At 42.2% G+C, this 463,808-nt stretch overlaps 10 protein-coding genes across 37 annotated transcripts; 2 read left to right on the top strand and 8 right to left on the bottom strand.

Moving 5' to 3' along the window:
• Nucleotides 1-19,421: 19,421 nt before the first annotated feature.
• MLXIP (MLX interacting protein) lies at nucleotides 19,422-86,598 on the bottom strand. The gene is made up of 17 exons (XM_074972775.1): nucleotides 86,234-86,598; nucleotides 48,310-48,416; nucleotides 47,826-47,911; nucleotides 46,217-46,306; nucleotides 45,826-45,867; nucleotides 44,306-44,477; nucleotides 41,347-41,436; nucleotides 40,340-40,431; nucleotides 38,827-39,490; nucleotides 35,881-36,002; nucleotides 34,930-35,110; nucleotides 34,005-34,129; nucleotides 30,596-30,697; nucleotides 29,229-29,356; nucleotides 28,030-28,153; nucleotides 25,173-25,302; nucleotides 19,422-24,243 (listed from the first exon to the last, which is right to left on the bottom strand). The coding sequence occupies exons 1-17, from the start codon at nucleotides 86,596-86,598 to the stop codon at nucleotides 24,122-24,124; spliced, it is 2,742 nt and encodes a 913-aa protein (XP_074828876.1). The 3' UTR covers nucleotides 19,422-24,121.
• A 5,423-nt stretch (nucleotides 86,599-92,021) lies between these two features.
• Nucleotides 92,022-122,269, bottom strand: BCL7A (BAF chromatin remodeling complex subunit BCL7A). 7 transcript variants are annotated; one of them, XM_074972505.1, is made up of 9 exons: nucleotides 122,051-122,152; nucleotides 111,701-111,865; nucleotides 109,886-109,934; nucleotides 107,997-108,078; nucleotides 107,073-107,093; nucleotides 102,238-102,334; nucleotides 99,315-99,482; nucleotides 96,228-96,349; nucleotides 92,022-95,255 (listed from the first exon to the last, which is right to left on the bottom strand). In XM_074972505.1, exons 3-9 carry the CDS (start codon nucleotides 109,894-109,896, stop codon nucleotides 95,184-95,186), a joined length of 573 nt encoding a protein of 190 aa, XP_074828606.1. In that variant the 5' UTR covers nucleotides 109,897-109,934; nucleotides 111,701-111,865; nucleotides 122,051-122,152; the 3' UTR covers nucleotides 92,022-95,183. The 7 variants fall into 7 exon arrangements, with proteins under 7 accessions (XP_074828606.1, XP_074828608.1, XP_074828607.1 ...); XM_074972507.1 differs by having other exon boundaries at nucleotides 111,757-111,865; XM_074972506.1 differs by lacking the exon at nucleotides 111,701-111,865 and having other exon boundaries at nucleotides 122,051-122,191.
• Nucleotides 122,270-125,369: 3,100 nt separating this feature from the next.
• Nucleotides 125,370-156,335, bottom strand: CFAP251 (cilia and flagella associated protein 251). 6 transcript variants are annotated; one of them, XM_074972768.1, is made up of 23 exons: nucleotides 156,239-156,331; nucleotides 155,833-155,889; nucleotides 154,324-154,624; nucleotides 152,344-152,763; nucleotides 151,688-151,828; nucleotides 150,672-150,781; nucleotides 149,495-149,603; nucleotides 148,364-148,444; nucleotides 147,517-147,594; nucleotides 146,977-147,021; nucleotides 146,148-146,365; nucleotides 143,405-143,599; nucleotides 141,817-142,064; nucleotides 141,575-141,723; nucleotides 140,537-140,710; nucleotides 138,867-139,051; nucleotides 137,497-137,611; nucleotides 135,142-135,305; nucleotides 131,658-131,748; nucleotides 131,308-131,451; nucleotides 128,162-128,390; nucleotides 126,817-126,918; nucleotides 125,370-125,593 (listed from the first exon to the last, which is right to left on the bottom strand). In XM_074972768.1, the coding sequence occupies exons 3-23, from the start codon at nucleotides 154,609-154,611 to the stop codon at nucleotides 125,439-125,441; spliced, it is 3,441 nt and encodes a 1,146-aa protein (XP_074828869.1). In that variant the 5' UTR covers nucleotides 154,612-154,624; nucleotides 155,833-155,889; nucleotides 156,239-156,331; the 3' UTR covers nucleotides 125,370-125,438. The 6 variants fall into 6 exon arrangements, with proteins under 6 accessions (XP_074828869.1, XP_074828870.1, XP_074828872.1 ...); XM_074972769.1 differs by having other exon boundaries at nucleotides 154,324-154,571; XM_074972771.1 differs by lacking the exon at nucleotides 155,833-155,889 and having other exon boundaries at nucleotides 154,324-154,571; nucleotides 156,239-156,335.
• Nucleotides 156,336-159,874: 3,539 nt separating this feature from the next.
• On the bottom strand, nucleotides 159,875-167,306 carry PSMD9 (proteasome 26S subunit, non-ATPase 9). Of its 2 annotated transcripts, none has more exons than XM_074973265.1 (6): nucleotides 167,137-167,306; nucleotides 166,639-166,741; nucleotides 163,663-163,856; nucleotides 162,534-162,635; nucleotides 161,391-161,479; nucleotides 159,875-160,307 (listed from the first exon to the last, which is right to left on the bottom strand). In XM_074973265.1, exons 1-6 carry the CDS (start codon nucleotides 167,251-167,253, stop codon nucleotides 160,280-160,282), a joined length of 633 nt encoding a protein of 210 aa, XP_074829366.1. In that variant the 5' UTR covers nucleotides 167,254-167,306; the 3' UTR covers nucleotides 159,875-160,279. The 2 variants fall into 2 exon arrangements, with proteins under 2 accessions (XP_074829366.1, XP_074829367.1); XM_074973266.1 differs by having other exon boundaries at nucleotides 166,639-166,738.
• Nucleotides 167,307-169,884: 2,578 nt separating this feature from the next.
• On the top strand, nucleotides 169,885-188,954 carry HPD (4-hydroxyphenylpyruvate dioxygenase). The gene is made up of 14 exons (XM_074972286.1): nucleotides 169,885-169,951; nucleotides 170,230-170,256; nucleotides 172,241-172,303; nucleotides 175,141-175,245; nucleotides 176,106-176,148; nucleotides 177,059-177,141; nucleotides 177,785-177,874; nucleotides 179,062-179,165; nucleotides 180,458-180,535; nucleotides 184,050-184,212; nucleotides 184,763-184,834; nucleotides 186,483-186,605; nucleotides 187,436-187,552; nucleotides 188,792-188,954. The coding sequence occupies exons 1-14, from the start codon at nucleotides 169,949-169,951 to the stop codon at nucleotides 188,900-188,902; spliced, it is 1,182 nt and encodes a 393-aa protein (XP_074828387.1). The 5' UTR covers nucleotides 169,885-169,948; the 3' UTR covers nucleotides 188,903-188,954.
• A 5,714-nt stretch (nucleotides 188,955-194,668) lies between these two features.
• Nucleotides 194,669-264,890, bottom strand: SETD1B (SET domain containing 1B, histone lysine methyltransferase). 2 transcript variants are annotated; one of them, XM_074972344.1, is made up of 18 exons: nucleotides 264,488-264,890; nucleotides 264,129-264,283; nucleotides 263,600-263,698; nucleotides 262,875-263,145; nucleotides 258,818-258,930; nucleotides 254,333-255,508; nucleotides 227,509-228,276; nucleotides 222,040-222,213; nucleotides 220,028-220,115; nucleotides 216,497-216,714; nucleotides 215,901-216,039; nucleotides 214,833-215,273; nucleotides 211,168-212,724; nucleotides 205,529-205,695; nucleotides 203,893-204,024; nucleotides 202,652-202,771; nucleotides 200,499-200,636; nucleotides 194,669-199,709 (listed from the first exon to the last, which is right to left on the bottom strand). In XM_074972344.1, exons 1-18 carry the CDS (start codon nucleotides 264,558-264,560, stop codon nucleotides 199,536-199,538), a joined length of 6,003 nt encoding a protein of 2,000 aa, XP_074828445.1. In that variant the 5' UTR covers nucleotides 264,561-264,890; the 3' UTR covers nucleotides 194,669-199,535. The 2 variants fall into 2 exon arrangements, with proteins under 2 accessions (XP_074828445.1, XP_074828446.1); XM_074972345.1 differs by having other exon boundaries at nucleotides 215,901-216,012.
• Nucleotides 264,891-266,002: 1,112 nt separating this feature from the next.
• LOC141999552 (rho-related GTP-binding protein RhoF-like) lies at nucleotides 266,003-410,017 on the top strand. Of its 7 annotated transcripts, XM_074973108.1 has the most exons (9): nucleotides 266,437-266,571; nucleotides 266,893-267,346; nucleotides 286,459-286,512; nucleotides 289,277-289,364; nucleotides 394,910-395,065; nucleotides 398,319-398,476; nucleotides 401,283-401,442; nucleotides 404,433-404,617; nucleotides 408,778-410,017. In XM_074973108.1, exons 2-9 carry the CDS (start codon nucleotides 267,263-267,265, stop codon nucleotides 408,844-408,846), a joined length of 954 nt encoding a protein of 317 aa, XP_074829209.1. In that variant the 5' UTR covers nucleotides 266,437-266,571; nucleotides 266,893-267,262; the 3' UTR covers nucleotides 408,847-410,017. The 7 variants fall into 7 exon arrangements, with proteins under 7 accessions (XP_074829206.1, XP_074829207.1, XP_074829209.1 ...); XM_074973105.1 differs by lacking the exon at nucleotides 266,893-267,346 and having other exon boundaries at nucleotides 266,003-266,571; XM_074973109.1 differs by lacking the exon at nucleotides 286,459-286,512.
• On the bottom strand, nucleotides 318,406-360,477 carry TMEM120B (transmembrane protein 120B). Of its 4 annotated transcripts, none has more exons than XM_074973101.1 (13): nucleotides 360,267-360,477; nucleotides 350,699-350,817; nucleotides 347,113-347,229; nucleotides 346,198-346,257; nucleotides 343,682-343,777; nucleotides 339,472-339,561; nucleotides 330,111-330,506; nucleotides 327,023-327,088; nucleotides 325,922-325,983; nucleotides 325,363-325,455; nucleotides 324,802-324,866; nucleotides 321,311-321,379; nucleotides 318,406-319,229 (listed from the first exon to the last, which is right to left on the bottom strand). In XM_074973101.1, the coding sequence occupies exons 1-13, from the start codon at nucleotides 360,333-360,335 to the stop codon at nucleotides 319,116-319,118; spliced, it is 1,416 nt and encodes a 471-aa protein (XP_074829202.1). In that variant the 5' UTR covers nucleotides 360,336-360,477; the 3' UTR covers nucleotides 318,406-319,115. The 4 variants fall into 4 exon arrangements, with proteins under 4 accessions (XP_074829202.1, XP_074829204.1, XP_074829205.1 ...); XM_074973103.1 differs by lacking the exon at nucleotides 360,267-360,477 and adding an exon at nucleotides 359,466-359,571; XM_074973104.1 differs by lacking the exon at nucleotides 330,111-330,506.
• Nucleotides 410,018-414,536: 4,519 nt separating the features above from the next.
• Nucleotides 414,537-426,186, bottom strand: LOC141999263 (calcium release-activated calcium channel protein 1-like). Of its 2 annotated transcripts, none has more exons than XM_074972491.1 (2): nucleotides 426,097-426,186; nucleotides 414,537-416,052 (listed from the first exon to the last, which is right to left on the bottom strand). In XM_074972491.1, the coding sequence occupies exon 2, from the start codon at nucleotides 416,044-416,046 to the stop codon at nucleotides 415,486-415,488; it is 561 nt and encodes a 186-aa protein (XP_074828592.1). In that variant the 5' UTR covers nucleotides 416,047-416,052; nucleotides 426,097-426,186; the 3' UTR covers nucleotides 414,537-415,485. The 2 variants fall into 2 exon arrangements, with proteins under 2 accessions (XP_074828592.1, XP_074828591.1); XM_074972490.1 differs by having other exon boundaries at nucleotides 426,031-426,123.
• LOC141999262 (calcium release-activated calcium channel protein 1) lies at nucleotides 423,590-455,208 on the bottom strand. Of its 5 annotated transcripts, XM_074972484.1 has the most exons (3): nucleotides 454,727-455,208; nucleotides 437,823-437,882; nucleotides 434,385-437,642 (listed from the first exon to the last, which is right to left on the bottom strand). In XM_074972484.1, exons 1-3 carry the CDS (start codon nucleotides 454,838-454,840, stop codon nucleotides 437,076-437,078), a joined length of 741 nt encoding a protein of 246 aa, XP_074828585.1. In that variant the 5' UTR covers nucleotides 454,841-455,208; the 3' UTR covers nucleotides 434,385-437,075. The 5 variants fall into 5 exon arrangements, with proteins under 5 accessions (XP_074828588.1, XP_074828589.1, XP_074828590.1 ...); XM_074972487.1 differs by lacking the exons at nucleotides 434,385-437,642; nucleotides 437,823-437,882 and adding an exon at nucleotides 423,590-426,847 and having other exon boundaries at nucleotides 454,727-455,188; XM_074972488.1 differs by lacking the exons at nucleotides 437,823-437,882; nucleotides 454,727-455,208 and adding an exon at nucleotides 423,590-426,847 and having other exon boundaries at nucleotides 436,826-437,065.
• Between the last annotated feature and the right edge of the window lie 8,600 nt (nucleotides 455,209-463,808).

The following is a 463,808-nucleotide window of genomic DNA, read 5'->3' as shown; positions in this document are numbered from 1 at the left end:
TGATGGTCGCAATGCTAGGAGAGCCTTGATGTCCATAGTCTCTCTTAGAAGAAATAACTGCCTTCCTCAAAACACACAATGGCTATGAAGTCTTTCAAAATGATCACTGCAAGACTTCCATGCCATCCTGAGGCTCAGATACTCCGGTCTTTGTCTTCTTCTTTGTGTTAATCCCAACAAATGGGATCCCCTTTATGAGTCCTCTCCCTCCAAAGTCCTCTGTCCAATGCCATAGCCTTTATTATACCACATGCTAACATCTTCCTTTATGACATCCCACCCCTTCTTCTTGGGTCAGCCTCTCTTTTTCCTTCATCCTTAATCTGTTGAACTCTCTCTCTCACCTACATAGTTGTCAGCACTGCATTGTACGTAACCAAACCATCTGAGCCTGCATTCCCACATTTTTTCTTGTATTGATATTACTTCTGAGCAGGTCTCTAACTCACACATTCCTCACATGGTCTTTCTTGCATATAGACCTTATCCATCTCAACATTCACTTTTCTGTGGAACAGTTCATTTGCTTATGTTCCTTCTTTGTTGCCCAACAATCAGTGCCACACATTAAAACTGGATGGGGCCACTGTTGTATAGACTTTCTCTTTTAATCTTTATGATATCTCCCTGTCACATACTACGCCACTTAACGCTGTCAATTTGAGCCAGGTATCTATTATCCTAGTTCTTATTTTCATCCTCCATTTCCCCATTTTCCAGGGTTCTGGAACCCAGATACTTTAAACATCATGTTTTTGGTATTTTCTGCCCATCTAGTTTCAAGAATAATTCTTCAATGTTCATATTATTTAAAATACAGACCATATACCTGACCCCAAGTCTGGCAATCAGCTGGACCCTGACCATGTGAGCAAGAGTCACCATCTAGGCATCTAAGGAAGAAGATTTTGTGTCCGTGGCCACTGTCCTGACTCAAATTGAGACCCGTCTCTGATGGGGTAAAAAACAAACAAACCAAAACAACAAAACCCCCAGAATTCAGCTGGCCAGTTGTACATTGGGGGAGAAATTCCTTCCTGACTCTGGAGTAATTTCATCACCTTATACCAGGGTAACAGAGAGACTATTTTCCTCTTCTACTTTGCGTCCCTTTTCTTTAGAAATTTCCTGTCTCGAGGCCATTTCTTCAGTTCTCCTTTTCTGGATCTGTGTGGCCACATACTCAGAAACCATCCTTTTGGAGATTTAATCTCATTGAGCGGGGTATTTCCCAAGGAGCTCTGGTGTTTCTCTTTCCCCCTCATAAGTAGGTCAGGCCTTCAGTTTTGGGTCACATTTTCTGATTTGGGGAAAATGGAAGGACTTGATCAAGCTGACACTAAAGAAAAAGTTCTTGCCTTTCACCATCTTTCACCTCAGTTCTTCTTAGACTGGTTATCTCACATCTGTGCTCTAATCTGTCATTTCCTTTTAAGGTTCTGTCCCTCACTGATTCATTTTCTTTTAGTTCCTGCATATCACTTCATATTTTCTTGCTTAACTCCAGGAGTCCAAAGAAATTCGCTGCCTTTTATTGTTTTCTCACTAGCAGTTTTCTAATGCCTTTTTCTTGTTGCATTGTCCGTACATTTTAAAACCATCCAATGACTAGGCAGATCATTCCCTACTTCATCTACAGATCACAAGGCAAAAAGCAGCAATGTCACAGCAGAGTTCTTACACACGCACACACATCCCCCCCGAGCACTTTTGGACAGTAGGAAACGACACGTCTAGTGCAGTAGAATGAAAATTCCATATAATTTCCACGCAGCACCAATGCGTTTGGTTAGAGTGACGCAGTTCTGATAAAAGCTGTCCTAACTATGACTCAAATTCTGGTTCCTACATCCAGCCTGAATACATGGGTTTGTTGGGAGACAATTCTGCAGCAGTCAGTCTGGAATCCCCCACCCCAGGCCACTCCAAAGAGGCCCTTGCATCCTTTCCAGTAAACTTTTTTCTTTAAGGTCATCTTGATCAAGACTTTCCAGCAGGTAGTGGGAAGATGCAGCTGGGGCACTCTATGTGGCTGTGAAACCACTGGCCCTGCCCACATCATGGCCCTGTCCCTGGTGGGCCCCCCCATCCATGCTAGTGAAAAGAGAGGACTGCCTTCCCCCATTGCCTGCTCCCAAACATCAAAATTACCCCAATCCTGCTCTGTTCAGGCCCTCCCCTCTCCATGCACTGGGAGAGATTTGCCCCTGTTGCTGTATATGAGAACTTCCTAGCTCCAGCCTTGTCTCCCAGGCCATCTGGATCAGTCCTTTGAAAACAGACATCAGTGGTATGATCAAGGAGACTATGGGCCTGACCTTGAGGTCCCTTGTGCGAGTGTGACTTTATTTTAGTGGTGGTGCTCAGGGTTTACAGTGAGGTGCAATCTGGATCAGGCCCTGTGTGTGCCACCTTGACACTAAGCAGTGAGACTCCACCTTCTCTAGCTATGGCAAAGCTTTCCCCTCTGTGTAGAGATTAATGTTGCATCAAAATAGGTCATAGAAATGAGCTGTGAATGTACAAAATGAACAAACAGAGAAGCCAAGATCACAATCAGTGGCTGGCAGTTCAACCCCTTTAATACAGTGCATTCACAGGCCTGTGAATTTTTGGCGACATTAATGTTCGGTGAGACATAAAGAGGGTAACCAGTTAGCTGGAAATCCTGTTGCATCCCTCACATACCTGGTCTGCAAACTGGCATACAGGGTTTTGCAATGAAACTAGTTCAGCTTGTAACCCACATGCTTTATACTGCAGTAATTTGGTTTTTAAATTGCAGGGAGAGAAGCAGCCCTGGGCCGTCTTTAAGATTTATGGTGCCCTAGGCGAGATTATTAAACTGGTGCCCCATGCCTGACTTGCTCTTAGGAACCCAAACATAAGCTTACAGTATTGGAAAACTTGCCACAGGCACTTTATTAAAAACAGTTTAACTTAATTAAGCACACTGTAATGCTGATGGACTAGCACTAAAGAAGCAGCGCTATAGAAAAATTCTGATTTATTGACAGAATGATGCAAATAATATAATTTTTAAAATTTGTCAACATTTTATTAGAAATTTCTATGAAGAGGTATTGAAACAAGGATTTGTTTTTAATTAAAAGCGATCTTTCTGGCTTTTTTGGCTGCAAAATCAGTAATAATGTCATTGTATGACAAAGACAAAGTGATGTCTTGTCCGATTGCAAGAATAGCAAGACCAGTCAATCGTTCCTGACTCATTGGAGAACGGAGATAGTTTTTAATGAGCTTTAGTTTTGAGAAACTCCGTTCTCCTGATGCTACCGTTACAGGAATTGTCAGTAGACTATGAGTGGCAATGTACACATTAGGATATATGTCATCAAGTTTGCTGGTATGAATAAACTGTGCAATGTCCGTCACCGATTTTGCATGTGGTAACATTGATGACAATGTACTCAATTCTTTGTACAGTTCAAGTCCATTTAAATCAAAACTATGACCGTGCTTCAGGAGGCTCTCTAGGTTCTTGCACTTTGTCATTTGCTGCTCTTGTTTTCCTATTTCGTTGAATTTAGTTATGTCAACACTTACCTTGCTACACAACACACAAGACTTTTTAGTGAAATACAAAGAAAAAGGATTCAAAGAAGCACAGGTTACAGCAAGAGAGCTTGCACCGGCACTCGGTGTAGAACCAAAATTTCCATGTCCAAACGTGACACGAGTTTCAAGGAAAAAACGGCAAGCAGAATATGACGGCGCAGATGAGCACACAGACGATCCAGGAAAGAAATCTGAGGTTGAATTTTTTAATGAATTTAGTTATGTCATACAAAATTCCAAACTGTTCATGGTGTGCTCGTAAGGTATTAAACCTTTCATCAATGGCAGATATTGCTTTATCGATCACAACATTAAAATAATTGTCAACAACTGAATTTTCTGTTTTAAATATTGAAATTGGATTCAGGATTGTTAGCAAGCATTTTTGGCAAACAAAGTTGTTAAATGACAATCTAAATGGCAACACAGTCCTGCTTTCATGCTTGGCTCACCCTCCAGCCTGCTGGTCCAACAACTGCAGTAGAGGAGGAGATAGGTGGAAAACTGCAGGACCCCAAAATCCACCTCTTGGGGTGCAGAGTGGCGGCAACAGCAGCAGCGAACCCTCAGGTCCGATCACAGGTCAATGGGCACCACCGCCAGCCCAGCGGACCCCCTCCCCTTCCCAGAGACCCCAGCAGCCAATCCCCTCCCTCAGACTGTGCTGCATTCGGCTCTCTCTAGGACCCAGCCCTGCTCTTACATGCGCCACTGCTTCCCGTCCATCCAGGCTCCCGGCAGAGTGGTGCCCCAGACATACTGGTGCCCTACGCAGCTGCCTAATCTGCCTATGGCTAAGGATGGCCCTGAGCAGCAGAGAGGGGACATAGATTTGTGTTAGCATATACTGTGTCTCTGCTTAAATGCAGAGTACAGGGCAGGCTGGCTCAGCAGGAAGAGCCCAAAAAACACTGGGAACGTTGGATATAGCAGCAAACGGCCATTCTAGGTAGCTGTCTCTGAAGCTGGATAGGAGCTCAAGCCCTGGCCGGTCAGATGCTGTAATCACCACCTGTAAAAACAGCCCCATGGACTCAGTGGCTGACCTATGCAGGATCAAGAGATATGTCTGCAGTGGGGGCTGGGTCCCAATCTCTGTCCAACGCTGGACACAGGTCCGGGGTATTCCAGGTTTACTAACTGGGGCAGGGGTGTTGGAACAATTTTTATAGTGGGGGTTCCAAGAGCCATTGAACCAAACTGTAAAACCCTGTATATAATGGAAACCACTTCAAGCCAGGGGTGCTGCAGCACCCCCACACCCCTAGTTCCAGCACCTATGAACTGGGGAAGCTCTCCACTGGGATAATCCTAGGCCGACTGCTGTGTATTTTATGGAGTCAGAGGGAAGGCTGGCAGGGGTGTATTTGTCACCCCGAGGGGCTATGAAAACTTTGGAACTTACATTTTGCTATTAGGTAACTGCTTCAACCTGGGAGTCTGGCTCAGCTAGAGAGATGAGGGTTCGTACATTCTTACCTGACTGAGCTAGGCTTACAGGGAAAATATAGTGCCCTGTAGGAGGCTCATGGAAGTCCAGGGAGTGGCTATTTTAGTCGCTTATCCCAACAGCTGTGGCACTTTGGACACAGGATACAGATTTCTGTTTCACCAGCCACTGAATGAACTATTAACCCAAGGGCTGGAATATTGCTAGCTATGGAGACTCCCACCTGCTTGTTTTCTGACAGGGTTCTGAAGGCTTTTGAAAGGATTGAGGTGTGCCATTCTCCCCGAACGCTGAGGAATCCCAATGACACATACTGCACATCAGAGACACTCTGTAAACACTGGGAAATCCTCGCTGAAAGAAGATCAGAGGGGAATGTGTGCTGCGCTGAAGTATAGACATGTAAACGTATCTTGAAACCTTGCATTTAAATTGGATTCTTGGTCAGCTGAAAGGCAAGCCAGTTGGTGGAAGTCACTGGCTCAGCACCTGAAACCAGTGTTTGCTGAAGTGCTAATCCAGCTTTTGATGGCAGTAGCTTTTTCTGCATATGTAGAAAGAATATTTTCTTCATTTAGGTTCGTTCAACTAACTCAGTATCATTCAAAGTTGAGAAACCAACTGGGAGTTGAAAAAGCAGGAAAGCTTGTTTTCCTCTTCCAAACTATGAACAAAACAAGGCATGAGAGGATGCGATCTACCAGCGCTAAACTCTCGAAGGACATGGTAACAAGAAGCAAATCAATTACTATGGATAATACTTCCTTTAGTTAATTAGTTACTTACTTAGTTTTAATGCAAAACACGTTTTGATAAACATACTCCCATCCCTTACATACATAGTATAATTAAAGATAGTTTTATGTAACTAATAAAACAATTTTAAAATGCTGCTTTTGTGCATTTGAATTAAATTCCCATTTCCATCCACTTGCAGTTTGACACAATCATGAATAAAAAACATACTAATCATCTAGTAAATAAGAAATGCCTCATTCACCATTTTCTAATATAAAACTACAGATCTGAATAAGAGCTATATAATTGCTTAAACAAATGTGTAACGATACAATGTATGCTGCCCTCCTGCTTAGCAAAAAGTACGAAATTATACCAGCCTGAGAGAGGCAATGTGACCTAGTGGCTACAGCAGTAGACACTTGTGGCCTAGTTCCAGTCCAGCCACTGGCCTGTTAGCAGTCATTTCCTGTCTCTGTGCCTCAGATTTCCCATCTGGAAAATGGGGATAATGGTAGTTACTTCCATTGTAAAGCTATTTGAGATCTACTGATGAAAAGAGATAGATAGATATTCTTTTAGGCAAATAACTGAAAGTACAAACCAGATTAAAATCAAAGTTTCCTGTTTGCTTGCACTAAATGTCACAGATTAGTAGCATATAAATACAACTCTGCAGGTCATGGCAGAGACACACAAGCCAAAAATTTACTAGAAAACTGAAGGCAATCAGCTTCTGGTCTGTTCAGCTGCTCCTCTCTGTGTGCCATGAACCTCCAGACAGGTGCGTTTTCACTTTACCTTACAATGGTTTGCCATTCATGTTATGTGCTGACCAAGTTTTAAATTGATAGCAGATTGGAGTAATTGTGTCTTAGCAGGCTTAGCAAAGAATGGAAAACCAAAGATTGTGTGAAAGAAATAGTAAGAGGTTTTAGCCTGTATTCATTGTATTTTTTCTCCTTTGTACACAGAAATCAATGGATTTATAATTTTCCACTTCTGTTTACTGGCCCCTTCATTCTCAAAGCCACTGACAGTGTTCTCAGAATTAGAAGACAAGGCTACCGCACTGTTTAAATCCTATGTAAGTTCACTACGGTTCTTATTTATTGTCTATTTTTCCTTTCAATCTGTGCAGAAAACACTTAAATATAAAAAATTGTAAAGACAATTAGAAACAATCATCTCAAAAGAAAAGAGAATGGGCTTTTTGTGTTCCAGTCAACAATGGAGACACTGTAATTATTATATTTTTTAATGTTAACTAGAGTTTTATGGTATTGTCACTTTCCAAGGCAGTAAAGCCTGCAAAGTCTAGAAAGGAAATGATAGGCTTTTCAAATCTCGCTTCCGGTAGGTTCACTGCATGGAAAGTTTTGTGCTTAAGGAAAGCCTCTGAATTTAGGACTTTCAGTAAAATACTTTCAACCTTCAAAATTTGGTACTATAATGTGTATATTATAGGTAGAGCTGGTAGAATAGGAGCAAAGGGACAGGAGATGAAGACGGTGGGGTAGATAGGAGAGCGGGACAGGGACCTGGGAGGTGCAGGCAGGAGCAGAAGGGCATAGAAATGGGATGGGTAGAAGTGTCTCTAATGATGAGAGACACTGCCCTCCAGAACCTGGAATTGAACCCAGGAGTGCAGCGTCTCTACATTCCTCTGCTCTCAGTAAGTAACCGTGAAACCCGTGGAACCCACTCTAATTGCTGATCAGAGCACAACAGCTTCCTACGGCTACCTGTTACTGTTAGGTCAAGCATAGAGGGCCATACTGCAGCTGAAAAGGTTGGATCCTTGCTGATGACATAAGTTGAAGGTCGATATCATTCCATAGGACAGAAATTCTGTTATTTTAGTTTGTTGTTCTTTTAAAGAGGAAGTTAGAGCTTAAAAAAAATTAGAAGAACATAAGGCTGTAAAGTCCAGTGCTCAAAAGTGCCAGAATTAAGGCTGCCTATGCAATCTTCATTTGGCCACTTTGTGCGGATGTCTGATACAGGCTTTAATCACAATTGCATATTATATTATTCCCACAGGAACCCCTGCCTCATCCAGAGACTAGATAGTTATTCTGTATTTATTTTTAGCCTCCTCACTCAGTGTGTGGCCCCCTCACTTATTTGTCTCACACTAACTTGCACTGAACACAGAATTTTTAATTTCCTCCAGAGTGTTTCTACAGGCCTCTTACTGGAATACCTGAGCTATTCACAAACATTTGTTTATTTTCACAACACATGTGAGAGGAGGGGTTATCATCATCACCCCATTTTACTGCTGGGGAACAGAGGCACAGAATTTAAGGCCAAAATTATTGAGTGTCCACTAACTATGGGTGCCCAACTTGAGACATGTAGGGCCTAATTTTTCAGACTACATAACATTACATAGCACTTGATTTTCAATGCACAGCTCTCATCGACTTTAGTAACAGCTGTGAGCGCTCAGCACGGCTGCAGCTCTGGCCCAAGGTGTCTCATGTTAGGCACCTAGAAAATGAGAACCACCCAATTAGTGACCATCTGTGAAATTTAAGTTACTTTCTTCGCATCACATAGCAAGGCAGAGGCAGGGATAGAATCCAATTCTCCATGGAGGGGCACTCAACTGCCTTAATCACACGACCATTCTTCCTGCCTTGTTCACCACACACCTTCCAACTTCGGCAACAAATGAGGCAGGGGTCCTGCAGACAACAGCTTTATTCATTGCATAACCGTGATTCAGCCCCACAGCTGGTCCAGCCTGAGTCTTGTGGAAAAAACAGCATGTGATCATGTAATTAAAGACTATGTCAGAATGCATATGCACAAAGGGGTTAGACCTACTGCTGCCTTTTTTGGCTTCTTAAAAACTGTGCCAAGTCTCTGGTGAGTCAGAGAACACTTCTTCTTGGGGGCTAGTTTATTAAAACACATAGCAGTTCAAATGTCAGCTTAAACCCAAACAAATCCCTCCACCGTCGCTCCAGCCCCTGGCCAAACTCGATAGTTCTTTCCCAACCCCCAGCTTCTGCTGGCTGCCCTTTCCCCAGACTCTTCCTTTTAATGCTTCTGCTCTTGTCTCTCACTGCAGGAAGCTCCAGCCAGGCCTCACCTGGCTGAAGCGGAGAGCTCTTCCCCCAGTCCCTGCTGATGCTGGGCACCCAAGTCTAGATCCCTTGGGGTGGTGGTGGTGGTGGTGGTGGTATGTCCTCAGTTACTCTTGTATCAGCTCATCAGGCCTCTGCTGGCCAGATCCCTGCAAACAGAGGAGCTCTGCTGGGCCTTTGTCAGGCTTCTCTGGACAGACCTCCCCAGGTCTTTCACCTGTCTTCTTATAAGGAGCCGGGGCCCCCAGGCTACCATCACATGCTGCATGATCACCTGTGTGGTGGTCAGTGATCCCTCAGAGCTGATAGTGCTTGCAAGAGCTCTGCTTTATTCTGGGACCGGTTCCACCTGGCTGTACTTCCCAGCACCCTGCCCAGCCCCTGTTTGGGAAGCGTAGGCCTTAAAGGCACAGTCCCCCGTACCACAGCTTCCCTTCCAAAGCAGTGCACGTACAGGTAACCAACCTACGACCTAAAATTGCGCACACCGTTCAGTTAGTCTGAGGCAGCCGGCGTGGTCCCGTTGCTCGGACCTGTGGGGCTCCCCTGGAACAGCAGCATCGCTGCTGTCAGGACGCACCAGGCCACCTGCCCGGTCGTTCCAGGGGCTGGGGCTTCATTGTCTCAACCTGCTAGAACTACCTCACTTCTGAGTGCTTGACTCTGCAAGCTTTTAACTGACCCCCCCTCTCCCACCCCCAGCTCCTTGTGTGGCCAGTCCCACTTTCTGCCCCACACCCTAGGGTCCTGGTCTGATCTCAGCCTTCCCTCCCCTCTCCCCACCCCCCACCGGTTCCTTGTCCCAGTTCCCCTCCCCCACAGCTCCTTCTTCAATCTGTCTTCCCCACCACCACTGGCTCCCAGTCCCAGTCTCTCCCCTGCACGTTGCCTGATCTCAATCTCCCTGCCCCCTCCACTCTGTTTCCCTGTCCCGGTTGGCCCCACAGCTCCCAGTCTCCTTCCCCAATCTTCCCCCCGCTACCCTGGCTCCCTGCCTGTGCCTCTTTCCCCCATGCCTTAGTCCCGCGGTTCTCAATCTGTGGGTCGCAACCCCCTTTGAATGGGGTCACCAGGGCTGGCTTAGACTTGCTGGGGCCCAGAGCTGAAGCCTGAGCCCCACTGCCCGGGGCCGAAGCCAAGCCTGAGGGCTTCAGCCGTGGGCAGTGGGCTCAGGTTGCTGGCCCCTTCCTAGGGCTGAAGACTTTGAGCTTCATCTTGGGCCCCCCTCCCCAGAGAGGTGAGGCTCGGGCTTTGCCCCCCCCCCCAGGGTAGTGGGGCTTAGATGGGCTCAGGCTTCCTGGGGTCGTGAAGTAATGTTTGTTGTCAGAAGGGGGTCACAGTGCAATGAAGTTTGACGACCCCTGGCCTCGTCACAATCGCTTTGTCCAGATGGGCCAAACTGCCCCTTCCACGTCAGTCAGTCCAGCTCGTTCCCCCCCGCATTTGCGTCAAACAGCTTCCTCCTTCACGTTACCTGGGCCCAAGCAGCGAGAGCACTGAGCGGACCCAAGAGCCGGTCATCTTGCTCTTTAGTGCCGGTGCCTGGCACCACTGCAGTCAGGAGGAGCCCCTGCACGGAAAGGCCTGCTCAGCACACTCAGTCGCCCAAGCAGTAAGGATACAGGCACACTGCAGTCACCACGCAGGAGCTGTGCGGGGCAGGAGGGTATTCGTTACAGATGAAATCTTTGGAGAATGTAGCTGGCAAGCTCTACCAAGGCTATGGAGTATGTGCAAATTGAGATTTTATTTCCCCAAAGGCTCCTACCTTGGCCAAATTTGGGTGCTTTATTCCCTCCCCATGGGAACAGCAAAAGGCCCATCTCTGATCCAAAATTCAATTCCTCGCTCCAAAGCATGAAGGCCCTAGAGCTTTCCAGTGAAAGACTTGGTTGGTTTTTTTTTTAAGGGCAAAAGAAACTATTTTTCCTGACTTTCATTTTTGGAAATGGCTGAATACTTTTTGCTAAAAACCCTGCACTACTCAGCCTGAGGGTGACTGCCACATTCATTGTTTGGGCTGAAATTTCCCATGCAGGCTAAGTTATAAGCTACTAAAACCAGGATCATATGATAGAAAGTGTTGGGCAATCTTAACTATCTATCAGAGGCAGTGCAGAGAGAAATGACCATAATAGGTATTTAGTAAAAGGACTATAACTCTTAATATAATTAAGCATGCGTGAAAGTTTATGCAAAGTAGAAAACTACCAGGGAATAACTTAAAATGATAAATTATCATTTTTCTCTCTTTCTCCCCATTTAGAACACATGTCGGCCTTTTACACAGATAATTATCACTCTGACTAACTCATCGACCAACATGATGATGGAAAAAATACCAAACTGCTTGAAATTTGATCAAAAAGTGCTTGCCCCATATTGCAACGCCTCCTACGTTTTCCACTCTGTTTTAGACTCTGTTTCATCAAAAAACCAAACTCTCTATTCATTGTGTAATGATTTTAGCTTCAAGAACTCAATTGTTGCTAATGTAGCCCAACTGAAGATCCTGCTAAATAACGTCTTATGCTACCTTCCACAACGACCTAAAGCATTTGAACAAAATGAGCCCACCTCTAACATTGAGAAGCAAATTTATTTCTGGCGGGTTTTCCAACACTATGAACAATGTATGAAGCAAATGAATGTGGTCAAGGCCAAACCAAATGTGGCAGTGTGAAAATATTTAAGTTTCAGACATTGTGGGTTTCTGTTAAATACAATTGATCATTATTTATGTGATGGTTGGTACTAGGGACACAATGGTTAGTTTACCTATTGGATTAGGTTTCTGAATTACTTGATCTTTTAAAAACTAAAATATTTAAAGCATGAATGTTTTAAATTGTAATTATATTTATTGGAAGGCTATTTAGTCCATATTTATTTGTGCTAGTGTATCAATATTGTGTCTAGGGCCCATGAGGAGCTCAATCATGCACTCCTTAGCCAGGCAAGACATTGGATCTTGCTGTGGGGGAGTCAATAGGAGTTTGAGAAAAGCACACAGAATTGGGTCCTGGTGAATTGAACTTGTATTAGGTTGCATCCCAGCTGCATTTGAGCTCTCCCTCTGTCTCTCAGAGGGGCTGTGAATGGCCCCATAATAACTCACACTAGCTCAAATTCTGCTCACATGTTTTGGGAGCAAACACCCTGTATGATGTCGAGAAAACAAATAAAAGGACCACCGAGTGAGTGGGGAACCTGTGCTCATCTTTCTGATTTCCTGGTAGTACAGCTGTGCACCAGCTGCTGTGAAGTTTCGTTTTTCACAGGAATTGTGGGAGTCCCACAAGTAGTTGGAATTCAGTATTTTATGAAAGGAGCTGGGCTGTCTGGGCCTGACTGGGGACAAGATATCAGATGTTCAAAGGCTTAGGGGTAAGAAGCGCTGGCAGGGTCTGAGTGGAAAGGAGTGGAGGGATGAAATGGGTGCTCATAGGAGTTGTGTGTGTGGCAGAGTTGTCTGCCTGTGTATGTAACCATCCATGTAGGAAGACCTTGGGGAAAAATTACAACATGCCCATTTGTACCATCTGGTGCATCCCAAAGGCCGCACAATTGCTCCACAGAAGTGAGCGAGGCCATGGGCTCCTGTGGCAAACACTCATCAATGATGACAAATATTGTACATCTGGGTGCTATGGGCAACCTGCCAGGCATGGGTGGGATGTGCTTCTGCCTGTTCTCCCTCAGACCAATCATATCCCACTCATGGCCCCTGGTCCATACACAGAGGCTCTCTCGGGGCATAGCTCTGTGAGGAAAATGGTGGTGGCCGTGCGTGTGCATCAGCTTCCCTCTTTTCTGTCAGACCTCTTGGCTGACGCTCCGTTGCTGGGATTCAGGAGGAGGGGAGGCATAAAATGGAGGGTGACCCTGATTGTGGGGGGCAGGGAAGAGGCAGCCAGGGGAGCAGAACACCATTTCCCCAGCCACACCTGCTGTCCTGTGGAGATTTAGCCTGGGACACTGTCTTTAGTGGGGAATCCCTCTTTCATGGCTACTGGGGGCTCAAGAACTGTTGCAGAAGCAGAGAACCTCTAGACAGATGGCTTGGGCTCAAGACGCTTTGTGGGGCAACCCAGCAGCTCCTTCTATGGGGGGCAGGCCCCTAACCGACCAACATGGGAGAAATCTCAGAGTTTTGCTTCCCCTTAGCCTCCTCCCACGGGTTTTACCAAGGGAAGGGGTAATCTGTGCTCCTGCAACAGGGCTCCAGTGATGGCTAATTAGCTGAAGCTCAGCCCTGACAGGACAGAAGTACTGCCTGTAAGTTAGGGGAAGCAACTAGAAGTATGGGCGCTGATTATGGCTGTGGCCAACTGTAACTGGGAGGTGGCCACTCAGAGAGGGACCCTCCCTCCTGGAATTCGCCTCCCCTTTTGGCTTGACTGACCACAAGGCTGCTGACCTTCAGGATACACTGCAAAGGTTGTTGGTAGTCCAACGGAGGAGATGCAGATGGGTTCACAGGGGGTTAACCTTTCAGAAGGTAGAACTGGGCTGTGTGACTCAGGCAGCATCTCATCTTTTATGGGTTTCTCTTTGTGATATCTGGGCTGGCTTTGTCACACAAGCTCCCAGTGCAGAGAGAGACATTTTAAACATCTTTCCGGATGGCTGCAGGGCCCTTTTCCAGTGTCAGTGCCTGGGTGTCTATGTGCGCGCATGATTATTCACCACACACATCTTCCATTAACATCTCTGTGCCTAGGAGAGTGCTTGTGGAGGTGAGGGAATAAGGGAAAGGGCATCAAAGAGGTTACACACCTGGGTGAAGGAGTCTCTGCACTCAGACCACTGCTCACACTCCTCCAAAAAAACAGTGAAAGAGAAAAATAACCAGTACATAATTCTAGAGCCTTAGGTCTGCACCAGTCCCACAGGAGTGTCTGTTACACAGGCCTCAAGCTGCTAGTGCTGTATATGGTACAGCCAGCTTAGGCTCAAGCATTTCTCCTGGCTTAGAGAAACACTAGGGCTCTTGAGTTACCAGCCTGAGAACTGAAAAGCAGGTTAAGAGGCAAACAGAGAATTATTGGAATGGGTTTCTGGCTGGTGGAATTGGCTCTCGCACAATGTTGTGAATGGGGAGAAAACAACAGTCAGAGCCTGATCCTGTTGACGTCAATGGGAGCAGGTTCAGACCCTTAATATATCAGGAAAATTCCGCCATGAAAAATGTAAAGCATTAGCTTAGAACCTCTAGGTCAGTCAGAGACTTATTAAGTCAGCTTGTTGGTCCCCAGTCACATTAGCTGGGCCAATTCTTGACTGCTTATGCTGCAGGTCCAATTGATTTCTAGGCTGTGTGATTTTAGAAACGGAGTACATTAATTATAGTTGTACTATGAGAAATAACTGTAAATGTGGTTCTGCGTGGCTCCATGGTTACTCTCTCTAAATGGATTTAATATCTAATGTATCCAGTTCACACGTAACAAGGTTTTTGTTTTGTTTTTAAAACATCCATGCAAATTTAGCTTGGAATCCAATAGTTTAGCAGGGGTTTCTCCTCCTCATGCATCATTATCACCAGGAAAAGAAGTTCTGCAGACTGTATGAGGCCCCAGTGACACTGTGCAATGCCATAGTTTCCAGTGGATTGTTACAGGTGTCACTAAGCGGAATTTAGTTAGCAACTCTGTTGATGAATGAGCAAGAATAGAATCCAGCTTCCTCTCCCATGGCTATATGGACTCCAGCAGCACTAAGAGGAGCAAAAGCATTAATATTTATTTTTGTCACTGAATACACACAGGGAGTGAATCTGGTGACATTTTTATCACTTTTTGGAGTAGAACTGCACGTTAAGACATAGGAGCTAATTCTGTTCTCATTTACACTGGCATCAATTTGCAGTAAATCAGTGGAAATTCTCTGGATTTACCTTTGCGTAACTGTGGTGGGGCAGTCACCCCACTCCGAGAAAAGGTCTGGAACAGGCCTTTTGAGGCTGCACAGACCGGCAGCCAATCAATAAAGGCCTGTGGAGGGCCAATCAGGGGAAGGAAGAGGCAGCCAGTCAGGGCTGGGTGAGGCCCTATATAAAGGCAGCCTAGCAGAGAAGAAGGCAGTCTCTCCCTGAGTAGTGAGGGAGAAGGACAGGCTCCTGAAGCAAGGAGCTAGCACCTTGGACAGGGCTGGCTTGGGGGAGCAGGAGAGGGCTCCAGCCCTGTTACCTGCCAGGCTGCAGGCCCTGCTACAAAGGGCTGAGAAGGTGCACAGGGCCATAGGGGAAGTGGCCAAGAGGGGAATGAAGGAGGGCAGAAAGAGGCTGCCACTAGAGGGTCCCTGGGTTGGGACCCAGAGTAGCAGGTAGGCCTGGGTCCCCCCCTTATACTGGCCATGGAAGATGGCGGCCAATACAGACTGCAACTTGCCCCTGAGCTAAGGGGCTAGACTTTGGGTTGTGGTTCGCCACTGAGGCAGGTGTGAGTCCCAAAGACTGCTGTTAACAAACCTCCCCTGCCCCAGAAAGGGGTGAGTCTGGAGTAGTGGGCACTGCCGGAGGGCAGTGTCCTGAAGCGGACGCCGCTGAATGGGGAGCAACGCGGGTCCCAAGGCAGCAGAGCAGACGATGGGTAAGACACCATATGCTGAGGATGCCCTACAACAGACAGAGCTAATTCCTGGAACAACCACTGGGAGGTGCCAGTGGTGGGGAATCTTGACCCCCGTCACAGTAACTAAAATCTGAATTAAAAAGAAATGTGCGGTAGACCAATACTTGTGGGTATGTACAGAGCTCTGATGGGTATGGTGCCCTGGCGCCTTCCATCCTGCCTTAAGTGCAGAATCTAAACTTTCATTTAAAAAAATAAGGTCTTGTCCTCACTTGCAGGTTAGAGTGCATCAAATCAGCCCCGGGCGCCATAACTCCTGAGGTGTCCACACTGGCAAGGCACTTAGATCGTCTGGACTCCGTGGCTGGAGCGCCTCTGGTAATCCACCTCCATAAGAAGCATAAAGCTTGCTGCATCCGGGCTGTAGTGCCGGTGTGTCCGTGTGGATGAGGTGTTGCATTACTGGGCTGTGATTGGCCTCTGGAAACATCCCATAATCCCTTGGTCATTGTTTTGAACTCTGCTGCAGGCATGCGGCTATCCCCTTTCAAAGCTCCGTTTCTGACAGCCCGCATGCTTATCTGCTCCTGGACACAAAGCAAACCATTTCTATGGAATGCTCTGGCTGCAGATGCAGGTGTGTGTGTGAGAGGCATGGGGTGGGGGCTGATGTTGGGTTTCCCTCTTTCCCCTGCCGCTGGCTGAACTTACAAGATAGCATGCTGACACACTGTCCCCCAAAACACACTGTCTCTCCCCCCACATTTGAAAAGCAGCTGGCAATCTAGTAGGATGCCCATGGAACAATGGGATTGGGAAACCTACATCATGTGATGCTGTACCTGCCCCATTAGGCATTGCAAACCCTTCCCAAAACACGCTGCAGCCGCTTGCACACTGGGATAGTGACCACAATGCCTGCTCTCTGTGGCATTGCAAGAGCTGCTCATGTGGACATGCTCCACAGTCACAAGGAGCACAGTGTGAACACACAGCAGCGCTTTCCCTGGTGCTGTCTCCGAGGCCTGGTTTAACTCCCGGCGCTCTACATCTGCAAGTGTAGACGTAGCCTATGTTTCTAGTGGTTGGTTGCTGAGATCGCCTCAAACGTGACCTGACTCAGTGTAACTGATGCGGTGACATTTGTCTTTGTTTGCAGATCTGAAATGGTACCTGAGGTGTCGACGACTCCATTCATCTCAATGGCTGCTGACTCAAGACACCCAGTGATAACTCTTTAAATGTCAGCATTGTTAAGAATTTCACTGCTCATCCCCGCAGGTAAGAAAGGAGAGAGATTATGACTTTCTGTACAATCTATTGCGAGTTACAGCTCATTCTGGCACTACCAGTGAGTAAGGTTGGAAGATCCCACCATTTTTCACCTCCTCCAATCAAGAAGCCAAGCCTCAGGAACATAGCAGAGCCCCAAGGGGCATTTAGGCCCCCACAAGAGCAGCCAAGTTCCAGTAGCTTAGAGCAGATGAGCCTCACAAAGGGGAAGTCAAGCCTCAAAAAAAAAAAAAAAGGGGGAGGGGGGGTTGGGAGAGCTGAGCACAAGGCACTCAGAACATGGTCACATCTGCACAGCTATGGTGAGGGGCATTTCATGTGGACAGAACTTCTTTTGTAGGTGGAGCCGCTCTCCTTCTCTCCTCCGCCCCCCCGCAATGAGCCCTGGCTATATAAAGGCAGTACAAAATTTAAAGTGAACACACTAAGAGCAGAGTTTTCTTCCAAAAAATAACATTTATTGTTTTGGTTGTAAATATAAAATTGCATTGCACATTTAACAGAGCTGCATGACAAATGCTGCATACCAGTAGCACAGCAGAAGTTGTGTCCTACAATAGAACAGAAAACCTTATACAACAAGGCCAAAGCAAGAGCACATCTGAAGCCCGTGTTCTTCCGAGTGTTTATGTAACAAAAAAATCAAATCTATTAATTTAAAAAAATACCTGTAGCAAATTTTTATGGCAGCACAGGAAGCACTTTGTCCAATGTATCATTAAAGAGGAGGATTGCTTTGGGCGCTCACTTACTTTGTCTTAACATTTTATTCATGCGTATGAGCTGTGCTTTAAGTTCAGAATAAAAACAATTCCAACAGCCATGAGACCATTATATTAAAATGCCTTGGTATGTTGCTTTGTAACCATACTGGGTTTTACATATCTGTCCAAAACCTACCTGTGTGCCTGCAGTCTTGCAGTGCAAAACAGCATGACACCTGTTTAATAAAGAATAAAAATGGAGAGCCGGTGCCCCAATCAAAGTCAATGGGAACAGGGCCGAGGGAGGAAGGGGCCTTGCTGCAGAAAACTGTTATGAAACACACGCACCCACATAGTAGACAAAAATTACTGGAGGCAAGCAATGGGCAGGCCAAATCCTGCAGTCGTTACCCCACCAAATATCTTACTCAAGTCAGAAGAAGTTAAGGGCACTCGGCAACTTGCCGATTGGGCCCCTAAGACTACGTGATTTAGTGGCAACAGTTCTTTGATCATTTTACTTTATCTTGGTGTATAATCAAAAGTAGAAGCAGGCACTGGAAATAAAGTGTAGATAACACCAGACAAATTATTCAGAACTGTCCTGATACTGAATAGTCAATTCCCTGCCCCCCAAAGTAGCTTTCAACTGGCACCAGCAGGTCAATAATTAACCATCCCAAGAATAGGCAGAAAAGATGGAACTACAAAAGCTTCATGCTGCTGACCGTTTCTGCTATTACCCAGAAATGCCACTGGCACTAAATATTATAACTGCTCTCAAACCGCTGCCTGATCTCACAGAGGTTTTTGGTTTTAAAACCAAACACACGTACTGGAATGTCAAACTCTGGGGCTGCAAACTAACTGGATTCACTCAAGCTGGCAAGACGCTGCTTAGCAGTGTGACCTCGCTGGTCTTTGCCTTTTCAAGCACTTACAGATGCACAGAGATCTAGCAGAAAGCTGGTGCCTGGAGACTCTGGGGTATTACTGGACTTTTTTGTGCACATTTCCCACAATCAAGTAATTTTCAGAGTCCCAGATTCTAAGGGTCATATCATCCCCTGGTCAGAAGGGCACACAGAGGGCCCAGGAAGCTCCACTATATTCAGGATTTTCAACAGATCATCCTGTTGGGAGGAGGGGATGGCTGAACTGAGACGCACCAAACCTGTAGTACCCTAATAAGGCCTGGTCTGTACTTACAAATTAGATCAACCTTGGTACGTTGCTCAGGGCTGTGAAGAATTTTGCGCCCTGTGTGACGTAGTTAGGTTGACCTAACTCCCAGTACAGACATAGGTAGGTTGATGGGAGAATTCTTCCATCGACTTAGTTACGGGCTCTCAGAAAGGTGGATTAGCTACAGTGATTGGAAAACCCCCTTCCCTCAATGTAGGAAACGTCTACACGAGTGCTCGCAGTGCAGACATTGCCTCAGCTCTGTGAGAAAATCTCCAGGAGCTTGGGGCACTCACAGAGCGCAGGAATAGTCACACGCAGACACAGCACATCTACGCTTGTCCACACAGCTCCCTTCCAGCAGCTGATACAGAGAGTCTCCCTGCAGGGGGTATTTCTCTAGGGGACGGGAAAGCCATGGCAGAGCCTGCCAATAGACCCAGTATTATCTCCCACAAAGAAATCCCAACAGTTCTGTGAGGGGATTGTGCTGCCAAGAGTATCCCTTGTCCCCATCCCTGCGGTGCTCTTGCTCCCTCAACCTCAGCTAGTTTCTGTTTTTTTCTGCCCATGACTGTGCTGTTGGCAGGAAGCATAAGGCCCTAAGAGAACTACAGTAGCTGATGTGTTGGGTTGCAGAGATGTACAAGAGTTTAAGGGCGGAAGGGACCATTAGATCATCTAGTACAGTGGTTCTCAAACTTTGAAAATCCAAGGACCCCCAAATCACCTGCTCAGTCCCAAGCCCTGCATGCACTCACCCCTGACCCTCCTCTTCCCTGCCTCTTTCTGCCCCCTCCCTGTGCAGCCTGTTCCACTCTTCCCCCTCCCTCCCAGTGCCTCCTGCACACTGGGGAACAGTTCCCTGATGTGCAGGAGGTGCTGGGAGGAGTTGATCAGCAGGGCCCGTGGACCCCACTTTGAGAAATGCTGATCTAGTACATCACAGGCCATTATTTCACCCAGATACCCCTGTATTGAACCCAATGATTTGGGTCTGAGTAAAGCATAACTTGTGTTTGGCTTTTAGGGAAGCTAACAATGAATCTGAGCACTACAGATTCTTTGGGAACCAATCTACAATATGAAGCCACTGAAGGCGAGGTAGACCGTAGGTGTCACCTAAAATTCTCTGTAAACTGCAGACAGATAGTGGGGACTGGTTGAGAGCCTGCATCTGTTTGGTGCCACACAGAACTGAATTGGAACTCGATAAACTGAGGCAGAGTGTGATTGCTCTGGGCAGAAATCCTCTTTTTGAAAGATGTGTTATTTAAAGCCCTTAGCTGGTGAGCAGAAATAGAATACAAAGTTCAAGCTTATAGCAGAGATTTACACCGCAATTCATATAAATTGGGTCAATCTTTTTTCATAACAGTATTTTGCGATCTAAAGAAAAGCTCTGTAGAAATACTAACTGCTTTACAAAAGATGAAGTATCATCCCCATTTTACAGAGGAAGAAACTGAGGCAGATGTAAGTGACTAGGCCCACAGCAAAACAGCGGCAGAGCCAGGAATTGAACCAAGGTCTGTAAACTCCCAGTCCAGTTTCCAGAGCCCCCAATAAGCACTGTCACGATAAAACCTGTAGTCTGAAATAAACAAACGAGAGTTCAGATTTACAGAAATTAGGTGGCAAAGGGTTCTCAGAATTATAAACCTCCACTAAGGGGCAAGATCTTATTGTTCAAGTCTCCATGCGTCATGGGTATTTGTTCAACTCAAAAGATTTAGGAAAGCAGATGATTTCTGGTAAATGCCAGACAGAATGAAAAGTCTGTATTCTTTTTTCTTCTCCCTCGTACACTTTTCCCCTTCCTCACTGCTGAAGTCAGCAATTTTTAATAAAAAAACCCAACGATAAAGTGCTGCCGATCTTTGCACAGCAAGCAGAACTGTTCTGTGTCCGTTTCCCCTGCAACTAACCTATCTGTCCCATTTTAATCTGTTCAGCTATGCAGTGAGACTCGATGGTTTTTAGCAGACTTCTAGATAAAAAAAGTGGTAACCTGATAACTTTAAGCAGCTCAGTCACAATATCCTTTCATGTTCCTTTAGGCTACCAATGCAGTCAATGCGAGTCCTTCTATTGATTTCAATGGGAGTTGGGACTGAACTCTTTCGGGTCTGATCCAAAGCTCCTGGAAGTCAGCAGAAAGACTTCCACTGACTTCAATGAGCTTTCTAACAGGCTCTTAGTACATCTTGCGTGTTGAGGGAAAGATTGATTATGATCGCACTTCACATTGTCTTCAATGCAATTACTCCCAATTTACACTGGGATGAGGTAAGAACCAGGCACAATATCTACCATGCAGACTGGAGACAACTTCACCTGATATATATATATTTGCATGTTAAAATATGTATCAATAAGGTAGGTGTGTAAATGAGGAAGTTGGGGGGGAACCCAGCTAATCACTGTGTCAGATTTTGTTAGAAGTTCAAGATCATTGATAAAATGAAGGCTGAATATAGGCATCGATAGAAAAGATCTTACATTTATATAGCACCATTTATTCAGATGGATACCAAACAATATTGCTTATTTTACTAATAGATTGTACTGCATATCTAGGCCTGAGTATATATGTAGAAAAGCCACTTCACCGCTTACCAACCACCTCTATGTACTATTTCAATAAAGTCTAGGCCTACATTTTCAAAGGACCTTCAACTGCTATCCCTACAGCTGTGACTGAAGTTTTTCTACAGCTGCAAAAATCTCAGAGGTGTGTGTGAAGTTTAGGTATATAAATGCGTAGCAAAATGTCTCTCGATTTGCATGTACAAATGCCATTTCCACCATAACTGATGTTCGGCATGTGCAAAAACTCAGCTGTGAAAAGTTGAGAATGCAAAAACTCAGGACAGGGAAATCCTGCAGTTTGTTTCACAGGTAACTTTTGAAAGCCTGACCCTCCAAATGGAAAGTTATATGGCAGAGAAAGTGAAGAGTTGCTTCCTCATGTAAAATCCCTGAAAATATTTTAGAATGTGTAATATCAAATTATTTTCAGTCTGCTCTCTAACTAAACACTAAAAGAAAAGGAGTACTTGTGACACCTTAGAGACTAACCAATTTATTTGAGCATAAGCTTTCGTGAGCTACAGCTCACTTCATCGGATGCATACTGTGGAAACTGCTCAAATGCTCAAATAAATTGGTTAGTCTCTAAGGTGCCACAAGTACGCCTTTTCTTTTTGCGAATACAGACTAACACGGCTGTTACTCTGAAACCTAACTAAACACTGTCAGCGTACTAGACCTGCGCATCTCAATGCAGCTTGCTTGTGAAACTGGAAGGAAAGGTACCAAGGGAAGATATCAGGTGGCTTTACCTGGATTGTTAACATGGTTCCTAATAACTTCTCTCTAGAAAGTAGTGGAATTGTCAGGGTTATTAACAAGTTGTGCTGAGTTTAATGATTTATTTTTCTGCCACGAAAACTGACCTGAGAGTTTGGTAAACTTCTGGGATCTCAAATTTTGAGCCAGATACAAAATACAGTCAATGGCCTGAAGGCTCAATTCTTTTGCAGATGAAGTTAATTCATGCAGTGGAACAAAAAACCAAACAAACGCTCAGACGTGTAACCACATTATTGGAGTTACCCGTCACTGTGAAAGCAGACACTGCTAGGCATTTCTCTAGCTGTGCACAGTACAGCTCTCCGCTTAGGTGGTTATATGCTAGTAGCTAAGCAACAAATCACTTAGTTTTTCACAGTGCATTGGAAAGCAGGAGCTCAGATACCAGAGTGATGAGTGCCGCATCAGAACCTCAACAGAAGACTTAAGCTTTACATCGTGCCTCTACTTTCAGGTCAAGGGGGCTGGCTATCAAGGATCATGTTTTTAGTAGACTTCATTACAGCGATGCAGCAGAGTAACTTGTTACCCACAAGCCAAACCCTGTCCCCAGCACACAGGCTGAGAGCAACACTGGTGGGCAAGGTGCTGTGCAAAGGCACTGGCAAGGAACAAACCCCAAAGCTGGGAAGCCTTGAAGCATAAATTTTCTGCTCCAGCTTTGCTCCAACCAAAGAGAGTCAGTTTTGCAGACCCTCCATGACATGAGCTATGGAGAAGGCACTGCAAGAGAAGGCCTACAAATCATGGGTCAAGAGTCTCCAGGTTTATGCCCATACTCCCCCTAATTCGCCAATGGCACATTCATACACCCTGCCCCACTTAGATTAATCCTAATGTGGACAGGAACAATCTGCATGAGGTACTGTTGGCCAGAAGTTGCTAGCACTATGGTGACGAACACATTGCTAGTGAACAGTGAAGCTCAGACACATCTATAGTTATGTCAGACACTTACTGTGCCAGTCACAGTGAATGAAATCACATTTCAGATATCAAACAAGCTGTGTTCTAAGTTTTATGTTGGATGCAAGCCTCCTCTTAAAGATTGACAACCGTGACCTAAATCTTTCAAGAGTTTAGGACTTAGGGCAGGGATACTGAAGCAGGGGAAATAGGCAAAGAAGATACAGGAGTGAGGGATAGCTTATGAGTACATATGGATTGATCTAATTTCTGTGACAACATAAATGCCAACTTCCTAGCATTACAAACTCAGTTTCTGTCTCTAAAGCATTACAGCATCATCTGTGCACATGTGTTATGATGGAGAGTTCAACTCTGCAGCATGTAAGAAAAAATAGTTTACAGTTTAAGCCTGTATGGAAATTCACGTCTATATTTACAAGTAAAAAATTCACACAAATTAAAGAAATTGTTCTCTTGTACTTGCCAAACTGTCCTGCTATGCACTTGTACTGCCTAAATCAGGAAAAAAAAGTTCTACAAAAATATCTGCTACTTTATTTGCTAGGAAATAAAGCATACCCACCAAATGATCACATACAAATAATATACTGAACTAAAATAAAGATACATACACAACCTGAGATTTTAATTCTAGTATTTTACCATGATTTTGTATCTTTGATTAACTTTTTTCTCCTTTGGTTATTAATATGTTGATCATTCTTTTTATCAACTTTTTTACTGTTCAAGTAACACAACAAAGAAATTGAACAGCAGGTAATAAAATGAAAAAGCACAGTACCTTTCATGAAATCAGATGTGCATTTCCCTTTAACAAATTGTTCCTAGGTGTAGTGAATTTACACCTTGTTTAGTACTTAAAGTCATTTTATGCAAAGATGTTCACTGTGTATTTATTCATGCTTCATTGATGGAGATTTTTTTTATTACTGAATGCAGGACCCTAGCCTACTTATGTATCTGAGGTTGGCATTCTCACTTAACTGAGCCTAACAGGTATTGAAGAGGGAGCCAAGCCTTAGACAATGTTGCATTGTATCTCTACATGTTCAGAAGCCAGAGGCAAAATGCCCTGAACAATGTCCTACATGATAGAGAGAATCCTTTCTAAAGTGCACGAACTGTAAGGAGACTTGTAAGTCTGTGAGGCTGGGACGTTCTTCACGTCTTGTATAGGTAACTCATCATTTGTGGTTGTTAGGTTTCCCCAGCTGTTTTGTTGATCTTACAAACTGCCTCAGTGGCTTGCTCTGGCAGGCGTGATGGATCTGACAGGATCGAGGTGGTTATACTGAGATGCCGAAGGGTGTTCAGCACCACTGGAATAAAGGGCCAGAAAAGAATCAAGGAGAACAATTAGTCTGATTGCAAACAGATTCACATAGTACACAGTGAAGTTACAGCAGGGATAAATGATCTATTATAGATTCATAGATACTAAGGTCAGAAGGGACTATTATGATCATCAAGTCCGACCTCCTGCACAACGCAGGTGACAGAATCTCACCCACCCACTCCTGCGAAAAACCTCTCACCTATGTCTGAGCTATTGAAGTCCTCAAATTGTGGTTTAAAGACTTCAAGGAGCAGAGAATCCTCCAGCAAGTACAGATACACAGATATTCGTGCAGTACACACGGAGCCTCAACAATGCAACGTCAAAGACATTGAAGCGCAATGACTTTGCTGGAAGGACAATGTTTACAAAGTGGAGATCTAGTATTTTGACTGCACTTTTCAACAAAATCCCAACTTGTTCCAATATAGACTGTATTATTTTGCAGTATTAACCACAGATATGAACTTGCTGCTTCATAATGGAGGAGGATTGAGAAACTGGCATCAGCTTCAATCACCCCCAAACTTCACAGGCATTTGAAAGCTAAGCACAAATTCAAACATCTTCTATCTTCATAACAAGACAAACCACTCTCCTGACCCCTACGCCATCTCAAGAGTGTTTGAAATCTGGATTAAAATGTTATGGCTTGAATCTATATTTAATTTCTGGTCTCTACAAACAAAAGTTAAATTATTTTCTCTCCTTGGTGCTAACAAGAAATGCTCAAAGTGAATTTCACTGGCAACAACAGTTCTTAATTTTCCATTGCAACAATGCAAGAGGGTTGAAAAAAATCACATCCTATATCATGCCTTCCTTCCCTTTCCCATGCTGAATTTCCAAGAGGAAACTGTATGGTAACAATTATTATAGTATTAAATTACCACTGGTTAGAACTCTACTTACTTGGCCTCAGAACAGGGAGCGAACAATGCTGATCCAGCCAAGCCATTGCGGTCTGGTTCAGATCCTCTAAACTAGTCGTAGACACCATTCCATTGAAGGACTCAAACAGTGGCTTAATGATAATACTAAACTGCAAATCATTGAGGGTTAAGGGGAAAAAAAAGAGGAGCACAGAGCATCTTAATAAAAAAACAACAACCATTAATAGTTCAATGTAAGTGGGAAACAGAAGGCATTTAAATGGACTTCAACCAGCAAAGGGACACTAACATTTAAAGAAACATTTCTCCCTGGGATATTAAAATAAAACAACATCTAATGTCAGTGCTCTTCACCTATGTTGTTTGTCTACTTTAGTAATTCATTCTGTATGAACAGTGAAATTAGACTCATCAATTTATGGTCACTTTCAATGCTTGGTCCCCATGCACTAGCATCATGCTGTAGAATTTGGATTGCAAATAACAAAGGAACATTTAAAAGAAATCACGAAAAATGTTTCTAGTCCTAGTAGTTTGTGTCCCTCCTTTTTATTATACTGTTATAAAAAGATGCAGCTAGCCTTAGACACAGCCTATGAAACCGTGGGACATTCCACTCTGGGGGACACCTCTTCTGATCAGAATCCTTTGGCAACCAGTGCTAACAGCAGCAAGCTATAGACATGCTTTAGGGATTCCTCCCATTAACTCCTCTAACCTGAAGGATGGGCACTGTGATGGCTACAACCCTACTAGAAAAGGAGGACTGGACAGGATTCTCACATTGTAATGAGCTAAAAGATATTGAGTAACATAGGATCATTCTCTCCTGCTCGCAGAAGGCTGCATCCTTTAAAGCACAATTTAGCCTCCGCTGGCCCCATGTAGCAGTGACTGGGAGCAGATATCAAATCAGGGTCTCCTATATCACAGCTGAAATTGTCACTACGCTTGACCTACAAAACAATCTGTTATGATGATGTTTGAATAATTCTAGAACAAAAACAACCTGCCCCCAACTAAATCAAAACTTAAAATCAAACCAGCTCGTGAAATATGTACCCACGGAACTTATCCAGGGCTTTAAAGATAGTTCAGTTCTATGATCAATGGGCCTGACAATCTACCACTATCTTTAGATCTTCTGATAACAGTAAAAAAAAAAAAATTCCAATTCCATCAAAGCGTGGAAGTATGGCATAAACAAGTCTCAACATTGTAATATGCTCCTGGGTACCCTCCAACACTAATGGCCAAGATCAATCTAATTATTTCCTGTTATGTTTAAAGGGACTGCCTGCGCTTACACCCCCTTGTAAAATGACTGGAAAAGTAATGTAACAGGTTATTCTTCAGCTATCTCTCCCAGCCCAAGATCAGCTTACTCATCTCCCTCCTTTACGTAGCAGAAACTATTAAGGGATTTTCAGATTTATGTTATGAACCTCCTTCACTGCTTTACAGTCATTTTACCATGGTGAAAACAGTTTTCATTCGTCATCATGATGGCTGACTATGGGCACAGATAGCCTCCTAAGCTTTCACTGGACAGTATTCTGGAAAATGTCAGTGTGTCCTGAGAATTAAACCCAATTGCTAAAAAGGAACTTGGAGGCATAACCGGCTGTGAGAGGTGGTTTGCTGAGAGTATTATTCACTCCCTTCAAGGTCCCTGCTGCAAACTGCCTAAAACAATAGCTCTGATAAACGTAAACTGTCCAGTTCATCTCAGTGAGGCATTAACTCTGAAACCTCATGATGCCAATTTAGATCCCCACAACCATTTTACTGCTGAACATTTAGGAGAAATATCCAACTATCCCAAATTGCCTCCCATATCTTCCTGAGTGCAAAAAGTTCCAATTGCCTCCTACCGAGCTGCCAAAACTTCCAGCTTCCTCCCTGACAACTTTTATAATGCTCTTAAGCCTTTTTAAAACCAAATTCTGCAGGAGTTGAACATTTTGGAGGAGTATAAAATATAATATCCAATTAAGCAACACATGGGATATTGTCCTTAGTTGATCAATAATTTTCACAGTTAAATCAACTGCAGGGAACTATTTTTCTACTTTCTCTGAAGCTGCTCCAGTGTGAGGTACATACTAGAATGCTGCAAAATCCTTGGGCCTTTCCCACAGATGCTAGGTCAAACTTGCTGTGTAGAGCACATGGGAGTCTTCCCCAAAAGCGTTGCACAATCTGACTAAGGGACAGAATCCTTTAAATACTGGTGAATATAAACCAAAATAATATCTTAGCTTTCTCTTAAAGTGTCTGCAACTCAACGTAGCAGCCAGTGCAGGAGAACCAGAAAGAGAAACTGACCAGTCTGGTTCACTGTACAGTACGAGTGCAGGGCAAAAAGAAAACCACATAAATGGTGAAAAGCATATGTGATTTTATTAAAATTAAATTTTAATAATCTCAGTAGTTATCAGTAAGGAATTGATTATTTAAATATCACTTATCTTAACAGTGGCCTTTTCTAAAAAATGAACAGACGAGCTATAACCTCAGGGACAGTATTCACTAAACTTTAACAGGTTTTAAACCATAATAACAAATAGTAATAATACTTTGCACTCCTACAGCACCTTCCTTCCAAACCTCTTGAAAAGCTTTACATACATTAATGGATTTATACCTCAATACCCTGTGAAGCAGGGAAATATTATTCGCATTTTACAGATGAGAAAATGGAGCAACAGAGTTACTTAAGTGACTGGCTAAAAGGCACAGCATCAGTTATTGGCAGAGCTGGGATTAGAACCTAGTGTTCCTAACTCTCAGTCCTATTCTCCAGTCACAAGCCTATAGGGATTTAGTGCTTTTTTGATACAAATTCAATGTACAGTAGCACAGTGAAAGGATACAATCCAGAACTTCCAGTTCTGGAGGGTCCTGTTTCTCATGTACTCATCAAACATACTCCGCATGTGATCAAATCTCTGTCGTGTTATGGGAACCCCGGTAGCAGGGAGCTGCTGTTGACAAGAACTGAAGAAAAAGGCCAGAGCTCAAAATCTCTTTGCAGAAAGGAGATATTTCTCTTCCAAACCAAACACTAATACAGGACAAGCACTAAACATCAGTACCATAGGACTGATGCTGCTTATTAGGAGGTAATCCACTAAAATGAAGAGGACAAACCTCATTCATTAATGTGTATTGTATAACACTGTTTTCCTATCAGTTTTGTCCATATCCATTTAGCAAAGCGAATTTTCAAGCTGCTAAGCTTTTATTATTACAAATAATAGTGCTAAAAGCAAAGTAAAACATCTAACAATGTAATTTTGAGGGCCCACTTAGAAAGGAATAAAAACTCTAAAACTAGCAGTCAGATAAGAAAAACACTAATATTTTCTTCAAATTCCCATAATTTTAGGACACAGCCCAAATTAAAGGATTAATTTAAAATCAACTAAATAGAGTTTATCAACTCTTACAAATATAATTTATTGCTTTCCTCAAAACCCTAATTACATAACAGAACACTTAACAAGTCTGTAGATGAAAAGCACTACAAACCACAAAATGCTTTAAAATTGGGTAATGATAGCTACTTTCCACTGTATAGCTGGGGAAACTGAGGCAGAGAACTATTAAAGTGACTTTCCCAAGGTCACACGGGAAGTCAGTCGCAGAGCCAGGAAGATATCCCTGCACACTGACTCTCAATCCTGTGCTCTATTCACTGGACATTATTTCTTCCAATAATGAAAGATTACATATAAAAGGACATAAGGGACATGATTTCTGATCAACTGTACAATACAGCTTTGAACACAATGCTCCCTGACCACTTCTCAGAAGTGAGCCATTTTTGGTGCTACCACCATATGCACCAATACTCAGAGCCCGCTGAAGGTCAACATAGAAGCCTACTGACGCTCATCCTATTGTGACTTTGCTTTTTCATTGGGATCCACGGATTTTTTTCTCCTCTTCAATGCCCCGCTGCCATTTACGCTAATATTTGATGCAGACACCCAATGTTATTACCCAAAGAAATGCTCCCCATGCTCTGGTCATTATGGAAAAAAGGTAACAATACCCCCCAAAACCTCACATGATGGCAGTGTTTAGCTCCTCAATCTCCTCCCGAAGGCGCCTGGTTTCCTCTTGTGACTGCATTCTCTCCTGCTGTAGTTTAGCGATATATTCCACAGTCTTCTGGAGCGTGATTGCGTGGCTGATCTGTACCGAAGACAAACACAAAGTTGACTTTCTGGAGTTGATCTAAACAGCCTAAGAGTTTGACCCAAACCAAATATAGCACCTACAGAAGCATTTCTGCCCCTTTATCACATTCCTTATCCACCCTGGTAAGGCACTTTGGGATTGGCAGATGAAAAGTGCTACAGAAGAGCAATTAACCAGTTAGGTATTTATCCTGACTCTTATTAGCACTGGAAAAGTGAAAGATGCATGTGTGGCAACTTGCCTTCTCTTCCCCAGATTGGATTTTGACTACTTTCTCAATGGAAATGTTTAAACTGTTTGTTAACCACTTTCCCCCTTAACAAGTATTCATAATTCTTTATGGGGTGTGTGATGTCTTCTTTGATATGTTTCACATGTTACTAAAAGTTGTATGTTAAAGAGATAATTTAGAACATTTGATTCTAAAGGGTTTGGCGTTTTCTCATTATCATTAAACAGATGGGAGTGTGGTCTAGCGGTTATTAAAGGGGCCAAACAGCATTACTGACTTCTATTCTAGGATCTGCCTCTGTGTGCACCTTTGACAGGATAGCAATAAATAAGATCTACAATTATTATAATCCATTAAAATCGTTTCAATAAATAAAATAAGATGTTGCATTGGTGAGCCCCCCCTCACTTTGACTCAAATCAATCCATCCTGGGCTTTAAGCAGGTCACAATCTTTCTGTGCTACAGTTTACCTATCTGTCAAATTTGTATATGACCTGCCTTGTAGTGGTATTGTGAAGATTAAGGAATGTTTGTAAAATACTCTTGAGATGGCAGAGGAAAGGAACCATATACACTAAGCTCAAAGCATTATCATGCAGTACCTATGATCAAGTATCTGTTACTGGAGCTCCAGGAGCAGAGGACTGCACTGCCCAGTTTCCTTTCTTTCCCCCTTGGGTCCTAAAGCTGAAGTTCATGGTCAAACAAGACTCCCTGTAATTTTGAGAATGGTACCAGTGGTAAAGTTAAGAGAACAAGAGCTGGCACGTACTCTGCTACCTGACCAGTAGCAATAGATTTTCTTCTACCCATCCGGGGAATCCTCACCTAAACTCTTATGTCACAGATGCGTCAAGTAACTTCACTTTGATGTGTACTTCACATTCTCCAGTGAAACAAGTGATGTTCAGGTTTATTAACAACCCTTTTCAGAATGAGTGATGGTTTCTGTAACTTCTTTTGCACGTTAAAAATGCACAGCACTCATGGACAACTTACTGACTTAGAGTTAGCTGATACCAGGCTATTCAGGGTGCTAAAACCAATCTTGATATTAAATCTTCTCTTTTGTTCTGCTGAAATATGCTTCATCCTTCGATTCTACATAAACAAATAAAATTAACTCATCAATCTATGCTGGTTTCTCCACCACTGCCCTATGGTCATTTTTGCTATTAAAATCTATACAATTTTATCTTTTGCTGAATTAAAAGTTACCATGGTATCCACAGCGTTCCTAATAATGCGGCAAAATATCATAGTGATATTAATTACTTGCACATGGCAATTTAAACACTTTCAGAAGTGCCCACAGTACTAAATGCAAACCAAAACTGGTTTAATAGGGTTTTCTTCTTAGTTTTATGCACACTTCTATTAGTTTTAAGTTTCATGAGGTTTAAAAATACCCCCTAAAATTCTGACAGTGTCTCTTTACATCCTTAGACCTTTAAAATTACCTGCAAATTATGGACCTGACCCACCATTCCTAGCGCAGCAAAAACTCCCACTGAAGTCAGTGGACTTTATGAGTGTGAAAGGAACCTAAACTGGGCCCTAACATTTGGTATACAACCTTTGGCACGTACGGATGCTTTAAATCATTGTTTGGCTTATGTGCTACCATACATTTCTAAAGCTATCAAACATCTTTTTCCACCAGAACCCTGAAAAAGGGCTAATCAGATTTAGCCCTTTTATAGTGCTTTACAGAAGATGGGTAACTGTCATTAGCCTCCTTTTACAGAGGGGAAAAATGAGGAAGAACAAGTTTGTGTGATGTAGGCGTCCACTCAACGAGTTGGTGGCAGATTCTGGAACAGAACCTAGATTTCCTGACTCGCAATCCAATGCCCTACCCACTGGACATGCTGCTGTACTGTAATCTAAGCAGTTTTGCTCAGCAAGACCATCACCTTAAGTTTCGAGAACGACGACATTCCAAAAAGAGTAAAGAATGGAACTCTAAAGGTGGGCAAACATCAAAGCGCCTGTAACAATCACTGATCCTTTGCCTGCTTACCAACATATTGGGACTTAAAACATTTAAAATACAAAGCATTCAGAGTCACCAATATTTATGTCAAAATGGCTAAAAAATTTGATTCACTGTAGGTTTGTTTTCCCAAGGACACCACATTATCTCGTGACTGCCTACTTCTAAACAAAGAAACAGAGTTGATAGCCTTCTTGGGTCTGTTGTGGTTTTCATTGTGTTTCTTGTATAATCAAGGAAAAATTCTACGAAGGCCAACTAGTGTGAGTGATACAGCCAAGGCCTCTAGCAGTCTGATTTAACAACTGGCATTTCTATAGTGGCTCTCACTCCAAAGTAAATCCACACTACAACTTGGAATGGAGCTTGTAAGGTTATTTATATGGATGGCTCAAAACATGTGTTCTTACACCACATGCCTAGGACTCTCTTAGTAACCATAGCAGCTCAGTGTTTTGCCATTCCAGGGCTAGACTGGCAAGTGGCTCTCTTCTGTAAGTGGGTCAGTGCATTCTTTTTGCTCTGCAGACAGGAACCCCTATCCATGTGCAACTGGTATGGCCACTTCTCCATCCTTCAGCTGTGTGTGTGGAAGGACATCCTTGAGGGTATATGCAGCTCCTGCCATTCCAGGTGCATGCCCTCCAGAAATTCTATCCCTTATTGATGTGTTAAATAGCATGGCAGATACAGATGCACAAAATGGGAGTGACGGCAGAAAAGCAGCCGGAGCAGAAACTGAACTTTGTAACTGTAATTAGTTAAGGTGACCGTGACACTGTTTACAAACTCAAGGTTAGAAACCGTAGTGTGGACACAGCCTTATAGCGAACTTGGTTATAATGATACTCCTTGTGCAGGTGAGGGATTTCAGTGCATTTCAATGGGTTTTCACTGCAACAGATTTCACTGTGCTAAGCTTCTTGGAATGCAGTAGTTATCCTACCGGCTGGGTGTTGGCTGCTGCATTTTAAGGAGAGCAGAGGAGGATGAGGAGAAGAGAAGATGCCACTGTCCCCTGGATGGATTGATGAAGGGTGAGAAAAGTTCCTAACTCCAACTCATGCTACAGCTGTTGCAAGGAGAGAAGGGGAGACAGGCCAGCCAGGAAATATCTGCCCTTTAGTACGGGCAAGGAGAGGTCTTTGTAGAGGATTTTTTTTTTAAACCAGGCTGGCCCCATCCTGTTAGAGTGAAACTCCATCCACAGTGACTTTTCTGTGTGGAAGAACACCCTCCACTATATATAGATAATTTATACAGTAGGGAACACTTCCCCAAGTGACGTGCAGCCACCCCTTGGGAGGAAAATGTCAGCTCTTTAATAGCACATAGCAACAGTACCACTTTCTGCTTAGGTTTCAGAGTAACAGCCGTGTTAGTCTGTATTCGCAAAAAGAAAAGGAGTACTTGTGGCACCTTAGAGACTAACCAATTTATTTGAGCATGAGCTTTCGTGAGCTACAGCTCACTTCATCACTTCATCCGATGAAGTGAGCTGTAGCTCACGAAAGCTCATGCTCAAATAAATTGGTTAGTCTCTAAGGTGCCACAAGTACTCCTTTACTTTCTGCTTAGGAAGAGTGGTGAAGACACCATGTCAAAATGAACCTTTGAGGGGAATGTCAGAGAGTCTTAATCTAAAATTATCCCAATATGAATTCACCCAGGCCATTAAGGCTAACACCCCAACAGTGGCATATGTATCACTGTGTTTGTAAAAGGAGAGGAGATTTGACAGACAGGAAGTCAGCTGGAGTTCTGTTTCCACTAAATTGACCTGCTGTTTAATTATCATTAAACTTCATTGAGCTCCAGAGTATTCAGTCTTGCATTTTCTTCAGGCTTTGGAAAAGGACCAAACAGGGCAATTGCCAGGGGCTATCAGAAAGTACCAAACACCGCCAGGCGAAATCACCCCAACAAACAGCACTGAAGATCAAGAGGCCCCAAAACTGAGCAGCTGGAAGAGCTCCCAACAGAACAGCAATAATCCGGATGAAAAACCACATGCACAGACAAACTAAAATGGCTTAGAAGTCTAAGGCTAAAACCAGCTGAATACAGATCTACCAGTTAAAACCTAGATCTGTCATAAGGGTTATATGAACTACAGTATCAAATACTGTCATGGCTGATAATGAGAAACAGAAATACAGCCTCCTTGGGCATGTTGGATGACAAATCACTGCTGAGCAGGGCAAGATCAGTACCATTGCCAAAGCCTGAAGCCATAATGAAATGTTTAAAGTGAAATACAGCAACACAAATGTAATGCAAGCTCAGCCACAACCACACATGCAACCTCATTTATCAAGTGACTTACAGTCTAGTCTATACAGTCTAAATCAGGAAATCAATAAGCTACAAAAACAAATAAGGAAGAAAAAATTCAAAGGAGGGAACATGTACCTTAAATACAGCCATCTGAGGGTTAGCTGTGGATTTTCCTGAGCAATTATTCTGTGGAGACTGAGGACTGGGGCTTTGTTCAGACGGGCAGGGAGAGGCCTGTCCTGAATTCTGACAATCTCGGCCTTCAAAAAGAAAATGTCAAATCATTAAAACAAATGGCTCTCTCTAACAAACTCAACTGTCGAGCAGCAGTTTCTACCCAGATCATTTAATCTTGCCACTGACTGCACTTCTAGAGCATCCAGTGCTGTAATATCTAGGTTCTGGTAGGATGATCAGATGGCTAGGAAATCCAAATATTTCACAAGCAATGGCTAAATGCCTTGTGGCGACATGTTCTCTCCACTTCAGGCAAATGTGTGTTAGGGTGTCTGGGACCTAAACTGACTATCCTACCTTGACCTACTTGCACGGTGACCCTCCAGGTTCCTAAAGCAGGAAGCAAAATATTTAAATAATTTCTTACTATCCCATGAAAATGGACACATACCTCAGAAGTAGAGCACAAGGGAAGAGGCCAGGGACACGTACTGTTGCAGGGAACCCTTGGCAAGGTGTGAGGCTAAAATGTGCTTAGACATCCTCTAATGAAAGCTGCTGTAGAAGTGGTGCAAAGTACTAGAATTATATTTATTATATTAAATGACAAACTTGTATAGCATTTTATGGAGTACTGAAATGCAACCACTTCTGGAGTGGACTACTGCAGCTTACCAGTGCACAGACACTAATCAAAAGCTTAGGGCAAGAACTGAAGACTATTATAGACAACTGAAAGTGTAAGAAATGGGGCTCACAAGCTATTACTACAAAGAATTCCCCAGGATATGTAATAACCACAACTGGCCAAGATCTGTTTTACATCCCCCTTAAAGGTGGATGCATATGGGGGAGAGTCAGAGAGTTTAGATCTCTAACTTACTAGGTGTAGGTGAGGGAACTTGTGAACAGGTACTGTGGGAAGGGATTTGCTCTCCTTTCACATCTTGGACTGCACTAGGAGAGAAGCGATGCGAGACTGTGGACTGGACTTGCTGGTTATTCGGAGCTTGCTGTGCTTGACCAACCAGAATGTTATTATGGAATTCCATCACCCCGGGAGCCTAGAAACAGCACAGGAACATTACAGAAAGAAATACACAAAGGAGTCTATTATCTTGTCTTTCAATGGAAATGTATAATGTTAAATTAGTACATAACTATCTGGTGACAGGAACCCCCCGAACTAGTGCTATATTATGGACAATCAAGCACAAAAGTCAGACTTCTGGCAAGAGTCACACATTTTTTCATAATTCAATGCACTATTAGAGTATGTTAGCAGCAGTGAAAAAGCAATTTCCTCTTATTATACCAGGGTACACTTAAAATTTCTCTCTCCCATGCACTCAAACATATCGGACAAACACACTGGCATACTCAAGACAAATTTCTCAACTGACAATTGGAAAATCAAGCTGGATTCTTTCTGGCTCTTTCATCATCATCACTTATGGGCCTATCATAGAGGTGGACTGGTGAGGTTCTGTGGCATGCAATGTGCAGGAAGTCAGACTATATGATGATGATGGTCCATTCTCGACTGAAAGTCTAGGAGTCAAAAAACCCTCTGCAACTGGTGCCTGTTATGAATTCTGTTGACGTGTAAGCCACAGAAGAAACCAGTTCACTCTCCTGAAGCTGTGCAGATTATATAGTGCTAAGAGCCACACAATGTGGATAAATCAAACATTAACAGATAACTCTGAGTACGCCAACAGATCTGTTGAGTAATGAGGGGGCATCTATACCTAGTCACTTTTTGAAGCATGAACACTTTAACGCTCTAACAACACGCAAGCTCCAATCCAAAGATCTTTTTTCTTTTCCTTACTCTGGCAATTCCAGCTGGTGCAATTACAACACTAGGTGGAGACATGGCTGGAGTCAAAATCCCCTCTCTTTTTAAAGGTGCTGGGGTTACGATCACAGCTCTGGACTGTCCCTGAAAGGCAGCTGAAGAATACAACTGAAGTTAGAATAGTTATTGACACAAAAGATCTGGAGAATGTTATATAGGGAACAAACTAGTGTTGATTGGGAGGATGGACTAAATGGGACCGAACAGGTATCTTCTGTACAACTTTGCCAAATCATATTTATTCTAAGTTCTCTCAAAGATCAAGCTGCAACACAAACTGCCACTGCTAGGTGGCTCCAGGATACAAAAAGGGCTTATAACAGCTTCAGATACCACACAGTATACAGATCTCGGAGTTGTCTATGGATCAAGTGTTTTAATTTATGTGGGTTTTATAACTGATGTAAGTGCACCTTGAGGCTGTGACAGGTGTACTTTGCAACCTAATTTAGAGACACAGTTGATGTTGAGCCCATGAACAATGAAGCCATTCATTGTCCAACCAGAGGTGCAAATCCCATGGGTAACAAAGGGGCACATCTTAGCCCCAGCATACGAAGGCAAATATATGCTCTTGCTGAGAAAGGACCTAGAACACATTTCACTAGGTCAGTAGTGCATTTCTTGGCTGTTGAAGGCACATGGACTCTTGCTTTTTAATTCATTAGGTGCACATAGGAATGGCTTAGAAACACACCTAGTAGTGTCTTAATGCTATTAATCATGGATCAAGCTATTTCAAGTGACATGTCTTTGGGCTAGGATTTGGGATGCAGCAGACTTGAGGATGTTAACTGGGGTTTCTGGTGGGCTGCCACAGCATCATGCCCATGGCAGGCAGACACACAAACTCTCTTGCTTTTCAGTAATTTCCATTTCACAATAATCCTTCAGGCTGTGTGTTTCTGGGGGATTGGCTATAGCAGTGGTTCTCAACAAGGGATCTGGGGCCCGCTAGGGGGCCACAAGCAGGTTTCAGGGGGTCTGTCAAGCAGGACCAGCATTAGACTCGCTGAGGTCCAGGGCAGAAAGCCGAAGCCCCCTGCATGGGGCTGAAGCCGAAGGGTGAGCAACGTAGCTTTGCGGGAGCCCCTGTGGCATGGGCCCCTGGTCAACTGCCCTGCTTGCTACCCACTAACATGTGCCCTGGCTTTGATATGTAGAAAATCAGTTGTCATGGCACAGGTGGGGTTTTATTAGCATGTTGGGTGGCGGGGGTGGCTCAGAAAGGAAAAGGTTGAGAACCTCTGCGCTAAGCATATTTTGGATGAGTGAAGTCACTTGGGTCCTCAGCCAGGTGATTTTAGCACATCCCTGAAGGCAGCGTATAATAATCCCAAGAAGTGAACATGCTGCCTCTTCTGTGTTATCATGGAGACTGTGTAGCCCCTTGGCAGCTGTTCCTTATGAGAAGTTCAGAGTGCTCTCGTTTTCCTCATGCTTGCTGCTCTCAGACATCTGCAACAGATGGTGGGTTGGACAGCACTGAAAGCTCAAATATCGTAGACACCCACAGTCAGATTCTAATCGGATTTTAATCTCTCTGTTACATCTTCATGACCATGAACCAACAATATTTCTCCATATCATTTGCATTCAGAGCAAATGGGCCAACGTAGGGACATTTCAGAAACTGCCTCTGAAAAAAGCTCAAATCCTGAGGGGTCTCTGGCTTCTGCTGTCTTTAGAGTGTTAACATGGTCCTGAAAACAGACACCGCTTGACTGAATCTCTAAGAGCCCCAAGCTAGGCAGCTTGAGGCGAAGGCACACAAATCCTAAAACTTTATTTCTTAGGGTCCCGTGTCACTGAAATGTCTTCCTCCTCGCTATGCCAGGCCTGCTCATAAGCATTAACATTCATGGGGTAGGTCTACACTTACAGTGGTTTGTAGACTACAGACACGTTACGCCCAAGTTAGCCCAGGTATAACTGGGCGTAATGTGTCTGTAGTCTGATACGGGACCCTAAGAAATAAAGTTTTAGGATTTGTGTCCCTGAAAAAGGTAGATGGTGAGACACAGCTTAGGCAAGTATCGTAGAGTGCCTGAACCCGTGGGTATATACTCTACACGGCTCTCTGCACACCCAAGCAGTGCCTCTCACATCTACACTTCTATTTTTAGTGAAAGACTCTGGCAGCAGTGAAAGGTTCTGGCAAGGGGGAGACAGAGAGGAAAGGCTCCAGCAGCTCCCCACTGCCAGAGACTTTCACTGTTTCATGTAGCTACACACACTGCAGTGAGCATGGAGGCAGCCTGCTTTTCAATGTGGAGTGTAGCTACAGGTACCCTTTGTGCAGCGGCCAGTGTAGACAAGGTCACGAAAACAGAGGAACAGCACCATTTGATCAGAAAGTTTGGTCAGTTTAGTCAGGTATATCCCTTTGAAAACAGCCAATACCTGAATTAACACTCTGCACCTGTCTAGCGCCATTTAGCTGAGGATCTCCAAGAGCTCTGAGTACCTCAGCATCAACTGAGGTAGGTAAATAGCCTCATGTTACAGAAGGAGTCACTGAAGCAAAGAGGGGTGAAATGACTTTCTAAAGGCCACCACCAAGGACTCAGTGGCAGAGCCAGGAACAGAAGCCAAGAGCTCCTGATTCCCAGTCCTATGCAAACTCCAATGGTCCATGCTGCGTCCCTTATAACCAGATTAAAATTCAGGGCTGTGGGAAATGCCTGTTTTTTTTGTCGCCGTCCTGAATGTTTATTTAGAAAGCGGATTCTGAGAAGGCAGTGCTAGTAACAATAAATATCCTTCCCATCAAGATTTCTAGGTACTTCCAGTGACAACCAGTGTGCTGCAGATGAGCATATTTTTGTTAATGTTATTTTGCACCTACAACAGCAACTGTGCCCTGCCCTCAGGTTACTCCCTCCCAGCAGAAGAAGGAGGAACCCCCGTGACTCTCACCTGGGGTGATGAAGGCATTTTTTAATACTAAGGACACCGTTTCAGGCTTTGGAACAGGCACTATTTTTTGTGGCTGTTTGGGTCTTGTCCCAGCATTTGCCAGGGGAATGGCTTTCGGGAGTGCAAACGTCAGGTGGGGTTGCAGCTGAGGCCGGGGCTGCCCCTGCACGACAGCAGTCTGTAGAGTCAGGTTACAAGGCATGCCTCCCCCTGGCTGCTGTGTTGCCAGGATGAGGTTCTGGCTCTGGCTGAAGGTGGTAGCAGAGGCGTTGTGGGTCTGGGTGGCAGAAGCCGTGTGGGTAACAATGGAAGATTTGCAGAGGCCAGACTTCTGGGTTTCTGGAGCAGTAAAAGCAGGCGGCTGAGAATTCAAGCTGGCATTCAGAGTCACCGTGGGCAAAGCGGCTTGTTGTGGTGGGACAGTGGGCTGCAGCAGCGACACTGGAGCTGGGAACACCGGAAGAAATGGCTGCTGGGCACTTAGAGATGAACTGGAATTGAAGTCTGATGGATGGATGAAAGAGCCCCCACTCCGAATGTTGGAACATTGGTTAGCACCAACATCAGGAATGACAGGAGCAGGTACTGATGAGGCAATCAATCCTTCACTGAGGCTCACCGTTGGGAGTGGGCTGGGTAAAGAACCTGAGGGCAGGACAGAAGACTGGCAGGAGGGAAAAAAAAAAAAAGTACAGATTAATGCTTGACATTGGAGATGGGCCAGCACCAGAAGCTTTTATCTGACCTTTCTTTACACTCAATTGTGAAAGGGGAGAACGAGGCTTATATCTGAATCACTCCTGGTTATGCTAAGCCAAAGCCTTCCACATCAAGAACTAAACAGGTACAACTACCTCTAGTTTTGCCCATTTCTCCTTGGCTCAGGTAAAGAAGGTAAAGATCTTCCAGGGGGTTGAGATCCACAGCTCTTCAGAGGGAGGAAATCACCAATATGCTTGTTTTACAGATAAGAAAACTGAGGTACACAGAGGTTAAGTGACTGGACCCAGGCCCCACAGCTAGTCAATGACACAGCTGGAAACAGAACCCAGCAGTTAAGTCTCCCAGTTGGCAAGTCTACCTGCTAGTCCACACTCCCTCCCAGTACATAGGATTCTTTATAGCAAGGCCAACTACATTCAGAGACAGCATTACTTCACTCGAAGGACAAAACACTTTCTCTACGTAATGTAAAGGCTGTTCCTCAAAAACTAGTATTTTAAAGTACAAAGAAAATTCTGTTCTGAACTGGACACTGTGGAGGACAAAGGTATTTAAGTCACAACAGTGCAAGTATAGTACATGTACCAGTTATTTTTACTTCTAGGTTATCGTAATCATTTCTTTTATTGGTAAATCAGAGGAAAATATAGTGTATTAACCAAGTATCGTAAGTGTTTATTCAATTCTATTTACATGAGCTTGTCTGATACTGCATATTAGTACGTGAAGATCTGTATAGTACTTACAAATTTGAGCTCTGGCAAATTTTCACTACATAAAACCTGTTTACCTGGGAAGAATGGCTGCTGGTATCTGTCATAGCAGAACTGGCAGCAGGGAGAGAAGTGAAAAAGTTGCCAGAGCGACTGGATGAGAACAGATCTGAAAGAATGTGAAAACAAATATTAAATGTTTTACTCCCTATATTATGGTAGAACATTGCTACGTAGCACTAAGTAATGGGAGACTCACTGAGAATTAGCAAGTAAATAAATAAATAATTAAAAAATACGGAAATTGCGTCACCACAAAACGTACTCTGCTTATTTACAAACACAAAGATGTTTGCCCGTCTTATTGAGATTTATGAACTCTTTGGGAAATGGATTATTTTTCAGCTATGCTTGTAAAATGCCATGCAAATTTAGTGGATTTGAGTGAATTTCAGCCCTGCGCAGAGGACCAGCACAAAGCCCAGGCACCATTTGAGTCCCACTTAAGCTCTATTTTCTATTTTAAACTCTATTCTAGAGTAAATAGTGAAAAAGTAATGGAGGTCTCAGTAACATGAGACTTTACATTGGTTATTAAATCGTTACGAAGAAATGGGGAAACCACAGAGACTGTATGCGTGAACAATGGGGTGTGAGGATTAGGGAGACACCAATTAGCATCGTTCTCCTGTAAGGTCCTCCGCTGACACCTGATGTTCTCCCATACTATCAATAGGTAAAGTTTCAAAAGCCACTTGTATGTAAACCAGGTTCTCTGAAAGCTGTGTTCTTGTAAGTCTAATCTTAAGACACATAGACTCTTACAAGTGAATTTCAAAACCCAGCCAGGCAAAGAACTCGTCTCGCAACAGTAAGAGGATCTCGCTACAGTATTTTTTAAAATTTTTTTTAATTGGATTTCAAATACTTTTGAGTTTGGGCTCCATTTTCATGCTGTATAAAGAGGATAAATATGTTGGTTTGCATAGTTTATTTTTCTGTTCAAAACCCATTACTGCTATAGCAGAAATTGGTGCTATACTACTAATAAAGACAGTAAACTCATTTTTTCCCTTATTCTTACCCTGAAAAGATTCAAAAGTATCCATGAAATCTAGGTTTGGCTGGAGGGGGATAAGTCCTGGCTGAATCATGTCAGCATTTCCTAAGTGTGCTGGAAAAACCAAAAGAGAGACCGGTTAATTTTGCAGCATACACGCCACTTCAGTTTATTACAATGTAGATATGGGTTGCTCAAAGAAAGCCTGGCACTTTGCTGGAACATAAGAACACAAGAATGGCCCTATTGGGTCCAGACCAAAGGTCCATCTAGCCCAGTATCCTGTCTTCCAACAGTGGCCAGGTGCCCCAGAGGGAATGAACGAAACAGGTAATCAAGTGATCCATCCCCTGTCGCTCATTCCCAGCTTCTGACAAACAGAGGCTAAGTACATCACTCCTGCCCATCCTAACAGCCACTGATGGACCTATCCTCCATGAATTTATCTAGTTCTTTTTTGTACCCTGTTATGGTCTTGGCCTTCACAACATCCTCTGTCAAGGAGTTCCACAGGTTGACTCTGCACTGTGTGAAAAAAAATCTTCCTTTTATTTGTTTTAAACCTGATGCTTATTAATTTCATTTGTTGACCCCTAGTTCTTGTGTTATGAGAAGTAGTAAACAACACTTCTTTAGCTACTTTCTCTACACCAGTCATGATTTTATAGATCTCAATCATATCTCCCCTTAGCCATCTCTTTTCCGAGCTGAAAAGTCCCAGTCTTATTAATCTCTCCTCATATGGAAGCCGTTCCATACCCCTAATAATTTTTGTTGCTATTTTCTGAACCTTTTCCAATTCCAATATATCTTTTTTGAGATGGGGCAACCACATCTGCACACAGTATTCAAGATGTGGGCCTACCATGGATTTATAGAGAGGCAACATGATATTTTCTGTCCTATTATCTATCCCTTTCTTAATTATTCCCAGCATTCTGTTCGCTTTTTTGACTGCCGCTGCACACTGAGGGGATGTTTTCAGAGAACTATCCACAATGTCTGCGAGATCTCTTTCTTGAGTGGTAACAACTAATTTAGACCCCATCATTTTATATGTATAGTTGGGATTACGCCATTTTGTTGCCCATTCACCCAGTTTTGGGAGATCCTTTTATAGCTCTTCGCAGTCTGCCTGGGTCTTAACTATCTTTAGTAATTTTGTATCATCTGCAAATTTTGCCACCTCACTGTTCACCCCTTTTTCCAGATCATTTATGAATATGTTGAATAGGACTGGTCCCCTGTGGGACACCATTTACCTCTCTCCATTCTGAAAATGGACCATTTATACCTACCCTTTGTTTCCTATCTTTTAATCAGTTACCGATCCATGAGAGCACCTTCCCTCTTATCCCGTGGCAGCTTACTTTGCATAAGAGCCTTTGGTGAGGGACCTTGTCCAAGGCTTTCTGAAAATCTAAGTACACTATATCCATTGGATCCCCTTGGTCCACATGCTTATTGACTCCCTCAAAGAATTCTAGTCAATTGGTGAGGCTTGATTTCCCTGTACTAAAACCATGTTGACTCTTCCTCAACAAATTATGTTCATCTATGTGTCTGATAATATTGTTCTTTATTATAGTTTCAACCAGTTTGCTCGGTACTGAAGTCAGGCTTACAGGCCTGTAATTGCCGGGATCACCTTTGGAGCCCTTTTTAAAAATCGGCGTCACATTAGCTATCCTCCAGTCATCTGGTACAGAAGCTGATTTAAATGAAAGGGTTACAGACTACAGTTAGTTGTTCTGCAATTTCACATTTGAGTTCCTTCAGAACTCTTGGTCCTGGTGACTTATTGCTCTTTAATTTATCAATTTGTTCCAAAACCTCCTCTAGTGATACCTCAATCTGGGACAGTTCCTCAGATCTGTCACTTAAAAAGAATGGCTCAGGTTTGGAAATCTCCCTCAAATCCTCAGCCGTGAAGACCGATGCAAAGAATTCATTTAGTTTCTCTGCAATGGCCTTATTGTCCTGCTTGATCGTCCAGTGGCCCCACTGGCTGTTTAGCAGGCTTCCTGCTTCTGATGTATTTAAAAAAAATTTTGCTATTACTTTTTGAGTCTTTAGCTAACTGTTCCTCATATTCTTTTTTGGCCTTCCTAATTGTATTTTTACACTTCATTTGCCAGTGTTTATGCTCCTTTCTATTTTCCTCACTAGGATTTAACTTCCACTTTTTAAAGGATGCCTTTTTGCCTCTCACTGCGTCTTTTACTTTGTTGTTTAGCCATGGTGGCTCTTTTTTGGTTCTCTTACTATGTTTTTTAATTTGGGGTATACATTTAAGTTAAGCCTCTATTATGGTGTCTTTAAAAAGTTTCCACGCAGCTTGAAGAGATAGCACTTTTGGCACTGTACCCTTTAATTTCTGTTTAACTAACCTCCTCATTTTTGTGTAGTGAGTATAAACCTCAGGGCTGGATTCTGTAAGCACTCTGCACACACAACTCCTGCTGAGGCAGTTCAGTGATTAGGTCCCACAGAGTGCAACCCTGAGTTTTGGCTACAAGACTTTGAGCTGAGTTCTGTTGGGAAGAGGAACCTTCATCTAATGAAAAGAAAGAGGGTCATTTTTACATTATTACATTAAAAAAAGGAAAATAAGATTTAATGTAAATGATAATGGCCTCATAAACGATAATGCTTTCTAGTGCATGTCATGGGTAGATTTATTAGTACCAGAAGGTGTACCAGTAATTAGGTGTAATGAGATAAAAAGTAAGAAAGAAAATTTAGGCCGAATATCTGAATAGGATTTCTGATCCCTTAAACAATTATTTTTTAAACTTTTAAGTTTGGCACTACTGTTAAACTGATCCAATGTATTTCCCTGGTCTGTGTGTACTTGTAAGTGAAAGATGGAGCCACCTTCTCAACCAGAAAAATGAAAAAGTAAGTCTGGAAGAGAAGTGAAGCAACAAGCCTCAAGTCTCCTCTCACTGCAAAATCAACACAGCCAAAAGCAAACACACACCTATCTCTCTGGGATTTGGCCAGGCAATCAGCTGATGTGAAGAAAGCGTAGAGAACAGGGTGTCAGTGAACTCAGACATAAGCATGTCTGCATCCAGAAAGGAATCTTCCTCCATAGGGACCGGGGTTTCTCTGCCATATCTACTCTGATGCCAGAGAACCACGTCATCATCCTGACAAAGAGGAAAGAAAAATAAGCCTGGTTATATGAAGCTGCCAGTCACATGCAGTTATTATGGCACCAAACAGACAAAGCTAATTATTTTTCACATTTTAATAAAGAGGAACATTCTATAGAAGTCATCAAAATGCATCAGATCAACTTGTTAGCATCCTGCCTCCAGTCACATGGAACAGAGCAACAGTCAATCTAGTCTGGTATTCTACCCTCTGCCACATCAGCTCAGACCAACAGTTCACCTACTCTGGCTACTTTTATATACCAAACAGACCGATGGTTCATCTAGAGTGGCATCCCATTTCTGCGTGTACCGGAATAGGCCACTTGTATATCTAGTTCAATATCTTGCCTCCAGCAATGTCACAAACCAGATGTTTTGGAAGTTAGCATAAAACCTCTGTGAAATATATCATTGCACAACACTAGACTCTGTGGGGAAATATCTTCCCAATTCCAGCTGATGATTAGAACTGCATAAAACCAAAGTGGCTTTGAAAATACTTTTTAGTTTTTTTGGGTATAAGTGGGATTTTGCATCCAGAATTTCACTGATTTTTGGGTTTTAATGAACCCTAACAAACACAAAGCAAAACTCAATTGAAACTGGTGAAGTTTCCAGCCAGAACCATGACATCCTGAGGTTTATCTAAATCTTAGCCAGGTTTGCTGAATGGTTTGTGAACCTGGGGATTGTTCTGGGCATATAATGAAGAATGAATCCAGGCTGGGTTTACATTTAGTGACAGAAGGTCTGAAATGCTCTCTTTGGGCATAAACTGATCACCAAGAAGGCTCCATCACACGACTGTTTTTTGTCCCAGGTATTTGAAACACAGACGCTTTTAAACATCTCAAAATCTAGGCGCCCCCCCCCCCCTTTTTTTTTGAAGCTTACCAAACTACTTGGCTACAATAGCACAGAAAAGGGACTCATTTGGTTCTGCTATGTATTTTTCTACTTGTAGCACACACATCCTTTCCCGATTCCGCAAGGCAGGCTATGTTGCCAGTTATAACTCAATAACAAGCTGTCATGTGACCAACTGCAAAGAGGTGGCCCTGATTGGCCAGCTGGCCTGCACACTCTCATTTCTTATGCCATAGCACTCTAGACCAAGACTTCCACCCAATCTGATTTAAGCTGGGGAAAGCTGTACTGCTCTCTATTATACAATTTATTCTAAGCAAAATAAGGTGCCCCCTCTTCATAATAAACATTAAAGCTAAGTGCGTGGCTTTAGGTTTTAATCACTGCAAGCTGTCATGCTAGTACACCTTTGCTACTTATCACAACTTCAATACACAGAGATGCTGCTACTGCCTCCACAAAAATTACTTACCCGCACCAAGCTTGAAAGGTCTTCCTCTTTGTGTTTCTGTAACTGCAGAGATAGAATATTTTAAAAAGTAAAATTAGCGCCTGTACTTCCCAAAGGACCTGTTTCTGCAACCCCCTACTCGTGTGATTAGTCCTTACTCATGTAAGTCATTTTCTAGCCCCCATTGGACCAATCTTGAGTAGAGACTAGTCACAGGACATGGGGTTGCCGGACTGGACCCAGTGTATCAATTTATTCTTATGATGTATCAGCGGACCCAATGTTTATACTGGTATAACTGAATTTCCAACATTTTTGCATGGGTTAGTAAAAGTTACATCAGAAGTCCAACTATTAAATCAAAAAGCAATTATTCCAGTCAAAATACTTTCACAGCTGCAAACAAACAAACCCTTTTCTTGAAGTATGTTCTCCACTTGTGATATTCCCTGATGACTATTTCGATTCTTCGTTTCCAATATTTCCCTTCTGTTGCAATGGCCTGACAACAAACAAAATACATGAGGAAATATACACAAACATTAAATAGTCACACACAGTTTTCAGGCAGACTGAAGCCATAAGTTAAGTACATTAATTCTGTTTGACCTCATAACGCAGCCGACACAATGTGCTTAAATCCAGCTACTGCAGAGCAACCCAGGATCCATTTAATCTTCCCCACATATAATAAAAAGTGATGATGTTCGATAATAGTACCAATATGTCATTACTTGGATCACTTGTAACCAATTGCAAAGACAATATAGTACAAAAGGAAAAATAAAAGTTATGTTTCAGAAACTTTTTTTAAGATACTATTCATGTTAACACAGCCATGCAAAAGCATAATGAAAATTCATCAGCCAAGATACAAAAACTATAGGCTTACCCGTCACCATGACAACTATGAAATAAAATGTACTCACTGGAAAACAAAAACAAAAAACAAACTCCTCGCCTGGAGTGAGTGGGAAAATAGAAAGTTCCAAGGCAGTATCAACATACACATACATCCAACGACTGTGAAGGAATGACACAAAACAATAAAAGCCAAGTAACAAAGCTCTGGGAGAAACGTTACTCTTCAAGCCATATGTAGTGCAGTGGTACCCCAATGACAACAATGGGATCAGAATGTGGGGCTTTAACATGCCACAAGTACTGTAAAACCAAGGACAACAGGGCAAGTTCACAAGAACTGAGGTAGACTTAACTCCACCTAATCTGACTGGATTGTGCCTCAACCTAAAGGGTTAGCCTAACTTTGCTTTTCAAAAATTTCAGATACTAGGACAGTTTCATGTATGCTTTTGAAGCCCATTTCTGCTGCTGCTTCTGCTCTGTAGGTTCAACAGAGGGTTTATGCATTTTGAGTCCAATCTAAGGTTATGCAGTACATGAGAGAACCAAAAACTTTGAAATGTCCTGGGCCTCACAGGACAGCAGCCAGAGGGCTGCAAATAGTTTGCATATAATAAAATACAATAAAAGAAAAGGAAAATGCACAGACCTACCGCACTCAGTTGCGGTTACAGTTTACAAGACAGGGTTAGAAATTGCTTGTTAGTTTGTATTCAGGTGAGCAAAGAAAATTAAAAAACAATGTTGAAAAAGCTTTTATAAAGCCACTCAGCTTGATCCTACAGGGTAGTCTGCCCTCACCTCCCACTGACTTCCGCAACCTCCAGAAATGGGCTCTCTGAGAGGAAAAGTAAAACAGGCTCTGAGGTGTAGGAATCATGGGCTCTTCAGGCTGCACCTTGGTGCCTTAGATTTGTCAAACTGGAGGGCAGTCATGGGCTGCATAGTAGGACTCCAGGGACTGTTAAGTCACCCTTGGGCTGCACCTTGATCATTCCTATACAGGTAGATTTATAACATCTGGCTCAACAGCAGCCATATAGTATACATGTTGATATTTTTCACTATGGAGAGGACACCAAAGCAGAGCCTTCACATCTAAACGGAGGTAGGAGAGATAGAGAGATAATCAAATCCACAGCTCAAGTTTTACATACTTCAGGCCGCCGATGTTCCTCTACATCAATAGAGCCATCTAGTGGAGTCACAAAATGGCACACTGGGTTCTTGCGTTTCTCTAGGTCTGAAACAGAAATGAAAATATGACAGTTGGGTACACACATGCTATTCAGGGATCCCTTCTCCACCTCGGAGGCAGGATTTTAACAAGGTTCTTCCCAGAGTCCCCTCCAACACACTAGTGGGGAATAGGCCATTTCAGACTGCACCTGGCTTCAAGTGGTGCAATGCCCCGAAGCAGTGTTGAACACCATGGGGATGGTTTGGTCATGGGGTGGAAGTTCAGGACTGTCCTCTACAGGGATTTAGGCCACCAGCAGATTGCTTGGGTTTCTCCATCATAACGGGGCTTGTGATTTCATCTCCTGTCCATTCAGGTCCTTATATGCATGGCCAGATACAAGGCCAGATTCAAACATTTTGTGGTTGCATGCAACCACGTTTACCATAAAAGCAACTTACACTGCATATACCATGCCCTCCAGATGGCATTGTTGAGACGAATTTTATCCCTCCACTGAAGTTTTAAACCTTTAAAATTCTTCCATTTTGGTGAAACCAACTTCCCACTGAAATAAAAAAAAAACCCAAACAAACAAAAAAATCAGTGATTTTTTTAAAAAAGCAAATATAGTAGCTAATAAAAGTGCCAGGCTGACAGTTCTGGAGACTACAGTGAAATGAAGCTCAGGCAATGGTAGAGCAAGCTTCTGCCATGCACCACCCTAACAACGTACCTCCCTCCTGGCCTAAAGGTCTAGAGGTGATAGGGAAGTTCCGTCTTCAAGGCTCTTCTAGTCCTTTATCTCTCTGCTACTAGCTCTGGGGATGTGTTTTGTGATGTGGATACCCGTCATTCTGGAATTTCACTGGGACCACAACTCATTTCACCCAAACACACTTTTCTTACCTACTACAGTTCCCCTGAACCCAAATACATCACCTCCCACCAACCCCAGGAATGAGACCACCCAAAGTCATGTCTAAAACCTGGCACTTAGCAGGCTTTTGGTTTTGTCTATCTTGGATGTTGAAGGGCTCTACTGAGACAGTACACATTCATATTTGCAGCTCCAGATCACCTTCCAGGACAACAACATTCAAAAGACAACATGACAATATTAACTCTACTCTACCCCAGCAGAGTTGTCGCCCTTAAACTTTGCAATGCTGCATTTAATAAACTAGATCTAGTTACAAAAGCAAAAAGTTTAGTGACAACCACAGTACTATCAAAGGTGGGGTGCCCATAAAAAAAAGCAGCTCATATGTGAAGGGTTTTCTTGGAAATGAGAAAGGATAGAGAAACAGAGACACTGATAATGCTTAGCACTGTTATAAACACTTAATAAATGTTAGCTACCTAACACTCAGAACACCTCTATGAAGTATTAGCCTCATATTACAGGTGGAGCAGACAAGGTTAGACACACTTTTATCTAGTCAGTTTCAAGCCAACATTTTTTCACAGTTTTATAGTCACACATTTTCCTGTTTTTAAGTGTTTCCTGTCCCGTATTGTTGTGTGTTGTCAGAGCTGGGACTACAACTCAGGAATGCCCAATTCCCAGTCCTGTACCTGTCCATCTCCATCCCCTCAGTTATTTTTAATGAAGCCAAGTAGTACCATATATGAGCAAACCTATATGGGGCTTAGAGTAAGAATTTCCCAGTGGCCACTGCTAATACAGAAGCTCCGAAAGCTCCACACCTGCCAAAGGAAGATATTAAATCACTGCTGTTTTGGGTTATTAAGCTCGCCTTTGTTTCTCTTTTTAGGGCTTCATCTGACATTATCACCCAGTAATCTCATGACTGCTACAGTGGCAATCAAACAGATACCAGATCTCAGCTAAGCAACAGCCAACCAGCCACCTTTCAATTCTGGCTTCTATTGTATGCTGCCAGTTGTATCTATATTTTAACCCATGTTAGGTTCTACGCTAGCACATAAAGGTTTTTCTCTCCTTTCCTTTTTCTGCTTTTCTCTTCATTTTTTAAAAAAACCTGTCTAGTGTTTTGTACTGTACATGCAATGAACCAGGTGCAGAGACCAGATAACAAGTGCACTAAAAGGATTAAGTTGATTCCATAGTTAGAGAACTGCATGGTCATTGCACTTAACAGTTCCCAAGTGACCCCATATGTTGTATTCTGAACCCTCCATATTTGAAAATGAGCAAGTTTACTATAGTTTTGTTTATGCTAAAACATCCCTGAACCTGATGCAGGCTTTGAGATTTGGGGAGGTTACTTTTAAATAACAGAAACCACAAATACATTTATTTCAGCAAATAAAACAAAGCTGATTTCCACGAGGTACTCAAGGCTCTCTGAGTTGAGTTCAGATTTTAGAAACATTCCAAGGGTAGTTATATGAGTTTCAGGGATTAGCAAATAATGAAGATGAATGCGATTGTATATGGAGACCTTTCCTGTTCTATGATAATACAATATATATTTTACTCAGACTCTTAACCTATTTTATTTATCTAAGGTTCTTATATGGCATCTATTGCTATATTACCCGAGCGCCTCCATAGTATCTTTACTTTATTCTCCACTGAATTCTACAGTAAATCCTTGCTGCCATGCTCAGCTTTTGCTGAGACACATGAATCTCTGCAGATCTACTATGCTTAATGTTTTTTAAAGACGACATTTCTTCAGCACCATCACTGGAAGCAACAAGCATGGCACCCATCAACTGCTGTTTCCTTGCCATTCTCAGAAATGGGGTGTACTAAGAGATACATTTCAATGCTACAGGAACTTTATGACTGACAGAGGAGCCTGCAAATTAAGAATTATCCCATATCACATTGGGGAAGTGCTGCAAAATCCATTCCTGGTGCCACCAAGTTCTGGGTTTAGAGCAGACAGAGGCAACCCATCCATTTTAGGATCCTGTTTGAAGTTACCTATTATGTTTTCAAAATCTTTTGTGGATTTGCTCTTCCTCTGTTTGTTTAGTGTCCTCCTTTCTATCTTTTCACAGTCTCATCAATTTTAATATGAGCCTTTGCTCTGCGGCACCTGCTGTGTGCAACAGCTTCCCCCAGTCTTCATTTCCTTTCAAATCTCAGATGAAAACATACCTTTTTTCCTCTTACTTGTGTCTCAATTTTCTCTCTCTTCACTATTCTAACACATCACTCTCCTGTGATCCTTGACTTTGCCAGAGTCCCTACAAAATAAGTCGGACTAGAAAATATGCCAATCCAATATCAATCTCTAGAGTAACATGGATTTTCAAGAGACAATGGTTGCATAGTTTAATAAACTAAATCCTAACTGGCAGAACTCTCTTATTTAACTTATCTGTACCCAAAATAGGTCTAATCTCTAATAAAAAGTCACAAGGACACATGCATTTTTGAAGACAATCCAATATAACTATAATGTATTTCTTGTATCCAGTTTAAATCTTCTTCAAAGAGTGATTTAAGACTAGAATTAAGATAGAAAATGTTAACCAATTTATGTAATTTACATTTTATTTACTGTATTTTTATAAGTGCATTAAAGTCCAGTCAAAGACAAAAGAGATTAATAATTCATCCTCCTTTTAGGACAATGATTATTATTTCTAGTTCTTTCAGTGCATTCCATGGGAGCAAAGTTCAAGTCCATTGTTAGGTCATAAGTGAAATGAGTTTGATAACCTCAGTTTCATACAGCAGACAGGAATCACCATGAAGATGTCAACTATATTTACAACCTGATCCAAACCCCCGTAAAAATGGGGAGATTGGATGAGGCCTCTAATGATCATTTCAGCCTAACTGGTCATCTCTATTCTGGAACACTAAAGGAGAGAGAGTGGTTTCACCAACTCAGAACATAGTGTTTGAGAGCAGTTCCCTAACTGTAACTGACCTTTGGATTTTGAAAACCCAAAAAAACCCAAAAAAGGAGTTTCTGCTCCTGCTGGCCTATTAACCTTCAAGAACACTAATATTCTCGAAGCAAATAAATGTAATAAACAAATGCAGATAAACTTGCCTACCGATTACACAGTCAAATCATGAACTTCAGTGGAAGATGCCGAAAGCCTTCAGGAATTCAACAGTCACTGGTTCAATTCCATGTGAGAACTTTTCCCAAACAGGGAATAAGCAAAGTTTCCAAAAATGGGAGAAGAGACCTGGATGAAATCTACTGCAACACAAACTGCAACAGTCACCAGAACAGTGACTGACACACTGGCCAGCAAATGGCTCGAGTCTATGAAGGTGTTGCCACTTCTAGAAGAAAAACTGATCAGGTACCAACTGAGATGACAAGAGTAAAAAAAGATTTTCAGGAAAGATACACATAATCTCTCCTTAATGTTTTGTAGTTCTTAGTCCCTGATAAAAGAGCAAACTGTGCTATGGGGTCTCGGTGGTTCAGAGGCATGATGATGGTGGAATATGGAACTTTTAACCTCTTGATCCCGATATTAAATCCACCCCAGGTCAGGAGTTACTGATCTGAAATAAATTCAATGGTTTTAATTCAGTATGTAGTGGTCAAGTGTTCACATAACAAAATCAAATCACAGAACCATAGAAATGCAGGGAAGGAAGGGACCTCGAGAAGTCATCTAGTCCAGCCCACAGCTCTGTGGCAGGACCAAGTAAACCGAGATCATCCCTGACACATTTGTCCAACTTGTTTTTAAAAGCTTTCAATGACAAGGATTCCACGAGCTCCCTTGGAAGACTATTCCAGTGCTTAACGACCCTTATAGTTAGAAAGTTTTTCCTAATATCTAACCTAACTCACCCCTGCTGCAGATTAAGCCCAACACTTCTTGTCTTACCTCCAGTGGACCTGGAGAACAACTGATCCCCATCCTCTTTATAGCAGCCCTTAACATCCTGGAATACTTATCAGGTACTCCCGTCAGCCTTCTTTTCTCATGACTACACATGCCCAGTTCTTTTTTAACCTTTCCTCAAAGATAGGGTTTTCTAAAACTTTAATCATTTTTGTTGCTGTTCTCTGCACTCTCTCCAATTTGTCCACATCTTTCCTAAATTGTGCCCAGAATTGGACACAGTACTCCAACTGGGGCCTCACTAGTACCGAGTATAGCGGGACAATTACCTCTTGTGTCTTACATGCAACACTCCTGTTAATACAACCCAGAATCATACTAGTCTTTTTTGCAGATGCATCACGTTGTTGACTCATACTCAGTTTGTGGTCCACTATAACCCACTACCAGCAAGACAGTTATTCCCCATTTTGTAGTTGTGCATTTTCTTTTTTCTTCCTAGGTGAAGTACTTTGCACTTGTCTTTATTGAATTCCATCCTGTTGAATTCAGACCAAATGTCCAATTTGTCATGGTCATTTTGAATTTTAAACCTGTCCTCCCAAGTGCTTGCTAGCCCTTCCAGCTTGGTGTCATCTGCAAATTTTATAAGCATACTCTCCACTCCATTATCCAAGTCATTAATGAAAATATTGACTACTCCTGGACTCAGGACTGCCCCTTGTGGGACTCCACTAGAGACGCCCTCCCAATTTGACAGCAACCCATGCCACAACAGATCCCTTTTTGGCCATCAAGATTGAATTGCCATCTGACCCTGTGACGCTGTCTAATTAAAATATAATCATGCAAATCATGATTGCTACCACTGTTATATAATTGCAACAGTGAACTCACGCAATTCTGAAAGCCAAAAACTGTCTCCAGTTTTTTTTTTAAATTCAATATAAAATAGGGTATTTTTTTCCCCAGACAACTAAGCATTCCCCAAACACTGCAGTTTTGTGCTGGTACATGAGAAACAGATGTTCACTGTCCAAGCTGGAAACACAAAATGTAAATAGTGTCTTTTAAATGCAGACAGATATATTAGATTCTTAAAATGTTTTAGCTTTCTAAGAGGCGATTAGTAACAGATAAAAAAAAAAAAATAGGTTTTCTTCCTAAACAGATTTTTTTTACTGTGACAGTGTTCCCTTAATTAGTTCTTTCCTCTGAGGATCTCACCACTTCGTAAGAGATTTTGTTTTATATTCACAAAATCCATAATAAAATGTTTTTAAAACAGAAGGAGATATTTGCACTGCATTCTACATTTTTGGCTGCACTCCCAAGACTAAGTACTAATGATGTAGAGGGAGCAGGGATTTAATCATTCTACTCATAATCCAAGTTTCTGTCTGGCCTGAAAATCACTAATCACCAGCCTATGAGTCAGATAATGCTTTACCTTCATCTCTAGAGGTGATTTTTTTATGCTCTAATACCTTGTCTCTAACACAATATTATTAGGGAGAGTATACAGGACTTGCCCCCCCCACACTGCTTACATACTCATCAAAAAACTAAGAAGAGTGCTGAAGGGATGCTGTTCATATCTAAAATTGAAGTTAATAAATGACCCAACAGAATATTTCAGTGAAACTTGGCTTAGGAGGAGACAATGCAAATGGTTTGACTTGCTTCAGTACAATTTTGGGGAATGTGATACAGCAGCTGATGCAAGCAATGGTGTATGCAACTTTTAAATTAATCAAATAATCGTAAGTAGAATTTTCCTTATACACAACTTTGACACTTCAAATGGTGTCTAATGTGTTTTCTCAGCCCTTATCTGCCTCATGATACTGTGAAAATGGCAATTTCCCATTTTAGTTAATTATTTTTCATTACATCTTTGAGTCCTCTCTGTTGTCTCATGTTGTGGGAAGAATATATATTACTCTAGCTTGCTCTAAATGCCTGCTGAAAAGCTTCCCTCTTGTCTTAAAGAAAATAAATACATCCTCTACTTCATGACTTGCAATTGGTGCTGAAGAAGGAACTCTAATGCCTCCAGTGCAATTTCACTTTCACAATCATCAACAACTGAAGTTATAAAGGGAAAAAAAATCCCCTCTGGTGGGAACCATGTTGTTCTCAGCTGCGATGCCCAGTACAGCTTGGACAGCTGCAGTGAAGATAACAGGGATCTCTCTCTCTGCACAGCAGCTGGTAACGGGTGAGATGCTTGAGCTAACCGCACCCTGTTTTACCCATGAGGAGATTAGAAGCAGGGCGTTTTTAATGAGAGATCTTCAAATCCAGAACTTGCTTCCTCATTCGTCTAAACAAGGTTCAATCATCTGAGATTGAACAGAGAATAGAGAATGATTCAATCATTCTCTATTAATCATCTGAGAATTCTGAAAGCCATCTACTCTGCTGAGTTTTATGTTAAAGAAAGTGCTGGTGGTTTATAGTGGGACCAGGGGAAATGGGTTGGGTGGACAAAGACAGGTTACATTTATCAGTTTCTAAAATTCTGAACTGTTTTTTATACTGTGCATTTGTCTAGAGCCTGTAATAATTCATATATTATAAACTGAATTTAAAATAAATTAGGCATTGCTGAAGTTAGGTGGATGAATGGAGTAAACAAATTGGAGCACTTAGTGCAGAATAACTCAGTCCAGTTACATGTACAAGATAAGAAAAAGCCTGCATCCCAATGACACACCTTGAAAGTGCTTTGCAAACCATCAATCCTCACACCAGCCTCTCTAAAGTAAGGAATTTTAGTTATCTACATTTTACAAATGAGGTAGCACAGAGAGGTGAAATTACACATTCAAAGGGTCTGTCAGTGGCATAGTCAGGAATGGAACCCAGATCCCCTGACTTTCAGTTCTGTCTTTTAAACTGGAAGCCCTTGCTCCTTTACATAGTTGGGATCGATCCTGCTTTGAGCAGGGGATAGATGACCTCCTAAGGTCTCTTCTAACCCTATTCTTCTATGATTCTATGAAAATAACCGAAATTAATCTGAAGGTAGAAAGCAAATGCTCCTATTGGAGTTCTCCAGTTCAGGAAAAAAGTTGTTTTCTCCATTTGCATTCATGTTGCATCAGTCCTTACATCTATCCTAGGTGGAATTTAAGCATAAATCTCTGGGCACTGAAGCTCAGATTCCACAGCACTGACCCAACTGCTCAAATAAGATGCAATGAAAAGTAGCTACGGCTTGTAAAACCCACTTTTCAAGCCACATGTATCTTGCCTATTACAGCTGTGAGAGAAAAGGATTTAATTGAGAATTGCCTATACAATTTTCACTTTTGAAAACCAAATCATTTTCAAGTTATAGGAGCAAATATACCAGAAGTATATTTTACTTTTTTATTCTCTCTTTTACAGGGTCCCACTTTCCTTGTGCTAAAAGCCCTCTGCCCTGCCAAATCTTTTGTTAAAATCCACTTGCAAGGATCTACAACCTATCCTGAAGGATGACCCAACACTCTCACAAATCTTGGGAGACAGGCCAGTCCTTGCCTACAGACAGCCCCCCAACCTGAAGCAAATACTCACCAGCAACCACATACCACACAACAGAACCACTAACCCAGGAACCTATCCTTGCAACAAAGCCCGTTGCCAACTGTGCCCACATATCTATTCAGGGGACACCATCGCAGGGCCTAATCACATCAGCCACACTATCAGAGTTTCGTTCACCTGCACATCCACCAATGTGATATGTGCCATCATGTGCCAGCAATGCCCCTCTGCCATGTACATTGGTCAAACTGGACAGTCTCTACGTAAAAGAATAAATGGACACAAATCAGATGTCAAGAATTATAACATGCATAAACCAGTCAGAGAACACTTCAATCTCTCTGGTCACGCGATTACACACATGAAAGTTGTGATACTACAACAAAAAAACTTCAAAACCAGACTCCAGCGAGAGACTGTTGAATTGGAATTCATTTGCAAATTGGATACAATTAACTTAGGCTTGAATAGAGACTGAGAGTGGCTAGGTCATTATGCAAGTTAACCTATTTCCCCTTGTTTTTTCCTACCCCCTCCCCCCTCCTCAGACGTTCTTGTTAAACCCTGGATTTGTGCTGGAAATGGCCCACCTTGATCATCATACACATTGTAAGGAGAGTGGTCACTTTAGATAAGCTATTACCAACAGGAGAGTGGGTTTGTGGGGGGGGGGGGAAAGGGGGGAGAAAACCTGGATTTGTGCTGGAAATGGCCCAACTTGATTATCATACACATTGTAAGGAGAAAGAAACCTGTCATTCTAAGGAGAGTGATCACTTTAGATAAGCTATTACCAGCAGGAGAGTGGGGTGGGGGGAGAGAAAACCTTTTGTAGTGGTAAACACCCATTTTTTCATGCTTTGTGTGTATAAAAAGATCTTCTATACTTTCCACAGTATGCATCCGATGAAGTGAGCTGTAGCTCACGAAAGCTTATGCTCAAATAAATTGGTTAGTCTCTAAGGTGCCACAAGTACTCCTTTTCTTTTTGCTTTGTGAAACTTTCTTGAGTGATCCCCTCCTCTGCTTGTTCATTTATAGCATTGTCTCTGAGTTAGACTGCAAAGACCTTTAGAGAAGGATATTTTCTTTGCAGGTTTTTGTAATAAGATGTCCAATATTAAATAAAAAAAATTCTATTGCTTTAATTTAAAATAAGCTAAACAGATGATTTTTTTTCCTCTGACAAAAGGAAAGATCTTCTTGGCTTCCACACAGGATTCACGAGAATGGTTTTGGTTTGTTTTTAATCTCTTTGTTTTGATGGGGGCTGGGCGTTATCACCTCAGCTCTCTAGGAGCCAAAAACTAACAATACTTCCTCAAACAAAGGCTCATTCAAAGGATCAGATTACAAGAACATTCACATATTGTGTGCCAGAATGAAGAGTCAGGCAAGTGGAACAAAAACATTCCTGCATCATGTGGATAGGAATTATGATTTCTCTACTCGGTACAGGATTCACATGAAGGCAACACTCTCACACAGATTCATGTTTACTATCCACAATAACTAGACAAAAAGAAAAGGAGTGCTTGTGGCACCTTAGAGACTAACAAATTTATCTGAGCATAAGCTTTCGTGAGCTACAGCTCACTTCATCGGATGCAAGTACTCCTTTTCTTTTTGCGAATACAGACTAACACGGCTGCTACTCTGAAACCTGAATAACTAGACAGCTAATCCTAGCCACAATTTTCAAAGAAAGCACTGGGGTCGCCCTTTTCTTGATGCTACTCTGTCCATCATCTCATCTGAAAACTTCCTCTGGGAGAGCAGGTTCCAAAACAAGGGAGGATGTTAACATTACCTATATTCCATAAAACAACACATGAATCCTTGTGCTGATGCTAAATTCAGCATACTGTTCAACAACCATCTATCCTGCTGTGCAGCACATCCCCTTTGAAAGCAATGCTTTGATTTTCGAGAGAGAGATTCCTGAAAAGATAGACATCTTTTTCCCAACCTGTCTCTCATAAAAAACTGAGGTGCAAAATCAGCATTCAAAATATTCTATTGCTAGGTTGCAGTCTAGTACCCTGTCAAACATGTATGGTTTTCTGAACCAACAGCTCATAATTCTATTCAGTCACTTCTTATCCCACTACCTGAGGAAATGCATCTCCCCAGTGTACTCGACAAATAAGCTGGAGAGCGAAGATAAAGTAGTGACTTTACAAAACTAGCAAAAAGCCCAGTCCTGTACTTGCCTGAGTAAAAGTCTGCAGGGTCTGGGATTTTGCTCTCATAAGAACTACATCTACAGTAAGTGCTTTGCAGGTATAGCTATATTACCAAAGCGTTCCTAGCGGGGTTACAATTTATACTGCTGGTATAGTTTATTCCAGCCCCCCTGCCCACCCATAATTCACTTATTTTTTTTCAGGCTTACAACAGTCAGAAAGCTGGAAAAGCCTCCTAAGCACCTGAGAGAAGTGCTGTCTAATGATTAGATCAGGAGGTTGGTTGTTGGGCTCCTAGCTCTGCCACTGGTTCCCTGTGACTGGAATAAACGGAGGTGGAGAGAGGGTAGGACAGAGGTTTGCCCATTAATAAAATGGAGATGATCAAGTTTACCAATCTCATGGGAATCTTCTGAGACTTAAATAATTAAAGTTTGTAAAGGGCTGTCAGATGCTCACAAGAAAGTAGCTACAGGACAATAATATCTTGCCGTTATATACAACTTTTTAGATCTCAAAGCATTTTACAGTTTATAAGTACCAACCACGCCCATTTTATAGATACCTAAACCGAGGTACAGAGGGGAAAAAACAGCCTGCACAAGGCCACACATTCTGTGGCAGAGCTTGGAACAGCACCCAAGCCTGCTGACTCCCAGTCCCATGCCACGTCCGCTGGATAGGACCCTGTTCTACAAACATAATTACATGTTTGAAAGGAAGCAATGTTTATTCAAGTTTTAAATCAAGTTTTAAGAGTGAAATATTACTAAGGGAAAACCAGAGTTTGCTTTAGCAAAAACAGGCCTTTTAAGACTACACATTCTGTGGCTCTTTCTAAACTTCCCTACCACACAGGAGTGCTGGGAAGCTTACTTAATGTTTGTGAAATGCTTTAATAGACTCAGTCTGAATATGCTAGAGGAAGGGTAAAGTATTAAACACCAAGACAATCTTTCCTGGTACAAACATTTACCCCAATACATGCATCTTTATACCTTCATTTGGCTAATCAAACACTAGAATAGACCTAGTTTAACTTTTCTCCCAGCTGGCCACAGAAGTGTATCCAAAATAGAGTCATCAACTATATATTTTGCAACCAGACATATATTTTTGAATATTTCCTCCCTATCTCAATAAAGATACCACACCTAATTTTTATATAATGTTTCCAGGATCTAAGAGAAACTTGCCAACTCGCCAAACATTGTGCTGCAGAAAATATTAAACCCACATGGAGTTTTCCTCAGAGCACCCCATTCCTGTAATTGTGGTCAATAACCAGAGACACGTCAAAAGATAAAACCTAATTTTTGGACCAGAGTGTAAGAAATTAAACTCTTACAAGAAATACAAGTCTTTCTATTAATATTTGAAAATAAACTCCAGTGGAAATTTTTTTTTTAGAACAAACCCAAACATTGCAGCCTTGTGCTTGAACAGAAGACCCAGAAAGTGAGATTAACTAGAAAGCTCACTAGAAACAAATGTGAAACTGGCCAGTCTATTTTCATGATCCAAGGTGAAATGTAAAAAAGTAAACAAACAGCATAAATGGTGAAAAGTATGTTAGATTTTTTTAAATGTTCAATTTTAATAATCTAATGTGTCTCTTTAGGGTAGGTGCTGTGTTTTTACAGGTTTTGAATACACGTAACACAGTGGGCCTTGATCCTGATTGGGATCTCTGAGCACTACTGCAAAATATTAAATTATACACAAAAAACTAAACTAAAAATATTAAGATTGCAAGTCAAGCACTCAGAATTTAGGAAATGCCAGAATTAAGATTGCTGTGCAGCCTTAATTTGCCCCCCTTGCATGTATGCATTGTGGTAGTCTTTAATTACACAATCACTGGTTTTTCCCAGAGGACCCTTCTCATTCATTGCATAAAATGGATGGTACTTACTTAAATTACCAGCTATTCAATATTTAGCTCTCTCCTCATTGTTGTGTGTGGCCTTAGGCCTTAATTACTGCACATTGTTCAAACCCTGCTCTGAAGACAGAATTATTAATTTCCTCCTGTGCTTTTCTATGGCATTCATCACAAGAGTATCTGAGTGCTTCACAAATATTAAATTTAATTTTCCCAACACCTCTGTGAGATGAGGGCTCATTACTCTTCCCATTTTACTGATGGGGAACAGAGGCACAGTGAGATTAAAGTCAAAAATTCCACCTGTTTGGGTGCCAAACTTCAGATGCTTAGAACCTGATTTTCAGACTACTTAGCATGGTATAGCATTTTTATGTGCAAAGTACAACTCCAACCGACTTCAGTTGCAGCTGAGAGTACTCAGCACTTTGGCAAATGAAACCCCAGGGTCTCAAGTTGGGCACCCAGAAAATGAAGCACCCATAATTAGTGATCATCTGTGAAAAATCTGGTTCAAGTGACTTGACTAGAAACACACAACTCCTCCTTGGGACAGGCTGGGATAGAATCCAGTTCTCCAGGACAGCATTCAACTGCCTTAACAATGAAACCATCTTTTCTTTTCATGCATTCCCCTGCCTCATTCACTACACACCTTCCAACTTCTGCAACAAATGAGACTGGGGTCCTACAGACAACAGCCTCCTTTACAACACAACCTGATTCATCCCCAGAGCAGGTCCATCCTGTGTACTGAATGAGGGATTTTTGGAAAAACTAGCATGCAATCATGTTATTAGATTACCATAACGCATATCCACAAGGGGGCTAAATTAAGGTTGCAGAGGCAAACTTAATTCAGGCATTTCCTAACTTTGGAGTTCTTGACTTAGAACCTTAATAATGTTCTTTTAATATAATTTGTGTGTAGTTTTTTGAGTTTCTAGAAAATAACTAAAAAAACAAATTCCATCAGGTGGCATCATACTAATAAACACATGCGTCATCAGCAGGGTAAAAACCTTCAGATCTACCACACAGACCTCTTCCACTTGAGCTAATGGAGTAACTGATAGCAGTAAGCAGACTGTCATCTTTTATATGCATCAGCACGAGAGACGGATGGGACACTTTGCTGGTGAGTTTCTCAGATGTCTGCTGACACCAGAGGAATGGAGCGACTCATGAACCTAGGGTTCCATTCCAGGCTCTCGAGGGGACTATCCTCTAGTGGGCACAGACTCTTCTGCCCATTCCTCCCAAACATGACCTGTTCTGCGCTGCCCCTTCCAACCTGTCCTTGTCCCAGTCCTGCCTCTTCCCCACCCTTGGTTCCTTGTACCCATCCCATTCTCCTCACCTAGCCAGTCCCAGTCTCCATTCCTTAGACTTCTCATCCCAGTCTCTTTACCTAGCAAATCTTAGCTTCACTCCTCTCAACTCCCCTTCCCCGTACTGCCTGCAGTCCCAGTTTCCCCCCCTCACTGCTTCCTCACCCAACCTGTTTTCCACCCTCAGCCTCTAGTCTCCCTTACCTCCTAGCCAGGCTTCCTATCCCCAATCACTCTGTGTCCTAATCTCGCTCCCCAGGCTCCTTGTCCAATAGCAGTGTACCCTGGCTCCTTATCCCAGTTCTCTCCTTGCAGTCTGGCTCCTCATCAGGTCTCCCCTACCTACTTACTTCCTTCCCTACACCTCATTGCTTCTCAGTCCCAGTCTCTTCTCCCACTCACTGACCCCCCAAGTTCCCAGTCCAAGACGCCTTGCCCATCCCAAGCTCCTGTTTCTCCACCCCTGCCCCTCCACCACAAGTCCCCAGTTCCAGTCTCCCCCTCCCCTAAGGCTTCTTGTCCTAATCTCCTTCTCCTCCCTCACCCCCAGCTCAGGCTTTTGTCCCTCTGCACTACAATCAGGCAGCTTCCTCCTCCACACTGCCTGGGCCTGAGAAGGGACACAGCACAGGACAGTCTCATTGTTCTCAGTTCAGGTGCCAATTCCTGCTCAGCTACAGGGTAGAGCATGCCCAGTGTGGCTGGAGTCTTTGGGAAATTTAGCTGTTAAAAATCTAAGACTCTAGTGAGCATTTACGAACTGCAATTTTTCCAAGGCTTATAACGTAGCCAAATTTGAGCTGATTTTCTTGGGGTTGGCAAAAGGCACACCCCTGATACAAAGGCACCCTTCTGACAAATTTTGGGTGCCTGCTCCACAGCCTGGGGGTGCTAGACCTTTTGAAAGAAAAGGTCACAAGAATTTTTTAACATGGGCAAAACAATGTGTTTTTCCCTAGCCTCATTCCTGGAAACAGCTGAACCATTCTGGTTGAAACTGTCAAAAATGTTATATAAAAAATATTTCAGCCTTATACAGAGACAGAAAATTTCAGCCTGAAGGGCTAAAGTTTGGCAGAGTTATAAGTAAGTGAAAACAGTGCCTTATAATGAGAAGTGTTGGACAACCTTAATAATAGGTAGTACTATCAACCCTGCCTAGATTAATAAATAATAATATGTAACATTAGGTGTGGAAATTAGGTTTCTTTTCATATGATTTTTTTAACCTGACACTGTGGCTTACGTGTCCCATGTTTTATATGACTCACCCTTTTAACAAAGAGGCACGTTATTTTTGTATGTAAAGCAGTATGAGACCAGCTAACAGCATGCCAGACAGCTGCTCTCAGCACTGCATTTTGCAAATGACTGCAGTTTGAGGCCACATAATTGGAAGTCAATCTGCCTGAGATGTGAAGCCCTACCCCACCCCCTACCGAGATCCCCTTCTTTCTAGTGCTAGAACTGCACTCCAGGTTAGCCTGGGTCAGTCCAGAGTCACTGCTCTGATGTGCCCTAGGACCAGAATGGGAAGGAAGAGAGAATCCAGTCTCTCACACTGGTGACCTGCATCATTTTTGTAAATGTCTCCTACTCAACCCATTCCTGACACGAGTTGGCAAGCCTCTCTGACAGTGAGAAGTGCTACATTCTGTCTTCCTACATTATACCTGCAATTCCAATTAACTAGAGTATTCCCTTTATTTCCTGTCCTACATTACAGTGTAATGTTGATATTAAGCAATTACTCTCACTCTCTCTCTCACACCCCTCCGTGGTTGCAGTTCAGCTGGGTGAAGCAATCCCTAAATGTGGTTTTTGTATCACTATGCAATACACTTTGGAAAGGGAGGTGGGGATCCAGACATACACTTGTCATCCTTTAAGACTTTAAAATAACCCAAATCTAAACAACCTGGTAACATTATAATCAAGCATTCTGCATTTAGTTTGTTGTCCAATAAAGGGTGCATTTTTGTATTTGGTTTTGGTTCCCCAGTCCTCACTTGGGTAAAGCACCTGCTATATACAAAATTCCCAAACAAAAAGATCACATCAAAGTAGGATTAGAGTTGAAAGTATGTATCAGTAGCTTACGGGGATGTTGTCATTATCCCCAAAGTATTATAAACTCAGGACTTTCAGATTTAGAGTTACACTTAAAAGGAAGGTATAATTTAGACATCCAAAAGAATCTTAATTCTATTCAGTAATGACAACATGTAATACATATTTTAATCATAATAATATGGTTTAGTGTTGAGGTCTCAGATTAGCTGTAGCTGATTTTTAAAAGATTTTTTTTTCATATTTTCCCCCTCAAAGCATAAGTACAAGGCAGAGTTAAAGTTATTTGGATGCCTTAACTGTACATTTTTACTTTAACACATTTGATTCCGTTTAAGTGTAACCTTAACTCTGAATTTTCTGTGTTCATAATTACATCTTTGCAATTATTTTTTAGTCTTAGGGCATGGCTACACTTGCTGATGTAGAGCGCTTTGAGTTAAAGCAGCCTTTGGAGAGCGCAGTAGGGAAAGCGCTGCAGTCTGTCCACACTGACAGCTTCAAGCGCGCTGGCGTGGCCACATTTGCGGCACTTGCAGCGGCATTGGGATTGGTGCTTTATGGGCAGCTATCCCAGCATGCAACGTGCTTTTCCAATGGGGGTGGGGTGGAGTGTGACACGGAGTGTGTTGTGTGTATGTGGGGGTAAGAGAGAGTGGGTTTTTGGGGAGCTGAGAGCATGTCAGCATGCTGTCTTGCAAGTTCAGACAGCAGCAGACCCCCTCTCCCCCCGCCTCTCTCACACACAGCATTCCACACTAATGGTTGCTTTGTCTCGGAGTGGATAAGCAAACAGCTGTCAGAAACGGAGCTTTCAAAGGGCATATCGGCATTCCTGCAGTGATTCAAAAACAATGACAAGAGTGACCACTTGAGTTAAGGGGATTATGGGACGTTTCTGGAGGCCGATCAGAGCGCAGTAATGCAACACCTCGTTCACACTGGCGCCGCAGCGCTCCAGCGGGGCGCAGCAAACGTTATTCCACTCGCCGAGGTGGAGTACCAGCAGTGCCATAACCGTGGAGTCGGAGCGCACTACATGCCTTGCCAATGTGGATGGGGTAGTGAGCTAGTGCGTCCGGGATTCCTTTATTGCGCTGTAACTCGCAAGTGTAGCCAAGCCCTAAGTTATTGATATATGCTATCCACTATAACTATCTTAACAGATTTTTGTCTCAATTTCCATTTAGGGAGAATATGCCATATTTTTCACAACAGTGGTTAAATCCTGCTTTAATGAAACTCAACCCTAACACTAATTGTGACTTCATAATACTTTACTGGTCACACCAGCAACTTCAATTTGAAGCTCTGCTAGGGTGAGGGTGGGGAAGAAAGGAGGGGATACACATTGGGATTTTCCCTGCTGCATCACCATCACAAGCTTTATTTTTTCCCTCTGGCCACCCCCGCTTTAAATACAGCCACCATAATCCCAGCACCCTTTCTTCCCTTCTCCATCCTTTCTTTTCACCTCATATGCACTCCCTGCAGCTCACACAAGATTAGAAGTGTTTTTAAGTGAAGCAAAAGAAAATTCTATATGGCTAATAAAACTGCAGCTGGTTTAGTGTCAGCCCTAGGATCAGTATTATCAAGGTATCTTTCACAAAAGCAGCTTTGGGAATGGCAGGAGGCTTTCTGTTGATATATTTCATGCTTTGAAGAGTAACAGAAGGATCAGAATTCTGCCTTCGTATACATATTAATGGCCTTTAAAAACACTAAATGTTTCTAAATTCTCTAAAAAAACCAAAATAACCCATACAAAGCATTTTTAACCACCATCTCTACTAACTATGAAGAACTAAGTGCTATTTACCATGCTCAACAGGCTGAGAAATCTGAAACCAGTTTTTAAGTCACAGAGGATAATATAACATTTGCAACATGGCAAGCCTAAAAATATACTGTGAGCCTACAGGGATCTCGTTCTAAAAGTGGCTTCAGTGTTTTAAAAAGAACATTAAGAGATTCTCCTCACCTCTCCCCTGCTAAACAAAGGTTTTGTAGCATGTCTGCAATCCAAACTATGAAAGACTCTGAGGCTTCATCGGAACATCTAACTTTGTAATGCTTTAATAAAAACGACAAAACTGAACATATGGGAGGCAAAAAGGTATAAGTTAACCACAGATGTAGTAATGTTAATACAAATTACCAGCAAAAAATTTAGAAGCCTCAATGTAATCCAGAGGTAACAAATAAAACTGGAATGAACAAAAAGGAAATCTGTTTTAAAACGGACTCCACTACGCCATACACATCCCATAGTAAAAGTCTCCCTTTAGAATAGCTTTATAGGAGATTTGGATGGGTAACAGGAAAACAAACTTTCACCCCTAGTTCACCATCTTAAATAAAGCTCAGGTTGATGGCTGCCGAAAGTCACCCTCATCTGAAGGCTCCCTAGTTGTCCCTTTCTGAAATTAATCGGGAATGTATCTATCCAACTCTTAGCATACAAATGATAATGACACAGAAATCACCATCATATTTGCCACGTCTCTTGCGTTGTCAGCCAAGGATTGAACAGGCCATGGGTTCCTTCAGTTCCTGGCTGAGATTGGCTAGGGATCAGCGCATACAGGAAGCTTGCAGGCTGGCTATCTGTGGTGGCCTTGTTCTTTAGGATAAAGGCATCAGCTTGCAGAGCTGGATGGCTCATCAGCACTAAATTTACTTTCATTTTTAAAAAGTGGAGATTTGTCATTTATCAACATCTTTAAAATAAGGGAATTATTTAAAAATCATCGTTAAACTCAAGATATTAATGGGAAAGGAAACAAAAGTGTTATAAAGTGAGTAGCATAAAAGGGAGGGAAACCTCATACACAATCCATTTATACAAGCACTAAGGAGCTTTTCCTTGTCAATCAGTTCCAGGACAGATTTAATCTATTCAGTGGTGTGCTGCCCAAATCTTTGGAAATTTAACAATTGTTACATTGGTATACTCTCATCATCTTCGAAGTGCTATATAAACACTAATCACTCCTCCTACCACCCTCTTTTACAGACCCTAACTTGGCAAAGCCCCCCACAATGAGTCAGTGGCAGAATGGGGTTTAGAACCCGTACCTTCCTTAAGAGTTACCCATCTTCATGCTACCAAAATGCTGTGTGCGCCCATGTTCTGGATGACAAGATCCCCATCTCACCCTCTTGGCCTCCACATGCTGATTAGGAATACCAGGAGCAGGAGTACTCTGCCTATGACAGGGGATAAACATACTGGGAACTGGTAGGACAGTGGCCCCAGGTAAAAAAATATGCAGACCTAAGACCCTTCCTTGAACTTTACTCTCTTACATTTTGGCAAGGCAGACTCTTCTGAGCCAGGAATTTTTTGATGGATGATGAGTGCAGAGTCCCCTGGCAGCATTTTTTTCTGACTTTTATGAAATATCCTAACCAAGATGGCACTACCCAGCATAACAGTGAAATGAGAACTTAAAAGCTGTAGTCGCATGTCTGTCTGCAGTTTCCAATGGGTTAAAAACAACAACACCACCACCACCACCCTACTCCCACCTTCAATTTCTACTTTCAACAGCTGCATAAAGCCAAGGTTAGAAGCGACTAATATTAACACTCTCACACATTCTGGAGACTGGCACCAGAGGAGATAAAATAAAGAAAACATTGAAAAGCTACGACAAACACCTGTACAAGGAGTTTATTTTGTAGTTACCATGTTCTCTATTTTTGCAAATGTATAAGACAGACTTTTACCAAGAAGGTGCGTCTTTTCTTAACAACTCAGAAAACGGGGAGAGTATCATGAAGATAAGAGACAGATAGTAGAGAAGTCTTGCCCGAGTTCTAATTTCATTTGACAGACTCCCCCGCAACCTTGGACAAGTCACTTCTCCCTGCCTTAGTTTAACCATACATAAAATGGGATCATACTGTAGATGAGATCTTGAACCTGAGAGCCCTGTCTGGTCAGCAGGGTCACTAAAGATCCCATGTGGCTTTTCATAATGGAAGTGGTTTGGCCCTCTGCTTGAACCTTTTCCACTGATGCAGTATGTTGATCACCTCACTATCATTCTATTCCAGAGAGGTCTGAGTGACTCCTGTACATAAACTGTTCATAAAATCGTTTGGGTTTCTTCAGGATGAACGGCCCTATATAAATGCAATCTTGTTTTTCCTATTTTTACTTACACTCAGATGAGTTTTAAAAAAAGTCACTAAAGAACCCCCACATAGACTGATAAACTTCAGAATCAATCACAGCCTTGGGGCAGTGGCACATATCACGATTGCTGGGTATCTGCTCTGTAGTAATTGCTCCAAAAATCTCAGGTATTGCATTAGTCTAATGGCTGCAAGACACAGCGCTCTCGACTCCAGCTGATTTGATTTAAATGTGAGTCAAGGGTGCCCAGCAAAATATTCATTTTTTTATCCTTATTATGAAACTGTGCTTTGGTTAGTAAATTGTCACATCACTTGTGTAAAACTGGCTAAATTAGGTGTGACAGCAGAGTGAGCGAGCAGAGGGAACCCCACAACACCCTTTTATTGCCTGTATGTTTCTAGCCTATAGAATTCTGCATGTCTAATTAACCCATTCCTGCAATACGTAGGCACCAGGCTCTCCTGGACAGGATTTTGAGGATTGTTCCACAGAAAGGTGAAGTTGTGAAGTCTCAGGAGTTGCAGTCATTCTTCTGCCTGGCAAAATGACTGAAAAGAAGCTGAAGTGGTTCTGTCATTCAGTAGTCACAGCAGGCTAGGCTCTCAGGAACACTTCACAGCAATTAACCTTATCAAGAGGTACTTAATCACACTATAATGTGGAGAGGGTCAGAAGTATTTGGTTGTATTGTACTAGCAGTTAAAGAAGCCAGCAATTGCCCACAGGCAGCTAGTTGATCAGTAAAGATATGATACTGGAAATATCTGGTTGTGAGACAGCTTCACAAATTGAGTTAAGCCATTCAACCATCCGCTGCTCCAAGGGCATAACTGGGCAGGGGGTCTGAACAGTTCAGAGTAATCCTCCTCTTCAAGCATACACACTTCCAAATGGAGCAGCGTCTTATGTCTCCCAGAGTCGTGGTCACCTCCTGATTAAAGTAGGTAACAGAGTCAGCACTCCTGGGTCATAATTCACTGGGTGACCGTAGGCAAGCCACTTCTCATTGTACAAATTGGGAAGACAGGTTCAGAGAGGATAAAATCTAAGCCCCAAAACCCCTCTAAAGTGATATCTGTAAAGAACTCTGAAATCCTCAGATGAAAGGTGATTATCTATGTATTACTTATTTATCATCAGGGTAAGGACAATGTGGGTGTGTGAAAGACAGCAGGGACACTACTTTCTCTATGATCATCAAAATCCCGCTCCATATTTTGGGAAGCTGGTTATACCCATGTGGCCTACAGTCACCCTGGAGGCCAAATTCCTTCTGAAAAAGCATGAGCCAAGCTTATGTAGAACACACCAGGTGCACATCCACGACAAAACCAGAATTTCAGATTGCCTACATGCCAACTGCAAGGATTTGTTGGAGCTCTCCATACTCCATTTGTACAACTGAGTGCTGAAGACAGATTTAATAGCACAAAATGAAACATGTGTAGCACTCCTGTCACGTATCAATGTGTCACTGAGGAAAATGACTTTACCAGAAACAACAACACTTAAGTTGGGTTCATATTTCACCTGTGTGTGTCCTCCCACAGGGTTCAGACTCCATTTCTATGCTCTTTATAAATAAGACAGGTTTCAGAGTAGCAGCCATGTTAGTCTGTATTCGCAAAAAGAAAAGGAGGACTTGTGGCACCTTAGAGACTAACCAATTTATTTGAGCATAAGCTTTCGTGAGCTACAGCTACATCGGATGCATCCAATGAAGTGAGCTGTAGCTCACGAAAGCTTATGCTCAAATAAACTGGTTAGTCTCTAAAGTGCCACAAGTACTCCTTTTCTTTTTTTAAATAAGACTAACTGATTTTTATGTGGTAAATAAGTAAAACCTCTAATATTACTGTAGGTTAGGAACTAACTATTTTTGTCCAGGGGAAGAGGAAAAGCAAGTATTCATATGCAAGGATCTCTTTCTTCATGCAATTTGATTGCATACCTCTTCTCCACATGGGCAATAACTCAGAACAGGTGGATGTCCAAGTTTCATACATTCTTCTCCCTCTTCCACAATACAGTAGCATACCCTCCAAACAAATGCTGCACCCTCAGTCAGCAAGTAAGGGGGAAAAGCTTCCTCCTAGCCTGAAGCAGCAGCATAGGACTAGAGTGATAAAACAGAGGCAGATGGACAGCAACCCAAACTATACTTATCTACAGCCTTCTAGAACTCAAGTGTCAACTCTGACACACCCTGCCTGTACTGTCCTGAAAAGAATAAATATCCAATGTGCGTTTTTATCCGAAGTCTCTCACTGGGGAGATGCACCTTTCATTTGTCAAGAGGCTAGTCTTTAGTTATTGGAGGGAAAGAGCGGACTGGTTGTTAGAGCACAGGACTGGGAGTAAGGACAACTTTTTTCCCCCCGCCATCTCTGCCACTGACTCCCTGTGTGATCTTGGATAAGCCAATTTTCTGTTTTTAAGTTTCCTATTTGTAAAGCAGGAATGCTCTTACCAACTTCACTGGCATGTTGGGAGGTGTTTTGGGATCCTACAATGAAAGACACCGGAAAAATATTTCTCCTTCGGCATATGTAGTGACTCCATTGTTTCCATACTTGGTCTGCTGGGGAGTGTGTGTTGATTTACTGGCTTTCTACTTTGAAGAGGGAGAATGAAGTTCTTCTTAAAGAGCAGCTGCTTGTTAACCACCACACTGTTTCAAATCTACTAGGATGTAGAGAGATTGCAGTAGGATTCTCAGCTATTTCATGACTGCTTTTAAAAAATTACTTGGTGTGATGATCACTCAGATAAATTTTGGTGTGTTTGTGCAGCTCTGAACATTCAAAATAAGTTCAATTTCCTGCCTCAGGATAGAGAGATGTTTTGATCAAGTTCCTCCTCCTATCCCAACACTGGGTACATTTTAATATGCTGACAACATGCTGGTTCTGCAGCAGGCCTACAAGTTTGAAACCATGTCTGAATTCCCTGAAGTGTTGGATTTGGTACCTTTGCAAAAATACAAAACCTTCCAACAACAGACAAGTCTCCTTTCCTATCTGTTGCTGGGTCACTATATTTCCCTCCACAGTACAAGTACCCTCCCCATTTAGCCTCTCTCTCACACAAGCTTCTGTTTTGTAAAGAGCAAAAGTAGACAGCAGTGAATCCCATTGCTTTGTTCTGGGCTTTACTCACACTTGGCAGGCTGCCTCCATATTTTCTACTCCAGTTCTCTTATCCTCTATCCAGATTAACACATTATTTACTAAAAAGAAAAGGAGTACTTGTGGCACCTTAGAGACTAACATCTCATGCATCCGATGAAGTGAGCTGTAGCTCACGAAAGCTTATGCTCAAATAAATTTGTTAGCCTCTAAGGTGCCACAAGTCCTCCTTTTCTTTTTGCGAATACAGACTAACACGGCTGCTACTCTGAAGCCTGACATTATTTACTGACCAAACCAAAAGCTGAACAAACCGGGTAACTGATGCATGGTCACCAAAAAGCAGCAGTGTGAAACTCCATGTCCCTTATGGAGCATTTGTGGATAGCGCTGTTAAGGGCCAGGTAAACGCATCACATGCTGCATTTACACGCTGCATTTACACTAGCCAGTTTCACAGCCCTTACATGAACACCAGTGCAACTCCACCCCAGTGGTAGCAATAGCAGAAGCTTAGTATAAGTAGGACTCTGGTGTTTTTACCACTCTGTTGCCCTGCCTACACTACAGCTTCCCAGTGGAGCTGAAACTGTGGTGATTTATGACTATGAAGCGTGTGCCAATTTGGACAAGGCACCACTCCCTTCCCTACCTCCCAACTCATCAATGATCCCCGCCTTTTGAAAACAACTGCTGCATATTTGGATCCTGTTTGCACTGTAGAAACCACCAATTTGGGAATGAGATTATAGTAGGGTTGTCCCGACAGTTAAACTAGTTTGGTCGTGCAGCACAGATGGGACCAAAGTGCATGTTCTAAAATTAAGCTGTAGCTCTCCAATGCCCAAGAACGCAGCACAGCACAGCGGTCCTATTTAAACTGCAAGACTGAATTTTTTTAACCATTTCAGTGGATTACTTGTTACAACCAAGTCTCCCAGCACAGAAGCTGCAACAGTGGTGTAGCTATATCTAAGAGCCTGTTCCTCTTGTGCTACAAGTGACCCTGTGACAGAGTACAGGGAACTAACAGGCGAGCCTGTGCTGTGATGCCTGTTAGTTCCTCAGAAGAAGGCTGATTGCCCTCTTGCTCACCCAGCCCCAGTCCCGATTAGATAATTAATATCAGTTACCCCATTAGCCTATCAGCTCAAGGCTGACAAGAAAGGCACGGAAAGGAAGTGAGGGAGGATGGAAGAACAGGGCTAGCTGAGCCCAGGCTCACAAAGGTTTTGGAGAAGGGAGACCGTTGCTCCTCTCAGTCCTTGAGGAAAGGTCTGAAAGTACAGGAGACACTGTAAATAGCATTGCTGCACAGGACTGTAAAGGTGTTGGTGGAGGGAACATAAATAAATGGCAAGATGTGGATACACAACCAGCGGAGTCTATGCAGGTTTCTGGGGTGCAAGAAGGCAGGAGTAGAGTATGCCCCGCTACAGCCCCCCCATCTTAAAGGATTCTAGCCTCAGTTTATATGACAGTCGAATTTGGACCTGATCGTGTAGTCCTGACACAGGTAAAGCTCTCAGATGTCAGAATCCGCAGGACTGGGTCTTTAGTTTGACTACCAGACTATGCTGAGACCAGAATGTCTCCTTTTCCCTTTTAGATAAAGGATGCTATGTTTCTGGAAAATTTAATCTTGAAATTGCACAAGTGCAGTAAATAAAACTGGCACATATTATTTGTTACATTGTGTGTATTTGTTTAATATCAATAACAAATTTAAGTGGTCCCACTGAAAGTCTTTTGATTGCACGCAAGTCTAGGAACCAAGGCAATATGGTGATCTCAGTCTAATTCCCAGTAAGCAGTGTGTCCACATCGCAAAAACCTGCCACTACAACTGGCTTTCTTGTTGACACTTTGAGAGGTCAGACTAATTAGGCCATGGGGACTGAACTCTGTCCTTTCCCTCAAAGGTGATTCCTCTAGATTAGGATTAAATGAATTTTGATTGGGACTGTAGGGAGTTTGCATTGCTATTGACCATGCTTAGGGCTTCTGTTTTTCAGGGTTTATTAGTTTCATTTTTCAGGGTTAATTTTTGTAATTTCAGAGTTTTATGTACATGTCCAAAAATCAGGGTTTTGTATACACTATAATGAGTAATCTCTTTGTAATGTTCCCTAGTGTGCTTTAATGTAGAATTGTTTCAAACAGCACTACGTTAAAGTGGCATTAGGGAATCTTTTAGTGCACAGCAACTTGGTCTACACAGACCAATTACTGTGCAACACGTCCATGCGCTTTAGAAATCACTCCCCCATAGTCTGCATTACTGCTCTCTGTAGACAAGCCCTTAGATACAAGAAACCATTTCTGGTGTTTTCCCATTGTTTATTGTATAAACACATTTCATTTAAAAACGTTATTGGGGATGTTTTATCAGTTAAAACCAAAGTCAGAAGCCCTAACTAGGCTGTATTTGTTCCATGGATGCACAGGGGATTTATTCATTGATTCTAAAGTCAGAAGGGCCCATGCGATCATCTAATCTGGCCTCCTGCATAACACAAACCATAGGGAGACTTGTGGCACCTTAGAGATTAACAAATTTATTTGAGCATAAGCTTTCGTGAGCTATAGCTCACTTCTCACGAAAGCTTATGCTCAAATAAATTTGTTAATCTCTAAGGTGCCACAAGTCCTCCTTTTCTTTTTGCAGATACACACTAACACGGCTGCTACTCCGAAACAAACCATAGGATTTACCCAAAATAATCCCTGTTTGAACAAGACCATCTCTTTCAGAAAAAGATCTAATCTTGATTTAAAAATTGCAAGAGATGGAGACTCCATCACAACCCTTTGTAAACTGTTTCAACAGACTTCAGGGCTGTCAATCAATGCTAAATTAGTTTATACAGACCACTCAATACAGTAAAAAATGAGTAAAGACAAACTGTCCAAGAAGATAATGAATTAGCTGGAAGAGATGGCAGGATAGCACGCAGATCCAATAATGGGCACATTAGAAATGCAGAAAGACTTTTCCCATTGGCCTCTTCCAGTTTGGAAATTCCTATTCAACACCAACCAGGCACAGAGTGTGTAGGTTTTTCCTTTTCTTCCAAGCCTTTCCTTTCTTTTTTGCTCATCATTTGGTCTCTCTCACCAACTCAACATTATCTGTATTTGGAAAAGGAGGCCAATTTTCAAGAACTAATTCAGATCTTTCAAAACAAATGACACACCCCAGCATTGAAAACAAAAGTATCTCTGTAGAGAAATTCCAACGTAGCACAGCAAAGGGCCTCAAAAAGTTAGTGGTCACTGGGCACTGGATGATTCTGTCCTAATTCATCCTCCAATCACTCTAAGCTCTTCTGAAAGTGATACTTTAAAAACTTCTAATTAATCAAAAAGTCAGATGAAAACTTCTGTGCAAACTGTGCCAGAGGATTGAGTCTAGCTAGGCAAACAGTGAGGGCTCTTCCTCATATCTCACATGAAACCACTTTACTAAACTCTAATGAAATACAGAGGGATCTCAGCTATTTTTAGAATTTACTGTACAATCTTTATGTTGTTTCATTTCCCTATGGCACTCCAGCTGCTTCAGACAGGCAGTACCATAATGGCTATAAGAGGCCTGACCAGATGATCCTGTGGCTAGGGTTCTGCATAACCATGCACGGGTTGATTCCTACGTCTAGTCTCTTGGTATTCAAGGCTTGGAGTACTGCAAAGGCAGTGTGACAGTTACTGTGATATGAACCCTTGAGGGAAGGAGATGATAAAAAAAAAAGTGAAGGAGGGAAGAGGGGGCAGGAATGCTGTGTAAACATCCCAAGCAAGGCAGTTGTACAAACAAATTACTCAGGAGACTCCACCACTAAAAATGGCTTTTTTACAGTTACGGCACTTTAGGGCAGTGGTGGGCAACCTGCGGCCCGCACACGGCCCATCAGAGTAATCCGCTGGTGGGCTGCGAGACAGTGTTTAAATTGACCGTCCGCAGGTACAGCCGCTCTCAGCTCCCAGTGGTCACAGTTCGCTGTTTCCGGCCAATAGAAGTGGCAGCCAGCACGTCTCTGTGGCCTGCACCACTTCCTGCCACTACCATTGGCTGGGAATGGCGAACCACAGCCACTGGGAGCTGCGGATGGCCGTGCCTGCGGACGGTCAATGTAAACCAGCGGATTACCTTGGCGGGCCGCAGGCTGCCCACAACTGCTTTAGGGACTTGTTACACTGGCATGTTAGGACCAATTAGCTCCACTGCTGGAAGCCATAGCATAGAACAGTCTCCAGCAGGGTTAAATGATATGGCATAAACCCTTCAGGTCAGTGACTGTCTGTGTTTGTATAATGCCCAGCATAATGGGGCCCCAAGCCCAAATGGGGCCTTTGGGTACTATCACAATATTTACTGCTACAATAATGGTGTATAGCCACTTAGACACCAGCACTCTCCCAATGTGACTAACACTGGAGAAGCTGGAACATTTGCAGAAAATTGTCTGTGTAGATGCAAAGAGGTGATCTGACAGAGATAATAGGTGCTGGTAATCAATGCCCGATTGCAAAGCAAACAAAGTAACTGCTGTGTCACTTCCAAAACCAATAACAGCATTATGTTTCTCAAGGGTGAATCTCTTAGGCAAGAACAAGGCTAGTTGGACTCCCCACAAGTCAACCCTGATGCTCAGCACTGTATAAACTCACAAGCCAAATCTAGTACTAGCAGACCCCATTCATTTCCCACCTAAACAAACAAAAATAAGATGACCCTTCCCATTTCCTGACTCAAGATGAAAGAGAAAGCCTTCTAAGTACATGCTGCAGATCTAGCCTTGCAGAAGCAGAAGTTATAATGAGCAGCTGATAAGAAACAAATGAGATTCTCATAGGTAGTACAGTACAAGAGCATTTTTCATTGGGCAAACATCTTGAATCTGAGCCTGGAAATCTGGCTCCTTGAACTGAAATGGAACTGGGGCGCCTTTCTTCCTCCTCTTGACTCCCCTATACAAGATTTCCCCAAAACCATTCTAGCAATTTTGGCCTCAATTTTTCTGCTTATTTGCCAGTATGCATGGGAAACCTTTCACTCTTTGCCTTATCTGCAACTAGAGACGGCAGCACACAGAGCATGTATTTGCTTCACTGTAAGGTTATGCTTTGTTTGCTCTGGTGGTGTATAAACTACAGATAAATACCAAGAGCAATTCAGACCCCTCATGCTACAGCATAAGCGGAAGCATTTCTCCCAGCATGCAGCAAGATACTTCCAAATAGAACAATTTCAGGGAAGAAAAGACACCAATAAAGTTAAAAAAAAGCAGGCATTCTAACCATTATTTTAGTCAAGCAAAAGTGTTTCATCCAACCTTTGGGGACAGATCAGGAAGCAGTGGGACTGTCTCTTATTGTGTTAGTGCAGTGCCTAATGCTGTGGAGAGCACACAACTGGGAAGTAGAAGATCCAGGTTCCATTTCTGTATCTGCCCCCAACCCTCCAAGTAACTTCACTGCTCTGTGTCTCAGTTTCCCAACATTTGCACTTTATTCAACTCCCAGGTAGAGATGCAAACTTTAATTAAAACTTGTAAGACACTTAGATTCTCAGAAAGATGCTTCACAAGTGCAAAGTATTATTATCCTACCCTGAACAATTTAAATGGTTATCAGAAACAACGGAAAGCCACACTATGGAGGGCCTCACTCAGTATTTTTGGTTCACTCACTATACTAATCGCTATACAGCAGTTTAAAACTTTAAAGCCCTTGACAAACATTAACTAAGCAATTCTTATATCTTCGCTGGAAGGTGTTTTATTACTAGGGAAGCTGAGGCGAAGATGTTAAATTATTTGCCCCAGGATCAGCGTCAGAGCCAAAATTAGAATTCAGGAGTTCCTGGCAAAAGTCTTAAGTTCAGACGACACCTCTAATAGTTATTACATATTATACAGCACCCATTTAAAAAAAAAATTCCAAACCACACCACTGAATAGAGATGAGAAAGGCTACCTGTGCATCAATAGTGACCATGTTTAAAAACAGCACACTTCTATTCCTAATTACTGTTAAAAAAAAAAATCAGATTTTCTTAAATTAACATTCAACTCTATCAACTATCTTATTTCTCATTATAATTTGCAATTAAAATAATTTATCAACCAAGAGAGGTGTTTCATGTCAAATGGGCACAGCTCAACATCCCAACTAATTATGTTTATGTATATATATTCACAAATAAGAGTGTCTGTATTATATGGATGGGCTTGATCTGCTATAGCATCTTCTATCTGAGGATCTCAAAGCACTTTATAAACATTAATTCTAACCTACTTAGGAGACATTGTGAAGGTTACTGTACAGGTATTAAAGATGAGTCTTACTGAATGAGTGCCAAAGATGGCCATAGAACCTAGAAGGCTCATGCCTTAGACCCTACTCCAACCACTCCCTCATAGACCTGACAGGGGCTCAGAGAGTGGGGAGGAAACACCAGTAATGATAATCAGAAACTAAAGAAAATGACAATGAGATACATCCTCCCTACAGGAGTCATGCAGCAGAGAACAGACTAAACCCCATCTGCCCAGTATGCAATTAGGAGATGAAAACTTAAAACAGCAGGGGACTGAGAGCACACTTAGCATAACACATCTTGTTATTAACCCAAATCTGTATCTCCAGCCTCTTCAAATGGCAATCCTTGCTCTTAATTTTTTAGATATCTCCATTCTGTGTGGGAGGATGTTAATTTTGATTGTAGAGGGAAAATGTGTTGAAGTGTCAGGATTATTATAAATTGCACCAACTAAAACACGCATACACTAAAATTAAGACTTCTATTCTGTGTCACTGGTTCTCTGCCCCTTCAGTGGCCTGAATTTATACAAACTCGCTGCCCTCCATGTACGAACATGGACAAGGATTAAGGGCACTGATTATTCAGCACTCTTCACTAAAGCAAAATTTCCATTAATTTCAGTAGGAACAAAAATCAGGTTTGTGTAGTCGAGAGTCTGCGGTATAGTGCTTAGAATAGTCTGAAATCCCAGGCCTCAATTCTGATTGCTGTTTCTGATTCTGCCACTGACTCACCAGGTGTCATTTAGCCTATTTTCCACACACAGATTTCCATAAATGGGGGTAACAAAATCTCTCTACTTTACAGGGGAGTTATGGGGCTTATTTATAAAATTCTCTGAATTTCTCTGTCTATCCAAAGTGTCTCATCTCAAAATGCTTAATGAACAAGCTTCCAAAAACTCCTATGAAGTAAGGTTTTATTGTCCCATTTTACACACAGGAAATGGAGGCTTAAAGTGGTTAAAAGACTTGAATAAAATAATATATTAGGGTCCATGGCAGAGGCAAAAAGAGAAAGTAGTAGTTCTGGCTCCCAGGCTCCTGTTCCAATCAATAGACCCCTCTGCCAGTATTTTCTCTTCTGCATTTCTATTTGTGTCTTAGAAAATTCTAAGAATGTGCGGTGTTTAAAATGTACAATACAATCTCATTGAGGCTCCACTTCCTTTTGATATTAGAGGGACGTGCTTACTGAATCAAATCATTGGAGATATGAATCCTCCTTTGACAGACCATTACATTACAGAATTGTAATCTCAAAATGAAATATTTACTACAAAGAGAATAAATTCACCAGCAGCACATAAAGCAAGGAGAGAAGAGCATGCAAACAGCCTGATCATTTGTACTTTCACAGTAAAACAGGTTTCTTGACTGGCACAGACACTTGCTGAACTGGAGTCACATCCTAACATTTGTAACAAATTTCTCTTTCAGAAAGGAGTCATGCATCACATGGAAATTCAGTTTCTGACATCTTAAGTAGGAGATGGTCATTGTGGAAACAATACTCTGTCAAATGTAGACATCCCAGGGCCTAGCAGACAGAAAATATAAGCTTCTCTATGAGTAACAGGGTCCCCCTTTGTTCTAAGGTCAACAAAGTTTTCTAGAATCTCCAGAACGTCTCCTCCCTCCGCCACTTGCAGATCTCTGACTCAGGAATTAGCACTGTAGTAGCCAGACATTACATTTTTCCCACAGCAGTCCCAAAGCACAGCAATCCCTTACTTCAAAGAGGATTACTCTTTAACACATAACAATCAGTTTAAACACAGGAGTGGGTGCCTCCTCTGTTATGTCAACTGGTGTGAAAAGCTGTGTACAGAGCAGCACCCCTGAAAAGTGTTCAGTATTAAGTTTATTATCATTATTAAAACACTGGTGAGGTGTTATTAGGCAGTAATTTGTGCTTGTGGGTTTGTCTTTTTTGATCAGCTACAAAGGTTAACATTTATTGGAATTGACAGATCAGCTCTTTTCTTTGAGCACTTATCTTACCTCTTCCAAGTCCCTCCTCTTCTGCATTCTCTATCACTGACCACCACCAACACTATCCTCCTTGTCACTCAGGCCCATGAACTAACTGTCATCTTTGATCAATCCCCTCATCAGACCCACATAATCAGTCTGTTCCTAAATCTTACCTCTTTCTTATATAACATCTCTAAACTCCAGCCATTCTTCTCTGTCCATGCAGCCAAAATTCTCGGCCAAGCTCTATTTGTACTGCTGCTATTAATAAAATAGACTCGGAATGAGAAAAGAGCATTTATTGATTACCCTGAAGATATACAATATAGCACAAACAAAGGGAAGACAACTACGAATACCTAGCCATATTTACATTGATAAATGCTAAAAATGAGCGCTTTGGCTGCTCTGAAAATGTGAATGAAGAAGTGGTTTTTCCTATGATTAGCTGGCAGGCCCAAGTAGAGCAAAACAGCTTCACAACACCCCTATGAATCAGCCAATATTATAATAATTTTACAGATAGGGAAACTGAGGCAGAGAGCGGTTAAATGACTGTCTAAGATCATATAGCAAGTCATTAGCAGAGCCAGAAATACAACACAAGAGACCTGGCTCCCAGTCTTCTGTTTGAATGACCTGAGCACTTTACCTTCATGTTTAAACAAGCTGTGAAGACTACATATCAAATTACCAGCCCCATTTCTGCTTACTGATTAGATGACCCTCAGAAACTAAACATTTACTTCTATTATACACTGAATCCTTGAAGAGTGTTTTAGATAAGATGTTTTTCTAAAAGACGTGCTCCCGTAGTTATTGTGGGGAGTTCCATGGTACGCGCTATACAGGAAGTCAGACTGGATGATCACAATGACCCTTTCTGGTCTTAGCACCTATGAACCACTCTGAAAAATATTTAATAAAAGAAATAATCACACAACTTCCATTTTGAGCACCAAAGCAGTTACTGAAAGTCCTACGTTCAGAGTCCCTGCTTCAACACAAAGCCTTTCCAGTAGCAAACCTACCAGAAGCGATATTTGAAAGCCTATATTTTCCTTAAAAGTTTCCAAATTTTACTTCCCTAGAAACTCTGACAATACCATAAAACTCTAGTTTGCATTACAAAAATTAAGACGCTTCCACTGTTGACGGGAATACAAAGAGCCAATTCTATTTCCCTGGAGACAACTGTTTGTTTTTATAATTAATTTTTATAATAATTTTAAGGGTTTTCTGCCCAGACTGAAAGAAAACAAATAAAAACCTGCAGTACACTTATGCAGCTTTCAAACAATTTAGTACCTTTGTCTTTTAGTTCTGAGAAGACTGTCAGTGGCACTGAGATCGAAGCAACCAGTGAAAAGAAAAGGAAAATTATAAAACCACAAATTTTGTGTACAAAGAAAAAAAAAATGCAATGAATTCAGTCTAACACCTCTCAATATTTCTTTCACACAATCTCAGCTTTTCCACTATTTGCTAAGTCTGCTATGGCGCACTTCCTCTGCCCAAGAGAAGGTTGAGGCCGGATGCTAATAAATCCTGCCAAATGCACAATTACCTACAAGAGAGTATTTGCTCTGGGAAAAATAGATTATGTCTTAAGGCACCTATAACCGAGCTTTGCCTTGTATTATTTGTAAGGGAGATGCTGCACTTAGTCTGGCAAGTATGGAGTCTATTTGTAGTGTACAGAATATAGGTACATGTCTTCATTTCTAAGTGTGAATTCCTGGGTTTGAACCTTCAACAAGTTATACTCCACTGTTTACAAGGTAAAACTTTCCACATGGAGCTCTCTAACATAACTTTTCTTTGATTTATTAATGCAATAAATCCTTCCCACTGCCCTCTGCAAATTCCTTATATCAGAACTTTCTACTACATGCACTTCCCTTTCCACTTTCTCAGGCAGTGGGGCCTGCTCCTGCAAAGGGAGGCACACCCTCAACTCTCACTGAAGTCAATGGACATGGAAGGTCCATTCCTACCCAATAAAGCCCACAGTCAAAGAAGGGAGAAGAGTCCTTTGTCCCAGTCCCAGAATCTAATCCCGGTGACTCATGCTGGGGCTAGGAACATCCTAAATACAATCCAAAATCTTGCGCTATTTTTGCTAAAGGATATTGCTTAAATAGTTCTAATAAGCCTGTTAAAATGGGGGGGAGGAGGGAAATGTACAAAACTGTACAAGTTAAAATTTATAACATCAATTACACTTTTAATTTTAGAGGGCTGAGGCAAAGGGCTACAGAAGAAAGCATCTACAGTCCATTTAGCAGTATTAAGAGAGGTACCGTTCCCAATCAATCTCATGATGGTAGAAGGTGACATTCAGATAAAGTATACAGTACAGGACACGTGATAGCTGTAGTCTGCTCCACTGTTTACAGGTAACATATTGATTTATAAAAGTTTGTTTATGACCCACTAAACTGCATATCAGAATGTGTGTTCTTGTCACACTTTTCCCTGTAAAGCAGCTGATTTGACATGATTTTTTTAAAAAGCAATTATTTAAATTACTGCAATACAACTGAAAAATAAGTTTAACTAAGCTAGAAGCCTGTTCTGTTCACAGAAGAAAGAAAAGCAATCACTTCTCTCCCCTTCAGGTTTCCTCAAGTGAAACGAGGCAGCTGTTTAAACAGCACAAAGGAATGATGCAGCACACTTTAAGGTAGAAGACAAAATTAGAAGTCTGATTTTGAATCCATTCCCGGCAAAAAATATGACTCAGCACAAACCTGGACACTTCTAGAATTATGGGGAAGATGCACTTCTTTGAACAAGCTTTCCCACATGATTAAATCCTGGTTTCCTAGCAGACTGGTAAAGCTGTAAAATAGTATATAATTTAGTACCTCTCGAGGCCTTGAATAGCTCATCTTAAGCCTGCAAGTCACCTAGACTCAAGTGAGGAGTCTCAAATAAATAAAAATACAATTTTGTCATGGTGACTTCCTTGTTTTTGCATCTGCATAGGCCATGTTTGCCCAACTCTGGGAACATGGTTAGTGTTGCTGGCTCTGCAGAACACAAATATCAGACATTTTCCATAAACAACATCAATTTTTTTCTGTTTAATTTTCTGAGTTAAAAATAATACTCAGCAGTAGTGGATTTCCTGACAGTGAAGGTGCTGGACTGGAGAATCAAGTCTACTGTATAATCTGTATGTCTTGAGCATCCCTAGAGCAGATAAGGATGGAGAGACAACTTCTAAGGACGAGTGGGGGTAGTTCAGTCTCCAGGCTTAATCAATCATTCTTCATCTGGTGATCAAGCACTCAGTTTTACTAACTTTACCATGTTCACCAAACAGTCACCTAAAGACAAGCTTAAAAAAAAAAAGTCCTGTTTAAAGGACACAAACTTTGTGATCAATTTGTTGTACTAATTACAAGGTGATGATGAAAATGCTCAGTATATTATCTGAAATCTGTTCAGGGAACTTCATCAGGTGGAATTAACCAGCCTTCAGAGTCACCAGGATAGATTTCAGAGTAACAGCTGTGTTAGTCTGTATTTGGAATCTACTGAAAAGGTATTTTCTGTCTCTTGACATATTCTCCTCTCAACACATAGGGCCAGAATATCAGAATGACGGCATTTGCAAAAAAATAAAAAATAAAAAAATACAGGGCTTAGTGTTTGTATGACAATTGGCTATTTTCAATAAGCACAAATTACCACCACAGAATTGCTGATGATTTACTTTTTGCATTTCTCTTAGTTTGGACAGTGAAAGCAGACTGGTTAGTTTTACATTCTGGTTCTCATGTATTAGCACAAAACTCTCCTGTTTGAGTTCACAACATTTATACGTAGCCAATTTACAATTCACTCTTCTTCATGGAAATTATTTACCTACTAATGATCATTCAGGTAATCAAAAGAAAGGAATCAGTTTCATTGCACTGCATACTTCACAAAATTGTATGTCTAGCCAGTTACACTATTTCGCATGCATAGTTAGTTTCCCCTTTACTTTAGGAGTCTTTTGCATAGCAACACCTGAAAAGAACATTTTTTAAATAAATATAAAAATGTGGCTGTAAAACCACAAAAAATGGCAGGACACGTCAGGAATTGCTGAAATTCATTTTCTTTATTTGACTAAATTTCAAGTTAATATGTTCCCTTTAAATTAAAAACATTTTAATTTATATGTTTTGAAGAATTTCCCACCCCTCCTTTTAATCAAAATCTAAAAATCTGAATCCAAATGGACTTTCTCCCTTATACATTCCCAGTAGCATCTCAAGAGCCAAAAGCTTCAAGCAGACATGCATCTTCTCAAAAACCCATTTCTATTCCACAGCATGATTACCTTATGTCCCTGTCTCCAATGTGGAAGACTACAGACATGGGCGATAAGTGTTAGTATCTTACTAAAAAGGTGGAAGGCAAGACTGAAGTTCTAGTATCATGTCTAAATAAATTCAAGAAGTACTATTAACAAACTGCAATCACCGGAACAAAGTTAAATAAAGTGTTACTGTAAAATAATGAAAGACGCTGACTAATAATTTCTTGTACTTGCAAGAGAAAAATGCAAACAAATAGCTGGCTACTCTTCCTATGGAACAGGAAAAGAAAAAGAGGTAGAAACTTGTATTCTGTCCTTGACAAATTATTCGGCTTTGCAATTAAGTGTTGCTGCTAACTTTGGGCCCAATCCCAAGAGGTGCTGAGCATTTGCAACTTCCACTGAAGTCTACAGAGGCAGGAAGAGCTCAGACTCTCTCAGAATCAAGTCCTTTTATTTTTAATTCTCATCATATACTGAAGCTAACCCTATTTGTTCCCTTTGCAACCCATATTAGTCCAGAACTTTAATTATATACAGGGATACAAGCTTTGCCTCTATAATGCCAAGTCCACAAAATTTTCTACAGATACTTTAAAGTTTTGCTGTTTCATTAAACAAAAGTAATTTAGATACAAAGAACAAAACAGAAAGTAAATAAATACTGAAAGTAAAAGCAAAAGCTTTACTATTCATATGCTCCCCCCACGGGTTCTGCGCCAACATGACTATATTTTCCACCACACCACAAAAGAGATTGTCACCAGAGTTTATGAGATTGTGCACTAACGGTCCTTTTTCTGATGTCTGTCACAATGCAGACTGACAACGATAGCTTTGGAAGGGATTTTAAGGCTAGTCACTCCCTAGGTTAAGTCATTTCAGAACTGTTTTAGGCCCCACTGGCACCTTCTGTCTTAAATATACTAAAATTACGATGCAAGTCACCAGTTTTTAAATCTGCATTTACCACTCTCCCCCACAACCGTTTTCTCTGCTTCTGTAATTTATTTATATCAAATGTGGAGTGTAGCGAGGGGACATGGCCTTCCTCTGGACCTGAGCAGGAGAAACCACCATCTGCCCCCTGGTGCATGCAGCTAGGCCAGCCACGCCCAAAGCAGAGGGGCAGACAGGAAGTATAAAAGGCAGGCCCTGCAGCTCAGTTGGCCTGGAGCTGGTGAGCAAGATAGATGCTCCCCACTGGGGTTTGTGCCCAAGTAGGACCTCTACAGCACAGAGGACTTGAAGGGGCTGCCAGGGATGAGGAAACTGTTGTTATCTGTGTACCCTGAGGAGATAGAGGACACCCACAGAATGAAGGTATCTAGTCAGTGGGTTATAGGAAGTAGCCCAGGGACACCAAACAATAGTCTGGTTGTAGTGCCAAAGTACTTGTTTGTGTGTCTTGGTGGGATCCCTGCTGACGCAGTGGCAGAGCTCTCGCACTGTCAGGGCTCTGGGCTGGGACCTGGTGGAGTAGGGTGGGCCCAGGTTCCCCATCCTTTCTGCTGGCACCCCACCTTAGGCCAAGAGGCCAATGTTTTCTGCTGCCTACCTGAGTTAGGATGTCAGGTGAGAGACCGTTTGGGCCAGAACCCTAGATTCCAGCCCTGCTGGAAGGCCAGAGCCCTAGATTCTCTGCTGTCTAGCCCTGCCTAGAAGGCCAGGACCTCAGAGGCTGCTAAATCCCCTTTAAACTGGCTTTTCCAGAGATGTGGAAGTAAGGGGCGTGGCCTCCCTCCGGGCCTGGTGGGGAGGGACAGACACTGGCCTCTACATGGAAAACTGAGGTTCCAGAATACTCAACTAAAATATTTCTCAGGTTTACTCCACTCTTCTCCCACCCTCTTTCTTTTAAACCATCCCTCATTTGGACTCTGACATTGATGCCTTCTGGAAGGGTAGATGGCCACATCTGGGACCAGGGTCCATGCAGTAGGTAGGTATTGACACTACTGGGCATAGCTACCCATCCACTTTAAACATACTGTGGGGGAGTTCTCCTATCCAGAGCACTTGTGCAAGTGTATAGTCTTGTACAGTACATATGCATCTAGTATTGTTACCAGTTCCTGCCTCACGTGTTGTTGTGCCCTCTTCTAGAGATATCTGTATCTCCTGTTAGCCCACCCAGCATCATCCCTCACCCCTCTGCATCCCCTCTCAACTCCAGAGGAGGTTCCAAGTCCCCTAACAGGGTCTCATGGTTTCCCCTGTTCCCTCCCCAAGTCTCTGCAAGATCATAACTGAAAGAGCTAATGACAGACACACGAATGCTCAGTGACGCCAGCCCCTTTATACCCCAGTCTCCCCCTAGGCTGATACCGAGCCCCCTACCCAACTTCCCCTACTACTCCCATATGTCCAGGCTTTAAGGGGTTCCCCCACTTAAACTAACGCTACTGTGTAGCGCTGCTGTCTCCTGAGTACCCCCAGCCCCCACCAAATCCCATCAGCCTTCCTGGGGCCCCCTGTCCCCCCAGACACCCTAAGCCCAACATCCTGGACTATCAACCTCTTCGACCCCCGCCCCCCCCCCCGGGGAACCCCCTGTTGTCCTAGACATCCATAACCCGACCCCCTGGAGCCTCCAGCCTCTTGGCGCTTCCTGATGCCCCCCCCGACACTCTCCCTCAGGGAGCCCCCAGTTGCCCAAGACACCCCCCAGCACCCCCGTGGAATCCTCTGCCCCTTTCAAGCACCCCGCACCTGTAGGCCAGGCTCATGCACTCGAAGAGCTTGGTGAGGGAGGCGTCGATGCTGAGGCGCCCCCCGGCCCCGCCGCCGCCCCGCGCCGCCCCGAAGCGGTAGGTCTGGCACGTCTGCTCGTTGACCGTGTCGAAGTCGTAGCCCTTCTTGGGCGGGTGCTCGCTGTGCGGCGACGAGACCATGAAGTGGCCCGAGTGGATGATCTGGGGCCCCGCGGGCTGCCCCCGCCGCAGCCCGGGCCGCCGCCCCGCCGGGGAGCCCCCATCGTCCGTGTCCGAGGAGTCCTCGTCCGGCTCCGCCCGCCGCGACACGGGCCCCGCCGCCCCCGGGAGCCGGCCCGGCCGCATGAACACGTCGGCGGCCATGGCCCGAGCCTCCCGCTCCTGCTGCGGCCGCGGACCCCTCCCGACTCTCGGCCCGCCCCCGGTCTGGCACCGCCCCCGGCCTGCCTCCGCCATTTAAAGGAGCCGGGGCCCGCGCCCCGCCGGCCTGCCCAGGGGCGGCGATAGCCGGTGGCGGGGCGGGAACCCCTGGACCAGGACTGGCACCTGTCTGAGGGAAGCCAGGCAGCCCCCGCCCCCCTGCTCCTGGGCAGCCCACGCCCTGCCCCCCAGCCTGGAGGCCCCTGCCCCTCTCTTCCACAATTCCCAACCACCCTTACGCCCCACCAACCGCCCTTACGCCCCAACTTCCTCGGCATTGCATCCCCCTGAACTTCAACCCCACCCCTGCAGTGCATCCACAAACTCTTCCTGAAGCAACCCACATGCTCCCCAGAACTCCGCCCTGCACCCGTAAAGCCTTTCCTTAATTCCTGCACTATAATCCACCCCAACCAACCCTTTCCACTGCAGTCCTTGGTATTCCTCCCTGCTACCATACAGCGGCTACCATCCCCTAAACACGCATCCACATATCTACACTATAATCCCCGTGGCACCTTCTCACATCCCCTCCAATACCTATACCAGAATCACCCTGCGCCTCCAAAGAACAGCCGCCACACCTACATGCAAGCAATGCTCCTGCTCATTATATTATGGTCACATTTGGGAACTGCAATCAAGGATCAGGGTTCCATTGTGCTAGGTGCTGTGCAGACAACAAAAGAGAACTCTTTGGGGCAGGGACTTGCAATCTACAGGTCAGACAGGATGATACAGGGTGGTCCCCCTGCTCCCACTGAACACCCCAAAGAACAAGACAGCCTCTGGAGGCTGAGAAAGCTCCTTCACTGGAGGTTTCCAAAAGGAGGCTGGATAGCCATCTGTCTTGGATGATTAGACGTAACAAATCCTGCATCGTGGCAAGGGGTTAGACTAGATGACCTTTGCAGTCCCTTCTAACCCAATGGTTCTATGATGCTAAGGCCTGCACTGCCATCCCTCAAACAACTCACTGCAATTCCTCTGGCACATCCTCCAAATAAACTACAAGGGCCCCTGCCACACCAACTCCCCACGTACCAGCACTGCAATCACCACCCTACATGGCTTTGCAGCACCCAGTTTCAAACCAAAAGGCAGCATTTTCGCTTCCCCTCCATATGTACAGGGTCAGGCCAGGAGAACTTTCTCCACTGACCTCCATCCTCTCCCCACCTACACAGGGCTGCAAAGCAGTTATGTTATTGCTTAATTGCAAAGTGACAACTGGGTTATTTACAATGAAGATGGGAGACGTGTCTCTTCCATACACACAGAGGGAATCGAGAAGGTTCTGTCTCAGCTGTGACTAACCCCTCCCCCTGCACTCCTATCCCATTAGTGATCATGCAATGCCACCTCAGAGTTGCCTGCAGCTTTGAAGTGCTCCAGCCCAGTGGTTCTCAAGCAGGGGTACACAGAGGTCTTCCAGGGGGCACATCAATGCATCTAGATATTTGCCTAGTTTTACAACAGGTTACATAGAATCGTAAAAAATCAGAGTTGGAAGAGACCTCAGGAGGTCATTTAGTCCAGTGGTTTTCAAACTTTTTTTCTGGAGACCCAGTTGAAGAAAATTGTTGATACCCGTGACCCAACGGAGCTGGGGATGAGGGCTTGGGTGTGGGAGAGGCTCTGGGATGGGGCAGAGCGTTGGGGTGTGGAGGTGAAGGCTGCGGGGTGGGGCCAGGAATCAGGGGCTCAGGATGTGGGAGGGGGCTCTGGGCTGGGGCAGGGGGTTGGGGTGTGGGAGAGGGGTTCGGGGCTCTGGGCTGGGGCCCAGGATGAGGGGTTTGGGGTATAGGAAGGGGCTCCAGGTTTGGGGGACTCAGGGCTGGGGCAGGGGATGGGGCATGGGCTTACCTCCGGTGGCTCCTGGTCAGCGTCACAGCTGGGATGCAGTGGCAGGCTTCCTGCCTCTCCTGGCACTGCGGACCGTGCTGCACCCTGGAAGCAGCCAGCAGCAGGTCCACCTCCTAGGCGGAGGCATGCAAGCAGCTCTACGCGGCTCTCGCCCACAAGCATCCCCCCATCCCCCCCCAGCACCCATTGACCAGGAACCGGCCAATGGGACTGCAGAGCCGGTGCTCGGGGCAGGGGCAGTGCACGGAGCCCCCCTGCCTAGAAGCCAGACTTGCTGCTGGCTGCTTCCGGGGCGCAGCGCAGTCTCAGAACAGATAGGCACTAGCCTGCCTTAGCTGGGAAGCACTGCCGACGGCACTTTTAACTTCCCAGTCGACAGTCCTGACCAGAGCCGTTAGAGTCCCTGGGTGCTGAGCAAGGCAACCCAGTGCCTTACATGCCGCGACCCAGTACCGGGTTGCGACCCAAACTTTGAAAAACACTGATCTAGTCCAACCCCCTGCTCAAAGCAGGACCGACCCTAGAAAGCACAAGCAAAGTCAGTACAAACTAAAATTTCATAGACAATGACTCTATACTGCTCTACATACTATATACTGAAATGTAAGTACAATATTTATATTCCAATCATTTTCTTTTATTATAAGCTAAAAATGAGAAAGTAAGCAATTTTTCAGTAGTAGTGACACTTTTGTATTTTTAAGTCTGATTTTTGTAAGCAAGTGGTTAAGTGAGGTGAAACGGGGGGTATGCAAGATAAATCAGACTCCTGAAAGGGTACATCTGGAAAGATTGAGAACCACTGCTCTAGCCAGTCCTGTTTATAATGAAGAGGGCATCATCCTTGATGTAGGGCTCTGGCTGCGTGTGATTGCCTTCCTGCTATAGCCCATTGCAAACGGAACAGAACTGCTCTCTACTCCTCCTAGTGGACACCAATTAAAAAACCAAAGTAAGTTTAAACTGTGCCTTTTCTTTGGAGTCTGGACAGGAGTCTGGGAAATTCCTATTATTTTTATATTTTATAGAACAGTTTATAGTGAGGGGAAAAAGCTTGACAAAAAAATCACAGATCAAAGTCCCTGGCTCAAAGTGTATAGGGAACTGGGGATGATGAGTACCTCACATAATGTGAATAGACTCTGGCTCTTAAGGTGAAAACTGTCACAGAATGTCTAAAACTGGCACCCACTAAATTTCTTGCTAGACTTTCCTGGGAGAAGTGGCAGAAACCTCAGTGACTAGGACAGTTAAAAGTGGACTGCACAAAACACAAGAAAAATCTGCAAGAGGACAAGAAACAATCCAGCACTGGTCATGCATTGGTAGTCTACCCGAGACAATAGGTCTTTTCTAGGATTCTGCTGCCAATTATTTCTGCGCCTATGTTAAAAACACAAAATATAAGCAACCAAAGGGGGGGGGGAGGGGAGGACCACTAGCCCCACACCACCAGTTAGCTGTCCAAATGTAATCTTGTCTGGACATTGTCAGGCTAAAAATTACTTGGGTTATTTCTTTTTACATATTCAATACCTTTCTCTATTAAAAGGTAACATTTTAACAGTCCAGGTTGAATAAAATAAACAAGTATAAATGGTGAAGAGCAAATGGGACTTTAATCTAGACTGGTCAGTTTTACTTTGATTCTCATGTTCACACCTGTATTTACATATATCCAGTCAACCATACTATACAGAATTAGGGCATAGTCCTACTAACACTCACTCATGTAGGTCACCCACTACAATTCCCCTCCTCCTCCCCCCCCCCCCCTTTATGCACTTTGTCTTAACTTCCCCCTCCCAGTTTTAGTCTCTGCAGGCTGCGCTATATCTGGCAGCACAGCTGTGTCAGTGAGGGGGTGTGGAGGTGGTACAATTTGCAACCAACACAACTGTGTCAACAAAAGTCCATACTGTAAACAATTATACTGGCAAAACTGCATCTCACATTTCACTTCATGCATCCTTTCACTCCATCCTTTATGCTTGGAATAGTTTCCTTTCTTGTACAACAAGCAAATTCTCTTCGTTCAAATCCCCCTTTTACACACACCTTCTGTGAAGCCTGATAATGCACTAAAAATGTGAGCATTGTATTAAAAATAAACCCCCCAATCAGCACAACTCAGAATGAATTGCTATCAGGCAGTTCAATGTGTAAATATGCTTGATCTATATGTCTAATTTAGAATGTAAGATCTTTGGGGCAGGGATAAAGTGACCATGTTTTCAAAATAAAAAAATGGCATTTTTACAGCAACTTTTTAGGGTAATGAAATATACTTTTTAAAGTGTTCTTTTGTATGTGCTGACTTTACTATTGCCAGTTCCTGGCTCAGTAACACAGGTATATTTCTGAGAACAGGACTTTTTCCAATAAGTTTCTGAATAAATTTATCATAAAACAATGAACAATTGTCATTAGCATTCACTTCAAGAAAAAGCACTCAACTTTTCCATTCACTCCAAAACACTGTTTATCACATTGAACACTTGTTCTACTAGACTGAGTGTTCCCAGTAAACACAGACCAAATTATACTTCATACAGCAGTACATCTTGAACATTTTGTGGTTCTAACAAAAAAAAATTAACGAAATGAAAATTGGAACATTTCAAGTGTCCTGAAAAACTGGGAAATATGGACACTTAGGGTAGAGGCCACATCTCTTATTGTGTCTGTACACTGGAGAGCACACTGATGGTGAGCAAGAAATCATACAGTGGAATTTTACTAATCTACAGTCACTTTACAGAAGTTGCACTAATAGTTTCCCCACTTCTCAGCAAAAATTCAACAAGACCTCACTACAGTGATCTGTCTGCAAGTTTTTTTTAAATGTTTTTACAAAATATACTACAGCATATGACCCTGTGAAGTATCAAAGCAATACTCAAGCACTTTAAATAATCAGAGTACATTGCTGGATCCAGTAATCTTGCTCTTTTATTGGATTTGTTTACTCACTACTTTAATTCCATGAGACCACTCATTCATCCATGCAACTTAGCAAGGTCATACTCAAGTAGTATTACAATGCTGTAGTTCAGTGAGAAACAGGAAGATTGCAATATTTGTTTTATGTATTATGGAATTAGACACCACAGAATGCACAATTTTTTAAAAATCTATTTAAAAACTGAAACATTTATTTTAAATTAGAAACAAACTGAACTTCTTAAATTTAAATTTCTTAATCAAAATTATTCACGCAATGTTCATGTTGTGATTTTTTAATTTTATTTTTTAAATGAAACCATTGTACATTGTACAAACCATAGCTACTGATGGAATAAATAAGTGAAAAATTATACTGCTGTACAACACACACAAATCATAAGATGGAAAACGATTAGGTATTGGGGGGGGGAACAAAATTCTTTACATCTTCTAACAGACCCTTAGATATAAAGAACATTCCAAAACATGACAATGTTTATGTATGAAGATAGCCACCCAAAACCAATATTTTATACTGCCTTGTTGATTTGTTGTTTTGTAAGTGCCAGCACTTTTTGGAATGTTTAACAACTACTTTCCCAAGCATAAAAATTCCAAGGAATAGTTCTGCTATAAAATGTTTGGCTGAGTAAATCGCTTATTTGGAAGGCCTTCTCATGTGTTCCACAACCTAAGCTAATTTACTTTTTTGCTTCTAGTTTCTTTTGTTTTTGTAACTGAAGCTCCAACATTCAGCATGTAGCAAGGAAGCACTTCTTGATATTTGCACTAACTCTAAAACATTAGCTGTATGAGAACTTTCAGTTACCTTGAAGTAAATTACAACTCCCCTTCTGCTTCATGTCTCAATGCTTTCAATACACTCTTTTACAGTGAGTTCATAAAACAAATTTCTGGTAGAGATGGGTCCAAGCCAAAACACTGAATCTAGATGTGGTTCCAAACCTCAAGTAGATATGGATCCTATGTTCTGGTCTGATCACATCTGTACTTTCTGGCATTAAAATGTGTTTAATCACACCCACTGGCCCATTAAATATTATCAGGCACTTCAAAGAAAGACTAATAACAGTCTTATACATTATTTTGGATTTCTTCATACCAGGTAATGTCAAGGTCTCTCTTTTTAGAGAATGACACTAACAGGTTTAAGGAACCCAAACCTATCTGCTTTTTCAATAGTCTGTTGTCACTAGAATCTGTGGTGAAAAGAAGATCTGAATGTATTTTGTATAAACTGTAAATAAAAAGTTACTATTTTAGAAATAAAGCCATTAGCAATAGCTAGTTTGTTTTCCAAGCCACAGTACAATGGACATAGTTCTGAGCAGAAGCCACAGGAGAAAAAGAAGGAATTTTATAGTTAAACCTGTTGGTGTCAGTAATGCCAATAAACATTTCTATCTAATGAAAAATTTGAGGTATTTTAGTACTATTTATATTTTTCTTCCTAAAGTACAGGAATCAGCTTTGAAATCAAAAAGCTTACCTACCCCTTCAAAAACTTGTAGAAAAATCAAAATTAAAAACATTTTGGGATGCATCTGAAGATGGTGATCAGTAAACATGACTACTTGTAAAAGGTGGCATCTGATTCATGTAGTTTTAGCATTCAAAATTAAAATGCTAGTGAATGTGTTTTGAAAAGTCTGATTTTTTTTAAATTTGCCCATTTTATATATCAAATAGAATTTTTCTCACAAAATATCAATTAAATCTGAGTGTATTATACATACAAACTGATAGCCATTGACCAGTTATCAACATTTTTAAGCATACACACAATTCAAGAGAGAAATTACCATTCCAATATGTTTATTGTGCAAATATAACTTTTGGCTCCTCAGTTCCTTATGTTCAGAAAGTTAATGGACTTCATGATCTGACCAGAGAACCCAAAAACTTATTAGGGAGCACACTGGTTTCATGAATGATTTGCAACCAAATTTTATTTAGTTTAGATCCAAAAAAGTTTATTTCAACATAAAAGGAAAAATTCCCAAACTGAGCATAGCAAGCCACTTTGGAGTTTAATCCAACAGACATTTTATGGAAGGTCAGCATTGGCTCCTCGCTCCTCTCCTACTCCCAATTGTTCTTCATAATTAAGGTGGTAATTGGAAATGCAATGTAGTAGTCAAAGCTCAAGCCATTTTCACCATTGGAGAATTCAGAAATAAGCAAGTTTACAAAGAGCTAATTATGAAAATGTGTGGACAGAAAGATTTATCATTTTAAAAAATATTTACAGTTCTTAGCTTACACATTCTGCACAATTTTTGGAGATGTGGGATCTGGTTTTAAATTACAAGCCCCATCTCCCTCTGAGAGTGAATGAAGATTAAGGTCCAATCCAGCAACATTTACACCTCATGTGAATATTCCTTAGTCACACAAGTAGTTACCACGGACATGACTCTGTTTTGAAGGCGCTTGGCACCTCCCTAGAAGTAATAAGCCCATTGCAACATCAGGCCCTTAAAGGCCTGATCTAGGTAGATACTTCGCACCTCTAAATGCCATTGACTTGAAGGGAGTTACACATGCTCAGAGCCACTCAAACAAGCTTAGCATAAGCACGCTTCAACATAATTGAAAAGAAAGGATAATTTCTACCAGTAATGTAGAGATTATGGAAATAAGACTTATTTACAAAGACTAGCTGAAAGTTTAAAAAAATCCTAAATACAGTATAGCCTGGAATATATCAGTAAACATCTTATTAAAGAACAGTACAATGAAATCCAGTTCAGTGAAAACGTGATATCAGAATAAATCATTTGCTGCACATCAATCCCTTTGATCCTATCTTTATAGTGGAACTTTTTTATAAAACAATTACTGTACCCAGTACAGAGATCTGGACCTATTACGTAATCTACTTTACTTCTATTAAATTTATTCAGATCTGGAATATAAATGGTAAATAAATCATACTAACTTCCGATGAAGTTAAGAAAAGTTTAAAAGACCAGATTTACAGCTTGCGAATGCCGGGCATTCAATAAAAGGTCTCCACTGTAGTTGCAGAAAAAGAAAATGACGCTTCTTTGTCTCCTTGGACTCCAAGTGTGAAAATGGCTTCCAGATCAATTTTATCTCTATTTGTTAAGTTTTAAGCATCAGGGATTTAAAATAAAAAATAAAACAAAAAACCAGAAAAACTTACTACATGGCATTATACAAACATAGGCCACTTTGCAAAGGAGACAGCTGCAAAACAACTTTAAAAGTTAGCACTGTTTTCAGAACACAAGGCACAAAACAAAAGCAGACATCACGCCAGAACAATGAACTTCACATGAAAGCTAATACCTGACCTGTACCATCCTTAAATATCTTACATTGTTAAATAGAGAAATGGAAAAAAAATAAAAATAAAAAAAAAAAAATAAAACCAGCAGCAACATAATTGTAATTTTGACTTTAGAAACAGTGCGTAGACCCCTCCTGAGTTGTTTACTCCAACCATTTCAGAGACAGTAACTTAAAAGTTCTCAATGTTTGTTTCACAGGAAAAAGTTTTCAGTGTCTGAGAAGTTAAACCTTTGCTAGGTTTTCTTGGATTTTTGCTTGGTAACTTGAAAAGTTAGGAGTTCTGTCCTCATCCAAGAGAAGATGCTTAAGTAAAGTTGTTCTATGATTAAGCCCACTGATGTACCTTACATAAAAACTGATCAGAAAAAATCTATAGTCTAAATCTCTTCAACATTTTGTTGGGAAGCCTCTACTTTCATCTTTTTAGAAGGTGGCACTCCTTCAGAGTCCTTAACAGGAAAGAGAGAAAGAATTCATGTTATCATTGGACTGAATCTTAGGTGCTGTAGATATCAGATTAAAATAAAGAGTGAGTACTCTCATGTTACTTGGGGGACGCAAAATATCCTAGGATGTGAATGACATAACCAAATAAACACACCTCCTGAAATCATCTTTCTAAAACATCATGTTGCTTGGTCTTGTTGTTACCTAGTCACATAGGGCAAAATCCTGATTCCCAGCATGAAGCCACTGCATACACTCCAAAGCAACAGCAGTAACGTGATCAGACTGACTTACCTCAGCTCCATACTCAGCCACAACAAAAAACAAAGACTCAGAAGTTACTCCTTCTAGTAGCAGCAGCAGCAATTTCTCCAGGGCAGGGTGTGAGAGTTTGAGAGTGGGCACATGTGCACTCAGACGTGAAACCACCACCAAGTCTCAGAGAGGACCTGTAGTGCAGATTTAGGTGGGATAATTCCCAAGCCACAGCCCCTCTCCTAGCCATGGCTCTGCAGACATACACATACCTCAAGCCAGAACCTGACCCATCGAGTTTATTAGCATTACATTTTTGCCAGCTCTATTAGCTGTTCTGCTTTATAAAGACAATATATTTATTTCCAAATGGAAATTAAAGGGATACATTTTGGGCACAGCCTACTGGATTGTAAGTAAATAAAATCCTCCTTATTTGGACAGTAACATTTCCTTACATATCAAACTTGGGCTGGTGCAGATGAGCCTGAAAGTGAAACTGATCAGTCTTCTTACTGTTAAAGGCGAATGAAATTGAAATAGAAGGCCAAATGAATGGTGAAAGCAAATCAGATATTAAAAATTATTTAATAGTCCAAGGTGATCTTAGTAACACAGCTAAAGAAATAAATGTAAATGTGGTTGGTCTCCTGACAGTTTTTCTTTAACTTTTTTTTAAAGTTGATATTGAATTCGGAAAAGACATTTGTAAAAATTACCTGAGAGTTTTTAGATGCCTCTGTAGTTATATCATTTTCTCCAGAGGATTGAATTTCTGCTTTCTCTGAACTGTTCATGGAATTTTCCATTGAAGACTGTGAATTCTGTTCATCAGAAGTATCTGAAAGAGTAAAAACTTATTTTAAACATGAAGAATCAACTTTCAATACAAGCTTTTACTCTCTAATGCTAATGTACATACAATACCTTTCATTCAAATATAACCAGTTGTGATTGCATACACATGATCATATCTGAATTAGCAGTGGGGACTGAACCCATAATATTCAGCACCCAATATTACATTACCCAATTTAGCCACTTGAGCTAAACTAAAGAATTCTTTTTACCTATGAGTTACCAAAAGGCAAGCCTTCTCCAGAAAATCTTTTACTGAATGTGGTCTGAAGAGTGATAATTCTCAAAGTGACTCAGTCAGATGCAAGATGTTTGTTTTTGTGGTTTTATGGGGGGTTTTCTCTAAATTGCCATAGAATTGTTTGTGTGGCTATAAAAAAAAACACTAAGTCTTCAGTACTTCCAGATTAAAAGCACTTCGGAGCAGTGGCTTTATTTCCTTTTGTATCTTCTACAGCACAATTTGTGACACTGTTAAACTACAGTTTGGTATTGCCACCCTTACTTCAGCACTGCTGGCGGTGGGGCACTGCCTTCAGAGCTGGGCAGCTGGCCAGCAGCCGCAGCTCTCTGGCCACCCAGCTCTGAAGGCAGCACAGAAGGGTGGCAATACCATGACTCCCCTGCAACCCCTTTTTGGGTCAGGACCCCCATTTTGAGAAACGTTAGTCTCCCCCGTGAAATCTGTATAGTATAGGATAAAATTACATAAAAGACCAGATTTCACAGTCTGTGATGTGTTTTTCACGCCTATGAATTTGGTAGGATTACCTGTCCTCAGAGTCATTCAGACCTGCCAATAATTAGTGTACATTGGAAAATGTTCTAAAATATTTGTTCATTATAAAAATGTTGATTTTAAAGAATTAGGGCCAATTCTTCCCCTAACCTTCCACAATGACTTCAGAATAGTCACATAAGATGTACAGTGGAACAGATTTGGGTCCTTAATTTGTTACCTGCTATTTAAATTCAGCTTGACAATGTCACAATCAGCTATTTGATCAAACAGCATCATTCTCCAATGGATGATGGGTTATTTGGATTTAGAATCCCTAAGTAAACACAGCATCCAACCAGCAAAAAGGCCAGATTAGTATGCATTTTGCCCTAGCTTTTCCCTCTCATTTCACAGTAACAGCCCTGGAACCAACCCAAGGAAAGATTTTCCTTGAACCTAAATTTAGTCATGGGAGATGTACATTATGTAATCGGCTGAATTCACCCATGAACAAGTTAAAGGCAAGTTTTCCATCTGGCAGGAAATCAGCAGTCAGTTGAGAACACTATTTTATAAAATTTGGCTTTCCTGTGTCTACTTTGGTAGTGATTTAACTGCCAAATTGCCCCGCATCTAACAGTTACATTCTAGTCATTGAAGGTATTTAGCATGATGTACATGGTTCTAATATTACTGAGATAACTGATCTAAATTTAAATTGGATATTGGATCTACTGAGTTAAGAACTGAATCAGTAGGAAGAGGTTTGCGAAGGACAATTTAAATGCTTTGTTATGGCAGGAATTTTGCAACCGGATTATTAGAATGCTGTTAAGAGTATATTTTACATATTATAATAGGAGGAGACAATGGTACTTTCAAAACATCACAACATAAGATTTTGCATAAATACACGGCAAATGTTTCAGTTACTAAAATTTTACAAGGCACCAAAGAAATATAGCATTAACAATGTCAGATTTAAAACATTTTCACCAACATCATGTTTGGCTGTTTTTCGGCGCAGCAAATAAAATACATCATGTACTTTTTAGAAAACTGGGCAAACAAATTCAGAGTTAGCTTTAAAAGAAATGTAGCAAAGTGAATTAAAAAAAATAAAGTTAAAATAAAAATTTACACATACAAGTTACAAAATACCAATATTTGTTATTTCCATTTTCGTTTAGAGCCCAATGATGCTAGGTGAAGCGCATCCTCAACTCCCACTGGCTGAGCACCTGGCAGGATCAAGGCTTTGATAAATGTCTAAATGGTGACATACAAAGGATTTTTTAAGATTGGGGTTTAAGCCTATTTTTTGCTTCTTGGTATGGATTAAGGTGGCCTAAAAGGTTTATTTATTTTAAGGTTTCCCTCCTCCCCTGCTTGTTTTTTACCTTAAGAATATCAGGAATGTCAAATCTGATCTTCCCTGCTTTCACTGGAGCATCAATGAGCAATATAAGGGAGTTTATTGTGAGTTCTCAAGAAAGCCCAAGGATGATGAATACAGAAGCAACTTCCTCCTTTAAAATGTCAATTTTCAGTTACTGACATTAGATAAGTTTTACATAATAAAAAGTTTTAAAGAGTCAATAAAAATCTCTTCCCCTCTCAGCAGACCAACTTTCACCAGTTTAGCTCTTGTGATGGAACCATTTCACTAGTTCGCAATCAGTCCTCCAACCTAGGCAGGACCTGAATTTTTAAGGTATAAAACCAAGCAGAAAAATATTTTCCATTCTGTTCTGGAGATGAGGCATCTAGGTGCAGTAAAGATTTCGGACCTGGGCCAGCTACCACTGAAGTCAGTGGAACTCTCATGGAAGAAATTAATTTTGTAATTTAGTTTAAACCTGTTCTTGCTCCCTGTGAAGTCAACAGGAGTTTTAAGTACATAAATAAAATACTTACATACCAAGGACTTTGCTCTGACTGACACAGCAATGAAGTTTAGAAGACTTAAGCCAACTAGACATGATTATGGAGAAGTTAAATAACTAACAACATGTGGACTGTGGCAAATCATCACTTTTGATTTGTGAGCTGTATTTGTTGTTTTGGAAAAATGGACGGTTGTGTTTTGTATCACATGCCAGTCACATTGTTCCACTTTTATTATTGCAGCTTCTTTCTTATCAAGAATGTTGAACTTAAGTGTTAGTTTAAACTAGTGCTTCCTATTAGAAAAGCTGCAGGCACAAGATATATCTATATGCATTACCTTCTGAACCAGGTTGCTCCTTTGCATCTGCTTGAGTTTCATCAGACTTTACTTCAGTGCCATCTGCTTGTGTTGCTGAGTTCTGCTCAGGTGCTGGACTTGAGTTGCTACTGTTCTCCTGTTTTATTGGAGAAGCGTCAGCTATTGAACTCTGGTTGCTATTGTCATCTGGAAAAAAATTCTACCTTGATGAAAAGTGAATGAAATAGGATATTTTGGCTCTTCTTGAAGTTATATACTTTTATGCATCATAGCATAGCTAATATTGGATGTGATTCTACATGCCTTGCACACTCAAGAATCCCAGTGACTTCACTGGGAATATTGGGTGAGCTGAGGACTGTTCAGGTTCACAAATTAGTAGGACTCTTTACACTTAAGTCCCCTTCACTCAACTGACATTCTCTGATGCCCTGTGTTGTACACAGTGCTGCTTAACTATAGTGTATATTTCTTCAAATATGGTGACCGAGGGCTCTAAACAATAACAGCACAAAATTCTTGGATTTATATAATATACATCTCTTATCAGAAGCCAGAATTCTGTATTTTATCAGTTCATCCATCGAGAGCATCAGTACCCAACTCTTAATACTTACCCTGCAGACTTGTATGCTCCTTCATGCCCCTCCCTCTACTCAAAAGAACAGGTGGGCCTTCCAGAGTATCCTGAAGGTCTACAAACCTAGGCCACATAGAGTCAAAGGGAGAAGCAAATTCTAATATCAAGAGCCCCTCAGTGGAAATGCCTTGTCTGCAACCAATTCCTGGGGAAACCAGGGGCTACCTGCTTGAGTGCCTCATCTAATATCATCTGTGGGGGTATCGTCCAAGTTAAAAAACACTCCCAACCACTTTATAGGTACAAACCAACAGCTGAATTGCAACCAGAAACTAACTGACAGCCAACCAGTACAGATCTTGGAGCACAGTTGTAACATAATCCCCTTAAATCAACCTGCTAATCAAGCACATAGTATCCCTCTGCAATAGGTAAAGTTTTCATGTGTATTTCCATAGAGAACACTTATTTTTATTATTTGTATTGATGTGGGGCCTAAAGGTCCAAACTGAGATCAGGTCCCAACTCAGATAGTTACCACACAAAATCGGGGACAGTCCCTGTCTCAAAGAGCTTACAATCTAAATAGACAAAATGGACAAAAGGCAAGGAAAAAGTATTATCTCCATTTTACAAATGGGGAAAGGAGAGAGAAAGATTAAATGACTTGTCCAAGACAAAGTCACACTAGAAGTCTGTGTAGATGGGTGACAAAGCTGCAAACTGCTGAAGCTAAAATTCTGCATCTTCAAAAGATCAAACCTTTCTACTCCAACTCAGATGGGGAAGCAGCTTTGGCCACTGCTGCTACCTAGACATCCATAAGTTAAGGAATTTCAACATGGCTGAGCTGTACAGATGCCATTTTGATAGAAACCATGGTAACACTCAATTCACCTTGCTTTTCTTAATCTGTCAGCATTTGTTCTGGGAACTGAAAATTTTGTTTTCTGGTTTGGTTAATTTTATCAAGGAGAAGTCTTCCCAGTGGCAAATACTACCGGAGAGTAGTGTTTTTTTCTTGGAACTGAAAGAATAATTTTGCCCCAATTCTTAACTTGCACTGGTGTAAATCAGGAGTAACTCCATTAAAGTCAATAGGGTTAAACAAGTGTAAACCTGACACAAGTGAGAGGAGAAGCAGGTGATCTGAAAATAAAGCTTCTCCATTCTTCATAACATTAACCCAATCTGCTTATTTCATCATATCAATTATGTATGGCACAAAGGAACTTTCATTTTCCAGGAGGATTCTTAGCAAAAGTTCTCATGAATTTAAAATCTTGCTGAAGATTCAATTACTTGTCAAGAAAGTCTCCTGTGTTATTTTTGTTTGTCACAGCTCAAAATTAGGAATTCTGTTTTAGATGTTATTGTACACAACATTCAAGCTAGCCAACAGCCCAGTCTCATAGCCACTTCCTTAATGCTTTGCATTTCTATAGCCTTCCATCCAAAACTCTCCAAAATGCCTTAAAATCCTAAATTAGGCATCACAACACTCCTCCCGACAATTTATTACAATACCCATACAGTACAGATAATCATAGCTGAAGTTGCAGAAGAGATTCCATTGTAGCTCTCTGCTTTCATATTCTGATGACTTCCTGAAATATTTACTTTGGGGATGAAGTTGTGTGTTTAGTCTCTCCCCACAATTTTTTTTAAGCAAAATTCTTTCAGCTCCTTGGGAGTTTGGGGGAGGGCGAATAGGTGTGTATATAAATGACCATGTTTCTTCCCTTCATAGGTTATTAAAAATTACTAATATTGCACACTATTAAAACATACTTCAATGGACAGTCTCTGCTTTGCTGAATTTGAAAAAGTGGTTTCAAGATAAATTCTCATATTTAAATGCGAAACGGTATTTTATTAGGCAGTTACCTGTGCACTTCAAGGACAGACACACTGTGAAGACATATGCAGCTTGTCTGAGTTAGCAAATACATACACAAGAACTCACTAGCTTTCCACTGCCAAAGCAAGCAGTGTCTGTAAGCTGCACAAGGTTACTACGTCACTTAGATAAGTGAAACAGCACCTTGGATACTGGGCTTATTTTTGTTTTGTCCTTTTCACGTTTTATTTCAGTGTCTTAGCTCCCCTCACAGAAGACAAAGGGATTTTCTTTTACATGCAGCCTGAGTGAAAACTGCATTTACCACCATCAACGTTAATGACTTATACCACACACTGATCTAGTGCCAGGCATTTCTAATTTTTTTTATTCTCACTTGGCCAATTCTGCCCTCATGTACGCATCAGCGACTCCTGTTGATTCCAAGAGGAATCTTGTCCATTGGTTACTTCCTTTATAACAGTGCATGGAGTAGCTTGGGCTGGTCACGTCCCACTCACCATGCATGTCCATCATCCCTGGAGAAGAGCTATTCTCTGGAGTGGTCACTTCAGAGCCACATTTTTCATCTTTGCCTTTTTTCTTATTTTTGTTTTTCTGAAAAACAAAAACACCCCCCAAAAATTAAAGTCTCCGAATTGTTAGCCAGGAAAACAACATCCATGTGTTAGTGTAAAACTCTCTCTTTCAGCTCAGTGCATTAGTCCTGTAAGCATATCATGCTTATAACTTGCATGTGGGAAATAAGGCCAAGTCAAGAATTACCAAGAACACTGATGAGGCAGTCATCATAAGAATCTCTGAGAAACATTTATACAGTTTATTCTTTATGACCACTGAAGCACACACAAAAAAGCAACTATTACCAGAAGTTCTGCTAATGTTTAGTGTTTATAAACAGTATTATTATTATTTGTATACTGTAGTGCCTAGGAGCCCTAGCCACAGATCAGGACACCTTTGCTTTTCATCTTCAAAACCACTGCACAACATAACATCACCCTTGTGAGGTAGCTCATTATTATCCCCCCATTTTGCAGCTGGAGAAATTGAGGCAGAATGCGCCAGTGACTTATCCAAGGTAAAATGAAGGAGCTGCATAAGAATGAAGATTAGAACTGGGGAGTTGCTGGTTGCCAGCTCTGTGGGCAGACCAAAATACCACACCTCTCTCTTTGTAACAGAAATTTTACCATAGCTTACTGCAGTCCTATAACCAATAGCACAGGCCCTAGCAGTTTTGCACCTTTCCCTAGTGCAGTCATACTACTTTGTAGTCGAAAGCCCACCTGTACATTATGCTTGGGGGCAGCTCTCTTTAGAGAGCGGAGTAGAAATTTACTAAAGAGAAGTATTTGAACATGTACTTTGTTCGCCAGAGCTCTGCTGGCCTTCAGAACACCATGAAAAACTCATTTTATTTTCAGCCAAGCATCTGTTTTGCCTAGGGCTAAGACCGTGGAGGAGACTTCCCCCACAGCTAGTATATCCGGAGCCTTGAAGGTATATAATACACCAACAGGCCACTCCAATAGGTTATAATTTAATTTATTATGCACATTAAGGTGTTTTTTGGGTGCATTAAAATAAAGTATTTTTATTCCTGTTTTTCACAATTCCCAAGAGCTACAAAGGCAACTGGAAAAGGAAAGACAAGATCAAGAGAATTCCTGCCAAACCGAGAAGGCAAAAGCAGAGGCAACGTCATTAGAGTAAGGGTTGGGATTTGGGAATTCTTTACATGATTTCTGACTCTGCCACTCTGGAGCCTTGAGTAAATCAATTCCCTGCTTTGTACCTCAGTATCCTATTCTGGAGAATAGGGATAACAGTGATCTACCTCACAGTGAAGTGATGAACATTTCTGGTAAAGCACCTTGAGATCTCTAGATGAAAGACTCGCAGGCTGCAAGTGCCAAGTATTTTAAAGAGTATGAAGCGGTTCTGGAGAGAGAATGGAGTAGGGGTAATTATTTCCTGGAAGGGCTGTATTATGAAGCAACAGCCTGCTCCAGGTTATCATCTAGTCACCTAGGACACAGCATCTTCACTTTTTGCATGGATTTTTGAATGTGTGCATGACGGTAATGGTGGGGGACTGAGAATTTTCACATGGAAAGGATGGCTGTTTGCAGCCTGCCTGCCTCCCTCCCAGGCTGCTGAGACTTCTCCCTTCTCCATATACAATGTAGTTTCTGCATTAAATCTAAAAAGTGGAGCAGAAGGGATTATGAGAGAAAGAGAAATCCCAACAGCAGCAAGACAGTCCTGCATGCACACACCCCTGCTCCATGTCCTGTGTAATAGCATGAGCTGCAAAGTTAAAGTAACAAAAGAGATGTTTGCATCCATCATGTGGAAAATCCGTGTCTAGAAAGGGATGCAGCATTTTCAATTAGGAGATGATGTAATTGGTCTCCTAGGAGAAAGTGCCAGCTGCGCTGCTCTTGGAAAACCCAGTTCCTGCTGAGAGGAGAATGAAAAGCCAGACTCCAGGAAGGGAGAAGCTCAGTAATCAACCCATTATGGTCAGGCAACACTCTCCAATGAGGGACAGAAACAAGAAGACAATCAAGTATGGTCTTAGGCTGCAAAAGAATCTCAACAAGACAGACACTGGGGCACTGTTCCCTATCCTTGGAACAAGGTGTTTTTTTCCCTATTAAAATATACACCATAAATACAAACAAACACTTACATATACATATTTCAGAAAGTTACTGACAAATCTAACAGCTCTGGATCAAGGAAGCCACACTTTCCAGAAGCACTGTGTTGTTTCTTTTCAGAGGGAGCAAAAGGGTAGCAGGTGAGTGAACAGCTCCTATACCATCCCACCAAAACAGCTCAGGTGGCCCTAGGAGCACCTTGTGCATTGATGGGGGAGAGACACTAACCATACCCCCTAAAATGGCATACAAGTTCCTTTGGGGCCATGGAGCATTGCAGGGCACATTAGTAAGACCCCCATCCTACCATTCTAATGAGCACTAGGAGGGTATCTTAATCTGCTTCGGTGCATGCAGGCCAAGGGCAGGTGGAGAATAATCCTTGTGCCCAATTAAAAAGACCAGATTTTGCCCTCCCTCCTTTAGGTTCTCTAATAATGTATAGCTCTTTTCTGTTCAGGGATTTCATGTGCCACAAGGCAGAGACCCTTTAATCTTAAACAAGGCTGCAACAGCATGTGAATGTTAGAATGACCTAGTTTCAAAGGGCCTCTGTCAATTAGTTTTAGACTCAAAATCAAGGGTTATTTGCCCAATATGCCAAATTATGGTCCAAATACTATGACTGGTTACATGTGAAAGGACTCAGACAAACATTGAGCCTCACTGACTGTAATGAGGATCCGCCTATGCGGAGCTAATATGCTCATGCAGAATATGTCTATGAACTCAGTTCTAATGTACTATGAAGGACATTTTAAAAAAAAAATGTCAGAAGTATTCTGCTGGATACAGGCTTAGATGAAGGAAAGTTTGCCTGGAAAAACCCTAGAAATTGTAACCCCCCGTCTCAAATATATTTAACAAAGCACACATTGTAACAGCAATCATTTTCTCTGTATAACAAGTAATCCAATTAGTGCCAACACTTATCAATGAGATAAAAAGTTTCTATACAGAACACTTCTGTGAAAAAATAGGCATCCTAACTGACGAGAGTTTATTTCACACACAAGCTGTTCAGCTCTGAAGAAACTTTTAAATACAAGAGACTCTCTGGAAATCTTTGCAGCATGTCAGCTAGTGAAGTCTTTAGGGCAACTTTCTGTATTGTGATTACATTTACATAGATGTTCAAGTCAGGCATGTTAATTTAAATATCTCAACCATTCAACAGCTGATGGAAGGTGTTGTGCAAGTCCATGAGGGAACCACGTAGCCCCAGCAATGGATGCAGCCTCCAGGTATATCATCTACATCTTCTAACTGGCCACAGTAGCAAAGGGGAAAGTCACAAAGGCCCCCACTTATAGACATTTGCAGCACACTTGATCCGTCTACATCTGAGGCAATTAAGCTTTGCCACAGATGGCTTGGAAGGTCAAAATCAGGGGCTGGACTGTTGAATAGGCATTGGCTATGCTTGCAGCTTCTTCTTGCCATCTAGTGGTGATACAGGTTCTTTAAAGCAGCGGCTCTCAACCCGCAGCCCAATTAGCACACAGCTGAGGCCCAGCTGTGTGCTAAAGGCCACGGAGCCACAGGGTCCAGGATCACGGCTGCCTGGCCGCCCAGCACGGCAGGGGCTGGCCTCACGTTGCGAGGGTCTGGGGCTGCTGGTCAGCCCCGCAGAGGGTCCGGAATCCAGGGGCTGCCACGCGGGGTCCGGGGGCTGCCGTCCAGGGTCGGGGCTGCCAGCTGCCACATGGGGTCAGGGTCTGGGCTGCCGCCAGGCTGCCCTACAATCCAGCCCTGTGCAACTGGGTCCAAGGTCGGGGCTGCCCGGCTCTGTACAGCAAGGTCCGGGGTCCCTACTGCCCAGCTGCTACCCAGCCCCCATCCAGGGCTCCACTCCTGGCCCCACTCTGTGGAGGGGTCTCTGGGTGGGAGCGATGGGCATAGTGGTCTGGGGGTGGCAGGCTGTGGTTCTCAACCTGCGGCCCACAACGATAAATAGGTTGAGAACCACTGCTTTAAAGGAGCTGTCTAAACAGGGTGCCTTGAACTGAAAACAGCAGATTGGCGGATTAGAGATTTCCTTAAATGGGGTAGATGTGGCATGTCTTGCACCTTAAGGAGCAGATTCTGCAAGGCGACTGAAGTCACGTAAAGAAACAGGTTCAGTTTAACATAACCTCAATCAGAAGACAGAAATTGGGTTTTGAGTAGTGTAAATCCAGGCTTCAGACTTTTTTGAGAGCCACTATTTTGGACATTTTACTAGACCAGTGGTTTTCAACCTTTTTTCATTTGCAGACCCCTACAAAACTTCAAATGGAGGTGCGGACCCTTCTGAAAATCTTATACAGTGTGCAGACTCTTGGGGATCCACAGAACACAGGTTGAAAACTACTATGCTAGATAACAACCACCTTTCGCTGACCCCTTAGACGTAGTCTGTGGTCCCCCAGGGGTCTCTGCAGACCACAGGTTGAAAACCAAGATACTATTAGTTCCATCAAACTGCAACTTATTTCACACCTCTGTTATAGATTTAAAACAGTGGCAACATGGTCCAGTGGATAGGTTACCAGACTGGGATTCAGAAGATCCAAGTTATATTTCCCTGCTCTGTCACTGACTTACTGCAAGACCTTGGGTAAATTACGATTTCTCTCGGCACAAATTTATCCACCTGTAAAATGGGAGTAATAATGCATACTTACCTTTGTAAAGAACTTTGAGATCTACGGATGAAAAGATAAGTGCTATTAATTTTTATTTTCATTATATATGCTGTTTTATGCCATGTGTCTATCACAGCAAAAAAACAGTGAATTCACAATGCACTGCACAGTAAGAACATCAATATGCTGCATGTGCAATGCTTATTTATCAGGAGAAAATAGCCATTACAATAGCAGAGAACATGCTATACTGCTTGGCTTGAGCATCTTAATCAATACAATAATACCTCACATTTCCATAGCACTTATATACCAAAGAATTCTAAAACACTTTATAAACGACACACGCACACAGAGGAATCTCTTTATAAGACACTGAAATAAAGGTGTCTCTATTGTGAGATGTGGCAACCGTAACGATGCACAGCAACAATACATACTGTGCACAGTTAGCTGCACAAGTTACTTTCCTCTGATGATTGTATGGGTCTTTCAAAAAGAAAAAGGTGAGATATTTTCCTAGTTGCCAAAAAAAAAAAAAATTATGATTAAATTGGAAAGTGGGAATGCAGAATCTATAACTAACTATTTTAAAAAACTGACTTGCTTTCAAATCTCTTTAAAAGTCATGTATTAGAGTGAGACTTGGGGGGGAAAGTGCTACCTTACTGAATCACCAACATTATCTTCTGCAGCAACCTCAGTTTCCCTTGGAAATCTTCTATTTAAGTACTAAGGCCCAACCCAATATTAACTTTGAGATCTGAGGACAGACAGTATGTCCCCTTACGACCTTGACTAAATACTGGTCTGCAGTTCCAAAACTTCTGATGAAGTGAGCTGTAGCTCACGAAAGCTTATGCTCAAATAAATTGGTTAGTCTCTAAGGTGCTACTAGTACTCCTTTTCTTTTTGCGAAAACTTCTAAAGATATCTATCTGTAGGATGTCCAGAAATACTTACATCATCAACTTTGGGCTCTGTTACTGGTACCCATTTGTAAATTCTGAGGGATGTGTCGCCAACTGTCACCCATTTCTTCTCCCTATAAAATTGCAATGCAGGAGACGTTAATGTTAAAAACTTCATATTCACAAAATGACCTACTAAGTTGTCAAGGATTTAAATGGGCTATCATACAGTTAAGATGATCTCTATTATACCATCTTTAGTACTGTAGGTATGTATATACACAATTACCTGCATTTAAAAAACAACCAATTACAGCCTGCAAAAAACTTCACAATTCTAAGAGCAGTTACTGGCTTGGCTGAGTGACTGCAGTAGCAGTAACGAGACCTGGGTTAGAGATATACTGTAGTTAAGCAGAATTCTAGCCAACCAAAAACACAATGACAATAGTTTCAATTTTATGTAACTTTGTATACAGCAGAAGTTTTCAGACACATGGTACTTTGGTTGCTGTATAGTTAAATTTAGTGTTATTGGAAATCTAAATGCTGTCTGACCATTTACATTTTATTTTTGGAGAGAAACTTTCTGGTAGCAATTTTACTGTTCACTCAACACCCATGTCAAATAGCTTTGAAATTAAGCCTGGCCTACTGGTAGCAATATGTGCTGCCATGCAGAAGGCTAGAATCTGATTCTTGGACCCTGGCTCCCTGGACCAGCTGGGGTTTGGAATGCTGTGGAAGAGGGAGAGCATAGCCTAAAGCACTCTATGAAGACCCCTGCCAGCCAGCCAGCCAACCATGAAGTGACACTGATGAGCTGCACAGGGAATCTGTCCGGAGGGTGCCACTGCAACGTGGGGCTATGAAGACACACAGAGTGGGGAGATGACAAGGATGCTGAGAACAACTGAGAGATTATCATTACACAAGAAGATTAAAAGAAGGTCCACAATCCCAGAAAAATTTCATCTAGTCTCTGGTAATCAGTTTTCAGGTCACAGATCATCACTGCTGGTTCGCGGATTCAAAATAAAATTCTGCAAACAGATCGATTAAAAACCTAGCAAAAACACACTAATGTCATTGATTATTGAGAAACAACTAAAATTAATTTGGCATGATTTCAAAACATTTATGGCTTTTGGGTATGGGGTTTTTTTTTTTTTGGTTTTTGCTTTTAAAAAAACCCACAACACTACAGCTGGATTCCAAATCTATTATTTAATACATTGTAAAACACACGTTCTTGGCAGGATGGGAAAAAGCTTTGTCACTCCTGTGCATTTGCGATAACATCTCCTCTAAGGTTTTTAAGAAAGGCTTGCAGAATCAGCAGCAGTCACACTCTAGAAGTGCCACCGCCACCCTCCCATCTTTTCCCTTTTTGGCAACTGACAATGTCAACCTCGTTCTTCATCTGCCTGAAGGGATACTCTTTCCTGCTTAGAAAAGGAACTATTTATGGCACGTTGGTAACAAATGTTGGCTTTGTCTACCCTGACATTTGTTTGAAATTTGTATTTAAAAACAGGATTTAAACTCTGATTCAGATTGAATGGTTTCCCGCTTCAGTTCTTAGATCACAGTTTTTTAAATGTGGCTTAGCACCACCCATTCATTCACACCAACTGGCCAAAGCATGTCAGAAACCAATTTAACTGGAACCCAGTTTGAATTCTGTTCCTAAACATGATCAAAATGGCAATGAAGATACAAGCGTGCAAATGCTAAGGAGAACAAACCTGTAAAGAGATTCTCATGATACAGGGTTTGTTTGTTTTAAGGATACAAGACAATCTAAACTCATCTCTAGTTAAGAAAGCCTCTGAAGTTATGGAAACAAGAATGGATTTTAGTCTCAAGGTTTTTTAGTCTTCTCCTATATCAAAATATTACTTAGAGATGCTGCACTGGAAAACCAAAAGTTCAAGGTACCTGGTTAGCATCTCAATGCAGCCTCAAAGCAGCATCTTCACTGGACAGACTGTAGAACACAGGAGGAAACCTATATTAGTAACTTTTTCCTTCTAGTATAAAAATTAGCCCCGACATTTCAATTCTATTAAGCTTCCTAAGCAGTATTTTTAACCTTTGATAACCTCCAACCAAAAAAAGTATTTTTTCTGATTTAAATTAACAGTAATGAACAGAAACACAACACAAATAATAATTTTTGATGGAAGAACACCAAAGCCCCAATTCTGCAAACACTTATGCATATGAGCAATAACACTGAACTTAATGGGACTACTCACTCACGTACTTCACTTTACAAATGTGATTGCAATACTGGAGCTTTATAGAGCACGAGTACTAATAAGAATGCAGAAGACAAGCTTCTTTAACAAACTCTTAGTTAACCTGTCAATGTAAACTTTGTAAAGTCTGTAACAAGTCAAGAAATTTAACTGGTTTCGAACACTAACAGATACCTTTTAAAATCTAGAGAATGGGCAGGAGAGTTCAGCTTCATAATTTATAAGTACAAATGAATGCTTAGACTACAAGTACTTCCTACAATGTTTTTATCCACAATATCAATCATATTCCCATTTCAAAAACTTCAAATTGTATTCTGATGTCCTCAATGTTATTTAGTGTGAAAAGAAAATCACTCTGATCTGCTAATTAAAGCATTTCTTTTAATTAGATTGAATTAACATAAGATACTCATTTGTGTTTCCAACAGCACCCACAGTGTGCTAGATGCTGTATGAATTATGAACTGTAGCATGGTCTAGTAGTTGACTGAGCATGGGACTAGAAGCAAGGAACTCCTGAGTTGTATCTGCTCTGCTTTGACACCTTGGGCAAGTCAATTCTCTCTGTCTCAGTTTCCCCATATTCATCTTGAAAGTTATTTTGTTTAAAACAAACAAACAAACAAAAAAACACTAACTTCCAATTGCCCCCAACCGTCCTTGCCAATTTTTGTGGCTTTACAATCAGATAGTGGAAGGGCATCACATTTTGGTCTAAATTATTTTGTTTAGGTTGATAGTGATCCTTAAAGGTTTGCACTATATTTTGAAGACAGCAACAGATATGTACATATTTAGAATTTAAAATGAATACTAGTATTTAATGTTTATGTCTCAGGCTATGTCTACACTACCACTTATGTCAGCAAAACTTATGTTGCTCAGGGGTGTGAATATTCTATGCCCCGGAGTGATGTAAGTTGCTCCGGCATAAGCGGTAGTGTGCACAGCGCTACACTGGCAGGAGAGCTTCTCCCACCGACATAGCTACCACCACTCATTGGGGGGGGGGTGGTTTAATTATGCCGACGGGAGCTCTCTCCGGTCGGCACAGAGTGGCTACACGAGAGATCTTACAGCAGTGCAGCTGCATCGGAACAGCTGTGCCGCTGTAAGCTCTCTAGCGTAGACACAGTCACATCAGTACCCTAGAACTTAAGTTACATAATCACTCAAGGTCTAGTTTTAAACAGCCAAGACTTTCTATGCAAAAATTATATACATAAACCCCAAAGCCCTCAAAGAAAACCCAGCGTCAAATTGCATATATAAATGCAACGCTCTAATGGATGAAACAGAATACCATGTATTACATTGATACATGAAATGTCAAGAGGGCTTTTGTATTAGCATTGAACATCAGAAACAAAAATGTTTAACAGAACAAGAACTGAAAGCCTTTGCTGCAGATACAGCATTGCCATTTATGCAAAGAGGCTTTCAGATAGACCAGAGTAGAAGAAATCCACCACTTGTTACAGTTTCTTACCATGTCTGCTATTTATTAAAACAATGTGTGTTTAAACAAGGATAGCTCCCGCATACCCCATCTTCTCTTGATGGTCACGAAATGATGTCATAATGCTGAATTTATCACATCACACTCACTTGCATTGCAACAGAGTTTGGTGAAAATCACAGAATTATGACTTCCCTGTGGGATCAAGCAGAAGGAGAAAGGGGGGAATGGGAAAGAAAATGCCATTATTAGACACACAAAGTGCTCTCAAATGCACAAAATAAAACTGAAATAAATGAAAATATTTTTTCAACTTTAGGCTCTCTCTTTAGAGTTCAGGGTGTGACTTTGCAGATGTCTGTATAGTGACTAGCAGAAAGGTCTCTCGACCCAATTGTAATACAAAGAAATAACAATCACAAGACTAGCATCAGTGATTGGAAAAAAATACTGACCAAAGACATGTCCTTTGGTTCAAAATGTTCTTCATCCAACTGTGTTTCAGTACAAAAGCCCCCATTAACTTACATACCTAAGGATCCATTTTTATGCAGAGTCTATTAGTTCCCCAAGTTGCAAAGATGGCTCTTGTTGACTGCACTAATCTGAAGGGTATGTTTATTATGGGCCAAACTCTTCCCTCATATAAACATGTGCAACTCCCATTGAAGTCAGTGGGACATGCATATAAGAGGGTAGAATCTGACTCAAAATGGAACATGTAATGAGCCACAAAACACAACCTACTTCAGCCACATGAAAGGGGCACTATGAACCATTACAAAATCTCAAAGAGATGACTTGATTATACTAGAGAAAGTGCTAACACCCTTTCAACTACACCAGTACTAGAAATGTTGGAAGCACTAGCTTGGATCTAACACTTGCCAGCATTTTAACCAGCAAGCTCTGTGAAGGGTTAGATGATATAGTGTCAAATTCTGGCAACAGCCACATAGCTATGGTAGGGCTCCCAACATTCCCAATGTTGGTGGAGCTGAAATAATGTTAGCAATGGTGGGAAAATGTTGGCAAGATGTTAACCCATTGGTCCACTGATTCTCCAGAGGACTTGAATTAGTCTCAGATGCCTCTGACTTGGTCAAAACTAGAGTCAGCTTTGTGCTAACATTTTAATTTTGATCTGTGTGGATAAGCACCTATTTTCTCTGCCTCAACCCTGAATTTTCAGTTTCAGGTTGAAACAAACCCCAACATGCAACACAAAACTCAGTCAAAATAGCTGAGATTCACCAGGCTTTGCAGTCAATATACAGATTATATACAATTTTGATACAAAAAGAAAAAAGAAAAGGAGTACTTGTGGCACCTTAGAGACTAACCAGTTTATTTGAGCATCTGAATTTTGATACAAAAGCACAAATTGGCCCAAGTTCTACAAACTGAACCAGGTTTCCTCTAAAGTGCTGTGTCCCTTGGAGAGCCAGAATATAGCTTAAAGTTTGTAACAATACCTGAAATAAGTGAATTTCACATGGTTAGGGTTTCATTTCACACTGCTTTAGCAAAAGGTTTCCTATTGGTGCCACATGAAGAAACCCCAGATCTCACTCATTTTCAGGGAGGGAATGGAAAGGGCAAAAGCCAATGTTTTGAAATTCTTATAAAGTATAGGGAAATCTACTTTAAGGAAGAAGTACCAGCAATAAAACCTGTAACTGATCTTTTCAACCTCAGAAAGTTGAACAGCACATGTATTTTGTACAGTACAAGGAGAGACAATGAACAGAGATGCTCCTGTGGCAATGCCTACAAGTGCCAATCTATAGCTAGAGCATATTATGGTTCTTCACCAGACCTGGGAGAGCACCATGATCTCTCAAACTCCTCATCAACAAATGAGTTACTTTGCTTCTTAGCTCTCACACACATTGGTAACATTTCCTAGTCTGTGTCCCATTTAAAGACTTTGTTGTGGGGCCAGACTTTTCCATAATAAATACTGAGCACTTCTATAATAATACAACCACCTGATCATCTGTAGCTCTCAAAGCACTTTACAAAGGAGGTCAATATTAACATCTTCATTTTACACATAGGGAAATGGAGGCACAGATAGCGGCCTGTTACTATTATTATGATTTTCATCCATTATCTCCAAATGCTTTACAAAAGGAGGTAAAGTATCGTTATCCCTGTATTACTGCTTGGTAAAATGAGGTAAGAGTGGCTAAATGACTTACCCAAAGTCACATAGCAACTCAATGGCAGTTAGAAATGGAACCCAAGTTTCCTCACTCCTGATCTAGTGCGCTATCCTAAACCAGGAGATTGGCTCAGTCTCCTCTTGCCTATATATTCTTGGTGTGTATGTGGGAAATGATGAGTTATGGAATATTAACTCCCTATACTTGTGAATTATTTTTCTGCCTCACTCTAAACCACATATCTTGCCCCCCAAAATCCTGTGATATGCATTATACAAATATATTTAATAAATAAGCAGATGATATTTAAACTCTCTCTTTCTCTCATCAAGTAAAATATTCCAATATTTTCTGGCATATGGCAGAAACTGCCAAGTTTTTGACCAAACTCTTGGAATGGTATAAAATGTCCTAAATGATCCTACCTAGAATCTACAAATGCTTCTCAGCCTTTGAAAGCTATAAATGCACATTAGGGGAGACAAAAAGAGATGTGCCTCTTAAATCCATTAAGATACATTGGACTGTAGGCACTTTTTGGATAGGCTCATTGTAAAATTATAAATATTTTGGCTAAAATAGAGACTGTCTCTTGTAACATCATGGATGGTCAGCATTTCTGCCATGTATTCAAAAGTCACATGCACAGAATGTATATTTACAGCAGCAATGCCTATTCAGATATATACTTGAGGATGTTCTACAATATAGGCCCATTGATACAGTGCTTTGAAACAACCTAATTGAGTAAGCTGCACTAATCTCAAAGATCAAAACCATTCACAGTGAACAACTTTATTATTACTATAACAGTTGTATTAAAGCATTGGTTCTCAAACTTATTTGATCGGGGCCTCCTTGTGTCTGTAGTTATTTACGCCCCCCCACACACACACACACCCCCAAGTACATATACCATCACCCAGCTCTGAAGGCAGTGCCAAGCCAACAGCAGCACACTTCTCACAGCAAACACAGCTGCCCTACTGCCCGCCCTCCATGTCCCCAGGGGCTCACTACCAGAGCCCTGCCACCTCCAGGTGAGCCTGAGCCCAGGCTGCTTCCTGGTGAGGGATTGGGTTGGGGTGGAGAGTCCATGTCTGGGCTGCCTCCCAGTGAGGAACTGGGGGCGGGGGAGGCTGTCCCCTTTTTCCCCCCCTCCTTGGTGTGCACAGTCCTTCTGTACAAGTCCCAGCCATTCAGGACTGACAGCCACAGCTCTTCAAACAAAAACAAAACAAAAAACCAACCAAATAAACAAAAAGGCACACGCTTGGGCCTCCCTTGACATATTCCCATGTTTCCCTTGGGAGACCCACCCCATAATTTGAGAACTGCCGTATTAGAGTAATTCCCAGAACCCACTGGTCAGGATCCAGTCCTCACCATGCTAGGCACTTTGCAAACATATATGAAGATACAGTCCCTGCTCCAAAGAGCTTACAGTCTAAGACCACGCATATTTTCTAACAGACATATTCTGCCTGAGTGAAAAAATAACCCCAAAATGAGCATATGTGCATATAACACAATATTAGTTACTGTGCACCAATATTATGCCCAGTAACGAGCCCAGTGCACCATCTCACCTCTTAGTTACATACGGTGGGGACAATGTGCATAGAAGCCATTGTCTGGGCAGAGGGACCTGCTCCTGGACTCATCTTTCATACATGAGTGCAATACTCAGACTACAATAAAAGTATAACTGGGTTCAAAAAAGAATTAGATAAACTCAGGGATGATTGGTCCATCAATGGCCATTAGCCAAGATGGTCAGGGATGCAACCCTATGCTCTGGGTGTCCCTAAACCTCTGATTGCTGGAAGATGAGACTGGTTGACAGGGGATGTATCACTCAATACAGGGGGGCAATGGATCAGTGTTCATGTTGCACTCCTCATCAGTATCTGGCCTGGGCTAGGCTGGGCAAACTAATGATCCAACCAGTGGACCAAATTCGCTGATGGATCCTGGTCATGTGCCATCTGACCGCAACCCCAATATAATCGCCATCCTTCAACTTTCAAGCCCTTGAACTGGTGCTTCAAATTCTTCAGCCGCCAAACGCAGCATCATTAATGCCTTAGCTATTCATCACAGTATTGACAAAATCTGTTAGCAAGGAACTCATGTTGCAATTCGTGAAGCAGGAAATTATGGTAAATGGCTTTAACCTAATTTCTCACACTCCAGATGCCAAAGATGGCCATGCAACATATGTACGCTCCGACATATCTGATGCTGTTCCACTCTCCTCCTCCAGTTTTTACAATGTGAACCAGGCTGATGGCTTTAGGACTGTCAACGTATTTAAGCCACTGAGTGTGTGCAGGTCCTTCCAACACTTGATAATCCAGCAATATTCATTGGTGATTTTAACAGCCACCACTCTGAGTGGGGGTATGCTGATCCAGATGACGACAGTGAATGGCTGATGGATTGGGCGACTAACAATGACTTCATGTTAATTCACAATGCAAAACAATGTGGCGCATTTCTTTCAACTAGATGGTTGAAAGAGTACTCGCCCGACCTTTCAAGGGTCGGTTCACTAGACGGCTGTTCACAACCAGTGAGCGGTATAGTACTTGATAACTTCCCTCGCAGTCAACATAGACCATCACTTATCCACATCGGACTTCAGCTACCCATCATTCGAAGCTCAACCAAGCGTTGGTAGAATTTCTGCAAGGCAGAGTGGGAAAAGTTCTGTGACGCACTGGAACTTAGCGTGGTTACAATTCTGTTGCACAGTATGCCAGTTGATGAAGCCTGACGCTGATTCCAAGGAGCCATTTATAAAGCGGCATGCTCAGCTATACTACAGGGCTGTCATCCAATTTACACTCCCTGCCTGAGTGCCAAACGCCAAAACTTGCTGAGGAAATTCAAGTTATCTGGCGACTCGGACATTGCTGACCACCTGGATGCAGCCAGGCTCACTTGGTGGAAGGAATCTAGAGAGACACTTGACTTCATTTATTCCAGTCAGAAGTGCTGGAACTTGATCCGCCAGCTGGGTGCTGCTCAACAACCTCCAGGTCAAAATCATCCACAGGTTAAGCCCAGTGAGGTTGCAAGCCATTTTCTGTGGGAAGCAAAGGTCCCACTGGCGAAGCGATTCAAATGCAAAGTATATAACAAATGGTGCCTACTTTGACATCACAATGTGAGTAAGAGTCAACCAGAGCCATTTATGGTCAACGAGCTAGATAGGGCCCTAACTCCATCAAGCCAGGCACAGCAGTGGGCTATGATAACATCTTGGTGGAACTCCTCAAACACCTTGGACCAAAGGCATCACAGTGGCTTACTGAGTTCTACATATGGGTCATTAATGAGAAGAAGTTACCACGCACTTGGCATGAAGCAAAGATTATTGCTATTCTTAAGCCAGGCAAGGACCCCTACAATGTGTCATGTTACCACACCATATCCTTGCTGTCAGTGTGTTTCAAGGTGTTTGAGAGTCTGATCCAGCAATGAATCACTCCAGATTTGGACAATGTCTTGCAGGTCAAGCAGGAAGGGTTCAGGAAAGGACACAGCACCTATGATCAAGTCCTGGCCTTGACCACCTTTATCGAAAATGGTTTTCAACAAAATCTAAAGATGGCAGCAATCTTCTTGGATTTGACCGCCACCTATGACACAGTTTGGCACAGAGGGTTTTTGTTTAAACTTTCTCAAGTTGCCCTGTATTGGGTGGACAAAATAGTAGAGCTCTTCTCCAAAACAGGAGGTTTAGAATACACATCGGCAACTGCTGTAGCTCTTGGAAGTGTCAGATCAACGGCCTTCCTCAAGGTTCAGTTCTTTCACTGAGACTGTTCAATGTGTACATCAACAACCTGCCAGCTACATTCTTGCGCAAGTTTATCTATGCCAATAACATCTACTGCAGCTACCAAGCTCAATCTTCCTCAGAAATTCACAATATCTTGAATGATGATACAAAACTCATGGCAGACTATCACAGTCGATGCTGACCACAGCCAAGCTTTTCCAAAACAATTTCTAGTGTATTTTATCTGCATAATGCAAGAGCAACACACAAGTTAAACATTTTTCTCAATGGCCAATGCTTGCAGCATGACCCAAACCCGGTTTACCTCACTGTGATATTGGATAGGTCATTAATGTACCACAACCACTTGAGGAAGACTGCAGCCAAAGTCAACACTTGGAACAACGTCCTCAGAAAAGTGGCTGGTACAACCTGGAGCACGAGCACTCGGATGCTTAGAACATCAGCCCTTGCCCTCTGCTATTCAACAGCAGAGTATTGTGCTCCTGTCTGGTGTTGCTCATCTCACACAAGGCTGGTTGACATAGATCTTAACCCCGTATTGTTACCGGGACTTTATGGGCAACTCCATTGTCATGGCTACCGATACTTAATAACATAGCACCACCACAAATTCGCTGTGAGAAGGCATCTGTCAGGCTGCTGGCCAAGATCCACGAGAATAGCAGCCTGCCTTTGTACACAGACCTCTTCAACCACCCTCCAGCTCACCTGTCTTCTAGACGCCTTTTATGGTCATTTGTGCCACCACAGGACATGACGGTGGAATCTGCTTGGCACAAGAAGTCAGTGACAACAGTTGTTAATCAGTCTCTCACCACTGACCCAACCATCTGTCCACCAGGTTTTGATCTGCCAAGACATCTGAGGTCATCTCCGACCCAATTTCAAATAGGAAAGGGCACCTGTTCGGCCCATCTCTTTAAATGGGGTTTTTCTAATAACCCGCAATACAGCTGCAGTCAACTTCAGACTATGTCACGTATCCTTGACGGGTACCCACTAACTTATTTCAACAACAGGTTACCAGCTCTCCACCTGGCTGATGATGACGCAATCAAACGGCTGGGCACATTGTGCACACACTGTTACATCACTTGATAAATTGCCCTGTTCAGTTCATTCCCTCTGAAGCATCTGGTACCGGTCACTGGTCTGACTCAGCATGGCCATTTTTATGTTTATATTCTTATGTTATGTTATTACAGTCCCACTACGTAGTGCTCCATTTTTGATCCAAGAAATGGAAGCACTCACGCTGGGACTTTTCATCTCCAATGGTTGCATTTCCACAGTAAAGATGTGAATGGCAACAAATTGTTCCCAGTTATAACAAATTAGGTGTGGTACTCACGCTCCTTGCAAGTTGCATATGTAGCTCTTGACAAGGTGTGGGTGAGGCTGGTGTATAAATCTCATAATTCACAACAAGCTTCTCAAAAATGTTTAAGTCACATAAACTCAAAACATTTAATGTCTCGGTGCCTTTCCATTCTACATGGTCTATGGGGATGAGAAATAAGAACAAAGAGACATGAGGTTTGTTAACAAAACAATGAGTTCCAACAATTTCATGCGAAAAATGTGGTTTAGGTAAGTACTCATCAGACTTTCATGCAAGAAGTGACATGAATAAATCTGGCAATGGTCAGAATAAGTGCTTTCAGTAATTCTGTAAGGCCACCCTTAAACAATCTACCCTGTCAGGATTTAAATTTACAAATTCCATTTGAATCCTAAAATCTTTACTCTTGGTACAACAAGCCAGGCTAATATCTGTGCACAGTTGCTGTGATGGTAGAAAATACTTCCAAAAAAAGATTAGCCTCTCTTATTTTAATTTGTTGGCCATGAAGAAAAGATCAAACTCCTGCCTCTCCTTCTCTCCAAGCACAGTCAAACTCCTGTCTCTCCTATACACTGCATAGTATTATTTAAAGGAAACAAGTACCAGTTCTCTTTAAAGAAATATCAGGAAATTAAAAAAAAAAAACAAAAAACAAGCATCTAGCTACATTACCACTAAGAGAAAGTGCTGTCACATCTCTACCTATTGTGTTTGACCCCTCAATACTAACCAGCCAGTCAACAAAGAGCATTAAAAAAATACATAGTAGAAGTATTATTTCAGGAACTCTGTACTATCATCAAACTATAACACTCCGAGTGCTTCAGCTCCCAACACAATAGATGGATTCCTACTTTGAAATCCCCTTCTCAAGCCCTGCATTATGGACACATATTTTGATTCTTTGTCCGATTCAAGCCAACCAGCCTATTCACAGAGTTCAAGGGCTCTAAAATGGCAACAATCCAGTTCAGGGAGAGAACAAGAGAAAAATGCAGATTTATTTCTATATTTTATTATTTTGTTAAATCAATTTAAAGTTATAAATTACGAAACAAAACAGGAACCTTCATTTTATCCTATTCAAAATATATGAGTTATGTTGATTAAAACTGGTCCCTGGGATTTACTGTGTCTTTTATACATTTTAAAAAAGACATTTTAGGATAGATATACAAAAGCTATTGAACAGACAAGGTCAAGCTGTTTGAACAAAGTAACTCTTTCCTGAGTCATATTGACACTGCTCTTTATCCCATCCAAAAAACCGAGACTGTGTATTGTGCTACAATAACTGTTCTACTATATTGTTTAACTACTTCATGTTGATTTTCATAATAAAACTAAGAAAGAGAAAAGCATAAAATGCCAAAACACTTCTAAGGTTTAATAAAAGGGGGTTATTTTACTATGGGTACAACCTTTAATTATGTAATTTAAAATAAATTCAAGTACCAATTACATCTCTCTCTCCAATTCCACTCAGGATTTAAAACCACCAGAATGTTAAAATAAGACACTTTCGTTCACATCTGATTTGCTTATGTGTGATTTTTGAAGCTTTTTTAAAAACAAAAAAACAAAAACTGAAAGCCTATTGGGATTTTTAATACAAGATCCTGTTTGTATTTGTTTTCACCCAACTCTCAAGCATAAAAAAAATAAACTCAACACCTTTTTCATTTACACACTAAGATAATTATTATTTCTGCAACATTACAAAGCATTTCAAATGTGTTTCCTTAAAGATCCACACTAATAATACTTTTTAAAACCTGATCCCTTGAGAGAAGGGAGAACGGGTTTCTTTTGCAATGGACTAAGGCCAGTGGGGGTCTGACTCATGCCTGCTACATCTGCTCCCATCCATGCACCACTCCCTGCCCGGCCCCTTCAGCTTTTCTTTGATTCTGGGGGATGACACCCCCCCTTCACAAATCACTACATTCACTCCCGCACCCCCATTACTTTGCAAGAGCCCCTAGGATGGGATCCCGGGGGGAGGAGATATACACTCTGAGGCAGCATGAAGGGGAGTGAGGGAGAGATCGATCGCACGGGACGGTCTCGGCAACTGGGACAACAACGGTACCTAACTAGGACCAAGGGCAGCAGGGGGCGATGGGAGGGCGAGCTGAAAGAGGCGAGGGAGACAACACAAGTGGGGTTTGGGGCAGGAGGGGGAAAGAGAATGAAGGAGGGGCCAGGGAGCAAGAGCAGGGAGGACATGGGCCCCGGGGCGGGGGGCTCAGCCGCAGAGCGGCGGGGTAGAGGCGGGCCCGGTGGGTACCGGGGCTCGGCCTCAGAGCGGGGAGGGCCTAGAGACGGACCGGAAGAGAGCGGGGAGGGCTGGGGGTACAGATTGGGGGAAGGGAGGGGCTCGGCCGCAGAGCGGGGAGGGGTGCGGGGGGTCCTCGGCCGCAGAGCGGGGGTGGCGGGGTACGGATCGAAAGACGGGGGGGGCTAGGAAGAGAGCGGGGAGGGCCGGAGATACGGATCGGGGTACGGGGGGGTCTCGGCAGCAGAGCGGGGAGGGCCGGGGGTACGGGGGTGGGGTCTCGGCCGCAGAGCGGGAAGGGTACGGATCGGGGGACGGGGGGGGGGGCTCGGAAGAGAGCGGGGAGGGCCGGGGGTACGGATCCGGGGATGTGGGGGGGCTCAGCAGCAGAGCGGGGAGTACGAGGGTGGGGTCTCGGCCGCAGAGCGGGGGGGGACGGGAGGGGCTCGGCCGCAGAGCGGGGGGGGGACGGGAGGGGGACGGGGGGCTCGGAAGAGAGCGGGGAGGTACGGGGGGACGGCAGGGGCTCGGCCGCAGAGCGGGGAGGACGCGGGCCGGGGCTCGGCCGCACAATGGAGCCCTGTGTGTCTATCTGCCGCTCTCCCCCTCACACGCCGCCTTCGCGTGACTCGCAGGAGCGAAATGGCTTGTGGGTGAAGCCGGCTCCCTGCCCCCGCCCCGGGCCGCCCGGCGGGCTCCGGCCCCGTGCGGGGGTGAGCAGCGGCACGGCTGGCACGGCCGGGGGAGGGGCCGGAGCCCGGCGCGGCCCGCTCACCATTTGCGCACTTTCTCGATGGCCGCCATCACCCGCTTGATGTCATCCTTGGCCCGGCTGCGGGTCTCGGCCCGCACCGACCGGCCCGACATGCTGCTGGGGACGGGGCGGCGGCAGCTGCGGAGAATGCGGAGCTCGGCCCGGCCCGGCTGGCTGCGCCGCACGCACAATGCTCCGTCCCGCCGCTCGGCTCCGCCCAGACTCAGCCGCCCCCCGCCAGGGCTCGCGCACTGCGCAAGCGCCCAGAGCCGCCGCCAGCTGCCGCACGCGGCAGGCCGGGCTCGTGGGGCGCGGGAGGGGCTGGCGCGCGGGCGGGGGCCCCCAAGATGTCAGCGCCGCGGCCGTGCGCGCGGGAAAGGGGCTGCCAAGCGCTTCAGGGCGCGAGGGGACCAGGCCTTAGTCCTATTGCTGGCCCGAGGAGGGGGATGTGACATCCAGTGGCTAGAGCAGGGCGCGGGGAGCCAGGACTCCTGGGTCCTATTCCCAGCTCTGGGTGGAAGTGTGGGGGTCTAATCATTAGAAGAGATGGGATCGGGTTGTGTTGCTAATTGTGCCTGGACTCACTGTGGGACCTTCCCTTGGGCAAGTCACTTAACACCTCAGCGCTTCAGTACCCCTCCTTCCCGCCAAGGGGGATAGCAGTTCTGATCTACCATAGAGGGGCGTTGGGAAGCTTAATGAATTAATGTTTATAAAGAGTTTTGACAATCTCAGATGGAGAGCTGCAAAATACTGTGGCTTGACTTCTCTTCCCTCTGTGGGCAACAAAGTTGCGGAAATAAATTGCAGGACTGTGAAGGCTACTTTTAGGAATTATTATTTGTTTATATAGTGCTGTAAATACTTCTGTAATATAAATATGCAAATATGTGCCCAAAAGACACAACCCCAGCCTTTAGAAAGCTTGATGATAATAATAAGCTCTAGAAACAATTGATTCTCAAAACGATTCTGAGAAGTTTAAAATATTTTACAGGTAGGGAAAGTGAGGCAGGGGGGTAATTTTCTAAATGAGGGTGTTAATGTCAGAGCTGGGATTAGAAATAAGACTGCCAGCCTCTGCGCACTGAATCACTCCTCTCTGAAAAGCTAAAGAACCATCCTGTGATGTATTATTGTATGTATGTCTGAGCCTTATTGTCCGTGTCCAAATTAGATTGTAAGCCCCAAGGGCAGGGATCACATCTTTGTATAAGCAGGTATTTGTGTAGCGCAGAGTACACAGAGGGTGCTCAATCAGTAATAATATTAGATCCGTTTGTTCCTAAACTGTGTGATTATTACACTAAATACTTATCTTTGAGAATCCTATAGTGCATCCTCTTATGGATGATAGACTATTTGATTGACTAGTTTCTGATTTAGCCCTTGTGCAAACAGTTATGACACTATGTTGCAGACTTGCGGTTTGTTGTTTAGCTATATTTCTTTTTCAACAACTTACGTGATTTATAAAACAATAGGAAAAGGATATTTAACAATCCAGTTCATTGGGCATTACATACAAATGTTTGTGTAATACAAAAAGATAGAGTGAGCCAGATCTTAAGCTGTCAGATTTCAGAGTAACAGCTGTGTTAGTCTGTATTCGCAAAAAGAAAAGGAGTACTTGTGGCACCTTAGAGACTAACCAATTTATTTGAGCATAAGCTTTCGTGAGCTACAGCTCACTTCATCGGATGCATACTGTGGAAAGTACAGAAGATCTTTTATACACACAAAGCATGAAAAAATACCTCCTCCCACCCCACTCTCCTGCTGGCAATAGCTTATCTAAAGTGATCACTCTCCTTACAATGTGTATGATAATCAAGTTGGGCCATTTCCAGCACAAATCCAGGTTTTCTCACACACACACCCCCCACACACACAAACCCACTATCCTGCTGGTAATAGCTTATCTAAAGTGACCACTCTCCTTACAATGTGTATGATAATCAAGGTGGGCCATTTCCAGCACAAATCCAGGGTTTAACAAGAACGTCTGGGGGCGGGGGGGTTAGGAAAAAACAAGGGGAAATAGGTTACCTTGCATAATGACTTAGCCACATCTTCGGCTGTGTAAGTCAATGTATCGCTAATAACTGCAGTGGAGTTCTGATGATTTATGGTATCTGAGGATCTGACCCAACACATGTACATGTGTGTGTACATATATGCAAAAAAAACTGGTTGGAGAGCAGGTCATATGAAGCAACACCTCCTCAGGAAATCTTTGTCACACACCCTGTAATACTTTGATTTGTGTTGTTTGACCTTTATCTCTTCACTGCCATGACAACTAGCTATACACCTTGCTATATGTACTAACACAACTATAATTATTTCTGTGATGTATAATAGTAATCTCCATGCAATAAACATCACCACTGAGTGGAACACTTTTTAAGGGGCTACATGATTATGCAAAGACCCATCAATGCTGAGGGGCACTGTAAAGAAGGAAATGAGTTCAACAACTCACTGATCTTTCTGCAGCAATTTGCATTGGTACCATTATGCTGTTAGACAAACACAGAGTAAGACACTCTCCCATTGGTATTACACTACTAATTGGAACTAACACTCCCAAAAAGAAATACAAAGTTGTTAGGAGTAAAATGGAAGCCCAGTTTTTAATCCATCACAAAATAGAATGCTCCCTTCACTAAGATTCATCACTGTGGTATATTCAGATATAGCACTTAATTTTAATTGCTATTTTACTGTAAAGTTTTTGTGAATAAACTTTTCCTGTAATATGCTGAAACTGGACTGTATTAGTGCAGCTTTGCATTACACCATTAGTGTAAACCTGCCCTAAAGCTAATGTTACCAGTCACAGGAGGATTCCTCCCAGGACAGGGGAGTATGAGCTACTGTACCATCTCATATTTCACTCTTCTTCCTGCATCCTTATGCCATGGTGATCCCTGATTGTCCTAATGGCCCACTGGACCATTAGATGGATGGATTAAGAGCAAAACCGTAATGTTGCACTCTGAAGAGACCTCTTCAGGAAAGCATTTGTGATTGATACCATGATGTCAATTTTAGCAGCAAGTTTACTTAACCCAATCCTGTGTTTGGTGTGTTCATTTTGGAGGTCATTGATTGACAATACATGGTGTTCCTAGGGACAGAGTAAGCTGCTTCCTCTTGATCTCCAAACTCAGAACTCCCCCATGGTAGCACTGCTGCGTGATTACTGGCCCAGACTTTGTGAAGTGTTTTAATCCCATAGCTTTATGACACGCCCTAAATTGATGAAACATCGTAGAGTTTGAGGAATGTTTAGTTCACTTTATTTTATAATAAATACAAAAATATAGTTTCCCAGGTGTTTGAGGAGAAAAAATGATTACAGAAAATGCATTTCTGGGTAAAAAAACTACAAACTCTGTGGCAACTATGACTCTGCTGACTCTATGCTACTCGTGAGTTCATAATTTTTTTCTGTCTCAGTTTCATCTGATTCAGGAGTAGGTAAGCCAAGAATATCAGCAGTAAATATCTCTGCTGTGATTTCCTCTGGAATTTCTTCTTCCATCAAAGCTGCTGCACCTGGAGGGGAACAAAAAACAACAACCCCAAAAGCAATCAGGTTTCCAGATCAATAGGACTTGTCAGCAGCAGTGTGTTGTATGGAATGTCTACAAAAATACATGAAAGGGGCCTTATATAGTATCAGTTTAATACTTAATAGGTCCCCTGTCACGAAACAAAGGCATTGATCCTGCGAGGTGCAGTACACCTTCAACTCCCACTGAGAACTAGATTTAAACTAAATGATCTACAGCACTATATTTGTCCATTCCATCTCTGACTCCTCTAATCCTGCATGGCTTTTTTTTCCTGTTACTTATCCATGATTTTCTTGAAGATGGTTACAAAGCCATCTTGAACATGCTGTATTTTGAATACTGTTTTTCAGATATCTGCAGACTCCACTCAGTTGCTTTAATAACAATATCCATTTTCCGTTTCAAGTAATTTAGGCATAAAAGAACATATTTAGGCCCAGATCCTTATAAAAAATGACTTGAGATCTTTAACATCTATGCAGAATGGACTGGTGCTTGGTTAGTAAGAGCTCATCTGTAAGACCCACATGCAATAAACTGCACAGCACTCACAGAACTTCGGAAGGACAAAGGGCTGTCTCTATCCTGCTGTGATTTGATTTGAATCTAGGGTTCCAAGCAATCCAGGTATTTCAAATCTGGGGTTTACACCACTAAGTTGTTCCCTCCAGGAGATGCACCTTAAGTAGGCATATATCAGTTGTGGAAAATCCCAACTGGATGTTATTGTAGACCTTTAGGGATTGGGACACTCATTTCAGAAACTGCATGAACATGGCAGAAGTCAGGGGTTCCAATTACAATGGACAACTCTGCAAGGAACTGAAAATAATTTGTATATGATAGGATTCCGCTTTGCCCGTGGATCACAACAGTGGTGAGGCCTCCAGCAAATATCTCCAGTTTCCATTTCTAGACAGCAGATAAACAGTAAGGTAATGTAGTCAAGGACACTTATATTTCACTGGCCATTTAAATATATATGAGTTTCAGTCTGCAGTAGAACTTTTCCCCAGCATCAGTGGAAGCTAAGTGCATGGACCAAGGATAGTATTTGGCCCTGTGACTATATTTTGCAATCCCAGCTGAACATTTTTAACAGCTATTGGAGTAACAAGGTTAATAGGATTTCCAGTTTAATTCTTATATTAAAGGAATTGAAGCAATCTTATTTCTGTGTTTCATAGAATATTAATCCTGTACCTGAGTGATCATAGATGCCCAGCTCAGATCTCCCACCCTCTGGATTCATGCCCAACAGGGTGGTGAGACACTCTGCCAGCTCCTCCTCTGTCATATGCTCCCCTATACACATAAAGCAAAAACACAATCTCTAAGCTTTCTCACAGCATCATTAACACAAACTCAGCATAAACATATCTAGCAAGAATGGCATAAGGACAAAATAGGATGGTTTGGGTTCCTCCAAGGTGTAGCCAGTACCACCATTCAAAATGCATGATCACAGTGCAAGAAATTTGATCCAAGAGAAATTTGTTTTTGTGAACAATATGAGTTTTTGGCATACAAATTAGGTTTCTGGGCGGGGGAAAGGCTACTGGAGCTGGCTTGTTGAGCCGAGCTGCACCTACAGCAGTTTTCACTCTATTCCTTTTCACAGGAATTTCCAAATCAGATCAGGGGTCTATTGGCAGTGGCCAGCACCACAGCGATTCAGAGGAAGGTGCAAGAAAACATTTAGTCAACTATTACAGAATAGCCTGCACATAGGAGTTTATTCCTAACCTGCATCAGTCAGTGGCTTATGCCCTGAAGCATGAGGATTTGTATCCCTTTTAAAAATGTTTTATCCTATGTCACGTATCTGTGGATGTTCTCATCGTCCATATAAGTGTCTAATCCTTTTTAACCTCCTGGTAAGCCTTTACCTCAATGACACCATGTGGCAATGAGTTCTACAGGTTGATAATGTGTGGGTTAAAACAGTATTTCCTCTTATCCATTTTAAATTTGCTGTTTTTCAGCTGAATTGGGTACGGTCTTGTTCTTATAATAACAGAGGGAATATAGAAGTACCTAATTTACCTTCTCTGTGCCAATGCCATTAATTTTGAATATCTTTATCCCGTTCCCTCTCATTCACCTCATCTCTAAACTAAACCATCCCAATCTTTTCAATCTCTCCTCATATGAAGTCATTCCAGACTTCTAATAATTTTCATCACTCCTTTCTGGACTCTCTTCAATTTCTACTAGTACTTTTTTGGAGATCGTGTGAGTTAAACAGAATATAGTATTCCTGGTGAGGGCACACCATCAATGAATGTAATGGCATTATAATATTTTCCAAGATCCACACTCTTCAGATAGCAGATAGAATACTTGGAGCGTGCAGCAATTTCCAAACAGGAGGATACAACTGAGTTGAGACAACATATGTGGTTATTTCATTTAAAATTCTAAGACAGATGAGGTAACATGCCACCTATCAAAACTTGTCTCCGGATAACTTTTTACTGCAATGGATACTTTTTGAAATGAAGGACAGAACAAGCAAACATAAAACTGATGTTAGGAAAATGCTCACCTCTGCACTGAAGTTGTTGCAGTAAGTCTCCTTTGTTGATAACGATTTCTCCATTCTCAGTACCATAACCAAGAACTTGGAAGGCATTTTGTATTTCTTTCATTGACAGGCCAAATGCTGGTCGATGATTTATATAAAGTTTGATAAAATCCCCTAAATTGATATTTGTAACTTGTTTTCCAGTGTGCACATACTCACTAAATTTGACTTCATTTATCATGTCCTCAATCTAAAAGTCAAGACAAAAGACACTTATACAAGGCGGGTTTCTTTTAAAGCATTGGACCAGTTTCTGATCTCAGGGATGCCAATATAAATCCAGAATAATTCCATTGGGGTCACTGGATTTACTTTGGATTTACACCACTATAACTGTGATTAGAATCTAGCCTCAGATTAGTTGACGGTGTCTCTTTAAAGAAGTTGTTTACCACATAAAAATTACATCAATCCCAGCAGTACAATTCCTACAATACACTGGGGTCTTTCTGTTATTCTCAGAGAAGCATTTGCTTCTGGGATGTAATATACTGGGGAAATCTTTCATTATGAGATGATGTATCCAACAATTGACAGGAGAGGGGGAAGGAATGATTCCCCCACAAGCCATGCAGTGAAGGCAGAGCAATTCTCTGGCTGCCTCACTGCAGCCCCAGTGCAGCTGTGTCTCCACTCTGGGGACAATGGACAGTGAGTCCACAAAATGGTGACTCCACATTGCTACAAACCAGTGTGCAGGAAGTCTCCACGCACGCAGCTGGCTATGTGGGTATGCACATCATGAACAAGCTTCCAAAATTCTCCTCCTTCCACCCCTACTCCCAATACCCACTCATCCTGTGCAGCAGAACTGCCTCTGAGGCCCTCTGCAACTGCAGAGGACTGAACTTTGCTCAAAGGGTCCCACATCCTGTCCTTTATTTCCCTGTATCACTCATACAGCAGTCCATCTACTGGGCAGTCAGGCAGTGCCTGCCTCTTTGTCACTAGCAGTTTAACAGTTTTCCTGAAGCCTGCTGCTGTGAGTCAGAGTGGCATGCAGCCTTGCAGATGTTTGTTTGAAAGGCAAGTTCTGTTCCATGCCTTCATTGTGCTCATGTTTAAAGAGGCAGCAGCCTCCTTACAGTTACAAATGCAGCTAAATGTTGGGAGAATTCCCAGTGCCAACACGTACCAAGCATTCTACTCCCCAGGAAGGCAGGCCAATGCAAAGCCTCCCCCTGGGGAGGATTTTGCATTCAGCCCTGGGCCTTTGTCCTCATGTCAGAAGTTTTTCCACTGAATGGTGCTCAGAGAAGATGGAAATCATGGACTTATATTTTCGCCCTGGCAAATATCATGCAGGGCAAGAACAGAACATTTCACTCAGCTCTAGCTGATCTGGGATTAAGTTTTATCCCTGTCCTAGTGAATTACAAAAGAAAAACTCTCCAACTCCCAAGAGCTCCTGCTAGTGGATTCCATGCTGATTTTTCCCCTCTCACTTTTTATTTAATAAAATGCTCTGGAGAGAGAAGAATTTTCATTCTGTGAATTAATACTGTCCTACCTACTTTGTGAAGCAGATCATAGGTTGTCTAGTTTCAGGGTAGTTTCCTTGACTGAAATGCTGTCCTCTAATTTCTTACAGACTATTTCTCAGGAGATATTCCCCATGCCTCCTCTAGCAACTGTTCATGAGAGGAATACATTCTCTTCTTCCCTACCAGCAGGAGGTGCCAAGGTAATGAGCCCAGGAAAACATCTAACTATGTACAAAATTATAGTACCAAAGCAGGACACTGCACCAGCTCATCCCAAGATTAGACCAACTTCTACCAGCTCCAGGAGCTCCAAGGAAAGTCTGCTAGGGGAAGGCTGCATTGATGAAAAGTGACCAGAACTTTCCTTCTGCTGGATCCTTCTGCTGCAGGGCTGGTGGGGTGGCACTCCCTCAGTGCAGCCTCCTTCATTGGAATTCTTATGGAGCCCCAGCAGGGGAGAATTTCTCCTGGATGAAGGGACTAGGCTGGCCCTGCGAGGTGTAATTTACACCTCCTTGCAACAGAGTCAATACATCTGCTCCAGGTACCTTAATTTCCTTTCTGCCAGGTTGCAGTGCTATAAATTAGGTATGTGTAAATACAAACTGCCTCAGAACTACTATTACAATAGGATAAGAATCATCAGCCTTATTAAGGGATTTATCTTTAGCTACAGTACAAAGAGGATTTGAGGCTTAAAACTCCTGAGAAATTTTTGATAAAAAAAGCTCCCCATTGCTGTGACCTGACAAATAAAACTTTGAGAGATTTTCCATAGGAATTTAAGTCAAACATTTATCAGTTAGTGAAGGATGTTGAAGTCCCTTCCAGGTGAAAGGTGCTCTCTCTATGTAAAATCATTCTCATCATCACTATAAGGCACAAAGGGAAGGAAAATAAGAGGCTGTATACTATATGGATGAGTCAGTATATAGAGCTGAAAGTTCCAAAGCCCCCTTTGTGTATAACAACACTTAACACAAGCTGAAGAAACTCAGGGTGGGCCCCAATTTGACCTGGAGGGACCCCCTATAGCACAGGTGCTGGAACTAGTGGTGCGGGCGATGCTGCAGCACCCCCTGACTTGAAGTGGTTTCCATCATATACAGGGTTTACAATTTGGTTCAATGGCTTTCAGTACCCCAACTATACACATTGATTCAGCACCCCTGCGCTATAGGATGAAAGGAGAATCCACTCTTCATACTTTCAGTTTCTTTTCTGAGGCAACCAACCTCTCTTCTGAAGTGCCAATTGTGGGTGTGATTTTTGTGCTGTGAGCACTTACTCTCTGAGGCCACCAAACACCTGACAGATGAAAACTTTTGAACTCCATTGACTTGGGCTAGATTTGTCCATCCAACCCAAAGGTGAAAGGTTCCTTTTACCAAGCCCCAGAGCAATCCAATCCCCTAGTGGTATTGAATCTTTACTTTGTCCCATACATTTTTTAAAAAAAGATACAGAGCCAGATTTTGATCAAAGTTACACTAATATAGATCTAGACTAAATACATTTAAAATCCATGGATTTATTCCAGATCTAGCCTGTGTGACTGAGATCAGAAATTGGCCGACCGCATACTCTGTAAACACAATAATTCTCTTTGGTAAAAAAACAAACCTTTTCCTCTGATGGATAAAACCCCATTGCTCTCATTACAAATGGAACTTCCTCCAAGGGAATATGTGTTGACACCTGTCTGGTCTCCATTGCATCAATACCCTGACTGCGCAGCTGTGCATAGTAAAAATAGTCCTCCAGTTCCTGAGAGAAAATCAAATGAAGTATAACAAAGTTCAGTTTCTCAACATGCATGGCACATAAGCCTCTTTGAAGATATACTAAAAGGCATATCAGTGAAATTATTGTTAAAGCAGATTTGGACCCCCCAAATTTGTCAGTCCTGTATAAATTAATTCTAACATTTTAACCAGCTGTTACCACACAATGTTTACTGTGACTATAATTACCCTGAAGAATTCACCATCTCTTCCGCCATCCAAAAGGTTGTAGAATGGGATCAAATCCTCACCACCCAGAGAAACAGCAGCCTCCAAAGCACTATGGCAATAACAAAAAGATAGCTCAGAAAGAGTTCATGTAAGGAAAAATGTCCTGTTTGCTGCCAGTCACATAGAAACTTATAACAAACAAATAAATAAATAAAATCCACCCAAGGCTCAGAACAAACGGGGAAAAGTATAGTTCTAAGTTGAACCTTATGCTACTCTATTAACAGTCAGCACTTCTACAGCACTTTCTATCCCACGATTTCCCAGTGTTTTACATACAATAGCCCATTATAGGAGGTAATTATTATCGTGTGTGTCTCTGATCTAATGGAATAAGCCTAGGGCTGGGAGCCAGGAGATGCTGGGTTTTAATCCTGGCTTTAACACTGACTTGGTGTGTCATCTTTGTGTCTGACATTTAACTTTTCTGTGTCGTGGTTTCCGCATTTATAAAGTGTGTTACTTCACAGGGATGTTGTGGGGATTAATTAGCTTATGTCAGGCCAGCACTTTAAAGAGGAAAAGGGCTAATGAGCAGAGCTTGCCGTAGAACAATCAAACCTTAGCTCCTAAGTTCCTGGACTCTAACAATTACACACACTCCTTCCTGGTAAGACATTAGGCTCTGTTATTCAGGCGCTCTATTCTCCACAGTGGAAGACAATGTCCTAGATGCAGTGTCAGGTAAAAATTCCGCTCTAGGTTCCTCATCTGTGGTCCAAATTTCAGTTTCATAGGCAGGTGGAGACCAAAGAGCCACATGTGTTAGTCAGGATGCAGAAAAGTAACAGCTCCCACAATGAAAACAGCCCAAGACACTACAATAGCCTGGTACAGCAATTACATCAGCAACATCCCTGTGCATTCATGACAGCATGGCATCGCTTTGATCTGCACCTTTGGTGTGCTGTTCTCCATTGTGCTATCTTTACGTTTTATGATTTTTTATAATTAAGTTATTTGGACATTAAACATAGTGGAGACACAGAAGATACCCGAAGCAGCAGTAAAGTGATAATTAGCTCATAAAGAGCCTTGCTCCAAAAGCAAATTACATAAAAATTCAGTGATGCCTGGACCATGACCAACCATTATAAAGAAGGAGCATTTACATCCTATTGCCTTCTCTTGCCCATTCCGACACCCAAGTGATTAAGCCGGATGAAATGGAAAAAGAAAATACATAAAACCACTGCTCTCGCACCAGGGCTTCATTTGCTCTGGCAGCTCGGAAGTTGCTCTGTGCCCGCACTGCCGTGCAATTGGCTGTTATTACTCGGGAATCATCAGGAGGAGCTCTATTCATAGTGGACAGTGTCTGACCTGAAGTCTTTGCAGAGTGAGCGTATATGAGAAATAAAGCCCTAGGTGGGGGGAGAGGAAGGATTCTCCTGTTTAGTTCGTACCATTCACTGCACTCCAAAGGGCAACAATGTGTTCTTCAGCAGTATCTTAAAGCCAACCCCAGCAAAGATGATTTAGCAGAAATCAAAGAGAGGATGAATTCTCACCTTACATATGATGGCAACAGGTACTATGGAAAACGCTAAGGCAGACAGATAGATAGCTAACCCCCTAGCCTAAACCATCCTTCGGTTCTAGCTCTGTGAGTGAGTAAGTGCCATCTCCTCTTTTTTGATATATGAAGTTACGCTGCACTGAAAAGGCTGGTTTCAGAGCATTTGCAGCTGCTTGCTTCCTGTTGATGTTTGCATCTATCTACGCATCCGATGAAGTGAGCTGTAGCTCACAAAAGCTTATGCTCAAATAAATTTGTTAGTCTCTAAGGTGCCACAAGTCCTCCTTTTCTTTTTGTGGATACAGACTAACATGGCTGCTACTCTGAAATCTATCTGTCTAGGCATTCATAGGAACACTTGGCACTGTGGTAGCCTCACCCCACCTTGTGCTCACATCAGAATGAATAGCCCTGACGTTAAAGGCAACAAACATGGCCTCGCTTTTTGGCATCTTTACCAAGGGCCGCTTGGAGGAGGTGTCCCCTCTCAGACATCAATGGCACAACTTTTTGGCACAGCTCTTCAGTCAGAAGCTGACAACGAAAGTGCCAAGCTTGCTGCCAGGGCAGCACAAAATTGGCATATACAAGCAGTCCCTACTCACAGGAGCAGTCCCGGTTACTTCAAACGGTCTACTCATATGAGCAAGGCATTAAAGTTGTTGGTCCTAAATCCATTCTGCAAATGCATGGGGAATTTCCTGGACAATATCAGACCATCCCATTTGGAAACTGGATAGTCTGTATCAGCACTTCTCTATTGTTTTTCATCCTGCAGGGCATTTTATAAGAAACAGATGCTCCTGTAGACCCACCTCCCCGCCCAAACCTCGTAATCCCCACTGCCTGGCTCTAAAAAGATCCTAGCCTGTGGCCCCTCAGGCATGGATCTTAAAAGCCACTGTTTTATACATTACTTAGCACTTACATAGTACCTTTCATATTCAAAGCACTTTAAAAATACTCATGTATTAATCATTATGGCAGCCTATGAAGTAGGTAAGTCAGAATGATCAGGCCCTTTTAACAGATGATGAAGCCAAGAGGATAAGAGATATTCTGAAGTTCCCAGAGGGAGGCAGTGTCCCCAACCCAGATTTAGCACTTATGAGTTTTTGATTCTCACTCCTGTGCTCAGGTCACTAGAGCACATTGCTGTTTGCATTCACCGCAGGCGAGATCCTGCGAAGTACTGAGTACCCTAAACTCCCATTGACTTCCGTGTGACATAAGGCTGTTCAGTGTCTCACAGGATCTGGCCCTTGGCTGGCGGTGCAGAAGCCTAGGAAATACCAGGATTCTAAGAGCTTAGTCTGAAAACAGGACCCTCAATTATAAATTGGGGGGAGGGGGAATTGTGGGTTCCTTTGTCAACCCTCTTGGATGATATGATGGGAAACTGGACACTTGGGACCAGATTTTCAAAAGAGTTCAGCATCCCTAGTGATTCCTACCTGAGAACACCTTTGAAAATCTGCCCACCTCCGTTAGGTGCCTAAATCGGAGCTGAGCCATTTTTGAAAATCTGGCTCCAATTGTGGGTCCGGAGCACATGTGAAGATCTAGTCCTCTCTGTTTTAACTGCAGCCCTTGTAGCAAACCTGCACTGGATCATGGAACATTTTAAACTAAGTCGAATCCACTGAAATGCAGATGTCAGCACTGCACAGGATGGTATTAGAGTCCCACTTGCACCAGGGCACCTGTATTAATGCTCCTTGTCTGAATGAGTTTTAGGGGCTTCAACTTTAAGCATTTCTGAACCAGAATGGGATCCTTTGGGATGAAAGTCCCTATATAAGCATAAGTTCATTGCCAGCAGGACATATGCTTTAGCTGTGTTGGTCGCAGTTGTGTAAAGGGACAGAGCACATCACCATCAGTGAGAACAGCATGCTCTGCTTTGACCTGGTGTTTACTCACTTTACATTAATTTCCCATTTCATCACGATGCAGTCGTTCCCCCCCGCTGTAAAGACATGGCATCCGTCGTAGGAACTAGCAAGGTTGGAGACACCTCCTGGATGGCAAATGAAAGCTGAGGACTTGTGGGGGTTACCATCAATGGGCAAAATCTGCAGGCCAACCTACCAAGAAAAGGGTAACTCCATGATGATTGGCACTTTTATACAAATTCAGCTCTTTTATCATTAGATGGTGTTGGTAGCCTGTGGTATACAGGAGGTAAGACTATATGATCTGGTGGTTCCTTCTAGCCTTATGCTCTATGACCTATGTGACACAGGGGTAAATTCTACCTCCACGTGGGCCAGCTAGGAGCCTGGGCTGTCCACTGTGGAGGGTTCTGTAGTGACAAGAATCCACTCTCCGTCTGTTTTGAAAATACTCCTGCACCATTGAGACAGCAAGAGCTCATGGGGCTGTGTCTTGAATCTGCATCTTTTGCATGGGGTCCTCATATCCTGTCCATTCTAGTGCAGTGGAATTGCACAGGTTCTGCAGTGCACAGAGACCTCCATGCTAATGAAAATGGGGCAAGATTTACCACAGAAATATTCCAGTGTTGACAAAAGGGCTGACTAAGGAAGGGCCCGTCAATATGTAAATCTAAAGTTTTACCACATTGTTCCACAAGTCTTGTGAATCTCAGGGGCACAAACAGTTCTGGCCCTAATGGCAGCCTTCCTACAGATCATCCAACCTGTACGCAGTGGGCATAGGGGCCAGGTTCTGCTTTCAGATGTAATCACACTGTGTCCATTTGTGTTTACGGGTTTCAGGTGCCCATATGAGGGTAGAATTTTCCACCTGGAAACCCAAATCAGCAACCCAGGAAGGAATAACTCACATGGCTCTTTTGAGACAATCAAATCCCCAGAGCTGAATTCAGACTTGGGTGGAACCAGGAACTACCTAGTGACTTCGCTGGAGTTATATCTGCTCAAAGTAGGTCTGAACACGGGCCCCAAGCATTTGCAGCACCTAAGATGCAGTGTTTTTTGTTTTTTTTTAAAGTCACTAGTATTTTATTCTACACTGGCCACCACTTCCACGCAGTAACCACACAGGGAGCTCAGCATAAGCTTGGGGGAAACACATCCACAGATGACAGGGCCTTTCCTCTAAGGAGAGCATGTCTAACAAAAAAAAACAGAATACAAGCAGAAAAGGAAATAGCAAACTCCTGGCTTCGAGTTCAGTCCAGCTCCATAACCCCTGGGCTTGAAGCCAGCCCATCCCAAAGGCATTCTCACGCAGCTGTCTGCCAAGATCAACTTTTATAGCCCCTCCCCTGAGGATCTGTGTGCAGGAGGGGGACGCTGAGCTGAGGTTAACTCCTTCTTCACCAGGGGCAGGTAATGTTCATACGTGGGGAAGGGGGTGGGTGTCAAAATTCAATACCATAGTTACTGACTATTCAAAGTATAGAGAAATACTGTGGTACCTGTGGGGAAATACTGATTTTTTAAAATGGTGACCACTGCGCATAGAAAGCAGTACAACTGACTCCCAAGTGAAATACAACAGAAAGCTTAAACAACTCCTCTCCACAATTCCTACCTCCCAATCCCCTCATCCCCTACTCCCAATTCCTCAGCTTCCAATACCTCTGGTCTCACCCAAACCCACATCTTTCATTTAATCCCCCCAATACCCCAGCTTCAGACCTCCACTCTCTTTTCACTTGTTTCATTATGTGCCTTGCTGAACACATGCAGGACTAGATTACCTGAAACTCAGAACCTCTGATGACTTTGTCTATGGTGAAACCTGCACTAAGGACCTGCATGTACAACAAGCAAACCTTTGTCCTAAGCAAGCACTTTAAAGTATTCCAGAGATTGAATTTTTCTCTCATGCTGGGTAGCTGCTGCGGGCATGTTTCACTATTTGCATGCACATGTAGAGGATATAGCGAGGAGCACTATAGAAATATCTGGTAGTATAAATAACAATAAAAACTGTAACAGAATAATACCTAGCTCTTAATAGCACTTTTCATTGGTAGATCTCAAAGTGCTTTCCAATAAAGGTCAGTATCATTAGCCACATTTTACTGATGGGGAAATTGAGGCACAGAGATGGGAAGTGACTTTCCCAAGTTTACCCAGCAAGGCTATGGCAGAGCCAGGGATAGAATCTAAGTCTCCCTCATTATAGTCCAGTGCTCTATCCACCTGGTAACACTGCCTCCCCTTAAATATCTGGTGTTTTTCTCCCTTAGGTACAAATGGCAGCTGTACCTAAGGTTGTTTGCAATGTTATACAAAACAATCCAAAAGGCATATCTGACATAAACATGTAGGGACTCTGTACCTTATCTTTTGTAATATAGGCCAGATATCGTTTCTGTGGATCCTGACTGTTTGCTGCTGGAAGGATTTGTATCTTCTCAAGAGGGGACCCATAGGTTGGCCCCAGAAGTGTCTTTCTAAAGGAAAACAACATTTTCATTTATTCTATTGATCTTATCCATTTTTTCACACAAATGTTGCGGGCACAAGTATGGAATTGGGCATGCTTGTGTGTATAGGGGTGTGAGAGTGTGAATTTAGTACTGGTGAAAGGTGTCAAGATGACAGCTCTAGAGACCAAAATCTTCTACCCCAATTGCCCTGTCTCTCTCCTTAGAAGGGCCACCATTGGAAGTGAGAGAAAAGTTTAGTCTCCCTGGCTCATTCAGTTATTGGCTTTCACTGAAGCTGCCTGGCTCCCACTAGATCAAATATCGGCTTCCCCTTGGGACTCTGCACTTTTGGGTGAAGAATGAACTGCTCAGCTTCCAACACATCCAGCTCTTTAGGCTCTGACAACAATTACACATCATTAAATAATCTCAGAGGGTTAGCATTCAGGGCAAGCTGGCAAAAGGAGCTTTTACAGAACCACTCTCTTGGATCATCTTTGCAAACACTGTGATTAATTTAGTCACTAACATCCTCGATGGATGGTTAGTGTGTCCTCTGTGAGAGCGCTGGCTTCCATTCCATTAACTTATGTAATACAGTGATCAGTCATTTCCACAGGAAACGTTTAAGGAGGAGCTAAGAGCTGAATTCTGCCCTCAGTTACACCCATCCAGCAAAATCTAGCTCCAGGTATTTGATGTGCTCCATTAAGAACCTGGAATATTTTGGCTTCTGCTAAAAGGATATTTTGGCAGCTGTAGCAGTGAGACAGGAAAGGCCGATCCCATCAGTCTGGCTCAGAGAGCACAGAGAGGACTTGAGCTGGACTGGATGCTGGCTTCACCTTCAGGTTTTCTTTATCTGAAGACCAATACAGGGTCCATCTCTTTAAAATCTGCTAGTTAGCTTTGTTGGCCAGGGCAAGACTCCTGTTGTAACTAGGGAAAACCTTCTGAACTGATATCTTGGTAGCTAGTACAGTGGAAGCGGGGGTACAGTAGTCTGATAACACAGGCAGCTTTATAAATGAAATCTGTGGCGCTATGCAGGACTCTATCATAGTCATCACAGTTTCCCTCCTCTTTTAGTAAAGAACGTTAGGACCCATGGTTTGAACAGAGCCCAGGCACTCGGGACTCTGAGATTCTATTCCCAGTTCTGACTCTCTGCGTGAAAGTCCATTAGGCCAAACTCTTCAGTAGTGTCCACTGATCTTGGGTGCACACCGAGAGGAGAAGATGGGGGGGAAGGGGAGCAGGGTTTGAGTTTCCCAGTTACCTGCACATTTTAGTCATAGCATTATAAAGCTTCATTTTGTACTGATTATTGGCTGTGAGAATGAAAGCTTCTGGAGTGAAGGGAGGGTACCAGGCCAAACACATTGGGACTGCCCTCTGTTCAATGCGGTCTCTTCGCAGAACTGCCAGGTATTCTTTACTGCTGCTGCCTAGATCATACTCCACCTGAACAGAACACAATGAACAAGATCCATGTGAAACAGCTGCACAGACTTGCCAGCATTCATGGTAGTCTCTCCTCCCTAGTACCTTTTGCTTTACACTAGTGATTTGAGTGTGTAATGCTTACAAATGCTTAATGAATTCACATCCCCAACAGCCCTGCACGGTAGGAGAGGAGATTTTTTGCAGTTTATAAAATGTTACTGTTGCAACCTCTGCTCATGTATCCATAATTATTAAAAATCACATGGATTAAAACCTCACTAAGCTGATGCTATGTCAGTTACGGAGAACACAATAAGAACTCCACAGCAAAAGAAACTCAGCTCCCTGCTGACATGCCAAACCCTCAGCCAAAGCTGGAGGTGTAAATCCCCTGGCTGTGGAAGGCCCTGACTGCAGTGGAATTGGTGTTAGTTCATTGGGGGGAGGGGTGTGGGAAGAATGGGGGGAGCCTTTGCAGGGGTATATGGCCTCCTATACATCACAGGGACATTGTTCCTGCACAAATAACGAGGAGTCCTTGTGGCACCTTAGAGACTAACAAATCTATTTGGGCATAAGCTTTCGTAGGTTAGAACCCACTTCATCAGATGCATGGAGTGAAAATACAGGAGCAGATATAAATACATGAAAGGATAGGGGTTGCTTTACCAAGTGTGAGGTCAGTCTAATGAGATAAATCAATTAACAGCAGTATACCAAGGGAGGGAAAATAACTTTTGAAGTGGTAAGAGAGTGGCCCATTACAGACAGTTGACAAGAAGGTGTGAGTAACAGTAGGGAGAAATTAGTATTGGGGAAATTAAGTTTAGGTTTTGTAATGACCTGCACAGTAGGCTTTGGAAGTCTGGGCTGGTATATCCGCTGCTACATGCATCAACTGGTCATTGCCTCCCACAGAGAAGGGTGCAGCAAGAGATTGGGTCCATTCCACCCTTTGCTGCTCTGCAGCTTGGGGGTAAGGGGGGATAAGTCCTTGCCCTATTGAAACTTCACTGCTCTAAAGGCAACTGGTATGGAGCCTGGGGGAAGGTTTTTCACTCCCAGTAACTAGACAGGTCTTGCAATCTGTGGTGAAGCTCAAAGTGAGAGTCTACCTGGCTGAGAGAGGGAGCAGGTGACAGAGTCAAGGGCCTTTCACTGAGAATGCCCAGCTACCAGCTCAAGACGTTCAATGGGACAAACCCACTGACTATCAATGAGAGGGCATAGTTGTTCTCAAATGGTGGGATGGAAAGTTGTCTCTCACACAGCCAGGACCTAAGCCACACAGGGTTTCATACATGAAACCCAGCACCTTCAGTAGCACCTGGAAACATTCAGGCTACAAATGAGTAAACTGACACCCAGAGGAGCTAAAGTAACTTACCCAAGGTCAAACAGCATGTTGAATCAGAACTGGGAATAGGACCCAGGAGTCCTGCCACCCAGCCCCTGCTCTAACCAGTAAATTCTACTTCCTTGCACGCTTTTAAGCAGACTTACCAACAGCCTGTCCTCCCCAAGGCTTAAGAGCCTTGGTTGATCGCTGTCTAAAAGGACTCCAAATATTATATTTCGAATTGGTTTATAATGTGAATGAAGCCCTGCTAGATGCTCCCAGGATCTTTCACCATTTTTCAGTATTCTTTTGTAAACAGTCACTGAATATTTTTCATCCTAAAATGACAATAAAAATATTTCAGTTTATCTTCAGCCTGCATTTCTATTTTGTTCCTCAAGCTGTCAGGGGAATTCTTAGCATTTCTTAGCTCTTTAGTCTGGCCTACATGCCTTTCTAGCCTTGTGCTGTGTAGGCCACAAGGAAAATTAGGTAAATAGAATGACAACAACAAACCTGATTGGGAGAAAGGATCTGAACAGAACCAACAAACACTAAAATAATAAAGAACAACTCTTCAGCCCTGCCTGAAAGGAAGCCACTGACCAACCCCAGGGGTATACTAGAGTATGCTTCTGGCTTTGGAAAGGGAATGTAAAAATGGTATCATGAAACTCCATATTGATTGTCTCCGTGAGCCTGGAGCAAATGTGATCAGGTTACAAACAAAAAGATATTTTTCATAACTTCCAGCCCCCATGGGATGTATCATCATCAGTAATTAAGATTCTGCACTCCAAATGCAACCTCATTGCCTTCAAATACTGGCAGTTACACCTGTGCACTGAAATATGAAAATGAGTTCACAATTCTTTTGATGATACATGAACCAAACCAGACTCCATCTCACTCTCCCATCGCTAGTACTGCAGGGGTCAGAGGAGTAAAGAGATGTCAACACTTATTTTTGTCAATAGAATCAGCAGGTAGGGCTCTCTATAGAGACAGGGAGCAGGTACACCAAGGAAGAAGGTGCTGTTTTTACAAAGTCACAGCTTTAAGAGAGAAAGAGTGTTCCAGAGTCAATGGAGAAGACCCTGCCTGTTCTCCTTTCAGGATCATATCATGGCACAGCCTGTAAGTTCCAATCCCACCAAAAGGTGCTGCAAGGAGTATATACATATATCTTGAGAAAAACTTACAGCAGTTGCAAGATACTGGGAGTCATGAGAGAAGCTTATTTGAGTTACTGGGCCTCTTGAATATTTGAATTCTTTGCAATCATTTTCCAATGAAATAGAATCAAGGATGTAAACGCTTCCATCAGTAAAACCAGCTGCCAGAAAAGAACCTAAAATACACACCAGAGAACAATTATTGTACAGATCACTCATCTCAGGAAACCAGATGCTCAATGTTCAGTGAGATCTCAAGGTAAAAATACCTTCAGGGTCATAGGAGAGGCACTGGATACTGGCCCCCATAAAGATTCGGCTAATGAGGTACTTTGTCTGCACAAAGTCCCACACCTTTAGCAGCCCACAGTGACTTCCTATGGCAATGAGATGCTGACTAGGGTGGCAAGCAATGGCATTAACAGCTTCCTTGGCCTCCTCCATTAATTTGTCAAGTTTTGTCCCCTCTGCTGTAACGTGAAGCACTGTCGCATCCAACGTGGAGAGAATAAAATTCCTGTTTAGCACGAAGAAACAGACACAATTTGATGAGTCAGCAAGGTGGACTCTTTTCCCTCCCAGTTACATACCAGGCTAATTTCTTGTCAGTAATTTAGGGAATGATTGCTCCCTAAAACAATGCAAAGAATGGCTGCTTATCCATTCATTCAGCTGTGTCTTTAGTGCAGATGGACTTCAGTTTCTGCACATACATAAGCAAAGATATATAAACAAAACAACTGACCATGCATATATATGTTACTAAACTCGTATCAGGAAGTGGTTATCAGCCATCCTGCAATGTGAGAGACTGGCCCCAATAAAAGTGCCAAACCCTGAAGTCCTTTCTCAGAGCTCAGTTCTGCCACCCTTTACTGTACTCCCCAGAAATCACTCACTGACAACACAGGGACTCTCTGTGGAGCCAGGAACTATTTAGCAAGCCTAAGGCCATGAACAGTGTTTGAAAAAGAGTCAGCATTAGAAACCAGTGGTTCCTGGGCCTTGGTCCTGTGTTCGGACCACACCTCCTTTCTCTAGCATTTGTAAGCCTGCTCTGATTTCCCCTGCGGGGCAGGAGGGCCTTTCAGTCATTTGTCCTGGTGTTAAACTTGGTGTGCCAGAGCTGGTGGGGGGTTGTGTATCTGTCTGGCCAAAGGAAGCTGCTGTAATTCCTGGTTAGGCAGAAGGTCTACAGAGGTTGCTAGCTGCAATCTCCATCTATACATTTGATGATGGGACTCTAAGAGCAGGAGCATCTTTTAACCTTTCCCTTTGCGGTTCAACCACTTCTTGCTTCCCAGAGGGGCTGACAGTGCCAGGAAACTACAGCAATTACTCAGGATGAGGAAACAGACAGAGGAGATCAATAGGGAAAATACCTATTCCCTGAGGCAGAATTCAGGTTTACAGAGGAGTCTATCTATGCCCCACAGCTCCCTGGAGAACATGTGAAATTTAAAACTGTTTCCATAAGAGTCTAAAAACTCTGCATAAGGAAGCTCTGTTTCAGGCTGCATAGCAACTGGGGAGGCAAAAATGAACTAGCAGGGGGACAGCCCTTTGCCCCTTGTCTGTGATGGACAGGTTTGATTCTGCATCAGGATGACCAATGTGAATATCTGCAGCCCTTCCTGCAGAAAAGACAGTACAATGGGCAACCTCGCCTACCCATCATATTGTATATTAACACCTGAACCATGTGTACTGACAATTTTAAACTCAACTAGATTTAGGATTTAAAATCCATTTTGGTAAAGCCAAAGCACAACAAAGAAAATCTGTCGACCACTAGTTGAACATTTCAACAGTTTCTTATTAATCAGTTGATTAGATTCACCACTGAAGGACTCTCACCTGATAATAAATGGTTGACCATTGATAGTACAAGAACTGGAGTAGTCTGAGTTGTTGCTGGCAGGACTGGGAGGGTTTTTTGAAAAGGAAATGGATTGGATGGGTCCTAGTTTAAAGTGGCTGTACCAGTTCACAAGCTGCAGCTGGCCATCGTAAAATTTAATATGACCTTTGACATCACAAGTTACAAAATAGCTAAAAGGAAGGACAAGAATTGGTTAATCAAAAAACATTTTTAAAGCGCTCCAGAAGAACTAAGGGCTTGTCTAAGCGTTTAGTGCACGAGGGTGTAAATCTACACTGTTAATCCTGCTGCTGCTCACAAACAGTTCCCTAATGCACTTTGATCTACTCCTGTTTCAAAGCAGATATGTATCAAAGCACACTACTGAACTTCTAGCATGTGGTAGTAGGGTCCACGCAGACACTTGGAGCACAGCAGGCTTGTATGGGGTAGATTTATACCCCAGCTTGCCTCAAACTCTTCGTTTAGACAAGCCTAATGCTCTGCACTACTCTAGGGATTTTTATGAAGGAATACGCTTCACAAGGCCTGATCCTGCTCTCATTTACACTGGTGTAAGTCAAGAGTAACTACTCATTGTAATCAGTGGAGTTACACTGGTGTAGAACTAGTGTGAGATCAGAATCAGGTTTTTATATCTCACAATACTGCTGCAGGGCATTTTCATCCCCCATTTTATAGATGAGAAAATGGAGCTCAGAGAGATTACATGAATTCCCAAAAACCACACGTGTCAATGACACAGCCAAGAATAGAGCCCAAGAGTCTTGACTCCTCGTCCTTTGCATTAACCTCTAGACACAAGGCCTTGGGAAAAAGAATTAGTATCTAAAGACTCCATAGTAGTATAGCAAGCTGCTAAACACATGCTTAACCTACAGAGTAATTTCATTACATAAGGTGGTGGCATTATCTAGAGATCTAAGCATTGGACTAGGAACCAAGAACTCCTGAGTACTAATTCTGACTCTGCCATGGACTTGATGTGCAATCTTGGGCAAATCATGTAACCTCTCTGTGCTTCAGTCCTTCCATCTATAAAACAAGGATAATGATCCTTAACTTACCTCACTCACAGGGAATGACGTGAGGGTCAGTTAATGTCTGGACAGCACTTTCGAAGTGTAAACAATTAAGTACTAGCTATTTATTTAGGATAGGTATTAACTTCCAGTTAGCAATCCTTAAAAAGTACATAGATGGTTGATACATAATAGCACTTATAGCTAAGCATCTAGTAGTATCACTGCATGGCTTGCCAACAAATATTTTAAAGTTGGCAAAACATCCTCTGTGACTTCAGTGTGTATCAGTTCCCTCTACTGGTTAAGATAGGGAAGCTGCTCTTCTAATTCACCCGATAGCCGAAATTAATCCATTCTCTGAACCTATGCAATCAGTGGACAACCGTGGAGCCTGTTGATTAGGTATGGGGTGGGAGATTTCACAGATTTTGATAGTGTATATTAAGTAAGACCTTTATTTTTACTATTCAGCACAGTGAATTATGAGTTTCTCTATCATTTCATTTTAGACCATTGATGGTTTTAAGGTCTGGTACCTCATGACTGTTAGAGCAACAAATGTCTCCCTTATCCCACTAGGAGGCAGCGATTCTCAGCTTTCACATAATAAGGAGCATTTCAGCCAAATTTACTGCCAGTGAAAACTGACACAACTCGACTGAAGTCAATGGAGTTTTCCTTCTTACACCAGCAGTGAATTTGACCCTTTTCATCCAGTCTCAGAAGGATGCAAAGTATTGAACCTTAAAACTGCAACACTGGAATGTATGTAAAATATATTTTATATGTTTTTATTATTATTAATAACTTGTCTGTGGCCTCAAGTTCTGTACCCAGTATATTAACTAAAGCCACCTGGATTTGCATGTGGAAGAATACAGAAAATATTACTTATAATATTATTTAGAATGTGATTTTCAGAAGTGCTTAGTGTTGGCCCAAATCTGCACCCTATGAACAAAGCTCCCCCTGGGAGCAGAGTTAGATCACTGCTAAGAGCATTGGAAAACATACCCTTGAACTCTAAAAGCAATCCTCGCTTAAACGTCTCTTTAAAATTTCGCATAAGCAAAATATATGATAGTGTGTAGAGATGCAAAAAGATTCTACTGTCACTGGTTTGAGGTGAGCCACATAGCTCGCCACATATGAATAATGTGAGAATCTCAAACTCATGCCACTAGAACCTTATATTAGAGACCCCACACCATCATTTGGCCTCACTAGCTAACATGGATATCCCTGATCCTGTGACGTGTCGATCAACCTGATTTGCCACTGCCTTGCACCTTGTGTCGTCACTGATGCTTCTGCAAAGTGGGTGTAGAATACTATCACAACAGGTGATAGTACTTGCTTTGCACAGGTGTAATGGCTGCAGAATGCACAAAGCAGTGGAGAATCGAGTTTTATACATTGCAGGAGAATCCTGTTTTCATTCCAGTTCAATATCCTGAAGATAACAAGGCCCTTACTCAATTTTTACCTGTTCTTTACTCAGGCAAACTACCATTGACAGCAATTGGAGGTTTGCTTTGGTGAAGACTTCTGGATTTGGTTCAGCATAAATATATGTATGCAGAACAAACAATGCAAAAACCAGTTTGAACATTGATTTTTCATTTCAGCCGCACACATTGGCTTTTTAAATGCCCACATTAGCTCAAGAACAGGAAATTATGTTATCCATTACCTGTCAGATGCAGTAAGCACAGTGAGGGCATCTTTCTGCACATACATCAGCTTAATAGCCTTTCTATTTTGTGGTTTTACACACAAGCTGGCAGGCATGGACGGTGGGCAGACTGCATCCCACACCACCAGCTTCCCTCCTGATGTGGCCGTGAGAGCTTGCAAATTGCCAAAATGAAAAACTGACTGACTAAAAAACCCCACCGTCTTGTTGAAAGTCTGCAAAGGAAGCAAAGAGACCCCGCATGGCATTCTCTGTAAAGTACAAACTAACCTACCCTTGCAAAGTTTTCAAAAATTAATTGAAATTAACGGAGAGAAAAAAATAACCTCACAAATCACAAATCTGACTGTAGGAAACAAGCAGGCTATTGGCAGCACATGTCTCTTCAGTGCGAAACTGCTTCCCAGCTCCATCCACATTAAGAAGTGACTGTCCCCACCCCATGGCAGGACCCAGCAGAGGCAAATCTGTCATGCAGGCAGGAGGAGGAAGTTCCTGCAGCAGGAGATGCAACAGGACCAGTTCTTTCTGGGAGTCCCATCCTGACCTCTCCTCCCAGCAACCACAGACTGTCCCCTCCAGTGACCACAAAGTTCCCTAGAGAGCCATGCAGCCTCTCACAATCAACCAATGTCCGAAATGTTACTTTACAATAACAATCACAAAGTAGCATAAACTAGAGACTGGGGGATACACTGTGATGTGGAGGGACTTAGCAAGTTCACTCCATTCAGGACATTGTGCTTATTTAGTAAGACAGACTGGTCGTCACTGCCAGAAAAAAAGCAAACCAGCTAAAGTGGTACAGTCCATCTACAATACTCACTCTGTCAGTTAAATGAGGAGCGCTGTACTGCAAACCACTACTATCCTGAGGAGAAAAACAGAGAACTTGTTCCACATAAAGATGATAATTTTTAAAATGGACTTTGATCAATAAAGAAGCTCTAACATGCCCATCACTGTGTTATCTGGGCACTAACATTACATTGTTATTTATTATTACAGTAGCATTTGGTCACCACACCCAAGATTGGGGCTTCATTGTGCTAGGCACTGTGCAAATAGTAAAAAAGAAATCTTCTGCCCTGAAGATCTTACAGTAAGTAGACAAACAATGGGTTGCAGGGGAAACAGAAAGGTTAAGTGATTTGCCCAAGCCCCCATCCAGTGCCCTTTCCATTAGGCCATGCTGCCTCTCTAGAACACAGAGCCACAGTACGTCTCCATCCCTCCATATGCTCAGCTTTTCCCTTTATGTATTAAAGTAGTGTAAATTAGAATGTTGGGAGAATTTTTTCCCCTCCCAGAATTATTCTTGTGGCACAAGCACTACAAAATCACATTAACTCCTATGTCTACTTACCCATAGATAAAATAGAACTTGAGTTTTACTGTTGCTGACTAGTTCCTTGTGATTTTTTGGATTAAAAACAATGTAGTTCTGAAATTAAAACGTTAAAGTTAGGTTAAAATTCACGTTGGCCAGTCTATGACATTTACACCTCTCAATTTTAATGCTCTGGCCTGGCAGCGTGCTGTGCTTCACAATATCCATTCTTATTAGACATGTACTCTGTTAATCTGCAGAGAATTTGACCCATAGGGCCTGATGCTCAGTTTCACTAAGGCCTTCTTATGTCACTCTGGCAGTGTAAAGGAGCCTTAAAGTGGATACAAAAGGCCTTGTGAGTGTGACCCTATGAGTAGGGTGACCAGATGTCTTGATTTTATAGGGACAGTCCCGATATTTGGGGCTTATAGGCTACTATGACCCCCCACCTCCTGTCCCGATTTTTCACACCTGCTGTCTGGTCACCCTACCTATGAGGAATGCCTCCCTGGCTGTTGAAAAGCTGGCATCAGGGCTCTACTTTGCACCTGCTGCCGAGAGGTCACTGCAGCTGGTGCAGAAAGTCATAGGCATGACTGAAGTGCACTGGTCTATTGCTATTCTCAGGGCCCACAGAAGGCCAGGGCAGGAAGCAGAGTGTAAGTTATACTGTCCCTGGGGCTGCTCTAACATATACTGGGGGCTGCACAGGGCTCTGCACAACCTCAGAATACAGGAATGCAACAACATCTTTGTCCCCCACCCAGGCCTGTTCCTGCCCCAAGTGCAGGAATGCCTTAACGTGCAAATCAGGCACACTGTGTTTAACAATGGTTTGTTTCCACTCTCCTAAGCCCCTTTAACAATTAGAATCACTCACCTGATAACCAAATGCAGGTTGCAATTCTACACTCCACATAGGTTTCTCTTCAGGTGAAGTCCACTTCCAAATGCAAACTCTCTGGCAGACAGGGGAAAGCAAAGTGACATCAATGTGATTTTCTATGCACTATTGAATTCAATGAGCCTAATCCTGCTCATTCAAACTGCAGTGACCTCCAGTAAAGTCAGCGGGATTGTATGTGGGAACATGGGAGCAGAATTGAGCCAGTAGGGTCTTGCTGGTTAGTATGGAATTTTTAAAAATCGATTATATGAGATATTGATTGTATGCAAAGTCACAAATTAATATCCAGCATGGTCCGGCCTGCAGTCAGACATACTTTTTGAACTTGAGACCAACAGAGTTTGGGCTCTGCTTCCCACAGATTGTTCAAAACCATGTTTTAAATCAGTTTTGCTGCAGCTAAATTTGAACCATGTTTAAACCTGTCTCTTTGCCAGTGAAGATTGGCCTGCGGGTACAGAATAATGCAAGAGGTTATGGCATTAGCTTTTCACTTCTGTAGGCCTGGGTTCTAATCCTGACTCAGGTGAACTCAAGCGAACATGAGTTTGATGGTTTCCAGTTGTGTACATGGAGGATGGAGAGACAGCATTAGCATTTAGTATGACTTCCCTCTAGCTTCAGCCCTGGCATAATTGTGGCATTGATATTGGGTGTGAATTGCATAGCAAAACTGACTTTGCTGGGAACTCCCATTATCCTCCTGCTAGCTAGGCCTCACATTATATCACTAGTCACATCTTGGAGCAGATTGACAATATGTTCAGAAACTAACAAAAAAATTCATGTTATTTTTCTGCCTGAAATGTAAGGTGACTGGGTGTTGCTAGTTACTGTAATCAGGTTAACTAAAGATCTGTCAAAGTCAGAATCATTTATCCTGACTTATACAGGTTTCTGAACTTTGTAGCTTTAAGATAAATGAAATCCAGATCTGAACTACCTCTGAGTTAGTAAAACCAAAACCCAGCTGACATGATTTTGTAAAAGCAAAGTCCAACCCTCCCAATTTCACTCCAGTGCATATCCTCCTCTTAGTTACACTGGTGCAAATTTGCAGGGTTCAGTCTCTACAGGCTGCAACAGAGAAAACATGTTCTTTACCTGTACTTTGCCAGCACCAAGTGTTACCAAATACTTAGCATCCTGGGAAATAGCAATAGCACCAACCCCATCTTCTGGGTGACTATCAAATATCGTATGCACCGGAATCCTGCAGAACAATGCATACACAGTCACTAATTACAGTGACAACTATTTGCAACATTATTTTAGCCCCCTCCACCCCACCCCCCCCCAACCCTTTTCACAAAATTCTATCACCTGTCATTTTGGAAGCTCCCTTTCACCATAATTGAGGGGTGGGGGAGGAGAAACAACAACCCTGAGCTGTTACAAACTAATTCAAATAAGATTCCAGACACTGCCAGACTGGGAATCCTGCTTCTATAGTACTGATAAAGCAGGGGAAATTACAGTACCAGATTTAATGCTGCTTTTTTGAAAGTATCATCGCATAGGACTCCCACCCACTCCCCTCAGAATCTGGGGTCCTGTTCTAAACTGCAGTATTGTTTTCAGAGCCCTGGTTTAGCTTCATATTTGAGAGGCTCTTCTGATTGTAATTTCTGAACAATTCTTATTGATGGTTGCATATTTCTAGGGTTTCATTGACATTTCTAGGGTAGCTCCTGCTTCTTGCATATTTGGGGTCTGATTGAGACTGTTCTGGAGGGAGCTGCAGCAGTGGTTACTGGGAATGTGGGGAAGGGGCTTACAGCCAGCAGCCAATGTTTCCGAGCACTCAGAATTCTAAGAACTAGAGCCAAGATTTAAAAAAATAGGTGAGTAAAATTAGATGCCCAATTATGGATGTAGGACCCTAACCTTAAGGCAGTCAAGTTTGAAAATCTTGGCCTAGGGGAGTTCTGACTGATCTTACGTGGACCCATCTGCACTGGAATGATTTGAAACTGAAGCCATTACTTCTTGGCTGCTTGGTCTATTTTTCCATCCTGCGCTCTTGGACTATGTAATTATTTTAGTCTAAACTAAAAGCTAAAATCGCTTAATAATTATTATATTGGCTCAAGAAGTTTTCCTATGTCTTGCTTTGTGAGTCTAAGTTTTGGTTTTTGCTAACACTGCCATGAGAAGGTTACTTGGTGATTACCCAGAATGCTGAGAAAGTAGCATCTCCTGAGCAATCTGGAGCATTTGCTACAGGAAAGAAAGAAAGAAGGTTCCCAAACAGGGGCTTTCTAAATACCTAGGAACTTACCCTGAGAAGGCATCCCACACAATGATTAGATTATCAGGTCCCTGGTCAGCTGTTGCAATCCATCGCCTGTCTTCACTTACACACAGACAAGAAATAGAATTAGAGTGACCCTGGAGAGTCAAAATAAGAAATGTGCCTTGAAAGATCTAGGAACAACATTTATTTAAAGCCATCATTTAGCAAAGGCCTAATTAAACTGCACATACTGTACATTGCACCTGTGACAGCCTCCATGTCCATATCTGTCAAGGTCCTCCTCTCTCTCCCCTTTCAAACCCACTTTATCCAGGAGTACTTCCTTCTTTACCCCATCTATAAATCCCCTCAATCCCTCTCTCTGAACTTGTTGCCCTGTGTCTTGTCTTGCCATATTTACACTGTAAGCTGTCTAGGGAAGGAAACAGAACATGATTTCTCTGTAAGTATAAAGTGGAGAGTAAATGTACCGTGCTATATACATGTTTTATAATTCATAACAGAATAATACAAATCTTTGTCCAGGCTATAGCTCAGTGCAGATACAATTCATAGTTCAAATATAAGGTACCTGCTTATAAATATAAGGTGTATTATAGGATTATTTATTACTTATACCAAGCCCAAGAATGTGCAGAGCACTCTGCAGCCATATACACCATTTATAAATATTTCCCTGTTAAGTACAGTATCATTATATCAGAAATGTCTGAAGAGCTCTATAACACCAAGTTACAGTAAGGAGCCAAGTCAGCTGAAGATAAACAGAGACTCATTAAAGGTCTCTTGACTGGCAGAACAGTGAAAATGCAGCTGATGCTGGGTAGATGTGACAGACAAAAAGGTCATCAGAATGTTTTTTAGATCCCAGTATGGGAGTCTTCCACTTCCCTTGCTGTGGGAGGGGTTCTACACCTGGAAGAACAGGGTTCTGTACCTGCGGATAAGGCAGTGGGGTTCTGGGCCAGTAGGGTAGGGTTCTCTAGCAATGGGGTTCAGTACCTGTGGGAAGAGTGTTCTCTGGGAATGGGTTTCTGTACCTGTAGATGATATTGCCTGTTTCTGAGTATGTCGTGGATCACAACAGTGTGAGAGGAAACATATAGAATCACCCTGTGCTCTTCATCAAGCAGGCTGTAAACAGGGAGGTGGCTATTGTAACCAAATGCCCAAGACAAACTCTGTAAGGAACATAGTTACTTCTTTATGCCAAGCAGTGACAGAATTATCATAAAACATAATCTCTCTTACTTTTAGATAGCATCTGTGATCCTAAAGGAGCCCAATATGTTTCAGTTACAATCCCCTCAGGCACCACTGATATCCTGCCACCCTTAGGGAGAAGGACAGAAACACACAACACCACACCTGGCCAAGAACACTGGAGCAAAACCCTTCTCATAATAAGTTCCTATGTTGCCCAATGACCCATTAAAGCTGTTTTGATTGGCAGAAGACTGAAAATGCAGCTGATGCCGGTTAGATGTGACAGAGCAAAAGGCCATCAGAATAACCTTTGACACTAATTTCAACCTACAAATGCATCATTATTTTTAGTAGAAAAATAAACTTTAAGATCTAAACTATGTCTCTCCTGAAGCTAAAAGATTACTTCATCCGTGATGAGCTGGTCTTTTTCACTAACATGAAATTTCACATTCCCTAGGCCCTGCTTTGTTCTCTGTAAAATACTCACAATTGGATGTGTTTTGATGTGCTCATCCTCTTCAAACAACAAGCCTGGGGTGGCAGAGGACACTAGTGACTCCTCCTTGGCTGATGCTGAGCTGGCAGTAATTGGTGCTTCTAGGGATCCTGTCTCTTCTTGGCTCATTTCAGCACCTGCTTGTATGTTCTGGCTTTCCTGATCTGCTAAACTCTCTCTGTCTTTGTCCCTCAGATTTTTCCGGTCACTCTCTTGTGCCTTTTGGCCTATTTGCTGCATGTCCTGCTCCACCTTGGTGGAGCTTGGTAGTCTAGTAGGAGCCTTGCTCTCCCATTGCGGCTCTGTGGGTACCTGCTGTTCATCTTCTCCAATATCTTCTAATGTTCCTGTTATTACTGCATTTTCTTCTCTTTCCTCTGATGGACCTTCAGTGACATCAGCCCCCGATTCCTTAAAAACAAATAAAGGCTTCGATGTACACTTTGCAGAATGAAAAATGTATTTAATCTCTTCCGTGCTGCATTGTCTCCCTTGCCACCTCTGTAACTCATCCAACTGTCATGAAGTGGATTGACATTCAGCTACATGCTTCAATCCTATTGGTTATTAAAACATGATCGATTCTATCTTGGATTCCAGTCACACCATAAAATAAGAACCCATTTTAGGGCTGTGGCATCAATAAATTCCTCTGTGTGTTTTTAAACTCTCCTTGGATTTGCTCCAGATAACCTGATAGAAAATGTCTCTCCTCTCCACTCTATGGTCCTTCTGTTCATGCAGTCCTGGCCTCCTCTGGGTCCCTTCATTTAATCTCACTGCTGTTAATGCAAGAGACTTCTCCTCTGCAGCGCCAGTAACCTAGACTAGCTTTCTGAATTCCTGAACAACTCTCCATATCATTGTAAAGCTCAGATGAACACACATTTTGCTCGCTGCCCCAGACATTTTATGTTACATGCAAAAACATTACTGATCATGTTCACAGTGTCATAGGTGGCCCCGGTGCTTTGCAGGGAACAGATATCAAATCCATGCTAAGGTTGGCAAATAAAATGAAATAAAATAAAAAATCAGGAAATGCAAAGGTTAAGGATTTGCCAGGAATTTTAACTTGGCTACTTTGCACATCCTCTGCACGGCATGCTACACATTTAACAACAGGAAATCGAATATAGTCACATATGCATTATTTAACAGGGAAAACAAGAATAGAAATTTTGCTACCTCACTACTCACCCTCCTTCTAGATCGTTAAGAAACATATTAAATAGACCTGGATCTAGTACCGACCCTTGAGGGACCCCACCATTAACTTGTTGCCATGATGAATATTGACCATTTAATTCTAACCTTTGTTTTCTGTCTCCTACAGTTTTTGGTCTGTGACAATACTTTGCCTCTAACCCAACAACAACTTCTTTAGGAGCTTCTTGTGCAGGACCTTGTCACAGAAACAAGCCTAGTTTGGAGTTTCTAGCCTCTGTTGTTTTTGAGCTCCATGAGTGTCAAAAGTTCATGGAAGCATATGGATAATCTAGGTTTCCCTTACTCATAATTAAAATATGGCTCAAATTTTCAAAGCATATTCATGACTGGACTGATATGAAGCAGAGGAAGCTTTGGCCTGAAAAGGGATTTGTTTAAGAACATTATGAGTGATTGTAAATGGGGACTGAATGGAAACTCCTTCTTAGCTATAGAATTTCATCTGAGCTATAGAATTTGCTACCTGAAACAATAATGTCTCCCTTTTCTGTTATTTTTCATTGAACTCTGTGAGCCAGACTCTGTGGAATTGTATGGATGGAAGAGAGTAGAATCTGACCCTCCTGATGCTTTAATTAACTCCATACAAGGGCAGTGTGATTCAGTGAGCATGAAAGACACCATAGAAAATATCTCAAATAAAAAGGTGCACTGAATGGAATACACCCTTCTTGTGACATCATAGGGATCCAAGCTGGGGAGCCGGCAATAGGAAGTCTGTTATATGATATCCATACTCACATGTGGATTTGTTGTGATGCTCAGTTCATTCTCTTCTGTCTCAGGGGTGGCAGCATCCACAGAGAAATTGTCCGCTGTGGTTGGTGGGGGCTGGGTCTTCATTTCCATAATGTCCATGGATTCTACATCACCCACTAGCATATCTGCTGGCATTTCGGTGACCTGTTTGGGTAATTCAGTCTCCTGAGCCCCTTGTTCATCCTGTGGAGTTTCTTCTGAAGTTTCATTTCCTTCTATACTTCCTCCTGCTGGTTGATCCAGTGGGGTTTCATTAGAATCATCAACCATCTTCTCCTACAAGCTTCCTTCCAAAATACACATGATTAGATTTTCTTCCCTGCTATCCCTGGCATTTACCACAAAAGCCCTTTAGATCAGAGTCCATTCCCCTGAAAGGGTGATGGTATAGTCTCCTAACTAGAGGTATATCAGATGGGAAACCAATAGTACCTTTGATCTTGTGCAACATGCCCAAGCGAAAGGAGCTGGTGATGTAGAATTGGTCCAAAGTATTAAAATTCCCTTAAAGTTTGCCATAAGTGCCCAGGAAGGGTGGCAGAACTGTGTGTAGGAAGATAGGGGCCTACCCTACATTACTCCTGGCATCCTAGCCAGAACCATTCAACCCCTCTCATTTCTACGAGCGCTAAAATTCCTTTAAAGTGGAAGACAAAAATGGATACAGAAACACCAGGTTAGATTTCCAGGTCAGTCACATAAACATTTAGAATCCCAGAGATGGTTCTATAGCATGTAAACAATCATTTATTCCATCTCGAAGTACCATTAATATGTCCTCTGTCCGGTCATGCATGTACCTAAAGCACCTGTAGTTCCTTGTGGCAGAGATGTTCCCTCTTAGACTTATACCTCTGTCACAGTGTCTATGCATAATAATAATTCAGAGAAAGGGGGATAAAGCTAGAGACTGGCACTTTGTTCAGACCCAGATTAGTTTTAGGCTGACTTTGGGGTCTGGATTCACGGTCAAACAAGGGCTGAGGTTCAATTCAAAAGCACAGAAATCTTGCTAGCAAAGAGCTTTTGAAGATGGCTATTCTCATGAGCTTTTGGCTGCATCCACACTAGAACCAGAAAACAGATCCCTTATGCTTGTACATACCACCTGGACCCCAACCCTTAGGGACAAGTTTATATGCAAGCCTTCAAATCGGAGCCCTATGGTTCACCTCAAAATGAAAAAATGAGGTCTGGTTTTGGACCATTCCCTAGATAAAACTCTCCCATTAGAGACTGGCATGCAAAGGGTTGGGGATCTCCTCCCTTGGGAAATGTTTTTGAAAAATACACATCATTTAGTATAGTCTGATGGACAAAATATTTGCTCTACAGACAATGCTGTTGCTGTGTGAAGGATTGACAGCCATCAGTTAATCCTGTCCACAGCAGGACATTAATCCCACCAGAGGGAGGGAATCCCCCCATTCCCCTGCCACCCTCCTTCAGTTCAAACACCATATTGTACATACACCGAGTTTGGGCACCTACCCATGCCCCGAGGATGCACGCTGCGTACTTTAGCTCGGCTCCATCTCTGGTTCGTATCTGAGGGCACAGACAGTTTTCTTTCTTTCTCCAGCTCACCACACATTTTTGCACCCGTCAAAACACATTTATCTCCAGTGAGGGTCATTACTCAGCAGGATATTAATGATTTAGCTCCCACCTGTTCCTGCTGCCTTATCCAGACCCCCCCCCATCTCCCCCTGGGACTGCTGCTCATCCTTCACACCCCTCTAACCTCCTCTGACTCTCCAAAACCTTTCCATTCCCTTGGCCAGGCTCCCCCAAACCTTGCTCCCTCAGACACTTACCCGCAACCCCCCTTTCCTCAGGCCTTGCCCCAAATCACTCTCAATGGGACCCCCCCCATCAGACCCCCTCTCAGCCTCACCTCTGCAGCAGCCTCAGCCCCAGCTCAGCAGCCTGGAGCTCCCCTGTTCTGTTTGTATCTGAAGCCTGTTCCCATAGTAACTGCTGCTGGTGCTGCAGGCAGTGAGAGACAGGCTGGAAAGATCAGTTGCAGAGGAGCTTGCTGTGTAGGGGTGAGAGAAGGGGAGAAGTGGTGAGCACTAAGGCACCACCAGGCTGGCGGGTATTCCTCAGGGGGTGGAGGATAGGAGGTACTTCCTTTCTCCCACTGGCTGCTCCTGAGTTCATGGTACACAGGCCGTCTCCACTCCCCCCTGCAGGACACTGGCTAACAGGACCCAAGCAGCTGCTCATCCCTTCACCCTCCTCTGCCCACACCCAGATCCCATTCACACCTGCAAGAGGTACCACTGTTGTGAGTCCCTGTACAACATGAACCCAGCCTCTAAAGAAGAGCCCGACTCCCCTGGGACAGGTGGCCTCACCTTGTAGCAGAAGCATCATGAGGGATGGTAGCCTGAGCTGAGTGCATGGCACATGAGTACCACAAGGCCCCATATAATTAAGTCATTATGTCAAGTTTTCTGTGCCAGATCACTGCCTTTCAGAATCTCCTGTAATCACACGACTCCAAGAGCTGTGGCTTCAAGAAAAACTCCAAACACCCTGAGACCTATGATAAAATAGCAGGAACTGGCACTACTACATCATCTTCCCTCATTCCCCCTTCTCTCTTCTCCCACATCTTCCAACCACTAACACTGCTCTTTGTACCTCCTGAGTGGGGCAAATGGAGCAGAGCAAGCTAGAGAATCTGCCCCAAAGTATTGACTTTGACTGCTTTACCTATCTGAAATAAGGCATCTGGTCCTCAGGTTAGACAGCACTTGTATAAACAATCCACTAAAGGGGTTGTCCAGGGTAATGCTTCCTTTAAAACACATTTGCAAATATAAAGTTTAGAATATTATCTTCCCTTAAAAGATAATGAAGTTTAAACTCTCTTGACTACGTAGAAATAACAATTTCTAAATCTAAGTTCTTTTCCTCATGCACGATACGCAGCATGATAGTCCTGAAAGTCAATTTTGTTATCCTTTGAAACATTAGGGTTTTTTTTAAGCTCAAGAGGCAGCTTGACTGTGTGAGGTGCGAAGCTACTACTGTATTAGACCCATGAAGCAAAAAGTATAAACAACTCTTGGGTGTGTGTGTATATATCAAATGGAACGGGGCACACTTTAAGGAGTTGAGATAAGAGATAAAATGACTGATGAAAGCAAATACAAACAGGAACTGCTGCCTTTAATTTTACACACCTGGACATTTGCAGGGCTGGGACCTTGGCTAAAATTCAAAGTGAAGCCAGTTTTAGGCTCTATAGAAAAGTTAAGGCTGAGATTCTGTGCTGTGCTGCGCTCCCCCGAGACGCATTCAATGGGAAAGGAATTAAAGGTGGCTTTAAGCCACCTTTTCCCACTCCTGCTTCTGGTCTGTTCCAGGAGCAAAAATAGCCTCCGGCATAATTAGGTTAGCTAATGGCCTTCTCTAGATTCCCTCGGACAGCCTCTGGCTTGCAGAACAAGTATGACTGTAGTAGTGTGGTCAGTCCTGCCTCTTCCCACCCCTGCCACCCCCACTCTAGTCCCTAGCTTCTCTCTCATACCTACTGGCCTGGGGCTTCCACAAGGGCTAGCATAAGTCCACTTATGGAAAGCCAATGCAGTGACTCCACCCCTGCACCTTATAAGCAGTTTATAGCACCTATACACCATGGGAGTAAGGAGATGAAACCCGTTTTATATTTCTAGTGGTCATTTAGTTTTGGTATTTATTAAAATTCACTTAGTTTAGTATTTATTAAAGCCCATTTTCTCTTGTTTCAGAAAGCATTATTTTGCACTATAGTGGCAGCTTGAAGTTATAATCAACAATAAGTTAGTTCAAAACCTGGTGATTATAGATTGTTATATACTCCCAGCAACATTCATTCCATCATTTCCTACCTTGATATCATTAGGCAGAAGGGCCAAATTCCACTCTCACTTACACTAGTACAAAAACACTAATTCCCATTTACACTGGTATATGGTCCTTCTGTTCAGTTCCCCCTCGCTGGACCCTCGTTTGTGGTCTAAGCAGGGAGTTTAGGCCTCTCCACCTGCACACTATATCTGATTTTGCAAGGAGGATAACACAGGCTTTGTTGATTACACTAGCTGGCATGTATCAATACCTCTGACTGAACATATCCGTAAACACCAGCAAGCAGGAAGAATATACAGTAACTCCTCACTTAAAGTTGTTTCGATCTTACGTCTCTGCTCAATTACAGAACATGCTCCATTTAAGGTTGTGCAATGCTTCGCTATAACATCATTTGGCTGCCTGCTTTGTCCACAGCGGGCAGCCCCACTACACCTCCCTACGCCTCCTCCCTACCTCCTCAGCTCCCCTACGCCTCCCCCACAGCGCCTCCCCCCCACCGGCAGACCCCACGGATCAGCGCCTTCCCCCACCTCCTGCCCACAGCAATCAGCTGGCTTGCGGTGTTTGGGAGGCAGGGGGAGCCTGCGTGCTGTGTCCTCCCTCCAGAACACCACAAGCCAGCTGATTGCCGTGGGGAGGAGGGAGAAGCGAGGACACCTCATGTGGAGTAAAGGGGTAGGAGGGGAGGCTTGGGGGAAGGGGTGGAGTGGGCAGGCCGAGGGTTGAGCCCCCCACCCCTGGTGCTTGCAGAGTAGGGGAAGCTGCCGCTGCTGCTGTGCAACGTGCTTCTCCCAGCCTACAGCACCTTCAGCCTCCTTGCCTGCCTCATTGTCTCCAGTGCCAGTGGACTGTGCCTGTGTGGGGTAAGGTGGGGGCATCTCCCAACTATAGTACTGTACTGTACGGCAAAAAAAAAATCCCTGGAACCTAACCCCCCCCATTTACATTCATTCTTATAGGGAAACTGGATTCACTTAGCATCATTTCACTTAAAGTCGCATTTTTCAGGAACATAACTACAACTTAAGTGAAGAGTTACTGTAGCTGAAAAGCAAATGAGCCTACCACATATGAAGGATTAATTAATTAATAGGTGTTTTAATAATTAATTGGTATGGAGTCTAACAGATCAATAGGCTGCTTATAGCCATGGCTTAAAACCATTTATAATACCTTCTACACCAGTGCTTATAACCATACATAATATACTATCCATGTCTGTAATATACTTATAAGATGTATAATTTATTAATCCATTATAGCCTTTGAAACCTCAATATTAAGAAGTGTGACCATCTGATCTCTAGATATCAGTGTTGATCTGCTTCTGTCAGGTCCAAGTTTGTTTAAAATTGAGATTTTGTAAAAATAACCTTTTCCAAAAATTATGACAGCTACACTAAAATCAGGTATACGTCTTTTTTTTTTTTTTTAAGAATTCCAATAGAAACTGGTTTAAAAACAAACCAAGCCAATAAGAGTCCTCTTGCAGTGTATGCAACCCAAAAACTACAGCACAGAAAATAAAATGAACAAGGAACTCAATACACACCAAATTAGAACTATATTATAGTCCAAGCTATGAGAAATATAAAAAGCTCACCTGTTCAGGAAGGACTTTAGATTAAAAATGAATGTAAATTATCACCAACAAACAAAAACAAAAAAACCCAGCGTAACTCTTTATTGGTAAATGTTACTTCCCATGAACAAACAGAAAAAAACATTCACTAAATGTTACAGAATAATTTGGCAAGGATTCTAACTAAAGAAAAAGCATGAACCTCACTTTGATCTCACTCCTGATTTACATCAGTGCAAGTGAAGTCAGAATCAGGTCCTATGACTCTACAATCTATTCTCTATGAATCAGTAAAATTACTGATCATGACCAGGTGCAAGTCTGTTGAAAGCAATTCAGGTGTAGTATATCCAGCAGGCTGGAGGTCAGAGCCTCGGAACCCATCATAAACACTCCAGCTTCAGCAAGTAGATGTAGGTTGCAAAGGGAACTTTTCAAACCAGGCTGGAGTTCAAAAAGCACAAACTTTGATCTTATTGTCTTCCAAGCCAGTCATCTTTGCAAGGGGAGAATATTGCAGCTGAAAAAATGTAAAGGAATAAAATTAGGTCTTCTGCATTCAATCCGGAGTAAGGAAATAGGGGAAAAAGATTTATTTTTTTCTGGCTCCTTTGTAATCTTTGAGCTTACTACGTAAAGAGCTCCATAGCCAGACCCTTCCCCTCCAGTTAACCAGAGCCCCACTCACCTCTTTAGCCTCCCCATGGGCTGCGAGGCTAAGCCTTCCCCATTCCCAACTTGATCTCTTGATATGATGCACCTCCCCACACTGCTGCAGCTAAATCTTTAACAACTGACTTTAGATAACGTCTTTCACTGAAGGTTCTAAAAGTGATCATCAAATTTGAGAGGGGTGATCAAAGCAGAGTGAACCATGCCCAACACCACATGACAAATTAGTCCTGTCCTTAATGCAGAATCCATGGTTCTGATTCTGTGTGAAAGTCCTATCCACTCCATTACGTGGAGGAGAATATTGCACCCAGCTGAATCTGCAGAGGAAAGATCCTGTCTACACTATAATTCCAACAGTTTTGTGAGCCTCACCTACAACACAGCTGTGCCCCAGTCAAAGACTGTTTACCCCGGGGTAGACTGAAAAACCAGGTATAACAGTGTTAGAGGATCCAAACTACATCCTGAAAACATATGGGGCCCTATTTCCCACAGACACACACATGGTACAAGTAATACTGATCGACATCAGTTCCTGCAGTGAAGAAATTATACTCCAGGGCTGTAACAAGGTTATAACAACATGGTTTGGGCCAGTCTACGCAGGAAAACCAAACCATATTATAAAGCAGGTGGGGCACAACAGGGTCCAACTGCAATTTGTATAGCACCAGCAGTTCCCCCCCACCTTCCTAGGCAGGTCAGGAGTACCCACTTGATAATGAGCAAGGTGGCACTCAAAGACTTTGGTGCTGAAGAAAGCTAGGTTGGATTCTGCCTCAGGTAAATTCCCAGGGGAGGGCAGAAGGCTCAGGCTCCGTTCTGCTTAGCAAAGGCATTTTCCAGTTTAAGACTGGTTAATGACATGCCTATTCATGCACTTTGCCAACCTGAACTCAGAAGCTATGGAAGAAAACGGCATGCCTACCCCAGCAGTCCTTTCCCAGCCCACTGCTTTGGTGTGAGCCCGAGGTGTAATTTCTTGCCGCCACGGATCACGGTCACACTCAGAGGTTTCTGAAATGCAAGAAAATAAACAGCACCTTCTCCTGTCAAGTTGGCCCTGCTCTCATTTCCCTGTCCCCCTAAGAACATAAGAACGGCCATACTGGATCAGACCAATGGTCCATCTTAGCCCAGTATCCTGTCTTCTAACAATGGACAGTGCCAAATGCTTCAGAGAGAGTGAAAAGAACAGGACTATTTATAGAGTGATCCACCCCGTCACAATCCCAGCATTTAGTACTCAGAGGTTTAGGAACACCCAGAGCGCTGAGTTGCATCCCTGACCATCTTTTTAAACTCCCTCTTTTGGAAGCTGTTCCATAACCTTAATTTTTGTTGCCCTTCTCTGTACTTTTTCCAATTCTGATATTTTACTAGATGGGCTGCCCAGAACGTCACGCAGTATTCAAGGCATGGATGTACCATGGGTTTACATAGTGGCCTTATGACATTTTCTGTCTTATTATGTATCCCTTTCCTAATGGTTCCTACCCCTCTGATAGCTTTTTTGACTGCTGCTGCACACTGAGTGGATGTTTTCAAAGAACTATCCACGACTCCAAGATCTCTTCCTTGAATGGTAACAGCTAACTTAGACCCCATCATTTTGTATGTATAGTTGGCATTATGCTTTCCAATGTGCATTACTTCGCTTTTATCAACATTGAATTTCAAGGCCAGGTCGCAGAGTAACTCTTCTTCCTTCCAAGGAGAGTCAAAAGCCGCTCTCTCTAAAGCTTATCACCATTACTCCTTGATCAGCCAGCAGCAGGCACTCTCAGTAGAGACAAAGCATGATGCTTACACACCCTCCCAAATCTCTCAGCCCAGGAAAGATCTCAACTGTTCTCCATTGGACCCAGCTGGTCTCAGGAATAGTGTTGAGCAGTATGGCTATGGGGTCAACATTCACATCAAAAGCAGCAGCAGGATGAGCCTGATGTTTGGTTTCCAGAGTGGCAACCTGAGACTACTGGTGTCTTCCAACTATCACAAAAGAAAAAATATCTAACCTTCTGTTCAAAGACTGCAAATAGAACTCAGCCGAAGCTGGTAACCTGCTCACCCCTTCGCTGTGCTGCACCACGGTGGCAATATTCTGCAGTGTCTGGAAGTTGTGTGTGTCGACAGAGCCAAACTCAATGATCTCATCATCAACCTGTAATCCCTTTACAAAGAAGCGACAGGAAACTAAGCATCATTTGCCCTCAAAGATACACAACACTTTGTGTTTATATAACATCCTTCATCCAAGGACCTTAACACACCTGATGAACATTCATCTAGAACGGGGTGGGGAACCTACAGCCTCTGGGCCGCATTTGGCCCATTGCTTAATTTCATCTGGCCCACGCATGGGCGGGGCGTCCCATAGGCTGGGGAGGGCTGTGCCTCCCCAAACAGCCAGACATTGACCTGCCCACACTCCACCCTGCCCAGCTCCACCTGCTCCTGTTTACTGCTGTGCAGTGTGCGGCTCCTCCAGACCCCCTGTGCTCCAGCTAGCGCTCCAGGGGCCGCCTGCCTTCCCGGCGCTCCTCTGGGACTGGGGGCCCAGCCTGGGGCAGGGCTAGGGGCCGCAGTGGCAGGGGGGGAGGGGGGCGCAGGGCCTTGGGGCTCTGGCATGGGGGCAGAAGGGGCAGGGCTGGGGGCTTTTGATCAGAGCCTGCCTTTTAACTTCTGTGGGTCAATGGCCCGTGATAGCAAAAAGGTTCCCCACCCCTCATCTAGGTTATGCCTCCATTTAAGAATCTCAAAGTGCTTCTCAAAATTTAGTAGATTAAGCCTCACAACCCCCCAGGGAAATATGGAAGTAGTATTTATTATTCCTTCTACAGAGATGGGGAAACCAAGCACATAGTGGTGACATGGCCTTACCCAAGTCATACAGTGTGTCAATTGGAGAGCTGGGGAAAAAACGAGTTCTGATTCCCACCCCCATGCGCGACCCACTAGCTAGGTGTTCTAACATGGCCATGGCTCTACAGGTTACAGCAATGCATATTTTACACTGTCCAGGCTAATGACTATAATTACGTCCACCAGGAAAGTTACAAGCACCTGGCAAGAATCTGGTTTAACAACAGGAGCTCAAACCCTGCTCCTGATTGCAGGTGAGTGGGGAGGGCCACCTGCCATATCTGGGGCCCAACTGGCAGAGATTGTGCCATTGGAAGCAAAATGACTGAACTTGCCGAGATGCTAGCAGGAGAGCCTGGTGTGACGGCATTCACTCTTGCGAAGGGCTGTGGCAGACTCGGGTTCTGATTCATTGCCTCAGCTTGAGCTTCTGCCTCATCCTTTGCCTGCTTTTCCTTCTCTCGGGCATGCAGCTGGTGGAGAGCTTTTTCCACTTGCAGCATTAGGGCCTTGTGATCATTCTGCAAACCTAAAGGTGAGAGACATTAGTGCAGAGAAGACAGGAACAATCACATTTTCATTTAAAGTCCTTACCTAACAGATGCATCTCTCTCTGGCTGAGATTCTTAGCTTTCAATTAAAAGTATTTTGTTCCTCTTAGGCCTACACTGTGAATGAAACTGTGCTAACAACCTTGTGCAGCTAGCATAGCTGTTCCTAGCTCAGTTTCCCTGACCAGTGTGGCCACCTGAGAACCATATTAAATCTATGTTAGTAACCCATGCTCCTGACTACCAATCTATGGGAGTGAGTCAATGTCCCCAAATACACTACAGGATCCACTGTGTAAGGATAACCAGTTACAACAGTCATCACCCGACAGTGCCATGGTTACAGACTGAAAGCTGTTTCACAGCCCTGCTCATGAGCAGCAGTGATACACAGTACACATACACAGTTGTGAAGAAACAGCCATGTTACAAATTCAGTAAAAATCCATACCGTAGATAGAGAATATGGACTAGGGAGATCAATGTCCACATAAAGAACACTAAGCAACCAAATCCCCTTTCCATTAAATCACACGCTAAATACAACACTTATTTCTAAACAATGACTATTATAATACATTTGTCCACAAATACAAGGCAAGCACTAAATTTAAAAGGAACAATGTCAACTAGTTTTATTTATTTTATAAAGAACACAGAAAGGTTTTACATCATTAGTAGGTGCATTAATAATGCTGCACACTGCATTTTAACAGATTCAATTTTATGACTGAGCCAGTCCCCTGGCACTTTCGTAGTACCTGACCAGAGGGCAAAGCTGCTTAGAAACAAAACTCAAACTGACTCCACTATTTTTATTTTCCAAACTGAATGAAATGAAAATATTAGGGCTGTCGATTAAGCGCAGTTAACTCACACAATTAACTCAAAAAAATTAATCGTGATTAATCGCACTGTTAAACAATAGAATACCAACTGAAATTTATTAAATATTTGAAAATGTAGAAAAACATCCAAAAATATATTGATTTCAGAATAGTGTACACCTTACATTATTTTATTACAAATATTTGCATGTAAAAATGATAAAAGAAATAGTATTTTTCAATTCACCTCATAGACGTACTGTAATGCAATCTCTTTATCGTGAAACTGCAACTTACAAATGTAGAATTTTTTTGGTTACATAACTGCACACAAAAACAAAACAATGTAAAACTTTAGCTCCTACAAGCCCACTCAGTCCTACTTCTTGTTCAGGCAATCACTAAGACAAACAAGTTTGTTTACATTTATGGGAGATAATGCTGCTGGCTTCTTATTTACGTCACCTGAAAGAGAACAGGCATTCGGCATGGCAGTTTTGTAGTCAGCATTGCAAGTTATTTACATACCAGATATGGTGAACATTTGTATGGCCCTTCATGCTTCGGCCACCATTCCAGAGGACATGCTTCCATACTGATGATGCTCGTTGAAAAAATAATGCATTTTTGATTGAACTCCTTGGGGAGAATAGTATGTCTCCTGCTCCCTTTTTCCTGAATTCTTCCATACATCTCATGTTATAGCAGTCTCCGATGATGACCTAGCACATGTTCGTTTTAAGAACACTTTCACTGCAGATTTGACAAAACGCAAAGAAGGTACCAATGTAAGATTTCTAAAGATAGCTACAGCATTCGACCCAAAGTTTAAGAATCTGAAGTGCTTTTCAAAATCTGAGAGGGATGAGATGTGGAGCATGCTTTCAGAAGTCTTAAAAGATGTGAAAACTCTGATGTGGCAACTACAGAACCCAAACAACCAAAAACGAAAATCAACCTCCTGCCAGTGGCATCTGACTCAGATAATGAACATGTTCGTCCACACTGCTTTGGATCATGATCGAGCAGAACCCATCATCAGCATGGACGCAGGTCCTCTGGAATAGTGGGCAAAGCATGAAGGGGCATATGAATCTTTAGCGCATCAGGCATGTAAATATATTGACACACTGGCTACAACAGTGCCATACGAACACCTGATCTCACTTTTAGATGACATTGTAAATAAGAATCAGGCAGCATTATCTCCTGCAAATGTAAACAAATTTGTTTGTCTGAGCGACTGGCTGAACAAGAAGTAGGACTGAATGGACTTGTAGGCTCTAAAATTTTACACTTTTATTTTTGAATGCAGGTTTGTTTGTTTTTTACATAATTCTACATTTGTAAGTTCTACTTTCATGATAAAGAGATTGCACTACAGTATGAGGTGCAATGAGGTGAACTGTATGAGGTGAATTGAAAAATACTATTTCTTTTGTTTCTTACAGCACAAATATTTGTAATAAAAAATGTGAGCGCTGTCACTTTGTGTTCTGTGTTGTAATTAAAATAAATTTGAAAATGTAGAAAACATCCAAAATATTTAAATAAATTATTATTAACAATGAAATTAATCAAAGTAATTTTTTTTATTTGCACAAATAATCACGATTATTTTTTTTAATCTCTTGACAGCCCTGGAAAATATTAAACAGCAGTAGGACGTTATTACTATAAAGACGGTTGCAATTCTGAATTTTATTAAGTTGTTATTAAGAAACTAAAGAAACTCATCCTTTTAAATAGCTGAGTTTCCAATCAATAGTGTCCCTTTGCCTAACAGAGTTCTCAGTTTTATTTCTTTACGTTTGCCAAGGGGAAAAACCAAGCCCGATGTTTGTAAAACAAAGAGCCAAACTTCTGACAAGCGTTGTCCCTTTCATTTCGCTCAGCCCCGGGAAAGACGACTTTTCAGGGCAGAACTGCTTACAGATAACGTTGTGCCTGGCCGCACGGACTTGGTACACGTCCACATCGGCACGCGGGTACCCTTCGGCATCGACCAGCGGCTCGTTCATCCCGACTCCCTGCTGCTGCGGGGCAGAAATGCGGTCACCGAACGCCCAGCTGCTCGCCTCAAGAGCCCGCTCGGGCTCCCGTTTTTAAAGGACAAACAAGGAAAAAAAAGGCACCTGTGGCGTCTCCGCAGCTCGTCGACGAGGCTGAACTAGAGCGGCGGGGAACTGCAGAGCCCGAGGCTGGCCCAGGCCCGCCCCGCGGCTGCGTATGTGGCGGGGCACCGCAGACCCCCCCTCCCTCCTCCGCCGCCGCCGCCGCCGCCTGACACGCCTCACACACAGCGGCGCTTTGCACAGAGACCCCCCCCCGCCGGCCCCGCGCGCCCTGGCAGTTTGAGCCCCGTGTCCGTGGGGGGGGGGGAAGGGGGGCAGATGCAGGGCCCGGGTGCCGCGCGCGCGCGCGCACTCACCCCCTCCAGCACGGCGTAGCAGGCTTTGATCTGGGCCTCGAGCTCATCCTTCCTGCGGACCAGCTCCTGCACCTCGCGCACGCTCAGCGCCTCCGGCCCGGCGGCCTCCTCCGCCATCGCCCGAGCCCAGCAACGCCGCCCGCGCACGCGCGCGAGAGGCTCACGCGCCGCGCCGCAGGGCGGGGGAGGGGGGCGGAGCCACGCAGGGACCCGCCCCGCCTCCCTGGGCGGTGGGCGGGGCGAGCGGGGGTGGGTGGGTGGAGCCGGGTGGAGCAGGCCCCGCCCTCCCTGAGCCAGACACACACCTGGGGGGTGGGGGCGGGGGCTCAGGGGAGGGACGATGCATCTCCCGCTGTGCAGGGGGGTCCGTGCCCACCTTTGATGCCTCTCCCGTAGGGCACAGAGGGTGCTGCGCCCGGAGAAGATGCATCTGTGCGGAGTGGGTGGCAGGCCCAGACAGAAAGTATCTGCTGAAATGCAAAAAGAAAAGGAGGACTTGTGGCACCTTAGAGACTAACCAATTTATTTGAGCATGAGCTTTCGTGAGCTACAGTTCACTTCATCGGATGCATACTGTGGAAACAGTATGAAATGCACCAACCCTGGGGGGGGGGAAGGGACAAGCCACCCCAACAAGCCTGTTCCTCGTGAGGGTTTCTAAACGGAAGAACTTTGGAGTCACTTGCAAGCGCTTTAAAAGAGCTGGCGTCGCCCGGTCACTGCCTCTTTTTATATCCTTCTAGCACCTTCCATGCCAGTTGTGCGAACATCTGGAGAGAAAAATCAGCGGGAAAAATGCTGCCGAGTTTCAGCTTCTTTGAATTGTGCCGCTGAATGCTCTTTCCCCCCCATGCAAGAGAGATTTCGTAATGGAGACAGACTTCAGGGCAGCAGGCCCTGTATGCGCTACTGTAGCTCATCATCATGTGGTACAAACGGGAGAGGCAAATTCCTTCTCAGGATCGCACACATACCCAGTTTCATTGAAGCAGTTTACATGCTTTAAAGCCTTTCCTGATCAGCTTTTCCTAGTTTTGTTGCCTGTGAATGTTTGCAGATTGCTTTTGAACTGAAGAGTTCTGCAGTGCTGGCTTAAATCAGTGCCATACGGAGGGCCGGCAGGGGGGATGTGCTTGTGGGTTTGTTTTTTATCTTCTGACTGCTGTGGAGGGATTCTTATCTTTTCAGTCTTTTAGGCAAACATGTTTTTAATCAGTTTCATGAGAGAAACACTGTTCACTTCTGTAGGTTCCCAACATCAGCTCCTGCAAGAGCTGAAAAAGTGACCATTATGCCGCATGTTGTCAAACTTTTAGACCCTGGCTGTTCTGTACGTCTACTTTCTAGTTTCTGGCATGATGGAGGCTCTTGGGGGCATGTGTTTTTGTTTTGTCAAGGTTTTTTATTTGCGAGAAATCTCATAACAAGGACGACTGGAGCTTTGATTATTTCCTTGTTGGGCGGAGGAGAGAATGCTTGAATTGATTTGACTTTGAACTGAAAAGGAAAATGGGATTTCAGCCAAATATAATAAATACAGTCAGAGATGACAATTTTTTCTTGCTTGTCTGGACAGAAAACACCATGCTAAAGAAGTGTGCTTGAACTCTGGCAGACAGCTAGGCTAAGCCATAGTCCGATAGGTCTCTCCTCCCACTCCAGTTGGGTTGCTGGTGAGTGTGGTTTGAGGGAGGGTGGGGAATGAAGAAAAAAAGAAAATGTTTTCTTGGGGCATGCCTGACACCAGCTCCAGTGCTCACACAGGCACAGCTATGAGACAGCTCTTCTTGTTGGGCTTGGACAATCTGGTCCCTGAGCAGACAACAGTGTGAACTGGTGGAAGGACTCAGCAGAAAAAACAAACTCAGCCACAGTCAGCTGTGTCTTTCCCTTACAAACAAATCAAACAAAATTAAGAAGCAAAAGCGAGAAAACATAAAACTCCTTAGCTGGGGTTCAGCTGAGTCCTATGACCTCAGCCCTGTCCTTGCCAAAAGCTTTCTCTCCTTGTCTCCCAAGCAGCCCCTCAGCTCCTGTGTCAGAGGAGAGGACCCATGTTTGCTGGGGCCCAAGTTGACTGCCTGCAACCTGTCACACCTTGGTTTGTTTCTGTCCACACAGGGAAGAAGAAACCGTATTATAACAGGGTTTCCCAGTTCCACGAGGGGCCTGATTTTCCTCTAATTGGTGTCAATCAGATATAATGGTGGAAACCATTGGTGTACATTGCACAGCCATCAAATAATAAATTTTGATCACTGCTATTCTATTCTAGATTTGAAACAGCAATCTAGAGCCGAAAAGCACCCTTTCCCACCAATTCCTTGAGCAATCCACGGCCACCCTCAAGTAAGGTTTCTGTTTTTATAATCTCTCTGCAGCAAACATCTGTAGAGGCTGGTACTGCCAGAGCCTTCCTTCAAGGAGATGGTACCTGATGTGTGGTCCACAGACTAAGCTCAGTGAAATCTGGTGTTAATCAGAGTATGGAGTCACTCTAGGTTTACACCACAGTCTATGAGAATCTGGCTCCTTGTTTTAGGCTTTCCTTAGATAATCTGACTCACAGATACACTGCAGGGTATATGAACTCCAGATACTATCCCCTGCACAGCTCATTTTATCATGTCTTACCCTATGGGCAGAATGATTCAAATCAAGTAAACCAATTCAAACCAAGTAAATCATTTTAGTTTACAATCTAGAGAAGGTGGAGTCAGGGAGGGGCTTTCTCTCCTCCTCTTGCTATATTAAATGCATTGAAAGAGTGTGACTGTCTCTTGGTGCTATCCCATTCAATCAGGTTACAAAAATGGTGAGGTTGAGAAATTTTTTTTTTTGTTTAAATTTGCTGCCAACACACTATGGAGGTAAAAGAGTAAATCTCCCACTGTGCTTGGATAGATTTATTTCTGCACGATTACTCTCAGTACTGTTTATGCTTTGAAAAGCTGGGCTTTTTAATTTATATGTTTCAAGTAGTTCAGAAAATGTGTTTTCTAAAAACTGACCTGATGGATTACAGTTTTCTGGTGATTAGTGTACATTTTTGAAATGTGAATATGTCTCTCTTTTTTAATTCTCTCTCTTTAGACAACTTACACAGACAAAGGAGAAAAGGTAAGAATACAATTGCATGGAATGGGTTTATATTCCCTCCAGCAAAAAACTGGTACTGTTACTGCAACACTGATCATATTAATTTCTTATTCATTGATTGCCAGGTAGGATTAAAAGCAAAAAGGCGCTCCAGTTTTATAGTGTTGAAACACTGCTTATATGTATAGTTTTCCTTCTCTGTAAATTGCAATTAATGATGCAAATCCTTTTTCTTCACTTTTTTGGGGAGGGAGGAAGGAGAAATGTAAGAGTAGTGACATTTACCAAGGAAAATCTAACTCTTCCAAGTCTAAACATAAGCATGCTTTATTGTATTATTTCTCACTAATGACTCTAAATATATTTTCAAAACTTTTTTTCAAATTTAAAGCATTTTAAAAAAATACTGATACATACAGCAAAATTATGTTTTGTTGCTAAATACTATACCATATAACACAGATTTATTTTATATATTTTATGCAAAGTACATGCACAACTAATTAACAGTGATTAAAAATGACAATACAGAAGACAGCAGATGTCAAATCATAGGCAAGGAAGAAAAGCTGTTTATTAAAGTAGTGTTTGAACAAATAATGCTATGAAATACTCCAAATAAATTTGTTAAACTCCCAAACTGTAATTTGGACTCACATTTGAAGTTGGGTAAGAGCTTTCCTCAATGAGAATTAATCTTTAACGTAACAAGGTTAACAAACTCATACTGGATCCAAACAATTGTGCAGGTTGTTTGAACTGTGGCACAAATTCTGTTTTCCATTATTCTCTGCAACCCGTCCCCATTACAATCTGCGTAACTCAGAGCAGAATTTGACCCGTTGGCTTGATTCTGTTCTCATTTGAACTGATTTTACATGTGACTTAATTGACTTAAGTGAAAGCACTCCTGATTTGCAAGGCTGGGAGAACAGAATCAGGTCCAGCAGTGACAGACAAAGCAATGACTGAATGGATTGGCTGCTGTGTGTTCTTCACTCCACAGAGGACCCCAAAGTATTATTTTCCAGAATCATGAGGGGAGAGTACCCCACTGTAAATTATTCATGGAATTTTTTTCCAGCTTTGCTCCTTCCTGGCTTGTGAATATTTTAGTAGCACCTTCCTCACCCACTCTGGAATTTTTCCTCTAGAGCATGCTTTTAGGGTGCTGTGATTTGACCAGCCAGGCCATATTGACCCTGACGACTGGCACCCAGATATTATAAATAAGCTATGGTGACTTTGTTTTTAGACAAATTACTGTTGAATATTTAGAAGAAAAATTAATTGTTTTGCTTGAAATGTATAACACCCCCCCCACCCCGGCTTTTCAAAGTCCCATGTTCTGGGGGTCAGCACCCAGTGACCATCAGAGCTCTGTAAGGGCTCCTCAGAAACCCTGTAAGGTGGGAGTGCCTCAAATTATTTGCAACCCAGCAAAACTGGTTAATTTCAGATATCCTGGGTGTATATTTTATCAAGTCCTAGTCTTAGATTTGTGCTTTCCCTGGTTTTATTATTTCAAATGCTAAATGTGCAGTCACAACATGTTTCTCTAACTCAGCAGTTCTCAAACTGTGGGTCGGGACCTCAAAGTGGGTCATGACCATGTTTAAATGGGGGTCACCAGGGCTGGCGTTAGACTTGCTGGGGCCTGGGGATGGGTGGCGGGGCTCAGGTTATAGGCCCCCAACCTGGGGCTGAAGCCCTTGGGCTTTGCCCCCCCCCCCCCCCCCCCCCGCCTGGGATGGTGGGGCTTGGGCGGGCTCAGGCTTCGGTCCCCCCTCCTGGAGTCATGTAGTAATTTTTTCTGTCTGAAGGGGGTCGTGGTGCAATGAAGTTTGAGAACCTGATCTAAACCAATCTAAGGATGGCTTAGGTGTACTCATTGCTCCTTGCTAAAATAGAGACTGTATCAGCTTGAAAGTGTTGCATGAAGATGGCATTAAAGTGGGACCCAAAACCCAGTAAATTCATATTAACTCTTCTTCATTCCATTTAGCCCGAAGGAGGCAAATTTCTCCACTTCCACTCTCTCACATTCTGGGTTGGAAATGCTAAGCAGGTATGTAGATAAAAGTCACGTGTGTGCCTGTGAGGTCTCGGGGTTGGATCATTCTTGTGCACTATCCCTGCACAGAACAGGGGCATACTGTAATCTGCCTTTGTGATTGGCTGTGAGGAGGGGAGGGTCTGCCATGTGATACCTGGATGGTCCTAGGGATCTGCATTCAATTAAAATTCAATCAGTGGCTGACTCTGGTGATCTTGCGCAGATGGAGGTGTTTCAGCACTTTTGCTCAGTGGAATGTTCTTCAAGGATGGTCTTTGGACCATTATTATGCAACAGTGCTGTTTACACTGCAGACAGGGCGTATTTGTGTGGGCAGGCATGGAAACATTTGTCTTCCTAAGTTAGTGGACATTCAGAAAATCCAAAATAAATGAAAATATGAAATCCCAGAAGAGATTTGCAGTGGCACATGTTTAATATAAAACAAAAACATAGTTCCTGCTGCTTCCCTGACCATGTCCCCATCTCCAGGCCTTTGTGAGTCATTTAGATGGAGGCAGTATGTAGCAGTCTTGTTTGCAAAGAGATAAGGTATCAGTCTTAGCTGATTGGACCGGCAGATATATCATTCCATGTTAAAAGGACACTGACAAGTTAAAATCCCTCTATTTTAAAAACCTGATTCTTTTTTTTTAGTGACATCTTAGATTAATGGAAAGAATATTAAAAAGTTCACTTACATTTCATCATTCATTGTATTCACTTTTTCACTTCCATCCAGTTTGGAAAAGGGTAGTCCATTTCACTCACATTTATACTCCGCTACTAATCGGTTTCTCTTTCTACTTCTCCATGAGCATGATGTTGCAATGTTTGGGTTGCAACTAAAACGGAAAACATTCCTTTAAAAATGTCAGGGACCCTTTTCTTTTGCTGTTAGACGTTGTAAGAATGCAGTATGGCCTGCCCCTTTTGCTGCCAGAGCCCTTTTCATGTCATTTACAGCAAGGTTTGCAGTGTGGGGTTGATTCTTTTCTCTTCCAGCAAAGTGAGTAAGCTCATGTAGCAGGTGCAGGAAAGTATTAAAATATGCAGTGACTCACTGCAGACTGTTGGAAAGACTCAGCAGAAAACCACAGTCGCCGTCAGCGGGGTCCTTCCCTCAGGGGAGATTGTTTATAGCAGGGGTTCGCAACCTTTTTCTTTCTGAGCCTCCCCCCCTCGCTATAAAAACTCCACGGCCCGCCTGTGCCTCAGTAACTGCTTTTCTGCCTATAAAAGCCAGGGCAGGTGTGAGAGGGAAACAAGCAGGGCAGTTGCCTGGGGTCCCACGCCACAGGGGTTTGTGTGAAGGTACATTGCTCAGGCTTCGGCTTCATCCCCAGGTGGCAGGGCTCAGGGCCCTGGGCTTCAGACCTATGAAGTGGGGCTTTGGCTTTCTATGCTGGTTGGGCCGCAGTGAATCTAATGCCGGCCCTGCTTGGCGGACCCCCCTGAAACCTGCTCACAGCCCCCCAGGGGCCCCGGACCCACTGGTTTATACAAGAAAACAGAACAAGTTAACTTAATCAGACAAAGAATCCCAAACCCAACTGAGACCTGTGACCGCTGCCTATGGAGCCCAAGATTCTGCCTCTCAGACAGTCACTCTTGTGCAAGGGGAGTGGGACACCGAGCTGGACTGAATCCCTTGTTTACCAGGGACCAGGCAGTGCCCTTGTCTTCTGCTACATGCTAAGGGCTACATTTGCAAAGGGATCTCTAATTCATAATGTACGCGTACAAAGGGCCACTTGGCAGACTGGGACATCAGACCCTTACCAGTCTCTGCGTGCAAGTGCTTGCTTGTGAGTGAATGAGGGTTGTGTAGGTGATTAGAGGGTGCAGAAGGAGCATCCCCAAGGCTATCCAGAGTGTTACTCACCACCGCCTGGACAGTTGCTCAACCTCTTTTGAGTTAGCTGGTGGCTTCTGCCTCCCTGGGACTCAGCACTAGCCTTACACCCACCCTGCAGGAGAAGCAACAGTTCTGAACCGAAACAGCTGCTCCGCACTCAGGCTGTGCTCTGCTGCCCCAGTCACACCCACAACTCCACCCCATCCTCCCCTTTTCCCATCCTCCTCGTCCTTGCTCGTGGCTGCTGGCCTAGACGAGCTGTGCTGAGCATGACACCGCACACAGCTGCTGCCTTCTCGTTGTGTGGTGTGTGCCCAGCTGAGCCGGTTCTCTGATCCACTACCCCATAAGGGTTTGTAGGCTCAAGCTTCTAGTCATGTTAATGTTCATGGTGCCAAGTCACCTATCAGCCACTGTATCCTGTGACGTGCCATCACATTATCTAGCTGGAGACCCAGCCGCTAAGGGGGCAGCCTGGTGCTTGGACAGCCTAAGTCAGGCCCTGAAAAGCAAGAGGGTGAATGGAGCTGTGTCTAGCATGGTGGAGCTTTGCACAGTACAGAAACACTTGATTTGAACCCGTGAAAGAGCTGGGTTCATTGCGGGACCCCTACAACATTTTGAATGGAAGTGTGGACCCTGTTGGAAATCTTAGATATAGTCGGCAGCCCTCCGGGGGTCCACAGACCACAGGCTGAAAACCGCTGTGGTATGCTCGCAGTGCATAGTTATCCCCTTCAGATGCACAAACAAGGACTTGCTTGTGCAATGTTAGAGGCCCACATGGAGAGGGAAGTTTGATTTTTTTAGGACCATATTTCAGATCATTCAACAGCTGGATCATATGGTACATGAGCTGTTCACTAGAGAATGGGGCCAGTAGGTGACGCTGAAAAGCTGTCTGTGCTTTGGGCAGTGCTAGTCTGGAAATGAGCGTTACCAGAAAATAGTCCTTTCCTTTAACTCTAACATGTTTTCATGTATTTCAAAGGCTGCCTCGTTTTATTGTAACAAAATGGGATTTGAAGAACTGGCCTATAAGGGCCTGGAAACTGGCAGCAGAGAAGTGGTGTCTCATGTAATAAAGCAGGATAAGGTAAGCTTGTGAAGAACGCTTTAAGGCACTATATAAAGAATAATGTCACTACTCTGGTAGTGGATCAGGGGATAAAAAAGTGTTGTTTTCGGTCAGGTAAATCAGGGGAGAGAAGAGATGATTTCTAGTGGTCTCAGCACCAGACTAGGAACTGGGAACTTCAATTCTGGCTTTCACATAGACTCCCTATTAGTTTGGGCAAGTGATGTAACCCATGTGCCCCAGTGGTGTCACATGGCCAGCTGAGGGGGTGAATGATATGCTTGGTCTTTTTGTCTGGGCAAAGGTAGGTGGGTCACATCTGAATTCCAGCTTCTCACATTTTGTGGCATTAAAATAAACTGCATCAAAGTCCTTGAAGCCATTTGGAATCACCCATTAGCGTGGTGATGTCCTGTGAGGCAATGCACCACTTACATCTGCTTCCTCAACTGGAACTGAGGCAAAAGGCTCAGTTTCAGGTCTAAGAACTGACATGTTTACAATTTTCTGATCATTGGCCCAAAATAAACGGAGAACAAAAAGGGACTTTCTAATCTCCAGTTTCTCTGAGGCCAGTCCTGCATCCTTTCCTTGCCTGTCCCCAGACAAAACTACTGATTTCAATGGGAGTTTTGCTTGAGTCAGGACTGCAGGACTGAGTCTAAGTCAGTAATAGAACAATGCGAAACATCTTGGGATTTTTTAAACTAGAGCTGGATGAATATTGCATAAGAGCATTCATTAGCATTTATGCAAATAAAAACACATACATATCTTCAATTTACCTATTAGGGTCCAATCCTGCAAACCCTCTGCTCAGATCTCCCACTGACCTTATCTGACAGTAAATAATGTATAATATTCTGCTTAATTCTCAGATCATATTTGTCCTCTCATCTGCTCTCAACCCTGAAAACGAAGGTAAATGAAAATGATCATCAGGGATGACAAAGGACTGCAGGCAGCTGAACCTCCTGGAGTGTAATCTGCACAGGGAACACTACTGAAGGCTACAGCGACTAGACCTCCCCCATCTTTCCTATCATGGAGCCATTTATTATCCTGTCCTGCTGGGGCTGTGTGCGGAAAGTAATAAGGGGGCAGGAGCTATTTTCTCCTGTTTACTGTCTACAAATCCCTGTTCACTAGAACCTAAAGAACCCAGCCACGAGCAGCAGCTCCCTTTGGAGCAGATCCGGGCTCTTAGGGAAAAAGAGGGGTTCTAATTTGTGTGGCTGGAAATCCTGCCCTTATGAAGCAGTCTCTTCTCGGGCCCTGGGTTACCGGGGGAGGCTCCTGAGAGTGGGCATTCTTTGCCTACCCTGGTTTAGGGAGGATACAGTGTGATCTTTACCTGACAGTGTGAGCTAGCTCTGAACAGGCCTTTAAGTGACAGTTCAAGCTCATACTGTATCTTACAAATGGCACCATGGCTGTGAATTGGGACAGAATTTTGTCATTTCACAAATCCAGCTGATACTTTTACTGGGTTACCACTTCTTTAGTCTTCGGATCTGCTCTGATCCTCCCTGAAGTCCAAGATGTGGCTGAATCTGTTCTCAAGACTAACCCAGGCCAATCCATTACCTATTCACTCCCTTTGCGTACACGTGCAATTCTCCCACCGACCAATAAAATGGGAAACTTTGAAAACTCTTTCACATGCTGCTACATCTAATCAGGAGGAAGGAGCTGTTGATGCAAGGCAGAGCAGCGAGCCAGCGGCAAGCAGTCCAGCGCACTGAGCTCCATGCGTGGTCTGTCAGGCACTGCAAATGAAAAGTCCCTCGGGTCACTCACACACACACACATTGTCTTTCTCTTTGCACAGAAATGGGAAAGCACTTGGTGAAGCATGGAGATGGCGTAAAAGACATTGCATTTGAAGTCGAGGATTGCAACTTCATTGTGCAGGTAAATGATGTAATCAAAGAACCATAAAAAGGCAAGGCTGGAAGGGACCTCAGGAAGTCATCTACTCCCCCTGTGCTGAGGCAGGACCAAATACTGAAGTGTCCAAGCCAGTTCAATTTAACATCTCCAGGTCTTGCAGGGTTAAGTACTCCATGTAGATAGTGTCAGTTTAACCATTTACAAAGTGCAAGAGGCTCTCCTGCCCATATGCAAAATTGCAGCAACTGCACTGAAGCAAATGTTGACACTGGGGAAACACTGAACATGATGCACCGTAGTTTCCCTCTACTGGGACGTGAACTTGCCTTGAAGTGCGGTTCTGCTCTGAAAAGTGACTCCACGGAGACAGCGTTGGGAGGTTCCATGTGTGCTGTGTCTCAATTGCTCCATATGAAATTCACATAATTTACTATAAAGGATGGGTTTTTTGCCTAACTCCCAGCCTTGCAACTGCCCCCTAGGATCGGACAGTCAATTCAGGGTCTTTCCGGTTTGTGCGTTGTTCCCACCAATATTGTAGAATTAGATGCTATATGTCTTCTCCTGAAGCATCCAGCAGTGGCCAGTACTGGAGACAGATGAGCAGGCTTGATAGGTCTGCTCTAGCATGGCAGTTCTTACCGTCTTCTGTTCTCTTTCACAGAAAGCTAAAGAGCGTGGGGCAGTGATAGTGAAAGAGCCCTGGATAGAGGAAGACAAATCTGGAAGAGTGAAATTTGCAATCATCCAGACGGTAAGCCTGAGGAAAGAGTTGTCTCTGTTCCATGGACTGTAACATCGTGGGCTGCAGGGGTGGGGGCTGCAAGATCACTAATCACACTCACAAGTGGAAAGGGAAATCGAGCGGCTACATGGGCACTTTCCATCAAATGCTGCAGAGCTGAGCTTCCGGGCCCCAATTCCAGGCTCCAGCACTGCCCCTCTATTGTGGCTCAGATTGAGTGGCTGGTGTGCTTCAACTATTGTGGGCTTTTCAGCAACCCACTGGTGCCTATAGGTAGCCACTGTAAGTTAGAACAACCCTGGGGCTGCTCTAGTTTATGGTGAGGCTGTGCCAGCTCCTGGAGCAGTCCAGAATCCTGGAGGTGGCATAAATTCACCTTTGCCTGCTCCCTTTCAGCAGAGCATCCAGCTCTCTCACTCTTCTGAATATATGACTAACTTGAGGAAAAATGCAGGCTAAACTGAGTTCCCCAGTGACAGGTCAATGGAGGCCCATGTAGTTGCCTACATCTCCGCTCAGGAACACCTCCGCTACAGGAACCTAGTGACGCGTGGGAAATTTCAAAATATGCAATGACTTCTTTGAAACCTGCACAGTGAATATTTAGCAAGCATCTGCAGTCTCTGCAGCCAGCACCTGGAGTTAGCGTAGACTTTTCTAGTATTCTAAATTCTCTGGGCTACTTCCTGCTCAGACCCAGTACCACATTCCCTACCACATGTCGGGGGTCAAAATTAGACCCCTGCTCCTGAAAGCAACAGGCGCTGGTAAGCACTTGGGCATCAGAGGGTTCCGCCCCTTGCATTGTCCTACAGTGAGCCAGCAGTCATGCCTGGTGAACCTGAAAGGGTTCCAAATTCAGGTTGGATTTGATAAGACTCCAATAGCTTGGCAGTTCCTCTGAACTTCTTTGGTCTGCAAATCTGAGGATTGGCTGCCTTGTCAGATTTCCAGCCCTTGCATTTCCCATCCTGATCAGAAACAGCATCTGAATGGCTTCTCTCACTAGGAGCTCCTAGCAGTGAGGAGTTGGGAGGGAAAGAAGCTCATTGGACCATTTCAGAACCACACCGAGGTGCAAGTTACGTTTTTGAACTAGGCGCAGATCCAGGTGCTTATTGAACAGTTATTAGATTATCTCAGAATCCTTGGAGAGGAACAATATTTGTAATGTTACCCATTTTCTCCCCTCCCAGTATGGAGACACGACGCACACATTAATAGAAAATCTTAACTACAAAGGTCTCTTCTTACCTGGCTTTGAGCCTCCTCTCTTCAAAGATCCACTGTTACCAAAGCTGTAAGTACAGGGCCTGATCTAGCAGTTCTTACTTATACAAAACTCCCACTGGCTCTGCTGAGTAAGGAATGCAGGGTCAGGTCCTCAGATCATAGTGGTAAAATGTTCAGAGGCTGGGCTGTCTGTATGCAATAGATGTGAGCTCTAGCTAGACCTGTGCTTAACTCAGGCATTGTGCTTTGCATGGTCTCTTGCAAACGTCTTCTGTTTTTCCTCTATTTGAAATCTGTCACCTCCCAGTTATGCTTGCAGTTTCAGTCTCAGATGCACCTGAAAACTCAAAAGCGAAACTTGGTCAAAACTTAAGATGGGCCTTGTAATGGAATGCTAAAAGGTCTTATATCGTTCAGCCACTAGATGACGTCACAGCAATACCCTAACATAGGCCCACCTGTGTCACAACAACTATATAAAAGCCAGGGCTGGCATTAGGGGGTAGCAAGCAGGGCAATTGCCCGGGGCCCCATGCCACAGGGGGCCACACAAAGCTAAGTTACTCAGGCTTCTGCTTCAGCCTCGGGCAACGGGGCTCAGGGCCCCGGGCTTCAGCCCTGCAGAGCAGGGCTTAGGCTGTCTGCCCTGGGCCCAGTGAGTCTAACCCTGGTCCTGCTTGCGGCCCCCCAGGGGACCCCTGGTTGAGAACTACTGCATTAAAGGATCTTCTGGATGACACATCTCTGGTGTACCTCCCTGAGAAGGAGGCTCTGTAGCCAGGCTAAGTCTGGTGCAGGAACCTGACCTGCTAGGAGTAGCCCTGCAACCTACTGTGTACAAGGTGTGCATGACAGGCCTGACCCACACAATTCACAGCTGGCTCTGGATCACAACCCCAACCCAAACGTGTAGGGTGTCTAGATGCAGGGTTTGGTTTGACTCATTTAAGAGACAGGGAACAGTTGCAAAATTGAGAACCCTGTTTGGCTGCTAAACCCTTCCCCCAGTGCTCAGCCACTAGGGGATGACATGATCACACATGTGAGCAACCAACCAACAGTGATGCATACGCAGGACAGTACATTATACTGCAAGCAGTTATGCTCATACCCAAGTATGGGGCCAGGAGGGAATTTCCCCTGGGGATTATTGGCGGAGAGTTTTAGTTGTGTTTTATCTCTTTGGCACAGAGCGGGAGTTGTGTGTTAGGAGCAGATGAGCATACCTCCATGGGACCCTGGTTCCTTCTCACTGGCACCTGTTTTGATGGCACTGGTTGTATTTTAAGAGCTGTGTCACTACATACATAAATGCCAGCTGCTTTTTGAATGAAAACTGACCTGGTCTTTCTTTCCCAGACCAAGTGGCAAGCTGAGTTTCATTGACCATGTGGTGGGGAACCAGCCAGATCTTCACATGGTCCCTGTGGCAGAATGGTGAGAACTGTAGCAGTTAGAAAAAGCCGCTCAAGCAATTCTCTCTGTTAACAACACTGTTCAGTAATTTATGTCGATGTTTAATGTTCTATTTATTTTATTAACTCTGCTGTCTTGCTGACAGGACACTTTGCACAAGGTTCAGTTCTCTTAGGAAAGTATACTCTGGCTTCCATGGGAGCAGGGCTGTATTCCAACATGGTGCTCAAGAGGGCAAGGGCCAGCCAATGTGCTGTGGGATTAAGGGGAGTGCTATCCACTGGCTAGAGTCACAACCAGCCCACCCACGTCTACTACATGCACTGGTCTGGAGCCTACATGGATCTCTTTCAGAGGAACACCAGTGAACATCCACTGCTGCGCCTCCATTCCCGTCTCATGGGATCCTACTTGGGCAGGCAGGATTTGGGCAGCAGAAGAGGCATTTGGCAGCTTCCTTGACCTTTTCCGGTGATGGCCAGGGCAGAATTTGATCCTTGGTCAGAACTAGTATAGTGGCTCCCTTCTTTGGGTCTGGTTGATTTTAGGATGATTGGATCATATATCTAAGGCTTGATACTGCAGCCACTGTATGTATGCAACCCCTGTCGAAGATAGCGACTACAGGATCCCTAATGCAGATACAAGGAGAAAAATACGCTTTACATGCGTGTAGCTCAAGTCCCTACGTTTTGAAACATGAGCTTGTTTAACTCTGACTAAGCAGTATTTAATTTTTACAGGGGTGGTGGTAGCACAAATATCTGGGATGGGAGGAGTTAAGAACATGGCTCTGGATATACTGCACTACATTACATGCCTACTGGCTGACAGTGCTGCACATTATGGAAAACCTGTCATCACCATGTCAGTTTAAATGCTACAAAAGCTGAATTCTACATAATACCTCTCTCTTATATAGTGTGCGTAGATCTCAGAGTGCTTCACAATCTTTAACGTGTTTATCCTCACAACACCTGTGTGAGGCAGGGCAGTGCTAGTGTCTCCATTGTACAGATGGGAAACGGAGGCACAGAAAGACCTTAAAGGCCTGATCTACACAGTGCTGGCAAAGCGCACTAGAGAGGTGTGATTTGTAAAGCACTCGAACTGCCCTATGTAGACCCAGCTGTTGTGGTCTAAAAGGAACCTAGTTCATGTTAACGTAGTCCTATGTTAACATGTGAACTAGGTACATTTTACAGCACGCCTGCAGAATCTATAGGGGATCATTAGAGAGCAACACTTTAGCGTGCTTTACAAATCACACCCCTCTGGCATGCTGTGCCGCACCGTGTAGACAAAGCCTACGGGAGTTGCCTGAGGTCATGCAGGAAGCCTGTGGTGGAGTGGGGAATTGAACATAGGTCTCCCATCTCCTAGGCTAGTGCCCTGATGTATTTGGCTCATTTATTTCTGAGCTGGCTGCATATGTCAGAAGATATTCTAAAGAAAAAAGGTAAATTATAGTGTAAATGAAGTAAAACTCCTTTATACACCTGAATCACGTAGAGGAACAAACAGCCATTGACAGAGTGATTCAAAGAAAGACAGTCACCTGAGGAAACCATGGAAAGTGATTCCCAGCATAACACAGCAAGTTGCCAAAAGACCCCTCGCCACCCCAAATTCCTGAGAGAGTTAAAACAAAGTAAACTGTGTGAGTTTGTTTATTCAGCAAAGACCATTATCAGATGATGTAGCCAGAGGACTTGAGTCAGTCACATGTAAAGCCACTGAAGTCAGTAGAAAGAAAGGGAGTACTTGTGGCACCTTAGAGACTAACAAATTTATTTGAGCATAAGCTTTCGTGAGCTACAGCTCACTTCATTGGATGCATTCAGTGGAAAATACAGTGGGGAGATTTATATACATAGAGAACATGAAACAATGGGTGTTACCATACACACTGTAACAAGAGTGATCACTTAAGGCGAGCTATTACCAGCAGGAGAGCGGGGGAAAAACCTTTTGTAGTGATAGTCAAGGTGGACCATTTCCAGGAGTTGACAAGAACGTCTGAGGAACAGTGGGGGGTGAGGGGGAATAGTTTTACTGTGTGTAATGACCCATCCGCTCCCAGTCTCTATTCAAGCCTAAGTTAATTGTATCCAGTTTGCAAATTAATTCCAATTCAGCAGTCTCTCATTGGAGTCTGTTTTTGAAGTTTTTTTGTTGAAGAATTGCAACTTTTAGGTCTGTAATCGAGTGACCAAAGAGATTGAAGTGTTCTCCGACTGGTTTTTGAATGTTATAATTCTTGATGTCTGATTTGAGTCCATTTATTCTTTTACGTAGAGACTGTCCAGTTTGACCAATGTACATGGCAGAGGGGCATTGCTGGCACATGATGGCACATATCACATTGGTAGATGCGCAGGTGAACGAGTCTCTGATAGTGTGGCTGATGTGATTAGGCCCAATGATGGTGTCCCCTGAATAGATATGTGGACACAATTGGCAATAGGCTTTGTTGCAAGGATAGGTTCCTGGGTTAGTGGTTCTGTTGTGTGGTGTGTGGTTGCTGGTGAGTATTTGCTTCAGGTTGGGGGGCTGTCTGTAAGCAAGGACTGGCCTGTCTCGCTAGATCTGTGAGAGTGATGGGTCGTCCTTCAGGATAGGTTGTAGATCCCTGATGATGCGTTGGAGAGATTTTAGTTGGGGGCTGAAGGTGATGGCTAGTGGTGTTCTGTTATTTTCTTTGTTGGGCCTGTCCTGTAGTAGGTGACTTCTGGGAACTCTTCTGGCTCTGTCAATCTGTTTCTTCACTTCAGCAGGTGGGTATTGTAGTTGTAAGAATGCTTGATAGAGATCTTGTAGGTGTTTGTCTCTGTCTGAGGGGTTGGGGCAAATGCGGTTGTATCGCAGAGCTTGGCTGTAGACGATGGATCGTGTGGTGTGGTCAGGGTGAAAGCTGGAGGCATGTAGGCAGGAATAGTGGTCAGTAGGTTTCCGGTATAGGGTGGTGTTTATGTGACCATCGCTTATTAGCACCATAGTGTCCAGGAAGTGGATCTCCTGTGTGGACTGGTCCAGGCTGAGGTTGATGGTGGGAGGGAAATTGTTGAAATCATGGTGGAATTCCTCAAGGGCTTCTTTTCCATGGGTCCGGATGATGAAGATGTCATCAATGTAGCACAAGTAGAGTAGGTGCATTAGGGGACGAGAGCTGAGGAAGCGTTGTTCTAAGTCAGTAGAGTTACAGCAAAAGGCAGAGTGAGTGTAAATGAAAATTATTTTGAGTGGGTCCAATTCAGCTCTGCCAGAAGATGATGCATTGCCCATTAATTTCAAGAGGTGAGATGACACGGTGGCAAGGATGTGTTGTCCTGTGCATCTGCAGGCATTCAACTGCTCATGCCCTGTTAAAGCGGAAGGGAGCTTCATGGGTTAACCCTGGCAAATGAGGGTGAAATTATCTTCTTTACTTTATTAATCTAGTGATAGAAACTCATCAGCGCTGAAGTCCACAGTTCTTAGAAGCTATGAGTTGGCTTAAGGGGGAATGAAATCTGCCTTTTCTGTTCCCGGTCAGGTACCACAAGAACCTTCTGTTTCATCGGTTCTGGTCTGTGGATGATAAACAACTGCACACAGAGTTCAGTGCCCTCCGTTCCATTGTGGTTGCCAACTACGAAGAGACCATAAAAATGCCCATAAACGAGCCAGCGATGGGCAAGAAAAAATCCCAGATTCAGGTAAATACTCATGAAACTTGGGTCTCAACATCAAGATTGTTATTTCCCCATAGGCCTGTGGTCATGTACAGCGCTTCACACAGAAATAACAGATACAAGCTGCTCAGAGCCAGGACCTAATTTCAGGAGGGCTCATGAGTCAGTGCCCGCTTATTACACTAGATGGCAATGTCTCACTGAAGTTATATCTGGGTTAAAATCTGCAGTTATGATCCAAAAAGTGACTCTGAGAAAAGAGCCTTTTCTTATTCAACAGATCTGTTGTAACAGAGGGAGGGACTGTTAGACAAACAGGGAAGCTGCTTGCACTCAGTCTGAGTTTGCTGTCCTAATACCCATATCTAGCCCTCTTATTTCACTAGTAAAACACCCGTGAGTTTAATTTTCCATTTTGTGGAAGGACTGGAGGCAAGGCCTTGGTTTGAGCTGCGACTGCTTTTGCTTCTGCTTCTTTTGTTTTTAAGCATAAAAGCAACTTAGAAAATACACAACAGTTGAACCAGAGCCAAAAAAATTCCTGCACTAATGGTGTGTGTTTGTTTCTTGATAGGAATATGTTGAATATTATGGAGGAGCTGGGGTCCAGCACATTGCTCTGAATACCCCTGACATTGTTACTGCTGTAAGTCTGACAATTTAATGCTGCTAATGAGTAAAAATAAAAATTAAAAGAAATCCAGTATGCTGCGCAAACTTTTTAAGTCACTGTATGTGGCAGTGCCCTTAATTTTCTCTGAGCTACCGTGCAGTGAGCAAAACAGGCCAGTTCACTTACACAGAGCTAACCTGTGACAGCTAAAGTTTTTAAAGCTGTATACATGGGGTTTGCTTAACTTCTTCAGCAATGGTGGCTCACAGAACAACCCACTAACTCTCCTTTGTCGTATGGCTGCAGAGATATTAACCATCCACTGCACACTGAATTGTCTCTTGCAACATGTGTTAACTCCTTATGGTTAACAATCCGTTCCATGGTCCGTTTAGCTGTGACACTCTGAGGACCTTTCCCAGACCTGATGAAGAGCTCTGGGTAAGCTCGGAAGCTTGTCTCTTTCACCAATGGAAGTTGGTCCAATAAAAGATATTACCTCACCCACCTTCCCTCTCTAGTTATTTTGCATGACTTTTGTGCATTCTCCTACCCCAACCAGCACAAGAGACACACCCATCTCTTTGGTGGCTCTATATGAAAGGAGTTTGATGGGTCTCAGCTCAGTGTCCACATCACAAAAACCCCACCACAATTGACACTACCTGTCCCCCTTGTCAGCAACCACAGCAGAGGGGCCAAAGACTGACTGGGCCACGAGGATTTGCCCTTTGAGGTGGTACATCCAGGTCAAGATTGAGGCAGATTGGCAGCGGGATTTGTGGAGGATGCTCATGTTACCACTGTGCATGCTGTACTTGTCTGTTTATACAGATAGGATTAGAAACGCCAGGCCTGTCAATCTGACCTCTTTCACCAGCACTAAGTTGTCTCTCGCTTTTTCTCACACACACAGAGTTGTTGGGATATTAAGCACTCAAACACACAGACTCTTGTTGGAAGACCACAGGCTAACTCCTGATGCCATCTGTCCTGTCCATCTAGGACTCAAATCAGATGGACTAGAGGAGAGGAGTCTTAGTGTAACCCACACACCTCCTGGATGTGGCGTTCGGTCGCATCTAGTGGCACTGAGGCCATGTAGAGAGAGATTAATGAGTCTGCTACAGCCTCAGCTAACATTCGTGTGGCTTTTAGCTCATGCAGTAGAGTCTCATACACTGAGGTCCCAGGTTCGATCTGGCCCGCCGATGATCGGGGTCTGTCAGGGTTACGTTAGCATCAATTAATTTCTTGCAGTGTATCTCTCTCTGTTTCCAGGAATTCAGCAGACTTCTATTGTGACCTTTTAACTCCTTTCCCTTTAAAACGGGTCTGGCTTTTCCCGTTCATTTTTTAATGACATGGAAGTGCTGCTGTAAGGGTGGGTTCTGTTACAGCAGCCATGGAGGCAGCCAGATAGATAGTGGTTGTTTATTGCGTGAATGAGTGCTAACCTAGGAGGGTTGCACATGGACTGGTTTGCATTGGGAACTGCCATCTGGATCTCTATGCTGCATGGGCTCCACGTGACCCGCTTCTGAGCTCCTCACACCAGCTACTGGCATTTTCTGACCCAGCAGCAACTTTGCTGCTCTGAGTGGGGCCATGCTTTAGCCAGTAGGTGGGAAAGGGGGTGAGGGAAAGAACCACTTGAATGGATCTCACTCTTGTGTTACAGGTCACAAACCTGAAACAACGGGGCATGGAGTTTATGATGGTTCCATCCACTTACTACCAGCAACTGCGAGAGAAGCTGAAATCTGCCAAAATCAAGGTTAAGGAAAACATCGACAAACTGGAGGTCAGCCTGGTTCTCAAGGCGTATGCAGACAAAACAATGCAATCTCCGGCATTTCAATAACACTTTCCAATCTGGAGGGTCCCAAACAGCTCTGCAGACTGCGATCTCTTCCCTCACCACTCGAGCTGGGTGGGATTTGATCAATAACCTTTTTGTTTCTGGAACATGCCAATGTGCCAAAACTGAAACTGTTCATGAAAATTAATCGGTTTCAATGATAATTTTGTCAAGAAGGTTTCTCAGGTCCAGGATGGGTGGAGGGAGAGACAGCCCCACCCCATTTGGAACAGGGACTTGAGCCTTGGTCTCCCAGGTCCCATGTGAATGCCCTAATCACTAGGATAATTGGCTATTCTGGGGTATGGAGTGTCTCAAACTCTCCCCCAAAAAAACAAGCTTAAAACCTCTAAATTTTTCATGAAAACAAATTCTTGTTTTCTGTACTCACCACTAGAATGCAGTCACTCCCAGGGACAGATTGTGACCGTTGCTTTAACAACCCAGTGACATGACAATCATTTAGGAAGGAAGGAAGTGGAGAGTAATGCATCCACCTGAAACTTCAGACGGAATTTTGGATAACCACAACATAATGCCACAGATTGGCATTTGACCAGAACGTTATTGTCTTTAAATCATAACCTCTAAAGATCCTAATGCCAGAGAATTCCAGATATTCCAACTCGAGCAGCTCTGATGCAGACCAGACATCAAAAAACTTTTCACAATATTGCTGAAAGATTCTAGTGGATTTAGGGGGTTATTTAGCACCAGCTTCCAGCTTCTCAACAATTCTCCAAACAATCGATTTTATTGTTTTTCTTTCCAAGGAACTGAAAATCTTAGTTGACTTCGATGAGAAAGGATACCTGCTCCAGATCTTCACTAAACCCGTTCAGGATAGACCCACTGTCTTTCTGGAGGTCATACAGCGCCACAACCACCAGGTTTGTTGAGTGTTTGGGCTTGAGAGGTTCTTTCCTGGCTGATTTTAACTGAAAATGTGAAGATTTTTCATTATAATTTAAAAAAATGGAGCTATGCCAAAAAGCAGGGGTAGGCAGGAGCATTGCGCTCCCCGTCCCGTTTTGGCTGTTTCATGTCCCTGCGACCGCACAGGGATTTTGCTCTGAAATTCTTAAAGTTAAAGTTTTGAAAAATTAAAAAGCTGCTGCAGAGACTTGGTTTCTTAGACCAGCCAACCCAAAATGGCAGCTGCAAGCAGCCTGGTGGGATTTCCCGTGGGGCCTGTGAGCTGCCAAGCTTTTTAAGAGATGCCGCTGCTAAGCCGTTTTTACAAAAGAAACGTTAAAAATCCAAGTTGCTCTTGGTTGACTGAACTCACAGCCTGAGCAGGCCAAGGTCCCTTAAGGATGTCTCGGTTGTTAACCAGGCTGCTGATGAAAAGCCTGATGTTTGGCAGTCCCGGACCATGATTGTAATGGTATGAAATTCCGAAGGGTACTTACCCACTAAGCTCTTTCCTTCCGTCAAGGGTCAGTGCCTCACTCCTTCAGAGCACCGTGTAAGACAGCAGACTGGGGAGACTTCCTCCCAATGGAGAAAATGGCCTGTTTCTGGACCCCAGTGGAGAATTCTCTTTATTACTCTATTTGGTGCCTATACACACTGGGTGGATACACCAGAAATAGAAAGATAGAACCAGCTCCAGACCTAGCTAAGAGACTCTCTGGAGTTTACTTGCTCTAGTCCCTTGTCTCTCCAGAATTATGTGCTTAATTTTATTATCATTCTGAGGTGGGAAGGAAAGGGGAGGCATTTTCATACATATGTCACAGAGTCGTATTCTTGATGGAGTCTTTGGTATGGCTTTGACACTATAAATAATGATTAGCAGCTTGCGTAGCACATTCCACCATCAAACTTCAATTCATTAATCCTCACAAGATTCCTGTGAGCTGCAATAGGTAAGCAGTAGCATCCTCAATCTATAGATGAGAGAAACTGAGGCACGGGAAGGTTAGATGACTTGCCTGTGACCACTGCAGTTGTCAATGGCAGAAGTTCCTGGCTTCAAGTCCCATTCTCTTTCCTTAGGGAAGGAAGTCCCACTGTATGTAAGTAAACCTCTTGTGGCTGCTTGGTTTACTCCTGAGACTCTGGAAATAACAAATTCACTTGCCATGTCCATTTGCCAGTTAATGTTCTTTTCTTCCCATATGTAGGGATTCGGTGCTGGAAATTTCAAGTCTTTGTTTCAAGCTATAGAAGATGACCAGGATGCAAGAGGAAACCTTACCATACTGACAGCAGATGGAGAAACTAATTTAATCTAGAGCCTCTCAGCAAGAGATAGGCAGCAGACACAATAACTTCCATATATGAAAGTGCCTATACATTTTGGTTAAAAATCTCCAATAATTTGGGTCATTAGCCGAACACTAAGCATATAAACCAAGGAAATTCACAGTTAAGCATGAGAGGCAGGTATAATAGGCCAGAGGTGGCTAAGCCTCGCCTAACCCAGGCTGTAGCCCTGCCCACGCTCCACCCTGATGGCCCACCTCTCTCTCCCCTTCACCCTCAAAGCTTGTGGGGGCTCAGCTCAGAGTGCCCCGCGGGCAGGCCGGGCTGGCACGGTGGGTCGGTTTGGGCTGGGCTGGCATGGCAGATTGGGCCGGTTTGGACCGGGCCGACACGTCGGGTCAGGTTGGGCCGGGTCGGTTCAGAATGGGCCAGCGCGTCGGGTCGGGCCGGTTCGGGCCGGGCGTCGGGTCGGTTCGGGCCGGGCCAGGCTGGGCCAGTGCGTAGGGTTGGGCTGGGCCTGCATGTCGGGTCGGTTCAGGTCGGGCCAGCGTGTCGGGTCGGGCTGGGCGTCGGGTCGGGTGGGGCCGGCATGTCGGGTCGGTTCGGGCTGGGCGTCGGGTCGGGTCGGGCCGGGCATCTGGTCGGGTCAGGCTGGGCCAGTGCGTAGCGTTGGGCTGGGCCTGCATGTCGGGTCGGTTCAGGTCGGGCCAGTGTGTCGGGTCGGGCTGGGCCAGTGCATCGGGTCGGTTCAGGTTGGGCTGGCTCGTCAGGTCGGTTCGGGCTGGCATGTCGAGTCAGTTCGGGACGGGCCAGCGCGTCGGGTCGGGTCAGGTTGGGCTGGCGCGTCGGTTTGGGCTGGCGCGTCGGGTCACTTTGGTCTGGGCTAGCGCGCCAGGCTGGGCTGGCATGTCGGGTTGCATTGGGTTGGTTCAGGCCAGGCTGGCACGTTGGGTTGCGTTGGGTCAGTTCGGGCTGGGCCGGAGCGTTGGGTCGGCCAGTGGCTTGGAGCAGCTGGGGCAGGAAAGCCAGTGCTTGGGGCAGTTCAGCCAGGGCTCGTACGACAACAGCGTGAGTCCTCGGGACTTCGGTGGGTAAAAGGGGCAGGGCCGTGGGCATAAGGGGCAGGGGGCTATGCTCCCCGAAGGGGGGGATTCACGCGCCACCAATGCAGTTAAGTTTAAACTTAAAGGATTCCAAATGTGATATGGTATGGCAATGTAATTAGGACAGTCCAACAACCTTAACTCTGCCCTCTACTGACGGGGGGGGGAGGGGAGTTAAAAAAAAATCAAATGTCTTTAAAATCAGTTTAATCCGATCTGGGGCGCTAAATACTAAAATGCCTTAATCATCACTACAGGGTAGTGTTCAGGTTTCTGCTGAGGAGGAATTTCAGTTATGAAGAATAACACGGAGAAACAACTATTAATCCTAATGAACTATTTGCATGTTGCATAAAGATTTCAGTGAATTTTAACTATAGAAAAGAGGGCAGAGTTAAGGTTTGGTGCCCTAACTGTATGTCATACCTTAGATGTTTGGATTTCTTTTAAATTTAATCTTACCTGTGAATTTCCTGGGTTTCTAACACTTGGTTTTGGGATTATTACAACGTCCCTGTAATGTGGTTTAACCTAAACTGCCAATATATGCTCTCAACCTTAACTCCACTTTAATGTAGTTATTGTCTAATTAATTTTAATTCCTAAGCTAATTAACATGTACATTCTCAGAAAATGTGTTCTGTACTCAAAGGGTACGTGTGGTAACTTTGGGGAGGATGCAACGTATTGTCCATACATTATAAAGGGGTTGAATCCCTGCTTTAAGTGCAAAACTTAACTCAGCCTTTGTGGCAGAAATATTCTTTGAAGTGTCAATCTTCTGATCGGGATAAGAGCTAGGGAATGGGACTGATTGCCTTTTCTCCTGGGTCTCTCAATCAGCCCCTGGCTGCAATTAAACGTCATGCTCATAAAAGTGGATCCCTGTAACCAGCTTTGCAGTTAGTGTCCCCAGCTTCTAAGCCTCCGCAACACACATGCAAAGAAATACTGATGAGAGACAGAGGCCTGCCACTGATGCAGACTTCTACCAGAGTAGTGGCACCCAGATGGCGATATACACACATGGCCAAAAGAGCAGAACAAAGCCCATCTGTTTGCTAAAGAAACATCAAAAAATAAAACATCCCAGAATAAACTTGGCTCTGCTGACTCTTGGTCTGAAAGACTTAAAAGCAGCCTTAGGGGAGAGAGCCCAACCCTGGGTAAAATTTTCAAAAGTGCCAAGTACCTGAGAAACTGACATCCCATTGACTTTCAATAGGCTCCCAAGTACCTATCGCTTTTGAAAATGTTACCATGTGGGTTGTGATGCCAGGCCCCGGCAAACCAGGCAGAACCAAGAACAGAGTCAGAGTCATGACTATGGGTGTTTTTTCTCTGCAGGAAAAAAAATCTGGTCAGGAGACACCCTCCCTCCCATGCTTGGCGATCCCATCCTTAAACCATGGGTTACAGGAAGAGGCAGATAGCCTAAGAGGGGCACCAGGTTCTCACGAAGAGGAAGAAAACATCACTGACTATTTATACTATACACCAGTTCCTAAGATTGCTTTTAGCAGAGATGCTTAAACCATTGTCAGTGTCACATAACTGGGACAGTCTCCGTTTACATTGCCCAACATCTCATGACAGAGGGGGCCAAATTCAGCCCTGCCGTCAACTGACAGAACTCTATTGAGTTCAGTGGTGTTGTGTCCATCTATGCCAGCAGAGAATTGGTGCCATAGCATTGGTGGAAGAAACTCAAGGGACAGGAGACCATATTGTTACAACAACACAAATGCCAACCAATTCCATCTGCGAGCACCTGACCTGGAAATAAAATGGATCATTATACGATGTGGCCACAGTTCTGTCACTGCTTTCCCCCAGTCAGTCCCCACTGCCCACATAATGTGTTACGTTTGGCTCTACCTTCCCCCACAACAACCCGCAAAAGGAGCATTGACACGGGGGAGACGTGTTCTTCCTGCCCTGTGGGCTGGCACCAGAGAATTGGCCAGGAAGAGTCACTGGAGAGGATTCCAGGCTCAGGCCCCTGGTGGGCAAGAGAGAGGTTAGTTGGAACTGGAACCAAGTACGCACGCACTTCTGTCACCATTGTCAACAAGAACCTGCAGCTCCCAAATTCCCAGCATTTAGCCCCAAACTGCAGGATTTGCCAAAAAAAAAAAAAAAAAAAAAAAGGTTTGCATAAATAGCTGAGAACAGGAGGACGGAGACACCTGGAAGGAGGCAGGGAGGGAAAGCGACCCACCAAAGGGGGTGAATGGGCAGATGAAAAACAAGTGGCCTGAGGGGCAAAGAGGGAGGTTATTAGAGACTTGGGGGCGGCGGGGGGGGCAGATCTCAATTGACTGGCGGTTAGATAATTGACTGCCTGGGGGAACTGCTTCTCTTCCCAACCATGGGGGGGGGGAGTCCTCCCCTTTTTTTGCATCTCCTGTCCAATTTCTTGTGGCTCTCTCTCTCCTGTATCAGTCACTGTCCCCTCCCCCCACTTTACCTTTAAGGGAAGTGTCTTGCACTTCTTTTCCCCCTCACCCCAGTCAGAGGGCAGCTCTAGCAGAGCCTCCTGCCCTTCCCCTCTCAGGAGGGCGTGTGTGCTGTGGGGAGCGGCTGGAGAGGAGGGCCAACAGGCTAGGACAACGCATTTTTCTACAAGAAGGGGTAGGGGAGGAATGGAAAAAGCCCACTCCTTTCCCTGCAAATATACCTTGGGGCGGGCTGGGACAGGCTAGGCCAGCCCTTCCTCACTGAGGCAGAATTCTGAGGGGACCCAAAGCAGTTGGAGCAGGGCAAGCATTGGATCCAGGGTGGGAAAGTGAGAGGTGGTTGTGTGGAGATAGGGTCCTGCCTCCCTCTGCCACTGGTCTGGGGAGATTCGTACCTTCCTCCCTGCCCCAATTGCTTAGAATGAGGAGCAACTAGTGATTGAGAAAGGTCACCCAGGGAGCGGCACACAACTTGGTAGTTATGGAGAGTGGAGCATGTGCAGGAGAACACGGACCCCAAGGGGAACACAGACGATGGGCAGACAGATGTCACGTTGTGCCTCCCTACGACTATCTCAGAAGCACATCACCGGGGGAGGGACGACTTCGCACAACTTTGCAAATCCACAAGCCCATCAAGTTAACCCCCCCCCCCCCAGAACCACTCCCTTAGGTCCAATTCGGCCCTTGGGCCCAAGCATCAGGCTGCTTCTGAAATGGTCTTGTGCAGCCCTAGGAACCTTAGAAAAACCTTTTTGGCCACTTAAGCTCCCAGTTTCTCCCATAGGAGCTTTTGAAAATCCAGGCCATTCTCATCACCTGCAGAACGTGGGGCGGGAGGTGTAAATACAAACGGCATCTCACCCAAGTGATGAAATTTGCTACTGCAAACCCTAGTTCATGGCCTCCTTTTCTGCCACACTGGGCTTGTTTTTTCATCTGTTTCAATTGTAAGTTCTCTGAGGCAGGGACCGTCTCTTCCTACAGACAGAAGCCTAGCACATTTGGGGCACTGCCACAATACTGCAAATAATGAATAGAGGGGATGGTGCTTTAATGGCCAAACAAGGGGCTGAGAGTAAAGGAGTCCAGGGTTTTATCTTCAGGTCTGCCACTTTCTTGATGTAGGGCTGAGGCGGTGGCCCCTGTGGCCAAACGGGGGCAGGGGGTGCATGGCTCTGGTTCCCTCAGCTCAGTGGAGCTGTCAGTCTACCCCTGGGGTCCAGGAATCTGGAAACCCCCAGGGGGCTGGTAGGGGATCCCAGGCCTGCCCACTCCATTGGGTTCCAGCTCCGGGCCCTCAAGCTACATAAGGAGAGTCAGGGGTGCTGACCTGGACAATGCCCGGAGCTCCTTCCTACCTTCCCTCGGGCCTCTGCAGGCTCTTCCCTCTGTGGGTTTGTTTGCCCCTTGCTGGGTGTTGTCCCTAGTGGCTCTCTAGCAGTCCACTGACTGGAGTTCCCTTCTCACTTACTCTGTAGCAGCCCCTCCCTTTTGCTTCCCAGCCCTTTTATCCTCCCAGCTGCTGCTAGACTGCCAATCAGCAGTAGCTGGCAGGGCTTGTATTAACCCTTCGCTTGCTGGGCTAACATGGGGTACATACATCCCATGGCAGTGACCTTGGGCAAGACTCTTAATTTTGTATCTGTTTCCCTCTACTGTAAAAAGTAGACCAAGTTCATTACAGATTTAGCACAATTTAAAAAAAAAACACCCAAACTAAAAGCTCTTAGCTCCCTGCCAACCTTACGGCATAAAGAGTCACAGACCGATAATACAAACTAAGCCTCCAACAGTATCTCTATGGGATGTTGAAACGTATGCAGGCTAGATGATCATAATGGTCCCTTAAAATCTCTGAATCGATGTTCCAATTAGTGCGTTTTGGGATCCTGAGATAAGAAGAGCTATAGCTGTGCAAAGTATGAGCCCAATCCCACAACTCTTATTCAAGTAAGTGATCCTTACCCATGCAAACAGTCACACTGAAGTCAACGGGGTTACTCACGTGACAAAGTGTGAAAGAATCGGGCTCTATGTTTGTAGGCCCTGATCCTGCAATGAGGTTCACATGGGTATGTTAATAAAATGTACCTCTTCAGGATAGGGACAGTCTCTTATTGTGCGTCCATACAAGGCCTAGCACAATGGGGTCCCCAATCTCAGAGGCCTCTAGATGCTACTGTAATAGAATAATAAGCACAACATAGTGTTTTTTTCTGTAAGAAAAGTCAGTATATTTACGGTTTGCTTTATAAAAGTTACTATAATACAATGGTACATAGTATTCAATTCACAAAAATATGAACAAATATATACAGCATGACACATCCACAACAAAACACTTTCTTCAAAACAAGATACATACTGATGACAGAATCTATATGCACAAAACATCCCTAAATTTATAAATTTGCTTAACAAAAGCGAAAGCAGAAATCCTAAATCTTCAAAGCAGAGATTTTTTTAAAGAGAACTTAAAAAAAAAAAAAAAAAAAGCAGAATTTTCATTTATTGCAAACCATTTTACCTGCCTCCTTTTAAAGGAGGCCCTTAACCTTCACACTGTGAATTAAAACAACCTGTTTACAGAACCCATGAAACAGCAAGGAATGAGGGCAGCTTTTTAGGTTTTGTTTTTAAAACTGCCGATTGGATTAGAGTGTCCTTTACAATGTGTTTCTTTTCACTTGTACAAATATTACAATTGCAATTAAAGAGGAAATTTATAAAAAAAACACATTAAATTGAAAAAATCCAGATGCAGATTTGCTTAAATATATTTTAGGTTGTCTATTAATAGACTGTACATATTTCCTCGCTTGAAATAAATAGATTTTGCACATTAGGTTTCAGACTGGCAAAGAAAAACAAAAACAAAGCCTCCACTTGGCATTCTTTTGTCTTCAGTTTCTTAATGCTTCTAATTTCGTCTATTTATTTGACCAAAAAAAATATTTATACAGAATTTACATTATACAAAGCTTGACACAAGCTGTAAATGCCACCAGCTCCTTTTCTATAAGCATTCCTTCTCCCTCCCCCGTCATCCTGACACGAGTTAGAGCTGGAATCTTCTTTTTAAAAAGAACTCCAAATTACAATAGCCACTTTTAATAAATTATTTACATGCTCTTGAAGTACAAAGAAATCAGCAAAAAAATTCAACATGTTTCTACAAGAAACAGTGTCTGAAGAGAAGATTCTTAAGTTTGCCTATGTACAGAAGATGCATTTTTTTAAACTTCAAAATCCTTTTTTCCTTAAATTTTTATTTTATATAGAAATGCACTGAAATGATCCCTGAAAAAGGTCACAAAAACCAGAACTGAATCTACTGTCTACATTGTCAGAGTTTAAAAATGTTTATCTGGTAGAAATAAGATGTTCTGTACAATATAAATATCTGCAAGATGAGCCCCTTCCCACCCCTTGATAGTTACAGATTACTTATGGGACCCAACATAGTTCTGGAATTGGAAAATATTGGTGTGAAACTGACAGATAAATGAACAGGGCAGGCAGGACATGCAGGTTTTTCAAGCAGAGAGGGCACTTACTATGTATGCCAATTTCTAAGGCATTTACAAACATAATTAAAGCCAGCTCATTCGTGCTTGGGGACAATAGAACTTGCAACTACATTTCCACAACTTTTGTGTTATTTTCTGGGATTGTTTCACGTAGCAGACACATTAAAGTGATTCAGTTTCAGGGGATAAAATTTAACAGTGAACACATTCAATCTCTTTGTTTGTTGTTAATGTAAGCCTAAGCAGAATTAAGGATATGGTCTTCAATGAAGAAAAATACGTCTGTAAATACCCCTCCAAAAAAGAATGCCTGGCAAGATTTGATTTTAGTAGTTCTCCCCCCCTTGAAAACTTCCCACATTACAATCAGCTTTTAATGGCTATGGCAACACCCAATTTAGCACAGCATAAGGCTCTGCCAGCCTTGGGCTGATGTCTATATATCATACACTATGGTCCCTCCATTTTGCTCATCAATCTCAGGTTTGTAGGGTACCAGCCTTCATAACTAGGAAGAGTCATGAATGTGTAACTGGTACAGCGGCCCACATACGTATTTGTATCTGCAGAGTGCCCAGACATTGCCCAACCAAGACCACGTGGGTGACTTGCCAGGAATGAGGCGGCCAAAACGAGTATGCATAAAATGGAGGCCATTGCTGCCACTCATTTAATGTCAGCTGAGACATCCTTTGGAGACTACAAGTCCCACCATCAAATACTCCATCCTGGCCCACTCAGAGGCTGCTCAATTCAAGATGGAAACTCTGCATACTGGGCCCTGCAAGCCCAGATTCTGAAGGGAAACAAACACACACACACACACACAAAAAGAAGCATGAAGTCAGGCTTCTAAGCTCATATTTAGACTCTGAAATACGTAACCTGTTTTTTCAAAAGTGCTGAGCACTCAGCTGCTCCCATGGAAGCAGCTGGCTGCTGAACACTTTGGAAAAGTCAGGGTAGTTATATAAGAGCCTAAATAGGGATAACATTTCCAAAAGTGCCAGAGTGACTTAGAAGCTAATGGTACTTCGGCACTTCTGAAAATTTCACCCTAGGAAACTAATATTAGTCTCATTTTTTTAATCTTGGCCAGAGTCTCTATAGGCTGCTTCTCCATAATAAAGACAAAGGCAATTGCATGTGGCCACCCTATCATCCCTCACAATCCACTGGGGTCATCAGTATCATAGGAAACATATTGTACATGTAGACTGGACCATGTATTTGTAAGAAACCAGCGTTGATACAGAAGTTTGAAGGGATGGAAAGGAAGAAGGCAGAGAAATTAATATGGTTTAGAACTTTAGTTCTGAAACACAAGGCTTTAGTACAGTCCCCAAAGCCTTAGACATGCCAACTGGAGAGACAGTATGAAAGGAAGAATCATATTAAAACAAATAAAGGAGCAGTTGGCTTAATTTCAAAACGCTCCCAATGCAGCTGTAGTTATAACCAGCTCTCAAAGACAGAAACCACTTGTGCTTCTAATAAATGTATGTCTTTGGGTCACAAATACCCACTGTTGAGGAGATTTTCAGAAAGCATTTACTGGGGTGGGGGGGACCAACAAAACAAAAACAAAATAAATAAAAGGAGAGACTATTGCATGTCCAATCTCAGGGACACTGTAACTATCCTCAGCTAGAAATGCAAATAATATTAAGGCAGCTTGTATCAGTCCAGGTCCTCTAGGCCTTTTGCTTGAAACAGAAATGAAATATAGAAGTCTACCCCATATTACATACTGTAATACAGTCCTGGCAAATACATATGCAGTATAAATAACTTCTAAAAAACTCATTTCTAAGATTCCAACTTCTGATCACTGAAGCATGATCAGGCAGTAATCGTCACTAGACAGAAGAGAGTATGGAACTCAGTTGTCCAATTTACTCTAAAGGGAAAAGATTTTTAGTTACTGTGATAACAGTAAGATTTTCCCTCTACAAAGTGTTTTTTTTTTTTTTAAATGGCTTAATACAACTAAGTTCCACTTGTAAGCAGGAGGAATAGAATACGGTTTGAAAGACTGATCTGCTTACCTTCAAGTGGCCAAATAATATTTCAGATCAAAAGAAATACTTGCATGGGATTCTGGCTCATTTGAAATGGAACCCTAGTACAAAACTGAGGATTTCATTACAACGTACACTTACAGTGATCAAATATTTTCTAAAAGGAAAATAAATGTTTTTATTTGGAAGTTAAACTTTTTTAAAACCCAATTTTCATACTGTACAGTTTGGGACAGACTCTGATACCCTCATGCACTTAGAGCAGTGCCTTACTCCATAATTAGTCCTATTGAAATGAATGGGACTAATTTCAGGTACTGCTCAGTGTGAGTGAGAGTGGCAGAATATAGCCCTTCAGCAGTAGAACAAGAATCTCGCCCATACAAGTGCAGAGCAAACAGTCTGAATGAAAAGTCGTGGAAGGGGGGGAAAAAAGGGTGCGTGTCAAGAGGCAAAGTTGGAAATAAACAACAAAAGAAACCCAGCAGTTGGTTTCTTATAGGGAAAGAAATCTCAGTGCCATCTTCCATGGATTGTTCTGGTAGTGTATGCCTAAAAGACAGTAAGATTTCTACAGCATAAACAATGACTGTACTGATCATTTAATTTCAGCCTCAGTATTTTGAATGAAAGAGGAACAGATCCACCAGAAATGTAGATACAGAAAAGGCCATATCTCAAGCCACCTTTCGCGAGTAAGGACTAAGTAACTGATTAAACTTATTAATTATACAGATTGTGGTATTAAATATTTTTCCTGTATGGTAACAGAGCTATTGATCCCCCCAAAATACCAGCATGGCATGTGAAAATTAGAGGTGAGCCTAAGGCGTTACATTCAGGCCCATTACAGAGCTGAATGTTCCCCAGCATTCCAGGATGTTTGGGTCAGAGGAATTGATCAGGCCCATCTCTAAGGAAAAGGCAGGACAGTTCATTTATAGTCTCACTTGAGACACACCCAAGCATACACATACACACTCACACTCTTGCATCCAAGCCTCTGGCTTGCTCTGTAACATCAACCATACATTTATTTACAGCTTACTCTGAAAAGTCTGTGCAATTTCAGCCAATCAAGCTCCCAACAAACCTTTATGACATTTTCAGTCTCTGCTTCACATTTAAACGTTGAATGTCTTTTTCAAACAACAAACTGATGAGAAAAAAAGGTAGCAGCATTTATAGAAAGACAAAGGTTTACAACAAAAACAACAACAACAACAACAACGGTACCATTATCGTACGATGAGCAATAAAATAGAGACTGAACAGAGAGAAGCTAGTGTTTGGATATACTACGCCACAAAGTGGTAATCACCTTTTGTGTGTGTTGGATCTGACGAGGAAGAGCACCTGAAACATGAACAGTCCTAGTTATGCATGTGCGCTTTTTGCTTTCACTTGTGATCCTGACAGAAGTGCGAAACTTGCTTGGTTTTCTTCTCTCTCTCTCTCTCTCTTTTTTTTTGGCAAAGTGCAACCACACCTGGTTACTGCGGTTCTGACATGGCCGAAGGTGCAAGTGTGACGAGAAGCCTCGGGATTAGTTCAGGGTCCCCCTGCAGTTCTCAGAGCCGCACAGACACGGGATCTTTACATCCTCGATCGGAAACTTGTAGTCATAGGTAATTTCCTCATTCACGCTGATGTGCTGCTTCGAGTAGATGACTATCTTCTTCTGAGACTCCACGGTGACGACTTTAGCGTAACAATTTGGCTGCAAGGGTGACAAATTGGGAAAGGGGTTAATTTTCTGAAAGTTTTAGATGTGCTGGCTTCTTTAGCAGTTATTTAAATCAGCTGAAATGTTGCAATTATTTTTACAGAGGGGCACAGGTCCTTTTCCTGGGGCTGGAGTGTGGGGCTTTTTTTCACTTTTTTTCCCTGCCATACTCAATTCCTTATGGGAATGGGAAGATTTATTGGCGGAATTAAGACAAAAAACAAAGTTCAGCCTTCATATCCTTTTTCTAAGGTACAGATCGTGACAGTTTGTTCAATCAGCATGAACGACGCCTACAGGCTTTGGTAATGGGAGGTGGGAGGCGGTAATGATTCAGACACCCACATTATTACTACTTATTGAGTGCACACAGTCTGCCCAGTACTGTACAGAACACAGGCGAAGGCAGAGCCCCCGCCTGGAGGAGACAGACAACCCTGGTCCTACATGAACACCATTTGGAGACTGTTCCCATACCAGTGTTAGGGCTATGTTTTGTTTTAAATACACTTTCCCTAAACACCGTACAATAGTGTCTCTCCAGGATCCTTAGATACAGTCGGATTTCTGGGGCCAAATTCAGAGTGGATTCTAAATTGTTGTAACTTACATCTTCCAGTCCCCTCATACCAGTTCTTTATACGAGTCTTGACCCACATCAGCTTATCAATATGTTGATTTCAGTTCCTATTAAACATCACCACCTCAGGGTATAACTGAGTGTCTGGCTGGTTTATCTGTAAGTAAAGGCCAACTTGGAAGCATAAGCGAAGCGATACTTACATTGCAGCTATGATTAATGAACCTGGCAAAGTTTCCACATTTTGTTGCATCAATGATGGTGTCATGGTCGACCCTGAACATGTAACTGCTCCCAATGCCTTCATCCTCGTATCGCTTCTCTCGCATGTCTGCAATGACCTACCGGGCAAACCAATTGTCGAGTCAACGTGTGCCATAGAGACGGGCAGTAAAGTACATGGGATTTACATGCAGTTAATTTAAAAGGCACAAACCAAAACTGCCATTCAGGATTTTAAAAGATATTCACGCCCCCAAATTATTCAAGAGAAGATAGACTTAGAATTCAAAGGACAAGCATTTAGGATGGGATTTTCAAAGATTAGGCACTGCATTTGAAATGGGATTCAGCACCTAATTCCCTTGGACTTTAGAAAAGCCTGCTTTACAGTTTAAATCAGTGATTCTCAAACTTTTGTACTGGTGACCCCTTTCACACAGCAAGCCTCTGAGTGCGGCCCCCCTTATAAATTAAAAACACTTTTTATATATTTAACACCATTATAAATGCTGGAGGCAAAGTGGGGTTTGGGGTGAAGGCTGACCGCTCATGACCCCCCATGTAATCATCTTGTGACGCCCTCAGGGGTTCCAACCCCAGTTTAAGAACCCCTGTTTTAAATCCATACACAACTGAAACCTACACTGAGGACAACATTTGGCAGAGCCCCTAGCTCTGCACTGAAAAAGATTGTAAGACTCTGAAAATGCTCTGCCTAGCTCATGTAAGGAGGAATGTGTATAAAGAACGCATGTCCCAGTCACTTGGATTCCTTTCATCACATCCCGCTCAATTTCTCCCTTGACAATACTTCTAAAGTACAATCGGACTCTGCATGTGGATTTTAGAGAACTTTAAAATTATGCTCTTAAACCAGAAATTTGGTCACGGCAAAATTTCCAGAAAGAGCCCCTGCACGATACAGGCAGAGAACAGCTACTGTGAACAACACCCATCTCTGAAATCTGCCAGGGGTAGGGCTTGAACTCACAGTGCATCGATGCAGTTGAGGCTCAATGAGTACAGTGTGTCACCTTGAGCTGCCTGCACGCTCTATGGCTTCAACAGAGCCCTAGTCTTGCTACACGTGCAGTTTAACTGTTTTAGACACATCAGGTTACCTTGTGCTGACCTGGAGTTCCAAACTTTACCCTCAATAATTTATTCAGTATTGCTTCCCCAGTGTACAAGCGGAGATCAACCCCATGGGATCATATCATTTTGGGGAAGATCAGAGCATTAGTTTGAGCCCCAGATGTGGGCAACAAAATTTTAGAAGAATCATGTGATTTTTTTGTAAACAGCTGATGTTTTATGGGGTGGGGAGAGTTGTATCTCAGGAACCCAACTGCTCAAATGACCCCAAATTTGGATTTTAGAGCCCTTACAATAATCATCTTTCAAAAAGTAGGTGACTCTCAACCTTATCTATAGCACAGCTTCTTCATGTCTGTGTTTTGTTTGCCTTACAGATTGTATGTTCATCCAGAGCAGTGAATGGGTAGCTAAAGGGCTGTGTAAATTTATGGCACTCTATAAAAAAAAAAAAAAGACAAAAATTCTGAGAATATGCCTGGATTTAATCCTGTTTCGAGAAATCCTGCTCCAGCCTACATTGATCGGGGATTCTAAACAACCGTTTGTTTTTTTTTTAAATGCACGCCGAGGCTTCACCACTTAGCATTAAAGGGACCAGCCAGTCCATCATGTGAACAGAAGTATTTTAAACTTGTCCTGTCAAAAATCATAAATTGGAGTCTTTTATCTTATCCTCATTTCCACACAGATGTGACATATCATCATCAATAGGATTCTGCACAATGACTTTGCCTTGCATATGTTACTCTCTGGGTTTCCAGAGAGCAGGGGGCAGGCAGGAGGAAACAGAGCAAGAGAACTGAGCCATGCACAAAAAAACCCAGAAGAAACACTCAAGATGTATGCAATCGTGCAGTACTGAAAGCTTCAAGGAAGCTTTAGTGTTTGTGAATTCACAAGCGGGATGGAGAAGATAAATAAACCCAGGGAGGTATGAAGAGCGATGCTACGGAGGACAGACACATGTGGCCTTCCACCCTTCATGACTGAACCATGGCAAAGGCCCTGTGGTCACCTGTGAGGAAATCCATCTTACCTGTCTGATGTTCTGACCCACATATTCAATCACCATCTCGTCAGCTGCAATGGGCTCCATAGCAAAAAGGCCCCAGTCATGAATGTGACTCTTGCAGAATTTTAGCTTTTTCTTCCGGAACTGTGTACAAAACAACCCCAAACCATCATGAGCAAAAAACGAAACAGCAATCCGCACAGTACACAGCTCACAAGAAAGAGCATTTGCAGTGTGTTCCATGCCACAAGTGTGACACTGCAGCATGTGGCTCCTGACTCTATAGTTAAATCAGACTATTAATTACCTCCACGTTAGCTGTGAAAGGGAGTGTAGTCTCATGGTTAAAGAAGGGAAGACATTGTCTTGAGTAGACGTCGTCTGCTCCCAGCCCTACCCCGATTCGCTGCATGTTTTTGTGAAAGTTGGTAGAACAGGCCCGTTTAGGGCAAAGGAGATACAGCCCAGTGTCTAAAGCACAGTTTTGGTCTGGGGCTCAACTCCATTTGTTCATTGATTGTCTGCTTCCTGTTTTATTGTCACTGCCTATCATGTGTTAAACCCCACAGGGTATCTATGCTGACCTCTGCCCCATGGATTTCCCGCTGATTTGCTTCTTTCCATTCCCTTTAAGTATTTGAACATTAGATCAAAGAGATCTAGCGGTTGTACTGTTTGGAATTTTATGTGTATTTAGTTCTCCCGAAAGTCAATACCCCAGGCCAAAGTACCTCAAACTACCTGCTGTTCTGAAGAGACAGTACAACTAAGGGGTGGGAAGACAGTTCAGTCCGGAAACCCCACTCCAACCTTCAGTGAGATGATGAACAAAGGTGCCCAAATGTGGAGGTTTTTGTGATGCGAATACATGTCCACTAGGAACCGGACCGAGATCACCATCTAATTTCACACAGGCTACACAGCCATCAGATGGTAAAACTACTTCTGGTTACTACTAACCTGAACTAGATTGGAACCCACAATTTACAGATGAGTCTCTTTGTCCCATTATCAACCCCCTTGATCATGCAGTTGAAGCTACTGGACATATTGTACTAAGTAGCTCTTGCTCCCAGACATACTGCTACAGAGTAATACACAACTTAATGTGACAAGGAAATATATGGCATCATAGCGAGATTTATAACTCACAGGATTTGTCATGGCTCTGTGGCTTTTAGCTGGCCTTGCCGTAGCTTATTCCTAACCAGCACCTGACCTGTGCTCTCCGATTCACAGAATAAAAATCTGGTTGCATGACCTACCTTGAGTTGGTTAAACTTGAGTAGGTCGCTGTCACAGCTACCAGTGAAGGATGAGAGAAGCCTGCGTTGCTCTGACCTCCTCTCAGAGCCAGCCCGGGTGGAAGCATGAGGTTGGGCAGGGATGCTCATTCCCTGCAAACAAGGAAGAACAGTTTAGGAGTTGCAATTTAAAAAAATTTGGGGCAATCCATTTGTACATTTTCGAGAGACAAGTGAGAGATGAAAGCGGAGCCAGTGAGGAGTTTGATGCACATCCTCACACAGCCAGTACATATCTTATCACAGCATCAGCATGGAAACTATTGGATTAGTTAACACAGTCTGCCCTGGCTAGTGAAAAACTCCTCCCTACAGTATATCTGCAGTGTGGTCTACTAGGTAAGGCAGGTTTCAGAGAGTCTGGACTCCTGGGTTCTACTTCCAACACTGCCACAAAACACAGAAATTGTAAGACTTGATCAACTGGTCAGTTGTCAGTGGTCCATGTAGCCAAGTATTTGGTCTCTGTCAGTGGCCACTACCAGATGCTTTAGAGGAAGGTGCAAAATCTTCATAGTGGACACATACTGACTAACTTGATCTTAGAGGTAAGTTTCTTCCTAATCCTAGTCAGTCAGTGGCTGGCTGATCCCTTGTAGCATGAGGTCTTATAGCCCTTCTAACAATTTTTTTTCCCCTATCTAATATAATTGTGGAGTTTCTCATTATCAATAAAGTCTAATCCTGTCTTGAATACTACACTAAACTTTTGGCCTTACTGACACCTCCTGGAAATTACTTCAATAGGTTAGTTATGCTTTGTTTAAAAGAATATTTCATTTGATCAGTTTTAGATTCAATAACTTTCAATTTCATGAAACGTCCCCTTGAAAGGTAAATAGGAGCACTTGATTTGCCTTCTCTATGTCACTGGTTAATTTGATTACCTCTATCACCTCCCCCCTCTAACTAAACAGTCGCAGTTTCTGAGGTTATGGGTCTATACAGCAGAGGGTGGGAAAGGTAATCATGATGGTCCCTTTCTGACCTTAGAGTCTATGAGTTTTCAGTCTCTCTTCATATACAAATCTTTCCATTCCTCTGATCATTCTATCACACCTCCTTGCTTTGCAACATGATACCTTGGTATATGCAGCCCCAATAAAGTATTTTAGATCTATATTGAAAAACAGGTTCCTCAATCTCCAAAGTACTTCCAGAATGACAAACTATACATATACATAAGGATCGCTTCTCTTCAGCCACTGTGGAAATGCCCCTGCAATGGGGTGCAAACAGCAGACATTGAGAAAACACCAGTGACAACGCAGAACAGTTTAGGAGAGGAGGTCACCATATATAGCTCTACCAACAGGGACATTTAAGTAGGCAGAATGCATTTCCCCATATTGGAATGCTGTACAGGACACAGGGGGAAGACACCCCCACTCTTACAGAAAATAGCCGGGGACCTTTAATGACCTTGACTCAATAGGATCTCGGTTTTATTTCTCATCTGAAAGGCAATACTTCCAACAGGGAAAGCCACACTGGGGCACTGGCTTAATGCCATCTCAGAGACGAGAGTTACTAACACCACATTGCAAGACAAATCCAATTAACTCAAGGAAGCAGTCAGCAATATGAGTCTCCTTACTTGTGTATCAGCTGGCGGCTCCTCTGCAAATGCACGACTGTTGTTGAGGTATTTAAGTTTGTCCTTCTTATCAATTTTGTAATAGCCTTCACTTCGTGCACAACCTGTAACATGTTCCCGCATGCCATCATCCCGCTTCTTCTTCTTCGGGGTAGAAAAGCTAGTAGGTGGAACTAAGTTAAGGAGAAACCCAGCTATACATGGAAATCAGACAAAAAAACCACTCTCCTTGGTATTTGATTCTTACAGCCATGTGGACAATTTCAATGCTATTAAAAAAAAGAAGGAAATTAAGACTGTTTGCCAAAACAAGCTATTAGAGAAGTGAAAATCTAACTGTTAGGCAACTGGACACTGGAAAGGTTTGTTTTGGTTTTTTTGCAGGTTTTAGGATTCAGCAAATGAAAGTGGTTTCCATCTAATGGTTCCGTGGTGACCATGTCAAGTGAGTTGGGGTGTCTCAGTCTACTTCCCTGTAGACAAAGGACACCATCACTATTGGCACTAATTGACAGTCTCCACAAAGAGGCCAGGGACTGTATGGGCAACAAAGACCAAACTAATTGCTCACCCCTAGAGTTGGGTCCCTCAAGGTAAAGGATGGGGCAGAGTGGTAGTGGGACAAGTTAGCACTGCTGTTCCCCATGCTGTACATGATCAATAGCTATTGAAAGAACTTCAGCCTCCAGGGCCAACAATCTGGTACCTTCCATGAGCTCAGAAAATTGAACAGTTTTTAGGGCAACCCCACATCCCTACTTGAGAAATGGACATTTCTTTATTTGTCACTATAATGCTCTGGGGCTGCAAAATACATTAAAACAAAGAATAATGAAGAAATATAATGAAATGGAAGAGAGGAAAGGGCTCATTTGTCAAGAAAAAGCTCTTCGGGAGATGACTTCTGCAAAGTATGTGACCATGGACAGAGACCGCAGCCACCCGAGTAAACTGGTGAAGCAGTTTGCTCTGTATGTTTTTAATGACATTTTCCACCCACTTGTAGTGTTTCTAGAACTTCCTCGCAACATCTCAGACTGTGGTCAAGATACCACGAACGTATCACGGCAGCAAAGACTCATCACTTGATATAGTGATGGAGAGGGCAAGGAGACATTCCCTCTCTCAATTCCAGCTCCTGATTAACCTTAGCACAGCTCCCCAGACTTTCACAGGAGCAGAATCAGGTCCAGGCAGATATTCCAAACCCCATTCTGAACTCCTCATTGGCCAAGCAAAACTTAGGACTGGTTTGATTGTAATATTAAATGTTCACCCACACCCCTTCCTCTCCCTAATACGGACCTATATAGAAAACAGCACGATGCAGTGGTTGGAGCTGGGGATGGGAACAAAAGATTATATTCTCTGCTCTGCCACGAAACCCAGCTGACTTTGGGTGACAAAATTCACTTCTCCGTGCCTCAGTTTCCACAGTTACTACAATTGCAAAGATAATGATTCTTCCCCCCATACAAGGGTATGGCAAGGATTCATGAGTGTTTGTTAAGTGCTTTGAGGTCCTAGGTCAAGGTAATACAGGAAGACAAGTATTATCATATCCCATCATACTGAAAGACTATTAAAACAGTTATGACACCAATCTTCATTTTCACCAGATGGCCCTAAAACAAGCTCTTCAGTTCAGTAAACCTTGCCTACAAGGATTTATTGTCACTATAATAAAATAGGGAAAGAACAAGTTAAAAATTACTTCAACAAGTTAGATGTCTTCAAGTCACCAAGGCCTGATGAAATGCATCCTAGAATACTCAAGGAGCTGACTGAGGAGATATCTGAACCATTAGTGATTATCTTAGAAAAGTCATGGAAGATGGGAGAGATTCCAGAAGACTGGAAAAGGGCAAATATAGTGCCAATCTATAAAAAGGGAAATAAGGACAACTAGGGGAATTATAGACCAGTCAGCTTAACTTCTGTATCTGGAAAAATAATGGAGCAAATAATTAAGTAATCAATTTGCAAACATCTAGAAGATAATAAGATGATAAGTAACAGTTTGCATGGATTTGTCAAGAATAAATCACGTCAAACCAACCTGATAGCTTTCTTTGAGAGGGTAACAAGCCTTGTGGATGGGGGGAAAGTGGTAGACGTAGTATATCTTGACTTTAGTAAAGCTTTTGATACTGTCTCGCATGACCATCTCATGAACAACCTAGGGAAATGCAACCTAGATGGAGCTACTAAAAGGTGAGTGCATAACTGGTTGGAAAACCATTCCCCGAGAGTAGTTATCAGTGGTTCACAGTCATCCTGGAAGGGCATAACGAGTGGGGTCCAGCAGGGATCAGTTCTGGGACTGGTTATGTTCAATATCTTCATCAATGATTTTAGATAATGATATAGAGGATACATATATAAAGTTTGCAGATGATACCAAGCTGGGAGAGGTTACAAGTGCTTTGCAGGATAGGATTATAATTCAAAATGATCTACACATACTGGAGAAATGGGCTGAAGTAAATAGGATGAAATTCAATAAGGACAAATGCAAAGTACTCCAGTTAGGAAGGAACAATCAGTTGCACACATACAAAACGGGAAATGACTGCCTAGGAAGGAGTACTGCGGAAAGGAATCTGGGGGTCATAGTGGACCACAAGCTAAATGAGAGTCAACAGTGTAACGCTGTTGCAAAAAAAAGTGAACATCATTCTGGGCTGTAGAAGCAGGAGTGTTGTGAGCAAGACAACGAGAAATAATTCTTCCGCTTCACTCTGCGCTGATTAGGCCTCAGCTGGAGTATTGTGTCCAGTTCTGGGTGCCACATTTCAGGAAATATGTGGACAAATTGGAGAAAGTCCAGAGAAGAGCAACAAAAATGATTAAAGGTCTAAAAAACATGACCTAGTTTGAAGAAGATTGAAAAAATTGGACTTGTTTAGTCTGGAAAAGAGAAGACCGAGAGGGGACATGATAACAGTATTCAATTACATAAAAGGTTGTTACAAGAAGGAGGGAGAAAAAATGTTCTTCTTAACCTCTGAGGATAGGACAAGAAGCAATGGGTTTAAATTGCAACAAGGGAGGTTTAGGTTGATATTAGAAAAAACTTCTTAACTGTCAGGGTGGTTCAGCACTGGAATAAATTGCCTAGGGAGGTTGTGGAATCTCCATCATTGGAGATTTTTAAGAGCAGGTTAGACAAATACCTGTCAGGAATGGTCTAGATAATACTTAGTCCTGTCATGAGTGCAGGGGACTGGACTAGATGACCTCTCGAGGTCCCTCCCAGTTCTGATTAGCAAGTATTTGAAATAGCCATTGCAAACAGGTTACTGTACACATGACTATTTTATGTCTAAGCAGCTTCATATATGAATGATTTCCCCCCCTGTAAATTGTAATGGAAACAGTTTTTTTATTTTTAACAAAAATTCTCTTCTGCATTTGCAGACTGGGTTAGTGCAAAAAAAAAAAAAGTGAAAAAATGAAACTGACTGGTCCTAAAAGTGTAGCTAACAAGCATAGTTTAATTGTCTAAGCTGAGAATGCAAAAACAAACAAAAAAATTAAATTAAAAAAATTTCATTTACTATCTACAGCTTGGGTTACTACACTAGGTAAGGTTTTTTTTCAAAACAATTTAACTTGTCAGTATCCTATCAAGACATAACGGTCTTCATAAACCTTGAAAATGACTTTTCTTGTTATAAAATCTCCATCAGCCAAATGAAGCATCCTCCCGATGGGTACACATTTATAATGTACTTCAAAAGCAGCAGTAACATACAACTGTATTTAGATTGTAGCAGTTATACACATGACTATGTGTGCTTCTAGAAGAAGGAATCTCTGTAGAAGTAGAATTCTGTTGTCTGATTGGAAGCATATGTCCATAAACATGTGCATGAAACCCACGACCCTTTAGCTCTATCCAGGAATTTACCCTACACTTATATGACCTCTTTCTAACATTACAGGATTGAAGCAGAAGGTCTGGAATTAGCAAAAACAAATGGACTTGAAAGTGCCCTTCAACCCTGTATTTGATGCCTTGTTATAAGAAATCCAAGCCCTGTAGAGTTAATTTTATAAAGTCACCTTATAATGAAGTAGGATTGGATGCAGTGATGGGAAGTTACAAATCAAGTTTTTAACTGGATTAGGCAGCGGCCTTAAGAGTTGGTGTTAGAACAGGGGTGGGCAAACTACGGCCTGGGGGACACATCCAGTCCTCCAGATGTTTTATTCCAACCCTTGAGCTCCCACCAGGGAGCGGGGTCTAGGGTTTTCCCCGCTCCAGCCAGTGAATTGATGGGCTTGCCCCGCTCCGCGCAGCTCCCAGAAGCAGCGGCATGTCCCTCCTCCGGCTCCTACGCATAGGGGCAGCCAAGGGGCTCTGCACGCCACCCCCACCACAAGCGCCGCCCCCACAGCTCCCATTGGCCAGGAACTGCGACCAATGGGAGGTGCAGGGGCGGCGCCTGCGGACAGGGCAGCACACAGAGCCGCCTTGCTGTGCCTCCGAGTAGAAGCCAGAGGGGGGGACATGCCACTGCTTCTGGGAGCTGCTTGAGGTAAGTGCTGCCTGGAGCCTGCACCCCTGACCCCCTCCTGCACCTCAACCCCCTGCCCCAACCCTGATCCCCCTCCCACTCTCCAAACCCCTCAATCCCAGCCCGGAGCCCCCTCCTGCACCCCAACCCCTCATCCCCAGCTCCACCCCAGAGGCCTCACCCCAACCCTCTGGCCCAGCCCAGAGCCCCCTCCCGCACCCTAAACTCCACATTTCTGGCCCCACCCCAGAGCCCTCACCCCCTCCCGGACCCCAACCTCCAATTTTGTGAGCATTTATGGCCTACCATACAATTTCCATACAAAGATGTGGCCCTCAGGCCAAAAAGTTTGCCCACCCTTGTGTTAGAATAACGTTTGTTAATGGAAGGAATTTATCTCAAATGTTGCCATTATGCAAATTACCAAATACGTCATACACACACACACACACACACACACACACACTCACTCACTCACTCACAAAACCTTCCTTTCCAGGACCATTATTCCTACCCTCAGCTGTCCAGTTCTCCTCTCCTTAGCCTCTTCCCTAGCAAGTAAAGTACTATTAATGTAGATGCCAATTACTTAAAACTTATAACATTTATTTTTTGCAAATGAGTTTTCAAATGAGGAAGACAAATGATATTCAATAAAGTGGATTTTGTAAAGACTTCATACCAAAAACTAAAAGGGGTGGTGGGTGCAGTTAATTTTGTCTCCTTTTTGGATATTTTCTAACAATTAAAAAAATGCATTTAAGGCTATTACACAAGCCATAAAAAGGCAGAAAATTAAAAGTTTAAGCCAACAAGCTGCCCTTAAGTCATGTCCTTTGGAATGGAGAAAAATAACGAAGAATGAAAAATGCAGTGTCAGCCTAAACCTTGAATTTCCTACCTTTTGTTACTCTGAGTCACATTAACATTTTTAAATGAAGAGGAAACAATGTATTACATGGAATCAGAAGAGATGGGATATTTTATCCCACTGACTGCATCCATACGTATTCCTATGAGGGGAAAATTATGATTAAAACCATAACCAATATACTGCCTCTTCCAAAACAACACTATGCTTTAGGTTCAATCCAGAACCTCAATGTGAAAGGATATAAGGATGGTATACCCAAAGGGTATCGTTGAGCCAGTCCATACCATTATCTTGCTGTAACAAGCGATCATACGTGATACACATGAACTTGATATCTTCCTCATCTATTCCTCCATTCCAGATATCATACAAAATGGTCATCTCCTCAAACTCGGAGCGGGGCCTAAAGTGGGGCCGATGTGGAGAATATTCAGGGGAAGGAATCACTGGGATGTCTTCAGGTGTCTTTTTCTGCCTCCGCCACTGTCTTTTAGGTTTCACGTGAATCTCCTCTTCTTTGAAGTCCTCATTCCACTGATTCTCTAGTTCCTTAAACGGAAGTTTCTCTGCTATGGCCTCCGGGGTTACCTTCTCGTGGAAGCTGTCATTCCTGAAGTCTAGGGTGACCGCTTCAGGGTCTTTCAGTCCATAAAAAGCATCAGGATGCCCACCCAACAACTCTTTGCTCACAGCACTTTCTGTCAAGGCAACTGGGACAGGAGGAGGTTCTGAAGTTTTGCTGGGATAGGCTTCCAACGAGAGGACCGAAGGAGGTGATCGTTTCGGCCGGCCTGGTTTCCTTTTGGTGGGCAGAGAGGAAGGAGTAGGAGGAAGAGGGAAAGGAAGAGACACAGTAGGTGCTTCTGGGGAGAGCAAAACGGATTTCATGGCTACCTTGTTCTCCTCTATGGATGTCTTTCTATCCACTGGCACACATGGCAGGGCTGCTACAGATACTGGCTCGTCAGGTGGCAAATCTATGTCTGTGTGGAAATCAGTTTCTGGAGGGCTAGCAAAGGGAATTGGGGAGGGAACACTGTTCATGCTGACTGTTCGGGAAGCACTAAGAGGTTCTTTAAAACATTTCTCCTCTGGCTCATCTTCTGATGGTTTCTTGCCAGACAAAAGGCAAGGAAGGATTGCACCAGGCTCTGGGAAAGTAGGCGTGAAATTAAAATCCCTCCCTGGAGTCCGAGGAATGCCACTATTAATCCCAGGAGATTGGGATGGATATGAAAAAGGGCTGCCTGGGACTTGAGGGGAACTTAAAGTCAAGCTGCTTCCCGTAAGGGGAGCATCACTTCCAGGGGTGGCTGGAATAGTGTCTGTACTCTGTGACTTTGCAAAGCCATGTGAAGACTTGGCCATAATATCCCGCCCTGGAGTCCTAGGAAGCTCCTCTTCCAGAGCTGTTTTGGTCACAGTTAACTGTTCAGGGAAATTTTCTGGAGGGAGTAAAGGTTCCTCTTTACTAGGCGTTGTTGGAAGGGGAAGTGTAGAGGGTGGCACCTTATGAGCTGGAAGTATGGGAGTATCAGAATCCGAATGGACCACCATGTCCCGTCCAGGAGTCCAAGGCAGTCTCTCCTCCTCCTCTGCTGCGGATAGTAGTTTTCCTGTAACTCGGGTTTCTAAGTCACTATCATCAGACTTACTGAAGAAGTGGCTCTTACTGGGTAGAGGTTCTTCAAATACCCCCACTGGTGCTGGGAGACAGAGATTCTCTTCATCTTGAGATTCAGGCTTTGGACCCTCTAATACCTTAGGTTCCAGCTCGATATCCAGTTCGGACTCTTCCACTGGAGAGAAAAACAGAATGAGCTCCATTCAGTTGCTAATCATTTCCGAGTGTGCGCACGTTAAAGATGCTGCAATTACAAAACCAGCTCATATCCACTGGGAGGCTTTAAAAAACTGCCACTTCCCATTTTGGAAGCATAGAGAGGAGCTTAATTAGGACCCTGAAGCGACCACAGATATCCCTACTGGACCACCAGAAAACATATGATTTATCTGGGGACTAGCTACTCTAGAGGCTATAACCAAGGTTTCCAGCTTACAAAGCGCTTTGCTTACCAAAACCTTGGCTGGCTTCTTACAGCCATAAAAAACACGAGTGAATTATTGGGGAAAGGCTGTTAGTAAGTAGGCTGTAAGAGCCTTGAGCTGTCCTTAGTTTTGTTTTTTTGCAGGAGGTAGTAAATTAACTGGAGGGCCAGCAAGAATGGCAACGGAGCATGGGGGAAGCGTAATGCTCTTGAACATAACATGGAAGAAATGGGAGACCCCTGTAATGAAATGTGGATACACTCGGTTGGTATCACTGAGGCAATTTATATGCTGCTCTAGCTGTAACACTCTCATTTGTTCATATTTTATTTACCTCCGTAGGGCTTAGGGCCAAAAGGAACCAACACTCAATCTATGAGGCAGCTTGAAATAACATTTTCAAGAGGAAACAGGAAGGAGTGTGAAAATGTCTGGCCAGTTGGAGGGTTCTCTCAGGTCTATCTATGCTAAGCAGCAAACCTGAAACCAGGATTACTGACCTTTGCAGGGAGGTCTGACTCATTTCACTCTTGAGCAATTGCATTGGGATGTCTTGATAGGAAGCACCAATGCTAATGCTATAGATTTCTCCTGCATTCTAATATGCCACCTCTAATGAAGATTCCCTACATCAGAGCAACCTTCCCTGGAGTGGAATGTGGCTGTCTCCAGAATGTATCAGAGTCTCTCCACGTGTCCTCCAAGGACAACAGCTTGTTCTAGAAAGTAGTTCCTTCTCTGTCCCTCAATGGTGAGCCTATGACCAGCCCAGAGCTTCCGGGTCCCAGGGCAGCCCAGGAGCGAATGGCTGAGCAGGGACCCGAACTCCAGTCCGCCCCGTGGTGGTATTCTCCACAGCCTGTAGATTTGCAAGCTTTACCCATCTCACTCATATTTAATAACAAGTTTAAAAATCTCCTAGAGGTTGTCTTCACACGTAACATACGACTCTGTAAATTTAAGGAAGACACCAGAACACCAATTTCCTTCTCCTGGGAGGAGGATGCTGGGACAAATGTTCATTTACAATGGCGCTAAGTGAAAAACCCCTAATGTAGGTCTGTGATTCCACCCCTCTCAAGCCCTGTTAACCATCTCTTTCCATTCCCCAGTCACACAGCTCCTTCAGAACTCAAAGCACTAAAGGAGCCATCTTCAGGCTGTCATTAAATTTAGAGTCACGGTGCTCATCTACAAGGCACTTCATAGATTAACTCTCTGGTCCTTCATAGGCCACTTATTCATTCACACACCTCTAAGGGTATGTCTACACTGTGATAAAACACCCACAGCACTGAATCTTAGAGCCTGGGTCAGCTGCCTCAGGCTCCTGCTGTGGGGCTAACAATAGCAGTTTAGATGTTCAGGCTCACGCTGGAGCCTGGGCTCTGAGACACAACCCCTCTCCCACCCCACTTCACGGGGTCTCAGAGACCAGGCTCCGGCCTGAATCTGAATGTCCACACTGCAAGTTTAGAGCCCTGCTGCCCAAGCCCACTGATCTGGGCTCTGAGATTCAGTACCACGGGTTTTATATTATAGTGTAGACATGCCCTAAGACTATTATGCTCCAGAAGGACACCGACACTAAACTGGGATAAGATAAGACTCTTGGGTGCAATGCTCAGAGCATTTTCAGCAGCAGAACTCCAGCTGTAGAACACCTTACCAGATGATCAAGAGCTCAATCCAAATCTCCTTCCCCAGTGAGGACATCTCCAGGACCAACCCATTATTGCAGAGATAAGAAGGAGGAAAGGACAAGAGGGGCACCGAAAGTATGCAGAGTTGGATGCTGTGAGAATATTATACTTTGATACTACAGCGACAGATGCCAAAATACATTAACCCACTGTACCTGCTACGCATATAGGGGACGGCACTAGCTTTACTTCCTGGTCTCTCTCCGTGACCATCAAAGCTTCAGCAGCAGCAGTAGATTCCTCTGGCACTTCACCACTTTCATCTTCCTGTTGCTTGGTTTCTTCCATCTCTTCCTCTTTTATGGCCATAGCTGGGGCCTCTAGTGCCAGGCTTGTTGCTTCCATATAGTCTTCCACTGGAAACAGCTCCAGGATGGTCTCTTTTTCTTCATCTGCTAGTTCATGACTAGCAGACTCAAGCTCTATTTCAGCAGCCATGGCCTCTCTATCTTGGTCTTCAGCCACCACCTCTTCCTCCTCCTCCTCTTCTTCCTCCTCCTCCTCCGAGTCAGAACTCGACTCAAATTCTGAGGAGTCCTCACTTTCATCAGATGATTCAGCTTCAGCTTTGGAAGATGTGGGACTCACTACATCTTCTGCAAGGATAAGACGTTATTATTATTACTGTCCTTTTATGAGCTCATTAAATAATCATGTGAAACTACAGAAATTAATCCCCTGGATAGAGTTTTTGGGGATTTCCTCCTGATTTTCAAGGGTTTCTTTAGACAAAAATGTAGCTCACGTTTAGAAGAAAAATCAGTGTGGGAAAATATTTTTTCTTGAATGATATAAAACAAAACTGTCCTCTGAAGCTCTGTGCTCCCAGAGAAGAGCTTCTAGATATCATGGGAAACGTTGGTGTCTGCTTGTGCCCTGGTAGTGAGCATGGATGAGTGCACGTGGAGAAACTATTCTCTGCACTGTTAAAAGTGGCAATTGGGGTGAGGGGGAGAGGCAAAGGGGGGATTTACAGTATATTTTAAAATAAAATTTTATTCTCAATTTTTGATTTGGTGGAGTGTTATTGTTATAACCCAGTGCTGTAAACTCCAATATGCACAAAGTTAGAACCAGTTCAAATGATAGCAACCCCTATTATATATACTTAAGCAGGAATACAAGCTTAAGAATTGGCCTAGAGGTGAGCAATTCTACTGTTAACAAAAATGTGGACCTGACCAGAAGCTAAAGTTTACTTTGTTTCTAGTAAGACTGCATACCTTCTTCAGAGTCCTGCTCATCTTCCTTTTCACTTGTTTCTACTCCCGTTTCTTCATCTTCATCCTCTTCCTCCTCTTCGTCAGCATCTTCCTCCTCTTCTTCGTCTTCCTCCTCCTCCTCCTCCTCCTCATCTTCCTCCTTTGGCAGTAAATATTTTAGTATTTAGAAAAATATGTTGATTTTGTGTATTGGCTTTAATAAATACACCAAAATCTCAAATACCACAGCAATGAATGCAGTAAACAAACCTAAAGAGACAATAATTCTGGACATACAATTCAATGTGCATCAGTGCAGACTCTCAAAAGTTGTGTCCCAATAAAATCAAACAAAAGGCAAATTAAAAGACAGTTTGCCCACCTCTGTAAGACATTAAGTTTGTGATATTATACAATGGGGATGGGAGGAGAAATTTGTTTTGAGCTGGTGAGTAAACTATGGCATCAAATATCAGGAAAAGTAGCCCATATAATTTTATCTAAGATACTCTAACTACATTTATTCATAAGTGTAGTCTAGTGATTAGAGCTGGAGACTCAGGATTTGAGAATTCCACAGTTTAATTGTGTGACGCACTGGGGCGGGGGCAAAATACCTTGCCAGATGCTGCTTTCACCAATCCTCCCTCTTCCTCCTGCTCATCTTCCTTTTCAGAACAGGATTCTTCTTCTTTACCTGAAGTCTCATCTCCTTCCTCCCCCTCACTGTCTAGCTCCAATGGTCTTGCTGGTCTCCTTCGGAGGCCTACTGCATCTGCATCCTTCTTAGACAGGTCTGAAGTAACATCAGACATGTCTCTGTCCCTTTCTGACTCTGGTGAGGGGAAAGAAGAGAAGAGAATTGTAATCAAAACACCTTCATGTCAAGGATTCAACTATCATGGGTAAGCTCATAACATTATTATTAATAGTATTATAGCAGTGGTCAAAGTTTTCAATCAGGATCAAAACCCTACTGTACTACGCAAGAGAGAGTCCCTACTCCAAAGAATTTGCAGTCTGATTTAAGGCAAAGCATAACAAGGGGGTGTAACAATAGAAGGAGGAAATGGGGAGGGCGAACAAGAAATATTAAGGATCTCAGTCATACCTAGGGGCCATCTACGTAGCCATTATTAGTTGGCAATTTATCACAGGCTTTCCATCAGAAGTGTGTCTTGAGGAGCGATTTACTGGAGGACGGGGAAGTGGCTTTATGGACTAGTTTGGGGCAGATGTTCCATGCGTAAGTGGCAGTGCGGAATAAAGAGAAGACACATGTGGAGAAATGGGTGGTCGCAGCTGACAAACCTGGCACAGCAGATTGGGTGAGGTGGCACAAATAAGAGACAGGAGCAGTAAGCGGAAAGGAGACTGTATTGTAAAGAGCCCTAAAGGTAAGGGCAGAAAAGGGCAGTGGAGAAGAAGGAGCCAGCAGAGGGATTCAAAGAGATGAGTGACATGGTCAGAGTGATGAACAGGTGGATATCTGAACGGACTTAGGGAGGACAAGGTGGAGCACAAAGGCCAGAGAGGAGGCAGCTGCAGTAGTAAAGACAGGAGCTTGCAAGAGCCTGAACAAGTGTTTTAGCAGTGCACATACAGAACAAAGGTGGGATCCTGGCATGTGATGGAAGCAGCAGCAAGACCTGGATAAAACCCGGGAGTGTGGGATTTCAGAGAGGCCAGAGTCAGTGACGGCATTCACGTCAGCGACTTGTTGAGTAACTGGGAGGATGCTGGTGCCATCACCCGTGTCAGAGGAAGGGGAGAGAAAAAGGGAAGAGGGCGGAAAAGCATAGTTTGGCCCTTTTATTTTAAGTGTAGTGGCAAGACACCCACGAGGAGACGTCAGCCGGACAAAGTGGGATGCAGGGTTGGAGAGAGCGAAGCGGGTCGGGGAAGAAAAGCAGATGGGAGAGTCATCAGCATGAGGGTGATAACTGAAGCCAAGATCACTTTCTGTGGTGAAGGTGTATTGGGGGAAAGAGGGTGCTGGCAGGGACAGCAACGAGAGAGGAGCGGAAGAGGAGTACCATCACCCATCGAACGAAATCCTGAAGGAAACCCAGAATTTTGACATGCCCCCCCGGCACGCACCCTGACCAGCTGTATGTTAAATACCAGAGCTGGGATTTGTTCATGCACAAGGGTACCATGATCAAAGGGGCCCAAAGCCACCAAAGCTCAAAAGTCATCCTCAATAAACATCAGCCTGCTTAATGGCCCTCTCCCAACCAGACTTTTCTGCCATATTACTTTGTCAGCCTTACCCCACCTATCGACTTGATTCCTCATTGAACTGCTGCATTGAATCGCCAAGGATCAATGGGCCTGGGTCCCAGGAGTCTGCCTTAATCTGCCCTTTGTGCATTGATATAATGTTAACGCTTTGTAGGCTGCGGACTGACAACCAGCCTTCTAACCTTTCTTTGGTCTGAAATTTGGAAAATGGCAGCAATGATAGGGTTAAATGTGGGTGCAGATGAAGAACAGTACATTGCCACACATAGGGGTTGAGGTTCTGTACAGGGGAAGCCAGAAGGGTCCGTAAAAGGAGGCTGGAAAGCTGCCATCATTGGGAGCAGCAACCTCCTCTGAGTTCCTTATATTTTTATTGCAAGCATTTGCAGGAGTGCAACTGGAAGAGCACCCTAAAACCAAGCACAAAGTCCCCGTTATTCAGCGAAGACAGAAAACGATGCCTAGAAAAAGCAGGGACTGGGTTTGGAGTGTGGTGCTCATAGGATTGCTGGGTGGCTCCACTCTGTGGAGCAGGGTCTTGCAGAAACTCCCGTTCAATAGGAAGGTCCACACGCTAGAGTTAGGGGGTTCATTCTGCCTAGTTGTGCCCTGGTTTGCTCCTGAAGAGGAGAGAGATGCTGCCAGCCTCAGAAAGGGATTAAATTTTGGTGTGTGCGCTTCAGAATAAGACCCAGGAGAGGTAAAAGGGTAAAAATAGGGTTTAATATCAAGGGAAGAGTAAAGGTGATAAAGCCCTTTCCATTATATTAGGGTTAAATGCAAGCTTGCTGGGCTTTGGAAAGCCTTAAAACGTTTAGCCCTTTAGCTGCCAATGACTGCAATCTCAATGGTGCTTGAAGGACTAGTGTTAGTTACACTGGAGCATTGGCCATTTATGTACCTGGCATATGGAGCAGCACACATACTGTGTGCTGCTTCACTAATCAAATAGGGAAGGAAGAACCCAAGGATTAATATTTTGAGGGAGTCCTTCCTGTGCCCCTCCACCCGAAATCACATGCTAACTGGTGTGAACACATCAAGAACTGGGAGTTTGCTTTAAACTTTAGATTGTGTGATGGAATTCTTTGTTTATTGAAACTAAGCATCTTTCCTCACAGCCACATCTAAAGGTTTCAGAGTAACAGCCGTGTTAGTCTGTATTCGTAAAAAGAAAAAAGAAAAGGAGTATTTGTGGCACCTTAGAGACTAACCAGTTTATTTGAGCATGAGCTTTCGTGAGCTACAGCTCACTTCATCTAAAGTACATTCTGGTTCTTATATGGTTAGAACTACTTAAATAAGTTTGGTTTATAAACCCTCTTCTTTACTTCGGCTGCATGAGCAGCTGTTAGGATCCAGGATCAAGTTTATATGGGATAGTAACTGCACATTAGTCTTAAAGAGATCCTCAACTGACCTTTATTTATCATCTTATTTTTACTCTGCACTGTTTGGAGTAAACTTTTAAGAGTTAAAATGTTTTAAAATGGACTTTCCCCTCTAAATTTAACAAATAAATTACCTTTTTCTTTTTTTTTGTAAATGAAATCCAAGCCAAATTGGCTTTCCCTTACTGGTAAGATAAACACAGCTCTGGAATGTGATTGCTAAACTAACCTGAGCTCCCTCTGCTCGCTGACTAGCTCTGCAGCAGTGGAACAAAAATATGGCAAAGTTATGCATAAACCCTGGGTCTTACATTTCCTGGTCATAGTAAATTTAAAGGAGCACAATCCAGAGCAGGTATCACCCAGCTGATCAGAGTTTTAAAGTAGATTGAATTTTGGCTCAAATTCTTGACTGTGTGTCTAAGTGAATGTGCTGCTGAGAAGTTGAAAGGAATTCAGTTTTTGTATGGTTTGCATTCACACTTGTGTATCAATTAAATGTGGATTGCAAACCTTCATCTTCATCGTCCACAGACGTGGAGGGCCTGATTCTCTTCTGATCTCCTGCTGAGGCAGCTTCAGGCGGCTCCTTTCTCTTCACCTGAACAAAGAACAGAATTAGCATTTCTAAAAAGGTACGCAGAATTGAAGAAACCAACTTTCCAAGCAGATCCCAGCTGCTTTACTTTGCTAGCGTCATGACGGGCTGGTTTACACTAGAAGTGCTGCAGCTGCATCACTGTAGCACATCTGGTAAAGATGCTCTATGCCAATGGGAGAGAGCTCTCCAGTCGGCATAATAAATCCACCTCCATGAGTGGCAGTAGCTATGTCGGTGGGAGAAGCTCTCCTGCCGACACAGCACTGTCCACACCAGCTCCTAGGTTGGTATAACTTACATCGCTCCGGGGGTGGCTTATTTACACCGCAGAGCAACATAAGTGGTAGCGTGTACACGCCCTAATGCTCAGAAAGTGTCTGACTTCAAGAGCTGTTGATCTGTTTGTTTTGCTCACAAATAGAATTGAGTTGTAAATGAAATTCTCCCTCCCAATTTGTATTAAATTTCAATGCCAGCAGGTTGCATTGTTACCTCTAGGTACTAAAATATACGAAGATGTGGGAAAAACGAAAGGGAACCTGAGACTGAGGGCTTGTCTACTCACCGTGGTGGAGTGCAGTGAAGACACTACCTACACTCCGTCAGCATAGGTACTCCCCACCTCCCTAAGAGGCAGTAGCTATGTCGACTGGAGAGGCTCTCCTATCAACATAGCGCTGTCTATGCTGGAGGTTGGACATACTCCCAAGGAACGTAGTTAAACTGACATAAATTGGTTGCTAAAGCAGGGAAGTTGAGACAGCTAAAGAAACTTCAAAGCAAGGTTAGCTTTAAATTAGGACTTGAAGACACCCTTGAATCTTTACTTTATTACAGAGCCAAACTGCTGAGTTCAGAAAAGTGAATTACTCCCCACTTCTCTCACCAAACCACTGTCCATTTTCCCATGCTTCTGCCTCTTGACTGGTGGCAGAAGTGTCATGATTCTTTTGGAAAAGACTTTCAGTCCAGTTCGGTAAACTCAAAGAGGGGCACTGAAACCTTCCAGGCATTAAGGTTCAGCCACCACAACTACAAAGCATCAAAGCAAATTTACAGTTTCAGACTTCAGGAATTTAGGTATGCTCCACTCCATTGCTCTCATCTCTCTTTCTTCTAGCAGAAGATAGAAATAATAACCTAATAAGATAACCAACTTGGTCTCTCTCACTCTGGCTGCACAGGGTATTGTGCATTTTTCATACTTTGCATATTGCTTGCAGCATTTAATACCCAGACGTGCTTAATCAGAGATGCAGTGGGGCAAGCATATTTTGCAAGCAGTCTTCTAACTCAACTCCTCCACCCCCAGCCACATTTTAAAATCGGCATGTGTAAAATCCAGAATTGTTCCTGCTAACATGAATTAAGCCATTTGCCTGGCAAAACATGCTTGAACTGTGTTACAAAGGGACCTAGGCCCAAATTCCACTCTGGTGTAAATGGGTGACAACCCATTGAAGTAAGCAAAGTTGCACTTTCCACACCTGTGTCAAGTCCACCTCCTGATCTAACATGGTTTAAAGCTGCCTTGTCTCTTCCATGCTGACTGGTAACTGCGTATAACCCAGCCTAGCAGAAACTCTGTTTTTTCCAGCAGTGCTGAAACTTTATTTCCTAATAACGGTCCCCCCAGTTTTCACTGGGATGAGGTTGGGGTCCGAGCATTGCTACAGAGCGGCTCTCATTAATCAGAGTCACACAGATGGTGTCAAAATGTTAAGAGAAACTGACACTAAGGAGTAGGGATCCCCCTCCCCAAAGATTTCAGGTGCCATTAAAAGCGAGGGAGGTTGTTAGACAAGAAACACAGTAGAAAAAAGTGAGAGTGTCGGGATGTGGGGATCTGGACAGAAAAAGGAAGGCAGCATCTATACTCTGAATGCTCAGCCATGGAAGACTGCTATTGTTTTCTAACTCATACCTTGAAAGATGGCAGCCGGATGGCCCCTCGTAACCCAATGCCCAAGCCAATTCCCTCGTAGCCTAGCCCTTCTCCTTTGTTCCAGTTCTCCAGGAGGCAGGATGTAATTCGATCCTTTGGCTTCGGTTTTTCCTCATCTTTATTTTCACCAGACTTCACTGGAGTGAGCGATGCCTGCATAAAAGAAACAACATTTAAAGAGGCAACAACACCCTGGTGGGTATGCAAACATTGGAAATGCCTCAAATACCCCGGGGAAGGACCATCACCTATTCAGGCTTTAGCTTCTCTAAAGACAGCATCTTCTGAAAGGTGCACCATTATGTCACATGTGCTTAAAGGGGGTGTGGGTATGTGTGCACGTGTGTGTGCACGTGTGTGTGCGCGCGCGCAGACGAGTCTTTTAGAAAATTTGAGCTTTTGTTCACGCCTCCCTAGCATACCAATGTTGAGGCTGTCAATGACAAATACAGAACATACTTGTTCAAGTTTCCATTGGTCAGGCTTGACCCAGATGAATCAGGGATAAGAATTGTATTAGGTCATCTAAGCCACTTCTCTACCAATGCCCCAATCATCAAAGAGTTAAACAAAACAGGATCAATCTAAGGGAAACTTTAGGACAACCAACACTGTATATGCAAATAAGTCCTTAAAAGACATCACAGTCCAAAACCAGTAAGATAAGAGAAAATGAAGAGGAGAGGGGGAATTAGGGGGAATCAGTCTTGCAGAAATAGGGATTGCACGCAAGGGCTCTCAGAACTGCCACCACAACCAGACACTTTAGCATAGATGAACCTCTGATGCTTGTGCAAGGAGTTGCATTCTGAACTGGAAGAATGTCTACCTCAGTTCAACATCCCTCCTTGGTGGGATGGATACAGTCATAGACCGGTTAAATGATTTGAGTAGAGGTTTTCCCCATTTGCCGTTTGTTAGAATTGCTTGACACTGGTTGTCCTGATCCTTTTGTAATGGGATTCCACGCCCCCTCCAATTTATGTATGTGCATGGACATGGATATGCTAGGTTCATATTGTATGTTTCCCTCATGCATATTAGGATACGTAGACTGATTTATTATTGTAGGGCTACTTATGAGAATTAGCATCAAAAGAAATTTTTCAGTGATTTAAAAAAATTATATGGATTTACAAACAAAAGGGAAAGAAAAAAAAAATCAAGCAAATCAGCCCAAAATTTGATTATCGATGTTGATAGTATCTTTTCAAATTGTGTCTTGCAGATGAATTATATGTTATACACCCAAGAGCCTACAGCTTGATGTCTGGAAACCATCAAGTCCTTAAAGACTTACAGGAGGGAATTTTTTTTTAAAAAGTGATCCACTTGTCAAGGGAGTAAAGGCAAGCAATGGTCCAATGGCATTTGGCTGTCTACATCAGCTTCAGGATCCTGTCCAACAGACCGTAACGCTGCTAATATATCCAGATAACCCATGTTGGGTTTCTGGCATGTCTGGGGAGCACTCAAGTTTAAAAGGGATGGAAAAATGACCTGGCTACTCTTCACATGAAGAGAAGTCCTCTTCCATCTTGGATATTAAGAAGCTATTTCTCTGCACAAGAGACACTAACTGCTCTGAGCAATGATGACAGTGGATCCTGCTGGAAAGCACTCGAGCCACATACGCCTTTTTGGGACTGACCAGGTACCCGGTGTCACACTATCCTCTCTCTGGTGAATCTTGCTTCTGGAAGCCACCACAGCAGTTCTGATCAAGGAAAGCAGTGAACATTCTCAAGCCTTGTTCCACATACTGTGCCAGATTGAGCCATGCTTTCTAAACCCTCTGAGGTGCAGCTTAAAACAGCAGGTGTCTCCAAGTCTTGACAAGGTGAATGGGCAGTACGGCCAAGTTCAGAGCCCGTTTTAGGTCTCCCTGATGCCAGGTGCTGGAACCACAGCTACCACCTTTAGAGAAACTAAGAATTCAGTACCCACATTAAAATAAAACTGGAAAAGCACGTGCTGGAGGAACTTGTGAGGAAAATAGGCAGCTTAACAAGAGAATACATTTCTACCAATGAGCCAGAATCTATAATACTCCAAATCATACTCTCTCAATCAGAAGTCAATGAGCAAGCTAACTTTCAAGCTGCCTGAATGGCTCCTGGACCTTGAACAGAACCACATGTGGACCACCAAAGAGGATACTACTCACTTTTTTGAGACAGTTCCATTATTGAAACAGATTCACGTTCACAGCCCAGAAACCTACAAATGTTGATCTTTCTGAGCTGTGTGAAACTACATGAAGTAACTGAGTTACATTTGTACCTGTGAAGGACCAATGTTCTGCTGGACAAGACTAATTAATTTTAGATGGGTTAGAGAAGCCAATGGCCTTTATAACCTAAACCCACTTTATTAGACTTCATGTATTAGCAGATAGAACTAATAAGTGACTTTGGACCTTTTAATTAAAGATTCTTTCTTTTTTAATTTAAGGCAAAATATTGCAGAGCAAGGATGATGAGAGTCAAAGAAAAGCTAAGTGTTCCTTTTTAGTTAGGAGGGTCAAGGCCCATACTGATAAAAAGCCTCAGAGGCCTCCAAGCCCAGATAATATAGAAACAGCAAAATCTTTAAAATGAAACATATTAGGCACTCAGAGACTTGACAGACAAATCTACAGTCTCACTTTGACAAGCTGCAGCAAAGCACGGCTCATCCAAGGTAGCTGTGGATGGGAAAACTCGATCCAACAGGTGGAGAAGAGAATTCAAACCTTTTCAAGATTGGAGCTCTAGACCTTGTGGGTCGGGAGGGGTCAGGATCAATGTGCAGCTGTCTCAAGAAGTGGGGACTCTTGACAGCTTTTAAGTGAAGGATAACAGGATTTACTTCTGATTGGATCTTCAGGAATGGATTTCTAAAATTCACTCTGACCCATCCCATAATGAGGCTTCACAAGCATTATCTGAAGATCAATTCCTTCTACTGCTGTTCATCGACTAAACTGGTCAAAGTTTATTGTCATCAATGAACACAAAATACAAGTTCAGCTCATATCTGCTAATACAGAACAAGCCTGAGGAGGATATCAAGCAAGGAATACAGGTAATACTAGATTAACTTTAATAGGCCCAAGTTACAAGATCAAAATGGCTTGTTTAGACCACTAGACCTTGCTGGACAGCAGTCGGCAGGTTGGCTTTGGAGCTCTAGTTCTGGCATAGCATCAGGTTATTAATTAATTGTTATTCTTTACGTTACTGTAGTACTTAGGAACCCCAATGTATTATATGGGGGTCAGTACAAACACAGAACAAAAGACTGCCCAGGTGAACTAGTCAAATGGACTTTTCTGATAGAATTCAATGTCACTACACAGTAACTGTTACACTGCAACAGAATCCTACTGGTTCATCCAGGGTGGAACCCTGCACAGGCCAGTACTTGAGAGGAAGGTTTGAACCCCCCATAATTCACCTAGCTGTATAATATTTATACATAGCCAACAAAGATTTCTCAGATCCCAGCCGATGTTCAGCTCACACCCTGCAGCATCAACAGCCCTGCTCCTTCTGATCCTAGTTAGCGTAACTGCAATTCTATTTTCATAAGAGTGTAATTTTATTAATCTTACTAGACTATCAAACTTTTCCATACCCTGTGGCAGTGAGTCTATGCAGATCGTGTTTAGAAATATTGCCTATGCTGAATCAGGCTGTAAGTTCCAGGTGAGCGAAGAGAACACGACAGTTAGCGGTGGGAGAAGTGTATAAAATAGACCGAGCTGCCACTGAAGAGCTCTGCCGCCAGCTGCTTATGTTTGGTCACTTCAGGGTCTTGTTTAAGCCAGCTTCTCAAATTATCCCATTTCCCTTTATGCACCCACTAGCTAGCTTTGTGCTGCACTCATTCCCTTGTTAACATGAGGGACCTCATCCCTGATACATGCTTCTTGGCAAGAAGTGAATGTCTTGAGTATTAATCAAGGAGAGAGGCTTGGTTCTGGATGCAAGACATTTAACCCAGCACTAAAATGCAGCAAAATGTCTGGAGGTGGAACACAGCAGCTGGAAAGGAAGTGAAGAACACCGCGTCCAGCTCAAAGTAGAGGACTCCTCCTCAATGGCAGAGTTAACACCTCGCGTCTTACAAAAAATGCCATAGGATCTCAAGTAACAAGTTATGAGAACCGTGGCTCTATGTTACATCTGAAAGTCTAATTTGCAGAATGTATCTGCTGCTATTTTACTGCAAATCACTGCAACAAATAATAGATTGTAAAAATTTAAGTTTTGAGGCTCTTAAATGTCCTATAATGCTAGCTTTTCTCTTAAAGGGAGCAATTAGCCAACTAACAGCTGATACAATGTTCATTGCATGGGGTACAGTTTAAATCCTCTGAGAAAGATTCAGACAGTCTTCACAAAATCCCTATAATTTCTAATTGACTAAGGCATATACTTAGCCTTCATGTTAATGGCAGTCACACACCTGTGTTGGGAAGCAAACACCTCCCATAAGCAGGTTCAAGTCTGGCACAAAATAATGCATGCCTACAGATCTTTATCAAAATAGAAATAAAAACGTCTGCTCTCGGAGTAACCTTCCCAGAAGGGAAGCTGATATCAGAAAGTGTTGGTATTGGTGGAGCAAAACTTTCAAATATTTGCCTTATATTTGGCTCTGGTTTTGGAGCGAAGATCCAATTCTATTTTAAAGGTTAACAAAATTCTCGAACTTTGTCCAGCTGATCTAAAAGTCTGACACTCTAATCACGTCCCTATTGGAGCAAGCTGGGAGTGCCCAGATGAGCCTGGGTTTCTAAGGCCGGAGGAGATGTCTCTACTTCTTGAAAGTTTTCCTAAAGTTTTCCAAAATGAAGGCATTTCATAGGTGTATGTGCTTAAAATGTTCTTCACCTGGCTTTCTCTTCAGGAGCAGCTATCCCAACCACAACACTGCTCTAATAAAAGAATACTGGTAACCACTTTGGCACTCGAGGTTATGGTTATATAATTAAAACACCCTTAAACAGATTATTAACAACAAGACGACACTCAAAGGTTGAGTTGTCCTGGAGAAAGTTCACTCTTTTGCCTGTGCTGCATACATCTAGGGAAGTGCCCTTTTGCTAGTGCACAATCTAGAAGTTAAGGAACAGGCTTATTAGGTCAACTAGAGCCAAATCCTGGTCCTACTCAAGTCAAATGAGAGTTTTCCCCACTGATTTCACTGGGTCAGGATTTAGTCTAGGATTCATCCCCTCCAATTTAAATTTTAATGGAACATCTGCCTCTTTCCTTGAAAAGCTATTCCATTGTCTCATTGCTCACCCTTTAGGACCTTTTCCTGATATTCATCTTTAAGTTTCCTCTAATTTGATCCCCACATTTTCGCTTGCCCACACCCTACCTTGGAACACCTTAAGCCCTTCTTCTCCAGAACCATCTGCACAGCTGTAACATATGAAACATTAAGAGTTCCTACCTTTGCTAGACGTTCTTTCTTGTCCCACCAGTCATCAAAGGCTCTGAATGCTACCACCTCGACCATTTTCCGGTTCAAGTCCCTTTTCATAATTGCTTTTAATTCCTTCACAATCACCAAGAGGACACCATCCACAGTAGCCTTGTGCGGATCCTCCTTCTTCGGCACATAACCCGGTGGTGGGACCGAGGGGTCAAACTTGGGCAGCGGTGGCCATTGCTGCCCCCGGCCAATAGCTGCCCCCATCGAGAAGGGACGGTAGGGAGGGAGATTCACAAACTGCATCCGGCTTCCCATAAAAGGTGGGTACTGGTATGTGTTCTGCCCCTGCATCATGCGGCTCAGCATCTGAGTTTGCATCTGAAAGGACATTGGCATGCCGCCCCACTGGTTGCCCAGGACATTTATCATATCCACTTGCATGACGGGAAACATGCCAGGATGGAATGGAGGAAGTGGAGGCAAGATATGAGGCGGTGGGACCCCAGGTGGTGCAGGAAGCGGAGGTGGTGGGACGGTGACAGCTGGATGAGTTGGTGGAGGTGGTGGTGGTAGAGGTGGCGGCATTGGAAAGCCTGGTTGGGGCGGGGGTGGGGGTGGAAGTGGAGGGAACCCTGGTGGGGGCATGGGTATCGACTGAGTCATCACAGCAGAGTTGCTAACAGAGGAGTTCACCACAATGGTTTTGGCACATTCTGCACTGGTGATTGGTGCAGAATTCATTTCATCGTCAGATATTTCCATGTCCTCCCCTGAAGAATGCTGACCCTGGAAGAAAGGGGAAGAGAAACACATTCCTTTAACGTAAGTCACCTTTATACTTGTTGCTTGGAACAAGAGCCACGTTACTGACATTTTAATTATAATTGGATAAAGGAAAGTGATGTACTGGAAGGTGTGTCCCACTGAGCACGTGGAGCTTCACTTAAGCCATTCTGTTTCATGTCAGACTACACACAGAACCTCCAGGAAGTGATGAGGTAGAAGCTTTCTAACAGTGAAACAGCACTAGCCAGCTCAATAGCAAAAATTGGCTTCTATGCAACATAGTAAACGCTGCCCCCATATTTTGTTAAGCACCTACAATCCCACTTCGGTGTGCAACACAATCTCTTGCTGACACATAGTACTGATAGAGAACACAATTTAAAAGAGTAACTAATCTACCTTACACTATCCAGCAAGTCAGTGTTTCCATTTTTTAATATCATAATCCCCAGACCTTAGCAGCTAAATATTTACTGTAAGTAACAGTCAGAGATGTGAGTTTCATATTAATGTTTGCAACTGTTACAATTATGCCTTAGGACAAAGTGTTTCAGACTGAGAGAGGAGCTCCGTATCTACTTTTCCAATTATCTTTGATCCTCACAGATTGAATCCAAAATTCTCAGAGGTAGGGGACTGGGGAGAGGCACTGACCCAGGGCATGTCTACACTTGGAGCTAGGGATGTGGATTCCCAGCTTGAGTAGACATACTGAACTCGTTCTCAGGCTAGTGCACTAAAAACAGTAGCGTAGCCACAGTAGAAAAGGCAGCAGCGAGCGTGGGCATTGGGTAGCTCCAAGGGCAAACCCGCTCAGGCCTCATGGGTACCTGCCACTGCCTGTCCTACTTTGGCTACACTGCTATTTTTAGCATATTAGCTCAATGAGAGCTAGCGTGAGTATGTCTACTTGAGAAGAGAATCACACCCCTATCTCCAAGTGTAGACAGAGCCCAAGTTTCTGAACAGACAGACACTCTACAAAACCATATGGAATATGGATATAGATATTTTGTATAAAATGCAAAACCTTCGTTCCACCTCCACCCCCACCAAAAAAAAACCCCATTCGAAGTCAATGGTGCTATTATGTAAATAGATTAACATACCCCAGGGCACCTGGCTGCTCAGAGATTCAGAGTACCAAGAATTGCCTTTGTAAACTGAATAGAGCACAACAGCAATCGATGAGCTAGACCCATTCTAGATACATTTCAGAATAGCAGCCGTGTTAGTTGTAGTCGCAAAAAGAAAAGGAGTACTTGTGGCACCTTAGAGACTAACCAGTTTAGATATAGTTGCACTTAGCAAACACAATCTCAGCTGCCTATTATACTGGAAAGGCATTTTAGGCTTGGAGTCACACAGGAAGCAGATGTATGCTGTCCCATCCCTCAGAGGATAAAAAAAAAAAACATTAAAAATTCCAGCAGAAAAATATAGGGGGTGGAAGAGGTACTCAACACTCAGAGGCAATTTTTCTGGAATACTTGATCAGGGCAAAGCTGCTTGTTAACTGGATCTCAGTTAGGGCCAGAGTGACAGCACCTGGTCCTTGGCCCCATGCGGGGAAAAAAAAGAAAAGAAAAAAAAGACTTCAGTCTCCAACTGATCGCCTATTTCCCCCTGCATCCACTGCCTGAACACAACTGGACCCACTGCCTTATTATTTCTTGCAAGCAGTTCCTTCTTCCCAACTGCAGTGCATAAAAAGGCAAAACAAACAGCTTGCACATTGCCACAAGCTGCCCTAAATACAGAAACCGCCCCGCAAATCCAAAGACACGGACTCTGCTGAAGCACAGTAGTTGCGACTGTATTTTTGCCGCAACAGTCAAGGGATTCGTGGGTTCTGTGATTTTTGTGGGGTTGTGTTTTTAAAAAAAAAAAAAAACTGGGATATTTGCACATGGGTGGATGAGCATGTTGGCAAAACAGCTGAATCGACTGCACTCTGACTACACGGAACTCACCAACACACACTATAAAAACATGAATCATTAGACTGGTTTTAATCAAAGGATACTTCTGGTACAGCAACTACCACCAGAGAGCAGGCTAAGCACAAGACTCACTACAGCATGCTCGTAAGCCTTCAGATCACGGCGCACCTCTTTTGTCAGGGCCTTCCCTTAGCGCATTAACTGCAAAATGATCACACCAGCAAGTGCCAACTCCCAGACCTGAAGCTCTGCGTAGCTCGAAAGCTTGTCTCTCTCACCAACAATTTTGTCCAATAAAAGGGATTGCCTCACCCACCTTGTCTCTCTAGGCTAGACCCAACCACTCGTAAGTAAATGGTTTACAAAAATGGCAAGAAAACTGGCCCCTTTTCCTGAAAAATCACCACCATACAGGTACTAATGCCTAAGTGCTATGGTGGGTGCCTTAGAAATAGAGCAAATAATTGATATTTCAGTGGCTCACCTGTAACAGCTGAACAAAAAGTAAATTTGGGTTCAAACAGAACATTTAATTCAACCAGAAACTTGGGGGAGAGAGGGGGGTTAGGGGGTGGGAAGAGGGTATTTTTTTCTTTTTAAAACAGGTTTTTGGGTGTTTTTCACCATTTTATTTAACAGATCCAGCTAAATTTTGAAATGAAACATTGATTTTCATTTAAACTTTTCAAAGCCCCTCCCCCATTTTTCATTTGGCTGAAATTGTTTGTCACAGTCAACAGAAATTTACAAATAGATTTGTTCGATGGAAAAATGCATTTTTTGGCAAACGAGCTATTAGCGAAAAGAAATTCACCCAGTTCTACTTTGAAATGCAGGTAAGAATGGTTTGTCTCTGCCCACGATTAGTATGGTTGCCAATTTTGGTTGGATGTATTTCTGGAGATTTCAGCACATGACATAATCTTTAATTAAAGATTAATCTTTAATTCTGGGAGACTCCAGGCCAATCCTGGAAGGTTGGCAATCCTAATGGTTAGCAGAGCTCTACAGCGTGACGGTGACATGGGAATAATTCTGAAAGTGCTCAGCGTCCTGCATTAGTAACTCTGTATGTTCATACAGGCATCTGCGATAGATGCATTTTATAAATCCTAAAATGACTGGCTAAAATTGAAAAATAAAGTGTGTCTGGGGTCTGAAACAATTACCCAACACACTGGACTTTCAATATAATTATGATTTCCGCCCTCTTCATCCTGAACACCTCGTGACTTGCCATCTAAAATTTCCAATTGTATTTAATACACTTTGCAGTCTTTCCCATTGGTCCACTCTGGCAGCTCAGGGAGCAGCAAATTATGTCTGAGGGACCAGGAATGTTATGAATGAGGAGAAACTCTGCAGTTTCAGCTAACAATGCTTCAGCGAAACGGGGCAGAGGAGGGGAATGAATAGACAGGTTGTGTCAGGTGTAAGGAAGGTTACTTGAAACTAGACCCATTTTTCAACAAGCGAAGCATGAAAGGTGTTAAAAAGCACCCAGATCCAGCACAGGAGGTGCTCAATGTAAAATATCCATTACTGGTTATGAAACCCAAGGGAATCTGGTGTGTTCAGGTTACTGAGCAAAGCAAGAAGTGACTTTATATTCTGCTGGTTGAGCAGTGCTGAGACCTGTAGGGAAAGTCACTTTATCTCCTTATGGTGGAGGAACAGTACAAGGCAGAGAGACAGAATATGAAGATCCATGGCAAGTGTTGGGGCCCTGATCTACCTAAATTTTCTGTGCGCCCGAGACAGACTGTCTCCCTGTCCTCCCCTTCTTCCACAAGGGAGGCAGCCTAAACCCGCCACAGCAGCTGGACAGCTTGTACTTCACCAGCTTGTACTTCCTGCTTCTCCACCTCCGATATACTGCTCCAACATTACGTGACATGAATCCCAATGATCCTGCCTGAGTCAGCACGTTCTTTCTGGAGCACCCCGCGTTGGAATACCCCCACCAGAAGGTATCCTATTTACATAATAACTCACTGGAACAGACCTGCTCACTGGAACAACCCCCACCCAGAATTTTCCAACATTCCAAACACTCCTTAGAGGGTCATTCTAGGCAGCTCTCTCAGTGCTGGGCAATCCTGCATAGAGGTTGAGGAGGGAAGATTTCCTCTTCAAGGAATGGTCTGGCAGAATGGTGTTCAAAATTATAGGTAATAAAAGCCAGCAGGCCTAACCTGTCTTATTTTAAAACTTTAATAAAGTGCTTTGGCTACAAATGAGCTTTTCTTTATTCTTTTATTTCGCTTACTTGCACTGAAATGGGAACTGCAAATACACATGGACTAAAGTCCAGTGTAAGATTGGAAGGCTGCTGTAAATTATTCTGAGAGATAAGGTGGATGGGTGGGTCTGGCTAGATCTGAAGAAGCGCTCTGCATAAGTTCAAAAGCTTGTCTCTCACATCAACAGAAGTTGGTCCAATAAAAGATATTACCTCGCCCACCTTGTCTCTCTAATATTTTGGGACCAACATGGCTACAAAAATACTGCATACAACAATGTACATTCTTCTGACATATATGGAGTTGTGTATGGAAAGTCACAATATTTGCCCATCCTTCCTAAAACATCAGGGTTTGCACTTCACTAGCATCTGGAGAGCAAACAAGATTTGAGGTCCAATTTTCATCCCATGGGAGATGGAAAAGAGAGAAGAAAGGGGAAAGGTAACAGTAGAGGGAGACAGAGCAGAAAGGAAAGAGAAAAAAGAATACACAAGATTAGGTGAGAGAGGTGAAAGCTAAAGCTTGGACTTCAGCTTGGCATCCCCCACCCAGGTCAGTGGGGCTCGGGCGGGTTCAGGCTTCCGTCCCCCTCTCCTAGAGTCGTGTAGTAATTTTTATAGTCAGAAGGGGGCCGTGGTGCAATGAAGTTTGAGAACCCCTGCCCTAGACCATCTGCCCATCCCTCATTTCCTTCATGAAAAAAAAGTGAGCAGGCTTTGTTCACTTGGGGACTCCATTTCCACAAAACTGGGTTAAATCACAGTCCTTGATATTACACCAAAACCAATGAGTTCTGGATTTCAAAAGAACAGTTTATCAAATGAGTTCAAAGAAAGCCAATCCTGCCAAAAGAAAGGGCATTTTTAGCTGTATTAATCTGTGTTGCACTTCTGAGTCATCGGAGCTGCCACCTTCACTTTGCACTAATGTGTTTAAGAATTGGCAAAACAGGTATTTAATTGTATGCATGCAAAATTTTTCAAAGGTGTTCTAGAATGCACATCTGTTTGGATAGACTGGCATAACTGGTTTTAAATGGCCTCATTTATTGTCAATCCAAAACGTCAAGTGCCCCATTTGATACTGGTACAGCGAGTTGTCAGCACAGAGATTTCTAGAGCAAAGAAAACAGAACACCAAATCCTGAGATCCCATGGTCGATCTGGCTGGATAGCAATGGAATGTGGAGCCCCCCCACATCTAGAGTACCAGTCCTAATCCAGGTCAGTAATGATCGAAATTAGTCACCATTTGGTGACCTAAATCTTAATCCAATCCAGTCTCAGTTGAAAAAGGTTCCACATTACAAAATTCATCAGCACAATTGGTATCCTTTTTGGTAGTTTCAAGCACAGAGGTGAAGCCAGAGAGATTGATCTCTCCTCTGAGTTGTAGGAGTGATCTCATGAACAGAGACAAGGTCTGCATTTGGAAGACTGCACTATAACTGTCCATGTTGTATCTGTCCTGTCCCAGGAGAATTTTATAAGCATTAATTTCACTTTAAAATAAATGTCTCATCACATCCGTGTGTCTAGATTTCAGCTAGATGTTATCAGAACTTGACAACTGCCTGCCACTTTTACTCAAACCTTCTGTTTATCATCAAGTCACACATTTGTGTTAGGCAGCCTGCATCACCAAATGCAAAAGACTACTCCAATATAGCCCTACAGCAAATAGCACTGGGTCAGCAATCCCAGTTGAACCATCAAGCACGAATATAATGAAATGCAGGTTAAACAGCAGTCAGTGTGATGCAGGAGGAGATTGTTAATATTAATGAACAAAGCATTACTTGCAAAATGTGGAAACTCCGTAGCCCGTTCCAGCTAATGCTCAAAACAAAAAGAGGAGGGAACAAATTTACTTTCCCTTTCTCCCTCCAGCAAAACATGTACTCAGAAAGGAAAATGTAGCATTAAGTTTTACTTTTCTGGCGATACCTCAGGAAAAGGGAGAAAAAACAGACTCTTTACAATTTTAAAAAGAGTGCTCACAGTCAGCACCTAGGTGCATATACAATATAAACAAACAACAATTTAAATTATACTATATTTACCAACTTGAATGCTCTTTGTGAGATATTTAAGCCCCAAATCTGCCCTCCTATACACTGGCTAATGAACAGGAACTGTGGAGGCAGAATTTGGCCCTTAAAGCTCTGACTAAAAATCTGAGTAGTTCACCTTTAAATACCAAAATCTTAGCAATTTTAAATGTTGAGAGGAAGCCTGGCAAGAGAGCTAGAAAGGAAGCCAGTCCCATTTCTCAAAAGAAAACATTACTTTATAATAACCTCACTGAATGACAAAATACTGAGCACTTAAATGACTTCACTGAGTTTTGGATCAGGCCCATCCAAAACATTCAAAGAGGTTCACAAAAAAGGAGCAGGTATCATTAATCGCTTTTAAAAAAAACCAACACTCCACTGCCTGTGAAACTGAGGCACAGGGAAGTTAACTGACTTAACAAAGGCACACTGCAAGGCAGTGTCAGAGTCAAGAATAGAACCCAGGTCCCTCCAACTTCCTAGCCACAAGACTATTGCTGCTGTTTATTGCAGGGTACATGTAGGGCTCCCTCCTACCATAAGCATGACAGTGTGGTGACATTCTATAAAGAAAACAGCCCAAGGTCAATCTCCTTGAGCAATTTCCTGAGTTGCTTCTTCTGGAAATCTGAAAGAGAACTGAACATTTTAAACTTGTCACTAGATTTCTTACTACGGCGTCCAGAACAAAAAAAAACTCTCGGCTGCATTCTCAGTTTTGGTCACATGCAACAGTTCCTCAAAGACATGATATTGCACTGAGGAACATTTTTCTTTTCTTTAAACACAAACAGATTCAAACCCAGCATAGAGATCAAGCTGCAGACTCAGGTGGCACAGTGCAACACGTCATCATTTTGCTGTCCAGAGTTAGATGCCAGGGCATAAGTGCTGGTTTTTAGGGGTTTTTTGTTTTGGTTTTAATTACACATACACTTTCAGGGAACAACTGCAAAGCATATAGAAAACAACACTGCACCCAATGATACATTTTGCCTTTCAGAAGTGGAATGATCAAGCAGTAAGACATGAGAGGGTGGATGCTATTAGTAATTATCTTTAGCCCAGTGGTGTCAGGCATGAGGCCGAAACACTCAAGAGCATATTTATGACAAACTTGTCCTGCATTTTTAATTGAGATTATAAAACAGATCTTTCCTTCAATGATGCATATATTGTAAAACAGTGGTTTTCAACCAGTAGTCCTGGGGTCCGCAGACTATGTCTAAGGGGTCTGCGAAAGGTTGTTACTAATTTAGAACAGTGGCTTTCAACCTGAGGTCCATGGACCCCTGGCGGCCCTCTGACTATGTCTAAGATTTCCAAAGCGGTTCGCACCTCCATTAGAAATTTTTTAAGAGTCTGAAAATGAAAAAAGGTCGAAAACCACTGTATTAGAGGCTATCTGGGACCAAACATGTAAATAGAAGCTACAATTGTTGGTTTACTGTCTCTTCCCAGATCTTTCACATCAATTAGTTTTGTCCTTCATTTTACTGTAGACAGCAAACAGCAGCATGCATGTGTCTGCAGCTATACAAAAAATTATGTTGTTATTATTTCTATCAGACTCCTTATCCTCTACTAAACTTCTCCTTCCAGGAGATCCTTTTGCCTCATTTGCCCACATTATCCATTCTTCCATGACACAACTTACTCACAGAATAGCCTCCTGAATCAACATTTGCCAGTCCCCAAAAAAGAGTTTGTTTTGCAAAGCCAGTGTGCAATATCAGAATAAAACTCCACCACACACCATTTATAGTGATTGTCTGTATGGGCTCACTGTGGGTTCAGATTGTCAGCTCTCTGGAGCAAGGACTACTGGAAAGTGACATGTATATCTACATGCAAGTTATAAGATTACAACATCATGTAACGTAAGTAAATGACTGTGAATACTCTTCAAAACAAAAGTGTTTAATTAGAGAATGGAAGACTGTAAATAGCCAAATTTACTTCCACACTTTTGACACAGCACCTTTCAAATCAAATAATTCAGCAAACGTTACAAAAGGAAATTCTGAAAGAAGAGAAAGCGACACAGACAGACAGAGAAAATAGATTAAGTCAGCAACCAGCCCCAATGCATATGCTGGTGCTGTGCTACAAAAGGTAGGATTTCAATGCACTAGAGTTTTTGTTTGTTCACTGTTTAACTGCTCAGTATAAAAAACTTTGTTTTTTTTTCTTATTTTACTAACAAATAATAATAGTTATAAGCAATGGCAATACCTCACTCAGTGTATGCCATGTCTTGGCTTGTTTTTGATTGTGTTGTTAAACTGGCAGCAATTTGGAGCAAGGATACATTATTTGTTTGGCACAGATCACCCGCCATTCAGAACAGTGTACACCTACACTGCTCTACAAAAAGAGAGACAAAAGCAATTGTAAAATGAAAGTACTCATCAAAAACAGAGCATCTTATTGGAAAATATCAAACATCACCACCCTAATTTAGGCTGCTTTGTTAAATGCTCAGAGGAAGCCTTACGATGATATCACAAAACTCAAAGGAACAGAGGGAGCAATTCCCCAGAGAACCACGGCTCACTCCTAGGACTACCTGGTGTGTAAAGAAATGCCACTACGGTGCATGTTTGTGTCTCACAATGTGCCAGGCTCAGGTGTTGGTTCCTAATTAGATTGTGCTTCATGCAGGGAGAAACCACAGAAGGGCAATTGAGAATATCTGAGGAAGTCAACTACCTCAGCTCACCTGGGCATTTTAATAAGCAGCAGAATAGCTCTCTCATAGCAGGGAAATGCCTAAGGCTAGTACTGGCAAAGAGGAAGGAAGATCCCCTTAATAGTCACATTCAGCTTCTTTTTACACTTGGAACACCAGTAAATTAGCTCCTGTTTTAACGTCTGTGTAGGATCTGGAATCCGAGCCACTGGTCTTCTCCACAGAGTGAGACCCAGGAAATTACGATGAAGGAACCCAAGATGGTCACAGTACTGTAGACAGAAGCACCTTAGGCAGAATCACGATCCTGGTATTGAGCTGCTGGTGGTATGCGTAGATAAGCTTCCTGTGGGTCCACAGATGAACACTGGGATGACCATATGTGCTCTGTGAACCTTTTGGGCACAAAGTGACCTTGGTCTAACTATTGCAAGCCCCAAATGGGATAAACCCTTGCTTGTTCTCTTGGGGACAATAAATACCAGAGAATCTCTTGTCAGGAAGAAATGGAACAACAGCGTAAATTGCTTGTATTTGCTTATGGCTAATACCTTGACCTTTTGTTCAGGAATTGAGGCAGCTAGTGGGGGACAACGCTGTTCTGAGCAAAGGGGATAGACGTAGGCCAGGGGCGGGAAAACCCGATGTGGCCCTCATGCCAAAAGGTTTCCGAAATTGTATGGAGGGCTGGTTAGGGGAGGCTGTGCCTCCCCAAACAGCTAGGCGTGGCCCAGCCCTCGCCCCCTATCCGACACCCTCTGCTTCTCGCCCCCTGATGCCCCCCCGGGACTCCTGCCCCATCCAACCCCCCCGACCTCCCCCGGACCCCCCGCCCTGACTGCCCTCCGCCGCCCCATCCAACCCCTCCTCTCATTCCTGACTGCTCTCCCCCGCCGACTGCCCCCATTCAACCCCCCTGTTCCCTGCCCTCTGACCGCCCCGACCCCTATCAACACCCCCGCCCCCGATGACCAACCCAAACTCCCCTGCCCTCTATCCAACTCCCCCTGCTCCCTTTCCGCGCTGCCTGGAGCACTGGTGGCTGGTGGTGCTACAGCCGCACCGCACCGCCCGGCTGGAGCCGGCCACGCACCGAGCAGCACAGAGCACCGGGTCAGGCCACGGCTCTGCAGCTGCACTGCGGCCCAGAGCATTGCGCTGCGGCGCAGTGAGCTGAGGCTGCGGGGGAGGGGGAAGAGCAAGGGAGGGGCGGGGGGCTAGCCTTCCGGGGCCAGGAGCTCAGGGGCCGGGCAAGAGGATCCCGTGGGCTGGATGTGGCCCACAGGCTGTAGTTTGCCCACCTTTGATGTAGGCAGTAACCTTGGGATGCTGCAGAGAGCTCAGTGGTCTGAGGTGGTTAGGTCTCCATTGGTCTAGAAAGGTGAGAAGTCTGCCCTTTAGCTCCAGAGGTCTCTTGAAAGGGAGAGAGGAGGACTCCAGGAACGGACACAACAGGGAGCCTTTAGCTCCCTCTCAGGAAGTATTAGAGCCAAAAAAATAGTTCCTCTGGAAATTTCTTTCCTTTACTGCCATCACCATAAAAGAGAAAACAAAAAGTTAAAACTTGGGTCTGTTATAAAAGTTAAATATTTGGGGTCGGCTTTTCTCAAGCTCTCAGCATTGATCTAACTGCTCCCATTGGTTCCCACTGAGCACTTCTGAAAACCCCATCCTTGGGCTTTTCGTGACTAGCCGCACCATCTGATTCCAGTTTTCTAAAAAGGTCTTAAGAGTGCAATGGAAGAGGTTCCTAAAGAGACAGCTCCCAGGCTGAGGCAGTGCTATACATTAGACATGGAAGAAAACTCCTGCCAGTTTGCTCCAATGGGAAGCTTGGAAAGCTTAACTGAGTTGGTGGAAAGGGCAATACTTTGTAGTGTGTGGGGCGAGGGGGTTTCACCCCATGTGTTGTTACTGACTGCATTAACTGCCAGGTGAGGGTATGATTTAGTCAAATCTTTCCCTCCTTCACAACCGGGGGATTTCCACCTAAGTAACAGCTACACTGTAGGCTTAATTTTAAGTGATTTAGTGATATCACTGTCAAGAAAGGTAAGTTCTCTAAAAGGGAGAATTTAGAGGAGCCAGACTCTTCCTCTGGGATGTCCTCACACATAGCTGTCTGCAGGGACAACCCCACAGGAGAAGAAAAGAGAGCTTCCCCGAAGCTCTTTCCTAGCGATTACCTGTTTATTGTGAGATTTGTCAAGAAAGTTTAAGCCAGCCTTATCAGGAAGAGTACGAGATGCAGGGGGCGTGTCCTGCCCTTGGAGAGCTATTTAACAATGCAGCCAGTCTCTGCAGACATACTGTTCTGGTTTCCCTATTTAGGGTGGGGGAAGGAAAGGGATATTTTAAGGAGCCATTTGCACTCTTCACTTCAAAGGCTTTAGTCAACAGGGAAGCTAAATCATGCATAAGTGATGGTGGAGTGGCAAGAGAATAACCCCTACTGACAAAAGAGTCAGGGAATATTCTCTACTTCTCCCAAAGACTTCTATGCAGATCAGCCAGACCTGCTGGGGTGGAAGATCCAGGTAAATCTCTTGTCCATCATCACCTGATTCAACAGTTCAGAGTCTCTGGAAACAAATAAGGCAAATCCAGCTGATAGAGGGCCTAAAGAGCCTTTCTGCAAAAAGAACATTTAATTGGCTTGCTCTTTGTAGTTTTCTGCCATCTCAGCCACTACCAGAGGATTTTATTCTGATGTTTCGCAGTCTGGAAAGAGCAGGGATTTGAGGGTGCATCTTCCTCTCTAAAGAGGAAGAGAAAGACAAGGAATTTGGGGCTGATGGGAGGAGACCGAAAGTTCTCAGTACCAAAACTATTATAGATACGATTGGTGCTACTGCCACTCAGCATTCCACAGTGGCACCTTAGGGTCAAAGTTACAGAAAAGAACTAATTATATTAGATCAGAATCCATCTGCAAGCAAAAAGGACACAATACCCTAGTAGAGGTCACAGACAGCATACAGTACCAGGTAGCAGCTCAGAAAGCCACTTCCCAAACTCTGGAATTTCCTTTCATATATAAAACTATTAAGTCAAACTAACTCATGAATTCAGTTCTTCCTACTCAACGCAAGTAATAAGAAAGCAGATAAGCCTGCAAAACCGCGTGGCCTGCTAGCAGGTAACTATCAAGCCAGTTTATTTTTGTACAGACATTGTATTCAAACAACTTTTCACCAGTAAATCTAGATTGATTTGATTTTCTTCCTTAACACCTCTCAACTACTACCAGAAATGGATGAAATAATGTGCCTGTTACTGCTACTACAACGTAATTAGGGAAGCACGGTCTTTGTTCCAGTTGGGAATTTCTGCAGATTTCCCACAGTCCGTAATAAGAGGAGTTCAATATGTAATACTATATCACCAACTAAGAGAAATGCAGCCCTTGCAGTATGGGGTTTCCTTAGCAAGAATATCAAAATACAGGGAGACGGTGTTTGAGAGGCAGTGGGCAAAAAGAAGTATTTATCAAGCCACCTTTCAATTCTACCCTCCTCTTTAACAGTAATGATCCTTCTTTCACATCAGTTTTCTCTTGGAACGGATGCTGTCACAGTTACAGGTGAGCTGCCTTTTAGACACCTTTGCAGTGCCTCTTGAGTGCGCCCCTCAGGTGACTGCCTAGCTTTCTTCACCTCCCTCAAGGTTGGAATGTCATAGTTCAAGCACCCTTTGACTGGAGCTCTGGGTTGCAGCCCCCATTTTCTAACCGTGTAAACAGGACAGGATCAACTGTATTTGGCACCTGCATGAAAATTTCTCTCCAAAAGCTTGTGACCTGCACCTGATTAAAGTGACTGAAAACAAAAGTATTGTTTAATCTACCCAAAAGGTACATAAGCAGAGAAAAGTATTAAAACAACAAAAGCCCCATATGGCTGGCTCTTACTGAAGACTTATCTTTACCTTGCAAGTTTGTGGTAAATTCCACTCAGACCAGGATGCCTACTTCTGACCTGGGAGGGACAGAAAGATCTGCTGCTGTTTCGCTCTCGCCCTGTCAGCATCTCTCCCCCCAAGCCGCTGCTGCCTGGTCCCCTATTCCTTTCTCTCCAGGCAGGTTTATGATCCTTTTCATCTTAGGGTCCCAGATGGAAAAACAAACTTGTTAACCTGGCTTTGAACCGGTCAAGTAGGCATTTCCTAATTAACAGTTCCCCATTGTTCTCATTAGGACCCTTGGTATTCTCTCTGGAGGTATCTTATTTCTGCCATTGCTTCATTTTTCCAACTTCATAAGGGCAGGCAGAATAATATCAAGCAGGTAAACTGACGTACATATAATATTCATAAAAATAATACAGCTATCTCCCTCAATCCCCATCAATGTCTACAGCAATATCCAGTCAGGAGCATCAGAAAGTTTTTCCTTTTCAAAACTTGCCCAACAAACAAGAGCTCTGTAACAGAAAGCAACTTCCTCCTTGGTATTACTCCTCTCCAGATGGTGAGGGGCAGTGCAGGAGGAAGGCTAGAAGTAGAAAAACTTTCTACAATTGTAGCTGGAGAGTCTTGCCTAAACTTGTAGCTAAAGGTACCCAAATGAAGGACAACAGGCTTCCCCTTAGCTCCCTGCCAATATTATAGTTGCTCAGTTACACTATCCTTAATACAGATGAGAAGCAGCACATAAATTAAGTAGCAGCAAATGTCACAAACTAACTCTGTTTTCAATACATCCCTCAATTGGGGTGGTGTTTCCATTGGCATTTTGATTTGATGAAAAACATTTATAAGGACAACACTGCAGTTTGTTTGTAAAATAGGTACAGAAGGAAATTTGAATAACTGAATTTAGAAATGGAAAAGGCAGACTAGGCCATCTTATTCTAGCCTGCTGAGAACTTCTATAGCCAGTCTTTGCCCTCTCTTTGCTGATTTGTGCTTGGACAGGCCCAGATTCTCCACTTATTCTCTCCTGCAGAAAGTCACAATCCTGGGATAGTTATTTCAGAGGTGATCACCGTGAAAGTAAGCAAGTCACTGCAAACAGGCAGGTTGTTTATTAGTTAGAACAAGAGACTAAAAGTCAGGAAACCTGGGTTCTGATTCCTGACCAAACTTTGGTTCCCTTTCCTAACTTGTTGTGAGACTTTGGGCCTCTCTCTGTGCCTAAATTACGCCATCTGTAAAAATGGGCATGATAACACTTAAAGCACTTTGCTTAAATTATTGAGATTCTTGACTGAAAATCACTGCAAGAGTGCACAGTAATGTTATTAGTATTACAATTCCAGTCCAGGATCCAAAGAGGATAGGCTGGGAAGAACCTAAAGCTCTTGATTCCCTCCTATTAAAGTCTCTCTCTGAACAATGCTTGTGTGTGTTCAATATATCAATTTTAAACATGTTTGAGTGTACATGTTTGTTTTAAACCTGCTGTCTATTAATTTCATTCAGTGGCCCCTAGTTCTTGTGTTATGAGGAGGAATAAATAACACTTCCTTATTTACTTTCTCCACACCAGTCATGATTTTATAGACCTCTATCATATCCCCCCTTAGTTGTCTCTTTTCCAAGCTGAAAAGTCTCAGTCTTATTAATCTCTCCTTATATGGAAGCTGTTCCATACCCCTAATCATTTTTGTTGCCCTTTTCTGAACCTCTTCCAAGTCCAATATATCCTTTTGAGATGGGGTGACCATATCTGCGCGCAGTATTCAAGATGTGGGCGTACCATGGATTTATATAGAGGCTATAGATAGATAGATAGATAGATAGATGATATTTTCTGTTTTAGGCCACTTCTAGATTACTCCAGATGGATAAAGTTTTTATCAAAATATGCTTTCCCATGAGATTAGTTTGAAATTACAGATGAGTACCTACATAGACAGATTATTCATCCAAAGTACTATATGCAAACAAGGTGCAAACAATTGTGAGAAAAGCCATAACTCCACACTGAAGACAGCTCTTTGCTTAAGTATTCAGAATTAAGTCCACCACAACTCACCTACTTGATTTAGTCCGTTAACTACCTGGATTCCAAAGCCTGGGTCTCTTTATTGACCAATCATGCATCTTCCCTTTAAAAATACCTTACCTTATGGTTTTCAGTTAATACCTTTTTATTTTGGATTATTTATCCTCACACCTCCTTTAAAAATGGCAAAAATGAACAGTAGCTACTTAAATTTTATTCCATATCCTGTAATCAATATGCTTAACACACTGCAGACAAGATTAATGCTGTAACTTGCTAAAAAGTAGTGGCAATTGTGGAGTAATGTTGTTGCCACAGCAAACTAATGAAAATGGCCAAAAATGTGAGTCAAAAGCGTAGAGAGACTAAATTCTTTGGACCATTTAAAATTATGCTACCAGATCAATAATAAAGATCCCAGTGCATCCATGGTGTTGTCCAACTGAAGCCAATCGAGTTCCATCAGGGATGAGCCTACCCCAATATCTTCTCCCTCGCCCAACAAAATCTTCATCCACATTAATAAAACTATAGATTTTTAACAGCTAAAATATTTTAAAACTTTTACATTTCTCTCTTTATGCCACCCCAAGGTTGTATTTTTCTACTGACAATGAAAACTGATTACTGTAAGCCTTTCAGAACAGGTACTATCATCTTTGTGTATGTCCCAGTACCGAGAATGTCATGGGCAGAACTGGAAAAGAAATATCCAGTAGTGAGAAAGATCATTTTGGTTTACAGCAAGTTTCACTTTCTGGCTCTCCTGCACTAGGCTGCGCTGCTTGGGTTGCAGACAATGCAGTGGGGTGTTTGTTGAAACAAAAAGCAGTTTCCATTGGAATTTAAAAGCAAAAATATCTGTTAGACCTCAGTCCTGCGATGGGGCTCTGCATGGGCACAGGCTTCCACCTATATGATGCTTTTGGAGGATCAGGCATAAGGGTGAGACATTCACACAGCACTTATTTATGGAAACATTTCTAACCGTCTTAGGTTTTGTAAAAGATTTTTGTATTACAACTTATTTTTTAATCTAAATTTGTGGCCATCTCTGACTGGACACATCCCTTTTAAAAAAACAAAAATAATGTTTGAACAAATTCAAAGATGGCTCCCTAGTCAAAATGTAATATTTTAAGCACATTTTCCTATTACTACAATGTATGACTCTGTCCAACTTTTCCTTACATTTCAATTGAATTTAAAGGTTTTGGTTTAGTACTAAAGAACTTTGTATTTTCAGAGTTATTTATGTTTTAGGCAACAGTACAAAGCTCATATCACGATAACAGGTTTTCTGTGTTTTTTGCCCATATTAACTGCCTCCCTCCACCGAAACATTTCATATATCTGCAGCTGGACCCCCCCTAGCCACAACATCCTCCAGCTGAAATGGATATATTTAGTGACTGCACAGCCACAGGAGATGAATGGTGCAGAAACCTACAAACTATTCTCCAAACATTAACTTAAACCTGACCTGATCGAGTCTAAAGCCTCCACCAATATCACTGGTGTGCTCTGGATTAAAGTTTAGTGGCTGGAAAAAACACCAAGCACCTGAAATAATAGTCTCTGCAAAACACTTTGGGAGAAGGGGAAGCTGTGAGGAATCTGGTTACCAAAAAAAAAAAAAAAAAATCAGTCTCCTTGTTCTAAAGGAGTCTTTCTTCATTACTGTATTCACTGCATTTCAATCCCATATAGTCATGTGAAAAGAACACATTTCTTGAACAAAAACACAGTTATGCGATCCTTGCCCTGAATTATATTAAGCTTTCTCCAGAAAGAAGTGTAGAAAATGTCTGACTGTCTCTCACTCCCAGGCTCCTGATTAAAGCTGCAGACTCAGGACTCCTGGGTTCTTTCTCTAGCTCTGCCATCAACCTACTTCATGGATAGTAGGTAAATGAGGAGAGCTGCTGGTCAAAGAATCATGATAAATTGTATTTATCATATGTTCATCACCTCCACAGGAGGTATAAACCTACATTACATCAAAATGAATACACATTAAACCTAAATCCCACCAACAAAATGCATAAGTCAAAATATCAGAATCATAAAATGTGAAATTGGCAATTTTATTACAGCAGTGTGACCCTTTTGCAACCAAACCTCCAAACCAGGAGAAACTCTGCCAGCTCCAGATTCAAACAGAGAAATGAAACCTAATGGTTTCATTTCCTTCCCTCATTCCTCTCTCTGTGCATTGTTCATGCTGTCCTTTATGCATAGAATGATCTCAGGATGCCAACCCATCAACTTCCCTTAACTGAAATCACTCCTAAAAATTCACTTTTGCAAAAACTATAAGAAGTGATTTTATGATAAGTTAGGGGAGCACATTAAAAAATCCAACTCACCACCTCTAGATTTCCTAGTGCATCTTGACTTTTATGTGCCAGTGTTCTACGCTGTAATCTTTTCAGAACAGGCACTTCTTTATTTTTGTACATTCTAAAGCACAATCACATTGCCAAGGCTAAACAAATAAATTTTTAAAAAGAAACTTTTTTTTTAAGCCTCCCAATCTTTTATAGTCACCTAAACCAAAAACTTATCCCTGGATGGGCACAACATTTACAAAAGATCAACTGGCAGTTTTATAACAAACCCTGAGACAGCAGTCTGGATCAAACGAACGCTTGTGCCCAGGTATGACATGCACAAGGTTTAACGAACTCACTGGTTTCCTTTTGAGTTCTGCCTTTGCTGCGCTAGGTACAAACTAAGCCCCAAACCGAAAACCAAAGTTCATGGGGCGCAGGCATGACCTGCAACTGACGTGTGCATAAGTCCTACTCATTAACTGTTTTTTTAGGAAAAAGGAAAGTAGTACAAGCGGCACCTTAGAGACTAACCAATTTATTTGAGCATGAGCTTTTTTCAGGGTACATCAGGGAAGGCAACAGCAACTGAACATGTGAATATGTACGAGTCAATCTATTGCTCTATGTGTGACAGACAGACAGTGCACTCCGAACATAGAGGACAGTGGCTTCTCGGTTCTCTTAAAAATCACCGAGAGATTAATGCTGGCAGCAGGCAGCATAGCACAATATGTCAACAGCAATTATTTTCTCAATATTTCTACAGATTACCTAATACACTGGCATGATTTTTCAATGCCATTCATTTTGCCACACACTTTTACCAACTAATTTGTTTGCTTTCACTTGGTCACTTTCCACTATCACCAAGTACTGAGGACAATTGGGCATATAATGAATTGGAGAAACTGAAGGAATTCTTGGGGAAGGTATGCATTATTATAATACGAAACCTCACCACAAGCATTTAAGAGAATCAAATATCAATAACATCACAACTAATGGTTGAACTTTGATGGGAACAAAGGTCTAGAGAAAGTACTATTTACAAAAAGCAGAAATTAAAACGCCAAAAATAACAGTCAAGCATTTTTAATAAGCCCCTAAGATATTCTGGGGCTAAGGCATACCCAAACCCTGCACAGGAGCAGAAGAAGAAAGGGAGGAGAAGGCAGCACAAGAGTCTCCCCCACACAACGTCCTTGTACAGGAGTTGGTCAAAGGATCAGCAAAGTGTGCTGGGCAGCGTCCTCCTCTGGCCCCCTTTACTGGCAGGATGATTCTAGTTCCAGAAACACAGCTCACACTGCTTTGCCTCTATGCATGGTCACATTTGTGAAAAGCAGGATTTAGACATATATAAAACAGGGACCATTCACCAGCTATTGCGTTGGTCATAAATCCCTTGAGAAGCAAAGTCTCTACTCCCTGATATTATCCCCTATGGACCATAGCTATTTGACAAGTGGTAGGGCCAAAGCCTCAAACCTCTATACCAACAAGCAACTCCAGTTGGGCGGTAAAGGACTGCATGTTGCATCCCTGGAAAGGGTGACAGAGTTGCCAACTGGGGCATGCTTCTCTAGGAGCAATGCTGGTGGATTGGGACTTGCACTGTAAAATGGTGCACCCCCACTCTCTCTCTCTCTCTCACACACACACAGCTTTAAAAGCTGCAGTATGACCTTAAGTATCAGAACTTCTACAGATTTCACCATGCAAATTCTGAGCAGTATTCTTACTTATTATTTAAATAGGAATAATATATAGCCATTTCTTTAAATGGCTGAAAATGTTAAGAAAACCACATACGGTAAAACAGAGAAAACTGAATTAGAAGAGGATATATAACCAGCAACAGTGATTTATAAAAGGGTATGAAAATGTCACTTATATTAGATATGCAAACTTTAAAAGCCTCAGAGTCCTAGCATGACACCAGATAATGAAAGAAGCACTGGACCTCTCAACCACAATATGCTTTCTATTTTTCAGTCAGACTGAAGCATTTCACCATTTCTAGTTTTGTTACTAACAAGACACATGTTTCTTTGTTCTTCTGTTTCAGTATCAAGGCTATGTATAAAAATCTAGTGAAATATTTCTTCATTTAAAAACATGTTTATCCATGCATATATGTATGAACACAATACAGTATGTACTTACATAACCAAACTGAAGTTCTGACCAGTCCTATGTAGTTCTACTCTGAAAAGTGACTGTAAAAAAATGCAATTCCAGGTTTGTCATCTCTCTCCAACTCCATATCAGATGTGCTCTGTTCATAAGCAAGTTACTATTTTCATAACTACCCCCCCGCCCCCGCAAATGCAACCAGGTATGTGGGAATCAAGTTGGTCTCTCTCTCGCACCATCACCAATAATATGGATTCTACAGACCAAATTATGACTGAAGGTAACAATTGTGCAACTCCTTTGCCTTCAATGAGGTTTCATAGAAGGGACCAACTGGAAGTTAGTAAACAAATCCAAGACTGTACGAGGAAGAGAGCCCATCCATTTCACTCTCTTAGCCATACTGTCTCTGCAGGCGTATAAACTGGTAACAGCTCATTTTCGTCACTCAGAGCAGCAGACGGGACACCAAATCCACACAAAGGTTGAAATCCTGTGCTGGGCCTCCAGGAGGCTCTGGGGGAGGGAAAAGGTGGCTTTCATTTAAGCAATTTTTGCACCCTCAGAATTCCGCACTGCTTCAGGAGCCAGCACAACCATCAATTTACAACAGCCTCGTCAGAGCGGCCTCTGGTTTTCTCCGCAGCCTGGGGCAGTTCAGAATCCCCCCCTAGCACCTGGGGGCATGATCCTGCCCCTAGCATGCCCTCTACCCTGAGTTTTAAGTGTGGCTAGAGTACTGAGTGTCTGTGCCAGGATGAGGGTGGGAATTCTCCCCTAGCCCTTTTGAGGGCTATTTATGGTCCCTATATGCTGCTGCGGTGGCTCCCATCCTAGGGTGACCAGATGTCCTGATAGTAGGGGCTTTGTCTTATATAGGCAACTATGCGTGCACCCCCCCGCTGAGAAAATAGTGCCCCGATTTGTCACACTTGCTATCTGGTCACCCTCTACACAGGAGCAGAACCTTTCCCAAGGAGCACATTCAAATAAAATGATTTTACATCGTCTGTTTTCACAGTAGACCCACACTTGGAAATGAAGAGGCCCCTGAGGATTTGAAAGAGACAAATGTAACGTCCTGTTTAAATAATCTTTTAATGGATTTGGGTATTTGCCTTCCCTTGAGTAGCCTTACACTCTTAGGGTTCAATCCTCCAGTAACAATGTCTTCTATGAGGCGCTTTGTTTGAGTAAAAAATGACAGAACGGAATCCATAGTTTAAGTAGCTCTCTCTCACCGCTTACATTGCACAAGCTTGGCATAAGTGACATAATACACATATACAACAGAGCTACTGTCCCAGACTCTGCTACACTGACATTGGCTGGCTGCAGAGATGGAAATTAATGGTCACAACATGTACCTATTTCTTGAATTTCGATTATGAGCAGGTTCTGTGAAGCATGATCACATTCTAGACACCTCAGCGCTCAGGAACATTTCTGTTTCATTTGACTCACACACGGTGTGTTCGAGAGACTGGGCAGTAAGTCACAGCTCTCAGGGTTATTTCATCTTTAATTAGCACAAGGAAATTCAGCGCAACTTTCCCCCACAATTACCTCGTCCAGAGATGATGGGTCCTATTCTAACTGTAAATGGGGTCCCAGGTGCGCATACATATAATGCACATACATAACAGTTCACACAGCTATTTATGGGCATGAGGACTAAGACACTGCTACTGTGGAAACCATAGCTCTGAATTTCCTGGCTCTTAGGTTTTAAATTCTCAGCCTCAATGTGCATTTACATTGCTTTTTACCTTGAATTAAAACTTCTGTGCCTTACAGAAAAGGATATGTCAGAAACATCCAGCCTCAACAAATATGAACTGAATCATTGTTTATATTCTTTTATACAGCATTGTGTATTTAAAGGATCTCCAAGCAGTTAACATATGATGAGCCAGATCATGCCGTGGGTTGAGTGGGAATGAGAATGGGGAAAAGACGATATGGGGGGGGTGTCTCTTGCACCCCGCTCAGCAGCACTTAAAGATCTTCACCTTTTGAACCATAGGCAGGGGGACTGGTTCTTGCCTGCACAGTGCAGCATAGCTCCAAGAAGGTATGGGCCACACTCCCTGATCAAGAGAGAGTTTCCCAGGCAGCTCACGCACCCTTTTACAAAGGAGCAGCAAGGCGTAGCTGGCTACGAGTGCTCCTGTGGCCCCCTTCACTGGCACGATGGTTCTAGTACTAGAAGCACAGATGGCACTGCTTTGCTCCCCTGCACGGTCACTACTGCTAAAGGCAAATTTAGATCTACGTTTAATAGGAATCCATTCAACAGCTACTGAAATGCAACCAACTCTAGGGTGCGAATATAGCTGCTGTTTGACAGCACACAACTCTCTGCAATATTTTAGAACAGGAGGGGAGGAAAATGCCATATCCAGTTAAAACTAAGGAGGGGAATTAGGGAGGTACAATGGAACTGGCCTGTCTGATATTTTTACAGAGACAAAGTGGGTGAGGTGAAAGAGACAAGTTTTCAAGCACACACAGCTCTTCTTCAGGTCAGCTTCATGGTAAATTTTCCAAAGTCTAGGCATAACTGTGGAGGAACAAAAGCTCAAATACATTTAAATACGTAGGGCAAATTCATGCTGGATGGAACTCCAGTGACTCCGGTGGAGCTTAACTAGAGATGCATTTGGCTCATTTCAATTTATGCTGATCTATAATTTTAGATCTAGAAAGTCTCTACAAAAAAATTATAAAATAAAGTAACTGTGGTCCTGTGACAACACATCTCAGCATCAACTGAAAGAAAACCTGTGCCACTGCATAAAAACAAAGTTTGCTCTTGGAGCTGGTTTCATCAGCAGTTTTTAGGTGTCCTCAGGACAACTGCATATTGTGTAATCTCCATTTGTGTCAAAAACCCCTTGACTAAAACTCACAGCAAGTAAAGTACAGAGCAGAGCAATAGCCTCTTCATTATTCCAGAGTCGTCCTATTTTCATGATCATCTTAGGCATTTATAAGGCATCCATCACCCTGGTTTCTAGGTGCTTAGGCAATTTACAAGGACAGTTGGTAGGCTGTTGATCACCAACACAAAAGTATTTCCTAATAAGTGAAGTGCTAATCAGATGACATTCTTATCATAAAAAAAAGCTGCTCTTAAAAAAAAAAAAAGCTTAAAGTCTTCATACGCTGGAACACAAAAGGCACCATCAATATAAAACAAAGTGACTTGTTCTGATCCTACCGTCCTCCCCAATATGCACATGCAGGGCCTCTTCCTGTAGCAGGCCCCAAGCAAAAACGAGACCCGGCTCAAATGGGATGTCAAAACGTCAAACGTTACATATTTAACTCTTGCGCTTCTGAAATCCCACACACAGAAAGATTGTTTTGCGGGTTTTTTTGGAAAGAGCTTGATAGGATTACACCTTCCTCACTGTCGCTCAGTTAGGCAGGGCAAAAGACTTTGCTTGGTGTTACCTATGGAATCTTGCTAAAATAAAATTTTAACTAAACTCTATTTCACTTCCCCAGTTTTCATTCCCGTACTCAAGACTAGTTTGAATGAGCTCTACAGGTTCTCTCAAATTCTTGCATGTGCTCTTTGTAAGAGGATCCCTTCCTTCCTCCTCTGCCCCTCCCTTTCCCCCAGCCCACATTTCATCTCCACTTTAGGCTCTGCTTCTTAGCTGCTTTCTTTCAGCCAAGGGAAGCTTAACAGGACTTTCTTTGGAGCCCATAATCACTATCCTGAGATTAGCCACGGGTAGGTGTTGCTGACAGAAGCATGGCATTCCCTTTCTCAGAGCCAAACACACTGCCATGCTCAAAGAGTCAGGCCAGATCCTGGAATCAAACTCGGGTGTCTTGCAGAGTGGTTAATGCGGGACCAGCCTCACTCTCTTCATTTTAACCTCTGCAATTGCAACTCTGGGTTTCCTGCCTTTATGCAGGGTACATGGTGCTTTCCCTAGAGAACAAGAGTGACTGCATAACAGCATTTCTGAAGTAGAGCCAAACTCTGTTCCCACTGACAAAACTCCCATTCATTTTGGCGGAAGCAGGATTAGGCCCATGAAAAACTGCTACCACCTTAAACGAAAACTTCTCTGCTACCTTTTTTGGGGGGTATTATTATTACAAATATTGAGACATCACAGTCCACGTGTGTACAGATAGAGCGTGCACTCAGAGTGGATATCAATACACATTCGGACACTTTAAAAGTGAATTATGAAGGAAACAGAGGTTCCAAGTATCTGCCCTTTATTGCTTCTTTAAGACAGAAAGATGGCTTCTACAGGCCCCTCCCCACCCAAATATTAATTTTGGCTCTGCTCTTCCCCCTCACACATTAGAAATATTAGGTCCTGGCTTTCCTGTTTGCTGAAGGATTCTTTGAAGGACTGGAGCTGAACAGAAACATCACAATAGGCTGATGCCTGAGCGGCAGCTTTCCCAGCCCAAGACTCAATACTCCTTTCTGACTCACTTGAAGTTTGGAAAGCTACAACTCAAATTTCAGCCTCTGGTGGAGTCGCTATTCAACTCCGGTCCTTCAAAGAATCCTTCAGCAAAAGGGAGGGTAGCCAGAACCTAGTTTGTGGAAAACTGGAAGGGGGGTGGTCACTGGGGGGGGAGAGAAGCAAAAAAGAACCCAGCTCACACATCATAAAGGAGCAGTGAAAGGCACACACCTTTTTTTAAACGCACTGGAATAGTTGTAGGGTGATTTTGTAAATAATAGCAGGTTCTGAACAAACAGCTCTAAGAAGAAAAAAAAAAAAAACCTCTGTGTAAGAAGTCTACAACAGCAGGGAGTATAGGTTTTGAGATACTGTTAACAACTTTTTGACTTTTAAATAGGCTTTTAGAACATATTCCATTTTGTGCAACAGAATTGTGAAGACAAACTTCTGACACTGGTAACTCGTTAAGGGAAGACTAAGATTAATCACAGGCTTCAACTTCTGCACACTGTTGTCCCATATTACAATCTGTTAATACAATATACCGGGAACTCCTCTGAGGCTGGTAAGGGACATTAACATTGCAGCTGTAGAAAGTCCCTGATCCCAAACTATTACACTGGCATTCATCCCATTTTTAAAATGTGCTGAAATGCTCGTTGTTAAAAGAAAGCAGATTCAAGCCCATAATGCCCAACAGATCATGCAGAGTTTCCATCTGTGAACAAGCAAGTCACAAAACGTGGGTTTTTCAAAAATATCCTCTCTCAATCCTGCAGGGAATGTCTTCTGGTTTAAAACCCACTTCCCAGCCAAGACTGGGGCCCCAAAGTAAACATGTATCAGAGAGTTTTCTCCTCTGCAGTCCTGTTACCAGAGGGGTGGAGACTGTGTCAGCCTATAAAGAGAATGGGGGCACACCAAGTGGTTAAGCTGCTTCTAAAGCTGGACCGGCACGTCCAAGTTCAAAAAGATTTGAACATGTACTTACTTACAAAACACACACAAAGTATCGGTCATCATTTAGGCATAAAAAATAGATCTCAGGAGAATATTCCTATTAGCCTTATTTAACATTTTAAAATGTGTGATCTGATGATTGTAGTGCCTTTCACCCAAACAATCCCAAAGCACTTTGCAAACCACAGATGCCCAGGAATGCTGCACCTGCTGCTGAAATGCAGCCACTTCTAGGGTGGAAATGAAGCAACTGTTTACTGGAGCAGGGAAGTATTTTCTGCCAGTTTAATTACAGAAATGTTTTATAAATAAACAATTATGTTTTACACAGTGTTCATTTATTAGACAGCACCAATCTAGAACATTAGATGTCTCCCTGAATGTGATTTTTCCTTGTACTCAAATTATAATAATTTCATCTGCTTGAGATCCGGTTATAAACAGTACTGAATAGAAGGGTCAGGCACTTGTGAAGATATATATTTTGACTGTCAGTGACGTGTTATACTGGGACCCAAATGTACATTAGAGTATGCTACTCACATTTGTTTCAATTGAAATACCAAATAAAACACCCACTGCAATGCACTCTCTGTCTGCTGGCAGCATTCCATATAGTTAAGCTCTTGATGTCCTTCATCCCCAAATGCTCCATTAGAGGCAGCAGGCTGTGCTCTATTGTTGGAAGACTCAGTGGAACACATCCCCAGTAGGTCAGTTACCTCTCGTCTAAATCGCTTAAGGAAAGAGTATGTTAGAACCCAACAACTGTTTCCTGTTCACACCTGATGGAATAAACAATGTGACAACTACCAAAGTAGATGTATTTTTTAAAAGGGACATCAGAGCTGGCAAGCGGTATTGGACTGACAGCTCTGGTGACCCAAGAATCTGTTGATCCACAGGACAGTACATGCACGAGCAGTGGTAATGCAAATTTCCACACAGTCTCACCAATAAGCTTCAACCCTAAGCTGGAAGGAGCACCCCCAAGGGGGAACTCAGTTTCTATCGACTATTCAATCCTAGAGCTCCCTACATGAAACTACCAATTACAGGGGTTGTTCTTGAAATAGGGATGCCTGTGTACCAGGAACTGGACTAAGACCATCAGCTCATGTCACATCTAACCCATTACCAACTCCCTCAGTCAAACCTGGCTAAAACCACCCTGGCTCAAAAAAACCACAGCAGTTTTTAAAGACCACTTTTTGAATAGAGTACATGCTCTACCTTGTTCTAGTCACATAGACATTCATGTAGCTTATCTGAATTCTCTCTCTCTCTCTTACCTCATCCATTTTTTCTGATGTTGGCGTCTGGTCACCAGGCAGCATTTCTTTAGTCTCAGAAGTCTCAGCTTTGGATGTCCTACTCAGCTGATCAATAGGAGTCATACTTGCCTCTGACGTTCCTCTTGAATTCTGACTAAGAGTAGCTGTCCCAGGGATTGGCTCGTCGTCATCAGAATCTGGTAACGGTGTTGGACTAATGTCCTCCAAGCCAGTGCTGGAGGGACGTGAGGATGGGGTTTGACCTCTATAACTGGGCTGAGAGTTAGAGCCATACAATGGGATAGGAGAAAGCTGGGAGGAGGAGGAAGAGATAGGGCTACCTTCCATTCGGATCTCATTGTCCGAATCATGTTCGTTGAGAAAAGGTAACTTTGTTCTCTGCTCTTTCAAGAGCATCTCAATCCTCGAGTCTAAACTGTTATGCTGCATTTCAGACTCCATGGTTGGGGTGCCAGGCGTCTCACTCCTTTCTGGAGTCTGAGAGAAGGTTGCTGTACTTTGTTCGGTAAGACAGTTTGACTGTGGCAGGGATGGGAGTTCCTCCTGTTTTTCTTTCACAGGAACAAAATCAATATTAGTAGCAGCACTACCTTCTATTAAGATCTCAGCTGGAGGTGGTGCAGGTCTCCGGTACTCAGTGTCTCTGGAAGTTTGGGGATACTGCTGTTCATCAGATGGGGGAAATACAGCTGGTGCTTGGTATGGAGAGAAGGCAGATTTATAACTTGAAGAACCCGAGTGGCTCAAGGGAGGAGTGTGAGAATATTGTACTGGCTCTTGCTGATGAGACTTGAACGTGCTAAACTGATGTTCTGACCCTCTGTAAACACCTGCTGAGTTATGGACATAGTGATGTCCTGGTCGTCTATTGTAGGCATCTGTAAATTTTGTTTCATGTCTCCTGGGTTTATACCCAGAGTCCTGTCCGTAATGGTAAGCTGGTGTCGTTTGACGACTGGAATAGGTTGAATCTTGGGAAAACGGAGTCCCCAGTCGTGGGGTGAGCGGGGTTCCTTGGGACTGTGGGGTATACTGGCTATACGAATTTGGGGTGTCTTGCCGACAGCTGGAATAGGCTGTATCATGGGAAAACGGGGTGCTACTGTTTGGGGTAATGGATGATCCCGCAGAAGAAAGGTTACTGTCTTTCAGACGTTTTACAGAATCAGTCAACTATAAAAAATAAAATAAAAGTAAATAATATATATAGATATACACACACACACATTCAAAAACTATTTGTCTGATTTTCTGAGAAGCTGAGCACCAAGACTTCCCATTGAGTTCCACGGCAGTAAGGGGTGCTTGTAGCTCTGAAAACCAAGTCATGCACAAATAATTATCCATTGAAATATGTAGGCAGTTATTTTAGTTTAAAAAGTCTGTAGGAGAGGAAGTAAAGGAAATGGGCAAATACTATTTATTCTTTAGCAGCAATGTTAAAGGTCAAGAGAATCAGGTGAAGATGAGACATCAAGAATACTGAAAATAAAATAAAAAATTCTGTCAGTTTTTGAATGTAACTAGAGAAGAGAATGAAAGAGTACCACTGAAACCAAAAGATTAAGACTGTTTTACACAGTATGAAGGGACCCAAGTAGCTAGTTTACATATCAGACCATACACATATTAAACCAGACCACATACATACACACACTGGCTCCACACCTGCTATCAGTTCCACATAGTAGATCTGTATGCAAGTACAGAACCTGTGGAAGTCAATGGGGCTTTCTGTTGGTCTGACTGTCGGCTCAGACCCCTGATCTCCCCACCTGTCACACGTTAAGCTCTAGCAGAAGAGTCAATCTACTATATGTAAAGAGATTGTGTCTGAACTGCAAACAAACAAAAATTAAACAGAAACTTCACAAAGACAATGATCAGGTAGAATGTTTTCAGTTATGGAATCTAAAAACTAAAAAACATGAACCTTGCAGAACAGCCAAATAATAGATCTCAATGAAATTTACTTCAAAGGCACACTGAGGGGTTTATCCAAACAATCCGATTAAAGCTTGAAGCCAGTAACAAAAAGAAAAAGAAAGAAAGAAAGACCCCGCAAACAATGATGAGTAATATCAGCATCATGCCAAAATCAATGTTCAGTAATGTAGATAGGCAACAGAGAGTTACCTAGTCTAAATCCCTTGCACATCAGCAAGAGATGGTCTGAGCTCTAACACAGCAACAATAAAAACAACCAACCAAAAAACAGAGAAGATTTTATTGAGGTCGCAGTGAAGTAATAGTTTTTAAAGATCCTATTTAAAAGTTATCTGCTACTTTTTTAATTAAAATTTGCATGCCAGTGGCTCCACAGAATCAGCAGCACTGCCGGGTTTTGTGCAGCACCCAACTGTCTGATACACTGACACAAACACACTTGCAGATGTAGTTATTTTTTGCATGGTATGACTGTTGCAGACCATAAAGATATGGCAGTTAAACTTTCTCTTCCTCACCCCACCCCCTCCTCCAAAGGTTACAAAGGCAGCTTAGGTCAGACTTACTCCTCCTATAATTAATTTGTGTATCAACTCTCTGGGTATTTTATTGCCTGCAGGTGAGAGCCAAGAGCGCACTCCCAGCCAAGGGAAACGAAAGAGCCAGATCCAAAGCCCACTGAAGTCAATGGGAGTTTTTCCATTGACTTCAATAGGCTTTGGATCAGGCCCTGAGTGAGGGAGGGCTGTAAGGAGGGAGCAGGCAGATCAGCTGACCTTTACTGCTGAAACAGGAGGAAAGGAGGCAAATCAAGACATTTCAAGCTACTCTACTGGAATTACTACAGCACATTAGCAGTGTCTTGGCAGAATCTGGTAGACATTAACTGAAGGACTCACCAGAATTACTGTTCTGTGGGTCACCCCCAAAAAACTGAGTTCAGGATAATATTGTATAATAAATTGCAAGCCCTTTAATCAACAATAATGGTGGTGAGTGATGTAAACAAAAAATGATGAAGCAATTAGATGTCTCATTAATAACTGTGAAAACCAACCCATAATAGTAGAAGTGTACACATTCATTTTGGATCATCTGTAATGAGGCAATAAGTACCTCCCTGTGAAATGCTGAGCACCATCCACTCCTTCTGAAATCACTGTGAGTGAAAGGTGCCTAACAGCGGAGGCTCAGCACCTGGCAGGACTGGGCTATCTAGTCAAATCACAACCTCTTTCAGTTCCACTCTTCCACATTTAAGGATGACCTGCTGAGGAGGAAATGAGGCCTCTTTATGATGGAGAAAGATGACCTGAAAGGTTTTGTTTTGAGGGAGTTTGGGGATAGGTGTTTTTTTTTTTTTCCCAGTTTGATTTTCACATTCAGTATTCAAGGCTTGTCTATCTGGAGAACTAGTGAAATGAGAACAGTATAAGAATCAAAGAAAGAGAAAGGTGAGCAATTGAGAGGGGGAAAAGATTTATAGCTACAATGTTTAAAACTATTAAAGCCAAAACTTCCAAACCTGGATGCCTCGAGTCAGGCCCCTAAATCCATAATCAGACTCCTACATAAAAGTGGACAGAAATCCATGGGCGCTCAGGATGCTCAAGACCACTGAAAAGTCAGGCCACTTTTATTTGGGAGTCTATGGCTCCAAACCAGCAGGTGATTCCACGCACAACGGTGGGCCCATAAAGAATCTCTCTAATTTAAATGGAGGTCCATGAAGAAGCAGGTGACTGCCTGTTCAGTCAGTTGCAAGAGAGATGTTTACATAGACTACTTAAGAGCCAAACTTTAGACACCTGAGTTTGGAACTTCTTGGCTCTGTTTTTGTTAACTAACTGATTCCAACGACCATTTTGGAGAACTGATGTCATTGTTAAAGACACAACACCTCTACTCTTCATTTTGAAAGGTGTGGGGGGAAAATCTCAAACGCATGAGACAGCCTCCTGAAAAACTACAGAGGAACCAGGATGGGCATTCCTGATATTTTTAAGAGAAAAAAAAGCAGAAAAGATACCCTAACCTTTAAAATTCAAAACACACATCTTATCCATCTTCTAGCAAAAGCTTAGAATAACCTTTACAGTGAAGGAAAAGAGGCCAAGTTTATCCTTGCAAGTCACTCCACTGAATTCAACAGGAGGACCCGATGGATGGATTTGGCCCTGCATCCTTAATTACAGAAATTACTAAAGTTACTAAGATGCATTTAGTTGGTTCTGTATATTTATAACAGGACACAAATCACTCACAATATTCACTTAGGAACAGCGTGAATTTGTGCATGATACTTAAAGAATTAAATTTGCTGTAGCAAGTTCCAGTTATTAAATTCAATGTATTTATTTAAATACAGATAATGAATTTTAAAGTAATTTTTAAAATGTACTGACAAAACTACCCCAGGATGGAACAAAACAATACCACACGTCACTTGTTATAGGAAAATCTATTTGAATCAACCACTGTCTGCTTGTAAGTTTTTAGAAATGTACGATTAAAATACACCCAAGCAAACTGTACCTGCTGAGTTTCATTCACAGTTGGCGAGACATCCTGCTCATTGCCTACAGGAAGGGTCTGCGGAGTGTAAAGACCATTAACCAGCAGTTCATAGAACCGCATACGGGTTTCACCTGCACAAACCACAATGAAAGTTTATTTAAAAAAAAAAAAAAAAAGCCACACAGTGTACATCGAAAGTCTCTTTATTAAGCCTTCCCCAGACCCAGCTAGCACTCTTAATAGTCCCCATTTTAGCCAACATCTTTCCAGTAAAGGAGGCCAGGGCAGCACTTAAGGTAAGAGCCACTGTTTCTTAAAAATCTGCGGGACAAGTGATGCAAGGCGTTCCCTTCTCGGACAATGGGAATGACCACATCTTCAATTACAGCATCTGAAAAAATGCATTACCAATAGGCCACCTCTCTGAGATGAATGGGAAAAGGTACTGGAAAGCAGTAAAAAAATTAGCCAGGGCAGAATCCAGCATTAGTAGTTACACTTAACTTGATGTATATAATTAAAGATACTGTAGCCTCTGTTAATGTGCTCCCTTGAGAGAGAGGTTTCTAAGTAGTTTTTTTCCCTCTTCTCATTCTATTTGGCTGCTCTGTTTCTGCGCCATGCTTTCCGGCGAGCAGTAATCTCTCTCTTCTCAGAAGTGTCAAATGGTTTACATGTGTCAAAACTGTAACTTTTATAAAAGCTTCATCTCACTAAATGCAACAACTAATTCTGACAATACCTGTAGCCAGTTTAGAAGCCTTTTCCTCATAAACCTTTCCAATAGAATATGAGGTGTTATTAATACAAATGAGATGCAATCGAACACAATGGACAAAATAATTATCACTTTTCCAAGAAGGTACTAGCTAACCTGTGTTTTGGTGTAATGTGTATGTAGCACTTTCCTAGCATGAACATTCTACAGAATGCAAACCTGCATGCAATACTGATATCTGTGTTTAACATTCTCATTTTCAGGCTGCTAAATTCTAGTGAAGACACAGTTTCTTAATATTAGACAAGTTTGTTTACTTTTAGCCTGAGCCTGCTCATTTTGCAGTCAGTAAGTTTGTCATGGATTTCAAAAGAAGCTGGGTCAGACCCTTTGAGATATTTTCAATTTTGCTTACATGAGGGGTGTGTTCTTTGTTTTTTAGAATGTGAGAATAATTTTTTTTAATTGAAAATTCAGTTTAAGTCAACACAGCAGAAGATGTTTCTTACCCAGGGTTTTTAATCTTTTTCTTTTCAGTTACAAATAAAAAAAGTAAGTAATGTATAACTGAAAAAGAAATAAAATACAGTAAAAATGCACAAACCCAATGCCTGAACCTGCAGCTCACTCACTCACACACACACACACAGTATGTATTCAAGTGAGTGAGTACTCCCACTTAACAGGACTACATGAGTAAGTGCTGCAGGATCAAACACCCAATTCTCGTACATAATTGTGCATAACTAGTATCTACAAATGCACTTGTCTAAAGAATCCGCTCCAGATTAAGAGCTTGATACTGCATTATTCAGGTAAAACGCCCACTAAATTCAATTTTGGATGAATAAATACTGCCTATCAGGCTTCAATAATGTTCAGTTTTACAACACTGCTTCACATACATAAATATTGGGCCAGATCCTCAACTTGGGTAAACTGTCATCGCCCAGTTAAAGTCAATGGAGCTATGACAATTTGCAGCTGGAGATCTGGCCCAGAGCATTTGAAATATTGAATTTACATGAAATTATAGCACTCGCCATCAATGTTGTGATGTAGAAGCAAGTTTAAAATTAGTTTTTTTAAAATAGCACAAATACCGTAGCTTCCTCATTTTCCCCTTTTTATTCAGTAAAACATTAATAAATACTTAGTTTTTTCATTTTCACAGAGCTTTGAATTACCCCCATAGAGGTAGTGAGGTAGGTAATTAACTATTATATTCATTCTCCAGATGGAGAAATGGAGGAAGATAAGTTAACTGAATTGCTTTAAGCTACATAGGAAGTCCATCTCAGAAGTGGGAATTTTGAACTCATGAATTCCAAGCTCCTAGTCCTGTGCTCTGACCACTTGATCATTAAATACACAGATAAAACACTTCTTGCACTCCTTTTTATACTCATTTATTTTGCTAAAATTTGGAATCTAATATTGAATTTTTATAAAAGTGCATTTTACTAGCTTCTGGAAAAGCTGAATATTGGGAATAAATGGATAAGTAAAATAAATATTACAGACTGTGTAGCCAAAGATGTCATAAGCTGCAACCGCTATTTTTAGCGTTATATTTTAACTGATCTTGCCATACCACAAAGCATTGCTGGTATTATTGCATCTTTTAAAAGAACCAGAATAGCCACAAGTTTTTAAAAGGTTAAAATGAGTCGCATAGAGAGAGTTTATGAGTTATATGTAAAAATGAAAGTGCAATTTAAAATTAAGAGGTCTTAGTGTTTTCACCAAAGTAATTAAAACATGCAAAACCACAACTTAACATGCAGTTAACTTTCCTAGCTCTTGAACGATGACCACCTGTTCTAGGATTACAAAAGTGAAATATAAAATCAACAAAAAACTGAGGAAAACTCTCCAATCAGCTTGCTCAAGAACTCTCTTAATACCTAAAAAAACCAGGAGTACTTGTGGCACCTTAGTCTCTAAGGTGCCATAAGTACTCCTGTTCTTTTTGCGGATACAGACTAACACGGCTGCTACTCTGAAACCTCTTAATACCTACTTTCACCCCCTGTGAATCCACTTTAATTCCCATTATTAAATCTGAAAGTGGCTTTTGCTCCAATTTCAATGTATATGTTAATCTTCTTCAAATTTCAAATTAATAGGGTGATATACAATTTAAGATGAAATAGGGCTAAAAATATTAAATCCCAAAAATCAAAGCATATGCATTTCACAGTCACGGTTTATTTATAATGGCAAATGATTTAAAAAACTTTTCTGGGCATTCTTTTAATATTTAGGCAGTAATGTCAAAAATTATTCCATTATACTCACATAACATGTGTTACATACTAAATGTTATGTAAACACTGACTGCACTTGAAGGTTGTTGAAACACTTTTTATACTTTGTATGGTTAATGGAGACAAACAAAGCACTTTTTGCTTTGAGAGAAAGGTGTTCATGGGCTCTTCCTCTTTCTTGAAGATAAACAGTGCAACACATGCTTAAAACTGGAATTATCATGTTTACAGTGCAAATAATAATAAATAATTATAATAAAAATTACAAATAAATGCCTGTAACGTTTTGTGTACTTCACTGCTTTAGCTTTTAGCCAGATGTTTAGAAAGGTCCTTCACTAGCATGTTTGGGGGAAAAAAACAACACACATAAAACAATAATAAGCAGAATTTTAATATTTTCAGTACTTGAATAGTTACTGTACTGTTAATTCCTGTAGTAGTACCATTGTGCCTCAGTTATGCTGAGGATTAAAAGTGTTACTGTCCCTTTAAGAGAGAGAACACACATACACACACACACTCTCGTGCTCTCACACAGTGTCAAGTGCTGTACACTTTTTACTGCCAGACTTGGGTTTGTTGCTAAGTACCAGTGAAATGCCAGGAGCTCAGAAAATAGGATCCTGCTGCAGTTCAGTCGGGTGTTTTTTAAAGATATAGTAGTTTCGAAGACAGGAAAAAACTTTACAACCATATTTCGAAGTGCATTTCTAAACCTCTGAAAACAGTCACCAGTTTAGATCAAGGCATTTGTAAAGAGATTCTGAAATGGGTTGAGGGCGATTGCAAGGGCAGAGTTTGCCAAACCCGGTGTCAGTGTGAGTGAATGAAATGGACAGGATGGCAGCATTTTGTAAATTACAGGACTGTCTCCTAGCAACAGACAACACATTCAGCTCCACGTGACTTCCAATGGCCCAGAGAAAAGGAGAGACAGGCAGATGGGGAAAGAGTAACATTCACTTATTAGTATTTTTTAATCATCCAGCCCCTCCAGTCTGGAAAAGCATATCACTTTAAGAGGAGAGAGGGGATGCAGGGGGTTGCAACTATACAGAGAATTAAGCTAAATTCTGCTTCCCACCTTTTGTATCCAGTTCCACATGGATGATGTTGCCCATGACTGATGTGTTGTGCAGGTGCTGGACGGCTTCCCTGGCACCCTTCACTGTGGCAAAGATCACTTTGGCAATGCCCAGGTGCTTCTTGTTCTTGGGGTTGTAGAGAATCTCTACTTCTTCCACTTCACCATATTTCTTGCACATGTCGGTCAGAAAGTTTTCACGGATGTTGTCATTCAACTTGGCAAAGGTTACCTGCTTGGGAGGCACTGGCCCCACGTAAAACTCATCAATCTGGAGATTTATACAAACACAAAATTAAATACAAATAATTAAGAACCAGGAGGGAGACTGGCAGCAGAAAATTAAATCATTTGGAACGGACAGACAGAGTTAGTCTCCTTAGAACTCTGGGGAAAGAAACTGTCTACAAACAATGTCACACCAGTCTGAAGAGAAATCCAGCCTCTGCACTCCCAGAAATTCATATGGAAATGATTACTTTTTCATCTTAAAAACATATTTTAAGCAGCTATATCAAGCATCAGAGTTGTAACTCAAAACAGGTAAACGGATCCTATCAGACAGATGTATTGATTTCTTTATGGAATAGGATTATTATTAAACGGTTTGCCAGATAATATTAATACGAATCTGTCATTTAAAGGGCCCATTAAGTTATTTCAAACTCAAGCTCAATTGACAAATAACAAGAATCCAAACTAAACCTAAAGGTTAGTGCAGGTACCTTGAATTTGGGAACAGAAAGCTCCAACTCCTTGGTTTTGGTCCATATTCTTCCTATCCTGGGATCTCTGACACAATCCACCGGAGCAATTCCCGAGTTCTGCAAGGTGGGGTGGAGGGGGAAAATAGAACACACAAAAAACATCAATAATATTGCTAGAAATTTCAGGGGGGCGGGAAGCATACCACAGGGAAGCAGGGGAAGCCTCAGGGGAAGAGAAAAGCACACAAACACGTGTCAAATTGCGATACTACTGGGAAATAGACACAGATTGGAAACACAGAGAAATAAAGCTCCAGGTTTTAGCTCCTTCTTGGGATCCTGACAGTTGAATACATTGTGTCAGGTGGCAGTAACTTTCGTGCCTTTTCCTCCCCCCACCCTCCAACATTTGTTACAACATGAATTATTACAGCATTAAAAAATCCTTTCCCCACAACACCTCCCCTAAACAAGGACTGCTAGAGAGGGGGGCTAGGTAGAGGTTTGTGCGGGGTATATAATTTATTTTAAAAAGCAAAACACTTACAGGCATGCTAAAATTTTGCCCATCATAACGATAGAGTTTATGCTGTCCTTTTTTCAGAGCTGGGTCAATAATCAATTTATAACTTCTCCAGTGGTGATTTCTTTTCTCGACAGAAGTGCTGGCTTGTGTGCTGTTCTCCATTCCGTTGATCCAACCTGGCGCGGGTGGGGAGGGGGGGAAAAACACAAAGTTTTAAAAAAATGTAATAAAGATCCCATTTTAAGAATCACCCATTAAACCCATCAAAGCTGGGGGGGGGGGAATACACAAACAGGAAGACTCTAAAATGGGGGAAATCTTAGACAACCCCCGTGAGACAAGAGACAGAAAGGGGAGGGGGGGAAAAGACCCAATCTCACTTGAACTCTGTTTTTTGCCATGGTCTTCTGGGTGCTTGGCTTTTTCCCCTGCCTTGATCTCCTTGAAAGACATTGAGTGAGGCGGCCGATCGTCTCCTTGCAGCGAAAGGCGAGCTCCTCTTCACATTCGGCTGGTTACATTACACTGCTTTTGAAAGGCTCCTGCCTCCTTTTTTTGCGAGCCAACACATATTGTGTGTGTGCTTTCTGCTTGCTTCTCAGGCATCCCACAATACACCACTATGGAGCTCGGCTAATGGCTAACCGCCCTCAACCGAAGGCACATTCACAGCAGCTGCAGCGCGCCGCGAAGCCCCCAGCCTCGCCGAGCCGTGGCACCTCCCCACCCGAAATAAAGGGCCATGCATTTTCCCGAGCCGACCGAGCCTGGGGAGGGGGGCCCCCCCCCGCTTTAAGGGCATGCAGGGAATTCCTTGGAATCTGCGGGCTGCGTTTACCTTAGCGCAAACTGTTTCTAAACAAGATGGACAGAGGGGGGACAAGTTTGGGGGCACTCACTGAGCCTGGCAGGGGCAGCCCGGGAGCAGCCCGGGGCACGGGCTGAATGGCTGTGTGTCTGGCCCCCCGCTACAGTGTGTTCCCGCAGCCCCACCGAGCCCCGCTGGCTGGCGAGCCGCGGTGTTACAATGTGTCCATTGCACAGGACGGGAACCAGGGGGAGAAAGTAGCAGTTTTGCTTATTAAAGGTCCTGGGGTTGCAGCAGCCAATCAGCGTGGAGCTTCCATTTTGTTTGAGCGGTGAAAGGCAGCTGGGGATCTCTCTTTTTGCCTCTTTTCCTGGGCGAGGAGCGTCTCGCCTGGCTTTGGGCTTCATGTTGTTTTAGCTCATCTTGTGCTTTTGGTTTGTAATTTGGCCGTGGTTAGGTAATTGGCTGGTTAAAGGCACCAGGAGCCCGCAGCCAATCAGCGCGCAGCTTCCATTTGGCTTGAGTTATTAGACGCTGATCTAAAAACATCCTTCACCAGACAGCTAAGGAGAGGCCAACAGATCAGGCAGCCATTTTTCTGCAATGGAATTAAATGGCCAACTGGGTTTTCCTTTGTTCCAAAAGGGGATACTTTATTTGAATCCACACCATCCATTTCAGGACTTCTCAGTGTTGTATTAATGTCTGACAACATTTTAAAGGACTCAATGAAGAAGGAAGATAAAAAAGATTTGGATTTTTCCTTATGATTTGGAATCCATCTTTGTCTTGTGTAACTAGGTCATGGCACACCCTTATGTCAGCAGTAACAATTTTGAATTCAAAAATAAGTAAATACATATTTTTGTTTGGGTTTTTTAATCTTTATAACTATATTATGACTGAACAATAAATTTTAAAAAAATAGTTCCTGTATTAAACACTTAATTCCTGGCCATTTTTATTAACTCCTTTGGTGCTTATAAGGTAACGTTTTAAATATAGATTTAGGAATAGTGAATTCTGGCATAAAAATTTACTATGATAAACTTTTTTTCTTTTACATTGTAAGTACCCAATCCATTCTGTCCTTACTAAGTGTAGTTTTCATGTTAATGTTACTGGAGTTGTCCTTATTTCTGAGCCTTCATTTGCATGTCTTATGTTTTTTTGTCTGTTTAGCTAAAACAATTTTATGCTTTTAAAATATTTTATTTATAAAGCAAAATATCTAGCGAGAGATGTTTTTTAAAATGTTTACATACAGTAAATGTTAACCAGGTGTTTTCACACTAACATGTACAGACTAAAATATTTGGGGGAAACATTTTTGAGTTTCTGTGTCGTCTGGAAAGCCACTGGCTGTCCTTTTAATGTACAGAGTAAATCTGTCACAGGAACCTAGATTTAAGCCTCGAGTAAAAGTCCTAACTGGATACTCAGTCAACATAACTGGACAACATTTTCTATAGCTTTTTGATGCTACACCATTGCCATATAAAGATCTTTAAATGTCTTAACAAGATACGTTTTGACTTGCAAATTCCCCAGAGAAGTGGGGATACAGATTATATAGCTATATATTTAGAAATATGTTTTAAAAAAGCTAAACAACACAACTTCACCTTGAGAACTGCATTCATCAGTGGTGAGCGGGTAAGTAAACCCTTTTGCCCTTGCAGAGAAACAGATAGCCCAGGCCTGTTCAACAAATGTTGTTGTCCTGGACAGAGAGAGCCTAATTATCGTCTGTAAAAACGGTAGCTAACTTGTTCTTGTGTCATCGATACATATACAGACTATATTAATATATATTTTTCAGAGCGTGATTTCTTTTTCTCCACAAAGCGCTTGTTAGCAGCTCTGCTTTTTGTGGAGGGAGAATGCGGATCCATGCTGGCATTACATGGCTGTTAAATTGTTCCTCTCTTCTTCTTTCTCTCTCTCTCTCCCCCCCCCATATCTATTTCCGAACAGTAAGATTATGAAGGAGGATTTTAGAAGACGAAAGGGAACCCCCTTTACGTGTTTATCCATCTAATTACTGAAGAATCTGGCTCGAAAAAACAAAAAGGGACTGTTTTCAGAACGGTGACAACGAGCCTGTAAAGGTCTCGCTAAAATGCGCTGCAAAATCCTTCCCCACGAGAGACAGCTACTTTAGAAACGGTCTGAAAATAGATCCAAAATGAGGGAGGCTGCCTCCAAAGGAGGGACACTTTGCAGCCTGGATTGTTACAGTCGGGAAGAAGTGACGCAGTTGATGTTCACAGCAGTTCTGTGCTTTCATGCAGCTACTGAGCCCATGCAACTAACTCCCAGCTGAGTTTTATTTTAAAATCTGCTAATGCACCAAGCGTATCATGCCTTTGCAGCCTCGTGCCACGGGAAAAACCGGGTGGCTGTCTGGCATTTCAGCACGCAGCTCCAGGTTGTACTCCATATTGTTTGTGAGAGGGGGTGGGGTAGTGGTTCGTAATGGCTTCTTCTTTGCAATGCTGTATTCTTGTCAGGTTTGGGGGCGGCAGCACGTCTGTGTCTCCCAGTGTCTAGCGTTGTTTCTATTTCCGATCATTGCAGGGAGGTGACTGCCCGCCCCCCCCCCCCCTTTGTGAGGCTTGTGGAAAGTGAAGAAGAGAAGTAAGGGGGGGTTGTTTTTTAAGGCTCGGGGAAAAAATGGTTGCCATTTCGTGAAAGCACTTTGCAGCAGCAGAAGGAAGCGAGCAGGGGCTTGTAATCGGAGATCCTGGCAAGGCTCCAGCTAACGCCTGCTGTTCTGCTAGGCACTCCCAGGGGGGACCGGGAGGGGGCGGGGGAGAGAGCGCGAGGAGGGGAGGCCAGGGCTAGGCTGGCAGCTCTCTTAAAGAAACAGGACACTAGCTTGGGGAAGACAAAGCAGCATCGAGTAATGCAGACAAAGCCCTCGTGGCTATAAATAAAACGATTGTTGCTATGAAGATCCTCCTGGTCACTTTTTAAACTGACCGTAGCATAGCACAGGCATTTGACAAGCCAGTGCAATACAAAAATAGCCAAATGGCCTGGAAATGGCATGGGGCACCCTTATCGCTCTAGAAGCTGGTGTTTTCTTTACACAGATCAGACGACGGGCTCGCTGTCTGGAGTGCAGATGCATGTAATGGGGTTTATGTTGCTAGAAACGTGTAAAGCTATGTAGAGACCGGGACAAGAACTGTGATCTTTAGTTCAGCCCTTTAAACAGTCCCCATAGCTCTTAGCCCATTGTTTTTCAAAGTCGGTTTCACTGCATCTTGCTAATCTTCCTCTGTCCTCTTCGGCCCACAAACAGGGTGGGCCCAACGTTGAGATGGGAGGGAGGAGCAGCTGACAGCAGAGTGCATGGCCTGTGCCAAATCAGGTTGCTGGCTGGCCCCAGCTTCTCCGCTGACTTCAGGGATGCCGTGCAGGGATCTGTCTGTTCATTGTAGGTCCTGCGGCCATTGTATTACCTATGGTCTCTGCACCACTCTGTGTCCGTGCAGGGGGGGTCCTTGCCTTTCCAAAAGGAGTTTTGAGAGGCCTCTCTCCCTCACTTCTCGGCTATTGTCAGCCTCAACTTTTAGTAAATGGAGGGTCATATTAGTCCATTGATCCATTTATATCCACTTACAGAAAGGATCAAGGCGAGAGGCCAGCTCATATTCTGTATTTCTAGGGAAAAAAATGTAGGGCACTATTGAAACTAGTGTAGGAGGTTTATTCACAAGGAGAATTAACAGATGTCCGTTTTCAGTGCAGATAAATCCAATATGGGTGGTTTTGATATGCGAAATGTCAGATTAAATAGATTTTCCTACATCTAGCTAAGTATGAGGGTATTGTGGTTGTTTCCAAGTTTATATACTCATTTTGCTGTGTGGGGAGGAGTTCATTTCATTCCACTCCACTCCATACTAAAATTAGATCAGATAATGCAACCAGCCTTAATCAACCATCCAAAGGGCGAGAAAAACCCAGTTGTAGAGGAGGCCTTCTTTTAAGGGTAGAAGAAAATCATACTATGAACTTTTATGGGAGGGGAAAAAGGTAAGTGGCTACTTAAGACAGATGCTTGCCTCTTGGAGGTGGGATGCATGGTGCAGGGTTCACTGTACCAGTTTGTGTCTAAAGTTAGTCATTTTTTTTGTTTTTTGTAAAAGCTTTGGTTTGGTATGTGTTGAGAGGGTTAAGGTAGGGTAGGATTGTGCAAATAAGGCATTGCATTTTCATCTTTTTCAAAATAAATGTAAGGGTTTATTTTACTCTTAACAGTTGACTATATTTTTATCCATGATCCTTCCACAACCTGAATCAATCTATTATACTAGAACAAGCAATAAACCTGTATGTATGTGTGTGTGTGTCTATATGGGATACACAAACATAAACTCCCACATGAAAATGCCTCTAAAACACAAGGCTTACTTTTAAAATTAGAAAACTGGCTCCTCTGCCTTCCCTCTCCAATGCTGATACCTTTAACCAGCCACCTCTCCTGTCTAATTGGGATGCAGTGGTTCAAAAACATTACTTTTTTTTTCCCCTTCCCCTGCTTTTCTGGAATCTCTTTGAAGTCATTATGCACTCTCGCATTCTTGTCCCTTATACAGTGAAACAGGAAACTCTCTGGGCTAATTTCAGAAAGTGGAGTGCATATTTGTATTCAGTAAAATATCTCTTTGTTAGCAACATGTAAAACTCACGGAGTGCCCTAACCCATGAAGCCATATTCATGTGCATGGCTCTTGCTCGTACCTGTAGTTCTGATCACTTTAAATAATAATTAGTAAAGATATTTGCAGAAACTACTATATAGTCTTTCTTTACCATAAATCCTTGTTAAAATGTTCCTTGACTATTTTTATTAGACTAGAAGTCAAAACCATTTTAATTTACCGAAAGACAACAAAAGCCAAACAGCATCCCAATCAAAACAGTGCTGCTGATTACTTTGTACTATCGTAAAACAGTTCTAGATCTTGCACTATATTGTGCAAGCTGAAGACGTAAGTGATGAATGAGGAAGTGGTCAGTTAATTTTAAGCAACATCTCTCAACTTTCTCGTGCTTGTTTTTTATTTTTAAATAAATATTAAACTGTTCAGATATTTTAACAGATGTTAAAACCCAAATTACCACCTCCTTCTCCCCTCCTCCCCAAAAAATGGTTTAACTGAACTTCTGTTCTTCACTTAACTAGTTATACCCAACTATGATTATGGTTTCCAAATAGTGGGTGAATTTTATGTATTAAGGCCCTACTTTTGTGTGTGTTTGCACAACTCTGTCCAAGCACACATCTACATAGTTACTTTTCCAGTGCTAATTCCTTTGTGTGCAATTAACCACTTTGCAGCGTGCAAAACCATCACCTGTGTCCTCAGGCGGTAGAATCTTATCTATTAATTGCCCTAGCAAGTGTTAGTGCTAGAAAAGTGTGTGTGGAGAGTTGCACATATATGCAAGTGAAAGCCAGTGTGATGGTGCACTGAAAACGTGGGCCCAAATGTGCTGCAGTAAGTACCATAAAGTGGGTTGAAGCAGAGATTAGTGGCCTATTTTTCAGAAGTACTGAGCACCTGCAGCTCTTGGTGAAGAAGAGGCTATCTAGCGCCCCTGAAAATCGCATCATATATGTCTGAACTTGGAATTTCCTTGCTTTTGTAAGGTTGTTAAATAGTAAGTGTCTTAAATGTAGTCTAAAAGTTGTTGAGGCATCTGAGAGCAGTTATACTGTGTAGAGTGGATGGCTTAGCAACCAAGCATCAAGTCTGAAACAGTGGGCTATCACTGCATTTTAAATCCCAGAAAGGTCAACGCAGACTTTCTCTGAGTTAGTGACTCAGTTTTAGTACATGGGGATCTTTAGAGAGACACCTTAAAAGCAGATTTCTGCTCTGTGTGCTTCCTAATGATTCAATAATGCTCCTTCTCATAGGCACAGGATTTGTTCTTGCCCAACATATCCCACTGCTTCATTATTGAGCAGCATGCTCTGTGTCAGTTGTCCAAGTGGCTATCATCGCTATCCCAGACACCGTTGCATTTCTGTGACAAAGTGTTATATCTGACATACCCTAGGATGAAGGACACTATAGAAGCAGTTATTTATATGATAAGTTTTATAGCTACCCTGGTAAACATTCATTTTGACTGTATTCAGTCTTACAAGTCTTTTATACCGTACCAGTTTTTTTACAATAGTAAATTAGAAACTAGTACAGTAGTGCAGTGTCTGTGCAGGCATTTGCAGCTACTCTCATGCGGCTTTGGACAGTAGATTAATAGAAGGACAGCAAGTATCATTGTGATCATCTAGTCTGACTTCCTGCATAACACAGTCCATAGGACTTCCGGCAGCTAATGACTGCTTCAAGTGCAATAGTTGTGGTTGAACTAGAGTATATCTTTTAGAAAAATATTGAGTCTTGTTTTTAACATTTCTGGGGTGGAGAATCCATCATACTCTTTGATAAATTGTTTCAGTGATTGATTACACTCATTTTTAAAAAATAATTATGCCTTATTTCTAGTCTGAATTTGGGGGGGGGGGGGTCCTGGCTTCAACTTCCATCCATTGGATCTTGTTATACCTTTTGTCTGCTAGATTTAATAGCCCGGTGTTATCAAACTTCTGTTTGTAGGTACTTCTAGACTGTGATCACATTACCCCTTAATCTTCTTTTGATAACCTAAATGGATTGAGCTCCTTAAGTCTCACTATAAGGCATGTTTACCAATCCTTTAATCGGTCTCATGGCTTTTCTCTGAATCTTCTCCAATTTTTCAACCTCCTTCTTGAAATATAAGCACATGAATTGCTCACAGTATTCCAAGTAAGTCACAGCAGTGCTAAATGCAGAGGTACTATGACTTCTCTACTCTTACTTAATATTCCCATGCTTATAAATCCAAGGATCATATTTGCTCCTTTTCGCCACAGTATCATACTGCAAGCTCATGTTTAGATGATTATCCACAATGCCAGAGTTACTGCTTCTCAGAGTCTCCCATTCTGGAGGCATGGCCTGTATTTTTTGTTCCCAGATGTATGTCTTTACATTTGCCCATAATAAAACACTTGGCTATATTAAAAATATTGTTTGCTTGAGCCCAGTTTACCAAGCAATCCAGATCACTGTATCACTGACCGGTCCTCTGCATTATTTACCCACTACCCCAGTCTTTGTCATCTGCATACTTCATCAGTAACCATTTTATATTTTCTTCCAGGTCATTGATAAGTATTTAATAACATAGGGTGAGGAACCAATCCTTGCAGGATCCCATAATGAACATTCCCACCCATTGATGGTTTCATGTTAACAATTTACATTTTGAGACCTATCAGTTAGTCAGTTTTGAATCCATGTTGATATTATATCATTCTAGTTTCTTAATCAGAGTGTTAGACTTCTGTAAGGCATTTGACTTGACTCTGTACATTACATCAACACTGTTACCTTTATCAACCAAACTTGTAATCTCATCAAAACATGATATAATTTATACTAGAACCTAAAATAGTTAGAATAGGAAGGTTGACCAAGGAAGATGGTTTTCCTTTTTTTTTTTTTTTGGTGCCATACAATTTTTAACCTCTGCCAGAGTGGGGCTGTAATTTCTCAGCCAAAGTATGCCATCTCTAGATAGGGCAGCCTTTTACCTCTACCCTGCCCTGTAATATAGTCACTGGGGATATACATATGATCTAGCACAGGGTTTCTCAACCCATGGGTTGGGACCCAAAAAGGGGTCACCAGAATGTTTCAAAGGATTGCCTGGCAACATCTGTGGTTCCTGTCCCACAGGGCTGGCTGGGATCGCCTCCCTGCTCCAGGCACTGCAACCTCTGGGGTCCCAGCACCACTCAGGTCTGGCCCAGCCATCATGATGACGAGAGTCTGGGTAGGCCAAATTTGAGTGAGTGGCACTGCAACTCCATGAGCCAGGTCACAACTCCACTCTCACAAATTTGGTCCAGTCAGGGGGCTGGGGCCAAACCTGAGTGGCGGTGAAACACCTGGAGTGGAGAGCCAAGGCCAGCCAGCCCCACAACACAGGAACTGCCACTGTGGGGTGAGTGCTAGGCAGGACTCAACCCCCCTCATGGGTAGGATCTGACTGAAACCACCCCAGGGCCTCCACCCCCAGTCTATTTGCTGGGTCGCAACAAGCCATAAACATTTGCAAAGGGGTCCCTGAGCCCAACAAGGTTGAGAACCACTGATCTAGCATGAGACTTGAAACCTTTAACCTACTGTATTGTTTTCACCATCTTGATACAAGAAGATGTGTCCATAACTAATCACATATGGTGGAAAGAACACATCTGTCATCAGAAAAAATCCGTTTGTCATTTGATGCACATATGATTTTTGTAACCTCAGTATGTTGGCTATTCATTATACTTTTTGTAATACTAAGCATGAGCAGCACATCAAGACAGTTTTTGAATGCTTTCAAAATATAATAATTTTTGAGCTATAAAAGAATAACAAAGCAAATTCAATTCCAGTAGTATACCAGCTTGTTGCATCTCATTTCATTCACAATTGAAGTAGAGCTATGGCTGAAGTCAAATGATTCATTTTGTGTTTACAGCTGGTAATTGTATAAAGTACTTTGAAACTTTAAAAAGTTGTTATAAATTAACCAAGCTCGAAATTGATCAGTACTTTGAAGTTATTACATCATTTCAAAATGTTGGCTTAATGCTTCTTGTCCTAAAACTGTCAAGAAATTACTTCAGTAGTTATGAATTTTGGCATTCAATGAGGTTGTGTTATTGATAGGAAATGAAAGAATACACTATGAGTGGTAAACTACAAACATATATGGATCAAAATACTTGTGTATTGAGACTTCAATCACTCAAATGGTCTAGAGACACTATTGTACTTGAGCTGGTTTAGGAAGTGTGAATGCAGTGTCTGTGATCACTATAACTGGCTGATAGAAAATGCTGTTAGTTATTTAAAAAAAAAAAGTTGTGAACTATTCTCTTGTGATGACTTTCAAATTTGTTCAGATTATAAGTGAAACAGTTTTTTTTTCTAACTACTACATTGCAAGCTCCACTTGTGATATGAAATCAAGCTGAGTTCTTTCTCCCCCTTATGTTGTTGCTATTACTGATGGTATCCTAGTTTTGATTTTTTTTTTTTTTTTTTTTTTTTGGACAGGGCCGTTCAAGTGCTCCAGCTGGTTTATTAAACCAGGGTGTTTCAGTAGAACTGGCTTGGATATGTGGTCTGCCTAATATTGGCTGGTCCGCTATAGCCCTACTCTACTGCATAGCACAGCAGCTTACAGTTGCTAAGCAGCTGCAGATTCTTCTTTACCTTAGCTACCAATCAGCTGTTCAGTGGAAGAAACATCAGTTCCCTTTGATCCATTAAGAAGCGTAAGCAACATGAAAACATGAGCAGTGGGCATGGCAAAATTGTTCCTTTTCTGGCTGGCTAGTAGGGCCCCTGGCAAAAATGCTTAAGGATGAGAGATGAAGGTAAACTTTATGGAGCAGAGGAAGGAGGTGCTGAGGAAAGAGAGACATTGATGGCGGGGTGAGGGAGAACTAGCATATGTGCACAATGTAGATTACAAAGAGAGCAGATCTTACACAGAGCAAGGGAACACAGTCGGGAAAAGAAATATGAGAGAGGTCAAGAGCGCAACTCAGAAGGGAAAGAAACAGGAGAGAGAACAGGTATCAGAGTTGCAGCCATGTTAGTCTGTATCCGCAAAAAGAATAGGAGTAAAATTTATTAGTCTCTAAGGTGCCACAAGTACTCCTGTTCTTTTTGAGGAGAGAGAACAGTATACATAGGAGCAAGAAATAAGGCAGGAACTTAAAAGGCCTGCAAATGATGGGATAGAAAATACAGGAAGAGGAAAACAGAGCTTATTTCACCTGCACCATCCGATGAAGTGAGCTGTAGCTCACGAAAGCTTATGCTCAAATAAATTGGTTAGTCTCTAAGGTGCCACAAGTACTCCTTTTCTTTTTGCGAATACAGACTAACACGGCTGTTACTCTGAAACTTGTGTAGACACTTATCCCAGTGAAAAGTGGGTGAAAAATGCTATCACATTAGAATAGTACCTTGCATTTATGCATATTTCTTAATCCTACGTGCATTTTTAACCCATGCCTTTTACATTTTTTAAAATGTATTATAGCCTTTGCCTCTTATTTAGAATTGACCTTCCCATGTTCTGTTTTTTAAATTAAATAACCCTAATCCCATTTCTATCATTATTCTAATATATTTTCTTAAAATTAGTGTTAACCCTTTAATTTATTGCATTTTTGACCCAAGCCTATTTCCAAATATTTTTATTTATTTTAACCCTTGAAGACTACTTTCAGATTGCAAGACAGCTCTAATCCCCAAACTCAAGTAAGCTCTCTCCACGCCTCCAGAGAGCTGTGACCTGCTCATTTTCTCCACTCCCTCCTGAGAGGAGTCGGTGATGATGAGCCACTTTACTTCCCAACACCTTCCCTGCTGGTGAAGTCTTTCCTTTTCTCTGAGTGCAACTCCTCTCTCAACTGATTAATAATATGCTGAGGTAAGACTAGGGGCTACTGGGGTTGGAGCAGGTTCCTGGGACAGGGAAAGTATTGCATAAGAACGGCCATACTGGGTCAGACCAAAGATCCATCTAGCCCAGTGTCCTGTCTTCTGACAGTGGCCAATGCCAGGTGCCCCAGAAGGAATGAACAGAACAGGTAATCATCAGGTGATCCATCCCCTGTCATCCATTCCCAGCTTCTGGCAAACAGAGGATAGGGATACCATCCGTGCCCATCCTGGCTAATAGCCATTGATGAACCTATCCTCCATGAACTTACCTAGTTCTTTTTTTGAACACAATTATAGTCTTGGCCTTCACAACATCCTCTGGCAAGGAGTTCCACATGTTGACTGTACGTTGTGGAGGGACGGGACTTTTTTTTGTTTGTTTTTTAAAACTGCTGCCTATTAATTTCATTTGGTGACACCTAGTTATTGTGTTATGAGAAGGAGTAAATAACACTTCCTTATTTATTTTTCTCCACACAAGTCATGATTTTATAGACCTCTATCATATCCCCCCTTAGTGATCTCTTTTCTAAGGTGAAAAGTCCCAGTCTCCTTAATCTCTCCTCATATGGAAGCCATTCCATACCCCTAATTTTTTTTGCCCTTTTCTGAACCTTTTCCAATTCCAGTATATATTCTTTGAGATGGGGCAAACACATCTGCACACAGTATTGCCTGTGCTTCTCCCATTCCAGGTCTCTTTCTCCTGAGAGGACTCTGTAAACCAGCCTCCTGAGGGAGATGCTCTCAAGGACCAGGTACTGGACTGAAGGAGGGGGCTGGTGCCACAAAGGATTGGGGGAATCTGTCTGTAGTGCCCAAAAATTAATCCTATCTGACAGGTGTTCAGTTATCCATATTAAATAAGCTGATGATTTGAGCCCTATAAATAGCTGCTTTCTAGGTGGGAGACAATCTGTGGTTTACGAACCAGATCTGTCCCATCTACATAAGAGTTGCTGAATGTTCCCTGCCTGGTTTTGCTGAGTTGTGCTTCTAGTTGGCTGTCAGTTCCATTTTCCTGCCACAGACAGTTGTCCAGTTTTCCTTTTTTTAGCCCTTTGAACATTATGGTAGCATTTGGATGGTTTATATGCATAGTTTGCCTTCATGTTTTGCACTGGGTTAGTGCATGAGCCACTTTGGGCCAAATTAAACAGGAACTCTGTTTCCAAGACATGGAAAAGCAGATAGGGTATTTTCTCATTGAAATTTCCTTTTTCCACATTACTTAATAGTCTAGAAAATTGTTTTAGCAGCTCTTTCTGCTGAAAAGAATTGAACAGTGTATTATTTCCTAATTGGCCAAGTAACAATTTAATAATGTTATGATTTGGGCAAAACCTTATTTAAGCTAGTGGGTGTAACAGCCACCTTTCATTCTGGATAAAGTGTAAAAAAGCAATTGAGCTCCTTTATGGAACCAGACAGCTGAAATAATAGGAGTACTGCCCAAACATAGGCACAAGGTAGGGCTTGAGTAGAAGCTAAACAATGTGGCCCAAGAGGTTTCCCTGGGGACAGATATAGCAAAGGCAGGGGGTAGGGCAGAGACTGATGAAGCTGGTTGTGAGAGAAGCAGAGAGACACACCACAGAAACAGACACAGAGAAGGAGCTGAAAGCCAAGGAGACAGCAGAATGAGCTATAGGAGCATGGTCCCGAGAGAAAGCCTAGAGAACTTTTTGGCTGAGGGATGGCTGAACGAAGCTTACTTGTGACACCTTAGAGACTAACAAATTTATTTGAGCATAAGTTTTCGTGAGCTACAGCTCACTTCATCGGATGCATGCAGTGGAAAATACACCGGGGAGATTTTATATACACAGAGAACATGAAACAACGGGTGTTACCATACACATTGTAACAAGAGTGATCAGGTAAGGTGAGCTATTAACAGCAGGAGAGCGGGGTTGGGGGGAAACCTTATGTAGTGATGATCAAGGTGGGCCATTTCCAGCAGTTGACAAGAATGTGTGAGGAACAGTGGGGGGGGAGGGGGAATAAACATGGGGAAATGTGTATGGCAACACCCGTTGTTTCATGTTCTCTGTGTATATAAAATCTGTATTTTCCATTGAATGCATCCGATGAAGTGAGCTGTAGCTCACGAAAGCATATGCTTAAATAAATTTGTTAGTCTCTATGTTGCCACAACTACTCCTTTTCTTTTTGCGGATACAGACTAACATGGCTGCTACTCTGAAACCTGAACGAGGCTTGGAACTGTGAGCAAGGAAACTCTCTTCTGTTTGATTCCTACTGTGCTGAAGGAAACAAGACTTTGACCATTCTTTGTAAATAAATAGGATTGCATTAAAAAAAAAAAAAGCCTGTCTCCATCATCAGTTTCTTTTCCTACCTGAAACAACCTGCAGGACCCTGGAAATTAGCTAACCACTTGGGACAAACAGAGGTAACAGTAACTTGTACTGATAGTGTCTTGCACTTACATAGTGCCTTTTGTGGGTGGAGCTCGAACTGCTCTACAAACATTACGATTCACAGTATCCCATTGACTTATTTTTATATGCATTTTACAGGTAGCACAAAAGTTAAATGACTTAACCAAATTCACGCATGCCTCGTTTATACAAATCTGCGCTTTTACTGGTATAGCTTTACTATACCAGTACAAAGCACAGGTTTGCTGTTATAGCTGCATCCACACTAGGAATGCTTTGCTGGAATAGTATCCTGATATTCCAGTATCAGTAAGTGTTTGGTGTAGACACAGCCTAGGAGGTTTTTGCTAATTTAGTTATGCTGGTTGGTATAACTATCTTGGCAAAATTTTCCTAGTGTAGACAAGGCCATAGAGTGGTGGTGATGCCGACAAAAAAATTAACAATGCTCCTGTGCAGAGACCACAGCCTACCATGCTGACGAATACTAACTATCTCATTGTTTACTCCTATTCCCCCTTCTGTCTATATATGCATCTATTGTCTCTTATGTTATATTTAGATTGTAAGCTGTTTGGGACAGGGACTGTCTCTTTGTTCTGTGTTTTTACAGCACCTTGCACAATGGGATCCTGGTCCATGACGAGGTCGCCTGGGTGCTGTGGTCATACAAATAATAACAGTAGAGCGGGGAAATGAATTCAGTATCCAAACTTCTGCTCCCTCACTCTAAACACTAGCTCACATTTCCTGTATGGCATCTGGTAAAGATGTTAAATATAATACACTATTATCTTTCCTAAACAGGCTTCCTCCCTAAAATTAAGGTGAAAATATAGTCTACCTTGATGAGAGAACATTCCATGTGGTAATACAGAAACTAGTTTGCTTTGCCACTCATTGGCAGAAAGCATATCAACTTGTCATTTCTCTTGAAGTACAGGATTTGAGGGAAACATTAAGGAACTGTTAAGTTCTTAAGTGTTGCTTAATTACTGAGTCATCAGTGTAGCACGATATTAATATATTCCATGATTAGATTTTTTTTTTAAGACAATGCAAAAATCTGTAAAGCGAAAATTGTAGTCCTGAGGCAGGGGCTTCAGGATTAAATTAGCAATTCAAATTAAAACAAGTTGAGCTATTTACTGGATCAGATTTTTTTTTTTTTAATTGTAAGATTATATGAGTCAAACTATATGTTTTTAGAATCTTGTTACACAGAAGAAGAAAATTCTGCCTCAGGACTGGTTGAAAAGAGTCTTGTGACAGCTTACTAAATTTCTGTTTACTTTTTTAGCACCAGATTTCATTACTGTTGAACTATCAGATTTCAATGGGGTTCTGCACTGAGACAGGACTATGCCTGAGTGCATCACATCACAGGGTATTGACATGTATGGGAATTATATGTTTCTGTGTGTGATAGTATCACACACCATGCTCTAAAATATATTTTAATCACATTATTAAAAAGTTGTGCCTCAATATTAAAAAAAAATCACTATTTGGCATCTAATTTCTGGGATAGAATGCTTCCAGTTTCCTCTGCCTTGGCTTGATACCTGCAACATTTATAAGATGAATTTCAAGTGCTGCAGGGTGTGGGATCTGCAGGTTGCTCATGTTAATTTCAACCTAAATTCTCCGTCCTAGGCCTTCAGAGTAAAGTGGATACAAATACATATTTTTTTATTTAAATTTGTTTTCATTTAAATGTATTTTTATTTTTAAATATAAACCTGCTTAAACTTAAATTTGAAATTGACAACGTATGTTAAGGTCTAAATTTACTGTAATCTATTAAAATAAAATTTTAAAAATAATCTGCATCAATGACCCCTCTTTGAATTTTAGGATGTTACTTTTTAAATTATATATAGAATTAGGGGGAAACATCTTGAACTTTTGAGATCAACTCAAGCTTTATAAATGTCACAATATCATGTATCGCATTAAGTATTACTTTCAGTCTTTACGATGGAGAGAATGCTGCTATTTACATTTTTCCAAATGTAAGTTATTTCAGTTTCTTTTGCCCAGAAAATATTTTGCCGTAATTACTTTTCTTTTCAGTTTAACTAGCAGGTGGAGAGAGAGAGTTAAGCACTAAACTTCTGAAAATCTCACTAGGCACTTACCTGGATCTTTAGATACATATCCATGGTGACAGTAAACAATCCATCAGTTCACTATTTACTGTTCATTCTTCCATTGTTTTGCATTTAAAATTGATTTATTAAACATGTTTTGATAAACTTACTTTTTTTCTTGATATAATCCAACACATTTAAGGTAGTTTTGTTTAATAAAAACATTTTTAAAATGCCGTTTTTGTATGTTTTAATCAAATTTCTATTTCTGTCCAAATGCAGCTTGATACAAATAGAAAGTAAAAAATTATCTAATAAGAAATGAATCATTTACCATTCTCTAATATAAAGTAAAAATTAAGAATCTGAAGAAGTGTATATTATGCTACATAATTACTTACGTACATATGTATAGATATAGTGCTGTCCTTGTTAGAAAAAAAAAACAAAACAAACAACCCACCAAATTTGGTGCATAGGCTATCAAATGTGTTTTAATTATTATACTAACCAATGAAAGGGGTTTTTTATTTAGAAAAATAAAAAGTACAGATGCAAAATAAGATTAAATTCAGTTATTTTAAATCAAAGTTTCCTGTTTACTGATCTGATTTTTAAATCACTTATTAACATCAATCCTCCCCTTTAAAAGTGTATTTACCCTCTGAATTTAGGCAAGCCCTGCTAGCTCAGTGTTTGAAAGCACAAGGTCTTTCATACAACAGCAAAATGCAGTGTCTGACAAATCAGACCTGCAAACTTTGAATTAAAAAAAAAAAAAAGAGGAAGAAAACTGCAATCACTTCTGTAGCTTTTTATTTTTTGAAACTTAATACTAATAACTAGTAGGTTTTTTTTGTTGATGTATTTTAATTTTTTTAGTGACTTCCGTACTGGTGAAAAGTATGGGATTGACAGCTCTTGACCACTGAGTTCTCTTATTGACCCGTGGTAAAAAAATATCCTTGGCACTGGCATTACAAATTTCCTCACAGGGTCTTCCTAATCATTTGCTTCAACCTTACCATGATGTGCTTTCACTACCTCTAGGGGGCAGAGGAGTTCAATCTTTATGCCCCTTCAATTCCTGTCCTATGCTGAAACTGTCAATTAGTGCTAATTGTAATGAGGACAAGCAATCACTGAATACTGCTCTAAGACCACCAAACTCATCTCTCATTAGGTACCCAAGATTATATAACTACTCTCAGTAGCTACCAGTCTGGGATAGATTTGAACTGGCAACCCATAGGTGAAAGGTTCTGTATCCCAATGCACAGAACCAAATATCTTCTTAAAGCAAAAATCTACTCCTTATTGCCTTTTTATATTAATTATAACAGAATTTTTAAGTGCAATCCCAGCATCCCCTCCCCAATTAGAATGTCAATATACAAAATTTCTCTATCTTCTGCCATTGTTTTCATTTCACATTATCTACCTACAAAAAAAAAAAATGCTGATTTTTCTTTCCAAGAAAAACAAAATAATTCAGGTGGATTGCTGTGTAGTAATGTCTGCTTAACTGATTGACTTTTAAAATGAGAGGCAACATAGTCCAGTGACCAGGACACCTAGGTTCTGTTTCTTCCATTTACATGCTGTGAGAGGCCCACTGTCTCTCTGCCTCTATTTCTTCTTACACCCTTTGTCTGTCTTGTCAGGTTAGCCTGTAAGCTCTTTGGGGGAGGGACTATCTCTTAGGATGTGTGTGTACCTAAGAGAATGGGGGCCTGATCTCTGTTGGAATTTCTAGAAACTACTGAAATACAAATAAATAATTATGAGTAGCATAAGTGCAGACACAAAAACAGTTGCAGCAGGTACAGCAGCTGCCTGGTGGGGAGGATGGGGAGATGAGACCCATCTGGAGCTACTTCTCCAGTTCCAGCTCAACCTGGACCTAAAGCAAAAGGAGTTGCAACTGGGAGCTTTGGAACATGCAGATGCTGATGATGTCATCACACTCTCTCTTCTCAGTTTTTACTCTGGACAGTCTCTCCCCTGTGCTGATTGGCTGTGTGCTCCAACTTCCCCTGCCTCCTTCCTCAGTGTTCTTTCTATTTGCTTTGCTCTATCTCCCCTCCACTACCTCTAATGTCTCCTCTTCCTTCCTTTGGGTTTTTGTTTAGCTAATTCCTCCTAGTAAAACCCCACCCAGAAACCACCAACCAGCCAACACTTCGGAACTAACATGTTATTTGAAAACCATCACATTTCTTGTTCTGCCTGTATGTTATATTCCTTTTGTCTTGTCTATTTAAGATTGTAAGCTCTTCAAGGCAGAGATTGTCTCATACTCTGTATGTACATTCCCTACTTCAACGGGATCTCTAGCCACTATAGTAATACAAATAATAATATGTAAGCAGAGTCAGGATGAGCTCTACCCTGACATTTGGTGGCGAGTCATGGTGGGTTGTGGAAAAGAACTTCAGGGGCTTATCTCATTTGCATAGGCACACCCACCCTGCCTAGATGGTCACTTTGGCTGCTGTAGGAGCCCCAGTTTCTCTGTTATTGGGGCAGGAATAAATTGTTGTTATCCTGATTATGTGAATCAAGGACAGTGGAACTGTACTTGGCCTTTTGTTATGATGGAGGGACTCGCCATCAACTAAGCAGCACTCGCTAGGCATGGGTCATGGGTTCCAAAACCCAGTGAAGGGAGAGAGGCTGGGAACAGGTATTAATACTTGGTGGAATGGGCCCCCTGGTGAGGGCCTTACGTGCTAATTACACTTCCTCCTCTCTCCACTATGGAATATCAGAGCTAATTTTGATTCCATGAGGAGTCTAGTTACAGGCTACTGAGCTGAATTCACTTTGGGCTAATGGTGCAGCAGCACTGAGGCTCCCCTACTACAAGCTGAAATCACAAAAGAGCTAAACTTACTAAGAGCTGAAATCACTGAGTTGTGTTAAGTGGTGGGGGAGCCTGAAGATATATTGTGGAGCAGAGCAGTTTGTGGTACGGCTGGCAGAGCAGAGCCCCATGGAGAGGTGGGACAATCAGCTTTGGACCACGTAAGGTGCCCCTTAGCCCCTCTCCCCCATCTCCACCCAGGTTGGGAGGTAAAACTCTGCAGATAAACTTTTGAACTCTGGGGCCGCCCTGACCAGGGACAGAGATTTTTGGGTTGTGGGACTTTGGGTAATTTTGGGTTGATGGACTCAAGAACCAAAGGGAAAGGACACGCCCCAATTTGCTTGGGGTGGGTTTTTTGCTCATGGGTTGTGTTATGAATCCTGTTGGTGGTGTTTCCCCAACATAATGCCATATTGTTTCTCTCTGTTATTAAAAGGCTTTTTGCTACACTCAGACTCTGTGCTTGCCAGAGGGGAAGTATTGCCTCTTGGAGGTGCCCAGGGGGGGTGGTACATATTTGTCCCAGGTCACTGGGTGGGGGCTCGAGCTGGTTTTGCATTGTGTTATTGGAATGGAACCCCTAGATACTGAACCCAGCCCTTGTTGCTGCCAACTCTGATGGGCAGAAGGGTTACAAATATAATTGGAATATTTTGAAAAAAGAAATAATGTCCTGAGTTTTCAAAGACTTATGTACATGTTTCACTTTAAGCATCTGAGTCATTCTATTGACTTCAATTGGACTACTTGTTCTTATCTTTAAGAATATGCATAAGTATTTTGGGGCCTAAAATTATATGTGCTCACCAAAGAAAAACTATTCAATATTTTCAATAATAAGTTTTAAAGGTTTATTCTAGAAATAAAACTTAAGTGTTTGTTGTCTTCTCGCTTTGATTAAAGTATAAACTGATGACTGTACAGCAGATGGCATTTGTTGACTGTTACATCTTACCATAAATTATGTAAAAGACAAGCACGCTACCTTGCTTGTTAGTTAAAGAGACAGACTTTCCCTTAGAAATCATATTGTAAGTCCTACTTATTAATTAATGTACATCTACAGAGGTACAGCTTTAAATGGCTGGGAACTTTAAGCATTAACATAGCTTTCAAAGTTCCTACAAATAGAAAAGCAGTATTTATTAAAGGGAATGCTTTGTGTGTTAACATATTTACTGTTCCAAAAACACCCATCTAAGTTCTTTTATAGAGTACCCACCAACATGCTATCTGAAATCTTAATATAAGTTTTTAAAATGTTTACATACTAGCAGCTAACCAATGAATTAGAAGGGAAGTGTGGTAAATGGAGATGGGGGAGAAGTAAGGAATTCTTCAGAGGGAGAACGCTGGCCAAATAAGGATCAAAACTAAGTCATATGTCAAGATTCTTGTTGATAGGTTCCAGCATGGTTTCCTTGGAAGTGTGGACAATGTTTTTTTCTTTTTCTCGTGATAACCAAATCTCAATAGACAGTTCCCCTCCACTAAGTAGACTATGGCATAATTTTATGACACCGTTACCAGGCCAAAAATCTTTGTCCACCTTGGTTAAAGAACCCCTCTTCTAATATTAATTTTTAAACATGGCTATATCTAGCATTTTGCCTCCAGTGTAAACAGGACCCCAATTTAATGTACAGTCTATTTCATTTGTATTTTGTGGCAAACATAAACCTCAAGTATCAATTAATAAAGTGGTGAGCAGTGCACATTTAATTTGGTAACCGATATTGGTGGTAACAAAAATGCAATATAGACAAAACATTCACATACCACTATCAGCAGATTCTTGATTTTGCCAGAGTCACTGCAAGTCTTTATATTCTTAGTGCTTCACAGTCTGTAGTGGATATGAGTTAAGCTGTAATGTACTGGTGCTAGACTTGTTATATCTGCAATAAATAAATAAATAAATGGGATGAACACTTTGAGGTTTAAAAAATCATATTTGCAATTTGTTAATAAAGGGCCAGGCCCTGCTTCCACTGAAGCTAATGGCAAAACTTCCACTCAGAATCAGACTCATAATACAGGTGTGTGCATTTATCACAACTAGGAAAAATACTTAGTATTTGTATACTACTTTATATGTGCAAAACATTGTACAAACGTTAACTTAAAAAAATGAAGGTAACCAAAATATTGAACTATTCCATTTTTCAAATGTCAGGTTGACTATCTATTACTTTAAAATACTATATCTATCTATATGATGTTTAGAATAGACTAAATTGCTCTCTTGTATTTATTTGAGTCCTGAATCTAAAATGCTTCCCCTAACACAAAGTATAAAGAGGAAGTTTAGACATGTTTTTTGTAAACAATCAAATCCTACCTTGAATTAGTTATTGAATTAAAACTCTACAAATTACAGTAATTCATTCAAGGGACATGAAGAAACATACTTATGGGTTATAACTATTATAACTATATCTATTGATTTTGAGATGGGTATAAGGGCCTGATCCAGCAAAGTGCTGAGCCATTCCTGGGCAGTGCTGAATGCCCTCAACTGAAGTCCTTACAAGTTGAGTCTCTTACCATCTTGCAGGATCAGACCTTAAAAGTATGTTTAAGTCTGAAATGTTCATAAGGTTTTGTATTATCTTTTGACAGATGTATATACTCTAAATGCTCTTGTTACATTTTCTCCAAAATGAAACGTTAACATCAAATAGGAGTGAACTCGGATGCCTATTGTCTTTAAAATTTGATTTTACAGCTCCTACCTGGGTACTTATATGCCCCCCCTCCCGTAATATCACCTCCTTTTTCTATTCAGTTCTCTGTATATAAACCAGTGTCTTCCTTGAAACATCACTGACTCCACGGGCATGAGACAATTCACTGATAGTGAAAGTGGTTTTTGCATGCAGTCTCGAAGGCCATCTAGTGACACAACTATGCAGGAAGAAATGTCAGACCCCATGTGAACTGTAATTTTAAAAAACCCAAGTAAAATTGGGGAACGATAAATTCAACAGTTCCTTTGGTGGATGGTTACCCCTTACACAAGTAATATTTCAGAAAGTTTTAGGGGTGAGCCAAATTTCCCAAGGAATTTAAATTTGCATACTAAATGGGAGAAGGAGTTGAGACACTCTTCACTGAAGAGGGAGCAAGTGGTTCATTTGTGCTAGCTATATGACTTAGTCCCTACAGAGAATGGGGTGCAATTTTGATCTCAATTACCACATTGTAAATGCAGTGTAACTCCAGTGAAATGCAAGATCAGAGCCACATTTGTCATCTTACCCCTTTGATTCTTACCTTTAAACAAATGTATGTAAAATTAAGTCTGTGCATAAACATTTAGAGGGTTTGGAATATGTAACTGAAATAAACACAATATTAGAGCTGAATTTGATGATACTAAGGTTAATATTGTACCAATAACACAATATTGTCTGAACACAGTTGACGTTTCGTAATTTAAGACTAGGACACCTAAGTACCATGGTGATAGATGCATTAGAAATTAATTAAGTGAGCCACATGAATCTCTGGTGAAATACTGAAGTAATCTGGAGTTTCATTGAGGATTAACTTGACTCAGTACATTACCTTCATTGTCCTAACAGCTATTCTTTTCACCTGTGATACTGCGTCACTCGCACCCTGAAGAGGAGTACCTGGTGAGTCAGATATAAACATTTTTGGCTGCTTTTATTTCTGGAGAGAGTAAAAACCATGTTGCTCCTCCAACAAGTGTTTCCTGCAGCTGCCAGAGACTTTAAATAAATAAAATACATGTTTAAAGCCCAAGGAAAGGCTCTTGAGAAAAGGTGAGGATGCCAGAACAGTTACGGGGAGGGCAGGGCTTAGGAACAGTGCAGTAAAGCTCCTGTAAAGGGATGGATATCTGACAGGGGTCTTTTCAATTCACCAGGGGCTTCTGGGTGTAAGAAGTACCTATGTACAAGGCTGTCTTGCGCTGGAAGTTCCTGTATAAATGGGCAAAAAGAAAAGGAGTACGTGTGGCACCTTAGAGACTAACAAATTTATTTGAGCACAAGCATCCGATGAAGTGAGCCGTAGCTCACGAAAGCTTATGCTCAAATAAATTTGTTAGTCTCTAAGGTGCCACAAGTACTCCTTTTCTTTTTGTGGATACAGACTAACACTGCTGCTACTCTGAAACCTGTATAAATGGAGTTGATCTCATGGCAATGTGAGGGGTCTGCATGAAGGTTTCCAGATAGAAGTCCTAACGGGGGGGGAAAGGGGGGGCGGGCGGTGACTTAATGCACCTTCCTGTGTGTGTAAGGGGTCTCAGTGCCCATGGGACCACCCCTGTGTGTATAGGGGCCTGGTGTCTCAGTTCCCTAGGGCCCCTGGATGTGTGTGTGTGGGGGGTGTCTTAGTTTCCTAGGGCCCCTGGGTGTGTGTGTGGGTGTGTGTGTGTGGGGGGGTGTCTCGGTTTCCTAGGGCCCCTGGGTATGTAGAGGGGTCTCAGTGCCCAGGAGCCCCTGTGTGTATAGGGGCGTGGTGTCTCAGTTCCCTAGGGCCCCTGGGTGTAGGGGGATGTCTCAGTTCCCTAGGGCCCCTGTGGGGGGGGGTTGAGTTTCCTAGGGCCCCTGGATGTGTGTGTGTGTGTGTGTGGGGGTGTCTCAGTTTCCTAGGGCCCCTGGATGTGTGTGTGGGGGGGGGGTGTCGGTGCCCACGGGGCCCCTGGGTGGGTGTGAGGGGGGCTGTCGGTGTCTGCCCTGAAGGCTTCCGTAGCGAAGTCCGCCGATGGGGCGTGTGAGGCGGAGGGGGAGCCGGGCCGAGGGGCAATGGCGCCACCTCGGGGCGGGGTCCGCGTCTGCGTGTGCGGGGCACCACCAGGGAGCGGAGCCGGGGCGGCTGGTGCCGGCGGCTCGAGCCGAGCGCGTTCCCCTCAGCCAATCCCCGGCGCAGCCGGAGCTGGGCTGCTCGGCCCCTTCCCCGCCCACCTCCGCCCGGCGCCGCGACCCCCGGCCGCAGAGGGAGCCGCGCTGACAGGGATGTCGCGGGCTCCCGCGGGGCTGCCGCTGCTCTAGAGGCGGGTCCACCCCCACCCCGCCGCACATGGCGGTGCCGAACGGGTCCGTCCCCGGCGGGGGGCCCGGGGCCCCCAAGGCGAGCGAGAGCCCGCCCGCCCCCTCCGGGAAGAAGGAGCTGAAGATCGTGATCGTGGGGGATGGAGGCTGCGGGAAAACGTCTCTGCTCATGGTGTACGCGAAGGGCGCCTTCCCGGAGGTGCGTGCCGGGGCCTGACCCCCCCCCATCCTGCCCCTCCCTGAGGAGCCCCAGCCTGTCAGCCCCGTGGGGGAACAGCCCTCCCGCCCCAGCAGGGGGCAGCCCGCCGGCATCTCCAGGAGCCCCCCCCCCCGCTGCACCCCGCGACAAGGGGAGCTCTGCCCGCCTCCCCCCCCCCGGGATTGCCCCAAAGGGGACGCGACTAGCCCTCCCCTGAGCAGCCGGGCCCCCCCGGGCTCATTTGCTGAGCTCTTGCCCGGAGCCCAGAGAGATGGGGGGAAATTCACGTCCTCAAAGAAGTTTCTCGCTGGCCAGAGCGACAGCAGGCGCCGGGCCACGCTGGGCTCCGCGCTGGGCAAGGCAGAGAGGTGCTTGCTGCTGTCACTCACGCCAGGCTGGGAAGGTTTGGGTTGGGGTGAAGGGGGTTTCCAGGAAGGGGGGTGGGGGCTTTCTGGAGGCTGTTAAACTCATCGCTAAACCAAGTCGCGGCAGGATGTGCAGGCGACTGGTTTGTACCTGCCCTGAGAGAAGTAACTGCCAGGCGGTGGCTGAGCTCCTCTTAGTAAATTTGAGAGTTGGGGTTGAGACACTTCTCTTGCAGTCACTTTTGTGCCTTCGGTTTTTTTAAAGTTCAAGAATGATTTTTCCTCCAAGCATTTGTAACCAGCCTTATTTTCAGAGAAGTCTCTGTATTGAAACCTGTAATGTGAAGATTTGGTTGGGGCTTTCTGATAACACAAAAGGGTGAGGAGGGAGAATACCAGATATCTGGCTCAGAAAACAGAGCTGTACCTAGAATATTGGTGGTAAGGTTCAAATAAAGCTTGAAACCTGTAACAGCCGAATCATTCCTTTCTCTTTGTATAATGGTATTTCAGAGAATTAAAACTTGTTAGAGTACATACACCAAATATATGGGAACATAACCTCCAGGAGATCTCAGTGCTGTTTCTGAACCCTTTGCTCTTTGCCATGTGAAAGTGGACAAGTCATTTTAACCTGTCTGCTTCACTTTCCCCATCAGTAAAATGGGGATAATATCTGTCTACCAGAGTTCCTGTAAGGCTTAATTCATTCATGCTTATAAAGTGCTTTGAGATCCCTGGAGGGAAGGGATTACTGAACTGCAAAATAGTATTATTATCATTTAACTAGAATTGTATTTCCTTTTTTTGACAGAAATATGCACCTTCTGTATTTGAGAAGTATACCACCAGTATTACCGTTGGCAATAAAGAAGTAATTCTGAATTTGTATGACACTGCAGGTAAATCACTTTAAACAAAATCTTGCGTATTTGAAAAATAAATAAGTAAACCAGCACAGCCAATTTTCCTGCAGCATCTGGTAATGGATTACACAGGAAGACTAGCCTTAGGCAAGTAGAAAGCCAGCTGAAAGTTTTTTGTGGTATTAATAGCAATACAGCAGATCAAGTTTTGTACGACAGAAATGATTTAGTTGATTATGCTTTTTTATTTGATATATCAACTATTCTTTAATATTTCAGACATTTGAGGGGATGTTATTTATGTGACTCCTTTTACCAGCAAAATACTAAAGATTCACCAAACTAGATTGTTCTTGCGCTCTTTTGGATATACAGCAGGCTGATCTTGGAAAGATTGTAAAACCAAGCATATTTTCTTTTTGTTTTCTGTTAACGTATTTTTATAGGTTATGTTAGAGTTAAAACTAAAAGAGGTCAAAACACACAGAACCCTTAAAGAATAAAACAACTTCTATTATCAATTTAGTCATGCCTATGTGACTGCCAGTGAGAAGAACGTCACTAGTCCTAATGAATTTACAGTTTTAGTCATGGGTTTGTTCTTAATAGTGAAGACTATTAAGAAAGTCACCAAATAGCATGCATATCTTGAAGGTATTAAAAATCAAGTGCCCAGAAGCAAAATGTAATGTAATCAACCAAGAAAATACTTTAATCTCCCACCATGTGTGATCGAAACAGTAAAAAGGATTTTTAAAAAGCCTGTTAGCGTTCCAAATAGAAAGCCCACAATGCTAAATGTATGTTAGAACATTGACAGTTTTTATGGTTTCTTCCCAGGAATGAATGGAATGATTTGTGTTCAACTTTGTTCATTATAGTTTTTATAGCAGTGACTCTCAATTGTCCAACTGTGTTCCAAAAGAGAACCCTAAAATTAAGATACACTGTGTCAAATTCTGCTGTGTTACACCAGTTTGAACCAGGAGCAATTCTATTTGGTAAATAATGAAGAGGACAGGTCACTGATTTAGAGTGATCTGGATTGCTTGGTAAACTGGGCGCAAGCAAACAATATCTGTTTTAATATAGCTAAATGTAAACGTTTACATCTAGGAACAAAGAATGCAGGCCACGCTTACATGATGGGAGACTCTATCCTGGGAAGCAGTGACTCTGAAAAAGATTTGGGTGTCATGGGAAATAATCTACTGACCACAAGCTTCCAATGTGTCCAAAATATGTCCAATGTGTCCAAAATATGACCCTGTGGCCAAAAGAGCTAATGCAGTTCTGGTGTGCATAAACAGGTGAATCTCAAGTAGTACTAGAGAGGTTATTTTACCTCTGTATTTGGTGCTGGTGCATCCGCTGCTGGAATACTGTGTCCTGGTGTCCACAATTCAAGAAGGATGTTGATAAATTGGAGACGGTTCAGAGAAGAGCCACAAAAATGATTAAAAGATTAGAAAACATGCCTTATATTGATAGTCTCAAGGAGCTCAATCTATTTAGTTTAACAAAGAGAAGGTTAAGGGGTGACCTGGTTACGGTCTATAAGTATCTATATGGGCAACAAATACTTAATAATGGGCTCTTTAATCTAGCAAAGAACTGTATAACATGATACTGGCTGGAAGTTGAATCTAGACAAATTCAGAGTGGAAATAAGGCATACGTTTTTAAAGGTGAGAGTAATTAACCACTGGAACAATTTACCAAAGGTTGTAGTAGGTTCACCACCGCTGACAATTTTTAAATCAGGATTGGATGTTTTTCTAAAAGGTATGCTTTAGGAATTATTTTGGGGAAGTTCTATGGCCTGTATTATACTTGAAGTTAGCCTATGTGAACCAGTGTCCCTTCTAGTTGTGGAATCTATAAATCTATGACGGCAGTGCAGTTACTCCAAATTTACATCAGTTTAACTTAGAGCTGAATTTGGCCGATTAATCCATTTTTAAATTTTTATATAAAAAAAAAGTTGGCTTTTTAAATCCATTGTAGGACATCAGAGTATCATCTTTCAGCACTATTTTTTATATTAAGTGATCTTTGTGGTGAACCTTTTGTCCAGTACAGTAGACTCTTGATTACCCAAAATTTCCTAATAAATTGCCAATATGTCTCCCTATTTTTTTTTTTAAACACTTACTCTTGAATCCAGTGATGCAGATAATCTAGATCCTACCATAAATTATTTTGGCGGGGGGGTTAAGTTCAGGAAAGAATGGTGTGAAATCTACGATGCATAACCAATAGCTGGAACTTGTTAATGTAGAATTTTGGGGTGCAAATACTGTGTCACTTATTTTTTGTAAACTTGCTGGGTCATATTGACTGGCCTCTGTCAGTGCAGGGTTTTATCTATTAGACAGTTTTCTAGTGCTTTGTCAAGTCTAATTTTAAATGACTCAGTGATGTGCTTCCCACCACTTGTCTTGTCCAGTTTCTTATGGACTATGTGGCGATGCCCACAATACACTGTGGTTAAAACTATGATTGTTGCTAGCACAGTTTCAATCATAGGTCCCAATCCTCTACTGGGATCTGCTTGTGTGGATCCGTATCCCAATATGGAGTCCCATTAAAGTCAATGGGACCTTTTTAGGTGGTTTGAGTCCACGCTAGCAGATCTCAGTGTTGGACTGGGTTCACGCTGTAAAGAATAGGTCCTCTTAAACTCATCTTTTTCTGAAGTTGGTAGTTTACTCAGAGTAAAAGTTTATAATATGAGTACGTCTTCTAAGGTCCAAACCTGCTCCAATGGGCTAAACTCCCATTGACGACTTTGGTTGCAGGATTAGGGCCAAGAATTATGTGTTCTTTCTTGTAAATCTTAATGGTGCAGTGGGCTTAAGAGAGCATTTAACTGGAACAGAACACTATCAAAGGATGGGGTTTGTCCTTCTGCTACATAAATGCTGAGGTATTCATTTTCAGGACACGAGATGTTGTTACAGGATCAATGTTCCATTACAATGACTTTATTTTTATCATGAGACTTAGGTATATTAAATCACTTTGTCAGATGCATGTTGATGCACTAATGTGGCAGTTACGTATGGTAGCATTATTGAATTACGGCATTCCCATTGGTTTAGAGAAAAGCCCTAGTGTGTGCTACAGCCTAATAGAGACCAGTTTTGTCATAAAAGTAACTGTCTTGAAAGCACATTATATTGGCTGCAGTTTATTAATAAATTTCTGATTAACTGAAATATTGGGGTTTTGTTTTTAATTTTTTTTAAAGAGTAAGTCATGCCGCCATCTGACTAGGTGACTCTGTTTCCATTAACATAATGGCCTACATTTCCAAAAGTGTCTAATGATTTTTGATGCCTCAATTTTTGAGTACCCATCATGAGACACATTATTGCACCTATCACTATAGGGTCCTGGTCTATGACTGGGGCCCCTAGGCACTACCATATTACAAATAGTACTACTACTAATAATAATTAATAATTAATAATAAAGTCCCACATGACATTATCATGAGCAAACTAGGGAAATGTGGTCTAGATGAAATTACTGTAAGGTGGGTGCAAATCTGGTTGAAAGACCCTATTCAAAGACTAGTTATCAATGATTCATCATCATATTGGGGGGGCATATCTAGTGGGATCCTGCAGGAGTCTGTCTTGGGTCCAGTACTATTCAATATTTTCATTATTGATTTGGATAATGGAGTGGAGACCATGCTTATAAAATTTGCAGATAACATAAGCTGGGAGGTGTTGATAGCAGTCTGGAGGACAGGATTGGAATTCAAAATGACCTTGACAAAATGGAGAATAGGTCTGAAATCATCAAGCTGAAATTCAGTAAAGACAAATGCAAAGTATGACACTTTGGAAGAAAAAAATCACATGCACAACTATAAAATGGGGAATAACCGGCAAGGCAGTAATACTGCTGAAAAGGATTTGGGGGTCATAGTGGATCACAAACTGAATGAGTCAAAAATGTGATGCAGTTGCAAAAAGGGCTAATATTGTTGTGGGGCGTAATAACAGGAGTATTATAAGGTAATAGTCCCGACTACTCAGCATTGGTGAGACCTCAGCTGGAGTACTGTGTCCAGTTCTGGGTGCCATACTTTAGAAAAGATGTGGACAAATTGGAGAGAGTCCAGAGGGGAGCAACAAAAACAATAAAAGTTTTAGAAAAGCTGACCTATGAGGAAAGGTTAAAAAAAACTGGGGATATTTAGTCTTGAGAAAAGAAGGCTGAGGGGGGACCTGATAGCAGTCTTCAAATATGCTAAGGACTGTTAAAAGAGGATAGTGATCAATTGTTCTCCATATCCAGAATGATATTAGCCCAAGAAGTAATCAGCTGAACCTGTAACAAGGGAGATTTAAGTTGGATACAGTTAGAAAGTTTTTTCTAATAAGGATAGTTAGGCACTGGAACAGGCTTACAAGGGAGGTTATGGAATCCTCCTCACTGGAGGTTTTTAAGAACAGGTTGGACAAACACCTGTTAGGGATGGTCTAGGTATTCTAGGTCCAGCCTCAGCACCAGGGAATGGACAAGATGACCTCTCAAGGTCTTTCTCAGCCCTACATTTTTATGATTCAGGGGCCTAATTTTCAAAGGGAAGATGCTCTGTATATCTTCAGCATGTTAAGGTATCTCGAGGGGGGCATCCAAAATCACTGGTCTTTTTTGCAAATTTTGTCCAATATATTTTATAATGTCCAGAGCCAATGAAGTTATTCAGTTGTTTCAGATGCTGTGACCCAGGAACCTCTTAGTGCCAACTTTCAAGGGACACACAGGGGCGTGAATAGGAACTACAGGAATCTCCTGGGTCTGGTATATACATTCTGGTTCACCAAAGAGTGTCATGTGAAGTCTCAGAAAAAAGCCGGTATTACAGTGGTCATCAGTATCATTGCAAAACACACATATGAATGTTGTGTAAGAAGTTACGTATGTATGCTGAAAAATATGTTCTTAAGAGCTGTGCGTAGGGACTGGTCACCAGCAGTGGTGAAAAACAGGTTTTCTGTCAGACAAGATATGTTTATCAAGGTGTCTGTTTTCATGTAAATTATGTGTTGTATCATTCCTAAGGGGCTCCTCTCACTGGTCTGAACCAAATGCTAACGAAGGATTGTGAAAACTTCAAAGGGAGAAAAATAACCAGAGGAAGTAAGGACTGGGGATGGGGGATGACCCTATTTTGACGTGCACATGAATGGTTCGCTCTAGTATATTTCAGGGACAAACAAGACATCCTGGCATCCTTCGCCTAGGAAGGACAATGAGTTTGCTTGGTGAAAGAGGGGTCACCAGGCTTGGTTGAAAAAACTGGAGAGAACTTTGGGCTAGATAAGCTTCTTTAGACAAGTGATAAACTTGTTAGTTAAGTTTAGTCTCTAGAAAGTGTGTGTGTGTGTATATATATATATATATATATATATATATATAATTTGTTTCCATTATTCTTACTCACTATCACTTGAACTCTGTTCTTTGGTAATAAACTTATTCTTGTTTTCTCTATAAATGTATCCAAGTGCTGTGGTGTTAAGCAAAATGATCCTGAGCTGAATCTTACAAGCTGGTGTGTACTGTTTCTTTGGGAACAGCAGGCTTGGTAATTCTGTGAGTGTTCAGTGGGAAAAGGGCTGAACTCTACAGGGAACATTTGGAGATTTCAAGGGGTGGTGTGTGCCTATCGCGATCCTATAGAGAGCAAGGCCTGCGGAAGCCTGGAAGGCAGTGCTCTCATGTTGCCAGAGCCTGGTGGTTTCAAGGAGCTGATCCACAGCACTTCCTCACACCTAGGGAAGGTGGTAGTGAGGTGCCTGGGTGTCCTGGGGAGCATCAGAGATGCTTTAGTCAATAGCCGCAGTTAAATTATTTTAGCTACTTATATGGCCATTGTTACAATAGTGTCTGAGTTTCTCACAATTTTTAATGCATTTTTCCTCACAACACCCCTGTGAGGCAGGGAAGTACGGAATAAGGTCGAATTTATAGAAGTCGGTTTTTTAGAAATCGGTTTTATATATTCGAGTGTGTGTGTCCCCACAGAAAATGCTCTAAGTGCATTAAGTGCATTAACTCGGCGCAGTGCTTCCACAGTACCGAGGCTAGCGTCGACTTCTGGAGCGTTGCACTGTGGGTAGCTATCCCACAGTTCCCGCAGTCTCCGCTGCCCATTGGAATTCTGGGTTGAGATCCCAATGCCTGATGGGGCTAAAACATTGTCGCGGGTGGTTCTGGGTACATATCGTCAGGCCCCCCTTCCCTCCCTCCCTCCGTGAAAGCAAGGGCAGACAATCGTTTCGCGCCTTTTTTCCTGAGTTACCTATGCAGACGCCATACCACGGCAAGCATGGAGCCCGCTCAGGTAACCGTCACCCTATGTCTCCTGGGTGCTGGCAGATGCGGTACAGCATTGCTACACAGTAGCAGCAACCCATTGCCTTCTGGCAGCAGACGGTACAGTACGACTGGTAGCCGTCCTCGTCATGTCCGAGGTACTCCTGGCCGCGTCGGCTGGGAGCGCCTGGGCAGACATGGGCGCAGGGACTAAATTTGGAGTGACTTGACCAGGTCATTCTCTTTAGTCCTGCAGTCAGTCCTATTGAACCGTCTTATGGTGAGCAGGCAGGCAATACGGATTGCTAGCAGTCATACTGTACCATCTTCTGCCGGGCAGGCAAGAGATGATGATGGCTAGCAGTCGTACTGTACCATCTTCTGCCGAGCAGCCATGAGATGTGGATGGCATGCAGTCCTTCTGCACCGTCTGCTGCCAGCCAAAGATGTAAAAGATAGATGGAGTGGATCAAAACAAGAAATAGACCAGATCTGTTTTGTACTCATTTGCCTCCTCCCCCATCTAGGGGACTCATTTCTCTAGGTCACACTGCAGTCACTCACAGAGAAGGTGCAGCGAGGTAAATCTAGCCATGTATCAATCAGAGGCCAGGCTAACCTCCTTGTTCCAATAAGAACAATAACTTAGGTGCACCATTTCTTATTGGAACCCTCCGTGAAGTCCTGCCTGAAATACTCCTTGATGTAAAGCCACCCCCTTTGTTGATTTTAGCTCCCTGAAGCCAACCCTGTAAGCCATGTCGTCAGTCGCCCCTCCCTCCGTCAGAGCAATGGCAGACAATCATTCCGCGCCTTTTTTCTGTGCGGACGCCATACCAAGGCAAGCATGGAGGCCGCTCAGCTCACTTTGGCAATTAGGAGCACATTAAACACCACACGCATTATCCAGCAGTATATGCAGCACCAGAACCTGGCAAAGCGATACCGGGCGAGGAGGCGACATCAGCGCGGTCACGTGAGTGATCAGGACATGGACACAGATTTCTCTGAAAGCATGGGCCCTGCCAATGCATGCATCATGGTGCTAATGGGGAAGGTTCATGCTGTGGAACGCCGATTCTGGGCTCGGGAAACAAGCACAGACTGGTGGGACCACATAGTGTTGCAGGTCTGGGATGATTCCCAGTGGCTGCGAAACTTTCGCATGCGTAAGGGCACTTTCATGGAACTTTGTGACTTGCTTTCCCCTGCCCTGAAGCGCATGAATACCAAGATGAGAGCAGCCCTCACAGTTGAGAAGCAAGTGGCGATAGCCCTGTGGAAGCTTGCAACGCCAGACAGCTACCGGTCAGTTGGGAATCAATTTGGAGTGGGCAAATCTACTGTTGGGGCTGCTGTGATGCAAGTAGCCCACGCAATCAAAGATCTGCTGATATCAAGGGTAGTGACCCTGGGAAATGTGCAGGTCATAGTGGATGGCTTTGCTGCAATGGGATTCCCTAACTGTGGTGGGGCCATAGACGGAACCCATCTCCCTATCTTGGCACCGGAGCACCAAGCCGGCGAGTACATAAACCGCAAGGGGTACTTTTCAATAGTGCTGCAAGCTCTGGTGGATCACAAGGGACGTTTCACCAACATCAACGTGGGATGGCCGGGAAAGGTACATGACGCTCGCATCTTCAGGAACTCTGGTCTGTTTCAAAAGCTGCAAGAAGGGACTTTATTCCCAGACCAGAAAATAACTGTTGGGGATGTTGAAATGCCTATATGTATCCTTGGGGACCCAGCCTACCCCTTAATGCCATGGCTCATGAAGCCGTACACAGGCAGCCTGGACAGCAGTCAGGAGCTGTTCAACTACAGGCTGAGCAAGTGCAGAATGGTGGTAGAATGTGCATTTGGACATTTAAAGGCGCGCTGGCGCAGTTTACTGACTCGGTTAGACCTCAGCGAAACCAATATTCCCACTGTTATTACTGCTTGCTGTGTGCTCCACAATATCTGTGAGAGTAAGGGGGAGACGTTTATGGCGGGGTGGGAGGTTGAGGCAAATCGCCTGGCTGCTGGTTACGCGCAGCCAGACACCAGGGCGGTTAGAAGAGCACAGGAGGGCGCGGTACGCATCAGAGAAGCTTTGAAAACCAGTTTCATGACTGGCCAGGCTACGGTGTGAAAGTTCTGTTTGTTTCTCCTTGATGAAACCCCCCGCCCCTTGGTTCACTCTACTTCCCTGTAAGCTAACCACCCTCTCCTCCTCCCTTCGATCACCGCTTGCAGAGGCAATAAAGTCATTGTTGCTTCACGTTCATGCATTCTTTATTCATTCATCACACAAATAGGGGGATGACTACCAACGTAGCCCAGGAGGGGTGGTGGAGGAGGGAAGGAAAATGCCACACAGCACTTTAAAAGTTTACAACTTTAAAATTTATTGAATGACAGCCTTCTTTTTTGGGGGGGCAATCCTCTGTGGCGGAGTGGCTGGTTGGCCGGTGGCCCCCCCACCGCGTTCTTGGGCGTCTGGGTGTGGAGGCTATGGAACTTGGGGAGGAGGGTGGTTGGTTACACAGGGGCTGTAGTGGCAGTCTGTGCTCCAGCTGCCTTTGCTGCAGCTCAACCATACACTGGAGCATACTGGTTTGGTCCTCCAGCAGCCTCAGCATTGAATCCTGCCTCCTCTCATCACGCTGCCGCCACATTCGAGCTTCAGCCCTCTCTTCAGCCCGCCACTTACTCTCTTCAGCCCGCCACCTCTCCTCCCAGTCATTTTGTGCTTTCCTGCAGTCTGACATTATTTGCCTCCACGCATTCGTCTGTGCTCTGTCAGTGTGGGAGGACAGCATGAGCTCGGAGAACATTTCATCTCGAGTGCGTTTTTTTTCTTTCTAATCTTCACTAGCCTCTGGGAAGGAGAAGATCCTGTGATCATTGAAACACATGCAGCTGGTGGAGAAAAAAAAGGGACAGCAGTATTTAAAAAGACACATTTTATAAAACAGTGGCTACACTCTTTCAGGGTAAACCTTGCTGTTAACATTACATACATAGCACATGTGCTTTCGTTACAAGGTCGCATTTTGCCTCCCCCCACCGCGTGGCTACCCCCTCAACCCTCCCCCCTCCCTGTGGCTAACAGCGGGGAACATTTCTGTTCAGCCGCAGGCAAACAGCCCAGCAGGAATGGGCTCTTCTGAGTGTCCCCTGAAGAAAAGCACCCTATTTCAACCAGGTGACCATGGATTAGATCTCACTCTCCTGAGGATAACACAGAGAGATAAAGAACGGATGTTGTCTGAACGCCAGCAAACATACACTGCAATGCTTTGTTGTACAATGATTTAAGTATATAGTATTTTAAAAGATACACTCACCGGAGGTCCCTTCTCCGCCTGCTGGGTCCAGGAGGCAGCCTTGGGTGGGTTCGGGGGGTACTGGCTCCAGGTCCAGGGTGAGAAACAGTTCCTGGCTGTCGGGAAAACCGGTTTCTCCGCTTGCTTGCTGTGAGCTATCTACAACCTCCTCATCATCATCTTCTTCGTCCCCAAAACCTGCTTCCGTATTGCCTCCATCTCCATTGAAGGAGTCAAACAACACGGCTGGGGTAGTGGTGGCTGAACCCCCTAAAATGGAATGCAGCTCATCATAGAAGCGGCATGTTTGGGGCTCTGACCCGGAGCGGCCGTTCGCCTCTCTGGTTTTCTGGTAGGCTTGCCTCAGCTCCTTCAGTTTCACGCGGCACTGCTTCGGGTCCCTGTTATGGCCTCTGTCCTTCATGCCCTGGGAGATTTTGACAAAGGTTTTGGCATTTCGAAAACTGGAACGGAGTTCTGATAGCACGGATTCCTCTCCCCATACAGCGATCAGATCCCGTACCTCCCGTTCGGTCCATGCTGGAGCTCTTTTGCGATTCTGAGATTCCATCATGGTCACCTCTGCTGATGAGCTCTGCATGGTCACCTGCAGCTTGCCACGCTGGCCAAACAGGAAATGACATTCAAAAGTTCGCAGTTCTTTTCCTGTCTACCTGGCCAGTGCATCTGAGTTGAGAGTGCTGTCCAGAGCGGTCAAAATGGAGCACTCTGGGATAGTTCCCGGAGGCCAATACCGTCGAATTGTGTCCTCAGTACCCCAAATTCGACCCGGCAAGGCCGATTTAAGCGCTAATCCACTTGTCAGGGGTGGAGTAAGGAAATCGATTTTAAGAGCCCTTTAAGTCGAAATAAAGGGCTTCATTGTGTGGACGGGTGCAGGTTTACATCGATTTAATGCTGCTAAATTCGACCTAAAGTCCTAGTGTAGACCAGGGCTAAGTTCCTCATCTGTAAAGTGGAGATAAGACACAGAGAGACTAAGGCGTGGATCCTGAAAGATATTTAGGCTCCTAACTTTCATAAATCAATAGAATTGAGGAGCCTAAGTACCTTTGTGGATCTAGGCCAAGTGACTTGCCCAGGGTCACATAGGAATTTGACCTAGCCATTGGATCATGCTTTCTCTCTGATTGCCTCAAAGCCAGCTGGAAAGCCCTTCCAATTACTGACTGAAACTGTTCAATCACCAGATTTAACTAGCAGTAGATTGAATTAATGCCACTTGAGGTTTACATACTCAAATTTATTCATTCTTGGGTTTTTTCCGTACTTAGCTCATATAGCTGTGACATAAAGAATATCTGTGATTATTAAATTATTCTTCCGATGTCAAACCTGGGGTTGTTCAGAAAATGAGTCCATGAGAAAATGGAAGTGCTGATATACAAAAGGCATGAAGAGTGAATTTTATTAATATTTAAAACATTTGAGGCAAATTTTCGATTTCGTAACTATTTTATGTTCTGTACTAATGGAAAAATCTCTGAAAATATACTATTACTATATTTCACATTTTTATTGCAATAGAATATAGAGGTCCAAATGAGTTAAAGGCCTCATTGTGTATATAGTTAACATTTTTGTCACCAGGGAAGCAGTTGAAACTTAAAGCTGTGGTTGTCAACTAGTGGGTGTTGTCTCATTGCAAAAGCATAGTAAGTGTTATAAAATTAGTATGACTTATCTGAAAGAAAAAGAACATTCTGTTTAAAATGTGATTCCTGTAAAATAAACTTACTAAGGTCATGGAAAATCTTGACCGAAAAGAATCAGATAGTTACAAGTATATGGCATTTATAAGTCCAAGATCCCCCAGATTCTTCTGTTGACAAGAAAATAGCAAAGTCTGAAACCTTAATATTGCAAACTGTAATAGGCTTGTAGTATGAGTTTCTGACCAACTCAGTGAAAAGGAAGATAAACTGAGCAGTTGAAGTAATTATTTTAAACATGTTGGAGCTGTTTCATCCCCCAGTAATCTATTTAAACACAAAACAATTGAAATTGCTTCCAGTGAAACAAAACTTTGAGTCTCTAAGAAAGTTATTACATAAATATTGAGGTAGTTTTGGACATTTCTCTTTCACTCCTCGTGTATAAACAACAGGAGATCTCTGGGGTGAAGGGCTTCAACCAACTAGCACACCTGACAACAGTGTCAGAGGGGAAACTTCAGCATGGGATACAGAATCAAATCTTTGTTCTTCCAGAAAGTGCTATTGGGTCTTCAGTATCCACACAGAGCAAACAGGACTTCAGAGTTGTTTAAGGTCTTGTCCAAGACACCCTCACATATTAAAATTTATGTAACTCAATGTATTACCTCAGTAGAACGAAGGAATGAGTTGGCTCTGCCATGTGTTAAGCCTGTAGTTTCAAGGACTCTATTTCAAACCTGATGTCTAGGTCTCTAAGCCATTCCCTCCCACTTTGTGAGGACATGAACAAGGAGACTGGAGAAATATTAAAAATAAAAATGGAGGAGAATTTTAATATTTTTCACAGGTTTAATTCAAGTTAGGGGAAAAAGTTTCATTATATATGATCAGTTTAGCAACAATTGGAAATCATGAACTGGAATAAAAGTGGATAGAATAAGAATTTTTCACAGTAGATCTCTTGTGTTATTGTGTGCTACTTTCTCTATAATCTTCCTTATCAGAAGCATCTCTTGCTGTAGCAGGAAGTTGGTGGTCTGTGTGCTGCAACGCACAAAGAGTTTGCAATATATTGTTTTACCTGCAAACACATGTTGCATCTGCTTATTTGATTAAAATACCTCACTTTACAGGAATTGAGAGTTAACTCCATTCACTTAGCATGTAAAGAATTACATTTCACTGGTGGTGATGCTTTATGTTGTAATTCAGGAGATGTGGGTTTAATTTCTGATGCTGGTCTCTCCCTCCACTGCCATCTCAGGAGGATAGGTAATAGAGTGTATTCCACTCCAGAGGGACTCATGGGAGGGGAGGTAATGCCTTTTGTCACACAGACTACTCACTGTGGCTGATTAAAAAGTGACATTGACAATCTCTAGCTGGAGTCCTTCTTGTCCTACATCACCACAAAGATGGTTGCCACTAAGATCCAAAACCTTCTGTTGAGGAGTTTAGAAAAGTGTGTGTGAGAGAATCACTTTCAGGATTCCAAAGGGGACAGAGAGGAAGGGGGCCTGTGACCCAAGAACCCCTTAATGGCAACTGGCAATGGGGTTACAAGAATATCTTGATTCTGGCATGTACATTCTAGTTCATCAGAGAATGTAATGTGAGATCTTAAATGAAAAGCAGGGTCACACTGGTCATCAATATCATTGTGAAATAGATGTACAGATGCTATGTAAGGAGTTATGTATATATACTGAAAATATGTTTTAAAAGCCTTTATCAAGGCAGAATTGAAAACAGAGTTTCCTCCAGACAGGAGGTAAGAAATGTGTCTGTCTCTGTCAGGATGTAAATTAAGCATGGTAAGCTAACACAATGGATGTCCATTTACATACGAAGTCAGAAGTTAGCAAGGCGATCTGAAGTCAACAGGGAAGCAGCACACAGGAAAAATAAGTCTTAGGTGGTTATCGTGGCTGTGTACAAAGCCAATGAACTTTGGGGGCATATTTATGAGGCAAAAAAGACACCCCATTATCCTACACCTAGGAAGTAAATGGGCAGTCCATTTACATTCATGAACATGGGATCTCAGTCAACCTTGGTTGAAGATGCCATAAAATATTTTGGGAGTGAGAAACTTAACTGTCAGATGAATGTCCTTTCTAATGAAGTTTAGTGTCTAGAAAGCATGTTATGATTTTGTTTTATATGTAACCATTTGTTTCCGATATCCTTACTCACTATCTCCTGAATCTTTAGTCTTTAATGATAAAAACTTTTTTGTTTTGTTTTGTTTTTCACTATCTAAATGGTGTTATCCTGAGCTGGATCATACAAGCTGGTGTGTATATTGTTCCTTTGGAACAGTGGACTTGGTAGTTCTGTGAGTAACCAGTGCCAGGGGCTGGATATCTCCGGGGAATGCTTCAAAGGGACATAGGGTCTGGGGTGCACATATTGTTAACCTGCAAAACAAAGTAAGGGGTGGGACTGCACAGAGGAGATTGTTTGAGTGGCTCACAGGCTGGTGGAGGTAGGAAGCTAACACCCAGCCAAGCACAAGTAAGACTCCCTCATGCTGGAGCCAGGGATAACAAGGTGACTCATAGTCCTGGGTACCCTGAAAACCACCACAGGGCCCTCCTGGGAAAAGATGTAAGGCTGTAAATATTGTGTCATATTTAATTTTTGATTCATCTCTGCCAGGAGGAAAGTAAGTTTACTCAAGTTTTCTAAACTGAGTTCTGAAAGTATAGCCTTAGCTAACATACCACAGACTAAACAAAAGATCATTCAGATTTTTTCTTTAACTATAGGGGTTCTCAGTTATGTGATTGAAATGTTCATTTTAATAGGAAATATACCTAATTTGAGGCAGCATGTTGGCATGACCTGTGAAGTGGTATGCAGGGTCCTAACTACGTGAAGATTGCCTGGCAGGTGGTGGCAATTGATAGTGCTACTAAGGGTATGTCTACATTGCATTCAGAGGTGAGATTGCAGCTCAGATAGGCATATCTGTACCAGCTTTAGTCTAGCGACCACAGCTAAATATAGCAGTGAAGATATGTGCTTGCAATGCAAGTGTGTACCCAGAGCCCCAAGTGAACTTGTACAGCCCATGCAGTCCCATCTTCACTATTTTTCATCCTGCTAGCTAAACTAAAGCTAACACACTTGTGCCTGCTCATACTGCAATCCCATCTTCAATTACCATGTAGACATACCCAGAAAGAGGCACACTCTTGCTGGTCAGTTCATAGGATGCCATTGACATTTAGCTTTAAATAAATATTTTTCCCTTGTCTGTCAATTGTAGTCCCATGGGACCTTTTCTATCCAGAGAATATATTCTAGTAAATATGCAAAGTGCTGCTAATTAAAATATTTGGAAAAATCTAAAAATAAGTGTAAAGTCCATTACACTGATGGCTTACATTTTTTCAACATTATTATGGAGTACACAGGCAAATTTAAAACTGATAAAATATTTCTGTTTATCAGACAATGTATAATTAATTCATGGAACTCACTGGCACAAGAAATTAATGAAGAAATGAGCTTAGATTAAAAAAGAATCCTATTTATTTAAATAAGTTACAGTAACACCAGCTAGGATTACAATTTATAAGAGATATAAGCTTTCATACTTCAGGACAGAATCTAGACATGAATTGACAGGGGTTAGGAAGAAACATCTGTTGTGGGTAGGCTATTGTATAATTGTCTGTCTGTTACAGGAGTTTAATGCCTTCCTTTAAAGTCACATTCTCCGAGACCTGGTCTAAGAATTCTTAGGTGTTGGTCATCGTTGCATGGACAGCATGTTATAGAATAGAGAAATAGTTCCTTTGTAGGAACCTATTGAATAACTACAACAAAGCACAATGGTCATTAAGCTGATTGAAAGTATCATGATATATTCCCAAGGATCTTGGACGCAAAAGAGAATTTTAATTATGTCCCCATGCAGAGTGCAGGGCGGGTGTTATATGCAAGCAATCCAAGCTGCTTAGGGCCTCATGCAGGCTGAGAAACTCAAACTAGCCCAATTTTTCCTTCTGTCAGGGAGACTGGAGAGAGGTGCAACTCATGGCCTAATTTCCTCCTTTCTTCCTGTCCCCCATCAGACTGAAGCCCCACCTTTTCTTAAGACCAAGTTGTGACAGCATGGGCTAGTTGCCATTTCAGACGAAGGGGCAAGCATGTGGTCTTTGGCAAGGAATTAAGCATCTTGTGAAATTAGCTGTACCAAGTGAAGCGCTGTGCAGGCAGCTTGTTAAAGGCACAAAGATGCAGGAAATTAATGCTAAATAGCAATTATTTTACAATACTGTGGGAAGAGAAAGTTTGAAAATTTTGAAAGAAAAAAAATATATTATAAAAAACAAACCTTAATGACATTTTCATACACCACTTTTGACAACACAACAGAGAGAAGAGAATTAAAACTGAGACTGAACAAGGGTAATCAAAGGTTTTGTGTGAGCTCAGTGGCCCCTTCTGTTCAGTCCTGCAACTTTTGTTTTATCTGATCTTGCAGAATTTTTGTTTTAAATCCACAGTGAAGAAAAATTCTGACCACAGCCTGAGTAACCTTACTGAGAAAAGGGTGTTCTCACACAGCTATTTTTGCATGTCATCATCCGGATGCAATGGTGAAAGCTGTGAAAGGGCAAGTCTTTGATAAGGTTTTGGATTTTTTTGTGTGTGACAGGATGATAAGAATTTATTGCTTCTGCCATTTTGACAATTCCCATCACTGTGTTTGAGGGCAAGAAGAAAGGCATGTGTAGCTTATTTTTTGGATCTTACTGGACCCAGATTAATTAAGACACCACGATCCGGTCTCTCAAAATGTTATTTAATGTAGTAGCTTCCTGTCAAACCTGGGGCATTGCAACAGGTTGAAATTCACAATCATCTGATTATTCATTGGCATAAGTTAAGAGATTTTACTCCACTTCCTAGAAGACAGTTGTCCATATTACACAGACCACCACCACAACTGACATTTAATTAGCCCTTTTGTTGACCATCTCAGTAGGAGGACCAAGGAATGAAAGGGGATTGACTATGAAAGTGGAATCTGCCATCCAGAGCTGGATGAAGCACATTGGTTTCGTTGGATGTCCTTTTCCTGTTCCTAAAGTGTCATAGTTTTGTGGGTTTTTTTGGTTAATTAACATTTCCATAATATTTAAAAAGTTATTCAGGCTGCAAAGTCATATTGTTGTCTGACAAAAGATTTCAAATGTGGAATTACTGGGCCTTGCAGCACCAAGGGGTCTGATGATGTAATCACCAAACCAAGATGTCTCAATTGGTGATGCCAGTGAGGTGTTGGACACGGGATCTTTCCTGAGCCTGATCCCCTCTGCCTCCTGGATGTAGTTTCTTTTGGTTGGTCACTCTGGGTAATATGGTGTCCTCTATGAGCTAGATACTGATTTGGGTTGCTGCCCCTCCCAGAGGGCTCTGCGGCCCAACCCTTTCCCTCATACTTGTTCTGGAAGCTGGGGATGGAAGTCATCCAGCAGCTTAGTTACAATATGCACATCTCTGACCTCCTTCCCCAATTTCTTTATGGCAATAAAAAACACTAAAACATTTGGGGTATATCTATACTCTACTCATAGGGTGTGATTACAGCTTGAGTAGACATACCCAAGCTAAACCTGTACAAGCCCACTGAGAACCCTGGGCAATTGTTTACGGGGCTACTTGGTGCTGAAGCACGGACTGCTACAGCTTCAACCTAGCTCTGGTATGTCTACTCAAACTGCATTCGCATCCTGTGAATACAGTATAAACAAACCCTTAGCTCCATCATTCCTTCTTTCACAGAGGTTTTGTTATTTTGCTTTTTACAAAAAAGAGAAAGCACAGTAGCTCAGACAATAGGATTTCACATACAGGCAAACATTTCCTAGTGCACTATTCATCTACCACAACATAAGTGCTAAAGTATCTATATTTGCAATAGAGAGAAATTGAAAGTGTCCTTGTTCCAGTGTTGTTTAAGATCAGTTTCAGCCTTCTAAAGTTATAACCCATAACTATTTTTAGAACAACTCTGTAGCTGTTAATTTTGGCAGAGGTGAAGAGAAACAAGCACTCTCTGGAATCAGATCATGTTGTATTTCCATAAAGCATGTCCTTTCTAGCCTTCCCATCATGGTATGTCTATTTTAGCTTTTGCTATGCTCTGTATTTGCCATTCCTGAGATGTATGAAATACATAAGAAAACATGTTATGCCTCTGTAAATCTAGATTTCCTCATGTCTTTATCTGGTTATCTTAGTCTACCTTTAAAAATAAATACCTGGTTCTTCTCAGCTCTCCCTCAACTTTGACTGTGAAGATGAAGCCATGTGATGTCACATCTATCTGTTCTGTTTTTCATTATGGCACATTGGTTTTACACCATCAAAAGCGGCTCTTTTGAGATCCCTGGCATAGTTCATCAGACTAAGTGTTTTTGCTCTGTTCCAACTTGGGCCAGGTCATCATGACTTTGTAAAATGGAACATGCATCAGTCTGCTTCACCAATCACAAGTTTTATGGCAAAGTAGCAGCAAATGAGTTGAGAGGCTGGAGTAGTTACTGTTGGTAATTTTATAACTGGCTGCTAGAGGATAGCTTGATTTCATAAAGTTGCCTTTGTGGAGGCTAAGAGTAATAAACGTGAGTGAAAGAAGCACATGTACAAACACACACATCCCAGCGATATTGCTTTACAACTAATTTCCTTCTCTTTTTTTTTTTTCTCCTGAAATTTAATACAACTTTAGATCACCTAAGCAAAGCATTACATTCTCTCCCCCCCCCCCCCCGCCAAAAAAAAAAGTGGTAAATCTGGTGCAAACAATTAGGTGAATTTCAGAAAATGAGAAGGATTAGAAATACAGTTGTTGCATGTTATATAAACACCTCAGAGCACAATAGATTCCTTAATTGTCTTATTTTGGGATTAAAAGTTTTAAGGTTCCAATTCTGCACTGTTTTGGTGTCTCTTCTCTGAAATACTAAATGCTTTTAACTCCACTGAAATTAAGGGCTCTTGGCACTATGTGGAATTGGGTCCTAACCCACCACCATTCCTTTATGCAAATAGTTGTGGCAAGCTGAATAATGAGTTATTTAGTAGGGAATCCTGTTACCAGCAGGGGTTAAATATTCAGGTGAAAGATCTGAATGCACTGTAGTGATATTGTTCTTTTTGTATCCATGCCCTTCTTGATCGCACCATACTTTGGAGTCAAGCATTTTGAGGACAATGAGAAGTACAGGGCTTTGTGTTGAATACCATGATGCAACCGCTGTGTATTAGAAAGGATGTTGAGATAATGGTTAGCAGAGGAGTACGCTTTACGTAATGCTGATGCAAAGATTTTATTTGTGATCCCCTTTGGGCAGGAATTGCCTCTGTGTTTTTGTATAGTATCAGGCACACATGGTGCTCAGTAAATATATGGAAATAATAATGCAGAAAGGATTGGCATCCCTGACTCACTTCTTGGAAAGTCAAAACTTCCTGCTGACATACCTGACACATGGGGCAACACTCAAGTGGTCTCAACGTCTTTGCTGTCTTCTTAAACATCCACTGGTGCCTTCTGGAACACTTTGAAAAAACATCCCATTGAAATATTGGCCTTTGATGAAACAGGATCTTTGATTTCTTAGTGCAACTGCCTCTGGTGCTGATTGGCCACCTACAGATGCTTGCTCAGTGTGACATCACAATGCTCTGGTTTGAAGGTGACTGGTATGTCATAAATACAGGGAAATAAGCAGACCAGTTTTCTCATGTGAATGTGTGGGAATAGTAAAATGAATTCCCCACATGTCAAATTATTCCTAAAAGGAAAAGTTTAAAAACATTTCCAGGAGGCATTAGCAGCTCTGTAAGGCCCATTTCAGAGATCAGTAAAGACTGGCTTATGTTGCCCTGCGTCTTGTAAAATCAGCTGGTAGTAGTACTCTGCCGTATAGCTTTCTGAGGCCTGTGCTCACTAATGGATCACAATCCATCTGAGTGGTGGCAATTGTCATGCTCATTACCTCTCTCCGTTCACTGAGGCCAGTAAGAGAGGGGAATTTGTTATTTAAGACTTTTTTTATTATGCTGCATTCACATCTGGCAAAAAGTAGGCATGTTTCCTACCCTCCATTGAACCCTGTATGTCAACAAGACCCTTGCCAATTTCACAGTTTTTAATCAGTAATAAGCTACCAGTCTAGACTCATGCATTTGTCTCTCTGCTAGTGAATGACAATCCAGTCTTCATGTTTCAGATCCTGCAGCATATGGATTTGTATCCTGCTTAGTATCAAGCTGCAAAATATTGAACATTTAGACAAAAAATCCTTTTGCTTCATACTGAGATTTCACAAGGACTCAATTTTTATAGACCTTTTTACTATCAAGATGATGCTCTTAAACATATCTTCTTATACATTTTCAAACAAGGAACTCATCCTATAAAGGCCAATGATTTATTAAAAATGTTTACAATCTATGCAATTACTGTTTTTTAGACAAGACTGATACCACAGGCAATGGGAATGCATTTTAAAATATCTGTATTGTAATAGTGTAAAGAATGAGGTTTATTTTATCCAAAGCATAATCACTTTTTTCCTGTGTTTCAGGGCAGGAGGATTATGATCGGCTACGACCACTTTCATACCAGAATACAAACATGGTCTTAATTTGTTATGATGTTATGAACCCTACTAGCTATGATAATGTTTTAATTAAGGTAAGAGACCTCATAATTACTTGGCTCATTCATGTTAAATTTACTATGCTAGATGGGTGACAATGACTGATTTGTAACAATGCTTTTAGCAGCCTCACTCCCTAAGATTATAACTAATAAATGCACTGTTCATTTATCACCACACATCTAGCAATGGGTCTGAGACACAGTGCTGAGATCTGGATACGAGTTTCTCCAACATTTATGCGTGTTCAGATATCGGGATTGGGTTTATGGCCCTCTTAGTTTCAATACAATATAAAAAATACAGAGAAACCAGAAGAGCAAAATCTAATTCTCCAGGAGTACCTCATATAAAGCTTGTCTTCTCTCCCTCACTTTTTATTCATAATTTTTGTTCTATTGTTATTTGCCCCAAAGAACTCTTACACCTGGCTTTTAACAACAAGTAATCCTATTTGTGAACCCCTGCTGCAAGGTTGACTGGGACCCCAGATCCAGAAGGCAGAAAGTTCAAGGTCAATATCCTTGCTTGAGTTACTAAGAGAAATTTTTTACTGTATAATTTAGTTTCAGTTCTGTGATTGATTAGATGTTTCAGCCTAAAGTTCTGTAAAGGGAGACTGTTGCATACTTAAGGCTCAAAATGTGACCTCCAGTGGATTGGACTGAAGAACTGATGGATCTAAAGGCAGAGGAGGCCTGGGATTACTTTAAATCAAAGCTGCAGAACCTATCGGAAGCCTGCATCCCAAGAAAGGGGAAAAAATTCATAGGCAGGAGTTGTAGACCAAGCTGGATGAGCAAGCACCTCAGAGAGGTGATTAAGAAAAAGCAGAAAGCATACAGGGAGTGGAAGATCAGAGGGATCAGCCAGGAAAGCTATCTTATTGAGGTCAGAACATGTAGGGATAAAGTAAGACAGGCTAAAAGTCAAGTCGAGTTGGACCGTGCAAAGGGAATTAAAATCAATAGTAAAAGGTTCTATAGCCATATAAATAAGAAGAAAACAAAGAAAGAAGAAGTGGGACCGCTAAACACTGAGAATGGAGTGGAGGTCAAGGATAATCTAGGCATGGCCCAATATCTAAACAAATACTTTGCCTCAGTCTTTAATAAGGCTAAAGAGGATCTTAAGGATAATGGTAGCATGACAAATATTACCATATCTGAGGTAGAAGCGAAACTTGAACAGCTTAATGGGACTAAATCGGGGGGCACAGATAATCTTCATCCAAGAACATTAAAGGAATTGGCACATGAAATTGCAAGACCATTAGCAAGAATTTTTAATGAATCTGTAAACTCAGGGGTTGTTCTGTATGATTGGAGAATTGCTAACATAGTTCCTATTTTTAAGAAAGGAAAAAAAAGTGATCCAGGTAACTACAGGCCTGTTAGTTTGACATCTGTAGTATGCAAGGTCTTGGAAAAAATTTTGAAGGAGAAAGTAGTTAAGGACATTGAGGTTAATGGTAAATGGGACAAAATACAACATGGTTTTACAAAAGGTAGATCGTGCCAAACCAACCTGATCTCCTTCTTTGAGAAAGTAATAGATTTTTTAGACAAAGGAAACGCAGTGGATCTAATTTACCTAGATTTCATTAAGGTGTTTGATAGTGTGCCACATGGGGAATTATTACTTAAATTGGAAAAGATGGAGATCAATATGAAAATTGAAAGGTGGATAAGGAATTGGTTAACAGGGAGACTACAGCGGGTCCTACTGAAAGGTGAACTGTCAGGCTGGAGGGAGGTTACCAGTGGAGTTCCTCAGGGATCAGTTTTGGGACCAATCTTTTTATTACTGACTTCAGCACAAAAAGTGGGAGTGTGCTAATAAAGTCTGCGGATGATGCAAAGCTGGGAGGTATTGCCAATTTAGAGAGAGACTGGATATCATACAGGAAGATTTGGATGACCTTGTAAACTGGAGTAATAGTAATAGGATGAAATTTAATAGTGAGAAGTGTAAGGTTATGCATTTAGGTTTTAATAAGAATTTTAGTTATAAGCTGGGGACGCATCAATTAGAAGCAACGGAGGAGGAGAAGGACCTTGGATTATTGATTGATCATAGGATGACTATGAGCCATCAATGTGATATGGCCGTGAAAAAAGCTAATGCGGTCTTGGGATGCATCAGGCGAGTAGAGATAAGGAGGTTTAAGTACCATTATACAAGGCACTGGTGAGACCTCACCTGGAATACTGTGTGCAGTTCTGGTCTCCCATGTTTAAGAAGGATAAATTCAAACTGGAACAGGTACAGAGAAGGGCTACTAGGATGATCCGAGGAATGGAAAACCTGTCTTATGAAAGGAGACTCAAGGAGCTTGGCTTGTTTAGCCTAACCAAAAGAAGGTTGAGGGGAAGATATGATTGCTCTCTATAAATATATCAGAGGGATAAATACCAGAGAGGGAGAGGAATTATTTAAGCTCAGTACCAATGTGGACACAAGAACAAATGGATATAAACCGGTCATTGGGAAGTTTAGACTTGAAATTAGACGAAGGTTTCTAACCATCAGAGGAGTGAAGTTTTGGAATAGCCTTCCAAGGGAAGCAGTGGTGGCAAAAGACCTATCTGGCTTTAAGATTAGACTCGATAAGTTTATGGAGGAGATGGTATGATGGGATAACATGATTTTGGTAATTAATTGATCTTTAAATATTCATGGTAAATAGGCCCAATGGCCTGTGATGGGATGGGATCTGAGTTACCCAGGAAAGAATTTTCTGTAGTATCTGGCTGGTGAATCTTGCCCACATGCTCAGGGTTTAGCTGGTTGCCATATTTGGGGTCGGGAAGGAATTTTCCTCCAGGGCAGATTGGAAGAGGCTCTGGAGGTTTTTCGCCTTCCACTGTAGCATGGGGCATGTGTCACTTGCTGGAGGATTCTCTGCTCCTTGAAGCCTTTAAACCACGATTTGTGGACTTCAATAGCTCAGACATAGGTGAGAGGTTTTTCGCAGGAGTGGGTGGGTGAGATTCTGTGGCCTGCGTTGTGCAGGAGGTCAGACTAGATGATCATAATGGTCCCTTCTGACCTTAATATCTATGAATACAGCAACTGAAAGTGGTTGTACTCTGATGGAGAACGTCCTCTGGATCATAAATCTTTTTGTTAGTTCAAATCCACAGTTCCATCACTGACTTTTTACAGAATTAATTTAAAAAAAAAAAAGTGTCCACACTCTTGGTTTTCACTCTTTTGACTCTTCAGCAACACTGTCAGTGTATGCAGCTGTCAGTGTATGCAGCTGTTCTTGCTGCCACAGTCCGTATATCTGTATAAATTGGAACAAAATTCTTGTTTTCAAAATTTTAAGATGGTATTAAACATTGAAGAGTAAAACAAACAAAAAACCCCTCTCAGTATAATAGCGGTCAGTGTCCCTCTAATCTCTCTAAGCAGCATACACTCCATCTGTTTCAGAATATATGATGGGCTAGCTCTTCACTCCTTTAAAGGGTTTGGAATTTTATAATCTGTTTTCTAAGCAATTCTGAAATCAATAACAGTGAGATAACACTAGGTCTGAGTGTAATGGAGGTGAATTTGATTCTAAAATTAGTGATGTATGGTATTGGGTACAGGTGAGAGAGAGGTAGGCACCTCTTTATATCTTTGAATTTAGTATTTCTGCTCAGTATATGTGATGCTGCAAAGTGAAAGTTTTAAGACTAAAAACAGATAAATGAAACAAAGTAAGACTGGTCTGGATTCTGATCTTGTACCTGCTTTTAGAGGATTTATTCTGGATTTACACTAGTGTAAGTGAGCTCTTTGGGGGCAGGGATCATATCTTACCTATATGATTGTACAGTACCTGATGTTGATTGGGGATTTTAGGTGCTTTCATTATATAAATAATATAATATGTCTAGATGCGGCAGCTGCTCAGCTCTCAGAAAAAATTACTTCAATTGGCTATTTTATCGAAAGCGTGCTCGTTATGGGGCTAATCCTGCTTTCTTGAAGTCAATAGCAACATTTCGTTGTCCAGGATAGAAATGTTGGGTGCGCAAGGAATGCAAGTCGATGTCCTAAAGAAACTGCCAGCTTTTCCAATTGCTCTCTGTCTCAATCTTCACTCATGTCCTAAAACACAATGTAGGAGATATAGCAATGATTTTCGACCTATTTGCCATGGTGTTCTGTGGGCCACATCCAATACTACCTATCTGGCCTTGAAGATGTCACATGGGCTGCAGTGGTGTGCTGATTGGGCTGCAAGCAGCCCGTGGATTGAGAACCGCTGAGATATAGGAAGGCCCATGTGAGTTAGCCCTCCATGAGCAGAGCACAGTTTACCTCTGAGTACTTTAAGGAAAGGAGGGGCCTCACATATTTACAGGTCAGGTTGCGGTATATCTATAAATACTCACTTAAACAAATAATATCCTACCCTGTTCCTAGCACTGGATACTTTCTACAATTTTGTTGTAAATTGAATGCTGATTTTGTTCCTAGGCATTGTCATTTTGATTTTTTTAAAAGCTTACCTAAACGTTTCATTTTCCACTATCAGTGGTATCCTGAAGTAAGTCACTTCTGCCGTGGAGTCCCTCTAATACTTATCGGCTGCAAAACAGACCTTCGAAAGGATAAAGAACATTTACGTAAGCTCATGTCTTCTGAGCAGGAACCAATCACATATACCCAGGTAAAGATGATTGCAGTTAAGAGTTCTGTCCTTTGCATGAGCAATAGGCACGTTTCCTGTAATATGGTATTATTACTCATGAATAGTAAGCACTGCCATGAAAATTTTGACACAGAAAGGAGCATCTCACCTCAAAAGTTAGTTGCTTATTGATGCAAAATTTACCATTCAAGCACCACTTTGCAAACATTAACCAAGCCTCACAACACCCATGTTACGTAGGCAAGTCTCGCTATCCCCACTTTACGGATGGGGATAATTAGTCAGTGGTGGAGTGGCTTGTTCCTTGTTGCACAGGAAGCGTCTAGAGAAATGAAGCTAGAACCTAGGTCCCCCCTCCCTGTTCTCTCCTATAACATACGGTCACCCCTCCCGTTAAATTTTGCTGCTGTCTCAGTGACCTGTGAGTATTCTGTGTACAAGTTTGGGCAACAGCTTGATGTGTACCAAAATTTTGCAATATTGAAAAAGGAACTATTGCTGCATCAGTGTCAGAAATTACAGTGTTATTTCCAGTCAGTCAGAAACAAAAATGTCTATCACCTTGCGAAATTCTGCAGATGGTCTCTGTTGCATTTAGTGACTCTTCACCAATGTCAGGCACATGATCTTGTATTATTTAGTTCAGCTCAGGTGCTGCTCAGAGCCTTGATACTGTTATTTCCACAAGAAATTGTAGACATTTATGAAAGCTCCTTTCTAAGAAAATCTATCAGTATGGCTTAAAAAGACTGAGGGCTGGTCTCCGCTCCAAGGAGATCGACACTCCTGCAATCGATGCAGCAGGGGTAGATTTAGCGGGACGCAGAGCGCTCTCCGGTCAACCCCAGTACTCCAGCTCCCCAAGAAGGTTAAGATAAGTCGACAGGAGAGTGTCTCCTGTCGATGCAGCACAGTGAAGACACCAGGATAAGTCGACCTAAGCTATGTCGACTCCAGCTATGTTATTCACGTAGCTAGAGTAGCGTAACTTAGGTTGACTTATCCTGGTAGTTAAGACAAGCCCCTAATTCAAACTGTTCAGACTCTTTACAACAATGTGGCAAACTAAAACTTTATACAGTAGCATTCAGATGTTCCTATGGGAGAGATCTTCCTTCAGCTCAAGATATGGAACTGCTGCTTTGGTCCCTAAATACCCTGGCTTCAGTCCCATCTTTGAGTGGATTCTTCACAGGCTTCTCTGACATATATAGATACAGTACACATTTCCAGATAGAGGTCAGTCACCAAATGGATAACAGGTATATACCAGCAGTTTGCATTGTAGAAATGTAAATAATATACAGAATTCTTATGGCTATTGGTTAGTAAGAAGCTTGTTTTGGGGGCAGTGTGCTTCAGGATTTCTTGTCTCTTATGCTCCATTTCCTCCTCCTTATTGAATGCCTTACATAAAACTGACCCATCCTTCTGGTTGAGTCATCTTCTGAAACTCATCCACACTGTTCCTGGCTCAAGCAGAAGGGGCCACTCATGCAACACAAGATGTTTCTAATGCTAAGAACTGAGTTTGGGATTCAAACACTGATCCTCCACCTCGGGAGCCTGCTGACATCTGAAAGTGTAGAAATTTTATGTAAAATTGTGGTCAGGTCAATTTGATTGTCCTGTAAGAAGATATACTGTGGACCCAATTTTCAAATATGGGTCCTGACAGACTGGCTACACACCTTATTGCTAATTTGAGCATTCGGATATGGGTTCTGGAGGCTCTCTTTAGAGCCTAAACTTGAAAAAAGTTGGGCTTTAAATACACAACAAGGTAGGCAAAGCTTACACCAAGGAGTCTCCACTGCATTGCACTTCCAAGCTGGTTTTTAGATTAAACTTTTTAAAATCAATAAAGTTGTTCTATAAGTGGAGCCCCTTAATATATCATTATTAAATGTGTGTTTTCTGGTAGTGCTTAGGACCTAATACCACTTATTCCTTACCTCTACAAACAAAAGCATCTGCCTTCTTTTGCCTGACCCCATTGTATAAAGATCTCTTCAGAATTACTCACTTCTTCCCACTGTAACTCCAAGAACACTTCTATTTGTTACCTTCCTTTCTCCAAGGGTGAAGCAACTTGTCAGCAGATGAAAGCACAAGCTTATCTGGAGTGCTCAGCCAAGTGTCGAGAAAACATAGAGGATGTTTTTAAAGAAGCAACAAACATTGCACTGAATGCCATGAAAAAAGCTAAGCACCGAAAAAAGAGGAAACGGTGTTCAATATTATGATGATCCAGACTACTGGGACTATAGAAGAGTCTGTTAAAATCTTGATACATGTATTACCAATAGTTTATTTTTATAATTTGTCTTTTTTTCAGCACATTTATTCCTACTTTGATTTTATTTTTAAAATTTGATTTTGTAATAGTGTGCTTTTGTTGCACCTCATATGAAGATTTCAAAGCTCTTTATCGATATTAGGTTGAGATAGATGGCTATGTATATCTGGATTTTGTTCCTGACTGTAAATGACTGTCAGCCAGGTTCCAAATCCACTCTCTTTTATTTATACACTGACAGTTTGACTGGCAGTCTTTATTGCTCATAGTTTTATTCTAGCACATAGGTGCTGGTACTTCTGGCTCTGATTTATTGGTCTTGTTCACTACTGAATTGACATGGAAAGGATAGAAATAGCTGCTTCTCTCAAAGAAAGAGTGAAGTTAAATCAGAGCAGATGGTCAGATTCAGAAAGGATAAAAATCAAAGTTCTATATTGATGAGTTCTAATTATAATTACAAAGCAACAGCTCTATTAACCATTCTCCTCAGAGTAGCCTCAAGCAACTGCCGCAAACTATGTACATGTACTATTCTGCTGCACCTTTATTAGAATGTCCACTTCGTAAAGCAGCTGTTTGGAAATCTGTTGTATGGTCTCTCCAGATTGGGCTGATAACAGAAAGTGTTTTACATCCTTCGTTATAGTCTACTCAGAAAGCCGCTAAATGCTTTACCTCTGGCAGGTAACAGCAGCCACAATTTTGATACCCGGAGAGAGGATCTAATGTGCAATACAAGCAAAACTTATTTTAAAATAAACAAAAGTGCAGTTTATTCAACACTGTGCGCTTGTATGATGTGTGGCAAATTGAGCTGTGCTACTTACATCTGTGTTAAGAATTACATGGTGAAATCATCTCTGCTGCCCCACAATGACTGTTTTACCTTCAAGGACATCTGGTTAACAATGCATGCAAGTGTCCTAGTTGCTTCCCATTTAAGTGAGAGGAACCATCCCATTAAAATTAGCACCTGCACTCCAAAACTTCAGAGTCTTGCGAGAAATGTCTCTGTATGTGAGGTTGCTACAGCTGAAGATCTTTTTCACAATAATGTTACACCACAGAAATAGCATGTTTTAAAAAGATATTTTACAGCAGAGGTTTTTTTTGAAATATGCCATGGTTTGGGTTGTAATATACAGTCCATCCTAGGGGAGAGTGGGTTGTGTTCATAGGGTGTCAGCAAGTTATTTCTCTGTCTGAGAGGCTTACATTTGCAGTTTTTGCCAGGATTCCTGCTAACAACCTGAAAAGTTCCAAAGCTCAGGTTATTAGGTTAGAAACATTAAGTTTCCGGTCTTATCTTCATTTGGTTGTGGATACAGCTAATAGAAAAATCCACCTTGGAGTGATCTATTTCCTTTGTGTTGTATGCAAGTGGGATGCAGAGGTTTTGTTAACTTGGAATTGACCCCAGAACAAGCCTGCAAAAAATCTAAGGACCATTAAGATTCATGGAGGCCTTTACATACCTCCAAGCTCAAAATGGAATAATCTGGAAATCCAAAACAAGCTTTGGACATTCTACTCATGTCTAGAGACAGACTGAACATGAAGGGAAGGAGGGAAAACCTCCATTGCTCTATTTTAAAAAAAAAAAAAAAAAGCAAAAGCTGATTCAGGAGCTACACAGCCCTCAGTAGGTGGAAAAACATAGTAAGATGTGGATGTGTTTTCTCTTAGCAAAGAGGGATAAAAAATTTTTTACTGCAAAGCAAGCTATAGTATATAGGCAAAAATTCAGTATACAGTACTCTAAAAAGCCTGAGTGACAAATATGGTAGTGCTCATTCTATTTACCTCATCCAGTGCACTAAGTGCCCCATAAACAACTATGTGGGTGAAACCAGACACACAGTTGCTATGCTCTCAAATGAATTACACAGAGGAAAATAATAAGACAAAAACACCGTATCACCTGTGGGTTAACGCTCTCCACAAATGAAATTAGGAGAAGGAGAAAATTGACGTAATTAGAGGCCCAAGTGCTGCAATTACAGCCTTTGGTCAGAGCCATTTTCAGAAGAACATGGTTTTGGAAAACAATGGTAAAGGCAACATTTAAAAGAAGGTCTTGAAACAGCTCTGTGTTGTACTATTTATTTCGTGCGTTTTTCAGGGCTGACCAGATTACCTGATCTCTAGCTGAATATCATCAGGCTTCCTGCAAACAAAGCCAATAACAAAACACATTTAAACCATTAACTTAAAGTTTGTTCTTTAAATAGTTTTTTAAAAGTGTGCATAGCAGCAAGGTACAAATATGGGCAAATTTCACAGTACACACAGGTTAGCATAGGCCACTGAAAATGTAATGTTTTAATTAACAGTTTGAGAGATAAACATTAGGTCTGCATTACTGGTTGACCTAAAGCATTTTTAATGTTTTACTAATGTAGTACCTGGAATTTCAGAAATAAAATAGTGCTGGATCAAAAAAACCCAACCCAAAAACAAAACAAGAGATGAAGGTACAGAAATACAGTGAATATCACTTTCTCCCAAGACTGGTGTTTGTTCTGGCAAATGCATGCCACATTACTGCCGTATATACAAAGGAAAAAACACAAAATGTGTTTTGTATTAAATATACTTAAATAATAGGGCTGGAGAGTGGTGCTTGCATAATACTGTACAACAGTCTGTGCTGGGAGAGTTCACATTTTTAGCTTAACACGAACAGGATTTCTTCCAAGGTTTGTTTGCAACATAGCTGCGGTTTACCAGGTTCAGTCTGATAAATTATTTAAGAGTGAAAAGAAGAGAGATCCCACATTTTAGTGTCCACCATTGCAACCCAGTTTCACAGTTTCTTCATTTCGTCTTCGTTTTTCTGAAGCTTAGTGTGCACCACTTTTAAAGTAGTAAGAAAGTTTCCAAGGAAGAGCAGCAGAAATGTGAGAGCCAGTACAAAAACCTGGGTGTGGGGCAGAAAAAAAAAAACACACAAAAGTGATTATCCATTTGTTAAGTCTTCTAATTATGACAGCAGTTAGATTTGAAGGGTTTTTTTTTTTTTTTTTTTTTAATAAGGAGGTCCTGGCCATCAGTGTAACACACATGCACAACCCCCACCCACAATCAGGCAAACTCTATACTTGCCTTAAAAAGTGAGTCACCATATATGAAAGTTGTATACAAAATGACAGGTTTTCCCTTCAAAATGGGTTCAATTGAAGGGGGTTTATAGTCTTTCCATGCAATAGGACAAAGTCTGATATATTGGGTGTTTTCAAGCTCCGACTTCTATTGTCCTATTTTATAACCAACAACATTTGTCCTTATGTAAGTAAAGATAAGGAGGTAACCAAATCTCATGCCTCAGATTGTACACTGATCCCCATAGAATTTGGGAAGGACTGTCCTGGTCTCTGCCCCACCACCATAGCAAATCCTACGATTCTGTTAGCAGTAGTAGGGGCAATGGGCACGTATAGAGGGAGACGATCCTAGTCCAATATACAGAACTCACATGTGGCTCAGTGGGTTATTCAGTTAGCAGGTGTATACTTTTATCATGATCATTTAAATGGGATTTTACAGCCTTTAACATTAAACAGTTTACTACTTTTGTACACAGATTATTTTTAAACTACTTCACTGTATGGGAGATGTCATGGTCCAGTTTAACTACTCTGAAGTAAGTGGGGTTGTTCATGCTTATGCCAGGGCTATATTTAGTCCCAAGCCTCAGCATATGTAGGAACATTCATTAATATGAGAGGAACTACATGCATAATGAGAAGATATCAAGCTAACACTGGAGGGTGCGTCCCTCCTTTTTTACTAGGAAACAAAAGCTGAACGCTAGATTGTGTGATGGAGCTAGGGCATGGGGTCTGCGGAATTTAAAAAAAAAAAAAAAAAAGCCCACAACATGAGATTCCCTGCCCTATTGGGTGTGCAATAACTCTTCTAGATTTCATTTGTATTCATAGATTCAAAGGCCAGAAGGTCTGACATCCCTGTATAACACAGGCTAAAGAACTCCCCAAATATTCCTTTTGAAGAAGAGTAAATCAAGATTGGACATTTTTTCTGAAAGAAATAAAGATGGTTAGTGATGGAAAATCCACCATGACTCTTGGCAAATTGTTCCAATGGTTAATTACTGAATTTACATCTTATTTCCAATTTGTCTAGTTTCAACTTCCAGCCAGTGGATCGTGTTAGACTTTTCTCTGCTAGACTGAAGAGCTCATTATCAAATATTTGTTCCCCTTGTAAGTACTTCTAATCAAGTCATGCCCCCTTAACCGCCTCTGTGTTAAACTAAATATATTGAGCTCTTTGAGTCTATTACTACAAGGCATGTTTTCTAATCCTTTAATTGTTCTCATGGCTCTTCTCTGAACCCGCTCCAATTTATCAACATCCTTCTTGAATTGTGGGCGCCAGACCTGGACACAGCCTTCCAGCAGTGGTCACACCGGGGCCAAATACAGAGGTAAAATAACCTCTCTACATCTATTTGAGATTGCCCTGTTTATACGCCCAGGATTGCATTAGCTTTTTTGGCCACAGAGTCACACTGGGAGTTCATGTTCAGCCGATTATCCACCATGATCCCCACATCTTTCAGAGTCACTGCTTCCCAGGATAGAGTCCCCCTCATGTAAGTATGGCCTACATTCTTTGTTCCTAGATGTATACATTTCTATTTAAGAAATATCAGAATGCATATTGTGTGCTTGAGCCCATCTTACCAAGTGATTCACATCATTCTATATCAAGATCAATACAAGCAACTGAATTCTAGAAAATGTGTACATGTTGTTTCCAATGAGGAACACTAAGTAGAAAAGTGTCAGAATCCTTAAAGATATAGTAATAAAGTGGATACTGCCATATTCTTTATACCTACCTTCTGTTTGGTATTGTATTCAACTTATACAAAGGAAGTTATTCTGACAAATTCTAGGTCAATTTTCAGACTAAGGCATTTGGATCAATAGGATAACTCTATTTACAACAAACAAGAACTCTGATGTTACCTACCTGCCATTCTTTGCATTCCGTATGCCTAGACAGTTCAAAAAGTGTGATTGCATTATACAGCTGCCAAAACTAAGAGAAGAGAGAGAGCACTTCATTAAAAATATAATAAAAATAAAAATGATTGTTAAACAGTTTAGGTTGCTGTAAATTAGTAATTAGCACAGCAAGGGAAGCTACTTGACATGCCGGTGTGTCCTCTGGCAAGAGAAAAAAAATTTAATTTTGGAAGCCATAGCTATGCATGAGGTACAGGTAAGATACTTGTTGCTAACCATGAAGGATTATGTAAAACATTGCATAGATATTTATATTTAAGTCTGGTTCTTCAACAAATCAGCACATTAATGTGACTCAGGCTTTTCATGCACAAATGCATTCTATTGTATGATGTTCATTTACAGGTGCATTCCCTGTGGGTGAGAGGGCTGATAAAAAAAATCAGTAAGATTTAAGGTATCAAAAGAATTTAAATGTTTTAAAGAGTTTGAGTTTGCTATAGGAATTAGTCTTGAATGAATCACAGCAGCAGAGCAACACTGAGCCTCCCTTTTAAAACAAATCAAGAATAATCAGTTTCTCCCAGCTAGATTTTCCAATTGCAGTTTTGTCTGCAAGAAGGGAGGAATACGTCTACATTTTTAATCCCTTTTCTTATTTAAAATTTTATACTGCACCCAGTATCACCATGTGTCATTATGTATGTATCCATGGCACATCTTTTGTATCATGCGGTACACACTAAGACATGATCCTGTCCCAGACAGCTTAGAGTCTAAGGGCCTCAGTCTGCATTCTTTATGAGATTTCAGAGGTTACCTCGAGTAAAGGATGGAGGATCGGTGCTTCAATTGGACACAGACAGTACAGGACAAATCTGTAATATACTGGAAAGCTACATGCAGGCCCAGTCACAAAGTGGAGTGTAGTTTGTATTTATTGTTTTCAATTACACACTTATGTTGGTGCATGATTGCTGAAATACTCCATGGAAAATCTCTTTAGAAGGTGGAATTTCAGCAAAGCAGTGCGGTCAGATGGTATCCAAAGAAAGGGAGGGAACTTTAAGCATGAGGGGCAGCATAAAAGGTGCTGTAGCTATGAGTGGAGGGGTACAAAAAGTGCATTTAGGAGCATAAGCGGTTGGGGGATGGAGGGGAGAAGGAGGTGGTGGTGGTGGAGTCAGGCAGGGCTTTGAAAATGAGGTGCTTGAACTATTCTATTGTGATGTACATCACACAGGTTTTTGGGTTGTTGTTTTTTTAAACTTGCTAGCAGCTGGCACAGAGGCAAGGGGATATTTGATCTATGACCCACAACCATTGTGGAAGTAAATAAATACCCCCAATGCCCCCAACCACCTAATAAAAATGAAGTCAAAGTGGGGGAGGGGAGAAATTTGTCCTCAGAGAAAGTAATAGAAGTGGATTCAGGGAGACTGGAAGAATGAGTAAATTTTAGTGCTAGGAGCTCTTGATTAAAAAAATGCCTTAACCCCAGGAGTTTAACCCTAAGAAACAGACAACAAGGGTATCCCACTTTATTACAATGGCAAGAACAAGTCAGAGACTGCTAGGGAAGAAAAACAGTTACTCACCTTCTTGTAACTTGTTTTTCAAGATGTATTGCATATGTCCTTACACTGTAGGTGCATACAGGTCTTGTCACAGGTGCCAGAGAGTTTTCCTAAGTGGTACCCATAGGGGCAGCCCCACATGTGCCCTGGCTTCCTCCCGCTACAAGCTATATAGGATGGAACTGCCTCACCTGTCCTTCAGTTCCTTCTCACTAAGATTCCAGTGATAGTCATGCATTAGGGGAAGGAGGGTGGGTCATATAATGGATGTATGCAACACATCTGGAAGAACAACAGTTACAAGAAGGTGAGGTATCATTTTTCTTCAAGTGATTGCATATGTCCATTACGCTGTAAGTACTCCCCAACTGTTATCCGTGCAGGTGGTGCTAGAAATCTCATCAGAAGAGGAACTGTAGGATCGCTTTCCCCACATTCACATCTTCCCTGGATGCTACCATAATTAAGTAGAATCTAGTGCATGCGTTGACCAAGGACCACAGATCACACTGTGCTCTGTAGATGTTCATAATAGGAACATTTCCCACAAACACCATGGAAACCAAGTGCGCTCTGATTGAATGCACTGCTAGCTTCTCAGGAGACATGATATCTTTGGCAGGATAGCCCATGACAATGCAGCTTGTGATCCATTTAGAGTCTTGTGCTGTAAACAGGATGGCCTCTCATTCGTTCTGCATGGGAGATGAAAAACTAAAAGGGCTTTGTTCTGAACACGTTAAAAGCTAAGGCTTAGTGCACATCTAGGTGTGCAGCTTTGGTCCATCCGTAAGAGCACATGGCTGTAGGGAAAAAAAAAGACTGGCACGTAGAGAGACTTATTTAGGTGGAAATCAGACACCACCTTAGATTGGAACTTAGGGTCTGGCCTAAGCTGCCTCTTGTCCTTGAAGAATATGATGTACAGAAGGATCCGTGTCTGAAGCGTCCGTTACCGAAATTAGAGTGGGGAGACAGAGAACGGGATTCCCCGCACACGTTGTCCAGGCTCATCCACCAACTTTGAGATGACAACACACTGTTTGGGGTGCATACTAACTTGTCCAGAGGGTGAATCCATGGGCAGTAGATTACTCAAGCCATGTCTGCATTCACTGGAAGTGAAGCCTTGTGAAAGGGTCACATAAGTACAAGCAGCCATGTGGCCTGAGGCAATTCCTTACTGAGATTCATGGTGGAGCTGTGAATGATACACAGAGATCCTCTATGGCTAGGAACCTAGGACGGGACAGGTAAGACCTGGCAGAGGTCGAGTTCAGGACCTCTGCAATGAACTCTGTTCTTTGGAGAGGTGACTAGATTGACTTCTCTGTTTATTTTCAGGCCAAAATTGCTGAACAGCCTGAAAGTTGGATGGATACTGGTCTCTACCTGATGACTAGAGTGACTCCATACCAACCAATTATTTAAGTGGAGATACATGTTACCACTAGGGAAAACTCTGTGGCACTGCTGCATGAGACATGCACACACCTATGTAGCGTAACGGACATAGGCAATCACTGAAAGAAAAAGAGGGTGGTGCCAGGTAACCAAACAGAAGAACTCCAATGGCAAACTCCTGTAATTACAAAGGTTAAAGGTCTTCTTCATGATCTCATAAAAAAAAAAAAAAACCACAACCAACCAACCAGATGTATCTTCATTAAAAAAAGAGAGTTTCTGGAATAATCTGTGTTAAACTAGCCTTCCTACTTTCAACCATTTCATAACTTCTTCCTAAAAGGGATACTCAATTTCCAGCTGTGGAACACAGTTACCATATGTACTATGTGATCCAAGAGGCAACTTTGTGTTTTGCTACAATTACAGCACTAACAACTCTGACAATCCTGGGTCTTTATGTTCAGATAAAACAAATCAGTGAAATATGTAGAAGTCAGGTTCTCCAACTTACATGCCCAAAGAACAGGAAGGGAAGGAGGAAGGTCAGCCCTCGCCACATCCAAGACTGAAATCCTTCTGTAAGGCCAGAACATTAGGAGAGACAAATAAATTAGTACCTGCAGGCCAACACAACCCCACCACTCTCCTGCACCATCATCTGTTATTACTTTCTATGTCTTCTTCAGATAAGAAGTTCAGGACAAGGAGCTCTGCATTGTATGTAAAGCACCCTGGATGCCTATGGCTGTATATAAGACAACAAATGACAAAGATACAATTTTTACATTTAAGATTACAAAGACTTCAATATATCAGTTTAATACTATCCTTTTTGTCCAACATAACAAAAGGTTCATAAATCATTTAGTTTCAGTCTCCTGTTGCTAACACCTACATACTCAAAATAAGCAGGGAAGGATAGTGGAATGATGCTGTGAAAGCTTTGAGATACTCTGAAGAAGTGAAAACAGGCTTTTTGAGAAATCACATTTAAAACTTTAAGTCAATTAGCTGCTGAATGTAACTTACATAGTTTTTGTAAAACTAAATTAGGGGTTACAAAACCACTCACCTACTGTAAGATCCAAGTGGTTTCTTTTCCCTAATGCACAGAGTCTGTAAAGGCAGCCACTTTGATAATAATATTGTAGGAACTGTACACAGCCTGGAAAACAAAGGAATTATTCATTTTAGCTGGAACTGGGAGGGAGAAAACAAAATCATGTTGCACTGGCTACTCTAACACAAACAGTAAGAAGAGTTAATTCATTGCTATCAGCTAATGTAGGCCTGGTCCACACTAAAAAGTTAGGTCAACCCACCTACATGGCTCAGAGGTGTGAAAAATCCATACCCCTGAGCCATGTAGTTAAGCTGGTCTAACACCCCACCCCCCCGGTTTAGACTGAAGAATTATTTAATTGACCTAGTGCTATCAACCTAGCTGCTGCCTCTCGGTGGGGCAGGTAGTGTCTATAGTGAAGTGCTATAACAGTGCCCCTGAAGTGTTTCAACTGTAGACAAGCCCTTAGTTTAATACAAGAGATCCTTTAGGAACCTTAGTATTTAAGGAGCAGAAATGTAGAGGATCCATATTTCATTCAAGAATTAGCAAGGTAAGATATACTTACTCTGAAAAATTGAAAATGCTAAAAATTGATTGCGAAACATTTGATACATGAGTCCATCTGGCCTGATAGAGAGGGGTGTAAAAAAGAAAAAAAGATTCACACTTTTGGTTTAATAAGAAACAAAAAGTAATATAAATTTCCTTCTCCCTATTTCAGTCAAGTCTGATCCCATCAGTGAATGACATAAGCAGTTATTCTTGTTATCCAGTGCGGCCCACTAGGCTGCAGATCTCAGCTTTTACCAAAGCATATGGCAAAGCTTATTGTGTCAGTAAATGTCAAAACATCACAAGTTGCCTTCAACCCAGAGTTATCTCATTGGGTTTCCCTGGGTTCTTTTCTCTAACTTGGAATGTTGCTTTTTCTTGTTAATTAAATGGCAGTATTCTATAGCCAATGATCAAATCATTCAGTAATATTTGCAAAAAACCCAATCAACATAGGTGTGTGCACTTGAGGGGAGAAGTAATTTAATTGTTTTCATACAAACTATTTCTGTTCCTGTGGTTTTAATAAAGAAGTTAAATGGTGACTGAAATAAAAGGATTTTTATATTAAACATATATATAAAAAGATGATAAGTGAGACTACTTTAATCAAGGTTTTGTTAAATTACACAAAACAACATTCAAACTGTTTGCACAATCATCCTAATCAGGAGATAAAAATTAAAAACCAAAACAAAACCAAGTTTGAATGTTACTTTCATTTTGCTGAACCCAGATTATAAACAGATAAAAAACCCCAAAGATTTATTGAATATAATTCATGTCATTTATTGTCTATATAGAGAGATTTATCTGCTTGTTCTTTAACATAAGTTTCTTAGATCTTTATATAGAGCAGCAAATCAGGGAGATTCAGACATTTTGCTGCCCCCATTACAGCTACTGAGGTGTTGTTTTCATGGAGCTGTAACTGTGAACTCTCCAGTAGTTCTATATTTATCATTCCAAATGTCACACCAGAGAAAACATATAAGGCACAAAGCTGCAGCAAGTGCCTGGGAAAACACATTTATATCAGGTCACTTTAGATGTCTCCGAGGAGGGTTTAAAACCATTAATGAAAATCTGTCAGCAGAGTAAAGAGAAAACTTACCATGTTAACATTACTCCAGATAGAAATGTGGAGACATAATGATGAGACACCCACCAGCCCTTAATCCTTAAAAGAAAAGAAAACAGGTAATTAAGAAGAAGAGTAGGGAGGAAAGTCACAAACATGCACCCTAAATTTAAAGCCAGCCTTTCGATATTGAAATGGAACATGATGGCATAAGCTGGAGAAAGTTATCAATCTGAGCAGAATGTGCTAAAATAGTTTGGCCAGATCAGTACTAATCATTTCCTGAGCTAGGATAAATAAATAAATAAATCAGTATAAAATAAGTGAGGTTTGAAAAACAGGAACATCACAGTCTTAAGTCAAAACAATCTACCGCTGTGAGATTAAATACAGAGTCTATTCAATGTTACTGGGAGGCAAAAGCAGCCATTGTTTTATTTCTACAGTTCACAATTGTAACAGTCAACGAAATTGCAAGAAATCCCAAGAAAGCCCACAGTTCCCATTCATTCTCAGTCATAAAAAAGCACCAGTGAGCAGCAGACTTAATCTTCCCCAGCCAGATCCCATCAGGAAGAACATTCCAATGGCTCTCCATTCTGGGTTCACACCGTTGGCCTCTCCATTTTCCTCAGCATACATAAAGGATACATTTTGTCGGTGATGCTCTCAGAGGTCACTGAACCCCACCCCACCACATTTCAATTATGTATTAATAGCAGAAAATCATTAGAAGTGTGAGTAAGTGCCATTACCACACACACACCCCCCAAACATCAGCCTAGAGAGGGAATGCCCTCTTCTGGGCACCACCCGCCTAACCAGCAACATCCAGGCAGCCTTAGGCCTGCAAGCTACTTTATTTTAGAGGATGCGATAGAAGTGACTGTGTGTAGCAAGAAATGGAGTGATGTTCTGCTGTGCGCGCACACACACACACACACACAGAAAAGGGATGTGATGCTCTGCTGAACCCACACACAGAAGAAAGGGGATGATGTTCAGAGGCAGAACCTACACACAAACACCCCCCCTCTTACACACTCTTTGTTTTACTAAGTGATACTGCACAAGTTGCACCAGCAACGCATTAAGGGAACTCACGAGGTGAGTGAGTGAAAAGGCACGGCTACACTACAAACTTTTGCTGACCAAAGTTACGGTGGTATAAAGCCGCCAGTTAGGTATATCGCTTGTGCGTGTGCATACTTGGTGCCTTGCATTAGCGCTGCAAGTACTCACCAGGAGTGCTTGTGTCAATGCACAGCACACTGTACTGTAAGCATCTCAGCATGCAACTCACCACCATCCACCGCACTGTCTTTTGGTAAGTTTTGGCAATGCATGGTGGGGCAGAAACTAGTTACACAGGGACTGGAAGCAAGAGGTCAACTTCCCAGCATCCAACTTTCTCCACCCTATAATGTCACAGGACTTGAAAGTCCCACGAACGCACACAGGACTTGTTGCTGTCCACTACGTGTGACTGAAGCATGGAGCCTACACAGCTCTGCACTCTTGTCATGCGCACTGCAAGCACAAAACACACAATCCTCAAGTATTTGCAGAACGACAAGAACCATAGGGAACAGGACAATGTCCTGGATGTCAGATTGCTGTGTCCCACAGCAAGAATCAATTCAAGATTGTTGGTGGCATTCATGGAACAGCTGCAAGTGGCGGAGCACCACTTCTGGGCCTGACAAATGAGCACTGACTGGTGGAATCGCATCATAATGAAGATTTGGGATGATGAGCAGCGGTTTCAGAACTTTCAGTCGCACAAGACCACATTCCTGGATCTGTGTGCTGAGCTCAACCCAGCTCTCCAGGGCAGGGACACTACAAAGGGAATTGCACGGACAATGGAGAACCAAGTGGCGATCGCACTGTGGAAACTTGCAACACTGGATTGCTGCTGTGAGAAATCATTTTGGAGTTGAAAAATCCACTGTGGGGGACCACTGTCATGCAAGTGTGAAGGGCCATTAATAGTCTCCTGCTCAGGACTGAGACTCTTGGCAACGTGCAGGCCAAAATGGATGGATTTTCAGCAATGAGGTTCCCAAACTGGGGGTGGAGCAATGGATAGCATGCATATCCCTATTCTGGCACCTTTGTTAACCCTTTGCCACAGAGTAATCAACAGAAAGGGCTATTTTTCTGTGGTTATGCAAGCTCTTGTAGCTCACTCAAGACACTTCACCGACATCAATGTCTGCTGGTCAGGAAAGGCACATGATGCTTGCACCTTTAAGAACACAGGACTGTTCAGAAAGCTCCAGGCAGGGACTTCCCCTCTGGCAGATCACCTTTGGGGACATTGAAATGCCAGTAGCGATCCTGGGGGTCCCAGCCTACTGCTTGCTCCCATAGCTCATGAAGCCGTAAACCATACACCTTGACAACACCAAGGAAAGAATCAACTGCCGGCTCAAGTGGGTGCATAACGGCAGCCAAATGTGCTTTTGGTAGCCTGAAGAGATGCTGGTGTTGTTTACTCAAGATTGGATCTCAGTGAGAAAAATATCTCGATGGGGATATGCCCACTGTGTCCTGCATAACGTCTGTGACGCCAAGGAAGGAAAGTTGCTGCCAGGGCGGAGGGGGGATGGCTGCCTGCTGCATTGGAACAGCCAGATGCAAGGGCGATCAGAAAAGCGCAACATGGAGCTACACAACTCAGGGAGGCTTTGAAAGAGCACTTCACAGAGTCACAATGATGTGTCGTGGTGTACTGTGCTCTGCCTGGCCCTGAGGTTTGGGAACCTGTTAGGAATTGTGTGGCACTTGGTGCATGGTCAGTGTTGCATTCATAGATGCGTACCTATTACTTTTGTGGTGCATGCTGCGCATTTATGTCAAACACAGCGTAATAATCATAGCTCATAAGATCAATGACAAAGTGTACAATCACAAGTAAGTGAGTGCTTTCAGTACTGCCAGCCATTCTGCAGGAATTATTTTCCAAATAATAATTTTATTGAGTAACCACAGTTCAGGAAAAAAAAACAAAAACCTGTGAAAGTTAAAAGCAAATATATTACAACCTTAATAAAATTTATGGAACAGAGCATAAAGAAGGGGATGGAACATTCATGTCCATGTTAGCTATACATACAGCAACTGTAGCTGAAGTTGTGTTTGTCCATGATGTCCCCCAGTGGAGGGGTAGGGATGTATCCCTGATGCCATGTGGAATGTTGAGTGGGTGTAGAGATGTAGGGAGTTGCCATTCTGAAGTTCTCCAGGGACTGCAAAGGGAGATGAGCCTGGGATTGTGGACCCTGTAGATCCAGAAGTGTCTACAGCATCTGTGTTTGCTGTCGGAAAAGCTCCATTATGTCCTGGTGCATCTCCCTCTCCAGCTCCTGGACCTTTTTCCCTAGAGTCTGCAGTATTCATCCTCCAGGGCCTCTGTTCATGGTCTGACACAGCTCTGGCTTCCAGGATCTCACTGAACACATCATCCTGAGTTCTCTTCTTTCTCCTCCTGATCTGGGAGCCCCTCGAGCAGCTGCAGATAAAACAGACAGAGGTGACTATACTGACAATGGTACAACAGAAAGCAAAAGTTAAGGTTCAGAACTCCCTTCCCTTGCTCTCCTAAGGTTTTAAACAAGACACGATTATTGACACTTCTGCTTCTGAGTGCTTGTTCACGGCCCCACTCACATGGTGAGTATGGCTGGCCAGGGCTAAGGGAAATGACGTGGGAATGGCCCAGTTGCATGAAACTGAGTATATGGCAATGGCACTGAACACGGTCACCACTTTCCACAGATGGTGGCGATTTCAGCTGATCTCACACTCCTGAGAGTAACAAAGGCACATATAACACAGTTGCTCCTGGCATTCCAAAGCCACCTGGGCCAGTATGCTGCTAACCTGTTTACAAAATAGTGCCTGCCAAAATTATTGCTGACTGGCATGGAAAAGGGTCCTACCTCAATGGAAAAAATAAGGCTGCCGTCCCTAGAAACCTTTTGGAGAACATTGCAAAGTACCTCCGTGGAAGTTTCATCGAGATCTCTCAGGAGAATTCAAGGGACAACCCCAGGTACATAAACTGTTCCATAAGGAGTCCCCTGCCTAACTCCATCGGGGAATGAAAAACAGATTTTACCTGTTGTACCACTAGCTCTTCTAGTACAAATAAATTAAAGGCAAGTCAATAGCTATGTTCTGCTAAGTTGGGGGCACCATCACTGTAATGGGAAATACATTTACACACTTACCCAAGGTTCTTTCCCCTGTATCAGGTTCACCTGTGCTCAACTGCCAGGACTGACTAGATTGTGGAGTCTCAAACAGGTCCTGGCTCACAGCACGGCTCAACAATCTCCCCACCCACGGTCACACGTCCCCCATCCTCCTCCTCGCTGTTCAAACCAGGGGCCTCAGGCTCCTTGGAGGCGTGCAAGATGCTGGTGGGGTTTCCTCCAAGTACGGCATGCAGTTCTTTGTAAAAGTGCCAGGTCTGTGGCTCAGCATCAAGTTGACTGTTGGCCTCCCTGGCTTTCTGGTATGCCTGCCACAGTTTCTTCACTTTCGCACAGCACTGCTGCTGCTCCCTGTCATACCCTTTCTCCTGCATCCCCCATTCAATCTGCTCATAGATGTCCACGTTTCTATGGCTGATTTGTGGCTGTGTTTGCACAGCCTCTTCTCCTCACAGGCCCATGAGATTAAATATCACCAGTCTACTCCAAGTGGAAGCATATAGCCGACATGGTCAGCTGCACACCTTGAAGCCCTCTGTTATTGTGTCCTTGCCAAGATGATCAGGAAAAGGCATTAATAAATTTAAAACTTCAAAACTTCGCAGGGATTTAAAGCGCAAGAGAAGTCTTCTGGTCTCCATGACCCCTGGGGCAGCAGAATTCACAACTGTGACCAGAATGATCAGTGTCAGGCATTGAGAGACAGCTGCTGGAGGACTGTTAGGGTTGACGTAGGGAATGCAATGTCTACACTTGCACTGCATTGACCTCAATATATTGACCACGACTCAACGCCACTCAGGGAGGCGGTGTTACTATGCTGGCATAATGGAGAGCTTACAATCAATGGGAGACCAATTTAAGTGTAGAGACACGCATAACTAGGTCAACGCAAGGGGACTTACATTGACCTAACTTTGCAGAGTAAACCAGGCCAAAAGGAAGCAACATAGCGCACTAGTCTGACTACTTGAAGTCTGCAAGCAGATACAACTCATTACTAGAGCATCTTTAGGCATGAAGGGAGGTGGATTTGTACAATGCAGTATCTCTCAGCAAGGAGGAGAATTAGGCAGGAGACTAAGCTCCCATTACTCTATTCTAGACAGCATTATCTATGCAACACCTGCACTAGCTTGAGAAGGGAGTTGAGGCAGGAAGCATCTTAAATGCTGGCAGACTATCTAGCATGGGAGGAAAGTAGCAATCAAAGCACTGTCTAATAGAATCATGGCTGCTGCCAAGATATTGTAAGTGCTACCTACTATGTACATTCCTATAATGTTATACAAATAAATTAAACTTCAGTCTTGATTTTACTGAGTGAGTTTCTTATAATATTAATAAAGAGAAAGCTTCAAAATTTAAAACAAAAGAATATCGCCAGACTTTACTGAGGTGTAATCAAGAAATGTACAAATATCACAATGGGATAGGTTAGTTTCAGATATTGAAATGGTGTTAGGTTTTGGAAGCATTAGGCCAATGTTGAGTTGTTTAAATGAGGAAACTGTTGGTGCTGTGACTAACATGCAAGACTGGGACAATTCCTGGTTGCGCATGACTTCAGACTAGTTGCTTAATGTCTGTGTGTTTCAGTTTCCCTAGTTGTAGAATATGAGACCACCACTTCCTTTACTTCACAGAGGGTTTGTGAAGCTTAATTCACGATTGTAAGGGCTTGTTTACACCTGAAACATTACAGTGATACAGCTGCAGCCCTGTGCTGCCCTCCCCCATACACCCCCACTTAGGAGCCAGACCTGCTGCTGGCTGCTTCCGGGCGCAGCGCAGTGTCAGAACAGGTAGGGACTAGCCTGCCTTAGCTGGGCAGCACTGTCAACGGGACTTTTAACAGCCCAGTCGGTGGTGCTGACCAGAGCCCCCATGACCCAGTGCCTTACATGCCGTGACCCAGTACTTGGTCGCGACCCGCAGTTTGAAAACCACTGGTCTAGAGACAACTGCTTTCCTGAAATGAAACTAGAAGCAAAATCTCTATCTTACATGAGAGGGGTTTTTTAACAACAGTTCTGTGGCTACAATTGTTAGTTTTATGCCAGTATGCTGGTACTTATAAAAGTAATTTACTTATAAAAGTAAAAAGTAAAGTGATTATATTCACAGCATTGTAGCTTCACTGGTAATACAGATCAACCTGGATGAATCATCTCTGAAGACTGCAAGCAATAGTACTCGCTAATTAGGCACGAGTTTCCCCAGAAATGTACACACACCCCTCAACCACCACTACAAATGGAGGTTCTCTGCCTCTCCCTTTTTAGCATGGAATAGGAGAAATTACTTTAGTACAAGGCTTTGGAAAAAGTGACTGATTGAAATAAATGGCCATAAACTCCTCCCAGTTGGTCATTAAACCCTAATAAACATTCTGCACCTCATTCATTACTGCTTAATTATATGTATAGCGTGCTGTCAACACAAGTCTTCTACCACCACCATTTTAGTTGGTTTACTCATGTATTAAGTTCAATTAAGAGGGAATTTATAAGCCATTTGGTTCCCCAGGGTAGTGTTTATTGGACAAGGATGCATAAGTGAAGTTGAAGTAAAGTAGTTTTGCTTATTCAAAGTGTGGCAAACAAGCCAAATTAGAGAGAGAACCAATTAATACAGCAGTAGCGCGTGTTTGTGTATTCATTGTCTAGATTGCGTGTGTGTTTTCCCTTGTGAGGGCCAATCTACAATGGATGAGTAGCAACTCAGCAGGGGGCCATCAGATCTGACTTCACAAGCAATAATGAGCCCCAATTTGTGTCTCCGTTACACCAGTGTACAGAAGAAATAATGAAGTCAACTGAGTGAATAAGTCCCAATTATTGTCTTTTCTAGCCAGGCACTTGAGGAATGCGAGTTGGCTGGCTACTAGGACATTGGGAGAGGTCCTGAAATGGCACTCACTATAATCACTGCTAAAAGTGTATGCAGCACAGCACATCTCAGCATTTGCACTGATAGCTTGTGGAATATACACAGGGCTTAAACAACAAAAATCAAGCAAAAAATGATCTTGCAGAGTGTAGTTTCGTTTCTCATGGAGGTTGCGTTTGTTTTTTTAACGGCTATATTTCCAGCCATAAGGAAGGGAATGCAGGACATCCCTAGTTCAAAGCCAGCATTAGTAATGCTTCTTTGGAATGCTGTAGGACTCTGGGGATGCAACTACAATTTCTACCACTCAGACCAGGGAATCTGAAGATCTCGGGGTGGTGGGGGGAGGAAAGAATATTCAGGTCATGTTGTCAGGTCCCCTAGAAGTGCAAGGTTATTCCCTAACATGGTTTGACTGAAAAGGACACTGTCAACTTGATTTATCTTCGATTGACTGACTGTCACCTGTTTTTCTTTTCTTTTTTTTTTTTGTTTGGGGGCAGGGGGAAGAGATTCTGTTTTGTTTTTTAAATTCACTGCTCTAAATACTATGAAATTATTATTTTTTTAATTCCTTTGAAGTAAGATTCAAGAGATTTTTCTGCTCCTCCATTGATGTTAATAAAAGTCTCTTCAGCAAGAGAGGCTGACTGACTATAAGGGGAACAGTGAAACTGGCTACGCACAAAATGCTGTCAAACGCATAAAATAACCAAAATTGAAAAACAGAGAAACATTTTCATGCGTTTTTTTCAGTTATAGTAATGTTCCAGTTATTCGTAGCATCTAGCATTATAGTTAGGTGTGACTAATATTGAGGAACAATAGCAGTTTTCATGGTGATGATGTAACTTGAATTGGCAATACTGGAAACTTCCGAAGAGCAACTCCAGCTATAAATGAATCTGCAAATAATTTAGGATATTTATATTGAAAGCATACATTTTTAAAGAGGAAACATTAAATAAAAAACAATTTAGACTATGAGGTTATTGAGAGAGATAGTGTTTGGGGGCTTTCGTTTATTTTTAATTTTTAACAAGTGTGTACTATTTTTACCACTATTAAATTATATCTACTTTAACATCGGATTCCCCCCCCCATTGTAGTTTAGATATATGTTTTGCTACATGGTATAATCAATCTCTATCAAGAGCTGGAAATGCATTCATTATCTATTTCTACAACCAGATAAATCACATTATAAATCTAGACCACAGTTAGGCTTCTCTGCATTCCTTTTTAGTATGGAATCAGAGTTTCTACTGTGATTTTGAAAGAAGGGTGAAAGATATTAATGCAGTTCCAAAATACAAGGATTCTGGAAAGCTACAAAAATACAGTCTTCTCTGTAGGCTTTTGGCTAAGATATTCCAGGGTACAAAATATATCATTCCAGGGTACAAAAATATCGGAAGGACAGAACAGGTCGTGGGGGGTGGGGGAGTGGCACTATATGTAGAATCAAATGAAATAAAAATCTTAAATGAATCCACATGTTCCATAGAATCTCTATGGATAGTAATTCAATGCTCTAATAAGAACATAACAGTAGGGATCTATTATCGACCACCTGACCAGGGCAGTGATAGGGATGATGAAATGCTAAGGGAGATTAGAGAGACCATCAAAATAAAAAAACCTCAGTAATAGTGGGGGATTTCAATTATCCCCATACTGACTGGGTACATGTCACCTCAGGACGAAATGCAGAGACAAAATGTCTCGATACTTTAAATGACTGCTTCTTGGAGCAGCTGGTACAGGAACCCACAAGGGGAGATGTAACTCTTGATCTAGTCCTGAGTGGAGCGCAGGATCTGGTCCAAGAGGTAACTATAACAGGACCGCTTGGAAATAGTAACCATAATAGAACAACATTTAACATTCCTGTGGTGGGAAGAACACCTCAACAGCCCAACACTGTGGCATTTAATTTCAGAAAGGGGAACTATACAAAAATGAGGAAGTTAGTTAAACAGAAATTAAAAGGTCCAGTGACTAGAGTGAAACCCCTGCAAGCTGCATGGACACTTTTCAAAGACACCATAATAGAGGCTCAACTTAAATGTATACCCCAAATTAAAAACACAGTAAAAGAACTAAAAAAAGAGAGCCACCATGGCTTAACAACCATGTAAAAGAAGCAGTGAGAGATAAAAAGGCATCTTTTAAAAAGTGGAAGTCAAATCCTAGTGAGGTAAACAGAAAGGAGCATAAACACAGCCAAATTAAATGTAAAAATGTAATAAGAAAAGCCAAAAAGGAGTTTGAAGAACAGCTAGCCAAAAACTCAAAAGGTAATAAAATGTTTTTTAAGTATATCAGAAGCAGGAAGCCGGCTAAACAACCAGTGGGGCCCATGGACGATCGAGATACAAAAGAAGCACTTAAAGACAAAAAAGTCATCGCAGAGAAACTAAATGAATTCTTTGCTTCAGTCTTCACGGCGGAGGATGTTAGGGAAATTCCCAAACCTGAGCCGTCTTTTGTAGGTGACAAATCTGAGGAATTGTCACAGATTGAAAAAAGAAAAGGAGTACTTGTGGCACTTTAGAGGCTAACCAATTTATTTGAGCATGAGCTTTCGTGAGCTACAGCTCACTTCATCGGATGCATACTGGGGAAATTGCAGAAAACATTATTATATACACAGACACCATGAAACAATACCCCCTCCCACCCCACTCTCCTGCTGGTAATAGCTTATCTAAAGTGATCATCAAGATGGGCCATTTCCAGCACAAATCCAGGTTTTCTCACCCTCCGCCCCCCCACAGACAAACTCACTCTCCTGCTGGTAATAGCCCATCCAAAATGACCACTCTCTCCTTACAACGTGCATGAAAATCAAGGTGGGCCATTTCCAGCACAAATCCAGGTTCTCTCGCCCCCCTCCCCCCCCCCCCCAAACACACACACACAAACTCACTCTCCTGCTGGTAATAGCCTATCCAAAGTGACCACTCTCCTTACAACTTGCATGAAAATCAAGGTGGGCCATTTCCAGCACAAATCCAAGTTTAACCAGAAGGCCGGGGGGGGGGGGGGGAACAAGGGGAAATAGGCTACCTTGCATAATGACTTAGCCACTCCCAGTCTCTATTTAAGCCTAAATTAATAGTATCCAATTTGCAAATGAATTCCAATTCAGCAGTTTCTCGCTGGACTCTGGATTTGAAGTTTTTTTGTTGTAAGATAGCGACCTTCATGTCTCTGATTGCGTGACCAGAGAGATTGAAGTGTTCTCCGACTGGCTTATGAATGTTATAATTCTTGACATCTGATTTGTGTCCATTTATTGTCAAGAATTATAACATTCATAAGCCATCATAAGCAGCTACTGTACCCAATGACTGGAAGATAGCTAATGTAACGCCAATATTTAAGAAGGGCTCTAGAGGTGATCCTGGCAATTACAGACCGGTAAGTCTAACATCAGCACTGGGCAAATTAGTTGAAACAATAGTAAAGAATAAAATTGTCAGACACATAGAAGAACATAAATTGTTACGCAAAAGTCAACATGGTTTTTGTAAAGGGAGATCATGTCTTACTAATCTATTAGAATTCTTTGAGGGGGTCAAACAAACATGTGGACAAGGGGGCTCCAGTGGACATAGTGTACTTAGATTTCCAGAACGCCTTTGACAAGGTCCCTCACCAAAGGCTCTTACATAAATTAAGGGTAGGAATAAATGGTAAATTTTCAGAATGGAGAGGGGTAACTAGTGGTGTTCCCCAAGAGTCAGTCCTAGGACCAATCCTATTCAATTTATTCATAAATGATCTGGAGAAAGGGGTAAACAGGGAGGTGGCAAAGTTTGCAGACAATACTAAACTGCTCAAGATAGTTAAGACCAAAGCAGACTGTGAAGAACTTCAAAAAGATCTCACAAAACTAAGTGATTGGGCAACAAAATGGCAAATGAAATTGAATGTGGATAAATGTAAAGTAATGCACATTGGAAAAAATAACCCCAACTATACATATAATATGATGGGGGCTAATTTAGCTACAATTAATCAGGAGAAAGATCTTGGAGTCATTGTGGATAGTTCTCTGAAGATGTCCATGCAGCGTGCAGTGGCCATCAAAAAAGCAAACTGGATGTTAGGAATCATTAAAAAAGGGATAGAGAATAAGATGGAGAATATCTTATTGCCCTTATATAAATCCATGGTACGCCCACATCTTGAATAGTGCATACAGATGTGGTCTCCTCATCTCAAAAAAGATACACTGGCATTAGAAAAGGTTCAGAAAAGGGCAACTAAAATTATTAGGGGTGTGGAACAGGTCCCATATAAAGGAGAGATTAAAGAGGCTAGGACTTTTCAGCTTGGAAAAGAGGAGACTAAGGGGGGATGTGATCGAGGTATATAAAATCATGAGTGGTGTGGAGAAAGTGAATAAGGAAAAGTTATTTACTTGTTCCCACAATATAAGAACTAGGGGCCACTAAATGAAATTAATGGGTAGCAGGTTTAAAACAAATAAAAGGAAGTTCTTCACTCAGTGCACAGTCAACCTTGCCGGAGGAACTCCTTGCCTGAGGAGGTTGTGAAGGCTAGGACTATAACAGTGTTTAAACGAGAACTGGATAAATTCATGGAGGTTAAGTCCATTAATGGCTATTAGCCAGGATGGGTAAGGAATGGTGTCCCTAGCCTCTGTTTGTCAGAGGGTGGAGATGGATGGTGGGAGAGAGATCACTTGATCATTACCTGTTAGGTTCACTCCCTCTGGGGCACCTGGCACTGGCCACTGTCGGTACACAGGATACTGGGCTGGACGGACCTTTGGTCTGACCCAGTATGGCCATTCTTATGTTCTTAAGATCAACTGTAGTCTCAGAGAATGTATATATTATTGAATTATAAGGGTGGCATCTAACATCTGCAGGGAGATGAAATCAGTGATGCAGATGATCTTCAATTATGTCTTATGCTTATGATAGTGTCACCTTAGACTGAGTTAAAGGTGTGGGGAGGTAGTCAAAGGAAAGTGGAAAATTAAAGCATATTTAGACTGTCAATCTTTCACATTCGCAGGAAACCCTGCCAGTTCAGTTTCTATAAAGACAAACTAGCTTATTACTAACTCACTAAAAACTAGTTTATTAATATAAGCACATTCAGCACTCTGGTATAAGGGATCAAGGCACAGTTTCTTCATAACTTGCCTTTGTTTTTCTCACCCCCAAGTGGGTGTGTGTGTTTGGAAATGGATGTTCAAAAGGGTCAAATAAAAACGACTTAGCAGGATTTTTATCCCAACCTCACTGGGAATCCAACAAACCATCTTTGCCTTTTTGTTTTAAATGAATCCTGTGCTTTGAATTACTTTGGAATATCATATGGTACCTTGATCCATTGCTGATGAGAATGCTTTCCCTTATTGTCAATGTGCAATAATACCACACCAACAGGAAGTTAAACACTTCATCTGTCACCCTATTAAAAAAAGAGTAACAAAAAACAAGCAAATCTTGTTATGATAAATATCCATTTCAAGATTATTCTCCTCCCTACCCCAAGAACAGTGTAAGTGAAAAATAGTTTGTGTGAAACCACAGACATTAAGGCCCTGATCCTCCAAACCCTTAGGTACATGCTTAATGTTACACATGACTAGTCCTGCTGAAAACCCCCCTACACAACCCCTACACTGTGCCTTTTCTTCAACAACTATGCAAATTTGGGGGGGGGGGGGGAGAAGAAGTGGAGAAATAGACTCTGTTACTTTGGGAGACTGGGAAAGTGCTATGTGATAAAAAAAGACTTGGGATCCCAGGCTGATGAGCAGGTGTGTAGAGATGACATTAATTCCATTTGAAGGAGGGAGTGCTCCATAAAAGAAGCAGATGATCCAATTTACATAGGCATTTTCAGGCTAATTTAATGAGCAGATACGATTAGATCTATATAAATCCAATCAACTAACAACACAGTAGAGCACTGTACTCTGTTTTCAAGACCTGAAAAACTCCTCTATTTTGACATCCTAAAGTTTAAAGTCTAGACAACCCTGAGCATTTGTGCATTCCAGGGAATTATATCCTTAACAAATGATGTTGCATTCATGGCAGACTTAAAAGGGAGCTTAACAGGAGGGCCAGGCTCAAGTTTTGCTCACAATTAAATACAAGAAGTCGTACAATGCCAGAGACATTTTCATTGCTTTTAATTTACTTTTAGAAAGGACAGCATTTGCTTTGATTTGCACATTCCCCTGCAATGTTTGCAGTCCCAAAATTACAATGCTGTCATAGTGCATTACCACCAGCAAGCAAAAACAAAAACAAAAAAACCCCAATGAGTCTAGCATTGTCCAAGCTGAGCTAAATACATAAATAAACAAATGATTAAATAGGGCTGTTGGTTAATTGCAGTTAACTTGGGGGTTCTCAAACTGGGGGTTGGGACCCGCTAGGGGGCTCGCGAGCTGTCAACCTCCACCTCAAACCCCGCTTGCCTCCAGCATTTATAATGGTGTTAAATATATTAAACAGTGTGTTTAACTTATTGGGGAGGGGAGGGGGGAGGTCGCACTCAGAGGCTTGCAATGTGAAAGGGGTCACCAGTAAAAAAAAAGTTTGAGACCCACTGAGTTAACTCATGCGATTAACTCAAATTAATCAATCACGATTAATCGCAGTTTTAATCACACTGTTAAACAAGAGACTACCAGTTGAAATTAAATGTTTTGGATGTTTTTCTACATTTTCATAGATATATCTATATATCTCTCTCTCTTGTATTGTGTGTTGTAATTGAAATCAAAGTGTATATTTTGATTACAAATATTTGCACTGTAAAAATGATAAACAGAAGAAATAGTATTTTTCAATTCACGTCATACAAGTACTGTAGTGCAATCTCTCTGTCCTGAAAGTGCAACTTACAAATGTAGATTATTTTTTTTTTGTTACATAACTGCACTCAAAAACAAAAACAATGTAAAACTTCAGAGGCTACAAGTGCACTCCGTCCTACTGCTTGTTCAACCAATCGCTCACACAAACAAAAACAATGAGGAGTCCGGTGGCACTTTAAAGACTGACAGATTTATTTGGGCATAAGCTTTCGTGGGTAAAAAACCCACTTCTTCATACATCTGAAGAAGTAGGGTTTTTTACCCATGAAGGTGCCACTGGACTCCTCGTTGTTTTTGTGGATACAGACTAACACAGCTACCCCTCTGATACTCAGACAAACAAAAAGAAAAAGGAGTACTTGTGGCACCTTAGAGACTAACCAATTTATTTGAGCATAAGCTTTCGTGAGCTACAGCTCACTTCATCGGATGCATGCAGTGGAAAATAAAGTGGGGAGATTTTATATACACAGAGAACATGAAACAATGGGTATTACTATACAGACTGTAACAAAAGTGATCAGGTAAGGTGAGCTATTACCAGCAGGTGAGCCGGGGGTGGGGGGCGATGTTTTGTAGTGATAATCAAGATGGGCCATTTCCAGCAGTTGACAAGAACGTGTGAGGAACAGTAGGGGGGGAAATAAACAAGGGGAAATAGTTTTACTTTGTGTAATGACACATCCACTCCCAGTCTTTATTCAAGCCTAAGTTAATTGTATTCAGTTTGCAAATTAATTCCAATTCAGTAGTCTCTCGTTGGAGTCAGTTTTTGAAGGTTTTTTGTTGAAGAATTGCAACTTTTAGGTCTGTAATCGAGTGACCAAAGAGATTGAAGTGTTCTCTGACTGGTTTTTGAATGTTATAATTCTTGACGTCTGATTTGTGTCCATTTATTCTTTTACGTAGAGACTGTCCAGTTTGGCCAATATACATGGCAGAGGGGCATTGCTGGCACATAATGGCATATATCACATTGGTAGATGCACAGGTGAACGAATCTCTGATAGCGTGGCTGATGTGATTAGGCCCCATGATGGTGTCCCCTGAATAGATATGTAAACAAGTTTGTTTACATTTACAGGAGATAATGCTGCCCTCTTCTTATTTACAATGTCACCAGAAAGTGAGAACAGGCATTTGCATGGCACTTTTGTAGCCATCATTGCAAGGTATTTATGTGCCAGATATGCTAAACATTCATATGCCCCTTCATGCTTCAGCCACCATTCCAGAGGACATGCTTCCATGCTGATGACGCTCGTTTAAAAAAAAAAAAAAAAAAAAAAGTGTTAATTAAATTTTGACTGAATTCCTTGGGGGAGAATTGTATGTCCCCTGCACTGTTTTACCCGCATTCTGCCCTATACTTCATATTATAGCACTCTCGGATGATGACCCAGCACATGTTGTTCATTTTAAGAACATTTTCACTGCAGATCTGACAAAACGCAAAGAAGGTACCGATGTGAGATTTGTAAAGATAGCTACAGCACTCGACCCAAGATTTAAGGATCTAAAGTACCTTCCAAAATCTCAGAGGGATCAGGTAGGGAGCATGCTTTCATTAGTCTTAAAAGAGCAACACTCCAATATGGAAACTACAGAACCTTACCCACCAAAAAAGAAAATCAACCTTCTACTGGTAGCGTCTGACTCAGATAATGAAAATGAACGTGCATTGGTCTGCACTGCTTTGGACGGTTTTCAAGCAGAACCCATCATCAGCATGGACGCATGTCCCCTGGAATGGCGGCTGAAGTAGGCACATGTGGCATGTAAATATCTAGCGACACTGGCTACAAAAGTGCCATGCGAACGCCTGTTCTCACCTTTCAGGTGTCATTGTAAATAAGAAGTGGGCAGCATTATCTCCTGAAAATGTAAACAAACTTGTTTGTCAGAGCGACTGGCTGAACAAGAAGTAGGACTCAGTGGACTTGCAAGCTCTAAAACTTTAGACTGTTTTATTTTTGAATGCAGTATTTTTGTACATAATTCTAGATTTGTAAGTTCAACGTCCATGATAAAGAGATTGCATTACAGTACTTGTATTAGGTGAATTGAAAAATACTATTTCTTTTGTCTTGTTACAGTGCAAAGACTTGTAATAAAAAATAAATATAAAGTAAGCACTATACACTTGGTATTCTGTGTTGTAATTGAAATCAAAGTGTATATTTTGATTACAAAATATTTGCACTGTAAAAATCAATATATCTGAAAACGTAGAAAACATCCAAAAATATTTAAATAAATGGTATTCTATTATTGTTTAACAATGTGATTAAATCACAATTAATTTTTTTAACTGCTTGACAGCCCTATTAAATAGTAAATTTAAAAATGCTTTCAGCTGTAATAATTTATGGTGCTACTAGTAGCAAAGGAAAGGAAATTGGTTTTAAAAGATATGGTCCTGATCCTCCAAATATTTCCACATGAATAACTTTTATGCACATAAATAGCTCCATTGACGAAAATGGGACTACTCACAAGTGTGTTTTCAGGACAGCACTAGGATTTATCTTGACGGCACCTCTTAACTCTGAATTCTGCACTAATCACAGTAGAGTTAGCAGTTTTGTTTGTTAAATTCTGATTCTGAGATGCAGAGAAGATAGTGGTTTCTAACTCAACATTCAACACTATATTTTTATTTAAAGTGTTTAATCAGAAATAAAAGTACTGCCTTACCTATAATGAAGAATAAACCTGCATGCTACAGCACCAAGTAACAAGATTATTGTCAAATAAAGTTTGAACTTTTCATATTCATCTTTGTAGGCAAACCTGGGATGACAAAATAAGGTAAAAGTATTAATATTTCTGCCATTAAAAACAAGTAAAACATCTAAATATTTGTGGTTTTAAAACTGATTTACATTCTACAAGTAGAGTTCCCATTCTATATCATGTAATACACTTAACACCCTATCTGTCCAAAGACAAAACTTCTTTAAGTAATATTCATAGTTTTTTTTCTTGGGTGCTTTTCTTATCAACTGTCATGGGGGGGGGGGGGAGAGAAAGACGACACACCACAAAAACAAGCTTTAAAGTAATCCTGAAGAACATTTCTTCCTCATCTCTCCCCCCACCCCCAAAAAAACACCACACATGTAGCTCACTGTTCCATTTTCCTCCCACTGAGAAAATGCAAGCATGGTATAATAGCAGTAAGACCTTTGTACTTATATGGCACCACTGAGAAAGGCTTCACTTTAATAAAGCTCTTCATTAACATGAATTAATTCAATCTCAACACCCTGCGAGATAAGTAAATATTATGAGACAACTATTTCTGTATGGCGATAGTGGAACAGTGAAAGCAACAATGTGACTACAGCTGGATTTTAAGGTCTTTTATCCAGTTCAGAGCAGACAGGGGTGTCTCCTGAATGGCTGTGACTCCTCCAGGATGAGCAATCATCCGTGATGTTGCCGACAGTTTGCACCATGTCACAGTTCGGTGATTCCCTCACTTTCCTTCTATGGAGTAAGTATGCATATCTTCCATGTCGGGTGCTGTCCCTATGTGCCGTGGGGAGGAGAAGCCCAGCACTTGCACAGTTGGGGTCATGGATTAGATTCTGTTTGGTATGTTGGCAACCACTCAGGCTTCAGACCATCTTCTGCGAACATCCTTATCTTCTGCCCGGAGGGCTGTGGCACGAGACCAGAAGGTTTTCTCAATGTTAGTCAGTGGCGGGTGTGTGCGTGTGTTTTATGTCATGGTGGAGCAGTAGTGTGGTATTTGCCATGATCTTTATGTTCTCTCTAACTGTTGCAGCATCTTGTCAGATATTTGCTGGCACAATGTTAGCCAATGCTGATAGGCATGGAAATGGCATGGACACGAGGGTGCTACTGATTATGCACAGAGCAGCATTAATTTCTGGGTCCACTAAAATTGTGGGGGGGCTTTGGCTCCAAATTGGGGCAGAATATTTCTCTGTAGAATGGAGCAGGGCTAGTGTCAACATTTGGTGTATGCAGGTGTTGCTTCCCCAAGATATTCCTGCAAGTTTCTGTATGATGTTGACCCTGGCCTTCATTTCCCTTTTGGTTTGTTCAAGGTGGCAACGGAAGCTGAGCGTGCAGTTCAGGGTTATCCAGGATTACGATCATGCATCAACAGCGACCCACAGAAATTGATGTTTAATGTCTTCTTGGCCTGCATACTATTCAAATCGAAAGCTGAGACCACTGTTTGAGGCATTTGGCTTTAACCACCTAGAAACAGATTTCTAAAGGCTTTTAAAGTCCTGTTCTAGAACCTTTTCTGAGGTTTCAAAGGAGGAAGCCTGAGTAGCCAGCACAAGGTCATCCACGTAACATGAACGTGTGGCAGTATGTTGGTGCAATATCGCTGGTATATAGGTTGAAAAGTGCTGGAGCTAGAATGGACCCTTGAGGGAATCTATTCAGTCTTTGCGGGTTGCTGACAGCATCCCCGAGACGCAGTCTAATAATGATTCATGGTGTATAATTTCACACTTTGTTTCACCTCGGTTAAACAGGTTGTGGTGAAGACAGAACCAGAGCTTAGGCAGCCCAACTGCCAACACATCACATTTCTACTCCAAACGATAATTATACTTCCAATTCCAGGGTCATACTCTGTCCTCAGTAATACCCGTCCTTAACATGGTCTCACAATAGGGATTCACAGTGAATACCTTGAAGACAATGGTGTTACAGATGTTTAACTGGGAGGTCACAGTCTCATCTGCAGATTCTTTATTACTGATGATATAGGTACAAGCCAGAGAGAACCAGCTTAATTAAAATTCAAAGGGCTAGTTTCAGGACTGGCAGTTAAATATATATATTTTTCTCCTTTTCTATTTATAAATGGATCAAATTTTCTCTGGAAGCCACTGAGACCCAATATAGCTGGAATCACACTGCTATTTTTACAGTTACAAAAGAAAAAGTCACAATTTATGCTCTTCTCCAATATACGTCCATGTGTGTGGCCCCCAAATACTAAACTATTTGTTTAAAAACAAGTGGTCAGTTTGAATTCAGTGGAATTACACCATGGATAAATCTGGCACAGTATTTTGAATAGTACATAACTCTATTGATTGATCTTGCAGGGCCAATACCCTGCTCATGCTATGGGGAAAAAAAATCACCTATGCTGTACTTCAATATCTGTCTTCTACTAACTGGGAACAACTGTAAACAAAAAAAACCCCACTTACTTTGCCTGGTTACTTAGAAGAGTTACATTCACATTTCCCAATACCAGATTTAAGTACAAACTGAAAGACAAAACATCCAAAGACAGATCAGTCCATTTTAATTTAATACAAAAGAACTGCTGCCCCGCAGGCTAGATTTAGAAAGATGTTCCAACTCCAGTAAGCAATACTGCATATTGTGGTCTAGATTTTTTAATTATAGCAAGAGATGAAACTAAAGAAATTCGTATAAAATGCAAATGGTGCCTTAGGAATAACATCAGTGCTCTCTTCAAATTGATCCCCAATATTAGTTGGTGATTGGTGTGTTGTTGTTTTTTTGGTTTTTTTTTTAAATCAACATTTTAAGGAGTAAGACAGATAAAAAGTTTCTGGTGGCAGGCCTCTTTACTGTCTGTAGTGTTAGGGATCAGGAGAAATTATGAATCAACAGTGAAAATCAGGGATGGGGAAACTGGATTAATATTTTCACAGCAAGATAGCTACATCTGCAAGAAGCAGCCCATGAATGGCATCCCAGTACTGTTAAGACAGAGTACCACAGATGAGAGCTCTCTTGGTACCAAAGAGCAAAAGCCAATACAATTATAATTGTAATACGGGAGCATTTACATGAATATTCTGAATAACAAATTTCCAGGTTTGCCAAGCCTTAGAGCCCATATAGTTTCTTTCAAAAGTGAAATTTATTTCTGATTCATCTTTCCCTCTCCATTTCAATCCTCCCACAAGCAGGGATGTGATTAAACATCAAATAGTCCACTGTGCTATCTACTATATTACCGTTTCATTTACCTTATGCTTTCCTCTTATTCTTTGCAGATATATCTGTTAAATTCTTTTAGAAGAGACACACTGATCTAAATACTTGTAGCAGCTTTATATTAGGAAGATTAATTTTTAATAAATACATACCCATTTCTCTTTGGCAAATAGGCTTCCATGTCAAAGAAAATATTTTGCCTGTCTTTGATCTGGGTGTTAATTTGCTGTATGAGATCAGATTCTTCAGGACTAGACTTGTGTTTGCACCTGTGAGGATGGTGAAAACACAGATCCCTTTTTACAAAATGGATTTTAAAGGGGATAAAATCAGCTTAAACATGGCAACTTTAAGAAGAAAAAAAAAAAGGTATTTCCTTACCAGCACTTCTAACAGCAAGAGCTTACCTTTAAACTTTGGCTGTTAAAACTGAAAAAATAAAATCTTACTTTCCTCTGTTCATCTCTCAGGTGCCACAAGTCCTCCTTTTATTTTTGCGGATACAGACTAACGGCTGCTACTCTGAAATCTGTTTACACTGTTTCTTTACTTTCACACTATGTTCAGCTTGAGCAACAGAAAGACTAGTCAATGATTATAACCTAATGTGAAAATTTCTAATCAATTTTGCTTTTTGTTTCTCAGATCATTAGCAAGCCGCTATATGTTTCGATTCCAAAAAACTGCTAAGTAATGTTATGAATCCCTTTTCAAAAGGAACTTTTCATTATCTTTAACTTTTTAAAATAGTCTTACAGGTATTTTATAAAAGCTTGCTTTTAAAAATTCTAAACTGATCTGAGTGTGCTTTTAAATTGAAAAATCTCTATCCAGACCATAAACTTCATAAAAGGCAATCTGAAGGGGAAAAACACCTCAACAAGCCCACACTGTATAGCCTTTCAAAGTGACATCATGCAGCCTACAGAGCCTCAAGTGAAAGGATGTTAACTAATTTAAATCCAAGAGATCGATTTGGTCCCTATACAATTAATGTATGTTAGATGGAGGAAGGCAGGGGAAAAGGACCTTCAGATCAGCTCTTCCTGCTGTGTCTCCTCTATTGAAATCAGCAGCTCTGGGGACAGCAGGTGGTGCCAGTTTAAGCACTGCTGAATACAGACAATATTAGAGCAATAGGAGGGCTTTTCATTAACTGCTTTGTGACTCTAATCTCAATCATACTGCTGCTCAGCACACAAAGTTCTTCTGAATAGAAGGAAGAGATAAGTGCTGAAATAGTGCAATGATGGACATTTTAAAAAACCTCTAAAATAGACTGTCATATGGAGTTCACTGCTTTGTACCAAAGGAGAGAAAATTTGAGGGGGATGAGGAGGAGGAACAAATTTAATCTCCAAACTATAAAGCAAGATGACACTTCTGTGGATTTTTTAAGTTACTGCCCAGCTGTGCTAAGAGATTATTCCAGTTGCAACTACCAATGTGTGAAGAGATAGGGAACAGCCTGCCAGTGCTCAAAACAAAGGAGAAAAATGCAGATTCCTTTTACTCCTGGAGGAATTATGCACCACTGTGTATGCACAGAATTTATGTCCCCCGCAGATTTTTTTGCTTCCCCGCAGAAAAATTACTTTCTGAAAGGGAAGCAAAGGGAAGCCACAAGAGCAGTCAGGAGATCCTCCCCAGCAGTGTGTTTCGGGTGCCTGGGGCAGCCGGCAGAGAGGTAAATCACTGTGGGGGCATGGGGCAGGACAGGGGAAGACCCGACTGGTGGCTCTTATCCTGTGCCGGGTTTAGCTGCTAGACCCATCCCCAGATTTCTCCTCCAGTGGCAGGAAGTTCTGCAAACTCCCCACCCCCACCTCCTGCACCCATCGCTCCTCAGCTGCAGGGGGAGGGATCCCTGTACAGGGAGCTGCTTCTCCATCTGCCTAATCCCCATGCATCCAGACCCCCGCACCGCCGATCCTCTCCCCCCCACACACACTCAGAACCCCCCGATGAGCCCCTCTCCACCTGCACCACCCCAATGAGCCACCCACACCTGGATCCCCACCCCATCAAGCCTCAATCAGCTGCATCTGGATACCCACCCCACTGAGCCCCACTCCCTCAGCATCTAGACCCCCCACTCAGCCCCCCACACCAAGATCCCCCCCCCCCAATTGAGCCCCAAACACCTTCTCACCTGGACCTCCTGACAGAGTCCCATCATCATTGCACCCCAAACCCCCCAACAAGCCCCTGAGCATCCAGATCCCCTACTGAGCCACCTGCACCCAGATTGCCCCAGACAAAACCTTCTCAACTCACACCTGGATCCCCCCACATTAAGCCCCTCCACACTTGGATCCTGCCTTACTGAGCCTGCCTGCCAACACCTGATGCAGCTGGCACAGGGAGGGCGGGGCCCCTGGAGTGTTTCTGGGGCAGGCCAGGTCCTTGCGCTGCATCAGGGTTGGGTGCAGCCTCACCACTGAGTCCATGTCCTTGGCGGGGTGGAGAAGAGGTTGCACAGTGATCTCCCACCTCTGTGCTCAGTGATCTCCCACCTCTGTGCTCCCCAATGCCACGCTGGAGCCTCCACATTTATTTGACAAATAAAATTTGCAGAATTTTAAAATATTGTGTGCAGAAATTTTTTTTTTTTGGTGCAGAATGTCCTCAGGAGTGTTCCTTTGTAGTGGCAGAACAGAAGGAAAAGGGAGTTCATTTTTCAACGTTTACCACTTGAGCACTTGGAAATGGGACAATAAATTGGGTCACATCAGGAAATTCTGAAAAGGAAATATTAGTAGATGATAACTAAAAGTCCGTGTAGTAGAACACTATCAAGTCCTCATCTCCTTCTCTTTAAAAATGTATCTTAGTCTGGTGGTTAATCAATGCTTACATATGATCTAACACAGAGTAACTCTAAAAGATAAATATTTGATGAACTGGGAAGCAAATGTTAACTAGTACAAACATTACAATATCAGCTTTAAATCTAAAAAAAAAAAAAAAAAAAAAAGATTAAAAAACTATTCCTCTTTTAGAAGTATATTAAAGTCCCCAATAAGCCAGAAGAGATGCCCCATATATTTATCTCTAAACGTTAAATCATCATAGTGTTTTTGTAAATTTAGCTAGCACATAGCTTTGCTGTTGCAGGTTTTTGGGCTTAAAATATTCCTAGGCTACATGTGATTTGTCACAGCCTATGATTTATGGGAAAATTGGTAAAACAACAATTAACATGAAAATTGGAAGTAGCCTGCAACCTTGAGAGACACTAAGGCAATATTTTTAGCCTAGTGCCCATGGAATTAAGCATACAGCTCTTGTTGTTGGTGGGAGTTGAGTATCCAAACACCATATTGGAAGAATACCACTGAGGATTAAAATTTACCTTCAGATGCAACTACATGGCTACCAGCGAATTCACATGACTTTTCCATAGTTAGATGGAACTGAGTTTTATCTTACTAATAAAACTACAGGTAACAGGCTGATGGCAATGCAGTCCTACAGTATAAAAATATTCCTACAACAAAATATATTGTAGGGAGCAATTCTGTATTGGCTCCTGAGGGATACACGAGATGATCTAGTTGGTCTTTTCTACTTCTATGAATCTATTATGGTAGTAGTTTCATCAAAATTTACACCGCTGTGATAACCTAAGGCTGCTCGCTTTTTAGGAGACTGGGCATGCAGCAAAACAATAGTTATAGCCTGTATTTCAGTCACTCAGGAGAACCCCCCCCCCCCCCCCCAAGACTATCCCATTACCGTTGGAGGCTGTATTTCAAGTCTTTTAATTTCCTCTTCTGTTTACGAATGGAGCTGCTGCATGCAGCCTGCAAGTTATTGAGTTCTTCAAGTTTCTGTCTATAGACCTTGTGAGTTTCCTGCAAAAGAGCAGAGAAAAAAGGAGAAAGAAGATGCAATTTCTTTAAGCCAGAAAAACCTTTGGAGAAAAATAAAAAACAAAAACAAGGCACACGCTATTTTTCTGGGAGAGCAGGGGCCCAGGTTGCTCCTCCATCTTGCTCCTACCTGCCTAAGGAACAGGTCTGCCTGTAACTGTGGGTGCTTTTTGAGATTAACATCTGTATCTCCCAGTAACTTCAACTGGAGCCGTGGGTGCTCTCAACACCACCACCAAAAACAAAAGTCATTTTCATGATTTTGATGTCATTCCTAGTGGGGAAGGTACCTGCTGCTGAAATATGGCCAAGTGCACCATTTATCTTAAATTGGTTTCATTCTATGCAAGGTTCTCAGGATACCTATGGCACATGAATGCCCAGTCCAAGTGATTATAAATTTCACTTAAAAAATAAAAAGCCTATATAAAGAGGAGGAGGAATGTCTCCTATTTACTTCATTTCCCTTGCTGTTACTGAAGAGGTCATTTATACTTCATAATGAGCTTTTCCACTCATTAAAAAAAAAAAAAAAAAGTCTCCTCCTCCGGTCTGATCCTGCAGTAAAGTCATAATCCTATGTTCCATCCCAATCTGTTTCTGTGAAATGGCTGGTTAAATGACAGATTAAGGACTCCAATTTCACAGTACAATAAAATGGGAGGTGAAGAGCTAGGAAGAAGAGAGGAAAACAGACCTGGTTTACACATAAAACCCTCTTTACCACTTTTGCTAATTAAACAAATTTGAATGACTAGTAACCAGTACCATATTCTGATTAACAGATATAGTTTGAAGTCTGCCACTCCCTATAGCTTGACAGGCCCTCTTTAAAAAGAAGAGCCTCCTCATCACAACCTGTTACGTTTTCACTTCTGAACCCATAAATTACTGCTTGGCTGGCTTTTCCACTGGCTGTGAGCACATCTGCATGTTCCTCGCACCTATGCACACCCCTCATTTTAGCTTGCAGGCTAACGTGGTAATTTCTTCACTCTTTATGTTGGTTTTATTGCCCTTGCTGAATTAGTCTGGGACAAAAGTACACACTAAAGCTCCTTCAGCACTAACTATCATTCACCACATTATGGTCACACCAGCTGGCTGAAGCTAAACCCAAGCAAGACAGAGGTTATGCTGGTGGGCACAAGAAAGTACTCTGAAGAGTTTGCAGCTGTGGTGCAGTCTCATTTCGTTGAAGGTAGACAGCCACCATCGGTCAATTCAGTTTCTAGCTAAGGAATGCTCCTGGATTCCTACTGGTACTAAGCTCTCACATTGCAGCATCCATGAATAACGCTTTCTACCATCTCCAGTTGGCTAGGAAACACCATCCAACCCTGACAAATGATGACCTGGCCTCAGTTATTCATGCCTTCATCACCTCTCAGCTGGACTAAAGCAATGTGATATACCTGGGCATGAAGCCTTCAGCTCTTAGGAAGCTCCATCTAATACAGAATGCTGCAGTACATCTCCTTACCAACAAATACACCAAACCTGTCCTCTGCTTGCTACACTGGCTTCCCATAGAATATCGAATCAAGTTCAAGATCTCTGCCCTCATCTTCAAATTTACACTGGGCCCAGGTCATTGTGTAGCTAAAAGATCAACTAAACCTCTGAGATGAGGACCACAAGCGATAGCTTCCCTCCTCTAGCACATTATAGAAAACTGCATTAAGGGTGAAGCTCCATGGTGCAGAAGACAGAACTTTCTCAAGGGCCAGTTCCAGATGGTGAAGTGAACATCTACAGGAACTAAGGATCATTGCAAAACTTCACCAACTTCCACTCCAAGTGCAAGATGTATTTCTTTAACTTTGCCTTCTCTATCGAACGTATGGCAACATGTATTTTTGTAAATTATAAAAAGAATTCCAAAGACAAGACACTACTGCAACACACTTAGCCCCCTGGGGAAAGAATGGGAGGGATCACACACACACACACACACACACACTTAGTCACATCATTTAGTGCTCAGCTGCTATGGTGATGAGTGCAGTATAAGAACTTATACAGAACAGTTACATTTGACAAAAAGCGTCTGACAGCTTTCTCCCAGGTCCTCCTAACCTGGAGTGAAAGTGGTTGATCCCATCCGCAACAGTCAGAAAACCAAGCTCAACATCAGCCTGCTTTGTTAAAATAGATGTTCTACTCTGTTGGCTGCGTCCACACCAGTAAGACAACTGTTTTCAAACACAGCTTGAAGACATGACACGACACACCCCGGACAAGCAAAACTAATTTCATGGTATAGACACCAAATTCTTATCCAAACTAGGTCAGAAGCCCTTTTAAAAAAAAAAAAAAGACACAGTTCCAGCCAGACAACATTTTCATCTATACACAGTATGATCACAAGCCAAATAGCAACTGTGCTATGAACTAGCTGAGGGAAGTTTGTCTATAAAGATTTCTGTAAGCGGGATTCTAAGAGTGTAAGTGACACAAATGCCTGTTCACACTGGACACAGCGGTCTAACACTACGAAAGGGTAACCACTCATTTCTGAACAGAGTCATTATTACATACACATTTCTGTAGTGCCAGTCAGTATAGCTGTTGTAGCTGGCAGAGTTCAGATTCCAACATCAAGGGTGTTCCCCTTACATTCATAATTAACCCCACCCTCTTTTTTTTTTTTACTCCCACAAAAGTCAATTTAACACATTAGGCAGTGCCTTAATATACCCACTGTTATGGCAAATACGTTGCTCAAGATTTTCAAAAAACCTTCTCTGCCTACAATTAGGCTTCAAGTTCATACTTAGGCACCAAAATAAGTTGCCTGATTTTCAGAAATGCTGAGCACCCAGCAGTGCCGATTGACTTCAAAGGGCACTTCTGGAAGCTCAAGATTTCTGAAAATCAGGGCACTTATTTTGGTGCCTAAATCCAACTTTATGCTGCCAATTTAAAATCTTGGTCATTGCTTTATAAGATTTTGGACTAGAGGAAAAACAACAACAACAAGATGGTGAGGAAGAGGAAGGGGTTAAATGTATAAATAAGATGGTGATCAATTGTTCCCCATGTCCACACAGGGTAGGATAAAAATAATTGGTTTGGTTTGCAACAAGAGAGAATTAGGTTAGACATTGGGGAGGGACTTTCTAACTATAAAGCATAGTTAAGCATGGCACAGGTTATGGTTTTAAGAACAAATTAGACAAACATCATCTGCCAGGGATATCCTAGGTATACTTAATCCTGCGTCACACGAGGAGATGGACTAGATGACCTCTTAAAGTCCATTCCAGAACTACATTTCTCTGATTCTATATTTGCATCGCAGGTCTATCCACTAAGCACATCTCAAGTAAAGATCAGAGGGAGTTCAATTACACATTTGTCAGTTTTGTTAACATCATTCAGCAGTACTTAATGTGTTAAAAACATACGGAAAAAAACATATTTGCTTCTCTTCTCATAAGGGTTTAAACACATGTTCACTATATATACGCACAATCAGAATGCAACATAAATTGTACTGTATGCACTGGATTTCAGTTTCAAAAATGCCTGTAAGCAGTGGCAGCAAAGCCATAATCAAAATAACTATCTCCAGGACTGGACATGACCCCTCAAATTAATTTTTAAGAATCAATTATTTAATGGAAGGCAGTTTAAATATTAACTAATTCTGCTTCTTTTGAGCTTGTGCAATCAGTTCTTTTGACTGTTTACACTATCTGGTTAAAAAATAAAAAGTTAATTTCCAAAGGGAGTTAAAATATTCTTAAATACATTACACTCTGGCTCTGCTTTAACTTTCCTGAAAAGAAAGACTAAGTAAAAACACAGATTTAACAGATTGTGAGTTCCACAGCTGCAGGAAAGCAGACAATTGTTGTAAAATCCACATCAACGTCCATAAGAAAAAAAAAAAATGTACAGCGAAGTTATTTACTCATTAAGAAATATCTGGGGAAAGTTTACAAAGGGTGCCTTTTTTCAGTTCAATGTGTGCATGACTCCTATTACGTTAGCTAGTATAATCCAAAGGTCAAATACATCCCTGGAGGTTTAACTTCAATGCACAACTTTCTATGTGGAAAACTCTGTGCTGATCATTTAAGAACTTGAGCTTATCAACTTCACACAGGTGCCTTTCTCCTAAGAAGCTATGCAGAGTTGTAAATACTACAACTTTCCCTGAGTTCATAAACTCTGCAGTGTCAGGGCCTCAATGATTACTCATTTATACAAATGAAAGTCATGTTTCCCTACGTATTTGGGAAATCAAAGTTGCAGTCTGAGTGTAACTTGTGACCATACTATGATAGCACATTTAAATGTGTGGGTTTGTTTGTTTTTTAAATAGGTGCACTGAGGTCTGTTCTACTGCGCACACCACACTTTTGGTTAAGTAGGCTTGTGCATGGCACAGATACACATACACCTACTTTCCTCACAGGGCTGTTGCAAGGCTTATTTAGATGATGTATATAAAGACCTGCAATATGGGGATATATCTAGTAGACAGAGATAAACTGTGTGCACAAATGCACATGTGTACACACACACACACACACACTTGATTATTTAGTCACTATGGGGAAAATCCTTACCCACATCCACATCTTCCATAGATACATGAGGCCCAACTAGGCAGCAGAACTGGTGTGGCTCTGTCACGCAGGGCTGGAAGGAAGGAGGGAGGTTGCCAGGAGGGTCAGCAGTTCCTGTGCACCAGAACTGTGCTCCTCAAGGTTCCAGTGTGGGGGTGTAGCTTGGGATCCAAAACTATATAGATCCATTGGCTGCTCCCTTTCAGTCAATTAAGTCAAAAACACTTGACAAACAAACATCCCTCCTACATGTACAGATTGGGAAACCAAGGCATGGTAACTAGTAATTTAGGGTGCCCAGCCTCAGATAGCTTAAAGATGCCTCATTTCTAGAGCACTTGGGGGGGACGGGGGGAGAGGGGGAGAAGAGCCCCTTTAAGATGTCTGCAGTTAAGTACCCAAAAATCACTACTCACTTTTGAAAATTAACCTGCAAGTTACTTGCTCAAGGTCACCTATCAAGTCAATGACAAAGGAATAAACAGAATCCAAGAGTCTTATTAATTATTTCTATTTCCATTACACCAAGGGGTCCTAATCATGGCCCAGGATCATGGACCAGCCATTGTACAAACAGAACAAAAAGTCAGTCCCTTCCCCAGAGAGCTTACAATCCGAGTATAAGACAAGAGACAACAGATGATACATTACAGACAGGGAAATACTATGAGACAGTCTTGATCATAATAGGCAGAGTTTACAGGGAACTCCTCCCAAGAAGGAGGGACAGACAGCACAAAGGTGCTTGTTTGAAAATGTAACTAGGTGAATGATGGAAGCTGGCATTGCGGACAAGTCAGAGGCAGGAGTCGGCCTCTAAATAGCAAATGAGAGATGACAGGTAGGGTTGGGGATGTCCATGAAGGGCCTTGAAGGTAAAGACAAAGTAGCTTGTTTGATGCGACAGAGAACGGGGAGCCAGTGGAGGGACGCAAAGAGAGGGACAAAAGGGTCAAAGAACAGGCTACAAAAGTTATCCTTCCAGCAGCATTCTGAAAGAGTGAAGCAAGACAGCATTTGTGAAGGCCACAGAAAAGAGTGTTTCAGCAATATAGACACAAGATGATAAGAGCCTATACAAGAGTGTGGATGGATTGGAAAGCCCATGTCTAGAAATGTTATGCATAGGGCCCTACCAAATTCACGGTCCATTTTGGTCAATTTCACGGTCATAGGATAAATTTCATGATGTCAGATATTTAAATCTGAAATTTCACGGTGTAGTAACTGTAGGGGTCCTGATCCAAAAGATGGTTATGGGGGAGTTGCAAGGTTATTGTAGGAGGTCACAGTATTGCCACCGATACTTCTGTCCTGTTGCCTTCAGAGCTGGGTGGCCAGAGAGTGGTGGTTGCTGGCCAAGGGCCCAGCTCTGAAGGCAACAGGACAGAAGTAAGGATGGCAATATCATACCATGCCATACTTACTTCTCCGCAGTTGCTGGCGGCAGCTGTGCCAGCAGAGCTGGGTGCCCGGCCAGCAGCCACTGCTCTCCTGCCACACAGCTCTGAAGGCAATGCAGAAGTAAGGGTGGCAATACTGTGACTCCCAACCCCCTTACAATAACCTTGCAACTCCCCCACCTGATCTTGGTCATCACCCTTAGAATTAGGAGTGTTGGGGGGAAAAGAACAGATTCTTCTTCTTCTGCAGTAAAAGGAAGGCATCCCCCAGGGAGCGGTGACCAGGACCCCCCTGTTTAACAGAAAAGAAGACACTTCTTTTTGACACCTCTGAGAACAAGATCGACCTCTGGCCATCCCCATATCTGGAATACATCTGGTAGGACCTAACTGTCCAGCTCCCATTCCTAGTCATAGGAGAAGTGTCTACTGAGGGCATCAGCTGCGGTGTTCTGGATGCAAGAAAGGTAGGCAGCTGAAATCTGGATATGGTTAATTATGCACCACTTCCAGAGCTTTATCACACAAGGAGGGGGATCTTGCTTCTCCATGCTTGTTGATGTAAAACATGTAGGACATGTTGTCCATCCTGACCCCGATTGCTTTGCTCCAATGAAGAGCAGGAAATTGAGGCACGCATTCCTGACTCTCCTAAGCTCCACCAGATTTATGTGGAGACTAGTTTCATGGACTGCCTATCTGCCCTGAAAAGTGCGGGTGCCAAGATGGGCTCCTCACTCTAACAGGCATGCGTCCACCATTAGAGTCACTGATGGGGTTGGGCAGAAGAAAGGGACGCCCACACAGACATGGAGTTGCTGATTCCACCAGTTTAGGGAGTTCTTTACTTGCAAGGGGACCAGCACCTGCCTATCCAATGCATCCCTGGTCAGAGAATAGGCAGTCCTCAACCAACTTTTGAACAAGCAGAGGTCACAAAGGTGCACACTGCCATATGGCTAAGGAGTTGAAGTCAGTTCCTTACTGATGTCTGAGGGCTTCCCCGATTTGTCCCTACCAGACCTGACAGAGACACAAATTTGTCTAAAGGGAGTGTGCTCTAGCTGTCACTGAGTCCAAGTATGCCTCTATAAACCGTATTCCTAACAACTCTAAACTAACTAGAATAGAATAATTATTTATTCAGCGCTGTGAATTGTCAGAAATGTGATTTGCAATAAATGTGATTTGCCAAATTGGAATTTGGTGGAGCACTGGGGCTCACACACTTACTCTTGCAAGTGGTACTGCAGGGACTTTAATCATCTCAGAAGCTTAGGGTGACAGCTAAATAACTTTTCATTTAAAAAAAAAAAAAAAACACTCAACGCCCCTCCTCACCACATAGAAATACAGTGCCTTTACATACATCCACCCCATGCTTCCTCATGCCAGACACTGAGGCTATGTAGGGGCATGTGGACGAACTGCCCACAGTTCCTTCTCTACATTATTGTATAGTGTTGCTGGATCTGGTAAATAATGAGCCTAGTTTTCACCATGTATGTAGCTGCATTTTTTAAGATATTGACATACAGATATCCACAGCATACGTGGGCACCATTCGTAATCCATCTTGCATACAAAAAGTACTACAGAAACTACATAGTCCACACAACTTTCCTAATGTTACGCATTGCCCACCTAGGATACTTTACAGCAGTATCATATGAACACATGTAAATTACATATCACATCTGCCTGCCCAGGCTTGCTATTTAATTGTCATTTAATGCAGGCAACAATGCACTAAGACTCCTTCCTCACCTCCTTCCCTTCACATATATTCACACACAACCCTGTATTAAAGTTTCATCATTGTAATAAATGTTCAGAGCCATGTTTAGTAATGGAGTTACTCCAGCATTACCGCCAAGACTAGCCACTTCTGTGCTGAAGTACTACAGGATCCCCACACTTACATCTGCATGAAATGCTTTCTCAGCTTTTCTCCACACAGAATACAGCTACAGTAAGCAGCAGAAACGGCCTTTCTGCAATTTAAGAAATAACATTAGGACCACAGAATAACTGGTAGGACTGGGCTAAGGTGAACGCCTCCTGTGTAGCTTGAAAGCTTTTCTCTCTCACCAGCAGAAGTTGGTCCAATAAGAGATATTATCTCATCCACCCTACCTCCTAATAAATCTTCAATGCCAAGACTCAAACTACAATAGATTCCCTAAACAGCAACAGAAACCACAAGCTGCTAGAATCTGATCTTCTGGGAACCAAAATGCACTAATAGGAGTGAATCAGATTAAATTCAAGCTTAATATAACAAAATGTAAACCAGCATCTGGAAGAGTAATCATCATCAAGTGAACATCTTTTCATATGGCTTATAATGTAAATTCCCCTTCCCCAGCAAATATAGGTATAAAGTATTGCGGTTGAGATTTACAGGTGAACTAATACAAGGGATGCCAAAAGAGCTTTAATTTGGCTGCTGTATTAAAAAAAAAAAACATAGTTCTATGCATAGTATTTTCTTTATTCATAATAAAATAAATTATTCTCTCTCCTAACACTGCAATAATCACCCCATAAATAAAGTTAAATAATACACTCTCCAATGGGAGCAGATATCATGAGAAACTGAAAGGCTGACTAATGGACCCTAAAAAAGTTTAAGGATATTACCTACCACTGAAGTGTTTGTAGGCTTTTTTTAAATATTGCTGTTCAGCTAATTATTTCATCCCAAGCAGAATGAAAATATGCCAAAAAGAATAAATCCAAGAGCTTGTCAGAAACTGTTCAATAAAAAAAAATCAGAATTATCTTTTTGTACAGAAAGTAGTTTTCTCTAGAAATAATAAATATCCTTATGCAAGTAGTTTCTCTCCTCACAGACAAGCATTGCATCCATGATCCAATGTGACATTCTACAGCCTTACTTTCTCCAGAAAGTTATTAGCCACAGTGAGCGAAAGGAGGGTTATAGCTAGCGGATACACAACATTAATCCTTCCATGCATGGCAAATCCCAAGGCTTTCCCTCCTCAGTTACCAATCACAGGCTTCCTCTAATGCATGCCTAGGTTCATCGGATACTAGAGATAATCAGAACTGCCAGGTCTCATTCCAGCTGCAGAGCGTGTCCCTCATAGGGGAAGGCCAAGGGAAGATCATTCATTTTTATACATTTTTTTAAAAAGGACACCTCCACCCCAATACACACCACTTCTGTCAGTGGTGAAGAGTTTGGGTTTTTTAACAGAGGTTTTTCAAATCTCCTCCTCTCTATCAGCATGACCCAGCTTGAGAGAGTCCTGCATCAGAAGCCCATTGGCTATGATGGGGCCCGGTCCCAACCCTCTCTTAAAGCGTAGCTCAGGGACACAAAGGGGTGTGGACGCATACACACAACAAAGCAAAAGCTTCCCCTCATCCCAAAGCAAAGCACTGGCTGGCCTCTCTGCGAAACCCTGCCACTTCCCATCACCTGGAGCTGCTGAAATTCCTCTTCCAGCTCTCGCCACTCTCGCTGATACCTCTCCGACTGCAGTAACATGGTGCAAGGGCAGTCAGCCCCAGCCGCGCTCAGCCTCCCCAGGAGACTCCAGAGAGCGAGAGCGACTTTCTAGCGGCTACAGCAGCGCCAGCTTCCAGCTGGTCTGAGGGCCACGTGCACACCCTCTCCTGACGTCATCATGCGAACCCAGGGGTTGGGAGTGCTACTGAGCACGCGCGCTCCCATGCTCTGCTTCCCACCGCCCCCCTGGCCTACGGTAGGGGAGCGGGTGCGTGGTGCTGGTGCCGCCTTGCGTGGGTCTCTCTGCTGTAGCCGTGAGCGCACTGCTTTGGTTGCCCTGCCCATGCACTCAGCACACAACCCACAGGCCCGCATCTCCGCTCATGCAGGACCCCTGCCGCTTTTCTGCTTAGAGCAGCCACTGCTTCCAACCTCGGCTAAACCTGCAGCCTGTTATTGCCACCCCAGCCAAGGTCAGCTGAGATCTTCCCAAGGACACTTTGCACTTGGAGATTTATTGTTTCTTTTCCAGCAATAGATTAAAAAGTGCAGTTATTGCATATGATAATTAATTCAGTTTTATCTTCTGGAGCATAGGTGTGCATTGGCACTTCAGGGATACAAGTAAGAGATAGGGCCTGATCAAAGGGAGTCTCATTTTCATAGAGTTGTGGAAGCACCAGACTGAAAAATCATACTAGGTCATTCAGCCTGTTCCCCTGCGAGTGTGCGATTATTCCTTTCACCACACAATATAGTATTTTAATCATTCTATAATTAAATGTACCAAACGGTAGGAACTGCATCCCTTGAGAGACTGTACATATTAACAGAGGTGACCATATTTTGCTTAGATTATTCTGTTAATGCACAGATACAGTGGTGATAGGAACAATTTAAATTCCTAATGTTGCACAGGGCCCAAATAGCTAGCCAATATTTGGACCCTTGCTGCGTTGTTTCTGTTAAGAAAAATTGATTATACGAGTCAGGTGTTTCTTTCAGAAATCCAAGCCTGCTTTCTCACAAAGTACTCTGCCCAAAAAAAGCTCCCATGGCTCCCTCCCAGGGCCACAGTCACACTGCTTCTCTCCTGTTTCCTTTCTTTCTCCCTGCTTTCTCATTCCTTTCACATATATAGACAGCCATGTCAGTCCTGAAAAGTATGTACAATATTCCTTGTTATCTTCAAGGAATAATGAGAATCAATGATCCAGTCACTAACTATTAAATTATAATTAATTATTGCAAACATTTATAAGATACCCATCACTGTAATATCTAGGCTCACTTTACCTGTCTTAGATTAAAAGCAAAATGATCTCCTAGCATAGGAAGCAAATTCCCCATGGCTCCCACAGCTCCTCGTCTTAAAGGACAGAGATGAGGAGAACATTGACAATAGGCAGAATGCTAGGGGCACTAGAGCTGGGAGTTAGCAGGAAGTCTGTACAAAGTGATGAGTCTTACAACACTTTTTGAATGTGACCAGGCTTGGGTAAATAAGGCAGGAGAGCTTCTAGCAGAAATTAATTCCCACGGAGATGGCCTACTACCAAGAATATCCTCCCCCAGCTCCCTGAAGCCTCATCTGTGTGACAGCATAGGCATTCTGGACAAACATATGTGGCATGATTGGTCCTAGCCCATTAAGTCATTGTAGATGGTGACCAGAACCTAGAATCTCACTTCAAAGTTGACTAGCAGCCAGTGCAAGGTGAGAACCTCTGGTCTTTAATGCTCCCTAGTCCACCTTGTTCAGAAGGCAGGCACCTACATCTTGCACAAGTTGAAGCTTCTGAGTTGCCTACTTGATTAGTCTCAGGTAGAAGGCATTGCTGCATTCTAGTACTAGAAGGGACACAGGCCTGGATGACTGTGATGAGCTCTGCATCAAAAGGAACAGTCACAATCTTTTGGTCAGCTAAAAGAAGGTGTTGCTATCTGAGAATCCAGGAGCAGAGATGAGTCTATAAGACCCTGATATTCCAAAGCCCTTTGAGAATGGGTGGTCAGACTTTAAAATGCTTTCTCCTATCAATCACCATCACTTCCATCTTATCCAGATTGAGTCAAAAGGTTTTCCAGGTCCCTATCTCAGCCAGATATTAAGAGAATATGGAACAGTTCTTTCTGGGCTGTAGGAAACTAGGCAGACTTGAACCATCAATGTATTGATGGGCATTGTAACCCATACTACCTCACAGTCTTTCCCCAGTAGTTTCACTTTAATGTTGAACAATAAGAGTGACATGACTGAGAGCTCTAAAAAAGGCAGAGAAGTCTCCCATCACCACCATCTGGGATATCTCTGACAGGAACAAGCAGAACCACTTTGAAGTGATTCCCTCTGCCCTTGCTAGGTACTTGCAGTTCTGTCCATTGTCCCAAGCAGATCACCAACCAGTGAGACGCAGCCAGGACCAGGTCTGAAATGGCTGGTGTCCCTTTCATAAAAGGGCATTATTAATCTCCAACAATAATGGACCCAGACATTCTCCACTTGTTTGCACATCTCTCCAAGAGAATCTAAGCATCCAAATAGGGCAATGGCTGAAACTCAGGAAGGATGGTGCATTTCCTTCCCTCCTGCCGTGACACTTCTCCTATGGCTCCTGAGAGGTCATCTGAACTATCATTCTCTGCAAAGTAGATTGTTTCTCACTATGAGGAACAGTCAGTCAATTCTAAAACTGACTGGGGGCTATCAAGGCTGGTCAGTCATCTTACCACTTGTAAGCTGATGGGACTCTGTTGGATGAGAAGATAAAATTCTTAGTCTCGAAACATAGCCATTGCATATAAATATGCTGTAGATATATGTTTAAATTAGATTATCAGATTTATCAAGGGTCATCTGCTAGTGATACTTCAGTCTGTTCCCCTCTCATTTAATCTGTCATTAGTCAAACCCATAATGATGCTGTGGAAAGGAAAGGGCATCTGGGCATTATGTCTGTGGAAAGAATATTGTTGCAGTTCCCTCCAGGCCATCTATTTGCTTTCAGATAAGTAGGATAGTTTTAACTCCCTGAGAGTTTTTAATCAAACAACACCCTACATTCTCTGAGAGCAGAACATCCAAACACTGGATACAGACACATCAGCGGGCAAACAGATAACAGTGAAGGGAAGAGGAATTTGGCCAAGGATACCAAGGCAAACCCAAGGCCTTATGAATAGTGCCATGGGATTTTTATGTGGTTCAAAAAACCTACAGTTTATACAGAGTGCTACTCTAGTATACTATTTTTGACAAATCGTATGATTTTAGAAAAAAATTATAAGGTTTGACAATCACATTTTAGATCACAACCACACATTAATATTTACTTGTGTACATGTTAAAAATATTCTGATTCACCATAAGGATGGAATACTCCCTACTGGCAAAAGTAGAGCACAGGATCAGGTCCAGGAGGTGAATATAGCTGGACCACTTGGTAATAGTGACCATAATATAATTAAATTTAACATCCCTGTGGTGGGGAAAACACCACAGCGGCCTAACACTGTAACATTTAATTTCAGAAACGGGAACTACGCAAATGAGGAGGTTAGTTAAACAGAAATTAAAAGGCACAGCACAAAAAGTAAAATCCCTGCAAACTGCATGGAAACATTTTAAAGACATTATAATAGAGGCTCAACTTAAATGTATACCCCTAATTAAAAAACATTTAAAAGAGCCACCATGGCTAAACAACAAAGTAAAAGAAGCAGTGAGAGGCAAAAAGGTATCCTTTAAAAAGTGGAAGTTAAATCCTAGTAAGGAAAATAGAAAGGAGCATAAACTCTGGCAAATGAAGTGTAAAAATATAATTAGGATGGCCAAAAAAGAATTTGAAGAACAGCTAGCCAAAGACTCAAAAAGTAATAGCAAAAAAAATTTTAAGTACATCAGAAGCAGGAAGCCTGCCAAACAACCAGTGGGGCCACTGAACAATCGAGATGCTAAAGGCGCACTCAAGGATGATAAGGCCATTGCGGAGAAACTAAATGAATTCTTTGCATCAGTCTTCACAGTTGAGGATGTGAGGGAGAATCCCAAACCTGAGCCATTCTTTTTAGGTGACACATCTTAGGAACTGTCCCAGATTGAGGTGTCATTAGAGGAGGTTTTGGAACAAATTGATAAACTAAACAGTAATGAGTCACCAGGACCAGATGGTATTCACCCAAGAGTTCAGAAGGAACTCAGATGTGAAATTGCAGGACTACTAACTGTAATCTGTAACCTGTCATTTAAATCAGCTTCTGTATCAAATGACTGGAGGATAGCTAATGTGACGCCAATTTTTAAAAAGGGCTCCAGAGGTGACCCCGGCAATTACAGGCCGGTAAACCTGACTTCAGTACCGGGCAAACTGGTTGAAACTTTAATAAAGATCAAAATTGTCAGACACATAGATGAACATAATTTGTTGGGGAACAGTCAACATGATTTTTGTAAAGGGAAATCATGCCTCACCAATCTAGTAGAATTCTTTGAGGGGGTCAACAAGCATGTGGACAAGGGAGATCCAGTGATATAGGGTATTTAGATTTTCAGAAAGCCTTTGACAAGGTCCCTCACCAAAGGCTCTTAAACAAAGTAAGCAGTCATGGGATAAGAGGGAAGGTTCTCTCATGGATTGGTAACTGGTTAAAAGGTAGGAAACAACGGGTAGGAATAAATGGTCAGTTTTCAGAATGGAGAGCAGTAAATAGTGGTGTCCCCCAGGGGTCTGTACTGGGCCCTGTCCTATTTAACACATTCATAAATGATCTGGAAAAAGGGGTAAACAGTGAGGTGGCAAAATTTGCAGATGATACAAAACTACTAAACATAGTTAAGTCCCAGGCAGACTACAAAGAGCTACAAAAGGATCTCTCAAAACTGGGTGACTGGGCAACAAAATGGCAGATGAAATTCAATGATGATAAATGCAAAGTAATGCACACTGGAAAATATAATCCCAGTTACACATATAAAATGATGGGGTCTGAATTAGCTGTTACCACTCAAGAAAGAGATCTTGGAGTCATTGTGGATAGTTCTCTGAACACATCCACTCAATGTGCAGCAGCAGTCAAAAACACGAACAGAATGTTGGGAATCATTAAAAAAGGGATAGATAATATGATAGAAAATATCATATTGCCTCTCTATAAATCCATGATATGCCCACATCTTGAATACTGCATGCAGATGTGATCTCCCCATCTCAAAAAAGAAATATTGGAATTGGAAAAGGTTCAGAAAAGGGCAACAAAAATGATTAGGGGTATGGAACAGCTGCTGTATGAGAGATTAATAAGACTGGTTTCAGAGTGGGACTTTTCATCTTGGAAAAGAGACGACTAAGGCGTGATATGATAGAGGTCTATAAAATCATGACTGGTGTGGAGAAAGTAAATAAGGAAGTGTTATTTACTCCTTCTCATAACACAAGAACTGGGGTCACCAAATGAAATTAATAGACAGCAGGTTAAAACAAAAGGAAATATTTTTTCAGACAATGCACAGTCAACCTGTGGAACTCCTTGCCAGAGGACTATAGGTCAAGGTCAAGACTATACCAGGGTTCAAAAAAGAACTAGATAAATTCATAGATGATAGGTCCATCAATGGCTATTAGCCAGGATGGGCAGGGATGGTGTCCCTAGCCTCTGTTTGCCAGAAGCTGGGAATGGGCGATGGGATAGATCACTTGATGATTGCCTGTTCTGCTCATTCCCTTTGGGGCACCTAGCATTGGCCACTGTTGGAAGACAGGATACTGGGCTAGATGTACCTTTGATTCGACCCAGTATGGCTGTTCTTATGTTCAAAATATTTTTCTTCCTTGTGTGAGAATAATCCCTCCACCTCAGCTTATTTATCCTTCAAAGAAGCCCTGTTCTCACAAGCTTAAAACCATACTGTTCCAGATAATAAAAAAACAATCTAACAGACTAGTGAGGTCCCTTGATGTGGCATGTTAGAGGTCAGATCCTGGCTGTCTTGAACGGATCCATTGGGGGGGAGCATGTATTACCAATGTGTTCCTTCCCTGCAGCATATCTGCAGTGACAAAGCCATAATGCAACTACTTGTGCCCCCAGAGCCAGTGATGATGCATTCTCCAAAGTGTGTGTCCATGCTGTCTCGATGAGTTGGGTACATGGGGTTGGTTGGGTGTCCACAACCTCCTCTGCACTAGCTAGTGTCTGTAGTACAGTGTCTGGAGGCTAGTGTCTGGTGCTGAGTCCATCATCTACTTCCAGAACGCTTATATTCCACTCCCATTACTCCAGCCACCAAACCTAGAGTACCAAAACTGCTCACATATCCCCTTTATTTCTCCACCCCACTGCTCTATTCATGGTAGGAGATATAATTTAGCCTCCTGTGTGTTTTGCACACTACACTCCTTAGCAAATGTTTCAGTCAATCATGGTTTGAGATACAACATTCTGTAAAATGTAAAAATTTAGTCAGTGTATTTTGGGATTAGCTGGTTTCATACATATTTCCTTATTTTCTCGCATGTGGAATTGTTTGTATATTGTTCAGTATCAGCAACTGTTTCTTATCTCTGTGGCTTTTGATAAGTTTGATACTGCGTGTTCTCATCTATATATGTTTATTATGCCTTTTGCTATGGAAAGCACAATGGTATTTTTGTCTTTTAACCTGTAAAAAGAGCATTCAAATAAGTTGTTGGGGGATAAGTAGTTAGGCCATAGTACTTCTCACTGCTGCTGGTTGAAAAAAAAGTGGGGAGGGGGAGTTTTGGAACTTTTCAAAGGACATACCATTGTTTTGGAGGACACACAATTGCTTTTGCAGAGTAAAAGTTTAGGAAAATAAACTCTTTTTCTGCCATTATTTTCAGTTAATTAAAGCTCCAATCAGTGTATATCATGGTGGACACAATGTGATCAGTGAGAACCCTTGTTTTGTTTGCCTGCTCTCCCCTGCATCCTTGTGAGTTCAGTCATAAGGCTGTTCTCTGCTCTGAAAAACCAGTAACCCAACCTTTCCTCAATACAGACATTCCTGTCCCAACAACATTGTCTTCCCAACCAGCTGGTCAAGCACAGCCACTTGGTCATAGGGCCGTTCAAATTCCCTGACAATTTTCATTCCATCTAAAATCTTCTCAAAGCTATCCACACAGGGCCTTTCCAAAGCAAAGTCAGTGGATCTATACACCTCAGAAAGACTCTGGCAGTTAGGAACTGAAACAAGTCTCCCAAACAAACTGTTGCTTTCTCCGTACAGTGATTCACCCTGAGTTAATTCAATCAAATCACTTCCACACCCATTAGTTGCAGTGAACTGCTTGTAAAAACTACCCTGAAGATTTTTCTCTTCAGGAATCTTTCTAAGCAACAACCCATTTTTCACAGAAATTCTGCCCTTACCCTTTTCACCTAGGTCTTGCTCTAAAGGAATATTTTCCTGAGCAACAACACTCTTCCTGGGTTTCCCTTAAATCCAGAATCACCTCTGTGCCATCAGGAGGATTTTCACAAAACCCCCTTTCAGGTAAACTGCTAGTCTTCATAGTCACAAGATTAGAAGCATTCTCTTCCTTGTTGCAAGTTTCCACACTGTCAGTGGGTAACATAGTCAAATCACCTTCATGCTCTCCTTGTGTCCTTGCGATATCACCCTGATCAGACAAGGTTGTCATATCTTTCCCCAGCAACATACTCGCAACAGGCAAAATAGAAGCACCAGAATCGCTTGGTCTCTGGGAGCTATTTCTGACATTAACTGGATGCAACCTAGTTACAATGTCATCATCCCTAGCAGACACAAATTTAGGACCACTTCCTTCCTGGGCTTTAGTTGTATCCAGAATCAACTCTGGGTCAACTGATAAATTTTCAACCATCATAGGCAGACAGGCTTCTTCTGTCTGCTTTACAGACAGAAAAGAGCTGGAGAAACATTCCCCTTTAACAGACAAACAGCTTAAGATATCCTTTCCTTTGTCCCAGCACACATGGCTGTTCACGGACAATTGCTTGGAGATTGGAGTAGCTCCCTTCATAGGCAAGTCATTACCCCTAACAGACACAGAAACATTTCCTTCACTGTCACAATTCTCCACACTGGTAACAGTTAAGGTGTAGGGATACTCATGTTCCAAACCTTGCCTTCCCAAACTGCTGATTAGACAAAGCCATCAGCTCAGAAGGCTGCTTATGCTCATCTAAACTCTCTTTGCCTTTCCCTCCCTTAACAGATAAACTGCTGTTTTCCACAAATAGTGTCATATTACACAGAGCTATTTTAAGCACATCACTTTTACCTGGGTCACACTTAACTTTTCCAAGCTTTACTAGCCAACAATGTATCACTCACCAAGAATGTACCCCTTCCTTCCTCTGTTAGGGCTTTAACCTGATCACCAATTTTAATTTGCTCTAGAGAAACATCTTCCTGAGCCTCATCTAATGCCAGATTCACTTCTGAGATACCAGACAGACACTCAGAAATTTCTTCCACATATGCACTGCCTCTTTGCACAGATAAACAGCCATCTTCCTTAGACAAACATTTGGAGAAACCCTCCATAGGCAAATCCTTGCCCCTAGTAGACACAGGTTCAGGATTATTTCTTTCCCGTGACTGGTTTATGTCATCAACTTGACTGAACAAAGCTTTAATATCATCCCCAATCAAAAGATCCTTAGGCAATAACTTTCTAACACCAGCTATAACTTCATGTTTAAGACCATTCCATTCAAAATGGATTCTGGTTAAAGGCACACTTACAATAAACTCATAGAGGATTACAACAGTCACACTCTTATTTGCTAAATAATCTTCCTCTTTGACAAGATCTGCTTTAACAAGTGCGATGTTAGAAGCTGTAATTTGCCCTAAACAGCTTTTACCATTGACTTTTACATTCTCTGCACAAGTTATGGGGTTACTTCACCCGAGCTCACTGTAAAAGCATTTACATAAAAGATGGCAGTGTTGAGGTAAATTTGGTTACACACAGACAACTGCTTAGAGTCAAACAACATACCAACATTGTTACAAACTGGATAGATTCTATCCCCATCTTTGCTGTTGAGAGGAGTTGGTTTTTCAGGATGATACAATTCCTGTTGTTCCTTTATTCTCTTGAGTAGGAGTTTGTCTGTCCACTTTTGCCTTAGCTTCTAGTTCCTGCAATCGAATATATGCCATTTTTCATTTGTGTTCAAAACACAGGCGTTCTCTTTCAGCAACTTCTCCTTCCATATCAACTATTTTTTGCTTTTGTTCAAGTTCTAGGTGCTGGTTTCTCACTGCAAGCATTTTTGCTGGGTCTGCTTCCTTATCACTGGCAATTAACAGATTTTTCAGTTTCTGCTCTGGGGCCTTTTGCGTAAAATACAACCCTCTCTGTAAGCACATTTCTACAAGGTTTTTCTGTCAGGATCTCGATCACGGGTCACTCACTGTAATTGATTTTTAACCCTTAAACTCCCCAATATCAACATTAAATTTTGACAAGCACGTGGTTCTGATCCAAAAACCCAATTAACCTGTGGTAATGTGCATCCAAGCACAACTACGCCACTGTGACCGGGGTCCTAGTGGGGAGCCAGCTATGGTCACTCAATTAGGGTGACCTGCAAAGAATGGGGCAGCCAAACCCCAAAAAGCTGGTGGATATTCCCATAGTTAGGTTTACCAAGCCAGCATAAAACAGCTTCTTTATTACCTTACTGGTTACTCAGAAGTCCAAACAACACAGTTCCCTTAAAGTGATCCAGCCTCAGGCCTCCATCCAGGTACCCACGTCAAATATGATGAAAATTTCTGTAAATCTTATTTCATCACATAAAAAAGGGTTCTACCAATCCCAAAGGATCGGACACATTACCTCCCAGGTTAATGAATGTTTCAGACCTTACCCAAATACACGCTACAGCCAATTCTTATTAACTAAATTAAAATTTATTAAAAAATAAAAGAGAGAGTATTGTTAAAAGATCAATATACATACAGACATGAGTTCAATTTGTTGAGGTTCAGATTCACAGCAGAGATGGTGAGCTTTGCAGTTGCAAAGAGTTCCTTTAGAATTCAGTTCATAGGTCATAGTCCACTGTCCAAATCTCATATTCAGGGCATACCGGCATAACTGGGACCTCAGCCTTGCGATTCAAACTTCCCCTGATGAAGTCTAAGCAGATCTGAGATGACAGAATCAGGACCCAAGTATCTTTTATACAATTTCATGTCCTCTTTGACAAGTTGGGATTTCCTCACAGAACAAAAGGTAATTAGGATGACTTTGAAGGAGGTCCAGCACCAGTACTTAGCTATACGAATTAACATAAGGCCATTTGCTTTTTCCTCCACCATTCACAGTACATTTCAAAGAGAGATGAACACTGAGCTATCCCATGTTTACAATTCATTTAAATGCTAGGATCTTCTTTTGACTTCTGAATTATCAGAATACAGCAAGGACAGGGACTGTTGATTACATTGTTGACCCTACTCATACATATGAAAATACACAAAAATCAAACATTATCTCCCCACATGTCTTCTGTGGGTTATTTATTTTTCAGGATGTTTAACCCTTTCTAGCCATGTGTCACAGGTGGTTATTATACAACTGTAAACAAGAACTTTTAAAAACTAGCTTGTTGTTCACTTAACTGTGTGTTACTCACTTAACTGTGTGTGCCATTCACTTAACTGCGTGCGCAAACAGAGCAGAAGCAGGCTCTTAGTATCATTCTTGGGTTTCTGCCCTGTGTCATATTTTTGGAGCCCTGTTAAATATTTGTCAGGCTGCTAGCCAGTCTTTTACTAGATCAGGTCCTTAAGGAAAAAACACACACAAAAGCAGGATATTATGCTCTTTCCTCAACTAAGGAAGATGCAGAGAATATAATATTATTTGGGGAGTCACCAGATGGCGCTATTATGTATGATTTTTACATCTTCTGTTACTTCTTTAACATGTGAGCAGAAAAGTGAGCTCTTGAAGAAAGACTGAATTGTTGTTATTGTGAGACAGTATTTAGTGGGGAGCTCTTAAAAAGAACAAGAAAGTTTACTCTTGGTTGGAAGCTCTTGTCTGGAAGTAATTCTTATGTGTAGAAATGTTACCTACAATGATACCCACAAAAAGATTTTAAAACATATTTACACTAAAAATTGCCAATCATTAATGTATTGGTTCAAAAGATTTGTATGCTCTTAAAGAGATTCATATAAAAGAATTTCACTAAACATGTATGGTTATGTGTGTGATCTGGTTACCTGTGCAACTATTTTAAATGTATTTAATCTTGTTCACACTACAGAAGACTTCAAAAGTATGTGTAATCTCATTGTATCTACTGGAAGATTATGGGAGTTTGGATAATCTCATTATTTTAACCACATCTGTGCATATAAAACAAAACAGTATGGCAGATTAAACTACCAGTAATTTTTATGGTAACAGAGAACTACAGAGTTACTAATTATGTACTTTCTTACTTTATTTTAGCAGAGGGGTTGCAGTTTTATTCCCAAACTAAGAAGATTGTATATCTTTATGATTATTTGTTCGTGCAAATTTTAACAGAACCATAACTTTGGGGCCAACATAATCTGATAAAAGCAAAATGGCCTTGCATGACCTTAACTGTTCATTTCTGAGCACTCTACATTTTAAAATTATTATTTTATGTTTTTGAGAAAACAACAACATATTCCTTGGGGAATATTCTCATAAGTAATGTTAAATATTTATAATCTCTAGTTCACGCTAATTAAATTTTTAAACTGGGAGTCTCCTTAGTATTTTAAATAGATTTTTCAAAAGTACCTGGATACTTTGATGTGCAATGTAGGCTTCTAAAAGGGGTGTGTATTGGTCTGAACATCTGTGCACTTATAAATGTGTCATTGAAAATAACAGTATGAATCAGAACTTTTCAGTGCATGATGTTCAGGAAGGGGGAGGAGATGGAAGAGAGTTAGAAGGGTAGTTGGGGCGTGACGCATCTCTCCCTTAAAACTTCTTGCTCCAAACAAAAAGGAGTGGGGTGGTTTCTCAAAGAATAGCTAGTTTCTAAATCTCAGACAGTTACTGTACATTATCTTTTCTGTCCTGATTAATATTTACCTTAAGATAACAGTGCTTCTAGATTAAAAGTTCCTGGTGATGAAAATGTACCTCAGAATAAAATTGTTTGTGGCTTAAACTGCTTTCTCCCTCACTAAAATACACTTCAGAAAACTGTTTTTCTTTTTTGTTTTTCTTGTTTTCCTTAGCTGACCTGCAGACCTACATATACCTGATCAAAAATATCAAAGCATTGTGGCTCCACTGCTAACTACCTGACTAAAATTTACCTCAGAATCAAAGTGTTTGTGGGTTAAATTTCCATCACCCAGCAAACATTTATCTGAGGGAAAATGTCCTCCTTCTCAACCTACTGACTAAGCTTTACTTCAGAATCAATTAGTTATGGGTTTCAGCTCTCCTCTCTAACTGAACTTTACCTCAGAATAAAAATATTTTTTGGCTAAACTACTCCCTCATTAACATTTACCACCTGAGAAAAAACATGTTTGTAGGTTAAACTGCCACCTGAATTAACCTTTACCTGAGATAAAGTGTTTTGTCATTTAAATTCTTCCCCTGCCTTGACACAATTTACCTCATAATAAAAGTAGTTTGGGCTTTCTAGGGGTTTACTTGACAATTACTGATGTCAAAACAGGACTTGGCTTAAGTGCCCCTTCTCCTCCATTTTTATTTTTAATTTTTGGTAAACTCAGCAAAATGTACCAGTACAGTACAGTTCTGCTCCATGTGCCAGGATAAGACTTGGGAGTTTAGAGATTCCTGTGTGAATGTATCTCATCCAATACAGGCATGATTAATAAAGTTCATCGGAACTTCTTTGCTCTCAGGACTCAAGTTACCAGTCAAGTGGCTGAAGCACAGAAGCCATGCTTGTCATGCAGCAAAGAGCTTACACAGAGCCTTTCTACAGCTTCTTTGAAAGCTTCTCTCTCTCTCCAACGGAAGTTGGTCCAATAAAAGATATTACCTCAGCCACATTGTCTCTCTCATAGTCAATGTGTCTCTCTTAGGCCTGTATCAGGTACTCTTCAAAGATAAGAAAAGCTGAAATTTCAAGAGCAATTCAGTGGCAATGAAGAGATGGGAGAGGGGATAGCTCAGTGGTTTGAACATTGGCCTGTTAAACCCAGGGTTGTGAGCTCAATCCTTGAGGGGGCCATTTAGGGATATGGGGCAAAAATCTATTGGGGATTGGGCAGGGGGTTGGACTAGATGATCTTCTGAGGTGTCCCTTCCAACCCTGCTGTTTGGGGGAAGGGATAGCTCAGTGGTTTGAGCATTGGCCTGCTAAACCCAGGGTTGTGAGTTCAATCCTGGGGGAGGCCATTTAGGGATGGGGGGGGCAAAAATTGGGGCTTGGTCCAGCTTTGAGCAGGTGTTGGACTAGATGACCTCCTGACCAATACAGGTCCCTTCCAACCCTGATATTCTATGAAGAAATTTTCAGGAGAAAAGTAACCCTCTCATTGTACTGAACATTAGTTGTATTAGGATTTGGCAGTGATTGAAATGAGATTATGATTCCAATAGACCACCACAGATATCTATTAATAGGAGGATACATTATGGTAGTAGTGGAGAGAGAAGGAAGGGCCCAAAACCCTCTGCAAGGAAGGAATCAAGGAGTAGTCCACTCCACTTTATAGCAGAGAACTGCTGCAGAGACTGAAATAAGAGAATGTCCATTGTGAGTTTCTAAAAGGCGCATGTATGGGTCTGAACATTTATGTAGTACTGATGAGGTGTTGATAGAATAAATGTGAGTTAGAACATCTTAATCCACTGTATTTGTTTGGGGGAGGAGGGAAGAGAGGCAGGAGAGAGGACAATAGTTTGGATTGGCAGTTGGGGTTTGACCGTGGTTTTGGATCAATTATTGCTCTGCATATCTCCATTAAAGATTCTTGCTCTCCACAGACAGGAGAGGGATGGGTTCTCAAAGAGCAGCCAGTTTCTAAAAACCAAACAGGTGTTTGTGCATTACATTTTCTGATCTGATTAACATTTACGTCAAGATAACAGTGTTTCTACTTCAAAACACCCTGGTGATAGAAGTGTACCTCAGAATAAAATTGTTTGTGGTTTAAATAATTGTCTCCCTCACTAAAATATACTTCAAAACACTATTTGTGTTGTTTTGTGGAGTTCTTTGCTTAACTGATCTGCTGACTGACACTGATGTGTGAAATCAAAACATTGTGGTTCTCTTGCTAACTACCTGACTAAAATTTACCTCAGAACCAAAGTGTTCATGGCTTAGACTCCCAACTCCCACCAAAAATTTACCTGAGGGAAAAAAGTCCCCCACTTCAAACTACTGACTGAATTTTACCTCAGAATAAATTATTATGGGTTTGTACTCCCCTCTCTGATGGAAGTATACCTTGCAATAAAAGTATTGCTTGGATAAACTTCCCATTTGTTAAGTATCAGAGGGATAGCCATGTTAGTCTGGATCTGTAAAAGCGGCAAAGAGTCTTGTGGCACCTTATAGACTAACAGACGTATTGGAGCATAAGCTTTCGTGGGTGAATACCCATTTCGTCAGATGCATGTAGTGGAAATTTCCAGAGGCAGGTATAAATATGCGACTCTTTTCCGCTTTCCCATTTGTTAACATTTACAAGGGAATAGGTATTTTGTATCTAAATGCTTCACTGTCCTGACTGTAATCTCCATTACAATAACCATTGTTTAAATTAATTTTTTTTTTTAATCTTGGGATCAAAGTTTTGTGGGTTTTCACAACCTTTAAAAAATACAGAAATAACTCATCTATTTAAAGTAAAAGTATAATTCTGGCTGCCAGAGTCAGACAACATAACTGTTCAGCATTTTTGTGCAAGGTTGTAGCACTTGTCACCCTGTCACATAATCCTTACATTGCCTACAGAATTATTGCATCATTCTAGGGCATACTGTCCTGATTGGAAGGAAAGATAGGAAGAATAGGAAGAGGCCAATATGGCTTCATCAGGAGCTCTTTAATGACCTGAAAATCAAAAAGGAATCGTACAAAAAGTGGAAACATGGACAAATTGTAAGGAGAAGTACAAAAGAACAGATTTAAAATTTTGATTAAAGTTAATGTTTAAAATCAAATTTACACAAGTTAAGAAGGAAGGTACTGTACATCTGGGGTCAGGCGTGGGTTATGAGGGATTACAAGTGTCAGTTACACGATTCATAAGATATATACATAGTACATAACCATCATAGACCCAGACTGGGGTGCAGGAGTTTTTAAAAACTCAGTGGATAAGTGATCTCGGGTACGCCAACCATAGAATGTATTTAGAGTCCAAGTCAGTATTGGTGTAGTAAATAAGTACGTGGGTGGGGTGCATCTCTTGGTTCATCAGGGAAGGAAGTGGGTTATTTCCCTGACCGACGTTTCTCATTTACTCAACCTGGTACTGATGGCGTCCCATGATGTGCTCGGTGCATATGTCTCTGGACCACCTGATGGTGTTGGACACCATGAGCTGTCTCATGAGCCAGGTCTAGTGTCAACCGACTCTGCACGCTTTCAGCACCGTCTCATTGTGGGGGTCCCACGCACCCAGAGCTCCCGTGACCAGGGCGTGGAACTGGTAGTACATGCATGTATGGACAAAATCAGAAAGGCTAAGGCACAAAATGAGTTACGCATAGCAGAGGCCATAAAAGGCAATATGAAGAGGCTCTATAAATACATTAGGAGAAAGAGAAAGATGAAGGAACATACAGATCCTCCACTTAGTGGTGAAGGAGAGCTAATGACTGATGACATCAAGAAGGCTGAGGTGTTTAATGACTATTTTGCTTCAGTCTTTACCAAAAGGATTAATGGTGACCAGATACTCAACACAATTAATATTAACAACAAGGGGGCAGGAATTCAAGCCAAAATAGTGAAAGAACAGATTAAAGGATATTTAAATACGTTAGATGTATGCAAGTTAGCAGGTCCTGATGAAATTCATCCTTGGGTACTTAAGGAACTAACTGAACCAATTTCAGAACCATTACCAATTATCTTTGAGAACTCCTGGAGGATGGATAAGGTCCCAGAAGACTGGAGAAGGGAAAGCATAGTACCTATCTCTAAAAAGGGGAACAAAGAGGACCCAAAGAATTATAGATCAGTCATCCTAACTTCAATAGCTGGAAAGATACTGGAACAAATTATTAAACAATCAGTTTGTAAGCACCTGGAGGATAATAGGGTTATAACAAATAGCCAGCATGGATTTGACAAGAAATCTTGCCAAATCAACCTAATTTCCTTTTTTGACAGGGTTATTGGCCGAGTGAATAGGCAAGAAGCAGTAGACATATCTTGAGTTTAGTAAGGTTTTTGACGCAGTCCCACCTAGCAGTCTCATAAGCAAACTAGGGAAATGTGATCTAGATTAAATTATTATAAGGTGGAGGCACAACTGATTGAAAAACTGTGCTCAAAGAGTTATCAGTGGTTTACTGTCAAACTGGGAGGGGTTCCTACAGAAGTCAGTCCTGGGTTTAGTACTATTCAATATTTTAACTAATGACTTGGATAATGGAGTAGAGAGTATGCTTATAAAATTTGTAGATGACATTAAGCTGTTAGAAAAGGAGTACTTGTGACACCTTAGAGACTAACAAATTTATTTGAGCATAAGCTTTTGTGAGCTACAGCTCACTTCATCCCACTGAATGCATCCAATGAAGTGAGCTGTAGCTCACGAAAGCTTATGCTCAAATAAATTTGTTAGTCTCTAAGGTGCCACAAGTACTCCTTTTCTTTTTGTGAATACAGACTAACACGGCTGCTGCTCTGAAGCCTGTCATTAAGCTGTCAGGGGATGCAAGCATTTTGAAGGACAGGATTAAAATTCAAAATGACCTTGACAAACTGGAGAATTGGTCTGAATACAAGAAGATTAAATTAAATAAAGACAAGTGCAAAGTATTTCACTTAGGAAGGAAAAAACCAAATGTATACCTACAAAATGATAAATAACTGGCTAGGGGGTAGTACTGCTGAAAAGGATGTGGGGTGATAGTGGATCACTAATTGAATATGAGTCAACAATATGAAGAAGTTACTAAAAAGGCTAATGGAATGGAAGGAGATATGATTTGCGGTGGTTCTTAGTTCTTCTCTGAGTTTGTTCCACAGTCTGGGATCACCCCCTAAGAAAGACTGTTTCTTGCACAGAGTAATCTTTATCCTTAGAGTAGAAAGTTCCATGCAGCCATGGGGAACAGAATTTGTCAACCATAATCTTCAGCCTTTCACTGTGTAGCTCCTGGTGGATCTGTGTTGCTCCCCACACAAGTAGCATTTGTGCTTTTAATGGAAAATGGAGCAAAATTATTTAACCACCATTGTAAGCTCACCAGGGCAGCTTTTGTATGTCTGCCTCAATCAGTGACTGGTGTGGAATCAGCAGCCCATACAGCATTACAGGCCTAGATGGTATCATCCATTTAAGTCATAAATCATTGTCAAGTGTGTCAAAGGGCATGGAGCAATCTTCCGCAGCCCTCATTTGGAATTCTTCACCATATTGTACCACAATACTCCCCCATGTGTGTCATGGGAAATGTTGACTAGATAACTGAATAGGATAAGAATGTGGTATGGATATTTCTTACATATGACAGATGCAACAGTAGCAAAAAGTGCTGTTCCATTTATGTTTCATTTGTGCTGTTTTTCATTCTTAGATTCCGCCTCATCCTCGCCTATCTGAGATGACTTCCCTATACAAATCCCTAGCTCACTGCTGTTCCTCCTTTTCAGACTCCAGGCCAAACAAACTATTTTACAACATTCAGAGAGCCACAAATAACACTCTACTCAGCTCACACGAAGGAAGTGCAGATTCTCTGCCGGATGGACACCAGTTACACAGAGTACTCCCTGGTCATAACAGTATTTCTTCTGCAGCTGCAGGGGAGGAGGTGTGAAGAACTGAGGAGGAAGCATGCCCCAACCTCCACCCTGAGTGATGAGACTGATTCAGACACTGCAGTTTAAAAACCACACAGTACAGCTCAGGGAACACATTAGGAATTTAAAATCAAACACATTTTGTGAACACAATGATCTTTGAGTCAAAAGCCACAGCTTAGAACACTGAGGACCACAAGTTAGGTAGCACTTATTTGTATGAATACCTGTTTGTTTGTGCAAACCTAATTCTCCCAACTCATTGTGTTAATAAAGCAGACAGAGTCTTGCAGTGTAGCATCATTTAAACAATTGTAGTATCAGGTTTTATATGGATAGAATCCTTTCTACTCAACTCTTCATCTCTTTACTTTCAACTACACTTTAATAAATTATTGAGGGGATTTTTAAGCATAGGAATAAAAACAAAAGCATTGGAATATTTGTGACCTGAAAGTTAAGTATCTATTGAATTGAAATGTTCCAAACTGTATAAAGAGCTTCTGACACTGGATCTCTACCAAAACACACACACACACACACACATTGGTTCCCCTCTGAATTCATTAGCGTTCCCGCACAATTGAACATGGATGCCTAAATTTCTTTATCTTTAAGATTTTTCAGTCTGAGATCTAGGTCAGTGAGTCAATCCTGCATGTTACTTTTTAATCTATTCAATTGTTGTTTTAGCTATGCTATTCTCACATCTCTTTCTTACGGACATTCTGCAGGAAATAATGTTTTTAAATCAATGTCCTTTTACACAGAAGAGCAGTAGCTCTGAATAATCACCCCTTTCCTTATTAATAATCCAAAGAAAATCTCGTTTTATAGAGGCATGAGTTGAGTTTCAGTAGTTAAGGTCAAGATTTATTATTGTCACAGTTCAGGGCAACTGCACATATATTCCCCCTCTATGGTCCAACAAGAGCACTCACTCTTAAGCTTCTGGACACAGGTCTCTTTCTCTCCTGACCAAGGTATTTCCAGGCTGCACAGTTTCCTGCCGATACTGTTGTATTCCCCCAGCAAAGCAGACCACCTAAACAGACCTACATCTGCACTTTGCTTACTCTTTGAAAGCTATAAACAGTGTAACTGCTGCAGTTTTAAGTGATCACACAGCTTTTTTAGGCATGTACATTTATGGTTAAGGTGAAGGCATTACAGAGAAAATACTACAAACAATAAAAGAACCTATACGGATGCTAATATGTTTAGCAGAGCTCACCCCAACATCAACAAAGGCTCTGGTCGGTGAACAGTCCTTCAAATCCCACCAACAGGTTTTTCTGTACTCACAAGTTCATATCAGCTGTTAGCTCAGAAACAAGCACACCCATGAATCTGTGAGTCACTCTTTATCCAGTTTGGGCCTTTTTGATCTGTCCTCATTTAACAGGAGATCAGCAGACAAAAAGTCCCCTCCTCTGTGCAAAGCTTCAAAGGCTGAGTTCTTGCTTACCTGGAAGAGTTTATATTTGCATACACCTCCCTGTAGAGAGATCCACTTAACTTTAAAAAGCTCATGTTGTTTCAGATAGTCCTTTGAAGCTTATAACACTTCCCAGGGTTTTACATTAGTCAGGTCTCCTCCTTAGAGACCTTACATAAAATTCACAATGATACATAAATATTTGCATTTTAACACAATGAACTAAAATACTTAAATTTAATTCAGTAACATTTAACTTGATTTACATAAGTTTGTCCAGAATATTGCAGAAAATTACCATCTCTGTCACAATTATATTATTATTTTTATTACAATTGCACCTAGGCACCCTGACTGAAACTGATGTCCCATTGTGCTGGGCACTATTCAAACACAGCCCTGGTCTACATTAGGACTTTAGGTCGAATTTAGCAGCATTAAATCGATGTAAACTTGCACCCGTCCACACGATGAAGCCCTTTATTTCGACTTAAAGGGCTCTTAAAATCGATTTCCTTACTCCACCCCTGACAAGCGGATTAGCGCTTAAATCGGCCTTGCCGGGTCGAATTTGGGGTACTGTGGACACAATTCGACGGTATTGGCCTCCGGGAGCTATCCCAGAGTGCTCCATTTTGACCGCTCTGGACAGCACTCTCAACTCAGATGCACTGGCCAGGTAGACAGGAAAAGAACCGCGAACCTTTGAATCTCATTTCCTGTTTGGCCAGCATGGCAAGCTGCAGGTGACCATGCAGAGCTCATCAGCAGAGGTGACCATGATGGAGTCTCAGAATCGCAAAAGAGCTCCAGCATGGACCGAACGGGAGGTACGGGATCTGATCGCTGTATGGGGAGAGGAATCCGTGCTATCAGAACTCCGTTCCAGTTTTCGAAATGCCAAAACCTTTGTCAAGATCTCCCAGGGCATGAAGGACAGAGGCCATAACAGGGACCCGAAGCAGTGCCGCGTGAAACTGAAGGAGCTGAGGCAAGCCTACCAGAAAACTAGAGAGGCGAACGGCCGCTCCGGGTCAGAGCCCCAAACATGCCGCTTCTATGATGAGCTGCATGCCATTTTAGGGGGTTCAGCCACCACTACCCCAGCCGTGTTGTTTGACTCCTTCAATGGAGATGGAGGCAATACGGAAGCAGGTTTTGGGGACGAAGAAGATGATGATGAGGAGGAGGTTGTAGATAGCTCACAGCAAGCAAGCGGAGAAACCGGTTTTCCCGACAGCCAGGAACTGTTTCTCACCCTGGACCTGGAGCCAGTACCCCCTGAACCCACCCAAGGCTGCCTCCTGGACCCAGCAGGCGGAGAAGGGACCTCCGGTGAGTGTACCTTTTAAAATACTATATATGGTTTAAAAGCAAGCATGTGAAAGGATTACTCTGCCCTGGCATTCGCGGCTCTCCTGGATATACTCCCAAAGCCTTTGCAAAAGGTTTCTGGGGAGGGCAGACTTATTGCGTCCTTCATGGTAGGACACTATACCACTCCAGGCCAGTAACACGTACTCGGGAATCATTGTACAACAAAGCATTGCAGTGTATATTTGCTGGCGTTCAAGCAACATCCGTTCATGTGTTATCCTCAGGAGAGTGAGATATAATCCATGGTCACCTGGTTGAAATAGGGTGCTTTTCTTCAGGGGACACTCAGAGGAGCCCATTCCTGCTGGGCTGTTTGCCTGCGGCTGAACAGAAATGTTCCCCGCTGTTAGCCACAGGGAGGGGGGAGGGTTGAGGGGGTAGCCACGCGGTGGGGGGAGGCAAAATGCGACCTTGTAACGAAAGCACATGTGCTATGTATGTAATGTTAACAGCAAGGTTTACCCTGAAAGAGTGTAGCCAGTGTTTTATAAAATGTGTCTTTTTAAATACCGCTGTCCCTTTTCTTTTCTCCACAAGCTGCATGTGTTTCAATGATCACAGGATCTTCTCCTTCCCAGAGGCTAGTGAAGATTAGAAAGAAAAAAAAACGCACTCGAGATGAAATGTTCTCCGAGCTCATGCTGTCCTCCCACACTGACAGAGCACAGACGAATGCGTGGAGGCAAATAATGTCAGACTGCAGGAAAGCACAAAATGACCAGGAGGAGAGGTGGCGGGCTGAAGAGAGTAAGTGGCGGGCTGAAGAGAGTAAGTGGCGGGCTGAAGAGAGGGCTGAAGCTCGAATGTGGCGACAGCGTGATGAGAGGAGGCAGGATTCAATGCTGAGGCTGCTGGAGGACCAAACCAGTATGCTCCAGTGTATGGTTGAGCTGCAGCAAAGGCAGCTGGAGCACAGACTGCCACTACAGCCCCTGTGTAACCAACCGCCCTCCTCCCCAAGTTCCATAGCCTCCACACCCAGACGCCCAAGAACGCGGTGGGGGGGCCACCGGCCAACCAGCCACTCCGCCACAGAGGATTGCCCCCAAAAAAGAAGGCTGTCATTCAATAAATTTTAAAGTTGTAAACTTTTAAAGTGCTGTGTGGCATTTTCCTTCCCTCCTCCACCACCCCTCCTGGGCTACCTTGGTAGTCATCCCCCTATTTGTGTGATGAATGAATAAAGAATGCATGAATGTGAAGCAACAATGACTTTATTGCCTCTGCAAGAGGTGATCAAAGGGAGGAGGGGAGGGTGGTTAGCTTACAAGGAAGTAGAGTGAACCAAGGGGCGGGGGGTTTCATCAAGGAGAAACAAACAGAACTTTCACACCGTAGCCTGGCCAGTCATGAAACTGGTTTTCAAAGCCTCTCTGATGCGTACCGCACCCTCCTGTGCTCTTCTAACCGCCCTGGTGTCTGGCTGCGCATAACCAGCAGCCAGGCGATTTGCCTCAACCTCCCACCCCACCATAAACGTCTCCCCCTTACTCTCACAGATATTGTGGAGCACACAGCAAGCAGTAATAACAGTGGGAATATTGGTTTCGCTGAGGTCTAACCGAGTCAGTAAACCGCGCCAGCGCGCCTTTAAACGTCCAAATGCACATTCTACCACCATTCTGCACTTGCTCAGCCTGTAGTTGAACAGCTCCTGACTGCTGTCCAGGCTGCCTGTGTACGGCTTCATGAGCCATGGCATTAAGGGGTAGGCTGGGTCCCCAAGGATACATATAGGCATTTCAACATCACCAACAGTTATTTTCTGGTCTGGGAATAAAGTCCCTTCTTGAAGCTTTTGAAACAGACCAGAGTTCCTGAAGATGCGAGCGTCATGTACCTTTCCCGGCCATCCCACGTTGATGTTGGTGAAACGTCCCTTGTGATCCACCAGAGCTTGCAGCACTATTGAAAAGTACCCCTTGCGGTTTATGTACTCGCCGGCTTGGTGCTCCGGTGCCAAGATAGGGATATGGGTTCCGTCTATGGCCCCACCACAGTTAGGGAATCCCATTGCAGCAAAGCCATCCACTATGACCTGCACATTTCCCAAGGTCACTACCCTTGATATCAGCAGATCTTTGATTGCGTGGGCTACTTGCATCACAGCAGCCCCCACAGTAGATTTGCCCACTCCAAATTGATTCCCAACTGACCGGTAGCTGTCTGGCGTTGCAAGCTTCCACAGGGCTATCGCCACTCGTTTCTCAACTGTGAGGGCTGCTCTCATCTTGGTATTCATGCGCTTCAGGGCAGGGGAAAGCAAGTCACAAAGTTCCATGAAAGTGCCCTTACGCATGCGAAAGTTTCGCAGCCACTGGGAATCGTCCCAGACCTGCAACACTATGCGGTCCCACCAGTCTGTGCTTGTTTCCCGAGCCCAGAATCGGCGTTCCACAGCATGAACCTGCCCCATTAGCACCATTATGCATGCATTGGCAGGGCCCATGCTTTCAGAGAAATCTGTGTCCATGTCCTGATCACTCACGTGACCGCGCTGACGTCGCCTCCTCGCCCGGTAGCGCTTTGCCAGGTTCTGGTGCTGCATATACTGCTGGATAATGCGTGTGGTGTTTAATGTGCTCCTACTTGCCAAAGTGAGCTGAGCGGACTCCATGCTTGCCTTGGTATGGCGTCCGCACAGAAAAAAGGCGCGGAATGATTGTCTGCCGTTGCTCAGACGGAGGGAGGGGCGACTGACGACACGGCTTACAGGGTTGGCTTCAGGAGGCTAAAATCCACAAAGGGGGTGGCTTTACATCAAGGAGTAGTTCAGGCAGGACTTCACGGAGGGTTCCAATAAGAAATGGTGCACCTAAGTTATTGTTCTTATTGGAACAAGGAGGTTAGCCTGGCCTCTGATTGATACATGGCTAGATCTACCTCGCAGCACCTTCTCTGTGAGTGACTGCAGTGTGACCTAGAGGAATGAGTCCCCTAGACAGGGCAGGAGGCAAATGAGTACAAAACAAATCTGGTCTATTTCTTGTTTTGATCCACTCCATCTATCTTTTACATCTTTGGCTGGCAGCAGACGGTGCAGAAGGACTGCAAACCATCCACATCTCATGGCTGCTCGGCAGAAGATGGCACAGTACGACTGCTAGCCATCCTCATCTCTTGCCTGCCTGGCAGAAGATGGCACAGTACGATTGCTAGCCATCGTCATCTCTTGCCTGCCCGGCAGAAGATGGTACAATACGACTGCTAGCAATCCGTATTGCCTGCCTGCTCACCATTAGACGGTTCAATACGACTGACTGCAGGACTAAAGAGAATGACCTGGTCAAGTCACCAAAAATTTAGTCCCTGCGCCCATGTCTGCCCAGGCGCTCCCAGCCGACGTGGCCAGGAGCACCTCGGACATGACGAGGACGGGTACCAGTCATACTGCACCGTCTGCTGCCAGAAGGCAATGGGTTGCTGCTACTGTGTAGCAATGCCGTACCGCATCTGCCAGCACCCAGGAGACATACGGTGACGGTTACCTGAGCGGGCTCCATGCTTGCGGTGGTATGGCGTCCGCACAGGTAACTCAGGAAAAAAGGCGCGAAACAATTGTCTGCCCTTGCCTTCACGGAGGGAGGGAGGGAACGGAGGCCGGACAATATGTACCCAGAACCACCCGCGACAATGTTTTAGCCCAATCAGAGTGCTCCATTGGGCTGCTCTGGACAGCACTCTCAACTCAGATGCACGATTGTTTGCCGTTGCTCTGACGCAGGGAGGGGCGACTGAGGACACGGCTTACAAGGGTAGAGTTCACGGAGGGTTCCAATAAGAAATGGTGCACCTAAGTTATTGTTCTTATTGGAACAAGGAGGTTAGCCTGGCCTCTGATTGACACATGGCTAGATCTACCTCGCTGCACCTTCTCTGTGCGTGACTGCAGTGTGACCTAGAGGAATGAGTCCCCTAGACAGGGGAGAAGGCAAATGAGTACAAAACAAATCTGGTCTATTTCTTGTTTTGATCCACTCCATCTATCTTTTACATCTTTGGCTAGAAGCAGACGGTGCAGAAGGACTGCATGCCATCCACATCTCATGGCTGCTCGGCAGAAGACGGTGCAATAGGACTTCTAGCAATCCATATTGCCTGCCTGCTCACCATAAGACGGTTCAATAGGACTGACTGCCGGACTAAAAAAAATGACCTGGTCAAGTCACTAAAAATTTAGTCCCTGCGCCCATGTCTGCCCAGGCGCTCCTGATCACACAGGCGACCAGGAGTACCTCGGACATGACGAGGACGGCTACCAGTCGTATTGTACCGTCTGCTGCCACAAGGCAATGGGTTGCTGCTACTGTGTAGCAATGCCGTGCCGCGTCTGCCAGCACCCAGGAGACATACGGTGACGGTTACCTGAGCGGGCTCCATGCTTGCGGTGGTATGGCGTCCGCACAGGTAACTCAGGAAAAAAGGCGCGAAACAATTGTCTGCCCTTGCTTTCACAGAGGGAGGGAGGGAGGGAAGGGGGGGACTGACGATATGTACCCAGAACCACCCGCGACAATGTTTCAGCCCCATCAGGCATTGGGATCTCAACCCAGAATTCCAATGGGCAGCGGAGACTGCGGGAACTGTGGGATAGCTACCCACAGTGCAACGCTCCAGAAGTCGACTCTAGCCTCGGTACTGTGGAAGCACTCCGCCGAGTTAATGCACTTAATGCACTTCTGTGGGGACACACACACTCGAATATATAAAACCGATTTCTAAAAAACCGACTTCTATAAATTCGACCTTATTCCGTAGTGTAGACATACCCACAGTGAGCCAGTACGTTCTCCTTCCTGAGTTTCTCCCTTCCAAGCACTGGACACCTTTCCCGTTCCCAATCTGCAGGGTCTCTGCTGTCCTCCCATCTGGGAACTCCTCCTGAGGGAGCTTATGCTGTGGGGCTGCCTGCCTGCCTGCCTGCCTTTGAACTCGCCAGGGAAAGCAGTGTAGAGCAGCCAGGGGGGAGGCACTCTCTGGGGGTTGTGAAAGGCTTTGGTTTGGGGACCCTTTGGAATGAAAGACATTACGAGTGTGAAATAGTCTGATAGTGTCTACCCATTCAAGCCACTTCTTTTCCTTTATTCCTAAGGACAAGGAAAATATATAGTGTTGTCTTCACTAGTAACATTTCTGATTTATACAGTACAGGGATCAAGTATAAATGGAAATATACAGATACCCCAACACAGGTTGTATGCTAAGTTTTTACTTTTAAAAGGGTTTTACCTTAGACAGTTACAATAATGGCTGTAATCAGATGCATTTGACTCCCAACCTGCCGTGAACTGCATCCTAGGTACCCTATAAACCTGGAAGATGGGTTTGTCTGTTGTGAAGAGTCTGCCAGAGTTGCTATGGCTACCCTAGCAGGGGTGGGAAATGTTGTGTGCACAGGCTGTACACAGCTCACGCTGCTAGCGCGACATTTCACCAGAGCTCCCCAGATTGCCTCTGCAGCAAAAACAAAGAGGTTAGTCTACCCCTTATTTGCTGTTAAAAGAGGGGAGATAGAAATGATTTTATGTTAGGAACAGAGATCCGTTGGTACCGGCTATTCTCCTCTAATTGCTCTAGCACTGCAGGAAAAGAAAGGGTTAACAATAAAAAGGTTTCTAGTAATTAGCATAGGGGGCTTTCCCATGTCCTTCTGTGCTCATCCTCCTCCTGCTTTGCTGCTCTCAGAACTAGAACTGGACAAAAGGTAGCAGAACTTGCCAGGAGAAAGGTTAAGGAATCTTTTGGCATCCGGTTGGGGAATGGCTGATTCCTCCTACCCCCTGTGGAAAGCTGCTCGTGCTAGCCCAGGACCCACTACAGACATCTCTGCTACAGCAGCTGAATACAAACTGAGCTGAGCTGTAGAGAGATCATTGGCCGCCAGGGAGAAGTCAGCGCAAAAAGCAGCAGGATTTCCCCCAGCTGAGCGGCAGGGCACCTCTGAGTGCTGCCTTCTATTAATTACTAGCTGGCAGCCCAGAACCACTGCTCATTACAGCAGAGCTGCAGGGATCAGAATGAAGGCACAGCTATTATCTCTCAGCCCCCTAAACACTAAGGCCAGAATTCTCAGAAGAACTTAGCACCCATTAAGGCATCTAAATAAGTGGCCAGATTTTCAGAAGAGTTCAGCACGTGGGGGACATGCTGGGTGCCCAGCTTTGAAAATCTGGCCCTAAAATATCACCTCCTTGGATATCCTAAACTTCCACTGTCTTCAGATGGAGATTTCAGGCTGCAAAAGAAAGTAAGACTGGGCCCCAAGAGGATGGTGGAGACCTCCAAAGTGTGTAACAAAGAGACAAAATTCATAACAATGTTTTTTGCTAGAGTACATGAAATTGTTGAGTTAAACCACTGTCATTTATGTACATTCTGTGATTTCTTGAGTGCAATAAATATACAATACCTTTACACTTGATTTTAAAGAAATGAAATATTGAAATTAACTCAAAACTGGCATAATAAATATGCATTATTTTTAAATGGCTCCTGGCAAGGAATGATGCTCCAGTTGAGGATGTTCACAGAGACTACAGCATGTGCTTGAAGCACCCTCTTGCATCAACAATAAAATAAGCTCTATCGTTCATTTTCTTCAGTCTTCAAATTGCTGAAAGGGTTACAGCTTGCTGGGAAAAAGGGGGTAGTGCAGTTGGACAACTTTTCATCACAGACAGCAGATAGCTATCACTCTCTCTATGGTTATGAGTTGGCTCACTCTGAGGGGAGTGCAGCAGGTTGATTTTTGGGACAAAGCTGGAGTGTTCAAGAAAGAGCTGGCTTGCTCTTAGCATCCGAGACATTCTGGCTCCAGTCAGCTTCTGCAGCTCTGCAGGTCACACTGGCAGTTTTAGGGGGTGGGGAGATGGCATCTGGCAGACAAATGGTTGGAGCTGGGTGAATTCTTCGGTAAAAAAGGCTTTTAAATTAAATGTACTTGTGTTCAAATTTGTAAAATAACCATAAAACAAAATAAATTTGACAAAAATGTGAACGCCTCTCACATTGGAAGACTTATTTAAAGAAGAAATCACTTTCAGAAGATAACATTTAATCCTGGAGAGCAAATCATGACCAGCATTTCACCCTGTGACACTCTGCATAAACTCTACTATGAGAGATCAGGACAGACATGCTTTAATGATGATAACATAATCAGTGATCAGACACGATAGATTCAGAAATGCAATGAGAAAATTCAAAACTTTGAGACAACACAAGAGACCTTACTTCTTAGTCCTGAAAAATATGACTCCCAATGGGAGATATTTTTAAAGGGCTCCTCATTGAATGAATAAATAAATCTGAGTATACTGTAAACAGAAAACAAGTTGTCATTCCAACACAAAAAACACTACATTGTGTAACAGTTCAAGTTGGTCAAGTACAACAACTATCACCCCAAGTACTAAGCAAGTAGGAAATCCAAAGTTATCCCAGGCATCATACACGGCATCCCAACAATAAGCATTGTAACTTAACTATCCTGACTAATAATAAAACTTCATTAATTAAAACTTCATTTTAAAAAACAAATGAGAAACACACGGAAACCAGATATTTCTGAACATTAGACCTAACTTGAGTCGTCTTAATTAAAACTCAATTAAAATAAATCTTTGAGATATGGTATGCTATTTTACATTTAAATCTCAACACAAATTTTGTTGAAGGGTCTTCTCAGACTTGAAAGTAGTTCACAGAGTTAACCACATCCACCAATAAAATTTATTCTTATCTGCATTCTATTTTGCACATGACAGTGAACAGAAAGATATACCTTATCTCTGTGTTAAAGGGTAGCTAAACAAAGATGTCAAGTACAGTGCACTTTAATTGATACCCCTTATATAGTCTGGCATAGCTTCCAAACTGTTCTCTAGAATGCTCAGTTGTCAGGCTACAAAAGTTGTTTACAATTAAGTAGCTCAAGTCCTCCTCCTGATTTAAACCTTTGAAAGCAGATTCAAAGAAAATCTAGGACCCGTATGGAGCCATATGAATTAAATAGCATGTCATTAGAGACTCAAAAAAACGTGATATAAGAACATAAGGTAACATCTGGAGTGAGTATACAAACCTGTGTAAGGTTTCAGAGGAGCAGCCGTGGTAGTCTGTATTCGCAAAAAGAAAAGGAGTACTTGTGGCACCTGAGAGACTAACCAATTTATTTGAGCATAAGCTTTTTGCAAACCTGTGTAAGACATTCATTCTGATAACAAACCCATAAAGCAAATAATTTTAGTGGGAGCAGCAGCGTCTAATTGTCACAGGTGAGAACTGCAGCAAGACAACATTTTTGTTCGGTTCCAGATATTTGTGAGAGGGTGAAACCGATGTATGTTATGGCTATTAGTTTTATATTTCCTAACTTTTTTATTTAAACTTGCATCCTAAACACTGCATTTTTATAACACAAAAGCCTATGGAAATGCAACATTAAGATGGCAGATTTGGAGTTAAAAACAGGAAATGCAAAAGATAATTTTCTCATGTACAGCTGTTAGGTCACCTGCATTGCACATGCTGTATTTTAAGAGGTGCATTTAACAGACTAATTAGTAATATGTAAATTGTCAGCGAATTCAAGTTCACATGAGAATCTTAGCTTTAACATTTCTGGTTTTTATTTAAAATTGTAACCTCAGAATTGTATAAAAATAAACAGTTGTATTTAATATACTTGTGCTGTTTGTTTTGAGGAAAAGGAAAATGGTAGCTGAAATCCTAGAGTTTGGTGTTCTTGGAGTTTAGTGAGGGAGAGATTCTTACCGTGTTTCCCGTGTGTGCATGATTTTCCTTCTTTCCAATGAGTGGATATGTTTTGCCTCACAGAGCACTGTGGATGTGTTTAGCAGTTCTTTTTTCTCTCTCTCTCTCTGTCTCTTTAACAGACCTTTAATATCAGTACAGTTGAAAGTGACATCTCAGTGCACAAGAGTACAGAGAGACTACAGTTCTGGAGGTTCTCTCCTCACATTTGGGACAGTGGAAGGAAACATGAGGAAGAACATGCAATCACAAACAATGACCAACTCCAGTTAAGAGTCTAATCTAGCTGTGCCTGAAGGAACAGTAACATGCACTTGGTTAATCTCTCTGTGCCTTGGTTCCCCATTTGCAAAGTAGGGACAATAATACTTCCTTATCTCACAGCGGCATGGTGGGGATAAATTCTTTGGTGTTTGTGAGGTGCTTAGGTATTACAGTGAGCAGTCAAATAGACAGCTGTAATTTAACCTGCTGTACTGTTCTTTCAGTGAAGTGAGCCCAGACGCAGGTAATACAGAAGGAGTCAGTGTTAGGGCTGGTCTACATTAAAAAGTTAGATCGACCCAGCTACATTGCTCACGGGTGGAATCCACTAACATCCCTGAGCAACATAGTTAAGCTGACCTAACCCCCAGTGTAGACAGGACTAGGGCCGGATGAATTCTTCCATTGACCTAGCTACTGCCTCTTGGGAAGGTAGATTACCTACACTGATGGTAGTACCCCTCCCATTGGCGTAGGGAGCATCTACACTGAAGCGCTGCAGGGGTGCCACTGTAGCACTGCAGGGGTGCTACCTTAGACACTTTCCCCCCTTTCTCTCCATACGTTTTGGCATATAAATCAACAGACCTTTGGTCAACCATTACCCCAGCTTCTTCTCCCCTGCACTAAACCTCAGCACAGCTCACAGGCAAAGGCTCCTTTGCATGCCTCACACACGTAGAGTCTGCTGCAGCACAGCACTGTTACACTAGGCTTCCACACGTTACTGTGATGATGCCTTTGCTATGATTCCTTTTAGCTCCTATATTCCATGCAGAAACAGGGGAACGTTCTGGGCTAGATTCATCTTGTGATAACTTTAAATATTCACAATACAGTAAAGGAAAACTGAGTAAGGCTATAAACACACATCTCAGGGTTTTGATGAAATCACAACCCAATATAGCTTCTTTTACATGGTTACCATGATGTCATCAGAACCCAATTATGTCTATGCATAACAACATAGCTCATAGTTACCTGTGTAGTAAGTGTGGTTAAAGAGACACTGTTAAGGCTGATTGTGGACTGGGTACTGAAATATACAGGAATCCTGCTCTCTGAAGTGTCTAAGAGGGCCATATCTTTGTATATTTCACTACTCTGCCTATTCACACTGACAGAATAGAAGGGCTGAGGTAGGGATGATTTGTTATTATTATTTATTTGTATTATGGTAGCACCTACAGGCCTTGACCAGGTTGGGGCTCCATTGTGCTAGGCACTGTACAAATGTATAGTAAATTATAGTTACTGTCCCAAAGAGCCTACAGTTTGAAAACAAGATGTTAACAGGTGGGTAGGACAAGCAAGCAGGGTGGAGAAGGCAAGGTAACAATAATACCATGTATGAGTATAGACTTGGGTGTACAGTTCACAGAGGTATTAAGCCAATTAGCAGCATCAATCACAATAATCACAATTTTCCCACTTGCTTAGTCACTGTCAAATATCAGGTTTTGTGCAGGCTTCACAGAAGTGGTGGCTTTTAAGTAGGGATTTGAAGGATGATAATATAATAACTGAACATTTTAATAAGGAGATTTTCTCATAGGTAAGGGGCAGCATGGGAGGAAATACATAGATACTTGTTCGTGAAGTGAACAAATGGACATTTGAGACTGGCATTGTTGGAGCAAAGGTGGGGTCAATGTCATGTTAGGATAATATGATGGATCATGAAGGAGCAGCTAAATTGTGAAGAGTTTTGGCAGTTAAGACAAGAAGATTTTGCTTGATGAGGTGTAGTGGGGGGACTTACATTATGCAGTGTGTAGATAATAGATTTGATTATGCAATGTAGAAAATCTGCTTTTATCCTTCTATTTCCTTGCTCCAAAGTGTTTTTTATAATCTTTTTGTGTTTAGTCCAATCCAGCATCTCTGTCTCCTTTTCATATACTTTCTAACAACATTCATTGTTACTGGTTATCATAACATTTTATGAACTTTCACCTACTTTCCAGCAATTGAGCTCACAATCAGGGTAGGCTTGTCCTAGACTCCAATTATTACAACACTGGCAACAGAAGCATTTGTTTTACCTTAAAATAAATCCAACTGTGCAGAGACCTCCAAAGGCAAGGAAAAATAATTAAATACATCACCACAAATAGCAAAGTCCGCTGTCTTTTTGTGAGGAACAATCGACATCAAACACAAAGATGCTTTTAAAAATTAAATCCAAAAAATGGCTTTTGAATCAGACAAGTCCACTGTTTAGTGAAAGAGAAATATAAACAGCTAACTCAACTTTAATTTTTAAAAGGTATAACTTCTGGCTTTCCCCTCTTCACTCAGAAATAACCTAAACACCTATCTCTTTCCTTCCACCATGGGATCCTCACTTTTACTCTTAATTGGCTATCTTTGGCAGTGGTGCTGGAACTAAGGATACTGCTACACCCCCTGTCTTGAAGTAGTAATAACAAACACCAAATACATGGTTTCCAATATCAGCACCCCCACTATAAAAATAGTTCCAGCAGCCTTGATCTTTGGTATCTTCAACTGTCAATCCCACATCTCTCCCTTCACCTGTTGCCTCATGGCTTATGGATGCCTGCAGGGACAGATGGCCAGACCTCCTGCTTTACTGAGAGCAGTGATTGGAAAGTGCCAGAGGGAAGAATTTAAAAAAAAAAACCCCACACAAATTATTTAATCCAAGCTGATTGGGGCAGAAGAGGGAACTCAGGGTGCAAAAACCGTGAACATTTCATCCAAAGGAGGATTGTCTTAGTTTTGCAGCCTCTCATGTTATATACTTTTATTTGATCACCTTTAGGTATTGCTCAGCATTTCTGGTTTTGAATAAGCAGGACTGTATTAAACAATGAACAGTGGGGCAGGATAGCAGTCGGCTGAGCTGGGGCTCAAACTGACTGACTGGTTGACCTGTCCATCATTCCATACTGACAATTTGTGAACTGACTGTCTATGAAACAATGCAGTATCCCTTTTTCCAATCTGATTCTTTAATTCTAAGAATCCTGTAAACAAACAGTTTCTGTCCAGCTTTCCTGATCATCAAACTGAACTGTTAATAGATCATCAGAGTTAGTGTTTTCCACATAAACTTGTGTGCACTTTCATTTTTGGGTAAATTCTCCTTAACTTACTCTTAATACAAGCTGAGAGTCTCACATAGTCATGTGACTCCAGCAGGTGTGTCTTGAAAAAAAAAATATTGAGAAGCTCATGATATACTCATGACAGCTGGCAAAACTGCCTTTGATTCCTATAACAAATGTCTTCTCACTCATTTTTGTCTTTTAGATTATTGAAAATTATTGACTTGTTTTCTATATCCCAAAATAGGACTTTTTCTATATCTTCTGTATTTATACATAAAAAATAATTACACCAACTATTGACTTATTACATATTTTGATTTATAAGTATCTATCTCAGTGCTGTCCACCCTTCTTAGCATGAAGCACAAACAAACAATTTTTTAAAAAGTCAAGGGACCACAATCGATACCCTACTCAGCTCAAGCAAAGGGATTGGAAAACGCCTGCAAATCCCTTGCTGTACTGATGACAGCTACTCAAAGTATTCCACACCTCATTAGAACTTTTGCTGGGGCTGCAGGGGAGGAGATGGAGGCAAGGAGGGAGGGAGTATCCTTTCTTCCTCCCAGAAGTGATGGGGCCGATTCAAACACGTCAATTTAATAATCACAGATTTCTGTGTCCTGCACAAGAGGCACATCACAGAAGGAGACCTCCTTTGTGCCCTCTTACCCCAATTCTGGGTTACTAGGATCAGGGGACAGTATGACCCTTCTGTAAGTAGGAGCAGTCTTAGGGGTTGCTCTAACTTATGTCAACCCTGCTTTCATAGTGCTAAGTGTTGCATCATTCCCCCGCCCATCCCTACACTGTGAGCTGCAAGAGAGAGCTGTGCAGGGACACAGGTTGCTCCTGCCAAAAGAACTCTCACCAAGGCTTCTGTAGCTCATTTATGTCCCCTGCATGGTATTAGAGCATCTTAAAGTGACTGGAATGGGAGCCATGACCTGGTCCAAAAACTTCTAGCAAAAATTTTACTTGAGTTTGTACCACTTTCAACAAGTAGTGTTCCTATGCCATTGTATTTATTTTTAACAGCACAGACACAGTAAATTAATTGTATCAGATCCTCAAGTAGAGTAAAATGTCACAACTCCATTGACTTCAACTGAGCTGTGATGATTTACACAATTTGAGGATCTAGCCCATTGTGTATTCAGATATATTTTAATATTTTACATGCTGTATTTAAAGAATTGCTTCCTCCCGCCCCCCCGCATAAAGCAATGATTGCAGTGGTTCCTTAGAAAATTTGGTTGATAGGATTTCTACCTCATTTCTTCAGGTTTTTTGTCATTTAGAAGAAGCCCTTGTTTGGATTAAGTGTGCTGAATGAGATTGACATTTGCAATACGTGCCGAAGACTTCCTGCATGCAGAAAGAGAATATTGCACACCGAAAATGTGTCCCATTTCAACCTATATTATTAATGGTCCCTAATACTTTACACTATAATCCTTTATTTTCAGTTGCTACTATTTTATGCTAAGGTGTTTTTTAAGTTTCTTATATCTGTTTGTTTTGCCTTTAGTTTAGTTTACCTTTTTAAAAGCCAGATGTTAGAGTCTTGCTACTGAAATATTTGCATCATAAAATGCAGCTTATAGATGGAATGTTCTTCCTGTACCCACCTTGGTAATGTCTCTCTAGTTGCATTTCTGACAACTTTGTGTTTTCATTTCCAGCTAAGAACAATATGCCCATTGTAAAATATCCTCGGACTGTAGAACCTCTCTGGATTGAATGGGACAGGAAGGCACAGAAATGTGGATTAAGACATACAATTTATGCTGTCAATAGGGATCACTATACTGGGGAATGGTTGGACAATTTGAAGCATGGTAAGAATATTGCTTACTAGAAAGTGCATTATGCCTTTATATGTTCTTTATAAGTTCTAAGGGGCAGAGATCTGTGATTAGTTTTCTCTGTTTCTAGAGCACAATCTCCATATATATGGTGCTACATATTTATCTATATATTATTATCTATATAATAAACTTAATGCAGAGTTCTAAAATGTTGCTCAAGCACATTTTCATTTGTTAAATAAAAATACTAACGTTCTGGTTTTAATAACTGCAAGTCAGATGAATGATGCTGTGCACATTCATAGCAAAACGTTACTGTGAAAATACAGACTATTGCTTTAGTCAGTTATATGCCCCTGAAACTACCTTGTCTGTATAATAAGGGTACATGATGAGGTGTGAGATAACGTTTTTATTGGCATAAATTTCAGTACATTGTGTATTCTGTATATACCACCTAGATCACAGAGGAAGTCGTTAAAAATATCTGAGAACATTTTCAGAGACGTTATTGATACTGGGTGTAATTTTTAAAAAGTTCCTAAGTCACTTAGGAACCAGAGGCCCATTCACAGTCAATTAGGTGCACCCAAGTCATTTAGGTGCTTCTGAAATTTCCACCCTTTGTGTGTGTGTGTGTGTGTGTCCACTACTTCATGTTCTCTTTCCCTGTTTATTGCAGAAAACAAAGTGAAAATATCCACTAGAAACTATGGAATTTTTATTGATATTATTTTTAAAAGTATGTATATGTAGCTAGAAGCTGCTGTTGAGAAAAAAATATTCAAAATCATCTCTAATGCGGATGATCTAGTTTTCTTAGATGCCTTTTAGGTGTGGTGAATGGTTGGGGAGTAGTCATTAGTTTAAGGTGAAGTTAAGATCAAAAGGATAAATCACTAATTTAAGAATAGAAATTTTTATAAGAAGAATACAGTTATCAAAAAATAGATTAAAAACCCCAAACATTCAAAGTTAAGATTAAATTTACAGGAAACCCAAGCATTAAAAGTATTTGATTTCACTGGTAAGGTGCCCTAACTTACCAATGGATTTTGAGGCCAATGCTACTTTGTTTGGTGATTTTGGTGGTGCAGTGACAAAATAGAGTTTATAATGAAAGGTCATGTGCAGTCTTAAATTTACAGTGACCCTTTGCTCAAAAAATACAAAAAAATCCAGAGATTTGGACATAGGAATAAATGAGGTCCTAACAACCTAATTCATTGATTTAATACCAGGTCAAGCTCATGCCCCTGAGAAGGGACAGAGCAAACTCCTTTGTCTTTGTTGGACCCATGCTGGCAGGGAGATCAGGAAAGAGCCACAGGCAGTGAAGAAACACAGGCTGTCAACCCTGACCTCCAGTGGTTCCCCCAGGTGAGGGAGAATTGTTCACGAGTCACAAGCTCATCCTCAGCATTCTCACCCCTGCCAGACTGCGGCGCTCAGGACCTGAACTTGTATCCCTTAAGGCATGTGATACTTCCATACCGCTGCACTGGCCAGGGCTGAGGTTTGAGGCTTATGCAGATGGAGGAATAAATTATAAATGTGTATTAGTAGTGGGTCGCACGCTTCATAGCTTGTGTATGGCAAGCCCATTGCACACGCCAGAGGCTCTTTGCATTTCTCCATTCCCCTCTACAAGCTCCCTGTGTGCCACCTTCCCATTCCCCTCGTTGTCAAGGGACTCCCTGCAACTCCCTTCAGCCCCCTCCTGCCAGGAGTTCTGTGTGCCTCATCCACCATTCATCTCATGCCTAAGTCTCCCATTCTCCACCCCCATACCAGCAGTTCTGTGTGCATTCCCATTCCTGCTTCCCCTTACGTCCTCCATGGCTCTGTGGGCTCCCAATTATTTCCTCCTTTGAGGGGGTCCCGTGTTCTCCTCTCTATGGCAGGTGCTTTGATTGTTATTCACCTATTTAAAATGTCTCAGTCATGCAGAAACAACAACATGTAATTTAGAGAAACAATCACACTCAAAGCAAATCTTTGGGAAGAAAAGATGGATTGAAAAGTGTGCATCCAAACTATTGGGTGACTGGTTAAGGGTAGAGTTGCAGAAATTAGGATTAGTTTGTGAACAGTTTGCAAATAGAAAACAATGGTTAAATGTATCCTATAATTTATATTCACCCAGCTCTCCTGTTCTCCCATCCTTCTTATGGAGACAGCACCTTCGTGGGGCAGGTTCTACATTTTGCAGTCATGGGACAAGGAAAGTTTTTAATGTTTACAGATGTTGCTTGTACATCACAGCAAACCAAGTCAGTATAAATATACAAGATTAACCCAAGGGTGGGAAGAACCCCAAAGTTTCAGAGCATAGAGAAGCATTCGAAAATGGCACTTATCCAAACCTATGGAGACTCCCACCAGGCCCCACAATCCTCCCACTCCCCTGCCCTAAGCAGGCTTTTACCTCTCACCATCTACTTGGGCAAGCCTAGAGTGTTGCAAATCCTCTCTGGTGTTATTGACATTTGGACTCTATGGGGGATGCCCCCTTTCTAGCCCCCCTTTTCCAGGCACTCCCTGTCTCTTCTCTCCCAGTGTGGCATCCCCACACTCTTCATTGACCAATCTTTGGTTTCCTCCATGGTTCCCCATCACCTACGCTCTCCCATGCTGCTAGCTGCTTCCTGGTTTATTAATTCCAGCAGGGAGAGCAGTGAAGAATAAAACAAGAAGAAGAGAAGGGCAGACCCTGGCCTCCCAGCCTCACTGTAATGGTCAGAGGTAAGAACTACAGGAAAATTAAAAATTATTGTTCAGTCTGGGGACAGATGGAGCAAAATCTGGGAGTATCGACCCAAAACAGGACTAGTATGAAAATGTAGATGTTAATGACATACAAAGGATTGGCGCAAAGAAGTAGTATTATTCCCAGCTTACAGATGGTAAACTGAGACCCAGGGAGATTAAGTGACTCACCCAAAGTCACACAGGAAGTCTCTGATAGAGATCAATGGTGCATCTGACCATCTGAATCACCAGCATGAATCTAGCCTCCTTTAGAAAAAGCTGCAAGCACACATATTTACCTGTGCCTTCTCATATTCTAGATTGATGAAACTATAAAAGCTGGTGTTCCTAATTGACCACTTAAATTAAAAGCTGTGCGTAGAGAGAAACATGGTGTTCTGTCTCTCCTGTTTATATAGTTAATGACTCCTATTAAGCCTTGTAAAGATGCCCACATACTTTATAAATGCTTATAATGACGACCATATAGTAGTTTATGTCTTACTGTAGCCCCTGTACTTTGTTACAACAGGTAAAGGTACACAGACCTGGAAAAGTACAGGTGCAATATATAATGGTGACTGGAAGTTTGGAAAACGGGATGGATATGGAACATACAGCATTCCTGACCCTGTAACTAAAGAATACAAGAAAGTATATTCAGGCTGGTGGAAAAATGACAAAAAATGTGTAAGCAATCTTTGTTTCAAGTCTTTTACTTGAAATTACCTCTCAAGATTTTAGCAAGTGGCAGGAGACAATCTCATGTTTTGAAATTAGTCCAAAATCATGGATAGATTTGGAAACAAAATAAAACAAACAACAAAGCTTAAACTGTTGATTTTAAAATTACATCTGTAATCTGAGGCTAAACTGAAGGTATGTAGAGACTTTCAGGAAAGGAATGCATGTGAGACCTATGAAAGCATAGTGAGGCTGTTATTATTTAGGGCTTTCTTGGCCTGCCAAGGTGGATGGCTGAAAGTATGACCTTCCCTCTTCCCTTAGCTCCCAATGTTCTTGTAATTCTGTGTATGCTTTTGGTTTCCAAAACAAAATGCTTCAGTGCTTTGTTTATTTTTTATATTCGATACCATAGAAGATTTAGTCTCAAAGCTAGTGTGGACATATAATATTCTGTGATTGTTGGGAGAAGGAATGAGATTAAGCTCTCCTCTGGGTTTGAATTTTGTTTACATTTTAAATTTAATTTTGTGCTGTTGAAAAATTGACAGCCCTGGAGACTAAAATCCTTTATCCATAGAAAAGGCTCACCGTGGGCAATAGCTGTTACCCGCTTGCCTACAGTGGCCTTTCAATGTGTCTCTGCCCTATAGACAAGTCGGTTTTCAAGGTCATTGAATCCTTGGTCTCTATTAAAATTGCCAGCAAAGAGGAGTAGTTGTAGTGTTGAGTCTTTTAAATGTGGGCACCTGTCCATTGACAGCTGGAGTGAAACAATATATAACCAAATAGCTGTCATATCATGACTACAAACCTGGGTCACATTCAAAACTAGAAGCAGAGAGACAAAAAGGTCTGTATCCCTCAACACATCCATCTAGTGTCTGCTATATTTGAATTGGGCAGAGGAAACTTGTTAAAAAAGTAGGTATTGAAAGTGTTGCAAGAAGCTTAAACCAAGAGACTACTCAAAAAGGTTAGTGTTTCAAAGCGGGTCACTCTTCGTAACAGGAAAACCACCTTTGTAATAATGATTGCAGCCTTCTTACATGCAGAATCTTTTTGAGAAATATTTCCTCGTCTGCTAGTGAAAACCTACTGTTATTCTTTGCATCTGATCTTAAAATAAATTAACTGTCTTATATACCTAAATGGCAGGCACTTCCATGGCTCTAGACTCTTGAGGGAGGCCTCATTTCTCATTCTTTGAAAATATATTTTGAGTGGTTAACCTTCAGTGAGTGATGTGTAATGACATCCTGATGCTGCTATTCCTTTATTTATATAAAAGCTTCCCATCCTTGAGGGGGTCATTTAGGGATCTGGGGCAAAAATTGGGGATTGGTCCTGCTTTGAGCAGGGGGTTGGACTAGATAATGTCCTGAGGTCCCTTCTAACCCTGATATTCTATGATTCTATGATTTGCATTCTTGAAGCTCAATAAAATTAATATTCAGAAAAATCAGTTCTTTCCAGAACTGTTTTATTTTTCTACTGTGATAAGATACTTTATTCCTCTGGGAAAACTCATCAATATCATGTAAACATTTCTGACTGATAGGAATCCTCAGAGTAGGGCATGCCTTTTGAGGTTGCTTTTTGGCTCTTCATAACAGGTGAATACATTGTGTTTCCTGCGTAAAATAAAATGTGTGACCTTAATCAAGGAGTCCATTAACCAAAACCCACCATAGTACCAATTGATTGTCAATTGCAGAAGCAGCACTAAGGACTGAATAGGTTATGGAGACTGCATCACCACAAAAAGTAGACCCTTCATGACAAAATTGAAACAGATGGCAGGGGGCAGCATGGATGAAGCTTGGACTGATGTACCTGTTGTATGGATAAACAGAATACTTCCCTCTCCATGGCTGTCAATCCAACAACTTTTGACAGTGCTAAATTAATTATTAAATCCTTAAAAAAGAAAGGAAGGAAGCACAAAAGCTTTTGAGGGGAATTTCATGTGTTTATGATTTTTGCGGGGGGGGGGGAAGAATCAGGGAACAGTGCAGATTCTCTTCTCTGAGCTAAAGTGGAACTGAGTTTTCTGTTTCTGTGCTGCAGTCTTTGTTGGGTGTGTTTTCTCCTCAAAGTGCTGTGCAGTAGTCACTGTAGGTGTTTTCTGATGTGGCAGCTTACTTTTCCCAAGGATCTTGAGTATCTAGTAGAGATCCTTAGTCTCCCAAGAGTCAGTGGTCCATTGCTTGGGACTAGGAAAGGTACTGTATCTTGAGGGATCATAGAATCCCCATTTTAAAGGACATCCCTTATTTGGTGCCCAAGTCTGTATGCCAGTAAAATCCAATTTGATCATACACTATGATATAAATTTATGGTTTTGTCCTGTGTAAGATTTTGTAGCAGGAATTGTCAGCTGGAGTCCCTTAAAAATCCTTTGTCCCGGAGAAGTTGTCCTTTATTTCCTTAAAACATAGGTTATAGGGATTGATCCTGCATTGGCCAAAGGCCCTCACAGTCAGAACTAGGTTATTTCCTCCTCTGATTTCTGCATTTCTAAAATGACAATGCATTAGACTTGGCCAAACCTACATTTGTTTTGGAGACTGTCTCTCCTTCCACATATGGGTTGGTGCTTTTACACTTTTATTATAAAAATATAACATATTTACACTGTTCTGAATAGCTTCTGAGTCTGGATGCCATTAGTAATGTATACAAATAATAATGAGCAAGTTAGTGGCAGATCAGAGAACAGAACCAGGAGTCCAGACATTAAGCACTAAATATACGACTGGTTTTTAATGCAGAGAATGTTAAAGTGAGAACTGTAACCTTTTAATTTTAGGGCTATGGAATTAAGTTTTACTCAGACATGGAATATTATGAAGGGGAATGGAGTGGCGGGAAAAGAAGCGGCTGGGGCAGAATGTACTACAAGGATGGTTCCATCTATGAAGGACAATGGTTGGAAGACCAACACAGTGGCCAAGGAATGCTTCGCTTAAGTAGGTTCCAACAGCTTCTACACTTGAGACTTTTTCTGGAACTTTGTCTTGACCTCCTGCACCCCATTTTGTCTTGATATCTAGGTAATACTTCCACCATCCCTAATATGACCTATTAGGGTGTGGATTCCTCCCCAAACCTTCCCCCTCGCCCCCAGTTTTGGTCTTGGATTCCAGAGAGAGAGGGAGCATCTGCTGGATGGCATTGTTTTATCTCTTTGCTCTATGAAGATGGTGAGCTAATGCTACCCCTATACAGCTCTGAGTGTCTCAAGCCAACACAGATATAACTTATGCTTACTATAGTAGTAAATTGCCAGGATGGGCAGGGAGGCAGGTTAGAGGATGTACTACTTGTATGAGTAAACAACAAATGTCTCTGTGATCAAACCAAATGCTTTTGCCAAACACAGTTTTTAACTGGTGCATCTGACAAGAAGTTTGGTTTCTCCAGTATTTATTTTTTCTGACTTTGTGTTTATTTTGCTTTTCTTTAAAAGGATATAACTTGTTTTTTGTTTGTTTGTTGTTGATTGTTAATCAATGGTTTTAAACACCATCCCTCTCCAAAGCCCTGTGCTCATTGGGATGAGTTCCCAACAAACACAGGGGATCTTTGGGGCTCAGCACTAACCCAGAAATAACATTGAACACAATATGTATAACTTGGAAATTTCAGGGAGAATCTCATCATAAAAATAGAATTTTGGATTTTTGGTTTGGTTGGAGTTTGATCAAATGTAATCTAAAGATAAAAATCCCAATCTTTCTCAAATAGAAGATTTTGTGTTTCAGGAAGATTTTAGAAGGAAATATTATCTCCAGTGTTATGTGGGTCTTCATCTAATTGTTTCCCCAAGTGAATGCTGACATCTTAAACAATGCCTCATTACAAGTCTTTTGGCATAATAAACAAAGCTGATAATCAACACCACTGACCCACTACCTTTTGCTGATGATGGGAACTCAACTTGAAGCACTCCTTCCACTTATACTAATCCATAACATTAAAAAATTTAACCGGGCATCATGTTCTGGGCATTAATTGATAACACAGTACTGTCAGTTGAGGGCCACAATTTTTTAACTATGTGAAGGCTTCAGGTTTGACATGCCTATATATGTTATAGTTTAAAAAGTTGATTTTTAAACATTTTCTCTAATATTCATAGCTACATTATTATTCTCAGTTTGTCATGTTTGGTACCTTTGCGTTTGTGGGAGAAAGGGCTTTAGAATTATACCCAATTTGACCCATTTCTGACACAGTATTGTCAAAATTTCCACCAACTGGAGGACATGGAGCTGGGAGCCAGGGAGCAGCACATTCCCCTGTGACACTGCGGAGGGTAACACCACTGAAATTATGATTTTATAGATTTTTGCGAATCAAATGACACCTCCCTTACCTTGTATCAACTTGCCCACGCAATTACACGTGCTCCCAGCCTATCAAGGCTGAGCCATTGGCTGCTGTCTTCTCTCTGTTTCAGAGGCCAGCTACTTCTGTCACAGCCTGGAACTGATTATAAGCTGGATTCCTTTTGGTTAAAATTAGCCAGCACAATTATTTGATGCCCACAAGCTTAATATATTCAGCTCAGTCTCTGGAAACATGCCCATGTGCTGAAAGCTTTGCAATGGGGAAAGAAAAGCGGTTCTTCAATGGAGGTCATGATGAGCTGCAACCCAAGATTAAATTGCTTATGCTGGCAGAATGCCTGGAGAGGATGATCTTAGACAAGGGAATCACATTGATTTACTGGCTCAGTTATAGTCAATTATAGGAAGGTTTTAAACCAGACCATAGCAAATGTACAACAGAGACCAAGGCCATGAACAATAGTGTTTCAACTGCCATGGAAAGAGTACAGATCGGACCTCCAGTATTTCAATGTATCCTGAGTGTTTGATAGAATGGGGCTATCAGGGCCAGCCTCATGACTTGCTGGGTCTCCAAGCTGCTGGGACAAGAGAACAGAAAGGATCAGAGCGTGAGTGACCTTCTGGCCCACTATATACTGGATGAAACTTCATTAAATGTGGCACCCTCATTGTCCCTGGCTCCCTTCTACAAACCCAACCTAACCTATCTGTGTAATAGCCACCTTCAAAAGGGCGTTCCACTTTCTATTCTGTTGCCTTTACCAAGTGCTGACAATTCCCAAATACCCTAATGTTCTCTGCAGTGTTAGCTCAAAAGTGTCACCATCACCACCAATGCAAAGGATGCTGGAGTTCGCCTGGACCCATGGGTGCAACCAACCAATGTTATAAGTAACGTAGACAGAAATGAACACTATTTTGGAAGGGGGGTGTTGTGGCCAGAAACACTGCAGCTCGGAAAGAGAGGCCCCAGAGTGGCCTGTTTTGAAATGATCATGATGATGACCCTGGTAATATTCTAGCATCCCTCAGAGCTGAAGTCCTAGGTGACTGTCATAATCACAGATCTAATGCCACCACTGTGAAGGCTCTCTCATTTCCTTGCAGCTCTATATTGAGTGTAGGTGGCACTCTTTCCTGTCCATCATGGTCTGAGTCTTAAACAATATCGAGTATAAAACTCTGTATAAAAAAGAGTCTTACTTCTGTATGCAGAAAAATTGTAGGAGGTACAGTAGAGCTGAGCAAATAATTTGTACATGTAATTTATCTAACAAATGTATTTTTCTGGGCATGATGTATTTTTCTGCAACATTTGTTTAACATTTGCTATTCCTCAGCACTAAATGTGTTTACTTAGAATATTTGTGGAAAGTGAATACAACATGCATGTGAACACAGTAAAGTGAATCAATGCAACACTTAAAATAAGTATTTGTCTACATTTTTGCTCCATTAGATTTTGCCTTATGGATGTAGCCAGGCAAACGTTTTATGTATATGTTGGCTTATCCGTGTTTTGTTGATTTGTTAAATTTCTAGTCACCTAATGAAAATGTGCACCCTTTCATTGTCTGTCCACATCTTTATTTGACTCATTACAGCAAATGAAAATCGGTATGAAGGAACATGGAAAGATGGAAAGAAACATGGCCTAGGAAAGTTTTTCTACCTGAATAAAGGCCAGTTGTTTGAAGGTTTCTGGGTAGCAGATTTTCCGAAGTGTGGAACTATGATTGACTTTGGACGAGAAGAAGCTCCTACTCCTACACAGTATCCAATACCCAAGGTAACTCTGCTTCGAAATTTAACGGTTGGTGTTTCCATAGTCAGCACAAGTTACAGCTGTCACCATTAGATTTTAAGCCATACATCTAAGTAGCATTTCTTTCTTCTTTGAGTGATTGTGTCCACATAGGTTCCTCACTCTTGGTGTGTATGAGCCCCATCGCATGTAAGACTGGATTCCTTTGGCCAGCGATGTCTTTTGGGGCCCCACCTGTGCCCTAGATGTCCTTGTGTCCCCCTACCCAAGGTATAAATGATGAATTGTTACCACCTGTGGCAGCGAGACAAAACCCTACTTAACTTTGAGTTTGCCTGTTGCCTTTAAAAAAATAAAAACTTTGGTTTTTTTTTTACTATTTTTGTTACTTTTTTTCCATAGGTAATTAGTAGGCTCCCTGGTATTGGGACTCAAGCTGTTATGGAAGAAAGCTAAATCTTCAGGGTTTAAGATAAGCCTCTCCTATGATGCTTCTATGCAACTCAGTGGTGGACACTTTACGCTTGAGACGAGTTGAAGACATGTCAACTCTTATCTCAGTTTTGAGGGTCCTGGAGAGGGAAGCCCATGTCTCAACTTGTCTCTGGAGCAGTGCTTCTTCCTACCCCTTCTTGAAGAATTTGACAAGTGGATCAGAATTGACAACTGGGTCTCTTAGCGATCTCAGCCCTGGAGCTCAGAGTGGATCATGGCTCAACTGGGGCACTAGCTAAGAGGGGTATGGAGGGAGGACTGAACCTTAGCTACAGCCTTCTTCTCCATGTCTGAGCACTTTCATTAAGTGCTCCTAAAGAAATAACATTAGGCAGGCATCCCTAGCCTTCTGAGTCAGCTAGGGAAAAAAGCAGCAAGTGGAGCAACGCTCAGGGATATTCCTTTTGCATCAAGGGACTTCCAGAATCATAGGACTGGAAAGGACCTCAGGAGGTCATCTAGTCCAGACCCCTGCAACTCATGACAGGACTAAGTATTTCTAGATCATCCCTGACAGGTGTTTGTCTAACTTGCTCTTAAAGAGCTCCAATGATGGAGATTCTACAATCTCCCTGGTCAATTTATTTCAGTGCTTAACCACCCTGAGAGGAAGTTTTTTCCTAATGTGCAACCTAGACCACCCTTGCTGCAATTTAAGCCCATTTCTTCTTGTTGCATCCTCAGAGGTTAAGGGGAAAAATTTTTCTCTCCTCCTCCTTGTAACAATTTTTATGTACTTGAAAACTGTTATGTCCCTGCTCATTCTTTTCTTCTCCAGACTAAACAAGCCCAATTTTTTCAATCTTCCCTCATAGGGCATGTTTTCTAGACCTTTAATAATTTTTGTTGCTCTTCTCTGGACTTTCTCCAAGTTGTCCATATCTTTCCTGAAATGTGGCACCCAGCACTGGACACAATACTTAAGGCCTAATCAGTGTGGAGTAGAGCGGAAGAATTACTTTTCATGTCTTGCTTATAATACTCCTGCTAATAAATCCCAGAATTATGTTTGCTTCTTTTGCAACAGGTTTACATTTCTCCCCACTTCAGGAACCCCCACCCTCTTGGGACCTCCGTATAATATTAACAGACTTTTGGGTCCCTTCTTTGAACCCTTAGCACCCTTTATCCTATACCACCTATCAATGAAGGTTGCCCTTTTAGTATGTATTGCATCATCTCAAAGGGGAGGGGAGATTTCGTCTCTTATGGTGGGTCCCCTTTATACAGTGTTTCATTAGGACAGTATTATTCCCAGGCCTCATCCCCAATTCCTGGCCAAAATTGTTTCAGAACTCCATATGAACTAAAATTAATTAATTTACCAATTTTCTTCCCCAAGCCTCACTCAGCTCCAGGGAGGGGTGGGGGAACTTTGTATGCTTGATATAGTAAGGGCATTATCATACTACTTTAATGGGACAAAATCATTCAGGAACACACCTAGACTATTTGTGGCCTTTGCAGATAAGGTTAAGGGTCAGGCAATACATATCCTCACACAGATTATGAAAATGGGATTCCAGCTGAAAAAGAACATGTTACAAACTAGCCAACTTAGAGCCACTTACCCACATTACTGCTCATTCTGCTAAGGTTCAGGCAGCCTCTGCTGCCTGGTTGAAGAATGTCCCTATTTCTGAAATGTGCAGGGCAATGATGTGGTGCTCAGTTGACACATTTACAAGACACTATTCTTTGATAGAAGCTTCCAAGCTGGATGCCTGTTTGGATACAGTTGTCCTGCAGTAATTGTTTAAGTAGGACTCCTTGTACCCACTTCCATTCAAACAGATTATTTCACCAGGGGGGGAACCCATGTGGCAATCACTCAGAGAAGAAAGAATGACTATGTACCTTACCCTAACTATGACAGGTTTCAGAGTAACAGCCGTGTTAGTCTGTATTCGCAAAAAGAAAAGGAGTACTTGTGGCACCTTAGAGACTAACCAATTTATTTGAGCATAAGCTTTCGTGAGCTACAGCTCACTTCATTGGATGCATACTGTGGAAAATACAGAAGATGTTTTTAACCTTTTTAACAGGAACCTTTTGTAGTGGTAAACACCCATTTTTTCATGGTTGGTGTATATAAAAACATCTTCTGTATTTTCCACAGTATGCATCCGATGAAGTGAGCTGTAGCTCACGAAAGCTTATGCTCAAATAAATTGGTTAGTCTCTAAGGTGCCACAAGTACTCCTTTTCTTTTTACCCTAACTATGGTTCTTTCAGAGGTGTTGTCCACATTAATTCCACAACCTGCTCTCCTTCCTCACTACTATGGACACCTACTCCTCAGGGATTCTGTATTGGCAAAGGAACTGAGGGACAGTTAGGCCTGCCGCCTTTTATGCTCTCAGTTTGGGGGTGGGGGGGAAGCAGGTACAAGAACATCTAGGCGCAGCCCCAGTGGACTCTGTTGGCCAAAGGATCTTGAACTTGTGCACCAAGAGTGCAATCTATGTGGTCAACACCAAAGAACCAAAGTTACTATAAAGTAATGTTCTTTCCTCCCTTTGGTGCAGTTAAAAGAGGTCACCACAAACAATGCTTGACCAACTCAAGCCTCACCAAAACCCAACATTACATCTGTTCTCTGCTCATTTCTTTGTCTAGTTTAGATATCAAGAGCTTTGGGGCATGTGTCTTTTTTGATAGGCCTGTTAGTAGTAGGCAAACCCATCGTGCTGCAGAAATAATAAACATTGAATGGTCACTATGGAAAAATAGTCTAGATCTTATTTTCAAAGGAACATTTAGTTGTGACCGGAAAGAGTGCAATGTACACAACTAAAAATATTTATCTTTCAAGGCTTGTCAGAGATCATACAATAGAACTGCCTCTTCAATGATCCATCCCAAGAGTAATTGGATGAATTAGCCTTTCCATTGAAGGAGGATGTTCAGTTCTAGTTATTTGTTTAAATTCCCTACAGATTAAATTATAACACATCCACTCAAGGCTCTGTTCCTGCTCTGTGAACACAAGAAAGGTCCATCTAGCCCACTATTCTGTCTTCCAACACTGGCCAATGCCAGGTGCTTCAGAGGGAATGAGCAGAAGAGATAATCAAATGACCCATCCCCTGTTGCCCATTCCCAGCTTCTGGCAAACAGAGTCTAGGGACACCATCCCTGCCCATCCTGGCTAGCAGTCATTGATGGACCTATCCTCCATAACAAAGAGAAAGTATCCACCTCCACTATAGCTATAGTACTTTTCACCAGAATTAAATTAACGTAAACAAGAAGCCAACCAACTATTTAATTGAGCAGAATATTTTGAGCATTCAGAAAACTAGTGGAGAAAGGGAAACCAGCTGACAGTTTATTTGGGGCGCTGGGTCGGCAGGGTCATATATTGAGCGCCATGGAGGCACCACTGCAGGGAGCTCCACAGTCGACTCGACGGATACTGCTAGGGGAAAACTTTCTGACAGCCATGCACGCAGCACCTGCATACCTAATTGGAATCGATATGAGCAATCATTCAAAGACTAGATAGGCACTTCCTGTCATCATAAAATGAGGAAAGTGTAGAAAGTGTTTTAAAGTATTTAGTGACTGCAGGATAAATTTAAGTCCAGTTAAGAGGGAGATTCTACAGCAGCTCTTGAATAATCAGTGTTTACAAATCGTGAGCTTCTTTAATTACATTGCTTAAAATATTTGTGTTCTTAATTTAGATTGAACTGGACAATCCAGATGATGTTTTAGAAGAGGCCCAGGCAATGCTTGACGACAGCCAAGAATGAGAACAGACTGATGATAAAGATATGAGAAAAGAACACAAGACTCATTGTTACTTCTTCATTTGAGATCTATGGTTCATCTTTCTAGATCTATAGTACATGAGACGGTGTGTTTTGTAAAGCAGAGAAGCAGCACCAAAACCTACTTGGTTCTCAAGAAATTAATTAGTTCCTCAAAACTGCCACAATGTACACTTCATTCTGTATTTCCATTTGGACAGGATCCATTTTACTCAGGAGTTTGGAAGCTGAAGAGGCCTTATAGGAAGAAATAATTCTGCCCATGAATAAATTAGAAGTAGGTGTTGACCTCCTTTGACACTATATTATAGAAAACCTATGTCTGATCGTAAACCAATTTCCAGGCTGTTTTAATACCAGATGGCCATGGTCAAGTGGGCTGAAAGCCAAGCACACACTTGTTAGGATATAGATATTCAGGCCTGTCTGCAAAGGCCTGTACTTTAAGAATTTAGGTGTATTCTTATCACTTGGCTAGTTAGAGGTATAAAAGAAAGAATCAAAATCACTGTCTGCCAGTGTAAGGTCCTTCTCTTACTGTGACAGTCTGAGGCCCTGTTCTTAGGCTAAGGCCTTTGGCTAAGCAACAGAGGCAGCCATAAGCTGGGAAGCGACCGGCCACATCCTCACATTCCAAACTAGTCACACTGAAAGACGGTGCTATTGGGCTGTTAGGAATACACTCCTGTCCTGATAATGCCTGTCACCTCCAGAGAAAGGGAAGTACCTAGAAGATGTAAAAGGAAATTTAGGTTGATAGTTTTCTGTCTGGTAAGAACTCACTTATCAATAGACACAGCTGGGAAACCCTTATGTCTTTATAGAGTAGTTGTGAAATCCTCATTTCTGTATTGTTTTGTCATTATAGTTCCCACTTTGCTATTGTTTATTGGCATGGTCTCTGTCTGGTTCTGTGATTGTTTCTGTCTGCTGTATAATTAATTTTGCTGGGTGTAAACTAATTAAGGTGGTGGGATATCATTGGTTAGCTAATCATGTTACAATATGTTAGGATTGGTTAGTTAAATTTCAGTAAAATGATTGGTTAAGGTATAGCTAAGAATATTACTATATAAATTAGGGGCAAACAGGAAGTAAATTGGGATTTGAAAATAAGGAAAAAGGAACTTGGATTTAAGCGTGCTGGAAGTTCACCCCAATAAACATCGAATTGTTTGCACCTTCGGACTTTGGGTATTATTGCTCTCTGTTCATGCGAGAAGGACCAGGGAAGTGGGAGAGTGAAGGAATAAGCTCTCTAACACTATCCATACTTTCATGTTCCAGTTGCAAGAATTAAAGTCATGGCACTCTGAATGAAAGTCCTCCTCCTGGAAGGTCTGTATTTTTATTTTCTTCAGACCATAGCACTAACTCAGTGTAATGCTAGTGCTACTGTTAAATTAAAAACAGACTAGTACAGATGGGTGAATGAAAATACGTGCTGGCATAGATGTCAGCCTGGTATTGCAGAAAGAGGTGCATTCTGCTGGTGGGTGCAGTTAGGGTTTTTAATATGGGCTTGCTTGACTTTGCCTTCTATACATCCCAAGAGTATTAATTTAGTTTACAAATTTCTGTACATAGGGGTAGCTTTATTGGAACTAAGAATCATTTTCATGCTGCACTGAACACCATTTAAAAAAATTAAATGAAAAGGTGAGATGGAACCTGGTTTGCAGCCAGATACATGACTGCCATACTGTAGCGTGTTACAAAGAGGTCATTTTCCAGCAAGACAGCCATTCCCAAAACGCTACCCATAAGTGCCAGGTTTACAGTAATGTCCATTTAGTTATGGAGAGATGATTTCTTCCCAAAGTGACTACTAGTCTTGATCCAAAAAGGCTGCAGGTTTCATACAAGAAATTCCTTATAATCCTACAGAAGTATTTTCTAGCTCAACTTGAAAGGGAGGAAGGAAATAGCGATCTATTACGATGCCCTGTCACAGCTGAGGAGGATTTCTCCCATCAAAGCCCAAATGAATTGGCTTTTGGTAGGTGAACTAGATATGTAGGGGCTGCCCAGGAGAATAGAATTCTTCCTACATTTCCTATCACCCACAGGCTATAGTAGCAGCCACAGCCCTCCATATTCCCCCAAGTTTTTTGGCCAAAAGATGCTGAAGTTTAGTTGGACTGGTCACACCTTCACCCTCACTCCCACACAGTAAGCTTCTGCCGAGAACAGCTCTGTGAGATGCTGAGGGGAGGAGTATAGTGCCCTTGCCCAGTATCCCCATGGCATGCCCTCCCTGTACAGAGGAATCCCAGTGTTTCCATTAGTCTCACAGCTTTTTGTGCCTGCACAGGGGAGATGGGAAGCTGCATTTCCCTTACATACTCCATAGTAAGCTATAATGAATTTTCAAAAACATGTTTTGAAATACCCAGTCTTCTCAGTAACTATGTATGGTCTTAGTAGAAGCCACCACTCTACTTAACAGCTGGTGCTCTAGATAAATGTCATCAAGTAGGCCTGAGAACCACTGTGTGTGATCAAAATCCACATCTGGTTAATAGAAGGCAAATTCTAAGCCTAGCTCTGCCTCTCTCTTGCCTTCAGTAAGTCACTTAACCGTAGAGCAGTGGTTCTCAACCAGGGGTCTGGTGCCTCTTGGGGGGGCACAAGCAGGTTTCAGGGAGGCTGCCAAGCAGGGCTGGCATTAGACTTGCTGGGGCCCAGGACAGCAAGCCAAAGCCCCACTACACAGGGCTGAAGCAGAGGCCCGATGCCCTGCCACCCGGTGCTGAAGCTGAAGCCTAAGCAACTTAGCTTCACGGGGCCCCCTGTGGCATGGGGCTCGGGCAATTGCCCTGCTTGCTACCCCCTAATGCTAGCCCTGGCTTTTACATGAACAAAAATAGTTGTAGCCCAGGTGGGCTGTGGAATTGTTATAGCATGTTGGGGGGTCCTCAAAGAAAAAGGTTGAGAACACCTGCCCGAGAACACACATCGTTAGGCTGAAGTCAATGAAGGCATGCTAGGTTACGTTAGATATATTTCCAAATTGGTGCAAGAGATATGTGTACCTTCTGCAGAGAACTGCTATGAGGATTCATATGTGTAAAGCACACAAGTGCCATGTTACATCAGAATGTCTGAAGCTGATTAATGAAAAAAAAACAACAAAAAAAGTCACTGTTATATCAGTTAGTGTGTGATTAGTTCATCCGATTTACACTGCACTTATAAATATCAATGAAAATGAGAATATATTTTTGAGGGGAGTTCATTCAAGTGACTCCCCAAACTCTAATTTAAGTAAGAGCCTCCTTTAAAAAAAAAAACATTGAGTCGAGAACAGTATCAAGGTCAAGTTTAGTCCCAAGAATAAAGCAGTGTTAAAGTGAGGAAAAAGACTGTGACCATATTATTCTCTTTATGCCTATTTGTGGAGTCAGGAAGGGCTTTGTCTGCACCTGGTAGCCCTTGTACCACATTACATTCAAGACTCTGAATGGTGAATCACTGAACACTTAAGAGGATATCTTCACGAAACTGAGATTATTACTGGCACCGTGTAACTAAATGGAGTAAAATGAGTGACAGTTACAGAACAAGACGTTTGTCAGATGTCTTGGTGACAAGACAAATTATAAGCATATTTTATTTCAATTTTAAATCTAAATATAATATATACAGCAACTGGTGTTTAAACTGTTTAAAGTAAATGCTTAATACCATTAGTATAAACGGGAACAGAATAAAATTGAGTGCACTGTACTGTTTAGAGAACAGACTTGACATCATGAGTTCTGGTCTTTATTTGTGCCTCTGCCATGCAGTTAATATGTATGTGATCTTGCACAAGGCACATCTTTTGTGACCATTTCCCCAGCTGAAGAATGGGGAAAATACATACATGAGCTGTGCTTAAAGGCTTAAAGTGCAGTTATGGTCAGAAAAAATGACTAGTAATAGCTCTAATTTAAAAGGAATGCAAACAGTTAAAATAAATTAATAAGGTGCCCTATTTACCTTGTCCTTTTACAAACCCACATTTTCTATTTTTAAAAGTTTTCCTCTGCTGTTGCTTTGTGAAAGATTCACACAAGAGGGGAAAAGTGATGTATCCAGGAGAAAATGAAAGCGACCCCCTTCTACACACACCCTTGGGAGGAGGGGAGGAGAATGTATTTATTTATTTTATTTTCTATCCTCTTTCATCGATAGCAATTTTTAAGAGTTATAAATAAATTGTAAGGTACAAAGCTTTCAGAAAAGTGTAATTTTATTTAAACTTGATAGTGTCCCTTTAAGATATTTGCTCCAGTATGCTTACTTTACCACAGCTTTCTAAAAGTCTACTTTCCCAGGTTAAGTAAGGTATCATTAGATTTACCACTGTCAACAACTCAGTAAAGGATGGGCAACTGGGTTTTTTGCTCCGGCTGGTAAATTTTCAAGACCATTTCAGAATGCCGTTTATTAAAGTTTTTACTAATATAATCCCACTAGCACTACAGGAACGAACAGTTGTGGAACAGTGAGTGGAATTCTGCTCATCAAGTGTTATATTTCAGCTGCAAAAACACTGGTAATGTCAAAACCAGAGAGAATTTCTGTTTGACTTTCATATCCAGGAGTTTTTGGGGACTGCAACGCAAAGAATGTTTTTGCTTGTGAACAGAGCAAAATAGGAGCAAAAATGTCACTGAGATATAGCCACAGCACTCTGATACAAATTTCAAAGTAATTTTTCAGAATATAAACTGCACTTTGGGTCCAGTCTTCTCAACACATCTTATTGGGAGTAGTGCTTGTGCTAATAAGTCAGTTGCATTGATGCAAGTGGGATTACCCATGATAATAAGTACTACCCTCAGGAGTCAGTGTTTGCAAAATTAGGAATTTGTAAAGCATGTTGAATTCATCTGGTAAAGAGGCCAGGCATAATTGACTTCATTCAACGGAGGCAAAAGCATGCACAGCTCCACTTAAAATCAAAGACGCATAGCTCCGATTAGCCCATGACTGAATTTGTTACCTCCAATCACAAAATTACAGGATTACATTCTATATTAGCAGCTACGAGCTGAGATCCGAGTTCTGTCCCATGGGATCTGAACATGTCACAAACTGGTAGTTTCTGGCTTCAAAGAGATTTTTCACCAACTAACCCACCCACTTCCATCCTTCAGTGAAGAAAGGAGAAACGCTGTCCAAAAGCCACAATTCACTTTTAAATGTATCCAGAGTCACACAAATTCTGAAAGAATTGAGGCCAAATCCTATAATCCTTGTCAAGTGTGAGTTTTTGCTTGAGGAAGAAGTTAGAATTTGACACAATAGCTTGAGGCTAAAACAGCAGCTTTGTTCAATAAAAGATGCAGGTCTTACAATTAAGAAGCAATCCTACTTCTTAAAATAAAAATCATTTGTTTTCATAAATAAGTCTATGTAGCAATAAGTGGTCTTCCACAGCATTTTGGAAGCAAAAATCATGTGTAATTAAGATTTAATATCTTAGATACAATATTTGAGCAAGAAGAAGATTTTTCCACTGAACAAGATCAAGGCGGAGCTAATTACTTCGAATTCCCACACAGACAAAGCGCCTTTTATCTTTTGTATCTGAGATTTTATTCAAAAATATATTTAATATATAAAAGTATAAAATATTTGCTACTTTGGTTTGGAACAAAAGCAGTAGCTCTACTGTGGTTTAGTCTCTACCGGTGTATGTTATTGCTAGAGAAAAGCCATTAATAGCAAGTTTTCAACCAAGAAAAAAAAAAATCTGGTGGTAGTTTCTCCATCTATTTTTTTTTTAAATGGTTCTTCAATGAAAACAGGCAATTTTATCACTTCGGAGAACATATCTGCTCCCATGAATTTTAAAGCAGGTATTGCTTTTCCCTATATTTTCTTCCCAAAAGAAGAGTAGGCTTAGGGCCTCAGTCCTACAGATAAAAAGAACACTAGCACTTGTGGCACTCCTGTTCTTTTTGCAGATACAGACTAACACAGCTGCTGCTCTGAAAGTCCTACAGATACACATCACAATAGGACTGATCATGGGTATCTGGTAGCTGCCATGGCAAAAGGCCCTATAGAAATTAATGCAGTAATAGTTACTTGGCAGAAAAACCATGACTGGGGGAGCTAGTGGAAAAAGGGAAGGTGGAAAAGCTCTCAATTTTACCTTTCATCAGACTTTTAGAGTTCACAGTTTAGAACTGAAACCAAATGCTAATTACTCCAAGTCCCAAGTAATTTGTATTGTGCCATGCAACATGTATTGGACAAGCAATACTTTCTAGCAAACACCAACATCAGATAGAAAGAAATAAGGCTTCCCTTCCACCACTAACAAATACGAAGGCCTAAAAAGTAATTCCTCTTACGCATTGATATATTCACCATTAAAAAGAAACAATTCAGATGATAAGAAGAGGGATGAGAGATGCATGCTCAGTGCAGCCATACCCCAACATCAGTCTCTTCAGATGTCAGTTGTCTAAGATATCATGGTATTTTTTTTACTGTTAGAAATTAGCACAGAACTTATAAATCTCTCTTTAAAATAAATCAACAGTCCAGCTAGTTCACGCAAAAAGGAGTCAACATAGGAAGGCAGAAGCAAAAAAATGGATTTTTAAACCAAATATAGCTTTATATAAAATGGCTGCCAGGAGGTGGCAAGGTGTCGCCTCTGTGGTCCAGCTGATCCTGGAGTCGTGCAAACTCAGCAAGTTCATTCAATTCTTGAAACTGCCTGTCTGTTTTGTGGCTAACCAGTGACCTATAGAAGTGGACTGCAAATACAATGAAAATCAATCCAAAAGGAACCATAATAGATGTTGAGGCAATAGCTGCTGCTGCTCCTGGGGTGATGGTGGAATTGTTGACATGGACTGAATCATTAGAAGGTGTTCCTTGTGGAAGAAATTTCACCCAACACAGCAGCACCACTTCTGCAAGGAAGAGCAAAGTCCCAATGACAGTGGAAAACGCCCAGGCGAGCTCAATGTGCCGGTGCATACGCTCATGCGGAGACTCATTAACAGAGTTGAGATTGTGCACATTACTAACAGCCTCTATATTTGGAAGAATGCAGGTACTTATCATGAGAGCAAAGAGGTGAACGGCAACAAGCACAGTAGTACAGGCACTGAAAGCTATCAAGAGACCTGGAGGGTAGACATGTGTTGAATCTAGCTGAACCTCCACCATAGCCACCTGGAAAGGAAGAAGAAAGATTTAATACTGAACTGTATATTTTAAGACATCACTTTACAAACAACAGGTTTAACATTAGCAGGTTTGAACATTTCCATTTTAGATCAAAACAATATTTTAATGATATAATTTAATTCTCACTACATCTGGACAATGAAAACAGACTTGGCAATGTCACTTTGATTGTCGTGCAGTAGCACTATGCTGCAAAGTTTGGGCTCCAAACACTGCAGGGAAGTCCTAATCAGAGAGTGGATAAACATCCGATGTAAAACATTCAAAGCTGGATTTTAAAAAAACTAAAATGAATTTGAAATTATGGCAATTCATATTAAAGCCTAAATTTATTTTAAATCTATTAAAATAATTTGAATGGAATGAGAAAATATTCAGACAGTACATGTTTGCCAAATATTTTAAAATAAAAGTTAAACCACTGAACTGCTGGAAGTCAGTGGCTAAGCACCTGAAACTAGAGTTTGTTGAAGTTCTAAAGAAACTTAGCAGCAGTAGCCTCTTCTCCTGGTGCAAAGAATAGTTCATTCAAAGTTGAGAAACCAGTTGGGAGTTGAAAAAGGAAAAAGGCTTCTTTTCCTCTTCAAATTCACAAACAAAAACAGGAGGTTCAGATCTACTACTTCTAAAAATACGGAAGGACATGGTGACCAGAAACAATCAGATCAGTTCGTTAGCTACAGATAATACTTCCTCTAATCAGTTGTTTTAAATGCAATACTGTTTTGATACAAAAAAATAAATTTATATATCCAGCACATTAAGATTGTTTTTATTTAAGTAACATTTTAAAAATGCACAGACAACATTTTTCATTGAATTCCAATTTCCATCCATGCAGCTTGACACAAGTCAAAAGTAAAAATTTAATGAAGGAAATAAACGTCATTAATTATTTTACAACAAAACAATGTAAAAAAAATAAGGCTCTGAATAAGTGTTAAGCTATATAATAGCTTAAATTGTGAGAACAGATATAGCATATCTTCCTGGTTAAGAAGAAATACCAAGACCAATCTAGATACTATATTTAATTGCAAATAAACGTTAATAACAACCAATGAGAATCAACCTTTCTTTAGGAAAACAAAAAAAAAAGAGTACAAATGCAAAACAAGATTAAAACAGATATTTAAATTGAGATTTCCTGCTTGCCATGATTTAAAAAAACACTACTGATTTTTAATCAACCACCCTGCTTTAAATCCAAACCAAAACCAGTGTAAATTTCTTATCATGTTAGGTTATAATTGAAACATTTTAACAAATCCTACACTCTGGGCCTGAGGTAACCAATGCGGCCACATTTCACTTAATCCATTTCTAAGATACGTCTATTGTAAGATGCATCGTCAGTAAAGACAACACATAAGTTAATGCCAACAAAATAACTGCCCTGCCAATTCCAAGTTAATTTCCATAAGTCAGCCAGGCCTTGAGGATCAACATTTTAAGGCTCTGTTAGGCCACAAGGGAAGTGAAACAAATTCTAAAAAAAAGTAGGAATACTTCACTGTATTTTTCCCCAGCCATACAAAATTAGAGATTGTCAGTTTATCCATCTCCTGCTGATCTCAACTACAGGAGTGATGCAGACTCTAAGGGTAATAGCTATGTTCATACTGCAGTAAAAAAAAACCCGTGGCTCTCTGCTGACTTGGGCTTACAGAGCTTGGGCCTGGGGGCTAAAAATTGCAGTGCAGGTGTGCAGAAGCTCAGATTTTTGAGACCAACCACCTTCTGGGGTTTCAGAGGCTGGGCTCTAGCTTAAGCCCAAACATCTACACCGCAATTTTTAGCCTTGCTACCTGAGCCCTGCAAGTCTGAGTCTGCTGACCTGGGCCAGCCACAGCCATGCCACAGATCTTTTATTGAAGTGCAGATGTGCCCTAAGATACATGGGGCCCAAAGCATAAAGCGCTTCTTCACTATGCTAAGGATAGCCAAATGAAATAGGAGAGGGTTGGGAAGGCTGGAAGGAAAAGCAGTATCTCTACTACTTACTCTCTGCCTTTCGCCCCCAGACATCTAGAAAGCCACTCCTCAGCTACATGGGACAGAGTCGAGGACTAGTTCCCCAGCACAGGCGTCTCCTCTCAAGTCCAAGCATATTAGTAAGGCTGTATGAACCAGCATGTGGTCACCATGCATAGCTGCAATCCTCCCATTCCCAAAGGTTATAGTGGAACAACTCCCAGCAGGAACCATGGGAACTGCAAAGCCAAGGGAGCCATGCCTAGAGGCCTCCATGTGGATGACCCAGGGTTGCAATGATGTCCCAAGGTCCAAAATAGATCTCAGAACATCCACAGGTTTAAGGGGTGGAACTCCCTTCCAAATCTGTCGGTGGGCAGGAAGAACCACACTCTGGCTGTATGACTTGTAGGAAACTCCTTGAGTGAAGATTTGGAGCTAGTCTCTCAGGTGCACTAGAGCAGCACTTGGCAAACAAGGGGAAGGTGGACCTGTGTAGTTTTAGGCCACCTTTATTTCCCCTGATTTTGGAGTACGTCTGGGGCACAACCAAACTACTGGGGGTGGAACCACTCAGGGATGCTCTAACTTGAGGAGGGTTATCACCGATACAAGGATCTGCCCTACTAGCCAGGACTGCCAGGGTACACCCCAATTTTTCCCTTCTCGCTCCCACTCCAGAATATCCCCTACACCAGCTGGGCCAGGCAGGGCTGGCATTGGACCAATCTAGCACTCCTCTGTTTGGGCAGAATGCCTTAAAGCTGCATCATCATTGGAGTGGCACTTAAGAGCACAGTTGCCAACTTTCACACAGTAAACAAGCACCTCGACTTTCACAGTAAGTAAAAAATCAAGCTAATCCCATTTGAAAACAAGGCCAAAACAAGCCCATCCCTAAGAACCCCAACATTCTATGTGACTAGATCCCCATGGCCCACAGTCTGGGACTGTGGTGGGCCCGCTGTGCACCCCAACTCTCTCCCCTCTTCTCCCCGCCCTTGCCCCTGCTTCCTGGGAGCCGATCTAAAAAAAAAGAAGCAACAAGCTACAAGCAAAAACTAGCCAACAAGCAACTCACAAGCCAATTAAGCCAAAGACAAGCCCAATTTCTGCGTTTTTTCCATGGGTTTGGCATATCTGCTTAGGAGTGGCCAAGGATGTGGGGTGAAAAGCTGACCCCACTAAATTCAATGGAAGTTTTGCCATTTACTTCAGTGGGGCCAGGATTTCACACCTGATCCTAATGAAGTTCTCCCCTGCCTCTGCCACATGAGGCAGAAATAGCTCAATGTTCCTTTAAATGTAAACTGAGAGGTTTCCATTCATTTTAGAAAACTTCACTTGATGGTCATGTATTATATTTATCATCCCTGCTGGGCCATATAAACTATTACATTAGTCAGTGCAGAAATGCCCCTAGCAAGAGAGGAAACTTTAAAAGCAACTCTTTCAGAAGATTCTTATAAGCATTTACAGTTGCTTAGAGACTTTAATCCTGCCATTTCTCTTGAAAAACAAATACAATATCGTGATAAATTTGGCTCTGAGACAGAGCAGTTTCTTTTGAGTAATGCAGAAATACAAGAAAATTTCAGCAAGCAACCTTTATCAGAGGGCTTGACGAATTTGTCAGCATGTGTTTAAGTCCAGAAAGAAAAGTGACAGGCTGCATAAGGAATAGAATAGAAAATACTGAAAAGGTTATAAAAACCATGGAAGATTGTCATACTGTGGACAGTTCTGATCACCCGATATGAAAAAAGGATAGAGGAGAAATAGAGAAGGGGTCCAGAGACAGATGATAAAAATAGTTTGACGCATAGAAAGACAAAGACATTAAAATTATTGGTATTCTTTAGTTTAGAGGTGAATAAGAGGGACACAATGGAAGCATACAAAATAATGAATTGTAATAGGAAACAGCTTTCTTCCACAACAGTAAATCTGTGTAATTTTAAAAAACAATTAGCTATTCATATGGATGATGACATCCAGTTACATTAAGTAGGATTTTATTTTATTTTTTAAAGGAGGGGATATAAACCCTCATGCTTCAGGGGATAAACTAACCACTATTTGACTAGGATAAGGAAGAAACTTTCCCAGTATGCAGGTTATTCCATCATTTTCCATGCTGAGGTTTTTTGCACCTTCCTCAGAAGCAACTGATACTAGCACTCCCAGAGACAGTCCCCATTTGTTGACTGTAGACAAATAGGCCACAACTCCCCTGTTGTCAAAAATATGCTTGCGACTTTATCACATTTTTCCTCTCTAGTCTGTTAACAGGATCTACAAGTCAACATCAACCATGCAAACCACTGTGGCATGCCTGGGTTATACTTTGTCTAGACTATGTACTTGCTAAGATAAATAGCCTATACATAGATATTGAAAGGAGAAGTAATAAATAGGCACTTGTTGTCATAATAAAATCAGGAAAGTTGTAGGAAGTGTTTTAAAGGATTTAGTGAAAGACTGAAGGATAAATTTAAGTCCAGTTAAGAGGGAGATTCTACAGCAGCTCTTGAATAATCAGCGTTTACAAATCCTGAATTTCTTTAATTACATTGAGTACAATATTTGTGTTTTTAATTTAGATTGAACAGGCCCATCCAGATGATGTTTTAGAAGAGGCCCAGGCAATGCTTGACAACAGCCAAGAATGAGAACAGGCTGCTGATAAAGATATGAGAAAAGAACAAAAGACTCATTGTTACTTCTTCATTTGAATCATCTTTCTAGATCCATGGTACATGAGATGGTGTGTTTTGTAAAGCAGAGAAGCAGCACCAAAACCTACTTGGTTCTCAAGAAATTAATTAGTTCCTCAAAACTGCCACAATGTACACTTCATTCTGTATTTCTATTTGGACAGGATCCATTTTACTCAGGAGTTTGGAAGCTGAAGAGGCCTTATAGGAAGAAATAATTCTGCCCATGAATAAATTAAAAGTAGGTGTTGACCTCCTTTGACACTATATTATAGAAAACCTATGTCTGATCGTAAACCAATTTCCAGGCTGTTTTAATACCAGATGGCCATGGTCAAGTGAGCTGAAAGCCAAGCACATATTATCCATACTTTCATGTTCCAGTTGTAAGAATTAAAGTCATGGCACTCTGAATGAAAGTCCTCCTCCTGGAAGGTCTGTATTTTTATTTTCTTCAGACCATAGCACTAACTCAGTGTAATGCTAGTGCTACTGTTAAATTAAAAACAGACTAGTACAGATGGGTGAATGAAAATACGTGCTGGCATAGATGTCAGCCTGGTATTGCAGAAAGAGGTGCATTCTGCTGGTGGGTGCAGTTAGGGTTTTTAATATGGGCTTGCTTGACTTTGCCTTCTATACATCCCAAGAGTATTAATTTAGTTTACAAATTTCTGTACATAGGGGTAGCTTTATTGGAACTAAGAATCATTTTCATGCTGCACTGAACACCATTTAAAAAAATTAAATGAAAAGGTGAGATGGAACCTGGTTTGCAGCCAGATACATGACTGCCATACTGTAGCGTGTTACAAAGAGGTCATTTTCCAGCAAGACAGCCATTCCCAAAACGCTACCCATAAGTGCCAGGTTTACAATAATGTCCATTTAGTTATGGGGAGATGATTTCTTCCCAAAGTGACTTCTAGTCTTGATCCAAAAAGGCTGCAGGTTTCATACAAGAAATTCCTTATAATCCTACAGAAGTATTTTCTAGCTCAACTTGAAAGGGAGGAAGGAAATAGCGATCTATTACGATGCCCTGTCACAGCTGAGGAGGATTTCTCCCATCAAAGCCCAAATGAATTGGCTTTTGGTAGGTGAACTAGATATGTAGGGGCTGCCCAGGAGAATAGAATTCTTCCTACATTTCCTATCACCTACAGGCTATAGTAGCAGCCACAGCCCTCCATATTCCCCCAAGTTTTTTGGCCAAAAGATGCTGAAGTTTAGTTGGACTGGTCACACCTTCACCCTCACTCCCACACAGTAAGCTTCTGCCGAGAACAGCTCTGTGAGATGCTGAGGGGAGGAGTATAGTGCCCTTGCCCAGTATCCCCATGGCATGCCCTCCCTGTACAGAGGAATCCCAGTGTTTCCATTAGTCTCACAGCTTTTTGTGCCTGCACAGGGGAGATGGGAAGCTGCATTTCCCTTACATACTCCATAGTAAGCTATAATGAATTTTCAAAAACATGTTTTGAAATACCCAGTCTTCTCAGTAACTATGTATGGTCTTAGTAGAAGCCACCACTCTACTTAACAGCTGGTGCTCTAGATAAATGTCATCAAGTAGGCCTGAGAACCACTGTGTGTGATCAAAATCCACATCTGGTTAATAGAAGGCAAATTCTAAGCCTAGCTCTGCCTCTCTCTTGCCTTCAGTAAGTCACTTAACCGTAGAGCAGTGGTTCTCAACCAGGGGTCTGGTGCCTCTTGGGGGGGCACAAGCAGGTTTCAGGGAGGCTGCCAAGCAGGGCTGGCATTAGACTTGCTGGGGCCCAGGACAGCAAGCCAAAGCCCCACTACACAGGGCTGAAGCAGAGGCCCGATGCCCTGCCACCCGGTGCTGAAGCTGAAGCCTAAGCAACTTAGCTTCACGGGGCCCCCTGTGGCATGGGGCTCGGGCAATTGCCCTGCTTGCTACCCCCTAATGCTAGCCCTGGCTTTTACATGAACAAAAATAGTTGTAGCCCAGGTGGGCTGTGGAATTGTTATAGCATGTTGGGGGGTCCTCAAAGAAAAAGGTTGAGAACGCCTGCCCGAGAACACACATCGTTAGGCTGAAGTCAATGAAGGCATGCTAGGTTACGTTAGATATATTTCCAAATTGGTGCAAGAGATATGTGTACCTTCTGCAGAGAACTGCTATGAGGATTCATATGTGTAAAGCACACAAGTGCCATGTTACATCAGAATGTCTGAAGCTGATTAATGAAAAAAAAACAACAAAAAAAGTCACTGTTAATCAGTTAGTGTGTGATTAGTTCATCCGATTTACACTGCACTTATAAATATCAATGAAAATGAGAATATATTTTTGAGGGGAGTTCATTCAAGTGACTCCCCAAACTCTAATTTAAGTAAGAGCCTCCTTTAAAAAAAAAAACATTGAGTCGAGAACAGTATCAAGGTCAGGTTTAGTCCCAAGAATAAAGCAGTGTTAAAGTGAGGAAAAAGACTGTGACCATATTATTCTCTTTATGCCTATTTGTGGAGTCAGGAAGGGCTTTGTCTGCACCTGGTAGCCCTTGTACCACATTACACTCAAGACTCTGAATGGTGAATCACTGAACACTTAAGAGGATATCTTCACGAAACAGATTATTACTGGCACCGTGTAACTAAATGGAGTAAAATGAGTGACAGTTACAGAACAAGACGTTTGTCAGATGTCTTGGTGACAAGACAAATTATAAGCATATTTTATTTCAATTTTAAATCTAAATATAATATATACAGCCACTGGTGTTTAAACTGTTTAAAGTAAATGCTTAATACCATTAGTATAAACGGGAACAGAATAAAATTGAGTGCACTGTACTGTTTAGAGAACAGACTTGACATCATGAGTTCTGGTCTTTATTTGTGCCTCTGCCATGCAGTTAATATGTATGTGTTCTTGCACAAGGCACATCTTTTGTGACCATTTCCCCAGCTGAAGAATGGGGAAAATACATACATGAGCTGTGCCTAAAGGCTTAAAGTGCAGTTATGGTCAGAAAAAATGACTAGTAATAGCTCTAATTTAAAAGGAATGCAAACAGTTAAAATAAATTAATAAGGTGCCCTATTTACCTTGTCCTTTTACAAACCCACATTTTCTATTTTTAAAAGTTTTCCTCTGCTGTTGCTTTGTGAAAGATTCACACAAGAGGGGAAAAGTGATGTATCCAGGAGAAAATGAAAGCGACCCCCTTCTACACACACCCTTGGGAGGAGGGGAGGAGAATGTATTTATTTATTTTATTTTCTATCCTCTTTCATCGATAGCAATTTTTAAGAGTTATAAATAAATTGTAAGGTACAAAGCTTTCAGAAAAGTGTAATTTTATTTAAACTTGATAGTGTCCCTTTAAGATATTTGCTCCAGTATGCTTACTTTACCACAGCTTTCTAAAAGTCTACTTTCCGAGGTTAAGTAAGGTATCATTAGATTTATCACTGTCAACAACTCAGTAAAGGATGGGCAACTGGGTTTTTTGCTCCAGCTGGTAAATTTTCAAGACCATTTCAGAATGCCGTTTATTAAAGGTTTTACTAATATAATCCCACTAGCACTACAGGAACGAACAGTTGTGGAACAGTGAGTGGAATTCTGCTCATCAAGTGTTATATTTCAGCTGCAAAAACACTGGTAATGTCAAAACCAGAGAGAATTTCTGTTTGACTTTCATATCCAGGAGTTTTTGGGGACTGCAACGCAAAGAATGTTTTTGCTTGTGAACAGAGCAAAATAGGAGCAAAAATGTCACTGAGATATAGCCACAGCACTCTGATCCAAATTTCAAAGTAATTTTTCAGAATATAAACTGCACTTTGGGTCCAGTCTTCTCAACACATCTTATTGGGAGTAGTGCTTGTGCTAATAAGTCAGTTGCATTGATGCAAGTGGGATTACTCATGATAATAAGTACTACCCTCAGGAGTCAGTGTTTGCAAAATTAGGACCTTAATTTGTAAAGCATGTTGAATTCATCTGGTAAAGAGGCCAGGCATAATTGACTTCATTCAACGGTGGCAAAAGCATGCACAGCTCCACTTAAAATCAAAGACGCATAGCTCCGATTAGCCCATGACTGAATTTGTTACCTCCAATCACAAAATTACAGGATTACATTCTATATTAGCAGCTACGAGCTGAGATCCGAGTTCTGTCCCATGGGATCTGAACATGTCACAAACTGTAGTTTCTGGCTTCAAAGAGATTTTTCACCAACTAACCCACCCACTTCCATCCTTCAGTGAAGAAAGGAGAAACGCTGTCCAAAAGCCACAATTCACTTTTAAATGTATCCAGAGTCACACAAATTCTGAAAGAATTGAGGCCAAATCCTATAATCCTTGTCAAGTGTGAGTTTTTGCTTGAGGAAGAAGTTAGAATTTGACACAATAGCTTGAGGCTAAAACAGCAGCTTCGTTCAATAAAAGATGCAGGTCTTACAATTAAGAAGCAATCCTACTTCTTAAAATAAAAATCATTTGTTTTCATAAATAAGTCTATGTAGCAATAAGTGGTCTTCCACAGCATTTTGGAAGCAAAAATCATGTGTAATTAAGATTTAATATCTTAGATACAATATTTGAGCAAGAAGAAGATTTTTCCACTGAACAAGATCAAGGCGCAGCGGTTTACTTGGGATTCCCACACAGACAAAGCACCTTTTATCATTTGTATCTGAGATTTTATTCAAAAATATATTTAATATATAAAAAGTATAAAATATTTGCTACTTTGGTTTGGAACAAAAGCAGTAGCTCTACTGTGGTTTAGTCTCTACCAGTGTATGTATGACTTAGGCCCTCAGTCCTACAAATAAAAAGAACAGGAGTACTTGTGGCACTCCTGTTCTTTTTGCAGATACAGACTAACACGGCTGCTACTCTGAAACCAGTCCTACAGATGCACATCACAATAGGACTGATCATGGGTATATGGTAGCTGCCATGGCAACAGGCCCTATAGAAATTAATACAGTAATAGTTACTTAGCAGAAAACCATGACTGGGGGAGCTAGTGGGAAAAGGGAAGGTGGAAAAGCTCTCTATTTTACCTTTCATCAGACTTTTAGAGTTCACAGTTTAGAACTGAAACCAAATGCTAATTACTCCAAGTCCCAAGTAATTTGTATTGTGCCATGCAACATGTATTGGACAAGCAATACTTTCTAGCAAACACCAACATCAAATAGAAAGAAATAAGGCTTCCCTCCCACCACTAACAAATACCAAGGCCTAAAAAGTAATTCCTCTTATGCATTGATATATTCACCATTAAAAAGAAACAATTCAGATGATAAGAAGAGGGATGAGAGATGCATGCTCAGTGCAGCCATACCCCAACATCAGTCTCTTCAGATGTCAGTTGTCTAAGATATCATGGTATTTTTTTACTGTTAGAAATTAGCACAGAATTTATAAATCTCTCTTTAAAATAAATCAACAGTCCAGCTAGTTCATGCAAGGAGGAGTCAACATAGCAAGGCAGAAGCAAAAAATGGATTTTTAAACCAAATATAGCTTTATACAAAATGGCTGCCAGGAGGTGGCAAGGTGTCGCCTCTGTGGTCCAGCTGATCCTGGAGTCGTGCAAACTCAGCAAGTTCATTCAATTCTTGAAACTGCCTGTCTGTTTTGTGGCTAACCAGTGACCTATAGAAGTGGACTGCAAATACAATGAAAATCAATCCAAAAGGAACCATAATAGATGTTGAGGCAATAGCTGCTGCTGCTCCTGGGGTGATGGTGGAATTTTTGTCATGGACTGAATCATTAGAAGGTGTTCCTTGTGGAAGAAATTTCACCCAACACAGCAGCACCACTTCTGCAAGGAAGAGCAAAGTCCCAATGACAGTGGAAAACGCCCAGGCGAGCTCAATGTGCCGGTGCATACGCTCATGCGGAGACTCATTAACAGAGTTGAGATTGTGCACATTACTAACAGCCTCTATATTTGGAAGAATGCAGGTACTTATCATGAGAGCAAAGAGGTGAACGGCAACAAGCACAGTAGTACAGGCACTGAAAGCTATCAAGAGACCTGGAGGGTAGACATGTGTTGAATCTAGCTGAACCTCCACCATAGCCACCTGGAAAGGAAGAAGAAAGATTTAATACTGAACTGTATATTTTAAGACATCACTTTACAAACAACAGGTTTAACATTAGCAGGTTTGAACATTTCCATTTTAGATCAAAACAATATTTTAATGATATAATTTAATTCTCACTACATCTGGACAATGAAAACAGACTTGGCAATGTCACTTTGATTGTCGTGCAGTAGCACTATGCTGCAAAGTTTGGGCTCCAAACACTGCAGGGAAGTCCTAATCAGAGAGTGGATAAACATCCGATGTAAAACATTCAAAGCTGGATTTTAAAAAAACTAAAATGAATTTGAAATTATGGCAATTCATATTAAAGCCTAAATTTATTTTAAATCTATTAAAATAATTTGAATGGAATGAGAAAATATTCAGACAGTACATGTTTGCCAAATATTTTAAAATAAAAGTTAAACCACTGAACTGCTGGAAGTCAGTGGCTAAGCACCTGAAACTAGAGTTTGTTGAAGTTCTAAAGAAACTTAGCAGCAGTAGCCTCTTCTCCTGGTGCAAAGAATAGTTCATTCAAAGTTGAGAAACCAGTTGGGAGTTGAAAAAGGAAAAAGGCTTCTTTTCCTCTTCAAATTCACAAACAAAAACAGGAGGTTCAGATCTACTACTTCTAAAAATACGGAAGGACATGGTGACCAGAAACAATCAGATCAGTTCGTTAGCTACAGATAATACTTCCTCTAATCAGTTGTTTTAAATGCAATACTGTTTTGATACAAAAAAATAAATTTATATATCCAGCACATTAAGATTGTTTTTATTTAAGTAACATTTTAAAAATGCACAGACAACATTTTTCATTGAATTCCAATTTCCATCCATGCAGCTTGACACAAGTCAAAAGTAAAAATTTAATGAAGGAAATAAACGTCATTAATTATTTTACAACAAAACAATGTAAAAAAAATAAGGCTCTGAATAAGTGTTAAGCTATATAATAGCTTAAATTGTGAGAACAGATATAGCATATCTTCCTGGTTAAGAAGAAATACCAAGACCAATCTAGATACTATATTTAATTGCAAATAAACGTTAATAACAACCAATGAGAATCAACCTTTCTTTAGGAAAACAAAAAAAAAAGAGTACAAATGCAAAACAAGATTAAAACAGATATTTAAATTGAGATTTCCTGCTTGCCATGATTTAAAAAAACACTACTGATTTTTAATCAACCACCCTGCTTTAAATCCAAACCAAAACCAGTGTAAATTTCTTATCATGTTAGGTTATAATTGAAACATTTTAACAAATCCTACACTCTGGGCCTGAGGTAACCAATGCGGCCACATTTCACTTAATCCATTTCTAAGATACGTCTATTGTAAGATGCATCGTCAGTAAAGACAACACATAAGTTAATGCCAACAAAATAACTGCCCTGCCAATTCCAAGTTAATTTCCATAAGTCAGCCAGGCCTTGAGGATCAACATTTTAAGGCTCTGTTAGGCCACAAGGGAAGTGAAACAAATTCTAAAAAAAAGTAGGAATACTTCACTGTATTTTTCCCCAGCCATACAAAATTAGAGATTGTCAGTTTATCCATCTCCTGCTGATCTCAACTACAGGAGTGATGCAGACTCTAAGGGTAATAGCTATGTTCATACTGCAGTAAAAAAAAACCCGTGGCTCTCTGCTGACTTGGGCTTACAGAGCTTGGGCCTGGGGGCTAAAAATTGCAGTGCAGGTGTGCAGAAGCTCAGATTTTTGAGACCAACCACCTTCTGGGGTTTCAGAGGCTGGGCTCTAGCTTAAGCCCAAACATCTACACCGCAATTTTTAGCCTTGCTACCTGAGCCCTGCAAGTCTGAGTCTGCTGACCTGGGCCAGCCACAGCCATGCCACAGATCTTTTATTGAAGTGCAGATGTGCCCTAAGATACATGGGGCCCAAAGCATAAAGCGCTTCTTCACTATGCTAAGGATAGCCAAATGAAATAGGAGAGGGTTGGGAAGGCTGGAAGGAAAAGCAGTATCTCTACTACTTACTCTCTGCCTTTCGCCCCCAGACATCTAGAAAGCCACTCCTCAGCTACATGGGACAGAGTCGAGGACTAGTTCCCCAGCACAGGCGTCTCCTCTCAAGTCCAAGCATATTAGTAAGGCTGTATGAACCAGCATGTGGTCACCATGCATAGCTGCAATCCTCCCATTCCCAAAGGTTATAGTGGAACAACTCCCAGCAGGAACCATGGGAACTGCAAAGCCAAGGGAGCCATGCCTAGAGGCCTCCATGTGGATGACCCAGGGTTGCAATGATGTCCCAAGGTCCAAAATAGATCTCAGAACATCCACAGGTTTAAGGGGTGGAACTCCCTTCCAAATCTGTCGGTGGGCAGGAAGAACCACACTCTGGCTGTATGACTTGTAGGAAACTCCTTGAGTGAAGATTTGGAGCTAGTCTCTCAGGTGCACTAGAGCAGCACTTGGCAAACAAGGGGAAGGTGGACCTGTGTAGTTTTAGGCCACCTTTATTTCCCCTGATTTTGGAGTACGTCTGGGGCACAACCAAACTACTGGGGGTGGAACCACTCAGGGATGCTCTAACTTGAGGAGGGTTATCACCGATACAAGGATCTGCCCTACTAGCCAGGACTGCCAGGGTACACCCCAATTTTTCCCTTCTCGCTCCCACTCCAGAATATCCCCTACACCAGCTGGGCCAGGCAGGGCTGGCATTGGACCAATCTAGCACTCCTCTGTTTGGGCAGAATGCCTTAAAGCTGCATCATCATTGGAGTGGCACTTAAGAGCACAGTTGCCAACTTTCACACAGTAAACAAGCACCTCGACTTTCACAGTAAGTAAAAAATCAAGCTAATCCCATTTGAAAACAAGGCCAAAACAAGCCCATCCCTAAGAACCCCAACATTCTATGTGACTAGATCCCCATGGCCCACAGTCTGGGACTGTGGTGGGCCCGCTGTGCACCCCAACTCTCTCCCCTCTTCTCCCCGCCCTTGCCCCTGCTTCCTGGGAGCCGATCTAAAAAAAAAGAAGCAACAAGCTACAAGCAAAAACTAGCCAACAAGCAACTCACAAGCCAATTAAGCCAAAGACAAGCCCAATTTCTGCGTTTTTTCCATGGGTTTGGCATATCTGCTTAGGAGTGGCCAAGGATGTGGGGTGAAAAGCTGACCCCACTAAATTCAATGGAAGTTTTGCCATTTACTTCAGTGGGGCCAGGATTTCACACCTGATCCTAATGAAGTTCTCCCCTGCCTCTGCCACATGAGGCAGAAATAGCTCAATGTTCCTTTAAATGTAAACTGAGAGGTTTCCATTCATTTTAGAAAACTTCACTTGATGGTCATGTATTATATTTATCATCCCTGCTGGGCCATATAAACTATTACATTAGTCAGTGCAGAAATGCCCCTAGCAAGAGAGGAAACTTTAAAAGCAACTCTTTCAGAAGATTCTTATAAGCATTTACAGTTGCTTAGAGACTTTAATCCTGCCATTTCTCTTGAAAAACAAATACAATATCGTGATAAATTTGGCTCTGAGACAGAGCAGTTTCTTTTGAGTAATGCAGAAATACAAGAAAATTTCAGCAAGCAACCTTTATCAGAGGGCTTGACGAATTTGTCAGCATGTGTTTAAGTCCAGAAAGAAAAGTGACAGGCTGCATAAGGAATAGAATAGAAAATACTGAAAAGGTTATAAAAACCATGGAAGATTGTCATACTGTGGACAGTTCTGATCACCCGATATGAAAAAAGGATAGAGGAGAAATAGAGAAGGGGTCCAGAGACAGATGATAAAAATAGTTTGACGCATAGAAAGACAAAGACATTAAAATTATTGGTATTCTTTAGTTTAGAGGTGAATAAGAGGGACACAATGGAAGCATACAAAATAATGAATTGTAATAGGAAACAGCTTTCTTCCACAACAGTAAATCTGTGTAATTTTAAAAAACAATTAGCTATTCATATGGATGATGACATCCAGTTACATTAAGTAGGATTTTATTTTATTTTTTAAAGGAGGGGATATAAACCCTCATGCTTCAGGGGATAAACTAACCACTATTTGACTAGGATAAGGAAGAAACTTTCCCAGTATGCAGGTTATTCCATCATTTTCCATGCTGAGGTTTTTTGCACCTTCCTCAGAAGCAACTGATACTAGCACTCCCAGAGACAGTCCCCATTTGTTGACTGTAGACAAATAGGCCACAACTCCCCTGTTGTCAAAAATATGCTTGCGACTTTATCACATTTTTCCTCTCTAGTCTGTTAACAGGATCTACAAGTCAACATCAACCATGCAAACCACTGTGGCATGCCTGGGTTATACTTTGTCTAGACTATGTACTTGCTAAGATAAATAGCCTATACATAGATATTGAAAGGAGAAGTAATAAATAGGCACTTGTTGTCATAATAAAATCAGGAAAGTTGTAGGAAGTGTTTTAAAGGATTTAGTGAAAGACTGAAGGATAAATTTAAGTCCAGTTAAGAGGGAGATTCTACAGCAGCTCTTGAATAATCAGCGTTTACAAATCCTGAATTTCTTTAATTACATTGAGTACAATATTTGTGTTTTTAATTTAGATTGAACAGGCCCATCCAGATGATGTTTTAGAAGAGGCCCAGGCAATGCTTGACAACAGCCAAGAATGAGAACAGGCTGCTGATAAAGATATGAGAAAAGAACAAAAGACTCATTGTTACTTCTTCATTTGAATCATCTTTCTAGATCCATGGTACATGAGATGGTGTGTTTTGTAAAGCAGAGAAGCAGCACCAAAACCTACTTGGTTCTCAAGAAATTAATTAGTTCCTCAAAACTGCCACAATGTACACTTCATTCTGTATTTCTATTTGGACAGGATCCATTTTACTCAGGAGTTTGGAAGCTGAAGAGGCCTTATAGGAAGAAATAATTCTGCCCATGAATAAATTAAAAGTAGGTGTTGACCTCCTTTGACACTATATTATAGAAAACCTATGTCTGATCGTAAACCAATTTCCAGGCTGTTTTAATACCAGATGGCCATGGTCAAGTGAGCTGAAAGCCAAGCACATATTATCCATACTTTCATGTTCCAGTTGTAAGAATTAAAGTCATGGCACTCTGAATGAAAGTCCTCCTCCTGGAAGGTCTGTATTTTTATTTTCTTCAGACCATAGCACTAACTCAGTGTAATGCTAGTGCTACTGTTAAATTAAAAACAGACTAGTACAGATGGGTGAATGAAAATACGTGCTGGCATAGATGTCAGCCTGGTATTGCAGAAAGAGGTGCATTCTGCTGGTGGGTGCAGTTAGGGTTTTTAATATGGGCTTGCTTGACTTTGCCTTCTATACATCCCAAGAGTATTAATTTAGTTTACAAATTTCTGTACATAGGGGTAGCTTTATTGGAACTAAGAATCATTTTCATGCTGCACTGAACACCATTTAAAAAAATTAAATGAAAAGGTGAGATGGAACCTGGTTTGCAGCCAGATACATGACTGCCATACTGTAGCGTGTTACAAAGAGGTCATTTTCCAGCAAGACAGCCATTCCCAAAACGCTACCCATAAGTGCCAGGTTTACAATAATGTCCATTTAGTTATGGGGAGATGATTTCTTCCCAAAGTGACTTCTAGTCTTGATCCAAAAAGGCTGCAGGTTTCATACAAGAAATTCCTTATAATCCTACAGAAGTATTTTCTAGCTCAACTTGAAAGGGAGGAAGGAAATAGCGATCTATTACGATGCCCTGTCACAGCTGAGGAGGATTTCTCCCATCAAAGCCCAAATGAATTGGCTTTTGGTAGGTGAACTAGATATGTAGGGGCTGCCCAGGAGAATAGAATTCTTCCTACATTTCCTATCACCTACAGGCTATAGTAGCAGCCACAGCCCTCCATATTCCCCCAAGTTTTTTGGCCAAAAGATGCTGAAGTTTAGTTGGACTGGTCACACCTTCACCCTCACTCCCACACAGTAAGCTTCTGCCGAGAACAGCTCTGTGAGATGCTGAGGGGAGGAGTATAGTGCCCTTGCCCAGTATCCCCATGGCATGCCCTCCCTGTACAGAGGAATCCCAGTGTTTCCATTAGTCTCACAGCTTTTTGTGCCTGCACAGGGGAGATGGGAAGCTGCATTTCCCTTACATACTCCATAGTAAGCTATAATGAATTTTCAAAAACATGTTTTGAAATACCCAGTCTTCTCAGTAACTATGTATGGTCTTAGTAGAAGCCACCACTCTACTTAACAGCTGGTGCTCTAGATAAATGTCATCAAGTAGGCCTGAGAACCACTGTGTGTGATCAAAATCCACATCTGGTTAATAGAAGGCAAATTCTAAGCCTAGCTCTGCCTCTCTCTTGCCTTCAGTAAGTCACTTAACCGTAGAGCAGTGGTTCTCAACCAGGGGTCTGGTGCCTCTTGGGGGGGCACAAGCAGGTTTCAGGGAGGCTGCCAAGCAGGGCTGGCATTAGACTTGCTGGGGCCCAGGACAGCAAGCCAAAGCCCCACTACACAGGGCTGAAGCAGAGGCCCGATGCCCTGCCACCCGGTGCTGAAGCTGAAGCCTAAGCAACTTAGCTTCACGGGGCCCCCTGTGGCATGGGGCTCGGGCAATTGCCCTGCTTGCTACCCCCTAATGCTAGCCCTGGCTTTTACATGAACAAAAATAGTTGTAGCCCAGGTGGGCTGTGGAATTGTTATAGCATGTTGGGGGGTCCTCAAAGAAAAAGGTTGAGAACGCCTGCCCGAGAACACACATCGTTAGGCTGAAGTCAATGAAGGCATGCTAGGTTACGTTAGATATATTTCCAAATTGGTGCAAGAGATATGTGTACCTTCTGCAGAGAACTGCTATGAGGATTCATATGTGTAAAGCACACAAGTGCCATGTTACATCAGAATGTCTGAAGCTGATTAATGAAAAAAAAACAACAAAAAAAGTCACTGTTAATCAGTTAGTGTGTGATTAGTTCATCCGATTTACACTGCACTTATAAATATCAATGAAAATGAGAATATATTTTTGAGGGGAGTTCATTCAAGTGACTCCCCAAACTCTAATTTAAGTAAGAGCCTCCTTTAAAAAAAAAAACATTGAGTCGAGAACAGTATCAAGGTCAGGTTTAGTCCCAAGAATAAAGCAGTGTTAAAGTGAGGAAAAAGACTGTGACCATATTATTCTCTTTATGCCTATTTGTGGAGTCAGGAAGGGCTTTGTCTGCACCTGGTAGCCCTTGTACCACATTACACTCAAGACTCTGAATGGTGAATCACTGAACACTTAAGAGGATATCTTCACGAAACAGATTATTACTGGCACCGTGTAACTAAATGGAGTAAAATGAGTGACAGTTACAGAACAAGACGTTTGTCAGATGTCTTGGTGACAAGACAAATTATAAGCATATTTTATTTCAATTTTAAATCTAAATATAATATATACAGCCACTGGTGTTTAAACTGTTTAAAGTAAATGCTTAATACCATTAGTATAAACGGGAACAGAATAAAATTGAGTGCACTGTACTGTTTAGAGAACAGACTTGACATCATGAGTTCTGGTCTTTATTTGTGCCTCTGCCATGCAGTTAATATGTATGTGTTCTTGCACAAGGCACATCTTTTGTGACCATTTCCCCAGCTGAAGAATGGGGAAAATACATACATGAGCTGTGCCTAAAGGCTTAAAGTGCAGTTATGGTCAGAAAAAATGACTAGTAATAGCTCTAATTTAAAAGGAATGCAAACAGTTAAAATAAATTAATAAGGTGCCCTATTTACCTTGTCCTTTTACAAACCCACATTTTCTATTTTTAAAAGTTTTCCTCTGCTGTTGCTTTGTGAAAGATTCACACAAGAGGGGAAAAGTGATGTATCCAGGAGAAAATGAAAGCGACCCCCTTCTACACACACCCTTGGGAGGAGGGGAGGAGAATGTATTTATTTATTTTATTTTCTATCCTCTTTCATCGATAGCAATTTTTAAGAGTTATAAATAAATTGTAAGGTACAAAGCTTTCAGAAAAGTGTAATTTTATTTAAACTTGATAGTGTCCCTTTAAGATATTTGCTCCAGTATGCTTACTTTACCACAGCTTTCTAAAAGTCTACTTTCCGAGGTTAAGTAAGGTATCATTAGATTTATCACTGTCAACAACTCAGTAAAGGATGGGCAACTGGGTTTTTTGCTCCAGCTGGTAAATTTTCAAGACCATTTCAGAATGCCGTTTATTAAAGGTTTTACTAATATAATCCCACTAGCACTACAGGAACGAACAGTTGTGGAACAGTGAGTGGAATTCTGCTCATCAAGTGTTATATTTCAGCTGCAAAAACACTGGTAATGTCAAAACCAGAGAGAATTTCTGTTTGACTTTCATATCCAGGAGTTTTTGGGGACTGCAACGCAAAGAATGTTTTTGCTTGTGAACAGAGCAAAATAGGAGCAAAAATGTCACTGAGATATAGCCACAGCACTCTGATCCAAATTTCAAAGTAATTTTTCAGAATATAAACTGCACTTTGGGTCCAGTCTTCTCAACACATCTTATTGGGAGTAGTGCTTGTGCTAATAAGTCAGTTGCATTGATGCAAGTGGGATTACTCATGATAATAAGTACTACCCTCAGGAGTCAGTGTTTGCAAAATTAGGACCTTAATTTGTAAAGCATGTTGAATTCATCTGGTAAAGAGGCCAGGCATAATTGACTTCATTCAACGGTGGCAAAAGCATGCACAGCTCCACTTAAAATCAAAGACGCATAGCTCCGATTAGCCCATGACTGAATTTGTTACCTCCAATCACAAAATTACAGGATTACATTCTATATTAGCAGCTACGAGCTGAGATCCGAGTTCTGTCCCATGGGATCTGAACATGTCACAAACTGTAGTTTCTGGCTTCAAAGAGATTTTTCACCAACTAACCCACCCACTTCCATCCTTCAGTGAAGAAAGGAGAAACGCTGTCCAAAAGCCACAATTCACTTTTAAATGTATCCAGAGTCACACAAATTCTGAAAGAATTGAGGCCAAATCCTATAATCCTTGTCAAGTGTGAGTTTTTGCTTGAGGAAGAAGTTAGAATTTGACACAATAGCTTGAGGCTAAAACAGCAGCTTCGTTCAATAAAAGATGCAGGTCTTACAATTAAGAAGCAATCCTACTTCTTAAAATAAAAATCATTTGTTTTCATAAATAAGTCTATGTAGCAATAAGTGGTCTTCCACAGCATTTTGGAAGCAAAAATCATGTGTAATTAAGATTTAATATCTTAGATACAATATTTGAGCAAGAAGAAGATTTTTCCACTGAACAAGATCAAGGCGCAGCGGTTTACTTGGGATTCCCACACAGACAAAGCACCTTTTATCATTTGTATCTGAGATTTTATTCAAAAATATATTTAATATATAAAAAGTATAAAATATTTGCTACTTTGGTTTGGAACAAAAGCAGTAGCTCTACTGTGGTTTAGTCTCTACCAGTGTATGTATGACTTAGGCCCTCAGTCCTACAAATAAAAAGAACAGGAGTACTTGTGGCACTCCTGTTCTTTTTGCAGATACAGACTAACACGGCTGCTACTCTGAAACCAGTCCTACAGATGCACATCACAATAGGACTGATCATGGGTATATGGTAGCTGCCATGGCAACAGGCCCTATAGAAATTAATACAGTAATAGTTACTTAGCAGAAAACCATGACTGGGGGAGCTAGTGGGAAAAGGGAAGGTGGAAAAGCTCTCTATTTTACCTTTCATCAGACTTTTAGAGTTCACAGTTTAGAACTGAAACCAAATGCTAATTACTCCAAGTCCCAAGTAATTTGTATTGTGCCATGCAACATGTATTGGACAAGCAATACTTTCTAGCAAACACCAACATCAAATAGAAAGAAATAAGGCTTCCCTCCCACCACTAACAAATACCAAGGCCTAAAATGTAATTCCTCTTATGCATTGATATATTCACCATTAAAAAGAAACAATTCAGATGATAAGAAGAGGGATGAGAGATGCATGCTCAGTGCAGCCATACCCCAACATCAGTCTCTTCAGATGTCAGTTGTCTAAGATATCATGGTATTTTTTTACTGTTAGAAATTAGCACAGAATTTATAAATCTCTCTTTAAAATAAATCAACAGTCCAGCTAGTTCATGCAAGGAGGAGTCAACATAGCAAGGCAGAAGCAAAAAATGGATTTTTAAACCAAATATAGCTTTATACAAAATGGCTGCCAGGAGGTGGCAAGGTGTCGCCTCTGTGGTCCAGCTGATCCTGGAGTCGTGCAAACTCAGCAAGTTCATTCAATTCTTGAAACTGCCTGTCTGTTTTGTGGCTAACCAGTGACCTATAGAAGTGGACTGCAAATACAATGAAAATCAATCCAAAAGGAACCATAATAGATGTTGAGGCAATAGCTGCTGCTGCTCCTGGGGTGATGGTGGAATTTTTGTCATGGACTGAATCATTAGAAGGTGTTCCTTGTGGAAGAAATTTCACCCAACACAGCAGCACCACTTCTGCAAGGAAGAGCAAAGTCCCAATGACAGTGGAAAACGCCCAGGCGAGCTCAATGTGCCGGTGCATACGCTCATGCGGAGACTCCTTTACAGAGTTGAGATTGTGCACATTACTAACGGCCTCTATATTTGGAAGAATGCAGGTACTTATCATGAGAGCAAAGAGGTGAATGGCAACAAGCACAGTAGTACAGGCACTGAAAGCTATCAAGAGACCTGGAGGGTAGGCATACTCTCTTTCTAGCTGAACCTCCACCATAGCCACCTGGAAAGGAAGAATAAAGATTTAAAAATGAACTGTATATTTTAATCTATCACTTTACAAACAGGTTTAACATTAACAGATTTAAACATTTCCATTTTTAGATCAATACAATATTTTAATGATATAATTTAATTCTCACTACATCTGGACAATGAAAACAGACTTGGCAATGTCACTTACTGATTGTCGTGCAGTAGCACTATGCTGCAAAGTTTGGGCTCCAAACACTGCAGGGAAGTCCTAATCGGAGAGTGGATAAACATCCGATTTAAAACAAATTCAAAACTGGATTTTTAAAAAACTAAAATAAATTTGAAATTATGACAATTCATAATAAAGCCTAAACTTATTTTAAATTTATTAAAATAATTTGAATGGAATAAGAAAATATTCAGACAGTACGTGTTTGCTGCCAAAGTTTTAAAAATAAAAGTTAAACCGCTGAACTGCTGGAAGTCACTGGTTAAGCACCTGGGACTAGGGTTTGTTGTAGTGCTAAAGCAGCTTTTGACAGCAGTAGCGTCTTCTCCTGGTGCAGAGAATATTCTCTTTATTTCATCTCAATAACTAGTTCATTCAAAGTTGAGAAACCAGTTGGGAATTGAAAAAGCAAAAAAGCTTTTTTCCTCTTCAAGTTCATGAACAGAAACAGGAGATTCAGATCTACTACTTCTAAAAATACTGAAGGACATGGTGACCAGAAACAAACAGATCAATTTGTTAGCTATAGATAATACTTCCTCTAATCAGTTGTTTTAAATGCAATACTGTTTTGATACAAAAAAATAAATTTATATATCCAGCACATTAAGGTTAGTTTTTATTTAAGTAACATTTTAAAAATGCACAGACAACATTTTTCATTGAATTCCAATTTCCATCCATGCAGCTTGACACAAGTCAAAAGTAAAAATTTAATGAAGGAAATAAGAAAATTCATTCATTATTTTACAACAAAACAATGTAAAAAAAATAAGGCTCTGAATAAGTGTTAAGCTATATAATAGCTTAAATTGTGAGAACAGATATAGCATATCTTCCTGGTTAGCAAGAAATACCAAGAGCTCTCTCAGGTGCACGAGAGCAGCACTTGGCAAACGAGGGGAAGGTGGACCTGTGTAGTTTTAGGCCAACTTTATTTCCCCTGATTCTGGAGTATGTCTGGGGCACAACCAAACTACTGGGGGTGGAACCACTCAGGGATGCTCTAACTTGAGGAGGGTTGTTATCGCCTATACAAGGATCTGCCCTACTAGCCAGGATCGTCAGGGTGCACCCCAATTTTTCCCTTCTCACTCCCACTCCAGAATATCCCCTACACCAGCTGGACCAGAAGGGACTGACATTGGACCAATCTAGCACTCCTCTGTTTGGGCAGAATGCCTTAAAACTGCATCATCATTGGAGTGGCACTTAGGAGTATCCAAGCTTGTGGGGTGAAATCCTGACCCCACTAAATTCAATGCCAGTTTTGCCATTTACCACAGTGGGGCCAGGATTTCACCCCTGATCCTAACAAAGTTCTCCCCTGCCTCTGCCACATAAGGCAGAAATAGCTCAATGTTCCTTTAAATGTAAATTGAGATGTTTCCATTCATATTATATGACCATCAGGTGAAGTCTTCTATTAGATTTATCATCCCTGCTAGGCCATCTAAACTATTCCTTTATCCAATGCAGAAATGCCCCTCACAAGAGAGGAAACTTTAAAAGTAACTCTTTCAGAGGATTCTTTTAAGCATTTACAGTTGCTTAGAGACTTTAATCCTGCCATTTCTCTTGAAAAACAAAATACTTTATCATGATAAATTTGGCTCTGAGACAGAGCAGTTGCTTTTGAGTAAAGCAGAAATACAAGAACATTTCAGCAAGCAACATTTGGTCTCCTTTATCAGAGGGCTTCATTCATTCGTCAGCATGTGTTTAAATCAGAAACAAATGAGAAGTAAACTTATGAGGGTACATACATGTATGTAATCATCAGGGCTAAATTAATACACACTGAGATACTAGTTCTCTCATATTAAGAGTCACTGAAATAATTGGAACTAGTGTCTCCTATCAGTTCAATCCAAATATTGTCTCACGATGTCCCATTAGTGATTTAGACAAAAAAGATCTGTACTGAGTACTGTATAAATTAAATGCATCAGTCTTGTTCACATAATAAAAAAGCCTTCAAACTGTGGAGTACTATGAACACAGCAAGCAATGCGAACAAAAAGAACTAGAAATGGAAAGAAAAAAAATTGAGCCATAACAAGTAGCAACAGACACTCAATTTGTCACTGCTGGTGCACCCTTTTCCTGTCCCAATGAATGTAATGGAATGCTGGGGCATACTAGGCATGTTCAGCAGCAAAGTAAATGTATTCTACCTACAGCATTTATATTCACTAAGCAGTGAAGAGTTTCATTTTCATGCACATTAATTTATCTTCTCTCCATTACTTTACTGGTGCTTGTCTTGAAATTTGACAGCTTAGCTGTCAACTCTATTTTAGCCTCAAGAACATTCCATGATTTAAAGACAGCTCAGATATTCTATGCTAATACTTAAAGGAAGATTAATATGACCAAAACAGACTCCAAGTAAGCTTCATCAAATGGATAAGGATGATAAAGACTCCAAGCCTTTTAAAAAATCATGGTTGAAGAATCAAGTATTTAATTGCCCCTTCTAGTGTAAAGGAAGTCTCATGCTTCAGCTAGTCAGTTTCCATGAGATGCTGATTAAAAACATTTAATTTCAGAAGGAGGCAGGAATATTTGGAATTCCAACATGCCCTCTGTTCTTGGGCAGCTGATCTCTCCCTCTAGAACTATTTACGGTGCTCACATGAGCACACCACACAGAGCTGCCTTAATATCAAAAATGAGGGATGCAAAACAAATACTCTTCCTTTTGTTGATTTAAGATAAGTTTATCCTGGGGTGCAGAGAGTTGGGGAACCATGTTTAAGATGCAGTGCTCAAACACTGTTTCCAGTTTGGCACTGCCCATATTCACCAGCAAAACAAAACCTTGTAAGAAACTGGTTTAGCTGAAACAACATTCAAACAGTCCTTTAACTTTGTCCCTGACCCAGCACAAATCGTGCATCAGGTGGCAATAAAAAAGCTGCAGAAAAAAGGGGCATTAGATTTATAGACAGTCCACAAAGCTGTTACTGTGTTGGATGATCATGTTATAAAACTGTTTATTTTTTGCCAAAGTGGCTGGCACCAAACTGGATGCTACTAACCATGTCAAAGAATCAGGATATGCCTTGTAATCTGATTTAAACAGGTTAAACCTTGGTTCCATCCACCCAAGCAAAGTTTCAGTTTTTAAATTGGTTGGGTTGCTTTTATAGCATGGTTGCTTAATATGGTAAATTTTGTTGTGGAGACAGGCAGTTATCACAAGAGGTCAGTCAGAATCCAGTGCAAGAGCAGGAAGGGTGTAGCTTCCTCCAGCTCATAGTAAGTGTGCCATGTGATTACTGTGAGCAAACTTGAGACTGTTCTCTTTTATAGAGGAATTACTGTTAGTGTCAATACATTTTAAAAAACTGTCCCAAGTGTCAGCCTTTTGGATGACATGAATTTAATTGATAGCAAGGACACCACTATGTGTGGCACTAATTAGCCCCATTTTTGGCTCTCTCAGTAGAGACCAATGAATGAACCAACCACATAGTGCCGTGATTCCTGTTACCAGTTCCTGACATTTCCTTCAGGCCTGGAACCAGCTGGGTAGATACAGACTATATCAGATACTGGAATAGGAAAAAATTAACTTGGAGCCAAGATGAGTAACAGGAGGGCTGTCGGGGAGAACTCTGCTCCCTTTGAAAGGGGCTGTGGGCAGATACCATTTGCCAACGTGCAAGATTACGAAAGCCGAAAGGACCCAATTTTGTTCAAGAGATGAAGACCTGAAAAACCAAATTCGGCATTGATGTTTGAAGGGTAACAGCCTTCCTTCCCGTGAGCATGCAAGGTCTACTTAAAAGCAAGAAATACCACACACACACACACACACACACACACACACACACACAAACAGCTGCTCCCCTGATACCCACCCAATATTTCAAGGGCTAGGAGTGCTCCAAAAAGGGAGCTGTGCGATTTGCCCTGGAGCTGAGAGCCTTAGCTCAGTCAACAGCAAACTGTTCCTGAGTAAGGATCACCAGTGATGGTCTCCAAAAGGGGAAAAGGGGTTTTTGTCCAATCTTTCGCCTAGACAGAAGGGCTGATGGAACTTAGAGAGGGTAATTTGGGAAGTGAATGGGCAACATGGGAAACAGAATGGAGTAAGACTAGAGAGCCTCTCCATGGTTTCAGAAACAGAAAGGACCTCATGAGACTGAGAAGAAAGGAAGAGAACATAATGTTGATGCATGTTGATTTGACTAGAGGTATTGTTAAGCAAAAAGGAAGTTTACTGTGTGAAGTTACATTTTTAAGCAATGTGGTAAAACTAGATATAAGCATCACATGCTGACAAGCAGGAAGCAAGAGAATACTTCCTCCCTGCCTTTCCCTTTTACTCACTCTGAAAAGTAAATAGATGCTTCAAGCCCATTTCAAAATGAATTTTTGCAGATCATTTTACTAATGTGCATTTAGGGCTTGTTCAAAGCCCATTGAAGTCAATGGAAATACAACCCATGGACAAAATTAAATGAGTTCCACACAGCTGGAGTTTGGAGTTGGGATTTTTCAAGAGTCTAAAGTGTTAGGCACCCAAATCTTATTAAAATTCAGTGAGATTTGGGAACTTTACCTTCAGCTCTTTTGAAACTCCCCAGTTGCATACTTAATGATTTCACACAGGAAGGGAGGCTAAACCATGTTTCTGTCTTGGCTAATCTTGACTGCTAGCAAAACTGTACACACTAAACAACTTTCCCCTCTAGAAGAAGTTATATTCTCACCCTAGTTACAGTTTAACAGCTTTGAATGATTCCAAGTAATTTCCTTGTGGACCATGCAGCATTATACATTACCACACAGTTTGGCACAGAGTGGCCTAACTAGCAGCTTCTACTACAAATACTGCATACTGTTGAGTGCTATTGGACAGAAATTACATTATTTGTGCATCTGACAATATCATCACACCACCAACTGGCAAGGGGGAAACAGTGATGCGCTAATGAACCCATTCCCACCAGCAACAATAAACAAACAAACAAACAAACCCTCCAGTTTATAAGGAGCAGTGATCAATCACTTGGACAACTGCAAAGGAAGCTTGCTTATGGTATGTGTCTACAGCAGTTTGGGAGAAGTAACTTTCCTGGCATGTCATTTTGTCAGTTTCACAAGAGTAGCAGCATATGAATTAGTGTTGTGCTTCAAGTTTCAGCACTGTTGTTATGTTTTACAAGCCAAAGGACTGTAAACTTAACATTTTTACTATTAGGGATGGATTTGTTTTCACTAATTTTGAACCCAAATATAGTGGGGGTCTGAAGTCTGACTAATGTTTTTGGATGTATGTTTGAGGAAAGGCTTGAATAAAGAGAAAAAATCCTGTGAGAGAAAGAATAAAATGGAGCATAGATTGGACAGAGTGAGAAAGAAGCATACTAATGGACAAACTGAAGCCTTGTGCACACACCATATAAAAGCCATCCACTGGGAGTGAGATTGCTAATCAGAGACACCCCCTTAGATTTAAAAAAAGTAAACTCTCCTTGGGGAAAATAAAGAAATCAGTTCTAGGTATAGGGGGCAAAGGTTCAAGTCAGTGAATTCTGCTGCCAGCACTCCCCTGCCTGTGGGATTCAGTTGTTAAGAGCATCCCGATATAGCAGAAAGGCTTCAACCAGGGGCCTGGGGGAAGAGAACCTGATTTTTGCTGTCATTTATATTAACAAGAGAGCAGTAAATATTATTTCCAGAAGGTTTTGACTGAGTCATAGATTTGGATCCTGTCCACAATCACTGGTCCCCACTTTCTACAGAAAGCAGAAAAGAAAGAACCCCCCCCACCCCGCTAACTCAAGTGTATCTGCATTATTTAGAGAGGACCCCTTCTCCCCACCCCCAAAAAGAGGGACTCCTATTTTTGGTAGCCAGGAGTTTATGCTGTGGTATGACATAGTAACAAATGGCCACTTGTGTTCCCTCTCCCACAGTTAACATCAAATACTAGCATTAAAGTGTAATTAAAAGACTGTCTCCTTGAGTTTAACATGACAGGTGCTGTCTGCATGGAGCACAGAGACAGCTTTGCAACTACACCACCACCACCCAAGACCACATTAGATTTCAGCTGGCTACAAAAATCAAGAGCTGTGTTGTGTTCTTCACCCACCCAACTTCTCCTATGGTTGCTATCACCTACACACAGCCATTTCTCCAGAAAGAGTTGGACTTGCACTCCTCAAGTTTACAGTCAAGTTGCAGTGGATCCCATAAGGCGAAAAGCAGTGATGGTGAAGTGGTCATGGGTGCAGAATCTGATTTCCAAGTGCTACACAATTCCACTGGCCCAGACTAGATCTCACATAACAATTGGTGTCACTAGCCTTCCGATCTGTGATTCAACCGAGAGTGATGGAGCAGAAGGGTAAGGAGCCAATGGAGCTATTAAACTAAATGACTCATTACTAGATTTCTTATATTTAAACTCTGCAACTTTCAATAGTTTGGGAAACACTGGATTAGGCTATTAAGATCGAAATCTCACATTTCTCTCCCCCATGAAGCTAGTAACATTACTAATTTCTTGTAATATGGAAAGTCCCTCCTACAGATCTAATGTCAGCCTCTAAGTGGGGTATTACTTGAGGCACTAATCGCTACATTAATAAAACTGAATGTAGAATTGTCAATGCAAGTGCAACCCAACAAATAAGACTGCTCTCATCTCCCCTCCTTTCCCAGTCTTCTTCTACTGTTCTTTGTGATCTCTTTCTGCCTATTTATACATGTTCAAGCAAGAAGTAGATTAAGGTGCACATTTTTAAAGGATATTTAAGCGTTGCTGCACTCAGCACCACAATGCCTAACTGATTTAGGAGACTATCATTTTCAAAAAGGATTTAGGAATTTAGGAGCTCAGATACAATTGAATCCTAAAACCTCTGGAAAAGAGACTTAAAAATTGCTCTAGTCAGTGCTGGAACACCTAATATCTTTACAAATTTCCATTCCAAAATTCCAACTTTCAGCACCCAGCTATTTCACGTCTAGGTCTGCAAACAAAAAAAAAGTTTACAAAAATATTGTATATAGGATTTCCCCCCACCCCTGCCAGTTTTCATGTTCGAGGACAGCTGTACTGATTCTATCTCCATCAGTCTTCATGACTGTGCTACTCATTCTCATGGAGAGAAACACTTAAATAGAAAAAAATGGTGATTTAAAAAAAAAAAAAAAAAGACTGAGCCAGTCTTCCTGACTAGTATTTATACCATTCAGTGAGACTTATTGTAAGGAGCTCATACAAAGCCTCCTGACAGTACAGGGAAGCCAAGGGACATAAGCATGTTCATTAGAAATTGAAAGGATAACCAGTCAGAGTCCCCTGAATCCATTACTAATTACTTTAAAACACAAGAAACAATACACTGAAATAGATCATTTATTCATCTAGCCAAGAATCCTGTCTTCAAGAGGTTTATTACTACATCAAGTTTGAGGATAGCAGAAATCTTTAATATTTGATAGTGGCACTGTCAGTAGAGAACTAATACACAGGGATTATTAAACCCCATTTTGTTTGGTAGTCTTGGCCACAAAATTAAACACAACTATAATTAGATTAGATACATCTTGAAAAGGTAGCATAAATTAATCAATTTTGTTCTGTAGATAAACTGTGCAAGGGAGGGCCAGGTTGTTTCTTGCCCTTTGCATGAGATTGTGTGTGTGTGTGTGTGTGTGTGTGTGTGTGTGTGTGTGTTGCATCCCCACCCCAACAATGGCTAAACACCACCCTTTGCAGCATCCAAATTCTGGGCCTGCTCTAAATTATGACAGTCTTGAATGGCCATCTAGATGCCGTTCTATGGTCCAGAATAGCTGGAACACAGAGCACTCCATCCACCTCCCATTCCTCAGCCCATTATGTCCCTAGGCCAGGGCTATGCAAAAGGGCAACACAGGGTTGCTCTGCCAACCCTATGCCAGCAGAAGAGCCATTTTATATAAGGGATATTCCCAAGGGTTGTGTTCTGCCCTCTTAACGCTGGAGCAGTGTAAGTGGACTGTAGAAGGGGGGACAGAATTAAGTCCACAGTATATTACTACAACTCACTGAAATACAGCAGTTGAGGATTATTTTATTAATAAAATGAGAGAAGTATACTTAAAACTAACAATTACCTCTTAATAAGAGCTTATTGTAAAGAAAGGCTTTAGAATTAGCTTGTAATCTTTATGGGTCATGGACGACGCCTTCCTATGTGTTCGTACAGCACCTATAGCAGTGGGGCCAGGATCCTAATAGGGCACAACTGCAATACAGGTACTTAGAGCATTTTGATAATACACCTTTGTTGGGTGACGTCAGAGTTATAAACAAAAACTCTGATGGAGTATTCAGAAAGATATATTTGCCACACTTCAGAGGCAAGAGTGGATGTTTCTCTTGCAGCACTCTGTATTTGGAAGCTTGTATACTAGTCAGCTAGATGACAATACAGCCACAGTTCGTAAAACTGGATCCATCTAAGAGGGTCAATGACATTGTCCAGTAAGGAATGTCCTTCAGTATAAAGAACCACATAAATCTTCCTGTTACAATCATTTAAATTCACAATTTAGGCTAAGGTAGCTTTACAGAACCTATTAACAGACGTTCATGTTGTTTTTTTATTTCAACAACTGTTTGGATTTAACGAATTCCCCCATAGTATGTGCAACCCAAATACCATCACATTATACCAGTGCATGATCACCTGACAACGAAACAATTTAAGATGTGATATTTGATCAGCCTATTTTTATTGTCCAAGCAGAGTGAAATGTAAGACTTAAACAAACCATGTAAGTGAAGGGTCAGATTAAAGTTTCTTTCAGTTTAAATATACTAAAGAATAGTAACACCAGCATCAGATTATTGTTTTTAATATTTACATACTTTTAACCTGACTGTGTCTTTAATGAACAGCCTTCTTCGTTTTGGAACAACAAAAAAATGCAATGTTGACAGTTACTATGTAGCAGTAACACTCTCCAGCATCCACAATAAAAAGCTGAGCTAGAATGACCTGTTACATTGGAAACGCAGTACATGGTAACATATTTGACAAAGATGAAGAAAGTTAACCGTGAAAATTCTCAGGATTTTTAAGAGGAAATTAGAAACAATGCAGAGAGATTAAACAGTTCTTAAAAACAAATTGAACTAAGTGGCTGATATACATATAAACCATGTGGCACATTACAATTCCTAGGTATAGCAGTACCATTATCCTTCTTACCTATCTCTGGCTCAAGCATCCCTCCTACAGCAATACCTGGCTCTTAGTTTTGGCTCTAGCAGCCAGGTAGGTGTGCAAAACTCTCCTACATCCAGGGATTTGGAGCGGAGCCTGTGGAGCAGCTCTGGAGCAGTGGAGCTGCAGGTTTTTGGCTGGAGCTGGAGTGGAGCCAGAGCACAGCTCCAAAGCCCTGCCTACATCCAGTTAAACCACCACAGGTTGCTAAGTGACTAAAAGTAAAAATATATATTTAATTTTGTCTAATCAGATTTAGTAATCCTTTCCCATCTGAAGAGCCTTCAATTTTAAGTAGTGTCACATCCAAGCTCATACCCATCTAAGCTGAGTCAGAACACCAACCCCTTGGCAGCCCTGACTAGAATACTACTTGCACTTGTAATATACCTTTAACTCAAGGATCTCAAAGCACTTTAGAAAAAATAATCCTCACAATACCCTGTGAGATAGCTATTATGGCATTTTACAAGTGAGAAACTGATACACAGATATTAGCTGTCTTGATTTAGTTCACACAAGTCAAATGCACAAAATACTAGTTAACGTTCCTTTCCATTGTTGTACCATAGTAACAGCAGAATGCAGCAGAACAGACACAGACTAGCTTAAAATTCAGTCCCTAAAGCCCTTTCTAAACTTGAGAATTTTACTTTAAAAAAAAAAAAAATCCCATTGATACAACTGTTGGAATGCTGGTATTAGAAGATATGCTGCTTTAGCATCCCTGCTGCTAGATACCCTGCTTCTAATACCACTCAAAGCAAATCTAATTGACATTGTATTTTAAATGCCAGCAAACTGCCTACACTAAGGCTTCTAATACTGCCAACACAAATGGAGGCGAAAAACAGTATAAACAATGATGGGTAATTTTTGCAAAATTTCTCTAGTGCAGACAAGGTCAGAACCTAACAGGTTCTCTGTTAGACCAGTCAACGTAATTAACTGCTTGGTTACTCTTGCTCTTTTTAAGGGCCCTGTGCAGACACTGCAACTTACAACCTAACTCACCACTTCCAGCAACCTGGGGCTTTGCTCGTTTGTTGGCTCTGCAAATCATAATGCTGCCCCAACTGCAAGTCTCCAAGCCCCAAAGACTTCCTCTTAAAAATCTGTATGTCACAGATCCACTTGAGTGTCCCCTTTTGGCCCACACATCAGACCATTGTGAGGTGACCCAGCTGCCGAATCCTGTGTTTTAAGACTCCGGCATCTGAAAGGAGCCCAGGCACTGTCCCTATTTTAGGGCCTCTGGGCACATTCTCAGGGTGCAGATTTTTAATCTGGTCCTCACAACTGAGAGTTCAGCCCCTGTCCCTGGAACCAGTGCTGGCCCATTAGACTCACCCCCCATAGCTTAAACACACCCTCACCCAGAACTCTACAAGAGAGAGCATTTTGGTTTACCTCTTCAAGGGCACACGTGATAGATGTAAGTGCTTGACATACACATAGACTTTGCACATGATTCTGAACCACCACTGCTCTATTTAATAGCACAAGAAACACAGATCTCCATAAAAATAATAAGCTCTGTATTCATGTCCCTGCCTCAGTTTCCTCATCACTGCAGGGCACTCTTTGGGCGAGATCAGCATTGCCTGGTGCCAGCTGAGCTCCTTCTGTTTGCAGTGCATGGCTTGGGTTCTGAAACATGGAGTCTTTATGCCCCCAGCTTGCCTCCTCTGATCTTGTCTGATCCATCCCCTGCCTATCTATGAGTCTCTCTGCACCTTCCCCCAGTAAATCCTTTTATATCCTCCTGCTCTGTTGCCTTCATCTTTGTCCTGCTGGGAGAATTTCCATTCTCTCCACTGCTGCAGACAAGGGAAGAGAAACCCATTGTCCCAAGATGCTTCACCCTGAATAGATGGTTGGTGCATTCTGATGATACACCATTGTACCTGGATGCAATGGTGGATACACACAGACAGGCATTCATGATACAGCAATTTTTATAACTTCATATCAACCAGAATTCATAAATTGTAAATAGGTTCCCCAAGTCATCAGACTGGTACTGGGCACTGTGTGACACGGGATGCTAGACTAGCTAAATCCTTAGGCCTACTTCAGTGATGCAGTTACTAAACTACAGTCTGCAAATATCAGAACCGAGTGTACATTTCTCTCAAATGAGTACACACATTACAGGTCAGGCCAGGTAACATCAACACAGAATGATGTTAATATAAAAAAGGCTTTCAGCAACCATCACTGCAGATACATGGAATCTGAAACCTGACTTGAGCATTTGCAAATTTTCATTTGTATATACGTAATTGACCCTCAAACTACATTTACATTAGTACACACTCCATTTGATTAAACACATCCCAATTAATCAGGCTAGCTCTTTTATTAAAATTTATTCCTGGGTGCCAGTTTGCCATTCATTATCATCAATCTAATAGTTGCTACTTGTCCACACATGTATGAATTTAGCATAGTGAACATACAGTCATTTAGTGCTAAAGAATTAAGGTGTGTTTAGCAAAGTAGTGTGGTCCAGTGTATAAGGCATGGGAATGAGAGTCAGAAGACCCAAATTCTATTCTTGACTCCTCCTGCTGATTCACTGTGTAACTTTGGGCATGTCATTTAGCCTCTCTGTGCCCATTTCCCTCCACTCCAAAAGTGGAGGTAATTACACTTAACTGCTTTTTAAAAAAACCACAGATCCATGGTTAAAAAGTGCTTTAGTGGTGTAACAGTCTAATGCTGGAGGCCAAATTGTCTCTGCACTTATACCTGTGCAACCTTACTGGAGCTAGTGGGGTTGCATGGACGTAAATGAAGGCAAAGTTTAGCCCCTACACTTTAGCCTGGGAAAAGCGAACCACAGCCACAGGGAGCTGCGGGGGGCTGTGCCTGCGGACAGTCAACGTAAACAAAATGTCTTGCGGTCCGCCAGCGGATTACCCTGATGGGCTGCGTGCCGAAGGGTGCTGACCCCTGGATTAGAAGATTAAATGCAGTGAGAAGCATTTGCATTTCTCTCTCTCCGCCCTTTCTTTTTAAAGTGGCCTTTTCTCTTAATAGGGAGATTAGGGTGTCCCAATTAGAGGACTACTCTATGGGATTGTTTACATGGTGGGGTTATGTGCTTTGCAGGGGTGTGATATCTAAAGCATGCTAAATCGTTATGCATTAATTGGTCCACATAGACCTGGCTGGTGTGCACTAGTACACTTCAACATTGTACTTTTTCAAACAGCACTATGTTAAAATGCACCAGCAGGGTCTACATGGATCTATCGGCATGCAACACTGTAGTACGCTTTAGAAATCATACACTCGTAGAGGCACATTATGTCACGATATAAACAAACCCTGTAGCAGCAAAGCAATGGAGTCAAAGGTTGATTCCCAGTGGCAACTTACTAGATTTTGAGAGGGGCAACTTCCCAAAAGTTAAAATGCAATGACTATTCAGATTCAACATTTCCCACTACTGAGTAACTGGACTCTGCTAATTCACAAGTGAGTTTGCCCTAGAGTTACCACTGATACTAGTTACTATGGTAACTAAAACCAGTAGTCTGCAACTCCAGGACATCGTACACTGTCAAAGAAGTCACTGTCAGAGAAGGAATGAGACTTAAGGCTATCACCCCTTTATATCCAAGAGTCACTTTTAGTAGTCCATATTGTATATAATTACATTCACTGCATATAGTTAAATTAATACAGCAATTAATGGATAAAAGTAGAACTGTGCTAGTGAGCTAATGATGAAAACAAGTAGTATTGGTGTTAATTAACACAGATTTTCTTTCAGCTCTAAAAAAAGTCATTTAATCTGCAATATTAAATCCCTTAAATTTTAAAAACATATAAACTAGAAGACAATAGAAAGTAAAGCTCTTTTTCTCATTATCACTTATCACTTTTAAAATAAAATATGGATGCAGGAAATTGCCAGGATAAGCTACTCGGTCTCATCAGAATGGGTGTTTAGTAGAATACACTGCATTTAGTAGAATTGTGCTTAACTACCAGCCTGATGCATGGTACTCAATGGAGAATTAACTGCTGTTCTGAGCACAGTTGCCTGTCAGTCAAATGGATGCCTGTCTACCAATGCCACTAAAGAGTTGCATTCTGTTTTTAGCCATTGAAGTATGACAGTGACATTTATTTGACCGTCAGGAGGTTGTTTTACACCAGTCACTTTGTTCTGTTTTGATATCAAATTTGAGTTATGTTATTATTTGAAATAAAAGCAATTTCATGGTTTACAATCTAATATAGTACTCGTGTCAAAGGCAGATGGTCTGCCCTTTTCTCAGCAGTGTTGGAAAATGCAACACATTTCTAAATACAGGGTTTTAGAGGTCTGGTTCCTACACTGATTAAGGATAGCTGAAGGTTTCCAGCCCACAAGAACACATTCTAATTTAAAAAAAAAAAAAAGGCACTGAAAGTGAGAATGCTGTTTCAAAACAATGTGCTGAAGAAAAATAAAAGAGGACATTTCTAAAAATATACACAGAAAACCTCCACAATTAAACAACTTTTGCAGCGTTAAAAATGGTTTGTAATGGAGTCCAGCAGGCCACAGAAATCTCCCATGTTACCGAGGAGCTCATCCCCAGAACTTTTGAGGGTCAGGATTTTTTATTACATATATAAAATGCATGCATACACCTCAGAAGAGAAAAAATATTGATGATATAGATTCTTACATAAGAACAACCATACTGGGTCAGACCAAAGGTCCATCTAGCCCCGCATCCTGTCTTCCGACAGTGGCCAATACCAGGTGCCCCAGAGGGAATGAACAGAACAGATAATCATCAAGTGATCCATCCCCTGTCGCCCATTCCCAGCTTTTGGCAAACAGAGGCTAGGGACACCATCCCTGTCCATCCTGGCTAATAGCCACTGATGGACCTATCCTCCATGAACTTATCTAGTTCTTTTTTGAACCTGGTTATAGTCTTGGCCATCACAACATCCTCTGGCAAGGAGTTCCACAAGTTGTGTGAAAAAAAAATACCTCCTTTTGTTTGTTTTAAACCTGCTGCCTATTAATTTCATTTGGTGACCTCTAGTTCTTGTGTTATGAGAAGGAGTAAATAACTCTTCCTTATTTACTTTCTCCACACCAGTCATGATTTTATAGACCTGTATCATATCCCTGCCCTTAGTCATCTCTTTTCCAGGCTGAAAAGTCCCAGTCTTATTAACCTCTCCTCATATGGAAGCCGTTCTATACCCGTAATAATTTCTTACTATTTAAAAAGCCATGGTTTTCCTAAAAATAAGATTCAGGAGTACAACTGGAAACCCGTATGACCAGCATAATGGGCAGTTAAAGGGACAGTCAACTTTAGTTCTAGTCAGGTTTTTATTATTTAGGAAGTAGACTAGACACTACATCTGCCCTTGAGTCTCACAGTGTGCGTGTTTTAAATATTTTTCTATTCCCTGTGGCTATGTGAAAGAACCACACAATCAGTGAAACTGACTGAGGAAGCAGCAAAATTGATTATACACAGAATTCTATCAAATGCGCTGAAAATGAACATAGAGAAAGAGATAGTCTCTTTCAGTTTTAACAACCTTAGGCATTACATGTAAATACTGTGAAAATACTGGATACAGAAGTACTGTTTTTACACTGAAGTTTTCCTTTATAATGAAATAAGATAAAGCAAATGCAGTTGTGTTTCTTATTTGAGAGCCGTGAAGTAGGTATTAGGGCTATTTAACAGATTTAAAAATCCATTTAGCAGTTTTTCCACTTCTTGAATGACAGCACTCTAGTACTATCCAGTGAATCCAAATGAATTTAAAACCACACAGAGGAAATGGGCTCTAGCAAAAACATCAAAAATAGAAAGATTCTGGTACAATTTGCTGTGTGCAGTAAGACTTTTGCACTAGCTCAGAACCCCCATGAAGTCAACAGGAATCCACATGGGGCACAGCAATCCATGCAACAAAGTAGAGGATGGGAGACTTACTGTACATGATTGTAGGAGAAGATGCCTATAAGCTGGACCTAAAGATACATGATCTTCAAGCCTCCAAGGACTTACTCATGCTCTTAAGTTTATGCACATTAGTAGTCCTGAAATAGTGGTATAGTCAATGGGACTACTCACATGTGTAAAGTTAAGAACATGTGTAAGTCCAAAGGATTGGGGCCTTAAGCTTTAGGTGTAGACTAGGCCTAGGTCAACCTAGCTACACTGCTTAGTTGATCTAAACCCCAGCACAGACATCCTAGGTTGACAGAAGAGTTATTCTAAGGACCTACCTACCAGCTCTCGAGGGGGTGGATTTACTACACAGCAATGGAAAAGCCCTTTCCATTGTGGTAATAAGTGTCAATGCTACAGCAGTGTAGCTGAAGTACTGCAGCTGTGCAGACACAGCCTAAGTTAAGTACAGTGATAATGCATTGTCCAAGAGCCTGATTCTGTACTCAGCACTGTGCCCTTAACTGCTACTGCCAACAACAGGAGTAGAAGTTGTTTATATAATTTCAGGGCCATAACCTGATAATGAAGAGCAGTGATATAGCAATTAATACTAACATTGCATGTGAAAATGAACAAGGTGGCATTAAAAAAAAGCCAGTTCGAAGCATGCATGTAAATAACTCATTTTTCTTCAAAAAATCAGCCTAAAAAAATGCAGGCAAGATTTTGTGGAGAAATTGTTTATGGAAAACTGCTTTATTTTTGTAAGATACAAGATATGTTCAATGTTGTCCCAGTCTACAATATGCAGAATCCCAAGTTTACAGTGAAGTGGAATGGAAGTCCTGAATTATTTCAATGCATTAGAACATATGGATTATATTCTGGTTATAATGAACCCATTCTGTGAGAAGCTACTGTACCTGGAAATAATATACTCTAGAGATGTGCTCACTCTTGGATCAATGGCAAGGAAGACAAAGCAGTCAGTAAGCCAACCAGCAGAATAATAAAACCCAGGAGCAAAATAATTACACATTTTGGACAGTGTTAGTAAACCAAGGAGGGAAGAAAGTAGGTTATGGAAGAAGCCAGTGTATAAATCACAAAATAAAAAATGGTGATATGCAACATTTGCTGTGCAAATCCTTCTAGACCGTTTGAATCATCCTCCAAACCACCTCCTGCTTCATGAACAAAAGACTAAATTCTTCCCCCTCCAGCTTAACTTCAGCCAGGGAGCGAGCCACAGGCTGGTGCTGACAGTTCAGGGTTCAATTCTCCCAAACTCATTGGAGGTGGAAGCACCTGAGCTAAGACGTCCCATTTAAATGGGGGACCAGACACCCAGCCAGTGATTTATCTGGGGAACGCGAGGAGAACGCGATGGGGACCGGGTCCGCAGAGAGGGCGAGGCAGACACACCACACGTCGTCCAGGAACAAGTAAACGGCGCATCCTAATAGATTTAGCTCCTGATAACACAAAGGGCGGGCACAGGCGGTATTTACGGTACAGAGGGGAATATAAACCCGGCTGGGGGCACCAGAACCAAGAGGCAGCTGGCCGCCCTGCAGGGTACGGTACGCTGTGCCGACCCAGCGGCACTGCTGTCCCCCGGGTTACCTGTAACCTGCCCCCGCTCCCCCAGAAGAGCGCGGCGGCCGGCGCCTGCCCAGCAGGCGGGAAGGAGGGGAGCGCTCACCATCGCGAACCCCGAGAGCAATGCGGAGGTGCGGCTGGAGGCTTTCAGCTTGGCCCGGCTCAGGTAGAGCTTCCGCCAGGACAGTGCCTGCATCGAGTGCTCGTTCAGGCTCATGGTCTCCGGCCGCGGCGGCTCGCAGCGGAGCGGGGGAGGAGAGGAGCGAAGAGAGGGCGCCTGGCCCGGCTGCTAATCCCGAGGCGCCGCCTCCTCCTCCTCTTGCTGCTGCTACTTCCTTCCTTTCCTTCCGGCTGCAGACATAGGCCAGCAGCTGCACCTCGCACCCCCCAGCGCTAGCTCCGCTCCGACCCCTGCCGAAGCTCCGCGAGCCCACGCGACAACCGCCGCCCCGCCTCACTGGGCGCCGCGCACACGCCCCGATGGCGTAGCCCCAACTCCTAACCCGACTCCTAGCCCTTTTTGCCGGATGCGGGCTGCCCCGCCCTCCGCGTGAGGGGAGCGGAGCGGCGCGGCGCGGCGCGGCGCCGGGCGATGTAGGTCCTACTAGTTCCCTTCCCACTCCCAGAGGCCGGGCCTTGCGGCTAGGTCAGCGCCGACTGAGGGGCTGGTCCTCCCCTGTCCCCCTTCCAGTCAGTCTAGCGCCTCTGGTATTACCTTCCTCTCGGGGTAGCCTGGGCTGGAGGCCCTGCCCGTCCATCCCCCCGGCTTCCCTCCTTCTCCTCACGGTAACCTGGGCTGGAGCCCCTGGCCCTCGCTCCCCCCCCTTCCCGCCTCCAGCCCAAGGAAGTTTGTTTATATATGTGTGTGTGTGTCATTGACTTTGGGTTCCTTGGTTTGTTTGAAAGTCAGGTTCAAGATATTTTAAGTTGAACAGGGCTGCTGCTCACCTGTCTCTTCATCATCTTCAAGTGGAGTTTTGGGAGCTCTGGGGGGGAAAAAAAAAAGTCAGGCTTAAAGTGGCTCAAGTTAGGCATCCAGTCAGTAGCCGCTTGTGAAAGTGTCAGAGGGGTAGCCGTGTTAGTCTGGATCTGTAAAAGTGGCAAAGAGTCCTGTGGCACCTTATAGACTAACAGATGTATTGGAATATAAGCTTTCGTGGGTGAATACCCGCTTCGTCGGAAAGTGGTGGCCCTAGAGCTGCAGAGATGAGCTTGGCAGGGGAATTAGGTGGGTTGTCCTTGTCCTCTGATTTATTTATGCCTTATTTTGTTTACTACCAAGTGCTTAAATCAGCCTAAGGCTATGTCTATACTGCACACCTGTGGCAGCAGCATATAGGCTATGGGGAGCGTACACGCTGCAGTGAAAAGCAAACTGTGTCTACTTTGGTATGCCTACACTGCAGTTAAAAACCCATAGCTGGCCGGTGCCAGCTGACTGAGGTTTGCTGGGCTCAGGCTCAGGGGCTGTTTAATTGAAGTGTAGAGATTCAGGGCTCCCCAAGCCTGGGCTTTGGGACCCTCTAACCTCACAGGCAATGTTCCCTCTAATTTTTAACAGGCCATGTGCGCAAAAAATTTCTTCTGTGCTGCTGCCAAAGCAAAAAAAAAAAAAAAAAAAAAGCCAGAGTGCGCGCAGTGTTTTGCTGTGTGCGTGGGGTTTAATATCTGTGTGCGTACGCACATGCGCACAGCTTAGAGGGGACAGTGCTCACAGAGTCCTAGAGACTGGGCTTCAGCCCAGTCCAAATGTCTACTTCAAAATTAAACAGCCCCTTATCCTGAGCCAGTTGGCATCAGCCAGCCACAATTTTAATTGCAGTGTAGACACACCTACTGTGGTGCGTAGCTACAGATGGCAGTGGGAAGCTTCTGGAGCCTTTCTTCAGCCACTCCCCAGTGCATTTCCCTGCAGTGGGGAAAGATTCCAGCAGCAGGATACAACTCTGCTAAACACAGCAGTGTAATGGGGGAGGTACTGCTTAAGGGTGTAGAGAGCCACATAGAGTATATGCCAACAAGGTTTAGGCCTGTCTTTAAGTAGTGCTTCACTGTCTACACTGCTATTTATATCAGTGCGGGGGGGGGGGGGGGGCATGTGTAGTGTCTGTATGCTACACAGTGCTGTAAGATTTGTGCAACGTAGATGTACCATAAATCTTCATTACGTCACTCTTTTACATTCCCAATTCTAGACCTACTGGGTCAAATTAATCCCCTCGTTAAACATCGAGATATTTTCCTCACTTTCAAATCCAATCTGGCACTGCAGAATGGGGATAGGGGTTGCAAATTCTAATATTCCAGCACAGGCAGTTGAACTCAACTGCCAAATTCCAACTGCCATGGAACCTTCTGATCCCAACATTCCAAGCACTGGCAGTTGAAGTCCAACCACCAGGCCACCTTCCTTTCACTGTATTTTATAACCTTCTGGTAAAATATATTATTTTTACATTTATAGCAATGCATAATCTCCTTCCTTAGAAGTTTTTAAGGTCAGGCTTGACAAAGTCCTGGCTGGGATGATTTAATTGGGGGATCAGTCCTGCTTTGAGCAGGGGGTTGGACTAGATGACCTCCTGAGGTCCCTTCCAACCCTGACTTTCTATGATTCTAAGATGTAACCACCTGAATCCTAACCCATGCTTCCAGTTAAAATTAATGTAACACCTAAGTACCCTTTGGGAAATTTTCTGTGCCCTACAGTTGGTAGCAGATAAGTCAGAATCAGTAAGTACTGTACTGCAGCAGACAATAAATGTTGATGTTTAGATTTTCCACTTCTCACATTTGTCAACTGAACAGGTATGTCTGTCCCCACCCCTTCTTTGAGTCTCCTTTATAAAAGCTATCCTCACCAGAATTTCTCCATCTCCATTCAGTGCTTTTCCAGCTTAATGTTGAACTTTTTTGTTGTTGTTGTTGTTTGTTAATATCACAGAACATATCCCAGGAATAAGTAGTGTACATTTTCTATGTTTTGATTAAACTATTCCCACTCTTGCTATACAGATTATTCTGTAGCCAAAAGTCTACTGATAATTGAGTTGTCAATACCATCTTATTAAGTTAAGAGGAATGTACAAGGGGAACCTACTCAGAGATTGTCCATAGGATTTCAGTTAAATCCGTAGAGAGTCACTAGAGTGGGAGAGGTGTCTATTGTGGAATCACAACTCTAAGTCATATTTCTGTGACTTGCCATTCACCCTCTGTAAAATGGGCTTACTTCCTATCTCTTATGAGGTAAACACTCATGAAATACTTCACAATTTGTTAATATTTGCATTTGTATAGTACTTTCCATGGAATGATTACAATCTGGCATATTGTTTATAGTGAAACTGAGTAAGATTTTAAAATTGAATGCATCACAACATTTACTATTACTGAGGTACAATGTATTGTTCAATGATCTTATTAAGCATTCACATTGTGGTTTTGCCTACAGAGTGACCAGGTCAAGGCCCCATTTGCTAGGTGTTGTATAAACATCCTGACAGTCCCTGTCCAAAGATAACAATTTAACAAATAATGGAATTCCCACCCCCCACGCCTGCAGTTTTCCTGTGTAGGGATTGCAGACTATGTTGTGCGGAACAGCTTCCAAAATAATTCTGGGACTCCTCACTTGATCTTGCATCCAAAGACTGAGCAAAAGGTCTCAATGCCCTGCCTTTATGTATTAAATACTGTCATAACCATACAGCTAAGGGTAGCCTAGAATTCCTCCTTACCTGTAAGGGGTTAAGAAGCTCAAATAACCTGGTTGGCACCTGACCAAAAGGACCAGTGGGGAAAGAAGATATTTTCAAATCTTGGGGTGGGGAGGCTTTGTTTTGGTGTGTTCTCTTAGGAAGCAGAGAAGCATCAGGTCAGAAAACTCCTTCTCCTATAAACCATCCTAAAAGTCTCTCATATTACAAATTGTAAGTAAAAGCCAGGCAATGCATGTTAGATTATCTTTTGTTCTGCTTATGAATTTTTCCTTTGCTGGAGGGAGGTTTATTCCTACCTTAGACTTAACCAAGGCGTACTGGCAAGTACTGCTGAATGAATCCGCCAAGGAAAGGTCAGCCTTCATCACCCATGTAGGGCTGTATGAATTTAATGTGCTCCCTTTCGGGCTGCAAAATGCACCCGCCACTTTTCAAAAACTTGTAAATAGTCTCCTAGCAGGATTAAGAGACTCTGCAGTCGTCTGCCTTGATGATGTGGCCATCTTTTCTGATTCATGGGCAGAACACCTGGAGCATCTGCAAAAAGTCTTCGAGCGCATAAGGGAAGCAGGGCTAACTGTTAAGGCTAAAAAGTGTCAAATAGGCCTAAACAGAGTAACTTACCTTGGACACCAGGTGGGTCAAGGAACAATCAACCCATTACAGGCCAAAGTGAATGCTGTCCACAAGTGGCCTGTCCCAAAGTCAAAGAAACCGGTCCAATCCTTCTTAGGCTTGGCCAGATATTACAGGCGATTTGTATCGCACTACAGCCAAATCGCTGCCCCAGTGACAGACCTAACCAAAAAGAAACAGCCAAATTCAGTTCAGTGGACTGAAGAGTGTCAAAAGACCTTTAACCAGCTTAAAGCAACACTCATGTGTGACCCTGTGCTAAGGGCCCCAGACTTTGACAACCTTTCCTAGTAACGTCAGATGCGTCCGAGCGTGGCGTGGGAGCAGTTTTAATGCAGGAAGGACCCAATCAAGAATTCCATCCTGTAGTGTTTCTCAGCAAGAAACTGTCTGAGAGGGAAAGTCACTGGTCAATCAACGAAAAGGAATGCTATGCCATTGTGTATGCTCTGGAAAAGCTACGCCCATATGTTTGGGGACGGTGTTTCCACCTGCAAACAGACCATGCTGCGCTGAAGTGGCTTCGTACCATCAAGGACAATAACGAAAAACTTCTGCGGTGGAGTTTAGCTCTCCAAGATTTTGATTTTGAAATACAACACATTTCAGGAGCTTCTAACAAAGTGGCTGATGCACTCTCCTGTGAAAGTTTCTCAGAATCAACTGGTTAAAATCGTCCTTGAAATGTGGAAAATATTGTTAGTTTTTATATAATCAGTAGTATATCTAGAGGTGCATGTGTCTTATTAACTCTGTTTTCTCCTAGAGCTCTAGGAAGAAATCACAGCCAGTGTGGTACAGGCTGTCTGACACCATCTGTGATTTGGGGGCTGTGTCATAACCCTACAGCTAAGGGTAGCCTAGAATTCCTCCTTACCTGTAAGGGGTTAAGAAGCTCAAATAACCTTGTTGGCACCTGACCAAAAGGACCAATGGGGAAAGAAGATACTTCCAAATCTTGAGGTGGGGAGGCTTTGTTTTGGTGTGTTCTCTTGGGAAGCAGAGAAGCATCAGGTCAGAAAACTCCTTCTCCTGTAGACCATCCTAAAAGTCTCTCATATTACAAAAATTGTAAGTAAAAGCCAGGCAAGGCGTGTTAGATTTATCTTTTGTTCTGCTTGTGAATTTTTCCTTTGCTGGAGGGAGGTTTATTCCTGTGTTTTGTAACTTTGAACTAAACCTAGAAGAAGTTCTGTTGTGTTTTTTGAATATTTTGTTACCCTGTAAAGTTATTTTCCATCCTGATTTTACAGAGGTGATTTTTTCTTTTTTTAAAAAATAAGCCTTCTTTTAAGAACCTGACTGATTTCTCTATTGTCCTAAGACCCAGGGGTTTGGGTCTGTGATCACTTTGTAACCAATTGGTTAGGATATTATTCTCAAGCCTCCCCAGGAAAGGGGGTGTAAGGGCTTGAGGGGGATATTTTGGGGGAATAGGAACTACAAGTGGTCCTTTTCCCTGATTCTTTGTTAAATCACTTGGTGGTGGCAGCGTACCATCCAAGAGCAAAGAATTTGTGCCTTGGGGAAGTTTTAACCTAAGCTGATAGAAATAAGCTTAGGGGTTCTTTCATGCGGGTCCCTACATCTGTACCCTAGAGTTCAGAGTGGGGAGGGAACCCTGACAAATACCCTTTCTGATTGCATAGGCGATTTGTATGATACACTATTTAGCACTTAAACAGCACTTTTCACCTGAAGTGCTTATCCTGTTTTTGTAAGGCATAATTAATTATTATTTTTCTTTTATAGAAGGAGAAAGCAAAGCACAGAGAGGTGAAGTGACTTGGCAAAGGTCACACACCCACAAAAGGGATTCAAGAATCCTGGGTCTTAATATAAAGGTACTCGTTGTGCCACAGTGAGCTTGTGGGTATGGAGAGGTGTAAGTGAGAAAAAGAAACATGCTACCATAGTTAAAGTAAGAACCTGAGAATACAAATGCACCTAGTAGGTAAGGATGGCTCTGCTTTCTATTCTCATACATGGGAGAGGACAATCACATCCCAAAGGCAGAAGCTATTTTACATTTGGTTTACTTGCATTGGCTATAAAAGGCACCGAGGGATTGATTTTCCACCCCATGCATCTTCCGTTATTCACACTAGTGCAGAGTGTAAAAATACTGTCATTCTGATTTGGTATCATTTTACACATAAGTGACAACACAAGAAATCAGGACCTAAACATTTTGTTTTCTTAGTTCCTCTTTTCATGCTTCTCCTGATCTGTAAGTTCATTAATTTAGGTATATATCAAAAGGCAATGATGGAGTCTATACAAACATGACCATTATTATACCTTTTATTTAATTTGTACTGCATATTTTAAAGTTACCAAATCAGATTGGTAACTTGAAGCTTCAGATCACATTTCCTGGGATGACAGGTTCCTAGCCCAGCAGAGTTGACCCATCCCTTCATCCTTTCCCAATAAATAAATCAAATATTTAGTTTGGCGAGACATGGTCTTTTGGTCTTGTCTGCTGTACATGAGCATTAAAGCCCCCACAGCACCTGTAAGAGTATGGTTTGCCCTTAAGGTTTTTTTCCTGTAAAATGTCTTACGCCCCACTGTTGTGCCATAAGTTATGCATTGGTTGGTTGCTGCCCTCCACCCCAGAGGGGGTTGCATTTCAGTACTTCCTGTGCATATCTAACTTTCACATCCATTTGGATTAAAAACCCTGTATAAGTGAAGAGTATTAACATTACTTTTTGCTCAGTTGTCTTTTAAGTCTGTAAGCACACATGCAAAGAAAACAAGTACAAAGAGCATTTTTAGTATTTCTCAACATACAGTAGTGGGATTGTTCAAGACAACTAATTGCAAAGTCATAAGTAGTACCCACGTAAAGATTTTAAATGAACTACCATGCCTTACTTAAAAAGCTGGTAACCAACAGGCTTTAAATGTTTCCTCTCCCACCTCTTCAAACAAGAGCTCTTTAAGGCTCTGTGGTTTAGTTTGTGGGGGAATCTTAACTGTAAAAATATATTTGGGATCAGTGCTCAAAGCCTATGAAAGAGCACAGCTCTACACACATAGATAATCTTATTATCTAGTAGCTTTACTTGTAAGTGCACACGGTTTTGGTTGAACCATAAAATATTAAAGCAGCATAGTTAATCACTAGTTTAGGCTCCATTTCCCAAAATAAATTTATTTTAAAATGATTGTGTTCTAATGTATGAGGCTAATGCAAAAATCTGAAGTGGACTAATGATGTCTGGAAAGGGGAAATTAATAGCATGAAGAAAACAGCTACTCTATGGGTGCTCCAGGGCTGGAGCACACACAGGGAAAAATTGGTGGGTGCTCTGCACCCACCAGTAACCATGCTCCCTGCCCCACCCCAGCTCACCTCACCTCCACCTCCTCCCCTGAGCGCGCTGTGTCCCCGCATCTCCTCCCAGCGCTTGCTGCCGCAAAACAGCTGTTTCGCGGCGTAACAAGCTCTGGGAGGGAGCGGGAACGCAGCCCTCTCAGGGAAGAGGTGGGGCAGGGGTGGGGATTTGGGAAGGGGTTTGAGAGGGGGCAGGGCAGGGGTGGAGGTGGGGTGGGGCCGAGCACCCACCGGCGTCAGCAGAAGTCAGCGCCCCTGAACTACAGAATAGTTAAGTCTGTCAGTTGTTCTAATCAACACTCCCTTACTATAGCTCTGTGAGCTATAATAAAAATAAAATAATTGTTCAGATAAACAAGACTTTAGTTCTGTTTAGAAGTTATATTCAAAGTGGGCTGTCTGCTACCATTTTGGATCCCCTAGGTGCAATTTTTGGGCGTTATGCTGCTTGCAGAATTGTGTGTGTGTGTGTTTACTACACAATTTCACAAATGTTTTCCATTGCCTGTAGTGCTACTTTTAGCTTACATAATGCAATTAAGAAAGTTAAAATAGCAAATCCAGCATGCTTACTTCCTTTGTGATTTTAGGTATATACAAGAATGCTTTTAGTCCATTGTCTCTCTAGTCTATCCCTCTTTTACATTTCACTTCAATAGGAAAGGTATTGAAACATACAATAATTCTTCACGCTGACGCACTGAAGCAGCAGTCCTTGTGTTTCATTCCCCAGCCTATTAATGCATGTTCATCTACATCACATCCACATTTCAAACAGCAAAAAGCCACCCGCATAGCCATTAGAACATAAGAACAGCCATACTGGGTCAGACCAAAGGTCCATCTAGCCCAATATACCGTCTTCTGACAGTGGCCAATGCCAGGTGCCCCAGAGGGAATGAACAGAACAGGTAATCATCAAGTGGTCCATTCCTTGTAGCCCATTCCCAACTTCTGGCAAACGGAGGCTGGGGCACCATTCCTGCCCATCCTGGCAAATAGCCATTGATGGACCTATCCTCCATGAATGTACCTAGTTCTTTTTTGAACCCTGTTATAGTCTTGGCCTTCATAACATCATCTGGCAAGGAGTTCCACAAGTTGTATGAAAAAATACTTCCTTTTGTTTGTTTTAAACCTGCTGCCTATTAATTTCATTTGGTGACCCCTAGTTCTTGTGTTATGAGAAGGAGTAAATAACACTTCCTTATTTACTCTCTCCACACCAGTCATGATTTTATAGACCTCTATCATATCCCCCCTTAATCATCTTTTTTTTCCAAGCGGAAACCTCCCAGTCTTATTAATCTCTCCTCATATGGCAGCTGTTCCATACCCCTAATAATTTTTGTTACCCTTTTCTGAACATTTCCAATTCCAATTTTTTTTTTTAGATGGGGTGAACACATCTGCACTCAGTATTCAAAATGTGGGTGTACCACGGATTTATATAGAGGCAATATGATACTTTGTCTTATCTA

The sequence above is a fragment of the Natator depressus genome, chromosome 15, assembly GCF_965152275.1.
Source record: "Natator depressus isolate rNatDep1 chromosome 15, rNatDep2.hap1, whole genome shotgun sequence".
In the NCBI taxonomy this organism is placed as follows: domain Eukaryota; kingdom Metazoa; phylum Chordata; order Testudines; family Cheloniidae; genus Natator; species Natator depressus.
Note: the sequence above shows the minus strand (reverse complement) of the source record. Positions and strands in the feature narration are given on the sequence as shown.

Excerpts from the sequence above, each read along its gene's own strand:
- BCL7A (XM_074972503.1), bottom strand. The coding sequence starts at position 122,142 with ATGTCGGGCCGGTCGGTGCGGGCCGAGACCCGCAGCCGGGCCAAGGAT. Across the intron at positions 102,335-107,072 it reads TCTCAAAGTTCTTTACAAAG|AAAAACAAAAATAAGAAAAA; the intron begins GTAAGTATGCAT and ends TTTGTTTTTCAG. Across the intron at positions 99,483-102,237 it reads AGGGATGATGGACATGCATG|ATGACAATAGCAACCAGAGT; the intron begins GTGAGTGGGACG and ends ATTTTTTTCCAG.
- LOC141999262 (XM_074972484.1), bottom strand. The coding sequence starts at position 454,840 with ATGAGCCTGAACGAGCACTCGATGCAGGCACTGTCCTGGCGGAAGCTC. Across the intron at positions 437,883-454,726 it reads TGCTCTCGGGGTTCGCGATG|GACTTCCCTGCAGTGTTTGG; the intron begins GTGAGCGCTCCC and ends CTCTCCGATTAG. Across the intron at positions 437,643-437,822 it reads GTGCTACTGCACGACAATCA|GTGGCTATGGTGGAGGTTCA; the intron begins GTAAGTGACATT and ends CTTCCTTTCCAG.
- TMEM120B (XM_074973101.1), bottom strand. The coding sequence starts at position 360,335 with ATGTTACTGCAGTCGGAGAGGTATCAGCGAGAGTGGCGAGAGCTGGAA. Across the intron at positions 347,230-350,698 it reads TTGAAATACAGCCTCCAACG|GTGCAAACACAAGTCTAGTC; the intron begins GTAATGGGATAG and ends CCATCCTCACAG. Across the intron at positions 343,778-346,197 it reads CTTCTAAGTAACCAGGCAAA|GTTTGCCTACAAAGATGAAT; the intron begins GTAAGTGGGGTT and ends TTGTCATCCCAG.
- PSMD9 (XM_074973265.1), bottom strand. The coding sequence starts at position 167,253 with ATGGCGGAGGAGGCCGCCGGGCCGGAGGCGCTGAGCGTGCGCGAGGTG. Across the intron at positions 163,857-166,638 it reads GGCCAGGCACAACGTTATCT|GTTTGCAGAATGATCACAAG; the intron begins GTAAGCAGTTCT and ends TCTCACCTTTAG. Across the intron at positions 160,308-161,390 it reads GCTGGGAAAGGACTGCTGGG|CTGCAATATTCTCCCCTTGC; the intron begins GTAGGCATGCCG and ends ACATTTTTTCAG.
- MLXIP (XM_074972775.1), bottom strand. The coding sequence starts at position 86,598 with ATGGCCGCCGACGTGTTCATGCGGCCGGGCCGGCTCCCGGGGGCGGCG. Across the intron at positions 47,912-48,309 it reads GAGGGCATGGTATATGCAGT|ACCTAGAGAAACGCAAGAAC; the intron begins GTAAGTTGCTTT and ends TTTCTGTTTCAG. Across the intron at positions 45,868-46,216 it reads GAACATACTTCAAGAAAAGG|TTACAGAAACACAAAGAGGA; the intron begins GTTTGTTTGTTT and ends CTATCTCTGCAG.
- LOC141999552 (XM_074973105.1), top strand. The coding sequence starts at position 266,395 with ATGCTACACCATTGCCATATAAAGATCTTTAAATGTCTTAACAAGATA. Across the intron at positions 401,443-404,432 it reads CCAAGGAATGCTTCGCTTAA|CAAATGAAAATCGGTATGAA; the intron begins GTAGGTTCCAAC and ends GACTCATTACAG. Across the intron at positions 404,618-408,777 it reads CACAGTATCCAATACCCAAG|ATTGAACTGGACAATCCAGA; the intron begins GTAACTCTGCTT and ends TTCTTAATTTAG.
- CFAP251 (XM_074972768.1), bottom strand. The coding sequence starts at position 154,611 with ATGGTTGATGATTCTAATGAAACCCCACTGGATCAACCAGCAGGAGGA. Across the intron at positions 151,829-152,343 it reads ACATCAAAACACATCCAATT|AGTTTGTCTTGGGCATTTGG; the intron begins GTGAGTATTTTA and ends TGTTCCTTACAG. Across the intron at positions 131,749-135,141 it reads AAATGGGAAATTAATGTAAA|TGCTTTGGAGGCTGCTGTTT; the intron begins GTGAGTAAACAC and ends TTATTGCCATAG.
- HPD (XM_074972286.1), top strand. Across the intron at positions 172,304-175,140 it reads GGGTTGGAAATGCTAAGCAG|GCTGCCTCGTTTTATTGTAA; the intron begins GTATGTAGATAA and ends TGTATTTCAAAG. Across the intron at positions 184,213-184,762 it reads AGAAAAAATCCCAGATTCAG|GAATATGTTGAATATTATGG; the intron begins GTAAATACTCAT and ends GTTTCTTGATAG.
- SETD1B (XM_074972344.1), bottom strand. The coding sequence starts at position 264,560 with ATGTCTTTCAAGGAGATCAAGGCAGGGGAAAAAGCCAAGCACCCAGAA. Across the intron at positions 228,277-254,332 it reads CATCAGAAAAAATGGATGAG|GGTCAGCATTCTTCAGGGGA; the intron begins GTAAGAGAGAGA and ends CCTTTCTTCCAG. Across the intron at positions 215,274-215,900 it reads TGAGCAGGACTCTGAAGAAG|AAGATGTAGTGAGTCCCACA; the intron begins GTATGCAGTCTT and ends TTATCCTTGCAG.